Genomic DNA, 576716 nt, shown 5'->3' with positions numbered 1-576716 from the left:
CCTCCCTGGCATGAACAAAGTGTGAGTCCCACAAACACTTAGGAGAGCACCCCAGGTGGGTCCCTGTGGATCTGCACTCAACCATTGGTGTAGGATGATTCTGGTTGTCTGACAGGGATTCTAACAGTCACAGAATGTGGCTCTGGAGTATTTTTATGTCTGCCTCAGATTTATTAAACTTAATAATATATTATATGCACTGTTTGGGGGCTATTTGCTCATGACAATTGCTAAATAAATGCCATTGAAGGAGTAGAATTCTGTCCACCACTTGCTTTCATTATAGACTGGTAGCAAGACTGTGAGGAAGCAGCAAATCCTCCCTCAGTCCTAGTTGTTGGCTATTGCTGTCATCCACCAAAAAGAACTTTGATTGTGCATTTCAGATCAAATTAGATATTTTTGCAGTAAGGGCCCAGAGAGTTGGTGGCTCTGGAACGAGGTCTAACTCCCAGACCATTGCTCTCTCCCTGTCAGCTGGGAGGTGACTAGGTGTAGCTCTGCCACGTACTAGAAGGCATCTTTCCTACAGTCCTTGCCAGAAGCCATTTTCCTAGCAAATGGGATGGCTGGGGGAGAACAAGTAAAGGGAGAAAAATATCTCAGACTTCCTGAATTCCATTAGAGATAACTGTGCTTGAGATCCATCCTCTTTGGTCACCGAAGGGCATTCCAGAGCTACCCCTCCATGATCCTATGGAAATTAATGAAAGGAAATCTCATACAGAATGGAGTGGGGAGGGACGCCTGGGTGGCTCAGTGGGTTAAGCCGCTGCCTTCAGCTCAGGTCATGATCCCAGGGTCCTGGGATGGAGTCCCACATCAGGCTCCTTGCTCAGCAGGGAGCCTGCCTCTCTGTCTGTTTGTGTGCTTTCTCTCTCTCTCTCTTTCTGACAAATAAATAAATAAAATAAAATAAAATAAAATAAAAAAGAAAAAAAAGAATGGAGTCACCGCCTGGGTGACTCAGAGGGTTAAGCCTCTGCCTTCAGCTCAGGTCATGATCTCAGGGTCCCAGGACCAAGCCTTGCATCGGGCTTTCTGCTGTCTCTCTCTCTGCCTACTTGTGATCTCTCTCTCTGTGTCAAATAAATAAATAAAATCTTAAAAAAATGAAAAAAAAAAGAATGGAGTGGGGAGGCTAGCAGGGGTCGCTCTCACGCCCTACTTCTCCTTGTTGACTATAGACCCAACAGGAAGAGAGGGATTTTTTAAAAAATTATGTTCAATTAGTCAACATATAGTATGGGACCTTGCACAGGGATACTACTTTACCATCTCAGCAGGAGGAGGAAAGGCTTTTCTTCTCCCCTGGCAACAGCCCAGCCAATGAGAGGCAGTGACGACTTAGCCAATGAAAAACCACTATACTTCCAGAGCCCAGTTTATCCAATGGATGTTTTGTTTATAATAGCCTGCCAAACTTCACGCTTTCCTCTACAAAAGAGCCTCGCTCTGCTTTATTGTGTGGACTTGCCTATGGTTTTGGTGGGCCTTGCTTGTTTGGCTTCCCAGCTCTCTGCTTTTCCCAAACAGACTCATCTTTTGCCTGTAAAGGAACCGGCAGTTTTATTTTTAAGATTAACATTACTTGGTGACCAGAAGTGGCAGGATCCTGAGAAGAGTAAGCAAAACCGGTGCCAGGACCGCAGAGCCAGCTTTCTTGAACTTAGTGGTTTTTTTTTTTTTTTTTTTTTGCCCACCCTGGAGTCTGAGGGTAAGTTTTCTCCTGGATCTCAAGCCTCTCTCTCCTGTTTGAGCTCTCTGGACTTTATTTAGGATCTGTTTCAAGGTCTTGGGGGTTTTTTTCCTCTGAGAGTACTCGTTTGCCCTTCAGTCTGACTCCTTTTCGAAACCTGACAGTTCCTGTTGAAACTGTGTTGTTTAGGAATTTCTTCTTTTTGCTGTAGAGAAAAACCTCCTAGAAATGGGATACCAGTCATCGAAATACTTTGAGGGTGGTGCCTCCGCCCCCCTTTTGGGACCCTGGCGGGCTTTACATTTAAAAAGTATGGTCCCTCCACCTGCGCATGTATAATATAATTAAATGGACTGACTTAACAAAAAGTAATTTCAAACACAAATGGCCATTATGGGGAACTGAGATCTCTCCCAGCTTGTTTTGTTCAAAATTAAGTGAGAGAGGCACTCCAAAACCAACCAACAAGAAACCGCATTGGATGCCTATTTTACTTTTTTTTTTTTTTTTAAAGATTTTATTTATTTATTTGAGAGAGACAGAGAGGGAACTCAAGCAGGAGAAATGGGAGAGGGAAAATCAGGCTTCCCATGAAGCAGGGAGCCCTATGCGGGGGTGGATCCCAGGACGCTGGAATCATGATCTGAGCCAAAGACCATGTTTAAGGACTGAGCCACCCCGGCGTCCTGGGACGCCTAAAAGGTACCTCGAGGCTTCCAGATGTTTTCAGGATTCTAAGATTGCCTCTTTGTAAAATACTGTTTCTAAATTAACTGATGTAAACAAAAAATTGAGAAGGAATCAAAATAGCTTCTTAGGCACCTTTTTCTTCCCCTCCCTTGTCATCTTTGTCTGCAGCCACTTCCTGCTTTGGTCCCACATTTGTTGCCATTTTCCTCTGTCCTCTCTGCCATAATTCCATTTTCCTGAGGCTCCCCCCACTCCCTTCTCTTATGAATCCATTAAAACCTACCTTTTTAAAGTTAAGTCTTCCGAAGATCTAAGTAAAACTGAAATTTCTTATCTTCCCTGGACTAAAGCCGAGTTGCAAGCCATAGTTAAGGAGTTTTCTAAAGTGATTGAGGAACCCTCTTAAGTTTGCCGGAAATTTTAGTGTATTCCAACTTACTAACCTGGTTTCTCAGATTTATTTCAGTTAGTTCACATGCTTGTGGGTGAAGGCCGGGCCAAACACTGGATGAAACTAGCTGGACGGGAACATCTGAAGGTTGTTTAGAGAAACCACTAACTTTTGGCAAGATGCTAGAACACTTTCTAGAAATCTCCACTGCAAAATTGCAGTAGCTTTTCCCAAGCCTGCTGTTTGGAACAAAGTTCCAGCTTGCACACAAAAGCCTGATAAACCTGTTCATAACTATTACAATCCATTCCAAATTGTCTTTTAAGAAAACTCTGGTCTTCCTTTAGATATTGAATTTATTCACATAGATATTGATGCCATGCTTATTAACAGGATGATCTGGGATCTTTCTCCTTTAGTTTAAAGGGCCAGGATAGAATGGGAAACTGGCCCCTCCAGATTTAGGTAACGTGACAAACCAGCTCCCTCGCATCCTGGATTAGTCATCTAAGAGAAAAAACACTAAATTCTCAATTTTCCATTCCAGCAAGTGAAGACCCCCAAACACACACTCAAAAATCCATAGTTTCTGTTTTTGCAAGGGGCTAGGGCACTGGAAAAAGGATTGTTAGAAATGTATGTGCTCCAGGTACTTAGAGCCTTCTAGTCAGTATTTTCAGTGCTCTCCTAATTCCCATTCAGAAGGATCTGAGAAACTACAGGGGTTCTTCCCAATCCTCCTTCTCCATAGGCTTGGAGAAACCACTCTCTGGTTTGGGAATGGCTCTCTGTCCCTGTTAACACCAGAGCTACACTCTCCAGTGTTCAGCTCAGCCCCACTGCTGTAAAGCAGCTCCTGCCTCAGGGTGCTAGAACAGCTCAAATAGTGGCTCAACTAGGTGTGAACAGGTTCCTGTCTCTGAACCTATTATCCCTAAGCCCTTGGAGAGACACACATCCTTTTCTTCTCAGTTCCTCTACCCCTAGTCACTTACTGGACTGAGATTTCTTAGGAGTATGCCAGAATTTCTTTCTTCCAAAAGGAGGAAACAATTCTAGAATTTGATAGTGGTAATCAAAATAGCTAATGAAGAGAATTAAATGACCCTTTCACATCTTTTATCTGTTCCTGTAGGATCAGCTACTGTTCTCTTTATGGGCAAGATCCTCAGCTGATGTTGGCAGAATCCACAGTGCACCCCCATTGAGATTCAAATAGATCCCTCAAAAGTCTCTTCTCATAATTAATCACTGCTGTACAAATAAAGAAGCCCTTTAAGGCATCAAGCCCGCAGTAGAAGATTACAAGGTTCAGGGCCTCATTATCCCCTGCACTAGTCCCTGTAATACCTGTATTTTATCTGGGAGAAAACCCAGTGGCTGAGGTTGGAGGGTTTTCCAGGACCTCTGAGCAATAAATATCATTGTTATCCCTTGGCACTCTGTTGTTCCTAGCCCCCAGGTGCTACTAACATCCATTCCCACTGAAAGCAAATTGTTCACTGTAATTGATCTATGCAGTGCAGTTTTAATATTGATGGTTGAAAAGGGTAGCCAAAATCTTTTTGCTTTTACTTGGGAAGCACAGAAATACACCTGGACAGTAATGCCAGGGTTTCAGAGAGTCTTTACTTTTCACAAACCTTACAGACTAATATGGACGATCCGAGGTTTTCCACAGGCTCTACTTTGTTACAATATGTAGATGCTTTGCTTCTCTGCTTCCCTGGCTAAAGGTATTCACAAGAAGACAGCACCCATCTCTTGGCTTTAAAGGGACATAAAGTTTCCAAAGAAAAATTGCAGTTTACTCAAACTCAGGTTCTATACTTGGGGCATCTGGTCTCAAAACAAGGACTATTTTGGATCCAGATGAAACCCTCTTGACTGCTTAATCCTTAATCCCAAGGATTACCTTGGGAATCCCTGTGACAATTCACAGGAAGCTCCTCTAACCTGTGCAGGTTTTCATGGTTTACCAATAGTTCTTATAAAAAGGATGAAAAGGATAAATACTGTGCTGGTTTACTGTTGCAGATCCTTTTGAAGTCATCGAGACAGCACCTTTACATTTTGATTAATTCAGCCCAACAGGCAGAATTAATATGCCCTTTCTCAAGCCTGGACCTTAGCCAAGGGTAAAACAACCAGAATTTATGCTGATAGTTGGTATGCATTTGGGGTAGCTCCTGACTTTAGAATATTATGGAAACAACAAATGGCCCTTACCTCCTATGGGAATAAATAAAAAATGTAGATGTCCAAAATTTATTAAATGATGTTCTTTTGTTGGCTGCACTGGCTCTTAAGGCTCCTGGGCATTCTAGACTTGACTCCGCCTTGATGATATTTCCACCAAAAACTGCCACTCTCAGGAAAATTAGTAGCTAAATCTCTGTCATGGTCCAGTGGAACATTATCACAGATAATAATTTTAGAAAAAAATGACAAGAGATACCCAACAATTGACCCCAGCGAGGAAGGAAAGAATATTGGAAAACTAATAATTATCAGGCCAATAAAAAGAGAACTCTGGTTTTGACCAAATCATAATCTGGCCTTACTGGAAGATTTTAAAATTCCCACTCCTTACCATTGTACATGCATCAAGCCACTGGTCTGCTGACAAGACGATAGTGTTCATGGACCAGCACTGGTGGGAAAATGTATAAGGCCATGAAAGGTGCCTACCTCACCTGTCCCACCTGTCCAAAGTACAGTCCAGGGAAACCTGTTGGCAGAAATGGATTTCATACAACTTCCTCCTCTCACACATAATTATGTTTTAACCACGGTCTGTATATTTTCTCACGGGACCAAAACGTTCTCCTGTAGACCGTCCAATGCTGCTTCTGTTAGAAGAGAAGATCCCTACCTGGAGAACACCTCTCAAACTCGTTTTGACAACTCTCTGCTGTTTGCTCAGTTTTTCCGCACCTTCTATCATGCACACCACTCTTAGTCCTCAGGCTTAATTGCATGCACTTGTGGTTCTATTAAGACTCAACTGGCAAAATTTGTAGAGAACCTCTAAATACCTTTTCCTAAAGCATTGCCATCAGTCCTTCTAAATTTCCAACCCACCCCATTGGGAACTCATAGACTCTCCCCGTTTGAGATGGTCACAGCCCAAAGCATGGAGCCCCTGCCACCTTTGACCCAGAGTTGATAAAAGGAAGTCTGTTTCAATAATGTACAGGCCTGATTGCTTCTATTTAAAATAACTGTGCTTTGGTAGAGCAGTCTTCACAGTGCACTCCTGGGAGTTGACCTTAAGCATCAGACCTTGTAACCTAGAGATTCTGTCTGTTAAAAAATACACCCCAGAAAGACTCTTCAACCTCTCTGGAAAGGCCCTTATGGGGAACTGCTAACCTGTGCCACTGAACTCTAGGGAGTAGACTGTTGGATTCATGTGACACACCTAAAAAAAAAAAAAAAAAAAAAAAAGATGCCAAACCCAGACTGGAGCCGCATACCATCTGGTGGCCTGAAAGTAAAGATTTCCTGGAATTGAAGAGGGCGACATCTGACAGCACAGCTTTCCCAAGACATCCAGGGCAGGCCAGGATACCTTTGTCTCTCCTTCTTTCTGAAGCCTTTGAGAGTCCCGGAGGCAAGAAGTCCAGAGGGGAGGAGAAGGAAACAAATATACTTCTCTCCAGTGCACCCCACACCCACCTGCATCAGTAGTGCCCCACTGGACCATGAGAAATGCAGCTTTAGGTGGGTGTTGGGAAGGAGCCTGGGTTTTGGGGAAGATGTACCTCTCCAGGAGATACTTCTCTGGGACTCAGACCAGCAGAAGCACTGAGGGCTGGGGGTATGGCAGATGAGTCACCCCTCTGACAAGCTGGTGAATTTGGAATTGTCCCTCCACCTGGCATCCTTTCCAAGGCCCTCCCAAACTGCTTGGAAAATGTCACCTCCTGTGCCTGACTCATCTGGGTCCAAACTCTCAGCCTGGGCTGGACTGGACAGCTGCCCTTGGGCTCCTTCCATGGATGGGACTCTGAGGAATCTGGCTAGGCCTTCTGCAAGGAAGATCTCACTCTTCCCTTTGGGGAAACACTGCCAGGAAGCTCTGTGCCTCCTCTTCCAGAGATCTCGAGAGCTGGCACAGCTGCCCACAGTAATAACCTCGATAACACAACTTTATATTTTGGCTTTTCTCCTGCCCTATCCCACTACCCTTCTTCCTCCTTGCTATTGCCCAGGATACCTCCCTGACCAAATAAACCCCTCAACACCAAGTCCCTGCCTAAAACTCTATGCTCTTGGGGGACTCAGGCTGAGACCCTCCTCATGGAGGTGGTCTTGACCCCTCAGAGGTGCCGGGATCATCCCTACACATTCTGGCAACTCCCTACATTTCCCATTCATAGATTTTAATCACCCTTGCAATTAAACTTTTATGTAGTTATCTATTCATGTCTCCCTCCTAGTTAGACTATAAACTCCATAGGCTGAGAAGAGTCTGTCCTCTTAACTCCTTTATGCCCAGAGCACATAGTGTGTGTTAAATAAATATTTGTTGAGTGAATGACTGATGGATGGGCAGCAGGTGGAGTGGATATAATTGCTATCACATACCAACTCTGCCATGTTGATGAAGCTACCAAGAGCTTCCCTGCTGCATGTCCTCCCCTGTGTGGGAACAAGGCCCCAAAGGGCTGACCTGGGGGCTTAAGGAGACTTCAAGCCCTTGGCATTGTAAAAAGCTGAGCAGAAGGAAATGAGGACCATGGTACCCAAAGAAGTGCTGGGCCCTTCTTTAGGTTACCTGTGAGAGGTTGGGGGCAGAGGAATTAACATTTATAGTGCATCTCCAATGTTCTAAGCACTCAGTTGACATTGTTAAGTGCACATGTGCTACCCTGGGTTCTACCACACTCCCTAGCTCCCATGAAGAGATGTGAAGGAGAAGGCCTTCCTCTGATCCCACTGGAGAATTTACTGTTCGGTCAGTAAACCATGCATCAGACCCTTATTTCTCCCAACAACAATAGAAGATACCACTCACTGCTCACAAGTGGGGTGCCTCAATAACCCTCCAAGGGGAGGGCCATCAGTCTCCCCACTTTGCAGGATCTGAACAATGAAGCCACTTCCACAAGTGCGTACCATTTAAAATAAGACAGATTCAAGCCAGGTCTGTCTGACATCAAAGCCCAGATCCTTCAGCCTTTCCCTGGAGAAGGCCTCATTAACCATGTTTCCAGATGGCCAGAGGAAGGCATAGGAGCCAGGAACCTTGATTGTTTCCTGGAACCTGGGGCTGTGCCTTTCTTTGCCTTCTCCTCCACGTGCAGAATGCAGGCGTGGAGGGTACAGGCTGAGAGCCTGAAGAACAGTAAACAAATGCCAACATTCCGTGAAAGGCAGGGAGTCATCTTGATGCCCTTGAGCTAAACTTTTACTACCGGGACAACTACATCACAAAGACGAACAAGGAAACTCTACTCTGGGATGCTGATCCTGGGCCAGAGGGTGGGCTAGGATTGGGCCCCAACTGTTTCATCTCACCCTCAAGGGAGCCATATTCAACCCCATTTTCCAGAGGAAGAAAGTAATGTTCAGAGAGGGGAAGTACGTGCCCAGTTTCCCACAGCTGCTACGTGACTGAATCAGGATTCAACACTCAGTCTGAACTCAACGTCCCCATTCTTCCCAATTACCACATTTCCCTGTTAAAAACAAAAATTCAGCTGTGTAAATTTGAAGAACAAATTGGCTTTATTCACTGATTCATGAATCAGGCGGCAGCCCATCTAGCAGTAGAAAGGAGCTCCACTAAGCTGTAGAAAAGGCAAGGTCTTTAGAGGTGAAAAGGGGAAATAAAGAGGAAATTATTAGCAAAGTGTGCATTGTTTCAGGCAAGGTCGTCCTCTTAAGGGGAGAAAAAAGGGTCTGTCAGGTTATCTCACCAGTGCTGACCAGGTAGTTTTATGATGACTGATTAAAGTTTACATTTCTGGGGGGTTAAAACTGGTTAGGTTAGGTATTAAGGTTTGCTGTCTTAGGGTTTAGCGCGCATGACTCCATTTTTCTTGCTGTCTTTTAAACAATCTCCTCCTTTTGACCTATCAGCTTACCTGAGAGATGTCCACTCTACTCCCAGTTACTGCTCTCCAGTTCTTGAAGCTTTTGTTAATTATTTTTGTGATATTCACAGGTCATGATATTTTTGGATTAATCTTTGTGATATTCACAGGCCAAGACCTTATGTTCACAATTCTTAAGTTGTTCTCGTCTTCCTTTCTTGACATTGCAGTCTTCGGGAGATTGCTTGGTGGTTAGTGGCTGCAAATAGGTATTTAAATAGTTGGGAGAATACACTACACCAGGGAGATTATTATGATTATTATAAGTAGGATAATTCCCAGTGTTTGGACTATACTTCAGGACCATTGACCCAACACCCAAGCCAATCAAAATCAAGTAAGTCAAACAAAGACTTATTGAAGGGGGTCACCATTTTAAGCCAAGTGGTTTGTTCAGTAATCTTACATGACTGAGTTTCAACATTCCCCAGAAATGTTAATCCAGGTGTAGCAGGTAGAGTTGCTCACTGCACAGACATCTCCCTGCTCAGCTAAATGGTAATCAGGCTGTCCTGTTATCAAGACATCTTTGACGAGACTCAGGATTTTGGGGGGTCAGCTATTATTTTAACAGTGGATTCTGTAATATCAAGAGTTAAGGAGAGATTCCTGAGCATAGCCTCATTTACATTTCTAATCAGGCAAGTATTGCAAGTGAATCCTGAGTTATGACTGACTCCTGGCAATTCCTAACTCAATGGTGTAAAGCCAAGAGAGTTGACCAATCAGGTGTGTCTGTGTTTGTTTGTGGGCAGTTAGGGGCACAGTTAAATAACCTAGGAGGCACTGTCCAGTTACATACCAGCTGTCTCAGCATTCATAGGTCCACGGAGAATGATAACGACTACAATGGCAATCCCTGTTGGGGCACACACTGCTCCCTGCTCAGGTGGCATTGTTAATGGACAGACAAGGTTTTGATGACAAATCCAGCAGTCTGAGATGTAAAGGCTACCCTTCTCAACAGTGACTGGGGAGATTTGCATGAGGTTGTTACCTTCCCAGGCCAGTGCCAGAGTAAAGGAAAGAAAGGAAGGAAGAGAGCGTTTTATGTTTCAAGTTTGAAGTCTTTATCTGGCATCTTGGGAAGAGGCAATCTATCTCTATGTCAACTCCTTCTGCTGGTCAGTTGGATTTGGAGGTCTCCAGTGTTTGCACAGAACAGAGCCTTCTTCAAGTGGAGCCTTCTTCAGCTGTGAGATGTGGACTCAAGGTTCAAGTCCCTGAAGGGGCTTGACTGCTGCCTTGGTTGTGAGGAGGACCTGGAATAATTCTTTCCAAAGAGATTCAAGGGCTTAGTTCTTAGTGATTCCAGTCAGAAGGGTGGGAAACAGAAATGTTAGTTTGATGCATCATAGCCAGATATTTGAAGAAACTAGAACTCAGAATCTAGTCCAGGTGAAAGATACATTACAAACTTCAAGAGAGTTAACAGTATTAGAATCTAATAGCTACAAATGTACAAACATAATTTTTCTTCCTGTAATTATTCCTGTTTTTTTTAAAGATAATCACAGTAAAACATGGGTTTGCGTTAAACTTGGCCTAATCATAAGTGCAGCGAGGTTAGTGATTGACCATAAAAGCTCTTTTTAAGACTGTTTTTCTAGAACCTTGTGAGTAAGGTACAAGGCTGATTCAAGAGATTTTATTGGCTCCATAAAATCAATCTTAAAATGGGGACTGTAGGCTGGAACCGAGGAATTGTGGTCTAACCCAAAGACCAGGGATTTGGGTTCAGGATGGAATTTTCTGCCAGCAAGTTGACACATTAAGCTCTGGACTGGAAAGTCCATTAGATTGGGAGTTCAATGCAAAGAGAGCAGAGTACAGAACCAAGAGGGATTGATTTACTCATGACCCTCAGAAATGACAGTGATCTCAAAAAGGGTTTACAGGGTACCATGCCTGTATTTCTCACCATCCCCAAATACCATCAGAAGTTCACTTTGGTTCCTACAGCTATCAACCAAATCTGATAGGAAACAAATTCAACTGAGTAAGTTTAAAGATTAAATAGGCTTTATTCAGTGATTCATGAATTATATAGCATCCCTTCTATCAGTAGAACGAAGCTCCACCAAAGCTGTAAAAAGGAAAAGTTTTTAATGACAGAGGGGAGTGAACAGAGGAAATTATTAGTGAAGAATGCAATGCATAGTGAAGATCACCCTCCTGAGGGGAATGGAAGGGGTCTATCAGATGGGTTTTTCTCACTAGTGCTGACAAGGTAATTCCATTTGATTGGCTTAAGGTCACATTTGGGGGCAGGGGTGGTGGTTGAAACTGCTCTTAGGTTAGGTATTACGTCTTGGTTTGCTGATGTGGGGTTAAGCACAAGTGGCTCCCTTTTGGGCCTACTTGTCTAATTTCTAACACCCTCTTCTAGAAAAGAGAATAATTTTAAAAATAAAAAAGATTCTGCTGTAAGACTATAAAGTTCAATTATATTGCTCCGATTATAGCTCAATTATATTGTTATGATTGGTAGACAGGGAGATTAAGGAATAAAGAATCTTTAACCATTACTACCCCACCCAGATGGCGTCTCCCCATTGTCCAAGAACTTTAGTCAGCTTCAGACTGTTTTATTTTTTCACATCTGTGACCTGTTGGTGCTGCTCAACCACTGTGTGAAATGGGTTCCAGTCATTCTCCCAGTTTACAGATGAGGAAATTGAGGCCCAAAGGGCTTAAGTAGGTTTTCCAAGGTTACACAGGTAGGAAGTAGTGGGGACAGGGTCCAGCCTGAATCGCATACTGGTTCTTTAAGTTACTTCATGCATCTGCTTTGTCAATCATTGCTTCACTTAATGCTCATGATGATCTTGTAGCAGAGGAGGATTATTTAATCCCATTTTTTAGGAAAACAACAGAATTTGGGAGCAAGGAAGACACTTGCTCAAGTCATATGGCAGGCAGCATCTGTCCATCAAGAAAACCCTAAGACAGGGGCGCCTGGGTGGCTCAGTGGGTTAAGCCTCTGTCTTCGGCTCAGGTCATGATCTCAGGGTCCTGGGATCAAGTCCCACATCAGGCTCTCTGCTCAGCGGAGAGCCTGCTTCCTCTTCTCTCTCTCTCTCTCTGCCTGCCTCTCTGCCTACTTGTGATCTCTCTCTGTCAAATAAATAAATAAAATCTTAAAAAAAAAGGAAAGAAAACCCCAAGACATCTATTTTGTTTCCCCTGAAGAATGACAGATATGTCCTTCTATTGTGGGTGCAGGGCTTGTCTCCTTGTCCCTGAGCTACACAGATGTGAGCTGTGGAGGTGCCTGCGGAAGCTGCCTGGCTGAGCCTGGATCTGGGATGAGAGTGGATCAGTAACTTCATAGCTCAGCTAGCTGTGTGGCCTGGAGACTTATCCATCATCAGGTAGGGAAAGACAAAGGAACTCAACCTGACCTACCACCTTTCTCCCATTGTCAAGTCATTGCATGTTCCTAACTTCCCATCTCATAGATGAAGAAACTGAGGTCCATAGAGGGAAAAGGATTTACCCAAAGTCACATGGCTTATTGAGCAGGGATCCCCACACAGGCCTGTCCAGGAAGCTGGGCTTCCTCCTTTGGTCCAGATTCCCCAGTTCTTGAGGCTAACCCTATTCATGGGGGTCTCCTAAGGCCCTGAAAAATTAAAAAAAAAATCAGAGTTACCTACCTGGGGCCTTCTCTTCCTTTTTTCTTGCTGTTCAGTCTCCCTGGGTTCAGTGCCAGGCTGAGGCTCCACACCACAGCTGTCTTTGCCCAGTTCTGTGCCCTACAGATCGCACAAGCCTTGCCCTTTTCCTGGCCTCCCTTTCTAAGATGTGACCCTGGGAAGAGCAGAGCAGATGGACAAGGTCAGGTGCCAGAGGCTTGAAAATCTTTCAGCTCTTGCCAAGGAAAATGTCAACCTTTATAAGGAGAAAATGATCTCCCACCCACTCCAGACTGAATTCCCACTTCCCTGCCACTTACATGTCTAAAAGCATATGTCCTTTTAGGAAATAAAGGATTCATTTTTCCATATTTGCTTAAAAGATATGGTGAGATATGGAGAGGAATTTAGTCAGAGAAGTAGAAAATTTAGCTTGGATCTTAGCTCTGTTTGGACAAAGTTGTGGGACCTTAGGCTACTCACTTTCCTTCTCTGGGTCTCATGTAAAAAATAAGTTAAAACAGATGATCTCAAGCTTTCCTCCACTCAGCCCTGACATTCTGTTCCTTGAAATTTAACATGACATATATTTGCTTTGCTTAAAGTAAGTTGGCCCTTGTTCATCCACTGGAGACTGGATACAGAGAGGTACAGGGGTATAGTGAAATACTATTCAGCAATAATAAAAAATGGCTACAAATAAATGCAACAACATGGATGAATCTTAGAAAGCTATCATGTTGACCTATCATACCTAGTGAAAGAAATTACATAGGAAGGACCATGGATTACATGAGCTTATTACACAAAGTTCAAAAACAGAAAAAACTTGGGTAATAGTGGTTACTTTGGGGGTGGGGAGGGTGATTATTGAATACAAAGGAGCACGGGGAGATGACTTGTTGCACACCTTGATCTGAATGAGGGGGTTATAGCGATCTAAACAGCTAAAAATTCATTGAGGTGTATGCCTAAGATATATGCATTTTCCTGTACTTTAATAGTAGCTCAATATATATAATTACATAAATTGCAATATGTAAACATTTACATATAAAAATATTAAAGCCTGGGTGTTTTGCTTCTAGAACTATACATAATTAAAACCACTAGAAGCATCCAAGTGCCAAGTTTTCATAAAACAATTGACAAACTATGCCCATGGGTGTGATCATGCCCTCAGAGGAAGAAAAGTGATTCGATCCTTCTTGATAAAAATTTCTTTGTGTGACCAAGCTTTGGAAAATTCCACTGTGTCCAAGAGGCAGGAGGAAAAAAAAAATTCAGGTTTGAGGAAGTCGGTTTAAGGCCCAGGGCAGCCAAATCCGTGCCACGTGGTGCGGGGCATGTGGGAATATGCTGGAGAACAGTTTTCCAGATGTAATCACCACCCGGCCCTGCCCTTCTTGACACAGCTAGAAGTTTTTGGGAAGTCGATATGTCTGGTCCCAACCTCACCCAGCTGTGGGCTTCTGAGCGCCTATGGGGGCCATCTGCCTCTCATCCCCAGACTGAACTGTCATCTGAGGAGTCACAACAGTTGCCCTGGCAGCGTCCCAGGGGCCACTCTTAACTTGTTGTACATGTCTGCTCAGGCCGCTGTCTGTGACAGCACCACAGACTGGCCAGCTTAAACCACAGAAATGTGTCTCTGCATGGTTCTGGAAGCTGGACGTCCGAGATCATGGTGTCAGCAGGCTGGATTTCTTTTGAGGCTCATTTCCTTGGTTTGCAGATGGCCATTGTCCTGCTGTGTCTCTTCACATGGTCTCCCTCTGTCTGTGTCTGTCCTAATTTGATCTTTTTATAAGGAGATGAAACATCTTGTTAGGGCCCATCCATATGACCTTACTTTACCTTAAGGACCTCTTTATTTATTTTAATTACCTCTTGAAAGGCTCTGTCTCCCAAAGCAATCACATTCTGAGTTTCTGCGGGTTCCACCTTCAGCATATGAATTTGGGAGTAGGGCATGATTCAGCCCATAATACCCATCAAGGACACTTTCTGCCTAATTGCCAAAGGGAGTCTTCTAAAACACAAATGTGACAGTGTTGCTTCCCACTCGAAGTACTTCATGTCTCCCTGCCATCCTCAGGACACTTTTTAAAGTGGTCTGGCAACTGCCTACCATCCCAATCTCATCTCTCTCCACTCTCCCCTTGTTCTCCCTGTCCACCCCCGCCTCCTTATTGTTTCCCTACTGCCCCAGGGCCTTTGCACAGCAGGTCCTTCTGTCTAATGTGCGTGTGGCAAAGTCATTCATTGGAGAATTTATTTCTAATTCTCGCTCCTGCCAATGAGTCAGAAAAGTTACTTGTTTTTATCAGTTCCTCCTCTCTCCCCCAAATCCCTATAATTCCTAGTATGTATTCTGATACTCCCAGGAGCGTTTGCGTTACAGAGCCTCAAACAGAACTTTCCAGGCCTCTAGAAGGGCCCTCACCTATACCAGATTTCAGCTAGACTTCATAAGTCTATGTGGGGAGGCTGGGATGGGGGCTGAGATCTGATTAGGGAAGAAGGGGCAGGGAAGGAAATGGAGGGGTTCTCAGGGTGGTCATTTTTGCAGGGAGGGAAGATCCATAGTGTCCCTGCAGTTGCAGAATGCCTAGGGAAATAGCCCTGAGTCCATGAGTAAATTCATGAGGGTTTCTACATCCAGGCATGTGGCTGGTGGTGAAAGAAGACTTCAGAACCAATAGAGACTGATGGAGCAGAGAAGCAGGCCAAACAGCTACCTTGGAGAGCAGAGGGAGAAATGGCCACAGTATTGGCCACAGAGATGGCCGCAAAAAAATTCTTGTTTGAATCTAAAAAGGGTAGCCTGAAAAAACAGCTGAAAAAAAAACATAGCTGAGCCTGAAGTGTTCGCCAATCCTGGTGAGTGTGGACAGAGGGACATCCTTAAGTGACTGAGACAAAATAATAGGATTTTTTGTATGTCTTTATGTTGTGGAGTATACTGGTACCCACCTGTAATAGCCAGTGTCATGTGTCAACTTGGCTGGATGACAGTGACCAGGCATTTGGCAAACATTGTTCTGGATATTTCTGTGAAGGTATATTTTGGATAAGATCAACATTTAAATGGGTAGACTTTGAGTAAATCAGATTGCCCTCCATAATGGGAGTGGGCCTCTTCCAATCAGTTGAAGACTTTAATAGCATTAGAGACTGACCTCCCCTGAGCAAGAAGAAATTTTACCAGCAGGAGGCCTTTGGACTCAAACTGCAACTCTTCCCTGGGTATCCAGCATGCTGGCTTACTCTGCAGATTTTGGATTTACCACACTGCCACAATTGTATGAGCCGATTCCTTAAAATAAGTTTCTGTGTACATATGTGCATGTTCTGTTGCTTTTGCTTCTCTGGAGCATTCTGACTAATACACCACCATAAACTTTTTAGCTCCCCCCAGGGAAGACTGCTCACATTCTGGTTAATTCTGTTCATTCTTCCTGTCTCTGCTTAGACTGCACTTCCTACAGGAAGTCTTCTCTGGCCGCCACCAGCCTCACCCTCACGCTGCTTTAGGTGCCTCCTTCATGTTCCCATAGCAACATGTACATTCCCCATTGTAGAGCTTTCATTTTCCCATGGCAGAGATTGCCAAACTGAGGAGTATTTTCTGTGTTCCTAGTAGATTATGAGCAGAAATGAAATCCATTTTGCTAACAGAGCCTGATACATAGTTGCTGAATGATGAACGAATGAGAAGAGTAAGTAAATGTGTGAATGCTTGTATGAATTTCTGTCACTGCTATTAACAAATTACCACAAACTCAGTCGCTAAAAACAACATAAATTGATTATCTTACAGTTCTGGGGGTTAGGAGTCTTAACATCGGTCTCCCTGGGCTAAAATCAAAGTGTTGGCAGGGCTGCGTTACTTTTTGTAGAATCCATTGCTTCACCTTTTCTGGCTTTTTAGAAGCTGCCACATTCCTTGGCCTAAGGTCCTCTTTCTCCATCTTCAAAGCCAATAACATTGCATCTCTGACCTGATTCTCTGATTTTTAAGGACTCGCATAATTATATATTCTAGGAGAATCTCTTCGACTCAAAATCCTTAATCAATCACATCTGCTGAAGTTCTTTTGCCAGGCAGTGTAACTTACTTACAGGGTCCAGAAATTAGGATGTGGACATTTGGTGAGTGTTCTTCCTACCCCAGTCCTTCCCTGTTAATTTAACAGACTGCTCAGATTTCCCCATGGTCTCCATCTCCACTAAGAGCATTGGGACACAGTTCAATGTACCCATCTAACAAATGAGAAAACAGGCCCTGGAGAAAGGGGCATTTATTGAGTGCCTACTCTGTGCCAGGTGCTGTGCTAAGAGCCTCTCACAGCTTGTCTTCAAACAACTCAAGAGAAATGTATTATTGTTATATATATGACACTACTGAAGGACTCTTCAGCTGCAAAGGACAGAAAACCCAACACAAACTGGCTTTAGTAAAAAACAGTGATTGAAAACCCTGAGGCGATGTTCAGGTCCTACTGGATCCTGATGTTCAAAGGATGTTATCAGACACATTCTATTCCATCTCGTGGCTTTGTGTTGTCTCCTTTCTCAGTCAAATTCTCCTCTCAGGGAAGCAAAATGGCCATGAGCAGCCCTGAGTACAAACCCTCCTGGGAGAGCCCTGAAACACCTGTGGAAAGAGCTGTTTCTCAATACGTCCAACAGAAGTCCTGGAAATGAGGTCCGCTGAACCTTCAGGGGTCCAGCATCCATCTCTGCACAATAAAGGAGGGCCTGATGATGGAGTACACTTGTAGGCCAGGGCTGAAATGCATGCCCAGTTTGAAGACCAGCCTTTTCTGAACCTAGGGCCTGGGTGTGCAGGGGCTACTCTCCAGGAGAAGCAGGTGCTCCTACCAGAAGTGACAATTCCTGTGTATCAAGGAGGAAAACCCCCACTTCAGGAAAAAATGCTGATTATCATCATATCTGTTTTATAGGAGTAGCAACTGAGGCACAAAGTGGTTTGGTAAAATGCTGTAGATCACAGAGCTGGTTCAGTGGTCCTGCCAGGACTCAAGCCGTGATCCTCTCCCCCTGTAGGGGGCAGTCTTAGAATTCTGGGCAGGGTCCCTGCACACTTGGATCTCTCTCTCACTTGGTCTGAACTTCTAGACTCTGTCAAAAGACACACGTGACTTGTTAGCTACCTCCCTGGACCTTGAGATCAGGCTGGAATCCTGCTGCCTGTCCCTGATATGTATGACCTGTGAGTGTCTCATCTCCTGCAGAAGCACCTCTAGTAAAGGGAGGAAATAGGCACTGACCATCAGCCCCTTTGAAGTCATCTGTGATGGCAGATTCTACGTGGGCCTTCATCCTGTCTTACTGGGATGCCGAACAATGGACACAGCTTATTGGCAAAGGCCCTACCTCAGAGAAAACTGTCTTTCCAAGGAAAGGGAGGCCGGATGGAGTGGACAATGAGGGTGCTCATAAAAGAAATGAGTCTTCTGGAAGGTGTAAGAGCGAGCTAAGAAAAAATAACCGAACCTTTGTGGGCAGTTCCTGGAACTGAGGCCAGAAACGGAAAGGACAAGAGTCCCTTCCCAGAGGGTGAAGAGTTTCAGTAGGGTAAGCAAGCAGGATGAGCAGGACCCCCTAGCGCAGATGCTGAACCTTGGAAAGCTGCCCCCGCCCAGGGATGACAGGACCAAAAATACATTGTTCCAGAAGAGGAAAGGGGCAAAGAGCAAACATTTATCAAGTGTTTACTGTGTGCTAAGCACATCACATCATGAGGCTTCCTCTCCCCTGTCATTGTTCTGAGCAGGCACATTAATTTATTCCTTAAATTTTTTTTTTTCCTTACAAAGAGGGAAGCTGAGGCTCAGAAAGATAAGGCAACTCACTCAAGAGCACACAGCCAAGAAATGGCATAGTGGGATTCAAAACTAGTTCTATCTGCTTCCAAAGTCAATGCTCTTCCCTCCACAATGTACCTACAGTAGGTTATTAGAGAAAATGTGGACCTCCCAAGAACGTTTTAAACTCACTGTTTCTAGAAAGCCCTCATCAAAAGCAGAGTCCTGGGTTGAATGGACCAGATCATGCTCAGTGGTCAATGCTCAACTTCTTAGAAGCAAATGATAGAGAAATGTCGGGGTTGGGGAGAGCGTGGGGGCAGGTGAGCAGAGGCTCCCCTGTCTCCAATAGGTGTGCATAAAGATCATGCAGGTGCATGGCAGGAAGACAGAATGATGTGGCAAGCTGGTAAGACCAGATGATTGTCAGCCACCATCCCAGGTTCTTAAAGTGTTCCCCACCACTGCCCCAGCCAGTGTCTTCAGGAACCCCAAACTTCCCAGGAACTAAAGAAGTTCTCCAGGGCCCAGCTACCCTGCCAGCTTCTTTCTGCCTATTGCTCTTGCTTAGATGCATAGACTTTCGACTCTCACTCTGCCATGGTCCCCAAAAGGTTGGATTTGCAGTAGGCGGGGCATGCACATTTGCAGTACTAAGTGCCACTTCTCTTGCACCTACGAAGTAGTTATTATTTCTTCACTGCCTGTTGTGTGAACTTACAGAAGCCCTGGGCAGTGGGTATTTTACCCCTTTAATAGGTGCTGTTGGGGCCCCAATCAGGTCTCCATAACCAGGCCATCATACCCACCCACCAGCTGTGTAATTGTTGGCTGTCAAGAGCTCAAAGCTGCACCCCTTCTCTGGAAAATTGCCCTAGGTTGACAGGAATCTCACTAGTTGATTACATCCCTCCAAGAACATCTCACAGTCAGTGCTGAAAAGTGGGTACAAAAGACTGGCTCCCCATCTCATCTAGGGCTGTGAATAGATTTGGAGTGTGATTGTCCCACAGCCTCCAGTGGATCAGGCTGCGGCTGGACCTTCCTTACCTGGGGTGACATTCCCCCTTGGCTCCTCCCTCTTCCCTATCCTATTTCCCTTACACTTTATAGATTTTTCTTTAGAGCACTCCCTCAATAAATCACATGCACCCAAAGCCCTAAAACACCCCTGCCACATTTTACGGAACAAGAAACTGAAGCTTACCTATGATGACCCCAACTTGGTCTGTCCCCAGAGTTCAAGCTCTTTCTGCTCCTTTCATCCTGTCTGGACAGAATGGGCAGCATATAGGTCAGGAGCAGAAACCCCAAATGCCCACAGGGATGGGCAGATTTCCTCCCTCAGCAGCAGCCCTGGGCCACTTGGCAGCAGCAAGTCTCCTGTTGCCTCCCCCACACTGAGTCATCACCCATGCAGAGCGGTGATAAATCAGAGCAGGAATGGGCGGGTGACTGGCACTCAAAATGAGATTTCTCAGAAGCCTCAGTCCTGCTCAGTTCAGGAAAGCAGGGGTTTGGGATGGAGGTGGGGGAGGGGAGGTGGCTCCTCTTCACTCTTAGTTCACCCAGGGCTGGAGACAGGAGGCCCAGGGGCTCCTCTGCCTCCTGTTGAGCCTCTCCCCAGGGACCAACTCTCCAGGGTGTTTCAGGAAGAACGGGGCAGATGGCAAAGCCCAGGTCCTAGGAGCTAAGCTGACTCAGCCACCAAAGCTATATAGCAGGGTAACAGGAGGCAAAACAAGGTCCCTGGAACACACCAAAGGCTAAGCTACACCCCTGCTTAGACACCTCCCAGGGCCCTAGGGCATAGAACATCAGAGGCAAACTGTGGAACTTTGAATTCTGGGTCTTCCAATTTGACTCCAGACACTTCTCTAGTCACCACTTCTGCCTCCCACCTTTTTCATTTCTTTTAGTTGAAGAAAAATTTATATACACTCAAATGCACAGATCTTGGATGTACCAATAGAGTTGAGAAAATGTACATACCCATGTAATTAACACGATTCTCAACATACGAAACATTTCCATCACCAGAAAGTTTTTTCATGTTCCTTTCCAGTTAACCCCCATAGGCAATCACTGTTCTGATTTCTATCACCATGAATTAGATGTACCTTTTCTTGACAATCATATAAATGGTATCACACGGTCTGTACTTTTGGGGGGTCTGGATTCTTTCATTCAACATCATGTCCATGAAATTTATCCATATTGAGCAGTCGTGCATTCCTTTCCATTACTAAGTGGTATCCCATTATGAATACACCACAATTTGTTTATCCATTCTCCTGTTGATAGCCATTTCTGTTATTTCTCCTTTTTGACTTACGAATAGACTGCTATGAATATTCTTGAACAAGTCTTTCTGAGGGCGTTTGTTTTCATTTCTTAAGGATTAATAACTAGGAGTGGGATGGGTGGGTTGTGGGGTAGGTATTGTTTAACTTTATAAGAAACTAAACAAACTGTTCTCCAAAGTGGGTGTACCGTTTTACACTCCCACTGGCAATGTTTGACATCTTAAACTGCTTTATGTCCTCATAAACATTTGGCATTTCAGTGCTCTTGATTTTAGAAGTGGCATTTCCCTGATGACTTATGAAGTTCAGCACTTTTTCACATGCTCATTGGCCATTAGGATAAATTATTCTGTGAAGCATCTGTTCAAGTCTTTTGCCTATTTTCAAAAAAGCTTTTTTTATTATTTATTTTTGTTAATAATTTGTATTTATAAATTGAAAAGAAATACTCTTCAGCTCATCCTGTCTTAGGAATAATTAGAAATTGATTTATTTGTGTTGAGATACACATAACATGTTAGGGGATGTGCAGTTATTAGAAGATGGAACCTGTCTGGGGAAACTCTGGCAGAGAGGATGGAAGTCATGCTGTATCCTTGGTTAGTACTATTACATCTTAAATCTCCATGGAGAACACTGGATTTCATATTGTGCATGTACTTTTTTCTAGCTCATTGATTGAATATTCTAATACTATGTAATCAAATTTATAAAAGTTGAATCAGTCATCTTCTATTGAGATAACCGTTGGCTTCTCATCCAGCATCTATTTCCCCCTTCCTTCCTAATTCTTTCTATGTCCAGTTCTCATTCTTCTCCCACTCAGCCATTTGCTTCAGGGAAGGTTGATAGCACCCCAAGATCCAGGCTGGTCCTCAGTGGCTTGAAAGTAATACTGTTCCTGATTGTAGCAACTGGCTTAGGATGGACACACAATCTACTTCTGGCCGTAAGATGTGAGGGCATATATCTTGGGGACTTTGGAGGAAATTTTCCTCTTTCTGAAGAGAATATCTTAAGAAGATGAGCTCTCTTTTTTGCCTCAGGACTTTTTTTTGTCCAGATGTGATGCCTGGAGTCACTTGAAATTGCTTGTTACAAGTTTGAAAAAAAAATCTCTCACTGAGCACTACCGAGATGTACCAAAATCTGAGTCCTTGACACCAACATTCAGCTACTGAATCAGTCTATCTGGAGGGGTCCTTCTCCCTTTGGACTGCAAGCTTCCTGAGTCAGTAACCTTTCTTACTGGTTAAACTAGTGGAGGTTGTATTTGTGTTACCTGCAGATGCTAAGTGTATGCTCTTTTAATTATTTCATTAAACTATGTAACAAAGAACAAATATACAGTTCAATGATTTTAGTGTATTCATAAGGTTGTGCAACCACCTCCACTATTTAATTCCAGAACATCTCATCACCCCAAAGGGAACCCTGTACCAGTTAGCAGTCACTCCCCATTCCCCTCCCCCAGCAGCATCTGGCAACCATTAATCTACTTACTGTCTGACCCTATGAATTTGCCCATTCTGGAACTTACATGTATATATGGAATCGTACAGTATGTTCCCTTGTTTGTTTGGCTTCTTTCACTTGGTACAATGTTTTTAAGATTCATCCATGTTTATATCTTCATTCCTTTTCATGGCTGAATAACATTCCTTTGTGTGGATAGATCATATTTGTTTATCCATTCATCAGTTGGTGGACGTTTGGGTTGTTTCTACCCTTTGGATCTTATGAATAATTGTGCTGTGAACATTTGTGCACAATTTTTGTGTGAACATATGTTTCCAGTTCTCTTGGAAATATACCTAGGAATGATATTGTTGGGTCATATGATAACTCCATGTTTAACTCGGAGGAACTGCCAACCTGTTTTCTACAGCAGTTTGCATACTCTTACATTCCCACTAGCAAGGGTCCAGGGGCTACATATCCTTGATAACTAACACTTGTTATTGGTGTTTTTTTTAAATTATTCTAGTCATCATAGTAGGTGTGAAGTGATACCTCATTGTGATTTTGATTTGCTTTTTTTTTTTTTACTGTGTTGTGTTAGTCTCCATAAAATGCATCATTAGTTTTTGATGCAATGTTCCAAAATTCATTGTTTATGTAAAACACCCAGTGCTTCATGCAATGTGTGCCCTCCTTAATGCACACCACCAGGCTCACCCATCCCTCCACTCCCCCTTCTCTAAAACCCTCAGTTTATTTCTCAGAGTCCACAGTCTCTCATGGTTCACCTCCCCCTCCAATCTCCCCTAATTCACTTTTCCTTTCCTTCTCCTAATGTCCTCCATGTTATTCCTTATGTTCCACAAGTAAGTGAAGCCATATGATAATGGTTTGACTTTCTCTCCTTGACTTACTTCACTCAGCATAATCTCCTCCAGTCCCATCCATGTTGATGCAAAGTTGGGTATTCATCCTTTCTGATGGCTGAGTAATATTCCATTGTGTGTATGGACCACATCTTCTTTATCCATTCGTCTGTTGAAGGGCATCTCAACTCTTTTCACAATTTGGCTATTGTGGACAGTGCTGCTGTGAACATTGGGGTCCATATGGGCTCTTCTTTTCACTACATCTGTATATTTGGGGTTTGCATTTCCAAATGAGTAATGATGTTAAGCTTCGTGTGTTTATTTGGCACTTGTGCATCTTCTTTGGAGAACTATCTATTCAGATCCTTTGTCTATTTTTAAATTGGGTTATTTGTCCTTTTTTTGGTTAAGATTTATTTATTTATTTGAGAGAGATAGAGAGCATGTGCACACAATGAGAGAGGGAGAAAGAGAATCTCAAGCAGGTTCCCTGCCAAGCATGGAGCTGGACGTAGGGCTGGATCGGACCCTGAGACCATGACCTGAGCCAAAATCAAGAGTCAGACACTCAACTGACTGAGCCACGCAGGTGTCCTTGGGTTGTCTTTTTATTGTTGAGTTTTAAGTGTTCTGTATGTGTTCTGAATATTAGACCTTTATCAGAGATATGATTTGTAAATATTTTCTCCTATTCTGTGGATTGTCTTTTTCACTTCCTTGATGGTGTTGTTTAAAGCACAAAAGTGTTTAATTTTGATGAAGTCCACTTGATCTATTTTTTAAATTTTGTTGCTTGTGTTTTTCATGTCATAGCTAAGAAACCATTGTCGAATCCAACAAAAATAACACCCGTGTTTCCTCCAAGGGTTTTGTAGCTTTGGCTCTTTATACACTGGAGTCTCTGATTCAACTTGTATGTGGATATCCTGTTTTCCTACTACATTTTGTTGAAAAGACAATTCTTTACCTGTCTTGGCACTCTGTCAGAAATCAGTCATAAATGCAGGGGCTTATTTCTCAACTCTCAATTCCATTCCAGATGGACATATCTATCCTCATGCCAGTACCACAGTCTTGATTACTGTAAGTATGAAGTAAGTTTTAAAATTGGGAAGTATGATTTCTCCCCCTTTGTAGTTATTTTTGAAGATTGTTTCAGCTATTCTGGCTCTCTTGTATTCCCACATGAATTTTAGGACCAGCTTATAAAAGAAAAAGGATAACTCTAATTTTAATAGAGAATGCATTATGTCTGTAGCTAAGTGTGGGCACTATTGCTGTCTTAACAATACTGTCTTACCCATGAACACAAATGCCTTTCCATTTATTTAGGTCTCTTTTAGTTGCTTTCAAAGTACTTCATAGTTTTCCATGTAAAAGTCTCTCACCTCTTTTTTGAAATTTATTCCTAAGCATTTTAATCTTTTGATTGTAAATGGAATTTTTTTTTATTTCCTTTTTGGGCTATTGTTGCTAGTACATAGAAATAGAGTTGATTTTTGTACGTTTGTCTTGCATTCTGCAACCTTCCTGCACTCAGTTATTGGCTCTAATAGTTCTTCCTTCCTTCCTTCTTCCTTTATGATTTCTTCTTCCTCCTTTTCCTCTTTTCCTTCTTCTCTACCTTCTTCTTTCTGGTGTTCTTCCTTTAGGATTTTCCATATTCATGACCATGTTTTCTGAAAATTGACAGTTTATTTCTTTCCTATGTGGAGACTTTTCTTTTTCTTGCCTAATTTTCCTGGCTAGAACCTATAGTACAATAGTGAATGGAAAAGATGAGAGTACATACACTTGTCTCATTCATGATCTTGGAGGAAAAGCTTTCAGTATTTCACTAATAAGTAAGCTATTAGATGTTGCTTCTTCATAGGTGTCCTTTTTCAGGCTGAGAATGTTCGTTTTTATTCCTCATGGGCTGAGAAATTTTTTTCATCATGAGAAGGTTTGGGTTTTGTCAAATGCTTTTTCTGCAACTATTGAGATGACCATGTGATTTTTATTTATTGTTCTGTTGATATGATTAAATGATTTTTAGATGTTGAACTGTCCTTGCCTTTCTGGGATAAATCCACCTTTGTCATAGTGTATAATCCTTATATGTTGCTGGATTTGATTTACTCATATTTTGTTGAGGATTTTGCATATTTATTCACAAAGATGCAATGGTTGGTCTGTGGTTTTCCTATGTTTTTTTTTTTTTTCTGGCTTCTGATATCAAAGTTAACACTGGCAATTTTTTATTCTGTAAGGTTGGTAGTAATGCCCCCTCTTTCATTCCTGATCTTAGTAATTTGAATCTTCTCTCTTCTGCTTCTGGTCATCTAACCAAAGGTTTGTCAATTTTGTTTATCTTTTCAAAGAGATAACTTTTGGTTGTATTAATTTTCTCTATTTTTTCTGTACTCTTTTCATTCATTTCCACCATGATCTTTATTATTTTTTTCCTTTTGCTTGGTTTTAGTTCAGTTTGCTCCTCTTGTAATTTCTTAAGGTTGCTAATTAAATTTGGGTTATTGATTCGACATCTTTCTCCTTTTTTATAGGTATTTACAGCTGTGGTAATTTTCTAATCTCATTCCAGTGTGAGCAGAGAACACACTTTATATGATTTCAGTCTTTTAAAATGTATCAAGCTTTTGAATTTTATTGAGACTTATGGCCCTGTTTATGTTCCATCTTAGTGAACATTTCATGTCCTTTAAAAAAAAGGTATTCTGCAATTATTTGGGGTAGTGCTCTTAAAATGTCAACTAGATCAAGGTGATTGATAGTGTTTGAAGTTTCTATATCCTTACTGATTTTTGTTTATTTTTTCTTCAATTACTGAGAGTTTTTAACCTTGCCAAACATGATGATAGATTTGTTTATTCTTCCCTTAAACTATGGGGTTTGCTTTATTTATTATGAAATTCTATCCAAATTCTTTTGGATTGAAGTCTGTTCCGTAACTAATTAGCTGAGTCACTTTGGGCAGCAGAATTACATTGAATTGAATTGGCTTTCTTGTCCTTATGAAAAGTCTCTCCTTATCCCTGATTGCTCTCCTTATCTTAAAGTTAGCTTTGTCTGGTATTTACATAATATCACTAGCTTTCTTTAGCTTGCCATTAGGGCTGTATGTTTTTTTCTGTCTTTTATACTAGGACACAGCCCCAAAGTTTGATCTTTACTCTTAAGGTGTGGCCTTTCTGAGCTGTCAGCTCAATGTCCAAGATACTCAGTGATGACTGTCAACTCAGATTGGGATGGAACTCCATCATGTGACCAACCAGTGTCTTCATTCTCTGCTGGGCCTCTCAGAGTCTCCCTGTACATGTGCATTCCAGCCCTTGGCCAAGGACCTATCAGAAACCCCCACATGGACTTTTCCCACTGCCATCCTCCCCTGTATAAATCCCCACCCACCCGGCACTCTGTTCTGCAGGTGTCAGCTACTTCAGCAGATTCAAACTGCTGTCTGCCACCATCATACATTATGATCTGGAAAGTGCCTCTAGGCTAAACATCAGGGTGAACATGAGGGTTCACTCATGTGTTTGCCTTCTTTCCACCTGGCTCTTAACTTTTTTAATCAGTGAAAGTGGAATTCCCATCCTTACTTCCTTTAATTTCATAAATCAAAATGCACACAGTAAAAAAATAAAAGGATAAAGGAGCCTTTTGCCTCATTTGTAATATGGGGACAGCGATGCTAACCACAATGGCTGTGTGCACTGGGGTTCCACTAAGGCACCTGAGGCAGAATGAATGCTGAGTATATATGACCACACTAGGCAAATATTTATCTAGCACTCCCCATGGGCCTGGCATCACAGACAACCCTTTATCAACACAATCTCCTCTAATCCTCATGATACACCCCACCAGGAAGGTGCCATTATCACCTACATTTTACAGGTGAAGAAATTAAGGCTAGAGAGGTAATGTAATTTTGTCGCCCAAAGTGACCCAGCTAATTAGTTACAGAACAGACTTCAATCCAAATATGTCCAGCCCAGAATCTGTGCTCTTAACCATGTTCTCCCCCTTTCTACAGCCTTTCTCGGGGGTGCCCTCCCTTCTCCTGCCCCTCAAAGAGCAGGAGATAGCATTACCTAGAGGTCAGGTACCTGGGTATTGACTTTTCAGCTCTCATTATGGACTGTATAGCATTGAGCAAGTTATTTGCCCATTCTGAGCCTCAGTTTCTATACTGATTTCCCAAGGCCTTTGTAATGAATTACCACGATCCAGTGGCATAAAGGAACACAAAATCATTATCTCAGTCTGTAGCTCAGAAGTGTAAGGGGTTCAGCTGGGTATATGCTTGGAGTCTCACAAGGCTGCAGTAGAGATTGTAGGCCAGCCCAGGCCCTTAGCTGGAGGCTAAGTGGGGGAGCCAACTTCGGAGTGGAGTCGGGTTGTAGGCAGGGTCCAGATCCTGTGGCTGTAGACTGAGGTCCCTGTTCCCTTGCTAGCTGTCAGCAGGGAGCCAGCCTCTGTCCTAAGGGCTGCCAGCACTCTTTCTCAGGTGAGTCTAGTCTGTCCCATGCTTTGGATCTCTCCAGCTTCTCTTTCTGCTGCCTCACTCTCACTCCAGCTTGGAAAAGTTCTCTGCTTTTATTGGCTCATGTAATTAGATTGGGTCTCCCAGATAATCTCCCTATTTTAAGATCTGTAAGTTCAATCACACCTGCGAAGTCCTTTTGCTAGGTAATGTAGCATATCCACAGGTTCCTGGGATTAGGCCACTGACATTTTGAGGGGCTGTTCTGCCTTCCACGGTTCTTTTATTCCTTCATTCAACACACATTTGTGAGCTATGGAGCAGATATTTGGGTGCTGTTGGTGCGTGTCCAGCCCAGCTCCCCACTGCCGGCACCTGTAGCGCCTGGCTACAAGCTTTCCTGAGATGCCAGAGTGATCTTGCAGAGCCTGTACAGTAGGACAGAAGTGCTGGGGAACTCACACCTACCCAGGGGCAACCTTCAACCTATGGCTGGTGGCATTAGTGGATAAACCCCCAACTCCATCCACCTTGAGATGGGGTAACTCGGAGCCGTGTGTCTACCCTGGCTCCCGGCAACCTTCTTCACCAGCTGCCCATACTGGTCACTTAACAGAGCACACTTTCCCTGCTGCCTCCTTCTTCTCCCTCACTTCTTCCTCCCTGCCTCAGATCTCACCAAACAAACAATTTCTGCTGGTACGCTTGTCTCAGGCTGTCCATTTGTGGTGACCAAGACCAGCACTTGCAACAGACAGACACTATTCCAGGCCACATGATTAGCTCTGTTTACAGATGGGGAAACTGAGGCACAAACGGACTGGTTTGCCCACATGGTTAGCAACTGGCAGGCTGGGTTCAAACCTAGGCAGCCCAGTCACAGGGTTCCCACTCTTATTAAACCATACTGGCTTTTTCCTGAGCCATTAATCAAAAACTATGTTCCCATGTCAATAACATCACTGTTAGGATTAAATGAGATAGTGCTTGTGAAGGCTTCATTATTTTACTGGCATGCAGTGAGCACTCAAAAATTGCCCACCTGAAACAACAACACCCCTGCTAATAGTAATAATGCTTCAGACCCAACTCTGAGACCAAAACCTGAGCCAGTGGCTGGCCAGTTTAAGGGGAACCCGTCACTCTACAGGCAGATCCATTATCCAACAGGGACTAAATAACCCAGCTAAGTGCAGAGGAAGGTGGTAGGTGTTGTTATAGCAACTGATGAGCCTTTCTGTGTCCTCACAGCCAAGTGGGCGGTGGAGCAGGGGAGGAAGAAGCTCCTCTAAAGAAGCCGGCAGGAAGTGAAGGGGGGGCACACTCAGGGAAGCCCCACCTCCCTTCCCCATCCTGGCCTGACAGCCTTGACTTCTATGCCCTAAGGCTGGCAGGGGGCAAGGCAGGCTGCTTCCCTCCTGGGGCAAAGGGCACCGGAGGTGCTCAGAGGCCAGGCAGGGGGGAAGGCATGGGAGTCATAGCGCTTGGGCTCTCAGTGCTGAGTAACCACAGGCAGTAAGCTTTGTGGACACAGGAAGGCAGGTCTTCACTGTGCCTGGAGTGAGTGCTTTGGAAGCACTATTCTAAGAATAGAATCTGGCAGCTCCAAAAAGGGACTGCTCTGGCCCCTGTGGCCCTGGATGGAGGAGCTTGCTAATGGCTAGTGGTGCAGCCACATCCTAGCTAAGAAGCCAAGTCACCTCTCTTCCTCTCTCCCTCCCCCTGCCTGGTGTGGTACTGACGCTTTTCTTGGGATTGTTGTCCTCCATGAATTGTGTGACCTCCCTCCCATCTGTCCTTCCATCCATCCATCTTCCACCCACGCATACTGAACTCTGCCGAATGCCAAGGAGTGAGCGAGGCATGTGGGATTCAGCTGGAAACAAGAGAACCTTGGCCTTCTTGAGACTTGTGACTTATGGGAGATGCAGACAGACAGGCAGATGATAACCATACAGAAAGGAAGGCCCACAATGTAGGTGGTAGACCAGGAGTTTCCAACTGATGGCGCATGGGAGGAATTCATCCCATTGATACATTTTTAGAGTATTTTATTTTTTTATTTAATTTTATTTTTTAAGTGTTCCAAGATTCATTGTATATGCACCACACCCAGTGCCCCATGCAGTACGTGCCGTCCTTAATATCCACCACCAGGCTCACCTAACCCCCCACCCTCTCCCCTCCAAAACCCTAAGTTTGTTTCTCAGAGTCCACAGTCTCTCATGGTTCATCTCCTCCTCTGATTTCCCCCAATTCACTTTTCCTATCCTTCTCCTAATGTCCTCCATGTTATTTCTTATCCTCCACAAGTAAGTGAAACCATATGATAATTAATTCTCTCTGCTTGACTTACTTCACTCAGCATAATCTCCTCCAGTCCCATTCATGTTGATACAAAAGTTGGGTATTCATCCTTTCTGAAGGAGGCATAATACTCCATTGTATATATGGACCATATCTTCTTTTTCCATTCGTCTGTTGAAGGGCATCTTGGCTCTTTCCACAGTGTATTTTAAAAATAAGAACATTTAACATAAAAGTCTTATTTTTAGGTTCTCATGAGAAATAAGGAGGTCTGGTGACCCTGAGCCTCATGGTGACAATCGTGAGAACCTAGTAGCAGAACCCTTCAAGTTCTCTCCAGTTCCCCCTGCTCCATATTGTCCTACACCTGGTCCAGCTCCTCCAGGGACTTTGGTCAGCCTGCCAGGAGTAGGGTCAGGACAACTCAATACAGAAAACAAAACAAAACAAAACAAAACAAAAACCTCAGCCTCAAAGGTCTATCCTCTGAATAGCTAACAAGGGTGAGCTACGGTGAAAATCACAGCCCTTTCTCTGGTGACGTCAGAGAAGAGGTGTAAGCTGGAGAGGGGTGGCAGAGAAGGATTCAGGGAGTACATTCCTAAGCCCAAGCTCCAGGACCCTTTGGCTGATATCACTGGGTAGGCGGTCCTCAGGAACATCAGTAACCCAGGTTAGCCTCAGCATGGGTGTCCTGGCTGCCACTTCCACTTCTCCAGCTTTGCCTGATTCAGGGCTTTCTCCAAGCTCACTTCACCCCTCAGATGGTTCTGGCCTCTCACTTGGGGCATGTCTTATCAGAATCTGGATTAAGTACTTAACTATGCCATGTGTTGCTGGAGGTCTGTGCTTAGGGTTCTTAGGATGCAAACAGTAGAAAGGGACTCAGACTAATGGAAACCAAAGGGAACTTAGTGGATTCATACCAGGGGCTTAGAACTGAGTGAAGGCTAAAGAACTTGACTAGGGTGGAGGCAGGAACCAATGTCAGAGGGCTAGGATGCTAGGACCTCTGCAGTGAGACTATAGCAAGGGCAGTCTGCTCAGGGGGCCACCACCTGATGAGTCAAATCCAACTACCTTCATGTTTTAGTCCTTTTGTCAGAGTTTTCTATTGCAAAGACAGATGATCAGTGAGCTTGTTGGTGGGTCATGGGCCAAACTTTCAGGCAGGAGGAGGGTCCCTGCTTTTACTCCTGTAAGCTATATCAAAGGGTGGAGGTAAATCCTCAAAAGAAAATTGTCAGGAATTGGAGTCAGACTCCCTTGAATTTGCCTTGTTTTGTAGACTTGACTTGGAATACATCCAAATATTTTACATGATTATAAAATGAAAGTGTAAAAAAAAAAAATCACCAAAAGTAAAAAACTAAATAAAACAAGACTTAAAAAAAAAGAAAGCAAAAAAAAAAAAAAAAAAAGAAAAAGAAAGAAAGAAAGCATTGCTGATGTAATCACACAGAGAAGAATTATGATGAAGGACAGAGTGATTTGACTGTACACCCCGGTGGGATATACCTGAAGAGCTCTAAGGACAGAAATAACTGCAAAAAGGATGAACATACTAAGTACCTACCATGTGTCAATCTCTGTGTGAGATGCTGGGAGACACTGATGAATAAGGCAGACATCCCTGCCCTCATACAGTCTTGTTTTGTGGCCTCTGCTACCTATATCCCTTTGCAACATGATGCCAACTTCCTTAGAACATTTTTTTTTCCCCTACAATGCAAAGTGTCAGACTTCTACAAAGTAGGCAGAATAGTTAAGAAGATCCAAGTGTCTTTTACCCGGCACCCCCATTATCAATCCTGTTTCTTTTCACCCCACCCCCATTATTCTCTCCCTTCCTAGATTATTCTGAAGCAAATTCCAGACTTCATATTATTTCGAAGTACCTCCATAAATATTTCAGTATGTCTCTCTAAAAGATAATGACACTCTAAAAGAATAATAACCACAACACCATTATCACACCTAGAACAAATAACAACTCTTAACAGCCACCAAATATTCAGTGTTTGGATATCCAATTTTCTCATAAACACTATAAAATATTTTACAGATTGCTTCCGCCAGGATCCCATAAGGTTCACATACGGTGATTGGTTGATATGTATGACTCTGAAGACTCTTAATTTATGGGTCCTCTCTCCATTAATTTTCCCCCTTTAAAATGTTATTTCTTACCAAAAAAAAAAAAAGCTAGATTGCTTTTTCTGTAGAGTTTTCCAGAAAATCAGAGTTTGTTGACGTGGCTGACTGCATCAGGGTGGTGGTGTTCACACAGTCCTCTCTCTTCTGAATTTCCTGGAAACAGGTTGTTGAGCGGAGCTGTGGTGTTTGGGACAGTAGCTGCCAGGCGCTTGTGGCTATGAAGCTCTTGAATTGTGGCTCCTCTGAGCTGAGACGTGCTCTATGCACACGACACACACCAGATGTCAAAGACTGGGTATGAAAGAAGGATGAAAAGGAGTTTCATCGGTCATTTTTTGTATTGATTGTATATTGAGATGATAATGTGTCAGATATATTGGGTTAAGTAAGATCTACTAAAATTAATTTCACCTCTTTTTCAGCATGCTTTCTAGAAAATTTAAAATGGCATATGTGACCTAAGTGACTTGCATTTGTGTGTATTTCGCTGAATAGTTCTGCGCTAAGGATTTGATCAGATTTAGGTCCAATTTTCTGGCAATTTCAGGGTGATGCCATGTTCTTCGCTTAGTGTCTGCTGGCCGCCGTTTTTGTGATGCTTGTGGCCACTGATGTTCAAAGCATTAATCCTTTGGGAGTTGCAAAATTATGGTAGGTGCATGCTATTATTTTATCTTTATTTATTAGCTGCCATTCTATAGAGAAAAACTTAATATCTTAGGGAATGTAAGTCAGCCCCTTAGAGAGGTTTTCCCAGCTGCCCTTTGTAGGGCGTAGTACTCCCTTTCATTGTACTGTTGGTCTCCTTCGTGGCCCTTTTCACCATTTGTCATTATCACCATATCTGCTCACTTGCCCATTGATGGCTGCTACTACAGCATAAGCCCCCAGAAGGGGAAGGACTAGCTCTGCTTTCCTCATCTGTGAAATCCCAGTGTCCCACCCTGATGAGGTGCTAGGGAAGTACCTGTGGAACGAAGGGAGGGATTACAAACGGATAAAACCCCAAGCCATAACACAGGAAACCTGAGCTTGAATCCCAGCTCTGCTGCCTGCTGAGGTTCAGTCCAGCCTCTTCAGGCCTCAGTTCCCTCAAATGGGACAAGCAAGTGGTCAGTCCAGTTGCTGGAGCACAGTTTCAGCTCCGGGGGCTCTCATTCTGCAAGACTGGCCTCCCTTCAGTTCATGCTTCTAAAGGCCTCTCTCCCACCAGGGCTGAGCTGGGGCCAGGTGGCAGATGATTAAAGCGACACCCCACAGCTCAGAAATCCAAAAGCTAATTAACTCCAGCTCAGCAGACTCAAAGGAAGTCAGTCAGGCCGCAGCACTGATGGTGGGTGGTGTTAATACCTAATGGTCTATTCTAATCGCTATCTTTCCCCAAGTTCCTCCTGTTTCCCAAAGCACTTTCAATCAAGCAAAGAGCATCCACAGAGCGCTTGTGAGGCCTGTCCCCTGGAGAAAAGAGGCCAGGAAAAAGAAAGCCTCCCTACCAGGAGCTAACGAGGAAGCTGGCCAGATGAGATTTAACATTCAGGGAGGAGTGAAATAGCTGAGCAGGGCAGAGTGAGGGTTTGTCTTCCCTAACTAGTATTTGTCCCTCACAGCGTGCAGGGTCATCTCTGTGAATGGGACTAGCTTACCTGGCCTTTGGGGAAACTGAGGCTTAATACCAGGACTGCCTTAGCCAAGGTTATGTAGCTAGTGAGTGGCAGGGCTGGGAAGCCAACCCATATGGATTTATTATTCATTCACTAACAATAGTGATGGGACCCCTGCTGTGTGCTGGGCAGTATGCTACGCATGGCATACTTAGGGCATACTGAGAGCACCCAGGCATCTTAAGGCAGGTGCTCAGGAAGGGGAGCCCCAGTCAGGGTAGTTATGTACATGTGGGGTGGGAACTAGGTGAGAACACGACATCCCAGGGAGGCTGGCTTCACCCAGGCCCTGCAAATGTGCATCACTGAGCTGGTCCCATCTTGAGGCAAGGGGCAGGATTTTGTATCTGTGTCAGTCCCTGGCTGCAGACACTCCCAGGTGTGGAAGGCCAGATCTCCCAAGCAAGAGGGCTCCCATCTGGCTGAGGGTAATTCTCAGGAGAACTGGGAAGGGCACCAAGAGCACACACAATAGTAGGTAATACAGAAGGTGAACATGCTTCCTATTCTCAGGTCCTTGCAGTTGCAAGACAATGTATCAAGGAAAACCCTTAGAAAACTCACTGAGACCTCCTGACACCACCCTATAAGCATGCTTGCACTTACACTTCTCGAGGAGAGTAAAAGAGATTAAGAGTCATTAATGACAATTTCGTGAGAACTTCTATGTGCTGAGCACTCTTCTAAGCACTTGAGATAGAGTGGTGGAGGAGGAAAGTCAGAGCTTATATTCTGATGGGGGATAGGGCCACCCTACTGCACAACTCTAGGAGCAGCCATTGTCCTATCACATTTCAGTGTGTGTAAATAGTGACTTCTGGAACTGTGCAGTGCGTGCCCTGTGCAACAGGACACAATGGTTTCAGTTGGGGGAGACAAAATAAACAACATAGGTAAGTACAATATGTGCTACAGTAGATGGTGAGAAATGCTGAAAAACATAAAACAGAGAATACAGAGGGGGTGTGGACAAGTGGGAAGGTGCAATTTTATACTGGGTGCCAGGGACAAGCTCACCAAGATTACCACACCCAACAGCATCCCAGCAGGGAAGAGCTGGCACACTGAAGTGGATCACTGGATGAGAGTTAGCAGAGAAAGTATTCATAATGATGTGGGCAGGATGGAGAGAAACCACAGGGACAGTGACCCTGAGGCTGGCAGGGCACATGACAGAAGACAGAGGCGGTGTAGAGAGGCCACCTGACAGGGCCACAGCCAGCCTGCAGCAGTTACCTGGGAGTGCAGGGAATAAATAACTGACCTCACTCCTTCTTGAGGTGCCCTTTGTAGACCAAACCCAGTGGAAGCCAGAAGGTGAAGGCTCTGTTGTTTAGTCCCTAGAGTCAACACGTGGGAGACAGAGCAGGGTGGAAATAGGTGTTGAGTCGATCCAGGCATGCAAACAGAAGCTACACAATGACATTAAATCAGAGACCTGAAGGGAATAAGTTTGAGTGGATATGTGGAAAAGAGTATTCCAGGCAGAAGGAAGAGCATGATCACTCCCTGTGGTGGGAGTGTGCCTGGGGCATCTATGCCACAGCAGACTGGCCTCTAGCTCTCGCAGAGTGAGGGGAGCAGATGAAATCAGCAGGTAATGGGAGGTTGCACGGGAGCGACTATCTAGGCTTTTGAATGAGATGAGAAGCCCTTGGAGGGTGCTGAGCCGAGGAGGGGCATGCTCTCCCTTCCGTCTTGACAGGTCCTCTGGCTCAGTGCAGAGATGAGGCTGTAGGGGGCAGAGGTGGAGGCAGCAAGAGCAGAGAGGAGGCTGTGCGGCAGCCCAGGTGAGAGACGGTGCAGGCTGGGACAATGACGGGAGCAGAGGTGGAGACATGGGGTTGGATATTGATTCTGTTTTGGAGGTAGAGTGAGGGATTGGTTGTGGGGTCTGGGAGAAAAAGAACTTGTTATTATATTGTCTGTTAACCTTTGGCAACTTATTCATGGCCAACGTGTGCCCTTTCCTAAGATGTAGCTTGGAGAAGCTACAATATCAGCCAATTCCCTGGGAATCCCTTTTTGGGGATTATTGCTGGCTAAGGGCAGGGGATAGAGCATAAGGGTAGTATTGTGGTTCTGCCTAAAAGTGATGCATTTTTCTCTTAAACTTAGTCTGATATGTTTGCAGTTGAGGTGATGAGAAGCCTGGGATTTGCTACAGAATAATATGGGAGGGGGCAAGGCTACAGAGGAAATGGAAGCAGCTGTAAATTGGGAGTTACTGAAGTTAGCTGATGGCATATGGTGTCAGTAACACTATGCTCTCTACTTTTGTGTAGTTTTAACTTTTCCAAAACAAAAGGTTTTTTTAAATCCCTATTGTAGATCCTTGTGATGGAACTGTTCTGTATTTTGACTACAGAGGGAGGGTCACATGAATGTACACAGAGGATAAATTTGCAAAAAACTGCTTCTATACACACACGCACATACACATACATGAGTGCATATAAAATTGACATCTGAACAAGGTCAGCGGATTATATCAACATCAGTATCCTTGCTGTGATATTAAGCTATACTTGTGAAAGGTGTTATCATTGGGAGAAATTGCGGGAAGAGTATCTGAGGTCTCTCCACAGTATTTCCTAAAGCTGCATGTAAATCTATAATGATCTCAAAATTTTAAGTCCCTATAAAAAATTAGAAGAGAAATTAACAAATGTTGGAGAGGATGTGGAGAAATTGGAAGGCTTATAGATTGTTGGTGGGAATGTGACATAGTGTAAATGCTGTGGAAAACAGGTAATGCCTGAAAAAATTAAACATAGAATTACCCTATGACCTAACAACTCTACTTTCGGGTGTAAACCCTAATAATTGAAAGCAAGGACTTGAAGAGATACTTCTACACACATGTTCATGGCAGCATTATTCACAGTACCCCGAAGGTGAAAACAATTCATGTGTCCCTTGATATGAGAATGGTTAAATAAAATGTGGTAAATTCATACAATGGAATATTATTCAGCCTTTAAAAGGAAGGAAATCCTGACACAAAATGGATGCATCCAAGGACAGACACTGTGCTAACTGAATTAAGCCAGTCACAAAAGCACAAATACTGTATGACTTAACCTCTGTGACTTCCCTAGAGGAATAAAGTTCATAGAGATGGAAAGTAGGATGGTGGGTGCCAGGGGCTGGGGGAGGGGACTGGGGAATGAGTGTTTAACAAGAGTTTCAGTTTGGGGAGATGAACAGTTCTAGAGGTGGATGGTGGGGCTAGTTGTACAACAGTGGAAGTACTCAGTGTCATGGAACTGTACACCTAAAAATGATTAAAATGGAAAATTTTGTTATGTATTTTACAACAATTTTAAGAAAGATACGTGGAAAACAGTTTCATTGATGTTTCAAAAAAGGTAAAAATGGGGGCATCTAAGCGGCTCAGTTGGTTAATCTGCCTTCAGTTAGTTCATGATCCCAGGATTCTGAAATCAAGTCCCATGTTGGGCTCCCTGCTCAGTGAGGGGCCTGCTTCTCTCTCTCCCTTTGACTCTCCCTGCTATTCATGCTCATGTTCTCTCCCTCTCTAATAATTAGTCTTTCACAAAAATAATGGAATACTACTCAGCCTTCAGAAAATGAAATCTTGCCATTTGCAATAATGTGGATGGAACTAGACGGTATCCTGCTAAGCGAAATAAGTCAGTCAGAGAAAATGTGATCTCACTCATATGTGGAATTTAAGAAACAAAACAGAGGATCATGGGAAAGAGAGGAAAAAAATAAAACAAGATGAAACCAGAGAGGGAGACAAGCCATAAGAGACTCCTAATCGTAGGAAATAAAATGAGGGTTGTTGGAGGGAAGTGGGTGGGGGATGGGGTAACTGGGAGATTAAAAGGGGCATTAAAGAGGGCTCGTGATGTAATGAGCCCTGGGTGTTAGATAAGACTGATGAATCCTGACCTCTACCTCTGAAGCCAATAATATATTATATATTAATTAATATGTAATTATATATTATTATCAATCATTATAAATTAATTAATATATATTTGCCATGCAATTAATTAATATATTAATATAGACTCAATTAATAATATATAATATATAATTCAAATACTGTGTATTTGTTAAATTATAATTTAGATTTAATGTTAAATCAAAAAATAAAATAAAATGTTTGAATCATTTAAAAATTTTTATGATACTTAATTTATATTAAATTATTAAATATATAATTAATTTATATTAAAATAATTTCTTAAAAGGAAAAAATTGGTTATAATCAAATGTCAACAGATTCCCTTATTCTCTTTCCAGAATAACATAATCAAAGGCAGAAGGAGAGCCACTGACAGATTCTTTTAGGTGCCCTTGTTTCCATTTCAGTGCCATCAGAAGAATCCCAGGCAGTGCTCTTCCAGGCTATGGAGACATCCCCGACATGGGAGTCCTTAAGACTGAGAAATCAATCAGCAAAGGATGAACTGGCACCTATGGTGGCAACCATACAGGGGGCATCACCAGGCTCTGATCACATATAATGGCAGCCCAAACCACTGGTCAACCTCTACATGTCTTTCAGATCCTACCTCCAGCATCCCTTTCTCAAGGTAGTCTTCCCTGATTCCCTGGCTTGATGGTGCTTCTCTATGTTGGAATTACCATATATCCCAGTTTGCCCAGAATAGTCCCAGTTTATGCCATTTGTCTGGACATAATTATTAACAGCCCTCATGTTCGCTTTCCAAAGTGTCTAGATTTAGATGGTAAATCAAGTGGCCATCCATTCATTTTGGACCCTTCTAACATCTCTTAATTCTGACTACTTCACTGTGTAATGCTGTCTCTCCAGCTGTGGTGTAAAGCTCCTGGAGGGCAAGAACATGCCTGCCTGGTTCACTGTCATAGTCACGCTGTCTTTATGTTTATCATGAGCTTAATAACATTGCTTGGATGAATGAATGTTTCCATTGTTGGGTGTCTGTAGGGGCCACAGAGCTGCCCCTTTAAGTCTCCCTGCTGGGATGCATGCTGTTGGCTGACTGCCTCCAGCGGCTGTCCCAGTTGGCTCCCAACTCCTGAGCACAGTGGGGATACCAGAGCTGGGCCTTCCCTCCCAATGGTGACCCCCTCTAACAGCCAGTCTTTCTCCTGAGTCTCCCCATCCACCTGCCCTCGGCTTTCTCAGCACCACTCTTCTCGCTCAGCTTTCATGAGTGTCCAGCTGCACTTGGATCGGAGGCTCTCCTGTCTCCTCTGCTCCTCTTCTCCTTGATTATTCCTCACAGGTGGCTTGCCCCCATATCCCTTGCACGCCTCTTGTCTTGGGGTCTGCTTCTCAGAGGACCTGAACTGGTGTACCATCGCAATAAGAACATGAGGTGGGAACCTGGGTCCAAGGCTCTTCTTCTCACCAAGACACCCCCCCTTACCCTGGAAGGAGGGGAGGGCCTGCCCAGCATACTTTCTCATCGCTCATGTTGGGCACTGGGGAATATAATCTCTGGTCAGTGCTTTTGTGCTTCCACAGATTTTTCTTTGCTGTTTCTCCACTTACTCTTCTTGGCCAGTTAGCTCAAGAAAATATCTCCCTTTCTCTCCCTCCCTCTTCCTCCATCTTCCTCTCCCTCCCTTTCTCCATCTCCCTCCCCTCTCCCTCTGCCTTCTTTCCTCTCTCTCTATCCCTCTCTCTCCCTCCCTCTTCCTCTCTCTTTCTCTTCTCTCTGGGTCTCAGCCTTTGAGGGTTTCTCTCCATCTCTTACTTTGTTTAACTCACTCCTCCAAAAATAAAGCTTTATGAACATAGTTTTTCCCATGACATAAGCTAAGTCAAAAACAAGAGTAAGATAAGAAGAAATGTGCAACTTGTGAGGCCCTTGAAAGTGTCCACACATTGTCTTCAGCATCTTTGTGTCTTGTCTCCTCTAATTAAATCGGCTTTTCTCCAGCTGTAATATTCAAAATCAATTAAATAGATAAAGGGCATTGATTAAATGGCTCTAGCTCCAGCAGTACACAGTACTTGTGTACTTGTGTACTACACTAATGTGCAGTATTTGGGTGCACATTAGAATCCCCTGGAAGCTTCTAAAAATAGTAATTCCCAGGCCCCACCGCCAAATGATTAAAATGCTGATGCCTGGGCCCTACTCCAGAAGGTTCAGATTTCATAGTATGGAGGTGGAGCCTGGGCATCAGCTTCCTGAGGGGTAGAATGTGCAGCCCAGATTAAGTACCACAGGTACAGAAAGTTTCCCACGTGCATTAGTTAATTCCGTCAAGCGAGTGCTGCTATCTCCTTTCACAGATGAAGAGACTGGGGGTTGGGGACATGGAAGGAAGTAGAATACAGAGGTCCCAGACCTGTACCTGCTGGGGGTAGGCCCAGGGGGAGGAGGGTGTCCTGGTGGGAAGAGGAGCCTTGGAACCAGTTTCCCAACTCATGGTCTTATTGCAATAGGATGCCAGTCCAGGTCCTCTGAGAAGCAGACCCCAAGAGTCAGAAGAGCCAGCAGCCTCCCTCTTCCCTTGCCCCAGTTCACCTGCATCCAAGAAATTTGCCAGCTGTCCTTTATGGTGTCATTCTTTACAGTAAGACTTGAGGCCCTGTGGTTATGGGTTTTTTCTTAGGCAAACATTCTGTAACAGTTATCTCATTACTGCCACCTCAGGGGTCAGAATCTTACTGTCATGGATTTGACTCTAGAGCCCAGCATAGTGCTTGGCCCAAAGTCAATACTTTAAAAATGTTTGTTGAAAGATTGTTTCGGAAATATGTTGGATGGGATGAATGGATAGATAAACAGACAGGTGGACAGACATGAATGGATGGTGATAAGCAGATAAATGGATATGAGCAGATAGATAGGCAGTAGATTGGATGGACGGATGGACGGATTGATGGATAGATGGATAGATAGATGGTTGGATGGGGAGGTGAATGCAAGAATAGATTTGTCTACACCCTTCCTTGTGTCCCAAAGGATTTGAGATACGCAAAAGGTTTCAAGATACTTAGTAAAATTAAAAACTAAAATTTTAGCAATCTCTCTGCCTGGCTTTATTCTAGGCAATAGGATACATCTGTGAACAAGAGATAAAGATTCTTCCCCTTGTGACCTTTCCATTTTAGCACCATGAAACAGACAATAAACAATAAACATAACAAATGAGTAAATTATATAGATATGTTAGAGGGCTAAGAGCTATTGATGAGAGAAGACAGTAGGGAAAGAGAGGTTGGAAAAGATGGGAAAAGCCAAAGAGGCAGGAATGGAATGCCATTTTAAACAGGGAGATGAGGGAAGGACTCATGTAGAAGGCCTGAATGAGGTAAAAAAGGGAGTCCTGAAGGGATCTAGGGGGAGAGTGTTCCAGGTGAGGGAGAGGACCTATGCAGAGGTTTTGGATGAGAGTGTGTCTCTGGTTTAAGGTATAATATCAGAGGCCAAGCACCTGGAGCAAACTGCGTGGAGGGGAGAGCAAGGGGTCAAAGGTCACAGGGTGGCCAGGGCACATAGGACCTTGTAGGTGATGGTGAGAATTTTGGTGTTGTTGCTGAGGGACATGGGAGCCACAGGAGAATGGATGTGACCTGGCTTAGATTTTAAAAGGATCCCTCAGGAAACTCTGATAAGTGAATAGACCATTGGAGGTTAAAACCAAAGCAAAAAGAGCTATGAGAAGTCTCCTCCTAAGAGGGGATGGTGGCTCACACCAGAGTGCGGACAGTAGAAGGGATAAGGGGTGGTCAGGGTCTGGGTATACTCTGAAGCTAGATCCAGCAGGATTTCATGGCGACTTGGATATGGGTGTCAGAGGAAGAGAGGGATCAGTTTTGATGCTGGGATTTTTGGCCTGAGTAACTGCAAGTCAGGAGTTGCCACCCACCTAAATGGGGAGAGCTGGGGTCAGGTCAAGGTTTTGGGAGGGGGCACAATCAGTAGCTGAGTTTTGGACATGAGGGGTTTAGCTGTGCATTGGGTATCTGGCGGAAATGTCAAACAGGCAGTCTCTGTGCTTGGAATTCAAGAGAAGTCTCGGCTGTAGACATAAACGTGATCACTTACATATAAATGGTATTGAAAGTGATGACATTGGGCAAGGTTACCCAGACAGTGATACAGATGGGGAAGAGAAGAGGATCAAAGACCAAGCCTCAGCTCTTCTCAGCATTAAGAGATAGGGGAGAGAAGAAAGCCAGTGAAGGAGTAGAGAAGAGAGAAGGAAGAGAAGAAGGACGAGAGACCAGAGGGAGGACCGAGACCCCACAGTGTCCCAGAAATCAGACAAGAGAGAAGGGAGCAGTCAACTGTGGTTACCCATGTGAGAGATGAGAACTGGGAAAAGAGCATGGATTTTGCCACGAGGAGGCCACTAGCCACCTTGACAAAAGGGGCACCCATGGAGCAGCAGGAATAGCCCCTGGTCAGAATGGTTTACAAAGAATGGGAGGGAGATGTCAAAAGGATTGAGCACGGGCAGTTTCTTTGAGGACTTTTGTTGCAAAGGATATTGTGGCATTTTGTTGCTCAGTGGCCCCAGGGACCTTGTCTCCTGTTATTCAGGTCTTTGTATAGTCCCTTCTCTTGCCTCTCAGCTGTCCCTGGGACTGACTTTACCCCACAAAATGTGGCAGAAGCCACACTGCCCTGTTCTAGGCCTAATTCTTAAGAGAGCCCAGCAGCTTCTGCACTGCTGGAACCTAGGTGGATGCTGTAAGAGACCCAAACCACAGGGCAGGTCATGTGGAGGGGAGCAGGGAGGCCCTGCACTCAACAGGCCAGTCAGGCTCCAGCTACCAGCCAGCACCAAGCACAGGCCTCCAGACTTCCCAGCCCAGGGGAGCCTCCAGGAGCCTCCAGTGCAGCTGATACCACATGAAGCAGAAGAGCTGCCCAGTGGAGCCCTGTCACCCCATGGTATAGAGACATGAGAAACTGGTTGTTGTTTGAAAGTTATTAAGTTCAGGGTGGATTGCTATACAGCAGTAAGTAATCCAAACAGGGAGACATGGAGGGATCATCAAGGGGGAAGAGGAGTCAAGATTTTTAGTAGTGATGGCATCACTCTTTTTTTATTGAGTTATAGTTGACATGCAGTATTATATTAGTTTCAAGTGTACAAGATAGTGATTGGATATTTTTATACATTACAACATGATCACCAACATAGGTCTGGTTACCACCTGTCACCATAAAAAGTCATTACAATATTATTGACTATATTCCCTATGTTGTGCATTATAGTTTTCTTTTATAAGTAGAATTTTGGACCTCTTAATCCCCATCACCTATTTCACTCATCCCTCCCACACCCTCCCCTCTGGTAACCACCATTCCTTCTCTGTAACTGTAAGTCTATTCCTGTTTTGTTTTGTTCGTTGTGTTTCTTTCTTTCTTTTTTAAAAATAAACATATAATGTATTTATATCCCCAGGGGTACAGGTCTGTGAATTGCCAGGTTTACACATTTCACAGCACTCATCATAGCACATACCCTCCCCAATGTCCATATCCCCACCACCCTCTCCCGTTCTCCCTCCCCCCAGAAACCCTCAGTCTGTTTTTTGAGATTGAGTCTTTTATGGTTTGTCTCCCTCCCAATCCTACCTTCTTCCTTTTTTTCTTTTCCTACCCCCCAAACCCCCCAACATTGCATCTCCACTTCCTCATATCAGGGAGATCATATGATAGTTGTCTTTCTCCAATTGACTTATTTTGCTAAGCATAATACCCTCTAGTTCCATCCACATCGTTGCAAATGGCAAGATTTCATTTCTTTTGATGGCTGCATAGTATTCCATTGTGTTTATATACCACATCTTCTTTATCCATTCATCTGTTGATGGACATCTAGGTTCTTTCCATAGTTTGGCTATTGTGGACATTGTTGCTATAAACTTTAGGGTGCACGTGCCCCTTCGGAGCACCATGTTTGTATCTTTAGGATATATATACCCAGTAGTGCAATCACTGGGTCATAGGGTACCTCTATTTTCAGTTTTTTGAGGAAACTTCACACTGTTTTCCAGAGTGGTTGCACCAGCTTGCTTTCCCACTAACAGTGTAGGAGGGTTCCCCTCTCTCCACATCCTCGCCAGCATCTGTCATTTCATGTGTGGTGTAAGGAAATAGTCCAATTTCATTTTTTTGCATGTGGCTGTCCAATTTTCCCAGCACGATTTGTTGAAGAGGCTGTCTTTTTTCCATGGGACATTCCTTCCTGCTTTGTCGAAGATTAGTTGACCATGGAGTTGAGGGTCTATTTCTGGGCTCTTTATTCTGCTCCATTGATCTATGTGTCTGTTTTTGTGCCAGCGCCATACTGTCTTGATGATGACAGCTTTGTAATAGAGCTTGAAATCTGGAATTGTGATCTGTGTTCATCAAGAATATTGGTCTGTAATTCTCTCTTTTGATGGGATCCTTGTCTGGTTTGGGGATCAAGGTGATGCTGGCCTCATTAAATGAATGTGGAAGTTTTCCTTCCATTTCTATTTTTTGGAACAGTTTCAGGAGAATAGGAATTAATTCTTCTTTAAATGTTTGGTAGAATTCCCCTGGGAAGTCATCTGGCCCTGGACTTTCGTTTGTTTGGAGATTTTTGATGACTATTTCAATCTCCTTACTGGTTATGGGTCTGTTCAGGTTTTCTATTTCTTCCTGGTTCAGTTGTGGTAGTTTATACGTCTCTAGAAATGTATCCATTTCTTCCAGATTTGTCGAATTTGTTGGCATAGAGTTGCTCATAGTGTGTTCTTATAATTGTTTGTATTTCTTTGGTGTTGGTTGTGATCTCTCCTCTTTCATTCATGATTTTATTTATTTGGGTCCTTTCTCTTTTCTTTTTGATAAGTCTGGCCAGGAGTTTATCAATCTCATTAATTCTTTCAAAGAACCAGCTCCTAGTTTCATTGATTTGTTCTATTGTGTTTTAGTTTCTATTTCACTGATTTCTGCTCTGATCTTTATGATTTCTCTTCTCCTGCTGGGTTTAGGCTTTCTTTGTTGTTCTTTCTCCAGCTCCTTTAGGTGTACGGTTAGGTTGTATACTTGAGACCTTTCTTGTTTCTTGAGAAAGGTTTGTACCGCTATATATTTTCCTCTCAGGACTGCCTTTGTTGTGTCCCACAGATTTTGAACCGTTGTTTTCATTATCATTTGTTTCCATGAATTTTTTCAATTCTTCTCTAATTTCCTGGTTGACCCATTCATTTTTTAGAAGGATTTTTTAGAAGGATGCTGTCCATGTACTTGGGTTCTTTCCAAATTTTCTCTTGTGATTGAGTTCTAGCTTCAGAGCATTGTGGTCTGAATATATGCAGGGAATGATCCCCATCTTTTGATACTGGTTGAGACCTGATTTATGACCCAGGATGTGGTCTATTCTGGAGAATGTTCCATGTGCACTAGAGAAGAATGTGTATTCTATTGCTTTGGGATGGAATGCTCTGAATATATCTGTGATGTCCATCTGGTCCAGTGTGTCATTTAAGGCCTTTATTTCCTTATTGATTTGTTGCTCGGATGTTATGTCCATTTCAGTGAGGGGAGTGTTAAAGTCCCCTACTATTACTGTATTATTGTCAATGTATTTCTTTGATTTTGTTATTAATTGGTTTATATAGTTGGCTGCTCCCATGTTAGGGGCATAGATATTTAAAATTGTTAGGTCTTCTTGTTGGACAGACCCTTTGAGTATGATATAGTGTCCTTCCTCATCTCTTATTATAGTCTTTGGCTTAAAATCTAATTGATCTGATATAAGGATTGCCACCCCAGCTTTCTTCTGATGCCCATTAGCATGGTATATTGTTTTCCACCCCCTCACTTTAAATCTGGAGGTGTCTTTGGGCCTTAAATGAGTTTCTTGTAGGCAGCATATTGGTGGGTTTTGGTTTTTTATCCATTCTGATGCCCTGTGTCTTTTGATTGGGGCATTTAGCCCATTTACATTCAGGGTAACTATTGAGAGATATAAATTTAGTGCCATAGTATTGCCTGTAAGGTGACTGTTACTGTATATTGTCTCTGTTTCTTTCTGATATACTACTTTTAGGCTCTCTCTTTGCTTAGAGGACCCCTTTCAATATTTCTTGTAGAACTGGTTTGGTGTTTGCAAATTCTTTCAATTTTTGTTTGTCCTGGAAGCCTTTTCTCTCTCCATTTTCAGTGATAGCTTAGCTGGATATAGTATTCTTGGATGCATGTTTTTCTCGTTTAGTGCTCTGAATATATCATGCCAGTTCTTTCTGGCCTGCCAGGTCTCCACTGCCAATCTAATGTTTTTACCCTTGTATGTTACAGACTTCTTTTCCCGGGCTGCTTTCAGGATTTTCTCTTTGTCGCTAAGAGTTGTAAATTTTACTATCAGGTGACCAGGTGTGGACCTATTTTTATTGATTTTTGAAAGGGCGTTCTTAGCATCTCCTGGATTTTGATGTTTGTTCCCTTTGCCATATTAGGGAAAATCTCTACAATAATTCTCTCCAATATACCTTCTGCTCCCCTTTCTCTTTATTCTTCTTCTGGAATCCCAATTATTCTAATGTTGTGTCATCTTATGGTGTCACTTATCTCTTGAATTCTCTCCTCGTGGTCCAGTATTTGTCTCTCTTTTGCTCAGCTTCTTTATTCTCTGTCATTTGGTCTTCTATATCACTAATTCTTTCTTCTGCCTCATTTATCCTAGCAGTAAGAGCTTCCATTTTTATTGCATGTCATTAATACCTTTTTCTATTTCAACTTGGTTAGATTTTAGTTCTTTTATTTCTCCAGAAAGGGCTTTTATTCTCTCCAGAGAGGGTTTCTCTAATATCTTCTATGCCTTTTTCGAGCCCAGCTAGAACCTTGAGAATTGTCATTCTGAACTCTAGATCTGTCATATTACCAATGTCTGTATTGATTGGGTTCCCAGCTTTTGGTACTGCCTTTTTTTTTTGGGGGGGGGTGAGTTTTTCCAGCTTGTCATTTTGTCCAGATAAGATTTGCTTTCTCCTCCTCTGGAATTCCGCTGTTCTCCTTGGTGAGTGAAGTTGGTCTTGGCTGGGTTTCTTGTTGATCTTCTGGGAGAGGGGCCTGTTGTTGTGATTCTCAAGTGTCTTTGCCCCAGACAGAGTTGCACCGCCCTTACCAGGGATCAGGCCGGTGGGGTTTGCTTTCAGGAGCTTTTGTCCCCTGAGCACTTTCCATAGAGTTCTGGAGGACGGGAATGAAGATGGAGGCCTCCCAGTCTCCGACGCGGAAGAGCCGAGAGCTGGGGTCGCGCTCCTCAGTGCACCCTCAGAGAAAAGCACCCAACCGCCCCCGTCTCCCTGGTCTCTGCTGGCGCTTGGAGGAAAGCACTCAGTTGCTCGCACTTGGAGAAAAGTGCCCGGTCACTTCCGTCTCTGTGGCCTCTGGCCGCACTCCGAGCTCACCCAGCCTGCGACCGGCTCAAGGAAACCCCGAGCTGAGAGCTTACTTCTCAGCTTTGTCACTGTAGCCAGTTTCCCCGCTCTAATACCTGCGAGCTCTGCGACACTCAGACATCCCCGGGCCTTCTGTGACCCCGCAGGACCTGGGGTTATGCTGACCCTGTGTGGTCTTCCCCCCCGTTTAGCCTCTGGAGCAATGTCCCTCCATGGAGCAGACTTTTAAAAGTCCTGATTTTGTGCTCTGTTGCTCCGCAGCTTGCCGGGAGCTGGCCCCTCCCCCCGCGGTCTATCTTCCCATCACTTTGGATTCATCTCTCCGCCAGTCCTACCTTTCAGAAAGTGATCAATTTTCTGTTTCTAGAATTGTTGCTATTCTTCTCTTCGATTTCCTGTTGGATTTGTAGGTGTTCGCAATGGTTAGATAAGCTATCTAGCTGATCTCCTGCTACCTGATGTTGTCTCAGCCTGCTACTTCTCCGCCATCTTGACTTCTCCCCTCATTTGTTGTGTTTCTTAGATTCTGCATATAAGTGAAATCATACCATATTTGTCTTTTACCTTTGACCTAATTCACTGAGCATAGTCTCACTCGTTTATTTTTGTTTTTTTTTTCCTCTTGTGTGAGAAGACAGATCCAAAAGAATGTTGCTAAGACCGATGTCAAGGAGATTACTGCCTATGTTTTCTTCTAGGAATTGTATGGTTTGGGGTGTTACATTCCAGTTGTTAGTCCATTTTGAACTTATTTTTGTATATGGTGTAAGAAAGTGGGTCAGTTTTACTCTTGCACGTAGTGGCCAGATTTTTGTTGTTTTAAAGGATGGGGGAAATTAATGGCATATTTGTGTGCTGATGAGAGTGATCCAGAAGAGATAAAAATGATGCTGTGGATCAACATGGATGGAACTGTAGGGGATTATGCTAAATGAAATAAGTCAAGCAGAGAAAGACAATGATCATATGGTTTCACTCATATGTGGAACATAAGGAATAGCATGGAGAACCACAAGGGAAGGGAGGGAAAACCAAGTGGGAAGAAATCAGAGAGGGTGACAAACCATGAGAGACTCTGGACTCCAGGAATGAAAATGAGGGTTACAGAAGGGAGGGGGATGGAGGATGGGGTAAACGGGTGATGGGTATTAAGGAGGGTACATGTGGTGATGAACACTGGCTGTTACACACAACTAATGAATTGTTGAATGCTACATCAAAACTAATGATGTACTTACTACATGCTGGCTAATTGAGCCTAATAATTTAAAAAATCCTATGGGGGGGGCACCTGGGTGGCTCAGTGAGTTAAGCCGCTGCCTTCGGCTCAGGTCATGATCTCAGAGTCCTGGGATCGAGTCCCACATCGGGCTCTCTGCTCAACAGGGAGCCTGCTTCCTCCTCTCTCTCTCTCTCTGCCTGCCTCTCTGCCTACTTGTGATCTCTCTCTGTCAAATAAATAAATAAAAATCTTAAAAAAAAATAAAAAATAAAAAATCCTATGGGGGAAAAAACCCCCCATCAACATAAATAAATAAATAGAATTTAAAAATAAAAATGATGCTGTGGAAAAAGAGGGCAGATGAATGGGGCTGGAGTCCAGTGCACAAGGACAGGCCATTCACCTGTGGCAGCAAGTAGGAAGCCTGAGTACATGGGAGGGTCAGCACATGCTGGGTATGTGGACATTCTGAGGGCTTTGATTTTGTTGGTGAAGAGGCAGTGGAGTGTGTGGGTGTGGGACACTAAGGGTTTAGGGGAGCAGAGGAGTGGAGCAGTAGTCTAGCAGAGCTGGAGAGCCAATGGGTAGGTAGGTAGAGCCTAATAGCCAGGCAGCACCAAGGGCCCTCTTGATGTTCAAGGTCACGAATTTTAAAGTGAGCACAGTCGAAGCAGTTGTTAAGCTGCAGTTGCATGGGGTGGATGCGGCGTTGGCTGAGAGTGGACCTGACCAGAGTTGTAGCTTTGTCGAGTGAGTATGGAAAACACAAATCATAAATGAAGAAATAGAGACCTGGGGAAAGCAATTCAAATTAAGAGCTCAAGACCAGAGTCAAAATTAGAAAGCAGACCATGGAAGGGGTGGGGGAGGGAGGAAGGAAGGAAAGAGAGAGAAAAGAAAGAAGCATTACAATGTTTTGGATTTGTATTATTAGACAACTGCACTTGAGTGTGGATGAGGTTCAGATCCTGTCCAGAGAACACGTTTAGATGGAAAGAGCGAACAGGGAACCAGGAAGGTGCCAGGAGCCCGAGACAGGCAAGGAGGTGACCGCTGAAGCCCTAGCCAGCCCCCTCCTCACCACAGTCCCACCCTGACCCAAGAAAAACCTGTCTTCTGTTTATTTTGGTTTCAGTTCTATTCATTGTATGATGGAGCTTCCTATTTCCCTCCCTCCCCAGACCTCCCCTTCCCATCTCATTAGGGTCTGCACCCCAAGAGACTTTTCTCCCCAGAACATCCTTAACAGCCAAATCCAGCAAGGAGAAATTATTTCCAGCAGCTTGGCATCAGGGAATCCAGCTTTTGGCTGCCAGTCTGGGAAAGTAAGGTGGTCAATCACACACAGCTGGGACCTCAGTGACCTCTCACCAGAGGCACATCTCAGAATTCTGGGAAGAGAACCAGACCTCCTCAGAAGATGGGGCCCCCTTGCCCTCTCACACTTTTTTGTGTATTCTCAGAGCAGTCAGCTACTCCCCTGGTTCCCAGGAGAGTCATCTGTTAAAAAATACAGATAACAGAACACCTGCCAGAAGCTACAGTAAGATCCAGGGATCCTTATTCTCAACAAATTCTTGTAGTGATCCTCTACCACAGTCAAGGTCGAAAACTACCAATTTGTCTCTTTGGGCCTCAGTTTCCCCATGTGTTCTAAAAGTTAGTGGAAGAGTCTAGTTGTGCTTTCCAGGCACACATGTTCTTTGGGCTTCACAACAGCCCAGAAGGTGTTATCATTTCCATTTTTGAGGTGGGAAGAATGGGGGTTTTAATAGAGGCAAAGGGATGAGTGGTGGGCCACAGAATCTCTAAGGCTTTTTCAGTGCTATGGTTTGAGGAATCTGAGAGGGCCGGGGTAGGGGTGGTGGGCAGTGGAATCTGCCTCCCAATACCTAGGGCTGACTCAGGCTCTCACACACCCCAGAGACTCAGGTGAGTCCACTGAGCCGGCCTGCACGTCTAAGTCCAAGCGCATTACTACGCATGCATGAGTGAGGTTCCCTTCCCCCCCCCCACAGCCTTCCCCTCCCCGTTCCCCACACAAACCAGCTCCTCCCTGACCTGTTGCTGCCCAACCCATGACCTATTTTGGAGTTCCCCACTGCCATCTCTTTATGTCAGAGTGAGTGATTTCTGCACAGCGTGGAGGCGGGGCAAGTTGGGAAATTGGGAGCAGGTTCGGTCTGGCTGAGTCATTTCAGGAAAGAGGGTAGAGAGAGCAGTCTAAGCCAAATGCCCCTGCCTTCGCGTGGGTCTTCTCTCTTGACTTTAGCCATTGAGAAGTTGGTGAGGGGAGAACCATGATGAGATACGTACCTAAGAAGAGTCACTCTGCTTCTGCACTGAGGGAAGAGAGAATGGACTGGAAGAAGAAAGCAGGGAGGTCTACAGACAATTATGGAATGACTGAAATCCTTCAGGTAACCTGGGCCTAGACTGGGGTGTGGAGGGAGGAGAGAAGAGGGGAAGTGAGAGCTATAGTGGCAAATTGACTGGTGGCCTGAGGGGCTGGAGTTTTCCCTTGAAAGTCTGGGTGATGGTAGGTATTGTTCATGGAGACAGGCAGCTGAAGGGGGAAAGGACATGTTATTTTCAGATTTATGCCCTGAGTGCCTGGCATGTGGGGCACTCACTGTAAACGTACAGAGGTACTAACATGTTCTCTTGGGTAAGACCTCTGAGGAACCATTTGTTTCCACAGTGGGAGAGTGTTCAGTGCTCTGGCACCAGGAGTAAGGTCCCTACCAGAAGAGCCCTACCCATCAGAGAATGGGAGGAAAGAAAAAGGTGATCCCCAGAGAATGGGAAGAAATATTTACAAATCATATATCCAATATTGGTCTAGTATCTAGAATCTATATAGAATTCTCACAAAACAATACTAAAGGCAAACAACTCAACTACAAAATGGACAAGGGGTCTGAATAGACATTTTTCCAAAGGAGTTATACAAATGGCTAATAAGCATATGAAAAGATTCTCAATATCATTAGTCATTAGAGAAATGCAAATCAAAGCCATAATGAGATATCATTTCACCCTCACTAGGATGACATATAAAACACAAGACAACAAGTGCTGGCAAGGACATGGAGACTTTGGAACCCTCAAACATTGCAGTTGGAAGGGTAAAATAGTGCAGCTGCTCTGGAAAGCAGTTTGATGGTTCCTCAAAAGTTAAGCATAGAATTACCATATGATCCAGGTGTTCCATTTCCAGATATATACCCAAGAGAACAAAAAACATATTCACACAAAAACCTGGACAAGAATGTTCACAGCAGCACTATTCATAACAGCCAAAAAGAGGTAACAACCCAGTGTCCATCAACTAATGAATGGATACACAAAAATGTGGAATATCCCTATAATGGAATATTATTCAGCCCCCAAGTGGAATGAAGTACTGCCACAACATAGATAAACCCTGAGAATCATAGATAAACTTGCGCTAAGTGAAAGAAGACAGTCACATTCGGCAGCATGTGGTAGGGTTGATTCCATTTATCTAAAAGTGCAGAACAGGGAAATCTATGGAGACAGAAAGTAGATTAGTGGTTGCCAAGGAATGAGGGAGGGCGAATGGGGAGATACAGAATTGTCTTCTGAGGTAATGACAAATAGTGGTGATAGTTGCAAAATAATGTGAATATAAATCCACCCAAGAAGCAAAATAAGCTCTTCTTCTCACTTTAGGCACCATGGTTGACTTTGGCCCCAGCTCCAAGATCTCTCACTCTGCAAAACCCTCCTGCTGCAATTGTACCTACCACTGGAATTCCTTCAGCCAAGCCTCTTCCACACACCCAGGCTTGCTCATTCTTTCCATTTCATCTATGTTCCCTTTTTGTCTTCATACCCCTAAGGAGCCTCCCAAGGGCTCACCCCGCCCCTTTAGGTCCTCCATGCCCCATTCTCTCCACCAGGCCACTCCCCCCCCCCTTTTTCAGAACCCTGCTCCCTGCTCACCTCTTCCTAGAACTTCCCCTTAGAGGAACCCCTGACAGTCCTTTGCACTTGTAAGAACACCCAATGGCCAGGCTTTAACCTTGACTCTGCCACTTAAAGCCCATGTGACTCTTTGAGAATCCTATAACTTTTCCAGTGCTTCAGTGTCCCCATCTGTAAAATGTACATTGCCATGTGTCTTAGCCTGTTTAGACTGCTGTGATATACCACGAACTGTGTGACTTAGACTACATAAATTTATTTTCTCACACTTCTGGATACTGGAAGTCTGAGATCAGGGTGCCAGGTAGTTGGGTTCTGGTGAGAGCTCTCTTCTTGGCTTATAAACAGCCACCTTCTTGCTGTGGCCTTTTCTCTATGTGTGTCCTTAGGAAGAAAGAAGGAGGGGGAGAGAGAGAGGGAGGATAGAGAGAGAGAGAGAGAGAGAGAAGAAGAAGGAGGAGGAGGAAGAGGAGGAGGAGGAGGAGAAAGGAATGAGGGAGGAAGAGAAAGTTCTCCATGGTGCCTGATCTTATAAGGCCACTAATTCTATCATGAGGTCCCACTCTCATTATCTCATCTATCCCAAATTACCTCCCAAAGTCTCCACCTCCAAATACCTACCATATATTGAGGGTTAAGGTTTCAACATATGAATTCGAGAGAGGGGAGACACGTTCAGTCCATAAATCCATGCTTTACTTGCCAGGTGGGAGTCTATGGATTTCTGTAGGTATGAAGCCTTATATATGCAAAGTGCCAGACCCTATGAAGGGTTATCATTTCTCATCACTCCTGTGTAAACATGTGTGTTTCTCAGCAACAGAACACCATATGCTATTCATTAGCATCTGACCTCCTGTAGTCAGGTACTCAAGGGAAGGGAATGTGTCTGCTGCTTTTGGAGTGTTCTCCCTCACTATGAGAAACTACCAGAAACCAGAATCCAAAATTCATCTCTCCTTCCTGGGATCCTAGAGCTGTATTTGCCTTGGGTCATACACACTGAGTTTCTGACTCTCAGACCTGACCATTAAGCCCTTAAGTTCAAGGGCTCTGCACAGAGAGATTTCATTGCCCTACACCTCAGTTTTCTTGTCTTGTCATCTCATAGCATGACTGGAGGGTTCAAATGAAAAACCACATGGTAAGCTCTCAGTAAATGTCAGTGATAAAGATGAATATGATAGATTAGTTACTTTTTACCGTAAAACAAATTGCCCACTTAGTAACTTGAAACATCAATAATCATTTGTTCTCTCATGGTTTTAGTGGGTGAAGAATTCAGGATTACCTTGAATGGGCAGTTTTATCTCAAGGTCTCTCACGAAGCAGAAGCTTTAGTCATCTGAAGGCTTGACTGAGCTTAAGAATCCAGTTCCAAGTAGCTTGCTTATATGTTCCCAACCTGGTACTGGCTGTTGGGAAGTGTGGGGGCCTTGGTCCCTCTTTCCACAGAACTCCTTGAGTGTCCTTACAATGTGATAGCTGGTTTACCCAATGAACCATCCAGGAGTCCCAGAAGGACCTGCAGTACCTTTTATGATCTAGATTCAGAAGTTACACGCTGTGCCTTCTGCAGTATTCTGTGCGTCAGTGCAGGCCAACCCTAACTGAATGTGGCTACACACAAACATAAATACCAGGGGGTGAGGGTCATTGGGACCTGTTTTGGAGACCAACTATCACAGAGGATGGCAAATATATTCTTCATGTGAGATCAGATGTCCAACAACTGGAAGGTGGCATAGCCAGGATTTGAATTCAAATCTATCTAGCTCAGACTCGGAGATCTTAACCACCAGTCTTTGTTGACACCCATTTTCTTCATGCAAGCAATCACTTACTCATTCAGGAAACCTTGCCTAAGCACCTGCTGTACTGTGAGTGCACTGGGTGCTAGCAAAGCCCCTGTCCTCCAGGAGACCCCGTCTGAAGGGTGTGTGGATGGCGGAGCTAGATCCAGCTCCCAAGTTTTTTGGCCTCTAGTTCACTGTTCTTTCTGTTCTGATATGCTTGCTTCAGAGGGGAAAATCGCTCAAGCCTTACAAGTCTTTTGGCAAAAAGAGGTGGAGGGGAATTACAGAAAATGAACTGAATGTGGAACCAATTGTCCTGGGTCTAGTCCTGTCTTTGACAGTGATTTGTAGGATGCCTTTGATAAGTCCCTTCACCTCTCTGGGCTCAGTTTTCCCCACTTGCAGAATTAACTGTAAGGAGCTTACCTGTGCAAATAGTTCATTCAATACCATTTATAAAGCACATACTGTGGCCCACATGCTCTTCTAAGTGCTGGGGACACAGATGGGAACAAGCTAGTGTTCTTGCCCTCTAGCTACTCTCTTATATTCAAATGTAGGCTATAAGACAATAAACAAACCAGCAAGGAAAAAGATCACTGCAGACACCTATGACAACCACGAAGGTTGAAATGATAGGCAGGGACCACTACTTTGACCAGGGTAGGCTTCTCTGCAGGGTGGCAACTGAGTACAGAATGGTGGTGAGGTGACCGTGGAAAGACTGGCCTGGGGTTGGAGGCATGGAATAAGTATCCCAGGCAGAAGAATCATCAAGTGCAGAGGCTTCAAGACAGGACAAAAGATTGTTCTGTGTTTGTCTGCAGCAAAGAAACTAGCATAGCTGGAAGGTAGTGAGCCCAGGGAGGAGGGTGAGACATGAGGACAGGGTACAAGGGTGGATGATAAGGAGACTTATAGACCTTGGGAAGGTGTGTGGGCTGAATTTTAAGTGGGATGGGAAGCCTCTGGATGATTTTCAATAAAGATGATCCAATGTGCATCAAAGGAGCCCTCTACCTGTTCAGTGGGAAATGGGTTGCTTTTCGCTAGTAACATGTTGTTTAAAAAGTTTCTATTAAATTTTCTTGTTGTGATAAAATACACACAGCATAAAATTGACCATTTTAATCACTTTTAAGAGTACAATTCAGTGCCATTAAGAACATACACAGGGCGCCTGGGTGGCTCAGTTGGTTGAGCGACTGCCTTCAGCTCAGGTCTCTGGTCCCGGAGTCCCGGGATCGAGTCCCGCATCGGGCTCCCAGCTCCGCGGGGAGTCTGCTTCTCCCTCTGACCTTCTCCTGTCTCATGTTCTCTCTCTCTCTCAAATAAGTAAATAAAATCTTTAAAAAAAAAAAAAAAAGAACATACACAGTGTTGTGCAACCATATTCCCAGAGCTTTTACATCATTCCTAATAAGCTCTGTACTAAGTGAAGTTTTTCAGTGGTGCCTATGGTCATCAGAATTCTCTCAGCTCAAAGTGACAAAAAACCCAACTCAAATAGAATTATTCCAAGAAGAGAAGCCATTGGTTCACTAAAGTGAAAAGTACAGGTTTGGGGCACCTGGATGGCTCAGTGGGTTGAGCCTCTGTCTCAGGGTCCTGGGATCAAGCCCCACATCAGGCTCTTTGCTCAGTGGGGAGACTTCTTCCCCCTCTCTCTCTGCCTGCCTCTGCCTACTTGTGATCTTTCTCTCTGTCAAATAAATAACTAAAAAAACTCAAATAATAATTTTTTAAAAACTCACTTAAAAAAAAAAAGAAAAGAAAAAAGTACAGGTCAGTCTTCAGACATGGCCAGATCTAATAGTCCAAGCAATATCATCAGACATAGGACTCTGTTTACTCAAGTGCTGGCTTTAGTCTCAGGCAGTCTTTCCCCCCTTCTTAGTGGCAAAAAGAGCCATCAGCAGCTTCAGGCTTCCAGTCCACCAGCTCAGCAAACATAGAAGAAAGGAGGGGATTCTTTGCCAAGAGTTCCAGCAGAATTTCCAGGGCTCTCATTGGATCAGTCTGAGTCATGTGTCAATCCCTGAACTGCATTCCACCAGAGAGCTGGAACTTGCTGATTGGCCAGTGTCACATGTCCTACACCTGAGAGGTGGGATCACCCCCACTTTAGGCACATGACCTGAGATTAGGAAGCCATAAGTTCTCTGTAGAAAAAGCAGGGTTCTATCATAAAAGAAAGGGGGAAATAGGCACTGGACAGGCAAAAGTACATCTAGCCAACCACTATAACACTTACAGATTTTACCTCCTCTGATTTTTTTCTCAGCAGTTGGCTGGCTCCTCCCTGACATGAAAGGCGAGATCTTGACAGTTTCTTTAACTTCCTGCCAATCTTATCAGTTGGCAAAGCCTTTCTCCCCAGTGTCTCTGGAAGCTCTTCCCTCAATCCCAGTCCCCTTTTCTTCTGCCCTAGCTCAGACCACATACCCCACCTCCTGGATTATTGCAACCCCCTCTACACCACTGTCCTCCCTCCCTCCTGAGGGAGCTTTTCTAAAGCTCAGATCTGACCACGACTTTTTTTTTTTTTTTTTGACAGAGAGAGATCACAAGTAGGCAGAGAGGCAGGCAGAGAGAGGGGGGGGGGGAAGCAGGCTCCCTGCTGAGCAGAGAGCCAATGCGGGACTCGATCCCAGGACCCTGAGATCATGACCTGAGCCGAAGGCAATGGCTTAACCCACTGAGCCACCCAGGCGCCCCCTGACCACGACTTTTAAGGCCCTCCCCATTTGAGCTTCCATCTGGCTTATGAGGCTCCATCAGATCTGACTGCTGCTTCCATCTGCAGTCTTATCCTCCCACTCTCACCCCCCGTCAGGTCCTCCTGGGACTCACCCAGTGCCTTTGCATGCAGTTCCTCTGTGCCTGGAATGCCCTTAGAGACATCTTTTGCTTAACCTTCAGTTCATACCCTTTGACATTTAGCTGAGCCATCCCTTCCTCAAGGAAGCCTTCGTTGGGGAGCCCTCCATCCGTACACCTACCCCATACATAGTGCGGTTAATACTCACCCCCCTGGGCTAGCATACAGTGCTATGTGTTTACCTTGTCATAGCACCCTGGGTAGCCTATTATTTTCTAAATATTAGCCTCTGGGTTTTTTAATTAAAATAAAATTTTAAAAACTGATTTCTACATATTAAAATGCACAGATATTAAAATTTTTACCTATCTATGTACGTGTGTCACCATCCCAAAGATCAAAGTATAGAATTTTTCTAGCACCTGCTTCCAGTGCCTCTTCTAGGTCAATAATAGCACCATTCCCCATCCCTCTCCCAGAGGTAACCACTTCTAAAACCGTAAATTAGTCCTGCCAGTTATTGAACTTCATATGAGTAGAATTATACAATATTCACTTATTTTTTGCATTTGGTTTCTCTTATTCAAAATAATGATTTTTTTCTTCTGTGTTGTGGGCAGCAATAGGGCCTCTACTTGGATTGCTGTATGGTATCCCAGACAATGAATTTGTTTATTCAAACTCTTGTTTGAATGGATATTTAGATTGTTCCCAGTTTGGACTATTAGGAATAAAGCTGTTATAATTTATGTACAGTTTCTGTGGATATGTTTTCATTTCTCTCGAAGACATACCTAGGAGTGGAATTTCTGGATCATAAGGCAGATCTATGTTTATTAAGGTTGCCAAGCAATTTTCCAAAGTGCCTGTGCCATTTTACATCCCCAACAGGCATGTCAGAGAGTTCTAGGGGCTCCACAGCCTGGCCAACACTTGATGTTGTCACTCGTCTTTATTTCAGTCATTCTGACAGGGGCATGGAGGAAGCTCTTGGAGTTGTTTTGCATTCCTGCTAATTTCTGTTACCCAGAGGTCTTATCTTAAGCTACTGTCTCAAGGCTATTTTCTTTTTCTGGCCCTCAGAAAGAAAACAAAATCTTTTCCTGCCTTTTGGGTTTCAAAAATCTAGGGTCTCAGGAGCTACAGGAAAAGGTTCTTACATACTGATGACATGATTAAAACAAGGAAATGCAGTGTATTTAGGAGGAAGGTTCCACTTCTCTGAAACTAGGCAAGAGTTTCCAGATGTGAAAACATGTTAGGGAAACTGAATTCAGAATTGGAGTAGGGAAGCCATGGTCGCAGGTTGCATAGAGCAGCAGGAAGAAGGAAGCTTTCTTTTTAGTCTGGCAAAGGCAAGCTGCCCTCGCCTGCAGTCAATGAGAGACTGCCCCCACTTCAAACTCTCATTTTCTTCTAATGAACTTTTGTTCAAAACAATCCCATCTACTCCCTTTTTCCTTCTATAAAAATCACTCCTCCTTTGTTCTGAGACTTGCTTATGGTCTGTTATAGTTTGCTTGTCCCAAATTGCAATTCCTCTGCTATTTCTGAATTAACTGGATTTTGCTGGTTGAATCACTTACCTTGTTATTTTAAAATGTTGACAGAGACAAGGGTAGGAGAGAGAGAGCTGGAGCTGCAACAAAAGGGGAGATGGATGGTACAAGTCCCTTGAACTTGCCCCTTCTCTGGAGATGGCCCTGAGGTTGGAGAAAAGCCCCAAAATCTCCAGATAACTTCAGAGAAGTTGAGTGTAGAAAAACCTGTAATCTTCTCCTAAGCATACTCTTGGGCAGAAAAAATGGCTTTGTGTGGCTGGGCAGAAGAACCTCAATGTCTAATAGAGTTCTCTCTGCCCCAGGGGCTGTGGGAGGCAAGCAATGGCTCCTGTGCACTTGGAAGGACCCTGGGAGCAGCTGAGAGAGGAAATGAGACTCAGGAACAAGAGATAATGTAGCAGTGCCGTGTGTCTGTGTGTCTGTGCATGCACACGTGTGTGTGTGTGTGTGTGTGTGTTTCCACAAGATCCTTAGAACTGACATACTACCCCCAGAGAAATAGGAAAAACCCAACTTAACTACCATTAAGGACTCCCACCTGAAATGGGAGATCATAGTGGAGACTGAGCTTATGTAACAGAAACTAAAGTTACCTTTCTTGCTTACGTGAGTTTGTGAATTGGAATTGTGATTTTTAGGATTTTTGTAAGTTAGGATTGGGTTTATCTGTATGAAAGAGAAAATCCAAAATATTGGGGTGATAAGGAAAATAAGTTTCTTTTTTATATAAAAGAAGTATGGAAATAGACAATCCAGGGCTGGTATAGCAGCTCCATGGTATCAGTGACTGAGGCTATTTTATTTGCTCCATCATCTGAGTCTGGGGCTCCCTTCCCAATGTGACATCATAGGTCAGAATGGCTGCTAAAGTTCCAGCCATTGCATCTACATCCCAAGCAGCAGGAAAAAGGAAACAAGATTTGCTTTTTCTTTTTTTTTTTTGTAAGTTCCTTTTAAAAAGACTTTGCACTAACCCCCACAACATTTACCCTTACATCTCATTAGCCAAAATTTAGTCATATGACCACACCTTGCTGCAAGAGAGGCTGGGAAATCCAATCTTTTGGTTGGATATTGAAAGAATGGTTATTAACAGGTCAAGCACGGTCTCTGCCACATTATTCCTTTAGCATTTTCCACGGCATACCTGGGAAGGGTTATTTTGATATTTTTCTCCACAGCTAGAATACCCGAAGGCAGATTCTTGTCATCCTCATCCTCATATCCCAAAGTCAAGCACATTTGGAGACACTTGAGATGGAGGAATAAGTGACTAGGTGTTACCTTTCTTTAGATGCCCCAGGAGCCTCTTAGCATGGATCTCTGCTCACAGCAATCCTCCAATAATTGTTTGATTGACACGAACTTACATGTTCTTGACCTCAGTTTCCTCATTTTTTAAATGCATATAAATGACCTCAAAGATCAATCCCAATTTAGACATTACCAGAGTCCACTCTATAAAATTTGAAGAATAAAGCTAACCATTAAAAAAATGAAAACCCAGCCAGAGATAGAAGCTATAGGTAGCTTTCACTCTTTCACTGTTTCTTCTGCATAAACACATAGACCTGTTTTGCATATGAATAGGATCCCACTATGCACATGTTTTATAACTAGCCATTTTTACTTAAATAATATAAGACCAAACTTCCTCTTCTGCGCAAGAAAACTAGTTTGTAGAGAGCAGTGCTCTCCATATTCAACTACAAAACCCGGCTAGAACTGTTAAAATGAACATAAAAATCTGTTCGAAGGCATCAAAGAGCTCTCCAGGAAGCCAAGACCTGAAGGATCAAGATCCCAGAATGAAGAGGAACACATGGAGGTAAGCCCAGCATTCCATGTGTTTTCCCCTGGAATTTGCCAATTTCCAAGAAATGGTAAAGCTAAGCAGAGCTTTCACATAGTCGTATAGGGTTAGAGGGGCACAAATAATTTATACTGAACCCATTTCTAGACCATACATGTTCTCCCCTAACATATACGGACATTCATTGGAGCTCACAGACATTTTCCATACATAGGGTTTTAGCCTTGGAAAGAACTTCAGAGATAATGTAAGCAAACACTTCATTTTAGCAATGTGGCAACTGAGCCCAGAGACTCTGAGTGACTTGCCCGGGGCCACATAGCAAATAGAACACATAGCACATAGCCTCCTGGTTCAACCTTCTTGCACTTCCCTGGTCTGCATCTGTTGCTGCTACTCCCGCCCTAAGCTCCCCATTCCTTTTCACATGTCCTACCCAGAGAGAGAGAGAGAGAGAGAGAGAGAAAGGGAGATAGGTCAATTTAATCTCACTTCTGGTTTGTGATTTTTTAATAAGTGAAAGTGCTTTTCTAAAAGGAAACGAAACATAAATCCTTTTATAACAGTTATTGGGCAATTACCTAATTACCAAAGTAATACAAATTTACTAAAGAAATATTAGGAAATACAGAGGAGTAAAAACCAAAAGCATCCCACTCCTTCCCACTATGCCTTATACAACTATTGAGGTTTTTTTTAAGGTATTTTTATTAATTTATTTGTCAGAGAGAGCAGGAGCACAGAGAGCTGCAGGCAGAACAGGCAGAGTGAGAAGTAGGCTCCCTGCTAAGCAAGGAGCCCAATGTGGGACTCAATCCCAGGACTCTGGGATTATGACCCAAGCTGAAGGCAGATGCTTAACCAACTGAGCTACCAGGCGTCCCAACGATTGAGGTTTTTTTATACATAGGTACACTTTTTCACAAAATGAATTCATACATACCAGTCTTTTGTTACTTGCCCCTTTAACTTAATATTCATATCATCACCCATTTTCACATAATTCTATAGTATCTAAGATGACCTTAACAGGTCCATTCGATCTGTATACCATAATTTATTTCACCAGTTTCCTATAGTTAGACATTTGGATTATTTTCTTTTCCTATTACATGCAGTCCAGCAATGAACATCTTGATGTATATCTTGGTGATATTAATGATTATTTTCTCAAGAAAAACTCTTCGAGCATGGAATAGTAGACTGAATGTTTTTAAAGTCTTCCACATTTGGTTCCAAATTGCCCTCCGGGAAGTCTATATCAATTCATGCTTCCGCTAGCAGTGTGCACTCCAAACCTATGTGCTTTACTTAAGTGGGGAAGGAAGGGGTCAGTCTTACTCCAGGTTGATATTTGCCATTCTTGCTCACCTTTTAAATAGATAAGCTTCACAGCATGCCAGTCTAACTAAATTTAGAGTGGAGAAGTCACACTAATGGCCCAAGGCCAGAAACTTTGGAACTGCATCAGGGCCAAGTTGAAAGGGTCAATTTTGATAATTCTAAATAACATTCTTGCTACTTGGCCCACTTCGGCCCTGAAGGTCGAATATCTGTTCTTACAAACTGAGCAGGAAATAAAACAAGAGAAAGGCCATTTTGCCTTCTTTGGGCAGCTATCTGAAAAACGACCTCTTGGATTTCTCTGCAACCAGAGTGCAGAGTCCCCAGAGGAAATGGCTGAGTTCATAACGTGTTGGGTGGGGAGCTGGACTGGGCATTCTGCCCATCAACCCGTCCATAGCTTGTTGCACGGTCTTGGAGTCCAACATAAGTTGTGTTCATTTCCTCTGGGTCTTAAGGATTTTGTGATTTCCTGTGCCCCCTGTGCAAATGCAAAGAAAACTCCTTTGGCTAGTGAGCGATCTCAAATTTCTCAGCTGAGACTTTTAACTGGGATTTGTTTCAGTTTGTTTCTGTGGCTGGTCACCTGGGCCACCTGGGCCATTCTCCTCTCTGGACCTTCTTGGTTTCCCCATGTGAAGGAGGAAGCAGTTGGCCTGGATTTGGTGGGCCATGAATCCTGTTTCCCAAGAGTGAGGTCTCAGTTCCTGAGCACCCACCACAGCCAAGCACTTCACACACACGAATGTATTTAATCCTAATAATGGTTCCATGAGAAACTGGACATCTGTGCCGGTCCAGGCCCAATGCTCCCATTATTCTGCTAATAACTCCCTGATTTTCTTTTAGGGACCCATCACTTATTTGGGGCTGACCCCACTCCCTGACTCTAGGAGTATATAACTCCTAACAGGCATATAACTCAGGCTTTGCTAATCAGAACAGCTGGGATGCATTTGTCTGACCATGTGACCCAATCCAGGCCAATGGAGATCAACCCAGGGATTTTGGCTGGAAGTATTGGGAAGGAAGTGATCTCTTTGCCTTGAGGTTGCTTAATGGGCTATTCTTGCTTGTCTGTGGAAAGACCCAGCCTTCTAATAAAGCAGACACAAAAGAAAACAGAGTCAAGACACAGAGGGAAACAGATTCATGACAACTTCCTTTGAGCTTCTGGCATGGACTATGTCTGAATCCAAAATGTCTTCTGAAATTTTTCAGTTAAGAACAGTTTTTGGCTGAACCTGGTTATAATTGGGTTTACGTTCCCTGCCACCGGAAGAATCATCATTAAAATCCTGGATATGGGGGCGCCTGGGTGGCTCAGTGGTTTAAGCCTCTGCCTTCAGCTCAGGTCGTGATCTCAGGGTCCTGGGATGGAGCCCCACATCGGGCTATCTGCTCAGCGGGGAGCCTGCTTCTCCCTCTCTCTCTGCCTGCCTCTCTGCCTACTTGTGATCTCTCTCTGTCTATCAAATAAATAAATAAAAATCTTAAAATAAATAAATAAATCCTGGATATGACCCAGGTGTTATTCTCATTTAACAGATGAGGTCACTGAGGCTCAGAGAAGCAACGCGAACACTGACTTAACCAGTGGTAGAGCAGATATCTTTCATCTACCCTTTTAATCCATCTACCTTTCATCTACCTATCTTGACTCAGAGGCTCAAATAGTCCCCCTTTTCTAGCTTGCCTCCAAAAAGCACAGAAGTAGGAACAGGCTTGGGGAGCCAGGCCAATCCAGGTTCCAGACCTGGTTCAGCTGCTTCCTAACCATCTGATCTTGGAATGACTTACTAGCTGTGTATCCTGAACCAGTCTCTTCCCCAATTTGTGCCTAGCTTTTCTCATCTGCAAAATAGGAAACTAAGAGTATCTTGCTAACAGCATTGTTGTGCAGAGTAAGTGTATTCAATTATGTCTAATGCTCTTAGAGCCTGGCACATGATAAGAGTTAACAAAAGGCTTACAATTATTTTTCTTCTGCTGCCTGCATGTTATTAGTAAGTTGGTTACCCACCTCCGTCCCACACACCCAGGATGCAGCCTGAGTTATGATATATCAGTTCCACATGCCACAGTGAAAAAACACACACCCTGCTCACCCAGGGCTCCAAATAATATCTGACGTGCTGGTTCTAAAATGCTGATGTTTCTAAAAATGGTGATCACTATGGGCTTAGTAGGCCTAAAACCAGCCCAGGAAGTAAAACTTTGGAGAGGCATTCCAAATAATCAAGCTTTTGCTGACTTGCAGAAATGAGAGGGGATGGGACTGGGCCCAGCCATTTCCAAGCTTCCCCCAAACTCTTATCAGCCTCACAGCTGCGGGAGGGAGTAGATTACATTTCCCTTAGAATTTATAGCAGTTGCTCCCCCAAGGGCTAACTCAATTCCAAAAGTGGCATCAGTCTGGCAAAATATAAAATATGGAGGACCTAGAGAACCACCAGGGAATAGAAAGGGGCTTATGGATTCATTGAGTCCCAGTGGGGGAGGGTTGCTCATCAACAGAGGTCAGAGGAACAAGGGAGGAATCCCTTGCCTCTCTGATTAGTGAATGTCAGAACTGGTACCCTGGATGATAACATGGATTGTCAGCTATCTTGAACCTAAAGTTTCCTATCTCTGTGCATCACCGTCAGTCCTTTAATCCCTAACTTGCAGAAAGGCTCAATGGTCTCTGAGCTACCATTTATGGACTTGCTAAGTCTCTTATGTAAATGATCTCATGGGATTTTCCAGCAGCCCCAGTGAGATGAAGATGACAGCACAGTAACTATGATCTTGGACCTTGTAGCTGAGTTGTGTAGGGTGGATTCCCAGTTCTCCTATATACCAGTTGTGTGACCTTGAGCCTGTTACTTAACCTCTCTGTTCCTCTGTGAAATAGGAATAGTTATCGTTCCCACTTGTTCAGGGTGTCATGAAGATTAAATGCGTAAGCAAATGTGGTACTTAGAAGAGTACATGGCACCATGACAGCTGTTTTTATTCACCCTCATTTTGCACATGCAGTCCAGGAGGCCAGAAAGATACTACATACCACACACAGCTTGTGATGCTGGGCCTCAAACTAGCTCTATGTGATCTCACTATTAAGTGGAATTGCTTTCTACTCAGAGGAAGCTAAAAGTCCCACCACGCCCCAAACCCACACCCTACCTGCCCCCCAAATTCCAAACACAGGGTTCTTTCCTCCTCAACACCTTTCTCTCCCTCTGAACTTGAGTGTCTCTTCTGAAGCACTGAGATAAGATCTGAGGTCCTAACTGTTTAGAGGTTCAGATGGAGTTTTCCGGGTACTGAGGAAAGAAAACTTTGCCTCTCTTCCCTGGTTTTGTAAATGAAGGCAGCCAGTAAGAAGAATTCTCAAGTTGCCAGGAATAACCCACACCCCCCAAACCTCCCCTGGCCCCAGCTCTAGATTCAGTCTAGCACAGGATGCTAACTGAAACATATTGTAATTTTGAAACTTGAGCTCATCTGGAGGGGCTGCGGAGAAATAGAGGAGGGTTGTAGTGTTCTAGACTTTGGAGGTCTCTCTAGTTCCCCATGAAACCTCTAGGGTAGGGTGCCTATTTGTCAATCTTACTGTTTCTTGGTCTGGCTGGCTCTGCCTGTGTTTCTATTTTGGCCTCTCCAGCAAGGATAGTGGAGGTGGGTTATCACTGTGTCTTTGTCTATCCTTCGGTCTGTGGTTGACTTTGCCAAACATCATCTCCTCTCTGACTTTCCATCTCCTTCTTTATCTGGACTTACCTATTTTGGTCTGCCCACCGTCGTGTGAGAGTGGGAGGTGGGGAGTTCTCGCCAGGGTTCTGACCAATCTTTTTTTTTTTTTTTTTTTAATTCTGACCCTCTGTCACATCGCTCTCCAATCCTGAGGAGACATACCGCGGCGCCGAGCCCGAGGCTGGGGTGCGCGGCGGGAGGTGCGAGAAGGTGTCAGAGCCCAAGGCGCCCCATAGCGCCCGTTCGCGCCCCCTCCCGGTGTGGGGGCGGATGTGGGAGCTCAGAGCCCGAGGTGACCGCGCTGCAGGCCCGCGGGCCTGGGTCTCCGCCTCCCTCCCTCGCTCACCCCCCTCGGCGCGGCTCCTCCTCCGGAGCCCCGCCTCCGCAGTCCGCTCACTCTGCGCCCCCGCCGCCGCCGTCGCCGCCGCCGCCGCGGAGCCCCGAGCAGCCTGGCAGCCGCACCCGCGGCGCCGCCAAACTTTCCCCGGAGCCGGCGCCGGTGAGTCAGAACGGAGCGCGGGCAGGGCGCGGGCAGGGCGCGGGCAGAGACCGCAGCGGGGCCGCAGCGGCGGGGCGAGGCTGTGCGCTGGCCGTTGGGATCTGGGCATCCTTATGGAGCATCGGAGACCGCGGGAGCCGGCTGGCGCGGGGTGGGCGCGCTTGGGGTCTCCAGAGACCCCAGCGGCTTTGGGCGGGTCCCGCAACACGGCTCGCTGCAGGGCACCCTCCCTGATACACCGTTCTGGCGCCGCGTCCCAACGCGCAGACACCTGTGGCTTCTACGGGGCTCGCCAGGGTGCGCGCCCCGGGCATCTGCCTTCGGGCTCCGGGACTGAGAGGGCGAGTCTCCAGCTTTCCCAGAGCTGCCCCTGACTCTGAGTTGGATGCTGACCGCAGTCCCACCCCATCTGTTGAGTGCGTTATGTGTGCCAGGCGCTGGGCATCCATTACCTCTTGGAATTCTCCCTGTAACGCCAGGAACCGGGTATTATTACACCCATTTTACAGAAGAGGAAATTGAGACTTAGGGAAAGTTGTGCGCAGGGGGGTCAACCGAGTCAAAGAGAGAGTCAGGGTTTTGAGCCCCACTTGGCCTGACTCAAATCATTTAACTTCACATGGGCAAGCCCTGGGTTCAACGTCACCAAGCGTCCAGTATGGGAAAGTCAAGACCACGGCCAGCGGCCTTCTGCGACTAGGCTGCAAGCCCAGGAGGGATGGTACACATCCTCAATGTACCTCTAGGACGATCCTTTGGAGAAATGGTTTGTCATTACTGCCAGGGTGTGGATTTTGGTTGCCAAAGTGCATTGGGGCTGCTCTTTCAGGGCAAGAGTGAGAGGGGACCAAATTCTGGAAGTTGCTCTAGATTTTTCTGGAAGGAGACAAGGAAGAGAAGAGCAGGATCTGGGGCGCAGCACTCTTTTATGGAAGCCACTTCCTCTCTCTGGATGATTACCGCCCTCCTACCCACTCCCCCACCACCAATCCTTCAATGTCTTTGAGGTGTCCGCTCAGCTTGGCTGCTGATAGTTCAGAGATGCTCCTGGCAGGATCGCTGTTCTCCAGCAGGGGGCTCCCACCTCAGACTGGCACTTGATAAGAGAGGACCAGCGCTTGTCTTATTATGTGAGCCTGACTGGAATGCACTAGGGTAACTCGTTCCTGGGTGGGGGGTAGGCCCCTCTGAGTGGAGCACAGATGGAGTCTATCTCCAGAACATGGAAGAAAGGTGGTTTGGGGTTCTGATATAGCCCCATTCTTGGCAGCCAGGAAAGAGCGTAGACTGGGAGAGGGAGAGAGAGAGTGTCATTATGCATTATCCCATTTAGTTCTCACAGCAACTTTACAAGATAGGCACTGTTATTACAAGCCTCAATGAACAGATCATTTGTTGAGGCTCGGAGGAGTTAAGTAACTTACCTGAGTTTGTCCTGCTGGTCTCTGGCAGAACTGGGATTGAACCCAAATCTTACTTGATTCCTTCCAGATTATCAGTGAAACTCAGGCTGCAGATGGGACCTTAGGGCCCTCCTACTTGTGGCTGGCAGCAGCAAAGGTAAAGAGTAGGGTCCCTGATGCGTGTGCACCACTCTCCTTTTTCTCTGTTGGGTGTCTTGCAGGAGGCATGCTGCTGAGTGGGTTATCATTCACAGGAATCCCTCACAGCCCTATATAAATATGCTAGTATGATTCAGGGCTGGCTGGAGCTTCATCAGAGCCCAAGGCTGTCCAAGGCTGCCTGGCTCTATCAAGAGGCCTTTCACCTGGAGGAGAGAGGATCTGTGGACAGGGGAGGGACAGCCTGGTACCATTTTCAAGTGTGAGGCAGATCCTTTCTGAAGCAAGAGATGGCCCAGCAGTCCCTGTCCTTGATTTCAGAGCCGGGTGGAGACTGAAGCTACCTGCAAAGGAACCTGTAGATCTGAGGAGTCTGGGCAGTCCCTGGCTGGAAGTGCTCCCTCCTGGCCCTCAGCTGAATGTCCAAGGGAGGAAGAACTTGTATCCAAACCTCCTGCCCCTGGACTCTCTCAGAATTCCATGTTTACACTTTCCTTCTCACAAGTGAGTTGTACCTAGTGGAAATGGAATGACCTTTCCTTAACAAAGAGGAGGGATGGGGAGGAGAGCAAAATTGTGGACGCTGGAACTGGCTCAGATCCCAATGCTGTTTCTGAGCTCTGTGGCCTTGGGTCAGTTGCTATGACTCTCTTTTCCTCAGTTTCCTCATTCTAGAATAGGAAGATTCAAAGCACCTTCCTCACTGAGTTGCTGAAAGAATTGTGTTCATATTCATGAAGCACTTAAATGGGATGTGTAATATGTTAACGTGCTATTTAAAAGTTAGTTGTCATGATTGTTAGTGTTAAGGTCAAACAGACCCTGACTCTGCTGTCTGCAAGCTGCCTCACAGTGCAAGCCTCTTGCTTTCTCGTTTGTCAAGTGGGAGACATAAGTGTGTGTCCGGGAAGTCTTAGTGCAGTTCCTGGCTTTAAATAGCCCAAAACTCAAGGTCCTGGGACAGACTTATCAAAACTTCTGGCACCCTGCAAAGTGCAATCTGATGCAGATGCTGAACATGACCACAATTATCCCTGTTATGATGCACCTCATTCCTTCACATAGTAGCTTGAACTTCATACTTCAGCTTGGATCTATGGGCCATGGGGTTTGGGACAGTTTTCTGACTTCTCTATTGGGAAGTGAAGGGTTCTGCCTATCTTTTAGCCAGGCTCTCTTCATGATCATTCTCAAGTCTGAGCCTGGGCCTCTCAGTGGCTGTGCATGGTAGGTTTGAAATTCATTTCATAAGGTGTACTGTCCTCACCAAGGCAAAGACCTCAACAGAACACACCATCGAGCTGCCTTTCAGATTGTCCTACTGACTTGGGATATTTTGTGCACCTTCCAAGTGAATGGACACAACCAGAGTTCTGAAAATGTTGTCCCTTAAAGATAGAATGGTGAGATTAAAAACAAAACAAAACAAAAAAAGCCCTCAGGGTTAGAACCCCAACCCTTTGCGCTTGGGCATTAGTCTTTTCATCTGCAAAATGGCCCTAATCACATTTCCCAGTGTCTGGTTCTTGGAATCATGTCAAGATGGAAAAGCAGAGAAAAGGAAAAAAGCAAAGAATTACATGCAATTGTAAGTAATTCTCATTAGCATTCAGGCAGAGCATTAGCTGTAACTGCTCCTGATCCAAGATGTTGTATCTGAAGGATGTACCTGGCAGAGGATCATTCAAGCCCCAGTCACCTGCTGCCCTCCCTTTCACAGTGATGCTGAGCATTTCTGAATCTCAGGATGGAATTATAATAAAGCTCCTGTATCTTATTTATAAGTGACTCACTTCTGCCATTAATGGTGGCAGAGGACTCAGGCACACATTCGGGAACAATGTCACTGATGTCGTGGGAGGGGGGGCCAGGATGCCTCTCCTCGTTTATGCATTCATCTTCCCTGCTGTAAATCTCCAGTGATAATGCACGAGGATCACATGGGCTGGGATCGAAGCTGACAGCTCTCAATTTGTGCAGCAGCTTGCATGGCAAGGCCCATTGAAATTTGCCTCTGCCAGCAGAGTGGATGTTAGAAATCAGTACATCACAACAGAGGGAATGGAGTAGCGGAGGTTGAGGAAGACACCTCCAGGGAGTGGTTAAAAACGTGGACTCTGGCGTTCTATAGGCCTGAGTTTGAATGTTGGTTCTGCCAGCTCATTAGTTGTGGTATGAATTTTGGCCATCTTCCCAGCTAGACTATCACTTTTGGTCAAGCAGGGTCCATCTCTATCTTATTCTCCGAGGTATTCTTATCTCCTGGTACATAAGGGGTTCATGAATGAAGAAATGGGTATACAAATGACAAGTTGCTAGATTGAGTCTCAACTTTCTCATCTGTAAAATGGGAGTTAATATAGCACCCACCCTGTAGGTTGCTGTGAGTACTGAGTGAGGAAATGCTACACACAGAATAAGCACTCAGCAATGCGCTTGGTGACAAATTGATGAACAGAATCTGCAGAGTGAGAACCTTTTCCCCACCCTCAGACCAACAAGAGGTCATGAGAATCCCTGTATTTACACAGCACTCTACAAAGTGCTTTCATATCTGTTGACCCCTGACAACTAGGGAGAATAGCTCTTTCTGTTTTACAGGCGACGAAACAGGTTCAGAGGAGTTGGTGGGATGCCCAGAGTCACAGTTAGAAGCAGCAGGAAGTAAAATATAAGCGAGTTTGCTCTGATCTGCTACCTAATACTGAGAGCTTTCTGTTGCCCCACTGGGGGCCAGATAGTGCAGTATTTAATCTTTCAAGAACATGGTATCTCTCTGCATTATTTAAGGTATCTTTAACTTCTTCCCAATTTTGCCTTGGTGGTCTTACACATCTTTTGTTAGATATATTCCTACTTATTTGATATCTTACATACATTATAAATTATATACATACATATATATTTTCATGTTCCGTTGTTTACATTTTGGAAAAATATGTTTGCATTTTGTATGTTGATTTTTTATCTGGAAATCCTGCTAAGCTGTCTTACTAATTATAAAAGTGTATTTGTAGATTCTTTTGGAAACAATGTGTATAGAATTGTAGCTGGTGCAAATAACAGTTTTTCTTCCTTTCCAATCCTTTCAGTTTTTTTTTCTTTTTTCTTTTCTTTTTTACTTGCCTTATAGCCCTAAGACTTCACCTTCAGTACAAGAATGACTTGAAAAGGGGATAGTGGACATCTTGCCTTTTGTAGTTATTATGGAGGAGCTGTCCACAGTTGACAATTAGGTATGTTTAGTCCAAGGTTTTGGTAGATAATTTTTATCAGATTAAAGGAGTCCCTTTCTAATTCAAATTTGCCACTTACTCTTTTTCTTTCTTTTCTCCCCTTCCTCCCCTTCTCCCCCTCCTTTTCCTTCCTTTTCTTTTTGGTTATAAATGGACAGATGTTTTTTTCTGCATCTGCTCAGATAGTCACATGATTTTCCTCTTTCCATCCGTTAACACAGTGAAGCACAATGACTTTCACATTTCTGAAATCAACCCAACTTGGGTCATCCTGTAGTATCATTATTACTGGATGATTTCTGCTCACTTTTTTTGTTGAGGATTTGCACGTTATGTTTTCATGAGTGAGATCTACTGGTGATTTTTCTTTCTGGTGCTTACTTGTCAGGCTTTGGTATCAGGGTTATGCTGGCCTCGTGAAATGAGGTGGGCAGTGTTCCCAGTTCTTCAGTTCTCTAGAAGAGATTGTGTAAGCTGGGTGTTGTTTTTGTAGACTATTTGGTGAACTCACCAGTGAGGATCCAGAGGATAGAAGCTGAAGAAAAGGGTGGGGAGGGCAGCTGCTTTCAGCTCTGTCCAAAGTGGAACTTCCTAACAGCAAGAGGTTCAGGCTGCCTCAGGTAGGGGTTCAGGGATTGTGAACCCCAGCTGACCTGAGTGCTGCAGGGGGAGCCCAGCCTTGGATACTGGGTAGGGCTTTTGCAACCAGGGATCCTGGGTGAAGGGAGCTCAGCCCAGGGTGAGAGTCTGATGCCTATGAGCTTCGGTTGAGTGTCCTCCTGCTTCTAAAATTCCCATGGCTGCAGACAGTGTGCTCACCATACATTATTAGTCTCCGGTGTCCACAGATGGAGGGACCTGCCTCCACAGACCATTTGTCTTCCAGCTGGTAGGACAGGCTTTCCCTCTCTGTGATGTCAGTTTGCTGGAGTCCCCAGATTGGGACCTGGGACCACACCCCTCCTGCTGATTCCCCCAACCCACTGTCCCACTGGGGTAGCTAGATCCAGGCAAACCTCTCAGCCCAGTCTTCCCTCCACCTTCTTTTACCCAAAGCACCAAGGTGCTATGCTAATTTGGATCATCTCTCTTAATCCCCAGAACAATGCTTTAAGGTAGTGACTGTTATCCCCATTATTCACATTAGGAAAACAAGGTTTAGGGTCATCATTATCTCAGTGGTTTCCAATTTCACACTAAATTATCCTTCTCTAAGCTATTTTGAGTTTGGGTGTAAATTAAAGGTGCATCTTAATTTGCTTTTCACATCTTTAACCAGCTGCCCCCATTCTGCTTATGGCCACTTTCTTCCCTTTCTCACCTGTACGCCACCTGTATCAGACACTAATACACTCCGTATGGTCAGAGGCAGAACCACAGCAATGCACAACTCCAGGGGACACCAGTCATGGTCTCTGATCTTGGGCCTCAGGGTGTATGAGCTGGAAACCTTGTCATTACTAGCAGGTCTCTTCCCAGGCTGTGTGTTCTGGTGTTGACCTTTCTGATGATTCCAGCAGTCGACCAGCTGACAGGATTATGGTGGGAAGCAGAGGGCAGATGCCAGCTGGGCATAGGAGACTGGTGGGGACTGCGTCGCAATGCTCCTGTGATTAGCTATGTACTAGATGTGTTAAGAGTTGGCAAAGACATCTTCCTTTGTCTTCATTTTCTTTTCTTTTTTTTTTTCCCTCCCTTTTAAACTTTTCTAGGCAGTTTTTGCTCAACTTATTCCTCCTGAGAACTTTGTTTATTTACTAGCTGCCTTTTCTCTGTTTCTGGAGGATATCATCATTAAATAAATTCATCCTACTGTCCTTCGCCCTGACCTATGTGAGACGTAGCCCATCACCAGCCCACACATGTGGTCTGAAATGTCTGCCAACATGACTGTTGATCCTGGGCCGAGACAGAAGCCTCACTTTTTTTCCTTTGTCCTCGGCACCTAACTGCCTGAATGGTGGGTCCACCCTGATGGGCCCAACATGGGCCTCTGGTGGATCTAGTTTCAGCCTCCCTGGGGAAGGGCGGTCTAGCTTTTCGAAGTGCCTCCAATGGACTCCCCAGAACATATTGGGGGGAGGCAGGGAACTCTGAATTCTGGATTTAAATCAGATCATCACAATCTCTTGAAAACAAGTTCCTGTGAGACAGAAAGAGAGAAAATGTTGTGTAGATAAATTTAGTAGGGTAAGTGACACTTGTAAATTCAGCTTATGGTCAGAGCAGAGATCCCAGGGCCAGATGATGCAGGTTTGGTGTCTGGACCCACCACTTACCAGAGTATGTCCAGGGCAAATCATCCCACCTATGCTTCCTTTGATCCCCTCAAGTATAAAGTGGGATTAGTGACTGTAGTAATTTACAGCATCACTGTGAGTAATAAGTAAGTCATGAATTTCAAAAGAATTAATATTTGAAAAGGATTTATCACAGAGTCTGGCAACTCATAAATGTTTATAAAATAAACCAATTAGTAAGTAAACATAAGATGGATTTTTTTCTCCCCTAAGAGATCAGGAGTCATTTTGTCATGTTCCTGAACAAGCCCCACTGGGTTTTAAAAGTTGGAATGGCATTAATCCTATGCATCAATTTCTGATCCTCCCTGTGTGATTAGTGTTTTTGGCATGAAGATATTTTCTCAGATTACACTGGAAGCTTCTTGAAGGTGTGCTGTATGCCACTTAGCTGAAGCACTCCAAGATAAGATTCTTTTAAAAGTTGCCACAACCCAGAGATAGTGGGTTTAGTGGCAGTATTTGGGATTTCACATCCTGATGCCATCAGTAGTTACCTCCTTGGCCTCAGAGGAAGCACTGTAATCTCCCTGGCCTCAGTTTCCATATTTATAAAAAGGAATAATAATAATAATTATTATTATTATTACTTTTCTCATAGCATTAGGGATCACCTCTTCTCCTAAGCCTGCAGTGACTGATCTTCTCATCACCGAGGACTCAAATGTTCCCTCTTTGGAGAGGCGTTCCCTGACTACCCTGTTTTGTCTTCCTGTCCCCACTCCAATCCGGTTCCTCTCCACTGATTTTCTTCATAGTGCCCATCAGACTTCCAGCCCCAGGGGTAGGGATGTCATCTGCCTGGTTTACTGCTATACCCACAATGACTCCATTAGTAATCCCTGAGCACCTAGTAGGTGTGCATTAAAAACTTACTAGATGAAGAAAGTAAGGTCACAGCTAGAGCCTTAAAGACAAAGGCATGCCTGGATCCCACGGAGGGTGGCAGACACTGCCGAGATGGGGGATGTACCTGGTACTTTGTAGTATTCACACACCCAAAAATGCTTTTAGGCATTTTAAGAGTAGTAAGAAACACTGAACAAAGATGGGTTCTTTATCATGGTTATATCAAGGATGCAGTCAATATTTGTCCATTATTGATTGATCGGTTCTCCCAGCACCCAACACCAGACTTGACGGAGACCCCGAGGAGCTCGATAAACAAGTTGGGGACAGAGGGCAGGGTTTCTCCTTCTCTTCCCTCTTTTGGGGCTGGAAGGGGGGGTGATACATAGCACTCCTTTGCCTGACTTGTGTTCTGGCCCAACTGAGAGTTCTGCTCAGCTGGACAGCTAGAGAACAATGTGTCACCATTAGCACTGATTGCAGTAACCCTGGCTGAAGGCCAGAACAGTGTCCCCACCTGTCTGGGTGCAGGCAGTGCTGGACCTCGCAGGGGCGTAGCCCCGCCTCCTTCCTGGTAGAGAGCCCAGTTAGATACATGCTTCCTGCAGGTAGGCTGGCTTCTAGGGGAAGCGGAGAAAAGAGTGAGTAATACTTGCCTATTTCATCTCTGCAACTCACTCATAAACATGTGGTATGCAGCACAGACCCAGGAGATGAGCAAATGAGGAGGTGGGGGAGGCCAGGGATATGAAGGTAGTGAAGTTCCCATTACCTGGAAGGAAACATGTGGAAGGAAATAGGACAAGAAGCCTCCACAGAGGTAGGGACAGCTGGGGGCCTCTGACACCTGCTCATTATGTATACCAGCGGACTCTGAAAAAAGGACTTCTGAGCCTTCTGATCCAGCTGACCAGATCCAGCTGACCAGGGAAAAGAACTGCAGTCTGTCGAGGAAAGCACACCAGGCCAGGGCTTTCCATTCATGATGTCGCCAGTTCCCGCCACAGTCCTGTGAGATAAGAATGAGTGTGCCCATTTTATCAATAAGAACACTGAAGTCTGAGATGTTGACTAACTTATGCTAGTGTGGAACTGGGGAGACCTGTAAGGAGGCTATTGCAGTCTCCAGATGAGAGAATGTGGTCACTTGGACCAGGAGGTAGTGGCAGTGGGGAGAATGGGACGCACTGACACTATTTTGGAACAGATGCATTGGGACAGACAGGTGGTTGAGTGTGGTGAGTCTGGCTGGGGCATTACTTTAGAACAGTGTTAAAGCAGTGCCATCAGGTAACTAACTCATGGGTTTTTCTGCTTGTTTTCTTGCATTTTGGGTAGAATAGACAGGGTCCTTCTGGGGAGATTACTCGAAGAATTAAGAATTCCACAGGCACCACATCTGCACGTCTCAGGGGAACTGAAACTGATGATCACTCACTCTTAATTGGGAGTGCTAGTTGGAGCATGCTGGGAGAGAATGAATGAGAACACACAGGGGTGAGGTTGGGGCCAAGGGAAAAGATGCTTGGGTCTGTGAGAGGTCTTGTAAAGAAGGGGGTCCCACCCTCCGCCTCCTGCATTTCCTCCCTCCCTTAGATTGACAACTGCTGCATCCACTGCCCTGTCCTGTTCCCCGAAGCTGAGCCCCCTCCACAGCCCCCCTATTCCAGCCTGGGTTAGGCCTTCCCTCCCCCTAGAAACCCCTACAACACTCTGCTGCCCGCCCTGCTCCCCCACCCCACCACCAAGGGCTCTTTGCTAGGCACAAATCTGATCATGTCAATTCCCTGCTCCATCCTCTGTAGCCATTAAATAGAATGAAACCCGAGTATCACAACTTGGAAAGATGTCCATGGTAAACATGTCATTAAATGAAAAGAGAGTGTGGCAGGGTAGCTCTGACAGTGTAGGATGGCACAGTGCACCAGTCAGAAGTGTGGGCTCTGGGGCCATGCTGAGTTTGAACCCCAGCTCCGCCCCTTGGTAGCTGTGTAACCAGGAGCAAATTCTTAGTGTCTCTGTGCTTCAGACTTCTCATCAGGACAATGGGAACGAGAGCAGTGCTCACTCCAAAGGGCTGAGAGGGCTAAAGGAGGGCTTAGCCCAGTGCTTGGCTCCTAGCAGCACTCAATAAGCGGTCATTATCATGGCCGTAACTGTATATATTCACATATATTAAATGTGAATATAAACCTCTTTCTCCTTTCATCTCATTCTTCAGAACTCAGATTCAGAAGTCTCCTCTTCCAGGAAGCCTTTCTTAAACACTGCCCGCCCCCTTAAAGGCTAGGCTGGACTCACAGTAGGCTTCTCTGAACTCACAGTACCCCCTGGACTTACCTCTACCACACGTGTTACTCCTTGTTGTAACCATCTATCTGCTCATGGCTGTAAGCAGCCTGAGGACACAGGCTGTGGCTGTCTCTCCCATTAGATCCCTGGTACCCATCACAGTGCGGGGGGGCATAGTAAGCCCTCAGAAAATATTTGTCGAATGAATGCATGGGTGAATGAGTCAATGTGAACAGGGCTTTGAAATAGAAGTTTTCGATGGATAGGGGTGTGGAGGAAGAACATTTTGGGCAGAGGGAAGAGCGTGAGCAAAGGCACGCAGGTGGGAGGGACGGAACAGTCTTCTGGAAGAGTAAGTAGGCTGGTCAGGCCACATCATAGAGTGTGACCATGGAGGGACAGGAAGTACTGAAGGTTGGAAGGTAGGTAGGGAACCCAAGAAATGTCATGTAAACAAAAGGAAAGTAGACGTAATGAGGGTGGGCACAGAGAAGGAAGTGATCTATTTTGTGTTTGTGTGTGGGGGGTGGGGATCATGCCCTTCTGTCATTCACATGCTGATCCCCCAGACTGGCTGTATCCTCAGCATCACGTAAAACAAACACCTGCTTTACCTGTCTCTTTCCACCTCCAGACTGCAAACTTCGCAAGAGATGGAAATGTATGTTTTCTCTCTCTTTTTTCTAAAACTCTTCTTGCCCACAAAGATCAGCTCTTTCCTCCTCCATACTTGCTTTCCTCTGCCATATATGGCTATAGACATAGATTGTGTTGTGCGTTCTGATATCTGGATCCTAGTATAAATCACTCCAGTTTTTGTGGGAGTAGAGGATTTATGGCTTTTCTGCTTAATTGAGACCATCCGTGTGACTCTGCTTCCTTTATGGCGTTCCTGTATCAAACCAGCAACAGAAACAGACTGCAGTTCAGTCCTGGGTCAGAAGCAAACATCGGTCTTTTGACCAGAGCTCCTGCAAAAGAAGTCCTCGCTTACGGTCTTAGAGCTGCATGGAGCCCTTGCCAAACCTAAACAGGCAGAGCTGCCTGGGTTCAGCAGCAGGTGAAGAAAGGGAAAGCAGGAGTTGGAGTCTGTTGTGGGGATCGTGCTCCTGCTGTGTGCTTGGGATGCTGCAGTGGACAGACAGATACACCCATTGCCTTTACAGGGTGGCAGAGAAGACAGACACTGGAAAAGTCACAGTGAAACAGGATGTGAGGTTCCCAGCTGGGAAAGTGCAATGTTAAAGGAGGCTCAGAGAGGCTGAGTTACTCGCCCAGGGTTTCACAGCTAGTTTAGCCAACCTGGCATTTAAACAGAGATCCTCTGACCTTTTTCCTTAGTGCCATGATGCCCCTAACGTTAATTGCCCAGAACATTTTAGAAATCGTTCAAAGTCAGGCAATCCTGACTCTTCCCTTGGTATCCCAGGATATATTCCTTCATTCATGCCTCTATAGATACAAAATGTGGCTCTTTCTAGATGTAAGTTCTAGGGTGGGTGGCAAGAGTCAGTCACAACCCTAAACCCTGGGTTCCCTGTGTGGAGAGCTCACTGGTACCAAGAGATTTCACTCTTTCCTTTCTGTTACAAGCTGGAAAAGCAGGCAGGCAAGTAGGGAAAAAAACTCAAGTGGGGCATTTGGCTCTGCAGGTTGAAGCAGGGAGCTTGAGTGAGGGACAGGGATTCAGATGCGCAAGGTTTGGACACCCAAGTTGCCCCGTCAGTGCTGAGTTCTCTATTGGCGAGCTCAACAATGCCAGTTCTGAACACCCAGGGCTCTCTGCGTCCTTGGTTGCTAGGGGAAACCAAGCATTTTCCTGGTGAATGCATCTTACTCCCTTTCATCCCAGACACAGAGCTCTGTGTGTATCTGTGCACTTAATGTTACTTTGTAAATAGTGCAGTAGGGGGCAGATCTCAACTTCTAGGCTTGTTACCTTACATTATTGCCCTCACACATCACTGGCATCACCCAACACAAGGCACTGGTAATAATGGGACACACTGAGCATCTACTATGTGTCTGATGTCGTGCTGAGCACTTTATATTGTCAGCTCATCTGGACTCTAAATAGCCTCATGAGGTCAGGACTGTTGTTGTCCCTGTTTTAATGATGAGGAACCCAGAATCACACAGTCAGAAAGTGGAGGAATTAGGATTCACAGCCAGATCTGGCTCCCAGCCCCTCTTCTTTACCACATTGTTGAGGGGACATTAGAGCTACAAAGGTCTCTCCTTCAGAGGAGGAATGTGGGCCTGGAAGAGGGAGGGAGACTAGCTCAGGGTCTCACCTCCTATAATGACAGAGCTGGCTCTAGAACCCAGGTCTTGTGGCCTTTGTGGGCACCACCGCTGGCTTTGAACAGACCGTTCTCTTTCTGAGACTTCCCACATCAAATCTAGACTCCAGGCCAGAGTTCTATCCATGGGCTCTTTGTGCACTAGTCCCCATCCATGCTGGACAACTCACCCTTCCCCGGACACTCCTTGTGGCTCCTCGTCACCATGACTTTGCTGCCATCATACCTCCCACTTCCCCTGTCCACTCAAGCCCTAAGATCCCACTGAATTATACACTTCAAACAAGTGAGTTTTATTCTAGGGATTTTTTTTATTGTGATAAAATATACATAGCAAAGTGAGGGAATCTTATGGTTTGTAGATTATATCTCAGTACCACTGTCTAAAGAAAGAAAGAAAGAAAAGGAGTGAGGGGAATGCTTGTTCTGGGTTCCCCCTTCCGTGGTGACTCTTCCAGGAAGCCTTCCCTGTTAGTTATTTGGGGCTATAGCGACTGGACTTGAGATGCACCCTGGGGTGTATGATCTGCATATAATGGAATGTGAGAATGACATAAAAGAGTGTCCTTGCTGTCAGATGACAGTGTCAGGCCCCATGGGGAACTGGAGGGTCATTCAGATCCAGTGTCCTCTATTCCCCTCTCTAGGACAGGGACAATGAAGGGCCTCCACAACCTGCTCCTCAGCTTTGACTGTTCCTGCTGATGCCAACTGGTTCTTCTTTTTGCTCCACGGCTCCTTTCATTCACTCAACAAACATTTATTGAGCATCTACTGTCTACCAGGCCCTCCTCTAGGCGCTTGGGACACTCAGCAGAACAAAGCAAGCAAAGATGTCTACCCAGGCGAGCCTCTGTGCTGCTTCCAGGATCCTGCTGGCTCGTTTATGACCTCTGTGTGTCGTGTTTCTGTGACCTCATGGCTTTGGATGTTTGTCCCTGATTTCTACCAACTGCGACTGTTCTGTATGTTTCACATTCTGCATTTCAAGAGTCAGATTTATACTTGGGGTTAGACTGTTTCTGGTTGTGCAGAAACTTTGCCCCAGGCCACCCCACAGATAACCCATGAATGGCTGTTCTGGGGGCTATGATACAGGGATGAACGAGATGAAAGGTGCTACCTTCTTAGGGGAACAGGTGGGAAATACGTCAACAAGTGAATATAAAATGCAGTGATAAAGAGTGGTAAATGATAAACAGGGTGGGAAAATTAGGGGTGTCCATTCATGTGGGTAGGCAGGGTAGCATATGAATCAAGTGAGGAACTGAAGCATGAGGGAAAAGCCTTCTGGACAAAGGAGATAGCAAGACCCTGAGCTGGAGTTGGTCTGGAATGTTCTAGAAAGAGAAAGGAAACTTGCGTAGCTAGAGCAGAGTGTGCAAGGGCAAGTGTAGGGGATCGAGTCAGAGTCATGGGGTCAGGCAGGCGAGGCCTCGATAGCCATTGTGAGGACCTGGCTTTTGTTCAGAGGACATTGGGAGCCTCCAATGACATGATCAAATGTGCAATAGAGAGCATCACCCTGGCTGCTGTGTGGGCGATACACTGTAGGGAGGGAAGAGTGGTGGCAGATGACTCCAGGGAGGCTACTGCCATCTTTCAAGCAGAGGGCAGTGGTGGCCTAGTCTAGGGTATAGTGTGGACACGATGAGGCGTGATAAGCTCCCAGGCCTATTTTGAAGAACTGAGCATAATCAGTCTGGTTACCCGGTTATCCGGGCAGACGCAAAGGGTGCCTCCTGCCTAAGAGGCTTACTTTGGGTGCCACCAAGGAGTTTCCTGATCTGCAACCAGAGAATAATAACTGTGCCTCCCTCCTGAGGTCATTGTGAGCATGCAGGACCCCAGCAGGTCAGGGGGTGCCCAGTAAACGAGGGTCATTATTGTTAGGAACACGGGAAGTGGGGCAGCATACAAGGGACACCTCTGGGTTGGACTGCTCCTGGTGGATTTGGGGCAGCCCTGGCTCTGCTCTGCCCAGAACCCTGGGGTTGGGACCTTTCCAGTTGGAAATGGAACACAGACCCCTTTACTGAAATCCAAACAAGAGCCTGGAGCTTGCCCTAACTTATTTCTGTCCTCACAGTCCCTTGGAGCAATGGAACTCACCGATCCCATTCTAGAGTCTCAGAGAGGTGAAGGGATTCATCCAGGGGCCTATGGCAAGTATCAGACTTCAGGCCTTGACCTGTGGCCAAGGTGCAGAGTGATATAGTGATTAAAGGCCTGGACCTGGGGCCCACAGAAGCCTAAGTTTGAATCCTGGCTCTGCTCCATGTAATCCTGAGCACGTTGCTTCCCCTCTCAGTGCGTCAGTTTCCTTAACTATGAAATAGGACAATACCAGGTTGCTTGCTTCATTGAGGTGAGCTGTAGGGAGGGGCTGGGTGTCAAATCTTGGATGGAACCTACACAGAGTAGGTACTCAACAGCCTATCACCCCCAGGCCTGTGTCTCTGTGGCTCCTGCCCAGCATCTTTGCTAACATTTTGAAGTAGATGCCTCATTGCCAGATGCTGTCATGGAAACCAAGAGGTGGGGGAGTAGGAGAGGCCTAGAAGAGGTCCAGGGGGAGGGAACATCATTCCCTTGCTCACCCTCTGGCCCACCTCAGCCAGCTCATTATAACAGAGATGGCTCAGAGAAACAGAATGGGGGTAGGAAGCCAGGCCGTGATGGGGGAGACAAAGGCTAACTGGGCTCATCTGGAGGCTTTGTTCCTGTAGGGAGTGTGGGACACAGGGCACCACCCGTGGGGCCAACTTGCAGCCACCTCCCAGGCCCCCAAAGGCTTGGACAGGCAGAAGCCCGGATGTGACTCATTCTGGAATCCCTTATCCACCTGTGTTCTTTCCACCCCCTTCAAGAGGCAGTACATTCATTGTCTTGCCCTTTGAAACAGCCTCCCTACTGCATCTCTATCAAGTCAAAGCTGACAACCCTTCTGGCTGTGTCTGTGAATTGATATCAAAATTGAGTTGCTCACTGTTCTTGCAGCAAGAACCGCTCCATTTGGAGACCTAAACCCCCTATCCAGGTGCCCTTCAATAATTAGATCCCTTTGACACCTTGTCTCAAGGAAAGGGTCCCCTACCCCCTTCTCCATACCCCAGTCCTCTGGAACTCCATCCCCAACGCCTACTGCCTCCTTCTCCCCCAGCACGTGGACACTCTTAAGCCTCCTCTCCTGTATTTAGAATGCATACCTCAAGCCCTGCAGTTTTGGAGGAATTCAGAAGAAGGATCCCAGAGCTTGGAGTCACACAAAGCTTGGAATTCCCACTTGCACACTCCATGACAGGTCAGCGGCCCCTGGAAGTCCCAGTTTTCTTATCTGTCCAAGGGGCTTTGATAGGTGGATCTGCCTCACAGGACTCAATGATTTAACCCAGGCAAAGCAACTGCAAACTGCATTACTATTATTTTCACTTCACACCTTTCTTTAAACTCAGGAGCAGGCAAGGAAACAGGAAAAAAAAAAACCCCAAACACACTTTGTTTATAATATTAAGTCTTTTCTCTTCAAGATGGAAAGAATTTGCTGAACTCTTTTCTTGGAGGAGATGTTACCAGCTTTGGATCAGAGTACCAGATGTTTATCACATGCCTCCTATGTGCCAGGCTTTGTACTAGGCGCTGGAGAGACAAAGGGGACAAGGCATGACCCATGCTTTTGAACTCGCAGCATGGTGGGGAAGGCAGACCTATATCCACTCAGTCTCCGTGTAATAAGATATGTGTCATGGGTTAGATGGATGCAAGGCTCACAGCTGCACAGATGTCGGCAGTGTTAGGTGGGAGTACTTAGCTCAGCCTAAGGGTGTGCCTGCCTAGTTTTCAAAGATGAGTAGGATGAAATTCAGCAAAATGAGGTAAAATGAGCTTACAGGCACGAGTTATGGTCTCAGCAGAACAAAACAGCATTCCAGCTAAATAGCATGGTGTGTGCAGGAAACTATAAAGAATTAGGTTTTGCCAGAGCCTAAAATAAAGCTTACGGGCAGGGAGGTGGTTGGAGATGGACACACCTAGAGAGAGAAACAGGATGGTTAGGGATTGCTTCCCTTGGTTTAACCTAGAATCTTCTCATCACAATGAGTGAAAGATTCAGGGTTGCCAGGTGGCCCAGTAGGTGGGTGGAAGGGTTTGCATGGCCCATTTATTCTCTAGAAACTTCCCCTTCGTAGAGTGGTCCTAGGACCAGGAGCAACAACATAACTTGGGAGAAAGGAGGAGCTGCAGGCCCTACCCCAGACTTGCAGAATCAGAATCTGCATTTGAACACGATGACATGTACACGCCTTACAAAATGAGGTGATGCTGGGCCTGGAAGCATCTGGACTTCACCTGCTCGGCCTCCAGCTCTTGCTGCTCTTCATCCAGTGCAGGACCCTGAAATAGGCATGTGGCATTGGTCTTAGATGAGGACTGGGAGTGCATGGCCCCAGTTTGGGGACTACCCTCCAAGGGGACATGTCTGAATCTCTTTGACCACCTCCCTGGGGTCTCTTGCTTGTTCTTAAGCAGGATCAAGTGGGATATATCAATACAACTTTCTTACTTATTTGTTAAGTAGAAAGTTTTTCTTTGTTCCTTATTAAAAAGAGTGTCCAAAATAAAAGATATATGGACAGGAGATGTGGCAGGTGTTACTTACTTGGCTCCTTCTGTGAGTTGGTCTGTCTTCAGGGACAGGGTACCTAGACCCTGTGCATGTCACTTTTATAGCCCCTTGGTTCATCCATGTGTTCTCTTGAGAAAGGGAAAAAGACTAAAAAGTCTGCCACATCTCCCAGGACCTTGAAAATCAGGCCAAGTGATTTGGACTTTTACCAGAGCACTAGGGAGATATCAGGGAGTTCCAAGGAAGGGAGTGGCAGAATATAGCTGATTGAAAGGCCACTCTGCCAGCAGCGAGGAATTGGCAAGAAGGGTCTGGAGACATCAGTGCAGAGGCTGATGTCAGGGTCCAAATAAGAAAAGATCAGGCCTGAGTCTAGCCAGTGGCCCCATTTGGTGATACTGCACCAGCTTTCAGAGGCCCATACTTTGTCCTGCTAAGTGGGTAATGACACAAGAATTCTGAGTTCATAACCTATTTAGTCTGCTGGAGACAGAAGTGGCTGCTAAGTTTGAAGCAGTCACTTAGAACTAGCTGAGAATAAAATTTGGAACCCTCTGTGTGTGATCTGTACCCAATGAGGTCATCTATTTAGAGCCGGACAGTTTAGGAACTGCTGGCTGGACTCTTGGCTTCTCGGGGGAACTCCTCTGGATTCTCACAGTGACCCCTGGGGTGAACATAGAGGGGCCTGCTGAGGACTGTGGACTCCTGGGCCCAGCTGAGAAGGGAGAAGAAGAGAGAGAAACAGAGCCTCAGAAGTCCTTCTGTTACCTTTACTGCATCTTGGTAAGAAGAAAGAACAGTGTTTCCCAAAGTTACTCTGCAGAATCCTGACTAGAAGAAGGATCCATGGCTGCTTAAGTCTAGGAATGCTGCATGTCATATCCCCTTCTTAGGGATTCACAGTGCCCATTAAAGCATGAGGACTTCAGGTCAGACAGAGCCTGGCTTTGACTCTGAGCTTCACTGTTTACTGTGATCTTGCCAGTGAACTTCACTTCTTGGGTTGATTCAGTCTTGTCTGCAAAATGGGAATAATAGCAGTACTGATGCCGTAAAGTTACCATGAACATTCATGAGATAATGCATAGCATCTGTCTTTCACATTAGGAAACATTAAACAAAGGATAGCTGTTAAATTATTATATTTATAATGGTATTAAATTATTTATAAAAATTTATTCTAAATATATAAATTATTATTGTCTTATTATTTTACCTTTAAAGGCTCTGAGAAATCCTGCAGTAGAATCTGCTTGACATTGCTTAACTTAAGGTTTCTGAAATTTACTTGATTTTGGAGTCACATTTTTTATATAACATACAGTCTGGGGAAGCCAATATCTCTGAACCAGAATCCTGTCTAAATATGGATCATTTTGGGTGTAGAGTTGTGTTTCATTCTCAGTCCCTTCTCCACTGCCTCTTCCTCCATGGTTGTGACTCAGAAAGAAAGGCATGGGCTAACCATGCCAGAGTTGTAGGGCCAGCAGAATGAGGTGAGACTTGCGAGTCTAGCCCAAGACTTAGAGAACTCCTCCTCATCCCTCAATATCCCATTCCAATGTTAACGTCTCTCAGAAGGCTTCCCACCTTGCCTAGGCGGAATTAGTTGGTTATTTCCCTGTGAGATGACCTTTAGAGTGAATGTCATACTCAACATGTACCACATTTAATGATAATTATCTGTTACATGACCAGCTCCTCCCAGCTAGACCATGAACTTCTTATCTTGGTCCTCTCAGATGACAATTGATCAAGACCAGATTTCCTTCATCACCTTCTCTGAATTAATTTTTTTTAAGCAGGTGCTTTTAAGATTTTTATTTATTTATTTGACAGAGAGAAACAAAGCGAGAGAGGGAACACAAGCAGGGTGAGTGGAAGAAGAAGAAGCGGAGCAGGGAGCCTCTTGTGGGGCTTGATCCCAGGACCCTGGGATCATGACCTGAGGTGAAGGAAGATGCTTAACGCCTTAGCCACCCAGGCATTCCACCTTCTCTGAATTCCTAATGACTCAGCCAAAGAGAGGAGGTGTAAAGAGATGGCTCTCCGGTCTCTTCTGAGACTGGGAGGGGACCTCTCCATTCTTACAACTCTGCGGGTTCCCATTGCCTTGGGGGAAGGAACCAGTTCCCGCTGATGGCCAAATGCATCAGCTGCCTGGGGTTCCTGAGAGCAGGAGATGAAAACTGGGATTACTGTGAGGAATCGAGAGCAAAGTTCAGTGAAAGAACGAGAGCCACCAGAATGATAAGGAAAGCCAGCTCCCAGGGCCCACTCCAGAGTCTGTATGCCATGAACTATCACTTGGTGGCTTATGTAGAACCAGTTGAGGGCTCCATGGATGCCTAACCATGGGAGGACCACAGCTGTCTCCAGCACTCTGAGGCTGACATGGGCCTGGTGCAGAGGGGCCTGGCTGATCCTGGAGGCTCAGGAGCCAGAGCCGGAACCTAGGAGGCGGCTCCTGGCAGGTCCCCAGAGCCTGCGGACTCAGTGCAGGGCATGCCAGGGCCCCAGCAGTGGTGGGAAAAGTGGGGAAGCTGAGCTCAAAACCAGTGCAGAGACTGGAGGAGCTTTGGACCATAGAACACATTCCACCCACACCACCGGGGCAGCACGCAGTAGTGAATCAGGCCTGATTCGCATGATCCCAACAGGGGTGTCTTGGTTTCATGGTTTATATGGATCTCTCTCAGGTTCTGGAGATCAGAATGCTGAGCCAGGCTAGAAGTGGCTGGTGTGGTTGAAACACTAAGGCCCGGTCACAGCTCAGTGTTCTGCGCTGGGGAGGACTCCATGGAGAAACAGCAACAAGGACATAATGGTGAATCTGTTCCTGTTGTTACTGAGCACTTAATTTGTGCCCTTCCACAGTCAACCTTATTGAACCCTCACTACAACCCTTTGAGGTGGCTATTTTATCCCCATTTTGCAGACAAGGAAGCTAAGGATCAGCAGGATTATACAGATCCCCTCAGGTCGTATAATTGTGAGCAGTAGAGCTGGGTTTCAAATTAAGTTTTTCTGGCTCCCAAAGCCTGGCTCCTAACCTTCGGCTCTACTATCTGTCATCCCAAAGAAATGGGAAAGATTCCCATTTCATTGGGATGGACTTGTATGCACTAGACCAGTGATTCTGAATCCCTCAGACCCAATGCTCCCCCCACTTTAAAAAAAAAAGATTTTTATTTATTTGACAGATAGAGCGAGAGCACAAGTAGGCAGAGCAGCAAGCAGAGGGAGAGGGAGAAACAGGCTCCCTGCTCAGCAGGGAGCCCGACGCAGGGCTCAATCCCAGGACCCTGGGATCACGACCTGAGCTGAAGGCAGCCGCTCAACCAACTGAGCCACCCAGGTGCCCCCCAGTGCTCCCTTTTATTACCAAAAGTTTGTGATACCCTCTTTACCGTCCTGAAATGCAGTTCAAACATAGATCAAACAACCTATCTACAAACACTAAGAATAATAGTAGAAACTGCAAGAATGTAATTACCAGAATGTAATTCATAGAATGTAATGTACTACTACTAATGTAATTAGTAGAAACTAATCTTATGGTAAAGGAGAAATGAAAGGAAAATGATTTATAATGTAATAATAATACAGGTTTCACTATGTAAACACTTGGGCATGCCCACACGTGAAGATTTTCTGAAGCAGACAGAAGCCTGCAGCCACATCTAGAATCAGGGAAATGCAGAGCTACAAATACAGGTGGATGTAGGTGTGTTGAATTGGCAGATCAAATGTCACCAACTGATTCAACCCATGGTCAAGCTCCTTCAATTTCAGAATGTATCACCTTCCTCAGTCAATATTAGACAATTCAGAGCAGATCAAAACATGTGTGTGTGTGTACATGAGTTCTTGCATGTGTATGAGTTCTTACATGTGTATGTGCACGGAAGTAGGGGTTCTTGCATGTGTATATACATGGAGGTAGGGGTTCTGGATTTAGATGATTATATCATGTGCTTCTGTCTACATGTAGTCCAGGGAACCTTTGAAAGGTAGGCAGGACAAAGGATGGTGCTTGTTGCATGGGTCATCACGGCCACTGCCCACAAAATGCCAGCTGTGCCCTCCAAATTACTGTGATAACTCAGAACACTCCCTTCACTTCCAGATGCTCCATAGGAGATACCCCCCAAACAACACCACCACTGTCTATTGAAAGCATTTTTCCAGGCCAGCATGGTGGGGTGGTGGGCCTGAGGGTTAGAGAGGTACACAGGCGCTGTGATTCTCACCCCACCACGCTAGAATATGCATTGCAGGCCTCTGGCTACAGTTCCAGGTGCCACCTACTGGTGAACCTGAAGGTGTCCAGTGTCTTAAGTTGGCTCAGGGACTGGGCAGGATAAGCCCATAGCCAAGTAAGAAAAGGGGAGAAGAAATGAATGAACATTGAGCGCTTACTTTCAGCTAGGCACAAGGTCATCCTGTTCATGAGGGGCGAAGCCAGGATTCAAACTGGACCAACTCCAAAGGGGATAATATCTCTTGTACTTTTTTAAAATTAGGGTTGTAATGTGGGAGATTAATGTGATGGGAGTGTCAAGATAGTGTTATATAATCCAGAGTACAACCTGGAGTCAAGTACAACCCAGTCCCGCTACTCATCAGCTGAGTAACTTTGAAATAGCACTTCCCTCAGTCTTTTCTGGTGAACTCCTACTCATCCTTCAAAACCCAATTCCAATATAACCTCATTTGTGAATTATCCCTAGTTCCTCCAGGATGAGGGAGTAGTCCCTCTGAGCTCTATGCTCCCATCATTAACTCTCATCATGACACTTAGCACCCTGGGTTGTGATTCCTGCTGTGTGTCTGTCTCCCCTACTTGATGATGAGCTCCTTGAGGGCGGAGACCTTGTTTGAATTCCTTTTAACACCTCCATCCACTCCCCTCCACCCCCAGTGTCCAACACAGTGCCAACCAGGTGCATCACGGGCATGAAAAGTGCAGAATTTGTGTTTGATTGAATCAATTCACTTTGCCTGCTAAGTTGCTCACAGAGCAGACCCTTCATGCTGGGTGACTAAGTAGAACAGGTCACAGTCACCTGGGATTTGTGAGCTGTTTATGGCTTCTCTTTAAACACAGCAGCTTCTCAGTTGGCCCAGATAGAGACAGGAGTCAGCCTGTCCCTGTGGCAATTCAGCCTCCCTCTGAAGAGGTTTATCCAAAAGAGTTCCCTCTGTGGGGTTTCTTTCTGACACATCTGCTTCCTGCAGGCATCTCTGTTACCTCCGCCCCTCCATGCCCACACCAGAGCTTCCAGCAGCCAGGAAGAGGTGGCTGGGTTGCATTAGGACCCAGGCCTCGGAGGGAGGAGGTGCTGTCGACCTGCCTCTGTCATTTTCTTTCAGCACACAGCCCTTTGCCTCATACATACTTCATCCTCTTTTCTCCCATGGGGTTCAGGTTCATGTCCTCCCCAGACTGTGGCCTCTGGGTGCTGTCCTCCTTTCCTTCTGGGTCCAGCTTGTCCTCCTGCCTCCTGGGGGCCTATATATTTGGTCCATTCCCCAACCTAGTCTATAGGCACATCCCTCCTAAAGAGGGTGCCAAGGTCTTTGGGAACAGACCTGGTTTCAAATCCTAGGTTCCTTATTTCCCACCTAGGTGCCTGAAATGGATGGTATTGGTCAACTACCAATCTCCTTTACAGTTTCTGTGCAACCTCCCTCCAACTCACTGTGATTTTGCTCCAAAGGTACACACTGGTACCCTCCCTAGACCTCAGTTACTTTTTCTTTTTTAATAGCCTTATTAAGACATAGTTCACATACCATAAGGTTCATCCATTTAAAGTGCACATTTCAGGGTTTTCAGTATGTTTACAGAGACGTGCAACTTATCACCATGATCTAATTTTAAAGCATTCTTACCACCCTGCAAAAAAGCTCCTACCCATTACAGCTACTCCACATTTCCTCCCTCATGCTGGCTCACCTTCCGGCCCCTGGCAATTGCTAATCCACTTTGGGTCTCTGTGGATTTGCCATAGAGAGGGACATGGGACATTTCCCATAAATGGAGCCATATAATATGTGGTCTTTTGTGGTATCTGGCTTCTTTCACTTTCACTTTTTCACTGAGCATAATGTTTTCAAGGTTTCGTTCATGTCGTGGCATATGTCAGAATTTCATCCCTTGTGGCTGAGTAGTATTCCATTGTGTGGATGCACCGCATTTTGTGGATGGACATTTGGGTTGTTTCCACATTTGGGCTATTATGAATAATGCTGCTGTGAACAAGTTTTTAGGTGAATTATGTTTTTATTTTTCTTGGGAATATTATGGGAATAATACTCTATGGGAATAATATATATACATAATATATGTAAATATATATTATGCATCTATATATATACACTTAGGAGTGGAATTTGTGTCATATGTAACTGTGTTTAATTTTTTGAGGGATTTCCTATTTTTCAAAGAGACTGCACTATTTTACAATCTCATCAATAGTATGAAGATCTTAATTTCTCCACATCCTCAACAGCACCTATTTCTTTTTTATTTTAGTCTTGCTAGTGAGTGTTAGTGATATTTCATTGTGGTTCTGATCTGCATGTCTCCCCAATGGCTAATGATGTTGGGCATTTTTTCATGTCCTTATTGACCATTCATAGATCTTTGGAGAAAGATCTCCATTCAGAGTCTTTGCTCATTTGTTTTGTTGTTGTTGTTGTTGATTTGTAGGAGTTCTTTATATTTTCTGGATTATTACTTCCTTATCAGATATATGAGGACTCATTTCCCTCATCTTTAACTTGCTATTCCCTAAGTTATGATGCAAAGTATATAAGGTGCCTGTAAGTACTAGGTAGCTGTTAGTTGGTATCATTAATGGAACATTCTTTAATTTTTAAAATATTTATTTATTTATAGTAATCTCCTCATGCAGCGTGGGGCTTGCACTCATGAGCCTGAGATCAAGAGTCCCATGCCCCTCCAACTGAGCCAGCCAGGTATCCCAATAGAACATTGATTTCATTCACAAGGCCAGATAAGCCTTCTGATATCATCCAATCTGTCCCTCCCTTCTATCTACCCATTTCACAGATGAAGCAGCTCAGGCCAGAGAAGGAAAGTTATTTCCTGCTCTTGGCTTCAGATATGGTCCAAAGCAGATCTGCAGTGGAGTTCAGCTATGTGACATTGGGCAGGTCACCCCTCTCCATGTACCTCAGTGTTTTCTTCTATAAAGTAGAGGTGGCAGGTGGTGGGGTGCGGGTAGTTAGAGCTAGCCTGCACTGAGCAACTCCTCTGCGGCAAGCACGGTCTGAAATGCTTCCACGAACATCATCTTGTTCAGCCTTCCCAACTTCACAAAGTCATAGGTGTTCTTATCTGCCCATTTCACAGATGTAGAAACTGATACTCAAAGAGATGAAGTCCCTTACCTGAGGCCTCCTGTCTGGGAAATGACAGCATCAGGATTTTCCAACCTCAATGACTGTCCTCTCTTTGGCTGACACACCATGACCCCTGGGGTACTCCATCTCCTGGATCACTCCAGGAAAGCACTTTTTTTCCTTTTTCTCTTTTCTGTTCTTTATTGTGATTATATCAGAACTTTCTAATCACCACAGAGGAAACCTGAAGAAGAAGGAAAAGGTACTCCCACTCTGGTCATATCTGTTGCTTATACTACCTCTGGCAGGATTTTAAACACAATGTAGGCCCAGCCAAGTCCCACCATATTGAAGTGGTAGCCTGGGGAGGCTAGAAGTTCACCATTCCCGGGGCCAACCCTGGCTTAGACTGTGCTGGTTTTGGGAAGCGAGATCCCTTAGGCCTTTCCTTCTAGAAGTGGGCAGCTCTGAGTGCTCACTGGCTGGGGGGGGGGGGTTCTTGGGCAGAGGGGCTCCGATTCTAAAACAGTGGTTCTCAGCCCAGAGTGGTTTGGCCCCCACTGGGCATTTTTCTACAGGTATTTTTGGTTGTGGTGCTTTGGAAAGGGTTGGGAGAGTGAATGCTACTGGCATCTAGTGGGTAGACGGATGCTGCTGAACATCCTGCAGATGCCCAGGACAACCCCTAGACAAAGCATTCTCCTGCCCCAAAGTGTCAGTAGTGCAGTAGTGTATCTGTTCTGGGCAGATACAGCTGCAGGATTGGTCCTGCTCTTCCCCGGCGCCGGGACATGTGTCTATGTACATGGGGGTGACTCTACTCTACAGGAAGGTCTTTTTCAGTTGGTGCCTGGGCATTCTTTTCCTCTCCTGCCCCCTTCCTGTGTTCTAGGCTGGACATCACAGATAAGCTTGTGATGAAGCCAGGCAGTGGGAAATCACAGATAAGCTTGTGATGAAGCCAGGCAGTGGGAAATCTTGCTTTGTTGTTTAAAAGCACACAGGGCCCTGCCCTCCAGACAGGTCCCTGCCACTCAGAGAGGCAGATGATGCAATGGTTTGCTCGTTTCTTGAAACCTGGCTCCTCTTGAGCACAGGCACTGTGTCTCATTCACTGGTCTATTTCCAGTGTCTAGTGCGGTAAATGAACATAGCTGGTTTTCAGGAAGAACTTGCTGAATGAAAGCAGTTAGTCTGAGAAGATGCCTCCTATTGGTTTAAGAGCTGCCCCAGTCTTGGTGATGCCCAGCCTCCCACCCCCCAACTTTCACCTCTAAACCCTATGGTAATATAATGAAAGCAACTAGTTATATAAAATGTATTATATCTGACAGGCACAATTCTAAGACCTTTAACATATGTGAGTTCTGTTAATCCTCACACAGCCTATGGGATGGATATTATTGTTGTCCCCATTTTATGGATGAAGGAACTGAGACCAGAGAAGTTAAGGAATTTGTAGTCACACAGCTCAGAAGTAACAGAGGCAGAAATTGAACACAGGCGGTCCAGCTCCATGCTCTTTATCATGGAATGTTTTCTCCCTTTCTTAAAAACTACCAGGGAGGTATAGCCTGCCCTCCCTCCCTGCCTCACGTGTCTCAGGCCAACTTTCTCCCAGATAGACACAAGAAATTCCCGGAGCTCCAGGCTTTTCTAACATGTTGGGCATTATTAATGGGAGTGGAGGAAGCACTTTCTTAATGTACCCAGATAATGTTTTTCAAACACAAAGGAGAGAATCAGACTAATTATGGTAGGATAAATGGGCATGGGGTTTATCCCTGGGGTTTCTGGCTTTGTTTTTCCACTGGATTTAGTTTTTCTTAAAATGAATAATGCTCCTAAGAAAAAAGTGCCAATAGCTGCACCCTTGGATAGCAGGCCCCAAATACACACCCTCTGATGAAAACCGGGGGGCTAGGAGAAAACTCAAGTGCCTCTGGGTACTAGCACTATAAATTCAGACTCAGAAGGTCTGGGATGAGGCTTAGGAATGGGTATTTCTAACACAGTTCCCCAGAAATTCTAAAGTACAATATAGCAGTGAGGCTCAGGAACTTGACTTTTCAGTCATTGAGGAATAGATCAACTCCCACTCATCAGTGATGATGAAAGCATCATTCAAGGTCTGTCTCACAATCGCCTCCTCTGGGAAGCCTCCCCAGATACATAGTAACTAATGCTCCTTCCCTGACCTCCTGCAGCATTTGGTACACTCATTATGCTTGACATCACAGAATAGTTACTTATTTATTTGGCCCTTTTGAGAGAGAAAGATCTTATCAGCCTCTGTATATCTAACACTGATTCCAGTCCTAAATATGAAGTTGGTGCTGAATGAATGTTTATTGAACAAATAGATGACTAAGTGGACAGGCCACTTTGGCCTCTGTCTAGAGCATCTCATCGTCTAGCCTAAAAAACTGAAAAGAACTGAGTTCTCACTTAGTGCATTTCTAGCGTCTTGAGTTTGGGCTACTCATGTGCTCCAAGTGAATCTTAGTTTACTCATCTGGAAAATGGGAATAATATTAATGTGTTGCTCTTTGGGGAGCTTAGATGATACAGGCAACAGTGTGATGATGGTTTGTAAACCTAAGGGGCCATGCTGGTGTGGGGTGAAAGAGAAGGGAGAGGATATGGTGCCTGTCCTGGAATGTGGGCATTCTGAGAGATGCTGGTTAGGGCAAGTTGTGGGCTCAGAGCCTGGCTTCCCCTGGGCTCCCAACACTCAGAGAGGGCAGATAGGTGTTCCAGATATGAGTGTATATAGCTTCCAGGGACTGACATCACTGGATCATTTGGTGTTGTATGGAAGCCATGACCTCCAACCACCATCCCAGTTTTCTGCTCTTTCTGCCACCCTTGTGGAACTCTGAAGCAGGACCCCTTCGGAGCAAGACTGGCCTTTCCGTTAATTTTTTTTTAGCTTTGCAGCTCTAAGGTCAGATTTAACGTTCCAATGGGCAGGCCCTTTCTTCTTCCAAGGAACTTGCCCTTGGGAATCCTATACCCTTGGGGTGTGTATGGCCTGAACTTCAGATTTGTTAACTAGCTGTCAGGAAGCTGCCCAGGTTGGCCCTGTGCAGTGATGGATGTTAGTTGCCTGAGAACAAGGGACAGCGGCTCTGTCCTGGTGGCAATGCTCTTGGTGATTATAACTGTGACTTTTACTACCGCACCTCCATTTGCTGTTAGCAGACTGAATCCTGGAACCATGACATAGGTGTTATTATTACTACCATTTTGCAGATGAGAAAACCAAGGCTCCAGGATGTGAACAAACTTATCCAAGGGCAAACTCCTTGACTCTTGAGAAAGCTAGAATCCAGCTCAGAGCTGGCTGATGGCCTTCACTACCTCTGAGTGAACAAAGGGAAAGAGGAGTCTGACTTTTATGCTTGGTTTATCTCCCTGTCTTGGTGGATCAGGATCTGGGGCCTCTCTGATCCTCCACCCCCAGGATCAGGAAAGCGTCCTCACCAGTTATGGGAGATAAAGTAGCACAGACTGAGAGACCTGGTTCTAGCTTCATCTGCACCATAAGTGTGCAGGTTAATATGTCCACATGTGAAGGTGTCTGGCTCCAGAACAGATAGGCACAGACACAAAGAACAGAAGAGTCTGGAAATAGATATATGAGAATTTAGTATGTATTAAGTGTGGCATTGCAGACCACTGGAGAAGAGATGGATCACTCAATAAATGGTATTGGAAAAATTGGAGAGCTACCTGGAATATATTAGGGTAGACCTCAAACACTCATTTCACCAGAATTAGTTCTGTGTTGATCAAAAACTTTTTTAAAAAAAAGATAAAATACAATTACTTGAAGAAGATGAGAGATTTTTTAAACAACCTCAGAATGCGTGGAAAGGGACTTTCTGAGTATAATATACAATCAAAAAATGTACCAAAAATGTTTGATAAATTCTAACACCTAAAAAATATAAATATCTTCATTACAATACTATAAGCAAAGTCAAAAGACAAATAACTCACCTGGAAAGAAATAGCTATTAACACATCTCACACATGAGCTAATTTTCTTAATATATAAAGAGTCCCTACAATCAATAAGAAAAAGACCAACCCCATAGGAAAAAAAGCAGTCAAAGGAAAGGGGATACAATGGCAATTATGTAAAACAATGTTCAACTTTCCTTATTATGGGAAGTATGAATAAAGTACAACCATATCACTTTAACTTAACAGACTGGCAAGGATTTAGAAGTTGGACAAGATATCTTGTTACCAAGGTTGTGCAGAGAGAGCCTGAGAAATTGTGAGTAGTGCACAAATGGTCCAGCCTATGGAAAGCACTTTGGATCCTACAGAATTTTAAATGCACAAATCCTTTGACCCAATGATTCTACTTCTTGAAGTCCATCCTACAGACAGACTTGCACATGTGTGAATCAGTGATTGTCTGAGGAGAGTCTGAAGTGGGAAAAACTTGGAATAACCATAAATATCCACCTCTAGGGTACTGGTTAAATAAGTGATCATGCAGCCATATATGTCTTACTATGCAATTGTGAAGAAGGATGACTCAATTCATAGAAACTGACACAGAATGTTTTTCAAAGGCCATTTGTTTAAAAGAAAGAAAGGAAGGGAGGAGCAAAGAGTTTATGTCAACACATGGACTTCCATGCCCATAGTCTGGGTGGGAAGGGGACAGAGGATGCTAGAAATGGAGGTGCTTCTGGGAATAAGATCTCAGTAGCTGGAAGATAGGGCTTGGTTTCCATACTCTATTTCTTCTTCTTCTTCTTCTTCTTCTTCTTCTTCTTCTTCTTCTTCTTCTTCTTCTTCTTCTTCTTCTTCTTCTTCTTCTGATTGAAATATAATTAACATACAGCATTGTAGCAGTTACAGATGTACAATATAATGATTCAACAATTCTATACATTTCTCAGTGTTTATCAAGATAAATGTGCTCTTAATCCCATCACCTGTTTCACCCACCTCCCCTTTGGTAACCAGCAGTTTGTTCTCTCTATTTGTTTTTTTGTTTGCCCCTTTTATTGTTTTTTCTTAATTTCCACATATGAGTGAAATCATACGGTATTTGTCTTTCTCTGAGTTATTTCACTTAGCATTATACTCTCTATTTCTGATCCATGTTATTGCAAGTGACAGGATTTCATTCTTTTTTATGACTGAATAATAGCCCTCTGTGTGTGTGTGTGTGTGTGTGTGTGTGTGTGACATCTTCTTTATCCATTCATCTGTCAGAGGACACTTGGGCTCCTTCCCTGTGTTGGCTATTGTAAACAATGCTGCAATTAATAGGGGCATGTATATCCCTTCAGATTAGTGGTTCTGTTTTCTTTGAGTAATTACCCAGTAGTGGAATTACCAGATCATAAGGTCGTTCTATTTTCAATTTTTTGAGGAGGCTCTGTGCTATCTTCCAGAGTGGCTACACCAGTTTGCATTCCCACCAACAGTGCATGAGGGTTCCTTTTTCACCGTATCATTGCCAGCACTTGTCTTGTGTTTTTTATTTTAGCCATTCTGACAGGTGTAAAGTGATCTCTCATTGTGGTTTTGGTTTACATTTCTCTGATGATGAGTGGTATTGAGCATTTTTTCAGGTGTCTCTTGGCGATCTGTATGTCTTCTTTGGAGAAATGTCTGTTCATGTCTTCTACATGTTTTAACTAGATTATTCATTTTTTTGGTATCGAGTTGAGTTGTATAAGTTTTTTTCTATATTTTGGACATTAACCCCTTTTTGGAAATATCATTTGTAAATATCTTCTCCCATCCAGTAGGTTGCTCTTTTGTTTTGTTGGTGGTTTCCTTCACCATATAGAAACTTTTTATTTTGGCATAGTCTCAATAGTTTAATTTTGTACTCTATTTTCTTTAGTATCTTTTTTCCTAACCCTATACACAAATGTGTTTATCATAAATCTAAATAAATAAATAAAAAAATAGAACTATGTAAAAATGCCTGGCTCATAAGAGGTACCTAATATAACAGTTTTCTTCACCCTCACTGAACTTCAGTGTCCCCTTCTACTAAACTGGAATACTAAATTCCGGCACTGCCATTCTCTGTGGGCCATTGTGAAGATCAAATTCGAGAGTTAAAAGAGGCCATGCTTCGAAAGGGGCCTAAAGGTCTAGTAATGTAGAGTTTCAGTAGTAGTACTGATGATAGCACCATTATTTCAAGTCATTATGGTCCCCCCAGATGTGGCACCACATAGGACCCAGCCTATTTATCCTAGTGACTGAAATTCTCTCTCTCTGGGCCTCAGTTTTTTTTTTTTTTATCTGTAAAAAAGGTCCATCCAGAGCTCCCATTGGATGATTTCTGACCCTGGGGTCTGCAAGACTTCCTGCCTGTTCTGGTAAGAACTGTTCTGTCTCCTCCGCTCCTCAGTGGACTAGAGACCACCCCAGATTCTTCAGTTAGCTTTCCATCCACCCTCGGGATTATACATTTCCAGACCTGTCTTCTTCCCAGATCTCAGGGTGGAGAAATAGAGGGAACCCAAAGGCTTGGAAGAAACCAACCTCAGGGTCATTGCATTGAGCCTTGCTTGCCACAAAGATTAAGGTAGCAACAGAATGACCTTAGTAAATCACAGATTTTTCATCTCCTGTGACATAAACACAGGGGGCTCCTAAGAAACTAGATTAGCCCATTTGGAAAGTCACCTGGAAGTATATACTTAAAGTGGTTTTTGGTGGCAGCATGCAAATGCCAGGTCTCCATAGCTCCCCTCCCACCAAGTTCGCTTGTTTCCCCACAGACAATCCCTGTTGTCTGTGCCTGGGCTGCTGGTATAGGCAGTCCTCATGGCCCCACTTGACCTATTCCTCTGCTTGGAGGTCAAGTTCATGGCTTTGTCATCTGCACATTCCCAGCCCTTCAGTCAGGCTGCACTCCATGCATGTTGACTTTATAAGTGAGTAAAGGGATGCCCAGGGAAGAATGGTATGTTATCCAAAGTCACCCAGTAGCAAGTGGCAGAGCCAGGACCAGAACACATCTGTGAGGCCAGAGGAGAGTAGGGTGCTTGGTGTTTCCTTCCTATGGGAAGGAAAAGAAAAGTACCTGTGGGAAAGAATCTCTCCTGAGCCCCCTTTTCCACCTAGAATAAGCAGGGCATCAGTGGCAGCTCTCAGGAGTTCACTTGAGTAGAGGTACTGACATCTTGTGATCCACAAAAGTTTCTGTGAATGTTGCGCAAGAAGGAAGACTTTGCCAGGGTTTGGGAAGAAAGGAAAAGTGTGGCAGGGACATTGGTCTACTCTTGGCTGGTTTTGGGTCCATGGGCAAGCCATACTGTATCCCTGAATTGATTTTCACAGCCATAATATACCCACCAACTCCCAAATGACCAAAGGGCCCAGAGGAAGGGCTCAAGAAGCACTGGAAGCATCATTGAGAGATGCAGATGTCTTGTCATCTTGTCCCGGGCAGTCCTGTCCCCTCTTCTCTTCTTCTTCCAAGTGTGAACTCATGGCCTGGACATGACCTAGGAGTTTTCCCTTCAGTTAAAGGGCATTTACAAACATCTCAAAACAACTGTTGTCTATAAAACTGAAATACCTGTGTCAATGATCAACTGTAGGGTGAGAATAGCAAATAGCTCTTTACAGTGAAAAAAGAAAAGAGAGAAAAGAAAAAAGAAATGAGAGAGAAACCCATTTTTGCTAAGAAATTATGACATCATCAGAGAAGCCTTCTTTTTGACCTGGTTCTTAATTTCTCTTATAAGCCTGGTACGATGTTAATCATCTCTAATATGCCTGGCATGGTGCTAAGAACTGTGAGAGAATGTAAAGTGAACAAAATTTGGCTTCATATCACATAGAGTAATGCTCATCTGATAGAGCACGTGCTTCCCTACTTTTCCTGGCCTCTTGCAGCCAATCAGGGCCAGTAACTAGTTCAAACTAGTTGAATCCAAAGCACTTCCTTGGTACTCTCTTCCGCTGTGGTGTTAATATTTCAGATGATAAAGCCTCTTCATCCTGGATCCCTGAGTGACCATATGGAATAGCATCCCCTGCTGACTTGCACTGGCCACATAGCGTGAGTGAGGAATTAACCTTGGTTGATTATACCTTGAGATTTGGGTGTTAATTTGTTTCTGTAGCATAACTACTCCTGGGCTGACTAATTCAGTCCCTATATTACCTCGGCCATAACAGCTGCCATTTATTGAATGCCTACTATATGCCCGAGCACTTGACTTGCTTGATCCCATTTAATCCTCACAGCAGGCCCGTGAGAGAGCTCCTACTGTTTCCATATCCCCAATGAGGAAGCAGAAGCTCCAGGAGTCTTGCCCAGCCAGGGTCATGCAACTATGAAGTTGCAGAGTCAGGGTTCTACCTCAGGTCTATCTGATTTTGAGGCTAGTGTTTTCCTTCTAAACTAGTTTCAAGTTCAAGGGAGCTTAGACGAGAAAATACATTGTGTAGGGTGAAGGTTGGAGACTAGGGAGGCAGGACAAAGGGGAAGTAAGTCCATAGTGCAGGATAAGAAGGAACATCCAGGCCCCAGATCCCAAATTAGAATGCTAATATTATTGAGAGACCAAAATACAACTTTAAATATTATTTTGGTAGTGACCATCCCTTGATGTTGCACGTAAAGAGGCCATTAATGTCGACACATAGCTGCTATTTACTCCCACCAACAAGAAGAATCCCTATTGTGAGCTGTTGGCTGTTTCACAAATATGTTAACCCAGAAACAAGATTAAGTCATAAGACATTAGAACAGAAAGGAACCTCCTCTTACCCTTGGCATCAAGAAGGGTGAAGCCCAGGGGCTCCTGGGTGGCTCAGTGGATTAAGCCGCTGCCTTCAACTCAGGTCATGATCTCAGGGTCCTGGGATTGAGCCCTGCATCGGGCTCTCTGCTCAGCAGGAAGCCTGCTTCCCCCTCTCTCTGCCTCCCTCTCTGCCTACTTGTGATCTGTCTCTCTGCCAAATAAATAAATAAAATCTTAAAAAAAAAAAAAAAAGGTGAAGCCCAGAGAAGGGAAGTCCCCTGTTTCACACAGTGTGTTCTTGGTAGCTGTCCTTGTTGTGCCTCAGACACTTTGCTTGAGTGTTTGCTAAAGCACTCAGAAGAAAATGCATGGGTGCTCTGCCTTTCCTCTCCTGTAAGGTCCTAAATGTTTCCTGAAGGCAGGAGTAGCATTGCACTTATCCATTTGTCTCTTTCCCTTCATGCATACATTGTCCAAAAACTAAGTATTTGCAATAGGAGTGATCTCTTCTGACCTTCACAGAAACCCTTTGAGTGAGCAGGGCAGATTTTTGTCTCCATTGTGCAGATGCCAGAAAAGTCTCAGTGAGGTGAAGTGTTTTGTCCAAGGTCACACAGCATATGTGTAACTGCAACCTGATTCTTTGCTCTCAGATGAACTTGCTATCCTTTTGGATCCAGAGGACACCCTTAGGCTTATGTTGTAGACCAGCCCTGTGATTAAGGTCTTGGCTCTGCATTCATAATCTAGCGAGTCAGTCCTTCTGTGACTCACTTTCTAAGTTAGGAGGATAATAGTAACTATCTATCTCAAGAAGAATTAGGTAAATAAACACATACAAACCTCTTAGAAGAGTGCTTGGGACATAGTTAGTGTTCCGTGGGTATTAGCCAGGACTCTAACAAGATGCTTGGCATCAGTGGGTGGATATTTTGGCGGTTCTCAAAAAGACCTCAGTGGTCCATGACATGTAATCATTTGTTGTTTTTCTGAGACAGAAGTTGACTACTCACATGGAATGATACGGTGATGATCATCTTCCAACACTCACACATTCTTTTTTTGTGACAAATGACCACTATGTGAGTAAGAATAGTATAAATCCTGGTAATTGGGGGAGAGACAGGCAGGAAGCATGTGCCTCTAGAGCAGCTATGTGTAGGCAGAGAGCAGGAGCCTTTCTGGAGCAATCAGGAGGTCTTTGGGAAACCCTATGGATGTTGGTAGAAGAGTGTCATCCAGATGGCATTTTGCCAGAGGTGCTGGAACACAGGGCCTGCCTTGCAAGTCCCAAGAGGTCATGTAAGTGCCCAGAGGACACAAAACGAAGTATCAGTCTCCAACTGTGGCTCCAGAAACCCCCCAGACACGGAGTGAGCGTGACCAGACGAGACTGGAAGAGTCCCTTCCCTGTCCTCACTCAAGGCCCAATGCTTACCACCCCAGTAGCTGGAAGAGACCTAGCCATCCCACGCTGTCCCAAGACCTAGCTGCCCTGGTCTGCTCATTCCAGGCCTCCTGAGGACAGGGCGGTGGGCCTGCTACATGGCAGGAAGCACTGGTTCTGAAATTTGTTGGGTTGATACTAGGTTATCCAAGCACAAATGCAAAGAGATAATGTGGCATAAATTAGAGCATTGGGGTAAAATTGGCTGTGTCCCAGGTATGGCATTGATGAGGTTGTTTGTAGGAAGGACCGTGTCCTCCCTAGAGGTGACAGAGAATGATACATTGTTCAGGGTGGGACAGTGCCCTCAGAGATTTTTGGGGCCTGGAGGCAAACAGACCCAAGTCCAGATCCCAATTTGGTGCTGTATCATACTCTGCATTTGGATGAGCGATCCCATTTCCCCAGGTCTCAGTTTTTTCAGCTGTAAAATAGGAACCCGAATTCCTCCCCCTCCTTATTGTAAGGGTGATCGCTGCTCTAGGCACCTGCTCCATGGCGACCGTCATGCCGGGGCTTCTGCTCTGCGCCGATCCCTCCCAACACTTTGTCCCAGTATCCTTTTTTTTTTTTTTTTTAAGATTTTATTTATTTGACAGAGAGAGAAACAGCGAGAGAGGGAACACAAGGAGGGGAAGCAGGAGAAAGAGAAGCAGGCTTCCTGCTGAGCAGGGAACCCGATGTGGGGCTCGATCCCAGGACCCTGGGATCATGACCTGAGCTGAAACGACTGAGCCACCCAGGTGCCCCTTGTCCCAGTGTTCTGCAGATGTCAACTTTGGGTACACTGATTTGCTCGCTATTATTTACTTAATCACTTTCTAAGTCACATTTTAGGTTAAGCCTCATCTTTAGCAATCGTAGCCGTGAAATGATGGGCTTGATATGCTTTTTTTTTTTCCCCTAACATGCCTTAAAATATACGCATAAGCATCAAAACAATATTCTTTGTGTGAGACCAAAGAAGAAAAAGAAAAAAGAATCAGTGTGCTCAGCAACATTGATATGCACACCACACTTGGGGACGCCCGCATGTCCGAATTTAATTCCCGAGCTGTCCTGTCAAGAGGAGAGCTCTTTTTGAGATGAAGGAACGGATTTCCCACTCAACAGCCTGCATTCAGTCAGTACCTTTGAGAGGTCAGTTTGACATTCCTTCCAGTCATTTTCTTTTTAAGAGGAATCTTTCAGATCCTCAATCTTCTTCTTGCCAGGAACCAAAAAGAGCAAAACATTGTGGGGAGTGCTCCTCGGAACGCGCGCAGCTTTCTGCAAGGTTGTTTTCCTTTTGAAAAGATTCATATTCATCTCAGTCCCTTGTAAATCAAACCCAAACCTCCAACGTGAGGAGAAAACATAAACAAGTTTGAATGGGGCTGACTGGATGGTGCCAACAGTGAACCTTCCAAGCCAATCTGTCCAATCTGTCCAAGCCAGCCAGACCATATTTAGGCATATCTGCCCTGTGATTCCTTTACAACCTTCCCTCCTTCCCAGCTCACCTTCGCATTCCTGGGTTGACTAGAAATCCCACCTCCAGGGAGCACGTGGGGTGACCTCACAGGGCCCAGGCATAGCTCAGGAATCTACACGCATTCATCAGAGCCAAGCAGCTCTCACGACGTTTGGGCTTCAGTGATGGGGCATCCGGAGACCCCAGTCCTGGGGTGTTGCCCCTTGCCTTCATAGTGCTGTCCCACTTGTGAATGCCTCAGCTCAGCTGTGCTGCAGAATTCTCCAGCGCTCTCCGGGCCGCAAGAGACAGAAGCCACCTCAACCAAAGAAGTCCTCATAAGGATACAGAGGCATTCCCAAGGAAATCAGCACAGGACAGCAGAGGAGCCCCAGGAAGGGCCCACAGTGTCCCACAGCTCCCCTTCCCCTCCCCTGCAAGCCCTCTCTGTCCCAGTTACTTCCTGTGTGTCTCATTCATGCCCCGGTCTGAGCAGATCATCCGTCCCTGCCTCCAGCGTTCTTGGGGCAGAAAGTGGCCATCCACAGTTGTAGAATTTTATGCCACCCAGAGAGAGACTGGAATGTTCTCTCAGGCCCAGTTCCATGCTCCCAGGGAAGGGGCTATACAGTCTGGCCCACAAGTCCATTTTCACAATAAGTGATCTTATTTTTTTTTCCTTAATATTTATTTATTTATTTATTTATTTTAGTGAGAGAGAGAGAGTATGGAGTGGGGAGGGGCAGAGGGAGAGTGAAATCTCAAGCAGGCTCCCCCCTGAGCGTGGAGCTGGACTCAGGGCTCCATCCCAGGACCCTGGGATCATGACCTGAGTCAGACGCTTAATCCACTGAGCCTCCCAGGCGCCATGTCCTGGTCATCTTTTCAAAATGTAATCTGGTTATAGTCTTCTCCCCCCCCACCCCGTATTTGTCTGTATTATGATTTTTGGATTTTTATTTGTCTACCCCCATTCAACTGCTCACTCCATTAGGAACAGGATAGGTCCGTTTATTCTCCTAGCTCATAGCGGTGTTCCTCAGTAACAGCAGTGTTCATGCCGGAGCCTTTAACTGAGTCATCCCTCAGAACCTTTCAGAGCAGCCAAGTTTCAAAGGTGGATAAAATATTTGAGATATTGCCTTTTGGGAATCTGCATGATCCTGTCAGAGGAAATTATATCCCAGATCATAAGAAGCCATTCAGCCACTCAATTTGTGGTCCATGCACCAGCAGCACCTGAGAGTGTATTAAAAATGCAGAATCTCAGGCCCAACCCCAGCCCTACTCAGTAGGAATCTGTATTTTAACAAGTGGATTCGTGTGCACATTGAAGTTTGAGGAACACTGAGTTAGGACATCTTTTTCTATGTTCCTTTAACCTCCCTTAATTTCTTTCCATTCCCTTTAATTTCTTTCCATTTCTTCCTTAGTGTTGGACTTCTTTTCTAGCCTGTGAGGCTCCTGAGGGTCGGGACCCTGGCTGCTTTGCCTAGCTCTTTAACCTCGGTGCCTGGGACACAGCCTGGTATACATAGGCATACATAGGCCTGGTATACATAGGCAAGGATGGTTTTTCCCTGAAATTGTCCCCCAGGAAAGGGTCCATCCAACATTCTATTCATATTATAGAATGCTCTATAATATAAATTATTTTGTTCTGAACAAAAGTTACTATCTGGGAAAGTCACGTTAATGTGGAGATGACCTCAGTGCTAGCTAGTTTGGATGTTTGCGGAGGTCACTCAATGGATTCAATGAACAAGTGGGTAAAGAAATGCAACCCAGTTTAGTCATCATTTCTGGAAAATGTGACTTCACAATAGTAATTACTAGAAAGCACTGTACATTCCTTTTGAAGATCATCTTAAAAAATATTACAGTGTGTGGTTATGTTTTAGGGTTATGACATATAACCAGAGAATCTTTAAAAAAAAAAAATCAGACAGGTCATCCAAGACTTCCCTCCAGGCTGCACACTGGCTAATGCTAATGAAAGCATTTGCCTTCAGGAACTAAGGAAGAAAGACCACATCTGGCAGGTCATGGGACGGTCCCTGCCCTGCCTTTTGCCAGCCTGTGATTGTATGTGATCCATTTTACTTCCTTACCTGGGAAACAGGGATGCTGCTCTCCAATTCTACCTGTCTTTTGATTTCACATATTCCACTAACTAGTGGAAGGCTGGGTTATCCAGCTCTCTGCAGGGCCCTCAACTACCTTCAGTACCCTCAGTCATGTGCTCCCTGCACCACCAGTAGCCTGCGCTATGTGTAGCATGGGGGACATGGCGACCCTGACTCAGCCTTCTGCAAAGCTGTGAGGTCATACCGGCTGCAGTAGGTCCTGCATGCCCTCAGGATTTCTGTTCTCGCACACTCACCCAGATGCTTGCCCATCGCCCCGCCCTACACAGTCCCACCCAAATCCACTTCTGTCTCCCCCCACCCGACCACTTTCCAATTCCCCAGGCTCCAAACATTCACTCTCTCTGATCTGTCTAATTTCCATTCTTCAGGGCCCTGCTGCTAGGATTTATAAGAAGGTACTAAATGCCAAGAGCTTATGAATGACTGAGAGACGCATCTTTTAGTATTATAATAACCACTACAGTGGATCGGACATCTGGTTTTGCCCAGCTTTCTGGCTGGATGTGCAGCTGGATGGTGGTGCCATTCTCTGGGATGGAGAAGAGGAGAGTGGGGACTTGCTGTTGAAATGTCTGACTGAGCTGACGAGGGAGAGCCCCATCCCTGGGCCCACACCTTACAGACTTGAGGCCCAAGGCAAGAAAGAATACAAATAGTCTGGGGGTGGCTGCAGCCATGGGTTTTCTGGGGGAAGGTGGAAGTGAAGGTTGTTTGGACCCACATTATAATGGATCTTTATGGAATTCATCCTGGAGGAGACAGAGAGCCAGTGAAGAGTCAGAGAGGACGGTGTCATGATCTGATTGGCATCTTAGGAAAATTCCATAGAGGGCAAGACTGCAAGCAGACAGACTAGTTAGGAGAGAGTCAGAGCATTCCTGCCAGGAGACCTGGACCACCTGAACAGAGGCAGTGACATGAAAACAACAAGTGAGGTTTCATGTGTAAGAAGTTTCCAAGGCAGAAACGGAGGCGGCAAGGAAAGAGAATAACTGAAGGTGACTTCCTGCTTTCCAGGCATGTGGTTGATAAGGTGGGGCGGGGACCTTGTTACTGATGTAGGTGCCCCAGAAGGAGGCTTGGAAATGCCAAATTTGAGGTGCACGTCCAAGAGGAGTTGTCCAGGAAGCATTTAGATAAGGCGGGGCTTGGCAGATCTGGGCAGATTTAGGAGTCACCAGGATCAAAAGTTAAGGCAGGGATACAGAACGCTAGAGCTGCTTCCCAGGTGAGATACAATGGTGGCCCAGCCCAGAAATGGTAACGAAATGGCACAGAGAAGTGGATGGACTTAAGAAGCATTTAGAAGGCAGAACAGACAGCACTTAGAGATGGTTGGAATATAAGAGGTGAGCTGGAGGGGAAAATCAGTGGTGATTCCCAATTTTCTAGCTACAGCATCTGAGAGGAGAGCAGTGTCGTCCATGGAACAAGATGTAGTTTGGGGGAAAGATTATGACTTAGTTTGGGTTCTCCTCAAAGCAGAGCTTGAGGCAAGGATTTAGGTAAGCACTTTATTAGGGAGGTATTCCAGGTAGGAGTGGGAAGTGAGCCAGGGCAAGGTGGAATGCTTATGGAAGGCGTGTTGGTGCACAGATTACTGCTGTGGGCAGTGCCACAGCTCTCAGTGACAGACTCTGAGTGACAGACTCTAGGCCATGCCTGAGCATGGTCCCCACTGAAGCTGGTTGTGCTTTGTTCTTGGGGTATTAACTCTCCAGCACTTCCATCCCATGCCTCATTGAGGGTGAAGAGAAAACTTTTCTCTGGTGGTATAGACAGCTCTCAGAGTAGACCAAGGTTGTATGGGTGGGACATCAGAGGCATTCGCTACAGGTGATGAGACGGCTCAAATGGATTGAGTTTCAGGCATCTGAGACTTCCAGCTGGAGATGTCCCCAAACAGAAAATGGTAGTCATCAAAGATTCCTGACACTGTACCCTGGAAAGGTAGAGGTCTTTATGTGTGTTTATTTTATGGGGTTTTGTTTTGTTTTAAGAATTTTATTTATTTATTTTGCTAGAGAGGGCAAGGGAGAGAGAGAAAGAGTATGGCGGAGGGGGTGGGGCAGAGAGAGAAGCACAAACTCCCTGCTGAGCAGGGAGCCCAATGTGGGACTCAATTGCAGGACCCTGGGATCATGACATGGGCTGAAGGTAGATGCTTAACTGACTGAGCCACCCAAGTGCCCATATTTTATGTTTTTTTTTAATATTTTATTCCTTTATTTGAGAGAGAGAATGCATGAGTGGGGGGATGAGCAGAGGGAGAAGCAGACTCCCTACTGAGCAGGGAGCCCAATGCAGGGCTGGATCCCAGGACCCTGAGATCATGATTTGAGCTGAAATCAGATGCTTTGCTGACTCAACCACCCAGGTGCCCCATGTGTGTTTAGAGCCCTTGAGTATCAGTGGTCTGGGGGACCCAGCCAATGAGCTCCTCTCCTGCCCCTGGGGCTGGCTACAAGGCCAGTATTTGGGGCTCAGTCCACCTCTCACAGAACAGTCACCGGGTGTTGGTATAGCTCTCCCTCCCTGTCTGTGTATCGAGAGTGCCACTTGTCAACGGTTCCAAAAAGTGGGCTCATTAAGCAAAGAGGAAACGGGATCTGGAGAAGACAAACTAAGGACAGAGCAGAGACTGAAAAACAAGAGAGCTGGGGGGTGGGGTGGGGAATGCCATCATCATGACATCAGTTAAGTGAGTGAGAGGAGAGTGAGTGGAATGAGCGCTAGCCAAGGATTTGAAGCCGTGTCCCTTGTCTCCACCATACCCTCTTAGCCACAGAAGGCAGGCATTGAATGCGTTTGTGTTTCTGTTCCTTGACATTTGCAGTGGGATAATTTACTTCGCCCAGCCCATCCAGTAGAAATAGGACGCCATTCAGAAATGTAATTGTTAAATATCCTAGTAGCCACATTTTAAAAAGTAAAAAGAGCAGGTGCAGTTCACTTCAATAGCATATTTTATCTAACACAATATATCCAAAATACTATCATTTCAATGTGGAACCATTGTAAACAATTATGAAGATGATTATCAGATTTTTTACATTTGGGGCTGTGGGGTTAACTCTTCAAATGTGTGTGTATTTTGTACTTAGAGCCCATCTCAATTCGGACCCACCACATTCAAGGACTCACTAGTCACATAAGGTTGTCCCACTTATTGGGTGGCCCGAGTCCAGCCTGTCTGCCTTAGAGAACCATGGGGAGGAGCGAGTTGAGCTCCACCCACCTCTCTCATCATATCTCTTCATTGTAGGGTCCCGTCCTCACAATATGATAATTATGATAACTGAGGATTTACACTGTGGTGGGAGGTTTATGGACTTGACCTTATTTGAGCCACACATCCTGTTAAACATAAATTATTAACCCTGTATTATTTATGGGTTAAACAGTTCAGGCACTGTAAGGTCAAGTAGTTTGCCTGTGGTCATATTCCTCATTAGTACTGACCTCAGGATTGGAAAGTAATTCTCGTTGACTCAGAGGTCATGCACTTACACATGAAACATGCTGCCAGTCCTAAGAGTCATCTCTCTCATTCCCCCTCAGGGCCTTTGCACACATTGTTCCTTCTGCTTGCAATCTCTCTCCCTGACTCATTCCCACTAAGGAAGACACACATAGAAAGGAATGGTTTTTCTTCAGGATGTTGACTTGTCAGGGTGTGACCTCTGTGCCAGTGGCAACCATCTTGATACCAGGAGGTGTATTCCTGACAGATGAGGATATTCCTGACAGATGCTGAGGATGGCCAAGCCAAAAGACAGAACTGAAGTCCTTGATGATGTCCTTGAGGTGTTGAATTAACCAACACTGGATTTGCCCTACCTCAGGACTTCTTGTTAGAGGGAGAATATATTTTCTTATTACATAAGCCAAGTGAATTGAGATTTTTCTGTTACTTTTAGCCTAACTCATCCTAACAATTACATTGTACCATGGAGAGAGAGTATAGTCTGGGACCAATTGGGGAATAGAGCAGGGACGTGGACTCCAGCTCCAGCACTGGAGGGTCTGGGATATCTTTTATGCATGGATTGGATGCCACTTCCACACAAAGCCTTCTCAGAGTGCCACCTGTCCCCCCCACCCACCCAACCTCCCGCAGCCTCCCAGGAAGTCATTCCTCCTTCCTTTGGACTCTTCTGTCTACGTATATTGGTAATCCATGTGTATGTCTTCTCTCCCTGTTGCTTGTAAGCTCCCCAAGAGGAGAGCCTGTGTGTCAGTCATTTCTGTATCCCCCCAGTTATACCCTGCACATAGCAGGTGCTTGAAAAATGATTGAGGAATAAATGGAAGTGCGAATAAGTTAATATTAATATCTCTATTTCCTATCATAAGAGAGAAGGCATTTCCCTAAACATTCCACCTGGCTGACAGATGAGTAAGTCATTTTTCCTGCTGTAGGCTCAGCTTTTCCATCTGTAAAATAGGAAGGTTGGATTAAATCTCCAGCTCAAAAAAACCTCCGTGACTTGATAGTACTTTTTATTAAGGTTCTGCTCTGTGCAGTCTGTGCATTACAGGAAAGAATCAGACACATTCCCTTCCATTGAGACACTCAGGGTCTAGGGTGAAGGTTCTTTACCTTTGTGGGGGGACTAGATCCCATTGATGGCCTCTCCGCAGAAAGATGCTCTTGCCCTCTTTACATCTGTGGGCAGTTTTAGGGAATCCATTGAGCTATACAAAAGCCTCCAGAGGCCCACTCCTGCCTTCCAGGCTTGTCTGAGTTGGAGCTAGAGGGCACGGAAGAACAGCATGTTTCTCAGAGAAGTCCCCAGTGCAGAAGGGAAGGCAGATATGTCGATAAACCACTGGTCTCCCGTGTGAGAGGCGCTGCAACAGGCAGGCTCTGGTGACAGCAGGAACTGCTAGGGAATGCAGAGGAAACACTGCTGCTTGTGTAGGAGTTCACCAGGTTCTTGTATGAGGAAGACCTCTTGGCGGCCAAGCAGGGGGAACAGGCACCTGCCCATGGGCTGTGAACGGGCACCAGCTTTTATGGCCGTTGGGTAACTGGGCAGCTAGAAACCAGAGAGATGGTAGAGGGCGGCAGAAGGTGGTGGGTGGGAGAGAAGCCAACAGGAAGTGGCCAAGTTCTGCATAGTTTGGGGCATGCCATAGGAGTGGGGATCAGAGCAGGAAATCTCTATAAATGTTCATGAGGACCTCAGGTCAGATATGGGCCTTCCAAGAAGCAGGCTGAAGATTCAACACAGCCTTAGACTCTATGGGACAAGGGCTATCTGTAAGTTCATGGTGTTACCAAGGCTGTCACTGTGCCCTGAAAGGGAGCCTTCCAGGCAGAAAGCTGTCCTAACCGGGCCTTGTCATGTGCCTGTGGAGCTGCCAACAGGAAGCAGGTCTAGCTAGGAAAAATAAAAGCAGAAAGCTTTTCCCTTTGTGTGGTCCCCTGGTGACTCTTAACTCTGGCCCTTGTCCTCGGCCTCCAAAGGCTGTTGTTAACATTTTGGGAAGTTAAAGGAAATCATTTTTCCTGCTGCCCAGGCCCCGGCGGGCCTTCCTTTTTGCTGGAAATGCTTGGCAAGGTGTCTCCACATGGCTTCCCTCACACTGGGCAGGCACCAAGGGGATAAAACAGAATGCCTTTGAGTAATTCAAAGCTGGGAGAGTGGATTTTTCCTTAATTCATGTAGTTTTGTGGTAGATGAAATTATTTCATAATGGGAAGATTAAAAGGAGCCTTTGAGAACAAATTAAGGTTCCTTCCAGATTTCCCATCCTGATCGTATGTGGTGTCAGCCTCCAGGCTCCCTCTAGGCTCTGCTTTCCCCTAGCCAAACTGCTCTTTGAGCTAGCTACCTGGCTGCTTCTGACTCTTCCTTAATCAAAAGGAATGGGGGCATGGAATGATGTTCCATGGGAACCTGTTGTGTGCCAAATATTGTTTAATCATTTCACAACACCATGAAGTGAGGGTGGGGTGATGGTTCCCATTTGATAGATGCATTCAATGAGGCTCAGGGAGGTGTGCACATTAAACAAACATGAAGGAAGGACCTGTGCGATAAACCCTAAGCTGGGAGCTGGAGAAACAGCAGAGGGCACGATGGAAGTGTTTCCCAGACTTACAGAGCTTATTGTCTAGCTGGGAAGAGAGGGACTCTTGTGAAATAATCCCACAGATAAAGGATGTTAGGAGAGTGTCATCGGGGTTGGGGAAGGCTTCCTGGAGGAGGTGACACTTGAGTGCCGATTGGAAGCACGAGTAAGCAGAGAGCCACAGCCCAGATGATCCAAGCAGAGGGAAGAGCACTTGCAAAGCCCTTGAAGCAGGAAGGAGCTTAGAGCTTTCCAAGGACTCGGAGGTGTGTGTGGCTAGAGCATGGAGGGGATGATATGAGATCATACTCACTGAATCAGGAAAGGGTAGACGGGGATCGGCTCCACATGACCTCCTGAGTCTGCAGTGCAGAAAGAGAGGGCATGAGAAAGAGAACAAACGAGATACTAGGTTCTGGGCCAGGCGCTGTGATCCTATCTGATTCCAGAAGCCACCCAGGGGCAAATGTTTTCATTATCCCATTTGTTGCCAGACAAAACTGAGGCTCAGAGAGGGCACACAGCTGCAGTTCCACCGCTGGTCAGAGGTGGACTCAGGCTTCCTGCCACATCCAATTCCAAAGCCCAGGCCAACCTCAGCTTCTCATCTTAGGGGCCTGGACACCCCGGCTGCCATCCCCCCCAACCCCTGCCTGGCCCCTCCTCTTTCAGGTGGGAGATTTCCCACGGGGAGCGCCCAGCCTGGTTCTCCTCAGCCCCATGTGTTTGGCTTCTGGCCTGCCTCTGTGGCATCCTTGCTTGGGATCAGAGAGGGAGAAACTTGGGTTCTGGTAATTGTATTCCATTAAGCCTAATTAAGATGCAAATTTGTACAGTTAATGAAGAAGGCAATTTGGAGGCAATTTCGCTGGTGACACAGGACTCTCATCGGTGCCTCTCAAGAGGTAGGGCTGAGAATATGTGAAATGTATGCACTGCCACCCCCGACACGGCCTCTGGCCGCTCTCCAGGGATAAATTCTTCCTGCTGGAGAAGCACAACCCACCCCAGGTAGAGCACATTGTGCAGAAACTGCTCAGATCGCATAATCCCTGACGTGGGGATCCCCTGGTTCTGGGTCCCTGGGCCCCCACTCATGGACTCTGCTCTGCCCAGGTCCCTCGATGTGGGGCTGGAAGATCTGAGCAGTTTTCTGGAATCAGACTGCCTGGCTTCGAATCCTGGCTCCACCCACCAGCTGGGTCTTTGGGCAAGTTTCTTAACCTGTCTGGACCTTAGTTTTCTCCTCTGTGAAATGGGACACAAATAGTATCACCCGTTAGGGTTGCTGTGAAGACAAAGTAAGATGATGCATGGAAAGCACTTAGCAAGACCCCTGGCGCATGAATGTGGGGCATTTTCAGTAGCTTGGCCACTTTTCCACACTCTGCTTGGGTGGGGGTTCTGCCCCCAAGCCCTAGGCTCTCAAACTTCTTTCTGTGGCTGTCAGAGGTCTGTTGTCTTGGAGTGGGACTTTACTCGGGTCCTGGATGCCCTGTCTCTGTGGTCCACCTGGCTGCAAAGCAGTGACCTTTGACACAGATTGCTGCTTGGTGGTTTTCCCATTTATGGATACCAAAACTGGCCTGCTGGCCTGGACTTCAGTAGCTGACTCACCGTCCTCCTGCCACCTGGCTCCCTCTGCCCCTATGGCCAGATTCATTTATAAATAAGTTACTCAACTGACATCATCATGAGCATAGCTAGGATTTGTTATGGGTTCGCTGTGTCAAGCTCTTTGCCTATCATTATGTTATTTCGTCCCCACAACAATTTACAGATGCAGAAACTGAGGCTCAGAGTAGAGTGACTTGCTCACTCTACTGTGCTCCACGTGTCAGGGTCATACAGCTGGTGTGGTATGGAAATGGAACTCAAACTGTGTCTCTCTGGTTCCTAACCTAAATTGTAAACCCTCTGGTCAAGTCACTCTACAGTTCCCAGGTACCTGCTGGGGGCCAGGCGCTGTGCACAGTGCCTGGGGCAGAAAGCCCTGTCTGTAACCTCTACGGGCATATAGATTTGTAGGAAGGAGCAGACAGTAGGACAGACAATGCCAGCAGAGTGGAAGTGCTGTGATGGAGGGACCCTGGAGGAGTGGGGTGTGGGGGAGCTCTAGGCTGGGGAATTGAAGAATGGGTGGAAGTCTCTGGAGATTTGCAGGGGAAAAGGCATTCCTGGAGGTGGGGACAGAAGGAACAGTGACAGGGAGGTGTGAGACACTTGAATGTATTGAAATTAGGGATCAGGGGTAGATGGTGGGCATGGAGCGGCAGTGATAGGCAAAGGGTGGGAGGAGGCAGGAAAGGCAGGTAGAAGCAAGATCATGCTAAGCGTCCCAGGCCAAGTTAAGACAGAACTCAACAGAGATTTAGAGTGAGGTGTTCAGGACTCAGACAGACCTGGGCTGGAGTCTGAGCTTTTCTACTTATTGGCTGTGTGACCTTAGATAAGACTCTTTACTTCTCTGAGCCTTGGTTTCATAATCTATAAAATGGAGGAGGGTAGTGATCAAAAAGTCTCCCTTCCAGTGTGGTTTTAAGAAGATGCACGAAAGATTAGCAGTCTTTACAAAGGGAACCTTCAGTAGGTACCCAGGGAACCTTCAATATGTACCCACTTCTCCCCTCATTTGAAGGGTTGGGAGATGGGGAGCCACTGCAAGACCCAAGGAAGGAGAGTGGCCATCCCTGCATGTCCAGTGGGTCTGTCTAACCTGTGCCCTGAGAGCTGTCAAGAAGGGTGGGCGTGTTGGGCCACCAAAACTAGATTAGTGGATAAACAGAAGGAGTTTTCCTCACTCAGTAATTTATTATTTAAAGGTGAGAACAGTTTTTCCACTTTGTGGAACACACACAAGAGCAAGGCAAAGAAGAATTTAAAACTGTATTTCAAACTTTCACACTCCCTTTGCAATAAATTCATGTCTCTTTACTCCCTGCTCTACCTGTTCTTCCTTTAACACTGTTCTTTAAATCAATTTTTTTTTTTAGATTTTATTTCATTTATTTGAGAGAGAGAGACAGTGAGAGAGAGAATGAGCGAGGAGAAGGTCAGAGAGCGAAGCAGACTCCCCATGGAGCTGGGAGCCTGATGTGGGACTCGATCCCGGGACTCCAGGATCACGCCCTGAGCCGGAGGCAGTTGTCCAACCAACTGCGCCACCCAGGCTTCCCTGTTCTTTAAATCAATTTTAAGTTGACTTTTTTTTTTGCATAACTTGTCCTGACACAATACTATCGATTAAATAAAAATCCAACGCTTTTTTAAAAAGTCACTTAACATCCTTCTACCAAGGAAAAACCAACTACGAATTTTTAGGCACCTTTTCTCCAAGGATACACACTCATCCGATTTCACATAATACAGTTACGTATCATTCTGTAACCTTCTTAATTTGACAGCTACGAACATCTTCCCACATCCACATCATTATTAACAGCTGCATATGTTCTTAGTGTTCTTATGAGCCCGTACTTAACCAATCCCATGATAACTGTTGTTCATGTAGCTTCTGGTTTTCTAAGAATGTAAATAGCTAGACAAAACTCACATTAAAAGCATTGCTCTAGCCTTCTGTTTCCCAAACATATCTTCATGGAAGATGCCACGAATTGAATGCTTGTGTCCCCCTGATTCATATGTTGAAGCCCTAACCGCCAATGTGATGACATTTGGAGATGGGGCTTTTAGGAGGTAATTCGATTTAGGTGCAGTTGTGAGAACGGAGCCCCCATGATGGGATGAGTGCCTGTATAAGATGAAGATACCAGAGTACTGTGAAAGTGTTTTCTCTTCCTTATGACTTTCTTACCATGTTCTTTTCTCTAGCTTACTGTAAGAATACAGTATATAAGACACATATACAATATGGGTTAGGAGTGCCTGGGTGGCTCAGTGGGTTAAGCCTCAGCCTTCGGCTCAGGTCATGATCTCAGGGTCCTGGGATCGAGCCCTGCATCGGGCTCTCTGCTCAGCGGGGAGCCTGCTTCCCCCTCTCTCTCTGCCTGCTTGTGATCTCTGTCAATAAATAAAATCTTTAAAAATGAATAAATAGATAAATAAAATATGGTTTGATTGACTGCTCACGTTATCAGTAAGGCTTCCAGCTAACCGTAGGCTATTAATAGTTCAGTTTGGGGGAAGTCAAAAGTCATACATGGATTTCCAACAGCACAGGGGTTCAGTGCCCAATGTCATTCAAGGGTCAACTGTACTTAACCAAGAGATTTGGAAATTATTTATTTGTGATGGTAAGTTTTAATTGTGTAGAGATTCTTGATTCTTTTCTTGGCACATCTGATCTGGTAGTAAAACAGCTTCTGATCTGTATGAAGAAATTTAATCTATCGTAGTTTACAGTGTTTCCCTAATAATACCCCTGTGACTTCCAGAATCTCTTGTCTTAGCTCAGGCTGTCACAACAAAATACTGCAGACTGGATGCATAAACAACAGATGTGTCCTTCTCACAGTTCTGAAGGATAGGAAGTCTGAGATCAGAGTATCCATATGGTCAGGTTCTTGGCGAGGGCTCTCTTCCTGGCTTGCAGACAGCCACCTTCTCACTGCGTCCTCACATGGTGGAGAGAGGACCCTCTGGTGTCTTTTCTTCATCTTATACAGGCACTCATCCCATCATGGGGGCTCCGTTCTCACAACTGCACCTAAATCGAATTACCTCCTGAAAGCCCCATCCCCAAATGCCATCACATTGGCAGTTAGGGCTTCAACATATGAATCAGGGGGACACAGCATTCGATTCATGGCATCTTCCATGAAGAGAAGTTTGGGAACCAGAGGGCTAGAGCAATGCTTTTAATGTGAGTTTTTTCTCTCCCGCAGTAGCCAATAAACTCGATTGTTTATTAAGTGCTAGCTACATGCCAGGTTCTCTGTTTGGTACACTCTCTATGTATTGTCTCAGTGGACATCCCTACAAGGAAAGGATTATTAGCTCCATTTTACAGAGGAGGATCCTGAGGCTCAGCTAATAAGAGCTAGAGTTCAGATTTGGAGACTGACTCCAAGCCCCTGCCCATTGTCATTCTACTACATGGCGGGGTAGACTGTAGGTACAATTTCTGGAGGGTAGGGGTTTGTCTTGCTCATCTCTGGATCCTATCCCAGTGTCAACATAAGGCAGATAGCATCCAGTCCAGCTGTTAACAGGTAGAGTAAAGCCTTAGCCTTAGTTGTCTTGGATTTGAATCCCCCCTCCCCCATACCAGCTCTGTGGCTTTGGCTTTGGTTTTCCATCACTTAAATGGGGTTCATAATCCCTACCCTGCAAAACTGCCTTGAGGACAAAATGAAATATTGTGTGCAGCTGGTATGTAGTAAGCACTGAACAAATTCATTATTTTTGGTGTATTCATTTAGTACCCCCAAAGACCCCAGGATCCCATGAGTAGAGCACCTTGGAGTTCGAGATAGTTCCATGGACTCTCAGAGTATAACATTATCTGTTCACTTACCCATGCACTCAGCAAATATCAATGGAATACCTATTACGTGGCAAGCATCAAAATCCAGCGGTGAACAAGATAAAAGCCCAGCTCCCAAAGAGCTAACCTGCTAGGGGGATTGAGATAGAAGATAAAGTAGCAAATAAAGTGATTCTAGTAATGCTGGGTGCTATGAAGAAGAAAAAAAAGAAAACAGAAGAGGAAAAATAAAGTAAGCTAAGAGGTTAGAAATGAGAGAAGTCTTGGGGAAGAAGAATTCGTTAGACAAAATAGACAAGGAAGGTGACATCTGAGCACAGACATAAATGAACTTGAATGCACCATGGGAGAATTTTAATTAGCAAATCTGGTGCCTGAAGCAAGCAGCTAACAGGGCTCTCAAACTACTATTGTAAATCCCAAGGAAGGGGTGCCAGCCAGGAGCTCTAGCTGGTGGCCCCTTCTTCCAGCGATTATAATAATAAATGTTGCCCCTTGAGCTTTTTTGTTTCCAACTATTAGGGGAGTACCTATTGCCAACATGTAAATTCATCAAATTGAGAGATGAAACAGCATTTCATAATCAGGATTAGACCTTGTTTTCCTTTTAGAGGAGGACAGTCTGGCACCCTCTCAGATATGCCTGTCTCCAGGGCAGCTGCAGTTTCAGGGCGTGGGTCTTCCTGTGAAGGACCCGGAGAGCAAACCCTGCATGTTGTTGGTAGCTCAAGTCAGGAACATCAGCAAAGACTGGGATTTCAAGATTCTCCTCTGCTCAGATTTACCCAGGAGAGTTCCCACCCGTGTCGGGAGTCAAAACATGCTACTTGCGGTGTGAGAAAGGATTTGGGGCCACTTCCTGGAAGGTTCAATGCAGAAAGATTGGGCTCTTGGAGCTATTCATGGGGTTTGGGTCAGTGTCTCTCAGACTACCAACATCAGAATCACTGAGGACTCCTTATTAAAGACTCAGCTTCTGGGCCTCATGCCAGACCTCCCGGGTCCAGTTCCCTGGAATCTACCTTTTAAGAGTCTCCTCAGAGGTTCCTATGCACTCCAAAGTTGGGGGATGGTTGGTGGGTTTGCCACCACAGGACGGTCCTAGGACCACCAGTGCTTCCAGCTACTGTCAGACAACACTTCCCAGTTAGACAGGGCAGGGAGGGGGGCGGTTTGGGGGCCTGGCCACATCCTGGGGCTGTATTTTTATCTCAGAGAGAACTGCAGCAGGAAGGAAGGCAGGAATTTCAGGAGATGGTTTTTGTCATGCTGTGAGACAGTGTGTGTGAGAAGGCTCTGCCATATTTCTAATGAGAAGGAGGAAGAAAAAAAGACATATATATATATGTGTATATATATATACATGTATATATATGTATATATATATTCATTCTGGAGGCAAATGTGTGACTTTCAAATGGATTGTTTTCCAGCCTGGACAGAATTTTCATTTCTCTCTGGTGAGTCACTATAGACGTTGCCTTTTTCTCTCTGCCTCTTTCAAGCAAAGGACACATTTCATGGAGGGGCTGAGACCTCCCCAGGAACAGGCCTGAGAAGTTTACACATCGCCAATCCAGTTAGAGGACCCACTCAAGTCACCCCAGAACCCCAACCAGTCCTGTGCTGTGGGGGCCGCAGATCCTCCTGACTAGCAAGGGGATGGTTATGCCAGCCCCGTTAGCTCAGATCTTGCCATCTCTTGTTGTTTTGGGCTGTCTGGCTGCCATCCTGCTGGTTTCAATGAGAAAATGTCTGCAAGTACCTTTTGGCACTCATTCAAGTAACAATCAGAAAGTATAGCATAGTAATGAAGAACATGGCTTCTAGGAACCATCTTCCAATGGCTCCCTATCTCACTCAAAGTCAAAACCAAAGTATCTAGCCCGTCTTTAAGGCCCCAGATGATCTCATCTCTACCACCTTTCTGCTACCATTTCTCACTCAGCTCCAGCCATACTGATATCCTGGGTGTTTATCAAACATATCAAGGATGTGTCCACCCCAGGGCCTTTGCCCAGGCTGTTCCCTCCTCCCGTCATGCTCTTTCTCCCAGATCTTTGTGTAATTCATTCCCTTGCTTCCTTTAGGCCTCTGCTCAAATGTCACATCCCCCTGACCATCCTTTATCCAATAGCACACCTACCTCAGATATAATATTCCCCTTGTTTTCTCAAAGCATTTGTTATCACCTAATGTAGTATTTACTTTTTTTTTTTTTTTAATGAACTGTGTCTCTGTGCTAGAATGATGGCTCTTTGTGGATGGGAACTTTGTCTGACTTGATTCCTGCTATTTTCCCAATATCTAGTATATGTAGGCCCTTACTAAATAATGATTTATGGAATGAATGAATGAATACACGTATGTATGCATGCCTGGCTTTGTTCCTTGCTAACTCTGTGACCTTGAACATCTTAGTATCTCTGAGCCTCAGTTTCCAGGTCTTTAAAATGGACATGGTTATAGAGGTTTACATGTTAAATGAGACAATGCATGTAAGTTCTTTGCATGGTGACCAGCACAGTGAAAGTTCTCAATAATGATGATTGACCTTAGATAGTTATTATTTAGACCAACAAATTCAGATAGAATGTACTAAAGAAAATGAGAAAGGTGTGCAAAGGGCTGTCCTGTTGAGAAATGACAGTGGTTCTGACCGGGCCAGGTAGTAGGAATCAGGAAAGCGTCTCAGGAGGGGTAGCCTTTGAGCTGGGCCTCTGGGTTGGGCAGGATCTCAGTAGGTCAGTACTGATTTTATAGAACGGTGGTGCAGGAAAAAGGAACAAGCGTGAGCAAAGAGGCAGAGAGTTCAGGGACTGGTCAGGCTTGCTTCAGGGATTAGGGGTGGTGGGGTGGGGCAAAGTCCTCTTTCTTGACCTTGGTGGTATGTATCTTACAATCATCTATTGAGTAAACTCATTACATTAGTGTTGTTTCCTGTATTCATGTTTTGTTTTTAAAAAAAAAATAAGAAAAAAACCACGCACACAAAATAAGAAAGGAAGAGGTATTGGATACAATCAGATGCAAGTTCACTGTCTGCCTTCTGCCAGCTCTCTGACCTTTGGCAAGTTATTTAACCTCTCCCAGCCTTGGTTTCCTTATCTGGAAAGGAAATTATAACAGCACTTAGCTCCTAGCATGTGCTGGTTATTTAGTAAAAGAATGCATGTCATCCACACCCAGACCCTTGTAAGATCTGTCAGTGTGAGTTGGTGGTCCTAGAAAGAAGCGGACTTGGGTATCAGAAGTCCTGAGTGCTGTCTCCACCTCTGTCCACCTCTCCCCCTGACTTGCTTTGTGATCTTGGCAGAGTCCTTTCTCTGAGGTCTGATACCTCCTGATTCTCCTGAAAATCCCATCTCTGGTAAGAACTGTAGCTGAGATTGGTAGGCTGCTTGCTGGGACCTGGGGTGCTCTGGGCTGAGCCTGCCCATACTTGTGTTACCTCCAAACACGTGGAGCACCCAGTGGCCCTGGGAAACAGCAGGCAGTGAGAGGTGTGGAATTCCCGACGTTTCCCAAGCCTGCCCATGGCAGGTGAAAATGCACCAGAGACACAAGACCGAGACAGTAAATTGCTTTCTGGTGTTTTATGTAGGGGAAATGGTGCTGCTTTTACTCTTCTAGGCTTGGGCTGCATCCTGAAAGCTTTGTTTGCCTCTACTGCCTTCACCAGGTCATGTGGGCTTAAAGAGCAGACAAGTGGAGGGTAATTACCTGGGAAGGGTTCCCTGCCTCTCTAAGGGTCACTTTTCCTAGCCGGTGTCCTACACAATCCTGCTTCCTTAGGAGCAGAAGAGAGATGACCAACTCCTGATTTTTTGACTGAACTGAGAGGAGAAATCAAGGCAGATGAAATCACTGGGGTTGCTGCTTCCTGAAGTATCTGGAGGTGGGAATATGAGTTTATAAGAAAATGTAAAATATAACAACTCAGTGAGCACCCTGACATCTGCCAGGAACTCACATTCAATCGGCTTGAATTCCCAGGAAGATTCTGTCTAAAGACCCCCTTCAACTGACAAATCCTTTTGTATTAGACACCCCACCCCAGAGTGTCGCAAGGAGTTGCTTGGCCAGAACCTCTTTCATCTTAAAAACCTGAACCTCTGTATCCATCAAACACCAACTCCCCATTCCTGTTTCCCCCAGCTGCTGCAACCATAACTAGACTTTCTATAATAAGCTCTAAATAAATGTGCTCGACATTTCTATAAATGTGCTCTTAGAACCACACAGTATGTCTTTTATGACTGGCTGGCTATTTTACTTAGCACAATGTCCTCTAGGTTCATTTTTGTTGTAGCAAGGATCAGAATTTCCTTCCTTTCTGAGGTTATATTTCATTATAAGAATAGACCATATTTTGTTTATTCATTCTTCTGTTGATGGACACTTGGGTTGCTTCAACCCGTTGAATAATGCCACTATGAACATGATCAGTTTCTCCTTAAAATCGTCCATTAATCCTATATGCCAATGGTAGTATAGTTGTTCTGATGGGCTGGGGTACTAACAGTCAGCCTCTCTTTAACACCCATACCCTGGGCCCAGAAACTGGGGAGATAGCCATGTAGCTGTGGAGCTTGGGCAAAGGACAGGAACAGAGTCTTATCTGAAAAACATGGGTGACAGGGTGCCTGGGTGGTGAAGTGGGTTCAGTGTCTGGCTCTTGATTTCAGCTCAGGTCTTGATCACAGGGTCATGAGATCAACCCCCGTGTCGGGCTCCACACTCAGTGGGGAGTCCGCTTGAGATTCTCTCCCTCTCCCTCTGTCCCTACCCGCTAAAAAATCATGGGTGATAATAATAGTTCCTTCCTGACCAGGTTCCCATAAGGTTTAAATGAGACTATGCATAACAAACTCTCAGCTTCCATAGATGCAGCTCTCATTTCTCAAGTTTACAGATAAGGCGGTGGTGGGAGAGAAACCTTCCAGACAAAGGCACAGCCCAGGTCCCTGAGGGCAAAGCAGGCAGCCTTGCATGGGGCACGCCATGTGCTGGGGGTACAAGCAGTGGAGAAGGTGTGCTGGCAAATGCCATGGGAGGTCGCTCTCGGAGGCAGCAGGGCCCCCACCCAAATAAGGACCTAGGGCCCCCATATTCATTTATTAGCTCTGATCATTTTCTTGTAGAACCCTTGGGATTTTCTAGATATAAGATCCTGTCATCTGCAAATTGGAAAGTTTGACTTCTTCCTTTCAAGTCCGCGTGCCTTTATTGCATTCCCATGCCTAATTGCTGGTCTGCATTTAACTTCATTTATTTCAACTAGGCGAGAACCAGGCCTGGCTGGGGTCAGAGAGAGGGACAGACACCCCTTTGGAGGGCTGGTCAGACGTAGCCCTGTGAGTGCCAGCACCGATCTCTCAAGCTCCACTGTGATATGAGCTCCCAGGCTAATGAGCAGAGGGGAGAACACTGGGAAATGCTTTTCTACAGCACTCATAGCTGGAGCATATTTCTAGAGAATTCGGTAACTGTTTATTGTGCAGCTCCCTGGTTCTTGGGGCTGAGGACACAGAGATGACTCAGACTTAAATTTGGCACCTACAGTCTAATGAAAAGTCTGGTCAGTAATTAAGAAATTACAACCCAGCTTGACAGGGGTTATAATTGAGGTCTGTACAAAGTTCAGAAAAGCCCTAGAGAAGGAAGCCAACCGACTCTGTCTCATGGAACTGAGAAAGTCTTAGAGGAGGTGACATCAGAGCTGGTTGTAAATAATTAATTGAATATGTTGTCAGGCTGAGAGGGAAGAAACAGGCAGCCCCCGTAGAGGCAACGGCATTTGGAAAGGTACGGGGATGCTTGAGAGCCAGGTTTATGGAGGCAACATGGAATTGCAGGAGAGGAGGCCACACAGGAAATTGGGTACATCCCAATGGAAAAGGCTCTTGTGTGAGGTCAAAGGTTTTAATATGCCACTGCCGGTCCCTGTCCCTGTCTCTCGGTTTCCAGAGTGGAATCTGTTTTTGAATGCTTGTCTCTTGGGCTTCTCTTGTGCTGATTGGAGTAATTTATGAGTAAAGAAAACATCAGGAAAGCAAAGTGGATTTCTGTTAAAAATGCAAGGTGACTTCAACAGGTCAGAAAGATTGGAGTGTGGATGGAAGAAAGGTAGAGTAGAAGGGGGAACCAATGCAAACTACAGTTTTTGAGAGGAGAAGAGGAGATTCAATGGCAGGCAGATGACCCAGGAAGTGGCACAGTAGGGTAATAGATGGGACAAGAGGTGCTTTAGGATTTTTTTTTTTTTTTGCCTTTTTCAGAGTCTTCAGAAGAGGTTTAAGTTATTTTCCATTTGTTTTCTTCCTGGATGTTGGAGTTGAATTTCTTCTGAATGTAGTACCATGGTTAGACTGGGCACAAAACAGCCCAGTTTCATTTGGGTTATCCTTGTATTACACATAGGAGGATTACCCAATGTATCCAATTGTGGCCGGACAGCCATGGTAAGCCATTAGAGTTTCCGTAAGAGAAAGAGGTGATTGGAGGTGTGGTTTTTTAGAAAGATTATCTGGCTGCTGCATGTAGGATGGGCCGAGGGCACCCAGATCAGAATCAGGATGACCAATTTGGAAACTGTTAAAACAGTGGAACAGAGAGCGAAATAAGTCAATCAGAGAAAGACAATTATCATATGATCTCTCTTATATGAGGAATTTGAGAGGCAGGGTGAGGGGTTGTAGGGGGTAGGGAAGGAAAAAATGAAACAAGGTGGGACCGGGAGGGAGACAAACCGTAAGAGACTCTTAATCTCATGAAACAAATTGAGGGTTGCTAGGGGTTGGGGAGGGTAGGGATACGGGTGGCTGGGTTATGGACATTGGGAGGGTATGTGCTATGGTGAGTACTGTGAAATGTGTAAGCCTGATGATTCACAGACCTGTAGCCCTGGGGCAAATAATACATTATAAGTTTAAAAAAAAAAGTGGAGGAGAGATATTATCAAAGTCTGAACCAGAACAGCAATGGCACAAATGGTTATTATCTCTGCTTTTCAGTAATCTGTGGTACAAATCTTAAAGCAGCTCTGAATATGAGAAGGCAGTAACTGGGAAGGAAGTTCTCTTTAAGTGTGAGGTAGTTCAGATCTTAATCATATCCTAAGGCCTTTGACTTTCTTTGTGTAAATACACACCCAGAAGGAAGTTTATTTAAGTAGCACAGGGTTTCTCCTGCGAGACTCACCTGAGTTGGCCACCTGTGAGATTCAGCAGTCACTTCTGCAGTGCTTGGAGAGATCTAGACAGGACCACTTTCTTTTTGCTCGGTTCACTCACTCCTACCCTCCAGGAACTTTCTCTCTGGGAATTTATATAGCCTGTCCTTACATTTGCCGAAGGAAGCAGCCAGGAGGAAGGTTTGCTGTCAGCCACTGGGGAGATGATTGCTGTTGGTACTGGCCAATTAACCAGCAGGACAGAAAGTTCTTGGACGAACAAGGACACAGCCCCAGCTTTCCCAAAGGCACATTGGAACAGGGGAGAAGTGAGAATCTTACTCATGTTTTCATCTCCAGCAGCGTGGCCTAGCATAACACCTGGTACTGCATTATTGCTTAATTATTAGTTCCTGAATATATTAATGAATTAGCATAGCATGAAACCCTAAAAATGGTCATGTTGGGTCAGGACTGTGATGTGTTAGAGTAAGAATTCATCCATTCACTCATTCTTCATTTACTGAGCTCCTCCTACCATTCAGCTTTGGTTAAGCAATGGTTCACAGTCTTGGCTGGATCTGGAGAGTTTTCAAAAATCCTGATAATCAGACCACACTTCACAATAAGAAAATCAGAATCTTGTCTAAGGGTGGGAGCCAGACATTAGTATTTTTCTTTATTTTTTTAAAAGATTTATTTATTATTTATTTATTTATTTGAGAAAGAGTGAGAGAGAGAGAGAGCACAAATGAGGGCAGAGAGAGAGGGACAAGCAGACTCCCCGCTCAGCAGGGAGCCTGATGTAAGTCTTGATTTCAGGACTCTGGAATCATGACTTGATCTTGGGGTCATGAGATAGAGCCCCACATCAGATTCCTCTCTCAGCATGGAGTCTGCTTGAGATTCTCTCTCTCCCTCTCAAATAAATAAAAAGATCTTAAGGGAAAAATAGAGATATGGAAACAATACTGTGGGAACCCAGAGGAAGGAATGCTTAGATGTGGCTAAAGGATATAGGAAAGCTTCAAAGAAGAAGGAAATTTGAAGATGAGTTTTGTGTGATAAGTAGAAATTCAGGGGTATCTGGCTGGTTCAGTCAGAAGAGCATGCGACTCTTCATCCTCTAGTTCCTTTGTCCTTCCATATAAATTTTAGAATGGTCTCCTTCATATCTACAAGACACCTTGCTGAGATTTGGGCATTAATTTCATTAAATCTGTACATCAGTTTGGGGAGAGTTGACACATCTACTAAGCCGAATCTTCTACTCTGTGAACCCCGTGTATCTCCTCATTTATTTAGATCTTTTATTTCTTTCATCAGCATTTTGTAGTTTTCAGCATACAAGTCTTGCACAAGTTCTTCTTCTGAGAATGTATTGATTCCCCTTCATTTCCTAAGGGTATTTTGCCAAGTGAGAGATACTGGGTTGACATTTCTTTTCCTTTGGACTCTGAAAATCTTATGTCACTTCCTTCTCATCTCCACATTTTCTGATGAGAAATCTTCATTCTCATTATAGTAAAGTGTTTTTCTTTGGCTGCTTTCAAGATTTTTTTCCTTTAGTTTTCTAAAGTTTAACTATTATGTATCCTGGTGTGGGTTTCGAGAGGCAGTTATCCTGTTTGAGGTTCACCCAGCTTCTTGATGAAGGTTTATGTTTCTTACCAAATTTAGGAAGTTTTCTTCAAGTGCCTTTTCATATGTACACTCTTTCTTGTCAACTTCCAGGACTATGCCTACATGAGTGTTAAGTCTTTTGTTATATATATAGTCCTACAGATCTCTGGGACTTTTTTTTTTTTTTTTTTTTTTTTAGCTTCCAGTCCGTTTTCCTTCTGATGTTCAGATTGGGTAATTTTTATTGTCCTGTCTTCCAGGACAATGGGAAATTGTCCTATCTTCGACAACAATAGGTAATTTCTGTTGTCCTATTTTCCAGTTCACTAATTTTTTCGTCTCTTCCTCCATCTTGATGTTGAACCCAACCACTGAGTTTTTATTTTAATTACCAGATGTTTTGGTTCTAAAATTTCCATTTTGGTTCTTTTTTCTTCTGTTTCTTTTCCCAGACTTTCTATTTTCTCATTTGTTTCAAGGATGCTCCCATATGCACAATGAAGCATTTTTATGGTGGTTACTTTAAGTGTTTGTTGCATCATCCTAGCATCCCTGTCATTTTGGCATTGGTATCTACTGATTGCTTTAAGAAAAATTCTGTATGAGCTCTTCCCAGTTTTTTATATGAGAAATGATTTTCAACTGAAATGTGTGTGTTTTAGGTGGGTATTTGAGACTCTGTATCAAATTTAAGTCTTCTGTTTTATCTGGTGTTATGGGACACTGCTCTGGCAGGGGAAGCAGGAGGCAGTGAGAAGGGGATATGCCATCTCATTACTTCCAGGTGGGGGTAGAAGTCCAGATTCCCTGCTCAGCTTCTGTGATACCTGAAGGGGAACGGGTCTTCATTACTCATGAGCATGAACAAGTTCTGGCTCCCTCCCAGGCCTCCAGGAATAACTCCCTGGCTGGGAGGGATAGAGGGGAATCCTTACTGCTCCCCATGTGGCCTCCACTGACTCTGGGGGATGGGCTGCAGGGCTTATCTCTACCTGATGAGGATGAAAGTCCTTATTAAGGACAGTAGGGATACGTCCCCAGCAAGAGAGTCACGTCATCTTGTAGTCTGACAACGGTGGACATCTTGGCTCCCCTCAGCCTCTGCTGGCCAGGATGGGAATGGGACTCTAGTGTTTTCTGTGGTGTTTGACTGCAAGTAGACCAATTTTAGTCTAGAAGTTTTCTATTTTGCTAGGCTTCTCCTTTCCTGGTCCTTTGGCTAGACACAGCAGGCTTTTGGGGGGGGGCTTTTTGTTTATTTATCTGTTTTGTTTATTTATCTGTGCCCATTGGCATTTCTGATCTGCCATCCTTTGTAGCTCAAAGTCTCAGATATATATGGCCAGACAAAAACCCAGGGAACTAACACTGTGTCATTCTTTGGGTCCAGGGATCCCTAGCTGGTCTGCCTTTGCCTCTCTGCCTTTTAGAGTTGTCTTATGTTTATTTTAAATATAATGTTCAGGGTTTTTTTTTTTTTAATTGTACTTACAGAAAAATAGGGAAAAGTACCTGTACTCAGTCTTCCCTGAAATAGATGTCTCAGGTAGCCAAGGTTGAGAACCATTGGTATAGGCCATGAGTTCCATGAGCAATGGGGTTGTGTCTATCTTTCACCTAGCATAGCATCTGTGCCTGATGCCTCAATAAGGAGTTTTGAATGGGTGGATTGGTGTAAAGAAGAGAAGATGGATGGATGAATGGATGGATGGATGGATGGATGGATGGATAAGTAAATGCATATGAGAATGCAGCGAGCCACCACCTATGCTCCTGTACACGTATAACCTCAGTCTAGAGACAAGCCTGGCCCAGTACCAGTAGGAGGCTTGGCCAGCAGGTGGCGCCGAAGAGCCCCCGGTATGGTGCTGGCATGGCTGCTGCACAATCAGGCAGGGGGTCACTTGACTGAAAGAGACAGACATTAAAGAAACTCCCAATTATCTAGGAGCTTTCTCTTGTAAACATCTCATTTGCCTCTCCTTTCTCTTCTGCCAGCTCTTTTATTTACTTCAATATCATACATAATTCTCATTTTTCTCAAGAAGAAAACAGGCTGGATAACTTTGTTCTTTGAAAGTACCTTTCTCAAGGCTTAATCTCCGGGATTTGGAACAAAAATAAAACATATTCATTGTGTCCTGAAGTGATACGTGTGTGTATGCTGGGCCTGGTCTTGTGTACAGTGTCCTTGTCTAATGTTAGCACAAATGTTCGTAGTACCAATGCCATGAAATGCTTATTTAAAGCATGTATTTACTTCTATCTCTTTCTTACTATAGTGAAAAGGTAGGTGGGTTAGGGCAGGTGGTCTGAAGCCCCTTCAAATAGCCTAGAAGGCGGGTATCACTTGGGCCATTAAGGGACTTGTTCTTCAGTCATCTTTGGATCTTAGTGCAGCACCAAAGTGTATAAACTCCCGAGACCTCTGTTTCCACATCATTAAAATAGGGGCAATAAAATGATTCCTTTATCATAACCTGCACTGCGAGGATTCAGTGAAGCAACATGGAAACCCTCCCATCCCAATGCTGGTATGTCATAGGAAGCCTTTGAAATACTACTTTTTCTTCTCATTCATTGCTTTTCAATATCAGAGGGTAAGCGAGAATGGAGTTGGGCTTTTTCTGCTTCTTTTGTTTGACATTTAGTGATAATTATGCTTTGGCTTCCCATTCCTGGCCTAATTTCAAAATCCCAGCCTGTCATACCAGTGGTGGGGCTTGGAAAGAGCAAATAAACAAACCCAAAGTCTTAAACCAAATTATAAAATGAGAGAGGATCATGGATGCACAGGAGGAAAGAGATGATATAGCTAAGTTTTGTCCACTCTACTGCCTAAGGATTAAGGAGTTACAATGTAACATCTCAGTGTGCCTCCCACTCTAAGAAACCATTTTATCTAAAACTGTAGTTCCAGCTAAAGCTGTCTTTCTGCTAAGCAACTATTTTGCTTATGACATTGCTAATTATGACATTGCTAATGACACTAGAATCCTGTAATTGATCCTGTTTTTCCTCTTTGCTGTGGCTCCTGGGAAGCTCAGAGTCAAAATTGTGACCCAACTCCAGTGATTCTCTAGGAGCTACCCTTAGTTTAATCCTTATCTACCTAACACCCCTTTATTTCCCTTAAAAAAAATTCTGGTGCTGGGTGCCTGGGTGGCTCAGTGGATTAAGCCGCTGCCTTCAGCTCAGGTCATGATCTCAGGGTCCTGGGATCAAGTTCCGCATCGGGCTCTCTGCTCAGCGGGGAGCCTGCTTCCCCCACCCACTCTCTCTGCCTGCCTCTCTGCCTACTTGTGATCTCTGTCTGTCAAATAAATAAATAAAATCTTTAAAAAAAAATTCTGGTGCCTGGTAAGTATTTTAGAAAGCAATACTAGTGTACCAAAACAAGTTTTTAAAACAGACAGAAGTCTGGAAACCTAGACAGCCTCTTGCTTGGACCACCAAATTTCTTTTTTTTTTTTTAATTTTATTTATTTATCTGTCAGAGAGAGCATAAGCACAAGCAAAGGGGCGTGGAAGAGGGAGAAGCAGGCTCCCCCGCTGAGCATGGAATCAGATTCGGGACTAATCCCAGAAGCCTGGGATCATGACCTGAGCCTAAAGCAGACACTTAACTGACTGAGCCTCCCAGACGTCCCTGAATTTATTTTTAATCAACTTTTTTGATATATTATCTATATACCACAAAATTCACCCATTCTGAGTAAATCATATAATTCAATTATTTTTAGTAAATGTCCAGAGTTGTATAATCATCATCAGAATTCAATTTTAGAACATTGCCATCACTCCCAAAGACTCCTTCCTGTTTCCACCCCCAGTCTCAGACAACCACTAATCCACTTTCTGTCTCTATGGATCTTCTATCCTGGACTTTTCCTGTAAGTGGAATCATACAATGTTGTGCCTTTTGTGTGTAGTTGCTTTTACTTGCATGATGTTTTTGTAGTTCATCCATGCTATAGCATACATCAGTACTTTGGGGGTTTTTTATTAACAAATAATACTCCTTGGCACAGATATACCGTATTTTGATTATCCATTCACCAGTTGATGAATATCTGGGTTGTTTCCATGTTTTGGCTATTTTTATAATACTAGAGACATTCACATACAAATTCTCATGTGGATGAGTATCTTCCATTGTCTTGAGTAGATATCTAGGTAAGAATCACTGGTTATCATGGTAACTCCATTTAACTGTTTGAGGAACTGCCCGATTTTTCCACAGTGGCTGCACCATTTTTCATTCCCACCAGCACTATAGGAGGGTTCTAATTTCTCAACATTCTCATTAATGCTTATTATTGTATGTCTTTTAAAAGTATAGTCAACCAGTGGGTGTGAAGTGGTATCTCAGTGTGGTTTTGATTTGCATTTTTCTGATGACTAATGATGTTGAACATCTTTTCATGAGTTTCTGAGCCATTCTTATACTCTCTTGGGTAAAATGTCTATTCAGATCCGTTGCCAATTTTTAAATTGGGTTTTTTGTCTTATTACTATTGAGTTGGAAGAGTTCTTTATACATTCTGCATCCATCAGATGTATGATCCAGCAGATACATGAGGTACAAATGTTTTCTCCCATTCTATAGCTTCTTACTCTCTTACTGGTACCTTTTGAAACACAGGAGTTTCAAATTTTTTAAATTTTGACAAAGTCTAACTTAATTTTCTCCTTTATGGGTTATGCCTTTGGTATTGTATCTGAGAAATCTTCAGCTAACTCAAGATCTCAAAGCTTTTCTCCTGTGATTTCTTCTGATAGTTTTAAGACGTTTAGCTGTTACATTTAGGACTATTGTCAATTTTGAGTTGATTTTTATATATGGTGTGAGGAGGAGAGGTCTAGATTCATCTTTGCACAGGGAGAGATCAGTTATTCCAGCACAGGTCATGACATTTGTTCCCTGCCTTGTTACAACCTTTCCTCTGCTTCAGGGTGTCTGCATATGACCGCCACTGCCCCTTAATGGCAGCCACAATCCCTCCCCTTTCTTGTCACTTCAGTTCATGAGACCAGTAGACTGTCTTGGCTGCACAACCCCCATCCCAGTTTTCTAGAAGAAAGAATGCAACTTAGCCCTTCTAGCTCAGATGACATCCTATCGTCCAATCACATTATTAGAGGTCACGTTTACATGGTATAAATTTGGCTGCCAGTATCTACTCCTAGCTGGATGATGGTTCCCCGAGAAGGAAGCTTGTGAATTGGGCAGCTACCCCAAAAGGGGTCTATTCTAGGGTCATTATCTTGTATCAGCACTCCAGATTCCCTATGAACTACCTTGACATTTCCAGCTCGGGGCTCACAGGTCACATCCTCAAAATTTCTTATTGCTTGACCTGTTTTCAAGTGCTCATGAAAACAAATGAAAAAACTAAATAAGGTATATTTTATTTATTTTTAAAAAATATTTTTTTATTTATTTGAGAGAAAGTCGGGGGGGTGGGGGAGACAGAGGGAGAGGGAAAAGGAGAGGCAGGCTCCTTGCTGAACAAGGAGCCTGATGCCGACCTCAATCCCAGGACCCCTGGGATCCTCAGATGCTTAACCAACTGGACCACCCTGGGGATGCAATAAGTGACATTTTAAAACTAAAAGATTCCATGTAAAAATCCAGCTTTTATGCTTCATTTTTAAAACAGGCAGATCTGGGCCTGCAGCCGTTGGTGGCATCTGAGCAAGAGTTGTCCTCTTCAGACAGAATGTGCTCTTCAGGTTGCCCCAATCCCCACCATTTCCTCTTCCTCAAGACACACAGTCCCTGTTCTTACTAACTTTCCCTTCCTTACTCTTTAGACATTTAAATGTGCACCTCCACCCCCAGAAAAAATCTTCAGGGCCACTCTCTCCCCACAAGGTCATCTACCTCTTGCATCTTACCCAGAGGCTAATTCTCAACCCAGCACTGCCCTACATTCAAAATCAGGCATGTTCCTACAGCATCAGGTTTATAATGGGATTTTGCTATTTGCAGTCTGCTCTCTGCACCACAGCCAGTGGCAGTGATAAGCCTGGATGTTTTATGGAAATTATACCTTGGCGACACTCAATGGGAATATGCAATATTTGGGGTACTTTCATGCATGGCACCTCACTCTTAGAATTGGAGCGAAGAAACTACTGTTCAGACTGAACTGACTAAGATAAACATCCAATGCAAATGAGTCTCAGAGGGTAGAGCAGTTTGGAATGAGGAGTGGTGGGTGAGGCAATTTAGAATGTATCAAGAAAGGAATCCCAAACTCTCACTCTTCACTAAAGAAAATAAAAGATGTGCTAAGAATGTGGAAGACCTTTCCTTAAAATTCTTTCCCCAATGGAATAAATCTATTTTATCTTGTTTTTTAAAAATGAATGCAGTTAGTTCTTATTTTCCCCTGTTATAAAACTAAGATGCTCTTATTGTTGATATCTTGGGAAATGCCAAAAATAATAAACATCACCCACCACCCATAGAAAATCACTGTTAATATAACCTAACCGAGACTCACCCTTATACTAAACCTAATAACAGAATGGACATCATCCAGGATAAACAGCATCTGTAAATTTAATTTCATTGTAAGCATTTTTCCATACTACAAATGGTGGTCCATAAATGTGATTATCAGTGACTGCATGATATTCCATTCTGTAACTATCCCATAATGTGTTTAGTTCCCAGATGTTAGATTTCTTTTCTTTTGTTGGCTATCTTAAATGATGTTGCAGTAAGCATCCTTGTGCGTAAATCTGTATTCATGTTTTGGATTACCATGAGAGAAATTTTCAACAGTAAAGTTTCCAGGAAAAAATAGAAAAGTTAAATGAAGGTTATCAATATTCATCAATAGCATAAATCTTACCTCTGATTTTTGTTGATGTAGGCATCTTTGTGAAAAATAAGCCCATGCTTTCCTTTTTTTTTTTTTTAAAGAATTTTATTTATTTATTTATTTGACAGAGATGACAAGGAGGCAGAGAGGCGGGCGGGGGGTGGGGGGGAAGAAGGCTCTCTGCTGAGCAGAGAGCCCAGTTAGGGCCTTGATCCCAGGACCTGAGATCATGACCGGAGCTGAAGGCAGAGGCTTAACCCACTGAGCCACCCAGGCGCCCCAAGCCCATGCTTTCTGCAGTTGGATTCTTCCTCCTGCATCTCCTGCTACTCTTCATTCATGTCTTGCTTTTCAGAGCCCATCCAACAAGTGTCCATTGAGCATCCCTCATATACCTGCATGGTACCAGCATGGGACAATGGTGGTGGAGGAAAAGGGGTGGCCCTGCTGTAAAGAAGGGGGTGTCTCCTTGATGGTAATTGGTGTCTCACATTGGAAACAGAAATAGTAGACACTTTCCATGCCCCAGAGGTACTCCCTGTTTAGTTAGGGACAATCAGCTGAAGAAAGAATGATAAGCTCGGTGATATCAAGGGGTGTTAGAGGCATTGTGGGGATGCAGAGGGAGAGCAACTAAGAGTTTCCAGGCAAAGGGTGCTCCATACAGGGAAACATCACAAGCAAAAGCATAGAGGTATAAAAGAGCTTTCTGACACCTTATCCCCTGATGCCTTCCCAGATTCCTCATTCCAACAATTCCCTCCCAATTCCTCACACTCAGCTCTGTACTTTTTAATTTTTATTTTATTTATTTGTTAGAGAGAGAGAGAGATCACAAGTAGGCAGAGAGGCAGGCAGAGAGAGAGGGGGAAGCAGGCTCTCCACTGAGAAGAGAGCCCAATGCAGGGCTCGATCCCAGAACCCTGAGATCATGACTGAGCTGAAGGCAGAGGCTTAACCCACTGAGCCACCCAGGCGCCCCTCAGCTCTATACTTTTATTCTTTTTTTCTTCATCCTTAAATTTCTCTTCTTTCCTCCTGGTGAACTTTTACTCATCCTTTGAAGCCCAGCTCACACATCACTCCTTCGCCAATGTTCTTCTTGACATCTGCACTCTACCTTGAGAGAGGCTGTCCCTCCTTCCTCTGTCCTGTCACCTGCTTTGATCTTACTTCAGTAATCATATTTGTGCAGGTTACATTCTAGATTTTTTTAATTTTTTGATGCTGTTCATTTATCTTTTGTCTTTATTCTCATGTTAATGGACAAACTCCTTGAAGTCAGGGACTGTGTATCAATTAGGATTTGGTTTGGCTGTGTGTGATAGAAAACCTAACCTATCCCAGAGAGGGAGAGCTCTGACTGGTTTGGCAGCTTTGCAGTCATCAGAGACCTCAGCTCCATCCAAATTGCTGCTTCTCATTTTGTGGCCCTTCCTCATGGTCCCCAGGAAGGCTGCTTAAGCCCTATTCATCCTACTACCATTCCAGCCAGCTAAAAGAATGAAGGGCCAAAGAAAATAATCTATCAAGACAATTCATTGCATTGTTAGATAACCCTTTTTTACCTTGAGCAGAAAGCTGTATTCTTTGGCAGTTCAAGGTGTTTATTCTTCAGTTAGACCATAGATCTGAACTAAGGGTCATTTTTGGCTCCCCGTGGATATCTGGCAATGTCTAGAGATATTTTTGGTTGTCACGACTGGGAAGAGGGGGAGGATGCTACTGGCACCTAGCAAGCAGAAACCAGGGATACTGTGAAACAGCCAAGAATGCACAGAACAGTCCTTCACAACAAAGAATTATCCAGTTCAAAATGTCAATAGAACAAAGGTTGAAAAACAGATAGACCCAGGTAGGAATCTTGAGTTTATCAGTGTCTTCCTAGCTGTGTGACCCTGAGTTGGTTACTTCACCTCTCTGAATCTGAGCTGACCGTTTCCTCATCTGTACTTTGGAGATCTTCATAAGACCTCCCTATGGGCTTGTGGGAGACATTTAATAACTAATATCTGAAACACCTAGGGCTTGGCTCCTTACAATCTTAGCTGCTCCAGTCAGCATTCCCAAGGAACTGGAAGAGACGCGGACTACCTTTGTTTACTTGCTGCCACATAGGCCTGATTGGATTAGACTATTTGTAATCATGCTGGAAAAAGTCCCACTGCAGCTAATGGTTTTGGAATGGAGCCATTGCCTTAATTCAAAAATGATGGCTTGCTTGTGCACACAAACCTCTTTAGAGAAAAGGGATTCATTTCTGCTTGTCACCCGGTCCTCATTACCTGGGGAATTAGCAGAGCTTTCCCACCCCACTGCCTCAGAGGACCCTCTCAGCAGCCTAGGGAGGGAGGTAATGATGTTTTCCCTGCTTTACAGGTAAGGAAATTGGAGGCGTGGCTGTTTATCCAAGCTCCACACAGCCCATCAAGTGGCAGAGCTAGGAGGAGAACCCTCTCCTTCCTCTCCTGCTTCTCTAGGGACACAGTGCTCTAAAGGATTTATAGGTACCCACCTTTCTTTCCAATTGCCCTGTCCGAAGTGCCTCCTCAAGCTTCCGTTCTCTCTTCTCAAATAACAGCCCATTGCCTTCACCTTTTCTGTAGGCTTGACCTTGATCCCAGAGAGAGCCCGTCAGAACCCTCTGGGGTTTGGGCAGACTGAAGGGAGCATGGCCTGTGTAGCATGAGGTACAGTAGGATCCATGTCCCCACACAATCCCACACTCAACTTGACGTCCCTTTGGCATTTGTAGAGAAAAAAACCATTCAGTGATCTGCGTTTCAAAATGCAGATCCCTGAGGGAGGTGAGAGCACCTTACATTAGTTATCTCACCAGTCAGGGCATGTTCGGGATTGGGTATAAGGACCAGAGAGCAGGAGTGGCATACGGCAGCCACACAGACTCTTGCTCAAGAGGGCCCCTGTCTCTGTTTCATGTTCTGCTGTTGCCATCTTGAAATTCTTAATGATTGTTTAATTTTTAATTTTAAACTGGGCTCCGCAAATTACATAGCCAGTCCTGAGTGGGACAGGAGGTCACAGGAGGCAGCAGCCAAGATGGGTCTGCAGGCAGCAGAAGGGTGCTGCCGTTGCCTTTCTAGGAATCCTCCCCAATTCCATAGCTTCAGAGGGCAAGAGTGGATTCTCTTGCTTCTGAAGCAGATCACTGAGCTGAAGGGAACCTTTTACCGGTAAATATCTATTGAGTGAGTAAGTTCTTTTTTTTTTTTTTAAGATTTTATTTATTTACTTGACAGAGATCACAAGTAGGCAGAGAGGCAGGCAGAGAGAGAGGAGGAAGCAGGCTCCCCACTGAGCAGAGAGCCCGATGCGGGGCTCGATCCCAGGACCCTGGGATCATGACCTAGGATGAAGGCAGAGGTTTTAACCCACTGAGCCACCCAGGCTGAATGGAGATGCTTTGTGGCACCTGCCTCTCCCTCACTCACTCATCCATTTGACAAATATGTATTGATCTTTTGCTTTTATGTTTATGCAAACTAACATGTCTGAGCTACGAAGGAGAACATGTGATAAAGAACTGAGCTTACAGTGATAGGTGAGAAGGATAAACGTATATGTGCTACGTTAATTTTCCCCAACGTCTTCCTAGGAAAATTACTGATAAAATAGAAAAGTTGCTCACAGACCTGTACCCCTGGGGATAAAAATATATTATATGTTTATAAAAAATTAAAAATTAAAAAAATAGAAAAGTTGGAAGCATTGTACAGGAAACACCTATATATCTATCACCAAGGTTAGGAATTGGCATTTTGCTCTTTCTGCTTTATTTTATGTCTGTTCCTTTATCCCTTCTAACCAACCATCCATCTAATTCTTTGATTCATTTCAAAGCTGTAGACCTCATAGATTTTACCTCTAAACGCTTAATATGCTACAGTAATTTTTAGTTCAGTAATCTCAATTCAATCATCACAACTTTTCTTTTTAGTCAAAAAGGGAAAAATCAATGATTTTTTAAATCAAAAAATCATTTTCTGTCACATTGTTGAATGACAAATAGTATACATACAGTGAAAAGAGATTCTCTGTGTGCAATGAGGCAGAGAGAGAAATGTGGAAAGAGAACTTTCTTCAAGGCAACAGAGATTTGCAGAGGGTGGTTGGAGCTAACTTGAAAATACCCGCCTGTAGGAGTGTTTGGGGAACTGCTTCTGTCTTTGTCCCAACCAAAATCCAAAATAAAACTGAGATGAACCTCCCTAGCCTCTTTCCTCCTTCCTGTGGTGCCTGTGGACAATTCCAAGGGGTGTGATCTTGGTCAGGGCTGAAGGTGAAGCTACGAGGTCCTGATTCAGGATGTGAAGGTAGAGAAGGAGAAGGCTAAAGCTGTAGATCTGGGGCCTATTATCCTCACAAAGCTGATGGCTGAGGCTGACAGGGGTGAGTGGGGAAGGCAGGCAGGCAGACAGCAGAGAGTGACAAGAGCAGAGAGCAGGGCTGGGTCACAAGAGAAGGTGAGGCTGTTCAGAGGAGGCACACTCGAAGAACCTGGAGTGTTGCTCTGATGGGCAGCTCTGAGCTGGAGGAGAATATGGAAAAATACCCAAAACAAAACTCTAAACAGAATACCTGGAAAAGCCTTTAGAGATCACCCACACCACCTTTCACATTTGACCCGTGAGAAAATGCAGGCTGAGAGATCACTCAGAATGTCAGTGGCAGAGCTGGGGCAAAATCAGTGCTGCTCACGTGGTGCTTTTACAAGAGTAACTCAAGGATTCCTCCCAGAAGGATCAAATGCCTTAGGGCCTTCCTTTTTATGTTTAAGAAATCATACAAATTTATTTTTCATCTCAAGAATTTATCTGGCTTTGTCCTAACATGAAAGTAGTTTGCTTTTGCTAAGTTATTAAGAGAGATTTACACTCTGTTAGGGCTTCTCAGTTTTCTTCAAGCTAGAGTGCCATATCCAGCCTAGACCAGTCAGAATGTAGTCCATCTTCCCAGAACACGTGCAACATGGGACTTATACAAACTTTGTCCTGCTTTTGCCCAGCTGCCTCACTAGAATGTAAACTCTAGGAGGGAAGAGATTTTTGTTTTATTCACTGCTATATTCCCAGTGCCCAGAATGATGCTGGGAGTTCACTAAATAGTCATTGAATGGTGAAGAATTGAATGACTAAGGAAGAAGGGTATATAGACTGTAGGTAACTAGCAGTATCTACTGCCCCAAACAGCATACAACCCCAGTTAGATAAACCTGATGGTCCCAAGTGACTCTACTGATCTCCAAGGCTCTGACCTTAATCCTTGTGTCTTTCTTCCCAGGGAGGGAGCCACAGCTGGAGGCTGCTCTTGTGCCAATGACCCTTCCCAATTCTTCCTGCACCTTCGAAGACAAGATGTGTGAGGGGAACAAGACCACCATAGCCAGCCCCCAACTGATGCCCCTGGTGGTGGTCCTGAGTGCCATCTCCTTGGTCACAGTGGTACTCAACCTGCTGGTCCTGTATGCTGTGCGGAGCGAGCGGAAGCTGCACACTGTGGGCAACCTGTACATTGTCAGCCTCTCCGTGGCAGACCTAATCGTAGGGGCTGTCGTCATGCCCATGAACATCCTCTACCTCCTCATGTCCAGGTGGTCCTGGGGCCAGCCTCTATGCCTCTTTTGGCTTTCCATGGACTACGTGGCCAGCACAGCATCCATTTTCAGTGTCTTCATCTTGTGCATTGATCGCTATCGCTCTGTCCAGCAGCCCCTCAGATACCTGAAGTATCGTACCAAGACCCGAGCATCAGCCACCATCTTGGGGGCCTGGTTTCTCTCCTTCCTGTGGATTATTCCTATTCTGGGATGGCATCACTTTATGTCACAGTCCTCGGGACACCGGGAAGACAAGTGTGAGACAGACTTCTATGATGTCACCTGGTTCAAGATCATGACTGCCATCATAAACTTTTATTTACCTACCTTGCTCATGCTCTGGTTCTACGCCAAGATCTACAAGGCCGTACGACAGCACTGTCAGCACCGAGAGCTCATCAATGGATCCCTCCCTTCCTTCTCTGACATAAAGATGAAGCCAGAGAATCCCAAGGCAGGGGCCAAGAAATCAGGGAAGGAGTCTCCCTGGGAAGTTCTGAAAAGGAAATCAAAAGATGCCAGTGGTGAGCCTGTCTTGAAGCCACCATCCCAAGACCCAGAAGAGATGAAATCCCCAGGTGTGTTCAGCCGAGAGGAGGACAGAGAAGTGGACAAACTTCCGTGCTTTCCACTTAACATTGTGCAGGTGCAGACTGAGGCAGAAGGGAGTGGCAGGAGTTATGTAGCTATCGATCAGAGCCAGAGCCCACTCGGGATGGAAGAACAGAGCCTGAACATGCATGGGGCCAATGAGATATCAGAGGATCAGATCATCGGTGATAGCCAGTCTTTCTCTCGGACAGACTCAGACACCCCCACAGAGTCAGCATCAGGGAAAGGTAAACCTAGAAGTGCATCTAGCACAGGCCTGGATTATATCAAGTTCACTTGGAAGAGGCTCCGTTCACATTCAAGACAGTATGTCTCTGGTCTGCACATGAACCGAGAACGGAAGGCCGCCAAACAATTGGGTTTTATTATGGCGGCCTTCATCCTTTGCTGGATTCCTTACTTCATCTTCTTCATGGTCATTGCCTTCTGCAAGAGCTGTTGCAATGAACGTGTGCACATGTTCACCATCTGGCTGGGCTATATCAACTCCACGCTGAACCCCCTCATTTACCCCTTGTGCAATGAAAACTTCAAGAAGACATTCAAGAAAATTCTGCACATTCGTTCCTAAGGGAGGCAACAAGGGGATGCAACCAAAATGATGTTTCTGAAGAAAATGGAGGATGAAGGCCTGTGAGTTGCCAGGCACCTGGGCTTTCTGGAGTCAAAAGACTAGTCTTAAGGACTAGGTAACTTGGAAAGTGCTAAGGGACCGTTGGCAGAATAGCAGATGGCGGAGGTGGTCAGCAGACAGACTGTGTACGCTGAGTAAAGAGCAGGATATTTCCAAGAGAATCAGATCTGGATGAGTTCTCCTGCTCCTCAGGAAATGTGGGAACCTCAGACTCTCATTGTAATTCAAGCTTGCAGACTGGAATTAATTGGAAACTGAAGGGACATGTAGAGAGAGTTTCACTGCTGAATCAGTTGGAACTCTCAAGCCTTCCTTCCTGGAATGGAGTTATAGGACTGTGCAGAGACCTTACATATGCAGATAGATGCTGTCCCTTCCAGGGGTCACCTTGATAGGCATGACAGCAATTTCATTGTGACTGTCACTTCTCAGAACATCTCTCCTCTGAGCCCCTTCTGCAGCTTTCTGCAGTACCTGTGTCTGAACCAAGTTGGAAATTCTGCCTTATTATTTCTCTTTCACACACACACATATAGAGTTGGTAGGAAATTATGCAGCTTGTACATTCATTGTTTTCAACCCCCAATTCCTTTTGACTAGTAACAAAATAATGATAAAAGCTACCCTCGAAAGAAAGAGGAAAGGGGTATTTTTTTAATGTTGCACAATAAAAACAAACAAAAAAATGGGAATGGGGAGAAGAAAGCCATATTTCTTGAAGGCTGGGTCATGCTTATCTCATTGAGGCGCTATGACACTCCACAGCAGGAGGACGGTGTTATTGAGGAGCAAATTGAGGTGTGGTGAGGTGAAATAAGGTGCCTGACATCACACAGTTAGAATGAAAACCCAGTGGGGTTCCAGCTTGTTGTCATATGTTACCTCCAAAAGGCAAAAATTTGTCCTGTTAAGTAACAACACACACACACACACTTCCTGAAAGTGGTGGCAGTTCCAAAAAGATGTGTTGAGAGAAGGAACGGCTGACGTAGACTATGCCCGAGGCCGCAGAAAGTGGTACTTGAGGGCATAGTGTGCATTTTTATCTGTGAGTTCTGCTGTGTTTGTTGAAGAAAAGTTGTCATGTTCTTTTATAGTCACACTTCTTCAGTAAAAACTAGCAAAGGCATGGGAACATCCAGTTTTCCTTGGGGTTTATATCGCAATTTGGTTGTGATTTGTATTTTAAAACTTAATGCCAAACTGTCATATATGTAGTAAAATGGAGTGCGTGCACAAGCTGGTATTTTGTCTCTTGTGTTCCTGTTTGCATGATCTGTTAGAATGACAGATTTTTACCTACCTAAAATATGATATTTGAAACTATACTGAGTTTGATTTATTTAATTCTACCTTCCTGGGTCTCTTCGACTGAGAAGATATATTGAAACGTACTGTCAGATATTATATAGGGTTTCTCTTTGGTTTCTGGTTACATTTGTAAATGTCTTTAGGAAAGAACTTACTTTTTATAACAAGCTTCACTCTCAGCTTGGCATCTCCCAAAACTCCTCTTGCTCAAAACTGGGAGAGTGAAAGAGACTTTTATGCTGGGTTTAAAAGCTGCAGCTGGTCTGTTCCCAAGTCAAAAAACATTTCCCGAATGCCCATTATTTATGTTGATAAATGGTTGAGGCAACTAGTGAAGAAGACAAATGTTTATGAGCTCTTGTTTTGGGTTGAAGAGACCTGGATTTGAGTCTGACAAGAACAAGAAATGGTCAATATAAATTGTCAGAGCATTAAAAATGAGGCCCATGCATTACTGAATACAGTGTTTATGGTGCCTGATGAGTGTCCTGTACACAGTGGGGACTCATATGTAGTTTTAAAACATGCTGAAGATACTGTGTGCCAGGCCCCATGCTTTACCACTATTATCCACTTTAACCTAAAACCAATATTATGAGGGAGAGTTCTGTGATTTTACAACTAGGCAAACTGAGGCACAGAGAGAAACTGGGGAAAGGGAAAGTAGAAAGTGGGGGACAGAAAGAGCACAAACCAAGTGGCATAATATTACTACACTCAAGAAAAATCTACATTCAAGAACATATTCTGGATTAATGTATTCAGAAGTTAAATATATTCAAAAGAAGAATAAACCATCCTTAGCTTTTGATAAATAGAAATTCCTTCAAATGATTCTCTGAAGACCACATGAAAATCAGTCAATTACCGCATCACATAAATCTTTAAAAGATTGTGAAACTATTCCTTCTAACAGAGATTGCTATAGATCTTAGAAGTTGGTAATGTTAATAAAGTGTTCATTCAGAAAATCCATTAGTCTGCAGATTGGCCATTTGATGAACTGGCCATTTGGCTACTTGGCATGTAGAAAATTGCTGGTGTCTCTTTTGAAAATGGGCATTCCAGAGGTAGATTTCAGTCCTAACACAGGGTGAAAAGGATGCTGTGGCTATTCTGGCTGGGGTGCATTCTAAGTCCTGGGAAGAAATAATGCTGTTAAGATCTAATTTGCCAACATGTCTTCACACAGTCTCTTGTCAAAGCCAAGGCTGTGCAGCATGTGGTTCCCATTGTGGGGAGCATGTGCTCTCCTCAACTGAGCTGCAAGTCAAATGATGAAGGTGGATTGATCTGAATTGCTGTGGTCTTGGTTAAGTGGCATGGGCTTCATTGCCTTGCTGTGTCTGAGAATGTTCTCTGCCTTTTTGAGAGTCCTGATCTTGAATCTTTCGTGATGCTCATCATCTTTGTGCCCCAAGGCATGAGCATCAACTCAAAAGTCCAAAGCTTAGAGGAAAGAATCATCCTGTGTCTACCTCTGCTGCAATGAACTCTGAAGGGAGGTGGGGGCCAGATGGCGGATGTGGTACAAACATGGCTGGAAGACCAACAATTCCCAGAGAAGCAGAGACATTGTGAGCTGGGCAGAAACTTCCAAAAGGTGTTAATTATAAGGATCTGTAAGTCCAGCAGAGAAAACGAGCTTGTAAAGAACTAACTTAAATGCAAGCTCATATGTGCCTAATAGAGGGAAGCCTAGAGGTAGGTGGGTGTCATTCTACTGGGTATTTTAAAAACCAGTTTTGTTACACTCAATATATACAGTAAAATGAACCCATTTAAAATGTTGAGGTCAATGAGTTTTGACATATGTATCCACCCATGTCATCTCCATCTCAATCAAGATACAGAACATTTCCATCAACCCAGAAAGTTCCTCATGCCCCCTCTATGTCCCAGGCAACCATTGATCTAACTTCTAATCACTACAGATTAGTTTTGTTGATTCTAGAACTTTGCATAAATGTAATTACATTATATATATATATTCTTTTTTTCATTTTTGTCTAAGATTTATCCACATTTCAATGGGTTTATTATCATCATCATCATCATTATGATTGAAATATAGTTGACATGCTTTCGGTTGTCCATATATTGATTTGACAGTTCTATGCATTATTCAGTGTTCACCACAGTAAGTCACCATACAACATGATTATATTATTGACTATATTCCCTGTGCTGTACTTTTCATCTCCAAGACTTATTTTACAACTGGAATTTTGTACCTCTTAGTCCCTTTCACCCTGCCACCCCCTCCCTTCTGGCAACCACCAGTTTGTCTCTGTATTTATGAATCTGTTTCTGTTTTGTTTGTTGACTTGATTAGTTTTTTTAGAATCCATATATAAGTGAAATAATATAGTATTTGTCATTCTCTGTCTGACTTACTTTACTTAGCATAATAGGTCTTTCCATGTTGTTGCAAATAGCAAGAGCTCATTAATTTTTTACAGCTTAGAAATCGTCCACTGTATCTTCTTTATCCTTTCATCTATCAGTGGGTACGTGGGCTGCTTTCATATATGTTGGCTGTTGTAAATATAGGGGTACATGTATCTTTTCAGATTAGTGTTTTTGTTTTCTTTGGGTAAATAACCAATAGTTAAATTACTGGATCACATGGTATTTCTATTTTTAATTTTTTAAGGAACTTCCCTACTGTTTTCCACAGTAGTTGCACCAATTTATATTCCCACCAACAGTGCACAAATATTCCTTTTTTTCCACATCTTCGCCAACCCTTGTTATTTCTTGGTTTTCTTTTTCTTTTTTTTTTGATACTGGGTGTTTTGATTAATGTGAGAGGATATCTCACTATGGTTTTGATTTGCATTTCCCTCATGATTCGTTGATGTTGAACATCTTTTCATGCATCTGTTGGCCTTCTACATGTCTTTGGAGAAAGGTCTATTCAGGTCCTCGCCCATTTTTAATTGGATTGTGTGTGTGTGTGTGTGTGTGTGTGCATTGAGTTGTGTAAGTTCTTTTTATGTTTTGGATATTAACCCCATCTCAGATACATGATTTGCAAATATCTTTTCCCATTCACTGTATTGCCTTTTTGTTTTGCTGGTGGTTTATTTTGCTGGGAAAAAGGTTTTTATTTTGGTGTAGTCCTAATAGTTTATTTTTGCCTTTTCTCCCCTTGCCTGAGGAGACATTTCCAGATATTGGTAAGGCCAATGTCCAAGAGATTACTGCTTATGTTTTTTTTAGGAGTTTTATGGTTTCAGGTCTCACATTTAGGTTTTTTTTTTTTTCAATTTATTTATTTTCAGAAAACAGTATTCATTATTTTTTCACCACACCCAGTGCTCCATGCAAGCCGTGCCCTCTATAATACCCACCACCTGGTACCCCAACCTCCCACCCCCCCGCCACTTCAAACCCCTCAGATTGTTTTTCAGAGTTCATAGTCTCTCATGGTTCACCTCCCCTTCCAATTTACCCAAATTCCCTACTCCTCTCTAACACCCCTTGTCCTCCATGCTATTTGTTATGCTCCACAAATAAGTGAAACCATATGATAATTGACTCTCTCTGTTTGACTTATTTCACTCAGCATAATCTCTTCCAGTCCCGTCCATGTTGCTACAAAAGTTGGGTATTCATCCTTTCTGATGGAGGCATAATACTCCATAGTGTATATGGACCACATCTTCCTTATCCATTCATCCGTTGAAGGGCATCTTGGTTCTTTCCATAGTTTGGCGACTGTGGCCATTGCTGCTATAAACATTGGGGTACAGATGGCCCTTCTTTACACGACATCTGTGTCTTTGGGGTAAATACCCAGGAGTGCAATTGCAGGGTCATAGGGAAGCTCTATTTTTAATTTCTTGAGGAATCTCCACACTGTTCTCCAAAGAGGCTGCACCAACTTGCATTCCCACCAACAGTGTAAGAGGGTTCCCCTTTCTCCACATCCTCTCCTACACATGTTGTTTCCTGTTTTGTTAATTTTGGCCATTCTAACTGGTGTAAGGTGATATCTCAATGTGGTTTTAATTTGAATCTCCCTGAGGGCTAATGATGATGAGCATTTTTTCATGTGTCTGATAGCCATTTGTATGTCTTGATTGGAGAAGTGTCTGTTCATATCTTCTGCCCATTTTTTTTAAAGATTTTTTCTTTATTTATCTGACAGAGATCACAAGTAGGCAGAGAGGCAGGCAGAGAGAGAGGAGGAAGCAGGCTCCCTGCAGAGCAGAGAGCCCGATGCGGGGCTCGATCCCAGGACCCTGGGATCATGACCTGAGCCGAAGGCAGAGGCTTAACCCACTGAGCCACCCAGGCGCCCCTCACATTTAGGTTTTAATCCATTTTGTATTTGGTGTAAGAAAGTGCTCCAATTTCATTCTTTTGCATGTGGCTGTCCACTTTTCCCAGCAGCATTTATTGAAGAGACTGTATTATTCCCATTGTATATTCTTGCCTCCTTTGTTATAGATTAATTGACCATATAAGAATGAGCTTATTTCTGGGCTTTCTATCCTGTTCCATTGGTCTGTGTATTTTTGTGTATGTGCCAGTCCCATACTGTTTTTATTACTACAGCATTGGAGTATATCTTGAAGTCCGAGATTACGATACCTCCAGCTTTGCTCTTTTTTCCCAAGATCACTGTGGATATTTGGGGTCTTTCATAATTCCATACAAATTTTATGAGTATTTATTCTCATTCTATGAAAAATGCTGTCAGTGTTTTGACTAAAATTGCATTGAATCTGTGGATTGCTCTGGGAAGTATGGACATTTTAACAGTATTAATTCTTCCAACCCATGACCATGAAACATCTTTCCATTTGTGTCATCTGCAATTTCTTTCATCATTGTCTTATATTTTTCAAAATATAGGTCTTTCACCTCCTTGGTTTTATTTATTCCTAAGTATTATTTTTGGTGCATCAACTTGGTTTTGAATACAGAGAGAATTACACAAGCAGAGGAAGTGTGAGGGTATTGCAGGGATGGAGATTTGTATAAAAGAACAGAGTGTGCTTCAAACATCAGAATTAGTTTGGTGTGACGCAAGCGAGCAGTCTGAGGGGGCATTGGCAGAAGAGGAACCTGCTATAAAGAAAGAGTTTACAATATGGAACTTTATCTGATTGCTGAGCTCTTGAAAAAAGTATTGGTTTTTCAACACCCTTCCTCCACTTTTCTGTCCTCCCGGAAGGGTTTACTGCAAAGAAATATCCAGTCCTCTGTGACCTAGGTTAAGACTCATGGATATCGTCCTTGTTTACCTGTGACAAGGCAAGACAGTCCTTCTGAACTGCTCCTTTTTGTCTTCTAAATGTTTAGCTGAACTACTTGTATCCACTGATGAATCAAAACAAAATGCTTTGTTAACCAACTTTAGTTAAGCTTCTCCCATACCCTCCAAGCCCCTTATTTTTTTTTAAAGATTTTATTAATGTATTTACAGACAGAGATCACAAGGAGGCAGAGAGGCAGGCAGAGAGGAGGAAGGAGGCTCCCTGCCGAGCAGAGAGCCCGATATGGGGGCTCGATGCCAGGACCCTAAGATCATGACCTGAGCCGAAGGCAGAGGCTTTAACCCACTGAGCCACCCAAGCACCCTCAGCCTGAGCCACTATACACCCCCTGCAAAGAATAGACTGACCTCACGGTAAAATAGTCTCTGACCTACTACTATCTGATCAAGCCACCTTTTCCTCCCACTTTCCCACACCCAGTTCTTTCTAGCCTTCTTCACTCTTCCCTATTAAGGAAAAATTATCTCTTTTTCTAAAAAAGAGTTTATTTATTTGACAGAGCAAGAGAGCACAAGCAGGCAGAGCAGCAAAGGGAGAGGGAGAAGGAGAAACAGGGCTCCCCATTGAGCAGAGAGCGCAATGGCTCCCCATTGAGCAGAGAGCGCAATGCAGGGCTTGATCCTAGGACTCTGGGATCATGACCTGAGCTGAAGGCAGTCGCTTAACCAATTGAGCCACCCAGGAGCCCAAGGAAAAACTTTTTTTGCCTAACCCTTAGCCACTTGCAGATCTTTTAGTCAGAGTGGTCTCCCTATTACAATAGTTCCTTCTCTTCCCCTTTCCTGCCCCCTTGCCAATATTCCTTTCAAATAAAGTATCTCCTCACTAAGTCTGGATTTGTTTTCTTTTTTAAAAGATTTTATTTACTTATTTTTCAGAGAGAGAGAGAGAACAGGCAGACAGAGTGGCAGGCAGAGTCAGAGGAAGAAGCAGGCTCCCTGCGGAGCAAGGAGCCCAATGTGGGAATTGATCCCAGGACGCTGGGATCGTGACCTGAGCTGAAAGCAGCTGCTTAACCAACTGAGCCACCCAGGCATCCCTGGATTTGTTTTCTTATTTGGCAAAGTCAAACATGCTTCCATTAGAATGCTCTCCCAGGGATGCTTGGGTGGCTCAGTGGGTTAAATTTCTGCTTTTGGCTCAGGTCCTGATATCAGGATCCCAGGATCAAATCCCGCATCAGGCTCTCTGCTAGGCAGGGAGCCTGCTTCCTCCTCTCTCTCTACCTGCCTCTCTGCCTACTTGTGATCTCTGTCAAATAAATAAATAAAATCTTAAAAAAAAAAAAAAAAGAATGTTATCCCTAAACCTCTGAAACCTTCAGCAAATCACTTAACTTTCCCTGGTCTATTGATCTACATCTGAGTCACTTTCATTCCTTATGAACTGAATGGCCTTATATGTCACATGAAGTTTATACTCACTATTGTGTCTTCAATATCTGACAAATTGGAAATGCGCGATAAATAATTTGGAAGGAGTAACTTCATCCCATTTGCAGCAGGGAGCTATGAAAATAATATTTGGTTTAGAAAGAACAGGTTAATCACTGACGACCTTCATGAGATTTTACCTGTTAAAATTCTCATCTGTCTCCACACCTGTCTCCTTAATGGCACCTAGGATACGTTTAAAGCTGCCTCTCCTGGAAAACAGAAATGATCATAATTCCTGTCATGCTCTGAAATCGAAAGAGAGAAGGTGAAGCAGTTTTTTTTCAAAGCATGACTGGCGTATACACATTGCCACAGCTAATGAACTAGCTCATCTCTCATCAGGGAGACTCGCCCACCTCCTGACGCTCCGCCTTCGCTGCAACTGAAGTTCCTCCCATTCAGCCCGGTGCTAGGGGCTCATTTACCAGGTTGGCCCGTGCCTCCGTGTGCGCAGGCGCACCACTAACCCTGGAGAACGGGCGGGCGGGGCCATATTGCGTCATCGGGGCGCGCGCTGCGGACGGCGCTGTGGTTGCCGGAAGTTGAGCGGCGGTAAGTGAGCCGCGCAGGTGAGGGAGTGTGGGGGGTCCTGTGGGTTGAGTTTTGGAGGCCTGGTGGGAAGGGGCGAGCTCGGCAGTGTGGGCGAAAGTCTTGGTGGATTTCAGGATCCTCCCTTCTCCGGGGAGTCACTGACTCCGGCTCTCACCCTCCTTCTCCAGCCACATCCCCGGGAATTGTTCAGTCCGGGGTCTTCTGACTAGAAAGCACCTAGTGTCCCATGTCAGCCCCTCCTGTCGTCTGGCAAGGAATCCTTTGAATCTTCGGTGTTGGGATACCGGAGATAGGACGGCAGGGTTCTTATCCTGGCTTTGCCTGCATTTGCTCTGTGACTCTGGCATGTCACCTCTCTCCTTGCCTCTCTTCCTTCATCTGTAAAATGGGAGTGATGATGTCGTTTGTGAAGCGAGGGCGTTAAGTGAAGCCAGTTTTTATTTAAGGGCTTTCTGAGCTAAGATTCTCTACTCTTCAGTTTAACCCAGGGTTACAAAGTTTAATGTTTATTCAGTCAGGTAAGGTAAATGTAGGTGTAAGAAATATATTTTCATATCAGAAAGAGTCAAACGTATTTTTACTGAATTGAACTTATGAGCACAGCACTAACATGTATGAAGTTGGAGAAATGAAAACAAAACTCGTGTGTTGCACTCGTGTAATCTCTTGATTTTTAAACACTGACGACTACAGTTTTTTCAAAACCAATTTTAAAAAGATGTTTTTTAACTACAGCTGGAACCCGGCATATCTGTGACTGCCAGTTTCAGGCCTCTGGGTCCCAGGTTCCCTTTCCCATTGAATACTTGGATTTCTTTTGTGACACTCCTGCCCACGGGTTAAGTTTCTTAAGTGGCAGAAAACTCACTATTTCTGGTTATTGTTGTTCGGTCTTTCCCTAGTTTTGACTTAGGCCGTATGTTGAGCTGAAAGCGCCTACCCCATAATCTCAGCTCATTTTCCCTCTTTCAGGCCCTTGGGCTTTCCCTTCCACTTTATTGCGCACACACCTTTGAAAGCTGCTAGTTTATCTTCTGCTTCACACCGTTTCTTTTCCAGGCTGAGCACATTTAATTTATTTACCCATAGTATATGCTACAACAACTGAGAATTTTGTTATGTTCAAGGCATCACTGTAAGCACCGCTGATGTAGAGGTGCTGTTCATGAAGCATACCTTTTGATCGTGGTGGTGGCAGTTGTGGCAATTGTCAATAATATAGTGCTTTTAGTGGATGGTAGGTGTTTCAGATCCTGTTGGACCCTAGAAAAAAGAAACAGTAATGTGATGGAGAGTAACTGGGGATAAGCGGAGGGAGCTATTATAAAATCTAGCTGGTCAGAGATGCACTCTCTGAGGAGATGACTTTGGAGCTAACATGCGAATGAAGAAAAAGCCAGTCTTGTGAAAGTTCATATTGCCTAATTGTTTCTCCATCCCTCAATTCTGTGCTGTGGTCTTGTTAAACTGTTTACAGGTTGTGTCTCACTTGTAACCCTTTGCTCCTGTTGCTTCTACTGCATAAAACATCTCTGCTTCCCCTTCCATTTTTCTTGGCCAGCTCCTCCCTAACCCTCATGTGACATGATTTTGAAATTCTTTAAGGAGTTAAGTACAGGACTCTCAGTCAAGATGCACATCTCTGGCCTCAGGGAGTTATGTTTTAAGTCAGGGAGATAGACCACAGCACTATGGTATGAAGCTATTGAGATTTGCCAGAAGAGGACTTAGAGCGATCGTTAAGTCAGGCTGAGGCGTCAGAGAAGGCTTCTGTGAGGACATATTGCCCATAGGCCTGAAGGATGAGCAAGAATAGTTAGGAGAAGAGGAGTGGAGGTGGGATGAATTGCAGACATTGGGAATGTTGTGAGCAGACGTACTTGCAGGTAGTTCACCCAGGCTAAGATATGAATGTGGAAAGGTAAGCAGGAGGCAGATCACAAAGGGCTTTGTGGGCAACATGAGATTGTATAATACATAATTAAGAACACAGATTTTGGAATATAAGTTACTTGTGTACCTATGCCGGCTTTGCCATTGAACTAGTTTTGAGACCTTAGGCAATCACTCTAAACTTCAGTTTCCTCACATAAGCCAACCTTCCAGGGTTGCTGTGAGAATTGAATGCTTTATGTTACCTGCTTGATGTTGGTAGATGGTAAATGATAAACTGTAGCTGTTAATATTGCCATGCTAAGATTTCTGGACTTTCTTGAAGGTATGGTGTTGAAAGTTTAAAAAGGGTGTGACATGCTCTCATCTATTTTAAAGTACCCAGACGGTTCCATGGTGATTACACTGGACAGGGTAGGGCCAGCAGGGAAACCAGTGAGGACACTGTTGCTTTGGTCCAGGTGGCAGAGGAGGGAGGCCTGAACCAAGGCAGTGGCTGTGTGGAGGGAGACAGATGGGTGGGTTTAAGGGACAAAGGAGGGGGTTTACTGGACTGGTAGTTACCACCACGGATAACACCACATGGGGAGAGGAGGAAGATGAATTGGGATATGGGGGATGGAGGGGATGGATCCTGTGTGTGGATGTAAGTAATAACAAAGTTCTTTGATTAGTGGTCCTTGATTTGTTATCCCTGATCTCCTCTGAGATTTTATTTGAAAGTCCAAATGGCCTCTTTTCTCCACTTTGACCCATGGGAAGTGAAGTTCTGAAATGCCTTCCTCCTGATCCTTCTACCTATCTCTAGTGTAAGGCCTGGTTGTGTATTTGAGGGAGAATAATGAGATGCTGCCTTGTTACCCAGTAGACATTATACAACCCCATGGTCCTGGCCGACTGGGTACCAACAACTCGGTGTCAGGCCAACCCCAGATGATCACCTCTGGGGTTTTCTCACACCTTCTTTGTTGTGATTACCCTCCCTTGAACTTTTCCTGTTTGACAGTCTGTCTTTGAGAGTGTGGTGTGTAAAAGAAGATCTTTTTCCTCGGGGAGTCTGACCATACAGACCAGGGCTGTACTTCTTTTGTGGTGACCTGAGCACCACCCCGCCCCACCCCCAGTCTTTGTTGTAGACACATCCTGTCCACTATCATGCTGTGGGCTCCTGGTGCTACTTGGCACTCCCCATCTGCATTTGGACGGCTCTCTTGCCCATCTCCTCCTTGTCTTTCAGATTTTCATTCCTCTCCCAGCTTCCTAACCTTACCTTTGACTTCACTAAGTTGCAACCATCAGTTAAGGCTCCTCAATTGCTATCATTTACAAACTTACCTCCAGCTGACCATATCACTTTGCCTAATTTTGTGAAAGAAATATGTTTAAGGCTAATTCTTTTACTTGTGCTGAGATTCCATCTCCTCCTTTTCCTTAGGACTTGTTTCCATCATTTATTCCGTTTCTTTCCTGCTTAACCATATCTTCTCGTTTAAATATCTGGGAAAAACAGAACACCTTCCTGTTAACTTCTGTCATCACACCACCTCTTCCCAACCACATTTCTTGACTTCCTAAAGTCGTCATTCACTAAAATCCTGCTTCCACCCACAGGTCCTCCAAAATTGCTCTCCCTAGTCTTCACACCTCTGTGTTACCAAAACTCCTGAACATTTTTTCCTTACTTGTCTTGGATTCTGAGCACATCTGATATTGCTGATACATTGCTTCATTTATAAAAACCACTCCTGCTTTGTGCTATCTCTCTGGCTGTTTCCCCTGTATCCATTGTATCCTTTTTTCCTCCTTTTGTCCCTTACATGCTAGTTTTCGCCAAGGCTCTGCCTTATACTCTGTGCTCTTCTCACCCCCAACTGTGCCAAAGACCCCTGTTCTGTGCCCTGAGCTGGGATCTCTCCTGAGAACCAGTCCTCAAACTCAGTCCAAAATGAAGCTCATCAGCTTCCCTCCTATAGTTCTTTCTACATCCATTCTGACTCATTCTCCTCCTTCCATTTAGTCATTCCGGCCAAAGCCTTGGAGTCATCTTGGACTTTTCCCTCTCATCCCGTCCCATATAGTCATCAGAGTTCTACAGATTCTCCTTCTTTGATATCTCTTAACACATTTTCCCCTCCATTTTCTCTCCTACTGCCTTAGTCTGGGCTCTTCTCACTTCTTTCTCTATACCTGCATGGCTCTGAGCTGCTTGCCCTGTCTGGCCCTTAGTGGTGCTGCAGTGCCCTTTCTAAAATACCGATCTTTACTAAAATATAAATCCCTGCTTTTTCAGTCTAATTTAGATACCTCTCCTTCCTCCTCCCTTAACAGTCTGTACAAACACTTATACTCTACAGCACTAGTTTTATGCACAGATTGCTATACTGTCATTCCTGGTCTGTCTAACCCTCAAAACTTAGATCCTAAAATGCAAAGACCTTAGCTTTTTGCCGTTAAATGCTGAAATATAGCACAAGAACTTGTACATAATATATTGAAGTTTATTGAGGGAATAACTAAGTGGAAATCCCTCTGTCTCTGACACATTTTATTGGAAACATTAACTATGTTTTTGAATACCTCCTGTGTCAGAAACATGCATTGATGTCCCATCTTATAAGTGGGGAAACAGACTCAGAGAAATTAAATGACTTGCCCAAGGTTGTGTGGCTAGATGTAGCAGAGGTGGGATTTTAACTCAGGTGTCTCTGGCTTATGAAGCTAGGCCCTTCCGTTACCATACTGCCTCCAGTGTATCAGCCTGCATTGTCCAATTTTTTTTTTTTTACTTAGATTTAAGACCCTATGTTTACCTCTATGAAGTTTTTAGTCCTACTAAAATAGGCCTGTTATATCAGCTGGTCAAAACCTTTTTTATTCTGAACTTTTATTATCCATCATATTACCTATTCCTTCCTGCTTAATGTCGTGTATAGAATTGATAAGCAAACCTTTATCATTATCCAGGTTATTGGTAAAATGCGGTAACTGTACCTTATTTAAAATATTTGTTTATGTGATTTCTGTGTCTGTTTCCTTGTTCCAGACCCCTAACACAGGGTTCAGCACACATGAAATACTTAGTAAATACTGATGAATATTTGTCCACACAGACAAATAAAAATAAATTGGGCAGAACCAAAGAATGAGCCAGTGAACACCTATTAGCTCCTTATTAACATCAGTTAATACCTTAACCAACATTCTTTGAATAAGATTACCAGTTTTTGATCCCTCTGATTATGTCAGTATATCTAGTTATGACATCTTCATCTTGTCTACTAGGATATTTGGAGCATTCTTGTCAGAGACCTTGCTGAAGTCCAGATATCCTAAGTCCTATGTCTGGGGTTCTTTGACCAAGAAAGAAGTGCTGTTAATCTGTTATGACTTGTTCTTAAACCATAGTGGCCTCTTATAATTACTTGGAACTGCTTCATTCAGTTGTACAAGTTGTACACTGAGTGAGAGGCCACACCTGAGGGGTGTTTTGTATAGGTCATAGGCATCATGGGTTTGTTTTTGTAGCACCAACTTTCTGGCAATAAAGGGTAAAATGTCTTGAGCCAACCTATCAGTGTATTACAGCAGTTTTCTAGGTGAAGGAAGTAAAACGTCTTCAGGAAGGGTTGCAGTTTCCTAATTGTACAAAAGTGCCACGTGATCTAGAATGACCCACATGACACTCCTCCTGGGAGCAAAATCTCTGTCCAGTGGGATGTAGAATCCAACCCTATTCTCATCTTTGGAAATCAATATTTTGAATATCTGGTATCAAGTATTGGCTTGGCCCAGTCTTCAGCCCCTCTTCCTTTTCCAGGACTCCTTAAATATCACTGAAACTGAAAACCACAGAGCCTCTGTTATTCAGAAGCTAGCCTCCATAACTCAGCCACTTTCAGGAAACCATCACGGGTTTTACTTGTTGGTTGACACAAGGCTCCATAGTGATTCGGGTGAATCCAGGTGGCTGTCCCTCATATACAGAATGGAGCAAAGTGACACTGTTGATTGGTACAGGTAACAAAAAGGACTCAAAAGCAGGCAACCAGTCTCCATCTTCCTTGTATTGTCTCTCCTCTCTCACAGGCCTTCTCAGCTTTTACAGCTGTCACTACCTCTCCCTCCTAGGTTTGGACGCCCTACAGTGCTGGTAGCCAGTGGACCCACTCTCAAAAACAGGCTGAACAAGAACAGAGTGTGTGTGAAGCTTAAGGTTATTAAAGCAGAAGGAAAGCCAAAGAAAAACAACTTGCACAAGTAGCCAGTGAGAATGAAGGTTATAGTTTGAAGAGTTTAGAGGTGACTGTCAGTTCTCTGATTGACTTCTTGAAGAAGCAAATAATGTCGATTTGTAGGGGTAAAGGTGGCATATGTGACGCGAGGGAGACAACTCATCTGCAATAGCAGTTATCTTCTCTGCGTATGTGATCAGCTGTGACCACTTCACAGTACAATCATAAAAAGAGCCATTTTAGATGACTTGGTGTCTTGTGGAGACATCAGTTTGGCTCAAGGGCATCTTGACTATGATGTGATTTTTTAAAAGGAATCGAGGCTTCTGAATCCAGCTGGTTCCCCTGTAGGAGTCCTGAATTTTCGTCTTCTGGTTAAGCCTAATCTGTCTTCGAAGTTTGGAACTTTGCCCCACCTCCTTTTGGAAGGGAGGGTTTGTAAACCTCCCTCTTTGGCAGCCTTGCACATTATTTCCAAAACTCATGAACTCACAGAGCATTATTAGCTGACAAAACATGCATTGGCTCCATATGCCAAAGGGGCCCTCTCCCCACTCCTGACCGTCTCCACCTCATTTTTTTTTTTTTAACCCATAGCAGCTAAGAATATACTCTGTTTGTCAGTAGGACTTGGCCATATGGTTTGGTGCTTATTTTAATGACTGCCAGAGCTCGCAGCTGGGAGAACGAGAACAGAAGTCTGCTCTTTGTGCTCCATTTTGGCCCAGAGAAGGTACTTTGGGGCCAGACTGCGGTTATTCTGGCACTTCTGCTAAGTGAATGGCCCCACACGGCCTCAGGGAAACTGAACACAAAGTGCTCCTAACCCTTAGAACTTACTCCTCTGGACTTCTTGATGACCTATAGCAGGAGACCATCCGTTCCATTTTAATTAAACCTCTGTTGTGACTGCAGTGCTCCTTTGAGGGAGGGGAGGCTTCAATGAGGCGTGTTGGAGGCAGAGAAAATTTTCATAGTGAGTATGGGGAAGGGCAACCACATTAGTCAGATGCTATTGGCTAACGTGGGAGGATGTGTTGACAAGAACTAATAGCCGTACCATTAGTTGACTGCTGACTGTGCCAGGCACTGGAACAGGCACATCACACACTTTCTCATTTAGCCCTCCCAACAACCTCAGGGCTTGGGTACAAATTATCCTGATTTTGCAGATGAGAAATCAAGGCACAGGGGATGAAGTTCCTTGCCCGTGGTTCCTCAGCCAGTGAGAGTTGGAACTGGAACTCACACTTGGGTCTATCTGAAGACCAGACCCCCAATTGCTATCACTTTAGCCTCCCTTCTCTGAACCATTAAAAGTCCCCCTGCCCTCCCAAAGCAGACAAATAAAACCCCAATGAACATAGGTGGAAAGTGATAGCAAGGCGTTTTTTTAGTACATTGAGGCTGGTCTCTTTTTCTGCTGTCCCTCCAAGGGTCTAGTTTCCCTGAACACAAGTTTGTTTTATCACCATGATTGTTGTTTATCTTCTACCAATTTTACTTCTTCATTTTTACAAAAATCCTATACTGGCTTAATATTTGCTGTGTCCAATCCTGTTGGCCCCCCACCAGAGGGAGACCAGTTGGACAGACTCAACAGGGAGCCTTCCTGCTCCAATTAATTATCTAAGCAGCAAAGCCAAAATATTTCCTTCTTTAGCTTCTTTAATAACAGATGCCAGGGAAATTTATGGAAATGATACTTCGTTTAGCCTTATTTAGAGCAATGAATTTCTTTTCACTGAAGCTAGATTTAAATAGGTCATCTGTTAACTATTAAATGAATACAGGAAGGTTCTTTGTAGGGTCATGGTAGCTTGAATACTGGGGTTTCTGTTTTACTTTTTTTCTTTAAGTATAGTATACATATATTAAAGTGCACTAACCATAGATCTATAACTCATGTGTTTTTACATATATATGTGCCCTATAACCAGCTCCCAGCTCAAGTTATATAGACTATGTCCAGCTCCCCAGAAGGCTTCTTATTTCCCCTTCCCAGTCATTAGCCCCACCCCAGCCTATAATTACTCTTCTAACTTCTATCGGTTTTGCCTGCTGAATATAACATAGGCTAGATGTGTGCAGGCATTAACATTGTCTTCATATTTTATTTTGGAACAGTTTCAAACTTGCAAAAACCTTACAAGAATAAGACAAAGACCTTTCATATACCCTTCTCCCAGAGACTACATCCAGATTTTGTCTCAGTAGCAACCTTTATAGAAGCAGAGTGTCATGCTCGCTTCGGCGGCACATACACTATAGAAGCAGAGTGTCAACCCAAGATCACATGTTGCCCTCAGTCATCATGTCTTTCTCTTTCACTCTGGAACAATTCTGTAGTCTTCCCTTGACTTTTAAGATCTTGACACTTTGGAAGATTATAAGCCAGTCTCAGTCACTGTATGGAATATTTTTCAGTTAGGATTTACCTGACATTTACTCTCACTGAGCTCCAAGTCATGTTTTTAGCCGAGTGCTGTAGATGTTTGTGCTTTTCATGGCATTCCATCAGATAGCATGCATGTCTGTTCGTCCCACTGATGCTGGTTTTAACTTTATTCCCTCCATGAGGATGGTGTCTGCCAGATTTTGTCACTGTAAAGTGACTTTTTCTCTCCTTTGAAATTAATCATTTTTTTGTGGAAAGCTACTTTGTGACTGTGAATGTAAGCTTTTAACTCCTGTACCATGGGAATATTTTCAGGAAGAAAGATCTATTCTTTACTAATGTTGTAATTTTTTGATTAAGGTTTCATTTCAATTGATTTGTACATGCATATCTCTTGCCTACTAAGGTCTTAGTCCTAAAAAAACAATAGGTTTAGAGACCTTTGGAGTATATGGACTATTTCCATATGTTGTTCATGATTTCTTACTCTAATCATCACATTCCGTGGTAATGAGCTTTGTCTTCCCAATTGCAGAAGCCTGGCTTATTTCTTTCTCTTGCTTCTCTTGTAGAAGGTACCCATAAAAAGGTTTCTAGAACTCATCTTAGTAACGTTTGAGAGCCACTGTGCAAGAGACTATGGTATATTGAGAGGAATATGATCCAGGATCTGTAGCTTTAGAGTTTACAATCAGATTGACGGGGGTAGACAGATCAGAGAAGAGCTGGACAATAATACTAAACGTGGAGGTAGCTCAGAGAAGAAGTGATTAACTGTAGCCAATGGAGAAGAGCAAACAGAGTAATGAGAGTGAAGGGCAGCTCCGGGAACGCTTTCTGGAGCAGATAACCTCTGAGCTGGATTTTGAAAAGTGCGTCAGTCACAGGGACAAGGGTGTCTTTTAGACAGCTAGCTATTTGTTCAGAGTTGAGGCGGCAGGACAGCAGGCATGTGAGGGGAGCACTAAGCAGCTTGATGCTTCTTCAGCATCAAGTCAGAGGTGAGGAGCAGTGGGACCACCAAGGTGGCTCCAGAAAAGTTGGAAGGTAGTAGTAGGGGTCCAGGAAAAAGTAGGAAACATCAGATGTGTGGTAATATGCCAGTTTTGTATGTGACATGCCACTAATGGCATTATTTATTTATCTGAGAGAGAGCACGGGGAGGGGCAGAGGGGGAGGGAAAGAGAATCCCCAAGCAGACTCCCCACTGAGCTCATATACCTATGTGGGGCTCGATCCCAGGATCCTGAGATCATGATCTGAGCTGAAATCAAGTCAGCCACCCAACTGACTGAGCCACCCAAATGCTCTGAGCTTCAGTAAATATTAACTGGGCTTCATGGTAGCTTACTGATGCTGACATATGTGTGAGTGTTCTGTGTAGACTTAGTTTTTCACTTCATAAAGATGTATTTGCAACATTACAGGGTTTCTACTGTAGAACAGCAACTGTGGCCTTGCGGACTGCTTCACCAAATGACAGGTGTGGAAGATCGTCTAGTGCGAGGGTCCTCAAACTGCAGCCTTCAGGTCAGATCCTGACCAAGGCCTTTTTGTGTGTGTGCAGTCCATGAGCTAAGGATTGTTTTTACGTTTTTCAAGCATTGTAAAAAAGGAGAAGAAACTATGACAGAAACTGTTTTGGCATGCAATGACTAAAATATTTACTATCTGGCCCTTTTCAGAAAAAGCCTGCCAAAACCCTGGTCTCATCTGACTGCCTGATACAGTAATCCTTTGTACAATATGACTTGGCAAATAATCATCTAATATATGCTCGGACACTTCCACTAATGGAAAATTCATTATCTCTCCAGCCAATCTGTTTCTTATTTGGACAGTTCAGGCTATTAGTAATATTTAAAGTCTGCTGTAATTTGTCTCATTATAGGATCTATTGGCCTTTTTTGGGGGAAGAGGACTATTATTGTGTGTCAACATTTACTGAGCTCCTAATATAGTCTAGGCAGTGTGCTGAGGGCTGAAGAAAGATGAGTAAGACATGGTTTGCACCAGGGATCTCTCAGGTGTTGTTTCTTGGAATTAAAGCTGCTATGCTGGTAGTCTTGGGTGTCTTTCATTCCCCGTCTTGCCATTGGGTTGGGACTTTTTCTTTAATTATTTTATTTATTTCTCTATTGTTATTCCACATACACAAAATTCATTGAATTTTGAACACAAATTCAGAGAGAATAAGCCATACAGTGAAAATAAGTCTCTCTACACCCTTGTCTCCTGACTCTATGTCGCATTCTTGGGAGGCAACCACTGTCACCCATTTCCTGTGGGGATTTGACTTTAAAGAACAGCACTACCCAAGGTTTAGGACCATTTATAAAAAACACTTTCGGCAAGTACTCAGACATTGGTGTTTTATGAGCTCCTACTTTGTATAAGTTGCTGAGTGTGACTTACTTTTATTTTCATAAAGTCTGAAATTTGCACCACGTTTGGGTGGTACACATAGCCCCAGAGTTTGTATTTACCCACCTGCTATTTAAGTTAAATCTTGACTGGATATTTTGGCTACTGCTGGGATTCTTGCTCCTGACAGTGTTGAATCCTCATCAAAGCCTCTCTCTTTCAGTGGAAGTGACACAATCCCATTTTGTGTAACTTCCGGTTTCACATCCTGAATGTGATAGAAATAGTTAGAAATGAAGTTGAACCACATTTATATTGATGCCCCTGTCAGTTTCCTTCCTTGATTATGTCTGTTTGTAGTATTGAAGTATGGTAGATATAATCTTTAACTTTCTAAGCAAAGCAGAGGCCAGAATTCTCACCTTGTGCTGTCTAGGGCTGTACAGGCACATCATTTTTTTTTAGGAAACAGGTGCTGTTTGGATCTAGGTTAGTGACAAATAACTTTGTACCTATAACTCACTACTCCTTCCAGAATTCCATTCTGATCATTACTTCCTTAGATCTTCCCTTCCAGCTTAAGGAGATGGCAATGTGATACAGATGTATGGGTTCTTAAATGATGCAGTTATACTTGAGTGTGCTCTTCAGATGTTTCCAGCAATGTCCTCATCACATATTGCTGCTGCTGAGGACCTTTCTGTTTTCTTAGCCTGTCAAGCAGTAGTTCAATGGCTGAATACCAACCACTTTCTCTTGTGAAATAGGCTCTTGGGTTCTGTTTGAAATTTCTAAAGGCTCAAATAAGTCAGAAAATGTTTAAAGGATGTGTCTCTTATGCATATCACTTTGTTAGTATGCCCATCTGTCATCTTCTAAGTGGTCTTCCTGAGTCATTTTTTCCCAGCTGTTGAAGTGTGGTATAGGAGAGAGTCTTCTCTTTCATCTCTGGCACTGGCAAAATTCCATCTTGATGACCTCATCGGGTCATCCAAATGATGATGAGTTACCGCTGACCTTTAAGAGTAAGTTGTGGATGACTAAAGCGTGTAGGAGCCTGATGACCCATCACACAGAGGCTTTCAGAGATCCATTTGTACCACTGTCTGCTGCTGTGTTGATTTCCTTCCATAGTGGATGATTACTCTGGCTATGACCTTTTTCTTTTGACTGTTGGAGAGTAAGTTAGTATGAAAATGTTTTTCAAAATGGTTTTTTCACATATGTGTGGCTGATAGGCAATAAAAAGGCTCTGAAAAGGGGTGTCTCCCTTCGAGGCAGTACAGATACAGTGATGAGAGAGTTGGGGCTTTGAAGCCAGTCAATGTGGATTATAATCTCAGCTCTTTTCCTTCCTAACTGAGTCACTTTGGGCAAGTTACTTGATACCTCAGTGCCTCCATTTCTCTTCTATAAATTAGGCATAATGCAATCACTTTAGAGCTTGTCCTAAGATAATGTGTAAAATGTTTAGTGCTTGGCACAGAATAAAAATTCAATTAGAATAGTTACTACTACTACTGCTATTATTTAAAAAGTTTTGAAAAGCATATAATCAAAAAAGCAAGCATGATTCATGATGGCAAACGCCCTAATGAAGTTTTCATCTGTCATCACAGAGAAGGGACCCATTGATGCCCACTGACTGTGGGCGTTAATGAGAGCTTCATAAAAAATCTTAATAGATGAGAAGGAGTTTTCATGGTAGAGATGGGGAGAGGTTTCCGAGAGAAAGGCGTAAGGCTGGGAAACAAGCAAGCTGAGACAGTGTTGACACCTTATTCTTTCTGGGGGTAAGGCTGGTAAGATTTTGTTTGTTTAAACAAGGGAGTGCCCTGTGCAAATCAGTTCCAGTAGCAACATAGATGTCTTGTTTGAAGACAGAATAGTGGAAAGCATTGAAGAAGACAAAGGCAGTGACCTGTGAGCATGTTAACTCAGGAGCTGAGGTATGAGATGGTGGGCCTGACCTGTGCAGGGGGATGGAGGAGAGAAGAGAAGCTGACTTGGATACAGGAAGCACAAAATTGCATGAAGAGTATGGGCATATGGAATTTGGATCCTCGCCCTCCCCACTTCACTGCACTTTCCTACCTGTATGTCCTTCTATGGACTTCTTACCTCTCTGAACCTCAGTCTCTTCCTCTGTAAAACCGGAACTGTCACTTATTAGGGCCTTCGAGAGGAGTAAATTCAGATGCATGCCCTGCTGCAGTGCCTCATCCTGGTCAATGCTCTGTAGCTGTCACCTTCATCTCATTCCAGAGGCCCGTTTAAGGTTTAGCTTCTAGCAATTACTGATTTACTGAATGTGAAAAATAGAAAAACTGAAGATGACTTTGAGGTTTTGACCTCGGATATAGTTGGTACTATTAAGTTAACTAGGACATACTGGGAAATAGGCAGAATTTTGGGAAAAGAAATGTTTAGGGTGCCTGGGTGGCTCAGTGGGTTAGGCCGCTGCCTTCGGCTCAGGTCGTGATCTCAGGGTCCTGGGATCGAGTTCCGCATCGGGCTCTCTGCTCAGCAGGGAGCCTGCTTCCCTTTCTCTCTGCCTGCCTCTCTGTCTACTTGTGATCTCTCTCTCTCTGTCAAATAAATAAATAAATAAATCTTTAAAAAAAAAAAAAAGAAATGTTTAGTTTGGGGTTTGCCAAACTTGAGTTGTCTGTGAGAAATCCAAGTCTTGGCTTTAAAACATACAGATGACCCTTGAACAATGTGGGGGAGAGGGGTGCCGACCCCCACATAGTCAAATCCATGTATAATTTTTGACTCCTCAAAACTTAACTACTTATAGCCTCTTCTTGGCCAGAAGCCTTACTGATAACATCAACAGTCGATTAACACATAGCATTAACACATAGTCGATTAACACAAACAACTAGGTTATAGGTATTATAGAGTATATTCTTAAAATAAAGTAAGCTAGAGAAAAGAAGATATTATTAAGAAAACCTTAAGGAAAATACATTTATAGTACTGTACCTTATTGGAAAAAGCTCCATGTAGGTGTGGACTCGTGCAGTTCAAACCTGTGTTGTTCAAAGGTCAACTGTTTGTTTGGAGGGTAGCTCTCTAGAAATGTAGTCCTAAAGTTCACTGGCATATAAATAGAAATTAATGTAGAAAATGAATTTTGCTTTTGAGAAAACTTACAGACCAAGAAGAGGGCTGAGCATGGATTCTTTCAAAAACCAATAGCAGAAAGCATTGTGGAGGAAGAGTAGAAGGGAATGATTGGAGGAAGCCATTTGGGTATTCTAGACCCACGTTTCTCAGTGCAAAGCCCCCAGATCACCTATATGAGGGTCTGTTTCTCCTTTGGGCACTGAAGTCTCAGTGCATGGGATCCATAAGCTTTCCCTGGGCCAATGGAAATAGATGTGACCTAGAAAGAGATGAACATTCTGAGAGTACAGAATTATAAAAAGCCTTTCAAATAATTAAAAGCCAGAAATTATTTAATATGGGATGAGGGTACATTTAAATATATTTGAAATGATTTAAAGGTGGGCCCTCCAAAAGTAAGAGTGCCAGTGGCCTGAAGCCATCAAGTAGTACCATACTTGAATCAGACCTGCCTGGGCACTAGTCAAACCTGGGGACTCCTGGTCACCCTCATCCTCCCTTCTCCTCTCCAGCAGCTGGAGCCCAGGCATCCTCAGTTTAGTTTCGTTTTGTTTCGTTTAGTTTTGTTTAAGATTTTATGTATTTATTTGTCAGAGGGAGAGACAGAAACCGGCAGAGGGAGAGGTAGGCTCCTCTCTGAGCAAGGACTCCGATAAGGGATTCCATTCCAGGACCCCGAGATCATGACCTGAGCTGAAGGCAGACACTTAACTGACTGAGCAACCGAGGTGTCCCTTCATCTTCAGTTTTTAATAAGCCCTCAAGGTGGGGAAAGTTTGAAAACCTCGGGTCAGGCATTGTCTAACGTATGATACTGAGAATGCATACTAAGGTGGTGGGGAGTTTTAAAGAGCACCTTCTCTGAGACTTCCTCCCTACTCCATACTCATCTCCTCCTGGAATTTTAGCATTTTCATGTAGTGCTAACTTTGCACTTTACCATCTAGTTATTATCAGTCGAAAGCTTGTTATCTCTTTTTTAAAGATTTTATTTATTTATTTATTTATTTATTTATTTGTGAGAGAGAGAGAGAGAGAGAGAGAGAGAGATAGAAAGAAAACATGTGCATGCATGCACACTAAGGGAGAAGGAGATGCAAACTCCCTGCTAAGCAGAGAGCCCGACCTGGGGCTCCACCCAGGCACCCTGAAAGCTTGCTAGATCTTAATTCCCAAATCCAACAAGTTTGGAAAACGGAAAGCTATGTAATAATCTTGGCTTAAAACTGTGATGTGGTTGATGTGAACTGTTGTCATCTAATGTGACTCTTCATACATTCTGCTGCAGAAATATTACTCTGTCTGGTCATAGGGAAGTTAGAGTGGAAAGTGAAGAGACCTCCCCCACTTCTGCTTTTTGGAAATACCAAGGTCCTCTAGTATTGTGCTTCTCCAGCTGGCAGTGGTGTCCCCCTGAGTGTGCATGCAGGAGTAGGAGAGTTACAGTGTGCGCATGCCTGATTGCCAGGAGGGTCCCATTTATTTGATGATTTCAGGGGAAGAATGAAATATTAAAATATGTATATACAGTAAAATGCAAATTTTCCATGCATTTAAAAGATAAAAGATGGGATGTAAAAAAAATTCAGGTTAGGTGGGCAGAAATTTTTTCATTCTCTCCTCAGCAGGGGCAGGGGGTGCTCAAGTACAGCTCTCATTCAGAGCTTGGATAGTTGGCCTCGTGTTTCTGACCTGCTGGACTCGGGTTTTGCATGTGTGAAGTTCTCCAGGACCACACAGGAGGACAGAAATTTCTGGGACTCTGATTATGTCTATGAAGGCATAGCAATTTTGCTGCCATCAGACTGACTTGAACAAGAAAGGGAGATACCCAGAGGTAAAGGTCAGAAAGGCCTAAGAGAAAGGATTTACTTAGAAAATCATTTGTGTTGTCAGGAGGTAAAACTTAGCAATATAGGCCAAATCAGGGTGATTTTCAGTTAGGTCTTTAGGTAGCCTGTATACCTCCCATCATTTTTTGCTTGTTTGTTTTGGTTATGCCTTATTACAATTTTTTTTTTTTCCCTCACCATATGTTGTGCTATTTTGCTGTGTTCTGTTTTGTTTTCTAGTAGGCAGCAAATAATGGCAGCAGCTCCGGGGGATCCTGGGCTGTCCAAATTGCAGTTCGCTCCCTTTAGCAGTGCCTTGGACGTTGGATTCTGGCATGAGTTGACCCAGAGGAAACTGAATGAGTACCGGCTGGATGAAGCTCCCAAGGACATTAAGGGCTATTACTACAATGGTGGGTGACAGTAACTCGGTATCCCGTCATCTTCTGTTATGCTCTCTGCCCTCCAGTATAGGGTCAGCTTTCCTACCTTTGTCTTTTATAATTCATGCTCTTCACTGGTTTCTATTTTACTTCCTGACCGTCTTTAATTAATTAGTTTTTATTTGGATGTCGTTTACACATAGTGCTACATTAGTTTTAGATTCACAGCATAGTGATTTGGCAAGTTTATACATTATGCTCTGCTCACGACAGGCGTAGCTGCCCTCTGTCACCATACAGTGCTATTACAGTAACATTGATTATAGTCTGTGTGCCATACCTTTTATCCCCTTTTACTTCCTGGCTTTTGACACAAACTCGTTTTCACTTCTTTTCCTCTGTCACGGGGAAAAGAAAAGAGAGTAGTGAGACTCCTGTTATTAACCCAAAGAATTAATACTGACTACTTAAAATTGCTGAGGGAGGAGATTGGAAATTTTTTTCTCAATGAATCTTTTTTTATAGTTTGGGCAAATTCCTCCAATTTAGAAAAGCTCTGGCATCTTCTGCTAAGTCCCTGTTGAATATGGATGACCAGGAATTGGACAGGGCACTTAGGGCTCAAAAAAGAGAACAAAATTATTCACAGACATTTTAGTTATGAATGCTGCTATTACTGACTCATAATGGAAAATGTGATAATGCTTCTGTCCAGGTGATTCTGCTGGGCTGCCAGCTCGCTTAACATTGGAGTTCAGTGCTTTTGACATGTGAGTATTTTTTTTCTTTTCTTTTTTTTTATTGGCTTAAAATCTAAAGTGTTTGCTTTCTGTGAGGAATGAACATTCTTAACTTTAAACTTAGGTGAGCCACAGGGGGACCCTGGGGAGCCCCCAGAAGCAGGGCCAGCTTTTCAGTTCTCTTGTACCCCCCAGAGACAAGTGCTAGATGCTTAGGACTATTGTATATACCTTTTTCCAGCAGGTAATTATCAGAGCCTATAAGGTGTCAAATATCATCTAGATTGGTTGAGGTGGAGATAGTAGCCCTTCTGCTTTGGATTTTATTTAATATTTTGTGATTCCTTATTGATACTTCTTGACTTACTCCTTCAGTTGCTTATCCATGGACATCAGTGAACATTTATTAGGCTACTTCTACATATAAGCCACTGTGAAGGCATTATACAAAGAAACACGACATACACTCTCAAAGAGGTTTTTTGGTTTGTTTGTTTTTTTCCCCTGGTTGGGAGCCATAGGTACTGCTGGAGAGAAGAGAGACATTTATTGACTTAATTATGCAGGTGTTTTCGTATACATAATCCTTTCAGACCTGCCAGATGTGATTTTTCTCTTTTTTTCAGACGAGGAAACCATGGGTCAGAAGGTAAAATGGCTTGCCCAAGGTGGCTAAATTTAGAAGCAGAGTGAAATAGATTTCTGAAGTTGTAGTCTGAGTAGCCAGGGGCATTTTGTTATATTCTACAGAAACAGAAAGACCAGGAGGGGGATACGATTTTAGGAGGAGGTATACTTGGTTTAAAACATGTTGAGTTTGAGATGACATCATCTGGTGGAAATGCCCAGGAGGCCCTGGAGTCAGGGAGAGGGTCATCCATGCAGAGGAGATCATGAGGCTCTAAGAGAGGAAGACTATCACGTAAGAAGAACAGAGGGCCTGACTGGTGAGTGGATCTGATCAGGGGGTGTAAGAAGGAAGATACAGAACTATCAAAGGAAATAAGAATTCTCAGAGAGGAAGAAGAACCAGAAAAGTGCTACAGAAACCAAAGATGGATGCTTTCAGGAAGGAAAGAGTTGATCAACAGTGTCAGAAGCAGAAAGGTCAGCATTCAATGCAAGGGTCATTGGATTTGATGATTATGCTCTTTGCAGTCTCAAACTGAATTCCACACAGAGAAGTGGAGCTGAAACCATATTGAGGGGTTCTGAGATGATTAGTACTTGAAGAAAGGCTTCAGTGTAGTCAGTGCTTCCACATTATACAGTGTTGTATTAGTTTCAGAGGTACAATATAGTCATTCAACAATGTCACATTGATATGTGCTCTCATCATGATAAGTGTCCTCCCTAATCCCCAATACCCATTTAACCCATCCCTTCACCCCTTCCCCTCTGGCAACCATCTGTTAAAGATAAAAAACAGAAGAGTCTGTTTCTTGATTTCTCTCTCTCTTTTTTATCCCCTTTGCTTGTTTATTTTGTGTCTTTAAATTCTCAAGTTTAATTTCTTAAATGCAGGAAATCATATGGTATTTGTCTTTCTCTTATTTCACTAGGTATTATACTCTCTAGCTCCATCCATGTCATTGCAAATGGCAAGATTTCATTCTTTTTTTATGGCTGAATAACATTCCATATATATATGTGTATCTCGTCTTTTTTATCCATTCATCAGTCGGTGGAAGTTTGGGCTGCTTCCATAATTTGGCTATTGTAAATAATGCTGCTGTAAATATTAGGGGTGCATGTATCCCTTTGAATTAGTGTTTTTATATTCTTTGGGTAAATACCCGGTAGTGCAATTACTGAATCATACAGTAATTCTATTTTTAATTTTTTGAGGCGCCTCCATACTCTTTTCCACAGCAACTGCAGCAGTTGGCATTCCCACCAGCAGTGCATGAAGGTTCTTTTTCTACACATCCTTGCCAATGCCGGTTGTTTCTTGTGTTGTTGATTTTAGCCATAGAATATATTTTTAAAATCTCTCAAAAAGTCAACACATTTGATTCTTCTATCTCAAATTGCAAAATTTAATGGTGTAACATAAATCTAAAATGGTACTAGTCCTTTTCCCTATACCAGGTAAATCAGGGATCTGATATGCTGAAATAAATAACATGTCGCACTCTGAGGGGAAAGAAAGGCTTAGGAAAAATAAACAAAACATGGTCCTAGTAAAAAATATATTAGTCTTTTTATCTTTAAAAGGTATGTGTTGGTGTTTCTTGTTCTCTTCAGACCTTTCTTGCTCTGTAATAAATTTCTTGTGATTGCTTGTCAAAACAAGTCAAATCCTGGTAATCTCTCGCTTGTTTTGGTAGAGATTAACTTACTTCTGAAACAATTACAAGATAATAAGGAAAAAAACTGACAGTGTATAAGCATTAAATTAGCTGGAGTTGTTCAAGGGGGCATATGAGCAGTCTAGTTTTAATATTATCTCAAGATTCTAACATTAATTAAAAGCTAAACTCGCTCCCATCTTTACTCTGGACTAGACTGAAGGGTTATGTTCTGTTTTTTTTTTTTTTAAAGATTTTAATAATTGTATTCTTAGGAACAATTAGTTACAGGAAAAAAGTAGTTCATAGAAGTTAGGTTTTGATCTTATTACAAAATCCAAACATCTTAAGTGATCTAGAAATTTTAGTTGATGGAGGTAAGAATATCTGTGATTGCGCAGCTATGACTTTCACAGAAATTGCTTGATCTGACTGGTCATATCTTTTCATTGCGCTGTTGAATACCTGCAGTGTTGGAGGCTATGTGGTTGAGGAGATGGGCAGGAATGAGGCGTGGCCCTAGTGGCAGTGCTGGATCTGGCAAGCCTCTTATCTAAGGCGGGTTAACTCTCTTACCTAGGATAAGTGCTTTTAATTTCCTCACATTCAGTTTCCTCATCTCTGGCACTTGGCTTCTGATGTTCCTTCCAGTTTTACAAGTCTGTGATTTTCTGAATCTGTCTTAGGATGGTTAGTGTTTTGGTCTGAGTGTTTGTGTCCCTGCCTTTCCTATGTTGAAAACCTGATGACCCTGGTGATGGTGTCAGGAGGGGGGGCTTTTAGGAGGGGGTTAGGTCATGAGGCAGAGGCCTCATGAGTGGGATCAGTGCCTTATAATAGACCCCCAGAGAACTAACACGCCCTTTCCACCACTTGAGGATGTGGAACTAAATGGGCAGTCTGTGACTGGAAGAGGGCCTTCACCAGAACTGGACCTTGCTGACACCTTGATCTTGGGTTTCCAGCCTCCAGAACTATGAGAAATAAATTTCTGTTGTTCATCAGCTACCCAGTCTGTGATATTTTCTTATAGCAACCCAAACAGACTAAGACAGCTAGGGAGTTTAATGGAAGTACTTGGAGTACCACAGAAGAAAGGAGTTCTTCATATGCAAATTATTTTCATTATTATTCTTTCTTTGTTTTTATTGCCTTACACCTGCATGGGTTTGTAGGGGAAATCGTTATAAATTTACTCATCAGATGCTGAATGCCTCTTACATGCAGGATGGGTAGGTGGTAGAAATACAAAGACTTAAGAAACATGGGGAATGGATAGAGGTAGAAGATACATGTTTGCATTTTAGTGTGCTCTGTGCTGTAATAAATGTGAAAAGGTAATGGTTATTTCAGAAATACTTATTGATTGCTTCCTCTGTATCTTGACAATAGAATGTGCTAGGCACTGGGCATGGAGAGAGGAATAAGGTACAGCTGAAGAGCTAACAGTCCTAGTACTCATTTGTAGATGCCAAGAGTATCTCAACTTTGCATAGCACCAGATAAATCCCTTATTCTCTGAGTCCCTGGAAGCCTAATGGGTCTCTGCCAGGGGTTAGCACCATAAGAATCCTGTTCTCCACATTGTATGAGGTGAATTAGCAGTCAAGTAGTATTTTGTCAGGCATCAACCATTTTGCACTGGAGAGAGCTGTCTTAGTGTAGGGTATACTGCTAAACCAGACTCCAAAACGTAATGGCCCAAACACAAAAGAGGTTTATTTCTTGCCCACTTAATAGTCTGGGACTGGAGTTCGGTCTTCTTACCTCTAAGGCTCCCATCATTCTAGAGAGCTTGTATTTGTGTATTGCTAATGGTATTTGTGTAATGCTACAATTCCTAAAACGGAATTGTAGGGGGCACTTGACTGACAGTTTGTGGAGCATGTAACTCTTAAACTGAGGGTCGTTGAGTTCAAGTCCCATGTTGGGCATGGGACCTACTTAAAATAAAAGTATCTTAAATTCCACATAGGAGTGGAATTGTATGGTATTTAAACAAAACAGATAAACATAGGGGAAAGGAAGGACAATAAAATAAGAGAGAAGGAGACAAACTACAAGAGACTCAACTAGAGGAAATAAACCGAGGATTGCTGAAGGGGAGATAAGTGGGGGGATAGGGTAACTGGGTGATGGGCATTAAGGAGGGCACATGTGATGAGCACTTGGTTTTATATGCAAGTGAGGAATTACTAAATTCTACCCCTGAAACTAATACTATACTATATGTTAGCTAACTTGTTTTAAATAAAATCTTGAAAGAAAGACCAAACAAAAAGTTAAAAAACAACAGCAACAGCCCAACAACCTGAATTGTCACTTTGCCTTGCCAGGCAAGGACATGCATCACTTTGCTCAGGTTCCACTGGGGAGAGCATGAGTCTGGGAAGCGTGGTGCCCCACCTCAAACAGCATATATGTACTCTATTTCTGTTTAAGAATGGAAGAGTAGATTTTGGTGGACAATCTCTGCATAATTGTGAAATTGACTCATTAAAACATTAGTTTTCTGGGCTTCTTTCCCTTGAGGAACATTTATCTTTGCAGTCAGAAGAAATATTTTCTTTACTAAGCTTCAAGTTGGACTTAATTAGAGAAATAGAAAGCATAACCCTTGCCCTCAAAAAAAACTCTAAAAAATAGTTAAGGAAATTAGACTCATATGCAAAATCATCAGCACAGGACATAGGCTCTCTTAATCTCTGCTATCTCCTTAGCCCCTAACACAGATCTGACATGTACTAGTTGCTCACATAACTGTTGAAATCAATTACAAGCAGTCTAAATGCATGGCTGTCAAAATGGGATGTGGTGCAATTGGTGGAAAGACAGCAGTGGAATCTGTTAGAGATGTTGCAAAACAGACACTCACAGATAACTACACATGGGGGCATGATGCATGCCCCCAGACTAAGTATAACTTCTAGGTTCCCAAAGTGCCTCGTAGGCCTGCAGAACTGTGCAGTTAGAACAGAGATTCCTCCAAATAATGCAGAATCACCTCTGTCTGTCTTCTGGGGAATTTATTCTGTCCTGGCCACCACCCTGCCTGTCTGTCCTGCCTTTGGCCAGGTGTGAATAACAGGTGCAAACCAGCTTCAGAACTTCCCTCACTCAGGGCTGGGAGACTGAGTAAAGTGCAGGCTGAGTTCCTAGAGATAGCATCCCCAAGGAGGTCCAGACTTGAGGCCTTTCTAAGATCAGTCCTTTACCTGGTTCGTCTACATCATTGGGAGTTCATAGTTGGCTTTACTATCTGGGAAAGATTTCTAATTCTGATCTTTTAACAGTTTCATTGAGATATAATTTACATATCATAAAATTCACCCTTTTAAAATGTATAAGGCAGCAGTTTTTACACTTGAGTATTCACAAGGTTGTGCAGCTGCCACCACCAATTCTTGAACATTTTCATCACTCCAGAAAGCAAGCCTATACCCATAAGCAGTTACTCTACATTCTTCCTTCTCCCACTCCCCAGGCCCAGTAACCATGATCTACTTTCTGTCTATGGATTTGCTATCCTGGGCATTTCATATAAATGGAATTTTTGGAAACTAAACTAATACGTGTCTAGGACCAGGATGTGGACTAAATTCTCTTGTTTCGAAGTCCAGGACTCTTTCCACTCTTCGTCTGAGCCATCTATCTTCACTTGTTGTAGAACAAGTGAACTTGAACCTGGAGAGGTTGGCAGAATGGCTTTCCCTCCCACTATCACTTTTTAAATTTGTTTCCTTGGCTACCTCCCCTGGTGGGACTTTACTCATAAAAAATTCTTTCCTTTGAAACTTCATCTTGTGCTCTCTGATTAACTTGCACGAGCACTAATGTTCTAGGAGCCTGGCCAGCATGCTGGCAGTTACTTGACTTCCCATGATGACTTCAGCACTGCATTGACATACGTGGGACAGTCAGGCACTTAGGAAGAAGGGTCCCTTCTTCTTGTGCATGTATCACAATTAGAGCAGAGCTTTGTCCCTTCTAGTTCAGCAGTAATCGCATAAAGCCAGGTCTGAATGTAGGGGGCCTAGTGTACCAACCACTACTGTGCTCCTTCTTCCTCCCTCTAGACTGAGTCTTGCTCCTTTGTGATTTGTCTTTCTCTTTAAGACTGTCTTTGATGTCCTCCTCCCACATGGATGAAAAATATTTTATTGGAGTAGAGTTGTGAGAAACAGCTTATGATTTGCTAACTTGTCAGCCCCCAAGGGAAGGCTCTGGCCATTGAAAGTTACTTTTGCCCAGGACTTGGCATTTACGCCCCAAAGACAACATTTGGCATGGCCACCTTGGCCACCCATTACACCCCCACACACCTGGTCTAGGTTTCGATCTTCTATCCTCGCAGCCCCTGTGAACCCAATTGTACAGATTCCAAGAGACATGAGGTCTTTGAAACTGTACAATCAATAAAAATGCATTTTCTCTGCAGTAGTTGTAATTGACAACAATATTAGGCTCCTAATGAAATGAGTATTTTCATTTAGCATCTGTAACCTCTAAAACACAAGTTAATCATTTCAGAGAGGAGACCAGATATTTCCACATCTGAGTTTGTACTTAGTTAGAATTAACTTGTCTTCTTCTCCCCTGATTTTGATTACTCTGAAGACCGTAAGGGGACAATATAGAGTGTGATACACATGTGACACGACAGATTGGCAGGTAGCCCAGGTATGACACATTTTGTCTGTGTGACTCAGACCACCACCAGAAGTTGGCTCAGTAGCATCTCTTTGTGGAGGCTGTTTAGGCTGGGTGAGGTCTGGAGACAGTCAGAAGAGGGAGACATGTTCCCTGCCCTCAGGGAGCTTACTGTCCTCTAGTCAGTGTCTCTGATGGTCAGTCTTAAAGATACACTAAAATGTAATGCTCAGTTTCCTGTGCCAGCCATTACCAGAGAAAATGGGAGGGTCTTCCAGGAAGGAGAGGGTTTAGAGAAGGGCCTTGAAGCCTGTGAGGGTTTGAGTAGGGATTAGGCAGCTCAATACCTTGGAGTCTGCTAGTTTTGGCTTTAGATTCCTGCCCCGCCTATCTTATGTGACCTTAGGCGAGTTACTTAAGCCTTTAATCAGGAGAAAGAGTTGTTGCAAAAATGCAAAACTTGTACAGTTCTTGGTGCAGTAGAAGTTCCATAAATAATGTTTCCCTTTCAGGTTAAAGATGAGAAAGGGTAAAAACTAGATAATGGATGTATATTTGAGGTGAGGTGGGAGGTGGTGGGCAGTGGAAGAACAACAAGAGGTGAGGGTAAAGAGAATATAGAGATTTTGTGTGTGTGTATAGTTACAGTTTTTTAGTTCTTAAGCAAGGATGTTCATGTTTTCCCAAAGAAATGTGTGTTTGATTATCTCTTTGCCCTGCAGAGCACTTTTTTCTCCCACTGCTGTCCCATCTTTGCCTGCCTAACCATGTTTCTCCTGTGTCTAGGAGTGCTCCCACCCCAGCCCACTGCTGCCCAGCTGTTGGAACGCTCTTTAACACCAACACACTCGAGGCTTTCAAGGCTGCAGATAAGAAGCTACTTTTGGAGCAAGCAGCAGATGAGGTTAGCTGGGAACTGATGATATATCTCTCCTGTCTTTCCTGGTCTTGGTAGGCCCAGTGGTTCTGATCAGCTGTCAGGGAAACTAGCATAGAGTCAGTACTTAAAGATCCTTGCAGGCTTTGGTTTATTTCCCAGAGGGGGTTCTTACAGTCTCCTGCATTGGCAGGAAGTTCAGGGAGAAGACATTGAGCCTCTCAGCTGCCCTCTCATGCCAGGGCAGTTGTGAAAAGCTTTGCTGCTGTTCTCCAGTTAGCATTTGGAAGCAGCTTGACCTGTCTCTAAGAGTTCTATCCCTGTGTCTACATGCCTTTGGGTTCTCTCTTCTTTGTGCCACATGGCTTTCCAGTCCTAAGCACTGTAATGCTGTCAGAGATGATTGTATTGTCTCTTTGTATCTTTAAGGCTAAATCTGAACTACTCCATCTAGGGCACCTGGGTGGCTCAGTGGGTTAAAGCCTCTGCCTTTGGCTTAGGTCATGATCTCAGGGTCCTAGGATCCAGTGCCTCATCGGGCTCTCTGCTCAGCAAGGAGCCTGCTTCTCTCTCTCTGCCTGCCTACTTGTAATCTCTCTCTCTCTCTCCCTCTGTCAAATAAATAAATAAAATCTTTAAAAAAAAATGAGTATGGGTGCCACGGTCAGAGAAGGAGATCTTCTGCCTTTGGTCTTAAGGAAGGCATCCCTAACATCCCTTGAGATGGATGTAGCTTGTGACCCAGGTGATGATGGTGGTTTTTCTTGGCCTGTAGCTTGACTGCTCCTGGGCTCCTGGTCTGGCAGCACATTTCAAAGACTGTCTCCAAGGAGCTGGGTTGGGTTCTCATCCATTTTCAAAAATCACAGATTGTTCCCCACAGAAATCCCACCCCTCACCCTGTGGCTCAGCCCTCACCTTGCGGCTCAGCCTTCACCCCGATTCACACTCCCGAGCATTTCCCCCACCCTCTTAGTTTTTCGGACATGGGGCCTACTCTTCTCTACTCCAGCTCCTCCAGGGCTATTATGTCAATAGTAGGAAAAGAATTCTCTTTGTTTATTTCCCTCTTCCACCCAGTGGCTCCTTTGGTGCAGCTGTTTGTCTTGCATAGTGACATAAAGTTTAGCAGCTAATCTTAGCTACTAAAACCTTGTGATCAGCAGCTACAGACCAGTACCAGCTTCTGCTTCTGGTCACACTACTTGCTGAGTATGCATAAACTCATTCTCTTTCCTTCATGTCTCAGGGCAAGATAATCCCAAGTGATACTTTCAGAAATCCCCTATACCTAGGTCAAATCACTGCCTCCTAGAACCCCTTCCCAGCCCATTTCAATGCCCCTCCCAGGAATTCCACATCTTTTTGAGGTAGCATGTCCTACCTGGTGGTGTAGCTGGACATTTATGCCTGTCTCCCTCACTGAACCCAAAGCTTCTTGAGGGTAGGGACTGTGTCAGGGTTTTTGTTGTTGTTGTTATTTTTAAAATTTATTTATTTATTAGAGCATGAGAGGGGAGAGGGTCAGAGAGAGAAGCAGACTCCCCATTAAGTAGGGAGCCCAATGCAGGACTAGATTCTGGGATTCCAGGATCATGACCTGAGCCAAAGGTAGTTGCTTAATCCACTGAACCACCCAGGCACCTGGGACTGTGTCTTTTATTCTATAATCCTGATGTGCCTATAAGATAGTAGACAATCAGTAAATATTTGTTGGAGGAAATAATGAAGGCATGAAAATGGCCTGCTTTCCTCCTTGGTTGCTGAGTCTGAGTGAGAGGAGGCTCCTGGGTTCTGTCAATTTCCTCAGCCCCCACAGGGAGTTTGTGGTGGTAGAGAGGCCATCCAGAGTGGCCAGAGTGAGGTAAAAACCCACTCTAAAGCCTGGGGTAAGTGATGCTGGGCCTGGAGGAAAGAAGAGCTTGGAGCTTTTCACCTCTATACTTCATTTGTGAGAAGCTCAGCGATACCTGAGAACTGCCTTGACTCTTCTCTTTCTTCTGACAGATATGGGAAGCTGTAAAATCAGGTGCTGCTCTTGAAAACCCTGTCCTCCTCAACAAGTTCCTCCTCTTGACCTTTGCAGTAAGTAAATGTACTCTCAGTCATATTTAGACTGCTGAAATGCCCCAGTCAAGTCCAGGGTCCCAATAGGACAGTCTGCGCTTTTCTCACTGAAGCTACTATCTGGTGTTATTGAATTCAGAGCTGTTCAAGAAACACTCATTTGATAAGTCACCCAATAGTGTTGGCACTTAATCACCAGTGCAAAGTTAATTCCTTCTGACCATACTGTTGCTAGTTGCGTGGTTAATGGAACACCGAGACCCATGTCTTGTTGTTCGGGACAGTCAAGTTAGCTTCAGGGAATAGTGGTTCTTTGTTACCATTGTCTTTGTTCAGTACAGTCCTACAGAGCTCAGTTGCTGGGTCCATCAGCATAAGGAAAAGATGACATCTTGGGGATCCTGGCTATCCCCCAACAGCTTTCAGACTAGAGGAGTTCACACTGCATAGTTTGTCCAAACAGCTCTGTTTTTTTAAGAGTGAAAAATGTTTTGTGTAAGTGTAGCATCAGCTGCCTAGGGAAGTAGGGCCAAGGACCTGGTCTCTGGTGGGCAGTGTGGGGAAATGGAAGGGTTGGTTATAGAGACCAGCCATATACACTGCACACGTGTATGTGCATGTGGTATATCTATATACATATATATCTCTGTGTAAAATAAAGTTAGCCTTTCTAATTAAGATGACTGTGTAATATTCTATCAAGTGTATGTTCTTTAGACTCTTGTACATCTAGGTTGTTTCTAATATTCACTACTTTAAAAAATGCTGCAGTGAACAGTATTGGCCACACTGATTTTTATTTCTGCTCATTTTATTTCTTTAGGATAAATTCTTTGGAGAAGGCATATAAACATATTGATGTTAACATATATTGAGTGTTTTGTTTTATCAGCTTCATCAGCTTTGGATATTAATCCTCTTCCCCACATCTATCTCTCCCTTCCTTTCCCTCCCTCCCTCCCTCCCTCCCTCCCTTCCTTCCTTCCTTCCTTTTGCCCAGTTATAGGTCTTGCCTTTCTTCTTCCTTCATGAACTAATCCTCTGTTTCTTCTGAATGCTGCCTATCTGATTTGCTGCCCAAGGCAAAGGAGAGAATGATAAAAATCATACTGAAGGCCATGCCAAAGGGAGGCTATCTATAAGGAGCACATTTCCTAACAAGTTATAATGCTCTCTGTGTAATAGTGGGAGAGATATAAAAATGTTTAAATTCTTTATGAGATTACTAGCTGTAGTTTGGAATTAATTGTATAAATTTGAGCAATTTTGTAGATCTGCTACTAAGAGATACATAAGTAGTGCTAGTTAAAGATTTCTAGGTTTGTTACTTTAACATCAATAAGTTTTCTGTATCAAGAATTCTGTGTGTTTGCCCTGCTGCCCTTTTTACTGATCGTTCTTAACCTGCCTTTTAAAAAAACCAAAAGTCTCTTCAAACACTAAAGGCTTTATGTTTAATTTAATTGAGGTCCTTTGTATCCTGAGAAGAATTTCCAAGAAATTCAAGCCTTTTTCCTTTGAAGATAATCTGATAAAGCTTCTTAGAAATTGTGAGGTCCTTCATCTTGAATTGTTTAACCTTTGACTAAAGATCAGTTATGACAAATCATATAAGTATAAGGAAGAGAATAATCTGATGTTTTACTTTCCTTTCTGCTATTTTTAGGACTCAAAGGAACGGACACTTTAATTTCTGTTTTGTAGTTTGTTTTGCCACCATTAAAAGGGAATTTGTTGGGGTGCCTCAGTGGCTCAGTGGGTTAAAGCCTCTGCCTTCTGCTCAGGTCATGATCCCAGGGTCCTGGGATCGAGCCCCGCATCGGGCTCTCTGCTTAGTGGGGATCCTGCTTCCTGCTTCCTCCTCTCTCTCTGTCTGCCTCTCTGCCTACTTGTGATCTCTGTCTGTCAAATAAATAAATAAAATCTTTAAAAAAATGGGAATTTGTTCTTAGTTGATCAGTTAATAGCAGAATTAGAGACTGGAAACTATAATTACTAAATTTCCTCACCCAGACATATGTTTATATATACATTTATATTTAAAAAGTTATATGGTAAAATTTCATTTATATGAAAAGCCCAGAAAAAGCAAATCCATAGAGACAGAAAATAGATGAGCGGTTCCCAGGGGTTGGTGAGAAGGGGGAATGGGAAGTTCTGTGGATGGGTGTTTTTGGTTTTTTTTTTAAAGATTTTATTTATTTATTTGACAGACAGAGATCACAAGTAGGCAGAGAGGCAGGCAAAGAGAGAGAAGAAGAAGCAGGCTCCCTGCTGAGCAGAGAGCCCGAGGCGGGCTTGATCCCAGAACCCCGAGATCATGCCCCAAGCCAAAGGCAGAAGCTTTAACTCACTGAGCCACCCAGGCGCCCCATGGGTGTTTCTAATTAATAAACTGATGGCGGCTTTTTACACTTTAACATGGTAACTTTTATGGTGTATGAATTATATGTTAATAAGAAGTCATCAAACAACTATCTATTCTTTATTCTTAGCAAAATTCAAGAAGAAATACTGATTAGCCAAATAAATAAACTGATGGAGAAGCTATCAAACACCCATAGAACTATGAGATCCACCATAGGAGTAACTTAGGCCACAAAAGCTGTAAGAATTCAGAGGCAAGAGCATCCAACCTGAGTGGGAACAGTTTTCAAGAACAGCTTCATGAGTCATTGTCCCTGCCTCGCTTCCCCTGGTGGAAGATATACCTTTAAAGATGTAATCTCAATGTTGCTGATGCTCCTTTGTTCTCAGAACCTCTTTTGTGACCCATGGCTATTAATCATGGACTCACTTTATCTCTGCCGTTATAGAGAGTGAGCTGCCTGAGGGCTCGACTAGCTTTTATTTATCTTCTTATTGTCAGAGTGTCTAATATATTGCTTTGTACATGGCAAGTGTTTAATAGTTGTTGACTCAAATTACACCAACAAGGCATTTCTGAAAGCAGTGTTTTATTATCACAGGCATGTAGAGGTTATGGATGGCACAGCCTTTTCAGTAATATGCTCCATTCATTTGACTCTGAAGAATGTAACCATGTCTGCTGGTTGGGCCTTCCCAGATAGTATAGTACATACTAGTACCATAGTATGTGTGGTACTAGGACAGAACTTAAATTTCGGAAACAGAATTCTACCCCCCTCCCCACCACTCAGTATCTTTGTTTTGTTCAAGTACTTCACCTTCCTTTAAGCTTCAGTTTTCTGTCCATAAAATGGGATAATAATCACGTCCTGGGGTGGTTTTGTGTATTTAACAGTGATGATGGTAATTGCCAGTTAACACTTTCTGTTAGCAAGTGGCTAATATGTTTATCATGAGGTATTAGTGTGTGGTGTATGGGAATATTTTAAGAGAAAGACAAAAATTCTGTATTCTATCATGAGCTCTGTTGGAGATGAGACTTTCTGACCAGCTGATCCTATTTTGTGTGCATCAGTGTGTCTATCTACATGACAATGGGGATTTACATTAATGGATGCATTCCAGTTTAATCATAGGTGCTAATCTCATATCTTCTGTTATATCCTTTCTTCTAGGATCTAAAGAAGTACCACTTCTACTATTGGTTTTGCTTCCCTGCTCTCTGCCTTCCAGAGAGTATACCCCTCATTCAAGGGCCAGTGGGCTTGGATCAAAGGTTTTCACCAAAACAGGTATCAAGAAATTAAATAAAAGGCAGGCAAAACTGGGTTTAATACATTTGAATACTTCAGTTCATTCTAAAGACAGACAGGTACTTGTCTGAATGGAGAGATGGTCACCATGGAATCCTACAAAGATGGTACTAGGAGCATACTTATTTACAAAATGTAAAAATCATTTTGAAGGAGTACTGAGTGATACTTTTTTAAAGTTTTCAGTGACATTTGGTGAAAGGCTAAGCTGGTAGGGAGGAGTTATAGGAACATGTTGAAAGTCTGCAAGAATTTGCCAATATGTGGTTTTCACTTTCACTATAGAGGATCCTATGGCAGTATACTTTGGGAAGAGTCTTTGAGAACAAGTAGAAGACATTCTACCACCCTCACACCAGGTTGTGGAACTTCTACATCAGAAATGGTAGACAGCGATCTAGTCTTTTTGGTCTATGAAAGACAATATAGTCATCAGAGATGGTCTAGTGGAGAGCAGTGAAAATAATCAGGCTAGTAGAACACAGACCCTAAATCAAAGAATTCCAGTTGTGGTTGAGGCAAGGATTGAGTGGCAAGATGATTTGAAATCATGAAGCACATCAATCATTAAACCGTGAATTCTAACACCAGGGAGAAACCCTCATTGATGAAAAAATAGTAAGTTTGTTTAGGGCAAATTGAAGGTTGTAGTTTTGTGGAACTAATTTCCCAAGAAGAAAGACAAGTAGAGGAAAAGGAAATGCCATGGGACTGACTGCTGATGTAAACAAGATTTCTTTTAGGAGTGACATAAATATTCTAAAATTATCCTACATTCTATAAATATTCTAAAATTATTGCACTGATGGTTGCTTAATCCTGCAAACATGCTAAAAACAGCACTGAATTATGCACTTTACATGGGTGAATTGTCTAGTAAGTGAGGTATGTCTCAGAAATGCTGTTATTTTATGGAAAGGTTCAAGGTAAAATTCATCAGTGGTGGATTCAGTGCTTGGTTATTATAGGAGAGAAATAATGTTTGGAGCTCTCTCTACACCACGGTGATTAACATCTTAGGGAGCCACCATGCTGTACTATAAAGTGTCCCCTCAAAACCTCGTGCCCCTCTCTAAGACACACCACCATGCACGTGGAAAGGGTTATGTAGAAGTGAAGAGGTATTATTTGGGTACTTCTATGTTCATTTGCTACAAAAGAATAACAGGGGTATGCTCAGTCATTTCTAGTCTTCTGGCTTTAGCGTACCTTTTATATTAATTTTTAGCTCAGAACTAGAAAGTAATTGTCTGGAGAATAATTCTGTGTTTCCTGTTCTTAGATTCAAGGCCTTGAGCGTGCATATGATGATCTTTGTCAAACAGAAGGAGTCCCAGCGCTACCTTACTTCTTAATCAAGTATGATGAGAACATGGTGCTGGTTTCCCTGCTTAAACACTACAGTGATTTCTTCCAAGACCAAAGGACAAAGGTCAGAAAAACTCTTGAGTTTTGTTTTATTATTCTTAAAAAAAAAAAAAATCTGATGTTCATGTCTTAATAGATCATTGCAAAATTCAAAATCACTTAGATTTCTTTAGCCCTCCAAGGAATGTTGTGGAACATTCTTTAATATTCATCCTCTCTCAGCCCTGCTGTTCCCAGATCAGCCTCTCCTCCAGATTTTCCTAGCTCTTTACACCTCAAAGTAATTTTGGGTTCCTCCTTTCCAATTCGTGATAAAGTTATTTCAGTTTTCCTTCCTGATATATTTTGTATCTGTATTTTAACTTGTTTCCAGAGTTACCACCATAGTTCAGGCCCTGATTACTTCTGTTCTGGACAGTTAGAGTCTTCTTGCTTCCATCCTGTTTACCACCACTTGCTTCAAACTACTCACATTCACCCTATCATTCAGTGATCAGATTAATGGTGTCTTCCATCTGGCTCCAGGCCACTTCTCCTGCTTCATCTTCTGCTGTTTTCCTCATAAACCATTGCTCTCAGGTGAATCCTCACCCTCACCCCTACCCCCACGAATCAAGTCTATGTAGGACTTTTTCTATAACTCTCTTTGACCTCACACAGTATCATCTGAAACATACTCTATGTGAAAATCCTGAGAAACTCTCCTTGTTGGAATTCCAGCTCCGTGGTGAAGCCTTCTCACAGGGTGGCCTGGCCGTGTGTAATCTTTCCTTTTTTGATCTCACTGCACTTACTTTCTGATCCTCATTTGCTGTCCTGTTTGCTTATATAAGTTACTTTTTATTCTATCCTAGATGGTAAGCTCCTAAAGGGCAGAGCTTGTATCTTAATGTATCTGCATCTACAAAATATCTTAAACTGATCTTAGGTCCTCAATAAAATTCTGAACAAATGAAAAAGTACTGTGTCTTTCAGAAGTGTATATAGTGAGCTATCTCAGTCATATAAGGGATTGTAAATTAAAAATAAACAATTGATGAATTTTATGAGCTTACGAAGTCAGGTGGGATAATTTCATTAGCCATGTAGATAGATCAGAGTTGAGAAAAGAGAGACCTCTAATAGATGCCCTGATTATTTCTTAGCCTGAACTTAAGATACCTTTTTTTAAGTGCATTTTTTTCTCAACTATATTAACATTTTCCTTCACAAAATAATACTTTATTAGGCACTAAGTATTCCGTTTTCTATCCTCTTTTTGATCTTTTTTGAAAGAGCCACTACGTGACTGGAACTCACAAATAGCTTATCACTTTAGTTTGGACAGTGCTGGTTGGTTGCCCAGTGGGAGAGTACTGGCCAATAAATGAACTGCACTAAGGATGGTTCCATTTGTGATTTTTATTTCCAGCTGCATCTTTCTGTTTTTAAATTTTCATGATGTTATTCAACTATTATTTTAAGATATCAGGTTTTTTTAAAGTAAACATTTTGTATATTTCCTACTAATCTTTTTCTATTTTTTAAAGGCTAAGATGATACCATATTATTTTTTATTGTAGCATTTAGCATAATACCGTTACACTCTGTATCAACTTCCTTTCTGCTAGATAACATCAAATTTTTGACATTTAGTTTTCTGATACTTTTTCATTATTAGGAGCTTCCCTGTGCATCAGATTCCTGCCCTCTACCCACTTACCTTGAATTATTTCCTTAGGAAGGATTTTTAGATAGAGAACTACTGACTTAAAGGGTTTGGACATTTTAAGGTCTATGATCAGTGGTGTGCTCGTAAATGTTTGACAGCTGGCTCTCCGGTGGGGCAAAACCCTGATTGTGTATGTTTGCTTCTTTTCATGGTGTCAGTCCTCCCACCATGGCCGAGTTCAGGCTGCCAACATGAAGTCACAGAACGCAGAGATGTGAAGAGATGGTAACAGTTGGCTTTCCCAAGTCTGTTCAGGCCAGCTCTGGCCTACCACTGCCTGTCATAACTATGGCTCACAAACTGTGCTGGTTTTTCCTCCTGCCAGCCATGCACCCAGACCAGCCCTGGGATGTTACACATTTTACACATTTGAACCAATTAAAAAAGGGCCTCATTTACATACTTCATTCCCTCGGTGAGACTATAATTCCACTTACTGGTCATGGTGACAACCGCATCATTAACAATTAGTTGTCTTTCAAGCCAGTGTTTGTGATTCCTTCAAAAACAGCCCATATCTCTGTGCCATTGCCAGTCTTTTGGGAAAGCTTGCTTGAGTCTTCTGCTTTCCTCAGAGCAGTTATTGAAGATTGGGTGTTTGGGAAACATTTTGTAATTTTAACAACATTAGCCTTTAATTCTGGGGTTTTAAAATCTTTGGACAGGAGCGAAGCAAAGGAACAACAATTGGTATGCTATTAGCGGGCCTCTTTCTTCACTTAGCAAGCTCCACATCTTGGCAGCTGTCTGTGACATTGCAATGCATTAGATACTTGGGTTTTTGTGTCCTGTACTTTTAAAACATGTAATCGCCTTTGCGCGTTTCCTGTTACATCAAGTATTTGAGTAGTAGTTGGCCATTTGTCAGATAAGTGTGTTTTAAGGGAGCAGTGTGGAAATTTCTCCAGCTGAAGGTACTCAAGTTGACAATTTTGCCCTCTTTTCTTTCTCATGTACTTTTTCAGCAAATAACTGGGTGGACCATAGCCAGAGCATGACTGAGCTACTTCAATGAATTGTGTGCTCTTGGCCAAGTAGAAGGGAGCATTTATTTTGACAACCTTCTAAACAAAGTTTTTTTTCCCCCAATTACATTTTGCTTCTTTCGACTGATTGGTATTATAAAAGAAGTGATTTGCCCAGCTTGGCACAATGATTGTGTGACAAAGCCAGGTGGAGAAGGCAGAACTCCTAGCCCATGATGATTTCTGACTGCCACTACCACCAACAAAAAAATCTATTTACCCAAACAATTAAGCTGGCTTACCTAGCATTGTGCTGACTAATTCCTACAGTGATTGAGGTTTCTGATTTGGTTCCGAAAGCACTTAAAGATTTTGGAATCACTTTTGAATCATCAAAGAAATATTAAAGGATGTTCAGCCTAATGTCAAATGGATTCTGTCGTTTTCCTGTCTGGATGCTTGCTTTTTGTATTCATGCATGCCTCATGTGGGTAGGAGAGTTACTTTAAAGCATCTCAAAGTTGACCTCCCTTTGTGGTTGATAGATTTCTCTTCAGCAGTTCACTCCTACTCTGTAGCTCATCTTAGGTCAGGTTGCTCTAAGAAACTGATTCCTGTTTTTTTCTGCTCAGGAAAAGTTGGGGTTTTTTTCTTACTACCTTCCTATCTCATTGCCTTTCTTTTTAGTGTCAGAAATGTACTCATTCTTTGAAATTAGGCACCACTTACAGTATCTAATATGACATTCTTGTTTCTATAACTTCATTTAGTCCCAACTCTGCACTTATAGATGATAAAGCCTAAATGTGGAAAGTGTTTGATAAACTGGAACTTATCCCCTTCTTTTCTCTGCCAGTTAGGAAAAAGGGAACTTGGAGATGGAAGGTAGATCGCTACATGACAATAACAGATTGAACTATACAGAGGGGTCAGTGCAGGTACGACATAGAGTTTATTTACATTGCTGTTATAGTTAGCATTCGTTGAGCTTGCCTCGTGTGCAGTCTCCATGTGCAGGCAGAGTTCTCCAAAGAGGAGAAACCTAAGGTACAGAGAAATTGTATGAGAATAAGGCATCTGCTAAGAGTCCAGATTTATTGAGTCACATTTGAAAATTGAAACTCAGAGTCTCAATACGAAGGTCATGCATGCCTGCTGACCTCTGGATTTTTCTACCACATCAGGTCATTTTCTTCTTCTAAGCTGTTTTAAATGTTATAGAAATAGAATGCCAGCCTCCCCCTTCTCCCCCTTTTCTTGCTGGATAATAGACTTGTAAATGTCTTTGATAAATTTTTTAAAATGTGAAGGCAAAGCAATGATTACTTAAATATAATTTGTCCAGCAGATGCCATCTGTCATGATTGACAGAAGGGAATAAAGCTGAAGGGTGTCCCAAGTGGTGGTGATTGCCAACAGGACCAGAACAACTCAAGGGAGACAATTTCTTCATTCAGAGGGAGCCCTGGGGGGAATGCCTCATTTTTCGGGTTTCGGGTTTTCTCATCTCTCAGAGCAAGTCCTTTGAGATTAAACTGTCACATTCTCATCCAGGGCAATCCCAGTGTGGAAATGTCACTGTAGGGGGAAACTGTACTATTGAGAAAAGAAAAGGGAGGGAAAAGGGCCAGCCAAGATGCTGTACCATGGCTTTATATGTGAGCTTCAGATCTCTGTTGGTTAGCCATCATCTCCCTCCCTCCAGCTGCCTCCCAGGATCCCTGCCCAAAGATAGGGTATAAGGGGCAGAGCTTCCCATATAGTGGGGCCTGGAGAAATGGCCAGTTCTGTCATTTATTCAGCAGAATTTGCTGAACATCCATTACTGTGCCAGGCACTAGGGATGGAAAGATGCATGTGATAGACATTGCTTGAGCCTGCACAGAGCGAGGCCACTTTAAGCAACCGCTGCACTCTCAAGAGGTCTTTGTAACTTGTTGTGCTTTAGAATTACCTGGCGAGCTTTTAGAATAACTAATGCTCAAGCCACAGCCCAGACTAGCAAAACCAGAACCTCAAGTGGTGGGACCCAGGCAGCAGGATTTTTGAAAGCTTCCCAAGCGTGATTGCCACACACATTCCAATATGAAGACCAAGACAGGAGAGAGTTGAGGAGCAGGGCAGTGCTGCCTAGCCTGTCGTAAGTGTGCAGTTCACCTGGGTCCTTGTTAAAATGCAGAGTTGGATCCAGTGGGACTGGAGACAAGGAGCCTAGGATTCTGCATTTCCAACAGATTCCCAGGTGGTACTACATGTGCGTGGACCACATTTAGACATAGAGCCAGTCCAGACTTTCCAAGGTAATGAAAAATGGCCCCACAGACTTCTCTTTAGTCTACAAGATCACCTTCTCTAATGGCTCTCCGAGTAAGTGTGTGAACTGATCCAACGGCACCAGCATCGCTTCAACACTTTATACAGATACACGTGGCTAGGCTCACCACTGGAGATTTGGAAGCATGAATAATGTTAATAGCACTACACATATACAGGGCTTTTCATGTCAGTACCATACCCTGTCATCCTCACTGTGTCTCTTTGAAGTAGTTGCCCAGAGATTCAGGTTTAAAAAGCTGAGACCTGGATGCCTGGGTGGTGCAGTCAGTTTCAGTGTCTGACTCTTGATTTTGGTACAGGTCATGCTCTCAGGGTCGCAAGATTAAGCCCTGGTGTCAGGCTCTGCGATCAGTGGGGAGTCGGCTTGAGATTCTCTCTTTCTCCCACTCTTCCTTTGCTTACTGCCCTGCCCCGCTCCCACCCCGTACTCTCTCTCTTTCTCTCAAGTAAATCTTTAAAAAAAAAAAAAAAAGTCAAGGCCTAGGGGCGCCTGGGTGGCTCAGTCAGTTAAGATCCTACTCTTGATTTAGGCTCAGGTCATGATCTCAGTGTCCTAAGACTAAGCCCCACGTCAGGCTCCATGCCCAGCATGCTTAAGATCCTTTCTCTCTCTCTCTCTCCCCCTGCCCCTTTCTGACTAACCCCCAAAAAAACCAGCTGAGGCTTAAAGGATTTGACTGATTTGCCTTAGCTACAGTCATGTAGCAAGGGGAAGTACTCAGAATAGTCTGTGCAAACTCTGTTTTTAAAAGCTTGGATGCTGGTGTTTTTATCTTCCATGGAAAAGGGAAGTCTCAAATAAAGATATTCTGTGTTTCCTGAAAGGATAGTTATATGTTTGAATCTGTATTGAATAAAATATGAATATGTCTGTTTGCATTAAAGACAGGAAATGCATCTACACAAAAAGCTTCAGTGTTAAGAATAAGAAAATTTCACATAGAGAAGGTAGCAAAAAAAGAGTACTCTTGGAATAATGCAGTAATTATCTGATAGTACTAGAGTAGAATTCATTTTCAGAGATTTTTCTTAGCACAGATGAAGGTTAATTAATTGTCCTTCCATATAGGAAATAGAAAAAAAGTTGTGGTGCACCAGTACAATGGAATGCCATTCAGCCACTACTGACAGAGGTTGTAGAAAGACATTTATTGGCATAGAAGACAGTTAACAATAGAATAAGAGCTATAAAACAGTATTTATAGCACTGTCTCATTTTCATTTTGTAATAAAAATTATGCTAAAATTATATAATTGTATAAAAGTTGTGGTAAAAATATATTTATGCAAAGACAAAATTAAGGGGGATTATATACCAAGGTGTTAATGCTGGTTTTTTCTGGATGGTGGACTTCTAGGCCTTTCCTTCCTGCTTGCCTGCCTTCCTTCTGCCTTCCTGACTTTCTATCTTTTGTTTCCTTTCTTTTCCTTTCTCTGAGTAAGGGTTAAGCTTCTGCTTTGTGTCTGATATTATATTGAGCATTGTAGTAAAATAAATGGAATTGTTTGGCCTGGCCCCATTCTCGTGGAACTTAGTGGATCTAGAGTAACTAAAATTCTACTGTGTTTTTATTTATTTAACCCAAAACTACACCTATAAAGGGAACCTGTTGGTTGATTTATGGTTCTCTCCCAGCCATCTTTCCTCTATCCCTCCCTTTCTCCCTCCTTTCACACACCAACCCATCCACCCTCACTCCCTCCTTCCCTCTCTCCTTCCCACCCACTCATCCATCCATCCATCTTTTCATTATTCAACATGCATTCACTAAGTATCTGGTATGTATACATGAATTGATCATGGGGAGATGAAAAAGATATTCCTTGCTCTCCAGATGCTCATTGTCTTCTTTTCTTTGAAATAAACTTTTTATTTTGGAGTAACTTTAGATTTATTTAAAAACTAAAACTACAGCGCAGAGAGAATTCCCATACACTCTCACCCAGTTTCAGTTTTCTCTGATGTTATCCATAGTACCTGAGAAAGCAACTTTGGTGGATTACTCTTACCTAAACTCTGGACTTTATTCTCCTTTTCACCAGTTTTTCCCACAATGGCTTCCTTCTGTTCCAGGAGCCATTCTAGGAGACTACATTGCATTGTGTTGTCATGACTCCTTGGTCTCCCCTGGTCAGTAGTAATTCCTCAGACTTTCCTTGTTTTTGATGACCTTGATAGTTTCGAAGAGTACTGGACAGTTATTTTGATAGAATGTTCCTTAATTTGCATTTGTCTGATGATTCCCTATGATTAGACCGGGGTTATGGGTTTTTGGGAAGAAAGCTGCCAAGGGTGAGCTGCCCTAGTCATTACATCATATCTCAGGTGCCTGATAAGCACACGGCATCCATGATGATGTTAAACTTGATCATGTGGTTAAGGTAGTCTTTGCCAGGTTTGTTTTTTGTGAAGTTACTGTTTGTTCTTTGGGAGTAGGTCACTGAGTCTAGCCCCCTCTCCAGGAGGAGAAGGATTAAGCTCTATTCCTAGAAAGGGCAGTATATTGTTTGGAAATCTTCTATAAGGAAGACTTGCCTCTTCACCTTCTTACTTTTATTTATCCCATCATTTATTTATATCAGTATGGATTCACAGGTATTTATTTTATACCTTTGGATTATAATCCAGTCCTGCATTATTTATTTGCATTGTTCAGATTGTTCTAGCCTTGACCATCAAATGCTGGTTCAGTTCGTTCTGGTGTCCCCTTGGCATGGCTCCATGCCTTTGTTGAGCACTTACTTTCTGGTGTACAAGATGCTGCAGGCTCATCTTGTATTTTCCCTGCCTCAGCCCTAGACTTAGCCATGTGTTCAAGGAGCCCTGATTCCTTTTATTGGAGAATGGCATTTAGAAATTAAGATCTGGGTGCTGCGTACTCATTGTCTTTTGCAAGGAAGAAGAAAAAGTAAAAAATGGTATGTATAATCTACAAATTGTTGTGGAAGCACAGCAGAGTGATTATTCCCACCAAAGGGAGTCTTCACTGAAGAAATGGTATTTGAAGTTGGATAGAGTTTTCTAGACAGAGGTCAGTGCTGAGGGAGTTGGAGGGGATGGAGTGGAAGGAATACATATTAACAATATCAAGAGCATCTGACTTTTTAAAAAAAAAATTTATTTATTTATTTGACAGAGAAAAAAAGAGCACAAGTAGGCAGAGAGAGGGGGGGTAGGCAGGCTCCCTGCCGAGCAGAGAGCCCGATGTGGCACTCAATCCCAGGACCTTGAGATCATGTCCTGAGCCAAAGGCAGAGGCTTAACCCACTGAGCCACCCAGGCACCCCCAGAGCATCTGACTTTTTCGTTTGATCTGACTGTAGGCTTGTAATGGTAGTGGCCCCTCTTTGATTTTTTTTGTTACATAAACATTAGTAGTTTTCACAGGTTGTGTCTCTTTATGAGAGGATGTTCTCTATGTGAGCCCTGACAGTTGACTGTCTTCCCTCCCAGTTACTTTCCCTGCAATCTTTTTTCCTTCTGAATGTATCTAGTTCCTACTATGCCAAGCCTACTGCAAGGTGTGGAGGCTCAGAGAAGAATTCGATAGCCCCTCCATCTAGAAGCCCTGTGGTCTGGTGTGAGATCCTTTTGCTTTCTTCTCTATTCTCTAGCCCTTCAAGTGTCTAATTGTTAATGCTTTTGCAGAATAGCATAAAAGGGAAGAGGAATTGTTAGCAGTGTCTGTACTGTGAACCTAACATGACACTTGACTCACTCAAAACATCTTTTCTCTTTACAGATAACAATTGGTGTATATGATCCCTGTAACTTAGCCCAGCATCCTGGATGGCCTTTGAGGAATCTTTTGGTCCTAGCAGCGCACCGATGGTATTTACATGTGTGTGTCTGTGTCTGTCTGTCTCTGTCACTCTATTTTTGACACTGTGTATGCCTCTGTCTGTGTCTCTTTTTTTTCCAATGCATTTTTTCATTTCTGGCATAGAAACCAGATAATAAATTAATTCATCAGTCATGATCCAGTTTCCATCAGTGGGAGCCCCTAAGCAGGTATGTTACAGAGCTGCAGACTGTCTATATTGCACTAAAGACATTTCAGAGTAGGGCAGAGTGAGCAGCCAGAGGTCCCAAGCTGGAAATTCCAGCCCCTCCCTCCAGCTGTCTGGGTTAGCTTCACATAGGATTTTCTTACTGCTGCTATCTTCCTTTTCTTCTAGCCCTAAAATAATGAAAACAGAGGGTATCTAAGAGGTCAATATACATTTAAAAAGATGCTCAACATCATTAGTCATCATGGACATAAAATATGATGAGATTCTACTCAGTAATAGAGATAATGAGGTACCATGCTGAGATACTACTACATGCCTACCAAATGACTTGAAAAAGATGACAGCACCAAGTGTTGCCAAAGATGTGAGTCAATTGGAACCCTCAAACTGCTCAAAAATGGGCAGCATCCACCAAAGTGAAAACTATCTCTGGCTCAACAGTTTCTTTCCCAGGTAGATAATGCATAGAAATGTATGCTTAGAAGCAACACACACATGCAGGGATGTTTACAGCAGCATTATTCTTTATAATCAAACACGAGGAATAACCCAGATGTCCTTCAACAGTGAAATGGTCAATAAATTGTGGCATATTCATTCTGATGGAATGTGATGTCATAAATCTGAGTGAACTGCTGATGTTCATGTCAACACGGATGCCATGAGGTTCAGTGGAAATAATCCAGCCCTTAAGAGAATAGGCCCTCTGATTCCTTCTCTGTAAAGATCAGAGCAGGAAAAACCCAGGAATAGACTTAGACATTAGAGTAGTAGTTACTCTTAAAGGGGCTGGCCAGTGACTGGGAGAGGCAGGAGATAGGCTCCTTTATGTTTAGGATTTGTGTACTTGTCTTCATATCTGTTTTACTTACATAAAAATGCTTTTAAAAAAATGAAGATGGTTAATTCTAGATTGTCCCCAGAGGGAGAATTGTTACACTTGCTTACCCAGGTAGTGTGTCTGGAGAGTACACATAGGCTTGCTAACTACTTTTGACTGAGGTGCTATTTCATAAAATATGAGTTCAGAGGGAGAAGGGGGGCCAGGAGAACCTGTGAATGTCTTAAAGTTTCTTTTAATGTCTTGTAAGCTTTATTCCCCCCTGTATTTAAGATGCATTTGTCAGAATTATTTATTTATTTATTTATTTAATGTGATTGTTACATAAAATCCATTTAGAAATTACAGCCAATTCATTGTTCGGTCTCTAAGCATTTGGACAAAGAAAAGCATACGTGAATGTGTTCAAAATCTCTCAGAGGTTAAGGCCATGCCCCAAGAGTTCAGGGAGGCATAATTAACAATGAATTGAATACTCTCCAACTGGTTTTGCTGAAGCTCTTATGTGAGCTCTTTCTTTTCCCTCCTTAAAAAAAAAAAAATGAATTAATTCAAACCTGGGACCTGACATCAAGGAGTAGCAGTTTCCAGTCTGTTGAAGTCCTCTGCTTCCGGGACCGCACCATGCAGGGGGTGAGAGACATTGCTCACAGCATCGTCTTCGAAGTGAAGCTTCCAGAAATGGCATTTAGCCCAGGTAATTTGCCAGTCTTTGAGAATGCATATAATTATCATTTATCAGGAACTGAAGCAAGTTTGACTTTCCTTTCATTCCCTTCACAATGGCAGCAGAAGATAGAGAAAAGTACAGCGCCTACCTCTTTGCCCATGGGAACACCTCCCTTGAACAGAGGGCACACTCTGCTATTCAGAAAGGAACAAAGGCAAAGATGGTCCTCAGGAAATTTCCTTCAGGCCTTTGTTTTTTCCCTCCAGTCTTGAAGATTCTCCCCCCACCACCTAGCTTTTGTTTCATATAAAATCTTTATTCCTGAACTTTCTTACAGGAAGAACAAAATACTATACTTACATATTTATTTGTTGTGTAAAGTTATGTGATCTTTCTCTCCATATAGTAAATCAGTCAGCAAAAGTGCCATTTCTCCTTCCACATTTAATATTCTTCACCAGATCCTGAATGGTAGACATCAGCTGTTATCTCCAGTTCATAAGTTAGGAAACTTGGGCTCATGGATATTTTATAGATTTGTGTGTGTGTGTGTGTGTGTGTGTGTGTGTATACATTTATGTATTTTTATACATGTTACAAAGATAGAATACATACTCAAATCCAAGTAAAATAAAGATAATACTTACCTCATGGAGTCTCCCTTAGGACAAATGTGTGTCCTGTATAAAAGACAAAACACTATCTGGCTTATTATAGGCATTTAGTAAATGCTAATTAATGTTAATTTCCTATTTACACAAAGCCCAGCATTCTCCAAAATGATCTCTCAGATTTCTATGACTTACATGCTTTCCAGGGTACCTTTATACATATTGTTTAATTTGCTTTTCGGCACATCTACATTGTTCCACAGCACTTTGTTTTCTTTCTTCTGGGGGTCCTGTGCCTCAGAGAGAGAGAGAATGTGTGTGTGTGTGTGTTGGGGAGGGCACTGTTAGCTTCTCTTCTGAGATGTCATTTCTATAGTGATGTCAGAAGGTTTCAGGATTGGCTCTGAGGGCATTTTATTGGTGATTCTTTGCCATTGCACTGATAAATGTCTTAAATAGATTTCCTGGATAAATTTACAGTGGATTCAGCTTGGTTAGGCAAAGAAGGGTATAGGTTGTAAATTGAGAGCCTTAAGAAATCCACAGCTTTCCTGCTGTCTTTAGATCCATGCATCTGATTTAGCACCCTCTTCTGGCACCTTCTAAAATAGCTTCCATGTGCTGTTAACTGAGGTGCCATACCTGCGTGTTATTAAGCCACAGTTGTAGATAGTTCTAGAGGAATAAGTGAGTTACCTAACAAGTGATATGTGCCTGGTCTGTGTCTGGCAGGCCACCAGGTGCCTTCCACACTTCTTCACTCACTTAATCCTGCCAGCTGTCCTTCAGAGGAAGCACTTTTTTTTTCCATTTTTATGATAAAGTCATTGTATGATTCTTCCTTCACGGTCCCGATGATCTCGTTGATGCTTGGTGAAGCTGGCAAAGCCTGGAAGCATTGTACATCTCCTTTTGAAAAAGGTGTTTCCTATCACCCAATAAATACCTTCAACATATCTTTTTTTTTTTTAAGATTTTATTTATTTATTTGACAGAGAGCGCAAGTAAGCAGAGCAGCAGGCAGAGGGAGAGAGAGAAGCAGGCTCTCTGCTGAGCAGGAAGCCTGATGTGGGGCTCAATCCCAGGACCCTGGAACCATAACCTGAGCTGAAGGCGGCTGCTTAACCAACTGAGTCACCCAGGCACCCCAATATATCTTCTTTATACTTGATATCGAGTGTAGATTATTTAGTTTAGAAAAGGCCAATTTTCTTTTTTTCATGTAAATTAATGTTTTCCCTCTTAGCTCTAAATAAAACTTGAAATAAATTTTTGTAAAGAGTTATTCTGTATCATAGTATGAAATGAAGGCTATTGATATGGTAGTATTTTTTATTATTTCGAAGACAGTGCAAAATTGCAATGACAATGGCATAAGAAGCACAATTTTAATCATCTTTTGCTCCTTGTGGTGCAAGAAGCCCACTGTCCATTGTTGATACAAAAAGTATACTGGCAGCCAGAGGAAGGAGACAGCAGACTCTGCTCTGAGTGGGACATTCTTCATCTTAATTCTTGTCCTTGATGTTCTCCTCCTGCTTGTTCAGCTGTGGGAAAGCAAGACCTGATTTTCTCCTAAAAAATATTTTTCTATTATTTGGGGCATGGTTTATGGATACAGTTTATATAGAGGTAGATAGGACTGACTAAATACTATTGATGGATTAAATATATTTTTCCATTGTTAATAAGCTATATCTAATATATATATATATAGATATATCTAATATATCTAGTTTTATATATATTTCTTAGAAATGGCTGTGACATTTTGAGTACAGAGATGTTTTCATTTGAAATGAAATTTTGTTTTTGTCTATGACTTCTTATCTGTAACAGGAGAAAGCTTAGGCCAGAGTTGTTAGTTACAGTACTAAACTGTTCTGAAGTTCTTTCAAGTTTTGGCTATATGTTAGAGAGGTATTTTTTTATTTAATGTAAGAGTAGTTAAGGAAAACAAACAAAATATGAATTTAGTAACATGTCTGAACTCCTTTTCCTAGAAAAAAATAATTTTGAACTCTTAACCTCTGTAAGAACTCCTCTTTTATAGCAGTTTAACTTTGTTACATTTAAAAAAAAAAAAATGGACCACTTCAGAGTGCCTGAGTTAAAATGGGAAGGAACATTCGTTTTCTGGCTTCTTGCTGTGAATGATGTCTCCAGCCACAGTGGGGCCCAAGTAGCTTTCGAGGATAACTGGCCCCAAGGTTTTCCAATGGTCATTCTATCCCAGAAAGGAAAGATTGCATTAAGAAAATCTACACCTACTAGGTCCCATAATTATATTGAGCAATACTATTTTAAAAAACAGAGGTCAAAAGCTAAAAAGTTCCCAAGGAAGGAAAAATAGAAGTGTTGACAGCAATCTAAAAGTAGGAGAATTGGGGCACCTGGGTGGCTCAGTGGGTTAAAACCTCTGCCTTTGGCTCAGGTCATGATCCCAGGGTCCTCTCTGCTCAGCAGGGAGCCTGCTTCCTCCTCTTTCTCTCTCTCTGCCTGCCTCTCTGCCTACTTGTGATCTGTCAAAAAAATAAATAAATAAAATCTTTAAAAGTAGGAGAATGGCCAAAGAACACCAACACACAAATTAGAAACATACAATTCTTCCCAGCAGTCCTATACATTTTTAAGTCAGGGAGTTCCTGTTCCTTCAGAGAATGTTACTTAAGGCAGACATTGGAAGGGATGCTAGCAGCATAGATTGTGGCCAAGTGAATTCCATATTAAGGGGTTGAGGTTTTAGTGTGAATTTCAGGTATTTGGTGAGAATGGGAGAGTGACAAAGGTCCTAAGATGTGAGGAGTGTAAGAGAGGCCCCCATTAGCAGGTTTCCGCCAAGGAAGTCAGATTACCATTAAGGTGAGAAAGTAGCAGGAGCTTTCTAGAAAGCAAGCGAGACACTTAAGAGATTTTCTAATAGTAGAATAGAGCAACCACAGGACCTCTCAGAGCATCACACAGAGCACACTTTGAGAACTGGAATTAAAGTTCTGAGGCACCCATAGCAGAGATTAAGAGAGGTTAGTGGAGAAGAGAGAAGTCAGGGAAGGGAAAGGTCTGAATGGATAAGGATAAACTTAAAGGAGAGGGCTTCTTAACAGAGGAATAGGCCAGGTGCTCAGTGACAGGCTTGGGAGGCTGAGCAGAAGGACATGGTAAGGATGAGAAACAGAAAGGAGGAACTGAATGCAGAGGTTGAAAGCCTGGTGGGAACTTCAGCAGAAAAGTGTAGTCACACTGGCTGGTCTTCCTTGGTTAGAGAGCCCTGCACAGGGTTATACATAGCCCAGAGGGGATCGTCTTATTTTGAGCAACTTCCAGGAACTGGGGAAGTGGAGGCTACTCAGATGAAAATCAAGGTTTATTTCAGAAGCCCTTCTACGAAAAACCATGCCCAGGTCTGGTGGTCTCTCCACAAGGGTGTGGGTAGTTGGGGCAGATGGCCAGCCACTTAGCAAGTACATGCAAGTTCAAGCCCTGGAGCCTTTGTGAAAAAGAAGTGAACTGAAGGCTTATTAATGTTTGGCCCTCTTGCTACTTGACTTACTTGTTTTTATTTTTCCTTCCTTCATTCAACTCCCTATTTTATTTGCTTTAAGATTGTCCCAAAGCAGTTGGATGGGAAAAAAACCAGAAAGGCGGCATGGGACCTAGGATGGTGAACCTCAGTGAATGTATGGACCCCAAAAGGTATATTTTGGAAGCTGTTTTCTCCAGTGGGGCTGTTTGTCACCAGGACACACAGAAGGTTCCGTCAGACTAACCACATCACTCAGGGCAGCGCAGGGGCTGCTGTTTATAATGACAAGTGTTACTCCAGTCGTTGCTGCCTGACTTGATTTAATCGTGGTTGTGAAAACTAAATATCACCAATGGAGATTTGGAAGGGCACACAGTTCATCTACTCTTCTAGACATTATAAATTTTGTTCTTGCTTTGAGCTGAGACACTCAAACCTAGTTAGTTACAGGTACCTACTACCTTTTAGTCCTTTATTCATGGTCTTTGATTTTTCCTATTAGCCTACATTGAAGGACATTGTAAGAAATATTTAATGGAAACTAATGTTGTATTTAAGGGATGTTATAAGTGCACCCTTTTTTGAGGGGATGTGGAAAATATTTCTTGGTTTTCAGTATTAGGGAAAATTTCCTCTTAAGTAGCTGTGTTTTTTTTTTGTTTGTTTTGTTTTGTTTTTTAAATTTATAGTTACAATGACTCCTGTAAGCGGCCATGTCTGCATTTTCCCCTTGGCTGCTAGGGGCTCAGTATCAAATTCATGGCCTATCACTAGCAGTTGCAGTAGTCTATGGTGGCACAAATTGTGTGCCATTTCTCCTCCCTATTGCCCTAAAGCTTCGTCTTATTTTCCCTTTGATCCCATTTTGTTCAGGATTTGTTCCTCAGTTTCTTACTCAGATGCTTTCTACCTTTTTAGGATAAGATGGGGCATAAATGAGTGACTGAATGAATAAATAATTCTGTCATTTTTCTAGGTTAGCTGAGTCATCAGTGGATTTAAATCTCAAATTGATGTGTTGGAGATTGGTCCCTACTTTGGACTTAGACAAGGTTGTGTCTGCCAAGTGTCTGCTGCTTGGAGCTGGCACCTTGGGCTGTAATGTAGCTAGGACATTGATGGTAAGTTTATGGGAGCCAAATGGTACCTCTGAAGCTGTGGCTTCTTTTCTTATTTTCTTATTTTCTTTTCTTTTCTTATTTTGCTATACCATATTGCCTTCCACCTCCCAGATTCCCTTTCCCTCCTTCCCTTTCTTCTTCCCTACCTCTCTCCCTTCCTTTTTCTTTTCTCAGTTATCTTTTTAACAATGTAAGGCACTCATACTTTTATTATAAAGTAGAAACAGAAAGTCTTTGTCCACCCTCATCTCAAGTCCCATTTCCCAGAATTAAGAAGACTTCCTAGATTAATACACAATATCACATTCCTTGAACTTTTCATAGGCAGATGCAAACATATAGAGGGACATTTGTCATCTTTGCTGCCATTTGTTTATATTTATAAAAATTGGATCATAGTATACTGTCTGTAACAGGTTTTTATTCTTAACTTTATAGAAAAGTAATTGTGGTTCTCTGTGTGTTCTGTATACTTATAGTTAGTGACCATGTCTTCAATTTTTTCCAACTTCAGCATATTTTTTTGAGATGCTGTTGAAATGAACATTTTTATATCTTTACATATGTCTAGGATTATTTCTTTAGGAAAAAAGCCCTAGAAGTAGAATTGTTATTTTAGAGAGAATGTATGTGTGTATGCACATGCACACATATGTGTGTGTGTACCTGTGTGTATACTCACATGCACTTAAATGTACAATATATACTATGTACAATATATTTATATGGGTTTTTTCCCAAGCTTAATTACCTTCCAGAAACATTTTACTAGGTTGTACTTTTAGGAACTTGTACAAAACAGAGCTTTTTATTTCGCATTTCTTTTATTAGTGAGAGTAAATCTTTAATTTCATTTCCTTTGTAAATTTTCTTTTATTCATCTAAATTTTCAAAGTAATTGACACAAAATACATATGGTATTCTCTTAGCATCTTTTAAGATTCTCTTTGTCTTTTTTTTTTTTTTAAAGATTTTATTTATTTGGGGCGCCTGGGTGGCTCAGTGGGTTAAGCCTCTGCCTTCGGCTCAGGTCATGATCTCAGGGTCCTGGAATCAAGCCCCGCAACGGGCTCTCTGCTCAGCAGGGAGCCTGCTTCCTCCTCTCTCTCTGCCTGCCTCTCTGCCTACATGTGATCTGTCTGTCAAATAAATAAACAAAATCTTTAAAATAAAAAAAAAAAAGATTTTATTTATTTATTTGACAGACAGATCACAAGTAGGCAGAGAGGCAGGCAGAGAGAGAAGGGAGGAAACAGGTTCCCTGCTGAGTAGAGAGCCCAATACTGGCTCAATCCCAGGACCTTGAGATCATGACCTGAGCCAAAGGCAGAGGCTATAACCCACTGAGCCACCCAGGTGCCCCAAGACTCTCTTTGTCTTTTTAGAAAATCTTTCCTTATCCCTAAGGTTGCATGTTTATGTTTTCTTTTTTTTTCCTCTTATTCAGACTTGCTAGAGAGGCGTGTCTATTTTATTAGTCTTTTTGGAGGACTAAGTACTTGATTTATTTATTAGTTCTATAGTTTTTGCTCTTGTTTTGCTTTGCTTTCAGATTCATTAATAATTACTTTTATCTTCATTAATATCTTCCTGTTTTGTGGAATTTATTTTATTGTTCTTTACCTGGCTTCCAGAATTAGGTGCTTAGGTTTTCTTAACATTTTTAAAAATTATAAAGTCAGTGGAAAGCTACTGTAGAAAATTTGTAAAGTGTCAAAAGTTATAAAGCAGGAAAAGAAGACATCCATTTTCCTACCAGTTTTTCACTTATTTCCTTCAATGTTTGTTAAATATATATTTAAAAGATCTTATTTATAATAATGCCCTTGCTTTCATATATTAACATTGTAACACTTTCTCATGTAATTAAAAATGATGCCTGTCAGGCATTTTTAATGACTATAGAAAATGCCTTCTTAAATGATGAAATATAGTGTTCTGAGACATTCCCCTAGTGGTAGATGGTAACATTGTGTCCAGTATTTTACAACTGTAAATTATGTTGTGGAACATTTTTGTTAATATTTCAGGTTACTTCCTCGGATAAATTGCTGGAAGCATTTACTGAGGATAGATTGCTGCAAATAGACCAGAAGATAGGAACATTTGAAAGATTCTAGAAACATATTGCTAAATTGTTTTCCAGAAAAATTACATCAGTTTACATTCTCATCCAGTACAATAGATTTTCATCACCACACCCTCACCAGCATCAAGTGTTACAGTTTTCTTTAATCTTGGCAGGTTAGCCATTTAAACTGTGTAGCATTCCAAAAAGCCAGAAGCAAATACCCGCCTGCAGGTGGCTAACCTGTGGTCTGTTTGTAATTTACCTGGCTTTCTTCCCACTGCCCAGCACCTTCCCAGACTGTCTTCCTTGCTGTCCACTCAGCATTGCTTTAAGGAAGGTAAAAATACTTCAGAAATAAATGTCCCCAAACCAAGCACAAGTGACTTTTAGATTTCCCATAACTTTATTCTGCCTCCATGGTAGACTGCTTTGCTGGTAAAAGTCACTTTACCAAACTGGGTGAGTAGACCAAAGTTTACTAGTGGGCTTTCAAAACAGATAACCTAAAGTATACTTTTGAAAGGATGGATTCTGGCCTGTCCTTCTCAACCCTGAAAATGAATCTTGGATTTCTGTTGACTGTGCCCTTGGAACCATCAGTCTAATTGAGTTTCTGAATCCCTAATGGAAAGATATTGAAATAAGAGAGAGAGCAGAATCAGCTTTGTAGCCAGTCATAGCAGGGCTGCTCTTAGATCACTGTGCTTTCTTATGATCTGCTAAAATACACACACTGCACCTCACTCTTCAAAAAGTAGGCATCTTCATTTGGTTGCAACTCTGGATTTCATTCCTTCCCAACCATTAACCAGATCTATGACCTTAAATGATTTCCGGGCTACTCTTGCCATCTCTGTAGAACGAAATAATTGGACTAAGGATATTAGAGATTCCATCTCACTTCAAAATTGTGTGGTTCTATAAGACTTTCTAGGAGTTATAATTGAAGTATATGAAATCGTGCAAACTGTTTCTGAGAATATAGAATTGTCTGGTGGATTACTGAATATTAATAAGGCCTTTATGTCTTAAAAAAGTAGTACAAAATCTTCTTTGATGTTATACGATGGGGAATAACTCCTAAGTTATTTTTCTGAGGAGTTAATTCAGGCTTTAAGTGAGTTTTAATGTGAGCTGTTATTTATACTTAATTATTCATTAAGGGAAAGCAAGGACTTTTAGGGGCTTATCACTAATCCTTTTAAGACAGTAACATAGACAATTCTTACGGGACTCATCTCCAGATCTTCCTCTGATGGCACTGTCAAAAATAATGAGTTATTATTCAGACCCACCCTGACATTTCTTAGTCTCATTACTGCAGGAAGCCAGGCACCAGGTATATAATTATTTTCTCTTTTAAAGGAAGTTGACCCTCTGTGGATCAAAAACTGAATTTGCACAATTCATTTTCTGAAGTTTCCTGTATTTGAGGTTCCCAAGCTACCCCCAAGCAATACCTTACAGAGAGACATTCCGTGACATGTTCATCAGAAACACACCCTGATCTCTTGTTTCCATGCAGGGCTGGGGCGTCAGACACATCACATTTGTGGACAACGCCAATATCTCCTACTCCAATCCTGTGAGGCAGCCTCTCTATGAATTTGAAGATTGCCTAGCAGGCGGTAAGCCCAAGGCCCTGGCTGCAGCAGACCGGCTTCAGAAAATATTCCCTGGAGTGGTACGTGATGCTGTTTGGGAACGTCAGAGCTTGTCTCCTGTAGCTTCTCACGATTAATCTTGGGGAATGGATGTTTGTCACTTACTACCCAGGACTCCATTATATGGCCGAGCTTCTGTTTCCTGTTCTCAGAGATGGGCATTAAAAAAAACAAAACAAAACAAAACTCTCATATATTTGAAAACAAAATGAAGCACTTATGAAAAGTTTTTGTAGGTTTTGTAAGTTTGAATGTAGTCTATGCAGAAGGAGTATCTGGCTAAATATTTAGCTTTTTACTCAAGCTGTTTTCTTGTTTTTGAGTTTCATTGTTTACTTTAAAAATACCAGATAGTAAGAGACAAGTTTGTTCGGTTCATTTGATTCAAAATCCTGGCAGGTTTTTTTTTTTTTTTTAAAGATCATCCATAAAAGAAAATGTGCATCTTGCATGCTTAATCAGTTTATCTGACAGAAGTTAGGTTAGATGTCTCCAAAGCATCTGCTAACACTTAAAGTGGCATTAGAGATTCTCAGTGCTAGCTAAAAAAAAGAAAAAAAACAACAACAATCAAAACACCCCTTTCTCAAGTTTTTTCTGTTTAATCACTCAGTCTTAGATTTATTCATTTTAGTTCTTATAAATTTTTTTTTTTTTTTTAAGATTTTATTTGACAGGCAGAGGTTGCAAGAAGGCAGAGAGTCAGGCGGAGAGAGAGGAGGAAGCAGGTTCCCTGCCTAGCAGAGAGCCCGATGCGGGGCTCGATCCCAGGAACCTGGGATCATGACCTGAGCCAAAGGCAGAGGCTTTAACCCACTGAGCCACCCAGGTGCCCCTATTCATTTTAGTTCTTGCTTTAAAAGAGCAATGTTGTTTTGTCCATTTTACCAGTGATCCAGAGGAACATCATCTATTGGGTTTAATTTAAGACTATTGATGAATACCAGCTGTGTCCCCAGCTAGGACTGTGATGCCAAAAGAAATAAGAATGTTACAACCCCATCATATTAGCTAGGTTTCTGCTACATTATTGCATACCGCACAATCCTCACATCTCTGCCTTACTATTATAAGCATTTATTTCACATTCACAGGTCTGCAGATTGGCTGTGGCTTAGCTGCTGGTCTAGGCTGGACTCCAGGTTTTAAGTCAAGTTCCAATCTGTGCTATGTGTCATTGTTTTAAAATCTAGGTTCAGGGAGCAGCAGTCTTCTGTGTCATGCTCTTCTTATGGTAGAAGGTGGAAGTATAAAAGGATTGGTAAAAACTTAGACCTCTAAAAGTCTCAGCTCACCAGTGACACAGTGCAGCATTCTCCATTCCCTTGCCAAAGCCAGTCACAGGGCCAAGCCCAAGGTCAGTGGAGTTGGACAAACTCCTCTGCATTCCTAGTGGGAGGTCCTGCAAAGTCATGTGGCAAAGGGTGAAGACATTTAATTCTATTAGTGAGAGGCAGTGCATAGTTCGGAGGAATAATCCAGTCTGTCACTGGAAAGTGTTACAAATTCCCCTCAGGGCCCAGACAGACCTGGCTTTGAAGCTGACCTCTGCTACTAGTTGCCTGAAATTTTTCCTTGTCCAAATGGTCTGTGATCCAGTGCAGTCCTCCCTGTTTATTTGTTCAGTTATTCTTTTACTTAGTCATTAAATATTTAAGGCCTTCTGTGTGCTAGAGACTGGGGAACAAAACAAAGTTCCGTCTTCCCTGCATGGGGCTACTGTAGTCCAGAGGGGGAGCATGGTCAATAACTGATGTCATAAATAGTTATAATTGTAGTAAGTGCATGAACCAGGAGCTCAGTTGCTGTGAAGATGTTTGCCAGGCAGCCTGACCTAAGTTAGACTCCCTTGAGGAGGCTAAGTCCTGCAGGATGAGTGGGGATCAGCTAAATGAAGGGTATCAGAGCTGTCTGTACAAATGCCAGAGTCAGGAGGCAGCGCAGCGCTTCTGTGGCACCAAGGAAAACCAGGGAAGCTGAAGAGTGGAGGTCAGGGAAGACAGAGAAAGGCCCTGGGGTAGAAGCTAGGGCCAAAGCTAGGGCTGACTCTTGCTGGACATTTGAGATCAAGTTTACCTTTTCTTGAAATCATTAGCCCACCAGGTCAGACATCTTCCTTGGCACTTACATTGTGCTACTTTGCTTTCCTTACTAGGTTATTCAGTCCTTGAGGCCAGGAACCAGGTCTGTTACAGTTTTATCCTTCCTACCTTATAAAAAATAATAGATAATGTGCAGAATCCATTTAAGTCCTGGTGCAGTCCATCATAATTTCACTTACAGGTTACTCAGGCTTATGGTGCTTTCTTTGTTTGTTCGGTGTGGTGTTTTTTTTGCTTGAACAAATACTTACTCATCACCTTCCTCATACCAGGCTACAGACATGTCTTAAGTGAACAAGACATGGAAAGAACTATTCTACTGCAAATACCCTGTGTAATCCTGGGGTTGAATTAACTGAGTAGGAAAAAACCTGACCATTAATAAGTCAAATAACTATGTGAAGTTCCCTTTTCTAAGACAAGGCAATAGAATATAGGATTGTGGAACCACCATAGAGCTTTTAAAACCCAACTCTGGATGTCTGTTTTTAACTCTGATGAGTAACTGTTATTGGACCAGTTCTCCTGCCATAAACAATTATGCAGCTGGGTCAAATACATAAAACGACTCTCTCCAGTCAATGAACAATGGAAAGACAATGGTCCTAGACAAAAAGGAAATAAAAAATGTTTGTCCCAGCCCATTGCATGGAGGCACTTTCTGGCTCATGCCAGAGCCCAGGAGGAGCCCAAGGAGCTGTTCCTGGGCTTGATGAGCTGAGGAAACTAACATCCAAGTCCAGAGCAGCTAAGGGAGCTGGAATGCACAGGACAGAGTATCAGACATGGGAGCTGAACAAAGAAGTATTCTGGGCGGCACCTTGAGTCTTTGACCAGATCAAGCTACATGAGCTCAGGTCGTGACTTTGTGAGGCTGGGCAAAAAAGCATCACTGTCTGCTGTGAGAGTGGAGATTCCAGAGCTCCCCCAAGGCTGGAAGACATTGGAATCCCACCTATCCAGAATGGATTGCCCTCATGGAGCACCCTAAGCCCTTAGATGACACTCCAGTAAGTTCAGAACTAAGCATAAAAGCTGAACTACCGAGCTTCCAGGAGAAAGTGGTACAGTGTTCTTGTGATACACAGAGATTTCCTAGGGCCCAGAAAATACTGACCGTAAGTGAAAAAATGGATAACTTGGACTTAACTTCATCAAAACCTGAAACTCCTGCTTTCCAATCAGTTCCATTAAGAGAGTGAAAAGTCTGGCCAAAATCCAGAAAACATTCATGGTATGTCTACTTGGCAAACAGCTATTAAACAAAATCCATAAACAACCTCTACCACACTCAATAATAAAAGGACAGACAAGGATTTTTTTTTAAAGGGGCCAAAGACTTCTGCAGGCATTTATTTCATAGTGAAGACCTATAAATGGCCAGTGCACACACAGAAATGCTCAACATCCGTGGTCTCAGGGAAACAGGAATTAAAACCATGAAGATAGGGGCACCTGGGTGGCTCAGTGGGTTAAAGCCTCTGCTTTCGGCTCAGGTCATGATCCCAGGGTCCTGGGATCGAGTCCCGCATCGGGCTCTCTGCTCAGCGGGGAGCCTGCTTCCTCCTCTCTCTCTGCCTGCCTCTCTGCCTACTTGTGATCTCTCTCTGTCAAATAAATAAATAAAATCTTTAAAAAAAAATAAACAAAACAAAAAAAACCATGAAGATATGCCCACTAACGTGGCTCAAGTTAAAAAGACTGACAGGGATAAATGTTGTCAGGCTGGGGAGCAACCAGAGCTCTTGGTCTACTGCTCAAACAACCATTTTATAAATCAGTCTGGCAGGTTTTCATGAAACTAAACTAACCTAAACCCAGAAATCCCACTCATAGATGTTTATCTAAAGGAAATGAAAACATACATACTCTAAAACACTTACAGAAGAATTTCCATAATGGATTTATTCATAATAGCCAAAATTTAGAAATAACCCAAATAGTGGTCAGTGAGACTTTAAGTAAAAAATTGAGGTATTTTCATACAGCAAAAAGGAACACACTCTTGATACTTTACTAATATGGATGGATCTCGAAAGCATTATGCTGGGCAAAAGAAGCCAAACACCAACAGGTATAGACTGTGGGATACCATTTGTATGAGGTTCTAAAATAGGCAAAACTAATCTAGGGTTTTAAAAAGTGGTTGCAACAGCAGTTGTCCCAGTGGGGATGGGAACGGTGTGAATTGACTGGAAAGGGGCACACAAGCACATTCAAGGGTAATGGAAGTATCCTGTGTCTTGCTGGGTGTATGCAGTGGTTAATATGTAGTTTGTTGAAATACACCCAACTGAAATCTGTGTGTTATACTTTCTGTGAACTTTCACCCTGGCTATACATTTGAATCATCTGGAGAGTTTTAGAAAATATTGATGGTAGGGCCCACTCTCAGAAATTATGATTTAAATAGTCTGGGGAAAAGCCTAGGCATTAGGAATTTTAAAACCTCTCTATAGAGGTGGTTCTGATGTGTAGCCAAGGTTGAAAACTGCCATGTTGAAACTTGCTGAATTCCAGCCTTAGGTATGTGAATCTAAATGGTGGGCTGAGAGCCAGTCCTGAATAGGCTTGCTGGCTGAAGTTTTAGCAAGCAGAGGATCATGGAGGTCAATGAAATGGGTATGGATCTGTATTACTGAAAAGATCCGAATTGGTGTTGAGTAGTTATGCTTTAATCTTGGTGTCATTAATATACCTAAATAATACCTTTTTTGGATCAAGCTACCACCGATTAAAATGCTTTGCCAATTGTAATAAGACAATAAGGTAATAACTTTACTGTAGTCTCTGCTATTGTTTACTATAGTATTTGGTACCTGGTAGATGCATAATGCTTAATGAGTTAATTAATTAATGAGGTCCAGATAACTGCCTCTGTAGTGTTCTCGTTGTTAAAATGGACTTGTTTTGAACCCTCTTTCTGAAGTCCTTTCTGTCTGGCATCTTTTCCTACTTTGCCTACAACTTTTTTTCATTCTTTTAAATATCACTGCTTTTGTTAGTATTGTCTGTCTCTTCCTTGAATCCTGGAGATTAGGTTTAAAGTTTAAGATAAGAAGAACAGAGCTACAATCCACAAAAAAAAAAGATTTTTTGCTTTGTAAAAGGACCTATTTATTCTGTCCTCCCTCCCCACCCTCAGCTGTTCTTCTGGTAGGTGACAGGTTTTGGGAAATGAATGAAAAAGCTAATGATTTCACACTCCTCCCTGTAGCCAGCCCTATGCAGGGAGTTAAGGGTGCAGTTTGTGATTCTAGAACACTTCCTTTTCTGTGGACAGTTAATATCCCTGGCTTCATTTGACACCCATATGTGACTCACTGTTAATCTGCCAAGACACTGTGGGGCCTTCAGGGGACCAGTGGTAAATTACAGAGCTGTTCTAAAGCCCCTATGAAAACTCCTGAGTCCCCACACTTGAAGAGAATCCTGGCCACCTGACAAATTCTTTGGACAAGGAATGAAGTTTCATTTGAGTACCACACTCTGCTATAGCTCATCCCCCTTCTGTCCCCTCCAAAAAAAAAAAAAAAAAATCTATACGCTTCTAAGTAGATTTTCTTATTGTAAGTTAGAGAGTTTTTTGGTTTAGAGAGCTTTTTTAAAGTGCATATACCTCTAAGATTAAAGTGTAACTATCAGTCATTCTAATCTTATGTGAGTTTATTAAATCATAAATGTTTTTTGTTATAATATCCTATTTGGAGATGTTAAACACTAAGGAAATGGTGGAGGGGGGCAGTTTGGGAACCAGTAGGGAGAGACAACTGGACATAGGACCTGAGCAGGCACAGGGCATTTTCATAGAGGTTCCTGGCCTCAGATTATAGGAAAAACCAAAGTTACGGTTTTCTTCAGTGTCCTTGCCTCAAAGGGGAAGTACTTACCTCCTTCTTTGGAAGTAGGATCTGTATGTCTCTGTTTGCTGCTTTATCCAGGCTCAGGGATCCTGAGATGACAGAACAAGATAATCTAGAATGCAGAGGTAAAGAAGGTACAGGGCACAGGTAGCAAAAGGGACAAGCAACAAAATCATGCACAGAGAAATTTTTGGTTGCAAGTGACCACACATGCGTGCTTGTAGCTATGGGGAGAAATGGGCTCTAAGATATCACCTATATGTTTGCTTCAGACATCTGTATATCTGGGTGTTTCCCCAGAATGCCAGAGGGTTCAACATGAGCATCCCGATGCCTGGACACCCAGTGAACTTTTCTAGCGTCACCCTGGAGCAAGCCCGCAGGGATGTGGAACAACTGGAGCAGCTTATTGAAAGCCATGATGTCATTTTCCTGTTGATGGACACCAGAGAGAGCCGGTGGCTCCCTGCCGTCATTGCTGCGAGCAAAAGAAAGGTAGATTGTGTGGATCTTGGGGCTCTTGTGTCTGGTTGTGACTTGATGTGCCATTACCCTGGAGGGAGATCTGCCTTCCCTCCAGAAGAGAGATGTGCTGGCAAATGACCTAGTGACATGGTGCCAAAAGGCTTCCGCTGGCAGACAGTGTCTTTGTCTCATATACCACCATCTAGTATAATAGGTTTCTTCTGTTTCATTTTCACAGCAACCCTTTGAGGTCTTCTAGAGGGGATATTCTACTTAAATTAAAATGTAAGCTCCAAAAGGACAAGGACTGTCTCATTTATTACTCTTTGGTCAGTGACAGCTTCAAGGGCCAACAGTATTGAATGGTTAAATAAATCATGATACATAAATGTGATGGAATACTATGCAACTGTGCACAATTATGTTCTCAAAAACTTAACATGGAAAATATCACATTATGTTCAAAAAGCAAGATATGATATTGTATACATTTAATAAGAATTGTTTATATCTGTAAATATATAAACATTTACATCTGTTTAGCAAAAGGCTGGGAAGGACACAAGAAGAAGGGAGAAAGAGGGGGGAAGGAAAGAGAAAGCATGAAAACAACAGGAAGAAATACCCCAAACTATTAGTAGTAAGTGTTTGAGCCATGAGATTGTGAGTGATTTTTTTTCTAGTGAACTTTTTATTATCCAACTTCCCATATAACCAGAAATTTAGGAGAATAAGTTAAATCACAACTAAGAGAAATTCTAATATAAATGAGAAAAAAAGTGTCCTTAAAAAATCTCTGTGAAGGTTGAATTGTAGTGTGTCAGTTATGTCTCAGTGAAGCTATTATTAAAAAAAAAAAAAAAAAAGTCTGGTAGGGCCCCTGGGTGGCTCAGTCTTCAGCCTTCAGCCCAGGTCATGATTCCCAGTCTCCTGGGATCAAGCCCCATGGCCAGCTCCCTACTCAGGGAGGAGCCTGCTTCTCTCTCTCTCTCTCTCTCTCTCTTTCTGCCCCCTCTCCCCAGCTCGTCGTGTATTCTCTCTCAGTCACTCTCTCTCACTCTGCTCTCTCTTTCTCTTAAATAAAATCTTTTTTTAAAAAAATGTGTGTAGACATGGCAGATGATAGCACAATGGTAGAAAGAATATGACTGAGAACTCTCAAAACTTGGTTTTATACATTTACCTCTTAACAGCTAAGTGACCCTGGGCAAGTTATAGAAGTAACTGCTCTGACTTTCATTATCCTTATCTGTAAATAGGATATATAAAACTGTAAATATCCTCATCTGGGACTTCTAAATGAAACCAAAGTAGATAATTAGTGATAATCACTGGTCAAGCAAATCCTCAGTATTGGGTAGCTTTTACTAACATTGGCTTCTAGACTCTAATTACATTCAAATGCACATATTTATAAAATAAATTTTAAAAGTTGACCAAATATGAAATTAGCCATGGCTTAAAATGTAAGTATCTCTTAATTCTAGACTTTTATTCCTTGAAATCCACAGCTGGTCATCAATGCTGCCTTGGGATTTGACACATTTGTTGTCATGAGACATGGCTTGAAGAAACCTAAGCAGCAGGGAGCTGGGGACTTGTGTTCTGGTCACCTTGTGGCGCCTACTGACCTCCTGGGCTCATCACTTTTTGCCAACATCCCTGGCTACAAACTTGGCTGCTATTTCTGCAATGATGTGGTGGCTCCAGGAGACGTAAGTAGATTTCTTTGTGCTTCCAGGTATTTCCTACAACTGTCTTGCCCACTGGGGCAAAGAGACCCAGCTTTTTCTTTTGTGACTATTTAAATATTGTCTTTAAACAAATAGAAGAATTCTCTAATTTGGGAGTGACATTATCTCCCCACGAGCCTTGATTGGTGTCATAAACTGTGCACAGCTCTTCTTGTTCACCAGTTTAAACGTAGTGACCAACCATTTTTGTGGAAAGCTCAGCAGGGAAACTGAAGGATAGATTGGTCCCTGGAAGCACTCAGCACTGTTTCCTGTGCTTGTATCACTGAAGACAGCATCAAGTGAGGGGTTTGAAGACCCGGATTCCAGTCCAGGCTTGGACACTGCCTTGTGGGGTGATTCCAAATAACACTCATAGACTGCCCATGCGTCTGCAGAATGGGGCCGAGTCCCATAAGATTGTCAGATTTAGCAAGTGAAAATACAGGATTCCCAGTTAACTTTGAATTTCAAGTGAATAATATTTTAGTATGAATTTGTCCCATGCAATATTCAAGACCTGCTCATATTAAAATAATATTCGTTGTCTATCTCAAATTCAGATTTAACTGGGTGTCTCTTATTTTACCAGTAGGAGAGGGGAGAATACTTTAACCTGATTGCTCATAGTGTAAGGTGGGTCAAATGTGAAAGTGCTCTGAACAGCAGGCAGTACACTGTGCAAATGTAAGATTCTATAGCGTTAAAGCCACCACAAAAGGCACAGTCTGTAGGAATGGTCTTTTATCAGAACAGATTATCACTTCTGGTGAAACAAAGCATAGGTGTTTCTTTATGCTTCCCTTCATTTTCCCCTTCTTTAAAAACATGTTCCTTAGTAATTCCTACCTCTTTTGGATGACTGGCTTTTATGGCCTTCCTGTATAAAGAAAAAAAGATAAATATTCTTCGTGTGAAGAAGGATGACTTGATGATCTTCATCAGAGGTGTTATAATATACAGCTCATCCTCTTACTTCATCATTACCAAGAAGTAGGATTAAGAGTCAGTTGCAACAAAGTTGTATCTGTTCATAAGGTGAAAATTTCAGAGTCAAAATCAACCTTAACAACCTCTTAACTTGCCTAAAGTTGGAAGATTAGAATTTCTCTTGTTGCACTAATGAGGGCTTGTGTTTGGAGCCATGTTGTAGCAAAAATACTTGTATTTCAGCCCAAAAATCACACTCAGTGTGACATGATGTCCACACTATGAGAGGCACACAGGAGCTGAGGACTGCAGAAAAGGCAAATTACCCCACATCACAGGCACTCTGAGGCATTGGCTCAGTTAGAATGGCAGGGCAGAATCATTTGCATTATTCAGAAGATTATTCCTCTCCGTGTGTGTCTCAGTTACCAAGCACAGTGAGGTTGATTTGAATCCATTAAAAGAGAACGTGACAAAACTCCATATATGGGGCAGCTAGGTCCCAATCTTTGATTTGTTTATTACTGTTATTCCCTTTTAGCAAAATACTTCATTTCGTTACCTAAGTTGTATATTTTGTTTTTCTTGGTATTTCCAAGAGGTGGTCTTATTTGAGGCTGAATATTCTTTGCCCACAGTGAGCAAGTGTCTGGTTATCTTATGTAGCTTTAACATGGAGGCAGACAATAGTAAGCACTATTATATAGTGCTTACCTTATGCTAGGCACTGTTCTAATCACTCTGCTTCAGACAGCGCAGTTGAGTGGACTGAAACTTTGAGCACACATCAATGATTGTTCCTCTAGTCAACCAGAGACCGGACCTTGGACCAGCAGTGCACTGTGAGCCGCCCAGGACTGGCCATGATTGCAGGAGCCCTGGCCGTGGAATTGATGGTTTCTGTTTTGCAGCATCCAGAAGGGTGAGTTTACTCTGTAGAGATGGTCATTTAAACAAAGAAAGCTTGGCCTTTTCTCAGCCTGACCCTTCTGAGAATTTTTTTCTTCAAAAATACAAGGTTGAAAAACCCAGTCTGATTCTTTGGCCTGGGGGAGCTTATTATGTGATCTTCGGGGCTCTGTCTCTGCATCCTTTTGGAACTGAACTCTCCTGGAGTTATTTGGTAACTGATGAAAAGGAAAAATAAACATTTTGGTGGAGGCCTTAGGGACCTTCATGCTTTTATTCTGTTAGTAGGTTTTGATCTCCTTAGCAATGAACATTTGCAAGGCAATACATGAATCACATGTGATAGAAATTGCATTGGGCTTTATGTAACATCCTCGGTGACTTGACCAAATGGGAGTTTATTTTGCTTATGCAGCAAGAAGCCTAGAGGCAGGCAATCCAGAGTTGGTACAAAAGCTTTGTTAGGCCATCGGGACTCAAGTTTTCCTTCTTACCATTCTCCCAGATACTGTCAGCTTTTCTTCCTTATGCTTGCCACCTCCACCTCCAGTACTTCTTCTGTGTTAAAGTTAAGAACACCTGTCAGCTCAGTTGAGGCTGCTCCCTTTTAAAGAGCTTTCTTGGAAGACTCACCCATTGATTCTAACTCCTATTATCATGTGGCCACACTTTGCTGAAAGGGAGACTGACAAATATGGTTGTTTTATCTGGGCACATTACCTCCCTGAAAAAAGTTGTGATAAGATAGATGTGCAGAATGGATGTTGGGTTGGCAAACAGAAGTGTCTGCTCACTCATTTTTTTGGAATTATGTATATATTTTAAAACCCCAGAAGAGATTATTATGAAGTGGTATTCATTATGTTTGCCTGGCATTTTCCTTTTTTGTTACTTTTCTTTTTTTTTTTTTTTTTGTATCTTGGAGCTTCCAGCCAGGGCTATTATCCTTCTGCCAGAAGAATGCCCTTTATTATTTCCTTTAGGAATACTAGTGACAAGATACTTCAGTTTTTGTTTGTCTGAAAATGACTTTGTCTTCATATTTGAAAGATATTTTGCTGGGTATAGAATTGAAGTTAATGGGGGTAATTTTCTTTTAGCACATTGAGAGTATAGTCCTATTATCTGTGGGTGTTTTTATTGTTGTTGAGGACTTGGTTGTTTAACTCACTGCTGCTCCTCTGATACAGTTTGTTTTTCTTCCTCTTTCCCTGCCCTTAGTTGCTTTTAAGGCCTTCTCATTGTCTTTGGTTGTGAGAAGTTGGACTGTGATATACCTAGTTATGTATTTTTCCTGGTTGTGTTCTCTAGTGCTTCTTGAACCCATGGCTTGATGCCTTTCCTCTCGTGTGTAAAATCCTCAGCCATTATCTCTTAAAATATGGCTTCTGCTCCTTTCTGCCTTCTTTCCTTTTGAGTCTCTAATTGCATGTCAGATTCAACCTATGCCCTTTTCTGTATTTTCCAGTATTTTGTCGTTCTTTGCTTTAGTCTGCTAGTTTGCTTTTGGGTTATCTTCCAGTTTGCTAATTCTTTCTTCTTCTGTGTCTAATATGTGTTAAACCATTCACTGAGTTTTAAATTATTTTATTTTTCAGTTATAAAAGTTCCATTTGATTTTATTTTATACATTGCCTAATCTGAAATTATACATTGCTTAATTGCTGAAATTGTGATTTTGCTCTTTTTCATTCCTTAAAAACATTTAATTATGTTTTTCCTTTTAATTCTTATAAGGTATCTCCATTATCTGGATCTCCTGTGATTCTGTTCCTCTTGCCTATTGGTTTTGTTTTTTGTTTATTTGTTTTTTGACCTTGACCTTAGCTTTTGGTTATGTATTACCTCCTCTAGTACCTGGTATTTTTTTCTTTTTTTTAGACAAATCATTTTGATTATGGAAAATTCAGACATATATGAAAGAAAAAGTATATGTAAAGTAATAAACCCCATTGTATAGACCCCCTAGCTTCAATGGTTACCAACATATGGCCCATCATCATTTATCTATACTATTATCCCCATTTTTTCTCTTCCCACTGGCTTATTTTAAAGCAAATCCAAGATGTAGCAATTCATTCATAAAAATGTATCTTTTTAGTAAAGATACTTTACATATAAAAATAAAAGTAATTCCTTCATATCACTTCACAACCAGTTAGTTTTTCAATTTCCCCAGTTTCTCAAATCCACTTTTTTTTTTTGCTTGATTATTTTTTACTATTAGACATTAAAAAATTGCCAGATGATGTGATTTCCATTTCCTTCTGGAAAACTGCAAGACCAAATACATTAGTAGTCCTGGAATACTTAAGTCTGATTAGGGGTTGCCTATTTCTGGTTCACTCTTATTCCTAGAATGTAACCCCCATTGCTCCCAGTCCAACACCTGGAATATTTTTCATGATTCCTCCTTATTGGCAGACCTCAAACTCTAGTTTTTCCTTCCAGTCCATTTGTCTGTCCATATAACTCTTCAGCTTCTGGATTCTATAGCCACTGCTTTTTGAGGTTCGTAATCACTTTATGACAGAAAGTTGCCGTTGAGAATGCTGTGGGCATTAGAAGCTCTATGGGCTTCTCTCCTCTCACAGATCTTGGCTCTGCATTTCTTCCCTACTTTGGTAGCTGTCATGCTTTCAAACAAAAGTTTTAATATGGAATCTAGCTTTCTGTTTGTTTTCAGTGGAGGGTTGGTCATGACTATGTAGCCTACCAATGCCATACCACTTTTTAAAAATATATTTTTTAATTTATTAAGCACTCCTAGTGTACTAGCTTGCATGTGGGAGTAGAGAAGTGAGTGACTTGATATGTTTTGTTTCAACTGGACCTTGGCTTTATGGTACTCTGTATGATTACTATACTGTATATGTGTTACATTAAAGATACAAAGCTTAGAATGATTGTGATCTGGACACCCTATCTGCTCCAAGAAAGAAGCTCTTATATAATGACCTATAAAAAATATAATTTATTCATCTTGTAATAAATAGAAGTGAGGTAAAATTAAATTAATTTAAAGAATAGAGCCAGTAATTTTAAGAAAGAAAGAAGGAAAGAGGAGATGAGAAAGGGGTGGAGGAAAGAAAAGGAAAGGAAACAAAGAAAAAAGTAAAAGAAAAATGATTAAACAGTTTAAGATTCTCTCTATACCTGCTCAAGGGTCTGCTGCCAGGCGTCAGCTAGCAGAATGAAGTCAAATGGATTTTTACACCTAATTATCTGACAAATACACTGTACTTTATTTTGTTTGTCAGATGCTTATTATATAGTGCTTACCTTGTGCGAGGCACTGTTCTAATCACTCTGCAAGAGTAACTCACTTAATCCTCATAGCCAATCTATCAGGAAAGAACTATTACCTGTCCCATTTTTGAGGGGGAAATTGAGTCATAGAGAGGATAAGTTGCAGGAATTCACAAAGCTGGTAAGTGGTATATTTTGGCTTTCACCCAAGACAGTGTTGCTCCAAACTCTTTTTAATCATCCTGCTATGCTGTTTGTAACACAGAAAGGAGAGAATTGAATTTTTGAAAGATTTGTTTTTCTAATTCTCAGAAAATAACATTGAATATTCTCTTTATTCTATGACTCAAGAGTTTTTCTGCACGATTGAAAAGATGACCTCTATACAATATTGGTAGAATGCATAGTTAGTCTAGGTGTAACAGAGTTAAGTGAAAATAAGCAGCTTTCTTCTTCTTCTTTTTTTTTTGTCTTCCTCTCATCTTGTCATCATCTCCCCCCCCGCCCCCCGCCCCCCACCTACCGCTGCCTTCTAAGTGTCATGTGGCCTCCTGACAGGGTGTTTCTGGGATAAATTCTTGGAGAGCCGATTCTGCCATTCCTTGACACTGCCCCCTCAGTCTGCAGTGTTCGCCCTGGTTGTAGGCTGAAACCAGGTCCTGTGTCACATATCTTCTGTGCCATAAGGAGACATCACACTGTCATTCGGGAAGAGTGCATTCGTTCTCCTGCCCAGTTAATTCCTCACTGTTCTATCTCCTTCCTCCATTTTTGTAGCATTCATATCACCTCCAGAAGTTAAGGTTGGCAAGTTTTCCATTTCAAAATTTCAGTACAAAAACGTACCCATGTTTTTTTTTACAAGACTATCTCAGAGTAAGGGAGTTAACAATCTGCTTAGCATATGCCAAACATTGTACTTGGCAGTTTGTCTAATTTATTCCTAATTTATTCCTCATAATGGTCTTATTCCTGTTTTATAGTTAATGGACCGAAAGCACAGAGAAGTTAAGCAACTTTCTTGTGGTCACAAGCTCTGGCCTTTCTGACTTCAAAATTCAGGCATTTTGTGTGTGTGTGCTCTTCTTCCTCTTTCCCCCCCATGGAAATTAGGTTTTTGCTAGTTCGTGCTTTCTCACAAGGGACATTTTTGGTTATCCTTATAAATCTCACATGGCCCCCTTCCAGATCATCCTCATGGGTCTTAAACCTAAACTTTTATTAGATGAGTACCTGTAGGGTGCCTGGGTGGCTCAGTGGGTTAAGCCGCTGCCTTCGGCTCAGGTCATGATCACAAGGTCCTGGGATCGAGTCCTGCATCGGGCTCTCTGCTCAGCAGGGAGCCTGCTTCCTCCTCTCTCTCTCTGCCTGCCTCTCTGCCTACTTGTAATCTCTCTCTGTCAAATAAATAAATAAAATCTTAAAAAAAAGATGAGTACCTGTAATTGTTTTCTTTTTTCAGGGGCTATGCCATTGCCAGCAGCAGTGATGACCGGATGAATGAGCCACCAACCTCTCTCGGGCTTGTGCCTCACCAGGTTAGTGATTTGGAAGTGAAGTCATAATTTTGGACCTGGTTCCAGTGGTACAGGGGGAACGCATGTGGGGTCACCTCATCATACCATCATCAGTTCAGCCCACCTTCTTTTCCACCCTCTTTCTCCTCCAGCTGCTTTGAGTTTCGGTGGGAATGCTTTAAGACTACCTGGCAAGTATTCCATTTTGCAGGGATGGTAATGAGGAGAAATTGTAAACAAGCAGCATCACCCAGAGTCTTGGATGCATTTAGCATGTTGACTGGAGGTCTCGTAGTGAAGAAGCAGCAGCAAGAACATACTCTGGAATTGGCCAGACGACAGTTTAAATCCCAGCCCTTCAGTTAATTAAGATGGCCTTCCTTGGCCAAATCCCTAAACTTGTCTGAGCCCTCGTTTGCCTGTCTATAAAATGGAGACAGTAATACTGCCCTCGTGTGGTGGTTGCAGAGATCAGAAATGATGGGTACAAGAGTGCTTGACAGTGGTGCCTGGCGTGTCATAGGCCCTTGGTGAAGGATGCTGGCTATTTTTGTTGCTGTTCTTTATTATTCAGTCCCTAGCCACATAAAAAGCCTTATGGGCATACATAGGAAAACCATTAGAAGTGTCAAAAAGTAGGGCTTCTTTTCAAAAAAAGAATCTGAAGTATGAAGAAGATCCATCCCATAGAGAAGGAGAGAGAAAAAAAAGTGATGGAATGAACACTTCAAATTCATGTTGCCTTGTCACTAGTTTTCATTACTGGAATGAAGATATTTTCCAGTCTTACTTTCTGGAAGCCATTTATCCAGGTGCTATCTGTGTATTTCTGTGTATAAGAGGAAGGCTGTCTCCACACAGAAAGTGGTGACAGTGCCCGCCAGTCCCATCTGGGGGTTCTGAGGACAGGCTCACAGCTTAAGACAAGAGCAGGGTGGCCCCTCAGCCCACATTGGTCTCCCCATGCCTCCCCACCTCCTGCTTCCTGTCATCTAGGACAGCCCTACCATTTTCCAGTGGACGATTTGAATCAGAAGAAGGAAAAGTATTTGCCCACAGTCATAGAGAGGTAGTGGATGAGCCAAAACATGAACCTAAATTTGGCACACCTACTGGTGCTCTTCGTGAGGCATTGTGAGTGAAACTTTCCCGGCCTGTCCATGGGGAGTGTTACCTTCTGGTCGACATTCCTGCCCTCTTGCACTAAGTCGCCCGTCAGACACCGTGTGTTAGGTCACTTATCCTCTCAGAGCCCCTTTCCATGTCAGTAAAAGCAGGTGCCTTACCTGGTGTCCAAGATTATATCTATGATGAGGCTTTGCAGACCATAAAACACAGTGCAAATGTGGCTTTTCCAGTCTGTCTCACACAGACTGTGTGCCACTATGCTGCATTTATTTGACATGAATATGTTCATCTTTCTACAGAAACATTTCAGACAGAACCCAACAGACACTGTAATAACCTTCCATCATAAGAAAGCTGTCTTCTGGAGCCGACCTCTGCTATTTACGCTCGAATGTCATTCGAATCCCTATCTACTTCCCCTCTTCACATGTCTCTGTCCCTCTTTTCTGACCTTGAGATGTGCCCTTATCGCCCTTACAGATTTCATACTGAGAAGGGCCTTAATTAAATTTTCAGTCATGCCCCTGCACTTCTCTCCTTCTTTAAGTCCTTTATGTTAAATCATCACAGCTGTAGTTTTCTTAGTGCCAAGGCCAGAGGGCAAAACAGTCTCTTTATAGAAGGGTCCAGTGTCAAAATGCATGTGCCCATGTTTTTAAAGTACTATGGCAACTAATCCCTCTCAGCGTCATTTACCCCCATTGAGCTTCACAATTGTTTGTCATTCACCAACTCTTCTAGTTCTTTCTCCTCATTTTCAAATGTCTGAAGGATTATTTTGGTTGTTGGCCATCTCTTCATTTGGTCTTTTCAAAGGCTGAAGAATAACCCAGCCATATATGGGAAAAGCCCTGTGCTTGTGTGTGATTAGTTGCTTACATTATTTCAAGTTTCAAGCTTTTATTTTTAGCTACTATCTAAAAAAGTGGAGAAAGAACTTTAAAATTAATCAGGGTTGTGTGGTTCCTATTTATAGGCTTTAAATTTCTTCTTCTTTTTCTCCTTTTTTTTCTTAAGTGGAGTGAGTCCATTTATGCAACTCTGTTTTGATTAGGGGAACATCGTTTCCACAAAAACACTGGGCTATGTTGCAATGCCCTGCTGCAGACTCAGCACTTCCCTCCTCCTCTTCCTGGCTCTCCAGATTTCCTCTTGGAGAAGAACTTGGTAAACCCCTTTGTGTGCATTGCATACAAAGAATGACCCCATGAGTTCCAGGGGCTTTTTTTTCTTCTGTCCCCCAAGGAGACTGTGTTAATTGGCCCCTGTGGAATAAGCTGTAGTAGAAAAGTGATAGCCCTTGGATAGAAATGGCAAGGCCCCCCACCAGCAGCACATTGTGTAATCTGGAGAAAGTTGCTTAACTTAGCCTATGGGCTCTGTATCTCTTGCTTTCCTTGTCAGACCAGGGAGGCCTGAGGATGACTTAGTTGATCTGCTTTTGGGACCACAGGCAAATTTTGGCCCATTCAGAGGTTGACCAAGTGCAGGAAAGGGCTTTATTAGGCCTTGATATTCATAATAGTCAGCCTGAAAATAACCTGACTGATTTTGAAAACTGTGAAAACACCATTTAAAGATAAGAAACTAGGCTTATGGGTTTATTCTTTTTTAAAAGTGGCCCAGTGTACATGGATGGGGTTCTGCAAGCAGCCAGCAATAAGCATAATCCTCTTTCTGTCTGTATAAAGCTCATCAACTCCTACAAATTGTTAAGTATACAACCTGAGTTATCACAAAGTAAACACGGACTCATGTACCCAGCACACAGGTTAAAATAAAATCTTCTCAAGCATCTCTGAAGCCCCCCTCATGCTTCTTCCATTTATTGTCACATCCTTCCTACACAGAGGCAAGCATCGCTTGACTCTGGGCACTGTGGGAGACTTTTGTCTAATTTCGAACTTTCTGTAAATGAAATCATATAGTATAGTATACTATACTGTACTGCCATACTTTGGAGTTTGGCTTCTTTTGTAGAGAGAACTTTTTCATTGCAGAGCTTAGCATAGTCTTGTTCCTTCTCTTTCCATCTAATGGGATCCTTAAAAAAAAAAAAAAGCCTTTTCTTGGCTCCTGGGGTGGTGGCTGAGTTCCATGAGGTCAGACCCTTTTTCTGGTTCTTTGGTGCAAGGCACAGCTCAAGAGTTAGAAAATGTATGGGTCACTCCTTATATCTCTAGGAAGTTGGTTTGCAGGTTCATGAGAGATCCTGAATGTGATGGAAATTGGCAGCCTGTGGAGCTGCTGATCATTTGACTGGACGTCCCTCAGAATATGAAAAACAAGGTGGCAATACAACAGTCCTCCAAACACCATGGTCATTAATCTAGCAGTCAGCTTTTATCCCACTTGTGGACCAGGAAGTTCACATTTTTTGTCTTTGGGTGAATGTACTCTTGGCTCTCAAGTACTGATGAATAAACACCCTGAATGTGTATGCCATTCCTAGGGGTTTGGACTTGCCAACCTCATGGTTCTCTTGGGCTCTTGAATTCTTTATTTTAATTACTTTCAGAAAAGCAGAACAAAGGTGGAACTAGGGCAGAACCCTGAGAGAGACCTGACCTGGGAAACCTCTGAGACATGTCTGAGATAGAACTTGGGTCCCTACCCATGCCTTGGGTTGCTAGTTATCTGGCCTGTCTGCACAGGCTATACCCCCACAAATCCTCAGGCCTTTTTTAATAAGCTCTCTTTACTTTGCTCAGAAATGTTTATCACAGTGTGCCTCTAGGGGTATGGATGGACTGACTGCTGAGGAAGGAGATTAAGAAGAAAATCAATAAAAGCCCATTTCCTGAGCTATAGCCCAAGAAAGGGAGTCTTCTTTCCCTCTGGTTTTATACCCTTCCAATAATGATAATGGGAATGGCAGGAAAGACAAATAGTCTAAATGTCTGCTGTTTCTCCATATCAGATGTTCTAGTTTGTGACCCATCCATCCTCCCAGACCCCCTTGCGTTCAACCATCCCTTCAGCAGATGATTGCCAAACACTGTGCCAAGCACCATGATGTTCTGAGAAGTTCAGTAACTGACACAAGGGCACCCAGTATTTATTTCCATTTGCTTTTGGAATCATCTAACTCGGTGGATATACCCCAAGCCATTTGAATGTGGTGGAACTTCATTCCAGAGGGAGGCCCTGATTAAAAGGAGGGATCTGGGTACAAAATCTGACAATATCTGTGCTTTCTGTGTGGGGCCGTAGAAGAAGAGAGGGTGATAGGCCTTCCTTGGTGCATGATAGAGGGGATGAATTACACATAGTGCAGAGTTCAAATGTGTATTAGAGAGCATCTCTTGTCCCAGAAGACTTGGGCATAAGTTTATCCATCCAAGGATGTTATTTGTGCCTCCCGAGTTTTGCTCACCTGATGAGTCCATCCTGTTTGAGAGGTCCCATGTGGGAGGCAGCCTGTAATCTTTATGATCATATAGATCCAATTAGAATCCTGGGTTTTCTTCTTAATTACATTTTAATCCATTCATTCTTTAGCTCCTTTTACAAAATATTTGAAACAGCTCTTGTCACTTGTTAGTGTGTGGCCTTGGGCAGGTTACCAGTTGTCTCTGAATTTCCTGTTTCATGTCAGTAAAATGGGGATAATTATATAATAAACTCCTGGAATTAATATACAGGTTATATCACATTTACTAAGCACTAGCACAGTTTTGGGCACATAAGGGATACTAGTAAATGTTGGTTTTATCTTTCTCTTTCACTTTTAATTAAAATGGTTAAATGGAACTTCTATGCTCTTCTAAATAGGGAGTTACAAAGAATCTCCATAAAACTCTGGAAGCCTTCCAATGAGTACATTGGGAAGGACTGAAAAGATTAGCCAGCATCATTCTGCAGGATTTTTCTAAGAACGTTGCTGTCTCATGTGCAGCTCAGTCCTTCCGTCCCTTGCTGTCCAGTTCACTTAAGGAGAGGAGGACTATTGGTAGTCATCGATGCCATTGTCTGAAATGAGGGTGACTGTGCCACGCCTGGGGTGTTGCAATTTCTCCACTCCCCATTTTGGCATTGATTTTCATTAAGACCCTTCAACGTCCAAAGTTCATCTCTTGGAGTTTGGAGTTCGTTTTTATTTATGCAAATTCCAAGCTCTTGAAGTGTTGCCAAGTCTGCTGGAAACTGGTGTGAAGTCAATGCAGCTGGTTCAGTTGTGGCCACACAGTGCCTGCTCAGCGTGGGCACTTTGTGGGCATTGGCTCTCTGCTTCCCATAGAGGCAAGGTGGGCTTAGAGCTCAAGCTGATTTTACTCAGTTTTGCTGTACACACTGCCAGCAGCAGCCCAGAATGGAAGCAGCTTCTTTCTAATCCTGATCTATTGATTTTGTAGCCAACGAGGCATAAAGGACTGAAGATGATTTCATTCACCCAGGCCCTAATAGCTGCCATGTAGGTATTGAGTTTTTGTTTTTTGCAGGACTTTTTGTTTGTTTTATTCTTGTGGCCTTCTTTTCCTTGCCTTCTTTCTTTTCATCTCTCCCGTGCTCTGCAGCTCTCTTCCCCAGGCTTTGGAGCCAGAATGAACAAAACTCAGATTCCTGGCTTTGCCACTGGTGATTGTGGAACTTTGGGCAAGCCATGCTACTTACCTGAGAAAGTCACAGGATGATTGTGAGGGTAGATTGAGATAAATGAGCAAAAATACCCAAGAGCACAGGACACAGGGATGGCACTTAATAGTGCTGTCCTCCCTCCCTTCCCATTTTCTGCATTATTTCAGGACATGCCTTCCCGCACAGCTTGCAAGGAGAGGAGGGAGCAGCTGTTTATGCGGAAGGGAAAAAGGAGAGGGGTAAGCACTGTAAGGGAAGCATAGGAGAGGCAGAGAAGATGGGCGAGAAGGGTGCTTGGTGAGTTTGAGGACCTGCAGGGCTTCAGGTGTGCCTATAACACAGGCCTGGAGAAGCACGGGGGATGGGGTGGAGGGGAGGCAGTCAGGATCCAATAAACTATTTAAAAGGCTTGGATCCTCACCTCAGGGGCGGCGGAAAGCCAGTGGAAAGTCATGAGCTGGACATAACATGGTAAAATTTGGCTGCTGCCTGAAGAATGGACCGTAAGAGATCTGAGTGGGTCTGGATGTAGACTTGGAGTCAGCTAGCCTTTAAGAGGAAGACAGCTCAATCCAGGGGTTCCCACGTCTGGCTGTGCCTCATGAGTTACCTCAGGAGCCATTTCAGAATCAAATTTCCTGTCCCTCTTCCAGATCCACTGAGTGACAGCCTCCAGGGATGTTAGGCATTTGAGAACGACAGCTTCAGTCTATTTAAAAAAGAGGGGGAGGGACTTCTTGGTGCCATCCTGTGGGACAAAGTACATTAGTCGTCAAGTTAACACAGATCAAATCCTGCTCTTTGAACTTGCCTTTGAGTTCTGTGCTTCCACCAACCCAAGTTCTATTTCCAAAAGGACCCTTGACACCTTGCCCCAGTCCACACCTCCAGCCCAAGCAGGTGTTCTTGCCAATGAGTCTGTGGAGCTAATTAGGCAAGGCACAGGTGTGTCTAATGCCTTGGGGCTGGGACCACCCACTGTCCTGAAGGGAGGGCCAGGAGGAAGGCCAAAGAGAGTTTAAAGGCCCTGCTCTGTGGCTTTTTCATATCTCCTAACAGTTTGTTTGTCTGTTTGTTTCTTTTCTTCTGGTGAGGGGAGCTTGTCCTTGGGCAAATACCAGCAATACCTTACTAGTGTTTGACAATGGGGATTTCAACTCAGTTTGGGCCGCTTTTGTCCTTGATGGGGCCTGGGGACCATGAGTGCTAAGGGAGCCAAGAAACCACAGCTAATTGTATTTCTTCTAGGTTTTGTCTTTCCTGGGTAGACTTTTACATATTCAGGGGGTTTAGCAAAGATACATTGTAGAGCGGGTTTGTGCATGAAATATTTTTGTTGTTGTTGTTAGAAGGCAACACAGGAAGCTGATGCCGGAGGTTGTTTTGAGGACAAGGGGGTTGAGGGCAATAGGAACTTACACTTTTCATTTTGTGCCTTTCTGTACTATTTTGAAAATGTTAAGATTAGAAAGAGGTATAATTTATATAATATAACTTAAGTGTGCATTTCAATGAGCTTTAACAAGCGCATACACATATATAACCACCACCCCAACTGAAATGTAGAACATCCCAATGAACCCCCAAATTTCTTTTTTGCATTTCCCAGGTAATATCCCCACATTCAGTCCCAGGCAACCACAGACCCACTTCCATATGGGCCATCTAAATTTTTCCTTATTCTTTTCTGTTTTAAGAGGGAAGAAATTTAATGTAAATTTAAAATATAAAATGTGTAGGATAGGAGGCAAGGTTTAGCCCATCTAAGGAATCGCTCTTACTAGCCCCAAAGCTAGGTATAGAGGCATGTGTGTTTGTAAAATCGGCAGTTTTCCCCTCTTGGTGTTCAGAGGAGACCATTTAGAAGGAAGTTAAATATTTAATTATTATTTTTTTTAAATGCAAAAATGGGAGTAAACATCTTTTTGGAGCATGGGTTATTTTTTGTTGTTTGCTCTTTTGTTTTCTCTCATGTGCTTAGTGTTTATTTCAGGTAGAGTTAAAATTTTAAAATAGCTGTTTAATGCCTACCCTCCTGTACAGAAAGATTGACAGCAAATATTAGAATTAGAGTTTATAGTAAACTGTGTGCAGTCCCAAAAGTAAGAGAATTTACCTTGAGCAGTGTCAAGAGTCCTTACTTTTTAGTTACTGTGTGAATGGAGAAATGACTTTAATGTCATTTCATAAAGGCTTTTCATTTGAATGTTATTTTAGATGTGGGCAAAATTAGGTAGGTGTGGTGGTGCTATTTTTAGAAAACGTGGAAAGAATGAGAACTTTGCTAAAAGCTTCCATCTGTTTTCTGACCTCTAACAGGTGATGTTGAGTGGTATACAGCAAACTACAGGAAGGTGTAAATAAGTTTGGTAACTGAAAGCTCCTGTGTCACCAGTTTGCCTGATAAGAATCACCCGGGGCTCTTGTTAACATATAGATTCTCAGGCTTTATCCTAGCCCTTTTGAATCAAATTCTAGGGGATTCTTCTCTCTGCTCTGGCAAGTTTAGAAAAACACTGAGCATATTGCTTTGCATCCTTTGCGCACTTCTAAGTGGGAAGATGATGGTGAATTTTTCCTCACCCAAGCTAAGAACAAATTGTTAAAACGTCTTGGATGTGAATTGGGGACTGGCCTCTTACATATGTGTGAGTATATTTATTAGGATTTTGCATAGAGTACCTGGATTTTAGATTGCTCTGCGATTTCTAACCATGTCTAAGGAAAGTGCTGAAATTTTAAGTAGTAATCCCTGCTCTTTAAATTTTACCCATTTCTTGTAAGATCGGGGGAATGAAGAGCATATTGTGGAAATTCAGTGCATTTTTAATACTGGGGATTTAAAGCATTAGTGATGTGGGAAGGGCTTCAGATTGCCTGGAAAATGTGAATGGTGCTACATTGGAGTTTTTCTTGTGGTTTATTTCCGACTTGTTTTCTCTGTATAGTTGAGATATGAATAATTTGGTAGGCTTTGGGATGTTTGTGTTTTTTCTCATTCATTCATTTCATAGTAATATGTAGTCTCTCTTAAAAGTGACATAATATGTATGTCACTGTGCTATGGCCAAGTGCAAATAGTTCAACCTATGTCTTGCCCTTTATAGGCAAGAGAAATAAATATTTTTGTTCAGTGTAGCATACAAACTGATCCTAAAATTCATATGGAAAGGTAAAGGACCCAGAATAGCCAAAATAATCCTGAAAGAGAAGAACAAAGTTTCAAAACTTAGTACAAAGCCACTCTGATCAAGACAGTGTTGTACTGTCATAAGGATAGATATATAGATCGACAGAATAGAAATGAGAGTCCAGAAATGAATTCTTAAATTCATGGTCATTTGATAACCATTCAATTGGGGAGAATAGTCTTGTCAACAAAGTGTTGGGACAACTGGATTTCTACATGCAAAGGAATGAATTTGGATGCTTATCTCATACCATATACAAAAGTTAACTCAAAACGGATCATAGACATAAATATAACAGCTAAAGCTATAAAACTAGAAGAAAACATAATCCTCATGACTTTGGGTTAAACAATGGTCTCTTATATATATATGACACCATAAGACAGGGCAACCAAAGAAAACATAAATAAGACTTCATGAAAATAAAAAGTCTTCCACTTCAAAAGGAACACCATCAAGAAAGTGCAAAGATGACCCGTAGAATGAGACAAGATATTTGCAAATCTTATCTGAAAAGAAACTTGTATTCAGAATATCTTTTTTAGAAACTCTTAAAATTCAACAATAAAAAGAAAAAAAAAAAGCACCCTATTTAAAATTGTTCTAAGAATTTGTGTAGTCATTTCTCCAGAGAAGATTTACAAATGATCAAAAAGCACATGTTCAGCATTATTAGTCATTAGAGAAATGCAAATCAAACCACAGTGAGAATACCACTTCAGACTCACTATGATGGCTGTAATCAGAAAGACAATAACAAGTGTTAGCCTTGTAGGTGGGAATATAATATGGTACAGTCACTTTGGAAGACAGTTTGGCAGTTCCTCAGAATGTTAAAAAATACAGTTACCGTACGACTCATTAATTCGTAACATAATGGGAATTACTGTATATCCAATTTTGTCGATACCCAAAATAAATGTCCCAACTGATGAATGGATAAACAAAATGTGGTATATCCATATAATGGAATGTTATTTGGCAACAAAAAGGAATCAAGTACAGAAACAGGATATAATATAGGTGAAAACATGCTAAGTAAGGGAGGCCAGTCTTGTAGGATTTCATTTATAGGAAATATGTAAAATGGACAAATCAGAAATAGAAAGTAGATTAGTGGTCACCAGGGCCTGGGGAAAGTGAAGAATGAGGACTAATTGTTTCTGGGTTCTCAGTTTCTCTTTGGGGTAATGAAATGTTCTGAAATTAGATATTGATGATAATTGTATTATTCAGTGAATATACTGAAAGTCTCTGAATCATATACTTTTAAAAGATGAATTTTATAGTACACGAATTATATTCTACTAACCTGTTGGGGTTTCTAAAATAACTATTACACAAGGTATTTAATAATAAATATCAAAAAGAAGGATTTCATGTGATGGAGACATTATCTCTAAACTTGATGATAGGTAGATTAAGGATTTATGAAAGGTCTGTTTGCATTGAGTGGTTTTTAAGGAAGATGGAGATTTGGCTATGTAGCTGTTTCCAAAAGGAAGGGTTCTGAGTCACAGAATTCAGCATGAGACAAGGTCAGGAACTCAGAAATGTCTTTGGAAGGAAGTTGTATTTCAGCTTAGTTAGTAGCTGTATGAGGCCTATGAGCAGACTGAATTTAAGACATAATTAGAAAGGCAGGATGGTCCCAGGTTAGTGGGGGATCTTGAATGCCAGCATAAGGAATTCTCTGTCGTGTTTGTTTCAGCTCTAGAAAGTTGATTAAAAAAAGAAAAAAGTGACACACCCAGGAGCTGTGTATTAAAAAAATACATCAATGGCAGGGTGTGGCATTATATGGAAAGATGGGAGCTCACCTGTGGAGATACCCATTAGGAGGCTGATGCATTAGTTTGAGAAAAAGGCCTTCCTTTTTAAAAGTACCTAACACTAGGGGCACCTGGGTGGCTCAGTGGGTTAAAGCCTCTGCCTTCGGCTCAGGTCATGATCCCCAGGGTCCTGGGGTCAAGCCCAGAGTCAGGCTTTCTGCTCAGTAGGGAGCCTGCTTCCCTTCCTCTCTCTCTGCCTGCCTCTCTGCCTACTTGTGATCTCTGTCTGTCAAATGAATAAATAAAATCTTTAAAAGTAAAATAAAATTACCTAACACTAATTACTTTGAGCTCTAGGCCTTCTGATACCAACTTGGTGAATTTAAAAGGCCTCATACACAGATGTTACTTTACTTCATTTCCTGGGAAAATGAATCACAGTTTCCTAGTAAAGAGCTGTCTGGGGGTGCTAAACAATAGTGTGTGGCCCATACTTGGCCAGTCCATTCATTTTGGTTCCCTTTTCTTCTCTTGCTCACCACCTGTGTTTTTTGTTTTTATTTTCTTCTTTCCTGCCTTTTTTCCTGCTCCTATCTTGGTCTTCTGTCTTCCTTGCCTTCAACTTTACCTCCTATCTGTAATCATGAGACAGTTTAGCAGAGAAAATTACCAATATTTCTTTATATAGCATAAAGCTTGATGTTAGGTGTAGGAGAAAAAAGAATGAAGAAAACCTTTTTGTGGTTTTCTTCCACAAAATGCCTGTGGAGGCATTTACATAGGCTATATCAATGAACATTTTAATAGAAAATGTGCAAAATATGGTCACTTTTTTTGGAACTTAGTATAAAAGGTATTTATATATAAACATATATGTATGTATATATATAAATGTAATATAAAAGTAACTGAGGTATGAGAAGACTCACTTTGAGAATTCTTTTAAGCCTCTCACTTCTTCATCTTATGAGGATCTCAGCATTCCCATTTATGACCTGTTAAAGTCTTTCCTAGAAGTTTGATGTCTCCTGTTTTGGTGTCCTGAATAGCAAACTTAAACCCTGATTGTGCCTCCAGTACTATATAATGAAATGGTTACCACATTCCTGAGATTTAGGAAACTAAAAGATTGTTGCATTTTTCGGAGGTTCACAGTGAGGCCATCTAACTAATACAGCTCTCTAATTTATCATTTCTACCAAACGCTCTTTTGATTTTGGATTACATTGAAAAGGGTATTTAAAAGACAGCCAAGCCATGTTCGGTTTTCCAGAACGAACGTGGAGTTAGACTAGGTGCAGTGAGGGCATGAATATGGGAGTTATCCCAATCCAGGAGAAAGCTTTTTTCTTTGAAGATTTTGTCAGGTTTTACTTGTTTTTATTTTGGGGAAATTGTTGGTAGGGTAGCTAAAGACAATAAGAGTGTGTGGCTGGGTTGTTTTGCTCTTTTCAAGTGAGATTGTCAATTTATGTTGAGATCTAATATTGAAGACAAAACTGTGATGTCATGAGAGAAAGGGAAGAAGGGAGGTAAGGTAAAAGGAAGAGGCTAGACCGTGTTTGGAGTAAAGACGCCTACTTTTGAATCTTAGCTCTGTCATTTTCTGTTTTCCTGAGCCAAGTTGTGTCACCTTTCTGAATCTGAATTTTATCAACATAAAATGGAGACAGTGGGGAAGATCAAATAATTTAACTCATGAGAGGATTCATTCATGTTGTCTGACTTATTATAAATGCCAAGTCCTGTGGAGACTTAACAGTTTATCATTCATGTTTTTCATAATAGTATGTTATTGATCTACACAACAGCTTAAAATTTCCTGTTTGGCATAAGTATAGTTCTAGAGAGGTATAATGTTCTCAGTCAATTACTTAAATCCTAGTTTTTGAAACCTGGTTATAGCGGATTCCTTGAAAATGGCAGTTAGTTGTAGTCCAGAAGTTTATGCTTGAGGTGGCGCTGTTTCCCCATAAATTTGGTGATGTTTTGCATTTTTATCCCTATCTATTCCAAGTCAAGCAAATAACTAGATGTAAATTTAGAACCATCTCTGCCTGGTATAATCCCCAGGCCTCACCTATGAAGCCCCACCCAATATCATATCCTGTATACAAAGTTTGTAGGTTCCTAATGGAATAAAAGACATGCTATAATTCTTCTTCAAACTGATTACAGTACAAGGAAAACTGTCCATGCTGTACTTCATTTTTGCTGGTAATCTGTCAAGACCACCATATTATTTCCCACTTTTTGTCAGAAACTACAAATATATTTCACAGGTATGGGCTTTCTGAGCTTGATGTCAATTGTTCTGTTTTGTTTTTAGATCCGGGGATTTCTGTCACGATTTGATAATGTCCTTCCTGTCAGTCTGGCGTTTGACAAATGTACAGCTTGTTCTTCCAAAGTAAGTCATTCTGCATTTGAGGGACTTGTTTTTCAAAATGAATCTGTTACCCTTACCAGCAAGAGGCACTGAAACCAACTGAGGACTTTTTTGAGGGGGAGGGCTGGGGTCTAAAAAACTGGAGGGGATTTGTCATTTATGTATATTCATTCTCACAGAGAAACCAGCCTGAGAAAGTTTGATTTATAGTACAGAGAGAGACTGAATTAGATATTGTAGTTCTGTATCAATACTTGCATCACAATAATTTTAGCTTGATTGTGAACTTTTAGGTTTTGCTCCTACCCGGAGGTTCCTTGCTCACATGGACCATCATGGAGCAATTTTTAAGTGTTCTTAGAGGAGGAGGGATAGATACTAGGCAGTCCTCATGGTTTGTCTTTTGGAGATCTATATAATGACAAAAAATAAACAGAGATTAGGGGCCTGGCTAGGGAGCACATAAAAAGGCCCCTTCAGCTTTGATCTTTCCAGAGGCTCTAAAAATAGAGCTGGCATGTCCTCCATTGTAATGGGAACCGGCTGATGTATCTCCAAACTACAGTGATGGCATCTCACTTTTTCATAGGCCTAGAGACAGTCTGAGTTAATTGTGCCTGTATACTGTGTATTTATAGCTAACTTTCTTTTGTATGCTAATTTTTATAGCTAATTTATAGCTAATTTTCTTTTGTATTTTCTTTAAGCCATTGATGCCCAGTGATTTAAACTGGGCTTTTAAAACTCAAACTTCTCGATAAGATTTTCATGTTCAAGTATTGGCAAAATAGTTTTGGGATCATTAATCCCAAACCCTCGCCTCTTACTTCTAATTTAGGACTTTTTTTTTTTTTTGCCATGGAGACTCATCTGGTAGTACAGAAAGGATTGGATTCTGGTGAAATTCTCTCCACTCTGAGTTGATAAGCTTACCCCCACCCATCCCCGTGTATGTTAGTGGGCGAGGACTTTACTTGGTCTGTAAATCTATGAGAAGCTGAGAAGCACAATGCTAACCAGTCTAAAAACTTAACTCAGATTTGAGAATGTTGATAAATTTGGTTAATTTTAGGTGCTGAAACATTTAGAGTAATTTTTTTTCTTCAAGAAGTAAACTAAGCTGTTTTATCATTATGCATCCCAAGTGTCAGTGTTTAGATTTAAAGCTTACCATTTCTCAGTAGTGACCCACGAGCTCGGTTGTTGTTGTGTTTTTTTTTGTTTTGTTTTGTTTTTGTTGTCTCTCTGTTCAAGTCAAGGCCTTAAGGATGTCTACTTCTGTGTTCAGAAATGCAAGTTTTAGAATTATAAGCTTTTTAGTTAGCACATTTTTTTTCCTTTGAATGGCTGAGCTAATTGGTCTCAGAATAACTTGGCAGTATTAATTTTCATGCTGAACTCATTTGGCACAGGTACCAGTTTTTCTGTGGCTTTTTGTAGATCAGGCATTTCAGTGAAATAAAGGTAACTGGGTTCTGTAAGTGAAATGCAAACACCCATTCTTTCTTGTTCTATTTCTAATTAAATTACTTGAGATACTGTTTGTGAAAGAATCACAAACATACCAGCTAACTGAGGTCCCTTCTATTCTTTGAAAGAGAATTGCTTTGCAGTTTTAATGCTTTCACACTTATTGTAAGCATTAAACTAAATATAGGTATCACTTTTTTTGTTAGCAAAGTTAATTCCTCTTGGTGGTCATTCTGAGAGTCCTGCTATACATAAACATGCTGGACAATTTAATACAAACTGCTTTGGATTTTAACAGCTGTGCTATTCCCATAGCGATCACTTTTCATGTGGTCTGGGTATTAAATTTCTTTTGTGCTGAAAAGGTTGCTTCACTGGTGCACGTATTTCCTTACAGTAGAAACACAGTATTTACTTACTTGGCTAACTTCTTAATTCGCTTAGGAGAATGTCATTCTCTATTATCTGCAAACCCAACATTAATACTTTGAAATGACAAATCCAATTATAGTTTCATCGCTGTGCATGCGAATTTTTCTTAATGCGTACTTAGCATAATATTTTTATACTGAGACATATCATAGTTGTTATTGTTTCAAAAAGATTCTTTGGGGCTAAAATGACTTTTTAAAAATTCTGCTTTGATATCTATGAAGTAATTTTTTCCTTTGGTAGTGTTTGGTATTTTTGCCTCCATCCCCCAACATCCCCCCCACCCTCAGGACCAAGGTCATACTTATATCTAATTTAACACAAATACAGACAGAAAGATGGGGGAGTTAGGGGCACCTGGGTGGGTCAGGGTGTTAAGCCTCTGCCTTTGCTCGGGTCATGATCTCTTTGGGATCCTGGAATCTGCCCTGTGTCCTGCTCTCTGCTCAGTGGAGCCTGCTCCCCCGGCCCCCTGCCTACTTGTGATCTCTCTCTCTCTATCAAATAAATAAAATCTTTTAAAAAAAAAAATGGGGGGAAAATGGGCGAAATAGAATAAGCTCTGCTGAGTAATATGCTCTGTTCATTACCATATTTATATGTATGTATAGACCTTTTATAAGGTGGGGAAGAGTAGAGTTCTCTATTATGTCAGGGAAGGCCGAATCATCTACACACAAATAGTTTCTTACCTTGTTTGGTTTTAACTTGGCAGGTAGCCAGATTAATTGTTCCATCTTACAGAAAAAATACTGAAGAATCTGGAGGGAGGAGGGTAATGAAGAGGCATTTTCATTCCAATTTCTGATTATTGTGTTAAAAGACTTTCTTAAAATGATAGTATCTGCCCCAGAATTTCAAAAAGTCTTATTTGAAGCTATATGAGTTGTTTTTAGTTCCGAAAAGGAACTTAGAGCTAACTGAAGTTTTTGTGGATTGCTACCAGCAGGGAAAAAAATGGAATTTTAAAACCAATATTCTTGAAAGAATTTCTCATAATACACTGAATTAGTTATTATTAGCCTTTCATCTAAATATTTTGGGGGTAAGTTAGGGTATTTTTTGGTAGTTTATATTTTGATATAATTTTATACTTACAGAAAAGTTGCAAGAATAGTACAGAGAACCTCCTTATACTCTCCAGACTGACCGTTTGTTTGCATTTTGCCCCATTTATGTATGTGCACACTCCCCTCCCTCCCGCCGTGCTTCCTCCTCCTCACCCTTCTCTTTTTTTTTTGCAACTTTGAGAGTAAGTTGGAGACATTGTGGTCCTTTCCAACTAAATGCTTCAATGTGTATTTCCTAAGAAAAAGGATATTCTCTTACCCAAACATAATATATTTTCAAATTCAGGCAGTTTAATGTTGCCACAATACTATCATCTAATCCACTGTCGGTATTTCAAATGTTGTTATTTGTACCAGTAATGTTCTTTATAGGTTTTTTTTCCTCCCAGACCAATTCAGGATCCACTTCAGGATCAAGCCTGCCTGCATTTAGTTGTTCTGTCTCTCTGGGTTCCCTCAATCTGGAAAAGTTCCTTAGCCTTTTTTTTTTTTTTTTTTCTCTTAACCTAAACATGGTGATGTCTTGCCGGTTTTTTGGTAGCATTTCCCTCATCTTGATTTTGTCTAATATTTCCTTATGATTAGAGTCAGGTTATGAAATTTTGGCAGAACTACAAAAGACGTGATGATGTATCTTCATGTTAGGAGCCTTATCCCCTTTGGTGAGGTTATTCCCCCGCTTCCTGTATTTGTAACTACCTTCTCCAACGGTGAGAAACCTGGCTCTTACTATCCTGTGTGTATTTACTCCCTGCTCAAGTCTAGCATATACAGAAAGTAGTTTCAAAATTGCTAGCTCATACTACTGCAGAAAATAAACCTATTAATTAGAGTTCAATTTTTATGCATGGTCCTTTTTTTCTAGGTAAAATTTATATACAGTGGAAGGCATGAATCTTAAGAGAGAACAATTCTGTAAGTTCTGACAAATGTATACATGTGTGTACCCCTCATTTCAATCAAGATCTAGAATGTTTCTATCACCCCAGGAAATCCCTGTGTCTCCCTTCCCAGACCATATCGAGGAATGAGAACAGTATGATGAATACCAGTATGTTGAATACCAAGCTAGGCACTTTCTGGTATTTCATGCAATAATAGCCTAATTTCTGGGTCCTGGAAGTTGACTAGAAACTTATCTCAAATCTATATTCGGGAGCAAGACTGTGCCTGACATGACTGCATGTGGATATTGTTCTCATTGCACAATCTGTCACCCATAACCTTTGTGATTCTGCAGGAATAGCCTTGCATGAAGAAGCAGGCCCCAGTCTTGGTTTTCATACCATCTGGGACCTGCCCACTGCACAGATGTAGCAAGCTGTGCCCAGAAACCTGATCTGGGGATTTTAATTAGCAATTAGCAACCCTAATAATACACTTTGGTGTTTACCATGCCATGAGCTCTTCTGTTGATGAGTTATGATTAAACTTCCCATGGTGACTTGCTATTAACTTTTTGTATGTATCTGTGTACATGTGCCTTGAGTGATCGAGCGGGTGTAGGAATAATACACTTTGGCTGGTATCCTCATGTAGTAAATTACATGTTGGTTTTTTGGGTTTTTTTGGGTTTTTTTTTTTTTTTTTTTTGCCAACCTGTCCATTTATTTTTCTTATACTATGTAATCCTAACGTTTCTCTATCCTATTTCTTTGTTATTTAAGTGTGAAATAATGATACTCAATTTAGCTTTTTAAACTTTAAGAAAAACCTCTCCTCCAAAGCAATCTGTTGCCTCAGGTTCAACAAATATGCCCTTTTGAGGATAGAAAGGCAAGTCATGGATATGCAAAAAGAGGTTAAAGTCTTCCTGTATGGCTGTTAGCAGGTGTTCATTTATTCAGCTGCCATTTGAGTCCCTGCTGGGTGCCAGAGATACAAAGATGATTAAAATGAATGCTATTTAGAGGATGTGGCAGACTTGTAACGCAGCAGCAGTCATCTCACTTATATAGTAATACGCTGTGTGGTCAAGGTGTGTCCTCCTGCAGTGGTGTGCTAGTACCCCCTACTTTTTCAAACAGGAGAGACCAAGGATGGCGTTGTAGAAGGTGACTTCGGAGTTGATGTTAAAGGATGAGTAGGAATTTTTAGAAACACATGGGAGACAGAACAAGAGGGGAAGACCCTGCAGATGGGGAATTGCAACAGTAGCCAGAAGAAAGAAAGCCTGGTACAGGCACAGAGTCATTCAGGGTAGTCATTCAATGTAGCCGTTGCGACAGAGCATCAGACATCCAGTTCTCTCCCAACCCTCCTCTCTGAGTGCCGTTTCAATTTCAGCTATTCTTGAGTTGGAATCTAGTGTACTTTGTCTGACATTGGAGGCTGCTGTTTTCAATTTTACAATGCCGTGTAAACTTGTTTCTCACCTAGCACCAAGCTTAGGGGGTTTCCTAGCCTAAGGAATCCAGCAGCTGCAACAGTGTGGTGTGGAGGCCAGGAAGTCGTTCTGGGGATTTCCAGGGTCTTGGCTCCGAGTCCCTTGCAGGCTGCCCGAGTGACCACAAGCAAGGTGCTCCCTGCTCTGCTTGCCTCCATTTCTTCTTTTGTTAAATGACTCAGTTGGATGAGATAAGCTCTGGCTCTCTGTTGCCTATTAGCACTTATATTTTCTTTAGTTAATTTTATTTTTTATTCCACAGCAATCTATTTTAATTATAGTAAAATCAGAAAATATATTTAAGGTTAAAGAAGATAATCAACAGTATTCTAGCCACTTAGCCCACGGTTAGCCATTGACCTCTACTCTTTCTGACTTAAGAAAAAAAAATTTCTATGTAAGGAGGTATGTGTAGATAATTTTTCTCTCTGAACATTCCTATTTTATGTTTGAAATTAGCTTTAGAGAGAGAGATTTATGGTTCTGCACCAAGGACACTCCCTGCTTCTCTGATTTGATAGGGTTTTAAATCTCAATCATTTTTAAGGACTGGCCAGAGCCCAATCGGAAGAGCTCTCCAAAGTTTGTGCCAGGAATTTTTGCATACAGCTTCTCAGTGGCAAATATTACTCAAAACTGGGCTGCAGCCAGGTTTTCCTTCTCCTTTCCAAAAGGGACATAAATCTCTGATTTGGAAAATGATGAGTAACCCCCAGGTTCCTTTTTCCTATCTCGTTTACCTAGTGAGGCTTCAAGTCTTCTGTTGTAATGTGTGATGGATTTCATATGCACGGTTGAGTGGTGTAAACTGTATCGCACATCTTATGCTTAGCAACTAGTGTTTCCCCAATCTCCAGAGCCACTTGGTTCCCTAAAGGAGCCAGAATATCCAGCCAGAGCCAGTGTGGAGTATCATAGCTGCAAGCTCTAACCTCGGAGCTCTTGGCTCTTCACCTCCTTGAAAAACCTTGGACATTTCTCCCTTTGCTTCAATTTCCTCATCCATAGAGTAGGGAAAATATTTTCTGTTTCCCAGGGAAATTGCAATGGCTGACGTGTGTTTAGTTCCCTGTGACCAAGTACCAAGGCCTTTGCCCACTTCTGGGACTGACGTTGACATCAGAAATGAGAAAACAAAGAGCCCTATGATTGAAATAGGTCACCCCGGGTATGTGGAACCCTTCCGGGCTCACTGTACAAGCAGGTAGAATGAGAAGCCTGATTGAAGGTCAAGGCTGCCCTGGTTTTGAGAAGCTGCAGAAACCTTCCATCATGACTCATGACAAATACTGCCAAAACCTTCCCCCTTGATTCCAGAGAACTGTGCCTTGCTTGTTACTTCTGACCAGTGGTCTTCTGAGACCACCTAATTAGTAGTTAAGTTTGTACTGCTTGCTCTTCTCCCTGTCACCTTTGGTCACAAACAATCCAAGTTTGCTTGAACACATGTTTTTCTTATAGGATCCTTTGACCATCCAGACCAGAAAGTTTATCTTACATGGTTCCACTGGCTGTCTGGCCCAAGTAAAATCTTCAGGTTGTTGAAAATCTGGGTTCCTTTTAGTTTGGAATTAATCTCATTCACTTTTAGCCTCTCCCTCCCTCCTGCACCCCAAGCCCATCCTTGACAGAGTGGTGCCTAAAATTTTTGAACCCTGGACCTAGTTCAGACTGACCAAAGCAGCAGACCCTGCTTCCCTGAAAAAAACAAACAAACAAACAAACAAAAAAACGTAAAGCCATACACAATTTTCCAGACAATTTCAGTGGTGTTATAAAGTGCCTGAAATATGCCTGTGGATCCTAGGAAGGCACCCTTGTTCTATGGGTTTTTCTTTGATACCATTCCCAAAATGTTCTGGATAAGACACTGGGGAACAAGTGTTGTAACCAGCTCCACCATGACCTCTTCTATGGCTTTGGAAAGTTGGCCATCTCTCTCTGGAGACTCATTTTCCTCAGCTGTTGTAAAGAGAGATTCAGGAGCTCATCTACCACTGGGTTTTGTTTTATGACTAAGATTGTAGAATCTCTTGATCTGCTAATCCATTTCTTTAGGCCCAGCTACATTTAGGATGGGGGAAGATACTGACCCTTTCAGAGTTCTAGGAGTTCATTGTCACTATTCTAGTGGTACATTGATTTGACTCCTGATGAACAAAGCCCCAGTTATCTGTTCATGTTTCTTCTTTCCTTTTTACTTACATAAAATATAACTTATGTTTTATATTATTTTTAGATTCATAAAATATTTTATATTATCTTCTTTACTTCTCCCTCCACCCTTAAAAGCTTTGGAAAGAAGGGAGGGAGGGAGAGAGGATCGTGGTAGTAACTGCTGGGTTTTTAAAATAAGGGAGCCATCAGTTTGAAATAGGAGATTTTTTAATGGATGTACATGCTTGTACATACAGAGTTTGTATACAACATATAACTAAGCTGAATACTGAACACACCCAGATAAATATTTCCATGAATTTATTTTAATGACTACTGTCCCAGGAGTTCACTTGAATAAACATTAGAACTCTTAATTCATGATACTGTGATTTTGAATGATATAGAGGTGAAGAAGAGCCTCTGAGGTTTCCAATGATATCCTTCTAGATAGGATAGTAAAATTTATTACATGATAAAATAACTTGTTATACCAGAATTATATAAACATCCTTACTCAAGAAATATACCTAGCTTGGAAGGCGTAATTAGTTTTTAGTAACTGGTAGGAAATGATTAAATGTTTTGAATGTCAGGAAAAGTTTATGATTTAATAGATGAATAAATGAACAGCAAAACAGGTTAAGAAAGAAGTAGGATAGTCTATACTGTCTAGGAACTCAGTCGCAGAATGCCTTTGCCTGTTAGTGCAGAGGTGTGATTTATCATTGTGCCATAAGTGGTAGTTATTACTGAATATTATGTATTTCAAGGTTTTGAATGTTTATCCTTCTGATCTTCTCTTTCAGCTTTTACTCTCTCCTTTGCTTTAGTTGATGCTTTTGATGTTTTGTTATTATGTTGGAAGATCATTTCCAGGGTATATTAAAACGAGGAGCCTTTGGGATTCATCAAAGATGACCTAACATTTTATTAAAGGACACATTTTGGCAGTGGATTCTTAGAAGAATTTTGCTTGCTCTTCTGCAGGATTTTTAAGAGTCTCCATTTTATTTTTTCTAGAAGGCCTTCCAGTATCCTGTCCAGGTATTTCTAAAAGAACTTAATCTCTGCAGCCTTTTTTTTTTAAAAAAAAGATTTTATTTTATTTTATTTTTTTATTTATTTGACAGAAAGAGATCACAAGTAGGCAGAGAGGCAAGCAGAGAGAGATAGGGGATACAGGGTCCCTGCTGAGCAGAAAGCCCAATGCAGGCCTTGATCCCAGGACCCTGGGATCATGACCTGAGCCGAAGGCAGAGCCACCTAGGTGCCCCTCTGCAGCATTTTTTGCCATAGAAGTTGTGAACGAACAGTTTGAGAATATCCTAATCCTAACATTACTATCCTTATGACTTGCCTATGTGATATTTACGTGATGACAGTGATAAATTCTAGAATATCTAGCTTTCCCTCGTTTTTAAAAAATTTCTTTTGAATTTTAAGTAAACTCTATGCCACACAGGGGCTTGAAGTCATGACCCTGAGATCAAGAGTCACATGTTCTACAAACTGAGACAGCTAGGCATCACTGGTCTTCTCTAGTTTTAAGTAATTTTTTCATCCTAGAAACTGAAGACTTTTTTCTTCACAAGGAAGAAAAGACAACATATTTTTTTCTAGAATACCTAGTGGGTAATTAAAGGGTAGACCCAAATTCGACCTCTTGAATTTATAGCCATCAGACTAAAATTGGAAAATACCTTCCCTGTGATCCTGAAATGGCTGCAAGTGTGCCAAATGTAAACAGTCAGTGGGAGAACAGACATAAGAACCACCGTGTTAAAACTTCATGAGTGCATATCCAGTGGGGTCTTGAGGAATGACAGTATCTCTAGGATAACTGCCTCGCCTCCCATGAGGGCTCTGTGGCATAGTCCCAAGGCCTGTAGTCAGAGATTACCCATCTTCATGACTCTAGACAGCATTCGTATCTTTGTAGTTGACTCTGGATTTGCTGGAGCATTTGGATACTCTCAAGGACTTTGTCAGCACTCCAGCTTGGGATAGAAATCCATGTAAAATCATATTTTTGTGTTCTTTGTAAAGGGGAGAGAAAATTTGGGTTTCTCTCAGTTCTTAGTTGTGCTTGACATTTCCCTATGGCAGCTCTTTCAGGAAGGACCCTGACGTGGGGAAAAGATGGTAACAAGTGGTAACTGAGTTGAGTTACTCCCTGTAGAGTTAATACCTCTCACATATCCCAAATGTGGGACGTGAGCCCAGCTTCACTCTTTATGGGCCCATATCTAGATTTCCTGTTAGTTCAATTTGACCTGACAGATTGACTTCAATCATAATGCAAGAAGATTTTTAAAAGTAAACAAGTATAAACTGACTTCCTAGTAGAGTAATGTGTTAGAAAACAAAAACACACACGTCACTTGGCTCTATTGGAGGAGTCAGTTTTATTTCCTAACATCTGCTGTTCTTTGCCTAATCGCTCAACTGCTTATTTTTAAGAATATTCCAATAGGCCCTTGATACCTGAAAAATGAGACCTGTGACACCCTATCACACTGTGCAAAAGGACTGCAAGTCCCAAGAAGTGGCCCTTTCACAGTGTCCCTGGGGGAGGCAATGTGCTTGTTTCAGTTCTGCTGTGCTCACTCAAAACAGTTGACATGTTCTTCTTGGGAAATTGCTTCAGATCTCACAATATTTTCCCTTAATAGCCTCAGCATTCGTGAGTTCTTGACCTCTGAAGGGTGGGTTTGGTATTTTGGGAAGGCTCGAAGTAATTTGAAGCTGCATGTTGTGAATCAAGGGATAAAGCAGTTTGCAAGGAAAGCTTCAAGAATTAAAAAGCTGCAAGAGCTTCAGTTCGTGGGTCTGAATAAATGAAAGTTCCAGTGCGAGGAACTAGGAGTATGCTAACTTTCTGTCTATGAGCTGGCTGAGAGACAGCAGGACATTTTAGTATGGTTTGTGCCATTGAAGTGGGCACTGGCTTTAGAGATGACACTGCCCACTGTGTGACCAAAGAAAAGTATCTCAAACTTTCTGTGCTTCACTTGAGTGGAAAATAGTTAAGATAATCTTTTTAGTGGCAATGAAGATTAAATGAGAGCTGTGTGCCAAGTGTCCTATAGTTGGTACTATAAATTTTTTTTGTCGTTTTTTATTTATTAGAGAAAGTGAGAGAGTACAGGGGGAGGGGCAAAGGGAGAAGAAGAAGGAGACTCTGAAGCAGACTCCTGGGCTGAGCATGGAGCCCTCTATGGGGCTCTATCTTGTAACCCTGTGATCATGACCTGAACCAAAATCAAGAGTCAGACGCTTAGCTGACTGTGCCACCCAGGCACCTGGTACTATAAATCTTCTTAATTGCTCCTTCTTATAAGCAGAAATCAGATGTCGTTCCCATTTCTTTTCATAAATAGGCTCACTTAGTAATTTATAGCCATAAAGTCTTTCTATCCTTAGAGGCTGCAAAGGTTTTGGGAACCAAAAAAGGATGAGCAATTCGTTTAAAAGGGCATGGCCTCAAGAGGTGAGCAAATATGCAAGGTATTAGATTCTTTGTCTTTTTCTTTCCTTTTCACTTTTCTTGTCATGTAGGCATTTAATCTAGGGGTTTCATTATTAACCAGAATGAAGCTGAGGTTTAATGTTCCTGGGAATGTGCACTAGGGGAGGAGGTGAATCCTCTTACTTGCTGAAGTTCCTGTGTAGGTATCTGGGATTAGTATCAGGCCCACAACTCTAGATGAGCTGGCATGACCTTGGGAAAGACTTCTTGGAAGGCAGCTATGCTCACCACTATACCACCAACGCGGGAAAGACTTCTTGACTGTTGTCTTTGAATTGTGAATTCCTCTTCACCCTTAGAGGGCAGGGGCATAAGAAACTTATGATGGTGGTTCTCTGACAGCGCCAGGCCTGCTTCTGCCAGTGCTATTATTCTTGCCCTTGTCCCACACTGTTCCTCGGAAGCCTTTCTCCAGCCCCAAGCATCTTGCCTTTCCATATTATGGCTGTAAGTGGATGAAGAGTTGGCTTCATCCTGTCAGATGCTGCAGTGTTTCTTTCTTTGGTACCATTTTGTGGATGTCTTCTCAGTGTCCTTTTCAAGCTTCCCAGAAAGTGTCCAGCAAGAGGGCTACCCCATCTTACCCCAGCCAAGAGCTCATTAGGATCAACGAAATGACATGGAGGTCCACGATTTCCAACCCTCTCAGTTCACTTACCTACCATATTAAGCATCTCCCAGACAATGATGTGGCAGGAATAACACTAATAGAATTCCACTGTACTGTCTTTGGGAGAGTAGGGGTGGGGAAGATTCCATGTAAAATTTTAGCAGTTCTGAGGACTGGTTGGTTAAATTTGGTAAACCAACTAGGAGACTTGTCCTTTTAAAGGAGACTTGTCCTTTTAAAGGAGAATCCTGACCCAGAAGAATGTATTTCAGACTGTGACATCAGGAAAATTTATGTGCACTAGAGCAACTTCGAGGTGCCCTCTGGCACAGGTGTTGGGGGCAGGGATGGGAGTTTCAAAGTTTTTCTTAAAGGAGTTGTTTATGACAAACAGTTCACTTGGCTGTTTTAATTTTCAACTTAAATATTTTTAAAAACGTTTGGAAGGTAGGGACATGCAGCTGCTAAGAATCTAAGACAGTACTGTTTTAAAAATGCAAATACTTCTTTTTTTCATCTACTTATGAAAATAGGATACTTGCCTCCCATCTATCTATTCCTTTAAATACAGATATTGTTTAAATGACATCATTTTGAATAAAATACAGAGTCCAGGTGGTTTGGGGGCAATCAGTGGGAAAAAGTTATTAAAAACAAAAAAACCAAAAAAAAATTTGGGTATCATTGCATTCCAGGGGCTGAGACAGAATGATAGTATTTTTGGCAGGCTTCCAGGCCCAGCAAAACCCACACCCCAAGGCTGTCTCTGTAGCTTCCTGTGGTTTTCCCACTGAAGAGAAACAGCCTTTCTCTTGGATGGTCCAGGATGGCAAGTCTGTACATTAGCTTAATCAGCATGATGTTCCTGCTTTGAGGTTACTTCCCAGCAGGATCCATTTGGGAAATTTGATGCACCATAATTGTTGCAAACTAAACTGCATTTTAATCTTCTTGGTAGAAATTGGTAGCTTCCAATGGTTACAGGTTATCTTGCTACTATGTGGTTTGTAACAATAAAGTCAAGTCTTGGACCAAATTTTGCCACAGATGTGAACATTTATTAGTAAACAGACACAAAAGCTGGTCAGCCAGTTCTTACAGACTGAGAAAAGCCCAAACTCATCTTTTTCATATGTATCTCACATCAGATATTCAGTAGAGACAGATACAAACATATTCTCGTTAAAGGATATATCTAATCTTTCAGTCATATCAGATGATGAAATCTTCTATTAACTGTCCAGACCCAGGAGCAGAAGCTTAGGCCCAGAGTGCCACTGCAAAGAATGGTAGGCTGCCTCGTTTGCCAGATTCTTAGAATCCTCATGCATATAAGGTTATATTTCCATCCAGCCCATATATCTTGAGCACTATTACTTTCATCAGAAAAATTATTCCTCCTCCTCCTCCTTTATACTCACTAGGAAAACCCTCCAGTGTCAATGTAGGTAGCTATAATTAGTATACTCAGATTCAGGAGGTTGGATCTCTTCTACTTAGTCTTTCAGATGTGATCTATACCTAGATGATACATTCCTCATTAGGGTGCCTCAAATACTAAGTAACTACCCTTAGGATGTAGAGAATATATAGTGCACATTATTCATGTACACACTATGTATGCTGAAGTATTTTAAAATAAATTATAACCTAACATTATCTATCTCTTTATTTGCACCTGGAATATTGTGTCTTGCATAATGTTGCTAGCCATTAACGAGTGACCTGAAATGTCAGTTGACCACTGGCCTACTATGATGAGTTAACTAGAGCCATGGATGAATAGTTCACCTGTGGGGAGGAGAAACAGAATTAGTTTTAAAGGCTTTTTCAAGCTCTTTTCCATTCCTCCATCTAATCTTCTGATATGCATGGAAGTATCTCCCACCCAATTTGCAGAGAAATCTTTGTCCAGGGTCACAGAGGAATTATAGGAATTGTAACTTGAACCTTAATTCTTTATAGTGCCTCTGTACTAAAAGGCTGCTACCAGGAATACCTATCCTGATCTTCAAGGAATACCATAGAGCTTTCACTTTGGGGCAGGTATGGACAAGGTTAGGCCATGTGCTAAGGATATAATACATAAAAGAATGTTGGAAGATTAGTAATTTAACTCATGGGAGCCATATAATTCAAACCACTTCTTTTACTGCAGTCACACAAAGAAACTAGATATATCATTGTTTTTTAATATTCTAAAACATCGAAGAACTAATAAATTATGAAGAATTATTAAGTTGAGATTTGGGAGAGAATGTGACAGAGAGGAGTGAGCCTGAAATTGGGGGCTCTTTTATCTTATGGGCATTTGCTGATCAAGAAAAGGAAGTTGAGAGCCTGAGATCACCTTTGGTATCTTTTCAAGGTTAAAAACTATAGTCTGGATCTTGTCAAGCTTTGGAAGTCTGATAAACCATTCCCCACTTTGAGCTGGGACTCCCTGAAGAGATACACTGAGGTGTAATTGTAACTGGAAGTAAACCAACACTCATATTGACTGCAGCTCTGTTTCACATTATCTGAGTGGCCCACAAACTTTAAAGTTGACTTGGATTAAGATGACTGCATGTAGCTAATGCCCATAGGTAAAAGCAATGAAATCTTAAAGGAGAATATGATAATACCAGTCCTCAAATTTACTTCCACAAATAATTTTTCAACTATAGTATCCAGCCATAATCAGAGGTAACCAGGTACACAAAGAAAGAAGATACCAAACACAAGAACTAACAGAAGCAACAGACAACAGAAATAGACTCTGAGATTCTAGATACTGGAATTATCAGAAGCAGACTATAATGTACTACTTTTGCAGAATTAAATAAAAGCCAAAGTTTAGTTTCAGCAGGGACTGAGAACTTTAGAGTGTGGCTTTGTACATTAAAAAAAAAATTAAATTCTACAACCAAAGTATAAAAACAAAGTGAATAGTTTATAGACTTATAGAGAAAATCAGTGACCAGAAAAAAATTGGTATGAAAAAATCTATTCAAGGTGAAGCATGAAGAGACAAAAAGATGGGAAATATAAAAGACAAGGTAAGAGTGCTCTTATCACTTAGTAAATTATAAGGGTTTCAGGAGGTCTGCGCCAGAGACTGGGGGCAGAGATCAATATATATATATTTTTCTATTTTTTTCTATTGTCTCACAGATGCGTACAAGATAAGGTCAGTGTTGGTAATTGAAAATCTGATCAACATGATAAGAAGCCTAGTGAACACATTATACCAAACTGAAGTATCTATTCTTGTCAACCACACATATAATATTTTACAAAAATTTACCATAGCCTGGGTCATTGAGCAAGTCTCAACAAATATCAAAGATCAAAACTTATACAGAATGTTTACTTTTATCCCAATGTAATTATGCTAGAAATCAGTAGTAACTAGATAACTAGAAAATCATCCCCATGTATTTACTTGGAAATTCAAGTATATGCCCCTAAAAATGTCATGAATTGAAGAAGATTTAATGGAGGGTGCCTGGGGGGCTCAGTCAGTTGAGTGTCTGCCTTCAGCTTGGGTCATGATCCTAGGGTCCTGGGATCTAGCCTCACGTCGGGCTCCTTGCTCAGCCGGGAGTCTGCTTCTCCTCTCTCTGCCTCTCCTCCAGTTGTGTGTGTGCATGAATTCTCTCCCTCTCTCTCTTAAATCTTAAAAAAGGAAGATATGAAAATTAAGTATTTTAAGTGAATGATAAGTATTTCATATAAAAATTTATAGGATATAGGTAAAAGAGTAACCTAACAGGAAAATGGATAGCCTTAAAAGAAAAAAAAAGGCCTAAAATTAATGAGCAAATATTTATCTCAGGAGGTCAGAAAAGGCAGCATAACAAATGCAAACAAGCCAAAGGTAGAAACTAAAGAGCAAAAAAAGATGAACAAAGCCAAGAGTGGAAACAGAGCACAATTAGCATGTATCTTAACATAGTATTGAAAAATGTGGAGCACCTGGGTGGCTCAGTGAGTTAAAACCTCTGCCTTCGGCTCAGGTTATGGTCTCAGGGTCATGGGATCGAGCCCCGCATAGGGCTCTCTGCTCAGCAGGGAGCCTGTTTCCCTTCCTCTCTCCCTCTGCCTGCCTGTCTACCTACTTGTGATCTCTGTCTGTCAAATAAAAATTTAAAATAAATTTAAAATAAAAATTTTTTAAATGTTTTAAAAGAGCTTATTTATTACACAGAGAGCACATGCACATATGTGCAAGGTGGGGAGAGGGAGAAGGAGAGAATCTCAAGCAGACTCCCCACTGAGCTCAGAGCCTGACTTGTGACTCAATCCCATGACCCTGAGATCATGACTGGAGCTAAAACCTAGAGTGGGATGCTCAATCAACTGATCCACCCAGGTGCCTCCAACATGGTAATAAATTTTTTAAAGGTCAGATACAAATGAATAAATGTCTGAGTTCAGCATTCAAATATAGTAGAGCTAAGGGATGGTGTTCGGGAAGCACAAGCGCACTTAGGTGGAAGAATTAAAAAGAATAAGGAAGTGGTTATCCTACAAGTCAGTGTTTACCTCAGAGAGGCAAGTGGGGTGTTGTGATTGTAAAGTGGGCTTTGTAGGGACTTCTGACATATTGGTGTTCTTGATAGTATTTTAAGCTGTAATGGTTTATGTCTGTTAATGTTATAACATTATATTAATGTTATATGTTATATATTATATACATTATATGTTATAATGTTATATATAATGTTTTATTTCATGACCAAAAGATTAAAATAATGTATAAGCTTTGTGCTTGCAGGTGTTTTCAGGTACACACCTGAAAATCATTTACATTATTCTTTTGGCTATACATGAAAGAGTCTTAACCTGACACACTGCTTTTTAGAGAATGGGTCCTTCTAGGCTGAATGTTTCTAACGCAAAAGTAGAGGTGGCCTACTGGTAGGTCACACAACTCAACAGCTTAGGCCATAAGGGATTGAGTCCAAAGGAGCTTACCTATACCATACTTTATTTAAGCCAGAGTATAATACTTTCTGAAGTTGAGACTCTACCACATATTCCCTCTTATGCTGGGCATCCACATATACAAGCCTATAGGGCAGGCCAATAAATACATGAATGGAGTGAACCAGTGTGAAGATGACAGAAAACGAATGCAGACTATGGCCAGCTAGAGCTCAGGTTCTCTCTGAGGGGCAGCTAGGGTCCAACTCTAAATGATCATTGACCAGTAGAAATCTAGGAATAGTGTTGCCAGATCTTCTATTTTTTTTTTCTTGTTGTTTTAAGAGTAAATGGAAATCTGAATTCTAAAATCAAAGCATCTGATTTTTTAGTTTTAATTCAAGTATGTGTTTTTCCCCAAATATTCCATGAGTCAAACCAAACCTGTGTCTGGGTTATTTCCAGTCAAAGGCTATTAGTTTATGGCAGTGACATCAAGGGCCATGCAGGTGGAGATAGAGAATAATATATGAAATAATATAATCAAATGCCTAGTTTTTCTCAATGGACCTTGCCTGCCAAATATATGCTTGTATAAGTCTCAGTTCCAGAATGAAAAGAAAGTCACTGAACCAATATTCACACATTACAAAGTCACTTGAGGTAATAATTTTCTTAATGAGAGCTGGCTCTCTATGCAGGGCACCTAAAACCTTTTTACCACAAAGAGTTTATTAAGGGAATTGACTAAAACTACTAAATAAACAGTATCACACAGTAATTTCTTTTAGGAGGAACAGCTTAAGATGAGTTTTTAATGTTAAGGGAACATACATGCTTCTTCATGGGTTGAGTCTAAAAGAAGGTCCTCCTGCTTAAAGAAAGAAGATGTGTTCGAAAGTGTGGTCCTGTGACCCACAGCATCCATGTCTTATGGAAACTCACAAGAAATGCAAGTTCTTAATTAATTAATGAGGAACTGGGGATGTGGCCCCAGTCTCTAGGGGATTCTGATGTGTGCTTTCAGACCAAGACTCTAGTTCTTGTGCCTTTGAAGAATGACTTTAGAAAGCTGTACTTTGTTACATCAGGGTTTCAAGTGTACTCTTTTTAATGTCCTGGGATCCTCCAAATGATCCTTAAAAGAATATCTTTAGTTTATTATAGTCATGAAAAAATATGACTTAGGTTAAAAAGAGGACTGAGAAAGAAAAGCTCTATCCCTAAAAATTTCATTTTTAAAGTAGTGACTGGTATTCACAGTAGATAAAATTGTAATCTCTCTTTGCCTTCTTATCCTCTATTCATAGAATGAAACGTAAATTTTTCGATGACATTTTTTACTGTTGAGGTCATTGGGGGAAGGTGATAAGATTATCAAGAGAGATTATATTTTTTAAGATGGTGGGTATTTAAGCTTGTTTGTGTTCAGATGAGAATATAGAGAGGTAGAGAGAGTTCTTGTCTGATTCCTTCTGTTTAGGCATTGTTGAGTCACACAACTCAACAAGCTTAGATGATAAGGGATGAAAGAAGGTCACTTAAGAAACCAACTTATACTTTTTTTTTGAAACCAACTTATACTTAATGTACATGTTTTACTTTTGTATTTTTTAGGATTTTTTTGTCTTGAGTTATTTCTATTTAATTGGGGTGAAAATTTCTCTTAGTGTTAATACTTAAATATTAGTGTTAATACTTAAATAGGTAAGGTAATCCAGTTCTTTTTCCCCAACCTGGTTATATAAATTAGAATGATAATGAAATGATACAATAAAAACAAACCAACAAAACATTAGGTATTAATAAGCCTGAGACCAAAGAATGAATATCACAAGTGTAAAAATAGTGCTGCAAAAATTGTGCATTACAGTGAATATTTGATTATCTCCTTGGCAAAAATAACACCCCTGTACACTTCTGTTCATAGCAGGATTATTCACAATAGCTAAAACACAGAAGGACCCCAGTGTCCATCTGTAGAAGAATCAACAAACAGAATGTGGTCTGTCCATAAAACAGAATGTTATTTAGCCTTCCAGAGGAAGGGAATTCTGACACACACTACAGCATGGGGGAACCTGGAGGACATTATGCTAAATGAAATAAGCCAGTCCCAAAAAGACAAAAAATGCATGACTCCACTTAAATAAGGTACTTAGAATAAATAGTCAGATTCCTAGAGAGAGAAAGTAGAATGGTGGTTACCAGGGCTAGGGGAGAAAAATGGTGAGTTTGCATTTAACGGGTGTAGAGTTTCAGTTTTGCAAGATGAAAAGAGTTCTGGAGATGGAAGGTGATGGGGATGGTTGTAGAAATCATTAATGTACTTAATGCCACTCAGGCCACTGACCTGAACACTTAGAAATATTTAAGAAGGAGGATTTTTTATATTTATTTTACCACAACAAAAAAGATGAGAAAAAAATAGGATATTTCTCATACAGAAACATAGTGAATGTCCCCAAGAAGCCTGTATCCTGGAGCAGGCTCTGTAAATATTCAAATGAATGTATTGAACGGCTTGGGTAATAGTCTTTCTTAGAAAGGCTTCTTGTTAGCATTTTTACAGTTCATCTCCTTGTTGACTTTTGTCCATATTTAAAATAAACCCTCCTCAAATTTATGACCTGCCATGTGTAAGTCTAAAAAGATTAGATTAGTTGGTCAGATCATCTATTTGTAAATATTTTGATCATTATAATATCATGCTTATTAAGCAGCACAATTTTGTAAGGTCAAATTATTATTATTGTTATTGTTATTATAGTTTATTTTGCTTTTATGGTAGAATTAAAAAGAGAGCTATTTTAGATTTTTTTAATTTAAATTCAGTTAGCCAACATATAGTACATCATTGGTTTCAGATGTAGTATTCAATAATTCATCAGTTGCATATAACACCTAGTACTCATCACATCACGTGGCCTCCGTAATGCCTATCACCCAATTACCTATCTCCCCACCCACTGCCCCACCCTCTGTGGCCTCCGTAATGCCTATCACCCAATTACCTATCTCCCCACCCACTGCCCCTCCCTCAGTTTGTTTCCTATAGGTAAGAGTCTCCCATGGTTTTCTTCCCTCTGATTTTTTCCCATTCAATTTTCCCTCCCTTCCCTTATGATCCCCTGCACTATTTCTTATATTCCACGTATGAGTGAAACTATATGATAGTTGTCTTTCTCTGATTGACATATTTCACTCAACTGGACCTCCAATTCCATCCATGTCAATGTAAATGGTTAAGTGTCCATCCTTTCTTATAGCTGAGTAATATTCCGTTATATATACCATATCTTTATCCATTCATCTGTCTTTGGACATCTCTGCTCTTTCCACAGTTTGGCTATTGTAGACATTGCTTGCTATGAACATTGGGGTGTGGGTGCCCCTTTGGATCACTGCATTTATTCTTTGGGGTAAATCCCTAGTAATGCAATTGCTGAGTCCTAGGGTAGCTCTATTTTTAACTTTGAGGAACCTCCGTACTGTTTTCCAGAGCAGCTGCACCAGCTTACATTCCCACCAACAGTGAGGGTTCCTCTTCACATCTGCGCCAAACATTTGTCATTTTCTGTCTTATTAATTTTAGCCATTCTAACTGGTGTGAGGTGGTATCTCACTGTGATTTTGATTTGTATTTCCCTGATGCTGAGTGATCTTGAACTGTGATATTGTTGCTGAATTTTCATGTGACTATTGGCCATTTCTGTATCTTCTTTGGAGAAATGTCTGTTCATGTATTGTACCCATTTCTTGACTGGATTATTTGTTTATCGGGTGTTGAGATTGATAAGTTCTTTATAGATCATGGATACTAGCTCTTTATCTGATATGTCATTTGCTAATATCTTCTCCCATTCTTTAGGTTGCCTTTTAGCTTTGTTGACTCTTCCCTTTGCTGTGCAAAGATTTTTTTTTTAAATTAAGATTTACTTAATTATTTGGGTAAATTGGAAGGGGAGGTGAACCATGAGAGACTATGGACTCTGAAAAACAATCTGAGGGGTTTGAAGTGGCAGGGGGGTGGGAGGTTGGGGTACCAGGTGGTGGGTATTATAGAGGGCAGGGCTTGCATGGAGCACTGGGTGTGGTGAAAAAATAATGAATACTGTTTTTCTGAAAATAAATAAATTGGAAAAAAAAAGATTTACTTAATTATTTGACAGAGAGAGATCACAAGTAGGCAGAGAGGCAGACAGAGAGGGGGGGGAAGTAGGCTCCCCGCTGAGCAGAGCCCAATGTGGGGCTCGATCCCAGGACCCTGGGATCATGACCTGAGCTGAAGGCAGAGGCTTTAAACCACTGAGCCACCCAGGTGCCCCTGTGCAAAGGCTTTTTATCTTGATGACGTCCCAATAGTTCATTTTTGGTTTTGTTTCCCTTGCCTTTGGAGACATGTCTAGCAAGAAGTTGCTGTGGCCGAGTTCAAAGAGGTTGCTGCCTATGTTCTTCTCTAGGATTTTGATGGATTCATGTCTCACGTTTAGTTCTTTCATCAATTTTGAATGTTTATCTTTGTGTATGATGTAAGGAAATTGACCTGGTTTCATTCTGCTGCATGTGACTGTCCAGTTTTCCCAGCACCATTTATTAAAGGCACTTTTTTCTCCCCATTGGATATTCTTTCCTCTTTTGTCGAAGATTAATTGACCATAGAGTTGAGGGTCCATTTCTGGGTTCTCTAGTTTTTTCCGTTGAGCTATGTGTCTGTTTTTATGCCAATACCATACTGTCTTGATTATCACAGCTTTGTAAAATAGCTTGAAGTCTAGCATTGTGATGCCCAAAAGCAGCTTTGGTTTTCTTTCTCAGCATTCCTCTGGCTATTCATGGTCTTTCCTGGTTCCATACAAATTTTAGAATTATTTGCTCCAGCTCTGTGAAGAATGTCGGTGGTATTTTGATAGGGGTTACAGTGAATATGTAGATTGCTCTGGGTAGCATAGACATTTTAATAATATTCTTTCAATCCATGAGCATAGAATGTTTTTCCATTTCTTTGTGTCTTCCTCAACTTCTTTCATAAGTGTTTTATAGTTTTTAGAGTAGCTATTTTAGATTTAGATGAAATTGTGTCCGATTAGCTTTTCTTTTTTCGGGTCAGGGGAGGTGAAGCAGATTAATTTTTCCACAAAGGGTCTGCCGTGGTTCTTTGATCTTCTACCACTATCCAAAACTTGAAGGTTGTGAAACCTTCTTAGGAGACCTTCCTTTTTCTTTTCTTTCTCCTCACTATATATATTTATCTTTGCAAGGATCTTAAGAAGTACTGCTCATCTTTTAAGATGATAAACTAGACTTCATGCTTACTTAGTTTCAAACAACTCTAATTGGAAATGACACATTTTTAAGAAGCCGTCCACAGATCGATGGGGGGGAGGTTAAGTGCATACATCCATCAATCCACCCCTCAATTCTTCCTTCCAGATAGTGTTTTTTATTACTCAATCTGCTTTACAGACACCCTACACTGAATCCTCATACTAACAGTTCATATAGGTCTTTTATCTTATTAAAACTCAATTCATGGGTGCCTCGGTGGCTCAGTCATTGGGTATCTGCCTTTGGCTCAGGTCATGATCCCAGGGTCCTGGGATTGAGTTCCACATCCGGCTCCCTGCTCAGCAAGAATCCAGCTTCTCCCTCTCCCACTCCTCTTGCTTGTGTTCCCTCTTTTGCTATGTCTCTCTCTGTCAAATAAATAAATAAATAAAATCTTTAAAAATAAAAAAAATTAAACACAATTTATATATCATAAAATTCTTCACTTTAAAGTGTACAATTCTTGGTTTTTTAAGTATATTCATAAGCTTGTGCAGCCATCACACTATCTAATTAGAATATTTTCATCACCCCAAACAAAACCATAACCCCAATGCCAATTAGTAGTCATTCCCCATTCCCAACTTCCTTCAGACCCTCGCAAGCACTAATCTCCTATCTGTATGTATTTTCCTATTCTGGACGTTTCATATAAATGGAACCATACATAGACTTCTGCAAAAGGTTTCCTTCGTTTAGCATAATGCTTTCAAGGTTCATCCGTAATGTGGCATGTGTCAGTATTTCTCTTCTTCTTAAGGCTAAAAAATATTCCATTATATGGATATACCACATTTTTTAATCCATTCATCAACTGATAAATATTGTGTTGTTTCCATTTGGCAGCTTTTATGAATGATGCTGCTATAAACATTTGTGTATAAGTTTTTGTGTGAACATATGTTCTCAGTTCTCCTGGGTATATACCTAGGAGTATGATTATTAGGTCATATAGTAACTCTGTTTAACATTTTATAAAACTGCCAAACTGTTTTCCACAACAGCTGCACCATTTTAAATTCCCATTAGTGTAGGAGGATTTCGATCTCCATCTTCTTGTCAACACTTGTTTTTGTCTCTTTTTTATTGGAGCTATCTTACTGGGTGTGAAGTGGTATTTCGTTGTGGTATTGATTTGCATTTCCCTAATGACCGCTGGTGTTGAGCATCTGTTCATGTGCTTGTTGGTCATTTGTGTGTCTTTTTTGGGGGAAATGACCATTTAGTTCCTTTGTCCATTGTTAAATTATTTGGGTTTTTATTTTTGGTTTTGGCTTTTTATTGAGAAGTTTTAAGAATTATTTATATATTCTGGATACCAAACCCTTATCAGATATGTAATTTGCAAATATTTCCTCCTATTTTGTGGCTTGTCTTTTCACTTTCTTGATGTAACCTTTGAAGCACAATAGTTTTTAATATTGATGACATCCTAATTTGGGTGGGGTGGAGGGGGTTGAGCCTCTTACGGGATTTTGTTGCCACATCTAAGAAACTGTTGTCCGACCCAAGCTCATAAGGATTTATTCTGATTTCTTCTACGAGTTAACTGTTTCAGCACTTAAATTTAGATCTATAATCCATTTTCAGTTAATTTTTGTATATTGTATGTGGTGTTTAATTTCATTCTTTTGCATGTAGATATTCGATTATTGCTGTACTATTTGTTGAAAAGAGTATTTTTTACCCCATTAAATTATCTTGTTATGCTTGCCAAAAATGTAAGGGTTATTTTTGCACTCTGTTCCATTGATCTGTGTGTCTATCCTTATGCTAGTGCCATCTAGTAACCAATACTTACCCTTTAGTAGGTCTTGGAATAATTCTTTTTCAAGATTATTTTAGCTGCTCTAGATCCCTTAGGTTTCCATATGAATTTTAGGATCAGCTTGTCAGTATCTGTCCTCACTTATTAAAGGCCAGCTAGGATTGCACTTAATATTAGATCAATTTGGACCATATTGCTGTCTTACTAACATTAAGTCTTACAATCCATGAACTTGGGATGTCCTTGTATTTATTTAGTTCTTTTTTCAGTGTAGTTTTCAGTGTATTTCTATTGCACTTCCTTCATTAAATTTATACCTAGATGTGTTTTTGATGTTGTATAAGTGGAGTGGTCTTCTTTTCCTTCTCCCTTTTCCTCTCACTCTTCTACTTCCTCCTCCTCTTCTTCTTCCTCTTCTTGTTCCTTTTTAGATTTATTTATTTATTTGAAAAAGAGTGTGAGCAAAGGGAGGGGCAGAGGGAGAGGGAGAGAAGCAGACTTTCCCTGAGCATGGAGCCCCCAACGGGGATCAATCCCACAACCCTGAGATCATGACCTGAGCTGAAATCAAAATTCAAATGCCCAACCGACAAAGCCACCCAGGCACCCCTAAATAGAGTGGTTTTTCTTAATTTCTTCTTTGAATAATACAGAATATCTAATATCCAAGAAATACAGTTGATTTTTGTATATGGCTCTTATATCCTACAAGAGTAGAATGTATTCTTGTACTCAAGAGTAGGAGTCCTTACTTTTTTTTTTTTCTTAAGAACATTTTGTGGATTTCTTAGGCTTTTCCATGTATAAGATCATGTCTTCAAGATCATGTCTTCTGGAAGTAGAGTTTTACTTTTTCCTTTCTAGTTCAGATCCAATCTAGACAGATGCTTTTATTTTTCTTGCCTATTGCCCTGACTAGAACATCCAATACAATGTTGAATAGAAGTGGCAAGAGCAGGAATCCTTGTGTTATTCCTGATATCACTGGGAAGGCTCTCAGTCTTTCACCATTAAGTATAGTATTAATGCTTATTGATGCCCTTTAGCAAGTTGAGGAAATTGTCTTCTATTACTAGCTTGTTGTTTATTAGTATGAAATGGTGTTGGATTTTTGTCAATTGCTTTTTCTGTGCCTTTTTAGATAATGATGTGGTTTTTTGTTCCTTACTCTATTAATGTGATGTATTACATAGATTTCCATATGTTGAACCAGCCTTGCTTTCCAGGGATAAGTCTCATTTTGTCATAGTGTGTCATCCTTTTTATACATTGCTGGAGATTCAGTTTGCTAATTTAATTTTTTTTTTCTTAATTTTACTTAAGTAATCTCCACACCCAACATGGGACTCAAATTCACAACCCCATGATCAAGAGTCATGTGCTCCTCTGAGCCAGCCAGGTGCCCCAGTTTGCTAATATTTTAGGTGAAGATACTTGCACTTATATTCACAAGAGGCATTGGTCTTTGGTTTTCTGTATTTTTAATGTCTTTGTTTGGTTCTGGTAACAAGATAATACCTGTCTCAAATGAACTGAGATATGTTTCCTTCTTTTCTGTTGTTCAGAGGGATTTGTGAAAGATTGGTTAATTCTTCTTTAAATGTCTGGTAAACAGCAAGGCCACCTGTTTCGGGGCTTTTTTCTCTGTGGGAAGTTTGTGATTACTACTTCAGTCTCTTTACTTTTCATGTGTCTATTCAGATTTTCTTTCTTTCTTTCTTCCTTTTAAAGATTTTTATTTATTTATTTGACAGAGAGAGAGAGAGAGAGACATCACAAGTAGTCAGAGAGAGAGGGGAAGCAGGCTCCCTGCTGAGCAGAGAGCCCGGTGTGGGAGGGACTCGATCCCAGGACCCTGAGATCATGACCTGAGCCGAAGGCAGAGAGGCTTAACCCACTGAGCCACCCAGGCACCCCAGATTTTCTTTTCTTTTTAATCTCTTTTCAGTGTTCCAGAATTCTTTGTTTATGTACCACACCCAGTGCTCCATGCAGTACGTGCCCTCCATAATACCACTACCAGGCTCACCCAACTTCCCACCCCTCCCCCTTCAAAACCCTCAGATTGTTTTACAGAGTCCACAGTCTCTCATGGTTCATCTTCCCCTCCAATTTCCCTCAGCTCCCTTCTCCTCTCCATCATCCCCATGTCCTCTGTGTTATTTCTTACACTCCACAAATAAGTGAAGTCATATGATAATTGACTCTCTGCTTGACTTATTTCACTCCGCATGATCTCTTCCAGTCAGGTCCATGTTGATACATTCTTTCTGATGGAGGCATAACACCTCAGATTTTCTATTTCTCTTTGAGTCAGTTTCAGCACTTTGTGTCTTTCTCAAAATTTTTCCATTTTTTATCTAGCTCATCTAATGTATTGGCATATAGTTGTTTGTAGTATTTCCATATAATTTTATTTCTGAAATATTGACAGTAATATCCCCTCTCTCGTTTTTGACATTAGTAATTTGAGTCTTTTCCCTTTACTTTTTGGCCAATCTAAGTAAAGCTTTGTCACATTTGTTGTTTTTCTGAAAAGATTTTTTTTCTACCCAATTTTTTGTATTTCCTTCTTCATGCTTCATGCTTCATGTATTTCCTTCTTCATTGTGTTTAGGTCATTTTTTTGTTCTGTTCTTAGGTTGGAAAGTTAAGTTATTGATTTGAAATCATTCTTTAATACAGGCATTTGTAGCTATAAATTTCCCTCTGAGCACTGTATTCAGTGCATCTCATAACTTTTGGTATGTTACGTGTGTATGTGTGTTTGTTCATCTCAAAGTATTTTCTAATTTCCCTTGTGATTTCTTATTTGATCCTTTGCTTTTAGGAGTGTGTTAATATCCACATATTTGTGAGTTTCCCAGATTTCTGTAATTGATATCCAATTCCATCGCATTGTGATCAGAGAAAATAATTTATATGATTTCAGCTTTTTTCACTTATTGAGACACATTTTATGGTCTAACACATGGTATATCCTAGAGACTGCTCCATTCTTTGAGAAGAGTATGGATTCTGCTGTTCCTGGATGTAGTGTTCTATAGATATTTATTAGGTTTTATTGATATATAGTGTTCAAGTCTTCTGTTTCCTCAATGATCCTCTAGTTGTTCTATACATTACTGAAAGTACAGTATTGAAATCTCCAACTATTATTGTTTAATTGTGTATTTTTCCTTTCAATACATTTTTTCAAAAATTTTCAATTTTGAAAAATTCAGGGCAAAATACATTTTTGCTAAATGTATTTGGGGGCTGTTTTGGTAAGTACACCTCAGATTATAATTTTTGTATCTTTTTAATATGTATCTCTTGTATCTTTTTATTATGCTTTCTTTGTCCCTGGTAACAATTTTTGTATTAAAGTCTATTTTGTTTGATATTAGTATAGCTTCTCCAGTTAACTCTCTTTCGGTTTCTGCTTTCATGGAGTCTTCTCTTTCTTTAAGCAGCTATTTTTGACATATCATTAATATATATGAATTAGACATTATTTAAGGGCTGTAACTTGCTGTGTTTATGTATCTTGAAATGATCACCACAACCAAGCTAGTTAACATATCCATAACCTCTACATTTTGTGTGGGGGTGGGTGGGGGTGTATGTGTTGAGGAGTTTAGTATAAGATCTCTTAGGGATTTCAAATATGTAGTATGGTACTGTTAACTGTCGTCACCATGCTCTGCATTAGATCTCCAGAACTTATTTATCATGCATAATTTAAACTGCATGGAATATCTTTTTCTGTTCTTTTACTTTCAACTTATTCATGTCTTTGAATTTAAAATGAATCTCTTATAGACAGCATGTAGTTAGATGATGTTTTTTTGTTTTATCCATCCATTCTGCCATTCTGCCTTTTAGTTGGAGGTGTTTAATTCATTTACATTTAATGATAAAATAGAATTTACATCTGCCATTTTGGCTTTTGGTTTCTATATGTCTAATGCCTTTTTTTCTTTCTCTATTCCTCTATTTTTCTTTGATTCACCTTTTTGTGTTAAATAGATACTTTCTAATGTGCCATTTTAATTCCCTTGTTTTTTCTTTTACTATATATATTTTTAGTTATTTTGGTGTCTGCTCCAGGGTTTACAATCAAAATACTATTCATAACCATATGTTTGGGTTTAACATCACTTTAATTTGGATAACAGTAAAAACTTTACTCTGTTGTATTTTGGTTTCCCTCCCCTTCCTTTGGGCTTATTGTCCCATAGATTAAATCTTCATGTGACAACACAGATGTATAATTATTGCTTTATGCATTTTTATACTTGCATTTTATTTGATTATATATCTGTATTTTAAATCACATAGAAGAAAAACATCACAAAGAAAAAATTGCAGTTTCCTTTACCTGCGTTCTTTATTTCTTCTTGAGGATCTGAGTTATTGTCTAGTGTCCTTTCATCTCAACCTACAGTACTCACTTCAGAATTTTTTACAGGATAGGTTTGCTGGTGATGAATTCTCTTGTTTTGTTTATCTGGCAATTTGTTAATTTCTCCTTCATTTTTGAAAGTCCGTTTTGTTAGATATAAAATTCTCAGTTGACAGTCTTTTGCTTTCAGCACTTTGAATATTTCATACCAGTACTGTTGGTTCCTATGGTTTCTGAAGAGACATTAGCTGTTAATGATTCCTTTTACATGATAGGTTATTTCTCACTTGCACTTGCCTGATCATCCCTTTGTTTCTGGACAGTTTAATTTTGATGTATCTAGATATAGATCTCTTTGAGTTTATTGTTCTCGGAGCTGAGCTTCTTGGATGTGTAGATGAATGTTTTTCATAAAATTTGGGAAGTTTTAACCATTATTTCTTCAAATATTCTCCCTGCCCTTTTCTTCCATCTCTTCTGGAACTCCTTTATTAGCACATGTTGTTGTATAGGTCTCTGAGACTTTTGTTCATTTTCTGTTTCTCAGACTGGACACTTTCTTTACTTTTTTTTTTTTTTTTTTTTTTTTGAGAGAGAGAGAGAGATCATGCATGCAGATGGCAGAGGGAGAAGGAGAGAGAGACTCTTAAGTAGATTCCACTCAGCACAAAACCCAGCATGGGGCCTGATCCCACAACCCCAAGATCATGACCTCAGCTGAAATCAAGAGTAACGAACTGAGCCAACCAAACGCCCCCACAGACTGGATATTTTCAGTTGATCTATCTTCAGATTAACCGATTCTTTGTTCAGCATGCCCAAAACTGGTTTCAGTCTCTCTAGTGAATTTTTCAGTTGTTGTATTTTTTAACTCCAGAATTTCTCTTTTGATCCTCTATATTATTTCTCTTTATTGAGGCTCTATTTTGGCCAAGCATCATTTTCATACTTTTTTTTTTTTTTAGGTACTTAGACATGGTTTCTTTCAGTTCTTCATATTTACTTAAAATAGCTATAGCTGTTTTAAAGTCTTTGTTTAGTAATTTCCTTAGGAATGGTTTCTGTTGACCATTTTTGTTTTGTTTCTGTATATGGGACATATTTTCTGGTTTCTTTGCATATCCAGTAACTTCTTTTTTTTTTTTTTTCCTTAAAGATTATTTATTTATTTATTTGACAGAGAGAGAGAGATCACAAGTAGGCAGAGAGGCAGGCAGAGAGAGGGGGAAGCAAGCTCACTGCTGAGCAGAGAGCCCGATGCAGGGCTCGATCCCAGGACCCTGAGATCATGACCTGAGCCAAAGGCAGAGGGTTTAACCCACTGAGCCACCCAGGTGCCCCTATCCAGTAACTTCTGTTGAGAACTGGATGTGTCACATAATATAGTGTGCTAAATCTGGAAATCAGATTCTCTCCCCTGCCCATGGTTTATTTTTGTTCTTAGCTATTGTTTGTTTGTTTGTTTGTTCGTTTGTTATTTAGTGACTTTGCTGAACTACTTTCATTAAGCTGGTGTTCTTTGTCTTGTGTCACCATGAAGTTTCTGCTTGGTTAGCTTGGTTGCCATCTAATGATTAAACAGATTTTCTGAATTTCCTGGAACCAGTAAATCACAGTCTTTGCCGAGGTGCTCTGTGTGTATATTGGGGAGTGCCTTCGGTGCTGAGCCAGGCATTTAAGAACTCTGCCTTACCTTTCATCTCCTGCTTGCACAGATACTCAACTAGAAGTGAGAGCTTAGGACTTTCTCAGATCTTTCCTGAGCATGTGCACAGCTTTGGGCATACATATCACCTTGTGCCTATGCAGTCTTCTAGATTCTCAAGAGTATGTTGGAACTTTTCAGTGTCTCTTAATGGTAGTCCCCAGACTTTTGTTTACACTCTTTGGTTAGCACATTGTTGCAGCAACTATTATCCACCATCTCAGGAGATCATGATGTTAAACAGTTGTCCCTGATACTTGTTGACAGCTAGCCCTGGGAGAAAGGCTTTCACACTGGGTGAGTTCTGAGTCAGGTCAAATGCAAGGAACATGCAAGCAGGGTTTCCCTGGGAATCACCAAACAGGTGGCATTTTTCTGAAAATGGAGCTTTAAAGGAGCTTCAGTCCCAGTCTACCCCCTCCAGTGGCTGCCAGGCTGGTTTCCACTGTGACTGTGTCCTGTTAGTGTTCAGGGCTACATTTGAGCTAGAAAGGGGAAGGGGTGGGAATGGAGCATGTTGAAAACCTCAAAGCCCATTGTTTTTACAGAGATTCACATGTTTTCTGAATAAATACTCCCCAGACTTTGTCACTGTTCTGTTTTCTCTTACAGAGGAGAGAGTTTGCAGAGATCCTTGCTCTCCTATTATCATTGACACCGTTATATGTCTTCTTGTCATGTATTTTCTGTATTTACCAAACCCTATTTGGCAATAATATATTTTTTAAAGATTGTATTTATGTAATAGAGAGAGAGTGAGCACACAAGTAGGCAGAGCAGCAGACAGGGGGAGAGGGAGAAGCAGGCTCTCTGATGAGCAGAGAGCCCCGATGTGGGACTCGATCTCAGGGCCCTGGGATCAAGACCTGAGCCTAAGGGAGATGTTTAACTGACTGAGCCATTCAGGCACCCCTTGGCAATAATATTTTTAAAGTAATAAATGCTTAGTATGTTTACTTCCCTTTATAAACCATTCTTTGTCAGTGATTGAAGTCATGAAATTCTTTTTGTATCTCAGTAGGTAGGGAAATAGGCGTGGAGTTGCCTCCCCATTTTAGAGATGAGCAAACAGGCTCAAAAAGGTGAAGTGTCTTGCCCCATGTGCCAAGTTGCTCCTAGTTGTGGGATAATGCCCAGTTATAGTTTGTTTTCCATTGCCAGTTGACTCAAGCAGAATTGTGATTTTGGTACATGAAAAAGCTAAGATACAGTATTTGATTTTTTAAAATGCAGTTGTGTATTATACCATAAGAAGTTTAATTAAAATACTAAAGTGTTGGTACCTTTATTCCATAGTCTGTTATCTTGATGTTGATACTATTTGGTGTTTTGGCTTGAACTCTTCCACATCCTCTAAATTATAGTTGTGCCCAAATTTTGCATTTGGATGCCTAAGATGGTACACTATACAGTGACTTTAGGGAAAGAACAAGATACTTGTTCTATATTTTGGCATGCCAGTAATACCATTCCATGTCTCGAACTCAGATCTTTCTTTTTTTTCAAGTTTGGTCTGATAAATCCTGCCTATGTCCAATAGAGTTAACAGCAACAGATTTAATTAGATTGATAGCTATATGTTTCCATATGAAGCTGTTTTCTATTCCATTATCAGCTTTGTATCACTGAGATATATGGAAACTGAAACAAAGTTACCAAACATGTGGTTGATAGTTGGAAACGCCAGCAACTCTCAATTACCAGGGATACTGTGAGCATTTCCTTCAATTCATTTGGCAACTTAGTGTGCCCTGGAGAGTGGGGTCAGAATATAAGAGGGAAGAAAAGATCATAGGGAGTGGAATTAATCAGGCAGGACTTGCTGTGGGAACTGGTACTTGAGCTGAATCTTGCTGGAAGTAAAAGATCTTATTTGATGGAGAAGACAGGTCACCATCAGTGTTTAGCACCAAGAGGAAACAAGAGCTGGGAGCAGTGAAGGTGGGACAGTAGTTGTAAGAGCTGCTGAAATCAGAGCCTTTTTCCTCCTCTTTGATTCCTTTTTATTATGATGAGAGAAATCCCAGACACCAAAAGACAGAAACCGGTTGATCAGGGTGTTTCCTGGTTTTATTAGTGATGCTTCCAGCTCATTATTCAAAGTGAGGCTTTTCCATGCTGGAATGGCTCCCTTAGCAACAAAACAGGGTTTGCCCTCCTTGGAGCAAAGCCCCTGCAGACTATTGGGTGACTCTCCATCAGATGGGAGTATTTTGACCCTTCTCTTGTGGATTCTCCTATGTAGGATGGGAATTAAAGGTCCTAGTGGCTACCAGCCATACTTTCATTACTCTATCTGGGATATTGGGCTAGCTTTCCCTGAGAATATTAGAAATCATGACACATGTATATTTTTAAATAATTTAGAGTAAATGAATACAATTTCTAAACAACAGAGACTTAAAATAAGAGATTTGCAGACACTGCATGAAAATAGATAAGCTGAAAGTAGAAAACACAAAAGCTATTTTTTTGTTGTTGTTGAGTACTCAGTTCCTTGTATCCTTATTTAAGAATAGACAAGAGTTGCAAACCATGAATCTCTTCTGCTTCTCATGAAATGTAAATCATTGCATGTTATGCAAGGTCAGATGTTAGGCCCTATGAAAGGCATTCTCCAGAGAGTTGTCCAAAGTTGGAGGCTTCTGGAGGGACTGAAATGCCCCATAGCTGTGGGCTATGGGTTTGATCTAGTGAAGAGTCCTCAAAGAATCTCAGCAAGAGAATGGCTACTCCTAAAACCGTGTCTTAAAAAGAGATTCTACCGTCTTTGTCCAGCAGTACGCATGTGACACGAGTAAAGCTCACCTAGCCTAAGAGAACAGTGAAGTAAGGAAAATCATGTTCATCAGGAAAGGATCCATATCTTTGTATTAAAAGTCATTATTTCTCTACTTAGAAAACTCTCCCAGTACCTTTAGAGTACTTAATAACCTGTCAAAATGTAATGTGCACACTTCTCAGGACCATGTATTATATAATTACTTAGGAGGTTCAGTGTGTTTGCAGACTGACACATTGTAGCAGTGCTCATATTCATTGTGATGGTATCTTTTTGAGGCTGGGGGGTAATTTAAAACACATTTTCCTTTTTAAGAAGGTCAAACTGTAGGGGAAAATATCTTTGTACCTTTTATAAGCTGCTTATACTCGTAACACAGATTAACTTCCCAGCACATAAAGGGAATACTAGAAAACCCTTGCATGATTAAATATGCCCCTGGAGGATTAAGTTTTTCCACATATTTTTGAAGCCAGAGCTATGAATAGTGTTTCAGCATTAAACTTTCTGTACATCTTGATTATGGGGGAAGGCTTTTATTCCTACTGCTCTTGCTGTTGGTTTTTCTGCTATTCAGATTTGTAGCACTGCAGAATTATCCGTGGAAACATGGACTTGAAATCTGAAAGATTAATTAAGGTCCAACAAAGTGGACCTGGAATTCTAATTTTTAAAAAATTTTTAACCCATTTTTTCAAACCTGTTTCTTCTTTCACCTCATTGAAAACGTGGTACAAACTAGCTAATTAGTGAGCTTAATAGTTCAGAAATAAGTGATCGCCAAGCACAAAGTATTTATCATTTTGAAAAAGATCATTAATTTTCATGCATAATTTTCCTAAGATAAAATTCTTGTTTGTAAGGAATCTCTTTATTACTGAGGGATTCAGTTACTAAGTGCCTTTTTATCCAGGCATTGGGCTGTCAGATTAATTTACTGGGGCTCATCAGCCAAAGGCTTTGCTGTGTGACCTTGAGGCATACTGATTCCTCCATGATCCCCCGTGTATCTCTTCCCTCCAGTCTGCAGGTCTTACCTTACCTCCCTTGGCTCCCTTCACTGGTACTCAGCAGCCCCTTGATTTCTTTGACCTCCCTGTTGCCTTTATCCTATCAGTGCCCATGCTTACATGGTCCTTAACCACATTTCTCCCAAAACGTATATTATCTGTCCTGAGCAGGGTCCTCCACTTCCTTTCTCACATTCCCCACACAGCTGTCCCAGACCATTATTGCCATGGTCCACCCACCCCCTTCTCTGGCAGCCCATGACCTTGCTGCCTGCTGTCAGACCCCAGAACTTCTCAGCCCCCAGTTCCTTGCTTTCCTAACATCACAACTGCTGTTTTGTTTCCCATGGCTGAAGGGGAGGGCTGCCCCCCAGCTCAGCTCTAGCTTCATCAGGGCTTTAGGACTCTTTTTCCTCCTCCTCTGCTGGGACTTTTCTCCAGCATTAAAGGGAAAAAAGAGAGACTTTAATATTATTTAAATAAGTAATATATGCACACGATTTTAAAAATTCAGGTAGTAGAGAAGAATTTGCAGAGCCAACTACTTGATGCCAGTCGTGTGTATGCATACTTCCAGAGATCTTATTATATGCAGGAACAAGCATACACACAGCTGCATTTCCCTTTCATTTTCCTTACTCCTCCATCTTTATTTTTAAGAGATTACTACCAAACACATGGTCTGGACATTGCTTTTAATATACCTGTATGTCTTGGAAACAAGTTTATATAAATACTGGAGAGCTACCTCATTCTTTTAATGGATCTAACTTATGCCCTTAATTATAAATACACCATAATTTTGTCAACCAGCTCCCTGTTAAAAAGTAGTGGCTTCTAATCTTTTGTTGCTGCAAAGAGTGTTTCAGTGAGCATCATTACAGTCAACTTCTTTTACCCATGGACAACTGTATCTGTATGAAAAGTCTTTGAAGAGGAATTATTGCATCAAAGCGTTTATACATTCTCATCTCTTTTATGGAGAAGTTTTAAAAATTGTTTTCTTGTGTTACTGCTTCTCCAGCCTTTCTATTCATGTGTAATTGATTTCTTGGATTTATCTTCAATGTCTGCTTTTGAGACATTCATCTATTTCTTCTGAGTTCTGAGAGAATTTTTGAGGCACTCTGGTTTACTGTTTCCAAACACTCACAATTCCTGTGATCTTTGAATTTTTAAATACAATAATCATTATTTTCTTTGCTTCTGAGAACTCAGACATTCTTGTATTGTTCTCCTGTCAAGACGCAGGCTTTAAATCCTTTTACCAGGGGATAACATATATACAAAAAAGTGCTTAATGGCTTTTCACAAAGTATACCAACACCCAGATAAAGAAACAAATGTTATCAGTATCCAGGACCTCCCTGTGCCCCTTCCAGTTACAGTCCCTCCATGGGTAACCACTCGCCTAACTTAGATTCATTTTGCCTGTTCTTTTTTTAAATTTTATATATAAAAATGTAATTGTGCATTAAATATTGCTTCTCTCTTTTTCGTTTAACATTATGTTTATGAGAATTATCTATATTGTTGCAAGTAGATACAGTTTGTTTTCGTTGCTAAGTAGTATTCTATTGCATGAATATACCCTTTTGTTCATTCATTCTACTATTGATGCACACTTGAATAGTATCTAGTTTGGACTACCATGAATAGTGCTGCTGTGGACACTTTGTTTGGGTCTTCTGATACATAACCACATACCCTTTTTTGCAGGGTATATATATCTAGGAGTATAACTGCTCGATCACAGGGCATATAAGTCTTAAGCCTCTAAAATGGCTTTCTTTTTTTTTTTTTTTTAGTATTTTAAATATACATTTATTTATTTTTTTAATTAAATTAATTTGTTTATTTTCAGAAAAACAGTATTCATTATTTTTTCACCACACCCAGTGCTCCATGCAATCCGTGCCCTCTATAATACCCACCACCTGGTACCCCAACCTCCCACCCCCCGCCACTTCAAACCCCTCAGATTGTTTTTCAGAGTCCATAGTCTCTCATGGTTCGCCTCCCCTTCCAATTTCCCTCAACTCCCTTCTCCTAACACCCCTTGTCCTCCATGATATTTGTTATGCTCCACAAATAAGTGAAACCATATGATAGTTGACTCTCTCTGCTTAAAATGGCTTTCTCATTTTGCACTCCCATGAGAATCCCAGTTCTACATTCTTGCCATTACTTGAAATCTTCTTTTTTACTTTAGCCATTTTGGTGTTTATAAAGTAAGATTTCATTATGGTTTTAGTTTACATTTCCCTAATCACTTGTAATGTTGACCAACTTTTGATATGTTTATTGGCCATTTGGATATCCTCTTTTGTGACATGCCTAGTGAAATTTATTTTTATGTTTTGAACTATAGTTTTTTAAAAATCTGTATGCCTAGCCAGCAGATCACATTTCCCATCCATTTGTCTGTTTGTCTTTACCCTTTTTAATTTTTTTCTTGGCTCTTTTCTGGCCCATTTTTTTTTCCCCTCCTAATAGGTGAACTTTAGAAGTAGGAAACCCAGCCTTTACAGAATTTTTAGTGAATTTGCATAAAACTTATTTGACTAAAATTGTCTTGTGAATTGGAAAAGGATATTGTCATTGTTTCTAAGAAGGGAAAGTGATAAATACTAAGCCCTCCCAGTTTTTGCCCTCCAGATTGCATTATTATCCCCATGTTTAATTCTAGTTTTAGTTTCATTTTTGACAAGTGCTTATAGAAGTGAAAATCTTGTAATATACTTTTAAAGCCTGCAGCCCCTTTTAACAAATATAAATGTTTTACAGGTTCTTGATCAATATGAACGAGAAGGATTTAATTTCCTAGCGAAGGTGTTTAATTCCTCACATTCCTTCTTAGAAGACTTGACAGGCCTCACTTTGCTGCACCAAGAGACCCAAGCTGCTGAGGTAAGAATAAAACAAGCTTTTTGTACTGAGGACTGGTGTGTTTGAAACCTACTTGATACTCAGATTTATGGCATAGTAAGGAAGCAGTGAATTATGATTTGACAAACATTGGTGAATAAGTCTGCTAATTATCAGAAAAGAAGGAACCTTCTGCAGTCATTGTATGTTGATGTGTGCAGATTGTTGTATAGCAGGTGCCCAGTGCACATAATTCAAGGGAATATGGGTTATGGATTTTCAAGCACCTCTGGTCCTGTCTGAAAAACAGTGTGCCTGTGGCCATTGAAGAGTTGTTTCTGATGTCCACACATCAGAATGTCAGATAGGGGAGACTGGCTCTGGCCATGTTCTTCAGAGGATATATGCCTGGCTTTTATTTAATAATTGGATACATCTTAGGTCACTGAACTCTACTATAAAATGGCTTCCCCAGTCACAACCTGAGAGAGTTATGCTTTGCTTGTCAATTAGAATATATTGCAGATCTTAATTTCCATGAAGAAGTTCTTAGGAGAAATGTGGCCTGTCTTATCATTTCCACAAGCTGCATAAAGAAAACCTTGAGCGCCTGTGTCCCACAGGAGTGGAACATTTGCAAAGATGCCATTAGTCCTATTGTCCTATTTATTGATGACTACGCCATTCCTACCCCTGCCTGGGGTTGTATGTCTTTACTACTGGGGCAGGCTCCAGTGGTCATTGAGTAGGCATTCAGTCTGGATACTGGACTAGCTGGTGGCAAACTAAGGCTGCTGTTTGGAAGATTGGAGCTAGTAGCACTAAGTAAAGAAAATTGAATCTACCAGAGTCAAATCCTTTGAAACTTTTAGCAGATTGAGGTGAGAGTTTCAGGCACACCAGAGAGGCAAGATAGTACATCTCTAGAACTACATTTAAAACTAAAATCATGGGGTGCCTGGGTGGGTTAAGCCTCTGCCTTCAGCTCAGGTTGTGATCTCAGGATCATGGGATCGAGTGCCGCATCAGGCTCTCTGCTTGGCCGGGAGCCTGCTTCCTCCTCTCTCTCTGCCTGTTTCCTTCCTCTCTGCCTGCCTCTCTGCCTGCCCACTTGTGATCTCTGTCTGTCAAATAAATAAATAAAATCTTAAAAAAAAAAAAAAAAAAAAAGAAAAGAAAAGAAAAGAAAAAATAAATAAATAAAACTGAAATCAGTTCTGGGGTACCCGGCTGACTCAGAGGATGCAACTCTTGATCTGGGGGTCATGAGTTCAAGCCCCACATGGGGTAAAGATTATTTAAATAAATAAAACATTTAAAAAAAAAAAGCTGTAACCAGTTCTTCTTTAACTTGCCTTGGTGTCCTCTGGGCATTTAATGGATGTAGTACTCCACTTATAGCCAATAGTAAGGCCACATAGTCTCTTAGCTTCAGTTTCAGAAGATGAACAGTATCTGTGCTGAATTTGAAGAGAATTTGAGATTTTCCCCAGAGTTGTTATTGGTTCCCAGACATGGTTCAGAGTATTATGTTGATCATGGCTGCCATTTTATCCTTTGTGTAGCACTGTACTGCCTGATAAGGTTAAAATAACTTACAGGTCTTTTCAACTATGCAATTGTTTGACTAGTTTGCTGAGGGAATATTTCTACCGAGCTGGAAATAATTCATATACTTCTCTTTTGTTGGCTAGATGAATTGCAACTTGAAAGTGACTTCAAATTTCACTCTTTAAAACAGAGCTGGATGCTAGGATAATGGGCATATTCTTGGTGAGCTCTGACTTGCTTTGCATTTTAGCTGGTCAAACATTAATAGCCTTTTCAAAGACCCAGGAAGAAAAGGGGAAGTTTAAGAGATCAACAGTGATTAAATAGATGGTGGAGCAGGAGGGAACATGGTTTCATCCATAAGTCGGAGTTTTCTGTTTGAAATTTTCCTCCATTCAGTTATATTTATTGTTTTTGGAATCATTCGCCACACATCAAATTTTTTTTTAAAGATTTACTTATTTATTTAACAGACAGAGATCACAAGTAGGCAGAGAGGCAGGCAGAGAGAGGAGGAGGAAGCAGGCTTCCTTCTGAGCAGAGAGCCCGATGCGGGGCCCGATTCCAAGACCCTGAGATCATGACCTGAGCTGAAGGCAGAGGCTTTAACCTACTGAGCCACCCAGGCGCCCCCACACATCAAATTTTTGATTAGAGATGGTAGACTGGTTGGCCTGTGAGCCAGATATGGCCTGCAGGTGTGTTTTGTTTGGCCCTCCCCTGTGTTCTGAGTTCTGAATAAAGTCAACATTTAAAACTTATGAGTTTTTGGGGCGCCTGAGTGGCTCAGCGGATTAAGCCTCCGCCTTCGGCTCAGGTCATGATCCCAGGGTCCTGGGATCGAGCCCCGCATCGGGCTCTCTGCTCAGCAGGGAGCCTGCTTCCCTGTCTCTCTGCCTGCCTCTCTGTCTACTTGTGATCCCTGTCTGTCAAATAAATAAATAAACTCTTAAAAAAAAAAAACTTATGAGTTTTACATAAAAATCTGAATTTTCCCATTTCTAACTTCTTTGAAAAATCAGATACGGCGAGCCTGGGCCTGCATTTCTTAATAGTGATGGTTAGCTGGAGCCAGGATGCAAATTTTATAGATAAATAATGTACTTTATATGAAATTTAAAGGTATAAAAAATATTCCGCGTGTAAAGTAAATCTTCTACACTTGTTCCTTATCACCTGGTTTCCTTTTTGGAGACACACACTTGTTGTTTTTTTTGCCCAAAGTTATTTTTTAGGTGATATTCTCCATTTAAAAGAAGCTCTTGAGTTAATGACCCTTTCAGGTGTTAGAATTTGTGATCCTTATATTAGAGAAGGATCATTTATTTTCTTAAAAAGCTCTATATAGGGCTGTGAAGGGCAGGGGGCCTACCTGGGTGGCTCAATTAGTTAAGCAACTGTCTTCACCTCTGGTCATGATCCCAAAGTCTTGGGATCGAGCTCCCTGCTCAGTGGGGCGCTTGCTTCTTCTCCCTCTGCTGCACTGCCTGCTTGTGCTCTTCCACTCTCTGTCAAATAAGTAAATTTTAAAAATAATAATAATTAAATAAATAAATAGGGTTGTGGTTTTCCTTTTTAGTTTAAAAAAATTTTTTTTTTTGCTTTTTAAAAAAAATATTTGTATTTATTTATTTGACAGAGAACACAAGTAGGCAGAGCGGCAGGCAGAGGGAGAGGGAGAAGCAGGCTCTCTGCTGAACAGGGAGCCAGATGTGGGGCTCGATCCAGGACCCCGAGATCATGACCCGAACCAAAGACAGCTGCTCAATAGACCCCTTTTTTTGCTTTTTTATTTCATCTTATTTTCCATCATAATAAGTGTACTCTTCCTACCTCAACCCCATTTCCCCCATGCCTCCTCTCTGGTAACCATCAGTATTCTATAGTAAAAAGTCTGTTTCTTGGTTTCTCTCTTTTTTTTTCCTTTGTTTTTGTTTCGTTTCTTAAATTCCACGTAAGACCGAAATCATGATATTTACCTTTTTCTGACTTACTTCACTTACCATTATACTCACTAGCTGTATGCATGTTGTTGGAAATGGCAAGATTTCATTCTTTTTTATGGCAGAATTGTACTCCACTGTATTATATGCCACATCTTCTTTATCCATTCATCTATCAGTGGATACTCGGGCTGTTCTTGTAGTTTGGTTGTTGTGAATAATGATGCAATAACCAAAAGGGTGCATGTATATCTTTCAATTAGTGGTTTTATTTGGGGAGGGGTGTAAATACCCAGTAGTGTGATTAATGGATTGTAGGGTAGTTCAGTTTTTAATTTTTTGAGGAACCTCCATAATGTTTTCCATAGTGGCTGCACCAGTTTGCATTCCCATGAGCAATGCACAAGAGTTCCTTTTTCTCCATATCCTCCCCAGTACTTGCTGTTTCTTATGTTTTGTTTTGTTTTTGTCATTCTGACAGTTGTGAGGTAATATCTCATTGTGGTTTGATTGGCATTTCCCTGATGATGAGTGATATTGAGCATCTTTTCATGTCACTGTTGGCCATCTGGATGTCTTCTTTGGAGAAATTTATCTGTTCATGTCTTCAGCCCATTTTTAAATTGGATTATTTGTTTTTTGGATATTAAGTTGTATTAGGTCTTTATACATTTTGGATAGTAACCTTTTACTGGATATGCCATTTGTAAATATCTTTTCCTATTTGTAGATCATTTCCTTAGTTTTGTAGATTGTTTCCTTCACTGGGCAGAAGCTTTTTATTTTGACATAGTCCCAATAGTTTATTTTTGCTTTTATTTCCCCTGCCTCAAGAGATATATCTAGAAAAGAATTACTACTTCCCATGTTGGAGAGATTACTATCTGTGCTCTCTTGAAGGATTTTTATGATTTCAGGTCTCACTTAGGTTTGTAATCCATTTTGAGTTTATTCTTGTGTATAGTGAAAGAAAATGGTCCAGTTCCATTCTTTTTCATGTTGCTGTCCAGTTTTCCCAACACCTTTTGTTGAAGAGATATTTTTCCATTGTATATTCATTCCTCCTAATTGACCATATAGTGGGCTTATTTCTGGGTTTTCTGTTCTATTCCAATGATCTGTGCATCTGTTTTTATGCTAGTACCATACAGTTTTAATTGCTACCAGTTTGTAATGTAACTTGAAGTATGGAATTGTGGTATCTTCAGTTTTGCTTTGCTTTTTCAAGGTTGGTTTGGTTATTTTGGGTCTTTTGTGGTTCCAAAAGGATTGTTTGGGTGGCTCACTTCGTTACGCTTCTAACTCCTGATTTTCACTCAGGTCAAGACTTCAGGGTAATGGGATCAATCCCGGCATTGGACTCTGCACTCAGCACAGATGTTGCCTGCGATTCTTTTTCCTTCTCCCCCTCCCCCCACTTGCGCTCTCTCTCTCTCTCTCTCTCTCAAATAAATAAATAAAATCTTTTAAAATAAATTTAGGATTGTTTGTTTTAGTTCTGTGAAAAATGCTGTTGGTGTTTTGATAGGGATTGCCCTAAATCTGTAAATTGCTTTGGGTAGTATAGACATTTTAATGATATTTGTTCTTCCAACTCATGAGCGTGGAATGTCTTTCCATTTCTTTGCATCATCTTGAATTTCTTTTATCCATGCTTTATAGCTTTTTGAGTACAGGTCTTTCACCTCCTTGGTTAAGTTTATTCTTAGATATTTAATTTTGTTGATGCCATTGTAAATGGGATTGTTTTCTTAATTTCTCTTTCTGCTGTTTGATTATTAGTGTATATGAAGGCAACAGATTTCTGTACATTGATTTTGTATCCTATAGACTTTACTGAATTCATTTATCAGTTCTAGTAGTTTTTTTTTAATCTTTTGGGTTTTCTATACAGAGTATCATGCCATTGCAAATAGAGTTTTACTTCTTCCTCACCAATTTGGATGCCTTTGATTTCTTTATGTTGTCTAATTGCTTTGGCTAGGACTTATTGTACTATATTGAATAAAAGTGGTAAGAGTGGACATCCTTGTCCTGTGACCTTAGGGGAAAAGCTCTTGGTTTTTTACCATTGAGTATGATGTTGGCTGTGAGCTTTTACCATAAGGTCTTTGTTTTGTTGAGATATGTTTCCTCTAGACCTACTCTGTAGAGGGTTTTGTTGTTGTTGTTGTTTTTAAATCATAAATGGATGTACTTCATCAAATGCTTTTTTTGCATCTGGTTTTTATCCTTTCTCTTACTGATGTGCTGTGTCACATTGATTGCTTTGTGACTATTGAAACTACGCTTGCATCCCAGGAATAAATCCTACTTAGGAATGTTGTATGATTTTTAAAAAATATATTGCTGGATTCTGTTTGCTCGTATTTTGTTGAGAATTTTGCATCTCTATATGGAGATATAAAGAAATATCTCTATATACATGAGAGATATTTGTCTGTAGTTTCCATTTTTGTGGACTTTTTATCTTGTTTTGGTATCAGGATGATACTGGCCTCATAGAGTGAATTTTAAAGTTTTACTCCTCTTATATTTTTTAGAATAGTTTGAGAATAAGTATTAACACCTCTTTAAATGTTTGGTAGAATTCACCTATGAAGCTGTCTAGTTTTGGACTTCTGTTTGTTGGGAGTTTTTTTAGAATAGTTTGAGAATAAGTATTAACACCTCTTTAAATGTTTGGTAGAATTCACCTATGAAGCTGTCTAGTTTTGGACTTCTGTTTGTTGGGAGTTTTTTTACTGATTCAATTTCTTTGCTGGCAGTCTGTTCAAATTTTCTATTTCTTCCTGCTTCATTTTTAGAATATCATGTTTCTCAGAATTTGTCCATTTCTTCTAAGTTGTCCAATTTGTTGACATATAAGTTTTCATAATATTCTGTTACAAGTGTTTATATTTCTGTGGTGTTGGTGGTGGTTTCTTCTCTTTCATTAGTGATTTTGTTTACATGAGTTTTTCACTTTATTTTTCTTAATCAGTCTAACTAGAAATTTATCCATTTTGTTGATCTTTTCAACTAACCAGCCTCTGTTTTCATTGATCTGTTCTAAATTTTTTAAGCTGCTTTTTCACTTATTTCTGCTCTAATCTTTATTATTTCCTTCCTTTTGCTGGTTTTGGGTTTTGTTTTTTTCTTTTTTCTAGCTCCTTTATGGGTAAGGTTAGGTTGTTTGAGATTTTTCTTGCTTCCTGATGTAGTCCTGTATTGCTATAAACTTCCCTCTTAGAACTACTTTGGCTGTATCCCAAAGATTTTGGACATGTGTCTTCATTTTTAATTGTTTCCATGTAATTTTCTTTTTTTAAAATAATTATTTTTCAGTATTCCAAGATTCATTGTATATGTTATTTGTTTCCATGTAATTTTCAATTTCTTCTTTGATTTCTTGGTTGACCCATTCATTGTTTAGTTACATGTTATTTAATCTCTATGTGTTTGTGCTCTTGCCAGATTTTTTTCTTGTGGTTGATTTCTAGTTTCATAGCATTGTGGTTAGAAAAGATCCATGGTATGACTTTGATTTTTTTGAATTTGTTGAGATTTGTTTTGTAGCCTAATATGTGATCTGTTTTAGAGAATGTTGTATGTGCACTTGAAAAGAATGTGTATTCTGCTGTTCAGGATTGAATGTTCTGAATATGTCTGTTAAATCCATCTGGTCCAATATGTCATTCAAAGCCACTGTTTCCTTGTTGATTTTCTGTTTGGATGATCCGTCCATCAATGTAAGTGGGGATGTTAAAGTCCCCTACTATTACCTTATTAATATCGATTATTTCTTTTTATGTTGGTTGTTAACGATTTTATGTATTTCATTTAAATAGGGCTGTGTTTTAAGATAATGCTCAGTAAAAGACCTCATAACAGTAAAATTCCTTGTCCTACCTACATTATTTTACATTACTATGAAAAATATGCACATATATGTAAATAAATATATTTCAAAAAAATATATAGCTCTGTGAAGATACCATTTTGATTCACATATTTGATTCCTCATGGAATAACAGATGTTGAGTAATAAAAATACAGAGTTCTTCTTTCCATATAGAAAGGTCCTGATTTATTTATTTTAACAATGTAACCAAGAATGCCCAATTTTCCTCTTGGACTCTTTTTTTTTTTAAATTATTTTTATTAATGTATAAGGTATTATTTGCCCCAGGGGTACAGGTTTGTGAATCGCCAGGTTTACACGCTTCACAGCACTTACCATATCACATACCCTCCCCAATGTCCATAACCCAACCACCCTCTTCACACTCCCCTCCCCCAAGCAACCCTCAGTCTGTTTAGTGAGATTAAGAGTCTCTTATGGTTTGTCTCCCTCCCGATCCCATCTTGTTTCATGATCTTGGGCTCTTTTTTTTTTTTTTTTTTTTTTTTTTAATTTTAGCAATCTTTTAATGTATAGCACCGAACATACTATAAAACATATTATATGTCTTCTGTATGTTGAACTGATTTAGTGTTTTTTTTTTTTTCCAATTTATTTATTTTCAGAAAAACAGTATTCATTATTTTTTCACCACACCCAGTGCTCCATGCAAGCTGTGCCCTCTATAATACCCACCACCTGGTACCCCAACCTCCCACCCCCCCGCCACTTCAAACCCCTCAGATTGTTTTTCAGAGTCCATAGTCTCTCATGGTTCATCTCCCCTTCCAATTTACCCAAAAGCACATACCCTCCCCAATGTCCATAACCCTACCCCCCTTCTCCCCACCCCCCTCCCCCCAGCAACCCACAGTTTGTTTCGTGAGATTAAGAGTCACTTATGGTTTCTCTCCCTCCCTATCCCATCTTGTTTCATGGATTCTTCTCCTACCCACTTAAGCCCCCATGTTGCATCACCACTCCCTCATATCAGGGAGATCATATGATAGTTGTCTTTCTCCGCTTGACTTATTTCGCTAAGCATGATACGCTCTAGTTCCATCCATGTTGTCGCAAATGGCAAGATTTCGTTTCTTTTGATGGCTGCATAGTATTCCATTGTGTATATATACCACATCTTCTTGATCCATTCATCTGTTGATGGACATCTAGGTTCTTTCCATAGTTTGGCTATTGTGGACATTGCTGCTATAAACATTCGGGTGCATGTGCCCCTTTGGATCACTACGTTTGTATCTTTAGGGTAAATTCCCAGTAGTGCAATTGCTGGGTCATAGGGCAGTTCTATTTTCAACATTTTGAGGAACCTCCATGCTGTTTTCCAGAGTGGTTGCACCAGCTTGCATTCCCACCAACAGTGTAGGAGGGTTCCCCTTTCTCCGCATCCTCGCCAGCATCTGTCATTTCCTGACTTGTTGATTTTAGCCATTCTGACTGGTATGAGGTGATATCTCATTGTGGTTTTGATTTGTATTTCCCTGATGCCGAGTGATATGGAGCACTTTTTCATGTGTCTGTTGGCCATCTGGATGTCTTCTTTGCAGAAACGTCTGTTCATGTCCTCTGCCCATTTCTTGATTGGATTATTTGTTCTTTGGGTGTTGAGTTTGTTAAGTTCTTTATAGATTTTGGACACTAGTCCTTTATCTGATATGTCGTTTGCAAATATCTTCTCCCATTCTGTCAGTTGTCTTTTGGTTTTGTTAACTGTTTCCTTTGCTGTGCAAAAGCTTTTGATTTTGATGAAATCCCAAAAGTTCATTTTTGCCCTTGCTTCCCTTGCCTTTGGCGATGTTCCTAGGAAGATGTTGCTGCGGCTGAGGTCGAAGAGGTTGCTGCCTGTGTTCTCCTCAAGGATTTTGATGGATTCCTTTCTCACATTGAGGTCCTTAATCCATTTTGAATCTATTTTTGTGTGTGGTGTAAGGAAATGGTCCAATTTCATTTTTCTGCACGTGGCTGTCCAATTTTCCCAACACCATTTATTGAAGAGGCTGTCTTTTTTCCATTGGACATTCTTTCCTGCTTTGTCGAAGATTAGTTGACCATAGAGTTGAGGGTCTATTTCTGGGCTCTCTATTCTATTCCATTGGTCTATGTGTCTGTTTTTGTGCCAGTACCATGCTGTCTTGATGATGACAGCTTTGTAATAAAGCTTGAAGTCCGGAATTGTGATGCCACCAACTTTGGCTTTGTTTTTCAATATTCTTGGGCTCTTTTTATGCCTCAACTTTGAAAATGCAGAAGATTCAACCAGATAATTATATGCGTCTGTATCATTTTATATATTTTTATGAAATATGTATTTGTACAAATACTCTTTTTTTATAACTGGAATTATTGAACAGCTTTAAAAAAATTTGATAACAAGTCACTGTGTTAGTAACTGAAAACAGAAGTTAATGAGATGTACTCATAGTCTAATATGAGAAAGATAGGAGAAACAGATGTAAATAGTACATTCTAATATCATCAAAAATATTTTAGTCATTTATATATATTAAGTGCTCAGAGAGCAGTTACTTCTGCCTTGGGGAGTAGGGATGTCAAAGAAAGCTTCACACAGAAGGGAAACAAGTATTCCAGTTAAATTTTAAAATTAATTTCTAATTTAATTTTTACTGAGCTATAATTGACATATTACATTATATATTAGTATCAGGTGTTCAGTGTGTAATGATTTGATATTTATAGGTATTCCAAAATGATCACCACAACAAGTCTAGTTAACATCCATCACCAGTTAGTTTTAAAGGATGAGTAGGCTGTCTTTAAAAATAAAAATTGGGAGGGAAATAGGGGAGGGCTGAATAAAGGTCTTAGAGGCCAAGAGTCTTTAGTGTGTTACTCAGAATCATGAGAATGTAGTTGGAGCCAGGCTTATTCGAAATCAGATAAGGTGTTTTGTTTTTTTTTTAATAACAACTTCATTGAGTTGCAATTCATATACCATGAAATTTACCCTTCTAAATTTACCCTAGTGTATTCACAGAGTTGTTGTGCTACCCTTACTACTAAGTTTAGAACATTTTCATCACCCAAGAAGAAACTCCATACTCATTAAACAGTCACTGCTTATTTCCCCCCTTCCTTCCAGGCCTGGCAACCACTACTGTACTTTCTGTTTCCATGGATTTGCCTATTTCTGGACATGTCATGTAAATGAAATCAAATGATTTGTGGTCTTTTGTGTCTGCTGTCTTTAACTTAGCATGATGGTTTCAAGGCTTATCCATGTTACAGCAAGATAACTCTTTTTTCATTAAAAAAAGAAAAGTTTTGATGCTTTTAAACAATCCCCTATCCTTTAACACCTGTGGTCTATCTCCCAAAATATAGACCCTTTATAAAGGAAGAATGCAAAGCTGATCCTACTAGAGACTACAAATCCCTTTCTTTTCATAGAAAGAAGTGCAGGAATAATGGATTGGAAGACAGAATCGCCTAGATCTAGGAAGATTGACTAGTGCAACCCAATCTTTTGCACCCACCTTTCTTCCATCATCAGATAACCCCAGATGATTGCCATTATTTTAGTCTAGGTTACTAATGTAATCACATTGCTGTTGAGATTAAGATTAACAGACAAATCACCAGGTTGGTTTCTGTGGGAGAAGGGGTTGAGATGCAAGGTGCAGAGTGGGGCTGGAAGCATGGTTAAGGAGGGAAGGGAAGGGTGGATAGACCAGACTTACAAAGATGAATTTATTTGGGGTAATGGTGATTTTGAGGTAATGGAATAAATGAATGGAAATGACTGAATGGTATTAGAGATAGGATGATGATAGATTTTGGAGAAAAAGAGGAAGACTGGTAGATGAACTTAGCAGGTAAAGAAATTATCCTGTTTCATTGAGTATAGTGAGGAGAAGCTATAGAGCTAGGATGCAATAAAAAAGTATTTAAATGAGGAATGTGCATGGTAGATTAATTTTGTCTTGAGTTGTAGCTTAAAATTTTAAAAATGCTCCCTCATAAATGTTATTACAAATGTTGTGTTTCCTAAAGAAGGGGTCTTAGACAGAGACCCATTTCCCTAGTCTATAGCCTATCTAGCTGCCAAATTATGGTTATATTCTACTCATGAGGTATTAGAAGGCCCCATGAAGGAGAGCCCCCCACCCCCAGCTTTTGCCCTCTTAAAATGTTGCCATCCGAATAAGGTGTTTTGCATGAAGTTCTGATCTTTACTTTCAAGAGCCTTTTTGAGAATGGGTTTGGATACTTGGAGATTGACCCGAGTTCTCTCTTGTTCATCTCTGTCTATTTATCCCAGTTGGAACAAAAGGAAATGGCCTTAAAGTTGATGAAGCACAAGATGTCCAAGTCATGAAGTTGTTGAAGTGCTGACCAAATGCTTTTAAAACTGCTGAATTTGTTGAAGAAAGAAAGGCTCAGTATAAATCAGACATGCAAATGACTTAGCCATCTTTCCATAAAATTTGCTGTGACTTATCTTCTTAGGGTTATTTTTCAAGTACCTGTTCACATGTACTGAGTTAGTTCCAACTGTGGGTTCAACATTGTGCTGTGGGAAATGCCAAATAATGTCAAACCCCATGTAAGTAGAGAGAAAAGACTGGTACATAAGAGAGGTAATAAAGCAAGCTATATCCCTGAGAAATTCAAATAACAAAATTTCATAATCCAATTCCCCTGAAATGCTTCATTCTCATTTTCGAAGGTTTGCGCATTCCATGACTCTAGGTTTTCCTCCCTCGCCTTGACTATATCATTCATATTTGATGCTGTGTCATGCAGCTATGATTGCAAGATTGCAGTTAAAGCACTTCATTAATAGAATTTGCATCTTTGTCCAGCATTTGCTAAGCAGAACTTTCTTCCTGCAGAATCAGAAATTAACAAATGATCGTTTAAAAATAAAGTTTAATGTCAATAATAGCATAAGATGTAAAATCATGAACAGGCTGGCAGAAATAAAGAAGGCTGAGAGCCAAAGGCTTGATTCTGAATTAAAACTCGGGTTCTGACTCATCTACTACAGAATTCAGAATTCTAGAAAATAAAGTGCCCATTTCTCTCATAGCTGGAAAGTCATATGAAAAACATTATTTTTAGTCATGTGATATGACTTCATTGGCATGACAATTTACTATTCAGCAAAGTAAATAACACAATTAACAAGTGTTTCTGCTGGGCCTTTTGCACTTACACTGAGTTTTTGGCCTCTCCCCCTCACAGATGGTTTTGATTTGGTTCCTGTGGAATATTTTTTTTGTTTTGTTTTGTATTTAACAACAGTCAGATATTTATGTACAGCTTCATCAAGAGCCTCTGATGACAAATATGCCTTTGGAGGCCAGTAGAAGCTGTGGGAAACCCCCGTGTCAGCACTTAGACCTGTTTCCAATGGAGAGAAATCACTGTGGGGACTGACCTAGCCTGCTCATGAATCCAGTTCACTTTTCCCACAGCCTGTGCTCGCCCACTTCCAACCTGCACTGGCCCATCCTTAGACTGTATCCTGCCTTGATTTTTCCTTATGAAGCAATCCCTGGAGACACAGCCTTGGCCTTCTCCCCTAATTGCAGAGGAAAGGCAGAAACAACAGGCAGAAAGCCATTTAATTCTTAGATTGGAAATGAGAGCCTGGTTTTTGAAATAAGGCTTGGCAGTATCCCTTCAGAACTCACTTCATAAAATGAATCCCTTTTATTTGCTTTCAGAGTTATCTACATGGATTTGAGATGTTTAGATAAGTTGGTGTTGGGGAAGGATCCAATTGGAGGATAAACAATGAAGTTTGGGCAGAGTCTCCACCCTTCCAAAGAGCAGTCTTGGATGGTATAATCCACTTAGAGGTGTATGGGAGAGAGAAGAGAATCATAAATGCTAAAGGCAGAGTTAAAACAGCAGATATTGAGAAATAGAACATGGAAACTGCATCCTAAAATTTTAGTTCTTGATCTGCTCATGTTCTCCTGAGTACTTATGTGAATAACTTGAAAATTTTGTGTATCAACTTCCCCCTTTAAATTAAAGTGATTGAACCATATGTGAAGTCCTTTTTAGCTCTAATAATCTGATGGTTTTGTTTCAAATATAGCTGGTATGAGCAAGAAGTAAAACGATGGCCAGTTTTTATGTCAAAATGTTTTAAAATATATCAAGATGATTACTTTTTATACATTTTCTAACTGTTCTAGTGTCTATCCTGTCTGGGTTGTCATGGCTGGGAACATTTTTTGTTGTATTCTTTAGAGATTTAGATCTATTTTGAGCCATAAAATAGTATTTCTCATACTTTATATTGATTGGTATGTATTGTGGTGTATTTAAATTCAATATGGTGTAAGCCAGCTTAATTTAACTTACCTCATTGTCCAGTCTTTTTTTTTTTTCCTCATTGTCCAGTCTTGATGCCCTGAACTTTTGGCTTCTTCATAAACTAGAGTCTCCCCACACCATAATCAAGTGTGTTCCTTAAATCTGCCACTTTGGCAACCTCTTGGTTCCAACGATGAATTCCAAAGCCCTTAAGTAATGGCAACATCTTTAGAATGTTCCATGTATAAAAACCAAGGATTTTCTTTAAAAACAAACCATATTACACTATAATACTCATAGTACCTGAACTCTGGCTGGTGAGATGACCTGAGTCCATATCAGAGCCCCAACAAATGGCCAAACTGCTGCCTTTCAGCGGTTTGCAGTGTGCAGGGTAAGACCATATGTAGCAGCCCTGTGTGAGACCTTGGGTCATTTGCCTAACTTTGAGTTTCATTTTCTTCATTTGTAGAATGAGTTCAATAATTCCTACTCCTCAACAACTATTGTGAGTGTTAAATTAAAAAGTACCTAACAAAAGAAAAGACAAATTGGAGCACATCAAAATTTAAAACTTTGTGATTTAAATCATTTTTTGCAAGTCATATATCTGATAAGGAACTGGTATCCAGACTATATTGGAAATTCTTGCAACCCAATAATAAAAAGACATAAACCCAATTAAAAACTGGGCAATGGATTTAAATAGACATGTCTCAGAAGAAGATATAACCATATCCAATAAGAACATGAAAAGAAGGATGTCTGGGTGGCATAGTTGGTTAAGCATCTGCCTTCAGCTCAGGTCATGATCCTGGAGTCTTGGGATCAAGTCTTGCGTTGGGCTCCTTGCTCAGCAGGGAGCCAGCTTCTCCCCCTGTTTGTGCTCACTCTCTCACTCGCACTCTCTCTCTTGCAAATAAATAAATAAAATATACATATTTTAAATGGGTGAATTATATGGTATGTGAATTATATCTCAATAAAGGTGTTTAACCAAAGAGAAAATAAAAACAACATGGAGCCCCAGTGCACATAGCTGGGACCCTGTGTGCTTCCTTCTCTCCTTTTCTCTCTCTGGCTTCTAAGGGCAGTGTTGATTTTCTGTTGTGACAGGCTGTCAGAGCATGTTAGCTTATTGTTTGTAGAAATGAACTTTGTCTAGATGAGATAGTGATTTTTTCCCCCATTTTTATTGTGCCTTGGTTTCCAAGCCTTAGTCTCTGCTCACCTCCTCTCACCTTTTTTCTGTGGCTAGCACATCCACACAACACATCACAAACACACTCACATACCTTCTCTTTTCCCGAACGATTTGAAAGAAAGTTTCACATACCATAACACCTCACCTCTAAATTTTTGGCATGGATCACCTAAGAATACAAATATTCTTTTCATATAGACAGAATACCATTATTGTTACAGAATAGTGAAAAATCATTCCCTCATGGCATCTAAAATGCAGTATGTGTTTCTATTTTCCCAGTCATCCACAGAATTTTAAAAGCACCTTTTACACCATTGTTTGCTTTTTTCCTCATTTATATCTGTATACTTTAAAAATTTGAAAAAAAAATTCAGCATCAGTCACTTGCTGTATGAACTTCATCTTTTTTCTTAGCACTTAACACCCTGATTTCTGAATGGGGAGAGACAGTTCCCCTGTTTGGCAGCGTAGCTCAGAGGTTCTGCTGCTCCAGGCAGGCCTCATGCCAGTGATGCATCTCCAGGCATCACGTTGGCATCATAGCCTGATTGAGCCAAACTTCATAGCCAACTGGCCCTGAGCAGTGGGTTCCTGTTCATCCTCCCATGTGGTTGCCCAGTGCCTGAGGCTTTTGAGGAGGTAGGAATGGGACTGTGAAGTCTATTTTCAATATTTTGTAAAGCCAAAGCAGAAATAAAATGTTTAGGACATGAAGTTACGTTGATCAAGTTGGTTTTCCTGAATTCTGTTGTCTCAGAGTGGAATGGAATGCCATTTAGCCTGATCCAGTCAAAAGTTCTTATTGACAGTTATATATGCCTTTGAATTATAAAAACAGTAAGATAAAAGTAGTGCATTTTATTGGATGGGAACAGTTTTTCAAGATGTAGTCTGACACGGAGAAAGTAGGGGTTAGGAAGAGGAGGGCCACTGGCCGAGGGCACCACTGGCCCTGACTTCCTGACTGTATCAGCAGTAGAGGTCCCGGGGAGATGTTCCTGCAGTTTGCCCTGTGACCATTATTCCAGGGGCTATATTTTTACAGCTGACCCTTCTCATTTGCAAACGTAACAGCTGCTGTGTTGAATTTGGGGGGTTTCCATGTTTTGGTATTATAAAATTAAATTGACTCTTGGTTCTGAAATCTTAGTCTTGATCCGTCTTGTTTTGCCATTAGCTGTAGGAGACCAAGGAGGGAAGGGATGTGAGATGTCCTAAGATGTATATTGTTTTTAAATTAAATATTGTTCGTGTTTAGTCAGGGCTTCTGTCAATCAACAAATGTTGACTCCTTGTCAAGTTCATGGCAGTGTGGGGATTCAAAGAGGTACACACACCAGGTGTTCAGGAGGCTGACGTGGCACAGTTAGGTTGGTAGAACAGATGAGTAACCAAGGCTGCAGGGCAGTAGGTGTGCACAGAGAGCTGGACACATGGCACAGGAAGTTCCTGTAGGTTTCAGGAACCTAGGATGGGCTCTGGGAAATAGTTGGATTTGAACTGGTTCCTGAAGATTGGCACTGCAAGTGTAGGAGAGAAGGAGAGAAGGCAATCCAGAATGGGCTGTGGCATGGGAGCATCTGAGATCCCTGATGAAAATTACCAAGAGAGACACAGCAACTAAGGCTGATTACATCATCTCCATTTTTTTTAAAAGATTTTATTTATTTATTCGACAGAGAGAGATCACAAGTAGGCAGAGAGGCAGGCAGAGAGAGAGAGAGGAGGAAGCAGGCTCCCTGCCGAGCACAGAGCCCAATGAGGGACTTGATCCCAGGACCCTGAGATCATGACCTGAGCCGAAGTCAGCGGCTTAACCCACTGAGCCACCCAGGCGCCCCCATCATCTGCATTTTTCATGGAACTTTTATACCTAGCCTTTGGTGCCATACCAGTCTTATGAGATGGATCTTACATTTTTTTTTTTAAGATTTTATTTATTTATATGAGGGAGAGACAGGGAGAGAGAGCATGAGTGAGGAGAAAGGCAGAGAGAGAAGCAGACTCCCCGTGGAGCTGGGAGCCCGATGCGGGACTCGATCCGGGGACTCCGAGATCATGACCTGAGCCAAAGGAAGTTGTCCAACCAACTGAGCCACCCAGGCGTCCCAGATGGATCTTACATTTTACAGCTCAGAAAACTGAACCGATATGCTAAGTTGACTGGACACTGTTAAACTTAACTTGGCTCAGTGTTTATCTATATCTTGAGGTTTACAATACGGTTCATGTGCCTGAGAGCAGATAGGAAGATACGGATGCGTTCTGCTTTACAGAGAGTACCTCTGCTTTCAGATTGAGCAGTTTCAAAGAGTAGTTTTGCTTTTTGTCTGTTTCCTTCCAACGGCATTCTTGAAGAGCATGTTTTCTTTCACTCTTCCATCCTGGACCCTGGTCAGCCAGCCTCCCTTGTGCTTTCTTAATCTTGAAATGTCTTTAAGAACAGACTGGCATCTTAAAATCTGTGGGAGTGAGGTTTTACTCATTCATGATTCTATCTCCAGACTTAACCAATGGGAAAAGGACAGATAAGAGACAACTTGTTTGTTCCTGACCTTTACTTTTTCCTAATAAGAGAAGTTAAAATCTTGCTCCCATTTGTCTTTATTCAGTCATCTGGTTAAAAAAAATCAGTGCTAAATTAGAAATATTTAGATCTTATTGTTGCAAGACAAAATCATTGAGTTTTGAATTACCAATATAGTAAGCTGCTATGGATTGATTTGTTTGTTTTGAAGATTTTATTTATTTATTTGACAGACAGAGATCACAAGTAGGCAGAGAGGCAGGCAGAGAGAGAAGGGAAAGCAGGCTCCCTGCTGAGCAGAGAACCTGATGCAGGGCTCAATCCAGAACCCTGGGATCAGGACCTGAGCCGAAGGTAGAGACTTTAACCCACTGAGCCACTGTGCCCCAATTGATTTGTTTTTAATTATGCTACTAAACTTAAGGTATAATGGGATAAATGGGATAACACCTACCCCCACCAAGTTGGTGTTACAGTGTGCTTTGAAATCTTAGAAGTGTAATAGAAGTATCAGTTCTCATTAGGCTAAATGCAAATGAGCCATATGGAAAACTGCTATAGTTTTTCTAAATACATTTTTTTCTTGCTACACCATAGGCCTTTGAACCTAAATGTCTTGAATTAAACTTGAAACATTCATTAACCCTTAAATAATTTGTATTAACTGGAACTTGAGCATCAAAAACATTAGCAACAAATGCTTTTGTTGTAGAAGAACCTATAGAAAACCACTTGATTCCAGTCCAGGTATAAGAAAACACATTAACTTTCAAATAAATCTGTGTGAAACCTCCTATTAACAAACAGTTGCAACTTCTCAGTTCATCATGATCTTTAAAAGAATATTCTTATTCTATTCTGAAATTAACTCTTAAAAAGGACTGTTGAATAGCTTTGTCTCTCACATGCCCCTGTGCGTTCTCTGCAGTTCTGTCTTGCGTACTTCTGTCCCATTGCCCCATCCTCTTCCCACTTGAGATTTGGTTGAGCCCGTCCATCTGGTCAAGTCCTGTTTCCTTCCCCCATGGGGTCTGGCTGGTATTCCTGCAGGCCCGTCTAACTCAAGTGCCAACCTCCTTTGAAAGATGGTTTCTGACTCTCTACCCAAGGCTGGGGTACTCATGAGATCATATAAGGAAGGTCTGAAAGCACCATGTTCATTTGGAGCAGAGGAATGACCACTGATCCAACAATGCTTTAGGAAAATGAAAATGGCAAAGATCAAGAGCTTTCTCCCCTCCCTTTTTCTTTTTATCTTAATATTTTCCCCTTTTTAAAAAAAAGATTGCATTTATTTATTTATTTGATAGCACAAGCAGAGGGAGTGGCAGAGGGAGAGGGAGAAGCAGTCTCCCCACTGAACAGGGAGCCTGACACAGGGCTTGTTCCCAGGACCCTGGGATCATAACCTGAGCCGAAGGCAGCACTTAACCAACTGAGCTACCTAGGTGCCCCTATATCTTAATATTTTCAAGTGAGCTATTACATAAACCAGAAGAAAGCATAAAACATTATGTATATGATATAAGAAGATGATTGTCGTATTCACACCCAGATCAAAAAGTACAGCATTCCCTTTTACCCCTCTCATGTTTGGCTTCCTGAATCACAACCCTTGAAGTAAATGCCCTGCTGACTCTTATGATAGTTATTTCCTTGCTTTACATAACAACTTTAGCTGGGTGTATGAACAACATAATTCACTTTGCCTGACTTTGAACTTTTATATATGGGAGTGAGCCCTATATGATCTTTTGTGTTTTGCTTCTTTTGCTGACCATTGTGAAGGTTACACATGTTGTGTGCAGCTGAAATTTGTTCCTTCTTGTTGCTGTATAGTATTTTATAGTTTACATATGCTGCAGTTTGTCGATTCTACTGTAAATGGATACCGGTAGCCTGTCCGGTTTGGACTATAATAAAGAGTGTGAGTCAGAGCATTCTTACATTTATCTCCTAGGCTACATAAGCAGTGTTTCTCTGTCAGTGTTTCTCAACCTATTTTTCCTATATCAGCTCTCCTAAGTAGAAAGCTTGATTAATTTTAAACTAAAAACTGTAAAATTAATCCTAAAGAGTAGGATTTTATTGGGCAGAGTTGAGCTTTGGAAGGCCACAAGCCATTGTGATAGCCAAGATTTTTTCCCTTATCAAAAATCAAATTTTGTTCTTTTGTGGAAATAATATTACCCACATTGAAAATGCACATTCTAGGTTGTATAACTAAGATCAGAATTGTTGGGTCATAGAAAATGTGAATCTTGAACATTATTAGATCATGGCAAACAGTCTTTCAGAGCAATTGTACCAACTTAAGTGATTATATGGGAGTTTCTGTGGCTATATTTCCTTGCTAAAATCCTGGTACTGCCATATTTAAGAATTTTTGCCAATCTGTTAGATATGTAACAATATGACATTATGCTTCTTTAAAAATTTGTAGTTTCCTAAGATGGAATAGGGAGGGAGACAAACCATAAGTGACTCTTAATCTCACGAAACAAACTGTGGGTTGCTGGGGGGAGGGGGGTTGGGAGAAGGGGGGTAGGTTATGGACATTGGGGAGGGTATGTGCTTTTGGGTAAATTGGAAGGGGAGGTGAACCATGAGAGACTATGGACTCTGAAAAACAATCTGAGGGGTTTGAAGTGGCGGGGGGGGGTGGGAGGTTGGGGGTACCAGGTGGTGGGTATTATAGAGAGCACGGCTTGCATGGAGCACTGGGTGTGGTGAAAAAAATAATGAATACTGTTTTTCTGAAAATAAACAAATTGGAAAAAAAATTTGTAGTTTCCTATTATCAGGAGGTTAAACAGCTTATGTTTATTAATAATTTGGAATCCTCTTCCCTGATGTTTTACTTCTCTATTTCTCTACTTCAACTGTAAAAATTCTTGTATGTCCCACTTAAGTAGCCCCTGTTAAAAGAAAACACAATAGGATGACCTGATTATTCACTTGAAAGATACAATGAAGCCTGGAGACCTGTGTTCTAATCCCAGATGAACTGTTTGTCTTAGAGTCCCATATCTCTGGGACTTAGTGTCCTCATATAATAAATAAAGGTACTGACTGAGTTAGAGGGGTGGTTCTCAACCCTGGCTGTCTGTTAGAATTGACTTTTCAAAAATACTGATGTTTAAAGCATACGTCTACTAGAAAATCTGATTGAGTTGGATTAGAGATTTCCATAACCCTTCTAACATAATATTCCATGATATTGATAAAATAGTCTTTGAATCATCCTCCTTGTGTGTTCCCTATATTAGGTATTCCAGGACACTATTTCTCTGTTGAACATTAATGTCTTTTTGTAAATGAGTTTTAAAGAGGAAGAAACTTGGGGCACCTGGGTGGCTCAGTCGGTTGAGCATCTGACTCTGTTTCAGCTCAGATCATGATCTCAGGTTGTGAGGTCAAGCCCTGCATTAGGCTCTGCATTCAGCAAAGAATCTGCTTGAGATTCTCTCTCTCTGTCCCTCCTGCTGGTGTTCTCTCTCTCTCTCTCAAATAAATAAATACATCTTAAAAAAAAGAGGAGGAAACTCCTTAATTTAGTCCACAAAGGAAAGGTAGTGTCAGTGTTCAAAAAAAATTTTTTGTAGCTGATTTTCTTGCAACACTAATAGGGTTTTCTATCATAACAAAATACACATCCAAAGACAATGCTAAGAAATCATAAATGAGCTTTGGAAGGCATGAGGCATATGTCAGCTTATGAGTCTGGGCCGAGTACAGTCTGATAAGGCTGAACTCATAAATTCCTGACTTTTGTTTTTTTGCTATAAGATTCTGTCCCATTGCCAGAAGCCAGACTTTCACTTCCAGTCAGACAAGGGGCTTCTCAGGCCTGGAACCAAGGCACAAAGGGAACAGCTGTGCTCCAGGAAGAGTTGGTCAAAGCCCCTGCTATCCTGGCATGCACATGGGTCAGTGGTTACTGGACCTATGGAGGGGTACTGAGAGAAGGCATTGTACCATTCCATGTACCTCTGTGTGTCTTTAGAAGTCCCCCAAATGAGAATTTTTTAAAGAAACCCCTCTCCTGGTGTCTAGTCAGCCATTTTTCTAGTGCACACCTGCCTCTAATAACGTGTGATTGTATGCGATCACTATCTGACACTTGCATGGCACGTGTTTTTCAGTGTTTACTTGCATTTACTTAGTTGGCCATCATAGCCATCATTATCAGAGAAACACCACTGGTAGCCCTCTAGACCCAGGTCATGATGGCAGAAACCAAAAACTCAAATTGGCTTTAACATATATAAAGAATGTGTAGCTAAGCCATGGAATCTTGGCTCCAGGGACTTTACAGAGAGGGATTTAATGTCACAACCATTTTTCTCTTTATTGTACCTCTTTGTTCCCTCTTTGTTGGCACCATTTTCTCTCACTGCAAATAGGTACTCTTTCTTTCCCATTTAGCAAAAAACATGACCTCAGGCAGTTCCAAAATCTCGTTCTTCCTTTAGGAATATTTTCTCTGGTGGCTCCAAAAGGGAAACCCTGGGACATAGTCTGTGATTGACCAGGCTTGAGTCACATGCCTTCTCTGGACCACTTGCAGTAGAGAGGGATGGACTGCTGTGACTGGCCAGATTGGGCCACAGGCCAGGTTTGGGGATTGGCAGCCTCCCTCAGAACCATGTGGTGAAGGTGAGAGCAGCATCGTCCCCTCCAAAGGAGAGGCTAGTCCCCAGATTTGCCCCCAAACTTGACTTACTCTGCTTTCTGAATTTACCTCATCTTCTCACCTAATTACTGGTATCCCTAAGTGCTCTTTATTCATTGAGGCCTTAGCAAACTAGCTGCTCAGTCTCCCTCCCAGCCAGCCTCCAAAGGGAGAATTTTCTCCTAGAGCGAAGCATAGGGGTTCTCCCTTTTTCTGTAGTACACAAATGTCTAATTCTAGGATAAAACTCAGCTATTCCTTCTCCCAAGCTCCCACACACCATTATAAGGCCACACCTCCTAGGGTGGGAAAGGGTTGTGCTCTGGCTGCCTCTTCTGACCAAATGGGGGCAGGGGACCTGTGGACAGGGCCCAGTGTGCCACTTCCTCTTTCAGTCCAGACGGCAATGGTCAGTAGCAGTGTCCCTGCCTCAAGACATGGGCCTTTAGTCTCCTCTGCAGTCTTAAAAATTACTTACCATGCTGAAACTTGTTGATAAACCCAGATCTGTAATTAGGAACATAAAGACACAATACAGGCTTCACACAACTGAACAGTTGTGGGGGATTATGGGCCCCTGTGGATTATTTGACTGAAGTGAAGGAGGGGGGAAAGCTGGTTGCTGTTGAACAAATTGCTACCAGATGTAGAGTTCAATAAACACCACACTGTTGTTCCTTTGCCCGAAGGTGCTATGAATTTCTTGAGGCAACAGAGCAATCAGTAAACTGGTGACTATTCCAACCTGAATGGAGCCTCCTGGTGTTCTTTGGTGCTGGGTATTTGTCCACAAAATGCAAGGCAGACCAAGGGGCCTCTCTCCCCTACCTGACATTTTACAGGAGAGTAATGTGCTTAAAATGCAGCAACCAGATCCTGTGGAACCTAAAAGAAGCCCGGAATGTGGTTGGAATGTCACAGAAAGAACCCATCAAGGTGGGGAGAAGGGGATACTCTAAGAGAATAAGGATCAGTGGTTTTTCTTACAGATGTTACTTATAATAGCCAGGGGGATAAACCTGCCTTATTCAATAAGTATGTGAGAGCCTGTCTGTGCTACATGATGAAGAAAACCCACTTGTCTTCTCTGGACTTAACAGTTGAGAGGCAGAAGGATATTCAAGCAGTAGTTACAAATAAAAAATAGCCTTCAGTGTCCTGCCAGAGAATCCTGTGTGAACTCACAACATGGAAGCAGCTTGTCTACCTTCACTAGTTGTTGCCATGGGCCGGCCAGCACATGAGCCTGAGAATTTGAGACTGGAAGGTCCCAGAGCCATCGTGCTACTTTGCTGCACCCTGAAGGGAATGGAAAGGAGAGAGAGAAAAATGGAGAAGGAGATTGAGAGATGGAGGGAGAGAGAATGTGATTGATTTTGGTTTAGTATACTAATAGGTTTGTCATGTTCCATAGAATGAAATGAGTTCCCTGAGCCTTCTCTTGGTGATGGCTCTCTAATAAAAAGTTAAGCGCCAATGTATGGTTGGCCTAAATCCAACATACATGTCTGTATCGCTGTGTGATTCTGTGATCCTCTCTTTTCCGTTTGATGTTCAGCTTCTTGAGGGCAAGGACCACCTTGTCCCCTTATTATTTTTGACTAACAGCTGCTTTGTACATAAGGTATACATAGGTTGAATGCCCCCCCAAAAAAAGACAGTTTCACATGAGCAACACATTGGCTACTGAGATAGCTTTTTCGTTTTGAATTGTATGTAGCAGGAGTTTGAGGGGCTGAGGAGCTAATTGGAAGTCCTGGGCTTTGAAGTAAGTAAGTTTGTATTTGGTCCTCAGTTGACAAATCTCTCTGCCTTGATTTGAACTCTGGGAGACGCCCCCTCTCACAGGGTGGTCTGTCGTCTTTGGACAGTGATGACATGATGGCTAACTTCTGAGAACTTACTGTGTTCCAGATGTCATACTAAGCATTTATTTGGATTATCTCATTTAATCTTCACAACCACTTTATTTTACAGAGGAGGAAATTGAGGTGCATGCAGGCTAAGTTGTCCAAGTTCATGTAGCTAATAAGTGTCAGAGCCAAACAGTTTGGCTCCAGAGCCTGTGTTCTTACAACTGCTTTGTTGGTCCTGACTAGAACTAGTTGTATTCCTCTTCTAAATGGCAGACCTTTGTATGTTCAGCCATGGTTTTCATACCTCTCAAACTTCTGTTCTCCAGATTTGTGCTTTGGTAAATCATCATGTTCTATGGGTCCTACCTTTTCAAGTCAGAAACTGGGTTCTGCCAGAGCATGAAGACTCTCGGGGTTTAATTCCCCAACAGCCAAACTCATAAGAGATTGATGTATAAGTGAGGCTGTTTAATTTGTTCTGTCCACACCCCCCGATATGTACCTGGGGAGACATATAATCAGATTTCATGATCACTGCACTGGAGCTGTGATACCCCAAGTTCTGCAGGGATCTACTTTCCAGTGAGATCACCTTGCTAAGTTCTGGACAGCAGCAGAGACATTAACAAATTCTTTCGTGAATTCTGAGACTTCTTAAAAATCCACATGGACCCTGTTACCAAATACGAACAATCTAGGGTTACGTAGGTTGTAACTCTCTTACTTAAAATATATCTTCAGCCATCAGTCCTTTGTCACTTTGATTGAAGATGGAAATTCCCAATCTCCTCGACTGCATTTCTACAGTCTCTTCAGATGCCTCACTTCCACACATGGCTAATGTCTCCCAGGGCATGTCAGTTCTTACTTGCTCCATTCTGCAAGGCTAACCTTATTTTCAAGATCTACAGCAAGACCTCAGTATATTCCACCTTGGATATGCTAACTATGGTCGTTATCACACAGGAAAATCCCAAATACCTTATTGGAAACCTGAGAAAGATACTCATTTGGGGTGTGTGTGTGTGTGTGTGTGTGTGTATTTCTGTTTTAATTCCAGTATAGTTAACATACAGTGTAATGTGAATTTTAGGTGTAAAACATAGTGATCCAACACTTCCACACATTGCCTGGTGCTCTTCACCACAGGTGCCCTCCTTAATCCCCCATCACTTATTTAACCCATCTTCCACCCACTGCCCCTCTGCTAACTGTCCGTTTATTCTTTATTCCTTTGATTTCGATGGAAAGAAAAAGACAAGTTGGGTGCATTTAAAAATAACGCCAAACTTCTGATTCTTTACCAAAGACAGAGTCTTTTGAAAAGGGCAGGTCAGGTACAGGTGCTGCTTGATCAAATAAGTAGGAGTAAAGGTAGACATTTGTAGGCCCAATCAGCACATGAGATGGAGCACTGGGTACCATCTACCTGGTAGAGTTGAACCCAAAAGGAAGTGATGAGCCTTTTGGCCTGAGTATCCCACTGGTACAGAGGACCTCTGCCAGCTAATATGCAGTGTGGCTGTTATGCTCAATAGGAAACGTAGAGAGTTCTGCGTTCAGCAATTGTTGTTGGACTATGAGTGGCTGGAAGGCAGGCACTGGATTTTACCTAAGTCCATGATTCCAGCACTTGGTATGAAAGCTCATACATAGAAAATACAATAAAGGGCCTTTAAAAAAAATGAGTGATACTCAATTTATATAAAATATCCAGATTAGGAAAATCGACAGAGACATAAAGTAGATTGATAGTTGCCAGGAGCTGGTGGGGGTGGTGGGTTAGGGGTAGGGAGAGAGTTGGGGGGGAATAGAGGAGTAACCACTAATAGGTACTGGGTTTCTTTCGGAGATGGTATGTCCTGGAATTCTATCGTGATGACGGTTGCATAACTGTGAATAGTGCACTGAATGGTGCACTTTAAATGGGCAGATTGTATGTTAATGTGAATTAGAGTCCTTTGGAGTTAGCCCTTGAGGACTGGGAAATCAGTTAACTAACTTACATTTACATAACCAGTTAACTAGTTTACACAGGCTTGAGACCCATAATAAAGAGCACTTTAAAGTTGAGTCACCTTAGAGTTGAGAATTTGTTAAGATTGGGAGACTGAGGTTTACTGGGTAAAGTCAAAGAGCTGAACACTTTATTGGAATAGCAAGTATTGCAGACATTAGTGTTTAGACCCATTCTGTTTAGTATTTTTTATGCACAGTCTATCTCCAAGTTACCAATAATATTCCACAGTTGACCGTCATTCAATAAGCACCTACTGTGTGCCAGTTGGCAAGCCGAGGGAGGCCCAGTTCTTGTGTGCTGGAAGTGCATAGTCTCTGGGCTCCTGCAGGCCCCGTTCCAGTCCGGTAGGGGATAGGCCCACTGACTGCTGAACGGAGCAATCCAGGAAACCCAGAGAGGATATTGCAAACAGCCCCTCCTTTCTTACCAAGCATGGAATATCTGCAACAATTTCCACCATGCCTGGAGAGCCACACTCCAGTGAGAACATTCGCTGTACAGTAGAAGGAGGGGTAGTCACTTTGATGTTGAGGGGACTGAGCGGTCTCTGGATTCCCAGAGGAGAGCAGAGGGAGTCATGGGCCTTCTTGCCATGGGGCTGAGCACTGGATGTCCTCGAAATGCAGAAAGTCCTGTCCACGAGCTTTATTAACTTTTTTTCCACCTAAAAACAAGCCAAGGAGTTTCAGAGTAATCCAGAATCATCTTCACAAAAGATAATACCAGAAAACTCTGAGGGATAAAACGATATGCTTGCTAAAAAGACTATTTCCCAGCTTCAGCTAGCCCTTGGAGCCAACAAAAGCAAAGCCTCATCAGTGTTTAATGAGAGAGAGGGAACAGCTAGAAAGGGGTGGAGAAGTAGACAGAAGGAGGCTATTTAAAAGGCCCTAAAGTGCTGCAGCTGTTTTGGCGAATTTTTCTCATTTCAGTGATGTTCCAAGCTCTTTGTCTTCTCTGTGGGGTGAATTCATTTGTCTCTCTCGTGAGTCATCCTGCCCACAAATAATCTCTCTTGGAGTAGCCCTTATGAAAATAGACAATTCCCATTGCATTGTGTGAATTGGCAGTTGTTATGTCCCTTCCCTGGGTGGGCTGCGTTGTGTCTGCTCTGCCTGCATCCACACATGTCAGGACTTCTAAGGTCTAGCACACCCTCGGTGTGCTCGGTGACAGGGCGGCACAGAAGGAGACATCTGGACTCCCAGATTGAGTCAGGCAGGGAAGGCTGCAGACAGCAGGCCCTGGTCACCTGACTGCTCCCTCCTAAAGGTTTCTAGATTTCATAGATGTAACCCTCAAGGGTTTTAAGGTATGGAGAAGTGAACATCAGTGGAAATTCTGTGTAAGTAAACATTACTGTCATTTCAGTATGGATCTTGCAAATTGAGTATTTCTTTTAAGATAATATTTTCTTTACTATCTGGTGAACAGATCTGACCAACCAGCATTTTTCTTTAAGATTTCCCTAGGGAGACACAGAGCTCTTCAGAGACTACAACAGATGTCTATTGTTTGCTACTTAGCAAAATTGACTCTTCCCTAATGATCACACCTTGGCTTTATTCTGGGAGGCCATCTAGGACATTAATTTCATCCCATGTGCTTTTCTGGTGGAGTTGGCTCCACCCTTGGCTAAGGGTTGGAGCGTGTAATTGTGGCCCAAGTCAGTCAATACATCATATTTCCCTGGCCGTGATGACTGGTGCAGAACTGGGCATCTGTTCTGACCCAGTCATGACCAAAGAGATCTAATGAGCCTTTGGCTTGGGAGACTGGGGTCAGGGCTTGGAGCTTTGACAGTGTGAGCTCTGGGCTGGGGCAGCTCTCTAGCGATTATGAGTGGAGAGCCAGTTTGAGCATGGAGACCACACATGGAAGAGAGCCGAGTCTAACTGAGGAGGGAGAGGGTGAGGACAAGGATGGTCATGGTGTTATCCTTGAAGCCCTTAGCCAAGCTGCCCTGAAGGCATCATTATCCTAGTCTTTCCAGGCATGTGAGCCAAAAAGTTCACGTTTGGCTTGAGTTTATCAGGGTCGAGTTTGCTGTCCCTTGCATGAGTTTTAACTCATTCGGGGTCAGTGTTTCACTCATATACCCAACATCCAGCAGAGTGCCTGCATATAGAGGAAGCTCAGAATTTGTTTATTTATGCACAAATTTTCTTTCAGTCAACAGATGTTTATTGAACACTTAAAAGAAACAAATGTATTATTCTGGATCCTGTAGGGCTGCACTGCGGCAGCCACAGGCCACATGTAGTTCTTTAAATTTAAGTTAATGAAAATTAAAATAATAAAAACTCCAGTTCCTAAATCACACCATCCACAAGGCAAGTGTTCAATGCTCCTTTCCTGGACAGTGCAGATACAGAACATTTCTATCATTGCAGAGAGTTTTATTGGACGGCGCTGCTGTAGAGAATACAAACATAGATAAGACTCAGACCATAATTCCAGGAAGCTGTATTTTTGCAGATGTTTGTTATGAAATGATCAATAGTGATCAATAGCACAATGTATAGAAAAATAGTCTGGCTTACTGAAAGAAGTGATTTATGAAGGGTCAGCTTTATTTCTCTCATGTATGATTAATGTATAAACAGTAATTATAGTAGTGTAATAAAAAAAATTACCACGTGGAGCCACACATTATACAGAGTGAGGTGTGCATGAACATTCTTTCACGCAAGAGGAACTAACATTTCCTAGACCTGGAAACTGAAGATAATTAAAATGCCTTGTTGACTTTTGGAGGCTTTTCAGGAAATAAGTCATTAATTTTTAAGTGGAATGTCTCTCAAGTAGTAAAGTCCTAAAATTTCTCACAGAATTCATTCCTTCCCTTTACCCAGTAAGACTTGTACATGCCAAACAATAATGATGGTGATATAAAAAATAGCCTGGTCCAGAAAAATCAGTTTCTGGCAAGTGGCTCCCAGACACCCAGTGATCCTCTTCTGCCCTTTGATGTCCCACATCCAGCTCTTCATCGCAGGTGAAGGGTAGGGTGTCGGAAACAGATCCTGACTTCAGCAGGACTCATTTTGAAGAGGAGTGGAAGCAGCCTCCCAGCAGCTCCTTGCTCCAGTGTCCTCTATTTCTCCTAACAGCTGTAGGAGAGGCAGACAGAGAGGTGATTAGCATGCTGCTCCTTGTTGACCTGGAAGCAGCAACACTCATAAGGCTGAATGGATTCTGCCCTCACCAGGCCTGTCATCCACCCCTCTGATTTCACTCATGCTGACACCAACTATATTTTCTTTTTTCAAGATTTATTTATTTCAGAGAGAGCAGAGGGGAGGAGCAGAGGGAGAGAGAATTTTAAGCAGACTCCCTGCTGAGCGCAGAGCGCAACACAGGGCTCAGTCTCACAACCCTGATTTCAGGACCTGAGGCAAAACCAAGTGTTAGACGCTCAACCGACTATGTCACCCAGGTGCCCCACAACTATGTTTTCAGCCTCATGTCCCCAGTCCCGCTCCCACCTTAACAAGTCTAGAGCACCCCTGTCCTTTGGCTTGTACTGTGTTGCTATCCATCCACCCCACCTCCAGTTAAGGATTTCTCCTCAAAATGTAAATACCTCTTTTCAAACCATCTAAGCCAGAAAACTCTTTATCCCTCCTTTGAGCCTGTATAGTGTTGTGTGTGCTTTTGTGTTTTTTTTAATAACAGCTTTATTGAGATCTAATTCACATATCCTGCAATACACCCTTTTAAAATACACAGTTTAATGGTTTTTTTTAATATGTTCAGAGTAACACAACCATCACCATGGTCTGTTTAGAATATTTTCATTGCCCCAAAAAGAAACCCAGTACTCCAGTCCTCATTTCCTCCCTCCCTAGGCAGTGACTTATCTACTTTCTGTGTCTATAGATTTGCCTTTTCTGGACAAGTCCTATCAATGGACTCCTATAGCAGCTGGTCTTTTGTGACTGTCTTCTTCTACTTAGCATAATGTTTTCAAGAGTCATTTGTGTTGTACCGTGTGTCAGCACATCATTCCTTTTTTTTTTTCTTAAAGAATTTATTTATTTGACAGAACGTGAGAGAAGGAGAGAGAGCACAAGTGGGGGGAGCAGCAGAGGGAGAGGGGGAAGCAGGCTCCCTGCTGAGCAGGGACCCCGATGCGGGACTCGATCCCAGGATCCTGAGATCATGACCTGAGCCGAAGGCAGAGGCTTAACCCACTGAGCCATCCAGGTGCCCCAGCACATCATTCCTTTTTAAGGTCAGGTACTATTCCTTTATATGGATAGATCCCATTTTGTTGAGCCATTTTGATGTACATTCAGGTTGTTTCCATTTGGGGGCTATTATGAACAATGCTGCTGTGACCATTTGTGTGTAAGTTATGTGAGCAAACATTTTCACTTCTCTTGGGTATATACCTAGGAGTAAAATTTCTAGGTGTTACGGTAATTCTGTGTTTTGGACCTTTTTTGGGGGGCAACATTATATATTCTAATACTTAAATCCCATGGTATTTAGTTATCATTACTACATCTTGTCTTACTTAGGAAAAGTAAACATTTGAGGGAAGGGGAAAAACCTTGTTTTTTCTTTATACTCTACCCAGTACCAGCCATCATGTCTACCTAACAAAAGAACACCGTTACTGTTAGGACAGGAATATGTAATGGAAAGTGGAGACCTGTGGCATTCTCTTCCTTGTTTAAGCCTAATTTATGTCACCCTTTTCTCTTAGTGCTACATCTGTATTTCTAAAGTCTTTGGTCTCCCTGAGGCCCAGCTGTTGGAGGTGAATTACCTGAAGATGCAGATGATCAGTGTACAAAAGTCTGCACATTCTGAGGGAGATGTACTTTGGGGCACAAAGAAAGGGCACCTTCGAACCTGTCTCCTTGCAGACAGCACTGTGCTCTGTTCTCCACTCAGCTTTTGTGGGGTAATAACATACCTCCAGGAAGCAAGGCTTCTCAAGGCCTTTATTCATCTATCACTGATAATTAAAATGTTTAAAGATATTATAAAAGCCATTAAAAGGAAAGGACCTCTTCCTGTTCCCCCCCCATCCGACCCCCCAAAAACTGCTCTAACAAAGGACGAAAAGATGCCAGGCTTATAGAACAGAGGCCCTACATCTGTCTTCGAGTCCACCTTGAAAGGGAGGAGATCAGAAATATTTTTTCCCAAACTCTTGGGGGCAGGAAGAACCATACTAGGCGGCACTGTCGGTAACTGGTTCTTTCCTCAGTTGGTGAAATCACTAAATGTGAAAAGCAGCTGCTCTGGGGCAAGGGGTGTGACTGACTCTGCAGCAGCAGATGGCAACCATGGGTGATGGCAGACAGAAGATGGAGGGCTGTGCTGCCCAGGCTGAAAGGGAATGTTCTAGTCAAAGAGGAATGCCTCTTATTGGGACATAACTGGTCTTTCGTGAGCCTTTATCAAGGGTTCTTATGGTACCTAAGGGAATTGAACTCCATCCAGAACTTAAGTCAACGCTAAATAAGAGTTTACGTTCTTTTGCTCTTTTGCATGGGGGAACTAGGGTTCTAGTACCTACCATAAGGACTTCCAGTTGCTTAGCATCTAATAACTATGTAGTAACAATACTAGTGCCGAGATGACAGATAAATTTGGTTGCCTCTCTTATCGCTTGCTCATGGCCACATGGAGGGGGTCTCTTGAAAGGATTTTTTAGGCCAATTTCAAGCTTAGCTGGAAAGATGGTCATATATTGAATTAGTGATGTCTGTTATGAACACCTAAGAGATGAAGAAGTAACACTTGTGTTGAATAGTTGTCCAAGACCTTGAGCTCCTCGACAACAAGGACAGTCTAGTCTCTGGACCTGGCGCGGAGTAAGTAGGTATGTATTGATTGAATGAATGAACTGATTTCCTAGTTTGGGAATTGGCCCATAACTCTAAGTTAATGACTCATGTTGAATGCCTTTAACAGTTAATCAGTGTTTTTGCAACAGAAATATTTCCGAGAGAACTTTGATTTTTGTGGAAGTTTTGCCTTAATGTTTTCAAAACAGCTCTCCATTTTACTACAGCAAAATAATACATTTTAAGAGTTTCCATTTAGGATGCCTAGGTGACTCGGTTGTTAAGCATCTGTCTTTGGCTCAGGTCATGATCCTGGGGTCCTGGGATCAAGCCCCACAGAAGGCTCCCTGCTCAGCAGGAAGCCTGCTTCTCTCTTTCCCACTTCCTCTGTGCCTGTGTTCACTCTCTCTCTGTCTCCCTCTGTCAAATAAATAAAATATTAAAAAAAAAAAGAAAGAAAAAGAGTTTCCATTTATAACTGACTACTCAAAGCAGATTTCCTTATTTTCTGTTTCAGTGGTCTAGAGAGGCATCTTGGTATTTTAGAAGAAAAACCAGCTTAGAATTTTGGGTCTTATCAACATCTTATTAACACACTTGGCAATCATAAGCAAATCACTTCTCTACTCTGGATCTCCATGCTCTCCAAAAATATTTATTAGAAAATTGAAGACAGTAAACTCTTTGATTCTGTGAATCAGGATAGAAGATGAAAAAGAGTATGGGTTTCAACAAGATAATCTTTCTCTCACAGCCTAGCTAATTGCTTCTCTGACTTCAGCTTCACTTTCTATCCTAAGAGTCGTGATCTCAGGGTAAAGAGGAGGAATGACATGTTTAATGATGATCACTTACAGTAAAGTGTCAACATAATGAATGCCTTTTCTGATATCTCTGCAGAGTGTTACATGAGGTTTGCCCCATATTTCAATATGATTATGGTATGCATGATACATAAAATTATAATGTATCATCTCAGACACATGTCTTGGTTGACATTCACCAAGAATCTGACAAATATTTTTATATTTATGTACATCCTTCCTGGTTCAGAAAAAAAAGATCTAAGAAAGTTATCCTCAATACCATAGAAATAATTAAGCCTAAAAATCTTTAGAATGAGAACGGACAAGAGCCAAGTTGTTTTTTGTGGGGTTTTGTTTTGTTTTTTTTTTTAAAGATTTTATTTATTTATTTGACAGACAGAGATCACAAGTAGGTAGAGAGGCAAGCAGAGACAGAGAGGGGGAAGCAGGCTCCCTGCTGAGCAGAGAGCCCGATGTGGGGCTCGATCCCAGGACCCTGGGATCATGACCTGAGCTGAAGGCAGAGGTTTTAGCCCACTGAGCCACCCAGGTGCCCCTGTGGGGTTTTTTTTTTAAGTTATTATTTTAGAAAACTTAAAGAAAGGCTCCTGAAGTTGAGGAAGGAAAGGAAAGGAAAATGCGAGCACAGTTTGTCATCCTGCCATGCTTGTTCTAATAGCCTCTTATCAAAGCAATAGCTATCAGTTAATAAAGAAACCACTGAATCATGAATAAGAGAGCCAGTGTAGACCAAGCCTTATTATACTGATTGGTTGGTAGCCTATAGCCAGGCCACATATAATAATAGCTGCTGGTGCTTACTCTTAATGTGCTTATGTGCCAGACACTCTTTTAAGTACCTTACCTATATTGATACATGCAATCCTTATAATAGTGAGGCCATGTGAGTTAGGAACAGTGCTTTGAGCTCTGTAATCATAACCACTGTACTATACTGCCTCTCACATCTCTGAAATCACACAGAGATTTAACTCACCACCAGTTACACAGCTCAGCATCTCAGCTCTGAACCACCTCAGGGCAGAATGTTTCATTTATAGCAGCAATAACCAGTTTACAAAGTAGGCAGCTGTGGCGCTTCATAACGGGGTCTGAGTTACTGAGTAACTGTCTGAGTTACTGGGTTCTTTTCACATTGTTTTAAGATGGCATCTTGAATTCCAAAGAACAGTGTAGCATTGCTTTGCACATCTCCTTGTTGGCGTGAAGAACATCATACATCAGCCATGTGTCCTCTCGTCCCAAGATGTCTTTAATCTACTTCAGGGATGTGAAACCAGCCTGCTCCAGCAGGAGAGTTGTCTGCATGGTAAACTATATTGAAAAGGGTTCACAAGCCTGGCTCAGATGTCATGAGAGAGAGGTTCATGGCTGAGTAATAACATCTGCCTTGGACAATCACAAGTCCATATCTTTGCTGTCCATAATCTAGTTAAGGATGAAACTGCATGATTTCTGAGGTTACTTTTCTTTCGAGAGGATAACAGGATGTTGTGATACACATAATTCATTAATTCATTCTACAAAAATTTATTGAATTCCTGCTTTGTACAAGACACACAGTAGAAAAATGAATAAGTCAAAGTCTCTGTCTCCACAAATTTCATTGCAACCAGAGACCTATAAATTGTAACAATTTTTATACAGTGAGATAATAAGCATTCTTAAAAAATGCTGTGGCAGCACAAAGAAAAGAGCTGCTGTCTATGCCTGGGAAGAACAGACAGGCTTCACAGAGAGGGTGCCAGTTAGTTCAAACCTGAACTCAGTCCATGTGTATGAAGCCATTAAGGGAGAGTGTTTTGGCAGCCACCTGGCATGACCATCTCCACTGTTTCTGTAGCTATCCTGTTCACAATACATACACTACCACCATTACTATGGCATTTTTTTTTTTTGAGTCTCAAAACAGTTACACACCCAGGAAGAGAGGATGAAATTGATCCACCATGTTGGATCAATATTTTACAAGTTTGGCTGTATGATCTTTGGGTAAGATGAAGCCAGGGAAACAGGGATCCAGTTCTGGACAGGTGAAATAGGACACTGAAAGGGAAAATCAGAAATGCCAGGGATGAGGCAACATTGATATTTCCCCCAGGCCAGTTCTGTGTCCATTGGGGAACACATTCTCTGTAGACATATGAAAACTATAGCAGTGTTTGGGGTCAGAAATGGCTTCAGAAGGGCTGACAATCTTTGTATTTAGAAAGGGTGTTACCCTAATCCAGTTAAGGATTTCTACAACATACTCTCTCTTAAGAGAAGTCACAAGGCTTTCGTTTTTTCCTTCTCACTGCCGCATGAAGACAGGTATCTAAGATCCCCATTTGCGGGTGAGGAAATTTGAATTTGTCGTGTGAGAGTGCACAGTGAATTGAGCAAAGACTCACAAGCAAGTGCTTACTCTCTCTTACCCCTACATTTATTTGCCTTTACATTTAATGCTTAAAATGAGGAGAGTTGTCCCTGGTAGTTTTAAGAAAATAATAAAGCTTTATATTATATTTAATCATCAAGAACAAAAGATTAAAACCAAGAAGACACTTTGGAGATAATCTTATCCTGTGCTCTCATTCTAAGATGTGGAATCTGAATCTAGGGAATTGCTCTAAACCTTGAGAGGTCCAGTCATTAAAACCTACTCAGGGTTTTAATGTATAGCTGTATACATCATATAGCTCAGTTGGTTGAGCATCCAACTCTTGATTTCAGCTCAGGTCATGATCTCAGGGTTGTGGGGTTAAGCACCACATCCGGCTCCATGCTTAGGACAAAATCCGCTTGGGATTCTCTCTCTCTCTCTCTCCCCACTCTCCTTCTGCCCCCCTCTCCCATCCCACAAACAAACAAACACACACACATCTTTAGTAGTAAAATAAAATCTACTCAGTCATCATGGTTTCTGTTTGTAACTGGAGACCAGTGCCTCTAAGAGTGGTTTAAAAGGGTGCCTGGGGGACTTAGTTAAGTGTCTGCCTTCAGCTCAGGTAATGATCCCAGGGTCCTGGGATCAAGTCCCCACATCCAGCTCCCTGCTCAGTGGGGAATCTGCTTCTCCCTTACCCTCTGCCCCTCCTCCCCACTCTTGCTCCCTTTCTCTCAAATAAATAAATAATAAAAATAAATGAAATGCATCTTTTAAAAAATTATTTTAAAAAAAGCTGTTTAAGAGCCCCTGCTTATCCTTTTGGGACTTAATTTAAGGACTTCTGCTGGGTACCTGCTCTCAGTTTGCATTTGGGTTCAGAGCAGCCTTCCTGTAGCCATTGATAAGAGCCCTGGCTCTTCCCATAGATTGCTATCCATTTATCAGACCCCCACCATTTCTGTAACAACAGCTCACTTCAGCTTGCAGGGAAAAAAAAAAAAATCAGCCTTTGCAAGTCAAAAAAGACTCAGAGTGCTGACCAAAAGCATAAGAGGTCTACCTTCAAGGTATTAGATACTAGTTGTGCTGTCCTTATCTGCTTCTGGCTGGGCCACCTTTCAGGGAGGCATCTCTTTCTTGCCCTGTATGAAAGGTTGCAAGAAGTAGACAGTGCCTCCAATAATCTGATGTTTCCCTAAATCCCCTAAACCTCTGGCCTCGTTAAACTGATTGTTTTACTGCCTGTAGCAGCAATTGGGAGTTTTTCCACCCCAGATGTGGAAGGTTCTTATGGCTCCCCCTCCCACCTCGTCTTACACTTTTCTGCATTTAGGCTTGCTTCCTTTCAGCTCTCCATTCCTGGTACTGTTTCTAAATTATTCAGGACTCTGTTGGTTTCAAGTGAAATAGACCCAACTTGAATTACCAGAGGCAAACAGAAACAATGGAGCATTGCGCACAACTGAAAGAGAGGTTAATCAGGCACACCTTGGGAAAAGTTGCAGTTCAGGAATAACAGGAACAGGGGTTGTCCCTGCAGACAGGCCTCTTCCGCAAGACAGGAAACATGGCTGCTGGCAGCTCCACAGCCTCCTAATTTATAGCTGCATCATCTGACATGGACCGGCCTCTCGGGTCCCTGACTAAAAACCCAGGGCCCAGCTTAGGTCTGTTGCTCATTCTGGGACCAGTCAAGTTGGGCCAGAGAGGCAGGGTCTGTAAAGGAGCATGGTTAGCAGTGGGTTAAGCCGCTACCTTCGGCTCAGGTCATGGTCTCAGGGTCCTGGGATCGAGTCCCGCATCGGGCTGTCTGCTCAGCGGGGAGCCTGCTTCCTCCTCTCTCTCTGCCTGCCTCTCTGCCTACTTGTGATCTCTCTCTGTCAAATAAATAAATAAAAATCTTTAAAAAAAAAAAAAAGAAAGAAAGAAAATGTTTGCCATTACTAGAAACCCCAACGGTGCTGGGCATTCAAAACTAAAGGTGTCCAGGGGCGCCTGGATAGCTCAGACCTTTGAGTGTCTGCCTTTAGCTCGGGGCATGATCCCAGGGTCCCAGGATCAAGCTCCAGGCTCCCTGCTCAGCTCCCTCTCCCTCTGCCTGCCACTCCCTCTGCTTGTGCTCTCTCTGTCAAAGAAATAAATAACATCTTTCTAAATAAATAAATAAAGGAGTCAAACTAGCCTGAGAGTCCATCCTAACTGAAAGCAGGTTGACAAACTAGAGGCATAATGTGCTTTTTAAAATTATTATACTCTTGGGGCTCCTGAGTGGCTTAGTTGGCTAAACATCCAACTCTTGGTTTTGACTTGGGTGATCTTAGGGTTGTGCGATTGAGTCCCATGTTGGGCTCACGCTCAGCACAGAGTCTGCTTGAAATTCTCTTTCTCCCTCTGCCCCTTTTCTGCTTGTACACACAAGTGCACACTTTCTAGCTCGCTCTCTCAAATAAACAAACAAATAAATAAATAAATAAAATCTCTGAAAAAGTATTATATAGTCAGTACAGCTTTCCTAATTGACTTTCCCTTTATTGACTCTCTAATTAACTACACTCTCTTGTTAAAGCATTATCTCGTACCCACAGAAGCTGGATGCCCCCAGCTACTAGGCTGGTTTCTAGAACACCTGCACATTTCTACTCCCACCAGTGGAGGGGTATGCTTTCCACAGCCTGGTAAAGCCAGATGGACTTGTAATTATACCATTTAATTAAATACTCCCTGAGTGAAAAACAATGTTAAGAAGAAAGTTATTGCTATGAAAATCAAGTTTAATTCAGAAAGTTTTGGTGACAGCCAGAAGCTAGAAGCGATGGCTCTTCTGTAGTGGGGGAGAGGGCTTTGAACTTTTTATTCCAGAAGAGGTTCTAGATCCTAGTTCCCTATATTAAAGTTCTAGCTGTGTAACCTTGGGCAGTAGTAGTAGCAGCATCTTGAGACTTAGACCTTCATTGTAGAATGGAAATAATAACAACTTTGTTGGGGGAACTTTAAGGGTTAAACAACTTATTTCTGTTAAAGAATTTAATAAATTTATCTTAATAACAATTAGAAGTGCTTAACCATAGAGAAAAAACATTTACTTATCAAAGAAATCCATGAAAACCTAAATAATTTTTCTTTTTTTAACCTTGATAAAATACTAATTTTAATAATTTATGTTTTATTCTTTATATATAGAATTATATATACAGAATTACATTAGCTACAGATAAAAATGTCTTTTTTCTTTTTCTCATTTTTTATATTTTTATTTTTTTTAATTTTAAAATTTTTTATTAACATATAATGTATTATTTGCCCCAGGAGTACAGGTCTGTGAATCGCCAGGTTTACACACTTCACCACATTCAATATAGCACATATCCTCCCCAATGTCTGTAACCCAGCCACACTCTCCATACCCTCCTCCCCCCGGCAACCCTCAGTTTGCTTTGTGAGATTAAGAGTCTCTTATCCTGATCCCATCTTGTTTCATTTTTTCCTTCCCTACCCCAAAGCCTCCACTTTGCCTTTCAAATTCCTCATATCAGAGAGATCATATGATAATTGTCTTTCTCTGATTGACTTATTTTGCTCAGTGTAACACCCTTTAGCTACATCCATGTCATTGCAAATGGCAAGATTTCATTTCTTTTGATGGCTGCATAGTATTCCATTGTGTGTGTGTATGTATGTATGTATGTATAGAAACACACACACACACACACACACACACCATATCTTCTTTATCCATTCATCTGTTGATGAACATCTAGGTTCTTTCCATAGTTTGGCTATTGTGGACATTGCTGCTATAAACATTTGGGTGCATGTGCCCCTTTGGATCACTACATTTGTATCTTTAGGGTAAATTCATTTTTCTGCATGTGGCTGTCCAATTTTCCCAACACCATTTGTTGAAGAGACTGTATTTTTTCCATTGGACATTCTTTCTGCTTTGTCAAAGATTAGTTGACCATAGAGTTGAGGGTCTATTTCTGGGCTCTCTATTCTGTTCCATTGATCTATGTGTCTGTTTTTGTGCCAGTACCATATTGTCATGATGATGACAGCTTTGTAATAGAGCTTGAAGTCTGGAATTGTGATGCCACCAACTTTGGCTTTCTTTTTCAACATTCCTCTGGCTATTCAAGGTCTTTTCTGGTTCCATATAAGTTTTATGATTATTTGTTCCATTTCTTTGAAAAAAATTGATGGTATTTTGAAAGGGATTGCATTAAACATGTAGATTGCTTTAGGTGGCATAGACATTTTCACAGTATTTATTCTTCCCATCCATGAGCATGGAACATTTTTCCATTTCTTTGTATCTTCCTCAGTTTCTTTCAGGAGTACTTTATAGTTTTCTGAGTATAGATTCTTTGCCTATTTGGTTAGGTTTATTCCTAGGTATCTTATGGTTTTGGGTGCAATTGTAAATGGGATTGACTCCTTAATTTCTCTTTCTTCTGTCTTGTTGCTGGTGTATAAAAATGCAACTGATTTCTGTGCATTGATTTTATATCCAGACATTTTACTGAATTCCTGTACAAGTTCTAGCAGATTTGGAGTGGAGTCTTTTGGGCTTTCCACATAAAGTATCATATCCTCTGCAAAGAGTGATAGTTTGACTTCTTCTTTGCTGATTTGGATGCCTTTAATTTCTTTCTGTTGTCTGATTGCTGAGGCTAGGACTTCTAGTACTATGTTGGAAAGCACTGGTGATAATGGACATCCCTGATATGTTCCTGACCTTAGTGGAAAAGCTCTCGGTTTTTCTGCAATGAGAATGATATTCGCTGTGGGTTTTTCATAGATGGCTTAGATGATACTGAGGTATGTACCCTCTATCTCTACACTTTGAAGAGATGTGATCAAGAATGGATGCTGTACTTTGTCAAATGCTTTTTCAGCATCTATTGAGAGTATCATATGGTTCTTGTCCTTTCTTTTATTAATGTATTGTATCACATTGATTGATTTGTGCCTTGCAGCCCTGGAATAAATCCCATGTGATCGTGGTGAATAATCCTTTAAATGTACTGTTGGATCCTATTGGCTAGTATTTTGGTGAGAATTTTCGCATCTGTCTTTATCAAGGATTTTGGTCTGTAATTCTCCTTTTTGATGGGGCTTTGTCTGGTTTGGGGATCAAGGTAATGCTGGCTTCGTAAAATGAGTTTGGAAGTTTTCCTTCCATTTCTATTTTGTGGCACATTTTTAGGAGAATAGCTATTAATTCTTTTTTACATGTTTGGTAGAACTCCCCTGGGAAGCCATCTGGCCGTGGGCTCTTGTTTGTTGGGATATTTTTGATGACTACTTCAGTCTCCTTACTGGTTATGGGTCTGCTCAGATTTTCTATTTCTTCCTGGTTCAGTTTTTGTAGTTTATATGTCTATAAGAATCCATCCATTTCTTGCAGATTGTCAAATTTGCTGGTGTAACTTTCTCATAATATGTTCCTATAATTGTTTATATTTCTTTGATGTTGGTTGTGATCTCACCTCTTTCATCCATGATTTTATTAATCTGCGTCTTTTCTCTTTTCTTTTTGATAAGTCTGGCCAGGGACTTACAAATCTTATTAATTCTTTCAAAGAGCTAGCTCCTAGTTTCATTGATTCGTTCTGCTGGTTTTTTGGGGTTTTTTGTTTGTTTGTTTAGGTTTGGGGTTTTTTGTTTTGTTTTGTTTTGTTTTTTGGGTTTCTGTTTCATTGATTTCTGCTCTGATCTTTATTATTTCTCTTCTTCTGCTGGGTTTAGGCTTTCTTTGCTGTTCTTTCTCTAGCCCCTTTAGGTGTAGGGTTAGGTTATGTACTTGAGACCTTTCTTGTTTCTTGAGAAAGGCTTGTATCGCTATATACTTTCCTCTCAGGACTACCTTTTCTGTGTCCCACTGATTTTGAACAGTTGTGTTTTCATTATCATTTATTTCCATGAACTTTTTCAGTTCTTCTTTAATTTCCTGGTTGACCCATTCATTCTTTAGTAGGATGCTCTTTAGCCTCTATGTATTTGAGTTCTTTCCAACTTTCCTCTTGTGATTGAGTTCTAGCTTCAGAGCATTGTGGTTTGAAAATACGCAGGGAATGATCCCAGTCTTTTTGTACCAGTTGAGACTTGATTTGTGACCCAGGATGTGATCTGTTCTGGAGAATGTTCCATGTGCACTAGGGAAGAATGTGTATTCTGCTGCTTTGGGATGGAATGTTCTGAATAGATCTGTGATGTCCATCTGGTCCAATGTATCATTTAAGGCCTTTATTTCCTTGTTGATCTTTTGCATGGATGATCTGTCCATTTCAGTGAGGGGGCTGTTAAAGTCCCGTACTACTATTGTATTATTGTTGATGTGTTTCTTTGATTTTGTTATTAATTAGTTTATATAGTTTACTGCTCCCATGTTAGGGGCATAGATATTTAAAATTGTTAGATCTTCTTTTTGGACAGACCCTTTGAGTATGATGTAGTGTCCTTCTCATCTCTTATTATAGTCTTTGGCTTAAAATCTAATTGATCTGATACAAGGATTGCCACCCCAGCTTTCTTCTGATGTCCATTAGCATGGTACATTGTTTTCCACCCCCTCACTTTAAATCTGGAGGTGTCTTGGGTCTAAAATGAGTTTCTTGTAGGCAGCATATTGATAGGTTTTGTTTTGTTATCCATTCTGATACTCTGTGTCTTTTGATTGGGGCATTTAGCCCATTTACATTCAGAGTAACTATTGAAAGATATGAATTTAGTGTCATTGTATTGTCTCTAAGGTGACTGTTACTGTATATTGTCTCTGTTCCTTTCTGGTCTACTACTTTTAGGCTCTCTCTTTGCTCAGAAGACCCATTTCAATATTTCCTGTACAACTGGTTTGGTGTTTACAAATTCTTTTAATTTTTATTTGTCCTAGAAGCTTTTTATCTCCTTCTATTTTCAATGATAGCCTAGCTGAATATCATATTCTTGGGTGCATGTTTTTCTCATTTAGTGCTCTGAATATATCATACCAGTCAGGTCTCTGTGGATAAGTCTGCTGACAATCTAATATTCTTATCATTGTAGGTTACAGACTCCTTGTCCCAAGCTGCTTTCAGGATTTTCTCTTTGTCACTAAGACTTGTAAGTCTTACTATTAGATGACGGGGTATGGACCTATTTTTATTGATTTTGAGGGGCGCTCTTTGTGCCTCCTGGATTCTGATGCTTGTTCCCTTTGCCATATTAGGGAAATTCTCTACTATAATTTGCTCCAATATACCTTCTGTCCCCCTCTCTCTTTCTTCTCCTTCTGGAATCCCAATTATTCTAATATTGTTTCATCTTTTAAAAAAATATATTTTATTTATTTATTTGACAGAGATATCACAGTAGGCAGAGAGGCAGGCAGAGAAAGAGGGGAGGAAGCAGGCTCCCTGCTGAGCAGAGAGCCCAATGCTGGGCTCAATCCAGGACCCTGGGATCATGACCCGAGCCGAAGGCAGAGGCTTTAGCCCACTGAGCAACACAGGTGCCCCATATTATTTCATCTTATGGTATCACTTATCTCTCGAATTCTTGTGGTCCAGTAGTTGTGGTTCAGTAGTTGCTTGTCTTCTGCTCAGCTTCTTTATTCTCCATTATTTGGTCTTCTGTATCACTAATTCTCTCTTGTGCCTCATTTATCCTAGCAGTAAGAGCCTCCATTTTTTATTGCACCTCATTAATAGCTTTTTTTGATTTCAGCTTGGTTAGGTTTAAGTTCTTTCATTTCTCCAGAAAGAGCTTTTATTTCTCCAGACAGGGTTCCTTTAATATTTTCCATGCCTTTTTCAAGCCCAGCTAGCACCTTGAGAATTGTCATTTTGAACTCTAGATCTGACATATTACCAATGACCATATTGATTAGATCCCTAGCCTTCGGTACTGCCTCTTGTCCTTTTTTGTGTGTGTGTGGTGAGTTTTTCCACCTTGTCATTTTATCCAGATAAGAATATATGAATGAGAAAATAAAATACTAAAAGGGTGGCAAAGACCCCAGAAAAATGTATGCTAACCAAATCAGAGGAGACCCCAAATTGGGGGGAGAAGAAAAGGGGTAAAAAGAAATTTTTTAAAATGTTAAAAAATTAAAAATCAGAGGAGACCCTAAATTGGGGGGAGAAGAAAAGGGGTAAAAAGAAATTTTTTAAAATGTTAAAAAATTAAAATTTAATTTAATTTAAAAATTAAAATTAAAATTTAAAATGTTTTAAAAAATCAGGCTGGTGAATAGAACAGAACCACCTACTTGATTTTGGGTGTATTTTGGTCCCTTAGAAGAAATTACATCCCAAAATTTTAAAGAAAGAAAAACTTAAATATATACAAAAATAAGGGTAAACATGATGAAGGGATGGAATATGACTGTAAAGATGAAATTTTTTTTTTTTAATTCTAAAAAAGGAATTGATAAGTTGGTTGGAAAAAAGAAAGAAAAAGAAAAGTGGAGAGAATTTGCTCAGGCTGGAGACTAGAACAAACCCTGTGGTAGATTTAGGGTATATTTTTATCTATGGGAAGAAATTGTATCCAAAGATTTTTTTAGAAGAAAAAACCCTATATGTATACAAAAAATAAAGTTAGATACAATGAAGGATAAAATATGACTATAATAATGAAGGTTTAAAAAGATTTTTTTAAGAAAGTTATTGTTAAGATAAAATAGTTTAAAAACATTACAGAGGAAAGAGGAAAAGTTTTTAAAATTAGAATAAGAAAGAAATAAAATTTAACAAATTTAATTAACTTTGCAAGACTAAGGAGTCTTGGTGAGAAAGCCATGAATTCCATGCTTTGGTTTCCCCTCCTCTGGAATTCCACTGTTCTCCTTGATCAGTGAGCTTGGTGTTGGCTGGATGTTCTTGATCTTCTAGGGGAGGGGCCTGTTGCAGTGATTCTCAAATGTCTTTGCCCGAGGTGGAATTGGACCATGCTTGCCAGGGGCCAGGCTAAGTAATCTGCTCCAGTTCACTCTCAGGAGCTTTTGTTCCCTGAATGCTTTCCGTAGAGCTCTGGAGGACAGGAATGAAAACGCTGGCCTCCCAATCTCCAGCCTGGAGGAGCCGAGAGCTCGGGTCCCCACTCCCCAGTGTGCCCTCGGAGAAAAGCAGTCAATCACTCCCATCTCCCTGGTTTCCAGCCACCCTCCAAGCTCACCTGGCCTGTGACCGAGTGTTTGTGTCTCTGGCACACAGCCCCATTTGGAATCTCCAAAGCCAGCAGATTCCTGCTCTTCCAGCAGAGGAAGATGGGTCTCCTGAACCTGCCACTTGGTGGTGGGGGGGGGGGGTGTCCCTGCTCAAAGAGCAGTGGTACCACTGTGCCATGGATCACAGTTTAAGGAAACCCTGAGCTGAGAGCCCACTGCTCAGCTCCGTTTCTGTAGTCAGCTTTCCTGCTCTGATACCTGCGAGCTCTGCTACACTCAGACACCTGTGACCCCGCGGGACCTGAGATCACACTGTCCTTGTGAGGGCTCCACCCCACTTAGCCTCTGGAGCAATGTCCCTCAGTGGAGCAGACTTCTAAAAGTTTGGTTTTTTTGCTCTGTTGCTCCACTGCTTGCTGGGAGCTGGCCCTTCCCACCACGGTCTATCTTCCCATCCCTTCAGATTCACTTCTCCACATGTCCTACCTTTCAGAAAGTGGTCGATTTTCTGTTTCTAGAATTGCTGCTCTTCTCTTTGATCCCCTGTTGGGTCTGTAGGTGTTCGGAATGGTTTGATAACTATCTAGCTGATCTCCTGCAACCAGATGTCATCTCAGTCTGCTTCTCCACCATCTTGACTCTCCCCCAAACCTAAATAATTTTTCTAATGTAAAAGGACACCTCCAGAAAGTTCTATAAACCCAGTTTATTAGGATGAGTCTGTAGTACATCCTCCTTCCTAAGTATGTTTGGCTTTCGTAAGGAAAAAAAAAAAAATTTAAAGTCGGGGGAACAAACTTTAAAAGGAGAAGAGATGATTGGAAAGTTCCGGGTAGCTTTAAGGAGTCTTTGAGTTGCAGCAGAACCCATACTGGCTCTATTCATAATTTTGCTTTCTGAACTAGTATTCTAGAACCTGGTACATTCTTCTCATTTGTGTCTCTCACAGAGGGCAGTACAATTTAGTTCTAAATGTATTTCGGGCATCTGGATTCTAGTCAGCATTTCTGGCACCGTTTTAGAACCTAAAGTCTGTGGCTTATTCCTAATGTGGAAAATGGAATAATCCCCCAGGCACAAGAAGAAGAACTCCAACATTCAGGCTGCTGTTACTATAGCGAGACAGTGCTACAGACATCACAAGACTTGTTATACAAGGAAACATGATTACAACGGATTAGAGAAACTCGCCAGAGCCTTGAAGGATTTATTGCTTTTTGAATTTTGAATGAGACATAAATATGTTTTTCCCCTCTTAATTTTGGACCCCATATGGAGAAGGTGAGAAAATTCTTCAGCAGATTCTAGAATGCTTAGCTGCTAAAGATTGGTTGGGTATTGTGTCCAAGTCATATTGCAAAGGGCATGAATGCTTGCTTGGCAGAGATGCAAAACAGTCACTCCTTTCTGTCTGCACTGCCAAGTTAGTTACTGCCTTGTCTCCCAGTGGGAGAAAAATGTAGCTCCTTGGGGAGTCTTCTGGAAGGCAGCATGGTGTAATGGAAAAAGCAATGCACTCAGAGGCACGAGGCCTGGATTGCAGCTTCCACACTTCTAAGCTCTGTGATTTTCAACAAGTTACTTAAACTCTTTTATCAAAGTATAGGGACAGTAATTCCACTCTCAGAGGATGGCATTAAGGATTAAAGTATGTTAAATATCATGTAGAAAATTTCAGATGTTAATTGCATTAGCATCAAAATGGCAACTGTAGTATACTCCTTTGAGTTCATAGATCTCAGAGTTTTGCTGATATCCTGGAGAGGGAGTTTTAAAAATAAGGATGGTTTGTCACCTTCTGTGTTCTCCAGTTTCTTTGGTTTCTCTGGAAGCTGAAGCAATATTAATGGGTTAGTGGTTAGGGTAGCTTTGGAATCAGACATACCTAAGTTTAAATTCACTACTTGCTCACTGTGAAGCATTGGACAATCCACGTGACTTCTGTTATCCTCAGTTTCCTCATCTATGAAATGGATATAAAAACAGTCCCTCAGCCATTCTTTATCCCTTTCCCTTGATTTATTCTCTAGATGGCACTTAATCACTATCTGAAATTATCCATTTTTGTTTATTTCCTGTCTCCCACTCCAGCCCCCACTCAAATAGAATTCCCACAAGGGCAAAGTCTTTATATGTGTTCTTTACCACTTTACATGTCTTGCCTAAGATAGTGACTCGTGGTACTTTGTTATCCTTTTCACCTTTGACTCCTGGTTGTTATTGTTATTGTTGTTTTTAATTCTCATGCCAGTATCATGGCTAAATTTATATACAGTAGCTGAGTTAGAGACTGGGCTGCGATGTTTTGCATTTGGAAATACCTGTGTTCTTACAGTTGAGTTTCTGTTTCCTAAAGATGCTTACTCAGCCTTCCATGGCTCAGTTTGACTTGTGACATCAGAAGATTGACAGGCAGAAGTCTGACTCAGGGTCTCAGCTAGGAAATAACATGACTTTCAGCCCTGCTCACGCTTTGAGGGATGGCTGGACAAGGCTCAAAAAGGTCTTGGATTTCAATTCATCTAGGAAGGTATTTAGCAAATTATTTTTAACCATTTGGATCTGAGACAGATCACCCGAGGAATCTGCTGTCTGTGCATAAGAGAAGAATAGGAGAACTAGTTGGAGCTGAGGGGAAGAGACCAGGCTTTCTTACTACTTCCCAGGGAAACCTGGTGACTTTAATGTACCTAGCACGTTGGACACCACTAAGATTCCAAGATGCTCCATAAACCCTTAGAGTTAGGCACTACAGACAGATCAGTGTTCAGGCTAAATTTACCCTCATTCATTAGCTGTCTCCCTGTGAGGAGGTGGCATTCGTGGCAATGAATTGTGTCCTAGAAAAAACTGAGCCCCAAGAAGAGGAACTCTTGACTCTTCTACCTCTTCTTTCAAGCCCTGTGAACTGGTTCCTCTAAATTCCTGTGGGACCAAGATGGGCCTGCAGGTGAGGCAGGGGTGGTTCCTGAACACCCAAGGGTTGTACACCAAAGGTTGCATGTATGTGTGTTATGGAGGGGAGGTTCAGTGTCATTATACTCTCAAGATGTATCTTCGGTCTAAAGTAGGTTTGGGACCATTGCCCTCGGTGGCTGAATGTGTTTTTTTAGTGTTTGCAAACTCTGCAGCTTTGCCCCTCTGGCGCCTAAAGTTCTGTGTGTGTGGCTTGAGGATGGAGATGGTGAAGCAGTGTACAGCTGCCCAATCTTGTTGGATTTTTGCATTATGGCTCTCTCATCTTTAACTGAGTTTGCGCATTTTCACAAACCATTAAGCCAGGCCCAGTGGTAGCCAAGTCCCAACTTGTCCACGGAGGGTTTAGTTAAAGAGGATTGTAGGAAATTCTATAAACAAGCTATCTCTGTAGGTTTGGCTTTAGGAATAAGATAAAGCCACATCATCAACAGACCTGTTAGTCTTCTGAGTTTCTTTCTTCCGTCACAAAACATTCCCCAGCTTTTAAAGGAGGAGTGACAATAGAATGACATTTTCACTGAGAAGGAGCAGCATGTATACTGCATTTCTGCATCCAAGAGCATGAACATGCATTCCCCTTCTGCCCAGCACCCTCCACTGCAGCCTGACCAGATTGCTATGGATCTTCAGAGTTACTGAGCTTCTGTTAGTCCCTCTGTTCTAACTAACCAGTAAAGTGCTCCCGCCTTGCTCTTAACACAAAAGTCTATTAACTGTAAGGTCCAGGAGTCCCTAGAAATGAAAAGCTGCTGGTAGGTGTGAGTATCTTTGCCAGTGCAGTGAGCTCATCTTCAGCAGGAGTGTGGCTGCTTTTGTGTAGTGAGTATTTATTACGTGCTGGGCTCTGTACAGCACTCTTGGAAATTTGTCTTATTCAGTCCTCACCCTGAGGTAAATGTCAGTATTCCCATCTTACAGATGTGGAAGTTGAGATTCAGAGAGGTATAGTCACTTATAAACTGTTTTTTTAAAATGTAGAGGGCTCCTGGGTGGCTCAGTTGGGTAAGTTTCTGCCTTTGGCTCAGGTCATGATTCCGGCATCCTGGGATCAAGCCCTTCATCGGGCTCCCTGCTTCTCCTCCTACCTCAGCCTGCTGCTCCCCCTGCTTGTGCACGCATGTACGTGCACTTTCTCTCTCTCTGTGAAATAAATAAATAAAGTTTAAAAAAAAAAGTGTAGGGATGCCATAGCATAGAGGACTCCAAGGGTTACCAGAAGATGTGAAGCAAAAGCCCTTCCCTGAAGCTGAGTCATGAGGTGGATGGACATTAGTTTGGAAAAAGAACTTAGGGTGGAGGTAGTGAGATCCAGAGTCTGAGGAAAGTGCAGACATGTATTACCATTTTCCAGTATTATTCTTGTTCTGTCTGTGTCATTTAAGATGCAGATAATCATCTTGACGAGCATTCTTCTCAAGTCACCTGTATGGGATTAGCATTCATTGTTCTTTTGAGTTGGAACCACAAATACTTGCCTCCTAGTTTCATCTGGCTTTTCTCCATCAAAGTCCCACAGCCATTTCCCATTGACAAGCACAGGCCCCAGTGAGTCCCACCTTCAGTCCCTGTCCTCTCCAGTCCTGCCTCCAGCAGCCACCAGGCTTCCCTTTCTGACACAGAGATCTGAGCACGTTACTCAGGATCTTATAGAGGCTGAACTTTGCTTTGGGGTAAGGTAGGCTCCTCAGCATGGCAGTCACGGACAGGTCCTACATTAGGCTCCAGTGTACCTCTCAAGCTTGTTGGTCTTAGCTGCCCTACACCTGTCCCTTGGCACTTATTCGCTCCACCTGGCAAATGTGTGCCCATCCTTTAAGCTTTCATCCTTTCTGAAGGCCCCCTGGTACCTGTCTCACGCTTGTCACACTGGACCACAATTATTTGCTAGCTTCTTGAGAATAAGAATGTGTCTTAATTATCTTTATATCCTCAGTACCTAGCATAATACCTGGCACATGCTCAGCACTTACTAAGAACACCTTTAAAAGAATGAATGACTGCCTGACTCTGATGGAGAGCTAAGGTGAAGGCTTGGGGACATAATAAATAGAAGGTCCCTTTCTGTTTACAGAAATCTCACAGTGCAGTTGTCTCATGCATATTCACGTCACATATATATATACGTATTTGGACCAATAGAATTGTTAGTGTGAGAAATTTAGGAGGTTTCCCAGCATCTCACATATTCTAACTCTTACTCTTTTTTTTTTTTTTCTTTTTAAGAGAACTCAGAAAAGTACTTCATGGATTGCTTTTTTAGATATCTCCTTTAGGGTTAAACTCTAGAGGATTAATTACTGTATCAGTCAGATTTTTTGGGTTGGAAATTAGACACTAACTCAAATTTAAGCAAACGTGAGGATTTATATGTTCAAATAACTGAAAAATTCATGATAGTTCTAGCCTCAGACACCCCTAGATCTAAGTGTTAAAAAAATGTCTGTGGTGTCTTCTTCTCTTGCCTGGCTTTTCTCTACACTGCTTCACTGTTCATTCTTAGGAAGGCTCTGGCCTTGCAATAACAAGATGGCACTGGTAGCCCATCCCCAGCCATAGCAACGACCAGGTAAAGCAAGCCTTCTTCCCATTGGTGCTAGCTAAGGTCCTGCTTCACTGGTTTCTAGTGACCCAGTTACCATGGTGGGGGCAGGGAGGTGGCTTTCACTAGTCAGAGCTGGAGTATGTTCACATCTCCAGTGGTATTAGGGTAAACAGTCCACCAAAATCATACAACCTGAGAGTCAGGGAGAAATTAGTGGAAAAAATTAGGAAACTGGTGTGGTTATCATAAAGATAATGATACAGCAGGCTGAGCATACAGAGTGGCAGATATCCTTTTTGGTTACCTTTCCTTTCTTTTTTACTAATATTTCTTTTTTTTTCCAGTATAATATCCATTTTTTTAAATTTTTCATTTTTTATAAACATATATTTTTATCCCCAGGGGTACAGGTCTGTGAATCGCCAGGTTTACACACTTCACAGCACTCACCAAAGCACATACTCTTCCCAATGTCCATAACCCCACCCCCCTGCTCCCAACCCCCCTCCCCCCAGCAACCCTCAGTTTGTTTTGTGAGATTAAGAGTCACTTACAGTTTGTCTCCCTCCCAGTCCCATCTTGTTTCATTTATTCTTCTCCGACCCACGTAAGCCCCCATGTTGCATCACCACTTCCTCATATCAGGGAGATCATATGGTAGTTGTCTTTCTCTGCTTGACTTATTTCGCTAAGCATGATACGCTCTAGTTCCATCCATGTTGTCGCAAATGGCAAGATTTCATTTCTTTTGATGGCTGCATAGTATTCCATTGTGTATATATACCACATCTTCTTTATCCATTCATCTGTTGATGGACATCTAGGTTCTTTCCATAGTTTGGCTATTGTGGACATTGCTGCTATAAACATTCGGGTGCACATGCCCTTTTGGATCACTACGTTTGTATCTTTAGGATAAATACCCAGGAGTGCAATTGCTGGGTCATAGGGCAGTTCTATTTTCAACATTTTGAGGAACCTCCATGCTGTTTTCCAGAGTGGTTGCACCAGCTTGCATTCCCACCAACAGTGGGAATCCTCGCCAGCATCTGTCATTTCCTGACTTGTTAATTTTAGCCATTCTGACTGGTGTGAGGTGATATCTCATTGTGGTTTTGATTTGTATTTCCCTGATGCCGAGTGATATGGAACACTTTTTCATGTGTCTGTTGGCCATCTGGATGTTTTCTTTGCAGAAACGTCTGTTCATGTCCTCTGCCCATTTCTTGATTGGATTATTTGTTCTTTGGATAGAACAAATAGATTTTGGACACTAGTCCTTTATCTGATATGTCGTTTGCGAATATCTTCTCCCATTCTGTCAGTTGTCTTTTGATTTTGTTAACTATTTCCTTTGCTGTGCAAAAGCTTTAGATCTTGATGAAATCCCAATAGTTCATTTTTGCCCTTGTTTCCCTTGCCTTTGGCGATGTTCCTAGGAAGATGTTGCTGCGGCTGAGGTCGAAGAGGTTGCTGCCTGTGTTCTCAAGGATTTTGATGGATTCCTTTCTAACATTGAGGTCCTTCATCCATTTGGAGTCTATTTTTGTGTGTGGTGTAAAGAAATGGTCCAATTTCATTTTTCTGCATGTGGCTGTCCAATTTTCCTCAACACCATTTATTGAAGAGGCTTTTTTCCATTGGACATTCTTTCCTGCTTTGTCGAAGATTAGTTGACCATAGAGTTGAGGGTCTATTTCTGGGCTCTCTATTCTGTTCCATTGATCTATGTGTCTGTTTTTGTGCCAGTACCATGCTGTCTTGATGATGACAGCTTTGTAATAGAGCTTGAAGTCCGGAATTGTGATGCCACCAACTTTGGCTTTCTTTTTCAATATTCCTTTGGCTATTCGAGGTCTTTTCTGGTTCCATATAAATTTTAGGATTTTTTGTTCCATTTCTTTGAAAAAGATGGATGGTACTTTGATAAGAATTGCATTGAATGTGTAGATTGCTTTAGGTAGCATAGACATTTTCACAATATTTATTCTTCCAATCCAGGAGCATGGAACATTTTTCCATTTCTTTGTGTCTTCCTCAATTTCTTTCATGAGTACTTTATAGTTTTCTGAGTATAGATTCTTAGCCTCTCTCGTTAGGTTTATTCCTAGGTATCTTATGGTTTGGGGTGCAATTGTAAATGGGATTGACTCCTTAATTTCTCTTTCTTCTGTCTTGTTGTTGGTGTAGAGAAATGCAACTGATTTCTGTGCATTGATTTTATATCCTGACACTTTACTGAATTCCTGTACAAGTTCTAGCAGTTTTGGAGTGGAGTCTTTTGGGTTTTCCACATAGAGTATCATATCATCTGCGAAGAGTGATACTTTGACTTCTTCTTTGCCGATTTGGATGCCTTTAATTTCCTTTTGTTGTCTGATTGCTGAGGCTAGGACTTCTAGTACTATGTTGAATAGCAGTGGTGATAATAGACATCCCTGCCATGTTCCTGACCTTAGCGGAAAAGCTTTCAGTTTTTCTCCATTGAGAATGATATTTGCGGTGGGTTTTTTATAGATGGCTTTGATGATATTGAGGTATGTGCCCTCTATCCCTACCTTTGAAGAGTTTTGATCAGGAAGGGATGCTGTACTTTGTCAAATGGTTTTTCAGCATCTATTGAGAGTATCATATGGTTCTTGTTCTTTCTTTTATTGATGTGTTGTACCACATTGACTGATTTGTGGATGTTGAACCAACCTTGCAGCCCTGCGATAAATCCCACTTGGTCGTGGTGAATAATCCTTTTAATGTACTGTTGAATCCTATTGGCTAGTATTTTGGTGAGAATTTTCGCATCTGTGTTCATCAAGGATATTGGTCTATAGCTCTCTTTTTTGATGGGATCCTAGTCTGGTTTTGGCATCAAGGTGATGTTGGCCTCATAAAATGAGTTTGGAAGTTTTCCTTCCATTTCTATTTTTTGGAACAGTTTCAGGAGAATAGAAATTAGTTCTTCTTTAAATGTTTGGTAGAATTCCCCCGGGAAGCCATCTGGCCCTAGGCTTTTGTTTGTTTGGAGATTTTTAATGACTGTTTCAATCTCCTTACTGGTTATGGGTCTGTTCAGGCTTTCTATTTCTTCCTGGTTCAGTTGTGATAGTTTATACGCTTCTAGGAATGCATCCATTTCTTCCAGATTCTCAAATTTGTTGGCGTAGAGTTGCTCATAGTATGTTCTTATAATAGTTTGTATTTCTTTGGTGTTAGTTGTGATCTCTCCTCTTTCATTCATGATTTTATTTATTTGGGTCCTTTCTCTTTTCTTTTTGATAAGTCTGGCCAGGGGTTTATCAATTTTATTAATTCTTTCAAAGAACCAGCTCCTAGTTTCATTGATTTGTTCTATTGCTTTTTGGTTTCTATTTCATTGATTTCTGCTCTGATCTTTAGGATTTCTCTTCTCCTGCTGGCCTTAGGGTTTCTTTCTTGTTCTTTCTCCAGCTCCTTTAGGTGTAGGGTTAGGTTGTGTACCTGAGACCTTTCTTGTTTCTTGAGAAAGGCCTGTACCACTATATATTTTCCTCTCAGGACTGCTTTTGTTGTGTCCCACAGATTTTGAACCGTTGTGTTTTCATTATCATTTGTTTCCATGATTTTTTTCAATTCTTCTTTAATTTCCCGGTTGACCCATTCATTCTTTAGAAGGATGCTATTTAGTCTCCATGTATTTGGGTTCTTTCCAAACTTCATCTTGTGGTTGAGTTCTAGCTTCAGAGCACTGTGGTCTGAAAATATGCAGGGAATGATCCCAATCTTTTGATACCGGTTGAGTCCTGATTTAGGACCGAGGATGTGATCTATTCTGGAGAATGTTCCATGTGCACTAGAGAAGAATGTGTATTCTGTTGCTTTGGGATGAAATGTTCTAAATACATCTGTGATGTCCATCTGGTCCACTGTGTCGTTTAAGGCCTTTATTTCCTTGCTGATCTTTTGCTTGGATGATCTGTCCATTTCAGTGAGGGGAGTGTTAAAGTCCCCTACTATTATTGTATTATTGTTGATGTGTTTCTTTGATTTTGTTATTAATTGGTTTATATAGTTGGCTGCTCCCACATTGGGGGCATAGATATTTAAAATTGTTAGATCTTCTTGTTGGACAGACCCTTTGAGTATGATATAGTGTCCTTCCTCATCTCTTATTATAGTCTTTGGCTTAAAATCTAATTGACCTGATATAAGGATTGCCACTCCTGCTTTCTTCTGATGTCCATTAGCATGGTAAATTCTTTTCCAACCCCTCACTTTTTTTTTTTTTTCAACCCCTCACTTTAAATCTGGAGGTGTCTTCGGGCTTAAAATGAGTTTCGTGGAGGCAACATATAGATGGGTTTTGTTTTTTTATCCATTCTGATACCCTGTGTCTTTTGATTGCGGCATTTAGCCCATTAACATTCATGGTAACTATTGAGAGATATGAATTTAGTGCCATTGTATTGCCTGTAGGGTGACTGTTACTGTATATTGTCTCTGTTCCTTACTGACCTACCACTTGTAGGCTCTCTCTTTGCTTAGAGGACCCCTTTCAATATTTCCTGTAGAGCTGGTTTGGTGTTTGCAAATTCTTTCAGTTTTTGTTTGCCCTGGAAGCTTTTAATCTCTCCTATTTTCAATGATAGCCTAGCTGGATATAGTATTCTTGGCTGCATATTTTTCTCGTTTAGTGCTCTGAAAATATCATGCCACCTCCTTCTGGCCTGCCAGGTCTCTGTGGATAAGTCAGCTGCCAATCTAATATTTTTTACCATTGTATGTTACAGACTTCTTTTCCCGGGCTGCTTTCAGGATTTTCTCTTTGTCACTAAGACTTGTAAATTTTACTATTAGATGACAAGGTGTGGGCCTATTCTTATTGATTTTGAGGGGCGTTCTCTGACCCTCCTGAATTTTGATGCTCGTTCCCTTTGCCATATTGGGGAAATTCTCCCCAATAATTCTCTCTAGTATACCTTCTGCTCCCCCCTCTTTTTCTTCTTCTTCTGGAATCCCAATTATTCTAATGTTGTTTCGTCTTATGGTGTCACTTATCTCTCGAATTCTCCCCTCGTGGTCCAGTAGCTGTTTGTCCCTCTTTTGCTCAGCTTCTTTATTCTCTGTCATTTGGTCTTCTATATCGCTAATTCTTTCTTCTGCCTCATTTATCCTAGCAGTGAGAGCCTCCATTTTTTATTGCACCTCATTAATAGCTTTTTTGATTTCAACTTGGTTAGATTTTAGTTCTTTTATTTCTCCAGATAGGGCTTTTATATCTCCCGAGAGGGTTTCTCTAATATCTTCCATGCCTTTTTCGAGCCCGGCTAGAACCTTAAGAATTGTCATTCCGAACTCTAGATCTGACATATTACCAATGTCCGTATTGATTAGGTCCCTAGCCTTCGGTATTGCCTCTTGTTCTTTTTTTTGTGGTGAATTTTTCCGCCTTGTCATTTTGTCCAGATAAGAGTATATGAAGGAGCAAGTAAAATACTAAAAGGGTGGCTACAACCCCAGGAAAATATGCTTTAACCAAATCAGAAGAGATCCCAAATCGTGAGGGGGGAATAAGGGGATAAAAAGAGGTTCAAAAGAAAGAAAGAAAAAAAAGGAAAAAAAAGAAAAGAATTTTAAAAAAGAAAACGAATGAAGAAAAATATAAAAAGAAAATATATATATATTAGATAAACTAGTTAAAAATGTTAAAAAAGAAAAGGGTAAAAGTTAAAAAAAATTTTAGCAGAAGAGGAGAAAAAAAAATGAAAAAGATAATTAAAATAACTGTAAGACTAAAAAAATCACAGGGAGAAAGCCACGAGTTCCGTGCTTTGCTTTCTCCTCCTCTGGAATTCTGCTGCTCTCCTTGGTATTGAAACTGCACTCCTTGGTAGGTAAACTTGGTCTTGGCTGGATTTCTTGTTGATCTTCTGGGGGAGGGGCCTGGTGTAGTGATTCTCAAGTGTCTTTGCCCCAGGCGGAATTGCACCGCCCTTACCAGGGGCCGGGCTGACTAATCCGCTCGGGTTTGCTTTCAGGAGCTTTTGTTCCCTGAGCGCTTTCCGTAGAGTTCCGGAGGACGGGAATACAAATGGTGGCCTCCTGGTCTCCGGCCCAGAGGAGCCGAGTGCCCAGGGCCCCACTCCTCAGTGCGCCCTCAGAGAACAGCGCCCAGTAACTCCCGTCTGCCTGACCTCCAGCCACGCTCCGAGCTCACCGAGCCTGTGGCCGGTTCAAGGTAACCCGAGCTGTGAGCTTACTGTTGGCTCTGTCTCTGTAGCCAGCTTTCCGGTTCCAATACCCGCAAGCTCTGGGACACTCAGACACCCACGATCCTTGTGACCCTGCGGGACCTGAGGCCACGCTGACCCCGCGTGGGCTTCGCCCTGGTTTAGCCTTGGAGCTATGTCCCTCAGCGGAACAGACTTTTAAAAGTCCTGATTTTGTGCTCTGTTGCTCCGCCGCTTTCTGGGAGCCGGCCCCTCCCCCCGGGTTCTATCTTCCCAACGCTTTGGATTCACTCTCCGCCAGTCCTACCTTTCAGAAAGTGGTTGTTTTTCTGTTTCCAGAATTGCTGTTCTTCTCTTCAATCTGCCGATGGATTTGCAGGTGTTTGCACTCTTTAGATAAGCTATCTAGCTGATCTCCTGCTAGCTGAAGTAGTCTCAGCCTGCTACTTCTCCGCCATCTTGACTCCTCCTCCCTTTTTTACTAATATTTCTAATATTTCTCTTATTTCTTAGAGCTAAATGGTGTGATAGGCCTGAACCAGGTGGCTTTTCTTTTCCTTTTTCTTTAAATACCTGCCCCCTGGTATTGTTAAAAATAGTCACCTTATTGCTCTCTTTCACTTACTTTTCACACTAGCTTCTAAGTGCTATGTGATACAGTATAGGTGATAGTGCTCTTCAAGTTCAGAAAATGGTGAATTCTGCCTCCACATCCCACTCCTATCTGAAACTGACTGGAGATATATATATATATATATATGATTTAATAATTTTATATATATTATATATATTAAATTTTAATATATATATTAAATCAAGAGTTTACTTTAGGGGCACCTGGGTGGCTCAGTCGGACAAGCAGCCAACTCTTGGTTTCGGCTCAGGTCGTGATCGATCATAGGATTGTGAGATCGAGCCACATGTCGGGCTCTGTGCTGAATAGGGAGTCTCCTTGAGATTCTCTCCCTCTGCCTTTCCCCCTGCTCGAACACTGTCTCTAGGATGCGCATACATGTGCTCTCTTGCTCTCTCTCTCTCTCAAATGAATAAATAAATCATAAGAAAAAAAAGTTTATTTTAACTGTTACCCTGGTTCCAGTTGCACAGTATTCTCATTTACCACTACCACTTTGTTTACAGTGCGCCCTAAATTTAGGCATTTATGTCTCCTCACCCTTCCGATGAACCCAGAAACATTTGCCTAAATATCTTTATACATGTTCACCCTTATGACTGCTGCCTTTTAGGTTTCATAAACTCCTTGATAAGCACAGGTCACAGTTATGAGCTCTCTCCATGGTCCACCTGCTTTGGCAAGACTGTGGCCAAGGGAAGATTTTTAGCCACGCTCTGGACATCTGTGTCTTGGTTGAATTCAGTGCATTTCAGCTCAGTGGAGGTTTCCTGAATGCCTAGTAAGCAGCAGCCAGTGTGCAGGGCTCTGTGGGGGGAACACAGCATATTCATTTGGTGTCTGCAGTTCAGCCCCTTGTAAGCGCTGGTAGTCAAGACACACAGGGCAAGGTCTCTGTTTTCATGGAACTTCATGCACAACAAACAAAGACCCTTTCAGCTAATGTTGAACACAAAGATGCAAACAAAATGGGATGTTGGGGTAGAGTGAATTGGTGTGGGAGGAGAAGAAAATAGAGGTCAGGAGTTAGTTTAGACTAGCAGGTTAGTGCAGGCCTGTCTGAGAAAGCGACTTCTGAGCTGATACCTGAAGGCAGAGAAGGGATCCACACATGTGCGTGTCTGGGGAAAGAGGCTGTGGACAGGGGGAGCATCTTGTGCAAAGACCTATGGTGGGAACAAGCTTGTTCAGTTTCAGAAATGGAAGAAATGTAGCCAGCATGGCGAAAGCACGGTGAATTGTGGGGGTGTGGTAGGAAGTGAGGTTGGAGACAGAGGCAGGGGACAAGTGACCAGAGGCTCTCGTAGGCCATGAGAAAGAGCTTGTATTGTGTTTTAAGTAGGAGACTGTCAGAGAGTGATTTGCATATTTTTTAAAGCCTTGACTGCTATGCGGGGAATGGATTGGGGTGTAAAAAACTAGAAACAAGAATGTTTGGGGTGAGTGGCTGAGCATGATAATTTATGTCATTTTAATTATCGATGTTATCATACACCTGATGGAGGAATTTGAATTTGGGTTTTCTCCTAGATGCAATGGTGTGCATCATTAATAGCTTCTGCTTAGTGAACATTTATCAGTGCCAGTCACATGGCTTTCTGTGCATTTTTCAAGTCTTCTCGCACGCAAAAAACCCTATAAGCGGAGTTTAGTGTTCATGTTACCTTTTATAAAGGAAGAAACCAATGGGGAGAGCTAGATGCTGACCACTCCTAGTGAGGAAAGGGAACAGGAGCAGCAGGGAGGCTAGGCACCAAACTCCTGGAAGTGGGGCTGGGAGGCTTGTGGGATACACACTGGAGTTTGGTGATGACTTTGAGATGCAAAGAAGAGCTGGTCCTAGAAATGGTGAAGAGCCTGCCCTAGGAGCACACGTCCCAGGGCAGGCTGCACACTGTCAAAGCCTGTGGTCAGTGCCGTGGGAGAGCCTTGAATAAAACAGAGGCCGAGGCTGTTCCCCCTGGCATTGTACAGGCTGGTGATGAGATGCCGCTAACACAGACTAAAAAGTGGGAACTTCTTGAAGGAGAATTTGTTAATTTGTTGATACACTTAACTTACAATGTCAGAAAAAGTCCTGGTGTCTTCACTGAATTCCTACACCTTCTCCTAGGTCAGTTTTAAGTTAGAGTGGTCTCAGAAAATCTGTTCTGACCTGTCTGTGCCCTTTACCCCCAAATGAGCAGGTGGGCATTTTTTCCTACCCTCAGTTTATCTGTGTCCTTCGTCTCTGTCTCACTGTCTGCATCCCACCCACCCCCACCCCCGCCAACACACACACATACCAAAACTGGGCTTTCTGGGGCATTTTGAGAGTACCAGGGGAGCCTGTTCTGCCCTTTGTGTTTACCTTGACACAGAAATGATCCCTGGCTGTAATAGGTTTCCCTCAGGCGCTCAGGGTCTTTTCATAGCCTAAGACATCATCGTGACCTCCAAGGACTGGCTGTTTCTGTGGGCACCTAACAGGGGTCAAGTCTGCTCTTTTGTACCCTGAGGTACTAGGAAAGCTGTTGGAGCCTAATCTGCTCTCATTTACGGTAACTTCTTTTGGTTTTCTATGAGTCCCTTTCTTCTTTCTTGAGAGTACTTACTATGTTGCCTTTAGCTTGCGCCCAGCATTCATTCTAACAAAATCTGGAGTCTCTGGCGTTTATCGTTGGCCAGGCTCCATATGAGCTGGTAGAAAATGGTTGCAGTTCTAGGAATTTCCAGCCTTAATTTGTTAGCCAAATACATCAGCAGGGGCGGTAGCTGTTAGTTGATCTGAGTTTTTTGTGGTGAGATTTGTTTTGTTTTGTTTTTTGTTTCTCCCCCTCCAATGAGAACTACTGTTTGTTAGCACTGAGATCATCAAACCAATTCAGTTTAGGACTTTGTGTGAGAATATAATTATACCTCCCAAAGATAAAGGTCTGGCCTAGTTAAGTGAGGGCAAAAAATGAATAGGGTCCATAGAGGGGAATGATTACTGGTACCAGGTACTCTGAATGGCAACTCACTTATTTTCAGTGATATTATACAAATCAAATAAAATCCTATTCCCTTTTATTTTAGCTAAGTATTCTTGTCCAAATAAAAATCAGATGTTTTTCTTCTTTTTCTTTTTTTTTTTCCAAACCAAATGGTTACAAACACTTACTTAATATAATTTACTGGAGCTTTTTATTTTTTTTTAAGAACATTTACATTACTTTCTTTTATGCATGCAGTAACTTTTGATCAAAACATGACTCCACGCTCTTGTTTAATGTTGAGCATCTGGATTAAAGGCTTCTTTTAATCTTAAATACAGATTATGACTCTCTCCCTTTAAGCAAACCACCATAAAACCTTGGCCCTTTTCCAGTTTTCTTCATTAAAGCTCTCTTTATTATAGTGTTTTCGGATGGCAGTCATTAAATGATTGTTATGCACAATGGGCACTTGATTATAATTATTTAACTGGCAATCAGTTATTGCAGCAATTTGGTAGTGTAATTAAAAGGGAGCATGTTTGTACCTGCCAGCATCTTTGAGATGTTCAGCTCTGGATTAGGGAAAGAAGCAGAATCTAAACATATGGACAGGAAGAATCAAACACTTCTGTGAATGGAAGCTTTTCTTTTATTCTTCCCCAGTCTGGTTCCTGGCCTCTTTTGTTCCATAAGGTAGACGAAGGATAGTGATGAAATGTGGGGAAGAATTTTTGTGCTACAAATTCCTGGATCAATCAATACATTCAGCAAAGATTGTAAATTTGCTCCATGTGCTGAGAAATGCTTAGTGGGTAGAAGTGAACTTAATCTAATTCTGCTTTTTTAAACACAAACATTTTTCCCAGCTCTGATTTAGGCATTTCAGCATTTCTTTCTTGACCTATAAATTGATAAGGAATACAACTAGCAAAATGTTGGCATAAAAGACAGCTGGCATTCACTTATTAACGGAAAGTCATCAATCACTAAAGAAGTTAGTAATACTATGATTCCCGAGTTAAGATCATCCACAGCATGATTCAGAACCCTTTCCATGTGACAAACATCTAATCCTAACCAACCTTAGCAAAGAGTAAATTTCTTGGTTTATGTTATGTTATTGGAACCACTAATAGGATTAAAGGGAGAGCTGTAGAAACCAGGGCTCAGGGTTAGAAACTGGGATTCAGTCCCTCTTGAGACTCACCTTCCATTCACCTCTCCGCTGAGTCTGACTGTGCTTGGCTTTGTTCAGAGGACAGGTCTCTAGGCTTTTCCCTGTGGCAGGAAAAATGGCCATTACTAGCCCCAGATTCTGATCTTCCTTGCTGAGCAACTCTGGTGGTAACACGTGTCTTCTTTCATACACTGGCCTCAAGGAAGGGCTCTGATTGGCCCTACTTGGGTCATACTCCACCTCCTGGACTAATTACTTTTGCCAGGGAAATGACCCCATCTAATTGGCCAGGTCTGGATCACACCCCTGTGGGTAGGGTAGGGAAGATGGAGTCTGTATCAGAGACTCTCTATCATATCAAAGAACTTGATATGTTCCCATAGGTGGGATTCCCCAGTGACCAAGAAAAACACAATGGTTATTTTAACAAATGAATATGAAAATCTGAAGTATCCAAACATAAAGAATATTCTCTGCATGTTTTCCCAAAGTGGTTCTCCTTCTTTTAGAAGTATTTCACCTTTGTAAGACTGAATTATAGAAGAGTCCATCTCGGTTTCAAATGATTGCCTAACCTTACCAACCTTACCTTCTTGAGCCTTTAATAGTGTGCTCTCAGGGGAGGGTCCTAAAGAGATGGAACAGAAATAAAAATGCCTGTTGTGGTGGCCCAGCCACCATAGCTACCTTATTACAAGGGACTAAGGATCAGGGTTCCATACAGCACAGTATCAAACCACTTACCTCACAGTATCAAACCACTTACCACAGTTCTGCATGATAAAATTTTCCATTTTTCTCTTGATTTAGTTCCACATTTGAATCTGAGGGAAAGGCTAAGCAGTCTGAAAAATGGCAGACTTAAATAGCAAAAGACCTTTAAAAAGTAAAAGAGAACATTAAGTGAAAATGTAAAAATGCTTTTCCTGATCCCCCCAATACCAACCAAACATGATCTAATCAATAAGAAAACTATGAATCATCCTATTTATTAATCACACAAGGAAGATAATCAAAATATCCAAGCTCAAACTTGAATAAAAATAAATTCTCAATTTCCTATTTATCTTATTAATCGGTGCACAATTATTTTTTGTTATGTATTTATTTGTACAAATGAGATATTTAAGCTCATGGCAACTTAAACTACTAATGGAATACCTGAACTCTGGGACGGTTTTGGGACATCAGCTTCTTCAAGTCAAGTAAGTGTGTGTATATTTACACACACACACTTTTTTAGTTTGTGGATATTGGACAGTGCTAGAGACATTTCTTGGGAACCTAATCTTCTCAATGGCAAGTTCCAGCATTGCCTTTGCCAGTAGTTGAGTTCATATGGACTTGATGCCAATTTTCTTCTCACATATGTGAAATAACAGTTGGGCACATAACAAACAAAACAGTGACACCACAGAGAAGCCTAGTGCTTTTTAAGAAGTGAAATGGGTGGATTCAGAACTAATTTTTTCTTTAGGTGAACTGAGTTTAAATTAAATTCAATGTTGCAAGAGATTACAGTATTTGTATGACTCTCAAAAAGTCAAAGGCTGTGGCAATAAAGTATTTTCATTTTATAGAGTTTTTCTTGGAGAGGCTGCGTACCATGTGACAGCAGAGTGCTTTAAACCCGGAGGCTGGTGCCAGCACAAAATCCAAACATCATAAAGTTACTTCCAAAGCACAGATAATTATCGGTCCCCTCTCTTGGAACAGAGCATCTCTCAGCTAATCCAAATCTGCCAGTCCAGAATCACCTTCCTAGTCTAGGGTTTTAAGTATGAATCGATGGGTAAGGCATGTTTTCCGGGAAGGAAAGGAGAAGTTATTGAGCAACAATGGTCAGAAGAGTAAAAAACCATAGACATCAGTACTTTCCCAATTTTTTCTCTAGCAAAATTTCTTTTATCTTTTTTTTTTTTCTTTCTTTTGCCAAAAAAAGACAAGGGAGGCCAGCCAGTGGCCCAGTGGCCATTGCTATGTGCATGCCTGGTCCCTCAGTCAGTTTTTGAAAATCCAGCTAACTTGTCTCCAACAAACAGCTTACCTCCAACCCTGTCCACTTAGGGCAGTGTGTCTTTACCACACTAGACCTTTCCTAAGTAAAGGGGTTGATTGTCGAGGCTTTGCATGCTTTTGCAGTGCCCGAGAATCAGTAAAATGCCTTGTGATCCATACTTCTCTGCTTCCCCAATTCACCCAAAGGGTACTGGGGAAGACTTTGCCTTCTGTCGAGGCTGCTTCTATACACAGAAGCTCTTTGAAAGCTTTGCTCACCAGGATTTGAGATCCATGCTCTTCAGTGAATTTCCATCAGAGGATCACTGCCAAGTCACACAAATCTGTCAGAGGAGGCTTGTCTAGGAGTGCACCGAGTCCCTCTCCGCAGAGTGACAGCTCAACAACTATCCCTGAGTGCTGGCCGGCCAGCCATCTCTTCTTTCCCACCCCCTTCACTAGATTTCACTACCACCTGCTAATGCATCTAAAGGGAGCAAGAGGAACTCAGTCACAACAGATGATGAGAGTTGATGCCAGAAGAGTAAACAAGTCATAAATTACTCTTAATTCCTCTTGGCTATGAATGCTGTTAGTCTTTAGCGATGGAAAAATATACTCGCTTTAATCTCTTTTATTTATATAATATAATAGTTGGTCCTCTCGTATGACTATAAATCTCACTTTTCTTCAACAAGCATTTCCTAAGCATGTGCTCTGGGCAAAGTACTGTGTAAGCTGCTACTCTTAAGAACAGATATGAGAGTTCTTGTTTAGTGGGGACAGGAATTTGGGAAGATGAAAAAATTCTGGAGATGGATGATGGTAATTGTTGTGCAACAGTGTGAACATACTTAATGCCATCGAACTATACATTTTTATTTTTTTATTTTTTTTTATTTTTTTTTTAAAGATTTTATTTATTTATCAGAGAGAGAGGGAGAGAGAGCGAGCACAGGCAGACAGAGGCAGAGGGAGAAGCAGGCTCCCCGCTGAGCAAGGAGCCCGATGTGGGACTCGATCCCAGGACACTGGGATCATGACCTGAGCCGAAGGCAGCTGCTTAACCAACTGAGCCACCCAGGTAAATGACTAAAATGGTAGATTCTATATTTTTTAAATGGTAGGTTATATATTTTATCACAAAACAGATTAGGGATCGTAAGCATTTTTTTTCAGTCAAGATTAGCTGTTTGTTGTAAGTTGTAAATTCTATATATATCCTATAGCAAAATAACAAATGTGTGGGACTCACCACAAAAACCTGGAGTTCCCCATTTCTTATATTTTACATAGCAAGTACTGAGTTCATTATGTCCCTAATTTCAACCATTGTCAGAGTACTATATAGGTCTTTTTTAATGCTTATCCTCTGCAATCAAGGTGAAAACAGAGTCTCAACAAGAGCACTGATTAATGAGCCCTGAGTTAGGCTTTATGCTTAGCATCCATACCACAGTGCCCCAGAATGGCCAGAACTTTATTGAGCGTGGAGAACAAAGACTCAGATCCTGCCTTGAGGCCAGCCAATGTGGAGAAAGTCATGGCTTTCCATCTCTGTCTGGTTCCTGCCTCTGCCTTTGGTGCTATGACTGTGGGCAAGTCTTCTCATCTTCGTGAACTGGCTGCTGTGTCCTTACCTATAAAATGGGAGTGAAGTTGCCTGCTATGCAGGCTGTCAGGACCAAACAAGCCAACATTTGTGAGAACACAGTGCTGGACTGGGGGCAGGTGGTAAATCAGTGCCACCCCCCTTGCCCCTGCAGCTTCTGTGACAACAGAGTGAAATGCAGTGGGTATCTGAGACAGCCTCCAGAGCGCTCTTCATTCCACACATGTGGGAGTGTGTGAGACACCTCCTGAAAATCTTTCCTTCCTCTCCTGTTACTCTCTAAACTCTGCTCTCCTGCTCTGCCTGCCTTTGAACTATAGGAAGTTCATGATGCAAATATATTGGTACTCTGGGAGAGGAGAGATGGCCCGCCCCTGGCCCAGTGCCAGCAACATCTTGGAAGCAGAGCAGTGCTCAGGGTCTTGTGGTGTTTGGGCCTCTTGCTCTTTCAAGACCCCAAGGCCTCAGTGTCTCGCTTCTCAGACCCACTACATTTCCCTAGGGTTAAAAGTTGTCCCCTTGGTTTCCTTTGACCTCTTGTCCCTCAGTTGGGAGCTAGAAGCAAAGAAAGGTCCTTATTACCCCAGACCTGTGTCTCTGCAGCCAGTAGTTTGGCCCCCCGCGAGCCCTTTTCCTGCAGGTCTGAAAGGCTGTGTCTGGGAATGTCACCCTTCCTTCCTTCTGTGTCCATGCTATTTCTCCTTGCTCCGGGGGACAGCCCAGCTTTGTATCAGGTCTCACCAAGACATAGAATCCAATTTGTAGAAAGATTAGAGTGCTTTGATGAGTGGTATAATTTATCAGCTTCCCCAAGTTAATGACATTCTTTGAGCTGGGTACCCCTTCTATACCAGCACCGTATGTTAAAGGGGATGGCCAGGCTAGTGCCAGGCTACGAAGCCAGTGGTTCTTAAGCCTTTTATTATTTTTAACCTTTTTATTGAGAATTGTATAATTTATATACAATTAAATATGAATTCTGTACAAATCTTAAGTATACATCTCAATGAATTTTTGTGATCTGCACACCTGTGTAAATACTACCCAGAATAAGTTTCAGAACATCTCCAGTACTCCAGAGCCTCAAACCCATTTCTAGTCAGTATCCCCAAAGGTAACTACTGCTTCAACCTCTTCTCATTGGACTGGGTTCTTGACTTTCTCACACTTATGTCCACCCCTAAGTCTCAATTTTCTACTTAATATCATTTAAGAATTCAAAACCTGTTATTGCCTGTTTTAACCAAAAAGAAACAAAGAAGTGGTCATCTTAGAAATGCTTTTCCTGCCCTCACCACCGATACGCATCCCAATATACCCTTCTGGCCCCACCAGCCCCACCCCCGCAATCAGGTCATGGTCAGGGAGGTAAGATCCCCATCCTTTCTGGTCAGTCATGCTCAATCCCAGAGTCTGAAAAGGGACAGAAGCAGATTCCCTAGGACCTTGGTTCTGTTTTCCCGGTGCCCAAACTTCAAGGTATAGTGTTTTCTAAGCTGAACAACGGTACAGTTCTTAGAATCATCAGATATCCACTGAGCTTCTAACACGCTCAGATTCCTGCTTTCCTTTTTCTGTCAAAGTAGGATTATCTTTCCCCTGATTATGTTTTCAGTTTTCTTGAGAATGAGGAATGTATTTGAAGAGAAGTATCACCATTGCATTCCCTGTGTTAATGTTGACCGTATTGAACTGTTTCTACTAAAAAAATTACAAGAAAATGATTTTACAGGAGGTACACAGAAGCCCCCATTTTGGCGTGCACTGCCATACTCAAATCCTTGTATTTAAAAGTGGAGCTTAGTCTGTTTATCCTACAGTAAAAATATCTACAAGAAGCTATTATTATATTGACATTAGAGCCAAACAGGAAATCAGAGGAATCACAGATGTTATCTGCTTTAATGCAATGGGTTTTCTACAACTCTGGCTTTGCAGCCAATCAGGATAGACTCCACAAAAAGGATTTAAGAAACATATTATTGATATAATGTGTATTTATTGGACTCTGCAAGCTACATTGTGTTCCCAGAATTCTGAGGGCAAAAGCAAGAGGGAGACTTAAGAGAGAGAAGATGAACCCAACAAGAAGGAATTGAGATAGATTCCATCATTACCATGGATATATAATTATAACATATATGGGGGAGAATTTAGAATAATTCAGGAGTATGTGTAAGCATTTATTATATGCACAGTATTGGATAACATAGTTTGCTGCCCAAAGGGAAGATGATATGTCAAAAGAAGTAAGTCCTCAAAACTTTTTCAGCATTTTTATCCATAATTAAGATTAGGACAAAACTGGCACATCTGGCTAATTCGTGGGTGATGCTAAACCTGGAAGAGCACTAAAATCAGGATCTAAAGAGATAATGACAGACACAAGGCTGAATCTGAAAGGTTGAAATATAGCAGGCACAAGTATAAGTCCTTAGATTATTTAAAAAAAAAAAAGAAGAAGAAAGTTTCTGTGAGTCTCGAATGGGGAGACTCAATAAATAGCACCTGTGAGGAGAGATCGTGGCTGCTTGTCCGTACAGTGCGGGTATATCAGTGGTAAGAACGGCATAACAAATAGCTTCTGCACTGTGAACTCTCATTTCTCAAAATTGAATGGCTAGGACCCACACCTGGATACAATACTGACCTCACTTCAGATGACTATACTTAAAGATGCTGAGAGATGTTGAGAACCAGGATCAGAAATTATGTTACCTGCTTTCACTGATTTCACTTATTTGCGGAGCATAACAAATAACATGGAGGACAAGGGGAGATGGAGAGGAGAAGGGAGATGAGGGAAATTGGAAGGGGAGGTGAACCATGAGAAGACTATGGACTCTGAAAAACAATCTGAGGGTTTTGAAGGGGTGGGGGGTGGGAGGTTGGGGGAACCAGGTGGTGGGTATTAGAGAGGGCATGGATTGCATGGAGCACTGGGTGTGGTGCAAAAATAATGAATACTGTTACGCTGAAAAGAAATAAAAAATTAAAAAAAAAATTATGTTACCTGGAACATTCTTAAATAAAAGAATGAGTAGTTAGTTGAAAGAACAGAAGGGATGCCCATGTCCCATCCTCAGATACCTGAAGGCTGTCCCACATGTGAGGCACATGAGGCTTGTGCCCTGGAAGGCTTTGTTAGGATTAGGGAGTGGTTACAGAGAAGGGACTCTGGTTCAATTACTCACACTTGAAGCTGCTAAGTGGAAGGAGTATGCGGCCTCATGCCTGTGTGTGGGTATAGAGGACTCACATTTTTGGAGGTTGGACCTCATACCAATCATAGGGCTCCATTGAGTGCTTCTCAGAGGGGTTGTGGAAGGGATTCACACACTTTGTAGAGCTTTGGAAAAAATGCCCTGTGAGGCCTTGTCCAACCCTGATAATCTATGGTTGCTCACAGGCACATAGCACAGGCTCAGATGAGTTCTAGTAAGATGGCCGTGGGCTAGAACATCTGGGGAAGGAGGCAAGGACTGTCATGGAACTTGAATTGTGATGGAATTGAAGAGAACAAGGTAAAGATAGCAGGCAAGGGGTGGGATTGGGAGATTATGAGAGAGAATTTGGGTAGATAGGGTGGGGCAACAGAGTGGGAAACCGTAGCAGATGGAGATTTGGGTGCCCTTGCTCTCATGTGATCTCCTACAAGGACACAGAGTGACAGAGACCCCAACCCCACAACTTCAGTGATAGTGGCAGTTCCCTCTTCTATTGGTTGAGAGGCAGTGGAAGTGCCCAGACCAAACCGCTCAAAAGTTATTTCTGCTGCAGAAGAGTCATAGGCAGTTTCCTAACGACCGTGAGGGGAAGGCACCTTGCTAGGACATGGACAACAAGGCTTCTTTATCCACCTGCAGCCTCATCGGAGGTTTTACATTTGTACTAACATTGCTAACTCTGAACATTCCAGAACTTCAAGGTGTTATTTCCAGTGGCTGTCATTCTCACTAAGTTTGTGTTTTGCCTGTGTGGCTTCAGAGAGCCCTTCTGTAGTTCTGGTCACCAGGATACTTGTCTGAGTGGCCAGTAGCAAGATGAAGAGTGTTTTCAGGGGACTCAGTTCGTTTGTACTGTAAGGACTTACAATGTATTGCAAGTGTATCACATTTTTATCTCCAGGCATTTTCTATACAATGGTGCTATGATGTGAGTAAATTAGGGCTCATTCTCCGTCTAGCAGATGAGGAGATTAATGCAAGAGAGGTAAAGTGAAGCAGGGAGAGTGGTTTCATAAATGTGGAGAACAGCCTGTTTTATGAACGGAAAGGCCATTGGAAGTAGGACGTTATTGCTCTTTAACTAAAGAAATGTTTGCAAGGCCAAGTTAAACAGGATATGGCATTCTCTCCAAGCGTTTCCACCACCACGCCCCTCTCCTCACTCGGGTGCTTGTGGGTCACTTCCTAATCTATGAATGGGTTCGCTGACCTGTAAGCAAGGGTGGGAGGTAGAGATTGCGCTTGAACAAACTCATCAAGGGAAGTCATTCTGCAAGTTTCCCAGGGATGAGAGATTGTTTTTTCTTCCCCCTCCCTTGCCACTCCCCCACCTCCTCCACTGTAACCTACCCTAGCAAAAACTGTAACCCAGAGCTGCATTTAGAAGACACCATGGCCATGTTCATCCTGTTCTTCTTTGGGGACTACTGAGGCTTTGTGCCCCCACTTGACGAGTGCCTCTAAAAAGATGTTTTAGGGCTATCAAAGAGACTGCAATATCTGGGGGCCATTTAAAAAGCCAGAGACTTCTATGACTCATCACCAAGTCCTGACATTTAATAATCCCATCACCCTAGGGGGGGTCTCCAATACTGTCTCATTTGATCTTCTACCCAATTTGAGTAAAGAATCAGAAGTGCTTTATGGGCTGATTGCGTAGGATGCATTATCATTCCTTCTGAAGTTGGAAAGGAAAAATAAAGCTGTCATTGCTTGAATTAAAATAAAATAAACACAGGGCGCCTGGGTGGCTCAGTGGGTTAAGCCGCTGCCTTCGGCTCAGGTCATGATCTCAGGGTCCTGGGATCGAGTTCCGCATCGGGCTCTCTGCTCAGCGGGGAGCCTGCTTCCTCCTCTCTCTCTCTCTGCCTGCCTCTCTGCCTGCTTGTGATCTCTCTCTGTCAAATAAATAAATAAAATCTTAAAAAAATAAAATAAAATAAACACAAACCCATAGGACTTGGCTAATGTCTCTTCTGATGTGGCCTTTATTGGGTATTTCTAGTGTTTGTAACTGTGTCAAGTTCTAAGCAGTCATTCTGCTCCCTGATTTCCCCTGATTTTCCATCATCTTCTCCCTGTCATACTTGGATGCTCCTGCTCTGTCTTCATGCAGGTTATACAGAGCTTGTTTATTCCTTTGAGACACAAAGCAGATTGTTTGCTTAATTTTTATTTTAAATATTGTCTGTGAGTCGTCATCATTGGGCAGCTTTGGTAAATGGGGCTGATTTTTGTTCCCTAGAAGTCTCTGCCAATATTCCCATCTATTGTATACATTCAGTGCTATTATAGTAATAATAGTTTACAGAGGCCCAGATTATGATATTTTAATAGTATAGAGCCCCTTGTTGACATAAATGCTTCATGCAAATTGGAATGAAGTATTGAAACCGCAGTTTTGGCTCTACTTATCAGTATACAAAAAGTTTGGACTTGATTCCTTAGATAGAAATGAGCCCTCTTGGGCGCCTGGGTGACTCAGTGGGTTAAAGCCTCTGCCTTCGGCTCAGGTCATGATCTCAGGGTCCTGGGATCAAGGCCCGAATCGGGCTCTCTGCTCAGCAGGGAGCCTGTTTCCTCCTCTCTCTGCCTGCCTCTCTGCCTACTTGTGATCTCTGTCTGTCAAATAAATAAATAAAAATTAAAAAAAAAAAAAAGAAATGAGCCCTCTTTGGCAATTTAGAATTTCTTCGTGTCTCACATCATAGAGCCCTTGTTTTAAGAATGAAGAAGAGGAGTTCTGGGACTACTCTTTGGTGAGTTTTTGGTCAAATGAGATTGAATTCCAAGTATCCTGGCTCTTAATCCAGTATTTTTTCCCCTCTTATTCTATGTTTAACCTCTCTTTTTGTATACTTTCCTAGAAGCAAGGCTATGATCTCCAAGCAGAATTTCTGTAAAGTCAATTCCAGCGTGCCCCAGTTAGAAAGAATCCTAAAACAGCAATTTTCCAAGCATGCAATCAAGGGCTATGATTCATGTTCTTAGGATATAGCTCTAGGAACTTTGCAGTATGGACTCCGTGTAGTGTGGCTGCTGAGGGAGGGAACTGACGCCTACTATGTATTGTATCAAACTTGTCCTATATAAGTGCACTCCTATCTCAGGTGATATAATTTCTTACCATCTCATCCTCCAGTTCATCTACTACCCCACTGAATTAATCTTCCTAAAACATTGATTTTTAATGTATCAGTGCTGGGACCAAATACCCAATCAAAACTCTAAACTCCTTAGCGTCTCCTCCAAGGCTCCCCACCAGACCAATGTCTTCACTGTCTCATATTCATTCCCAGTCCTCTTTGCTCTTGTAAAGGATCTCCTTCTCCTGTCTGTGCTTCAGGCATTCCCAGCCCACAGGGGCCTGGCCAGTCCCACTTGTTTGACTCTGTTCTATGTTGTGCTCCCGTCTGACTATACTCCTTCCATTCTTATCTCCTGAAACATGTACTGATTCTATGAGAGTGTATAACCATGACATTTGACATCCTGATTACATTGCCATCGTGAGTTCTGGTCTCTGAAACTCAGCTATGAGTTCCCAGAGAAATTCTCAGACAGTGCTCTCGGAGTTTCAGGAATTATTTCACAGAGCCCACGAGACCAAAAGAAAAACACAGAAATTTCATTTATGAAGCAGTTAGGACTCAATAAATAGTCCTGACCTAACAATTAATAGCGCTTTGAGAAAATACTGCACATAAATTGAAAAAAAAAATCATTGTTTTATTCTAAAAACAACCATAGTTATTAGTAAATCTAATAGGCTTTATGTTCCCGTTGGGTACTTCATAGTTTCCCAAAGCTTGGAATCAGATGGGATACTACCACATTCCTTTCCTGTTCTGTGTTGTATTTCACATAATACCTTTTGTGGTACAGTTGCCAAAACCCCAGTTTTGCAAAGATTTGAGATCATCAGAAGGAATATAGTACAAACTAAAATGTCAAAGCTATAAACTACCTTGATCTGGTAGTTTCTGCAGTGTCTGACAGATACTGTGTGTGTCATGCTTTCCTGAAAAATTTAAAATATCCCATCCTGCAGTGCCCTGAGGGACACACTTTGGGAACCACAGCTCTAGAGTAGTATCAACCTTCCCTTGTGTGTTCCACAAAGTGTATTGAGCAATGTAGTCCTTCTAGTGGATAGCCAGTTAATACTTGTTGAGGACTTTAATTCTTGACCCTCTGACAGAGGCCATAAGCACCACAGCTTCAGCAATGTACTGAGTTGCCCAGCATGGCAATAATTCAAGTTAAATCCATTTGAACATCTTTTGGGTATGCTGGAAGGGAAATTCCTGTACAAAATGGAGGTTGGCTTAAGTGCCCTTTAAATTCTTTTCCATCACTCTTAATTCAGTAGAAGCGATGTGCCATGTAAGATCAGCATTAACCACAATTGCATGACAGAGTAGTAAAGATAAAACGTCTCAAACTCTGAGGCCAAAAATATAAAAATATTTGAATTCTAACATGCTGAATTTGGTATGGATGTAGGCGCATAAAACTACTGCATCCTAAACTAATAAGGGAGATTCGTTGAGAAACCTTTTTCTTTTCAATTATCACAAAAATTAACCATATAGTAGGAACGAAGAAAACTACGGTACTTATCAAAAAAGTAGAAATAGGGGTGCTTGGGTGGCTCAGTGGGTTAAGCCTCTGACTTCAGCTCAGGTCATGATCTCAGGGTCCTGGGATCGAGCCCCACATTGGGCTCTCTGCTCAGCAGGGAGCCTCCTTTCCCCTCTCTCTCTGCCTGCCTCTCTGCCTACTTGTGATCTCTCTCTCTCTGTCAAATAAATAAAATAAATAATAAATAAATAAAATAAATAAATAAATAAATAAAATCTTTTTTTTTTTAAAGTAGAAATAGCGCAAGAAAACATATCTGATCAGAAATAGCACAAGAAATAGAAATAGCACAAGAAAACGTATCTGATCACTCTATAATACAATTAAGAAACACAAATTTATAAAATTAAAACACAAAAAACACCACTGGTATTTTTTTTAAAACTCCTCTTGAGTCATTGAGGAAATCAAAATGAAAATTGTAGACTATCTGGAAAAGAATGTGAAAATTCTACACGTAATTTTTTTTTTTTTGACACAGCTAATGTAGTACTTCGGAAAATTCACCAACCTCAGTTCTTATATAAATAACAAAAGTGAAGGAAAATAAAAGAAATTATGTGTCAAACTTATGACATTATTAAAAAAGAAAAAATTAACCCAGGGATGGCAGAAGAAAAAATCTTAGAAGATTGCCTTATGCACCGTAAGCACTTAATAGATGTTAGCCATTATCTGAAAGATACAGAAAATTCTCCTGGATAGAGTAGTAAATTTGAAAAGCAAGGTTCCCTTTTCAGACAGTTGGGGATATTTGAATATGGACTCCATATTAAGATGATAGTATTGAATTAATGTTAATCTTCATGGGTGTGGTGATGTTATTATGGGTGTGTAGGAGGACACCCTTATTCTTACAGGACACATGCTAATGTATTCAGAAGGTAAGTGTCATGATGTCTGCAGTATACTTTTCAGTGATTCAGTGGAAAAAAAGTAAACATAGATTAAGAGAAAAATGTGGGGAAAATATCAGCATATTTATGGGAATAGGATAGGGGTACTGATTCAAATTTTCTCTAAGTTTTAAACTTTTCAAAAGAAAAATTTACCAAAACCAGGGTATAGAACATGTGTAGCATATTTTTTAAAGAATCATATGTGTATGTATGTGTGTGTGTGTTTATAAGTTTGTATATGCATAGTATAAGGTGTATACCAGAAATTGAAAACAGTGGTTGCTACTGGACAAGAGAGCTGTTTGGCTGGAGACAGGACTGGAAGGAGACTCAGTTTGTGAATCTTGTACATGTGCTTCCATTTTCTATCCTAATCGGTGGGGGGCTATTATAATTTTTATTTAATTTTAAGCTCCATGTCCTATGCTCAGTTTTACTGTTGGACAAATGAAGTAATTTATGCCCCAGGGAGCAGAGACTGCTTAGGAAATGCCTTATCTCCGGGCAGACTTCTTGGACGGATTCCTCCTTGGACTGTCCAGACTTTGCTGCGGGTTTCCTGTGGGCAAGCAGCCTGCATGCCTCCTGCCCCAATATCCCACCCCCTCCCGCACACAACACCCTTTGGCTTTGGCTCCTTGGGGGTTTCATGAAGACGTTTTTACAGCTGGTGGAAGGTGGTAAGCACATGGGATGGTCCTCAGAAGAAAAAGGTGTGGGCTTCCTGTTTTCACTGTGACTCAGGCAAGTGGGGGAGCATTTCTGTGGAACACTCTTAATAAATAACTTGCTCACCCTGACACCAGTGAAACTCCCCAGTGTCAGAGTTCAGGGCAAGAGGCAAATGGTGGCAAGCTTTCCTCCTTGGTAAGAACCAGAACTGAAAGTCTTTTGGATGCAGCTTGTGGGATGTACCCGAGCGATCCAAACCATCCACTTATAAGTGAAGCCACCAAGGCCAGGAAAGTTCTGCACATGTGGACAAGTGGCACAGCTAGTAACCATACACCCCCTGAGCCATCTCTGCAGGATTCTTTCCATGACACCACAGCCACCTGAGAGGCCCACAGGGACTCGGGACTCTGTGGCGGGTGTCAGGCTCATTTCATTGGGCAGGTGGTGTTACAGCTGATCTGCTTGCTCGCTCGCTCTCAGAAGAAAAGGGTTCAGTACGTCTTAAAGCTGAGGGAGTCGGGGAGGGAGATGGGGAGGAGTAGGGAGGCAAGGTTCACTAAAAACAGTATTTTGCCTGTGCAAGGCCTGGCAGGGAACCCAGTTCACCTCTTACTTAAAAGAGACTGATAAACTCAGGATGGATTCTATTTCTGCCCTCAGAGCATTAAAATACCTAACCTAGAGATTTTGCATAGAATGCTTGAGAACTTTTTTTTCACTATTAACCTTATTATGAAATACCTCAGGCATGCAGAAAGACTTAGTGAATGTAATGAAAGCATGCATACCACACTCAACCAAAGAGTGACTGGGATGGGGTGCCTGGGTGGCCCCATGAGCCAAGTATCCAACTCTTGGTCTCGGCTCAGATCATCAAGCCCAGTGTGGAGCTTTGCTCAGCACAGAGTCTGCTTGTCCCTGTCCCTCCGCTCCTCCCCCTGCTCATGCTTGCTTTCACTCTCTCACAGTCTGTCTCCATCCACCCCTAAAGTGAATACATAAAATCTTTTTGAAAACATAAAAAATAATTTAAAAAATTTTTTTAATTAAAAAAAAAATGGGATATTTGGTTGAGGCCCCACCCCACTTCCCTGATCACAGCCTTCCCTCACCCCTTCCCCCAGGGATAAGCCCTGCCCTGAATATGCTCCTAATGATTGCTCTGTGTGCCTTTATTACCCTGACTGCATGTGTGATGTCTCCCTAGATGAGGTATCACCTTATTTTCCATAAAATTCTATGTTGATGGGGTCACATTGTATGTTTCCTTACACAGCTATTTTTTTCCCCTCAAGAATATAGTGTTGAGGGTGCCTGGGTGGCTCAGTGGGTTAAAACCTCTGCCTTCAGCTCAGGTTATGATCCCAGAGTCCTGGGATCGAGCCCCGCATCAGGCTCTCTGCTCGGCAGGGAGCCTTCTTCCTCCTCTCTCTCTCTCTGCCTGCCTCTCTGCCTACTTGTAATCTCTGCCTGTCAAATAAATAAATAAAATCTTTAAAAAAAAAAAAAGGAGGGAGGAGTCAAGATGGCGGAGAAGGAGCAGGCTGAGACTACTTCAGCTAGCAGGAGATCAGCTAGATAGCGTATCTAAAGAGTGCAAACACCTGCAAATCCATTGGCAGATCAAAGAGAAGAGAACAGCAATTCTAGAAACAGAAAAACAACCACTTTCTGAAAGGTAGGACTGGCGGAGAAGTGAATCCAAAGCGATGGGAAGATAGACCCCGGGGGGAGGGGCCGGCTCCCGGCAAGCAGAGGAGCAACGGAGCACAAAATCAGGACTTTTAAAAGTCTGTTCCGCTGAGGGACATCGCTCCAGAGGCTAAACCGGGGCGAAGCCCACGCGGGGTCACAGAAGGATAGGGGGTGTCTGAGTGTCGCAGAGCTTGCGGGTATTGGAGCGAGAAAGCTGGCTGCAGAGACAGAGCCGACAGTGGGCTCGCAGCTCAGGGTTACCTTGAACGGGTTGCAGGCTTGGTGAGCTCGGAGCGCAGCCGGAGGTCAGGCAGACGGGAGTTACTGGGAGCTGTTCTCTGAGGGCGCACTGAGGAGTGGGGCCCTGGGCTCTCGGCTCCTCTGGGCCGGAGACCAGGAGGCCGCCATTTGTATTCCCGTCCTCCGGAACTCTACGGAAAGCGCTCAGGGAACAAAAGCTCCTGAAAGCAAACCCGAGCGGATTAGTCAGCCCGGCCCCTGGTAAGGGTGGTGCAATTCCTCCTGGGGCAAAGACACTTGAGAATCACTACACCAGGCCCCTCCCCCAGAAGATCAACAAGAAATCCAGCCAAGACCAAGTTTACCTACCAAGGAGTGCAGTTTCAATACCAAGGAGAGCAGCAGAATTCCAGAGGAGAAGAAAGCAAAGCACGGAACTCATGGCTTTCTCCCTGTGATTTTTTAGTCTTGCAGTTAAAGTAATTTTTTTCTTTTTCATTTTTTTTCTCTTCTTTTGCTAAATTTTTAAATTTTTTTAAATTTTTTTAAATTTAAAATTTTTTTTAACTTTTACCCTTTTCATTTTTAACGTTTTTAACTAGTTTATCTAATATATATATTTTTTCTTTTTCATACTTTTCTTTATTCATTTTCTTTTTTTTAATTCCTTTTTTTTTCCCTTTCTTTTTTTTGAACCTCTTTTTATCCCCTTACACCCCCCTCACGATTTGGGATCTCTTCTGATTTGGTTAAAGCATATTTTCCTGGGGTTGTAGCCACCCTTTTAGTATTTTACTTGCTCCTTCATATACTCTTATCTGGACAAAATGACAAGGCGGAAAAATTCACCACAAAAAAAAGAACAAGAGGCAATACCGAAGGCTAGGGACCTAATCAATACGGACATTGGTAATATGTCAGATCTAGAGTTCGGAATGACAATTCTTAAGGTTCTAGCCGGGCTCGAAAAAGGCATGGAAGATATTAGAGAAACCCTCTCGGGAGATATAAAAGCCCTATCTGGAGAAATAAAAGAACTAAAATCTAACCAAGTTGAAATCAAAAAAGCTATTAATGAGGTGCAATAAAAAATGGAGGCTCTCACTGCTAGGATAAATGAGGCAGAAGAAAGAATTAGCGATATAGAAGACCAAATGACAGAGAATAAAGAAGCTGAGCAAAAGAGGGACAAACAGCTACTGGACCACGAGGGGGAGAATTCGAGAGATAAGTGACACCATAAGACGAAACAACATTAGAATAATTGGGATTCCAGAAGAAGAAGAAAAAGAGGGGGGAGCAGAAGGTATACTAGAGAGAATTATTGGGGAGAATTTCCCCAATATGGCAAAGGGAATGAGCATCAAAATTCAGGAGGGTCAGAGAATGCCCCTCAAAATCAATAAGAATAGGCCCACACCTTGTCATCTAATAGTAAAATTTACAAGTCTTAGTGACAAAGAGAAAATCCTGAAAGCAGCCCGGGAAAAGAAGTCTGTAACATACAATGGTAAAAAATATTAGATTGGCAGCTGACTTATCCACAGAGACCTGGCAGGCCAGAAGGAGGTGGCATGATATTTTCAGAGCACTAAACGAGAAAAACATGCAGCCAAGAATACTATATCCAGCTAGGCTATCATTGAAAATAGAAGGAGAGATTAAAAGCTTCCAGGGCAAACAAAAACTGAAAGAATTTGCAAACACCAAACCAGCTCTACAGGAAATATTGAAAGGGGTCCTCTAAGCAAAGAGAGAGCCTACAAGTGGTAGGTCAGTAAGGAACAGAGACAATATACAGTAACAGTCACCCTACAGGCAATACAATGGCACTAAATTCATATCTCTCAATAGTTACCATGAATGTTAATGGGCTAAATGCCGCAATCAAAAGACACAGGGTATCAGAATGGATAAAAAAACAAAACCCATCTATATGTTGCCTCCACGAAACTCATTTTAAGCCCGAAGACACCTCCAGATTTAAAGTGAGGGGTTGAAAAAAAAAAAAAAGTGAGGGGTTGGAAAAGAATTTACCATGCTAATGGACATCAGAAGAAAGCAGGAGTGGCAATCCTTATATCAGGTCAATTAGATTTTAAGCCAAAGACTATAATAAGAGATGAGGAAGGACACTATATCATACTCAAAGGGTCTGTCCAACAAGAAGATCTAACAATTTTAAATATCTATGCCCCCAATGTGGGAGCAGCCAACTATATAAACCAATTAATAACAAAATCAAAGAAACACATCAACAATAATACAATAATAGTAGGGGACTTTAACACTCCCCTCACTGAAATGGACAGATCATCCAAGCAAAAGATCAGCAAGGAAATAAAGGCCTTAAACGACACAGTGGACCAGATGGACATCACAGATGTATTTAGAACATTTCATCCCAAAGCAACAGAATACACATTCTTCTCTAGTGCACATGGAACATTCTCCAGAATAGATCACATCCTCGGTCCTAAATCAGGACTCAACCGGTATCAAAAGATTGGGATCATTCCCTGCATATTTTCAGACCACAGTGCTCTGAAGCTAGAACTCAACCACAAGATGAAGTTTGGAAAGAACCCAAATACATGGAGACTAAATAGCATCCTTCTAAAGAATGAATGGGTCAACCGGGAAATTAAAGAAGAATTGAAAAAAATCATGGAAACAAATGATAATGAAAACACAACGGTTCAAAATCTGTGGGACACAACAAAAGCAGTCCTGAGAGGAAAATATATAGTGGTACAGGCCTTTCTCAAGAAACAAGAAAGGTCTCAGGTACACAACCTAACCCTACACCTAAAGGAGCTGGAGAAAGAACAAGAAAGAAACCCTAAGGCCAGCAGGAGAAGAGAAATCCTAAAGATCAGAGCAGAAATCAATGAAATAGAAACCAAAAAGCAATAGAACAAATCAATGAAACTAGGAGCTGGTTCTTTGAAAGAATTAATAAAATTGATAAACCCCTGGCCAGACTTATCAAAAAGAAAAGAGAAAGGACCCAAATAAATAAAATCATGAATGAAAGAGGAGAGATCACAACTAACACCAAAGAAATACAAACTATTATAAGAACATACTATGAGCAACTCTACGCCAACAAATTTGAGAATCTGGAAGAAATGGATGCATTCCTAGAAGCGTATAAACTATCACAACTGAACCAGGAAGAAATAGAAAGCCTGAACAGACCCATAACCAGTAAGGAGATTGAAACAGTCATTAAAAATCTCCAAACAAACAAAAGCCCAGGGCCAGATGGCTTCCCGGGGGAATTCTACCAAACATTAAAAGAAGACAAGGGGCGTTAGAGAGGAGTAGGGAATTTGGGTAAATTGGAAGCGGAGGTGAACCATGAGAGACTATGGACTCTGAAAAACAATCTGAGGGGTTTGAAGTGGCGGGGGATGGGAGGTTGGGGTACCAGGTGGTGGGTATTATAGAGGGCACGGCTTGCATGGAGCACTGGGTGTGGTGAAAAAATAATGAATAATGTTTTTCTGAAAATAAATAAATTGAAAAAAAAATTATTCATGTAAAAAAAAAAACCCTAATTCCTATTCTCCTGAAACTGTTCCAAAAAATAGAAATGGAAGGAAAACTTCCAAACTCATTTTATGAGGCCAACATCACCTTGATCCCAAAACCAGACAAGGATCCCATCAAAAAAGAGAGCTATAGACCAATATCCTTGATGAACACAGATGCGAAAATTCTCACCAAAATACTAGCCAATAGGATCCAACAGTACATTTAAAGGATTATTCACCACAACCAAGTGGGATTTATCCCAGGGCTGCAAGGTTGGTTCAACATCCGCAAATCAGTCAGTGTGATGCAACACATCAATAAAAGAAAGAACAAGAACCATATGATACTCTCAATAGATGCTGAAAAACCATTTGACAAAGTACAGCATCCCTTCCTGATCAAAACTCTTCAAAGTGTAGGGATAGAGGGCACATACCTCAATATCATCAAAGCCATCTATGAAAAACCCACCACAAATATCATTCTCAATGGAGAAAAACTGAAAGCTTTTCCGCTAAGGTCAGGAACATGGCAGGGATGTCTATTATCACCACTGCTATTCAACATAGTACTAGAAGTCCTAGCCTCAGCAATCAGACAACAAAAGGAAATTAAAGGCATCCAAATCGGCAAAGAAGAAGTCAAAGTATCACTCTTCGCAGATGATATGATACTCTATGTGGAAAACCCAAAAGACTCCACTCCAAAACTGCTAGAACTTGTACAGGAATTCAGTAAAGTGTCAGGATATAAAATCAATGCACAGAAATCAGTTGCATTTCTCTACACCAACAACAAGACAGAAGAAAGAGAAATTAAGGAGTCAATCCCATTTACAATTGCACCCCAAACCATAAGATACGTAGGAATAAATCTAACCAAAGTGGCTACGAATCTATACTCAGAAAACTATAAAGTACTCATGAAAGAAATTGAGGAAGACAGAAAGAAATGGAAAAATGTTCCATGCTCCTGGATTGGAAGAATAAATATTGTGAAAATGTCTATGCTACCTAAAGCAATCTACACATTCAATGCAATTCTTATCAAAGTACCATCCATCTTTTTCAAAGAAATGGAACAAAAAATCCTAAAATTTATATGGAACCAGAAAAGACCTCAGATAGCAAAAGGAATATTGAAAAAGAAAGCCAAAGTTGGTGGCATCACAATTCCGGACTTCAAGCTCTATTACAAAGCTGTCATCATCAAGACAGCATGGTATTGGCACAAAAACGGACACATAGATCAATGGAACAGAATAGAGAGCCCAGAAATAGACCCTCAACTCTATGGTCAACTAATCTTCGACAAAGCAGGAAAGAATGTCCAATGGAAAAAAGACAGCCTCTTCAATAAATGGTGTTGGGAAAATTGGACAGCCACATGCAGAAAAATGAAATTGGACCATTTCCTTACACCACACACAAAAATAGACTCCAAATGGATGAAGGACCTCAATGTTAGAAAGGAATCCATCAAAATCCTTGAGGAGAACACAGGCAGCAACCTCTTCGACCTCAGCCGCAGCAACATCTTCCTAGGAACATCGCCAAAGGCAAGGGAAACAAGGGCAAAAATGAACTATTGGGATTTCATCAAGATCAAAAGCTTTTGCACAGCAAAGGAAACAGTGAACAAAATCAAAAGACAACTGACAGAATGGGAGAAGATATTTGCAAACGACATATCAGATAAAGGACTTGTGTCCAAAATCTATAAAGAACTTAGCAAACTCAACACCCAAAGAACAAAAAATCCAATCAAGAAATGGGCAGAGGACATGAACAGACATTTCTGCAAAGAAGACATCCAGATGGCCAACAGACACATGAAAAAGTGTTCCAGGTCACTCGGCATCAGGGAAATACAAATCAAAACCACAATGAGATATCACCTCACACCAGTCAGAATGGCTAAAATCAACAAGTCAGGAAATGACAGATGCTGGCGAGGATGCGGAGAAAGGGGAACCCTCCTACACTGTTGGTGGGAATGCAAGCTGGTGCAACCACTGTGGAAAACAGCATGGAGATTCCTCAAAATGTTGAAAATAGAACTTCCCTATGACCCAGCAATTGCTACTGGGTATTTACCCTAAAGATACAAACGTAGTGATCCAAAGGGGCACGTGCACCCGAATGTTTATAGCAGTAATGTCCACAATAGCCAAACTATGGAAGAACCTAGATGTCCATCAACAGATGAATGGATCAAGAAGATGTGGTATATATACACAATGGAATACTATGCAGCCATCAAAAGAAATGAAATCTTGCCATTTGCGACAACATGGATGGAACTAGAGTGTATCATGCTCAGCGAAATAAGTCAAGCGGACAAAGACAACTATCATATGATCTCCCTGATATGAGGAAGTGGTGATGCAACATGGGGGCTTAAGTGGGTAGGAGAAGAATAAATGAAACAAGATGGGATTGGGAAGGAGACAAACCATAAGTGACTCTTAATCTCACAAAACAAACTGAGGGCTGCTTGGGGGAGGGGGGGTTGGGAGAAGGGGGGTGGGATTATGGACATTGGGGAGGGTATGTGCTTTGGTGAGTGCTGTGAAGTGTGTAAACCTGGCGATTCACAGACCTGTACCCCTGGGGATAAAAATATGTTTATAAAAAATAAAAAAATTAAAAATAAATAAATAAAATCTTAAAAAAAAAAAAAAAAGAATATATTGTTGAGATTCATCCATGCTGCTTGGTGCAGCCCCAGTTCAGCTGTGTTCACCAGAGCAGAGGTTTTATTGGCGACATACTTGAAGACCTTTGCATTCTTCTGTTGAAAAACATTTGTTTCCAAGCTTTGATACAAATAATGCCCCAACAAACATCCTTGCACTTGTTCCTTGTGCACATAGTACCTGCCTTTTCTCACTATTGCTGTATCCTTCACTGATCCACAGACTGAACAAACGGTTCTCTCTGTTTCAGAAATTCATGATTCATAGAAGCAGGTGTTTATCTGGGAGACAGCACTTTGGTTTATCTCAGGGTTTTTAATTTGGAGAGTGGAATTTTTTTTTTATTCCTTCAACGTAAACTGAGGTCTTTACCTCAGTTTACCTACTGAAGTTGAAATATCTTTGTGGGCAAGAAAAGCTCCTCTTGGAGATGCTCCTAATGACTGAAGCCGCCCACTGATTGACTACCCTGCTGTACTCCGGCAGGCTATGCCCCTCTGACCCATCTCCCTAGACTCTGGTCATGGGCAGACCCTGTGAGAGGAAGTGCCTTTTCAGCAAAGTAACCACCGTGAATAGCAGATACCGCTGTGGTGCCGTCAGGGCGTGCCGGTGATACCATTTCACTTCCACCCATCTCATCCCTTCTAGGCACCTGTATTTATGGCAGCTCAGCTGATGTTTGTATTTCTTCTATGTTAGAAAAGGCTTATCCTCTGTAACCCCAGATCTGGGAGCAATCACTTACTCTAGTATCAAGCTAGATATAGGGGTTACAGCCCTGCCTCCGGTAAGATTGTATTCTGGTGCTAGAGGCTTCAGGCACATGCATTTACCATTTTATTTTTTATTTTATTTTATTTTATTTTGTTATTTTTTTAAAAGATTTTATTTATTTATTTGACAGACAGAGATCACAAGTAGGCAGAGAGGCAGGCAGAGAGAGAGAGGAGGAAGCAGGCTCCCTGCTGAGCAGAGAGCCCGATGCGGGACTCGATCCCAGGACCCTGAGACCATGACCTTAGCTGAAGGCAGAGGCTTAACCCACTGAGCCACCCAGGCGCCCTGCATTTACCATTTTAACACCAGAAATGTGATAAAGGCTGCTCGATATGTACAGGGGAAGGGTAGAGAGTGCCAAAGACGGAATGATTCCAGTATAAGAACAGGGAAGACTTCATGGAAGAGAAGCCATTCAACTTTACTTAAAAGGGCTAACAGAGAAGATGAACAATGACAACAATGACGCAGAGAGATGAGGCTTGAAAGGCAGGAAGGTGGGTGGGTTGAGGCAGGGCAGGGAAGCATATTGGAAGGACTTCACCCTGATGAATTGGGGAACACTAGAATTGTGTTAAGCAGAGAAAAGACTCTGTAGGGACTGTTAGAAAAATGCCTTTGGCAGCCAGGAAAGACATGAATTGGAAAGGGACAGCTGGAGGCCTGAGCAGGAGACAGGAGGAGGTAGTAGCGATAGGAAAAAGGAAGGAAAGAATAAATTTGAAGGCAACTACTCGATCAGGAATAAGCAAAATGCAGATTGGTGGACAGAGGGCAGCTTTTGTTATTTTATTTACTTTATTTATTTCGACTTTATTTCTACTATTCTACTTTATTTATTTCTAATCACCAAAATGGAGTATAATGTGGAAGTAATTGTATAAACATCTAATTAAGGATAAGAGTTTGAGGCATATGAAAGAAATGAGTATCCATTAGAGTCATGCCACATGTCTTAACTCTCATGTGTTGATTTCTGCACATGCTTAAGTCAGGAAAGGGGGCAAGTCTGCATTTGGAATCAGGGAGCCAACATTTAGTGTCCCTGCCCTGCCTCTTGACTATCTGTGAGACCTTGTGCATGCCACTCGACCTTTCTAAGACTGCAGTCCCTTGCAGCGTAAAACAGGATTTGTCTACTGCCCCAGGATCCCTTCCAGAGCTAACATCCTCCAGTCTCTTTTTCATGCCTGACTGCCCTGGCCCTGGACAGGCCCTGTTAGCTTTTAGAGATCAATTCTAGTTTCTGTTGTGACTTCTTGGACCTGTGGGTTACTTAGACAGGTGTTGCTTAATTTCCAGTTATTTGGAGATTTTTCTCATCGTTCTTTTCTTGCATTTCATCTCATTTCCAAGTGGTCAGAAAACGTGATTTTAATCCTTTGAAATTTGTTGAGATCTACTTGATGGCTAAGAATATAATCTGTTTTGGTAAATGTGCCATGTGCACTTGTAAAGAATCTCTATTCTGCAGCTGTTGCATATGTATGTCAGTGAAATTGGGTTGGTTAGTCATGTTCAAATCTTCTGTATCCTTACTGATGTTTTGTCTGCTTCATCTGTTAGTAAGAGAGGTGTGTTAAAGTCTCTAGTGAAAACTACATATTTGTTTGTTCCTTCTTTTTATCCTCAACTTTATTTCTTTTAAAGCTAAGTTATTTGATCCATTAATGTTTAGGACATGTATCTTTCTTTTGCATTGACCCTTTTATCATTGTGAAATGTCTCTAGTTATTTCTCATGCTACTTCTTACTTTAATATCTATTTAGCTCATATTGCCATACCCAAAACTTTCTTTTTGTTATTTGCCATGGTATTAATCATTTATTTTCAACCTGTTGAAAAGTGAATTGCTGGGTTTTTTTAGCTGCATCTCTGTTTTTTTAAATTCCAATATTATAGTTTTTGTCTTTTAATTAGATTGTATATGCCGCTTACATATAATTACTTAGTTAGATTTAATTCTCTTGTCATTTGTTTTGTATTTATCTGCTCTGTTTTTCCTCTTTATTCCCTTTTCTCTGACTTTATTTATTTTTAAGCATCTTTCATTTTTTTATCCTTCTTTTTTTTTTTAAAGTCAGCTCTACCCCCAACGTGGAGCTCCAACTGTTTAGGGGTTATTATAGAAATTCCCAAATTAATCTATTACAGTTTACTTCACCATTGCCAAAGCAAGCAAGAAACTTAAAGTATATTCCATTTCCCCCTTGCCAATGTTTTTGTTACACTTTCCATATATTTTATTTCTACTAAGTGATAAGCCCCACAAGGCAGTATTACCCCTGTTGTTTTTAATGGTCAGTAGTCTCTATATTTATACATATGTTTACTTTTTGAAGCTACTGATTCCTTCTTAAAATTATATACTTCCATATCCATGTCTTATAGTCATCATACCCTTTGGTATTACTCATAGAGGAATTCTATACAAGAAATGAAGACTCATTCATTTTCTTTTTCTGAGAGCATCTTTACTGCACACTTCTTTCTAAAGGACATCCTCCTTGGGTATAAAATTTATAGTTGACTTTTTATTCTTCAGAACTTTTAAAATCTTTTACTTTATGTAATTTTTCTTAAATCAACATTCCTCTTCTTTTTCACTTTCTAAAAAAAAATCCAGTATAGTTAACATACAGTGTTATATTAGTTTCAGGCATACAGTAGAGTGATTCAGCAGTTCCATACAACTGTACATGACTCAGTGCTTATCACGATAAGTGTTTTCTTAATCCCCTTCACCTAGTTCATCCATCCCCCTACGAACCTCCCCTCTGGTGACCATCAGTTTTCTATAGAGTCTGTTTCTTTGTCTCTTTTTCTCTTTGTTTGGTTTCTTAAATTTCACATATGAGTAAAATCATATGGTATTTGTCTTTCTCTGACTTACTTCACTTAGCCTTATACCATCTAGGTCTGTCCACATTGTCTCAAATGGCAAGATTTCATTCTTTTTTAAGGCTGAGTAATATTCCCATGTGTCTGTATGTGCGTGTGTGCATGCGTGCATGCTCAGGCCACATCTTCTTTATCCATGCATTTATGAGTGAACACTTAGGCTGCTTCCATAGTTTGGCTATTGTAAATAATGCTGCTATAAACATAGGGGTGCACTTGTCCCTTCAAATTGTGTTTTTATACTCTTTAGGTTATACCTATTAATGGAATTACTGGATAATATGGTAATCATATTTTTAATTTTTGAGGAACCTCCAAAGTGTTATCCACAGTAGCTGTACCAGTTCACATTCCCACCAACAGTGCAAGAGGGTTCCTTTTTCTCCATATCCTTGCCAACATTTATTGTTTCTTGTGTTTTTTATTTTAGCCATTCTGACAGGTATAAGGTGATATCTTATTGTGGTTTTGATTTGCATTTCCCTGATCATGAATGATGTTGAACATCTTTTCATGTATCTGTTGGCCATCTGAATATCTTCTTTGTAGAAAAGTCTTTTCATGTCTTCTGCCCATTTTTAATTGGATTACTTATTTTTTTATTGTTAGGTTATATAAATTCTTTATATATTTTGAATATTACCCTTTATCAAATGTGTCATTTGCAGATATCTTCTTCCATTCAGTAGCTTTCCTTTTAGTTTTATCGATTGTTTCCTTCACTGTGCAAAAGCTTTTTATTTTGGTGTATTCCTGATTATTTTTGCTTTTATTTCCCTTGCCTCAAGAGACATGTCTAGAAAAATGTTGCTATGCTCCATGTTAGAGAGCTTATTGTCTGCGCTCTCTTCTAGGGTTTTTATGGTTTCGGTTCTCACATTTAGGTCCTTAATCCATTTTTTAGTTAATTTTTGTGTATAGTGTAAGAAAGTTGTCCATTTTCATTCTTTCGCACCTAGCTGTCCAGTTTTCCCAACACCATTTGTTGAAGAGACTGTCTTTTTCCCATTGCATATTCTTTCCTCCTTTTCAGAGATTAATTGGCCATGTAAATGTGGGTTTATTTCTGGACTCTCCATTCTTTTTCATTGACCTATGTGTTGACTTTTATGCCAGTAACATACTTTCTGATTACCACAGCTTTGTAGTATTTCTTGAAATCTGTAATTGTAATACCTCCAGTTTTGTTCTTTTTTTCCTTTTTCAAGATTGGTTTGGCTATTTGGGGTCATGTGTGGTTCCATACAAATTTTAGATTTATTTTCTCCAGTTCTGTGAAAAATGCTGTTGGTGTTTTGGTAGGAATTGTATTAAATCTGTAGATTCCTTTGTGTAGTATGAACATTTTAACAATATGTGTTCTTCCAGTCCGTGTATATGGAATATCTTTCCACTTCCTTATGTTATCTTGAATTTCTTTCACCATTGTTTTATAGTTTTCAGAGTACAGGTCTTTCACCTCCTTGGTGAAGTTTATTCCCAGGTATTTTATTATATTTGGTGCAGTTGTAAATGGGGTGGTATTCTTAATTTCTCCTTCTGCTACTTCATCATTAGTGTACAGAAATGCAGTTGATTTCTGTATATTAATTTTATATCCAGTGACCTCACTGAATTCATTTATCAGTTATAGTAATTTTTTTGATGGAGTCTTTAGGGATTTCTATATATATTATCATGTCATCTGCAAATAGTGAAAATTTTACTTCTTCGTGACCAGTTTGGATGCCTTTTATTTATTTCTCTTGTCTGATTGCTGTGGTTAGGACTTCCAGGACTATGTTAAATAAAAGTGGTGAGAGTGGACATGTGTTGTTCCTGACCTTAGGGGGAAAGTTCTCAGTTTTTTCCGATTAAGAATGATACTAGCTTTGAGTTTTTCCTAGGTGGCCTTTATTATGTGAGTTTTTTTCCCTCTAAACATACTTTGTTGAGTTATTATCATGAATGGTTATACTTTGTCAGATGCTTTTTTTTCTCATCTGTTGAAATGATCATATGGTTTTTATCTTTTCTCATTGATGTGATTTATCACATTTGTTGTCATATAGGTTTTCATAATATTCTTTTGTAATCCTTTATATTTCTGTGATATTGGTTGTTATTTCTCTTTCATTTCTGATTTTGTTTGAGTCCCCCTTTTTTCTTTCTTTCTTTTTTTTTTTAATAAGTCTGACTAAGGGTTTACTAATTTTGTTGATCTTTTCAAAGAACCAGCTCCTGGTTTCATTGATCTGTTCTGTTGGGGTGTTGTTTTGTTTTTTTTTTTTTAATAGTTCTATTTCACTTATTTCTACTTTAATCTTTATATTTCCTTCCTTCTACTGGTTTGGGGTTTTGTTTCTTCTTTTTTTTCTAGCTCTTTTAGGGGTGAGGTTAGGTTGTTAATGTTTGAGATTTTTCTTGCATCTTGAAGTAGGCCTGCATTGTTAGAAGCATCCCTCTCGGAACCACTTTTGCTGCATCCCAGAGATTTTGAACCATTGTGTTTGCATTTTCATGTGTCTCCATACAGAATTTTGATTTCTTGGTTGAGCTATTCATTGTTGAGTAGCATGTTTTTAACCTCCATCAACATTCATTCTTATTGTTGTTTCCTGGAGTATAATGTGTTCTACCCCACCACTCCCACCCACCCCCACCTCCCCACCCCACCACCCTCACCCCCCACAGCTACTTTTAAGATTTTCTCTTTATCTTTGCTTTTTATCAATTTGTGATGTACCTGGGTTTGGTTCTGTTTATTGTCTTGCCTGAGAATCACTGAGCTTCTTGAATCTGTGGGGTAGATGTGTTTCCTCAGATTTTGAATATTATTTGGCATATTTTCCAAAACTGTCTTCTTTTCCATTCTCTCTTTTTCTACCTAATGTGAGTCCAGTGGTATGCACGTTGGATCATCTGACTGTGGCTCAACTCTATATTACTTTCTGCTTTTCTTTTTCTTTTTTTTCCTCTTTGTGCTTTATTTTGGATATATAATATTGACCTATCTTCTGGCTCATTAATCCTGTCTGCTGTGTATCTACTCCACTGCTGAACCCATCCAGTGAGTTCTTAATCTCTGATTTCTGTTTTGGAAGTTCTGGCAAATTTTCTGGATTTTTCCAGAACTTCTGGAAGTTCTGGCAAATTTTCTGGATTTTTTTATTTTTGTGGCTCCTAAGTTCAAATATTCTATTTTTTCATCTTGTTTTTCTACCTCTTTTCTTTTGAATATAGTAATCATAGTTATTTTGGAGTCTTTGGTTAAGTCAAATATCTGGATCAACTCTGTTTTTAATCACTGTTTTATCTCTTGATAATTGGTGTGTTTTACAGTTTTTAGGGGTAAATATTTATTATATGCCAGACACTGTAAATGCTAGATTTACTCTGAACTATATAATAGTAATCTACAAAGTATTTAAATTTGTTCAGTCAGCTAAGTGACTAGAAGGCCTTATTTAGGGAAGATCTAGCATCCCCTTAACTAAGTATGACTGATAATCTTATGGGTGACTTTTCTGAGTTATAAGTAAATGTTTGGTGTGTTCACCTATGTCTTCCACTCTGCTGTTGTCCCAAATCCCACATCTTTTCAATACTGTTTAATACCTGGCATTTCCACTCACTTTCAGCTTCACAGCACATGCTTTCTCCCAGACCTTTAGGAGTCTCAGCCACTGCTCAGTAGCCTAAAGAGTTAGCCAGGGATCCAAGGGAAATTTCCATGTAAATTTCTGGGTTCCCTCCCTCACATTCAACCATCTCTACCATTTTGCTCCCCAAATCTCAGCCACCTTCACAGCATCGAACTTTTATTTCTGCTTCATCCCTCTATCAAAACAATTGCTCCCTGCTTGAGTTTCTGTGTTGGCTGCTCTCTGAGCCTGATAACTGTTATTTTATATATTTTGTCAAGTTTTGATTGTTTATAGCAAGAAAGTGAGTCTGATACTATCTACTTTATCATAGAACTGGAAACTAACATTTTGCTATCTTAGTTTCAGTTACATTTTTTAGGACACTCATTTTAAAAAGCACAGTTTATGGATAATTTTTATTCTAAGTTTACTTCATGGTAATTTTGTTATTCAGTACTGTTTCCCAACATTATTATTTAGTTGGAAAATGACTATAAGCAGCATCTTTATTAATGTATGAATGTTTCATTTGGCCTATTCAGCTTTGGTGCTCACTATATCAAGAGATAGCTTCTTTGGCATTTGCCTAGTTTGAAAATCATCTAGTATTGAGAGTCTGCTCTGGCTTGACCCTATTTTCCTGGTAAGCATAGTCCCAGTAACAGCACATCTTGGCAAAAGTGACCTGTTGTCCTGGGTGACTCCCAAAATGGCAGCCACTAGAGTTTAATTCCTTTGGCCTTAAGTTTTATCTCCTGTGAAAATTCAGCCACTTCGGGGGAAGAATGGTAGAGTAGACTGTATTAGTCATTAACATGAAAACAGTTTCTCAGATTCCTTCTTGTAGAGCTGGTTTAACAGTAGCTGTGGAGAAGCTTTTGTGGTTACTCCTTGGTGCCTGAGCAGTGAACAGGGTCATACAAGGTGAGAGAGTGTACATAAAATAGAAAGGATTAAAAAAAGATAACTCTTATCATTGTTTTAATCCTCCCCCAAAGAGCTAGGCTACTTCAGTTTTTTTATGTTTCCTCAAGAAGTTCTTCATATAATATGATAGGAGCTATAGCAATAAAGCAAAGTCTAAAATGATACAAAGAGCCTGATAATAATAGAGTAAAATCTAGAGTGATTAAGGTAGGCTGAGGGATGCCAGAAATTGGCGACATTGGTTTCTTCCTAGGAGAGCTTTTGGGTAACTTGGCATTAGGGTTGGGAGACTACATTATATAATCTTTTTTCCTCCTGAAGCTTGAACCATGTGAATGTGTTCCTCAAAGAAAAAAAAAGAAAGGGAAAGAAAAGATCAAGCATGTTTATTTGTTATCCTTGTTATCCTTCTTATGACACCCTGAGAGTAAAGGGATATTTTTAACCCTCAAAGTTAATAAGAATAGGAGAGTAAACAATGGCAACAAAAGATTTGGAGTCTGGAAAGATAATGCAGCAGACTGACTGAATGTTTGCGTCCCACTAAAATTGATAAACTAATTTCCAGTGTCATGGTATTTGGAGATGTGTGGCCTTTAGGAGTTGACTAGGTCATAGTGGTGGACTGCTCATGAATGGTATTAGTTGCCTTATGAAAGGAATTTCATTAAATACTTAATGTGTCTGAGCATTTATTTAGGAGATTTAGACAATTGGCAGAAAGTTGGGGATTAAATTATGGATAGGTACTTAAGAACAAAGTAAAACAAAAAAGACAGTTGTTAACTCCAGGGAAAACTACCTCGTAGAAGAAATGAAAAGTAATCCTAGCATATTACACAGTGCACGTTGATAGAGCAATTAGATACTGATCTAAATGGAATTATAATTATGTTGACAAGATGAAAGGAGGGGAAGATAAGAGTTTGTGATTGTAGGGGTGAGGGGGCACTTAGTGGAAGATAGCTGAATTCTCATTTACCAAAATGGGAATTGGATACACAGTGCTTCAGCCTGAGGGGGGAAAAAATCATGAAGTCAAGAAGTAACACTGTAGACATTAAAGATTTAGTACCCAGTTCCTATTGGGGGAGGAGTCTCCCACACCACACCACGCAATTTTCTGATACCAGCCAGGTGTCCTACAGTTCAACTCAATTCTGACACTGTCTACGCAGGGATGATATCAGCTTGCATCAGTCCTACAAGACTGCATTCCACTTTCAATGCCAGTTACAAGTCCACGTGATTATCCACTGGGCTAGAAATCAGAGGTTCCCGTGACCCTCTCCTTGGGTTCAGTTAATTTACTAGTGGCTCACAGAGCTCTGGTTATCATCTAAGTAGATTACTGAGTTATTATAAAGGCTATTAAAGGATATAAATCAGTAGCCAGGTGAAGAGATAATGGGGTGAGGACCCAAACAAAGGAGCTCTGTCCTTGTGGAGTTTGGGGCTCAGCACAGTGGTACATGGGAGTGTTCTTGTTCACTAACCTATAAGGTCTCTGAACCTCATCCTTTTGAGTTTTTATGGAGCCTTCGTTGCACAGGCATAAGTGATTACATATTTGGCCATTGGTGACTGATTGAACCTCCACTGCCTCCTCTCTCCTCCCCAGGAATCAGGGGGTGGGACTGCCATCCAGAGTGTCAAAATGCTGCAAAGTACATGGTGTGGTGATGGTAAGATATGGATTTGACTCCTGGCTATACGCTCTGTGTGACTTCAGCAAAGTCACCTAACCTCTTTGAGAATAAGATAGGGGCAATAATAATCACAGGGTGATAATAGATATCAGGCAAAATAATGTATATGGGAATGACTTGTAACTAGAAAATTCCTATTACAATTCTTGGTTTCAATTTGCAAGTATATTTATGTGTTGAGTTTGTACAAATGTACCTTCTATCCCTGGTATATTATTATTATTATTGACTCTAGGTAGGGTTGTGTATTAGTTAAGGTATAGGTTAAAGTACTATAACAGGGGGAGGACCAAAAATACGGCAGTTCAAACAAGACAGAAATCTGTTTCCCTCTCATATAACAATCTAGAGCTGTGCTATCCAATATGGTAGCCACTACGTACTTGTAGCTAGTTACATTTAAATCAAGTACAATTAAATAAAATTTAAAATTCAGTTCCTCATTTGCACTGGCCACATTTCAAGCACTTAGGAGCCGCTTGACTGGAGGCTGTTGTTTTGAACAGCACATATAGAACATTTTCATCATCCCAGAAAGTTTTGTTGGGCAGCCCTGATCTAAAGGAGTGGTCCAGAACTTCAAGGATAGTTCTGCTCTACAAAGTCATCCACAGACCTGAGTTTCATAAATATTATTGCTCTGCCATCCCCTAGGTAAAGCTTCATAACGTATTTTTGGTGCCATCGATCCCTTTGGCACTATGACAAAACCTACAGACTACTTCACAGAGTAATATTTTTAAATGTCTAATGTAAAATATGTAAGATTATAATAGAAGTTAATTAATGTTGAAATATAATTGTCAAAGTATAAAAAAATAAGATGAACTCATGATACTACAACGTGTGCTTCATTAATACACCAAGTAATGATCTAGTGGCAAATCTAATGGCCACTATAATTTCAAAGTATTGAAATTGCAACTCTGTGCATATGCCTGCAATCACCGGCAACATTGTTATTAGCTCAGAGACCACAGTCTCATCCCTGTCAGGGTGTGTTTGTCCCTTATTCAAAGTAGACTCAGTATATCACCATCTGTACTGACAGAACCAATAACAAATAGATATCTGGTCCTGTCACCAGTGACCAGTAATAGGCTATGTGCAAGAGAGCATAAAAAGTAGAAGGAGGCAGACTTTTACCAAACAAACAAATCCCTTGAGCAAATGCCCTTTAAAGTTTAAAATAACAACTCCTTCAGTTGTACATGCAGCTTTTAACTTTTCAGAGAGCTTTAAATACCTTAACTCTTCTCATTTTATTAAGGTACCCAGATCATGAGGGTTTTTCATTTTTCTTTTTCTTTTTTTTTTAAGTTAGTTAAATAAATAGCAATTTTGATACAGCACCACATAGCCGACAGCTTTTAGTTTATAAAAAAAAAAAAAAAAGAGTCTGAAAAGGCTTACTTAACGGGCAAACCCTCTTGGCTCTGGCAGGAGGGAAACAGAGCTGGTCCGAGCCCAAATAGCACTTCAAGGGCCAGGCAGCCTCTCATGCACACTTCTTGTCTCCATCCCAGGGGGTGTTTTCTGATGGAACATGAATGCTCAATGTTATTTTCTTTAAAGTCCGAGATTGTGAGCTCCCAAGGGGAACCCCCACAAAGCCTGGTGCAATTCCCTATACATCATAGGCACTAGGCGTATATTTGCTGACTGATTGCTTCTATTTTATGAGCATTTATAATGGCCTTTTAAATAAGTGTGATTTTAAAGTTTGCTGAATGAAGAGTGGTTTTTATTTAGTTTTAGGGTCACCATCGTCTTGAGTTTTTTTGGTCTCCCTTCCCCCCGTCCATCTCTAGTTTTAAAATGTGATTCACTAGGAAAATATGACTCTATTAATTGAATTAATTTTAGAGCCAACTTTTCAGGAACCTATCTATTTCTGTAAAGTGAGATCCACTTGCAAGTGTACCATTTGGTGCCAGCACTCAAATTTTCCCTGACTCAGTTGCTCCGGTGGTGTTTCAAATATCTTTCCATAAATCAGGCAGCCAGTGCCCCATACTTGTGAGGATTATTTACAAGGTCTTGTGATTCAGCCCAGTATCTGATAGTGATCTTGGTCGGGTGTTATAAATAGGCTAGGCTTTGCCAATGGCTATTTTTATAAGGGAAGCTTTCTAAGTTGATTTTCTTTGAACCCAGAATGACTTTCTCCCTCTGGCTTCCCCTGTTTTCCTCTTCCACTGGGGAGATCCTCTCTTCTGTGGGCCTGTCTTTCCACCTCCCCCCGCCAGCTGGTGTCTGCAGAAATCAGAAGGAAGATGCATGCCTGTCACAGAGTTGCCTGAAATCCTATATCTTCACCCCCTTTCAGTATTATCTTTCTTTCATCCGGCGGGAGAATGGCACCCACCCCGCCCATTAGGCCACAGGATCTCTGGGACTAGCCACCTTGTCTGAAATAGATACCGGCTTTCAGGCAGAACAATTCCCTACATTCATACCCGAATGTATATTTTACATTACCTTTTGTTTGTCTTTGTAGACTTGCCCCTTCCCCAAGTTGGGGGAAAAAAAAATCCTGAGTTACTGCTGATGAACCAAATTGCCTTGTTTGAGGTAACCTCAACCCCATGTGTGATTAACACCTCTGCCCCAGGTGATAAACTAGACACCTGCTCAGGCCTTCCCCAGGGTTGTCTTTTCCCCAGGTCTCCAGAGCTCTCTTTCCTTCTGGTGGGATACCCCTATGTATGCCATGTGCAGTCAGACAGGAGAGGCTTGCCTTGGGGCACTGCCCTATCTTTGCATCCTTTCCCCACGTTTTCATGCCGAAAACAGCACATTCTCAACATGAAGCAAAAATTGATCCTGCTCTTTTTCATCCTGTGTTTTTGACCATGCTGTTCTTGGCAGTCAAATTTCCAGGCTTGGGGGTAGAATTGATAGCTTCAAGCAGAAGTTAAATTGGTCGGCAGCATGCCATGTGTAGCCTTAGTCCCCCTGGATAATTTACCAGCATCTGTGGCTTCACCCACCCAATGGCCTTGAGTGTCTCCTTAACTTTACAACTGGCTTGCCTCTTGGAGCCCTGCCCCCACCCTTCCACCCACCAGCCAGCTCTGAGGGCTGGAGCGCTTTCTCACTTCTTGGGCCAAATACTGGATGTAAAAGAGATTGTTTCAACCTCTGAGTTCCACCACAGGGTCAAGGGCCCTAGAGCCTGGTGCTGCAGTCTGGCCAAAGGGACCACAAAACAGGTCACCAATGATGTCCATCCATGTTCTGAGCTTTTGTTCTGCCTTTGCCTGGGATTAATGTCCCATCTTATAATAATAGTGAAGATCAAATAAAATAAGGCATTATAATTGAAATGCTTGATGAAAAGTAGCATAACAGCAGCAAAAATAAAAATAGTAGGTACTGTTTTATAGGCATCTGTTGTGTCCCGGGCACTTTGTTTAATGCTTTAAAGGAACTGCCTTTTAATCCTGATAACTACTCCTTTAAAGTATTAGTATGCCCATTTTACAGAAAGGAAAGTAAGGCTTAAAAAGATGAAGTTATTTGTTCGAATCACATACTTAGAGGAAGTGGTAGTCAAAATTTGAGTCTGGCCATGCTGACTTTAAGGCCCATATTCTCATCTATTAAGCAGAATATTCCCCTTCCCACTTCAGAATTGGTAAGAGAAACGTAATAAACTTCAAAAATGGGCATTTACAGTGTTTTGTTTGGGCTATCCATTTTACCTTCCATTTTCAGATCAACAAGCCATTTCCTGTGCTCAGGCCTTATTTCCAGAGCAGAAGGAACTCGGTGGTTTTTCCCCTGGGAGAGGGAGACTTGAGATGTGTCTGCCTGTTCCAGGAAATGCCACCCACTCTTGTCACCCACACTATACCGCCCAAGTGCACTGACTATACATTAGCCAACACAGTGATGACTCTTGTGTAAGCCACTAGCTGTCAACATGAATAAGGCTCAGACAGTGCTCACTGCATTTCTATTTCTGTGGTTGACAGTGGATTCAGTAGGGCATTTAGACCTGCTCTGCTTTTAAGAGTCATTGGCCAGGTGTGAGTTCATCAAGTCCCTGGCAGAGCACATGTCTAGCCACAGAAGAATGAGGCATAAAAGCCTTGGTTCCTGTGTGGAGCCACCATCCTGTAGCAGAGACAGGACAGGCATTGTGACTAATCAATGTGCATATGTTTGGCAGTTTTGGAAGAAGTGCATCCATCGAGAGAATTCAGAAAAGGGGACGGTTCCGTGAAAGTGTTTGATCTGGATGCTGGCATGTATGGGTAGAATGGTGAGGAGAGTGAAGAATGTTCCAAATACAAGAAACAGGCAGGGGTATCTGGTCAAGGTTTCAAAATTGCTTCATTCCTGGGGGGATTTGATATAAATTGGGTTTTCATCTTAATTCAAGAAAAGGCACCTAGTAAAACTTGCCACTTTTCAGAGTGCTTATGTCTTGAGAAATAGTGTAGTTCTGTTCAACATGTCTTTAAGTGTATAGTTACAAGACCAAGATGCTGTCCCATGGGCAGGAAGAGAATCAGAAGTGAGTGAAATTGTATTGGTCGTGACACAGACATAGGTGTGTATAAAACTCACAGAATTGTTTACCCCAAAATTTCAGTTTTTTGCTATTTGTAAATTTTAAAAATATTTTTTAAGTGTGTAAGGTCAATCCTTCCTCTCAAACGATTTACAGCTTAATGAAAGATAAGCTAGAAAACTGTCTTCCATGTTTAAATACAGTGCGCATGATAACAGAGATTAAACAGAAGAACATTGTGGGAGCTTGAAGCCAGCACAGAGCACTGCTGTCTTTGGGAAACCCAAACCATCCTGACAGTACGTGGCATATGCAGTGAGATGTCAAAGTGGGAAACTGCCAGAAAAAAGGCATGGGAGCAGGGAGGTGTGTTTTGGAACAGCTGTCATTCCTTTTGGTTTGGCTGGGTTGGGTTGGGTTGGGTTGTTTTTTTTTGTTTTTTGGGTTTTTTTTTTTCTTAACATAATTCCTAAGCTGGTATTTGTTGAGTACCAACTCTGTGCCAGTAGAGTACTGAGACTCTGAGCTGAGTCCCCATCTGCACCCCCACCTCAGCAGAGAACATACACAGATGGCAAAACAGCATGTGAAAAGATGCTCCATATCATCTGTCACTGGGGGATTTGCAAATTAAAGCAATAATGAGATTCCACTACAGATTTATTAAGATGGCCCAAATCCAAAACACTGACAACAACAAATGCTGGAAAGGATATGGAGCAACAGGAATCCTCCTTCATTGCTGGTGGGAATACAAAATGCTCGAGCCACTTTGGAAGACAGTGCAACAGTTTCTTACAAAGCCAGACATGTCCTTACCATCCATCCAGCAGTCTTGCTCCTTGCTTTTTACCCAAATGAGTTGAAAACTTATGTCCACACAAAAGCCTGCACACAGATATTTATAGCAACTTTATTCATAATTCCCAAAACTTGGAGGCACCAAGATGTCCTTCAGTAGGTGAATAAGCTATGATACATCAGACAATGGAATATTACTCAGTGCTAAAAAGAAATAAGCTGTCAAGCCACGAAAAGACATGGAGGAAACTTCAGTGCATATTACTAATTGAAAGACGCCAGCGTGCAGAGACCACATACTATGATTCCAACTATACGACGGTCCAGGAAGGGAATAACTGCGGAGGCAGTAGTTATCAGTGGTTGCCAGGAGCTGGTGGGGGAGGTGGTGAGAGAACAAGAAGGTAGAGCATACAGAAGTTTGAGGAAAAAACTCTGCCCCTGTTCTTTTTTTTTTTTTTTAAGATTTTATTTATTTATTTGACAGACAGAGATCACAAGTAGGCAGAGAGGAGGCAGGCAGAGAGAGAGAGGAGGAAATAGGCTTCCCGCTGAGCAGAGAGCCCGATACGGGGCTCAATCCCAGCACCCTGGGATCATGACCTGAGCTGAAGGCAGGCAGAGGCTTTAACCCACTGAGCCACCCAGGTGCCCCTCTGTCCCTGTTCTTAAAGATGTCTGACCTAGATAGGGGACACAGGCGCCCAGCTCAGAGGGAGGTTGAGGACATACCCAAAAGAAGCCATAGAAGGGAGCTGGCTGGCCATAGGAGGCTTCACTAGAGGCTTTCTAGGGGAAGAGGTACATCTAAGGTGTGACTAGAAAGAGCTGCAAATAGAAAGAAAGCAAGAATATTCTAAGCCACAGAAACTTCACATGCGAAGGCCCAAAGATAAGAGAGAAGAAGAGAAACCATCTGTGACCTGAGAGCAGCTCAGCACTGCTGGGAGGGATGGGCAGGGAGGCTGAGGCACAGATGGGCTAGGTCATGCAAGGTTTGGTCAGGCACACAAGTACATGGAGAGTTCCTGTTGAGAGCTGGAGGGAGAACCTTGGAGTTCTGCTCAGGATGACATGATCAGCTAGATCCCTGCTTCAGAAAGATGGCCCCAGGGCAGAGGACAGGTTGCAGATGATAAGCTGGCTCAAGGAGGATAGTGGCTTGGCTAAGAGCAAGCCAGAGAGAAGTGGATGAATTTGAGAAGGTAGAATCTGCAGGTGCCCGTGATTGGTTGAGTGGTGAGTGAGAGAGAGGAAGGACTCTGGTGCCTCCCTGGGCTCTGGCTCTGGCCTAAACAGCCAGCAGGGGAGGGAGCTGTGGGTGACGGGTCCACGAAGAGGAGGATAAGGATCAGGGAAAGGAGGGTTGGGGAATAAGGCTAGAAAGGTGGATTAGAATGTGCTGTGTTTGCCAACGTGCGGACTGTGTGAGGGAAACCCAGGGAAGGCACAGTCTCCTTACAAATCACTGTTTTGTTACTACTCTTTTCTTTGATACATCAGACTTCAGCCAGACCCTGGAATATAGATGGACATCTGGGAATTGTTAGATTTTAGAATAAACACTTGACAGCTTTTGCATTCCCAAAGTAGCCCATACCCAAACTGACAGTTGGGGGCTTGCTAAGGCCTGGAGAAAAAAACTTGATATGAACCTCAAAGCCAATGGAGTTAATTAAAAGAGAATAGCTTTTATTGAATTTTAACAAATCTTTCTTAAAGTATTGATTTTTTTTTTAAAAGATTTTATTCATTTATTTGACAGAGAGAGATCACAAGCAGGCAGAGAGAGAGAGAAGGAAGCAGGCTCCCGGCCGAGCAGAGAGCCCGATGCGGGGCTTGATCCCAGAACTCTGGGATCATGACCCGAGCCGAAGGCAGCAGCTTAACCCACTGAGCCACCCAGGTGCCCCTTAAAGTATTGATTTTAAATGATAAGGTAAACAATAGAAACAACCTTAATCTTTCTTGACCCCAGTTTTCCCATCTGGTAAATGGAGGAAAAAGAACTGTTGATCTCAGAGTTCCTTTCCAGCTCTGAAATTCTAGCCCTATAAAATTTTTCATCAAGATTTAAAAAAAAAAAAAAAGGCTCTATGTAAATAAACACAGAGTACAGGGCTATCCCTTACTGAGCCTCAAACATTTTTTAATCCAAAATTTTAATGTTGAGACTCCAACTTGTCAGATTTCCCAGAGTGTCAGTCCTCTGACGGGCATGCTACTATTGTTTGAAAATACTGTAACCTCTGAAGCTCTGACTGAGGGAGGAAGGGAGGGGGAGAAAGAGGGAAGAAGGAAGGAGGGGAGAAGGTATGTTTCAGGTTTTCAGCGATGAATTTCCTGTACTAATGCTACCAAAACCTTAAAACCATCTTGTGTCCCATAAGGAACCCAGGTGCAACTGTAATTCCCAGTTTTGTTTGTCAGAACTAACTTTACATTCTCGTTTCATCCTCGAAGTTCCATGATGTGGGTAGGTTAAGTTCTCTTCCTCGCTTTATATGAGGAAACAGGCAGAAAGTGGTAGAGTGACTTGTCTGAGTTTACAATTAGGAAATGGCAGTGCCAGGACTCATCTTAAGGCAGATGGGCTCTGGAGAGCCTGCTCCTGACCACTCTGTCCTGCTGTTCTCACTGCAGTTATCATAGGTATGGAGTGTTCGGCATCAAATATTCTCCCCCGTGGTCTTTGTCAGCCGATAAATGAACTGTGTGGATAAAACCACTCTTTGGTTATCTAAACAACATATTCCATATGCCTATGGCCAGAAACAGCCGCAGTATCTTGGTTCACATCTTTGCCCATATTTTAGGCCTAGCTCTTACAATGACCATATGACTGCCTCACTTGTGAAGTTGAAGCCTTGACAGGTTAACCTGCAAGTGTTTTTCAAGGCTGGGGGCGTGGGCCAGTGAGTGTGCAGGAAAGTATTGGGTTGAGGGTAGGATTCAGGAATACCCTTTCTGCTTTTGCTCAAGGCTGAGTGGAGATTTGGTTGCTAGGTATTTTTTTCCTGCTCCCCTAAGTCCCCCACACTGTTGCTGATGAGAGAGGCCCTTTCCTCTTGTGACTGCTATGTAGGTAGCTCAAGCATAAAGAGTCATTCCTAATTCTTGCCCCAGTGGCAGTGTTATGAGGAATTGCTAGGGCAAAGGGAATGATGCTTTTGCCTGAGAACAATAGGGGCCCTACGCCTGCCCGGAACCTCAGATATAAATTGAGGGAATGCACAGAGGCAAGTACCGAAGAGAAGTGTCTTGTATTCTTGGGAACCCTCAGGCCCCCACTAATTTTGATTCAGGCCAAATAAGCATCCTGCTTCCCAGGCTCTGCTTCCATCAAGCCCATCTAACGTGGCCCATCCGGCCTAATTACAGTCAGTAGCAGTAGCAGAAGTACCATTTTGTATTTAACAGTTTATAAAGTGCTTTTTTTTTTTTTTGAGCTACTTTTTTTTTCCAATTTATTTATTTTCAGAAAAACAGTATTCATTATTTTTTCACCACACCCAGTGCTCCATGCAAGCTGTGCCCTCTATAATACCCACCACCTGGTACCCCAACCTCCCACCCCACCCCCGCCACTTCAAACGCCTCAGATTGTTTTTCAGAGTCCATAGTCTCTCATGGTTCACCTCCCCTTCCAATTTACCCAAAAGCACATACCCTCCCCAATGTCCATAACCCTACCCCCCTTCTCCCAACCCCCCTCCCCCCAGCAACCCACAGTTTGTTTCGTGAGATTAAGAGTCACTTATGGTTTGTCTCCTTCCCTATCCCATCTTGTTTCATGGATTCTTCTCCTACCCACTTAAGCCCCCATGTTGCATCACCACTTCCTCATATCAGGGAGATCATATGATAGTTGTCAGCGGGGAGCCTGCTTCCTCCTCTCTCTCTGTCTGCCTCTCTGCCTTCTTGTGATCTCTCTCTGTCAAATAAATAAATAAAATCTTTAAAAAAAAATTTTATAAAGTGCTTTAACTTGCACTGTCTTCATTTGATCTTCACTGTCTCATTTGTTCTTCACAAACCTGTAAAGCTAGTGATACTCACATTTTACAGAAGAAGAGGTTCAGAGAGGGCCGGAGTATAGTGGCACAGATGGCACCTATGTCAAAGTCAGCAGGCTTTCTCCTGTACTTTAGGAGAGAACAGGGGCATAAGGAAGTCTGTGTGTCCTTTCAGGGATAGGTGGCAGTAATTGCTAATCTCTGACATACATCAGAATCACCTGGGGGATGTTTAAAAAATAAAGATGCAAGGACCTTACCTCAGATGTAACATAAGAGAACTCCCAAGTCTAGGTATCTGGCATATGAATCTTAGAAAAAGAAAAGCTCCACAGTCAATTCCGGTGTGCACCAAAGGTCGAAAAACTCTTGCATTCAGAGTTCTTCTAGATGTACCAGAATAGTCTAATAATAGACTATTATTTGATGGGAATGCTTTGCTTCCCATCAAAGGAAAGCAAGTAAATATTCCCATGGAGAAAACAAATCTAAGATTTGGTCCCTGATCTCCAGGAATTTCTAATCTGCTTGGGGGTAAGACATGTGCACAGCCACATGTACACTGGTCTCCCAGTGTCTAAGACCTGAGTAGTCAGAGTATCAGAGCAGTCCCACAAGAGAGGCAGGGGGAGAACATAGAAGGAGATTTGGGCCAGTGAGGTGATCAGTTTGGCCTGAGCAAATCATTCACATGAGCAAGATGTGGGATACAAAGCTGCTCACATAGGCAGAAGCCATATCGTATAGGGGTTTCCCTGCCAGGCTGAGGGACTACAGATGAACCTTGGCACTGGATAGACTCGGGGTGGGGGGGTGTTTAAAGCAGGGTGGCGCAGTTGGTTGGACGACTGCCTTCGGCTCAGGGCGTGATCCTGGAGTCCCGGGATCGAGTCCCACATCAGGCTCCCAGCTCCATGGGGAGTCTGCTTCGCTCTCTGACCTTCTCCTCGCTCGTGCTCTCTCTCACTGTCTGTCTCTCTCAAATAAATAAATAAAATCTTTAAAAAAAAAAAAAAAAGCAGAATGTAATTAGACATGTTTTACAAACAATCCCCATTTTAATGATGAAGAAATAAGTAGATGAGGGTATTTCAGACCCCTCGCTTCCTTGGTGGAATAGATTTGGATAGTGAATCTTACTCAGATTTTGTTCTAATGATCGCAACCAACCCTCCTTGGGGTAGAGGGATACAGTGCATACAAGTGTCTTACAGTCATGCATACAGAATTATTTACTTACTGTCAGTGAAGTCAACTGGTGAGAGTTTTCATACACCTTAGCCATTTTTCTCTCCCTACTTTCTCTCCCTACTTTCAGATAATGATACTTCATATTGGCATTTTAAAATGGATATAGTTTGGAGACCACATTCACATAGGTTGAGGCTGTGCTGGTCTTGGAGTGAGTGATGGGAGGAGGGAGCCTAATACCTCCCCAAATGACAGCTCTTGCTTGAGACTTTGCACACACATTCACTTAATTTTCATAAGAATCTCCGGAGGCCAAGAAACTGAGGTCAGCAAAATTCAGTAAACTTACCCAGAGTCATGCAGCTAAGAAGGGGCACAGCTGGATTTGAACCCACTTCAACCAGATGCTCCCCCCTCCCCACCATACTTCTCTACTAAGCATGCTGCTTTACCATGACAGGGGCACCCCTGGATAAAACTCCTTCTCCACCAGTATGCTGGTAGAGAACTAGCATGTCTGAAATCCACCGCCTTCCTTTTGTTTATTCATTCAGTAAACAAGGGAAGATGATACATCCACCTCCCTCATCAGGACATTTTTTTTTTAAGATTTTATTTATTTAGCTGAGAGAGAAAGACAGGGATAGTGACAGCACAAGTGTAGAGTAGAGGGAGAAGCAGGCTCCGACTGAGCAGGGAGCCCAATGCGGACTCCATCCCAGGACCCTGCAATCATGACCTGAGTTGAAGGTAGGTGTTTAGCTGACTGAGCCACCCAGGTACCCCAGGACATTTTTTTTTTTAAAGATTTATTTATTTTTAGAGCATCTGCGTGTGCGTGGTGGGGGATGGTGGAGGCAGTGGCAGAAGGAGAGGAAAAGTGGGCGAGAGAATCTTCAGCAGATGGGGCTGGATCTCATGACCTGGAGGTCATGACCTGAACCAAAACCAAGAGTCAGACTCTCAACATTTTAAAGATATTTTAAGGATTAAAGAGATAGAATCCCTTTAAGAGTATTGGCTTATAGCTCAGCAGTACATACATGCTAAACAGTAGGCCTTAGGGCCACTACTAGTGGCTGCTATGCCAGGTGCTATGCCAGATGGGCTGGAGAACCAGGTGTGAGGAAGTTATGTCCCTGCCCTGGAAGAGCTCACACCCCATGGAAGCAATGACCCCCAACAAATAACGAGCATATACTGCAAGCAGGACCTCAGCTCAGACCCTGCACCTCTGAGGCTTCCCTGTTGCCTCACAGCAGAAATTTCAATGACCTGACAAGCTTGGTTCTGAAAACCATTGTGGGTCCAGGCTTCAGCTTGTCAGTAACCAGCAGTGTGTTTGGGATGCAACTTTGCCCTTTTTTAAAAAGTCAGTATTTGGTAGGATCCCTCACCTTCCAGTGCCTCACATCTCACTCACCCCTGAGAACAAGGCACAGTTCACTGTGAGTCCTCTCCAGGGCACCAACACCCTGCAAACATGCAAGCATCTCCTAGTATGAAGGCTGCCATGTTAGCTTAACTTGAGGCCACTGTCGTTCCAGGCCATGCGTGGGGATTTGAGGGGAAGAATGTGGAGTGGACAGCTGTAGGTTGTCAGGTTCCCAGTGGCCTGTTCTGTAACAAGGGGATGATGGTAAAAATGTCTAACAGAGGTGTTGGAGGGGGAGCCCCAACACACCACCGATGGTGAGATAACAGGTGTAGCACATTAGGGATCTGTAAAGCATGATGCAGAAATGAGCTGCCATCAGTAAGGGTGAGGTGGGGAGGCCAGGAACTCATGAAACAGCTGGATGGACGAGAATGCCACTGTGCACACCACGTGCTGACGAAGTTCTAATGGAAATCAGCGTGGCTGGCACCAGCTTGGGGAAGGGTGGCTGAGAACAGCGTCACAGAGGTGGCGACTCAACCTCAGAGATGATGCATATGCTGTCAAGGAGAAGAATAGGCCTACGTTCTAGGTGAGAGGCAAGGCGCGCAGAGTGGTAGGATAGTGAGCGGCGGCAGGTTGTGTAAGGGACGGTGAAGACCCTCTAACGTGAGACTCTGCCCTCTGCACCTCTTTCGGATGTGCTGCCAGGGCAGGCGAGGGGATCAGCTTTGCATGGATGTCCCAGGAAGCTTTATGGGGAATTTTCCATGCATTTAGTGACTATAGATGGCAACTGCTGACAATAGTAACAGAGTAGATAAACCTTTGAGTGCCTCCTGGCCCTGTATGTCCTGAGTCTTCACCACAGCTGCTTGAGATAGTGACCATTGTTATTCTCATTGGTTAGAAAGGACACTGAGGGGCAGAGAGCTTATGTGACTCACCCCCAAGTAATTAGCTAGTAAGTGGCCAAGCTAGGGTTCCATTTCAGAGTGATCCATCCCCACAGCACAAGCCCTTAACCCAGTGGTTGTTCTTGGGAGTAGGAGATTTTTTAATGCCCCCGACCCCATTCACCTCCTTTTACCTGCTTATCTTCTGTTTGGGAGCTTTCCTTGGAAGGGTTAAACTACAGCAGAGACTGGCAAATCTCTTTGGCAGAGTGTCAGGGAAACCTGACATCTAAAAGCCAAGAGTTGAGTATTTTTGGAGCCAACCATCCTTTTGTGTGTTGGCTACTTTCTCCTAGCTACAGGTGAGTTTTCAGTAATTTGAAACATGATTCTGTGCTAGGAGACACTGGGGAATTCCTGAATAAGCTCAGAACTTGCTAATCAAAGAGGAGCGATGAGCCTCACAGAGTTCACAGCTCTGCAGGTTGGCCAAGTGAATCAGCAGAGGATGTGCAAGGCTTTGACACACCTCTTCTGTGTCTGCACAGGGCTGGGAGTGGCTTGGAACAGAACCGGTCATGCCCCAAGGCAAGGAATTGAGACTAAATTCTATCAAAATGGCCCACCCAATTTTCAAACTGTTTACTGGGCAATTCCATGTGACTGTCAATAACAAATTCAAACAAACCTCAACCTTGGGGCTAGCGTGTTGATTGCTCATTGTGTGTCCACTACTCTGAGTCTGACGCGTCTTGCATTCAAGCACAGCCGTGTCAGTCGGTAGCAGGGCTGCCAAGTGCTGTAGGCAGGCGGTGATCACCCTCACTGTTTTGATTCAGTGTCTGAGTGGCTCAGTGGGTTAAGCCTCACGTCATGATCTTAGGGTCCTGGGATCCAGCCCCGCTTGGGGCTCTCTGCTCAGCGGGGAGCCTGCTTCCCCCACTCTCTCTGCCTGCCTCTCTGCCTACTTGTGATCTCTCTCTGTGTGTCAAATAATTAATTAAAATCTTAAAAAAAAAGAAAGAAAGAAAGCTCCTTTTCACAAATTCGTAGACAGCTCTGGATCTAGAATCAAACAGAGCAGAGGTCTGGTCCCAGCCAACTACCCACCAGCCATATGGCCTTAAGTCACTTGCTTTTCCTGTCTCCACCTTGTTTCCCCACCTGTAAAATGATCACACTGAGACCTCAAAGGGCTTTTCAGAGGGGCTAATGACATTGTGTGATTACACTTTGTAAAGTACCTGGAAAATGTTGGTGACATCATTTTGTGTCATATAGGAAATGCTTCCTCCAGTGCTTATAACACCCAACTCAGGTCCTTCCTTAGAACATCTTCAAGTTGTAAGGATCAACCAGACATTGTGACAATGATCTGTAAACGTTTGGTGTATAAACTAAAATTAGTACCTTTCCCTCATTCTTTGGTGGAAGGCTGGAGGGAGGGAGGGAATGTCCAATTCTGTTAAAATGATCTTCCTAAAGTTCTTACCCAACCATGATTTTACCCTCTATCCTGGTGACTCATCGCATACAAGGCGTAGCTATCTAGCTTGTCTCTAGGGCTAGAGAGAGGAAGGGGGGGGATGCTTTCTAATTTGTACCATATGCAGGACTCCTTCCTCATGTACCTTTGGGCAGAGGTGAAGTACTCCACAGTGTTTGATTTAGAGTAATGGGGAAATCTGCCCTACCTTTCCTCTGGGAGCCCTAAATGTTGATTTGCCTTTCGGAGAGCAGGGGCTTCAGTGAAACCTGATTTACTGCGTCGCCCTGGTACCAATTTCCTTTCACATACTCTAAAGGAAGTGCTCTGGTAATATTGGCAAAGGTTTTAAAATGTCAGCTCTGGAAATGAAACTGTACCTTGTGATGTTAGAATAATTATACCACACTGGATCTCTGATTACAGCCAAAACAACAGTTGCTAAATCCAGCTAACATGGAAAAACTGGACAAGAAGGGGAAAATTCAACCATGCCTGTGGAAAGGGTTGGTGGGACACAAAATCTTGCATTTCTGCTTGTCTGGTTTTAACTGGAACACCTTGTGGCCCCCGGCCCAGGCCCCCACCCCTTTGTTTTCTGTAGCCACAGCCCGGCATGTTGATACTAGCTGTGGGAATTCTAGGATTTAACAATGAATTGAAAGAACTGCTTTTATCATTTCAAGTATGCAGCCCTAGGCTAAAACAGGCAAAAGAGTTTGTAAAAATCTTGTTCAAAAGCAGGCTTCAGAAGAGGCTTGCCTCCAGTGTCCTCCGCTGTGGCAAAAAGAAGGTCTGGTTGGACCCCAACGAGACCAATGAAATCACCAATGCCTATTCCTGTCAGCAGATCTGAAACTGATCAAAGATGGGCTGATCATCCGGAAGCCTGTGACTGTCCATTCCCAGGCTCGGTGCCGGAAGAACACTTTGGCCCACTGGAAGGGTAGGCATATGGGCATTGGTAAAAGGAAAGGTACTGCCAATGCTCGAATGCCAGAGAAGGTAACCTGGATGAGGAGGATGAGAATTCTGTGCCGACTACTCAGTAGATACCATGAATCTAAGAAGATTGATCGCCACATGTATCACAGCCTGTACCTGAAAGTGAAGGATAACGTGTTCAAAAACAAGCGGATTCTCATGGAACACATCCACAAGCTGAAGGCAGACAAGGCTCACAAGAAGCTTCTAGCTGACCAGGAGGAGGCCGGCGGATCAAAGATCAAGGAGGCTCGCAAGCCCCATGAAGAGCGGCTTCAGGCCAAGAAAGAGGAAATCATCAAGACTCTGTCCAAGGAGGAAGAGACCAAGAAATAAAACTCCCTCTCTTTTGTCTGTACATAGTGGCCTCAGCAATAAGACAGATCAGTAATTCAATAAAACAAACTTTTATCTGAAAAAAAAAAAGCATTTGAAGCATTCTCTGTTTTTCTCACCCATGTTTCTCCATTAGAAGGAGCCCTACACCTTTTCCTGTTCTGTGTACCCTATTTTTGATGATCTGCCTGGCAGGCTTCCCCCTCCCCCTCATTTAACAGAGGGTGAAGCAGGCATTTCCTTCCAGCCATTGGTAGAGCAGCCCATTCCACTGCATGGCACCACCAGGGAAATCTGCATCAGAGAGCTGAAAAATGGGATTAGGGTTTTCCTGACTGTGGCATGTTAGAGAACCAGAAAAGTGCCCTATAAAAAATGGTGGCAGCTGCTGCATGTTTCTCCAAAAAGTGGAAGAATTCTAATAAAGGATGTGCAGTCTGTTCTTACGGCCACCAATAAATACCATGCATTCTGAGTCCATAGCAGACCGCCCCCCTCCCCGTTATCCTGTCATCTTTCAGGTGAGGGTACCTACTCTGTACATCATTAAGAACACAGCTCCCTATCAGTGGGCAAATGCTTGAAACAACGCAGCAACAAGCCCACATTCTGTGTTGTCCCCAGCTGCTTCAGGATTGAGGATGGAATTTAGGCACATTTATTCCTCCATTCAAATCTCACATTAGCTATTTCCAGGGGAGTAGGAAAAAAGTGCCGCTCCTCTTTGTTCTGAGTGGTTGACTTCGTGCAGAAGAGATTTGCAGTAAATCCTCGGTGGGATTTGTTTCTGCCTTGCCCTGGTATTTGGTAGGTACTCACTTGTTTGTTGATGAAGCATCTATTATGCAGCAGGAATGAATATCTAGTTATAAACTTTTTTTGAAGCAGAGGACTAGGGACTGAGAAACTCTGTAGCCTTTGTTTCCTCACATGTGAAATAGATTCACCCCTCACAGGACAATTTGAGAATCTACAGTGTTACTGTGCAACTTGACAAGCCTCTTTGGAAGGAAAAATGGTTTGTCCGACTCACAGAACATCTCTATCCTCTAAATTTGTAGATGTCCACACTGAGCTGTTCTCCAGTTCTCTCCGGACACAGCCTATGTGTCCTGCAAATCAATCTGACTCTGACGCTGTCTGCCCGGAGGCAGGTTAAGGGCTCAGTCACACAGGACTGCCCTTCCACCACACACCTTCCTTAAGGTGCCACTTGCAAGTAGTAATTAAATTACTATTATTTAAAAAATAGAACTCAGGGGTTCCTGGGTGGCTCAGTTGGTTGAGTGTTTGACTTGGTTTCTGCTCAGGTTGCAATCTCAGGGTCATGGGATTGAGCCCTGCGTCAGGCACTATGCTGCTTGGGACTCTCTGCCTCTCCCTCTCCTTCCGCCACTCCCCCGACTCTTGTTTTCTCTCTCTTTCTAAAATAAATAAATAAAATCTTAAAAAAAAAAAGAATTCAGGAAAAGCCAGATAGAAGAGACCATAGGGCAAGGTATGCGGGAAGAGTTGTGGAGCTTCTGTGTCCTCTGCCACCTTCCCAGCACCTGCATGGGTTCAATCCTGAAGGTCTCCAAACCCCATACTTTAGGGGTTTTTTATGAAGCATTTGTTATGTAGGTATGATTGATTATTGATTATTAATTAAATCTCCAGCTCCTTTCTCCTCCCCCAAGGGTGGCAGGTGGGGTTGAAAGTTCCAAGTTTCTGATATGGTTTGGTCTTTCTAGGGACCAGCCCCATCCAGGGGCCCACCAAGGCTCACCTCATTAGAACAGAAGATGCTTCTGTCACCCAGGAAATTCCAAACATTTTAGGAGCTGTAGCCAAAAGCCACAGACAAAGACCAAAATATGTATTTCTTTTTTGTTGGTGGTGTTTATCCATTTGTTTATTTATGTACTAAAGAAATATTTACTGAATCCTTCCTTTGGCTGAGACTCTGACTAGGTACTAAAGGCACAGGTGAAAGTTCAGGAAGTTTCCAGGCTAATCATCTCATTCACACTTTTTCTTCCTCAATAAAGCTGTCAGTTTTTATCCTCCAGACCTATTTTCTTCTTTAGGTTCCCCAGAACTTTCTAGGGCAAACAAGATCCACTTATTTCCCTTTCTCCATGAAGCTTTCCCAGACTGAGCAAGGTTCTGCATTTCAGTTTCTCCAACTATAAAATAAAGCCCAAAGGGAGTTAACAGTATTTCCAAAAATTCTTCTGAAGTTAAAGCAGAAAATAAAAAAAGACTTTACACCTGTTGGGAAAAATTTACCAAGCAGATGACACTTAACTGTCAGCTCTAAGATGTGTTCATTTGGAGAAGTTCTTTTGTTTTGTCTTTTTGTTAATTTACTGTTTTTTAATAACAGCTTTATTGAGATATAATTCACATGTCCTACAACTGACCAACTAAAAGTGTACAATATTTAGTATTTTCACAGAAAATATTGTGCAACCATCACCACAATCAGTTTCAGAATATTTTCATCACCCTAAAAAGAAATGCACACTTGTTGGCAGCCACTTCAACTCTTCTTTACTGATATATTTCTTACTATACAAAGTAAATATCGTACTCAGTAAACCGTAGAATTCTGTGCCAATACAGATTGATTGTTGCTGCTCTTTTTTTCCAAATTGATAGGCAGAGAATAAGATTCTGTAACCTTGTACCATACCCTCCATCCATGATAGAATTTTGACTTTGTTTTTAAACTTCCAACTTATAAACAATGAGATTTTTAAATAATGTCCTGATTCCTTCTGTTACATTTTTGAAATTGATTTTTATTGGCATATAGCAAAACTGTTGGTTATTGTATGTTGCTTATATGTCCAACAACATTGTTGTCCTGTCTCATTAGTTTTCACAGTTTGTCTGAATATTCTTTTATTATTTACTATTTATTTTTAAAGGGTTTATTTTTTTAAGTAATCCCTTTACCCATCATGGGGCTCAAACTCAGAACCCCTGAGATCAAGAGTTGTAATCTCTACCAACTGAGCCAGTGAGGCACTCCTGAAATTCCTTTCAGATTCTCCACATAGACTGTCGTACCTTTTTTCAACTAACAGTAGTTTGGGCTCTTCTTCTTCGATTTGTATACCTCCTTACTTTTTCTTGTTTTATTTCATTCACTAAGGCTGCCAAAATAATGTTGAATCAAAGCCCTAACAGCAGATTTCCTTGAATTGTTCCTGACTTGACTTAGAATGCTTTTCAAGTATTACTATTTTCCATGATACCTGCTGTAGGTTTTATTAGATTAAAGAAGCTTCCTTTTGTTAACAGATTTGCCATTTTGCTAAAATTGTGAGTGGATGTTAACTTTTCCTGATCTACTAAGATGTTTAAATTTTTTATCCTTTTATAAAAATGAAAAATGTGGTATACTAAGATACTAGGTTTGGGTTTTTGTTTGTTTGTTTGTTTGTTTGTTTGTTTTTTATGTTGAGCTATCTTAGCATTCCTGAGACACTCTCATTCTCCTCCACCTGTCCCTGAATAACTATCTCCTGTAGTTAAGAATTTGCATTCCTGGGAACTCCTGGGGTATCGGTGACACTGGATTATTTTTCATGTTATACAGACACCTCACATTTATCAGTGTGTACCAGGGCTGGGTGGGAAGGAACATAGGCATTCATGTTTGTAGGTGCAATTGTTAGAGTGTAGGACCCCACAGAGTTTATTTAGGAAGCAAACATATCAAAGTTTGAGAAACTTATGTCCTAGAAAGGACTTCAACTGCAGTGGAAACAGTACACTGCCTTCCTGCTTTAGGATTTCTCATCCTTATCTATGCAGAAATGCAATAGGAAGTGATTTGGTACATATTCTGTTTCTGTGCCTATCTGCGTGAATCATTCAGTCTTCCCCACTTTGCCTGTTGCTTGAAGGCCTCCAGTGCATTCATTTCTACTTCAGTTATGGGCTTGCTATCACCTTCTCATTTGGGGGACCATGGGAGTATATGCAGCAAAGTAAATAAATACTTTAATGAAGAAAGGTTCTGTTTACCATTCTAATTTCACAAGACAGTGTTGTTGTTGTTTTTTTAATTTTATTTATTTATTTGACAGACAGAGATCACAAGTAGGTAGAGAGGCAGGCAGAGAGAGAGGAGGAAACAGGCTCCCTGCAGAGCAGAGAGCCCGATGTGGGGCTCGATCCCAGGACCCTGGGATCATGACCTGAGCAGAAGGCAGAGGCTTTAACCCACTGAGCCACCCAGGCGCCCCAAGACAGTGTTTTCTATATTGAATCCTGTTTTCAACCCACAAGAATATTGACTTCATTCACCCCATATCTATTGACACTGCTATTAAATCAGCAAGTGGCAACCCCTGCTGATGTGTCCAGGTATATCCAAGTTTCAATGGCACGTACCTTACAGAAGCATAAGTCAACTCTCCTGCCTTCCGGGAGTTTAGAGTTAGTCATTTATTATCATTAATATCTACTGAGTCAGATGGCTGTGTACCTCCATTGTGCTATTCACCAGCAGAGTCCTGGAGAAGACTATAGTACAGAAGGCTTGTCTCTGACATCATAGTGTAACATCAAGTCCAGTAGGAGGGACAATACAAAGAAACATAGAAAAATGTTAAATAACAGAAATTCAACTGAGTATATTTTAAAGATCTGATTGGCTTTATTGAGTGACTTATGAATCAGGCAGCCTCTGTATTGAATTGCAAAAAAGGAAAGGTTTTTAAAAGAGAGGAAATGGAAAAAAAGGAAATTATTAGCAAAAAATACATTGTTTTAGGCAAGAATGTCCTCTTCAGGGGAACGAAAAGGGTCCTATCAGCAGATTACCTCCGCGTGCTCAGCAGGGTTCTCCATATTGACTGGTTAAAAAGTCCCATTTAGGGGGAGGTTGTAACTGCACTTAAGTTGGGTATGAAGTCTTAGTTTCCTTATGTGGGGCTTAGTGGAAGTGACTCCATTTCAGATCTGTTGTTTCTTTTTGATAAAAGTTAAAAGCAACATTGCAAGAATGAGGTCAGAAATCAAGGACACAAGAGAAGTCATACATAGAATGTTGTTGAACTCTCATAACTACATAAACCATCAGATGTGGGGGCAAGAGAGGTGGGAGAAGGCTTTTTGCAGAACAGATAGGAATTGCAGAGGTGGGCCTGGGGGACATTGTGGTGAGAAAAATACTCCCTTGAAAGCAGGGAATGGTACATCGGGTGACAGTGGGAATCATCCAGCATAGCTAGGCAAGAGGGCATGTGAACCAGGTGGGAGGAAGAGGGTCATGTTCTGGGACAATGGAAAGCCAGCCTGGGTAAGGAGTTTGTATTTCCCCCTGAGAACATTGGGGCAGAGGTGGCTCTGTGACATTGTCACCTTCAGACACCAGCTCTCTCCCCTGCTCGTTGCCCTGTTCTTACCCTCACTATGGCTGATGAGAGAGGAGGAGCCTGCAGCCTTTTCTCATACTCGCTCCTTTATAATTAGAAAGTGGTGGAGAAGATGTGTCCTTGGCATTTGTGGCTCTGCCTCTTGCTGTGGCTGGGGGAGATGGGGGTTGTTAGAGGCAGGCCTGAGGACCGCACAGCCTATGCAGAGAGCCAGCACAGATGTGCTGTATGTAACATCCTTCCCACCTCAGCAGACGTGACTAAACAAACTGTCTGCTCTGAACAGTTCATCCAGTTGTCAGAGCCACTCACAAGGCGAGCAAGGCCTCGCAAGCAGCAACACGTTCTCTGCAGCAACGCTTCTGGGTGTGTATGTGTGCATGTGTGGACTTCCTTCTGTTGAGCACGTTGTGAGCCGATGTGTTCAACACACTAAGATAAACTTTGAAGGAAGTGCAACATTTTGAATTTAAAGAGACACAGTGACCTGCGTTATGTCTTCCCAGAAGTTACTTCCAGAAGAACGGCTTTAGTTGGTTTTCTGAGAAACTTGGATGCTGCATTGGGAAGTAATGATTTTCTCTAGTTGAAAACAGGCCAGAAAAATCAAATTCTTTCCAACTAGTACCCAACCTGGACATCATGAAATGTGCTCCCCTCCTTTGCCTTCCTAACTCCCCATCCATTGGTGACCTCCATTTAGTCAGGATTGTTCTCTCTCCAGTTCTCTTTAATGACGACTAATAACTCATTTGTTTTATTCTTTATTTTTAAAAAAAATTTTTATTAACATATAATGTATTATTAGCCCCAAGGGTATAGGTCTGTGAATCGCCAGGTTTATACTTCACAGCACTCACCATAGCACATACCTTCCCCAATGTCCATAACGCAACCACCCTTTCCCTACCCCCCACCCCGGCAACCCTCAGTTTGTTTTGTGAGATTGAGTCTCTTATGATTTGTTGCCCTCCTGATCCCATCTTGTTTCGTTTATTCCTTTCCTACCCTCTAAACCCGCTACGTTGCCTCTCAACTTCCTCATATCAGGGAGATCATATGATAATTGTCTTTCTCCGAATGACTTATTTTGCTAAGCCTAATACCCTCTAGTTCCATCCCCATCGTTGCAAATGGCAAGATTTCATTTCATTTGATGGCTGCATAGTATTCCATTGTGTATATATACCACATCTTCTTTATCCATTCATCTGTTGGTGGACATGTAGATGTAGGTTCTCTCTATAGTTTGGCTATTGTGGACATTGCTACTATAAACATTTGGGTGCATGTGCCCCTTCGGATCACTACATTTGTATCTTTAGGGTAAATACCCAGTAGTGTGATTACTGGGTCATAGGGTAGCTCTATTTTCAACTTTTTGAGGAACCTCCATGCTGTTTTCCAGAGTGGCTGCACCAACTTGCATTCCCACCAACAGTATAGGAGGGTGCCCCTTTCTCCGCATCCTCGTCAGCATCTGTCATTTCCTGACTTGTTAATTTTAGCCATTCTGACTGGTGTGAGGTGGGATCTCACTGTGGTTTTGGTTTGTATCTCCCTGATGCTAAGTGATGTGGAGCATTTTTTCATGTGTCTATTGGCCATCTGGATGTCTTCTTTGCAGAAATGTCTGTTCATGTCTTCTTCCCATTTCTTGATTGGATTACTTGTTCTTTGGGTGTTGAGTTTGATAAGTTCTTTATAGATTTTGGATACTAGCCCTCTATCTGATATGTTATTTGCAAATATCTTCTCCCAGTCCATCAATTGTCTTTTGGTTTTGTTAACTGTTTCCTTTGCTGTGCAAAAGCTTTTGATCTTGATGAAGTCCCAATAGTTTATTTTTGCCCTTGCTTCCCGTTTCATTCTTTAAAATGAGGATGCCTTTCTCCCTGTGGTGGCCCCTCCCCCCTGGGGAGCGTGGAGTTCCTTAGACCCAGCTTCACCTCCCTCAGCCCCCTGCTCTCAGCTAGTAGGTCACAGTCAAGACTAAAACCTGGCTGTTCTGATCTGGGCCTGGCACTCAGGGTGCAGGGGCTGTGCATGGTCGCCAGCCAATGCTAGGGTCCTGGGGGAAGTGAGGAGGAAGAACGTGAGGTTGGGAACCTAGGCCTGCTGTCCTGCCTGAGAGGTGGGAGAACTTGGGGACTGGAGGGGACCTCCCCTCACTTCATGCTTGGCATTTACTTACCTCTCAGCCTGTGTGTGTGACCTGCCTGGTGAGGCAAATACCTTCCTCACAGGGACACCCCACCTCCATGCACCAGGCCTTTGCTGGATGGCACTGAGTGTGTCACCCTTTTGTAATCCTCCTTAAGCCCAAGCAACAGTCACATGGTCTACAAGTTTGTGTGTCAGCTTTCACTAAACTTCACCATGACAGCACAGCATTTTGAAGCTTCTTAAATAGCCAAAACTGGACTTGATAAGAATAGTAATAACAGCACCTAACATGTATTGAGTGCCTGTTGTATGCCAAGCACTCTTCCAAACACTTTGCTGGCATTATCCAGTCAATCAGTTTAATTTAATCATCACATTCAATTATTTGATTTTCCCCAGAATCATCCTGTAGGAAGCGACAACTTATTAAGACTTAGACAGGGCAAGATGGCATGTCACGCCTGCAGACAGACAAGTGCATCCCTGAGCCTCCTGTGCTGGGCAGCGTGCAGGCCTGTAGGCGCTGGTGTGGTGGGGGTGGTGAGGGGTGGGGCGGGGTTCCTGCCCTCAGGGAGCTTGAGAAGCAAAATGGTAAGGAGAGAATTGACACAGTGTGGCCCGTTCTTTTATGCCTTCATTCCACAAGCATTCGCTCACGCCAACTTGCTGCTGTATGTCTGGTTTATGATTACTGAGCCGTTACTAGCACTGTGTGAGAGTTGCAGGCATGCCACAGAGATGCAGCCCCTGGCCTGGAGCATGTCGTCTGCAATGAGTAAACCACAGGTGCCCTGTGCTGGACCCCCAGGAGAGGAAAAGGACAGAGGGTTGGGCCTGGGAGGATGAGCCAGAGGTACAGAGAGGGAGATGGAATGGGTAGCGGAGAACACAGGCCCCTCTCCTCTCTCTCCTCTGCTCCCCAAGTGAGCAGTCACACCATCTCCCTGTGGGCTGAGGATGGATCTAGGTAACATAAGAGTGGTGTTTTACCGCCATGCCCAGCAGGCAGGAAGAACAAGCTTTGTTATTAATAAGAGTAAAAGTGTTCTGACAGAGGCCCTGAGTTTTATTCATTTGTCTGTATGCCATCCCCTATCCCCCAGTGTTGGAATTGGCTCCTACAATCTGGGTACCCAAGTGCTAAGCTGGAGGGTTTCCCAGAAGGGTGGAAAAGAGGAGTAGGTCCAGCCTGAGAGGGGAGGGCTGGAGGAAGGTCCCCAAGATAGGAACAGTCTAGAGGGGTGCCTTTGTACAGAGTAGAAGGAGAGTGTGGGCTTAGTGCTCTGCACCCAGAGTCCCTGACCTCAAGCCCCCCAGACCCCAGGGACGCCTGGGGCCATGATCTGGAGTGGTCTCTCTCTGGTGGCCACACTGGGCTCTTGTCCCCCAGCCCTACTCTCCAGGCTCCTTTCATCGTCATGGTGCATGTGCATTTAAACTCAGCAAGACCCATGCCAGCGAAAACAAAGAAAATGATCTCTTAGTGGTTATTTATATTGTAAACCTTCTCTGGAATGACTTTTTTCCTAGTTCAGCTTGCAGTAATTTATTAAGAAAGATAAAGTGATTTTTAAGTGTGATTTTAAAAAACTAGGCCCATACACGAGTTTGCTTTGTGTTATTCTTCTGCTTGGGTTTGATGCTGCTCCCAGTGTGAACTTTCATTTACCTCCTTCTCAGGGTAGTTTGGGACCACTGAGAAGCGCCCCATTCAGTGAAAATAGTCACCCTTTACATAAATACATTGAAGCAGAAACTCTTTTCTAAAAAGACTGAAACTGTCATTAAAAATTATTTTCGGAGAAAGATGGGAAGGAAGACACAGAGCTGATTCTTCAAAGATTTTAGTTTTTGAATCCATAGTTGTTCCTTTGTTCTTTGTTAACCAGAATGCAGCCTTGTGGACTTCATGCCTGGTGTTTATCAACAAACTAAAAAAAAAAAAAAGAAAAAAGGAAAGAAACTAGAAGCAGGAAACACTGAATTGTTTATAAAGTGGATTTTTTTAAAATGTTGTTGGTTTTTTTTTTTTAAGATTTTATTTATTTGAGAGTGAGAGAGCAAGCAGAAACCCGGGTAAGGGCAGAGGAAGAGGGAGAAGCAGACTCCCTGCTGAGCAGGGGCTTCTTGATCCCAGAACCTTGGCTGGGATCATGACAGGAGGTAAAAGCAGATACTTAACCAACTGAGCCACCTAGACGCCCCAAGAATGTATTTATGAAGAAAAATTGAACTACCCTTCTTTTCTGCTCTTAAAATTTTAAGTTCTTTCAAGTTATGGCAATTTTAAAAACTTGCATTGTATCTTAAAGTACAGGTTTCCCACCATCAGAAATGTGTAGCCACAAGGGAAAACTTGAGAATTACAGTATTTCTGAGCAATCTGGGCTGGAAAAGTACTGACCAGAGAGGATAACCTCAGGCTGGGGCCCTTGGGCTCCGCGTCTTCTCCTCCCTCCTAGTGAAAATCTGCATGTCTAACCTGCGGGCATGGTTGTCTCCTTCTGCGGCGGCTGTGTGTCCTCTTCACCTGTAGCTGAGGATGTTCAGTCTGAACAAAAAGGAACTTGGGATTCTAACAACACACAGTGAAAAGCTTCTAGAGTCTTAACACTGGGCCCTTCTGCTGTAAGTTGGACTTTACCAATTCTGCGGCAGCAGGCAGATGTTCCGCACAAGCATCTATATTTAGGTGTGGGCATGAGATTGCCAAGGTAAAGAAAGGCATGGTTGGTGTCACTTCAGCATGCTTTTTGTCTTGGAACAGAGGCCCTGTGTTGCCCCAGGGGCTGGACACTCGCACAGAGGAGAAGGCCTCTGCCCAAAGCCTAGGCAGTTTGGAAGGCAGCAGAGCCCTTCCTGAATGACTGTCCTTCATGCTGGGTGGCTACGTGCTGCCAGGCAGGGACTGCACACTGTGCTTTCCTATTTGCTGTCCTTAAGGGAGCTGCTGCAATGCTTTGTTAGCAGGGCGGTGGTCAAGCCCTAAACGACCCAGCCGCGTCCGGTGGGTCATCACCTCTCAGAAGCAGATGTTCTTTAACCCACAGAGGGAAGCTGCTCTCAACCTGGCTCTGTCTCCTGTGTTGCTCAGCATCTGGGGGGGCAGAGCCCCAGTCACTGCCGGCTAGCACGTACCTGGCTGCCTTGGGACCTCTGTAGTGTCCTTCCCACCCCACAGTGGCTCAGCTCAAGCAACCTTGCACTAGCCTCAGCAGGCCTTACCCAACCAGTAGCCTGGACACTTCTCCCTGGTTTGGACCCCTGTCCCAGAAGCCTTGCTTGCCTTGCTTTCCTTACTTCCTGACAGTATCTCCACCTCAGCTGACCTTCAGTCCTCTTCCTAAACCTCCTCACCCAGTGCCTTTGTTTTCCTGTGTTGTCCGGCTCTGCTTTCAATTCATACTCTTATTCACTTGTTGATCACCTCCTCCTCTATAAAGGGCCAAATGGTTTCTTCCTTGACTGCCTTGCTTGGAGTCCTCCCTCTCAGGAATTCCCTCTGGAATGTTCCATCCTTTGGGTTCTAGACCCAGACCATCCCATGCAGAGCCTCAGCTTAGCTTCTAGCCCTCTGCTCCATCAGGCTCAGAACAATCCCCTGGGCCCATCTATCAGAAATCCTGTGTAGTGTAATCCAAGGTGCATATCATTTTCCTGGGCAGATTGCAAGCTGCTGGGTCAGGGATGGGGAGTGAGGGATATCTCATCTTAACCATCTTTGTGTCCCTAGTGATACCTACTACTATGCCCAAGACCCTAGCATGGACCCCCAGCTTCTGTCAACCTGGAAGTCTCCTGCATTGGCCCCTTCCAGAGCAGGTGGAGGAGCATGTGCCAAACAAGAGGAGGTTCAGAGAAAACCTCCTTTTGTAGGTGTGGGGAGTGATGATGGGACAATGGCCTTGATTGGGGGCCCTCGGGCCAGACTGAGATGACTGCTATAAACCCAGCTCTTCAGGTGGATATGGCATTTGAGGTCCAGGCCCCCTCTGCAGAGGGCTTGGCCCTACCAGTTTCCGAATATCCAGGTCCAGGTTCTTTGGCACAGAGGTTGGGGGAGTCCGGGATGAGGCTGGGCTTTGCCTCCTGGAAGAGCTGTGTGCTCTGTCATGCCTTCCAGAGTACTTTGGAACTCCCCTGGACCAGGGCTCCTGCTAGGCTTATATCCTCACTCTCATAGTGAAACACATCAGTCCTTTTTAAAGAATTTTTGCTGAGCCCACAAAAAATGAGCCTCAAAGCTTATCATCTTCAGAGGGAAAAAGTGGTTCCATATGGATGAGCAGAGTCCCCTGCCAAACCCCTCTCAGGCCTGGCCGCCAAGCCTGGCCATGGGCTGGACCTGCATTCTCGGGTTCAAGAGGGACAGAGCCTCGAGACAGGCCAGTGGGATAGTGAGATTTCCCCTCTCTGCTGAGTAGGTCAGAGCCAGCCAAGCCAGTAGGGGGAGTTTGGAAGGACTGCCTCCCCCAAGGGCCCACGGGAGCAGGACTGGAGCAGAACTGAGAGCCTTCGGGTGGGTTTGAAAGAGCTCATTAGGGACAAATTAGGGAGCGAAAGAACTGTCTTTAAGGACTGCTCCTAGGGAGTATGGCCATCTCCTCATAAGCCCTGAGCTGGCCCACTCAGCCCCCGACCCATATGGGCTCAAGAAAGTGTGCCCACCCCGTTTCATCAGTGGTGACCATCAATACGGACTCCTTTTGTTCCATCCTACCCGTGGAGCCTGGATTATAGACCAGGTCAGTGCCTTCCCAGGACCTTCTCTGGGACTGCAGAGGAAGAAAGCCAAAACTTCCATTTCCCAAGGAAAGTGCCGAGTTTCACGCACACCTAGGGAGGATGTTTGTGTTCCATGGAGGTCATTGCCCTTGTTTTCAGAGTAAACCTCTGTGTGTGTGCACTCCAAAAGGGGGTGTCCGTGGAGAGGGGACCCTCTTGCTTCTGTTTTCACAGGCATGGACCTATCCCGAGCCCATAGCTCTGACCTAGGAGAGCCAGGGACCACCCTGGTAGTTTAGGGTTCTAGACCCAGCTCCATCTATGACCTTACTTAGCCCATGTCCTTTTCTCTGGGCTTCAGTTTCGCCTTTGGTAACACCGGGAGCTGAACCTGACACATGTAAGGTTGTCTCCAGCACTGTTGTTTTAGGATTCTGATCTTCGATATTTATGAATATTCTGATTATCCCTCCAAGATATATTGCAGATATGCACTCTGGCACGTTCCATGATCATGTCACTTCTTGCCTAAGTTCAGTGGTTTAGAAGAAGCCCAGACCCTTCACTGTGGACCATGTGAAGGAAGTCTGTCCTTCTGTGTTCCTCTGTCAGCCCCGCCCTCTCCAGTTGCAGGTCTTGCTCCTATTCTTTCCTCTACCTACAGCCACCCTCCCTCTGCCCTTTGATGGGCTGGCTCCTTCTCACCTTCAGATCTCAGCTGAAATGTCACCTCCAAGAGGCTCTACTCAAAATCCCTATCTAAACCCAGGGCTCCTCTGTTTTTCCACATCTCACTCTGCGTTTATTTTTCCTTCATGGTACTTAAATGTCTTGGAGCTCTTTTCTTAGATTTGGTTATGTGTTTGTCTCTTGTTTGCCTGCATTAGAATGTGGGCTTCACACAAGCAGGAACCCCCAGGACTAAGGGCCTTCCTTCCCTGTCCTGATCAGCTACTTAACACCCAGCACCTAGCATAGTCCCTACTACACAGCAGCTGTCCCATAAATGTTTGTTGAGTTGAAGGGATGGGTACCCCTCCGTATGAAGAGCTCTGTTCCTCCTGACCACTCAGGCCCCATTTTCCCTCAAGGATCTGGATGTAGCAGAAAAGGGGGGTTATGAAACAAACCAAATGTCCGTTACAAAGCCCTTAATCAGTAGCCAGGAGGTGTTTTCACTCCCCACTCGGCTTTTCGCTCCTGCAGGCTCACGCAGTTGGACCAGACGCCTTGCACATTTCCTAAGGACCTGCTCAGTGCCAGGTTCCGGGTTAGTGCTTTCCAGTCATTATTTCATTTACCCTTGGTGACCTTTGTGAGTTTGATGATAGAAACTGAGTCTCAGGGACGCCTGGGTGGCGCAGTTGGTTAAACGACTGCCTCCGGCTCAGGGCGTGATCCTGGAGTCCCGGGATCGAGTCCCACATTAGGCTCCCAGCTCCATGGGGAGTCTGCTTCGCTCTCTGACCTTCTCCTCGCTCATGCTCTCTCTCACTGTCTCTCTCTCTCAAATAAATAAATAAAATCTTAAAAAAAAAAAAAAAAAAAAAAAAAGAAACTGAGTCTCAGAGATTAAGTCTCCTTGCCTAAGATTGCAGAGCTAGAAAGTAGTTGAACCTTGCCAGCGGTCTGTTGCTGTTTCCTTCACACCCCATGTCACTGAGCCAAGCCACTTCCTATACATCGCAGGGGTCCGGGAACGGTACCGGGCCTGGGTAGCCTGGCAGGTCCTTGTGTGTGACTTCACACTGCCTTTATGGTCCTCCTAGCTCGGGGAAACATGCGGCCCAGGCAACTGACATCCGTGTGTTTCATGGGAGCCTCAGGTAAGGACTTGGCAATTCTAGAGCCCCAGTGTGCTATAGAGCATGGGGGTTGTGTCAGGATTCGTGATAATGGAAAGCCTAGGGGTTGGGCTGGGTGATGCTGCCCCCTCCGAGGTGACCTGCGGCCATTTCAGGAAGGCCTTTCTGAAGGTCAGCACAGGCGGTTTCATACAGCTGCCAGCCCTTCAGGGTACAGTTCTCTTGGTCAGACACCCCCATGGAGCCTCAAAATAGACCAGTGCTCAGAATATAAAGTGCTCAGAAGGGTGCCTGACTGCCAGAAGGTGTGGTGGAGAAGAGAACACAAGGCATGGAAGCACAGACCTGGGTTTGAATCCTAGCTCTGCTCTTTCCTGGCTGTATGACCCTAAGCAAGTCATCTGCTCTCTCTGAGTCCTATTCAATATAATGCAGAATCAGCACTTAATAATTCTTGTGCCTGAGTGAGTGAGTGAATAACATCTAAGACATCCTCATCCTGAGGGGACAACAAAAAAAGAGGAAATAGCTTTGTGTTATTTTCAGCACGGAGAGCTTTTTTTAGGGTATTATAGGAGATTGATTACCCACAACTTCCAAAAGCTTCTCAAAAAATGTTAATGATATGAACAAGGATTTTTTTTTTTTGCTTCAGGTTTAAAAGTTGTGTTCTCAGCAATTTTAAACAAATAACAGCACATATGCATGTGTTTATCCTGTCAGGCACTCTTCTGAGCACTTTATATTCCGTTTAATTATCACAACCCTATAAGGGAGGTACAGTTTGGGCTTTGTTGTTGTCATTGTTGTCATCTTATTATTGTCAAGTCATCATCATCATTATTATTATTATGTTCAATTAGCCAACATATATACATCATTGGTTTTGATGTAGTGTTCAACGATTCATTAGTTGTGTATAACACCCAGTGCTCATCACAATGTGCTGTGCTTTGTTTTTAAGATGAGAAAAACAGGCACAGAGAGATTAAGCAAGTTGCCCAAGGTCACAGAGCTAGCAAGTGGCAGAGCAGGAACACCATCCAGGAAGTCTGACTTCAGAAGCAGAGCTCTTAGCTCCTGGGCTAAGCGATTTAATGTTGCTTGGCGACTAAGAGAATCCCAAGCAGGATGCACGATGAGAGAAGGCGTGCCATTTAGCTGAAGAAGCAAGAAACACTAGATTGTAATGATTCTGTTCCCCCTTAAGAGACTGGGAAGCAGTCTCTTCTAGGGAAAATGTCTGGGAAACTGAAAGGGTAGAAATGGGGTTCCCCTTTAGGATTGCCAACCCTCTGCCGTTTTGGAAAGGACAGTATTCCTCTTTTCTGTCTTGGGGAACTATTACAAATATGCATTTATATTCTGTGAACTGCCCCTATTAGCTGTGTTTCTTTTTTTTTTTTTTTTTTTGCTGAATTTTTAAAAGATCATATTCCTTATATTTATTGTAATTCACTACAGTAAAATGTATGTAAAAGTGTACATTTCTATGGGTTTTGACAGTCTTACACATCTTCACACACTTTTACACACACCTTTACACACACCTTATACACAGTATTGCACCACCACAAATAGGGACAATTTCTATCACTCCAAAAGGTAAAGATTTCCCTGGGGCCCTTCACAGTCAGATCACACCCAGCCCACATCCAAGGGTCTGCTTTCTGTCATTATAGATTCCATTGTATTTTCTAGGGTTCCATACAAATGAAACCATATTTTTCTTTTATCTTTTATTTTTAAAATTTATTTTTGTCAAGATATAATTGACATAGCACACTGTATGAGTCTAACGTGTACTATGTTAATTTGATACTTTGTTATATGGCAATAAGTACCACCTTAGTGTTGGCCTCTACCAAGTTACAGCTGCTTCTTTCCCATGGTGGGAAAAGTTAAGATCTAGTCTCTTATCTGCCTTGAAGTGTATAACATAGTATTGTTGACTATAATCACTGTGCTGTGCATTTGATCTCCAGGACTCATTTATCTACTGATTGCAAGTTGGTACCCTTAAACCACAACTCCCTAGTTTCCTCACCCCCAGTCCTCTGGTAGCTACCATTGAGTTGGGCTTTTTTTAGATTCCACGTATCAAAGGAACATACGCATTTGTCTTTCTCCAACTTATCTCATTTAGAATAAAGCCCTCAGGGTCCATCCATGTTGTCCTGGATGGCAGGATTTCCTTCTTTCTCTTGGCTGAATAATAATTCAGTTGATCCATCCAGCTGTTGATGGACATTTAGGTCGCTTTCACAGCTTGGCTATTGGGAGTGATGTTGCAGGCGGCGTGGGGGTGGGTCCATCAGTCTCTTCAATATCATACCCAGCAGTAGAATGGCTGCATCACATGGTAGCTCTATTTTTAATTTTTATCTATCTATCTATTTATTTATTTTTTAAAGATTTTGTTTATTTATTTGACACACACGCAGAGAGATCACAAGTAGGCAGAGAGGCAGGCAGAGGTGGGGGAAACAGAGAGCCCGATGCGGGGCTCGATCCCAGGACTCTGGGATCATGACCTGAGCCGAAGGCAGAGGCTTTAACCCACTGAGCCAGCCAGGTGCCCCTCTATTTTTAATTTTTAAAGGAGTCTTCATACTGTCTCCATGGTGGCTGCCCCAGCTTGTGTTCTCACCAGCAGTGTGTAAGTGTTGCCTTTCTCCATAGCCTCTCGGAAACATCTCTTAGCTTCTTGACAGTCATCCTAACAGATATGAGGTGGTATCTTATTGTAGTTTCAGTTTGCATTTACCTTACAGTTAATGATGTCCAGCACCTTTTCATGTACCTTGTGGCCATTTGGGTGTCTTCTTTGGAAAAATGTCTATTCGGTTCCTCTGTCCATTTTGTCATTAGATCATTCAGTTTATTGTTACTGAGTTGTAGGAGTTCTTTATGTATTTTGAATACTAATCTCTTATCAGATATGTGGTTTGCAAATATTTTCTCCCATTCCATAGGTTACCCTCTCATTTTATGGGTTTTTGTTCTTCTTGTTGTTGGTTGATACTGTTGTCTCGATTGGTTTGCTGTGCAGAAGCTTTTTAGGATGGCATCGTCTCACTTGTTGAGTTTCGGTTTTGTTGCTTTTGTACTTTTGGTGTCACAGCTCAAAAAATCATTGCCAAGACCAGCATCAAGGAGCTTCTTTCCTGTGTTTTCTTGTAGGAGTTGCACAGCAGGAGGTCTTGTGTTTAAATCTTTAAGTTAACAGTAAGTCTTGAAGTTAACAGTAACTTCAAGTTATTGTTTGTGAATGCTGTAAAGTAGGGGGCCGGCTTCATTGTTTTGCAGGTGATTATTTGATTTTCTCAGTGCCCATTTTTTGAAGATACTACCTTTTCCCCATTAAGAGTTCTTGGCTCCCTTGTCAAACATTAGTTGACCATCAGAGCGTGGATTTATTTCTGGGCTCTCAATTCTTTTCTGTTGGTCTGGGTATCTATTTTTATACCAGTACCATTCTGTTGTAATTATTGTAGCTTTGCAGTACAGTTTGAGGTCAGGATGTATGATGTCTCTAGTTCTGCTCTTCCGTATAATTGCTTTGGCTGTTTGGGGTCTTTTGTGGTTCCATACAAATTTTAGGATTATTTTTTTGAGTCATATGCCAAGTCTTCTTTTTTCTGGCTTCTTTTGCTCAATGTGATATTGTTGAGACCCAACCGTGTTGTGGTACGTCTCAGTTGTTTTTACCACTGAATAGTATCCTGATTTGCGAATATACCACACTTGTTCACTCACTCATTGTTGAGTATTTGGATTGTATCCTGTTTGGGACTGTTCCAAATGCAGCTCCAATGTGTGTTTATGTACCAGCCTTTGTGTGGACCGCATCTTTTCATTGCTCTCAAGTGATTACCTAGGACTAGAATTGCTGGGTTTTGTTTTAAGTATAGGTTTAATCTCTTAAACTGTCACACGGTTTTAACGTGGCCATACCATTTGCTGTTCCCACCAGCAGCATTTGAGAGTTCCAGTTGCTTGCCTCCTGGTCAGCACTTAGAGCTGGCAGTCTTTCATTTCAGCTAGTTAGCTGGGTAGGTGGTGGTAGCTTGTGGGTGTTTTCTTGCCATCCTCTGATGACAATGGATGCTGAACGTCTTTTCATGTACTCATTTGCCATCTGTGTGTCTTCTTTTCATGACATTTCTTTCAAATCTTTTGCCACAGTTTCTGTAGATTATCTTATTATTACTGGGTTGTAAGAGTTCCTTATATTTCCTGGACATGGGTTCTTTGCCAAGGATAGGTACTACATATATTTTTTCCATCATATCTTTGGCTTGCCTTTTCATTTTTTCTTGTCTTTAAGAAAGAAAAAGTTTGGGTTTTTTACAAAGTCAAGTTTCTTAAGTTTTTATTTTATGTTTCATACTTTTAGTATCTTAAGCATCCTCTGCCTGCCCCCGTGTCTCATTAATTTTTTATTTTATACTTTTATATATTTGTCCGTGTTTCAGTCATTTCAGGTTAATTTCTGTGTATGGTTTGAAGTAAAGGTCAAGGTTTGTTTTTCTCCACGTGGGTATGTAATTGTGCCAGCACCATTTGTTGAAAAGAGTCTCCTTTCCTCATTGGATTACCATGGCACCTTTGTTGAGAGTCCATTGACTCAGTATATGTGTGGGTCTCTTCCTGCTCATTCTTTTTCTGTCCTTACTTCAGTGCCGCACTGTCTGATTTCTGCAGTTTTGTACAAGGTCAGGGCCAGTGTCTGTCTCATCCCATGGAGGCCACGCCTTCATGACTCCATGTAGGGATACCAGCCATTTTCTCGAACATCTGCCGGGGATTGAATCAGGGCCCTCTCGTGATGTTCCAGGTCACCTGCCTTATCATTTATAAAGTTTCAAAATTATCTCTTGCCAGGTACAGTCTGTATTCATCTCTCTCTAGAGCTATGAGTCCTCAAACATTTATTTCTCCCTTCCCTTCACTGTCTCTCCAGTGTTGACCCCAAAAGCCCTTTGAGGTAGAGAACAAAGATGCTAAAGTGTCCGTCTTTTTACAGGGGCACTTTTCAGAAAGTTCTCTAAGGAACTGAAAAGAAGAACTACATAATGGAAACCACTTTGCAGCCTCCAGCATGGCCATTTATCTCAATAACCATTTCATTTAAAATGTGGGCCAAACATATAAATCATATCTTGAAAGAAAGTATGTTGGTGCCACAGAAATTGCCCTGTATTCTTACCACCTAATTTGAAAAATGTGTTTTGAAGCTGGGAAGAAAGCAAATAAGCCTGGGGCCCGGCCGCCCTTCTCCCACATGTCCCCTTCCTTCTCTCTGTCCCCAAAATAAATCTGCATTACTCCCCAGACCAAGTAGAGAGGCTGAAGCACGCCACACACACCCTGTTGTTAGTCATTCTCTGGGGCCGCCGATGCTATTTTGGAGGCTTTGCCTTTGAATGTCACTTGGTAATGAGGAGTTGAGAGCCCAAAAACCAGGCTGCTCCCCGCCAGTCCTGCCGGTCCTTGGACTCGACTGACCCCTCTCAGGCCTCAGTCGCACCCTTGGCCTTGGGCAATAAACAATCCTTGGAGCTTGCAGATCTTGGTGCTCCTTTAAGGACACATTCAGAGGGAGTGCACTAAATACGGCAGGGCTGCGAGTCCCATTTTCCAGACTAATCATTAAGGGGAGATGTTCCGCAGCTGGTGCTGGGGGCTGGGAATTCCAGGGTCTCCCGTGGAAGCCTCACCACGGAGTCCATTGTTAAGATGGCAGCCTCTCCTCCCTGACCCAAGGTTTCTTACGGTTCTGGGCGCTTCAGCAGCCAGCATGCTCACCCCAAGGGGCCCTCGGGGCATAGCGGCCCACTCCGCAGCCGCCTCTTCTTCTGGTCGGGAAAGTGCCTTGTGCGCTTTGTGAAAACATGTAAGGTAAAGGAGAAATGCGACACCCGTGACTCTATTACTTGCAGGTTATTGTTTGATTTTGCTTTTTTCCTTCTTCTTCTTCTTCTTCTTCTTCTTTTTTTTTTTTTTTTAAAAAAACCTTGAGTGTATGTGATTGGGGCACATGGTTTTATTTTCTCTTTTAACGTGTATGTTTCTGATGATTTTCTCATATTATTTGAACTTGCTTGAAAACATGTTAAATGCCTGCCTCCTACTCATCCAGTACATGGGCCAAGCTCTGCAGTCCAGTCTGCCCTGGTGTGGGGGCAAGGAAAGGGGTCCCACTTTCTCTCTTCTGCCCCAGGGGATGGCCTGAGACTACTGTCCCCCGTGAAACATACCTTCTCTGCTGCCTGCCTCCTGTCCTTCTCTTCTGGCCTTGGAGGCCCACTCTGCCCCTGGTGGGAAGATGGAAACAAGCAGCCCTTCCTCAGGTGGACTGTCATGGAGCCTCCCTGTCACTGAGTGTTTTCACCTGAGCTCTGTACCTCCCCACATGGAGGGGAGCTGAGCCTTGACTTTGTTTTCTATTCTCCCTCCCTCAGGCCTAGTAGCTGCTTTTAGCAGCCTGTTCTCCACTGCTTACCTCCCGTGCTTCCTTTAAGATGACAGCCCCCCCAGGAACCCCTTCGGGGGCATCCTATCCCTGTCTTTGTGTTTCAGGTGTTAGCTGGGTTCTTGGTACCTCAGCCAGTGAACTGAGCGCCTTCCCAGCACTTCTCTGAGTGCAGGGCTGGTGTGTTGGTCTCTTTCGCTGCATCTAGGTTCTGAAACAAGAGGCCATTTTTTCAGACCCTTCTCTTGTCAGTTGCAGCCCAGAGCATCTTAGTTGGGGTTGCTGTGGGGGAGGACTGGGGACAGAGGCCCCACGAAGGTGGCATGCAAGCTGCATGTGTGCACAGGCCCAAGCCCTGCCCCTTCCCTCTGCCTTTGATCAGTTGTGTAGCCAGACAGAGGCGTCCTCCCCACTCCACCCCACCGTAGGGAGAGAGGTACCCCATCCTGCCGCCAGCATGAAGCATTTCCTTTCTCCTTTGTCGTCCCTCACGACTGGCTACCCAGTGCTTTGTATAAGCCATTGTTTGCATCTCGCCAGCTGCCTGGGCCACAACTATTTCTTTCTGGTAAAACCTTACCCTTGTGCTAGAACCCCTGAGGCAGTGGGGTCATGAGACAATGCACACTGGGTCCATGAATTGGCACGTGTAGGGGTGGAGATGGGGCAGTCCTCCACCAAAATTTACCCCAAAGTTCAAGCTACCCCTTCCCACTTCCTTCCCCAGCCCTCAGCTGCCTGGTGTCTGGGAGACTGAGTTTGGGGCTGGGGTTCTGTGAGAAGAGGGGCTGAGTCATAATTCCTCTCCCAAATCAGGTGCCCAGGAGAGGCCAGGTTGGAGGAGGTAGTGAGTGCTTGGGGCCCAAGGGTGGAAAAGTCAGCAGGTATCTTTAAAAAGGAAGGTACCAGAGCAGTCCTGTATAAAAGAGCGTGCAGAGCCCTGTGGATGGGGTGGGGAAGGGATCGGTTCATCTCCACTGAAGGAGGGTGGGAAAGGCCTGTGGATGGAGCAAGAGCAAGGGTCCCCTGCAAGGGTGCCTGGAAGTACCCTATAGGGTGGGTGGTCAGTCCCCAGGGCCGCCTTAGCTATCTGCTCTAACCGTCCTTCTGTAGACTTTCTGCCCTTTCTCTTCTCCCTTGTTTGTCTGTTATGGCCATCATCTGCTTATACCAGCTGGCCTAAGCAGTTCACATCGACTACATCCGCCTTTGCAGAAGGGCAGAAGGATCGGAAGTTTTCAGATGTCATGGTAGAGACATGGATACTGGGTCACATAGTTCATCCTCTGGAATTCTGGACTTACTGGGAGAAAGAGCACAGGATTATTCCTGAGTTGGCTCACGTCCCCATGTGTGATGTAGTTCCAGGTGGGAATCTGGGAGCTGGGGAGTCAGAACCTAGGCCTTTACCCAGCGGCACCTCCTGCAGCCCTCCCCAGGCCCATGTTGCATGAATGGACCTGGGATGGGCATGGTCACAGATTAGCCTGAAAGGCCCCCCAACTAATACCTGCAAAGCATCCTTTCAGACTAGCACCCATCCTGCATTGGGGCCTTAGAATCCAGAAGCAAGAATTATCCACCACTGTGCATTGCCATGGCCTGGCTTGGGACTTCATGGTGGGCCCCAGGAAGGAGAATAAGGGTCTCAGTGGTCTGGAGCCCAGGCCTCCCTTTGGAAAGTCGGCTCTGGTGCCTGTTTAGCCCACCAGCTCCTGCCAGGAGATACCCAGAGGCTTGCCCCACCAGCCTTTGGGGTTTGGAGGGCCAGGGCTTGACTTGCCAGAGTCCCCAGCAACCATCTGGACTGAGGGACCTCTTTCTCTACTGTTTGGTTCTTGGGTAGTATGTTCACACCAAAAATTGCCCTTTCTTTTCAGACGAGACAGTTCGGAGTCACTGTTCAGAGGCTGTGTATTGGGTCAGACTCTGTACCAGACCCTGGAGTGCATCAGTGGGCTGAGCCTGGCCCTTCCCTCAGGCGGCTCACATCCCCACGGGAAGTCAGGCAGATACACAGTCTAGAATGGTGACAAATCATGGTAGGGCGCTGAAGGAACCAAATGGGTTGTTTGCACCAAAGAATGAGGGGAGGCTGTTTCAGATGGGTGATAAGAGAAAACAGCAGCTGCACAAAGGCAGGAGCCAGCCAGCCAGGCAATGAGGTCCTGGGGAGGGTCTTCCATGCCCAGGGGAAGTATGGGCAAGAGCCCTGCAGAAGGGAGGAGCTGTCAAGCTCAGATGGCTGGAAGCAGGTAAATGATGAGTCATGGGAGGTGAGCTTGGAGCGGTCAGCAGGGCCATGCATGGGGGCCTGGGGGTGCAGAAACCAGTGTGGACTGCACTGCGCTCCCCCTGTGTGAACAGTACTCCAGGACTGTGGAGACCCAGGGAGAGCAACCAGGGGCCAATGACGTCTGAGGACAACAGATCCTATTCTCTGCTGGGCCTCAAGAGTCTACTGAGTGGCCCTGGGAACAGTCCTTCCCCTCTCCTGAGGATACCAAGGTGTCTGTCCTCAGGAGCTGTGGCAGAGACCTGCAGGATGCCTGGGGTGGGCGAGGGACTTTGCCGAACTCAGGCCTGCAGCCTGCCATCTGCTCCTCCCCTGTCTTCCTCCTCCTGCTAGGCCATCTCCTCCCCTCCCTTCCTGTCCTTGAACCTGACCTAGGATGTCAAGGACTGAGGGTAGGTCCACAGTCTGCTGGCGATGGGAGCCCTACAATCTCTGTCATCTGTCTGGTTCTCAGCTCTGATTGGGGAGCCTTACCTGGCTTGGCCCTTTGGTGGGCATGTCTCTGCTGGCTGCCTTCCAAATCTGTTCGGGGCTATCTTCTGGGTGCCTCCTAGTCTCTTCCTCTGCTGGTCCCATAGTCCCTTGGAAGTGCTCTGAAGGGGCTCAGAGATTACCACACTCCTGCCCCTCAGACAAAATGCCCCTCAGAGATTACCACACTCCTGCCCCTCCATTTCCCATAGTTTAAAGGAAGGTACTGACCGACAGGACAGGCAAGAAATGGAGAACAGCCCCCTCCATGCCCCGCCCCACCAGCCTAGTGGTGCCTACCCAGTAAACCTGTTTCTGAATAAGTGATTGTAGATGAGTGAATGCATGAATGGCTATAGTGGGATCCATTCCATTTGGAAACATGATGGGGACTTCATTCTTTCCCAAGTGGACCTAATGCAGCTGGGAATTCTGCTGGGGAAATCCAGGCAGATGTCCTCATCTGGTCCCCAGCCAAGGCCACCCCCTAGACCTCTCTGTTCTCTGACCTTCCCGCAGAAAGACGCATACCTATAAGGATCCCAGAGAGGAGGTAGGGGGAACAGGGCTGCTCAGAGGCCCAGAGAGATCAGGATATTTCCATTTTTATATTAAAAAGTAAAGAAATGCCCAAACTGGGTTTCAGAAACTGTGGTATATTTTAAATGTTTACATGAACACTTTTAAACCACGCACACAAATATAATCATGCCATTCACAGGGTAATTACCATGTTTATAAAAGAAAAACCTTAGTTCGTGGCAGGCTCCAGGCAGTGCGCCCCAGAAAGGGGACCCAAGTTTAGAATTGGATGATGAACGGCTCCTCTCAAATGTGTCTGTCTCATGTGGAGAGAGCAGAAAGTGAAACCATAGGGCTGTCTGGGGGTGTGTGGTCCCGCTGCCTGTTCTGCCTGGCTTCTAGTGAGTCCTGATGTGGGAGGGTCGTCCTGCTGCAGAGCAGCGCCCTGGCCGGGTCGTCCTCAGGCCCACCCTGGCTTGAGGTGCCGCAGTGCCACCTCTGGCTGGGCCCAACTCCGTGCTGCGCGGTGCGGCTGGGGCCCCGCGGGCCAGGCCCTGGGCCAGCCAGGGGCAGCACAGGCCTCAGGGCAGGAGTGAGGGTTCAACTCCCGACGGGGGTCAGAAGACAGCAGGCGGGGGGCCGTGGCGGCCAGGACAGGTAGGAGGCTGGCCTGGGTGGGTGCATGGTTCCCCGCGTGTGCGGTCCGGCTGGGCGGCCACTCATTGGGCGTCAGCAGAACCGAGCGTCGGGCCAGGAAGCAGGTTCGGAGACTGTTGTCCTTCATCGGTTTGTTTCAGAAGAAATTGTGTTGAACAATAAGGAAGTGGTGAGATCAAGTGGAAAAGCCTCAGTTTGACCCTTTCTAGCTGGGTCTCCTGGGCAAGTTTACCTAATATCTTCTGGCTGCAGTTGCCTACTTGGTAAATGGTCACACCACCGTCCTCGGGCCCTGGAGAAGACTGAGGACACGCGTGCATTTGGCGAATGAATCCGTGCCGTCCAGACAGACCCCATTCCCACTCAGCAGTTGGGAGACATCTGCGTTGTTTCCACTTTTTGACTTTTACAAATAATGCTGTGAATGTTTCTATACGAGTTTTTGTGTGGACGTGGGTTTCCATTCTCTTGGGTACACACCCAGCAGTGGGATTGCTGGGCCACAGGATCACTCTGGTTAACTCTGGGAGGAATGGCCAGAGTATTTGCCACAGCGGCTGCAGCGTGGCATCTGCGCCCAGCAGCATCGATGGGGTCCAGCTGTTCCGCATCCTTCCCAGAACCGAGTCTCTGATTTTCTGACCAGAGCCATCCTAACGGGTGCAATGTGGTGTCTCTTCACGGTTCTGATTTGTATTTTCTTAATGACCAGTGATGTTCAGGTATATTTTCATGTTGTTCTTGGCCATTTATGTCCTTCTTGGAGAAATATCTACTCAGCTTCTTTGCCCGTTCATAAATTAGGTTGTCTTTTCACTACTGTTGTAAATGGTCTACACACAAATTGCTTATCAGGTGTATGAGTTGCAAGATTTTCTCCTGTTCTGTGGATTGTCTTTCCACTGTCCTACTAGTGTCCTTTGGGGCACATTTACTTTCAATGAGGTCCTGTGTATCTGGTTTTTGTTTAGCTTGGTTTTGTTGCTGTGCTTTCAGTTATTTTTCTTTTTAATTTTTTGACTATATAAACATGGACTTGATGCTCAAATTACAAGGGATGCACAGACAGCCTCTCCCCCATCCCACCCACCTACTGTAGGGAACCATTAAAATTTACTTTTGCAAAATTGTGAAAGAACGTAAAGATGTTCTTATTTTCTCTTCCATCTCACACCAAAGGTGGCTTGCCACAGACACTTGCATTTTTCTTTCCCTCACTAAGGAGATCCTGGAAATGGCGCCCTACTGTTCACTGAGCTTCCTCGCTGTATTTTAGGGCCACAGCCCTAATGTGGCTGTGAGCAAACAGCTTAGCCAGCGATTCCCCCGTTGGCGGCCCCTCGGGCTGTTGCCAGTCTTTGCCTACAACGACCCATGCACCAGTGAATCATATCCTGTTGTATTTGTGAAGGTGTAGCCCTAGGACAGACTAAAATCAGCCTGCTGGGTCAGAATCCAAGACGAGGAGTTCTGTCGGAGAGTGCCGGTTGCCTCCGTAGGGCCCTGGTGCTGTTTGTGTCCCATCAGCTTCCACCCAGAGGGCTGCTTTCCCACAGGTTCACAAATACAATGAATGAATGTATTGTCGAGCTTTGGGATTTGTGCCCATCTGATAGGTGAGAAAATGTTCTGTGCAGCTTTTAACTTTTTTATTAAGATTTTCTTACTTATTGATTTTAGAGAGAGAGCGTGCACTCACGAGCGCAGTGGGAAGGGCAATGGGGGAGGGAGAGAACATCAAGCAGACTCCGTGCTAAACAGGAAGCCCAACTCAAGGCTCGATCCCACGACCCTGAGATCATGACCCGAGCTGAAATCAAGAGTCAGATGTTCAACCAACTGAGCCACCCAGGTGCCCCTGTTCTGTGAAGCTTTAAAAAAATCAACTTTACTAAGATATAATTTGTGTAAAATGAGACACCATTTAAAGTGCATCGATTGGTGAGTTATCTACCTTCTGTCATCATTGATTAGTTTTGCCACGTCTACAATTTTACGTAAATGGATCCAGAGGGTATGTAGTCCTTTGTGTCGGACTTTTTTGACTCAGCACAATGGCTCTGAGACGCGTACGTGTTGCTGCACGCATTCGTGGTCCGTTCCTCTGATGGTGAGTAGTCCCCATTGTGAGGTGATACCGCTCTTTGTTTCCCTTTGCTGCCATTGGCCATTTGGGTTGAGTCCAGTTTGTGCCTCTTATGAATAGAGCTGCTGTGAACACACTTGCACAAGTCTTTTTGTGGACATGTGTTTTCATGCCTTTGGGGTAGAGAGGAGTAAAATGGCTGCATCATATTATAGGTTTAACTTTAGAAGTCAGCAGCCTTATTCTCAAGTGGTTAGGCCAGTTTCCCTCCTGCTCACCACAGTACGGGAGCTCCTGGTGCTGCACGCGCTCACAGGCCGTTTTCATTTTGGCAGTTCTAGAAGGTACAGCGTGGTGTTCTCTTTGTGGTTTGCATTTCCCTGAGGACTAAGGATGCTGAGCACCTGTCCAGGTTCTTACTGACCATTGTATTTCCTTTTTTGTGAGGTTGTCTACATCTTTTGTCAGTTAACAACAAAAAGGTTGCCTGTCTCTATATTATTGAACATAGGAGTTCTTTGTATATTCTGGCTACAGGTCCTTTTTATGTACACTGTGAATATTTTCTTCTAGTCTCTGGTCTGCCTTTGCATTTACATAGTGGTATCTTTTAGAAAGCAGAAGTTTTGATTTTTGTGAAGAGTCAGTATTTTTCTTTCTTCTGAGTATTCTTTGTGTCCTAAGAAATTTTAGCATTTCTTTTATTCTGAACAACTGAGCCCCTTTTCTCAGGTTTAAGGGCTGTTTGCCTATCTTTTTCTGGGGACTGTCCATGTATTCTACTTAAAATAGAGTTCTTTTATTGCTCTTTCTCTTCTTGATTTGTAAGAGCTATTTGTATATTAGGAAGATTAGCCTTTTATGGGCTGAAGTGGTATTTTCTCTCACTTTGTTCTCTTTCCAACTTTGCATGTAGTTTTTCTGTGCAAAATTGCACACATGTGTTTTCACATAATCCATTGTATCTGTTTTATTGCTTATAGATTTAAGGCCATAGGCTCCTCACTCCCAGGTTATAAAGGAATTCACTGATGTTTGTTTTGTATAGTTTCACTGTCGTACATTTAGATCAGTTCCATTTGGAGTGGATTCCAATGTACAGTGAAGCATGGAATCAATTTTATCTTTTTGCAAATGACTGTCCAGCTGTCCCCATATCATCTATTAAAAAGTCCGTCTTTTTCTAATGACTTGTGATCACCTTATCATTAAGATACTAAGTTTCCATATGTACTTGGATGTTCTCTTCTATTGTCTCTGGACTCAGGTCTTGCCATGGGCCCATCTGTCTGTTGCAATGGTGACGCAATCCTCTTCTGAGTTGTTTGCTTTATGACCTGCTTGAACATAGAGCAAGGGAACCTCCTTAGCGTTTTTCTTCTCCAAAGTTTTCCTAGACATCTTTGCTTATTTATTTTTTCCCCATAAACCTTAGAACCAGCTTGTCTAGCTCCAGAAAAGATACTTGTTGATTTTTTTCAAGTGGAGATTGTGGTAAATCTCTGTATGGATTTGGGTGAACCTGACCCGTTTCTTGCTGCTGAGTCTCCCTGAGTTCACACGGGAGAACTTTCTCCGTTGATTCCAGTGTGCTTTTCATAAGGCCCTGGAGAGGACCGCTGTGGGGCTGAGCTGACGGGTTTTTTTCATTTGAATGTTATACATTTCATGTAGGTTTATTCCCTAGGAATTTATTTTTCATCACTCTTATGATGGGTTCTTCTCTCTCACTGTTTTCCAACTGGCTGCCGTTTGCATATATGAAGGTAGACTTGTTGTTGGTCATTTTATACCTTGCTATCTTCTGAATATTGTCTTTATTCATCTCTTGAATTTTCTGGGTGTACTTGCATATCATCTGCAAAAAGAGATCATTTATCTCTTCCTTAGGGTATGAACATTTTAAAGCTTTGTGTTATATTTTGCCAAATCTCTTCTTTTGAAAAATATGGTACCAATTTATGTTGCTGCTGGAAGTGTTTTTGCCACTCCCTTGCCAGCACTGAGTATCAACATTTTTAAAAAATCTTTGCCAGTTTTAATACAACCTTCATTCGTTACAAAGAGGACGTTCATGGGGTCCCTTGTCCATCAGGCGCTTTGAGGGAGGCTAAGGTCACAGCATTCCTCCCCACCTCCAGGGCCTTATTCTAGGGTGAGATGAGATTAAAGTTTGTTTTTTTCTCCTCCAGCTTTACTGAAGAATAACTGAAAAATATGTGTACAAATTTAGGTTTTACAAAGTACTGATTTCATATACATTATGAAATGATTGACACCATGAGATTAATTACCATATCTGTCCCCTCACATGGTTAGTGTGTGTGTGTGTGTTGAGAACACTTAAGATCTATTCTCTAGGCAAATTTCAAGTATATATTATTTTTAAGTGTAATCACCATGTGTACATAGGATCTCCAGAACATACTCCTCTTACAACTGAAGGTTTGTACCCTTTGGCCAACATCTCATTTTCCCCAGTTCCTAGCAACCACCCATCTGCTCTCTGGTTCTCTGAGTTCAGCATTTTTAGATTCCACCTATAAGTGAGTTCATATGGTTGTTGTCGAGGCCCAAGCTTCTGGAAGCTTACAATTAAGACTGCTGCCTTCCTGGACCCAGCCTATGGGAAAAGGACTGGCTGCCCTAGTGGAGGAACCCATCTCAGGCCCAGAGAACTCTTTCTCGAAAATCCCTGAGCAGTTATAAAAAGTCCATTATCCGCCACCCCTTCTGTAGAGCCCTGTCATAGTAAGCCCTTGGAGTGCCTAACTTGATTCCCTGCACAACCTGGGTGATGCCAGGAGCAAGGGGCAGAGCCAGCACCCCTCCCAACCCTCCTCCCACTATGTGCAAATGCAGGGCCTGGTGCTGAGGACCCTTCCCCATCAATGAGATGAAGTACAACAGATGGAGCCTCTGGAGCTCCTGCTTTTCCATTGTGCCCTTCCCTGGGCCCAACTCCCCCAGCCCCCAATGTCCTTTAAAAAACCCCATCCATTCAGAGAGGGCACTGCTTGTTGACATAGATGGCCCAGGCCCTGGCTAGCATCCCTCTCATCCCCAACAGGTTTTAGCACCCCCCACACCAACCATGGGCCCCTCCTTCACGCAGCCTGTCCCAGGAAGCCTCTGTTGTTCATGTAACCTTTGCCCACACACCTGTGCTCCCAGCTCTGTACCTGACTCGCTCTGCGATCCCAGGCGAGCATCTTACCTCTCTGAATTTGTCTCCCTCTGCACCTCCAGAGCTGTGCTGGAGTCAGGGAGGGCAAATTTGCATCAGCTCTGTGCAGCCATAGCCCAGGGGGCCCCCTCCACCAGGGGCTCCACCAGTGTGTGTCTACTGGATGTCAGAGTGAAGGAACAGATGAGCCCCAGCAGTACAGCCCTCTGGGAGCTGATTTTGCACCCAGGTGGTCTGGACCAGGGGATACTCACATCCAGGGGCTCCAAAGCACAGCCTCTACTTGGGCTACAGCCACTCCATCCCATCCCCCATCAAACCCCATCTGAGGGTCTAGGTCCTGGAGTCTATTTCAAACCATGCCCTGGAGCAGCTTGATGGGCAGCTGGGCCCCAAGTACAACAGGACTGGCCTGATCTCACTCTGGTCACCGGACCCCAGCCCAGGCTCCTCCCCACCCTGTCCCTGCTCCTACAGGCATCTGGATCTTTGCTGGTGTATCTTGGGGACAGTAGGGTGTATGTAGAAAGGGGGGGATGGGTGTGCAGCCCAGGCAGCTGGGACCTCAGGATAAAGGAAATTTCCTTCTCTGTATTTATTTTCCACATCCTTGACTTTGAAAGCCAAGCTGGTGTTGATATTTACCTTGGCCGGGCCTCCCCATCTCCCTGGGCCAGCCTCATGTAAACATCATGTTCCTTCTCTCAGCTCTGCTAGGGTTGAGGTGGCCTTTTGCAACCAGTTCTAGGAATTTTGAAAGTTTGAAGGCTTAAGTTCAGAGACCAGCCCCCTAGGGAGCCCAGGGTGCGAGGAGCCCCAGGGGCTGCTGTACTGGCCTCCGGTTCCCTCCCAGGGATCCAGGCAGATGGCAGCAGAGAAAGAGGCAGTTGGGCAGGGCCTCCTCACTCCTCTTAACAGCGGTGATGCTGTGAGAGCCCCACTGTCCCCTTATTCATGCTGCCCCCTGAAGGTTGGCCCCCAAAGTCTTGGGCTCCCCATAGACACACAGGGACAGAGGCCGGACCTGGCTGTCTCCCCTGGGACTGGTGGGCAGAGAGCTAATTCCCAAGGGCCAGCCATCACTCCTTGTCCAGGTGTGCCATCTGTAGTGCATTTGGCACCTGGACCACAGCTGACGTGCTGCCCCGGGGGTGGGAGGCTGCTGAGGTGGGTAGCGTGTGCACAGGCATGTGGGGCCTCCTCTGAGCAAGTGCACAGGCCAGAGTCTCAGCCCCAGGGGACCGTGAGGAGACAGGATTACTTGGATTAATTTGAGAGGATGACGGGACAGGGGTCGGTGCAGCAGGAAAAAAAAGCGGGGCAGTGATGGCGCTGTGTGGTGGACATCGGAGGTGAGGGGCACTCACAATCCCCATGCGGATTCCAGCACCCCAGCCCCCGGGCTGGCCGCCATTCACTCACTTAGCAGTGAGACCTCAGGCAAAAGACTTCCCTTCTATGTGATTTGCTTTCATTATACAAGAACTGGGGTGTCTCTCCTTAGCGACAAGGGTGTTGTGAAGTACGCGGTGTGTCGTCTTCAAGTGGGAGCAGTCATTCTTTGCTTGCTCACACACCACACAGATTTGAGGCCACATCAGTGAGCACCACTGGCCATCTGGACACTGAATGTCTCCCCTTCTCCTCACAGATCTGGGACATGAGCGACGATGAGACCGTATGATGTGGCCCAGCCTCGCCGCCTGCTGAGGAACCCTTGGTTACTAGAGCGGGACTGCTGCCCCCAGGACCGGTGATTCTGGGCCCTGCACCCCCCCCCAACCTTTGTGGTCTCCTCCTCTGCATACCTCGAGGACCAGGGCCCCCGCTTCGCTGCCCAGGAGCATCTGGCGTTCTCCATTTCTTATGACTCATGATCCTACCAGTTCTGAGCTGAATAATAACCTTGGCTTTGGCATTGCCCTTGATCTGGGACTTGGTTCCCTCCACGAGTTTTTTTTTTTTCTCTTGTTGTCAAATGTTTGATAGTCAAAACTCCCGGGATCCACCAGCTTGGCCCCCACAGGGCGGTAGTAAGGACGGGGAACAGTGAGCCCAACACATGCCAAATGCGGGACAGATCAGAGTTCCTGGGCTATTCTACAAACCCCAGAGAGGGGCCTCTGGGTACCAGTGAGGGCGGAGATCCTTATAAACTTTGACAGTCTGGCCTGTTGGAGAGGGAGGGATTTGTGGGACAGAAGGGCCCGCACCTATCCCAGTGAACCCAGAACTCCAGCCCGGAGTCTGCTACCCAGAAGGTTCCTCCACCTCCTGGCCTATCCTCAGCTGTCGGCAAAACACCTGTGCCGCCCTGCCTTCCTGCTCAGGAGAGGAACAAAGTTGCTGCTGCTGCCTTGAACTGGTGGAAGGGCCACATCCTAGTAATGGCCTGGGTGGGCACCCCACCTGCCCTGGAGGAGGCCTCACACCCCCAGAGCCCACTCCTCTATGGCCAAGGGAAGGAGACGCCTTCCCTCAAGGGCCCTCCTCAGTGGTACTCAGAGGGTACACCCAGAGCTACACCTAAGGACTCGGTGGGGATGGGGGACAATCTCTCCCCAGTTGTGATCTTGGGGCATTTTCTTCTGCCTCAGGCCTAGGACCCAAGTCAACAGTGAGTCTGAAGGCTGACTCTGAGAAAGGTGGGGTTTCTGCAGGTCAGGTCATGAATGGGGCTTCTTGGGGAGTTGGAGCTACAGACGATGTCTGCCCGCCTGCCTGGGGCAGAGGGGGCGCCGTTGGATGCAGGTGCAGGCCCGCTGTGCCGTCCCCCGGCCCGTTGGTCACACGCACAGCCTGTGGTTTAAGAGCACTTTATTATTGTTCTTAAGGCTACTTTTAAGTACAAAAAAAAGATGGCCTGCCAAACCTTTTTTTTCTTCTTCTTCCAGGAAAAACAGGCCACAGAGAATGGTATATTACAGATTTACAAACATGGAGAGAGAACGGTCAGAACGCACTGCGACGGCGTGGCTCTGTGAAGAACTCACTGTGCTCCTCCTGAGGCCAGGGAGTGTGTCCTTTCCCAGTGAAATGTTTGGTTTTCTGCTTCCCTGTGTGCCCGGGGCCCCTCCAGGGGCCCGCCTATCCCAGATAGGTCAGTGCCGGGCGCCGACAGGCCACTGCCCGAGGAGCCTGCCCTTCCCAGAGCCCGCCAGCGGCGGCTGCTTTTCCGCCACAGCGCTCAGTAGCCTGGAGCAATAACAAACTAGTGGCTATTAAGGCAGATGCAGTGTTCTCATAGAGTAACTGTGTTCCTGCACTTTTACAGACAAATCTACGACACAAAAAAAAAAAAAAAAAAAAAGATCAACTTTTTTTTCAAAAAAAAAAAAAAATGAATGATTACAATGGGAAAGGGGAAATTAAATAGCTACATATCATTAACAAATTAATTGTTCTTCAAAAAATACCTACAAATTTCTCTGTACATTCTTTACGCACAGCGTAATGATGGTCTTAAAGTTACCTATATAAAAAAAGTGTTCTCACCGATTTTTCCTACAGAAAATATAGGGGCCCGAATGCGAAAGCCTGGAAGCCCAGTTACGGGGGGTGAAATGTGTGCAGGGGCAAGAGGAGAGGGCTTTTCTTCTGCCTGTGGAAACACCTGCAACCACCCTGGGACCACAAGAGCTGATCTGCTGACCTTTTTGCCCAGTGACAATTTTTACAATTAACCAGCTAACCTGTGTTTTTCTTATACAGAAAACCAGCCTCGAGGGCTCCCGGGCGTCCACAGTGCCTCACAGGGGAGGCGGGCGCACCTGTTGTCACCTGGCCAGGCAACTTTGTAAGCCCTCTGGTGGCCTTCTAGAGGCTGGAACGGGGCGGGGGGTGGGGTGGGGGTGGGATAGAAATGTACATTTACCAAAAAAGAGGAGCAGCTGTTGAACATCCACAGCTGTGTCCGTCATGCTTTCTTCTTTGCCTAATTTCTAGTTAGTAGCTATTACTCTAGCAAACGATAATAAATGCAGTGATAACTGTATAAAGTCAGAGGAATGTATACTGCCTTGGCCCCAGAGTACGAGGAAGCACACAAAATACCATATCACAGATTGTCAGTAATCTGCTGTTCAGCCAAGAAGGTTGAAAGGGAGCAGTTTCTGCATGGAGGGAAGTTGGAAGACACAAACCCCAACTCCCCTGGTAGCTAGTAATAAGCAGACAGGGATGCAAAAAATAAACGTCAGCTGGCAGCAAAAACCTCCAGCATCCTAACATGGCGGCTGACCCACAACTGGCCTGCCCGTCTCCAGGGCCTGCCAGCCCCACACGACTCAGGAGTAATGTGAATATCAAACAAATCTCAGAGTACAACTGTACCAGCAGTAAGTATATCTAGGACTGTAAATGACAAAAATAAACTAATTCTGAAAAGAAGCTAGTAAGTATTAAGGTTCTTGTTTACTATATCTATACAATTAATAGAAACCAGCTATTTTTCTCCATTAAAACATGCATCACGTTGAAAGCACTACAGAATCCTCCAACCTCAGCTCTAGTCTAACAAACTGCAGTGTTTAGGAAAGGGAGAATGCCCGTGATTGGTAGAGTCTGCAGTCCAGTTGCAAGCACCTGAAATCTAGAGAGAAAGACCTATAACCTGTATGAGACTTCCCCTTCCAAAGCTGTTTTGTCTAAATTTAAAAAAACAAACAACACACAAATGGTCAGAAATGTCATCCTTAAACCCTTTGTTTTTCAGCAGTTTGCCCTCAGAGTACTAGCATCTCACAGAAAGCTGTCAGGCAGGCAACTTTAGCCCTCCTCCAATAGTGCAAATCAGACGCGACAGTTCTCTGTTCTCTTCAAGTAGACGCACGCACGCAGACGCACTCACATGCGGCCCGGACCAAACACGCAATGGAAGCGAAGCCACACACACACCCCGGTCTCAAGAAGCAAATTGAAAAGCACGAAGCATCTGGGTCACCAACGTCATGGCTTGTGACTGAGAAAGCGTGCGCCATGGAGTCCTGGCCCCCGACGGGGCAGCAGACCTGCATCAGAGATTTCTTTGGTAACTGAGGCAGGAAGGCAGGACGCTAGGTTAGATGGTCCACGGGCAGCTCCCGGTATCGAGTTTGAGGGCCCCCGGGTATTAAACCAAGCAAGTACAAAAACAGAACAAAAATCCAACGACATGGTTTTTGCGAATAAACCATCCCTTCCCTACCCTTCCCCCTACCCCACCCAGACAATTTTTTTTTGTTGTTTTTGTGTTTTTTTTAAGCACTGACTGTTCAAAGCTCAGGCAAACCATGCAGATTGACATCTTGTTTGAGGGTGGCACTCCCTTCATGAGACCACGGAGGGGGAGTGACTGTGGCTGACCATGTGCGCGGAGGGGCTGGCTGGCTGGCCCCTGCGCGAGGCTGACTCAGGGCTACTGGACGCGCCATCCTTGGCCGCCTTGATCTGAAGCCACGTATCACCCAGGGCCTTGGCAAAGTGGTCGTCCACGGAGCCTGTGATGGACACGGAGTTGGGCGCTGGCTCAGGCTCCTTGTAGTTCTTGCCCAGGCTCCTGCGGAAGTGCTCCTCCACCACGGGGTCGCAGGTGGTGGTGGCTGTAGGGAAGGAGGACAGCGGTCAGGACTCTGGGGACAAAGGGCCCGTCCCCACCTGCCCTGGCTTGGCACTTAGCCAGATCTCTCTTCTGAACCTGTAACATGGCAGCATGCCCACCTGAGCTAAGGATGAGTTCAGAGAGAAAACCTGGCCTTGATAATAGTAGATCTGGTCCCACTACAGCTTCTTCCCCGGAGGTTTCTTCCCTCTGTCCCACTCAAGCCAGACACAATGCTGGGTGCATGTGTGCTCAAAACAAAACAAACAAACAAACAAACAAACAAAAACCCCAACACAAAACACTTTTTCAACCTCAATAAAAATACAAGCTCCAGAGGCCACTTGTTCTGTCCACAGCAATGTAGAAGGAATGCAAACACTCCACTTGAATCCTGTCCAAGGAGGAAGCCCGAGCCCCCACCCCAGCCGCCCCACGTGCAGGGTGACTTACAGCTCGGGGCCCTCCGGTAGCTGGCTGGCCCCGCCGCGACACAGCCGCTGTGCGCAATGGGGCAGTGGGAGAGGTTGCAGTTGCGGGTGCTGGCCGAGGCGCACGTGATCACCGAAGGCCGGTTCTGGGGAGAAGAGGAGGCTGCTGTCAGCTCTGGCTTGGGAGGTCAGATAAGGAGCAGTGGTGCTCAGCCCTGCTGATGACCCCAGTCCTTATACACTTGCCACAGCTGGGACGCAGAACAAGTCTCTGTCCCTCTATCACCACCGAGAGCACTCATCCTGCCTGCAAGGAGCCAAGGGCCACTGTCCTCTGCGCCATCAGGTCCCTGTCCTCTGGGCAAGGCTACTCTGAGGTAAGCCTGTCCTACAGCCCCTCCTGACAAGAGGCAAAGGCAAGGCCGGCCTGTCTGCCACCTCCAACTGCAAAACCACGTGAACTTGCTAAGCTACAGCAAAATCAGAGTGAGTGGGCCTCTGTGGGTGTGTGAGAAGCCTCCACAGCTCCTGCCATCAAGTCCCCGGGGCAACCCAGTCCCTGCCCTTCTCAGCGTGTGCCCTATAGCCCAAGGGCTTCTAGGAACCCTCCCGGTACCCTCCCAACATACTCCCAGTTTTTGCTTAAACTAAAGACAGCTCAAGTTGGTTTCTATTATGACCACACAAATCCTGATGGAGACGGAAATGCACGAAGTCCATCCAAGTATGAATTTAAATGCACCCCACCCCCAGTCCAAATTGCTCTACAGACATTCTCTCCTTCCCCACGACCACCTCCCCATTTAGCAAGTCAATCATGCCTTCCAAATGCACCAGGAAGACCCCAGCACCTGGCTCCTCTAGCCCACGCACACTTCAGAGCAACAACCAGGAAGCGTTTCTGGAGCCCCAGACCTTGGCACAGTATCCAGGACAGAAAATATTTGTGAATCAGCTTCCTCAGGTTCCATCCAGGAAAGACCTCTCCTGACAGTACTGAAGACAAGATAGAAGAGGACATGCCCCAAGTTCCAAAAAAAGTAGAGGGGAGCTGATGGAAGGGCCCCTCAGAGAGCCATCAGGGCTTCTCTACCCCCGGCCTTTGAAGAGTTCAATCAGAAGCCAGGGTAAAGACAAAAAGGCTTGCACAGCAAACCTTCCCACGATGGGAAATGAACAGGAGTGAAAAACATGTTCTGTGATAAAGATCTGGACCTGTAAGGATGGGCCAGGACGTGCTTGAGTCTAACACAAAATTACTCACATCCAAGATGGGGGAAGGCATGGCTCGGCAGCAGCATGGAAAGGAAAAATGGAAGTTTCAATGCTACCTCAACACATCAGCCACAGGCATGGAGTCTGAGCCATCGCAGCACGGACAAAAGTGGTGCAGACAGAACATGACTTTGAGTCCAGGTCCACTCCCCCTTCATCTGACAGCAACCTTCACCCTCTTCCCCTCCGTTTCTCCATGTATGAGACAGGAAGAGTGGCAGCTGAAGAGGGCATTGGAGGACCGCCTGAGGTGAGAGTTTGGGGCCAAGCCTTGGTGGCAGGAGCCCTGCCCTGCAGGGGCTGGTCTTACTGTCCCTGGAGGGTAGCCTGCAGCCTGAAGTCCACCTTCTGAAGATTCTTTTTAACCCTGAGCCTGTGATCTCCCTGGTTTCCCCTCTCGTAGAATGTGCCCTCCATCCATGAGACAGGGCTGAGGCAGCCATGTCCATAAGTGACCTTGCCCCACTGGCCACGCTGGAAATCTAACCTAGGCTTGGGGCCAACTACTAAGCCAGACTAAGTAAGAGATTCAGGTTGACCTCAGAAGTCATGGGATGGTCATACGAGAATGGCTGTGCAGGTTAAGCAGAGAGAGAGAGAAAAAAAAAAAAAAAAAAGAGAAGAGAATGTGGAGACTGGACCAGCACAGAGCCAGGGAGGGAGAATGTGGCTTCCTCACCAGCTCTCAGAGGCAAGGGCTGGCCCTTCCTTCCTGATCCTGCCATACCCATGACCCTGGGCTCCAGGAGACGCCGCAGGTCCTCCCAATAAAACTCCCTTCCTTTTGTGCTTACGTCAGCTCAGGCTGGTTTTTGTTCCTTGCAACCAGAGTCCTGGCTGACGCAAATGTCACCAAGTGGGGTCATGTTTTGGGGAAGGGGTCATGGAAGGGGAAGAAAGGTAAAGTATAGGAGAACAAATTTGGGGAAGCTCCGAATAAAGCTAATAAGAATCAAGTCAATGTCCAGCTTTTATGATAGCCACTCTAGAGCAGAAGGTGGCCCCTGAGCAGGGCCCAGCAAGACAAAACCACCAGTGAACACGTGGCCACCAAGAAGACATTCCAATCTCATTCCTAGTAGCAGCAGATTATCTCCAGGACCCCTCCCGGCTGGAGATGAAGGAGTGCAGGCCTCTGGCTGAGTGCAGGCCAGGGCTTCGGCACCACACACCCACCTGGAACAGGCCTCTGCCTCCAGATGCTGAGTGCAGTGAGGTCCCGTGACCAAACTCCTCCCTACACACCCTCGTTTTCCAGATGGGGAAAACGGAGGCCAGAAATGAGTAACCTGCTGGAGCTTCCCCAGCCACCCTGAGGCAGGGCCAGGCCCAGACGGTCACTCACACTCCCTCAGCCCTCGCCCCACCCGCTCTGGCTGTGCCCAGAGCCGGGCTGCCCTCGGGGGAGAGCATCCAGAAGAGAACCATCCTACTATTCACTGTCCCCGGGGGCTTGTTCATATGTAACTTTAGCCTGCGTCTCCTCATTTGCCCATTCTCGTGGGCTCTTCTGCAGCTTTCTTGAGGCCACACTCTCCTCTCTGAGCCGCCATTACAGAAACATGCAGTGGGGTGACACTTTCAGCAGGCTCTCCACACATGCCTCTCTGGGAACTTTCCTATCCCAGTTCCCAGAGATCTGAGTCACAGTTTCCAGCCAAGAGAGGCAGGCTTCCACTGCCTGCCCGCCACCCAGAGCCATGTCGTTGCTCCAGGAAGCCCTGTCCGCGTCACTGCCCTGGCTCCGAACTGCGCAGTGGCAGGCCCCCTTCCCCAATGGAGCCACCCTGACAGCTCACAAATAAAACCCAACCCCGGACAGGGGCGGATGCTGCCAAGCTGCCCACTGCTGTGTGGCCAACACAGGGCCTGGCACAGAACTCAGGAACCATCCAAGAGAAAGCTCAGGCCCCAGTGACCATCCAGGCCACACCATGCTGGCATAGGAAGGAGCTCGATGAATGGTCACCAGGTGCACAAAACACATGCTGACCCGCAGCCACGGGGGGTGGGGGGCGCAAGCTGATAACCTCTGCTTCACCACCAACCCCAACCTTGAATTAAAGTTTAGGTCTGGGCCACCATGTCAGGAAAGCCAAAGCCACTATACCCAGGAGAGCTGTGAACTTATTCTACGGCCACTGGCTTTGTTTTCCAGCCAGGAATCACCCAAGATTTCAGGTTCTCAGTCCCAGAAAACACGTTCAACAGCCCCACAGCTCATCTGACGGGTCAGGGACCCTCTTGCTGGACTGGGCAGCCAGGCACACTTTATAGACGGATCGGGGAGACCCTGGTTAAAAGAGCCAGGTCACTCCGTCCAGCGGCACACTTCTCACACAGCAAATATGACCAGAAGCAACCAGAAGACCCTCAAAAATCACAGAAACCCGTTCCAAAGCTTCAGACATAGCTGTTCTGGGCAGAGACAGTTCCAGGGGTTCTGGGGAGCTTCTTACCCAAGTCATGGGCTTAGAGGCTGAACTTCCCCATGGAGTCCCACCCCCTACACACACACACACACACACATCAAGGGACTCTCTACGGCACTGGCCACAGCCAGAGGGCTCAGTTTCCTGATCCTAGAAACCAAGTCTCTAATACTTAAACCACCTCTCCTGTGGTCCGAGTGCAGCCCCCTCTGCACACACCCACCTCCCTGACCGGACTGCAAGCTCCTTCCAGGCTGGACCTGTATTCTACATGCGTGTCTCTGTGTCTCCAGGGCTTTGCGAAGCCCCGGGGCACAGTCCACACTAGTAAGTGCAATCCGTGAGTGCAGGGAGAAGTCGGCCCGAGCTGCTATCAGAGTAAGCGGCCATCTGCTGCCACATTAGTAGCTGAAGTACTACAGTCACTTGATAACCAGACTTGTCGAGACTGAAACGGTCAGCGCCTCTAGCTTACTTGACCAGCTTCTACATCCTCCCCTTGCACACAGTAGGCACCTACCAAGTTTTGTTAAATGAACGAATGAAACAAAGGAATTGAGATGTTAGCCTTGCTGGGATTCCCAGGCACCAGTACCATCTGTCCCAACGACAGACTGGATCAGCGACAGGCGCCGGGCAGTGCTGGCCGGGCCTAAGCACAGCTGGGGCAGGCACGGATGCTGTCGTGCATGGTGGGGTGCTGCAGGGAAGCCGTGGCACGCTCAGCAGCAGAGTCTCCAGCTGCGCCCAGCATCTCCTCAGGACATGGCACCTGCCTCATTCACTGCCCGTCAGTTTTCAGCAAACACCAACCGGGGATGTATTGGGCCACAGGCCCCAGAGGTTCACAGAGAAACACCATGGCTTGTGCAGGAATTCCAAACCTCGATGCAAAGGATTTCCCCAGGAGCCCCAATTTTGAAATATTGTTTTTTTTAATCAAGCAAACTGTGTTCATTAAGTAATAATTAATTTCCTTATTTTCCTTTAATAAAAAACAACCCTATCTGCCAATGAGAGTTTTCTCACCAGCAGGAGCTAAGAACCGCTTTAACCACTGACTGTAGAGGATTCCAACCCAACGTAAAAGAACCTGACATTTAACTTTGTGTGAGGTTATAATAGGTAAATGCAGGATTTTCCTTGATCCTCCTAGAAACAGGATTCCCGAGGAAGACTACTGAAAACCTGAACCGACCCTGCCTTGTGCAAAGACACTAAGCCCCAGAGATGTTAAACGTCTTGTCCAAGACTGTCAGTCCTGGGAGGTCAGGCCCAGGCAGGTCTCAGTGGGAATTAAACACAAGGCAGCATTTGGTAAAAGGATCCGTGCTGCTGCCACTCTTCTTTCTAAGCACAGAACCGAGGGTAAGCACCACCTCTCCTGCCACCTCCCTCCTGGCCCTCCATCCTGCACGCTCCGCCTGGTCAGCCACCAACGGGAACCCTATGGCCAGAGGCATACCTGCTGCCGCTCCACTGGGGTCAGCGTGGGCGAGATGCCAGCCGGCCTGCTGGCGTCCATGCTGTTCTTGGTCAGAGCGAGGGGCTGCTCCATGCTGAGGCTGGGGAGGGACGTGTACAGGTGGTTGCCGTGCAGGCTCATGGTGGGGGCCACGGCACGCTCGATGGGGCTGCGGCTCCGTTCCCGGGGGTCTTTTCGGCAGTCTCCATTGGCAGTCTTGTTCCTGAAAGACAGGAGAGAGCACTCAGATGGGAATACCTGGCATCCCCTGAATGGCAAATGGGACGCCAGCCCTGTGCCAGGTGCTACAAGCTCATTATTTCATTGAATTCTGCTCCGTGCTGGGGATAAATATTTATCATCATTTCCGTTTCCTGAGGCTCAGGTCAAACATCTCACCAGGAAGCTGAGGAGCCCCAGCACTAAACCAGGGTCTGAAGTCGGCTCTGCAGGGCCATCCAAATGAAGATGGTACCCCTCTGCTCCGCATGCCGCCCCATGCATGGCTGCGCCTATCAGAGCCCTTGTATGAGAAACTCTTCGTGCTCAGAGCCTGGAGAACCAGCCTATGCACCTGATGCCAGCTTGGTTAGATAAGGATCTGCCATTCAAAAGGATGAAGAGGATGACGATGCAGTCACCAGACACCTCCTACAGGGTGGATCCTGTTCTGGGCCTCCCCCAGCAGGAGCTCTCTAGGTCCTCCCAACAGCACCAAGGAGACGCCACAGCGTTCTACTCTCCAGAGGACAGAACCGAGACTGGGGGGCAGGGGCGTGTGGCTGGTAAGGGGTGGTGTCTGCCATGGCTCCCTGTGTGCAGCTCTACCGCCCAGAACACACCAGCCACGGCAGTCGGCTTCAGCAGAGTCCCAGAGACCTCGGCCACACGTGTAGCACCCAGCAGGTGCCGTGTGAACATGGACGGGCTGCCGACACCAACCCTCCTCACAACCTGAGCGACTGCGGCTCAAGGCAGCATCCTGTGCGGCATCTGTCAGACAATGACTGGCCAGGCACAGCGGATCAAAGCCCAGGAACACCGGGTCGGCCCAGCTCCCTCCTGCCCCGTTCTGCAGGGGTTCTTTCTGCCTCGGGTCTCAGCCCCTGCCATCTACCATGTTCTCAGCTGCCGGCACAATCTTATTCTCAGAACAAATGAGAAGTCTTTTAACTAGAAATGTGGCAGATAAAAATTTCAGTGACTTTTCTTTAAGGAATGCAAATTATTCTCAGAGTCCACAAGCAACCATCCTCTTGCCTCCGTGCACAATGTTTTATAGCAGAGAAGCCTAGGCTCACACACTAAGAAAACCAAAGAAAGCAAAAGTCACAGCCTGCCTCTCTGCCTGAATAAGAAAAGAGGTCAGTTGGAATTTTATACACACGGGTAGGTGCCTGTGTGTGACAGGCATGCCTTCTTGTCGTAGGCTCACGTGCATTTGTAGGAAATAAGACAGAGCGATCCCATGTGCCCTTTGCCCTGTTCCCCCCGATGGTGACATCTTGGACAATTACATAGAGTGTCACAGCACACCCAAGCTACAGACACTCAGACAACTGGCCAGCCTGATTCACATGCCCCACATTTCTTGAGTATCTCCAGCATGACCTTTTTATAAAGCAGATCAGCCCACATCCCACCCTGAGTTACAAATCTCAGTAGCTCAGCACCCCTTCGAGGCCTTTCCCACTCTGGTCCCGACTATTTTTCTATTGTCGTGCCCCCAACCATGGTGCTCTGCAGTTACAACCAACTTCCTGCCATTCCTCAAGTAAGATGTGCCACTTTCGGCCTCTAACTGTGTGACCCCCGACACACAAATACACCACTCACTGCTGACCGTGCCCGCTGACCTTCCTCAGCTGCTCTGTTCTCAATCCCTAAATGCCCCGTGCATACCTTTCATAAAAAACCCAACACACCATTAGCAACGTCTTCATCTATGCACTGCCCCCCAACCTCCCTGGGGGCTTCTGCGGACACACCAAGCCCTGTTGCACCTTGTGGTACCTTCCCCGCCCAGCATGCTGCCCTGTGCGGCAGGCCCACAGAGAGCACGAGTGAACACAGAGAAGCAGCACGCAGGTGACCGGGAAGGAAAGGCAGGCACTGTGGTAATGGAACCAAGGACAAGCAGAATCGGGAAGTGAGGGCTGAGGAGCCAGCTACAGGGGTGTTGACACCCTATGGACGTGGGACAAGCTTGGATCAATATGCCCGTGGGGGCGAAGGAGAAAGAGTACAAGACGTGGCGAGCTCTGTAAGCACCAAGCTTTGGTCCTACACATCATCTCTCGGGCAAGCCAGGGAGCCCAGCATCCTCATCTACCTGTGGTCACAGCAGAATATCCCTCCAAGGGTTTTCAGCAAGGACTGAACAGAAGACAGACACCAACAATCATGCTAGCCCAGTGCAAGTGAGCAGGGGACATGGTGGGACCACATCAGCTCTAAGGTAGGGTAATTCACTGCAGAAGGCACAGTGTTTAATTTATGGGTGGTTTTTCTCCCTCTTACCCTCTGGTTGACTATACAGAATGACTTAAAAGCAATTAGAGAGTACACTGTCAGCCTATTAAGACAGTCATGCAAGAGTATGTCCTGGTCACACAGTTTAATGCTACACTGCACACAGCCACCGGCAACCCCAGCCATTTTCAAAGAACTACAGTACCAAACAAATACAAAAAACCTTAATTTTGAAACCAGCCCGTTCGTCATCCCATCTTCCTCTGACGATTCAGAAGACACGACAGGCTTTTCCAGGGAGGGCCACAAGGGCTGCAGAAGCACGTAGCTGGCATCAGGCAGTCCCGCTGAGGAAGTAAGTCCCTGCAGCCAGCCCACCAGCCTGTCCCACTCAGGATCGACAGGACTTTCTCCAGATGGGTGTTTGTTGCTAAATATACATTTTCTCAGACTAGGAAAAGACAACATCATCACAATACTCATCCTCAGTATCAGGTTTTCTTCTCAATTTGGATAAAATACAATATTTGACGGATCCATAAACTGCTTCCTTGACACAATCTTCTCCCTGCTCCCCACCCACCAAAACAACGTTCCTGGAGGCCACTGAATGAACAGCAGGAGCTCAGGGCACGGACCGGTGGCCTTCTTAGTCCCAATCCACCTCTGTCCGATTCGGACTCCCAGCTTCTCAAGCAATGTTAACGGAGCCCCTATTCTGTGAAGGCTATAGAAAGGAAGACACGACCTCACCTTCTTGCAGGTTGGTGAGCCGGCAGGCCAGGCGTGGGCTCCCAAGGGGCAGCTACAGCCCCGCAGTGCCAGCAGGGCCCCGGGCCCCGAGGGGAGGCAGAATGCTGGAGAGTCAGAGGACAGAGCCGCCCAGGGCTGACAGCAAGGAGCAGTTTCAAGCTCAGGCAGCACCTATCTCCATCCAATGTCAAAGTCCCCAGTGCAGACAGAGGGCAGCCTGCATCCCCCAAATCTGACATCCTGGGGCCCTTCAGTGTCAGCCAAGTACAGTGACAGGTATCAACCCATCAAGCCTCGGGATGGCCAGACGACAAGGCCTGGGGACTAATAAGCCACATCCCAGGGGAGAAGGACGCCCCAAGGCAGCAGGGAATGGTCGAAAGGCATCCAGCTAACAGGGCAGACAGCAAGACAGGCCAGGGCCATACCCACAACCTGCACCCCCGAAGACCTGCTCTGCACCCATCCTGCCCCCAGGATTGGGAGAAGAGAACTTTGGGGAGGTTAACCCAAAAAACAGTCAACTGCAAGCATGACACAGTCGGGCGTCACGGATCAGGCAAGACACTGATAAACACAAAGAGAAAATGTCTGAAGAACTTGGTGTTCAATTTTAGCAAAATTATACATTACTCACATTTCCAGCTCATTTTCCTGGTTCCTAGAGCTTAAAGACCGACATTGTTTTCCACGTTTCCCCCCTCCTCCAGTGAATCATAGCCCAGGCTCCCCAGCTTCCCAGAGAATCATGTGCTCTCACTGACAGCAGACAGACCACACGCTTTCCGCCCGGGAGATCCAAGTCGCCCCCGTTCTAGTCAAAGGCAAAGTCTGCTCGTGAAAAACCAACTGCAGGCCCGTCGGGGCCCAGGGGCCTCCCAGGTGCCTCGCCCCCACCGAGGCCAGGCAGCTGACTCCGCAGCACGCTGGCCTCTCGCTGGGAACATGCACTCCCCCTGGGGCAGCCCCCCACTGCCAATGTTCAAGGAGAGGAAGCAGAAAGGGGGACAAACATGGAGAGGTGGTAAAAAGGCAGATGTCTATTCCGCGTTCTTCCAGGACCAAGTGTTCCAGGGAATGGACAGAGTATGCCTCTCTGCCCTCTCTGAGTTAAGAAGCCAAGTGTCCACTGGGTCTGGGGAAAAGTGCAGTGAGATGGCAAAAGAATCCCTCCACCACACGCAGAAAGGGCGCTGTGTGCATCTGTGTTCTCATTAGAATGAGGTTTCCTGCCCTTAGACAAGCAGGAGCTCGAAGTTGAAACCAAACCCTTGAAAAGGATCACTTGACATTCTGGGGCCTTAGCTGAATTCCATGAACTACCGATGGCTATTAAATAAACCAACACAAGCCTGAATTCTTCTAGCAGGGGAGAGGCAATGGGTAAAAGACATTTTAGTTGGTGCTTTCAAGGGCATATTCTGGGACCCAGGGGGCCGCCATGGCTGCGGGTCTCTCAGCCCAGGTGAATGAGGCAGGGCCCAGCCAGCCCCTGCAGGAGCAAACCAAAGGCCTGCCATGGCCTCCTCCATGGTGCACGACAACAGAGGTTCAAAGCAGAAAGGAGCCCGAGCAGTGGTGAGGCCCTGGGGAGCAGGGGCCATGAGAGGAGGGTCACAGCCAAGACCCAGCCCTCCCCCTAGTGCAGTCCTTCCGCTTCCACTTCACTCCTTCCTGGAGCAGTTGCCCTCTGGGAAACCTACAGGACAGTAACAGACCTTTATGGCCCAGCACCAATAATAATAAAGTCAGGGGGCACCTGGATGGCTCAGTCGGTTAAGCGTATGCCTTAAGCTCAGGTCATGATCCCAGGATCCTGGGATTGAGCCCCACATCAGGCTCCTTGCTCAGCAGGAGCTCACCTGCACAAGTGCACACCCATGCTCTCTCTCAAAGAAAATCTTCAGTAAAAACAACAATAAAGTCAGGAAAGCATCTTCAATTTTAAAAAGCTTCCTCAGACAACATACTTAATGCCACTGAATGGAACACTTAAGAATGGCTACAGTGATGTCTGGTTGGCTCAGACAGTAGTGTGTGACTCTTTATCTCAGGGTATTGAGTTCGAGGCCCTTGGGTGTAGAGATTATTAAAAAAACAAAATAAACTTTATTAAAAAATGGCTAGAATGGTACATGGTATGATAAATATGCTTTACCAGGATTAAAAATAATAATGATTTTTTTTTAAAAAGCCAAAAGCATCAAACAGCCATTACTTACTGAGTTCCTCGTGTTTATGATGGGGTGGGTGGTGCTGCCCCAGTTTTACGGAAAAGAGGAGCAAGATGCTGAAGATAAACACTTAGCCAAGAATGGAGGGAGAGGCAAGGCATCAGCCAGACATACCAACTGCTCCTCCATTGTCCCCCCAGGCCCTTGTAAGAGTCCTTCTCTACCGCCTGCTCTGCCCAAGCTTCTCGGAGGCCTTCCCTGGCCTCTGGACTGCATGGATAGAGGGAACAGTGGACACCCATGAGGGGACCAGCCCTCCACTGTGTCGCCTTGCCTTGCAGTCAGCCAGCTCCAAGGGCACTGACGAGGGCCCTGCATCCCTCGTGCTCTGCCCTCTCCCCAGAGGCCTGCGCAGGGCCAGGCACATGGTGGACGTTTCCCTCTTCACTGAACAAGGGAATTACTGAAGTACCTACGTTATGCATGCCTCCAGAGAAGAGCATCTGTGGTGAATGAAAGAGGGATTAAGGAAATTTCAGCGGCAATTCCCAGCAAGAGAAACTTTCTGAACAAGCAGAATTTAGGGAGCTTTTAAATACTGAGAATAAACAGTAATGAAATGTCTTCTCCCTGTAACTACTTTCCCCAATTTTTGTCCTCCTGCCCCCCAACTGTCTCCTAGGCCGACACACACCACCCCACTTTCTCCTAGTGAGCAGGGTAATAATCACAGCTTCCTGACAAGCAAGAGGGCATCGGATGTGTCCCCAAGACACTCTGTCAAGCCTGTCACTCCTTGGTACCAACTACAGACAGGAAGCAGAGGGGTTGTGACACCACCAGGACGCTGTGCGGCAGAGGGAAGGCAGAGGTCCCCTCCTGGATTCAGGATGATGAGCTGTGTGTCACAGGCAGGAAAAGCTGGGAAATACTGGCATTCACAGTGCCCCAAAGACACAGAATAATCTGGGACCTCTGCTTTAATCATAAGCACATCCTGCTTGGCAGCGGAAAGGGGACAGAAACTGCCTTTGACTTTAACTGTGGGGAGACACTGTGTTGCAAATGAAATTATCATTGCTTAACAATCAAGACAAAAGCCAGAGCCCTAGCACCATCCAAGGTCCAATCTGCGTGGGAAGGGCACTGCAGTTGGTGAATTACACCGTTGCCACATCTATCCACCCACATAACCGGCTTCCCTGTGAGCTCCCCACAAAGGTAGCATCCCTCTTCTGCTAGTTCAGCTTTCAAAAAGCACACTGTAGGACGTGTGTGCCCTACAGTCCCACTGAGGAGCGTATACCACTGGTATGTTGCCCTTAGAAAGTAGTGTCCAAAAATATAATGCGTTTAAAATCAGGGAATCGCTCTATTTACCTTTATTATCTTTATTATCATGAACTATCACTTATTGAGTGCTACATGCCAGATCATATTCTAGCCCTTATTGTCACTAAACCCCTCACTACAATGTAAAGTATCATCCCCATTTTATAGAGGAGTAAACTGAGGTTCAGAAAGGTTAGGCAGTTCTAAAGTTGCAAAACCAATACAGTACAAGGATTCTAATTTCTATGTGACTGGCTCCAAAGCCTTTCCTTTGCACCTTTCCCTCTCAAGAGAGAGGGAGTGCAGCAGAGGAAACGACAACGACCTATGTACCTACCACCCAGGACTGACAAATGAAATCCCATACGGTATGTGCTTCTGACATTTTCTTTCCTCTTATGGGAAATGCTGGCAGCAGTCGATGCAGCAGAACATGGGAGACACGGCTGAGGGCCTTCCTTCGTGCTCCCCGGCCCCAGCTCATTCCCCTTCTTCAGCCCTAGATGCACCGCTGTGCTGTATTAGGGGCGTCTTCCTATCTGTGCTCAGGAACTCGCACCACAGAGGAGTCTGTCTGTAAGTACTATGTAGCCAGCCCATTCTAAATGTACATTACGGTCTCACACTGTCCGTACTGCCTCACAACCATATGCTCTCCTCCCTGCGTGGTTTTGGGGCTCTACCCATGCCCTGACCTACAGATCCAGTCGTGCGCCTGCTGTGTGGGGTTACTTCACATCTCCACAGGAAGTCACCATAATGTATTTACCCATCCCTCTACCACCAGGCACCCCGATCATCTCCCTGGTTTGCCTCGTTATAAATAACCCACGGTGCTTCTGTCCTTTGACATCTCTGCCTGGGAACAGGGTTTCTGAGTACCGCTCAGGTAGATGTCTAGAAGCACACCACTGGCTGCCGAGCTCACCACCTTCCAGACTTCAGCAGATGCTGCCAAACCCATCATGACATAGCGTCCGCTCTGCCCGGCCTCGGCCAGCGATGCGTCACCAGCCCTAGCCACGTGCATCTTCCACGATGTCCGGCTTCGACTGCCTGTGGATTTCTGCCATTTTTGTGGTGCACAGTCATTCCTCCTTGATGTTTTAACTTGCATTTCTCCAGTTACCAGCGGAGTTGAACATATTTTCATACCTCTCTTGGTCATTCATTTTCCCATTATAAATCGCTTTTCATTTGTTATGGGTTGAATTGTGTTTCCCCCCAAAAGATGTTGAAGTCCTTGCCCCCAGGAACTATAAATGTGATTTCATGTGGAGTCTTTGCAGATAATCCAGTTAAGATGAGGTCATGAGGAGCGCCTGGGTGGCTCAGTAGGTTAAGCCTCTGCCTTCAGCTCAGGTCATGATCTCAGGGTCCTGGGATCAAGCCTCGGGTCAGGCTCTCTGCTTAGCGGGGAGTCTGCTCCCCCTCTCCCTCTGCCTGACTCTCTGCCTACTTGTGATCTCTGTCAAATAAATAAAAAAAAAAAGAGGTCCTGAGGGTGGGCCCTAATCCAATAGGACTGGTGTCCTTATAAAACGTGGGAAATTTGAATAAAAGGGCAGACAGGAAACGATGTGAAGACGCAGGGAGAATGCCACCTACAAGCCAAGGAATGCCTGAGGCTACCAGAAGTTAGGAGAGAGGCAAGAACAGATGGACACTCAAAGCGCTCAAGAAGGAACCGGCCCTGCTGACACCCTGATCTGGGCCATCTAGCCTCCAGGACTGGGCGACAATCTGCTTCTCCGGAGCCCTCTGCTCCACAGCACTTTGTCACGGCGTTCCTGGGGGAACCGGTACAACTTCCATGGCTTTTCCGCACCACTGCTTTATACTTCTTTAGCTATTCTCCACAATCATGTTTTTTCCTGCTTTATCTGTAATTAACATACCCCATCCCCCTGCAGACACATGAATGTCTTAAAGCTTCATTTTCAAAGAGGCTCCCAAGATCCACTGGACCTTGCCATCCATGCCTGTCAATAGGAGGGATATTTAATAAAAGTGCCAGGAAATGACAACACAAGTTGACATAGTATGTGTGAGGCCAGGCGTGCCAGGGGAAGCTGGAGGGTTAAGCTATCCCCTGACTTCACTTCCAAGAGCAATTCAGGAAGTCAGGAAAAGGCATCCCCAGCTGCCCCCACATACAAGAGGGAAGAAGCCTATCAGCCAAGTTATAATCCAAAACCTTTTGGCTCAGTAACATTTTGGACAAATGATGGGATGAATGACCCACCAGATCGTTCCAACATGCTGCACTGATAGGCTCACCGACAACCAATCCCTCCAGCCCACAGGCCAACTGTGGGTATTGTTCTCCTTCCCGCATCAGTGCTTGTGTAAGCCGTCTGGGGTGCCCACCACCATGCCCTTGGAACACGGAAGGAACAGGAGCTGAGAGGTGGTGTGATCACTGGAGGTCACCAGGCGGGTAGGTGGTGAGGCAGGGACTCAAACCAGACCAACCCCTTCCTCTTCTGCCAAAATGGCCTGCAGGGGCTTGAGAAACAGCCCCTTCCTCTAGGGCAGGGAGTGGGGGTGAGATCACAAATAGTGTGGAGTGGAAGAGGAAGTTTGTATCTAAGTGACAATTCCACCGTTAAGGACTCGGACTGTCTCTATAATTGAGTCAAGGGTTTCCAGTCAAAGTCTTCCCAAGAGTGAGAGGCACTAAATTAGTAAAAGGACATCTCTGCATACTGTCCAGGCTTCAAGATTCTTCAGACTTCCCTCCATTCCTCCCGCAGATCAGCCCTCATGAGCATTCTGGGAACTCCTGCAGGAGACTGGAAGGAACTCCAGTGGATAGCAAGTCCCTCCTTGAACACAATTACTCTGCAGATCTCACAAGAGACCCTGGGGAACCCAGAAAACCTGACTGACATCACCAGAGTCATAGGGTTGCACACACCCAGCACAACCACTTAAGTAAAGCTTCTAGAGAAAACCCAAATGTGAGCCTTAAGAGAATACATTTCTTAATGATTTTGGTTAGAAACCTCTCTAAACCATCCTATGACCTCCTTCCGTTCTTGGTGACTCGGGATCTTCAGCATAAACATGGCTCTCGGAGGCAAAGGAGCAGGCCTCTGTGACAGGCCCGGCCCGAGTTCTCTCAGACGGCTCAGCCGCTTGCATTCTTGGGTCAGCGACTACAGTCACTCCTGGAGAAGCCACCGCCCGTGCTCGTCACCCTGCTCCTCATGGTGGGCCAAGAAGCAGGGCAACTAGGTATGATAGAGCAGTGTGTAAAGGAAGAGTAGATAGGCCCTGAGCGAGTTCAGGGCTGGACAGGGCGCCCTCCCCCGTCTCCCACCCCAGTGTTCACAGAGCTGACCTGCTGCACAAAGAAGAGCTTTCCAGAGCTGTCACCCACAGGAGGCCAGACACCCGGCGATGCTGGCGGGCAGGGCAGAATTGCCACAGAGAGTCGGGAGACTCAAGCCATGGTTCCAAATAGCTCAACCCCATGCAAATAAGGCATTGGTTTTCTTTGACGAGAAATGTCTGTACATGTTTCCCACCATTAGCAGAGACACAAGGAAAAACCCGAGAACATGACTTGTAGAGCATCTCATTCAACCCTCCCCACGCCCGCCGCCCCCGTTGGCAATGACTGCCAACAGTGGGCGCCTACCTGAGGGCTGGGGACGCCAGAGTCCTCGTGCATGGCAAGCCCTGCTCGCCCCTCAGGTGAATCACATGCCCCACATGTGTACCCTCTTGCACTTTTCACAAGAATGGATGTGTGGCTGAGATTCATAAATTAATTTAAAATTCCTACTGCTAATAAATTGGTAGGAGCTTTGGACATTATGTATTCTCTCGATATGAATGATGCTTAAAAAATAGAACCACTATCATATTTTTGGCATCAAACAGAGTCCTTGTACCAGAGATGGGATGTAAAACACAATGTCTCCCCTTCTGTAACTGAGCTACAATGTCTGAGGTGGACAAAAGCCTCGAAAAGACCATCTACCTCCCTCCACAACAAAGAGGAATCAATATGGTGCTATTTTGCTCTGCTGGCCCAATTTGGGGAATGCTTGGGTCAGCTGGGGCCAGGTCAGGAGAAAAAGGGGGAGCAAGGGACCTGCCCACCAAGACTGTCCAGTGTCAGCACTGGCTTTGCTGGGGTCAACACAGAAGCACAGCTGTCCCTGCTGCTTCCCACCCCACTTTCCACGCCCTCCGTCTGATTCTAAGATCCATAGGCAAGACTTTCCTTATGCTAGAAAAGTGGTAAGCGACCCATGGCTTTATGTACCCTCCTCGGGAAGGCGGAGGATGGAAGCACCCCCTTTCTTAGCTATCCACTGGTCTAAGACCCAGAGAAGAAAGGTCCCTCTAGACACACCTGGGGTGAAACACACTCAGGAAAGTGACTTCCACTCACAGTGTACTTCTCAGAAGGCTCCCCCTGTCGGTGTGTGAACCGGTGTCTGGCACACAATGACTAACTTCCGAATGAACCAACCAAAGAGCACATAGATTCTTAAGAAAAACCAGCACTTACTGGTCCAAACAAGGTAGAGGAGCTCACAAAGCTGGTGACCAGAGCAGCACCGGCACAGGGGGACCTGCAGAGCCCACTCCAGCCATCCTCAACTCCCCCACCCCGCTGCAGAAAGGAGTGGTCTGGAAATACTTTCCATCATTATTCCTCCTTCCATTCTTCTGGGCTGGTACCGAGCCATCCTTCATAACTCCATTCGAGTTCTTCAGAAGGCTCATTCTTAGTTTTTACTCTGCATTCTGCTACAAATCATTGGAGAATATTATAAAGCCGTTTAGCAAAAAGACTGGATGTTCTGTCCTACTCAGAGGAAGAAAGCTTCATGGTAAGATGGCTGTGAGTAAAGGAGAGGCGAGGGATCAGAGCATCCCAAAGACGAAGACGGCCATACTGCTGCTTTTTTAACCGAAGTACAGTTGGTGCACAATGTTGCACTGTCTCAGGTGTGCCACAAAGTGATGCAATACATCCGCTACGTTCTTCTCTACTCACCCCAAGTGTAACTACCAGCCGCCATCACACAACCCTATCACAGCACCACTATGCTCCTTCCCTATGGCATGCCTTTCACACCCTTGACTCATTCGTTCCATCACTGAGGGGTGGCTCCTTCTCAAACACTTCTGGAGATGGGCATTTACTTTCTCTTCGGGCATTTCACTCAACGACTAAAGAGCTTCAGTGAAATGATCTTCCTCACAGTGAATGAAATCTGTTTTCCAGCATGATTCTTTGGACAAAGGTCCAAACCTCTGGAAAGCCTTTCGAAAGACTCAATGAAGTCTCTTTCCTCTTCTAGCTCCTGGAAAACTACTATGTCAGCCCTGCCACGGACAGATTCCTCTTCACCAGAGAATTGCTCTCAACTGTGCCGGAACCCCCACCACCCTGACACCCACCCCCACACGCCCTACAATGAACACTCATTGGTGAGTATGGTGCCCAGAACTAAACATAATACTCCAGAGGTGACCTAACGCAGAGCACACAGGAAAAGAGAACTCCCTTCAATTTATGGTAGCATATTTCTGAACCAAACATCAGGACATAAGGTCTAGAACGAAGGTCAACAGAATTGAACACTCCAGGAGGACTTCAACACTCCCAGTCATCTAGAACTACACTTTCAACAGCATTACCCAAGATGCACCTGGGTCATAGAGTAAGTGTGTGGTTTTCTTTTAACTCAGCTCTATGTGGGACCCCACCGTGGCAAGGACAGAGGGGTGCCAGCCCTATCTGCATCACACATGCATGCATGTCAGAGGTGCACGGGCCAATGTCCTTCCTGTGCTGCTGGGTTTGCCGCTGCCTCTCTTCCCCTATGGGCACCCCACACAGTCACCTTCCTGTACCTGATGCTGGTGGCAACCAGTTCCAAATGATTTCCTGACTTCTCGGTATGAGATGATAACCTCTAAGTCAGTACATGTATTCAGCACCAAACAAAATTTGGCCAGTTTTTCTCTCAACACCACCCGCCTACCCTGACTCACATCAGAAACTTTTCGGCTAAATTACTAAGTTACTATATAACTAGACTAAAAAGTTTGAAAATAGAAGTAAGGTTAAGTGAGTAAATATTCATCTAATATAATGAGGGACCTACCAATATTCTTTAAAATGGTTGTAGCAAAGAACCTCGAAGAACTTTTTTTTTAAAAGATTTTATTTATTTATTTGTGAGAGAGAGAGAGAAAGCGCACAAGCAGGCAAAGTGGCAGGCAGAGGTGGAGAGAGAAGCAGGGTTCCCACCAAGCAAGGAGCCCGATGCAGGCCTCGATCCCAGGACTCTGGGATCATGACCTGACCTGAGCCGAAGGCAGAGGCTCAACCCACTAGCCACTCAGGCATCCCTCGAAGAACTTTTATTGGAGAGTAAATTATGTAGGGCATTGATGCTAGGCATTTAGTGCATTAATTCCCTCTGAGCATCTAGATAGTCTAGGCTGTCTTTCGAAGCCTAGAGGGAAAGTTGGCTTTTTTTTTTTTCAACACAGATTACACGATAGGAACAAGATGTGAATTAATGATTATTTTGAGGACCTGCAGGTGCTTGGAAAAGGTTATTACAATTGATAGGCAAATCACACATCAATTTCTATTCTTAAAGCAAAGTTCCCAACGGACCTAAAAAAATATATATATATCTATATATATATGGCCTATTTCATTATTTCATTTTTCTCTGAGCTATAAAGTTGTATTTCCTTACAAATATTCTCATTTGCAAACCATGGAATCCAGAACTAATCAAGCTGCCCACCTGGTTCTATTATAACATCACTAACATTTAAGAGCCATCCCCTGGCTATTAAAATCATGTCTGTATCCCAAACCTGGAACCTGGAAAAGAAGAGGGAAAAGGAACCTCAGGGAACCTGGTGATTCTGTTCCATGCTGAGGTGGCATTTTCCCCAAACTCCTGAACTGATGATTCTAGAACACCTTTGGAGAATCTGGAAGACCACCATTCCCTAATACCCCAATGACACCACCCCTCTTCTCTCCTTGGGGAATACTAAACCAAATGGTAATCATTAATCCTAACTACCCTTTAAATTGCAATTACCAACCCTCCCAAGAGTCATCATATTGTGACTCTCTAGTATTAGATACTAAATATCATATCCCCAGGGAACTGGACGTCTGCTGTCCTCCAAACCATTTACCTCCACCTTACACACCTCTCATCCCAGCTGAGTATGGAACACATAATAGAATCACTATTGTTTATTCAAGTGAACTGAAGTTCATCACACATTCTTAGATTATTTTTTTACTGTGGTAAAATACACACAAAATTCACCATTTTAGTCATTTTTAAGTATGCCACTGAGTGGCATTAAGAATATTCACAGTGTTGTGCAGCCATCACCACTATCCACCTCCAGAATGTTTTCAATCTTCTCAAACAGAAACTCTGTCCCCATTAAACACAAATGCCCTGTTCCCCTCCCCCTTTGCCCAAACCACCATCCTACTTTCTCTATGAATCTGACTCATCACATAAATGGAAGCACACACTATCTGTCCTTTTGTGACCAGCACACTTCACTTGGCAAATGCCTTCAAGGTTCATGCATGTTGCAGCGTGTGTCAGAACTGTGTTCCTCTTTAAAGGCTGAATAATATTCCATTGTGTGCATATTCTGTTTATCTCTTCACCCAGTGATGGACATTTGGGTTGTTTCCACCTGTTGGCTATTGTGAATAATGCTGCTATGGACATGGGTGTGCAAATAACAGTGTGAGTCTCTGCTTTCAATTCTTTGGGGCACGTGCCAGTAAAGTGGACTTGCTGGGTCATATGCTAACTTATGTTACATTTTTAGTCCTTACAAGTTTCGACAAATCAGCTACATGTTTGTCCCTCTCTACTAGAGAAAAATAAAAGGCTTCCAAAAGGATAGGTCTGGCCCACAACAATAACGACAAGAATGGAAGGAAGCCTTGGTAACCACAGTCCAAGTGGTCCATGAGAGAAATGCTCATGAATAATGTAAATATCTGAAATAAAATTAAGTAAACAAAGAACATCCATCACCCAGCTCACCAAAATCAGCAAAGCCAGGCACACACAGGGACGGCAGTCAATGACGCTGTAAGCACCAGTGAGCATTTTGGAGACTCACAAGATACAAATTTGTGGTTTTCATTTCTCACTATGGGCCTTTAAAAATTACTCCAAGTCATCCAAGGATGGCTAATGTTAATAATAGTAATAACTACCACTTGTAGAGCATTAGCGTAGTGTTTTACAAAGTGTTTTGCACATATATTATCGTTAACAGATCTTCGGCCTGCAACTCCTCCGTGCTGCCCAGAAAATGTGTTTTTCCAATGATGGAGCTAAAACCCCAAGTGTCTGCCTGTGCTGACAGGTGAGGGCACCCGGATGCCCAGCTCTCCAGGAGGCAGTCCCCTCACTCCGTTTTAACCTGGGCTTTGATTCGGAGCAAGGAGGGGCGAGGAGGTCACTTTGTGGAGTGACCTGACAAGTTACTCACACAAAAGCCCTCATTTTCTATTAAATGGGAAGGATCTCTCCATCACTAATTGATCCAACCTACAGAGAGGGGACTCGAGTATAATTTCCACAGAGGGAAGTGGTCAAGTAGCTGAGGTCAAAACCTCCAGACTGCAATTGTGGCCATGGGCTTTTATTTCCCTTGTAATTTTCTTGAAGAATATATGTTAACCCTTTTGGAGGCGATCCTGGCAGTTGAAGTGAGTAGGAAGCAAAAGTCCCCTGTACTCCCTAATCAGCAGCCCCTCAAACTACGTCCCATTATCCTGAGCAGTCCCACGACAGCCGGGCCTGGCAAGAACATGCCAGCCATCACCTGAAGCCCAGTTACTTCCACTCCATCAAGGCAACAATCACTAGTGTGCGTTCGCCCCTCCAGCTCATATGTGTCCTCGGGGGCCAGCGCGGCAGCCCAGCACACGGCCCCCTGTCTGCACCCAGGTCCCTCTCTGAAGCCGCTCGGGGGACATGGCTCTGATTGGGACAAGGTGCCATCTGGTGAGGGGAGAGGGCTGGGCAGGAAAATCACTGCTGTCCCTTCTGAGCAGAGTCAACTCTACCTCTCCCAGGACTCGCTGCCTCATGGTTTAAATTAATTACAGCTGAAAATACAGGGTTGCCATCTGGTTTGAAAAAGCAAGGATAAGGGAATAAAATGAAAGGGTTTTTGGTACTAACCTCACTTTAATCATTGCCAAAGAGCATGAAGACAGCCCAGCGTCCTCCCACAAGAAAGCCTTGGGCCTCACAAACTTGGCAAGCAGGCCCAGGCACAAAAGTGGGTAGGCAGATCGCTTGTCAGAATAAGAGTCCCCATCGGCGAGGAGAGCTGCAAGGTGAGGGGGCCTGCCTGCCCCCACGCTGCAAGCCAAGCCTCCTGCGGGTCCTGGGGTAGGTTAGCAACTCCTGGGAGGGTTTATGTACACAGGGTGTCTTGCCAAAATGTTACATGCATCATTACAGTTCCATTCGGTGCGCAAATAGATCTGCTGTCAGAATTATAGCATGCGATTTCCGCTTTCTTTGTTTCTCCATCTTCCATAACATAAGGCTTTTATAAAACTCTAAATAAGGCTAAACAAAACACAGGAGGGGAAGGTTGCTGGAGAAGGGAGCCAGCTCTGACGGAACCGCGCGTGCAACTCTGCGGCACCCTTGTATCTGGCCCCTCTGTGAAGGAATGTCAAAAATCTCATTTTTCTTCCCATGCAGCCACAACTAGTCTCACTTGTGTTTTGTAGGAAGCAACTTCCTTCTCCTTTCCTCCCATCAGCAGGATCCTGGATGAGAGGCTCTTCTCTGTTAGGACTCGGGCTACAGAGAACTGCTGACCGTGGGCACTGGGAAGGCAAAGATACCACAGCAGTCCTTGCTTTGTCTCAATGGGCTTTTGGTGGGTACAGAAAACTGTCAAGTCTGCAACTTTCTCCATCAACCGCCAGCGTCAGGTGGCCCATCAAGGGAGGGCATCAAGCCAGATTTTCAACCCAATTTAAATCTCCTGCCCACCACTGGAGGTTTTTTTTTTTTTTTTTTTCTTCCAACCCAGGTGAGTTTTGCAAACGAAACCTGGATAAACCTGAGTCCAGCTGTTTTCAGAAAGGAATCCCCACTGAGGCACAGTGGTGTTGATTGGAATAAACTCTAAATAGTAGGTTACAGTCTTTCATAAACCACCGATCAGAACACTAACAGAGAAGGTAAAAGCAGATTATGAAGATAAGCATTTCTGTTCTGGCAAAAAAACACATCTTCAACCCAAAAATGATTTGAAAGTTGTCTTCCAAATCCTGCCCTGATAGAATCATTGTCTATAGCAACAGTGTCCATAACATTCAGAATCTCAGGAGTGTAACTTTCGAGTAAATGGTACATCTGTCAAACCACAGGAAACATCTGGTAAAATGGTTAAATAAAAACAGAATTTAAACTTTTGATTTCAGAGCTTACTTATGGTACCCAACAAGAGGCTATTGAAACAAACACCGAAAGCACTCTGGCCATGCACAGTGCTCAGTGATGGTGAAAAATGTCCTTGAAGGGGAGGGAGGGAAAAAGCAGACAAGTCAGGAAAAGCAGGCAGTGAGTGTTCCTTCCCCACAGGGCTCTATCCTGCACATCACCAAGCACGGCTAAGTTCCCTCCCCTAACCAGGGCTGACTCCTTCCCTGCACACCCACATCCCCCATGCCACCAACAAAGAGGCACTTGGGAAATGCCAGATAAAATGGACTAATGAAGTAATACACAGACAACAGGCCCTTCTCCATTCCACAGCAACCATGTATTAAGTAGATGCAATTATTCCACTATCAAAACACAGCAGACATGTTACAAGGTACTAACCAACACATTTCAGTCCATCCCAGAACACTTTAAAGAAGATCTTCCATTAAATAAAAGATTGAATGATTCAGCCCCCCCCCCAAAAAAAAGATTTCAAAAACCCAGTAATGTTGAAAAGCAAATGACAAACTAGGAAAACGGTTATTTTCTTAACATAGCTGATGGAGGATGCTTGACATGAAAAGTTGTAACTCAGAAGAGAAAGAAGATGAATGGCCTAATTAAAAGAGAGAGAGAGAGAAAGATACAAAGTCACAAAAGAAGAAATCCAAATATCCAATAAGCATGTGAAAAGATCACTCAAGCTCCCTAGTGGGGGCGGGCAAGTTACTACAATGATTCCCCTGCAAACCTTGCAAAAATTAAATACATGTTAACAGTCACTTTGTGCTGATGCAGGGAGACAGGCACATGCATACAGTCACCAGTGGGAATGCAAATCAGAGGAACTACTAGAGACCAAGCTGGCAGAATACACCAAAGTAGAAAAGGGTACCCCTGGACCCAGAAATCCCACTTCCAGAAAAATGGGAAATATGACCTATGAACAAGGACAACTATACACACATCATCCCAGAAGTTTTGCAAACAACAGACTGCAAACAACACAATATCTGCATTTGTCAACAAGTTCTTTTGGTTACAAGCAACATAAAATAAGGCTAGCTAGTTGAAGAAAAAAAGCGGGGGGTGGGGGTGGGAATTAACTGGAAAGATACTGTGCTACATTTCTTGGAAATGAAAGAAGAGTTAAACAACCAATCCTGGAAAAGGACAAAAATGAGGCAGCCCCACAACCTCAGCAAAAGGAGGCAGAAGGAGCTCCATACCCCCGTGAGCAGTCCACAGCTCCTGCTGCCCAGAGCGTGCCTGCCCTCTCTCAGCACCACCAGGGCAAGATGCTTGGCTGGGAGGCACCATGGCCAACAGCTCCAGGTCTTAGCACCTGGTCCCCTTTCCAGGTCCTACCCACATACCTGAACCCAATCAAAGCACCATTGAGGAGTTACTGACATAAAGTCTTAAAAATTCTGAGACTGTTTTTACTAGATACCATACATGCTGCTGAAAATTAGAAGACACCCCTGCCCCCCCGACCATGGCACCAGTTTTCAGCCAAAAGACTTCACCTGAGCTTTACATGAATTATTTCTCAGTAAGAAATTGGGGATCTTATAGGAAAGCAACCTACTGAGGTTCTGTTTGAGTTGTGTAGGTATGGGTAGAAAAGGAACAGGGAATGTTCCATCTTCGCCATGAATAAGTGAAGGTATTGTTTTGTTTTAAGTAAAACTGTTGGAATTATGGACTAGAAATAGAAATGAGCCTTAGGGGCATTCATAGTAAAAATCTATGAAAAGGTATCTTTGACTGGAGGCATGAAAATTTTTCATTTGTTCCATTAATCTCAGCCGTCTGTGTTCCAGATCCTTTGCCTCCCCCCTCCTCTACTTCTCTCCCTTTCCCTCATCGCTGGATTCTGAGCTCTCACAACCCACCACTTAACAACCACACACATAGCCTGAATATGGCCTTTATGTATCCTGTACAATGCCACCCCTCCCAGCTTCCCAGACAAACCAACTACCTGCCAGAGGACCCAACGGAGTCCCAAGGGAGACCTCACAAGGTGCTGACACTTGTCCCTGTCCAGGTCCCTTCTCCTTTAGCCACCACAATGCCATCACCCCCCACCCCCCACAAAATGGGAAAATCTATCCTAAATTAAATGCAAAGTATATTGTGTAAATGAATCCTGAATTAAAGAGAAAACATCTATAAAGGACATTACTGAATGTGAATAATTAGCATATTAGGTCTTATCATTGTTAAAACATATATACAGGGGAAAGCAAATATGGCAAAATATTAACAACTGGTGAATCTAGTGATAGGTACTCACTGAATTAGTTGTTCAGTGTTTCTGTAGATCTGAAATTTTTCCAGAATAAAAAACTGGGGTAGGGGATAGTGGAGGGAGAGAAGGATGGCAAGTCAGATTATCACCAAATTTGGATGGTATGTCTAAAATGATCTAACCAAGTGTAGGCCAAGTGGCATGTCACACAGTCTTACAGAAAAGCCAATACAGGGATATGGGGAGGAACAGTGGGATGGAGAGGTCATGCCATACACATTAAGATGCCATGGGCAATGAAAATGTTAGTTTCAAATATAAGCCTCAAAATGGAAATCATGAGGCAGGTTGGACAATCCAAACTGACCACCCTGAATTCTCCACGAGCCGCTTCCCGCACTGGAGCTTGCCTGAAGGTATGTAACAGCGTGAATTCAAATAAATTCTTTTAAAATTTAACCACGGTTAAGGAATAGATCAATGATCAATAGTCCATGAAGGCCATCTCCTAGGAAGCAAGTGGGAAAAGGGAGTTTGGGACAGATCACCCAAATCCCTGAAAGTCACCCTAAAGAACTTGGGTTTTATCTTGTTGTCAAAAAGGAGCCAGAGCCACCCCCACCGCCACCCCTCGCCAACAAACTCTGCCAGGTCCTCCAAATAAGCTCTCAAGGTTATCTGCTGACCACGGCATTCTGCAGCCATCAGCAGCCTCTTGCAGCGAGGTCTCGTTTCACCGTTGGCTCCTAGAGAGCGCTGTCTCCATCACTTGCTCTCACTTGCTCTCAAGCTGAACGCCTAACGCAGAATGATGCAGATCATTCAAAACCAACACGGAGGGACCTCGGGCTGTTGGCAATGCCAGCCCGAAGCTATCACACACAAATAAAATAAGCACAATTTAAGCACAACACATCTACTAGAATAGCCAGTAAACACTTTGGCTTTGAGAACTTTCTTTTTAGGTAGATTTGAAAAAAACACCAAAAGCAATGAACACTTGGGCAAGTATTTGTTTGCTTTTCTCAGAGGAACAGATCTACTCTTTGGGTTGATTTGCACCCCGAAGAAATGTCTGGCCATCCCTCTAAAGCATGAGGTACGTCCAGCTGAAGTGAATTTCTAATTTCCACATACCTTATATTACATTACGCATACATTGGCATCAGAGCCTGATGCATAAGAAGAAATACAAATAGAGAAGTAAGGAAAAAACACATTTCATTCATGTGATAAACTCTGAAGGAAAAGATCATTTGATCCCAAACAAGCAGCCCAAGTAGGGCTAGTGTTTCACCTTGTAAACTGTGCCTCTGCCCAGGTACTAGGTATATGTACTTTCCTGTCTTGGGGGAGCAAGGGATAGATAGGGAAAGGAAGGCAGTGGAGGTAGTGACAGTGGGGTTCTCTCTGTTCCAGCAGCTTCTCTGAACTAAACATCAAGGCTTCAAGGAAAACCCAGAAGCACAGTAAGTGGTGCCATGCAGGGGTTATTACATAAATTCTTAAAATCTTTCCCAAAGGGAAGAGAGTTTCAACAGTATTCTCCTAGTGACTTTTCATTCAAACACTTACTTAGCACCTAGCAGGTGTCAGGCATGGTGCTGGGTGTTAGTGGGACAGACGTGAGTAAGACTCAGCTCCAGCCCTGGAAGGATGTGCAGTCTGGGGAGAGGGATACAGACATTTGCACACAACTACAGCAAAGTGTTACCATTTATACAAAGACATGTTCATCGCAAAACAGAAGGAATCCCCATTCGCCAAGAGAGGGAGGCAAGAAAAGTGTACCAGGAAAGAGTGAAGGCCCAGGGGCTCACTTCAGCAAGCCGGAGCATAGGGGCAGAAGCTCCTGCAGACAGATGTCTGTGTGATGTCTTCTAGGGCGGACTGGAGTCACAGAGGAGGAGAGGAAGATGGCAGAAACCTTCTGAGGTGCCCAGACCAGGAAAGAGGGCACTGTCGTGGAAGCAGGGTCTAAGCTACGGCTGGGACCCATACCGACATGGACGATATTTAGCAGGGCGTGCCAGTGGGTTTGACATGAGGGATAAAGTGGGAGAAAGCCACTTCGAGAGCAAGTGGAAAGATAGGTGTCCCATCATAAAGATGGGGGACAGACTGGAAGAAGAAGAAAGAAGGTACTAAAATCAATTCCAGCAAAGCAGCACCGACCCAAGGAGCACCTCCAGTATCTCAAAGGCAGGCGGCTCTACAGGTGCAAAGGGCAGGACTCGGCTAGACGTGAAGATCTGGGAACCCTCCACCTGGAGTGGTAACCCAACCCACGAGCTGGCATGTGGCTTCCTCAGCAGCATCTGGACAGTGACCAGGACATAGCTCAGCAGAAGAGCAGTAATGCCAAGTCTCTAAAAGATCCTGAGTGGAGCAGGCACAGAAGTAGGAGAAGAACCAAAGAAAGCGAGAAAGGGGCCATAGAAACCAAGGGGTAAGATACAAGGAAGAGGAAGTTCAATCAGATAAGGAATTGCAGGTTTTCTTCTAGATCTGGTGACGAGTGGGTCACCAGGGAACGAGTTTCATTAAAACTGTTGGCAGAGGCGCACCTGGGTGACTCAGTCGGTGAAGTGTCTGACTCTTGATTTCAGCTCAGGTCATGATCTCAGGGTCGTTGAGACTGAGCTCCACAGGGGGCTTCCACAGAAAAGTATGCTTCTCTCCCTCCCCTCTGCCCCTCCTCCCACTCGGGCTCGCTTGCTCACTTTCTCTCTAAAATAAACGAGTCTTTAAAAATACATAAGTTGTGGGGCACCTGGGTGGCTCAGTGGGTTAAGCCGCTGCCTTCGGCTCAGGTCATGATCTCAGGGTCCTGGGATCGAGCCCCACATCGGGCTCTCTGCTCAGCGGGGAGCCTGCTTCCTCCTCTCTCTCTCTCTGCCTGCCTCTCTGCCTACTTGTGATCTCTGTCTGTCAAATAAATAAATAAAATCTTTAAAAAAAATACATTAAGTTATTGGCAGAGATCACAGTACTGGACTGGGAAGTAGATATGGAAGTAGAAATAATATGCTTTCTAGAAAGAGCTGAGAGAGGGGGAGAGAGCCAAGGATGGAATATGAGAGACACAATATCAAAGGAGGACAGGACCACAGCCTGCCTCAACCTCTCTAGACTCACGGAACTTCCCCAAGAGCCCCAGACAGGAAAGACGGCATCCAATAGTCCCAAATCCAGGAATGACACAATCATTTCATTCCAACAGCTGCTACAACAGTATAGGAGCACCAGACCTTTGTGAATCTGAATGTTCATAACAGAATTTTGAAACCAAACAAAATGCTCATTATGTTAGGCAAATGTGCTTCCTGGAATATTCCTGACAGGTCTCATGAAAAAGGCGTGAAGGAGTCCATGGATACTTACATGATCAGTCGTGGGCTAAACAGTGTTTCCGTACACTGGACTTCTCAAAGCCTGCTATGTGCTACCATGAGCAAGCAGACCTGCAAGATCGGGTTAGGTACTTCCCAAACTTGGGTGAGGGAACACTTTTTTCCTTAGAGCATGTGCAGGCAAGAGCATTCTGAGACAATCTATGGGCAATGGTGCCTTGAACCTGTGAGGAGTGGGACTTCAGTGGTCACATGCAGCTGAGGAAATTATTCCTGATAAGTTAGAAAACTCCATAACCATTCCTTGATGGGCTCAATGCCAGCAAAAGATTTAGGGAAGCAATGAGGTTTCAGTTCTCAGACTTGGTTCTACAGTGACCTGACATAATGAGAGCTGGTTTGTTTCTTCCACTTGACCTTCACCCAGTTTCTGGAGCTGGTTTCTATGTGGATCCATTAGTTGCACTTCTTAGATCTCTTCAAGAAAGGGAAGGCAAGAAGGATAATTTTGAGGAGTGCACAGTAGTGAAGTCGGTTTCCTTCTTCTTCTTTTCTTTTTTTTTTTTTTTAAGATTTATTTATTTATTTGACAGACAGAGATCACAAGTAGGCAGAGAGGCAGGCAGAGAGACAGGGAAGCAGGTTCCCTGCTGAGCAGAGAGCCCGATGCGGGACTCGATCCCAGGACTCTGGGATCATGACCTGAGCCAAAGGCAGTGGCTTAACCCACTAAGCCACCCAGGCGCCCTCCCCCTTTTTTAAAGATTGATTTATTTGAGAGAAACAGAGTGTGTGGGGTATGTGTGTCTGGGGGGGTAGGCAGAGGGAATTTCCAGCAGAGCCCACCGAGCCTCATGCACCTGAGATCATGACCTGAGCCAAAACCAAGAGTCCAATGCCCAACCAGCTGAGCCACCCAGGCCCCCCACATCAGTTTCCTTCTATTTTGCAGTACGTTTTGCCTCTGTCAGGGCTATGAAGGCTGAGATCCAGAATTCAAATCCCTTGCTTGGCAAGGATTCTAGCTACTGCCAGACTGAGAACAACTACTGCAACATTAAGGTCTCTAATTACGCTTTGCAGACAATTTGTGAAGAAATTTCAAAATGGAGGCGGGGTGGGAAGGGTTGGTTTACCCAGGGATTTAGCAAAGAAGATAGAGACCGGGTACTGGCACTTCTCAAATGAAAGCTATGCCAGACACAGATCAGTGGGTCTGTAAACTCCTTTGCTATATTCCAGCTGCATGTAGCACAGGCAAATGATGGATTTACAAGCAAGACCCGAAAGGAAAATAAAAGAACCATCAGCACTTACACACAGGCAAAAGCTTCTCAGCATTTTATTCCTGGTCCTTGGTCCAATCTACTCAAGTGACAGCACTTTCTAAACTTGCAGGACAGCCTGGCTTTGTATTGCAACAAGAGGTCTCCGTGGCCATAAAGCCACCTCAAGATTAATCCTCTAACTATATATAAACATAGCTGCCATTGTGTCCAGACGCACCTTCAAGACAACAGCACTTGGAAAGCTTCAGATCCCAGAGATCCGGGCAGGACAGAGAAACAGCCAAAGGCTGTGTTGTTTTGTTTCCTCACCTTTGGAACAAATGCTTCTGACTTACTCTGTAAATAAAAAGAGGTTGTTCCCCCCCCCCCAAATTTTAACATGCCATTTTAAAAAGTGACTTTACATGCTAATGGAAGTTTTCCGATATCCCAAATGTTCTCTAATTCCTCTCTAGGAAAAAAGTCCTCCTTTCTCAAGGTTCTTGTCCCACTTTTATATTCTCGGCAACAAAGATAAGCAACACAGAGGTCCCCAGAGTGGACCTGACAAACGATAGTCTTATTAATTCTGCTCCTTTGACTCCTGGCACTCCTGTCATTTCTTTACTCTGTGTGTTATTTGGCCAGAAAAAAATACCAGTAGCAGGATGGGTATCTCCCCTTCCAGCTTTCTGCAAAGACTCTTAAGGCAGAAGTGATGCCTGCTGGGAAAAGGCTGATGTCAGCTTTTAAGAGCATAGCTCCCTGCTCGGATAAGGAGGTCTTTGTTTTCGGCTGAACTGTGAAAATGAGAAAATGCCTCTAGCCTGACAAACAAGCAACCCACACAACACAGGTCAGGCCTGTGACCTTTATTTAAAGGTACCACACTTCATTAGCAAAACACTTGCACGGAACACACAGATGCGCCTTTAACGTCACAAGGGAGCAGGGGCAGCCATAAAAAACCAGCTCCGTGTCCGTCCCTGCTGAGGCTTGAGGCTGGCCCGCAGCTCCAATGACCGTGGTAGGGGCAGTCTCACACGAACCAGTTTTTAACATGCTTCCCAACTGTGAAACATTACTAAAGATCCAGGCTCCCTTCTCATTTACCTTTTTTTTTTTTTTTTTTAAGTAAATACACCTATTTGCTGTACGTGGAGGGGAGAGGGGAGAGTTTTTTTTAAAAACCCTAATTTAACATTATCTAGGTTTCTGAGTTAATTATTTAGGATAACTAAAATTAAGACTATAATACATATATAGTATATATACTATATATATATATATATCCATATCCTCCTGAATCCCCCAGAACACTTTTGGGAGTACCTATAAGGCTGTGTATAGAACTACAGAAAAATACAGAATATTTCAAGGCTAAAATGTCCCGAATTTGGATGACGCCAAGAAGGATGTGGGAGAGAAGAGACAGCACATAGTCTGAGGGATTCTATTTCAAGAGCATTTGATTTATGAAATCTGAAAAGGATTTTGTGTCTGATCCTGAACGGGATCCTGAAAAGGATTATATATATCTCTATATACTTAAACCAAATTTTAAACTGCTCCAGTGCGAGTCTGTTAGACTAAGTTTACTATTGGCCTGTGCCTCTAACCCACTAAAACTGGGTTACAACTTTTAAACAAGAACTAAAACAATTTTTTCAAAAAGATTTTTTTATTTATTTGAGAGAGGGAGAGAGAGTGAGAGAGAACACAAGTTGGGGGGGGGTGTACAGAGGGAAAAGCAGGCTTCCTGCTGAGCAAGGAGCCCGATATGGGGCTCGATCCCAGGATCCCAGGGTTGTAACCAGAGCCAAAGGCAGATGCTTAACCAACTGAGCCACCCAGGCATCCCCCAAGAATTAAAACACTTTAAAAAGCACTTTCCTTGGGGCACCTGGGTGGCTCAGTGGGTTAAAGCCTCTGCCTTTGGCTCAGGTCATGATCCCAGGGTTATGGGATCGAGCCCCGCATCAGGCTCTCTTCTCGGCAGGGAGCCTGCTTCCCCCCTCTCTCTGCCTGCCTTTCTGCCTACTTGTGATCTCTGACTGTCAAACAAATAAACAACAACAACAAAAAATCTTAAAAAAAGAAAAAAAGGCACTTTCCTGGGCATAAATGAACAAACAGACAAACACACACCCCTTCCTGTCGGGCGCTCGCCACACAGACTCACCATTAAAGCCTCTTCTGGGGAAGCTAAATGGCAGCTCTCTTTTGCCATCTCCGAAGGGACCCATCACTGCTCAGAGAGGATTTGCCTTGCAGAGTTACTGTTACTGCAGTGGCCACAGTTACCGTTACTGTTACTACTGTGTTTCTTGTTACTGACAGCTCTTTACCACCTCATGCCCCCACCCCGGCTACTGTTAAAGTGAAGTCTCCACCTCTCATCTCCAAAGCATCATCGGTAGCATTTTGAGAGTGCTTAACTAGAAGATTGTCTAAAACCAAAAGGCGCTAAGGTCCTGGATCAGATGGTTCAGAGCGACTAAATACTGACACTATTAATGTAAATGTACCGTCCTCGCCAAGAGGATCTGGCTCTGGGACCAGAGAGCCTGGGTTTTGATTCCTGGCCTAGTGACCTATTAGTGAGCTGTGTGACCTTGACACAGGACCTCTCTGGGCTTCAGTTTTCCCATCTGCAAGCAAGGGATAATCACAGCATCCACATCCTGGGGTTGTGAAGATGGGGTGAGATCATGCCCATGAGGTGCTCAGCACAGTGCCTGGTATACAATAATCAAACCTCACTGTTATTAAGAAGCCCCAAGGCAAAGGCTCTCATGATTCCGGGGATGCTGCAGATCCCGAGCGGTCACCATTCTTGGTGGTAAAGTGTGCCCCCTCTAAGGTTTATGTGGACATGAACACATCTGTAAAGCATGCTGTCTATAAGTATGTATTACTGTTTACCTGACCAGGTCCGAGATGCCCGCAGGGTCAAGGTACCAAAATAACCCCAACTTTTCAATTTCCTCTGGGTCTAGTTTTAATATGAAATGAGGGATTGTCCTCATCACTTTCATGGAGTTTGTGGAATAAACTCTCGGTAAAGTATGTCCATATGTATCCAAATTAAAGGTACTAAAGAAATACAAGAAACACAGCATCACCAAAGGGAGCACGACGCTGCTGCCAAGCATTTTACACACAGACGCCACAAACAATAGATACTCCAGAACATCTGAGGTAACCATTTATACAATCAACCCTACTGCAAAAAATAAAACCCAGAGGAAAACCCCAAAACCCATTTTAGCCAGTAGTTAGTAAGTTTTTATGTTTTGTTTTGTTTTACTGAGATTCCTTTATAGGACTATCACTAAATTTCAAAGGCCACCTCCAACCTTCTGTCAAGCTGAAAGAATCACTGGTTTTGAGTTTGTCTGTTTCTCCCTCTTTTCTATTCATGCTTATGGAGGGAAGAGAAGGCAACTAGGGCCAGGGGGTTGGTGGGAGGAGTAAGAATAGGGAATGAAGGGAAGGAGAAAGCAAAGACCAAAGGAGGAAACAGAGGAAAAGGAGGAGTAGAGGAAACAGAGGAGCCCAGAGGCTGCATATGCATTCAAAGAGAAAGCAGAATTGGCTACATTAGGCTTGAGAAAAGACTTCAAAAGAATGGCCACAGAAGCAAAGACAACAGCACTGGACACATTTCACACCAGGACAGTATTTCAAAGGAGCGCCACCCGTGAGGAGAGGCACTGTTTTCTTTCACTAGCCCTTCCCCATTCAGTGTGGACTGCTAACTCCGTCTGTGGCAAACCCGGCTGGTTAGAGCACAAGCCTAGAGACCATGGCTTTGATCCCAGTGTGAGCTTAACAGGGTTTTGCCCCATCCCAGGCCAGGGGCAACTACTTTGCAACTGCATAACACTGATCACAAGGGGATGCCTCCCCCAGATGGAAGAGGAGCACAATCTCTTGCAAGTGGGTCTAATTCAGTTCAACATCTATAGAAATTATTTAGTCCCTACCATGTACTGGACATTGTACTGGTGAAGTGTCATAAATATATGATGTCCATATTTAAGATGCATGCAATCCTACCTTGGGTAAAATACAGTTTTGGCAAATGGCCTTTGGTTTCACACACAACAGGGCTAATCCCAGCTCCACTGCTTTGGACCACAATTATCTCAGAGTATCAATTTCTGCTTCTCTAAGTAACAGAGCTCTCTCTCTCTGTCTCTCTGTCTCTCTCTCTCTCTCTCTCTCTCTCACACACACACACACACACACACACACACCCCTACCTGTCTTAAAGGGTCTTATTTATTATGAGAGTCAAGTAAGACAGTATCTTTAAAGTATCGAACACAGGATGAGCATACAGTTGTATGTATGTATGAGCATACAGCATCAGCACTCAATATATGCTCCCTCCCGCTCACAGATGACCCAACTCAACTGTTCAACGGCAAACCTTTAACACACATAAACCCTACACATACCTACACACACACAGAGAGAGCTGAAAATGGCTTTCTTTGCAAAAGTCACCTTAGACTGTACTCTTCAGCACAGAACTCTCAGCCAAGCAGCCCAAACCAGGTCACAAAACCAGTCTGAATTTAGCCTGTTGTTTTAACCCCACCAACTGTCTGCCTTCAAGAGTTTTTATAGTACTGCAAATACACAAGACACTACAAATGCACAAGTTTACCTACTGCAGCATTATCAGGATTGTAAAATGCTGGAAATTACCTTTATGTCCAGACAAAGGAGACTGGTTAACTGACCTCTGGCACGTGCACACCGTGGAAAGCTATGCAGCCATAAACTAGGAGAAGGAAGGGCATGCAAAAATGTCTACCGTATATGGTTGAATGAAAACACCAGAAGTCACATGAACATATTAAGTATGTTAAGAAAAAAATTGGGAACTGAGAAACCATTTGTGTATCTGCTTACTTTAACTTTAACAAAAAGAACCACAAGAAGGATAATAGCCTACAAGAGGAAGGATCAAAAGGAAAGTACTCCTCCAAGTACTTTTAAACACAGTTTTGACTTTTAGAAGCATGGTAATGTTTTACATATTAAAAAATAAAACACAATCAACAAAGATAGATCTACAGCTAGATGCAAAAAGAAATGAATGAACTCAACTATATATTCTGGTTAACAGAACATGGAAAGGTGGGGAGAGGAAGCAACTGACTACAAAGTTACAAGTACTTTGTTACACAGTCAGCACAGACTAAAAAATGAACTGCCAGCAAATCTTGAACTCTTCTTGGTAGGTTTGTTTTTCACAGTGGTATGGGCACAGCAATTCTGAAACTATTGTATGTGAACTACAGGAGTGAACAATTAGTAAATGTATTACTGGGAAACAGGGAGATGCAAATTAGGAATGGGGGATAGTGAGGAAGAATTCTGTGGAACTGGGATTAGAACTGGGAGTAGTAATATGAACTCATGATTTCTTAGCTCTTTCCCCTGACAGAACTTTCTGTGATGGTAGAACTATTCTATATCTGTGCTGTACAACAAGGTAGCCACTAGCCACATGTGGCTGTTGGGCTTGAAATATATCTACCGAGTATGAAATGTGGCTAGTGCAACAGAAGAACTGAATTTTAAATTTTATTTAATTTTAAATTCGAATTTTCACATCTAGCTAATGTCTATAATACTCAACAACTCAAATCTAAAGGCAATGACAGACTGTGGACTCTGAGAAACAAACTGAGGGTTTTAGAGGGGAGGGGGCAGAGGGATGGGTGAGCCTGGTGGTGGGGATTAAGGAGGGCACATATTGCATGGAGCACTGGGCATTTACATAAACAATGAATCTTGGAACATTGCATCAAAAACCAATGATGTATTTATGGTGACTTAACATAACAATAAAACAATTTTTTTAATTAAAAAAGCTTGGGATAATAATAACAACCAACAACAAAAAGACAAAGGCAATGACAGCATAAAAATACTTAGCACCCAGATTTTGGCTTCTAAATCCTATTAGCCACAAAAAGGAACCAGGGTCCCCTGGAGAAATGTTTGATTCTATGGCTGACACAGGTTGGTTACAAGAGGAGGATTATGTTTGCCAGAAAATAAGAAGCACTTTAAAAAAAAAAAAAAAAAGGCCCGTAACAAGGACACAGGAGCCAGCTGAAGTACTCCATGAGTCCATATGGGTCATGGATACAATAAGAGAACTCTTCCTTAGCAGATCACACCTGAATACCAGGGTCATAGAAAAAAATTACTTTTTGACATTTCCATGAGAGGAATCCCAACACCCATGCCCCCATACCTTACTTAATCCACTTTCTTTCTAAGAAACACAGTATCTTTCAACTTCTAAATTAAACATTCATGTTCTTAACACTTTTCTTAAAAAACAAGCAAAAAAATACTTCTTTGAGTCACCATATCAAGAAAGTCAATGAAGAGTTCAAATGACCCAGGCTATACAGAGTTGGAATAAGAGTCCAGGAATTCTCAATTTCCAAGTTCTGGAGAAATCACTAAGGAAACCTCTCTTCTTTGTCTTCCTCCTCACTGAGTTAAGTCAGATAAAATTTAGTCACTGCCTGTAGCTTCCTATTCTGGCTCGGAGACACCCAACCTCTCCTCCTCTCTACTGGAAAGTATCTCAATATGATGATTATAATGAAATGCAGCCAAGGCGTGCATCTTTGAAACTCTCTTAGTTGTCAAAACTGTTTTTCAACAACACTCCATGCCCAGAATTATTGTGATTTCTTCAGTGATAAGATAAACAAAACACATTTTCACTACACAACATGAACATGTTCTAAGAAGATAAAAGCAAAAAATCATTTTGTAATTTCCTTAAAGAGACAAATATACTAGGCCATTCTTTTCCAAAGAAATACCAATTTGAAATTTATTATTTTAAAAAAACTCCTTAGACATATCAAATAAAAAGGAGGGAACACCCTTATAGCTCAAAGAGGAAATGTTCCCTCAAATCCAACAATAGTAAGTACAATATATAGAGAGATGTAGCATCTTTCCAATTTGCCTATAAAATCTGTAATTCCACTCTTAGAAGATACCAATAGAAATACTGTTACCCTTACTGAAACAAATAATCATCACGGGAGAACAGTGACAGAAGAATGAACAGGGGCGCCTGGGTGGCTCAGTGGGTTAAGCCTCTGCCTTCAGCTCAGGTCATGATCTCAGGGTCCTGGGATGGAGCCCCGCATCGGGCTCTCTGCTCTGCAGGGAGCCTGCTTCCCCTCAATCTCTCTCTCTCTCTGCCTGCTTCTCTGCCTATTATGTGATCTCTGTCTGTCACATAAATAAATAAATAAAATCTTTAAAAAAAAAAAGAAGAAGAAGAAGAAGAAGAATGAACAGACCACATGCTGATCACCTAGAAGTCCAAGCAGCAGAAGAAGAATGAACAGACCACATGCTGATCACCTAGAAGTCCAAGCAGTGTGGCCCAGGGGGCCACTGCTCTTTCTATTTGCCTAAAACACTGTGTGATGATGTCAATTGTGAGATGCACATGAAACCCAGCAATTCTATTTCTATTATGTATACTTTAAGTCATTTATAGTGTCCTCATTATAACATAGTATGAATAATTTATAGTCATCTGTACTTCAAGATCATATTTGCAACAACCCAAGGAGTTACAAAATCATTTTGTTAGTTTTTTTTTTTTTAAAGAATTTATATATTTATTTGACAGAGAGAGCGCATGCAGGGGAGTGGCAGGAGGAGGGAGAGGAAGAAATAGACTCCCCACTGAGCAGAAAACCTGACGTGGGGGCTCGATCCCAGGACTCTGGGATCATGACCTGAGCTGAAGGCAGATACTTAACCAACTGAACCACCCATGCACCCCTCATTTTCTGTTTTAACGTTATAATAATAATATTAATGATGACTTTGCCTGAGTGCTTACCATCTAGACGCCGGCACTGCAAGAGGCATTACAATCATCCTATGATGACGTAACTATGATGACTTCCACCAAAAGATAAAGAAGCTGAAATTTGAGTCCAGACATTCTGAGTGCAATTCAGACACACTCAGAAATTAAATTCACCATAATAGTATTTTTATTCTTTACCATTGTTATCAATATTAGAATAAGGGACTTAGCAATAATAAAAGTAATAAAACTGCACCAAACTCCCCGCACATGCTGACTCTCATGCTCCTGACAGGTGTCTCGTGAGCTAGTATCATTGCCAGTTTACAAAGGACAGTGGGCCCAGGTACATTAAGTGGCAGAATAGCCATTTAAACCAAGGCACGTCTGCTCACAAATATACTGTTTCAGGGCTATCTCCCCTTTGGTTCCAAAAAAGAAAAAAAAAAAGACCAACTGTCTCCTAATTGGGTTTCAGGAAAGAGGAGGCAGAGGAGAAGAAACTGCTAGTAACAAGAGAATGAACAAACAGTTGAGCGCCCAGAACCTACATGACCAGCCTCTCCCTATTTGGGAGAGCTCATTGTTTTGCAGTGCCTTGTTGCTAGATTCCTGATTGTAGCAAATTCCAGGGCTCCAGACTGCAGGCTCAGCCTCTGACTAACACTACCGTGATTTATTTGAGGATAAATACCTCTGTCAGTATGTCTTATGACTGAACACAACAGTCCAAGCGGGCTGGAATGCACGGAATGCTCGGGACTGGGGCGCTGAGGCAGCACGGGGCTGCTGGCCTTGGCGGCGGCCTCTCCCTACACAGGGTCTCCGCCAATGAGAAAACAGGAACTCTCTGAGCAGTCACGCTCCTGCCAGAAGCAGCAGCATCCTCAGAAATCAGAACTGGGGAAGCCAAGCACTGTGAATAATTATGAAATATCAATTCCTGCCCAGGGAGGGGAAAAAGAGTAGGATCTTTTAACCTGAATCTACAAAGATACACCTTCTAATCATCAGGGCTATCTCACCCCCTCTGACAAGCTCCCTCACTCCGACAATACCAACTCGCTGCACAGTTGCCAGAGCAGACCCTCCGGTCAGCTGGCTGGCTGTCTCCAAGCGCTGAGAACATGGGAAAAGGCATTCCACTCCCTTTGTGGGACGTGAGTGTTCAGAAGAGAATGCAAAGGGGAAGCCGGACAAGGTGCACAGAAGCAAGCTATTTTCCTAATAGATGTATGGATTCAGAAAACTTTCATTTCAACCCCTCTGTTTCACAAATAAGCAAACTGAGGCCAAAGAGTAGGAGCAACTCATGTCATGACTGTAGAGAATGCTGGTGGCAGAGGGAGGACCAGCCCCAAGCCAAGTGCTCTAATGGCTACAACAGGCTCACATACCAGAAGCGACGAGCAGCACCTTATCGTAAACACAAAAAGCCATCTTTCCCACTTAGGAAGGTCTCAAGTTTATACTCTGAATATACACAAGGTGAAAATTAATTCAATCACTCCCCGGCTTTTCTGCAGTTTGCTTTCCACAATCAGCTGAGGCCTGGAAGCAAATGATTCTCCTTCTAGCCAATAGCAGCTGAATGCTCCATCCCAATGCCTCTGTCATTCACCTCCTGGCATCACACAGACATTTTATGATCTCACACCACCACAAAAAGAAGGGTGAATACAGTACAACAGATACTCTGAGAGAAAGACCACATTCACATAACTATTATTATAGTATATGATTATAATCATTCTATTATTGTTGTTGTTAATCTCTTACCGTGCCTAATTTATAAATTAAACTTTCTCACAGGTATCTATGTCTAGGAAAGCACACAGCTTATATAGGGTTTGGTACTCTCTGTGTATCAGGTATCCACTGGGAGTCTTAGAACATATACCCCTCGGATAAGGGGGGTGCGCTACTGTACTTTTTTTTTTTTTTAAGATTTATTTATTTTGAGAGAGAGAAAGCAAGCATGAGAGGGGGGCAGAGGCAGAAAGAAAGGAAGGAGCAGACTCCCCATTAAGCAGAGAGCCCGCCGTGGGGCCTGATCCCAGGACTCAGATCACGACCTGAGCTGAAGGCAGACGCTTAACCGACTGAGCCACCCGGGTGCCCCGCTACTGTACTTCTTAATGTGTACAAGCCTAGACTCCTAAGCAAAACATTTTACATAGGTCTGCTCAGGGGCTAACCTTTCCTTCCATTTCCTGGACATTTCCATAAGACATTCACCAAAGATGTATTCTCCTAACACCCATCAGTGATACAGGCAAGAAAAGGCAGTCTTCAGACAACCACTGCTCAGAAGCTGGAAGAGAAAGCTAACATCCATGGGGAACATGAACACACACACACACACAGTCATACAAATAATTTGGAAGGAAAGAAGATGTCATCTCTCATGTTATTAAAAACAGTTAATCTCCCGCCTGGCAGGTAAGCACTGTTCATTCTTTCACTTCACAGCCGGCACGAAGTTGCAAGAGAACACGGCCCCAGCACAGAGCACACGGAAGCCACCACCAGAACGCCTTCACTTCAGAAAGAAGGAACTCACAGATGGGGGTTGAAGATGCGACTCATCTTAGAAGCATGGTCGTTTTCACAGTCCAGGTCGTCGTCCCCTTGCTCCACGCTGAACTTCCGCTTGCTGGGACTGATGGGCGGAGGGCCTGTGCGGTGACTGGTGAGGGCAGAAGCCACAGGGAGGGTCTGCATCCTGGGTTCTCCCCTGAGAGCAGCTTCACCTACGCAAAGAGAGATGATGTCGTCACCAAGGAGGTGAAACGCCCCCACCTCGGTGCGCCGCTTGCCCGCCCACCCCTTGCAAAACTACTCCCAGTGGAAAGTTTTGGCAACCGAACGGGCGGCCTGCCATTCTCGGAACATGGCCTGAGCGCGAGGTGAACTGCCAAGCACAGGACGTTTTACACAAACGTGGTTTTCTACACAATAACGCCCTCCCCTCCCCCAGCTTTACTGAGATGTAAGGGATATAGGGCACTGTGCATGGTTAGGGTGCACGCCGTGCTGATTTGCTAACACCTCCATCGTGACACGCAATTACCACGTCTTCACCAACTCTTTAGGGTAGAGTTTAAAATTGAAAGTTGCAGTGAAGTAACAGATGGGTAAAAGTACTGACCACAAACCATCTCAAAAGTTAATTTAAAACAACAAAGATCTTTTGATGTGTGGGTATTGGACTCTATACCTAGAAGAGAATGACCTAACACAGGCTTCATTAGATCACGACTAGAAACTCACTTTTCTTGCCTGTTTCTTTTTTATTACAATTTTGGTATGTTATTTTTTTTAAAGAATGAGGAAAATTTATGGGTTAATAATTCACATATTTGCCCAAAATGTTAAGAGAAATGAAAACACACTGCTTAATAAAAAATAAACACTAAAAATGGCACATTAAATATATATTTTTTTTACTATTATCAGCACAAAGTATCTGCATATAATTTGTCATGAGTTTAATACACAGGTGCAGTTCTCAAACACTTTCAAAGTTAAACGCTCAAATTAGAATCCACATTGTGATTTGATTCAACATCTTGGAGCTTTTCATTCCTGTAATTAAAAAGATTTTGTACTAAGTAATAACTTTGTGCTTCATTATTAACTAAAATAAACATAACCCTTTATTGTCATAAATGTTTTATACCTAAAATTTATAAATAAGAATTATACTTGAAGAGAAAACTTCTAGTTTTTTTCTAAGTCATATGAGGGTACCTAAGTTTTTCACAAATAATCACCCTTTTGTCATGTCACTATTCATTCATATTGGCCTCTAAGGCGTGGCCGATTTTGTTTTCACTTGGTCACAATTTGAAAGAAATATTAGGGTAAAGTCAACTTCATCTGAGACCCTGGGGTACCTAAGAAAGGAAATCTTTGTTTGCCGCCACTAATTTTCATATCATCACAGATGTGTGGACAGTTTTAACAGTCGTTTCCTTCATACACATACGACAAATATGATTTTGTTAGGGAGAGGAGTGAGGGAAAAGCCTCCTGAACGTTTACCAGGAAAAATAAAACTTTTGCCAATTTAGTCAGCAAGATATAAACTAGCAAATATACAGTGACCCCATAATACACCTCCAGGCAGGATTTCTTTTAGAGATTTTGGCCCCAAAGCAAACTGGAACTTTCCATTTTAAATGAAATACCTAAAAACAGGCCATATGCTGGCCTGCCACACTTGGGACATTCAGTAGAATTTTTGGTTGTCCTCTACTTCCTATTTATGAATTTTTGGTTTAAAAAAGCAAGCAAACAGGGGCTCCAGGGTGGCACAGTCGGTTAAGCGTCCGACTCTTGGTTTGGGCACAGGTCGTGATCTCAGGGCCATGGGATGGAGCCCCATGTGGGCTCCACACTCAGCACAGAGTCTGCTTTAGACTCTCTCTCCCTCTGCCATTCTTCCTCAAATAAATAAATAAACCTTAAAAAAAATGCAAGCAAATAAAAAGCCATACTAGTATTTATATTGTGATAAATCAGAAAATATTCTTTTCAAATAGGCTCCCCTCTCTTGTACCCTCCAGCTCCACAGAAAAGGGAGAGGACGTTTCCAATGTAAAGTGTCAGTAGCTCAGGTAACTTTTGGAGGAACCCTGATGATACCCCCAGGAACTCGGCAATTGCAAATCAAGCCTCATCAGCATGGCACAGAGCCACCATGCCCTCCTCCCTGTGTTTCTCCACATCCTTGGCAGGTTCAACAGAGATGACGAGCACTTGGGCTCTGTGTGGACCCCTGGGCTTTGGGAACCATTTTATCAGATGCCAGATGTGTAGCAACAGCTGTTGCCATGGAAACCTGCCGCCACCGCAACAAATTCAAATCACTCCAAAAAAAGAAGAGTTGCTCAGTACAATACGCGCACACACTGCTATGCAAAAGGCAAAACTCTGAGTGAGAACAACATTCCCACCGCCCTCCCCAATTCCCATCGTAATATAAGCTTGTTTGTGCTTGTTAGCAGTTGAAGCTCATCAAGTAGATGCCACTCTTATCTTTAAGACCGAGTGGCTGGTGTCTGACATAGAAAGAAGAAAGTCCACAAGAATCCTTTGGAAACACTGGGATTTCTAACCTGATAGGTAAACTACCCACAGAGGAACCACAGGTGGTTCTTTTCCCCTAAGGGCTAGGACAAACTATACCAAATCCCCTACAGACAAGGGACATGCATGTTGTTAGTGCTGGAAGGGGCCCTGGACACTTGAATTCCCTCACTGGACAGAGAAAACTGTGCCCCTAGACATGGAGGGAGCTGCTCAGGTTCACAGATGAATGGTTTACTATAAGCAAGAAGCCATGGCCTCTGCCCATCAGAGTAACATCCCCTCATAAACACTGTGAAAGGCCCACACATGGTCAGAGCAAAGAAACCACGGATAGAAGGGAAGAAATTCACAGTTACAAGTATAGAAATAGTTTTTTTCAGTTATGTACCATCGTTCATTTGGGGGCCTCCACTCAAGGACCCTAGAGCAACACCTTGTATTACAAACTGGGATTTGCTTTTATTATGGTCTAGGTGGCAAAGGAAGTTAAAATTATTTTAGAAAAACTGAAGAGAACCCATAGTCTGGGAATCAGGACACTGGCAGGACATTGGCACTGTATTGAGGGCGAGGTGAATATGGGCACACACTTCCCTCTACAGCTTTGCCTAAACTACAGGCCTTCTTGGCCTCTAAAGCACTTCTCCGTTCCCAAGCCAGAAACACAGCAGTGCTGCTTTTAGTGATCCCCCCCTACCCCCATCATCCTACAGATTTCTGTAAACTCAGTCTTCCATGGCAGCACTCTGGCTATGTCAACCCAGCAGGACCCCAAACAGTCACTGATGAAATAAACTCCAGGCTGCTTCTGCATTCATACCCAACAGGTGGCCCCACGGCCTTCCCAGTCTCTGTTCCTAGTATCCCCCTTTGTAAGCTCTCAAAGTGTCAGCCCTAGAGGTTAAACCAGACTGGACACCACAGCTCAGGGATCTCACCATCTAACCCCAAGGCCTTTGCTCAGTTTCTTCCTCTGATCTTTTGTACTTAAATTCTATGCAACCAGCAAAGGCCACTTAAAATGCCTCCTCCTTCAGGCTGTCTTCCTTGACTGCTCAATCTAAAAGTCATCACTTCTGAATACCCACAGAAATGTATCCCTATGATACTTGCCCTCCTACTTGGTTTTGTGCTCCTTGAAGCAGGGGATGTTTAATTCATTTTATATACTTGAAAATGCAGAGCACAGTATCCTCCACATAGTAGATGGATGGTAAACACTGCCTGAAGGACTCGGGCAGTGAGGCGGGGCAATGGGGTGCCCATATTAGAGAGTTACAGGATATGTTGAAGATCAAAGATGCCATAAAATAAGAAATTTCAAAAGATTTAAGAATATATAAAGAACTCTCAAAACTCAACAATAAAAATAACTCAATTTGAAAATAGGAAAAGATCTAAATAGCCGTTTCTCAAAGAAAGATATGCAAACAGCCAATAAGTACATAGAAAGATGTCTACGGGCACCTGGGTGGCTCAGTGGGTTAAAGCCTCTGCCTTCAGCCCAGGTCATGATCCCAGCATCCTGGGATCGAGCCCCACATCAGGCTCTCTGCTCAGCGGGGAGCTTGCTTCCTCTTCTCTCTCTGCCTGCCTCTCTGCCTGCTTGTGATCTCTGTCTGCCATATAAATAAATAAAATCTTTAAAAAAAATTTAAAAAAATGTCTAACTTCATTAGTGGTCAGGAAACCAGAAATCAAAACTACAATGAAATACCACTTTACACACACTAGTGGGGCTATAATCAAAAGACAGAAAGTGACAAGTGTTGACAAGGATGTGAGGAATCTGGGACCCTCATGCACTGCTGGTGTAAATGCAAAACAGTGCAGTTGCTGTGGAAAACAATTCTGGGCAGTTCCTCGAATGGTTAAACACAGAGTTACCATATAAGCCAGCAATTCCACACCAAGGCATTTAACCAGGAGAAATTAAAACACGTATTCACATAAAAACTTCTATGAATGTTCAGAGCAACATTATTCATAAGACAGTCAAAACCCCAAATGCTCAGCAAGTGACACATTGGTACAGAAAACATGTAATCTATCCATATGATGGAACATTATTCAGCCATAAAAAGTAATGAAGTACTGATTCACAGATGAACCTAGAAAACAGTAGGAGAAGTGAAGGAAGCCAGATACAGAAGGCCACATACTGCCTGATTCCACAGACATGAAACATCCAGGATAGGCAAATGTGAAGAGGCAAAAAGTACAGTAGTGACTGTTGTGGGGGGAGGTGTTACACCATTTGGAAAGTAACTGCCCGTGAATGCAGGGCTTCTTTCGGGGATGATGGATGAAAATGTTCTAACATGGACTGTGGTAAAGGTTGCTGAACTCTGTGAATATACTAAAAACCACTGGATTGTATACGTTACACAGGTGAAAATTACACTGGTGTGTGAATATCTCAAAAATATCACCCCTAAAAATAAAAATATATTTATAAGTAGATGAAAAAACCCTCCAATATTATTAGTTCCTTTCCTGCCTCGGGTTTTTCACACTGAACTGTTACATAAGAACAAGCATCTATTCATTTATTTCTCCTGGAATAAAAAATCAACCTTTTGCTATGACAGCTACAAGCTCTCTACAATGTTGAAGTCAAATTATTATTTTTTTAATATTATTAAGTTAAGAAAAGGCAAAGCAGGGAAGGAACCGCTTGAGGCTACGGAGACACTTGGATTCATCAGAGTTCTGTTAAGCTCCAGCTCGGCTTGTAATTGGACTGCATGTGTGAGCGCCTGCTGCATGCTGAAGGCTGTGTGAAGGGCAGTCGCAGAGACAACTGATGAAACTTATACAGACCCTGACCACAAGCAGGGGAGGAAAGAATACACGCCAAAAGGAACTTACCTTGAGGTGCAAAGGACTTTTTGCTCTTGAACTAACGTGTATTCTAAATTTCACAATGGTTTGGTAAATGAAAAGGAAGAAAGGATTATCTCTCTTTTTCAGGATTAAGCAGGAGAAAAATCTCAGTAGCCTGGTGTTTCAAGTTTCTCAAGTTGCCCTCATTACAATTGTCAATTTAACTTAAAAAAAAAAATTCTGATTATAACAAAGGACGTTCAATTTTCAAAATGTATTTGGTATTTTTTTTAACTTTTTAAAATGTATCTGTCTCAGAGAGAGAGAGAGAGAGCACAAGCAGGGAGAGCTGCAGGCAGAAGGAGAAGCAGGCTCTGGGGCCTCGTTTTAGAATCCTGCAAAGATTCTAACAAGACGCTTTACTTCCTACATTTTAATAGAGCTAAGCCTGAGTTTGTCTTAACAATCAACTGGCATATTTTAATAAGCAAGGCAGTTTCTTTCTTAGTGGGAAAACAAGATAATGGTGCATCTCAGAATGGATACGCATGGAACCCAACTGCAGAGCCTTCAAAACAGCATCCACCTTGTTAGCTCTGCTTCTTCATTTATAGAATTAAACGGTTTGATTACATGGCCATGATGGCTTAACTTCGGCTCAAAAGATCTCTGTTCTCGGTAATGCACATCTTCCAAAGTTAAGTTACACTTTAACCACTGATCAAGAAATAGTCAACTTTTATAGGGCACCCTTTACACAATAGGGAAAAAAAACCAGACCCCACTAAGTATTCCTAACTTACCTCATCCTTGAAGGAGATGCAATTAAAAAGCAAGTATACTAGGGGCGCCTGGGTGGCTCAGTGGGTTAAAGCCTCTGCCTTCGGCTCAGGTCAGGATCCCAGGGCCCTGGGATCAAGCCAGCATGGCATCGGTTCTCTGCTCAGCAGGGAGCCTGCTTCCCAACCCTCCCCAATCCCCCCCACCCCGGCCTGCCTCTCTGCCTACTTGTGATCTCTATCAGATAAATAAATAAAATCTTAAAAAAAAAAAAAAAAGACTGTGGCAAGCCTCATGAGGAATTAATCAAAATCAAGGCATTTTTTTGGTCTTTTTTTTTTTTTTGAAGATTAGTCAAATAATACAAGGCTGAAATGGCAGTGTCTGTGTTTTCGGAGAAGGGGAAGGTAACGACTGTAGGAAAAACAGAAAAAGTATCTTGCTTTAATTTTTAAGGGTAGATTTTTCACAAAAATCTGTATTGCCTTCCTTGCTCCAAAGCTTTCTTCCACAATCTAAATGGTTGTGGTGTTTAAGACTTGATGTTCTACTCCCCACCCCCAGCCCTTTTATCATGTTTGAACCTAAATCAAAGTAAAACCACAGCTCAGTTCCCCCCGACACCCACAAGCCTCTGGGCTACGTGGAAACGTCTCCTGTCTGACCACAGCCCACGGCCACCAGACTGACATCACCCCACTGGCAAGAGTCACCCAGATAAACAGCAGCCCTCTCCTCTCACACACGAGACTGTGCAGGGCAGCAGCCCCGGGCTTACTCGTTCTCTTTCAAATAATACTTCTTTGTCTCAGGGACTAGCAGCTGGAGAGAAGACCGTGAAGTCAACCCCTTTCACACAGTTCAACTGGTGGCTATCCCCATTCTGGTTCCTTTTTTTCTTTTTGTGAGAAGGGCTGTTAGGCAACATGATGAAACCCGGGTGAGCCAGCAGAGATAAAAGACGTGACGTAGTGTCTGCCAGCAGAGCAGGGATTACAATTGATTCTACAACTCAGTGACCGCGCCCCCTCGCCCCCACCCCGCCCCCACCCCGCCCCCACCCCTTTCCCACCGCCACTCTTGTGCCACAGCAGGAGACCTGCAGAGCCCAATCTCACATCTGGAGGCCAACCCTCAGTGAAAGGTCACTCTTGTACAGTCAGCCAGGCAGGGGAGGCCAGACCCCCAGCTGTGTATGATTTGAGCAGCTCTGGTCTTTTCAGAGCAACAAGAAGATTGCTCAGGAAAAAAAGAAAAATGCTTATGGTATATTGCTGGCTGCTAATAATATGATTAAGGGTAAGAAAACACAGTAAATGTGGAGTTGAAACATACCCCGTTGTAATCAGAATTTCAAGTAATCCAAATAATCCTGTAAACATTACACTTCGTCTGAGCTTTCCTGTATCTTATGTCAGTATATTTTACTTTTAAAGCATTTAAAAATAGGATCTGTCACTCTGGTTTTTTCTTACTAAAGTTTTATATTGCAAGAAGGGAAGAATGATTCCTGAATTGTAGCTGAGGAAACTAGTGTTTCAAGAATTAAGTGAACTGCTCAAGGTCATAGAGCTGACCCAGAGAAGAGCTGGAAGGACAAACACGGCATTCAGATCCCTCCATTTTCATATTCTTTATAGCTGTGCAGGATGCTTTATCAGGTTAAGGAAAAGAAGTGGGAGGGACACCTGGGTGGCTCAGTGGGTTAAGCGTCTGCCTTTGGCTTAAGTCGTGACCTCAGAGTCCTGGGATTGAACCCTGTATCAGGGTCCCTGCTCAGTGGGGAACCTGCACCTCCCTCATCTCCCTCCACCTGCTGCTCCCTCTGCTTGTGCTCTCTAGCTAACTCTCTCTCTCTCAAATTAATAAATAAAATCTTTAAAAAATAAAATAAAAGTGGGACGAAGGAAGAGAGAACAGGAGGGGAAGTCCAAAAGGGCAGTGTTGTGGGCTGAGTTTTGTACCCCCAAAATCTGTAAGTCCTAACCCCAGTATCTCAGACTATGACTGTATTTGGGAACAGGGTCTCTACAGAAATAATTAAGGTTAAATGAGGTCATTAGGGTGGGCCCTAATCCTGTAAATTGGTATGCTTCTAAAAAGAGATGAAGACACAGACACGCACAGAAGGAAACCATATTAACATGAAGACCGCCATCTGCAAGCCAAGGATAGAGGCTCCAGAAGAAACCGCCTCTGCTGACCTCCTGCCCTCAGACTTCCAGCCTCCAGAACTGTGACACAACAAACACTTGTTAAGCCCCCAGTCTGGGGTGCTTTGTTATGGTGCCAGAGCTGAAGAGCACAAGGAGGACCAACCAGTAGGGAGGGAAGAAGAGTGGTGAGGACAGGTGTAAAACCCTTGTCTGTTTTCAAGAAGAAAGCTCTTCAGTTTGGAACCAAACAGTTCCGGCCACCTCATCTATTCCAGCTCACCTAACACAGCAGGACTGCTCAAGATGCCTGGATGCTGCTTTGGGATTAGAAGTCACAGAGGAGAGGAGACCAATGGGTCAACACTGAGAGAGAGTGGAGTGGACATCTTGGCTGGGCTCCTGGAAAAGTGTAGAGCTTCAGCACAAATGAGCAGGGTGTTCTCTTAGCTGCACAGGTGAAGGAGAGAACCCTGCAGAGCAGGTCTGGGTAGTACCTGCTTCAAGACAGTGCTGGTGCATGTGGAAGGGTGGGAGGTTGGGGGGGGCTGGTGTCCTCAATCCTTAATGGTTTTAAACATCTGTAATTCTATAAGGACCGGTATAAAAAGGGTAAAAAAAAAAAAAAAAAAAAAATCCAGGGGAACACTAAAATGTCTAGAATTCTCAAACTCCGTTCTGAATAGACAATATATGTTAAATAAATTGACTAGAAAGGCTAATCTGAATATAAAAAAGCACTAATGGAAGATATTCTGAAGTCAATTAAAAATTATTATATTCACATCCATATGTTGCTATTCATTTAATTACGTTTTATACCGCTTAAAATAATGTTGTTTTGGGGATTAAAAAAAGAAAATCCCTGCAACCTCATTTGCTCTTCTGAACTCAACTTTACAATTTAACAGTAGCTTCAGGGAATATGCAACACTGTAATCTCGGGGGCGCCTGGGTGGTTCAGGCAGTGAGTTAAGCAGCTGACTCTTGGTTTCGGCTCAGACCATGACTGAGCCCCACTGAGCAGGTGGGGGTTCCATTCAGTGGGGAGTTTGCTTCCCCTCTGCCCCCACCATCCCCCTCAAATAAATAAATACATCTTTTTTAAAAATATTGTAACCTCGGTGAAATGATCACCAAGTAAGAGAACTGAAATTAATGTCTTACTATACATATCACTTCAGCTTAAAGAAAAATTCAGGTATCTAGCAACGACACAATGAGGCTAAAGATCAGATTTCAGAATCAGGCTGGGTTTCAGCTTTCATAAATCACAACTGGGACTCAAAAGATCTAACAATTGTCTGTGTCCTTGGTTTCCTGAGCCAGACCAGTGACCACACCAACTTCTATTCCTGGTCCTCCAACCCTAGACTGTGGTTCTGACTGAGCTGCAGAGGATTCAAAGTCAATCAGGAAGCCCAGTCTCGGGGTGTAAGCACTGCTTTCCTCTACCAATGAAGCCGGAAGGGCTGTGTCTGCCTGGATATTAGAACATCGACATAATGTGTCACAGTTCCTCGCAAATCCCTGTCAGAGGGTCCAGCACCAACATGTGACCCAATAAAGGCAGCCCAAGAACCTTTTAGTCCCAAACGTCCAGAAACTTCCTTAATGGATAAGACCCTATAACAGCAGAAATTCTTCACTATATTTACCAGAAAAACTACTTTTGTGACAAGTTACTGCTAATGAGAAGGAGGAGAATTACAGATTTTACAGATGGTCTTAGAATCAGGCTCAATTTCCTCCATGGTAGAGCTCATAAATGTTTAGAAGGAATCACCAAACAAGCTGAAGAGAAAAAGGCTTGTTCTAGCCTCTTCAACAGTTGAGCTGCCTCCTGAGGGACTCTAGTTTCCATAAAATAGAGAAATTAAGCTGTGGAGGAAATGGTAAATGGAAGTGGGTAATGTATGTGGGGAAAAATACCCAAAGAAACTCTCTCTTTAAGACCTCTGGTGTGCAACAGGTTAAACATCGAAGGTAATGTGCTAGTATCTGTGTTCTCAAAACATTCTTCACGTGAAAGGAATTCTGGAGAGTATGACTGGGCCAGGAGCTTCTGGAGGATTAAGCCTTATGATAAATCACTGACCACTGGAGGAGGAAAGGGGAAAAGAAAGGGAAAAAAAAAAAAAGACAATGTTGGGAGGGAAAGGTGAGCTTGGAGACCTTCCCTCCTCTGATACCTCATAACCTCTGGAATAGACTCATAACAGTCTGCCTATAGTAGAGTCTACTGGTGCCCAGCTCACTCTATAACACCATACCCATGGGCAGGAGTACCTCACTTCTTTCGGTACCCCTCACTACAGTAGCCCAGCAGAGAAACTCTACAGAAGAGGGTTTGGGAATCAGAAAAAGTGATCTTGGCAAAGTCTCTTCACCTCTCTCAAGAGCCCCCATTTCTTCATCTACCTTCAAGGACTTCTGCGTGAATCACTGAAAACTTATCAAAAGTTCCCAGCCCAAAAGAGGCCATGTACTGTACTGTGTTTAAATCTATCAGATAACATTTCCATTTAAAGGATGAGATGAGGGGTGCCTGGGTGGCTCAGTGGGTTAAAGCCTCTGCCTGCAGCTCAGGTCATGATCCCAGGGTCCTGGGATTGAGCCCCACATCAGGCTCTCTGCTCAGCAGGGAGCCTGCTTTCCCATCTCTGTCTCTGCCTGCCTCTCTGCCTACTTGGCTAGTCATCTGCCTTCGGTTCAGGTCATGATCCCAGGGTCCCAGGATCAAGTCCTGCATCAGGCTCCCTGCTCAGCCTCTGCCTGCTGCTCCCCCTTCTTGTGCTCTTTCTGTGTCAAATAAATAAATAAAATCTTTTTTTAAAAAATTAAAAATAAAGGATGAGATGATGGGGGCAAAAGAGACTTCTCCAAACATCACTCTCAGTATTTGTGAACGTTCCTCTTCTCCCATAAAGTTCGCACATACACAGTTTCCACCAACTAACTTTAAAGGTCAGGAGACTGTGCCGAGGAGCATGGGTGAGTGAGCATTTCCAATGTGTTCCACTGGGGACCAGCAGGTCAGCTGGGGGCAGTTACCCGATTTTCTATGACTTTTTCCACATGTGTGAAAATGACCATGGGAACCCACACATAGGCAGGCCCCGAGCTAGTTCAAAGATTCAACAAGAAACTCGGCGGAATGGCTGGCACATAGTTGGTGCTCAGAAAACTGGCACCACTTCCACCCCAGGCACACACTCAACTCCATATGCTGGCTTCCATACACCTTTCTCCCTACCAGAATGCATTCAGAGTCCCTCTCGGCCAATTCATATTCCTCTTCACTTCCCAAAGCCAACCCAGAGGCACACTGCCGCCCCCTGCCCGGAGTACCTCCTCTGACACCATGTCGTAAGGCCGACCAACATCACAGTCCAGGGGACATTCTAACACTGTCTGCCTCCAACTCAAAAGCTTCAGATTTTTTGAGCCATACCATCACGTTTGCTATAGTCTCTGAAATATATTCTAGTCCAGACCCTGAGGAATAAAAGGATACTACCAGGAACCAATTCAGAATCGTTACACACATTGGCATATTGACTGCTGAAGGTCACATACGGGCCTACCTATTCCAAATATGAAATCTCATTATCAGCTCCAAACCACCAACAGAGCTGAAGAGGGCAGGTTGTCAAGATGGGACAAACAGGGCACCTGGGTGGCTCAGTGCGTTAAGCCTCTGCCTTTGGCTCAGGTCATGATCTCCAGGTCCCGGGATCAAGCCCCCCTGCATCGAGCTCTCTGCTCAGCAGGGAGCCTGCTTCCTCCTTTCTCTGCCTGCCTCTCTGCCTCTCTCTGTCATATAAATAAATAAAATATTAAAAAAAAGAAAAAAAAAGATGGGACAAACATCCTCATGGATGCTGTTATCCCACAGAGATGCATTAACTCACTGTATTACTTATCATTGCTACACATGCTGGTTTCAGAAGCCACAGACTGAATTTCCCAAGGATTGAAATAGGACGCAGTTCAAATACTGAGAGTGACACCCAAGACTGGGAGAGTGAAAGCAGCGTTAAGAACTCAGGCAAGCACACAATTCAAGTGCCTAATAACCAGGAAGACTGTAAAACAAGCCACTTAAAGTAACATTCTGTAAACTTTATTGGTGAAAGAATTAGGTATTTGAGTCATTTTCTTCCAACTTTTTATTTCAAAAACATTTTAAAGCCACCAAAAGTTGAACGAACAAGGAGCATCCCATCCCCTACACCTAGATGCATCTAGGATAAGCATCTGGTCGGTGTTTTCCCTACACACATACACTTTTTAAATTTTTTTGCTCTAACTGCTGTTAAGTACTTGAAGTAACTTGTACTATATCATATTTCACCCCTAAACACTCCAACAATTGTCTTCCAAGAACACGGACATTCTTCTTCATCACTACAATACCATCACTGCACCCAACAAGGGAAAGCGGATAAACTGCCATTTTCTAATATCCAATTGATATATCCATATTCAGATTTTCTGACCTGAATGCCTTTTCAGAGACCATGGGGGAAGTGGTAGGAGCATCCAGATAAAATCAAGAACCTCACACTGCTGTATGTAGCTGTCATGCCTCTTTACTTTTTTTTTATCTAAAGGAATTTTATCTTTCCTCCTCTTTCATGGCACTGCATTTAAAAATGATCCAAACCAGGGATGCCTGGGTGGGTCAGTCAGTTGAGTGTCTGACTCTTGGTTTCAGCTCAGGTCATGATATCATTATGAGATCGAGCCCTCATTTGGGCTCCAAGCTGAAACGGGAAGTCTAACAGAGATTTTCTCTCTCTCTTTCTCTCCCTCCGCTCCTCTCCCCCAATCCCTGTTCGTGCATGCTCTCTCTCTCTCCGAAATACATACATCTTTAAAAAAAAAAAAAAAATCAAGGCCAATTAGCTGTCCTACACCTTGTTGTGGCCTGATGAGATTTTCTCACAATTACAATCAAGTTGAACATTTTTTGGCAAGATACTAGGGAGATGATACTGTGCACATCTCACTGACTCACAATGGGAGGCACCTGGTGTCACTTTACACCATTGCTGGTGAAGCTAAGCTTGATTACTTGCTTCAGATGGCGTCCACAGGGGCGCCTGGGTGGCTCAGTGGGTTAAGCCGCTGCCTTCGGCTCAGGTCATGATCTCAGGGTCCTGGGATCGAGTCTCTCTGCTCAGCAGGGGGCCTACTTCCCTTCCTCTCTCTCTGCCTGCCTCTCTGCCTACTTGTGATCTCTCTCTGTCAAATAAATAAATAAAATCTTAAAAAAAAAAAAAAAAAAAAGATGGCGTCCACAGATGTCTCCACTATGAAAAAGTGGCCTTTCCCCGCTGTAGTAACAAGGGGTGTATGCATCTTGTCATTATCACTCAATCGTTTGCTCATTTATTAAGCACTTTTTATTTGTTATACAAGAGACCAGAGCTAAGCTGGATCAAACATAAAGTTTCTGATTACAAATCAGCACAAGTCTGATTTGGGATATAATATTTTCATATAAAAGACAATTAGGGGTGCTTCGGTGGCTCAGTCAGTTGAGCGTCCAACTCTTGGCTTTGGCTCAGGTCACAGCCTCATGGGTTGTGAGATCAGGCCCCGTGTCAGGCTCTGTGCTCATTAAGATGTCCACTTGAAGATCCTCTCCCTTTGGCCCTCCCCCAACTCATGTGTGCACACTATGCCTCTCTCAAATAAATAAATCTTTATTTTTTAAAAAAGACAATGAAAAAAATACATCATGAAATACCCAGTGTTATCAGGGGTTGGCTATACTCTCCCTGGAATATAGCAGGTACTCAATAAATATCTGTTGAATAAGTGATCTGTATAGCTCAGGCAAACAAAAGCTACTGGAACTAACCTCGTGTTTCAATTCTTCCTTCTCATATCACCTATACCTTGGGCCAAGAGTCTTCAGCCATGAGAGATTAAAATCCCGGAGGGACTGGACTGCTGAAATAAAGTCTGAAATTCTTCAAACTGGTAGTCTAGACCTCCACAGCCTCTAGCCTTGTGTCTCTCTCTCTGGGTTTCACTACTTCTCCCAAACTTCACTGCACGTGCCGTTCCCTCCTGCTGGGCATGGTCTTCCATCTCCCCTCCCACCTGTCTAAACCATACCCTCGCTTTCACTCGGATCTGGGCTAGGGTACAAATCCTACCTTCTTCAGCAAGATCCTCCTTGGCAAGTCAGCATTCCTAGGTTTTTACAGTCTTTAAAATATCTCTAAACCTGGCTCTCTGGGTCATATACTGTGTTCTTAATCACATCACCTAATGGAAGCACTGCTTCACAGAAGCTTGGACCAAGCTGGTAAGCCAATAGGCCACTGGTCAGACCCAGGTTCCAGGGGCCAACTTTAGTCTGGTCTCCTTTGCTCTGAAAGCTGCCACCCAAGCTCTGTTCTTGAAATGATCCTCATCCCACAATGATAGTTAAAAGTGGGATTTGTATCCCTGCCTATTATCCCAGAAACGGACATGTGGAGCCTTTATTTTAAGGCTAATTGCTAACTGTTGATGTTAGCCCCAGCTGAAAAAAAGTAGGAGATGTTAGAGCTGGCAGAAGAAAAGAAGGGATACATTTCACTCAAAAGCATTTTCGTGCCTGGTATGTTTGGAGTACTATGCCAGGAATGGAGGAAAATACAAAGATGTTTTCAGATATGGTCTCTGCCTCAAGGAACTGTAGTTCTATAGGAGTGATAAGTCTTGGAGATAAATAACTACAAGGAAAAGCATTATAAATGCCAAAATAAAAGAGATATTCTTTAACTGAGTGAATCGTGTGCTATATGAATCAAAGCTCAATAAAGCAGTTACAAAAAAAAGTAATAACTGAGGACTGCAAAGAGTTTTTTTTATTATAGGACTCTATCAATAATTATCATATTAGGAAGTACAACTGAAGAAAGTGTTCAAATATTAATTTGAAGATAAAAATAAACTTAGTACATTAAAAAAAAAGGAGGCAAAGCAATGGGCATTTAGTAAAAGGAAGACATTAATTCTAGCTCTAATAGTAGAATCTGAAAAACAGGTAGGATTTAAATGCTTGAAATGATGGGTAGGGGTATTCGAGGAGGGGACAACTGTTTGAAAAAATGGAGAGAGCAAGGATGATGCCATGTATGTGCACATGTGCACAGGTCAACCTAACTGGAATGAAAGGCTCATTCCTTCCAGTAGTAAAGAGTTAGGACTAAGGAGACAGATGGGTCTGATAAATCAAGGGCTTTGAACACAGGCAGAACATTTAGACTTGGTGTGACAAGCATCTGATAGGGAGCCATTTTAAGTGTTGACACAGCTAAAGCAAATCTTCAGACACTATGCCAGTGACTTCCGGGATGGACACACCTGAGCCACGGGACAAGGCAGTACTGCACGTGGAAGGGGGAAGGGCAACTCTGTTCACATCTGTGAGGGTAGAGAAGAGGCAAGTCCAAGAGACATTTTAAGGAAAGATCTTCCTTATAAATTGAGAAACTACATAAACTGGAAAAGCCAGAAAGCTACACTCTTTTTCAACCTTATCAATATATAAGTGGAAAAATTGAGTTACAAGTGTAAGTCTGTATTTTAGGCTTGCCAGGTTGATGTAGAAATCTAATTAGCCTTCTACATCCACATTTTTGTTATGACATCTTTATATTCTAATAAGATGATTTTTATTGCTGGACGAAAAAATTCAACACACCAAAACTCATTTCCTTTAAATAAAATAGCAGAGATGTCTACTGTTTTTAATTGCAGGAGTTTTGCTAAGAGTTTCCAACTGTCCATGAATAATCCAAATTCATTTAATAGATATTTCCTGGATAATATCTGAGTTGTGAAGAATACCAAGCTTCTCAAACAATAATGGGTACGTAGAGAAGAAGAAAAACATTTTTTTGAAGATTTTATTTATTTGTCAGAGGGAGAGCTGCAGGCAGAACAGGCAGAATGAGAAGCAGGTTCCCCACTGAGCAAGGAGCCCGATGTAGGACTGGATCCCAGGACCCTGAGATCACAACCTCAGCCAAAGGCAGACACTTTAACCAACTGAGCCACCCAGGTGTCCCAAGAAGAAAAATTGTTTACAGTGATTTAAAACAGACTCAAATGAAATCCACCCTGTGTTAAAATAAACCAATTCTAAAAAAAAAAAAATTAAACATCCTTCATTAAATTAGTGTCAAGCTAATACACAGTTGTTAGGGTTTTTGTTTTTTTTTTTCATAGCATGCAGTATATTTTGGGGTCCTTTTATGGAAAAATTTTATTAATTACAGTTTACATAAGCTATTACTGAAAGATGTTTGCATTCCCCACCCAAAAACTAAAACACTTTTGGGCTTGGAGTCTAAAAGTATACTAACCAGTTTGAGAGAGTATCAAACCATTCATTGCAGATTTACTGGGCAGGCAAACAATTAATTTCATCTACAGATAAAAGTAATTATCCCCAAATTTATTTTTATCTCATATTAAAAACAATGGCATGGCAGCCATATGCAGCCTAACCAAAGGATATGTGAGTCTGAGGGGAAAGGACCAATGCAGATTTGTTTCCTAGGTGTTTTTTTGTTTGTTTGTTTGTTTGTTTGTTTCCTAGGTTTTAACAGTAATTGGAAATAAGATCCTTATGAAAAAAATTATACTCAATCAAGGGGAACTTTTTGTATCCCTATCAAGTGCCAAGAGAAGAAAGTGTTAAATAATCAACTAAAAAGTGGTTAACAGTTTATCTGGAAACAAGTGACACCTCCGTGACGCTAAGAAGTTTTATAGGGGAGTCTGAAGGCGAAGGGGGCTTCCCCAAATTAAAAAAATTTTAAAACTGCAGAAGGGAATGCTGCTTACATTTCACTTCTGCTTCTCCCCATCCTGTCTACACCCCTCCACCTCTCTTTTAAAGTTTACATTAGCCAGTGAGCAAATTTTATCAATGAAAGGCCAGGAAGGAGTGACTCCTCTGGCATATTTGCTTAAGATATGAAGGTCAAACAACCACTGTGCTCATAAAAGTTGTGGCTGGTTCAGGGCCTACACTTCAAGTCTCTCCTTACCTCCAAGTGACTCATTAGGAAGCCAAAGAAAGAGGAAAACTGAGCTGATCAAAGGCCGGGCTGTCATTAAGTGAAAATGAGCGAAGATGAAAGGCTTGCCCTCCACTTCAAAGGTTCAGCAGAGGCTGGGTGAGCTGACAGCAGGAGTCCCTGGATCCGAGGTGCAGACAGCGGAGGAATGGACCAGACATTCCTGGAGCTCCTGTGTGCCCGCTACACAGAGACCGAGGACAAACAAACTCCGGGGGTTTCCTCCTGAATGTACAGAGCGGTGGGTGACCCAAAGTATAAAGGGGCAAACACCATTCCCACACTTCCAAAAATGAAAATTTAAAAATGTGGTGCAGTTCACGGACTGCTGCAGCTGGTGGTGTCTCTGAAACAGTGCATTTACGCTGACGGAGAGTTTCTCCGTAGGCCCCGCAGGTGTGTAAGGAAACAGATCCTGATTCTGAGAGGTCTTTGGTGAAGCAGTAAGACTCATTTTTCTCCACAAATTGAATGCAGGATGCTTAGTGTGTTGATGCAGAAGGCCACCCCAGACTTGCCCGAGGCTTTTGGGTATGTGAGCAGAGCTGGTCTACAGTCACAACAGGGCTAGGGAGGAGCCAGAAAGATGCACGGATTTAGGATTTCACCACAGTTTCCTATTCTACCCTGTCCCTTCCTTGTACCCCAACTTCCCACCCATTCCCAGTACCTCCAAAGACAGAGGCTTCTTCAGGCAGGAAAAATTTTACATTAGAAGGGGCCATTAAGTCAGGTGGTCTCATCTCCATCCCAAGACAGATTCCCTGGAATGACTACAAAGTACGGTAAATGTGCACTCCCTATCTCACCCCCTTTAACACATGGTACAACCTTATCTGTATGGTTTTGATCACACTGGAGACTTTTCACCAAATTTGCAATGTCGGGGCGCCTGGGTGGCTCAGTGGGTTAAGCCGCTGCCTTCGGCTCAGGTCATGATCTCAGGGTCCTGGGATCAAGTCCCACATCGGGCTCTCTGCTCAGCAGGGGGCCTGCTTCCCTTCCTCTCTCTCTGCCTGCCTCTCTGCCTACTTGTAATCTCTCTCTGTCAAATAAATAAAATCTAAAAAAAAAAAAAAAAAAAAAAACAAATTTGCAATGCCCTCCCACCCTGTATTTACTGTTAATAACGGAAGTGCACGTAAGGGCAGAGGGTGAAAGGACAAGGGAGCCCCCCACTCTGCCCGAAACGAATAATCAGGTCGATAGAAGACACTCAGGAGCATTTACTTAGTGTTCCAAAAGCTTATATACATGAATTCATTTCATCCTCCTAATTACCGTGAAGTAGGTATTCTTACGAGCCTCATTTTAGAGAGGAGGAAATGGAAGCAAAGAAGTGGCTTAGCAAGTTGCCCAAGGTCATATGCCATTCAGAGAGGCTTAAAGGAGCAGATGGTGCCCCAGCTGGGTCTTGAAGGATGAACAGGAATTTTGTAGAGGAAAAAGTCCTGCAGACCAAACAAGCTCTCAGTGCAGGGTGGGAAACAGCATGGCACCGCCAAGCTCCTGGGATGTACAGGGCAAAGTGAAAGAGCAGTAAGTGACGAAGCAGGGAAATACAGTGATGGTGGGGGACAGGTTGGGCTTTGGCCATCTAAATGCTTTAGCACCTCGAAGGCCCCCTCAAATAAATGTTCATTATAAGAAAAATTAGCTTCTATGCAGACAAGCACAAGGCAAGGCCATGAGCCCTGCCTTCTCCCACTTCCAGTCAGACTGCTACCACTAGAGTTCTCTTGCATGGAAATTCTGTAGCAGCTTCCTCTCCCAAGCCATGCTAAAGCAAGTGCGGGCTTTATTTTGGAGGCAATGGGGAGCCAATGAGGACACTCAACTGGAAAAGCAACATACTCACAAGTTTATGTTGCCATCTGCACATCTGCCCTTGGCAGTCAGCTTCACCTAGAATTCCATCCCCCTCTTCTGCTAATCCTTATCCCCAGGCCCCAAAAAACTACCTTAATTTACAACATGCATGATGCCTAACTTGCTTCTTATACAATAACTAGTACAGATTATAAAGAAAACATACTAGACTGTCAGCTCCTTGAGAAGAGCAGTGTGGGCCCCCTGCACCAGACACAAAGCCTGGTGCTCAAATATTCATTGGATGACCTACAGGTGCCATTAGTAAGGTTCATCACCAAACTAAGGATATTTGGCAAAATGTTTTCATGTAAGCAAATCACACATGAAGGACTTTGCAAATAATCGAATGAATGGAATAAGAGTACAAACAATATTCTCCCCTTCAAATCTCCAAATTGTATAATAGCTTTATTAAGAGATAATCCATATACCACACAATTTACCCATTTAAAGTGTCCAATTCAATGTTTTTTAGTGTAAGCACAGGGTTGTACAACAATCATTAGAATACTTCTTCCCCGCAAAAAACACTGTACCCTGTAGCAGTCACTACCCACACTATACCCCCTCTCCAGTCTCTGGCAACTATGACCATACTTTTTGTTTCTTTATAATTGCCTATTCCAGATATTTCATATAAGTAGAATCATATCTGTGGCTTTTTGTGTCTGGCTTCTTTCACTCAGCATAATGTTTTCAAGGCTAATCCATGTTGTAATATATATACCAGTACTGCATTCCTTTTCATCGCCAAGTAATATTCCATTCTACGGGATTTACCACATCTTATTTATCTGTTCATTGGTTGAGGGTTATTTGCATTGGTCCTTTTGGGGGGGGCTATTCTGAATAATGCTGCTATGGATGTCTGCGGACAAACTTTTGTGAGGCTATGTTTTCAATTCTCTTGGGTGTATACCTAGGAATGGAATCACTGAGTCAAATGGCAGCCCTAAGTTTGACATTCTGAGGAACTAGCACACTGTTTTCCTAAGTGTCTGTGCCATTTACAATCCCACCAGCAGCATATGAGGGTTCCAATCCCTCCACATCCCTGTCAGCCCTTGTTACTGTCTGTTTTAGCCATTTTAGTCGGTATAAAGTGGTACTTCGCTGTAGTTTTAATTGCACTTTCCTAATGACTAATGATGTTCAATCTCTTTTCATGTGCTCATGAACTTTTTTTTTTTATATCTTCTTTGTATATTTGTATACCTTCTTTGCATTTGTATATCTTTGTGTATCTTCTTTGGAGAAATGTCTATTCAAGTCCTTTATCCAATTTTAAATTGGGTTACTATCTATGTTATTGTTGAGGTGTAAGAGTTCTTTATGTGTTCTGGATTCAAGTCCCTTACCAGATATATAGGATTTGCGCAAATTGTTCTTCCAGTCTGTGGGCTGCCTTCTCATTCAAGTCTATTATTACCAATTATCTATTCCATGGCCTTCAGACTTGGGAACAAAAGACGCTTACACAAAATCTGACCCTCATTCTTACCTCTTTTACAAGGCATGCAAATTTTATAACAAACGCTCTTTTAAAAGCCATTATCTTTCCATCCTGTTTCCTTTTTCTAAGATTTTATTTATTTATTTTCGAGAGAGAGAAAGAGAGAGAGAGAGAAAGAGAGAACGTGAGCAGGAGTGGAGGGGAAAGGCAGAGAGAGGGAGAGGAAGAAGCAGGTTTCCCACTGAGCACGGAGCCCGATGTGGGGCTTGACCCCAGGATTCGAGATCATGGCCTGAACTGAAAGCAGATGCTTAATCGACCGAGCCACCCAGGTGCCCCTCCACCCTGTTTAGTGATAAGCCAATCTATGCTGAATGACAAGGACCCAGCTATTACTAAATACCCACCCGGGTAGCAAACTCCAGAAAAATAAATAACGTGATGTTCACCACAGACATTCTGCCATTTTAGAAATTCAATCCATCCTCCCAAAGCCTTGTTCTAATGGTTTTACAAAATAAAGAAATCTAATGTCATGCTATTAACAGACTGCAGAACGTACATGCATCTTGCCAACCTATTTTCTTTAAAACCATGCTGACAATGATTGTTAAAACTGCTCCCATGCTAGAATGCTCCTAAATTGTTTTAGCCTTGACACAAGGTCAACAGGAATTAGACTAATGAAGAAATAAAACAAAACGGAAACATTTTAATTTGGGGCCTACTAGACTCTATTAGGTTTTTGGCAAATAAAATGGATGAGTGGTTGCAACCAGTGGCATTTATATTTCACTATTAGTTCTCCAAGGTCCACATTCTCTCTGTGCCATTAACCTTCAGGGTCTAGGTCTCTGTCGATCTCACTTCAACCATGCTTTCTCAGGATTACAGAATCAGTAATTCCAGAGCACATTATGGCACAGACCCAGTCAAATCAGAGAGACAGATGTGAGCTCATGTAATTGAGAGGCTTCCATCTGTTCCACTGAAAACCGAGGACTGAGACTCTCCCAGTTTCTTATACTCACTCAGGGCTATTCAGGCTCTGGATGGCCCATTTACTTAAGCGCTCAGTAGTTCAGCAAATATCTAACACGGCTGAAGTTTCTATCTTTCTTGCCAAAGGTGGATGGACATTTATTGAAGATGCTCACATTAGATCTATTACGGATCCCCAATGTGGCTGAAAGCACAGAGGTGCTAATCCCAAATGGAGAAAGTGACATCACCTCAGACATATCCAAATCCTAGCTTCCACATCAACCCACACATCATCAAGTTTCCTCACTGAGACAGCCGATTATCTACTGGGATAATATCAAGGCACTGCAGACTTGCTGGAAGGAAAAGAAGAAAGAATCCACAAAGCAGAAGCAGTAAAGGTTTTTGTTTTAGCAAAGAGTTAAAAACAGGTGTTGTATACAGAAGAGAAATTGCATTTTTTAATCTCAGGATTTTCTGTAAATTGCTAATGAATATTTCTAGGACTACTGAGATGAAGCTGATTCTCTGTGACAAATGCTATTACTGGAAATTTGGAAATAAATTAACTTTCACTTAAGTACAATCTTGATCTACTGAGCTCCTATTTGGAGCAGCAATGGTTCTCCGTTTACTTTTATCAATCCATGGAAATTCTCCTTTTTGTTTCTCATTCAGTCCCTCCTATTCCTCACTTAGCACAAGGCTTTTAGAAGTGTGGTCCCTGGACCAGCTGCATCAGAATCACCAGAGACGCTTATTTAAAACGCAGGGGCACCTGGGTGGCTCTGTCAGCTGAGTATCTGACTCCTGGTTTCAGCTCTGGTCATGATCTCATGGGTGGATTGTGAAATGAGTACCAAGTCAGGTCCCACGCTCAGTGGGGAATCTGGTTGAAGATTCTCTCCCTCTGCACCCTGCCCTGGTCACGCACATGCACATTCTCCCTCTCTCAAATAAATAAATCTTTTTAAAAAAATAATAAAATAAAATAAAAAGAATATTCCTAGACCTGACCCCAGTCCTAATGAAAAAGTGAGAGACCCTAAAAATTTTAAGTCCAGCATGCTCCCCAGGGGGGTTCCTGCACTTTGCTTGAATCTTCTCTTGTGCCCCTTCACTCTCAAAGCTGATCCATGATATGATTAAGCAATACTATGATCAAATGTACATTTCCAACAGCCTAAGGGACGTTGCAGCAGAAATTGGTGGAAGGGGAAAAACTGATGATCGCGAGTATCTGAATCCTCAAGCATCCAGTCAGGAAATTTCTGAAGAGCTGGGGTTCAGAGAATAGAGTTTAGGCTCTCTCCATTACCACCAGCCAACAATAACATGTAAAAGAGCTAAACATAGCCTTGAGGAGAGCTCATCTCTGTTTTCAAACAAAGACATATTTCTCTCACTGTTTTTAATGTTCACTTCTTCAGATGTTAGAATGTTTAAGTGAAATGACTCTCAGTGGTGTCTCAGTTTCCTTACATGTAAAATGGGCATACCAAACACCTGCTCCCTTATACTCTCTTTAATGTGTATTCTGCCATATACTTCCTACACGTCTTTTGCATGACAAAATAACTCATCCCCACAAAAGCTTTGAACTATGCAATAAAAGCTTCGAGATAGCTGATAAAAGCCATATAGATCCTTCTGATCACCAGTTTGTAAATTTCTCAAAGCCTAGAAAAACAAAAGGGGAAGGAAAGGGAGCAAAGAGAAACTTCTACTTTAACCCCAGAAACTAGCCTTAACTTGCTCAGCAGGAAACAGCTCGCCTTCTTCCAACTAGCTCCTCATGTTTAAACTAAGACCAGCTACAAAAGCACTGTGATCACTCTCTGAGAGGTCACAGCAGGTAAACTGAGGACGGCATTAAGACCTGCTCAGCATGACTGGTGTCAGTGAAGGGAGAAATCAAAATCCTCTGGTGGATCATTTCACTTCATTCTGTAAATACTTACAGCAGAAGAAACAAAGTAAAACTAATTAAGAAATAAAATAATAATTTAGGGGAAAAAAATCACATGCTGACTTCTAAAGGGTTCTCTCTTCAAAACTTCAGAAGTACCAGAGGCTTTTCCTTTTGTCCCAGATTATTTCCCAAATGCTACTTTCTGACAGAAGGGTGCACTCAGGAGACCTGCATGTTGCCATGTGTGTCAGATCATTCATCTGAGGCCCTACATTTCCTTTAAATCCTACAAGCAGGCCTTCTAAGTAGGATTGCTAGCATTTGGCAGTCTTCTCTTTCTGACCCCATGACAACGTAGAACAAAATTACAGAACACTTAGTTTATAACCCATTATGGGTTCAGGTTGAATGCCATTTGGTTCTGAAGTCTTTCAAAGTACAGTCTTGAAAATGTCAAAGACCATCCATCCATCTATAGCCATACAGATAGAGATATTGACGAAGATACATATTTTTAAACTTATATATAATGTGTTTCTTTTTTTTTTTTTTTTTTTTTTTTTTTTTAGATTTTATTTTATTTATTTGAGAGAGAGAGACAGTGAGAGAGAATGAGCGAGGAGAAGGTCAGAGAGCGAAGCAGACTCCCCATGGAGCTGGGAGCCTGATGTGGGACTCGATCCCCGGACTCCAGGATCACGCCCTGAGCCGAAGGCAGTCGTCCAACCAACTGCGCCACCCAGGCGTCCCTATAATGTGTTTCTATTTTACATAATATAATTTCCTAAGTATAGATACGTATCTATAGATAGCCATGTGAAATTACAGATCTGAAATAAAAAAGCCAGTTTCACTGCCATACACACAGACACGTATATATAAAATTTCATACACAAACACCACAGAATCACCACATCTACAGTGTGAATTACTCCAGAGCAATTCACAAACAGTTATGGCTCTGTGCAACATATAAATAGGGGAGCAAAGCCAAATGGAGTAAAGACAAAGCCAGAGATTGTCAGCCTACCTGTAAGCAGAAATTATCACTCAGATACTCAAAATAAACCATGCTATTGCACTAGAGAAGTTATTCTCCTGGGTTGGGACCATGACACCTTGCTGGGGTTCATATGCTAATCAGCAAATAAAATGACATGTTTTCTCTTGCTTTTCATAGCTGAAGAAGAGTGAAGAAGGCGTTGTAGTCAATATACTGTTCAGCCCAACCTTCACCTAGGAGCTATTACATATATATATATATTTTTTTAATTTAGTATTTTTTTTAAACAGACTTATTTATTTGAGAAGAGAGAGAAAGAGAGTACGTGAGCAGGGGAAGGGGCAGAGGGAGAGGATATCCAAGCAGACTCCTGTGGAGTGTGGAGCCCAATGCAGGGCTCAGTCCCACAAGTCATGAGATCAGGACCTGAGCTGAATCCAAGAGCTGGACACTCAATCAACTGAGCCACCCAGGCATCCCTCTATTATTGCTTCTATTATTGCTTCTTTTTTTTTTTTAAATTTATTTATTTGACAGAGAGAGATTACAAGTAGGCAGAGAGGCAGGCAGAGAGAGAGAGGAGGAAGCAGGCTCCCTGCCGAGCAGAGAGCCTGATGCGGGACTCGATCCCAGGACCCCGAGATCATGACCTGAGCCGAAGGCAGCAGCTTAACCCACTGAGCCACCCAGGCACCCTCTATTATTGCTTCTTAAAAAATACTATTGTTTGGATAAATAAAACATGGTATACCCATACAAGGGACTGTATTCAGCAACCAAAAGGAATGGAGTACTGACTGATACATGCTCCAGGACAATGAACCTTAATCATGCTACATGAAAAAAGCCAGTCACAAAAGACCATATACTATATGATTCCATTTATATGAAATGTTCAGAATAAGCAGATCTATTGAGACAGAAAGTAGACTTGGGGGTTACCACGGCCTGGTAAGAGAGGAATGGAGAGTGACTACTAATAGGTACAAGGTTTCTTTGGAGGGTAATGAAAATATTAGATCATGGCGATGGTTGCCCAACTGTGAATACACGAAAATCGGTAAGCCGTAACATTTTACAGGAGTGAATTTTGTGGTATGTGAACTGCATCTCAGCAAAGCTGTTTAAAAATCCTAGGTTTTAAAGTAACTATCGTCTTTTAAAAAAAACTATAGCAGGAGGATGCCTGGGTGGCTCAGTTGGTGTTGGTTAAGCCAATGCTTTCCGCTCAGATCATGATCCCAGAGTCCTGGGATCGAGTCCAGCATCAGGAATCCTTGCTCAGCGGGGAGCCTGCTTCTCTCTCTGCCTCTGCCTGACAGTCTGCCTGCTTGTGCTCTCTCTCATTCTCTCTCTCTCTCTCTCTCTCTCTGACAAATAAATAAAATCTTTTTTTTTTTTAAACCAACTATAGCAGAAACAGAACCAACAATGAGGCGAGTAAATAGGGCAGCTTTGTATCTTTCCAAGATTCTCAGTAAACCCTGGGCATTATAAGGATTAGTTAACCAACTGGCACAGCTGCTGTGGTAACTAAAATGAGGTAAATCAAACGTGGCAGGGAAATTCTGAATACACACACACAAAATGTGCCAAGAAAGAAAGAAAGAGAAAGCCCTACACACATACAACACAAAATCAAAGCAACAGGAGCCCTCATATGGGTGGATGAGTGTTTAACTGTCACTCATGGTACCAGGGGTTCTCTTGTTCCCCTCTTGTTAATTAAAAGATAAGACCTAGGAAAGGCAGGAGCCTGAAGTTTTGTTTCATTATGACATGTAAAATCTAGCATAGCTGGAGATTTCATAACATTAACAAGGCAGTAATAAGTATTTTAAGGTGCCATGCATATTTCCCAGGCTGTACTCTAAACACCACTATGACAGCTATGAGCTGTGATGATCCCACCTCTTTAAAGGGAATGGAAGAGTCATGCTACAGAAAAATCACTTACAGACAAACTAAGTGGCATTCCCATCTTCCACAAAGTGAAGTGAAAAACAGGTTGTTAGAAGGTCACAAACAGCCACTGTACTGTGTGACACACAAATCAGTGAGCAAAGTGGAACATGATAAAGTCAAAGCCGGAGATTGCTGGTCTACCCAACAGACCCAACTGTTACTTGATAACAATCATATTATCTCAGCCCTCTAGCATAAGGGCTCTATGATCTTGATTTATCACACATTTACTTAGTACCTGCCATGGTCACAAACAATGAGAAATGCTACTGGCAGAAGGATACAACAAAGATGGTGTTCTCCATGCCCTCAAGTAACTTGCACTTTAGATGTGATGATTTCCTATCTAGATGGCAGTGAAAGTGAATTTGAAAGTTTTTGTTAAACATACAATTGAGTCTTGTCATTTTTCAAAGCAGTCATTCTAGAATGATGCAAATCTACCTATTCCAAAGAAAATGGTCACTGATTTTTTTTTAAAGATTTTATTTATTTATTTGACAGAGAGAGATCACAAGTAGGCAGAGAGGCAAGTAGAGAGAGGAGGAAGCAGGCTCCCTGCTGAGCAGAAAGCCCGATGCAGCCCGATGCGGGACTCGATCCCAGGACCCTGAGATCATGACCTGAGCCGAAGGCAGCGGCTTAACCCACTGAGCCACCCAGGCACCCTGAAAACGGTCACTGATTAAAAGGTATTTTCCAGGGGCACCTGGGTGGCTCAGTGGGATAAGCCTCTGCCTTTGGCTCAAGATCTCTGTCTGTCAAATAAATAAATAAAATCTTTTTTAAAAATGGTATTTTCCAGCTTTTCTTGTGAAACTGGCTTTAGAGTAACAGGAAAAAAAGAGTTCATCATTTTATAGGCATACCTACACAGAACTGTGCCTGGCAAACAGCACTCTACAAGTGTCTAATATTATATGGAACATATAATATGTAATACTTACATGTATATATATATATATGTATATACAATGTATACACAATATATATACAATCACTAGCCACCATATAAAACAGTCAAAAGAATGTACCTCAGACCTTAAAGGCAACTTCTTAAAAAAAAAAAAAAAGCAATGTTCTGAGAATGAGATCACCACAATGTTAGGTTAAATGTGTAATTTTCCAAGGTAATTATTTTGAAGACAAGTTTGAACACCTTACTTATTCAGATATATAAGATGTTACATTTGTTTGCTTTTAATGTCATACTCTATTTACATTAAAGATAACAAAATACAGGTGATATAACTGCCAAATGAATATTACAGGCTATAAACCCTACAGAAATTCACAAGAGGGGGATATAAACATTGTCATACATGAAAGAAGACGAGGCGTCTTGTTAGACATTGAAGACTTAAAAGGTTACACACAGTACAATTCCTGCCTTTAAAAAAGTTTTAGATAAAGTTTCACAGATGGAGGATGAGCCACACCCTGAAGGGTATATAGAATTCATCTAGCTGTAAAGAAGCAGGAAGGGCATTCCAAATTAAAAGAACCTACCGGAGGGAATGGCTGTGCAAACCAGAAGAGAAATCAAACTGGAGCGAGGAGAGCTTAATCCCTGAGCTTTACTTTAACAGGCCAGTGGTTGGATGAATCATTACTAAATACAAAATTAGGTAAAGCAACACTATACTAAAGGAAAGTGTTCCCAAAAAAAGAGTCCTCTGTGCCACGTTGGTGTTTGTTCACATCCCTCAATCTGGCTGCCTGCTGTTTTCCAGGGCTTGGATTTACCCGTCTGGAAAAACAACCCCTTTTTTGACAGTACCAAAATCACTACCTCTGCTTGTGATTTGACAAGCAACACACAGATTCCAGCCTTGCAGATGATCAACCCACCGAAAGTAAAGAATACATCTTTTCGCACAAAATACCAAACAGCAGTGTCATTCCTAGTATTCCCACAAGTAATGCATTTTAAGTTAACAATGAAAAACACGTTAATATTGTCCCGAGACCTCCAGCAGGACTAAAATTTATAAGACCGGCTACACAAAGTACCAGTGAGGACGTATAGTTCCTGGAACCATTATACAACACTGGTAGGAGAACAGGATGGTACAACCACTTTGGAAAACAGATGAGAGTTTCATAAATAAATAAATAAATAAGAAAGAAAGAAAGAAAGTGAAACGTACCAATGACCCAGCAGGTCCACACGTATGTAACCAAGAGAAAGGAGTGCATTTATCCCCAAAAACACTTGGACAAAAATATTCAGAGGCTATACCACCAAGTGAATGAATTTAAGAGCTATATGCTAAAAATGGTTAAGATAATACATTTCAGCATATGTGTATTTTGCCACAAAAAATGTTTAAAGCAATTTTATTCATTTAAAGCAAATCTATTCATAATAGTTAAAAACTGGAAACAACACAAATGTCCCTCAACCTTAGACTAGATAGGGAGATTGTGACATACTCCTACAATGGACTTCAGCCCAGCAATACAAAGAACAAATCACTGATCCATACAACACGCCACTCAAAAATATGTTGAGCACAAAAAGTTGAAATCAAATGATTCTACTTATATGAAGCTCAAGAGTAGACAAAACTAATCTATAACTACAGAAGTCAAAATAGCAGTTATCGTTGGGGGATGTGTATGGCCTATCCAAGGAAGCATAAAGGAATCCTCTGGGGTGATAGATATGTTCTGTATCTTGATTTGGTTTGTTCTTACAAAAGTTATATAAAAACAAAGTAAGAAAAACAAAAATTAAATAGGTAGAACACCCCAGTAGTCCTTTATCCATATGAAGCCCAAGGCTTGCATTTTTATCTAGTCCTCCCCAAATACGCTTTTCACAGAGTAAGAGCTCACAATAAAAATCTCCCCCTGGGGTATTGTAAGATCTATTCTATTCAGGGCAATAACTTTAAAGATCTGACCAGAGTCCTTTAAGAAGGACTCTTCTGACCAGAAGTCCTTTAAGAAGAGCATATAAATTTGTTTCCAGACCCTTTTTAAAACTCACTGATTTTTTTTTTCTTTTTTCCTTTTTTTTTTTTTTTTTTAGAGGAGGGAGAGAGGGAACTAGGAGGGACAGACGGAAGGGGAGAGAATCTTAAGCAGGATCCACACTCAGCATGACATGGGGCTTGATCTCATGAAATCATGAACTGAGCCAAAATCAAGAGTTGGAAATTAACAAACTGAGCCACCCACCAAGGCACCCTAGGTGCCCCAACATTCACTGACTTTTTAAATTCTAAATATATTCAATTCTTCTAAGGACACAAACAAATCATTTGACCTTTGTTAATTTAAAAAAAAAAAAAAAAAAGAGGGGCGCCTGGGTGGCTCAGTCAGTTAAGCATCAGCCTTTGGCTCAGGTCATCAGGGTCCTAGGATCAACCCCCACATCAGGCTCCCTGCTCAGTGGAGAGCCTGCTTCTCCCTTTCCCTCTGCCTACTTGTGCCGTGCTCTCTCTCTCTTATCTGTCAAATAAAAAAATAAAATCTTTTAAAAATGAATGAATGAATGGAAAAGAGCGGGGGGGCTGGGTGGCTCAGTCGTAAAGCATCTGCCTTCAGCTGGGGTCATGATCTTGGCGTCCTGGGACTGAGCCCCGCATCAGGCTCCCTGCTCAGCGGAGAGCCTGCTTCTCCATCTCCTACTTCCCCTGCTTGTGTTCACTCTCTCACTGTTTCTCTCTGCCAAATAAATAAAACCTTATTTTTAAAAAAATTAAAAGGAAAAGGTGGTAACGCTACAATAAATGTTAGGTCCCAATATAAAAGCCAGGTATAATGGAGTGAAGCAGTCTGATTCTTTGACCATTGGGGGGGGGGAAACAAGTAAAAGGGGTGCCTGGGTGGCTCAGTCATTAAGTGTCTGTCTTCAGTTCAGGTCATGATCCCAAGGTCCTGGGTTCGAGCCCTACATCGGGCTCCCTGCTCAGTGGGAAGCCTACTTCTCCCTCTCCCACCACCCCCCCGCTTTTGTTCCCTCTCTCTCTGTGTCTCTGTCAAATAAATAAATAAAATCTTAAAAAAAGGGGGGGGGGGGGCTAAAAGACCTGACTTCTCATATTCCAAAGGAAATTTTCCAAAAGTTTCTTTGATGTACTTTAAATCCTTCACAACACCATGAGGGAAATAAATCACCTACTCAAATCTGTACTTTGAAGCTTGAAGCTTAAAAATAAAAGCAGTCACTTTTTAGGTATGGATGCAACTATTCTAAAGAGTAAATCAGCTAACAGACATCAACCTGTTAATAATGACACTTCAAAATCTGTAATTATCTTCTTTATTTATGTACCTGTTCACAGTCCATCTCTCCCGCTAGAACACAGACTCCAAAAACCCAGGGATACTGCTGTTTGTTTTGTTAAGAGCTAAGTCCCCAGCACATAAACCAGTGCCTGGCACACAATAAGTATTAAATAGTTTCCCATAAATGTTCAGTTAGTTAATAGACAATCCAGAGTGCAGTAATTAGAAAACAAAAAGAACAGGGGCAATTATTACAACCAACTAGTCCACTTGGTAAGTTTCTCTATAGAAACAGTCTTAAACAGTTTTCTTTCTTCCCCTCTCCTTTGCCAGCTGCCATTCCTTCCTCTAAGGACATTCGAAGAGTTAACTAACTTTCTTGTGTTACCAAATAACTGACAATCCCTGGGTTAACCACACAATTTCAATGTTTCTTTCTTTAACAAAAAGACCCTGGAGTAGATTCAGACCTAAGCAGACACCACGGATGCTTGGTGCTAACAACAAAGAGATGAAAGACAAAGTCCTAGCCCTCCCAGAGCTTATAGAAAGGCAGACTGAGGAGTATATAACACAGTGAAATAAATTCTCTGACAAAACCATGCTCGGCATGCCACAAAACTACAAACAAAACACCTAACTCAGCTAAAAAGGCAGGAGTGAGGAGGGTCACTTTCGAGGAGTCTCTGCACTTGAGGGACTAAGAGAAGTCAAGAGAAAGGGCAGGGGACGCGGATTTCAGAGAGAAGCAATGGTTCACTCAAATACAGCTGACCCTTGAACAACATGGGTTTGAACTGCTCAGGTCCCCTTGCATGCAATTTTCTTCCAGTAAATACAGTACAGTACTGTAAATGTACTCCCTCTTCCTTACAATTTTCTTATTAACACTTGCTTTTCTCTAGCTGACTTTATTGTGAGAATACAGTATATAACACACAGGATATACAAAACATACATGAATCACTCTTTGTTATAGTATCAGTAAGGCTTCCAATCAACAGTAAGCTATTAGTAGTTAAGTTTTTGGGAAGTCAGAAGTTATACACATGTTTTCAAGTACACGAAGTGGGGGCAGTAAAGGGAGGGGTGGACAGGCACCTCTAACCCTCAGCTGTCTGTGAACTGTAGTTTGATGTATCTGGGCTACAGGGTGTGGGTGAAGGAATAATAAAAAATAGGGCTGTAACAGTAAATAAGGGATGGCACTCTGGTAATACTATGGATAAAGGCTTAGAAGAGAACAAGATTAGAGGCAGGGGTCAGTTGTGGGGTTATTTTAGGAATAAAGAAGAAAACTGATAGAGACCTAAGAGAAGAGTTCCTAGTACCTCTTCAACTCCTCATTCTGTTCTTTGCTCCCCAGTGACCATTCTTGCCCAGAGCTTCACTTATTCTCTCTCCCAAACTAGTATCACCAGCAATGGCCTCTTGCCTGAGCTCTAGACCCATATATCCAATCCTATAATATTTAGCTCTTCTTCGAAATTTTAAAGATCCTTCAAACTCAACATATCTGAAACTAAACTCGTGATCTCATCCCAGAACCCAGTCCTCTCACTGTATTTCCCACCTCTGCAAATGGCAGAACCTTCCTTCCACTCACCTGGACAAGCTAGAAACCTAGGAAGCACTCTCCATGTCTTCTATGTCTTCTCTCTCATCCCCTACTCCAGCCTCTCCCCATGTACTGCCAGTCTTCTCTCTAAATTTTTCTTCTACTCCTCTCCTTTTCCATGACTGCCACCACAATCTGAGTGACTACCATCTCTTGCCTAAACCAGTGCAGCACATTCACATTCTCTCCTATTTCTACATTCTCTCCTTCTTCCCTTCCAATCTGTTCTCAAGCTGCAACCACGGCTTGTCTTCAATATTTATCAGCCTGCCTCCCTCTTTCATACCCTCCTACCAACACCAGGAGCTTCATAAAGCCCCTGTCCATTTTGCTCACCACATGCTCACCAGCACTCAATTCCCAATGGAGTGCATATTCAAAGAGTATTTGAGCCAAGGGATATAAGAAGTTTAAGATTTTGGAAGGAGTCAACACCAAATGGTATTAGGAGATTCAACTAGGTAAGGACTGAAAAGTGTCCACTGAACTTTCCACTAGGATATCACTTAGTGGCTTCAACCAGAACAACTTAAGTGAAGCTGTGGGAGCAGAAATAGGATGATGTGAGATGACAGTAGATTGAGGAGAGACTGGACAGAAGAAGTAGAAACAAGTTGACCACATTCTTCTAAAAACTTGGATGGCAAAGATAAGAGTCTGCAACAGGGGTGGGGGGCAAGAGAGTGGGTAAGATTTAGGGATAAGTTTGGTTTTGTTTTAAAGTTGGGAAGAGCTTGTGTGCTTAAGCACATGATAAAGAGAAAGAACCAGGAGAGGAAGAAGGGGAAATCAGAAGCAGATCACAGAGAAGTCCCTGAGGCCAGAAGAGCTGGTATCTATGAGCACCAATAGAAGAATTAGCCTTTCAGTGAGCCTAAGGGAAGGGGAAGAAGGACGGAGGTGGATTCAGAAGAGTCTGCAGGTGGAAAAGCAAGATGTGGTGGTTCTTCTATCTTTTCCTTAAAGGATACACAAGAGTTCTTCCAGCTCTATAAGAAGGCCCTCTCCCAATCTGTGTTGGACAAAATATAGAACCAAGTGAGTGTGTATGTGTATTACATTTATTGCTGGACACCAAGAGCAATGTCCGATGTCTGCTGTTGGTTCTAGAACTCTACTCCACCTCCTCCCTCCCCAAATCAGCCATCGTTCACCAGTATAAAGCCTCTCAGAGAAAAAGTGCTCCCATCGTGGTCTCCAGAAACTAGTGGTCATTGTTACCGATTCTGAATCCAGTAGAGCAGTGCTGGAAAACTTTTTATAGGTTTTATCCTGAGAAGGACTACTATTTTCCAACTCTTTTGCCCTCTGCCCAACAGAACTTAGAGCCTGGTACAGCTGCTACTGGATATTCCTTTAAGAAAGCTACTCAAAGCCCTCTCATGGGTGATTTTAAGCACTGGCAAAGATGTCATAACTTTTCAGCAGAGAAATAAAACAAGAGTTTTCTGTGAGTTCAGCCAACAGTTTATCAGTTGCTCATCAGAAAAAAATAATCATTTAAAAGGACACACATAGTAAGAATGGGAGAAAATGGGTACCGGAAAGAGCTGCTGACATTAAAATAAAATTTTAAATTAATCCCCTGCCACTCTAACAGTGCTGCCATATAATGGAAGACATGTTTGTTTTCAAAGGGGAAAAAAAATGTCCAGAAATTTGCACTCATCACTCCCTGAACTGTTATCAGGGAAGAAGCCTTGGCTCGCTCTGTCCAGCTGGATTTGGGGTAGTGTAAACAACTTTGCTAAATTGCTTGGCAGAATGCATCTGCAACAAATCATTAAATTCTGGAATTCACTCTATTAAAATCGAATCATTAGCCAAAAACAATTAACAGGCAACTATTTTCATGCAAAGCAGATATAAAATAAAAATCAAGAGCCATACATATGGATGATTCTTTTTCATTCATAATTTTAGATGGTGCATAATGCAGATGATTGTTTCAAATCTTTGTTGCCCTCAGACAGCCACCTCTCTACAATGTAGAGTATTGTTTGACTACTGGAACAACTTAAGCTTTTTCTGTGTATCTGAAAGTCCCTGGATTAACATCCAAAGAAATCTGGCACTGTAACAAAGTTGACTTGTAACAAGTCTCAGCCTTTAAGCAAATTGCTTATTAATGCAGAACGAAAGCCCTTGTTCAGACCCTAATTAAGCTATGTATCTCCTCGAGCATCCCCCACTTTGCACTCTCCCAAACTGCAGTTTCTCAGACACATACAAGTTCCCATTACGACCTGCATGGTAGAGGGCTTTCAACAGGTGAGGAAGACTGTGAACAAAACACTGACTGAAAAAAAAAGTTTGGACCAAAGCATCACCAGCTATGTTTAGTAGACAGTGAGCAGCAAGTGAATGAGAAAGACACTGGGGCGTCCACATATATTCCACAGCCAAGATTCCCACACATGAAGATAAGCTGGCTTCACATGGAAAAGACAAGGACATCTCCACTATAAAAAACCTCAAGCAAGACACAAAAGAGGACATAGGAAATAATTTCAATTGGGCTCAAAAAAAAAAAAAAAAGAAAAGAAAAGGAAAGGAAAAACACACAAAACTAAGTTAATTTGTTTAGAATTGCACATAGAGGTAGTAGAGATAGGAAGAAAAGACATGTTATAATTGTGATGACCTCTTGGGGCAAGGAGGAATTTGACAAAGAGAGAATACTTGAAAGAGGCAAATTATTATTTCCTGACCTGGTGGTGATTATAAGGTTGTTCATTTTCAAACCACACATGTCTTTTATACATGTTTATGTACATATGACATATTTCATAGTAAAAAGTGTTGCAAGAGAGAGGGACAACCCAAGACTTAGTATACTCCAGCACAGCACACACGCATTCCATATACCTTTAAGAGAACGGATACTGGGTGGGAAAAGGACAGGACTGAGTTTTCTGTGATGACTTTTACTAAATATATTTCAGTTTGTTATGTTTACAGCTTCTTTGTTAACAAACAATTTATTAAGAGTTCAGAAAGATCATATAAATTAGCCACAAATTAAAGGTAGCTTTAAGAATAGATTTTCTACTTTATTTAGGGTAAATAACCTTTCAACTAGTAGTAATTTGCATTGTTAGGATTTAAACACATTCTGTACACAATACCCTGAAATTGTAACAATCTACAGTATTCTTTAAAAAAAAAAAAAAAAGGAAAAAGGAAGGCAAGATAACAAAGCAAACTGACAGAAAGAGTTCCTTAGAACTTAGCAGAACATGAAACATTTAGGAAGGCAAAGAGAGAACAAATGGAAAAAGTAAAATCATTTTCAGACTCTGCTTTTAAAATTAAGCGTCCATGGTTGGGGTTTCTTTGAGGGGGGGGATAGGGGGCTGACATATGAGTTCATTAAGAAATAAAAAAGGGATTGTGCGCCTCTTGATCTCAGGGTTGTGAGTTCAAGCCCCACGTTGGGTGTAGGGATTACTTAAAAGTAAAAGCATGCGGGAGAGGGACTATTCTATAGAACAAACTGATGTTGATGAGCCCAGCTAGGGAATACTTCTAATAAACTCAATATCCGATACAGAGATACCACTAAACACAAACAGTCATTGAATAAATGTCAGATACGGAGATAAAACACAGCCAGAAACAACCCCTGGTTAGACCGGTTTTACATATTTGTATATATGCAGAAGTGCTAAGTCTGGATCTAATTTCTTCAGACAAAACCAAGTTTTCTGCAACATCCTCACAATTGAGCGGAAGGAGGCTATATTGAGAGGTTTTGAATCTTCTCACAAGCCGCGGGGGTATTTTTTGTATCTTATGGCGTGTTTAAAAAACCTTCACAGCAACAAATCCCAACACCCTAAGAATAGAAGGCCATGCAGACAATAGGGAAGGAAAGGAGGAAGGAAGGAAGAGAAATCTGCCTTCCAAAACAAAGCCATGTGTAAGCTCCAAGAGATAAACAGCCAAGTAAAATAATCTTTCCAGAAGAGGCCAGAGAAACAAGGGAGGGGAGCTGGAAGGAAGGAGGGTATAATCACACCTTCCCTTCACAAACTGTAATTAGAAGAAATACAAACTGGCTGGATCTCTTGCAGGAGATCTCCTGGGCTCACCTAGGCATGTTTTACTAATCAAACTCCTCTCAGCCTCTCCCCCAACCACCTCCCGTTCCTCTCCCCCAACAACTGCTCCCCTCCCCCCCAACCCCTCCTTCCTCTCCCCCCAATTTTCCCCTTCCTCTCCCCGCCAACTCCTCCCCTTCACCTCTCTCTCCTGCAAACAAAATGCTAAAGTAAAATGAATTTCCACAGCAAAATAGTTGCAGATGTTCGACTTCAGAATACACCCCAGGATCAAGAGCTGGTCACTTGATACACAGGGCTGGAACAGAGGCGGGTTCAAATGGCTCTGCTCTGTGGCCTTTTCACCTTAATAGTACCCAATGCTCTAAGTTTCCTGGATGCCTCTGAACTCATTAGACAAAGAACACTAAACTGCTTGCTGGTTAGACTGGCAGAAAACAAAAGGAATTCCGTCACCCAACTTTACTCCTAATTCTGGCAAAGTCTCACTCAACAACTCGTCTGCATTTTCCCTTCAATTCCAGAAAATTAATTTTAAGTGTACCCTGTGATGAAATAAGTGTAATTATGTTCTAAAACAATGAGTAGCTCAAAATGTGAGGAACTTAGAATACTCTCCTCTTAAGCTTTCAGATGATCACAATATGCAATTTATTCTTACTTTCTCCCAATATAAATCGCACTATTAAATTAAAAGGGGAGAATTCTTCTACCAAATTACACACTAATGGCTCTTAACCCATAATTAAAGTATCACTAACAGCAGCTTAAAGCCACGGCCAACCATGAGCACATTTATTAGGACCTATGTTTTCAGCACCACGTAATTATGTAAATAGAACCGTCAGCCATCTTGAGAAAAATCAATGGTCTAACCAGTTCTCTACTCCCTTGGGAAAACACTCTTTGTGAACTGGCATTACACAGGGCCGCCTCCTCTGCACAATCAGGAAAAAAGTAAAGCAAACCAGAGCAGCAAGGAGAACAAATTCCAACAAGGCTGGTCACCTAGAGTTCTCATACTCTCCTTCCTGACATCACAACAGCCTGGAAATCTAGACCAGCAACTGGCTTCTCAAGGCAATGAGGACTCCAGAACAGGCTCACTGTGCACTGTAATCTCAGATGTCCCCTGCCACCCCGTGCTGGGAGGGTCCCCAAGACCGAGCACAGTCCCTATCACTGACAAGCTAATAACTAAGGAGACAAGACATAAATGATTGTGGAGAGGCAGTAATGCTACAGAAAAATCACAGACTAATGAAAACCACTCAGTCCTCATAACAACTCATTTCTGCTACAAACTTTCTGAATCAACTTGAACAGACAATTTACCTCTCTGGGCCTTGGTTTCCTCCCAGGGGGTGGGGGGAGTCAAATGTCTAAAATATACCTAAGGCCCTGTACAGCTCTACAATAATTAGAGAATACGAGATGTATATATAATGAAGTACTAAATTATACAGTAGTGACTACACTGCTATTGGAGAGATTTCATGGTTTTTTTTTTTTTTTTTTCAGTCAGCCACTTTCTGGGAGCCAAATCCGGCACGGTGGCAGGATTCCAGGATCCAGTGGTGACCAAGGCAGAATGCCCTGCCTCCAGGAGGCTTTCAGCCTACTGGCGGAGTATTCTCAGGAGTTACAGGGGAAAAAATGAAGGCTGAGGTTGGCTTATGACCTTTACATGGAGATAGAGGCAAAACTGGGGTTCAAATGGGTATAACATGAACATGCAGTATGGTCATGAACGATGAGCTGGTTAACTGTTGAGGGTTGTGGTAATAAACCATGAGGTTTTTTTTGAACAGACTCATTAACACAAGCAGAGTTCTGCTAATTTGCTCATTACCAATGAAAGTGATGGGTTTCCAGAAATTAGCCAGACTGAGATGCTTTCTGCCCTTTGCCAATCTCCTTCTCCTACCCAATGGATCCCACCCCAAGCCTATTTGCAGTTAATTTTTTCCTTTATTTTCTTTTTCAATTATGCTTACAGACTAGTATGGGGAAAGTCAGATGCCAGAGAGCAGTCACCAAGCAGAGTCTGTGTCTGAACCAGTTAGAGTTGCTCTAAATGTAGGACTTTAGGAAGGCCTTGTATGCTGCAAGATAACTAGCTAAAAAAGATCTATTTGTGTATATGTTGCCAGAGAGGCTGAAAAATGACAGTGTGGACACATGGTTTATTTGGCAGAGTAGAGCTGTGAACAACAGAACCAGGGAATATGGTACAACTAACCTGGAGAGTAAGAATAACCATCAACATCTTAATTGTTAAAACTAAAACTTCGGGCGCCTGGGTGGCTCAGTGGGTTAAGCCGCTGCCTTCGGCTCAGGTCATGATCTCAGGGTCCTGGGATCGAGTCCCGCATCGGGCTCTCTGCTCAGCAGGGGAGCCTGCTTCCTCCTCTCTCTCTGCCTACTTGTAATCTCTCTCTGTCAAATAAATAAATAAAATCTTTAAAAAAAAAAAAAACTAAAACTTCAGAAAATTAAATTGTCCCTTATTCTTAAAGAGATGTAAAGCCTGCCTGTGCCCTCAGTGAAATTAAATGCTGCCTACCAACTGTACATTCCATTTTCCAAATAACTTCCCTGGAATGCTGGTGAGCTGCTATGCTTAATACGAATACTTCCAGAGTATTGGATTTAAAGGAACAGTAATGGTTCCAACTTTTCTTACCAAAAAAAAAAAAATTCCCATCTGAGATTTATGCCCATCCTCAAAACACCCCTCTGAGTTCAGAACAGATGTGTGCAGTGTTTATACTAAGAAAACCACCAGGGCATAAACAACCCACTAAAAACACCACTCAAGTTTTGCTGTGCTTTTCTTCATTTCCTGTGTATTTATTTTGGTGTTAAAATAATGTTAACTTTCATAGCAAGGAAAAGAGCAGCAGATGTTTAAACCAAACAGACTACAGCAAATCATCCTACATATCTACTCAACTTTCAAAATCAAAGTTTCTTCCCCCAAATAAAGAGGGAGACTACAAAGCAGACTACTCTCAAGTATATTACAGACTACAAAACAACAAATCAACCTGGACAAGCTTTCCATAAGCTTTTCCTCACCACGCTGCAACTGGAAACATACAAAATTAATTGTGGTATCAATTTCCTTGCAGTCCGTCTACTCCTCAGTTAGGCTGATAATTAACGTTTTGTTTTGTTTTGAAAAATATCATATTACACAATGACAAAGACAAGCCAACAGATATTGCCTTAAAAGTCTGTGATTTCTTATTCAGTGAAGAAAGAAATGTTTTTTAAAACTGCAGTATGTTAATTTCACAAGAAACAAGCCCAGTTACTTGTTGCTGCCCAGTCACCAACCCGAAGAAGTCTGCTTTTAAGATGAGTGACTTCAGAAGATGATCTACTTAAAGCAGCAGATTCAAAGAAAGCTATCCACCATAATTCTCATCAGTGAAACAAGCAGGAGTTAAAAATATTTATATACCTTTTTTTAAAAAAATCTTAAGTATGAAATCCTTATCCAGAGTTAAAAACACACACACACACACACTACACACACTACACACACACACACACACACACACAGAGTATGAATGAGATTTCATTTTCCTTGAAGGGGAAAGGGTAAGTTTTCAACTGATTAGGCAACAGGCCTGAAATTTTACATGCAAGTTTCTTCAATGTTTTCTTTTTCAAAGGAAACGTTCAGTTCACTATTAAGAGAAAACATGGAAACTGGTTCGACTGAATCAGAAAGGAGATGTCTCCTCCTCGATTTGTATGTGGTTACAACAAAAAACACTCCTCCTGCCAAGCTAAATTCCCCCGGAGATGCCTCTCCGGCCACTCAAACCTAGGCCATTACCACTTTTTCAAATTGCACGTAGATAATGTTTCCAACAGATTAAGAAGTTGCTTTTTCTCTTCTTACTACCAACAGTTCGAAATGCTACAAGGCAGTGGAGAAACACCTCATGGTTATAACAGGAGGTAATAAACAATAAGAATTCAGAGTAGGTTCCTTTCTTTCTTTTTTTCTTTCTTCCTTTCTTTCAATTTAGCTTTCTGGTTGGTGTGTTGTGCAATCACTTCCACAAGGGACCGGAGTGTGGAGGGAACATCCTTCAATGTCAGAACTCTCTCAGAGCTGTACAGGAAATGGGAAATCAGACAAAGAGCCAGCCTGTGCTTTGTGACATGGGTGCCCTTTCAGTCCCCCAAACTGAATAGAAAAATTCTTCATTGTTTGGGACAATCGCTCCTGAAAACAAAAACTCACTGTAACTTTCTGTTCCCCTCTACATGAAAATCCCAAGTACTGATTGGAATACAACATGAATACTGTAGATAGTGCATGTTTAAAATAAGTATCAAAGCGGGGGGGGGGGGGGGGGGGGCAACATGTTTAACTTTTCCTGGTCCTAGAAGTTCTTCCTCTAAAGAGAACACCAACAGAATTTAAAAATAATCATATTACCAAGAGTTAAAAATGTGAAGAGTTAATATGTTGCAAGCAAAAAGGAAACTTTTAACAGTTTATATTTCACTGCCTTCCCTCCCCCACTGTTACCCTGAAGGCTAAGATACAAACAACAAACTCTGTACTGAAAATAGTACATAATCAACACTCGCCTTTCAAATCACCCTGAAATCTCAAGAAAGAGAACAAAATACACAGAAGGCATTCAGAACCCTAAAGGAGGAGTGGCCTTGACAAAAGCAAGAGAAGAGCAATTTCTAGAACGGAACCTCTACCTTCGTAGCAGAGAATGCCGATATTGTTGTTCATCTTGTCCAAGTACTGGTAGTTCAACAGGTCCATCTTCATAAATAGCATTTATTGGGCTCGCACAGAAAACCAGCTCTTTGCTTTTGCCCCAAAAGAGTACGTTTCAAAAAATCAATTATTACTGAGTAGCTCCTGGCTCTTCTCAAACTTCACAAAGACTGTGAGGCCCAGCCTCAGATGATCAAAACAAAGTATGTAAAAGTTTAAAAAAAAAAAAGAAAGAAAGAAAGAAAAAGAGGAAAAAAAACCCACGCACGAAAAATCAAACACAAAAACCCTTCAAGGGCTTAATTGTAGACGGTGTATGTTTTGTATCCTCAATCGAGCACTTAAAAACGTTTCAGAAGTCTTTACGAATCTTTCTTCGAAATAAAAAAGGAGTGAAAAAAGCAAAACACGAAGCACATTTCCTAGGACAAAGCCGCGCTCGCTTTCCTCACAGCCCGCTGCAAGTTAACTGCGCTGACATGCTGGCTATGCCTGGTATGACTCGTATGTAAACGAGCTTCCTCTTCCCAGCGGGAGGGAGCACGGAGCATGCTCACTGAATCCCTGGAGCTCTTCAAATGTCAGGGATATTTTCTGCACAAGATCAGTCTCTAAATGTATTAAGTGTTTGAAAGAAAGAGAAAGAGGAGGTGGAGAGTCTGTGCAGAGGGGCTGCGGCTGAGCTGCTCTCGACAGGAAACAGCCTTGCCACTGGAGAACCGTAGGAGGAGAAAGAAAACCCAGGAAGTTTCTTTTTCGGGAGCTGAGTAAAAAGCAAAAAATCCATCATGGAAGCAAACTTCCATAGAATTTAACTTTTTGGTGCATCTTTGCTGTCAGGGTCCAGAAACACACACTGTTTTTTGCTGTGGTACATACACTGCACATCTATGTAAGGTTTCTTTTTTCTTTCTTCTAAAAATTGTTTTATAAGGTCCATTTATACTTGAACTGTGTGTTTCAAATTTTGATGTTAATGTTACATATAACTTCCCTTATAATCTTCATGACAAGTCACATGAACAGGGCAGAGACAGTATCATCTTTTTACAACAGAGGGATTAAATGACTGGCCCAGGACCCCAAAACAGTCGGTAGAACTACTTCTAAGGTATTTTCCGCCCTAGTAAGTTTTCAAAACACAACAACAACAACAAAACCAGGAGGGAAAAAAGAGAAAACAGAGAGAAGTTTAAGCAAGTAAGAAAGGTATATCCAAAACCACATGCCTATTTGAAACGATGGGCTGTGGGGGAGAATAAAAATATTTTCACTTTGCGTGTGTGAAAGTTGCTCCATCTATGTATTAATGGCTAGTAGTATGCTGCTGTGCTGTTCCTATCCTGTTCCTTTAAGAGCCTTAAACTGCATATCTCCAGTATCTAGCACAAGTAGGCACCCAAAAGCTGTTTACTGAATGAGTAAATCACTGAATGTTCAGAGCCTTCAGCACATGAAGAGCACACTAGCAAACAGAGGGGAAAAATCATTTTATCTTTGCAGACTGTAGCTAGCTTTTGGCACCACAAATAAACTAATAATTGACCACAGGAAGTGTTTGTATATTGGTATATTGTATGCTATTGTATATGGGTATATTGTATGCTATTGGGAGATCTAGAAAATATTAAGCAGTGGCATAGAGTAGACCAAGACCTGAAATTTTAATACTCTAAAGTAAGAGTTGAACAAATAATTTCAAGGAATTCGATTTTTAAAATCCAGCAATAATTGCACTTCAGATGTTAGACATTCATGGCAAGTTGTTCTAATCATATCTTATTAGGAGATTAATAAAACACCCAATACCACCACTATCACTGGATAGGAGCAGGTGAAGCAGACAACTCAAGATTTCACAAGCTTTAATTTATAACTAGGTTATGTATTCTAGATACTGAATAAGCTATACTGAAAGACATATATACCATCAACCATAATTAAAATAATGGTATTTGGCAGGGAGGGTCAGAAGAAGCTCTGATAGCATCTATAATACACTAGATTATTACATCTCAAACAGTCCTAATATTTTTAAGCACCACATTCAAATTCAAATGATAGTTTTAGCATATAATTACTGTGCTGTTCTTTGACATCAGGTCTCAATCAGAAAACATGATGAGTCATTAGCATGTCCCCTATGGGAGAAAGTTGGCTGCATGTTAGAATCAACGTGGACTTTTTAAAAATCCTGATGCTGAGGTGGCATCAAACTTATCTGAGGAGGTGGGACCCAGGATCAGTATCATTTTTAGAGTCTGAGGTGATTCTAAAATGCAGTCAAGGTTGAAAACCCTTGTTTTTATCAAAGAGGAAAAAAAATTTACCTCCCTTAAGATACTTCATTTTATTTTGAGGAGGAGAGTTTTCTATTTTAAAATATAGTGATTGGGCGCCTGGGTGGCTCAGTGGGTTAAGCCGCTGCCTTTGGCTCAGGTCATGATCTCAGGGTCCTGGGATCGAGTCCCGCATCGGGCTCTCTGCTCAGCAGGGAGCCTGCTTCCCTCTCTCTGTCTCTGCCTGCCTCTCTGTCTACTTGTGATTTCTCTCTGTCAAATAAATAAATAAAATCTTTAAAAAAATAAAATAAAATAAAATATAGTGATTGAGGGGCACTTGGGTGGCTCATTTGGATTAAGCCTCTGACTTCAGCTAAGGTCATGATCTCAGGATCCTGGGATCGAGTCCCACATCGGGCTCTCTGCTCGGCAGGGAGCCTGCTTCCTCCTCTCTCTGTCTCTGCCTGCCTCTCCACCTACTTGTGATCTCTCTCTCTCTCTCTCTAATAAATAAATAAATAATCTTTTTAAAAAATAAATAAAATAAAATATAGTGATTTAGGGGTGACTGGGTCAGTTAAGCGTCTGCCTTCCACTCAGGTCACTATCCCAGAGTCCTGGGATCAAGTCCCAAGTCTGGCTCCCTGATCAGCGTGAACGCTGCTTCTCCCTCTGTGCCTCCTCTTGCTCAGGTTCTCTCTCTTTCTCCTCCCAAGTAAATAAATAAAATCTTTTAAATAATATAATATGACATAATATACAACTAATATATAACCAATAAAATATAATATAATATAAGTGACTTAGCCAGATTCAAACAGTACAGCTGTTCAGGAAGGTATGAGTACTTTATAACTTCCCCGAAATGAGGCTGTGTCACTTGCAATGTGGCCTCTGTGTGGCCATTATCTGTGTGGACAGTCCCAGAGGTATATACTTTGACTTGCATTTACAGCCATCAGTGGCAAAATTTCCGGTATCCAGGCCCATGGATGGGTTCTAGAACTGGTTGCTACTATCCATAAGAGATAGATACGGAAATGGAAAGTGAACATTTCAAAACTTTCAAAGCAGTTTGACAGAGCAATTTCATGCCTCTTTGTTTAACATTTAATTTAAATCTTAATTTTAAAAAATGAGGGTTTATTTTTTCATAGTTTTAGTTACTGAGTTTTATTGCATTTTATAAAAGCTGGCAGAAAAAAAACAAAACACAGAAACCCAGGTTCCCCCGTCCTCCCCAGGCAGTCTGAGCAGCCTGGCGCTGGCAGCTGGCTAGTTACAAAGGTGGATTGCAGGGCAGTGACCTCCCTCGATGAGTCCATTCCCAGCTCCTCGGGAGTCTTTCACCTCATGCTTCAAGCACACCGAATCACACATTTTAACACCACATTATTTCACTCCTCGTGCATATGCTCTCTTCATGCAAGACTTTTCCAGCCTGTCTACTCAGCAAACACCTATTCTCCCCTTAAGACTTGGCATACGCCTCCTGTCCTGTGGGACCCCCGACCATCCTTCCACCTTCTTGCTCCCTGTTCTCCGTTATTGTGTTTCCAGATACACACCTCAATCCTGAATGCATCTAGACTTGAAGAGCAAGGACTATGGACTCCTCACTTCTTCAAGGTCAGTCTGGCATTAGCCTGGCACAAGGTAGGCCAATCAGCGAATATCTGTTGGACAAAATCAGTATGATTAAAACACCTCACAGGGGGTGGCTCAGTTGGTTAAGCAGCTGCCTTCAGCTCAGGTCATGATACCAGGGTTGTGGGATTGAGTCCTGCATCAGGATTCTTGCTCAGTGGGGAGTCTGCTTCTCCCTCTGCCCTTCACCTGGCTCGTGCTTTCCCTAGCTCTCTCTCAAATAAATAAATAAAATCCTTTAAAAAAAAAATGTGAGATTTTAAAAATTAAGTGATCCTGTATCTGCCAAATTAATAACAACAAAAAGACTTTTCAGTCTTATTTATGTGCTGGTGAGGTGAGATCCTAGTAGACTCTGTGTTTACTGCTAGTGAAGTGTAAACAGATCATGCCTTTCTATAGAGCAGTCTGACATTCATATCAAGCTATTTGTGGTGTTGAAAATGCACACACTGGGGGGTGTGGAATGTTTGTATTCCCTTCTTTGCACCAGACTCTACTTCAAGAACTCTGTCTCAAGGAAATACTAAGATTTGATCAAAGCGTTACATAAAGATGCTTACCACCCCTTTATTTACAATACTGAGAACTTGAAAACCTGAAGCCAAAGAGACTACATTTAAACTACAGTATACAGAGGCACCTGGGTGGCTCAGTCAGCTAAGCATCTGACTCTTGATTTTAGCTCAGGTCATGATCTCAGGGTTCTGAGATGGAGGCCCATGTCGGGCTCCATGCTGAGCATGGAGCCTGCTTAAGATTCTCTCTCTCCCTCTCCCCACAACCCCCAACCCCCAACCCCCACTCAGTTCTCTCCGTTGCTCTCTAAAAAACAGTAACAACAACAAAAAACCTATAGTATATTGACAGAATATTATGCAGCTGTTAAAATTCCTTCAAAATTATTACAACATGAGGAAAGGCTATACTATGATCTGTATGATAATAGTACTACATGTTAGCTGAATACAATCAAAATAGGATGTAAAGGTAATATGTACACAATATACCAGTTCTGCTTCTATATTAATGAGACAGACACATTTATAGGAAAAAAGTATACATATGTATTATAAACATAATAAAAAATACCAAAACGACAGTGTTTCTCTTTGAGGAATGGGCATTCTGACATTTTTTCTGTATTTCTAATTAAACTACAAATATACATATATTTCATATATAATCAAGGTGAGGGTGAGGAAGGTTCCCCACTTATTAAAAAGCGCATAATGAAAAAACATGCCCTGGTAAGGCACGAGCTTGGATCATTTGTATCTTATCTGTAAACACCTCAACATATCATTTTGATTCACGTTTAACAACTAAGGATTCCAAATATTTATTTAGACCCTTGTGAGATTCAAAGATGTTTATGATGTTTATTCGAACATGTCCTAAAGGGACAAAAGAGAAGCTCTCTGTGCTTTAAGCTTTCAGAGCAGGTAGACACATAGGCATATGCTTTCTGTCTCCTATTGTTTACTAATTATTTCACATATTAGTATCAATTCCCCAAGACCTCTCTTTCTTCTGGAGCACAAGGAAACAGAGCTTCAGGGCTTGGCATAAAGCTCCCCACGGCACACAGCAAGTGTTCCGTGCACGTTCACTACGGCGGCGTCTCAGCACCTCTGTGGGTAACAATGACAGCAGTCCAGGCTGATTACTAGGTTAAATTGTTCAATTTGCTAGAGTTGACTACCAGTTTAGAACAGAATCACCAAAACTGTGAGCTGCTTAAAAGCCAGAAGATCAAATTCACTCTCCAGATATGTTTTTAAAAACAAAATGTCCTCGTTAGAGCATGTGCAGGGAAGGGAAATTTGTTTTAACTTGATTTTTTTAAGTTAAAAACTTAAATTCCAGTTAGTTAATGTACAGCGTAATATTAGTTTCAGGTGTACAACACAGTGATTCAACACTTCCGTACAACACCCAGTGCTCATCACAGTTAAGTGCCCTCCTAAATTCCCATCACCTATGTCACCCATCCCCCCACCCCCTCCCCTCTGCTAACCATCAGTGTGTTCTCTGTCATTAAAAGTTTTCTTTGTTTGCTCCCTCTCTCTTCCCCCCTGCTTTGCTCATTTGTTTTGTTTCTTAAATTCCACATGAGTGAAATCATATAGGACTTGTCTTTCTCTGACTGACTGATTTCACTTAGGATAAAACTCTTTAGCTCCATTCACACTGTTGTAAATGGCAAGATTTCATTCTTTTTGTGGCAGAATAATATTCCATTGCATACACACATACACATACACACACATCTTCTTTATCCATTCATCAGTGGATGGACACCTGGGCTGCTTCCATCTGGCTATTGTACATGATGCTGCTGTAAACACTGGGGTGTATGTATGGAGAAGGGGATATTTTATTTTATTTTATCTTATCTATCTTATCTTATTTTATTTTATTTCTTAAGAGAGGTGGGGATGGATAGAGAGAGGGGAAGAGAGAGAATCCCAAGCAGGCTCCATTGCTGGGCTCAATCTCACAATACTGAGATCATGACCTGTGCTGAAATCAAGAGTTAGATGCTTAACCAACTGAGCCACCCAGGCACTCCAAGAAGGGACTCTTTTAATGTTAAGTCTAACAATAATCTCTTCAAAGACACAGGGAAGTAGAAATAAACCTACTATTCTATTTGGTTCCTTTAGTGGATTCAATTGCTCTCTTCCCAGGATTCTAGGTAAGCTAGATATGTAATTAATGCTCTTGTTTAAGTTTTCTCTTTACCACACATTTATTCTCTTTAAATAATTTTAATCTGATACATGAATAATAATCAAAACAAACCTAACCAAAGGAAGAAAGTAAGTTTGACTATACCTTGACCTAAAGTCTCAATTGAACAAGAAGCTCACTGTAGAAAAATACTTAAGAGCATCTCTAGAATCCACTGTCATTTATGGTTACATTCCTCAGTATAGTATGAACAGCAAGAGTAACAATGATGATGATGCTTGTACAACATTTCCTTGGGTAAGGCACTTTCCCTTTTTTATCTAATTATATTAATTGCTAAGATGAAGGTTTTAGAAGGAAAGCACAGAAAAAAAGATTAAATTAACACCTAGACTGTCAAGAAAAAAGATTTAAGAAACCAAACTTTCTTTGCTCTTAAATATTGTTTAGAATGCAAAGTTTCGTAGGTCCTTAAAGGCCTCCTTAAAACCCCAACCTCAAGAACCCCATTAGCTAGGATTAATCTGTATAATCCACCATATTTTAGGCATACTTCACTTAAATCTAAAACAAAGGAGATTATGAGATAATTTATATATCTGTCACCCACCAGTTTATAAAGACTGCTTTGTACCTACTAGGTCTTCAACAACATAGCTGTTAAACAATAAGATACCAAAACAAAAACAATTTTCAAATGCCTCAAATATCAATGAGGTAAACCTATATATCTGTCAGGTTTCCTATGTTAACTTCATTTTCTTTCAAGAAAAGAATTCCTAAATATATAATAAAATATTGCTTTTTCTCTAACTTGGAGTTGCTCACAGAGGAATGATGAAAAATATGCACTATTTTATCAACTTTTTCACAAAAGCAAATACTTTTGATTATAAAATAGTCCCATTTCTAAGTTAAAGTGTTCTCAACTTTTTTTTTTTTTTAATGATTTTATTTTTAAGTAATCTCTACACCCAACATGAGGCTTGAACTTGCAGCCCCAAGATCAAGAGTCATGCGCTCTACGGATTTCTCCAGTCAGGCTCCCCAAAACACTCTCTACATCTATTAAGTACTACTAGATTATTTGCTGTAATATAGTGAGATTTTAGTACAAATAGAAGTACTTTTTAAAAAAACTTAAAAAGGTGCTGCAAAGATTTAAACTTTCAATACAACAGTGCCCTCTATGGGTGAATTTTTTTTTTGCTTCTATTTTTTTGTTGTTGTTTTTTTTTGTTTTTCCAATTTATTTATTTTCAGAAAAACAGTATTCATTATTTTTTCACCACACCCAGTGCTCCATGCAAGCCGTGCCCTCTATAATACCCACCACCTGGTACCCCAACCTCCCACCACCCCGCCACTTCAAACCCCTCAGATTGTTTTTCAGAGTCCATAGTCTCTCATGGTTCATCTCCCCTTCCAATTTACCCAAAAGCACTCTATGGGTGAATTTTAAATATAAACAACAATTTTGAGAATTCAAACTGCACAATTTGGGCCATTTTCACCTGATAGACATTATATTTCAAATACAATGAGCCTCTTATTTAATTTTAAAAGTCCCAGAAAATATCTTTTTTTTTTAAGTAGGCCCCACACCCAGTGTGGGGCCCCAAAGCAAATATTTTTTTAACAAACAGCTGAACTATCACTAAACTATGCAACATTAAAATACTAACAAGACCAATTCAATTATTATCAAATGAATGAATATAAAATCTTCCTTTATTAACATGAATTTAAGATATAAATGGTTCTTAAAGTATTATTTTATGTTTTATATATATTTTGAAGCATAGTGGATATACAATTCTATATTGGTTTTGGGTGCACCACATAGTGAATCAACATTTATATATATTACCAAGTGATCACCATAACAAGTAGCTAACATCTTGGGATTGAGGTCCTCTCTCTCTCTCTCTCTTTTTTTTTTTTTTTTTTTAAAGATTTATTTATTTATTTATTTGAAAGACAGAGATCACAAGAGAGCAGAGGCAGGCAGAGAGAGGAGGGGGAAGCAGGCTCCCTGCTGAGCAGAGAGCCCGATCCCAGGACCCTGGGACCATGACCTGAGCTGAAGGCAGAGGCTTAACCCACTGAGCCACCCTGTGCTCCAGGACTGAGTTCTTAAATTGGAATAAATCAGTACTGGGAGAAGGAACTGAATCAATCAGCATTCCCAAGGAAGGAGAAATCTCTTGCAAAACACCATGCCTTATTAGTTTACAACTAGAACCTTATACATTTGACAACATATAAGCAAATGTTTTGTTGCAAACGAAACTTTTACCATAGAGGTTTTCATTACTAAAAACAACTTAGGTTCAGTAAATCCCATCCAAAGAAACTTCACAAATAAAATATTAATAATAAAAGATTATGCTGGGGGCGCCTGGGTGGCTCAGTGGGTTAAGCCGCTGCCTTCGGCTCAGGTCATGATCTCAGGGTCCTGAGATGGAGTCCCGCATCGGGCTCTCTGCTCAGCAGGGAGCCTGCTTCCTCCTCTCTCTCTCTGCCTGCCTCTCTGCCTACTTGTGATCTCTCTCTCTGTCAAATAAATAAATAAATAAAATCTTTAAAAATAAAAAAAATTTAAAAAAAAAGATTATTCTGCTATTCGCATTCTCACAAACCATAATCATCCACAGATGTATTCCTTCAAGGCTAGAACTGCCTTCCACAGTAAAAATCAGAGAAGAAATCCAATGGAGGAAAAGTCCCCAAGATTTAACATTTGAAGGGCTAAGATCACCGACCATCCCAACGTCTGGCCTAATCTTCAAGTAACAGTTCAATCTCCCTTCACAGTACCTGAGTATGCAGCATTTTCTACCTCCAGAATCACCCATTCAACCAGTTAGGATCCCATCCAGAAAATAAACCCCACACCAAGTATTTTAAAGGAGGATTTTAATGCTTCCCTGCCTTGTGCCCCCTTCTAGGCACTACCCCCATAAGGTAACTAATACCCTAATCTTTCACAACATAAATTAGTTTGACCACCTCATATAGAGTATGTCCTGTATTCTTCTGTGACTAGATTCTTCCACTCAACTTTATGAGTATTACCCTTGGTTTTTTTTCTTTTTTTAAGATTTTATTTATTTATTTTAGAGAGATAGAGAGAGAGAATTGCTTCTTAGGCTTTTGCGTAAGATCAAGTATAGAGAGAGAGAGAACACGCAAGCAGGAGGAGGGGCAGAGAGAGAAGGAAAAAGAGAATCTTAAGCAGAATCCATGTTGAGCATGAAGCCTTTTGTGGGACTCAATCTCATGGCCCTCAGATCATGATCTGAACCAAAATCAAGAGTCAGACGCTCAACCGAGCCACCCAGGCACCCAGTATTTCCTTATTTTTATGTGTAGCTTTAAAAAAAAAAAAAAAAATCATTCCCTTTCATGGCTATATAGCATTCCACTGCCCTAATAGATGACCACTTCTTTCATTCTACTATTAATGGGCATTTAGGCAGTTTTTATTTATTTGGGGGCAATTATAATGTTTGACACAAATCTTCTAGTACATGCTTTGGTGAGCATATAGCTGGGTTTTGTTGTTGTTATTGTGGTTGTTGTTCTGGTAAGTCTTAAAATCAGATATTGTGTGTCCTCCCACTTTATTTTTTTGCAGCTTTACATTTTTATGTTTTTCCACTGTAGTTGACACACAATGACAAAAAAGCAGCCATACCAACACACAGTCCTGCCAGCAATGTATGGGATTACAGGATGTTCCACACCCTTGCCGACACTTTCCCACCTTTTTCATTTCCACTACTCTGGTAAATATGGAGCAGCCACACTGTGGTTTTACTTTATACTTCTCTGACCAACAGTAAAACTCCTAAATGCTTTAAGAGGCAAAGAGACAGGCTCCACCACACAGAACAGAAGGGGGAGAGTCTAGGCCACTGGCTCTCAACCAGAGCAATTCTGCTTCCCCCCGGCCTGGGGGACATTTGGTGATGGCTGGTTGTCACAACATGGGGGATACTACGGACATCTAGCAGCAGATGGAGGCCAGCGATATGCCAAAGTTGCTACAATACACAGGACCAGCCCCCCACAACAAAGGATCTGCTAGACCAAAATGGCAACAATGTCATTATCAAGAAACCCTTTAAGCAAGCCATTATTAGAAATTTTCTCCTTAGCCATATAATCAGTGGCCAGTACAGCTCAAGAGGCCAATTTCCTATTGTCTCAAAATGTTATTTTCTCCCTAAAGATGAAGAGATGAAGGGATAAAAGACAAAGGATAACAAAAGCCAAACTATTGAAAGAGCCTAGGTGTCTATCAACAGATGAATGGATAAAGAAGATGTGGTGTATAAATATGTGTGCGCGCTCGCGCACAATGGAATACAATGCAGCTATCAAAAAGAACATGAAATCTTGCCGTTTGCAACCACATGGATGGAACCAGGTATTATGCTAAGTGAAGTCCATCAGAGAAAGAGAACTATCATATGATTTCTCTGATATGAGGCATTTGAGAGGCAGGGTGGGGACTCATGGGGGGAAGGGAGGGAAAAATGAAACAAGATGGGATGGGAGGGAGACAAACCATAAGAGACTCTTAATCTCAGGAAATAAACTGAGGGGTTGCTGCGGGGGGGGGGAGGTGAGGAGGGGTTGGGGGGTAAGGGTGGCTGGGTTATGGACACTGGGGAAGGTCTGGTGAGTGCTGTGAATTGTGTAAGACTGATGATTTATAGACCTGCACCCTCGGAAAAAAAATACATTATATGTTAATTAAAAAAAAAAAGACTAAGGACAGTACTAGATGGTGGGCGTGATTCACAGAGTAGAGCAGCATGGCTGTCACGTTCTTTCTCACACCTGGTTTCTTTTTTAATCCCCACAACAATGTTATCAGGGACATCACAGTTTTACGGATGAGGAAACAGGTATCAGCTAGCCTAAGTGGCTTGTCCAAACTCACACAAACAGGGGTGGGCTCTGGATCTGAAGCTGTGCTTTTCCACTACACCCAAAATCTTACTTTCAACTAAAAATAAGAGCTTTTAAAGTCCACAAGGATTATGAACTTGCGAGGGACAAGTTTCACATCAGATCTGCAAAAAACAACTGAATAAAAACGGTATGGGGACACCTGGGTGACTCAGTTGGTGAACCGTCTTGCCTTAGGCTCAGGTCATGATCTCAGGGTCCTGGGATGGAGCCTGAGTTGGGCTCCTTGCTCTGTGGGGTGTCTGCTTCTTGCTCTGCCCCTCCCCCACTTGTACTCATGCTCTCTCTCTCAAATAAATAAATAAAATTTCTCTAAAAAAATTTTTTTAACTGGATATGAAAATCAGATCATTTGCAATGTTAAGATTAAGACAGACCTATAAGAACTATACCTTTAAACTTTTAAATAAATCCACCTTCCTCACCACAGTGAGCTCTTTGAAGCTAGATTGTGTCTTTTTTTTTTTTTTTTTTTTTTAATTTGCTCCAATACATATAGGAGTAGGCATTTAAAGTTCCTTGGATTACTGACCTAAAACCCTGGTGAGGGAAGTCAGAGTCTTCACAAAGCAAGCAGATGGTTCAGATTTTTTTTTTTCACCCAACTATATTTAGTAAAATAGAATTAAAAGGTTATTGTTGCAAATATTTAATTAAGTCAAACAACAGTCAGTACCATCAAATTTTTTTCACAACACAATCAAATTTTTCCAAGGATGGATTTGCACACATTGCCCTGTCAATCATCCTTCAGGTTGTGATGCATCCATTAGTGAGGACTTCACAGCTTTAAGGCCACCATCAACTAGAAGAGCAGTTTGCAATCCTGGTCACATATCACAATCACCCAGGAGACTCTGAAAGCCATGGATGCCCAGGCCCTGTGTCTAGAAGGTGATTTAGTAAATCTGGGGTGGGACACAGTGGGGCCCAGAAAGATGTATTTTCAATTTATGCCCAGGAAACAGCTGCACTTGGTACTGTTTGAAAATAGTTCCCTATGTAATTTTCACACGTGCCCCTCTCCTTGAGGTTCAGGAGCTCTGCACTGGGAATGTTCAGTGGACTTTAGTAAAGCACCTGGGTGAGGAAACCCCTTACCTTCCACACTCGCCAGAGTTCAAGGACATCCCAATGACTTATTCCTGGGCAGGACTAGGGGGCGACATGAGCCAACCTTAGGGCTCAACTTCCTTCTCACTGGGAAGCAGGACTGTGAACGCCATCATTTGAATTTACACATTGTGTTTTGCTTTACATGGAAGAGACAAAAGAATCCCCACATTCTCAGCCTGTCTTCTTTAACCACTGATACTCAGTAGCCAGAATAAAACTAGAGATTTATAAACTGCCAATACTTAACTGTTTTAATACCAGAAATGTACAAACCAGGCTTTTCTGCCTCTCCCCACATGGGTAAGTGTGTGTTAGTGTGTGAGGGGTCCTGGAAATGAGACAGGGCAATTACTGGAGAAGCAGAAAAGCATTTCCACAGTATATGTGTCTAAGTCAAGGCTGGCAATGGTGAATTTGTAGTAACTCAGCACCATGAACCTTCCTGAGGAAGACTCGGACAGCTGTAATGTCACATTTGTATGTGCCTGTGATTAATGTCCATCTCCCTCCCAGTCTTTTCACTATTTTCCCAGAACCTACACAATGCTGGGTACTTTGGTAGCTGACCAATAAAGAAGTAGGCTTCGAAGGCTAGCTACACTCCGGCCTCCCAGAGAAGCACGGACTACTGTGGCCCCAAGCAGTAAACCACAGCTCTGGGGAGGGAATGAGACCCAAGAGAAAGAGAGAAGAGGGCCTAAGAATTAAGGACGAAGCCAAGGAGGAAGGGCTGTGAGGAAACATGGCTCTCCACAGAGGAAGTCAGGAATGGGGAGGTGAAGGAGGAGAAACAAGGTGAAACTGGAAACTGGTAGCAATGACGAGCCTAACCTTTTCACTCTCCAACCTCAGACTGGCTTTCCAGTAATAATTTAAAAAAAAAAAAAAAAGGCACTAGACTCAAAGTCAGAAAAGTTAGGTTCCTAGTTCCCAGAGAATTCTCCCTCTCTCAGCCTTAATTTCCTTATCTGCAAAAGGAGAATAATAAAACTTCCCTTGCCCATAACAGGGCCGGCGAGGACCTAGTGAACAACAGCTATTACAGTGTTGCATCAACTACAAAGCAGGTACAAATGTAGAGACTCATTATTGCCATTCTTCCCACAGATGAGGTTTCTTGGTATCCCATGTGGAGAAGCGGAGCCTGTTCAGACAGTAAGACAGCCCTGCCCACTCCCCCACTCCCAAAGAACTTCAAACAGAAACATCTATAAAAACGCGGGAACAAAGGTCGTCTTCTTGTGGGTTAGCAGTTTCCTTATGCTTAATTAGACCTCTGTGGATTTCTGAAAGGGGAATCCAGGAAGGCCCGTGACATGTACCTCTTCTGTGTATCCTGAGGAGGGAAAAGTAATTTAAGACGGCTGTGGATCTGCAAAGGAACACATCTCTTTTTTTTTTTTTTTTAAATCTGATCATGATGCATGCTCAGTTAAATTTAGTATACTTAGCCTAAAAGTTGTCAAATATTTAAAAATCACATTGGCTAGGTATCCATTATTTGGATGAAACAAAAGCCTAACCTGTAGACTGCATTAAAAACAGGGATCTAGGGGTGCCTGGGTGGATCAGTTGATGAAACATCTGCCTTGGGGTCAGGTCATGATCCTGGGGTCCTGGGATAGAGCCCCACGTTGAGCTCCCTGCTCGGCGGGGAGTCCGCTTCTCCCTCACTCTCTGTCCCTGCCCCTGGCTCGTGCTCCCCCACTCTCTCACTCAAATAAATACAATCTTTTGAAAAATAAAATAAAAATGAAAACGGGTTCTAATACTAGAGCAGATTTATTCTCTTGACTTCACACAAAATGTACATTTACTAACAAATCTCCCCAAGCTTCTTTCTTCTTTCTAATGTACTGTATGTCCCACTTCGATAGACAACATCCTTTCTCCAATCTCTGTGGTGCATGAATCAGCCTGAAAATTCTAGGGTTCCAGATAATTCCTCCCTTCCTTTTTACTCCTTACCCCTACTCAACCACAGGTTGCCACGTTCATTTGCAATCTCCTGACAGAATTTCATGTTTTACAATAAATGGCAGTATTTACTATTTAGAGAGGGCTGTTTCAGCTGGGTTTATGGGTAGTTTTTCTTTGGTTTTACTGACTGAAGTCATGTGGAGAGAGAGCACACTGTCTTCCCAGGGCAAAAAAAAAAAAAAGGAGAGAAAGACACACACACACACACACACACTTTTAGCCTAACAATGGGCATGAAGAAAATTGTTTAGCTCATTTTCCTGACGGTTTGAATTAACAATACCAACAATAACAGCAAGAGGTCTTGAAGTAATCAGAAGTTTTACATTTCTTGGGGAGAACATGAAGGCAAGTCTTCTGCTACCTAGAGGGGAATCTGGCTTTTCAGCTCAGTAAGAATAAAAAGATCTAAAATTCCTGGTGGTCTTTAGTTCTAGGTTTAGTTCAGTTCTAGCTAGTTACTAGAGGGTTAAGGAGCCTAACCAGTTCACCCATAAAAGTTTCACATATAATCCTATTACTTTTGAGTGGCTATCCGTGTTCTTTGAAATCCTCCTTGCTCAAAGACTCCTGTTACAGGATATCTGTGCTAACAACCCTGTGGTACAGGTTGCCAAGAAGAAAATTACGATCCTTGTTGCAATAATGCCAATTTACGTGGCATCAAAATAAATGATCTTCCTACTCCCTCTTCTCCGTTTTCCCAGTAAAACAAGTTTTAAAATGAGAGAGAGAAACATGAGAAAATACAGCTTTGCATCTGCACACTCAGGGCTGTCTACTTCCCGTACAAATAACCAAATGGCGGGATTTTATTTATAGATGCTCTAAAAGTACAACTGTTTCCAAAGAGGTTAAAACACTTCTAGTTTTAGAAGTGAACCTGGAACCACCAAGGAAAGGTACACCAATATACTTTCCTTTGGAAAGCTGACACATAAAATAGAAGCTTGCTTTCTCTTGTTTAAGCAAACCTTCCAAACCTCTTCTGACAGTCACTGCAGTGTGTTTGCTGCTTTAATATCATGATTAATTAAAGACCCAGCTGCCAATTTTAATAAACTGGGAAGGCCAGAGTGAAAAGGAATACATGAACTCTTTCTAGACCTTTCTTTTTATTCACCTGGCATGTGACCCACTAATCTTCATGAAAGAAAAACCAAGCCTTCAATTCTCACTCGTAAATACACATTTAGTAACAAGGAACAAAAAAGATAAGAGGCTCAGAAGAACTTGCCTAATATGCAATTATAAAGTACTGAAATGCCTACTATGTGCACTTAGTGCCTGAATGGGAAAATATTTTGAAGACCTGAAAAGTGCTATTTGGCTGTTGCAAGAAGACACTACATACAGACACTTAGAATTTCTGTTGTTGATAAAAAAGTGTTGCTGAGCCCTAGAAGCAGAGATATCCAACAAGATTTCGCATCCACATCTGAGGCCTACCCTCTACACCTCAGGTACAATTCATCCTGCTCAGGATTACAGAGGAAGTGAAAATCCACCCAGCACAGATACGATTTTTAGTATCCCACCTCCAAGTATTGTTTACTTGTCTTTGGGACCCCAGACATATGACAAGCAAAACATCCATAAAAAGACAGCAAGAGTGCCCTGTTAATGCAGGTACCACTTTGCTGGCCTAGAAGAGATGGGGACCCAAAGGTAAGACAGAATCCCTGTCCTTGAAGACTTTATACTGGAGGACAAACAACAAGAACTACTAACAACAGGAAGCAAAGGAGGGAGGAATTCTATATTCTGAAGGGACGTAGGTACGGCTTCATCAGGAAAATGGCACTTATCTAGATCCTCACAAGAACAAAATTTCAAAGCAGAGCTGAGGGTAAAGGCATTCCCAATGGTATTTCCTAAGACATAAAAAAATAAAATATTTTATATAGCTCAATGAGTTTTCCACAGATATAGTAAGTGAACTTGAAGGGATTACTCATGGCAAAACTAACTTAAAATACTGAAATACTTGAAGTGTCCCATCCTGGAGGCCGGGAGCTCGTCAGAAGCAGGTTTCAAGCTTGTTCTGTTACAGAGTAGGTACGTGAGTCTGGCAGGTGTGTTACATAATGCCTCTGATCTAGCTCCCCACCTTTGAAAAACGAGGATAATGCCAGCAAAAGACCAATCACCCTCCTGGGATGCCACTCCTCCTATTGTGGCATTTAATACAGCCTGGTTTTATCTCCCGTACAGACCAGGTATCCCTGCGAGCAGACCTCTTCGCTCATTTACTCTGAAACAGGCCGGTGCTCATGGCAAGGGGCACCCAAAAGATGCCAAATTCTTTTCCCTTCTATTGAATTTCTAGTCACTATGAAAATTCCGTCCTTTGTACTATGAAGTAATTCTGAAATATCCCTATTTCAGACGAGATCGGGCGCGTTCAGGGTGGTATGGCCGTAGACTGAAATATCCCTATTTCAAAATTTGAGTTTCATCTTGCACATTTCAGCGTATCTCTATCCCAGAAGGATTTTTTGTTTGTATGAATAATGTTATAGGTTAAAAACATATCTATCTCTTTGGAGACCTGGCTGTATGAAATGCCAGTGAAAATCATTTACATTTAGTTCTAGAAATTAAAAAACTTTGAGATCCTAACACTCAAGCTTTATAACCGAACTTTCATTTCAGCTCCGCTTCCATTTTAGATCCAGAACACAGAACACCAGGGCCTCCTGAGTGGCACAGCTGGTTAGGCATCTGACTCTTGGTTTCGGCTCAGGTTGTGATCTCAGGGTCGTTCATGAGGTCTAGCCCCGTGAGAAGTCTGCTTAAGACTTTCTCTGGCCCGCCCCCACCAGCGCTTGTAGGCACAGCTCTCTCTACAATAAAACACAAATCATAAAAAAAAAAAAAAAAAGAAAATAAAAAAAAAAGGAAAGAACACAGGACACCAAACCACAACAAAAATGGTCCATCATATGGTTCAGTTTCATCAGGGCAGCTGTGGGACCAAGCAGCAAAATTATCAAACGTGAATGTCCTCACAAAAATGAATACATAGACCTGCTTATTTATCTATTCAAACACTAAATAAGAAGGACCTGGGTTTAAGGGCTTCATGGGACAGGGCAAATTCCTGTTCCACTGGAGAAAAGAAAGACCCTTAGGAGGGAGTGCCAGTAACCACGTGCTGTGAGGCATCAGACTGAAAGTCAAGCTGCCTCTAGCACCAGCACCCTCCCCAAACACGCCCCACTCACTGCTGTTGGGCAAAGTGCCACCCCAGAAAGCCCCATTTAAAACTGAGCAGTAATGAGAAAGATACCATCACCAAGTGATGGAAGATAAAAGAAGCAAAGAAGGGGTGCCTGGGTGGCTCAGTGGGTTAAGCCTCTGCCTTCAGCTCAGGTTATGATCTCAGGGTCCTGAAATCGAGCCCCACATTGGGCTCTCTGCTCAGCAGGGAGCCTGCTTCCTCCTCTCTTTCTCTGCCTGCCTCTCTGCCTACTTGTGATTTCTCTCTGTCAAATAAATAAATAAAATCTTTTAAAAAAAAAAGAAGCAAAGAAAGGGTGCCTGGGTGGCTCTGTTGGTTAAGCATTGGACTCTTGATCTCAGCTCAGGTCCAGATCTCAAGGTCATGAGTTCAAGCCCTACACTGTGCTCCATGCTGGGCTTGGAGCCTACTATAAAAAAGAAAAAGAAAAAAAGCAAAGAAACATTACAAGTAACAAGGTGTTTGCGAAAACACACCAGGGAAATTATGCTGCAAAGAATTTTGAAAGTTATAAAACAGTATTTCTCTATGAGATTTACAAGAAGAAGAAGAAAAAGAAGGAGGAGGAGGAGAAGGAATAGAAGAAAAAGAAGAAGAAGAAGGAGAAGAAGAAGAAAAGGCATAAGTCCTCTGAAGAACTCTGTTTTTAAGAAAAGTATGACCACACAATGAGATGAAAAAAAAGCTAGCAAAGTTCTGGAAAGGAACTGGAAAAAAAAAAATTAGGCTGCAACAGAAATGGATGTCACATTAAAAGCAATAAAAGAGACAGGCATGAATGAACACCCAATTAGGTGTATGAAGGACAGGCTTCAGGAAATCACAAGAGTTGGTTCAAGGAGGAGAACACTCCTTGCACATGTTTGCTGTAGGCTTTCTGGAAAGAAGCTAAGAGAGCTACGAGAAGAGAGAGTCTTCTTCTCTGGCTCATATGATGAAGCCATGCTGCTTCTACAGATGAGGTTGGCCCAAGGACAAAGCCACACACTCAAGAAAATCATAGGGAAATAAGCCAGAACCTGATAACACCAGGAACCTTTGAATCTTACTGCCCCGAAGCCCGTCCTACCTTTGGACTTTGAATTAATAGGTTCCTTTTATTTTTAAAATCATTTTGAGTCTTTCCGTTAGTTAGAACTGAAAGCTTCTTGGTGAGATTAAAAAACAACTGAAATAGAAAAGGCAGAATTTTCATAATTTAAAATAACACACTAGGAAGCCAAAAAAACAAAACAAAACAAAAAAAAAACCCCACACCTGAAGAAGTATTCAAAACAATAGACTATAGTAAAGTGGCTTGTTATAAAGTCAATTGTTATAAAAATTCAGTATGAAAATAATATTTTGTGTATGACAGCCACAATCTGATGGCTAACTCAAAATATACACCCAACTCCCTTCTCTCTATTACCTCCACTAGGAAAACTAGGAGTAGGCAGAGAACACAGGCCTGGCCAGTGAGACATAAACATAAGTCTACTTTGGGCTTCTAGGAAAGCTTTTGCTTTTCTTAGTAAAAAGACCAGTTATGAGACTCTTTTTTCTTCCTTGCCTGACTTACTGTCTGGAATGCACATGTGATACGTGGAGATGTGGCAGCCATTTTGTGACCATGAAGCAAAAAGCCTGAGAAGGCTACAAAAGAAACTTACCAGGAGTTACCTCAGAAAAACTAGGAACTTAAGATGGGAGCGATTTTCTTCACTGACTGAATTTTTTTCTCTAAACATTTTTTTTTAAAGATGTTATTTATTTGACAGAGACTGACAGATTACAAGTAGGCAGAGAGGCAGGCAGAGACAGAGAGGGAAGTAAGCTCCCCACCAAGCAGAGAGCCCGATGCGGGGTTTAATCCCAGTCCCTGAGATCATGACCTGAGCTGAAGGCAGAGGCTCAACCCACTGAGCCACCCAGGTGCCCCTTCTCTAAACATTTTATAATCAAACTGATAAATAAAGAATTATTTTGTAACCACAGGAGGAGAGATTACTAAGAGTCATCCAGAGGTAGTTAGGAGGTTTTAGACAAGGGACGAGTAAGAGCTGGATAGGCAAAAAAGCAGGGGGCAAAAAATGTTCAGGCTACCAAAATGACATGAGCTGTAAGTTTAGGGAAGGGTCAGTAGAAAATATACCTGAAAAGATAAAAGGGGCCAGAGGATGAGGACCAGTACTAAATCATACTTGACTCTGCACAGTAACACACAGTAATACAAAATTGCCATTGGCTCCTTTTGGGGAGATGGAGATATATATATATATAGCAATGGCTGAATCAGTCTAGGATACAGAATAAGCCAGGAAAGAAGCAAAAGGAAAAGGAAGTAGAAATCTTAACTAATTCATGCTGCTTAATTCTCAGGTTTCAAGATTAAATTAGTACTAATACTTGATAAAAAAAAATTATGTTGAAGAATTTGGACAGCTCTATCATTACATACTCTTTCTTTATATATCGTTATTTCTGAGATTAGCAAAATGATAGATTCCATTTTTCTGTGCAAAACACAAACGTAAGAGAACATATTTGCCATTTCTTTCTCCATTTCACTGTAAGACTAAATCCCATCTCAACAGCTCCAAAAGGAGAGCAGCTGGACACAGAACAATCCCTGGATGGAAGGCAACCTGAGTCCAAACTACTACTTCTGCAGAGAGGTAATAAAAGAGCATGAGGTTAGGACCTGGGTTCTAGTTCCAAGTCTACATCCAGATGACAAGGGAGTCATCTCCTCTCTCTGAAGCTCAATGCTCTCATCTATAAAACAAAGGGGTTGGATCAAAAGTGTACTATAATCCTTTCTAACTGTAAACCATTACAAACAGGTTAAACTTAGAGCTGGCGGTAATAGCAGCTGAGAACCTGGGGCCAGAACCAGAGAGCTGGGATTGAACAACAGAGTCTGTGTAATAACAGATTACCAATGACACCCACAGTGAACATCTCTCCAACATCTCAATTAATTAATTGAATTAATTAATACTTAATTCAAGAAGTATTAAAACTTCTTGAATAATGGGACGCCTGGGTGGCTCAGTTGGTTGGACGACTGCCTTCGGCTCAGGTCATGATCCTGAAGTCCCGGGATCAAGTCCCGCATAGGGTTCCCAGCTCCACGGGGAGCCTGCTTCTCTCTCTGACCTTCTCCTCGTTCATGCTCTCTCTCACTGTCTCTCTCTCAAATAAATAAATAAAATCTTTAAAAAAAAAAAAACTTCTTGAATACTGAGGAAGTCCTATCCTTAAGAACCTATATGACCCAAGTTCATATTTACCTTGAATATAGAGATCTTAATAGCTATAATAAAATATATCATTCATTACATATATAAGACTTTTGAAAAATTGTATAACTAGTAGCTTGATAGTAGAGAAAGTAAAAATTCACCCAGACTACCACCATCTTAATGTATACATGGCTTTCATTTTTTTATACCAATTCTTTCTATTTCTTTAATATAGTCAGAAAATACAGTGTATGCATCTAATGGAGTATGATTCGGCCTTAAAAGGGGAGGAAATCCTGCCATATGCAACAACACGGATGGACCTGGAAGGCATTGTGCTAAGTGAAGTATGCCAGTCACAGAAGAACAAATACCAATCCCACGTAATGAGGAATCTAAAACAGTCAAACTTGTGGAAAGAGTAGAAGATTGGTTGCCAGGGGCCGGGGTGCGGGGAAGGGAGAAATGGGGAGGTGCTGTTCAACAGGTGCACAGTGTCAATTCTACAAGATGAGTAAGTTCTAGAGCTCTGCTGTACAACATGGTGTCTGTAGTTAGCAATATTCTTGTGTGCATTTAAAAATGTGTTAAGGGGCGCCTGGGTGGCTCAGTCAGTTAAGCGACTGCCTTCAGCTCAGGTCATGATTCCAGGGTTCTGGGATCAAGTCCCACATCGGGGCTCCACCTGCTCTGTGCAGGGCCTGCTTCTCCCTCTCCCTCTGCCTGCTACTCCCCCTGCTTGTGCACTCTCTCTGTATAAATAAATAAATAGGTGTTAAGATGGAGGGGCGCCTGGGTAGCTCAGTAAGTTAGGCGTCCAACACTCGATTTCAGCTCAAGTCGTGATCTCAGGAGATTGAGCACTGCATCAGGCTCCACACTCAACAGGAAGTCAGCTTAAGGTTCTTCCTCTGTCCCTCCTCCCACTTGCATGCACTCATGCTCTAAATAAATAAATAAGAAATGTGCTAAGAGGGTAGGCTGCATGCTGACTGTTGTTACTATAATTGAAAAAAAGTACCCACTGAAGAATATTATCCACTATCACATTTTTTGCTCTTACAGTGCTGTGATGAGTCACCTTGTCAACAAATTTGTATGCCTTTAGGTGAAAAGGTTAGTTAGATAAATTGCAAAAATCATATTCAGTCTTTCCATTGGCATTTTCTTTATATCATCAATGTCTTAAAAAACAGAGTGTGATTTTTTTCATTGTTAATTAAATTAATTCAGTGATATAATTTTTTACACTGAGATACTCTCTTTTGTAAATCTTCATCCTCAAGTACCTTAATAAAGATTTTTTCCTTGGGGCACCTGGGTGGCTCAATCAGTAAAGCGTCTGCCTTCAGCTCAGGTCATAATCTCAGGGTCCTGGGATCGAGTCCGGCATCGGGCTCCCTGGTCAGCAGGAGAGTCTTCTTCTCCCTCTCCCTTTGCTCCTACCCCTGCTCATGCTCTCTCTTGCTCCCGCTCAAATAAAATCTTTAAAAAATAACAAAAAATTAAAAATAAAATAAAAAATAATAAATAATTTTTTGAAGATTTTTTTCTTTAAAGAGATTTCTGACTGGAGAAGGATATTTATAGCACTGGGATGCGACTTATGCTCAGGCAATAGTCAGGTCACAGCGAGAGGCACCCAGGCTGTGGCTACCACAGGTATCAGAAGTCTCGCTAGAAAAGCATTTAAATGTTTTTTAACTAAATGGTTTGAAATAGACTTAAGTGGCTAAGCATCTGGTTTAAAGCATTTCATTGACCAATGTATAAAACCAAAACATGTCAGAGTTGGAAAGGATCTGGGGGTTACCCAAATCTCACCTCCTCACTAGAGCTGATGAAATCACTCTACAAAAGACCAGTGAGTGGTGGCCCCCTTAGCTCCAGCTGCTGAGGGCTCAGCATCCCACCTGTGAGCCTTTTATTCCACTGCTAGACAACCCCTACTATTAGACATTTCTTATTTCCTGTGAACTAAATCAATTCCTGTCATTTCTGCCCACAGATCCCAGTTAAACCCACTGGAAAAAACACAGGATAAGCTAATCCCTTGGCTAAAACAAGAATATCTGTCATGTAGAAACCAGTTCTCTCTCACCTTTAGACCTCTCTCTCGATTAAATAACCCTAGTTCCTTCCACGCATATCTCAGTTTTAACCCCACATCCTTCTGTTCCACTTCCTTCTTCATGGGAATGGAGTTTGTTACTGACCCGCTTTTAAAAATGATATACAACCTAACACAGTATTTCAGCAAGGAACTGGCCAACAGAATGGATTGCTGCATCCTACAATCTGGTCCCTCCATATTATTGAGACTACTTTCTTCTGCCGCTTCCTCTTAGATTATGGCGCTCTAATTCCCTCCTTTAGATTCCTTGCTCCTTGCTCCCACGAGCTATTGCAAAAACAAAACAAAGACACCACATACCACTGCGGTACTATTTGCTAGGTAAGTTTAAAAATGTATTTGAGAAAAATTAGAACTGGTAGGACCTGTCTGAACAGAGAAATCCTATGCATCAGAATCCAGTGAGTAAATTACCTGATAATTGAAATTCTATTTGCTTGTGTAATTTTGCCAAGTAAAACTATGGTACAATCACATTTAGAAACAGACTCCTTTAAATTGCTATTAACTCGTCAAGATAAACATCTTAACTTCTTGTCAATTTAGAATACCTAAGTAACTAAACTCAGTGACACAGGCATACACAGGCTTCACTATCCACAGTAGATACAAGAAGCAACTGCTATAAACTCCTATTTATTGGAAGTTTGGGAGAAACAGAATATTAACTCAAAGCTCTGGTTAACTAAGTTAGCCCTTATAAATAATTTTCAATTACTTGGGAGATAATCATGGAACGACTATTTAAATAAACACCTACAGAAGAGCACACAAAGAATAACAGCTCAGCCTTCCTTTGGCATCCTGAACCCGTTAAGCCAGGTCATCAATAGGAAGATCAATTATCTCAGCCCTGGGTTAAGTATAAAGCTGGTAATGAGCTCAAACCAATATATACTAAAAACTAGCAAACATCTATCCCAATTTTCTAAGACAATCCCAACTTTACGTATTTTTTCCAATACAGGCAATTTCTTTCAAATACAGCTAAATAGATTTAGTTTCTCTACCTTAGTAATTCTCTACCTTAGTAATAATGCCCATATGACACTCACAAATCAAAAAAAATTTGCAATGTGTCTTAGTATTTTATTTGAAGAAAAATGATTATACCTCTCACATATCTAGCAAAGCACCTTAAAAAAACCTCCCTAATACAGAAACACACATAGATATACAAAAATGTACATGACCACATTATTTATAATAAAAAACTAAAAACAACCTGAACTTATAAACTGACAAAATAAATTACAGTACATCTGTATAATGCAGACATTTAAAATGATTCAGGGGGCACCTGGGCAGCTCAGTCAGTTAAGCTTAAGCGTTGGACTGTTGGTTTTGGCTAAGCCTGCATTAAGCTCTGCACTGGGCATGGAGCCTGCTTAATTCTCTCTCTCCCTTTCCCTCTGCCCCTCCTGCTCACACTCTCCCTCTGTAAAAAGTAAAATAAAAAATAAAAGCTTAAAAAAACTTTTAATTAAAAAAATAATAAAATGATGTAGATCTATACTTCATGATATGGAGAAATGTTCACAATAATTCTAAGTGAAAAAAGTAGGCAAAACATATGCTTTTACTCCAGTTTTGTTCATATGTGTGGTTCCATTTTTATATACATATTGCATATAAAAAACTGTATATCTAACAATACATAAATATTTTATATATATATTTTGTGATGTATTATATATTTGTATGGAAAACTGAAGCGTACACACTAAAACTAGTAGGTCATTTTGTGGGCAGAAGGGAAGACTTCAGATAGTTTTTGTTACTGTTTTATTTTTTTTTCTAATTTTTAATAAGCAAAAAGCAAATGACCATAAGCTTACATCATTTTTTAAAATCTCTACTACTGGTTTAATTTCATTTGTCTTTCGTTCGTGGTCATAGAAGTTTACAAGTTTACTGCATTAAAATCTCTTAAGATCTATCTATACACATACACACACACACACACACAGAGTCATTTGTAAAAATAAACTCCTCCAAGGGCTTCTGATATGCCCTAGAGGTAAGACGCTTTCCACATAAAAGAGACACTAGTCTAGACTTTGGTGAGAGAGGCAGACTCGTCAAGAATTATTACTGGAAACAATTTCCTCAAAGAGAACATAGTTCTGGAACTAAATATCTCACCACAAATAAGTAGAAAAGAATAGATGTTAAACCTTGATTTGTCCAAAATGAAAGTCTACCAACCCCCAAATGCCTGCAACTCATAGAATTCTCTCTCAGAAAATAAAACTGACACCCCAGTTAGCCCAAGTGTGTTCCCATTCTCTTTTTTCCTCCAAACAGGGCAGCATCTTCCCACATTTTCTTACAGGACATACATAGCCCCTTCTAGAGACTGCATAGTCACTGCTGGAGATTTCCTTTAAAGTCTCCCTAGTTTAGTTTTTGATAAATTTGATTAACTCCAAAATAAAGTTCCAAATGTTGCCTACCAAAATGAAAGAGATTTTAATGTCTTCCCTTACTCTAAAAATTTCACCATATTCAAATCCCAACATGCCTTCATGCACCTCTAACTTTGCCAAAGCCAATTTACACCATGCTGCCAGCCCACAACCTAGAGGATGAGTAACTTCTGAGTGGGCAGAGGGAGCTGACTGAGCAGCTGTGGAGGAAGGAGAACCTTTACCACATCTATAAAGAAAGACCCAGATCTATAAAGAAAGCCAAGTCCCACCCATGCATGAAGGTGCCTAACAAAGTCTGTACCAAAATACCGCCAGAAGGAGAAGATGGTATTCCTTCATTCAGCACGTATTTATTGTTCACCCACCATGTGCCAGGGCCATTAAGGCACTGGAGAGTCTACAGTGAATAAAGTAAGACAAAAATTCTGTTCTCGTTGATGATACATTCTAGTGTACGTGAGAGACAAATTAGATAAAAATAAAACAGAAACATGCAGTTAAGTCACAGATGGGGAATAGGCAGGGTACAAGGAAGGCTGCACTGAGAAGGTGCATTTGAGTGAAGATATGAAGGAAGGGAAGGAACAATCCCCGAAAATATCTGAAGGAAGATGATCCTATGCTGAAGGAACAAGTGCAAAGTTCCTGAGGTTGGGGGAGGGGGCGCAGGCCGCATGCTTCCAGGAGTAGTGAGGCCAGCTTGCCTCAGAGGTTATATAAGAACATCAGGGTTTTTGTTTTTGTTTTTTTTTTCTTTAAATTTTTATTTATTTATTTGTAATTTTTTCTTATTTTTACAAACCCCTATGTTGAGGGTCTTTTTTTTTTTTTAAACCTTTTAAATTTGGGGGCTCCTGGATGGCTCAGTGGGCTAAGCCTCTGCCTTCTGCTCAGACTCCTGGGATCAAGCCCCACATTGGGCTCTCTGCTCAGCAGGGAGCCTGCTTTCCCCTCTCTGTCTGCCTGCCTCTCTGCCTACTTGTCATCTCTGTCTGTCAAATAAATAAAATCTTAAAAAAAAAAACCCTCTTAAATTTTAACTCAATTAATTAACATATAAAGTATTATTGGTTTCAGAGGTACCGAGCTGTGGTTCATCAGTTGTATATAACACCTAGTCCTCATTACATCACGTGCCCTCCTTAAAATCCATCACCCAGTTACCCCATCCTTCCACCACCCCCCCCATCCAGCAACCTTCAGTTTGTTTCCCATGATTAAGAGTCTCTGAAGGTTTGTCCGTTTGTCTGTTTTATTTTTTCCTCTCTTCCCCTATGATCCTCTGTTTTCTTAAAATTCCACATATCAGAGATTATATGATAATTGTCTTTCTCTGATTGACTTATTTCTCTTAGCATAATACCAGCTCTTATCTCAGCATGAGAGGGAAAGCCACTGGAAGGGTTTTGAACAAAGGAGTGACATAATCTGATTTACATTTTTCTGAAGTAAACACCATGCCCGCCCAACGTGGGACTTGAACTCAACCAGATCAAGAGCTGTGTGCTCAACCAACAGAGCCAGCCTAGGGCCAGATGTGATTTACATTTTTAAACAATCACTCTAGCAATAGGGCTGACAACAGACTGAAAGGGGATCCTTAGTAGGTGACAGCAGCTGGGAAGCTTCTGCAGTAGAGGCAAGAGGAGAGAGTCTGTGGCCCAGGGTGGTAGCAATGACGATGGTGAAAAGTGGTCAGATTTGGGATACATTTGAAGGTAGATGCAACACAGTTTGCTGGTGGGTAGTTTGTGAGATGTGAAAGATAGTCAAGAATGACTCCAACTGTTTCGGCCTCCATATAAAGATTTTTAAATGTATATTTGGTATAACTACTGCTGAAATACTGAAATCAGGCTTGGAATCCAGAGCCAAGGAGACTGTAAACTGTAAAAGATCTTCTGCAGAGACCTATAAACCTATAGGCTTCTAAGGCTCCATAAAACACACAACTTACAAATAAATTAACAGCAATAGTCACAAAATGTTAACAGCTTTACTTATTACATAGTTTTACTTATTCCCACTCTAGACCCACACATTTTTCAGAAATGTATTTGTTCTCACAAATCACTAATAATACATTCTTTAGTTCTCACTCTTAGTAACTTCTCCAGCAAAAACTACTAACTCCCCTTCCCTGAAGAAGTCCCCCTCCCTACCTCTGCAGTGCTCTCCTGCTTTCCCATTTCCTTCCCTCCTTTCACTTTCTCATTCAACACACCTTGATGCTGATCTTTTCCAAGTTCCATCCTCCTCTATTTCTTCTTCGATCTCAACAGCCTTTCACTCAGCAATTTTAAATCACTTCACACAATAACCGCTTAAAAGAGCACACAGATTCCCATCTCTAGCCTGACTCTCTTCAGACCACAGTTTGCTATTTCAAACGGCATCCCTGACACATGGGCGTTATCTCCCACAGCCTCTCACGTTTATTAAGTCCCAACTAAGGTTCTACTCTTCTTCACCTGCTCTGATCCACTAAAGCCAGGTGAGCCTGACTCTGAAAGACAGGCTGCACTGCCTGGGCTTCCTTTGATAGCTAATATGGAACAAAACAAGACTGGTCAGTTTCCTGATAATCTTCCCTTATCTTTCTTCCTGAATATACATAACATGTTATCTGTCTTGTTTTTGTGGTAAAACTGTCACATTCTATCTGATCTAAAAAGTGACATATCCTATTTATATATCTATATATATTACTTACACACACACACACACACACTACAATATATAGTCGTTACCATTAATCTGCTTGTTTTATCTTCCCTACCAGACTACATAAACATTCTAGGAACTATTTGAATCACTTTATATCACTTCTGTGTAGTACCAGGGCATACAGACTTGGTGTTCCACATTTTCACAAAGAAAGGCCATGATATTTGTTGTATCACAAACAAATGTAAAAGACAATGGAAAGGGACCAAACATCAAAGCCAGGTCATTAATAATTTTTTCAAAAGGCACTTCATTTTAAAACTTTCTAAATACCATTACCAAAGGGATTGCATTTTCCTCATTCTGCAATTAACAAAGGTTCCTTACCAACAGAGAACCCTTCTGACATATTTCATGAGGGTCTCGAATTCCTACCTATAAGCCACAGGAAGTGACCCATTTCTTTAAGATATAAACAAAAACAAAAGAACAAAAATAAGCAAACTTAGGAGCGTATTTTGAAGGGAGACAGAATTTTAAACATCAAAACAGCTTTAGTCTTATCTTCTGAATCCAAAATAGAGCCTCTTAGATTTCCAAAGGCATCTTCCTTTTTAAAATGGTCAGATCCATTCTCCCCTTACTACTAAAGTGAGGCCACCAGCAGTATCAGCAATACCTGTGAGTCTGTCAGGAAAGGAAACTGATGGAGCCCTCTCCAACCTACTGAAGCAGACAAGCTCTTCAGGTAAAACATTGGAAGGGGACGCTTGGGTGACTCAGTGGGTTAAGTGCCTGCCTTAAGCTCAGGTCAGAATCCCAAGAGCCTGCTTCTCTCTCTGCCTGCCACTCCCCCCCGCTTGTGCTCGCTCTCTCTGACAAATAAATAAACAAAATCTTAAAAAAAAGAAAGAAAGAAAGAAAAAGAATTGGAAGGATAGCTCTGTCCCACAGCCAGAGTCACATTTTGAAAACCATCCTCAAATTGTCATATCTTTCATCAAAAACCTTCAAAGGCCACAGGATAAAGTCCAAACATCTTAGCAAAAAGGGAAGGCTCTTTATAATGTGATTGCAACCATCTTCCCATTATATCACTAAGCATTTGTGCTGACCACCTGTTATAGGCCAGGTACTTCTGCAGGAAGCAAGGATGTAACTGAGGTCCCCGCTCTCATGGAGCGTACCCTCCAGAGGTGTAAACTGCCCCACCACCCGCATTCTGGTCACACTACCTAGTCTCCCTTCTCCAAATGTATCCATGCATTTTACTGACTTCACACCAGGGTTCACACTGGTCCCTTAATCTAGAACTCCCTTTACACCTGTAAAAACACCTTTCAACTCAAAGACAATGGATAAAATCACTTCTTACCCATCCCATCTACAGGCCCATTTATAGGCCATCCCATGGCCTGTGTCCTTGACTAAATACCAACTAGGCTGAAATAATCTCTTCTTTCTCTGGAATTTCATTTATTCTCTAACACAGTGAGGGCTGTACCCCTACATTGTGATTCATATTTAAATCTCTCTTTCTCCTCCCCTGGGCAGTGTGCACCAGGAAGGGGCAGGACCATATATTATTCATCTTTGTAGCCTTGGAACCCACCACATGGTTTGAAATAAATAGGCACTTAATTAATTGCTTTTCCAAATGTAACTCAGACAGAACACTGTCTTTGTTCAAAGCTCTTCCTTGGAAATCTTTACATTCTCCTCTATGTAAAAAGTCTATGATCTTTTTATTTTTTCCAAAATGACTTTATTTTAAATGATGGAAAATATTCTTTGAGGATGTAATTAGAATTTTAGTAAATACCTGATCATTAAAAGAAGTGGTGTGGAAAAGGATAATTAAAATAGGTAATAGAATTGCTATTCCAAAACAAAGCTTAAATACTAATACAACTGATTATTTGTGCATATTTCATAAACTCTTCCCTAAGGCAACTCTAAAATAATGTCTTGAACCATGACAGTAGTGCTATAATATTTTTATCCTAGAGTAATGGTTAGAACATTCTTTTGAATGTACCACTCTGGCATGCTTCTTTAAGACTAACGAGAATCCTGGGGCGCCTGGGTGGCTCAGTGGGTTAAGGCCTCTGCCTTCGGCTCAGGTCATGATCTCAGGGTCCTGGGATGGAGCCCCGCATTGGGCTCTCTGCTCGGCAGGCAGCCTGCTTCCTCCTCTCTCTGCCTCTCTGCCTACTTGTGATCTCTCTGTCAAGTAAGTAAATAAAATCTTTAAAAAAAAAAAAAAAAAAAGACTAACGAGAATCCCGCTTCCAGCAAGTAAGACTTCTCTTAAGAAGTCCACATGTTTGCAGGAATGCGTTACATATGAAAGCGGTCATCTGTTTCTAAAACACCTAAAAGTAAAAATATTCAGATCGGAGACAGGCTACCAGAACCCCTTCCTATCATCCTACCTCTTCCCACCCACATCTTTGGCCTCTGAGGACCCCAATGGAACCTCTAGATACCTCAGAAGGCATTCAGAAGCCAAAGGGACAATGAAAAGAAAACCGAAGCATAACATGGGAAACCATTATCCTAATTCCTAATATCAGGACTATTTCTGTTGTTTGGGCCTCAGTTTCTTCACATGTAAAGTAAGGAAAGCTTATGTTCCTTCCAGCTGAAAATGCCATAATGTTCAAATATCTTCAACTCTGGAGACAGAGCATGTGACAATTTTCCCAAATCCTGTGGGTCCTTTCAGGATATATACACATGGTTAATACTTGGGATTTCATTTAATGAAGTACTATCATTAAAGACTTTCCAACATTCATACTTCAAGTATGTATCTTCATTGCTAAATTATATTCAATATCATCAATATCTATAATATTACATATAGGGGGTACCTGGGTGGCTCAGTAGGTTAAGCCTCTGCCTCCAGCTCAGGTCATGATCTCAGGGTCCTGGGAACAAGCCCCACATCAGGCTCTCTGCTCAGCAGGGAGCCTGCTTTCCCCTCTTTCTCTCTGCCTGTCTCTCTGCCTACTTGTGATCTCTCTGTCAAATAAATACATAAAATCTTTTTTAAAAAAATAGAAATAAAAGACAAAGTATTACATATTAATAATATTACATATTAATAAATGCCCACCTTCTGTTTTAGATAAAAAGAACTACAAAAAGAACTTCTCTAGTGAGCTCTGCCATTGCCTTTGGTGCCCACTAATTGAGGAGAGCCCTATTCTGCACCACAGGAAGGACCCGGTGCCAGGAGCGGGTGGAGTGAAGACAAGGAGCAGCAGCAGGAGTCCCTGTTCTTAGGAAGATTATCATCTGGTCTCAAGCACAAATGCTGTTTTCAGAGGTTAATGAGGCATTTAGATAAACCTCCAAACTTTTCTTTGCAAGAAAAGTACTGCATTATAATTTCACCAGGTCAATTAAGAAAACGTCAAAAAAATTTTAAAAAGTGGTAATTTATGAGGTGATGTGTTATTCACTTAATTGTGGTAATTATTTTACAATGTATCCATGTATCAAATCATCAGTTTAAATATGAACAATTTGAAGGCATCTGGGTGGCACCATCGTTAAGTGTCTGCCTTCGGCTCACGTCATGATCCCGGGGTCCTGGGGTTGAGCCCCACATCAGGCTCCCTGCTCAGCGGGAAATCTGCTTCTCCCTCTCACTACCCCTGCTTGTGTTTGCTCTCTTGCTGTCTCTCTGTCAAATAAATAAAATCTTTAAAAAAAAAAAAAAAAAGCAAATATGTACAATTCTATTTGCCAATTACAGCACGATATGGCTGGGGGAAGAAAACTGAGTCTCCTCCCTCTCCTTATCTCCCCCCAAAACGAAAGAAAATATAAAAATACAGAGAAGAGGGGTGCCTAGGTGACTCAGACATTAATCGACTACCTGAGGCTCAGGTCATGATCCCAGGGTCCTAGGATCGAGCCCCGTGTTGGGCTCCCTGTTCAGCAGACAGCCTGCTTCTCCCTCTCCCTCTATCTGCTCTCTCTGTATCTCTCTGTCAAATAAATAAATAAAATCTTAAAAAAAAATATATAGAGGGAACATTTTTATTGTGGTGTAGAGCTGTGCTCCTAAATTTTAGAGTGCACAAGACTCACTGGGAATCTGGTCACAATGCATCTTCTCCATGGGTGGTAGCTCTGCTGTGAGGACTATGACAGCATTTCTTTTTTTTTTTTTTAATATTTTATTTATTTGACAGAGTCACAAGTAGGCAGAGAGGCAGACAGAGAGAGAGAAGGAAGCAGGCCCCCCACTGAGCAGAGAGCCCAATGTGGGGCTTCATCCCAGGACCCTGGGATCATGACCTGAGCCAAAGGCAGAGGCTTTAACCTACTGAGCCACCCAGGTGCCCCAAGGACAGCATTTCTAAACAGCTCCCAGGTGACCACTGACCAGAGTGGAGCAGCAAAGAGGTAGAGAATACACTCTCTGCAGCAATATGTTTCTGAAAGGGACTCGTTTAGAATATATAATCTAAAATTTCACTTTTTTTTTTTTTTTTTTAATTTCAACTGGGAAAATTCCACAAAGCCAGACCCTGGCTCAAAGCCCAGGATCCCAGCCACACGCCTCTTAAAAATAGGTTTTCAAAATGCCTAGCATTTTTTCAAAAAAGAATAGGATATTTGGCTAAAATTCTAGCAAAGTTCTTGATATCAATCCAATTACTATTTTTTTTTATTAACTTCATCCTTGTTTCAGTTTTCACATCCTGCTCTACCCTGTCCGCAGTTGGTTGGTCGACTGCCTCCGGCTCAGGGCGTGATCCTGGAGTCCCGGGATCGAGTCCCACATCAGGCTCCCAGCTCCATGGGGAGTCTGCTTCGCTCTCTGACCTTCTCCTCACTCATTCTCTCTCTCACTGTCTCTCTCTCTCAAATAAATAAAATAAAATCTTTAAAAAAAAAAAAAAAAAACGTGTTACAAAACTTCTAAATCTCAATTATTCTTGCTTGCCAGGTAGATAAAACCCCTTTTGCCATCTGCTTATCTCCTACAAAACAGAGGAAGACTTTTTTCCCTGGCAAGTTTTCTATATTCTTTTGGTTTTTTTTTTTTTTTCAGCTTTATTGAGGTATGACTAACATATAAAATTATAAGATATTTTAAGTGTGCATCGTGGTGTTTTGCTATACATATATATATATTGTGAAAGGATTTCCCCCATCTAGTTAACGCCCCTATCACCTTACTTGTTTTTTTATTTACTTAGGTGAGAACATTTAACTTGTCTTAGAAAATTCAATTTTACAATGCAATGTTCTCAACTCTAGTCACCATGTCTTACATTACAGCCTCAGACCTTATTCGTCTAATAGCTAGAAGTTTGAACCCTTTTACCAAACTCTCCCTCTTTCTCTAAATTCTTCAAGATTCCCAACAGCATACAGTATTTTGCTGCAGAGTCATGGAATTAGGAAACCAAGAACTTTTGGACTTTCTGAAAGTTCAAGGTTACTTCAAATCATCATCCCAGAGAGAGGGCAATTAGGAGTCCTCTTTGCAAAGCACAAACTCTATTTAACAATACAACTAGAATTTAAGTACAGGTCAACTTCAAGTGAATTCAGGTTGCAAAGATATTTTCAGACACCCAAGCAATAACTTGACTTTCTAAAGACTGTACTCAGTATTAAAACAACTCAAGAAGAAAGCATATGCTTCTGTTCAGTGTTGTTGTTGTTGTTGTTGTTTTTCCTGTTGTAAGTTCTACTTTCCTACTATTTTCTTTTTTTTTTTTTTTTTTTTAAGTTTATTTCCTTATTTCAGAGGGCAGGGGCAGGGGAAGGGCGGTAGGGAGAGAAATCCAAGCAAACCCCATGAAGGGCTCAATCTCATGACCCTGAGGTCATGACTTTAGCTGAAACCAAGAGCTGAATGCTTAACAAACTAAGCCACCCAGGCACCTCTATTTTCTTATTTTGAAAAACATCTTCGTTCTCTTATTCACTATCTCTGCAATCCTCAGCAAATTCCTCACAATTCCCCATGAGTCTTCCAGCAAAGACATAGGTTTGCAAGTCAAAACCTGTGCAAACATCACCTGTCAAACTTCTGTAAGGTAATGACACATGCATCCTGAGCTTTATTCACCATTCCCTTGCTGAGACTTTGCTAAAATTCTTACCTCGGAAGAGAGCCTTTCAAACAGCTTTCTCCAGGCTCTTCATTGTACAGGTGAGGACACAGAACCAAAGACTGCGACTCTCTCAAAGCTATACTGCTATTGAAACAGAGTCTTCCCAGCTTCCTCATCTGTGCATTTTTTAATACTCCCCAGGGAGGCAGAGCCTCCCAACCAATTTTGAGAAATAAAAGCTATCTGTAAACACTTACCTTAGAAATTACCAGCAACCAAAATCTATGAAAGGAAAAAAAAGAAGACTGAGCTCCTTACCTTAACTGATAAAGGGCAGACATCACACTGAATACTTAGGTCAGCTACTCACCAACTGAATATAAAAAAGGAAATTCTCCCTCATCTATTCTACCAGCCCAGGTTCCACAGCAAATCTCTGCTATTCAGTGAAGGGAGGAAATATTTTTTCATCGAGTACAATTGACCAAGCAGAGCAAATGACAATCAGTGAAGGATCATTCATAACTACAAGAATTCAAGTTGAATTTCTGAGAAATAATTAGAGTATACAACTAACTTTTCAAAATAGGAACAAAGACCACTGTACTTTAGTCAAGATATTCATTTATTATTTTAATTACATATTTCTATTTTATACTGGATAAAAGAGGTATCCCAGACTGAAGAAAGCTGAAAGCTCCATGTAATTCCATGACAGAAGGGTTTCGGGATTGCTCACTATTGTATCCCAGTACCCAAAAGAGTGACAAATACAGAGCAGATGCTCCACACATAGTAACTGGTCGAGTGACTCAAAGGGAAAAAGAGAAGCAAGTTGCAGGATACAGATAGACCCCTTAAATCCACTGGGATGGCTGCTTGTGGGGACAGAAAATGGGGATACAGTGTACTAAACAGATAAATCAGAACTGAACTTTTTATGGATCAATGACAGATGGTAAGTCATGACTTATTTGGCCAAGGAAAAGAGAAAAAACCTTGGAGGAGATAGGAAAAGGTTGGGATGGAGAAGAATGCTTAGCTTTCAGGCATTAGCAAATGACTCTATCTTCAGAGGCCTCAACAAAAGAAGCTGAGGGGCTAAAGCCTGCCTTTAGGTTCTCTGTCCCCCACTTAATGACAAATACTTATCAGTAAACATAAATAGGAAGCTCAATTCCAAATAATAATTACTAGTTTGGAAAGAAGGAATCTTGGAATCCCAGCTACCTTTATCCCATCCGGAAAAAAAAAAGTGCATTTTCAGATTAACCTGAACTAACCTGAAGATGAAAACAAATGATCCTGCAACAAGCTATCAAAAACAACATGGTACTGGTACTGTGTCCTCAGCCAGCTGTCATTAGTCAGCTACACAAATTTGTCTGTTTGAGAGTTTTTTAAAAATCTACAACATAATATTTTGTACAAATATTGTACTATCACCTTCTAAATATTGTATTATCACAACATTCCCTCTATTGCCAGCCCTGACCCCCAAAGACAGCATTACATAAGAGATTCTGCTTTTACTCGTGAGCTCAATATATACATTACTTATTCTGATCGCCTTAAAGGCTAGTTCTGTTATCATTAATAATACCAACTTTCAAAAGTTAAGGGCTTAAAAATAAGTTAACGAATGTATTCCTTATTTTTTTATGCTTTTTATTTTTTTTTTCCTTAAGGGATCTTCAGTTACCCTGATTCTGACTACATTTATTTATTTTTTAACTGAAATAAAATTGACATATAACTATGTTAGTTTCAGGTATATAACACACTGAAGCAATATTTGTATGTATTGGAAAATATCACAACAGGCCTAATTAACATCTATCACCACACAGTTAACAATTTCTTCTGAAGAGAATTTTAAATGGCTACTCTCAGCAACATTCAAATATACAATACAGTATTGTTAACTATACTCACCAGGCTATCATACATCATATCCCAGGACTTAATTATTTTATAACTGGAAGTCTGTACCTTTTGATACATTTTACTCATTTCATCTACTGTCTCTTTACTCATTTCATTACTGTCTCTGGCAACCACCAACCTGTTCTCTGTACCTATGAGTTTGGTTTTTTTTATTTTATTTTACTTTTAAGCTTTATTTATTTATTTATTTATTTGAGAGACAGAGAACACTAACAGGGTGGGGAGAAGCAAAAAAAAAAAAGAGAGAGAGAGAGAAGCAGACTCCCTGCTGAGTGGGGAGCCTTATTTGGGGTAGGAGTGAATGGGGAGGGAAGCCTCCACCCCAGGACTTCAGGATCATGACCAGAGCGGAAGGCAGACACTTAACCAATAACCAACTGAGCCACCCAGGTGACCCTGTTTTTTTTAAGACCATACCTAATTAAATGAGGTCATATGACACTTGTGTTTCTCTGCCTTATTTAATTTAGCATAATGCCCTCAAGGTCCATCCACACTGTGGCAAAGAGCAAGAGTTCCTTCTGTGTATAGCTGAATAATATTCCACTTTATACAGAGACACCACATTTCCTTTAACCATTCATCCACTGATTGACATTTAGGTTGCTTCCTGGTCTCAGCTAATGTGACTAATGACACAATGAACATGCAACTGTACATGTCTCTTCAATATCCTGTTTCTGTTTCCGTCAGATAAATAACCAGAAGGAGGACTGCTGGATCAAATGACAGCTCGATTTTAATTTGGGGGGGGGAACCTCCAGACTGTTTTCCATAGTGGCTGTGCCAGTCTACATTCACATCAATAGGGCACCATGGTTCCCGTTCTCCACAATCCTGCCAGCACTTGTTTCTTGTCTTTTTGATGAATACCATTCTGACAGGAGCAAGGTGGTATCTCATGTGGGGCTCAGAGTACAAGCTTCCCTCTGCCTTTTACTGACCTCACTCATTTCTTCCCTGACAAGCAGATATTTGACGGAAGCTACTAACATGCAAGAAAGAGACCAAATCAAACCAAAAAACAAAAAAACAAAAAACACCACATACACACACACACACAAACAAAAAACAAAAACAATCTAAGCAACCCAAAGACCACTGAAAAAGGAAATTTTTTTCAATGTATCAATTGCCTCAGAGAGATAGAGCACTGGTGAAGATGGTGTGGTGAAGACAGTGTGGCTTTTAAAAAGAGCACCAGAAAATTAAAATAATAGAAGTTATAAAAATAATCAATAGAAGGGGCACCTGGGTGGCTCAGTGGTTTAAGCATCTGCCTTTGGCTCACGTCATGATCGCAGGGTCCTGGAATCAAGCCCTGAGTCAGGCTACCAGCTCAGAAAGGAGCCTGCTTCTCCCTCTCCCTCTGCCTCTGCCTCTGCCTCTGCCTCTGCCCTTCCCCCCAACTCACGCTCATGCATACATGCTCTCTCTCTCTCAAATAAATAAAATATTCAAAAAATTAAATATATATATATGTATAATTTCATGGGCTAACTTCAATGAAGGCTACTGTTCTCAAAAGCTCAGGTCTCAAGAACAGAATCCCTAAAGATTCACACCAAATAAAATACCTCTGACCCATAGCTAACTTCTTATTACCATGGTATTTTTTCCTCCAGAGATAACATAGTATTAATTCTGACCTACATACTAATTATGTTCCAGCAGGAATGCCATTCCTGGTCACAATGTTGCTTTCCTTTTCAGCTGGCTTTTGTTTAGCACTGACCCTCAACATATCATCCTAATTTAACTGAAAGTATAAGAGAGCCCATTACAATGTTCTCCCTACTTGTTTACGTTGTAAAGTTTCCACAAAACAAAGTATATTCATTTTTTTAAAATTATAGGCAAGAGATGTTCCTAAGCCATCTCATTTTTAAATATTCCCTAATATTACAACCATGTGCTATTTTCCACAGCAGTATGATAATCAAATATACCAACACACTAACAAATTCATACCTACTAAGAGAAACAATAATATTCAATTGTAAATAAAGTAATTCTTTTGCTTAAAGTACTATCCAAAGATCCTCTGTGATATCAAAATGTGTGGGAGGGGCGCCTGGGTGGCTCAGTGGGTTAAAGCCTCTGCTTTCGGCTCAGGTCATGATCTCGGGGTCCTGGGATCGAGCCCCGCATCGGGCTCTCTGCACAACGGGGAGCCTTCTTCCTCCTCTCTGGCTGCCTGTCTGCCTACTTGTGATCTCTGTCTGTCAAATAAATAAATAAAAATTAAAAAAAAAAAAATGTGTGGAAGACAGACTGACAGATAACAAGTTTGAATGCAAGGCAGACTACATTAAAATACAGGGTCTCATAATATACTAAGATAAATTCCAGAAAGGCAGTGGGGAGGACAGGGGAAGACATCACTTAATGCCTTGGTGGATACTGTTTTTTTCTCATGGATAGCACTTACACCAAGTCCCTTACAAAATTCTAAATAAAATGTCCATGATTAACTCCCAATAATCAATTCTTTTTTAAGATTTTATTTATTTATTTGACACAGAGAGAAAGAGACAGCAAGAGAGGGGATACAAGCAGGGACAGTGGGAGAGGGAGAAGCAGGCTTCCCGCTGAGCAGGGAGCCCAATGTGGGCCTTGATCCCAGGACTCTGGGATCATGACTTGAGCGGAAGGCAGCCACTTAACCGACTGGGCCACCCAGGCGCCCCTCCAATAGTCAATTTAATGTTCACCTATGTCGAAATAGCATACTAGAAAGGATATGCACTATGAAGTCAGTGAAGTCTGATTACCCACCCCATCTCTGCCACCAACTGGCTAAAGCAGATGATATCTCCATGTCAGTACTTAGCACGGCACCTGTTGTGCCAGAAACATTCAATAAATAGTTGTTGAATGGATGGATGGAAGGGTGGAATTACTGTGAGGACTGCATGTAGAAATGCATACATCACTGTAATAGTACTTACACGGCAGCATCCTTCCCCTGCCCTTCCTTACCCTTCCCAGGGCTCATTTGCCTTGCTTTTATCTGCTTTGATTTTCTCTCCCTCACAGATGATCCCTTCCCACGGAGTTGACTGTTAATCTTCCTGGAATAAATTCCAAATGCAGACTGCTAGAAATGATCATCTGAACAGATATCAATAATGTTTGTCATCTTTCCCCCAGAATTAGCTTCCTCTCTAAACTTCCCCTTTTTTCACAACCAAGCAACCAAAACTGAGCACCCACTAATAAGTTCTATACTGTGCTGGGATGAGAATATAGACTCCTACCCTCAAGAATTTCATACATACTTGGAAATAATAAACTAACAACATCTAAAACAATAAAGAGAAAATAGTAACTGATTCGCACCACATAACAAAACGTTACTTAACTGAAAATTCAACTATATGTGATAAAATAAGAACCAGAGAATGGTGTTTTGTTTTGTTTTAAGACTAGAGGACAGCCATGATAGAAGCATACACACAAATTTGGACCTAGTAATTCCTGTCTGGAAACTCACTGTAAAGAAATAACCCTAAAGGGAAAAAGATGGAGAAGTTGTCTGAATAAAAGATGGTTAGGATCATGCATAAATGGAAAAATTAGAAATAACCTTAAAATTGAACAATATTAAAAAAAAAAAAAGTAGAGGGGAGGGCATCTGGGTGGCTCGGTTAGTTGAGCATCTGCCTTCAGCTCCAGCTGTGATCCCAGGGTCCTGGGATGGAGCCCTACACTGGGCTCCCTGCTCAGCGGGAACCCTGCTTCTTCCTCACCCTCTGCCCCTGCTCATGCTATTGTTCATTCTCTCGCTCTCTCAAATAAACAAAAATCTTAAAAAAAAAAAAAAACAACTTAATAAACGTTTAAACATTTTAGGAATATGCAATTCTCATGTAATTTAGCCAGAAGAGAATTCTCCACTTGGAGCCTAGTGTCGCTTGGTTTCTTCTTACATTCATGAGCGTGGCTCTCCTCTAGACACTAAGCATACAGCAGGAAATATAATACATACCATAATATCATGCAACAGAGCACGACCCTGCCCTAAGAAGGGCACAGTGCCTAGAGCCTGCACTATTTTGGGAGGCCCATGAAAATGGTTTGTTTCAAAATCAGAAGAAAATGTGAACACTTAGGCTACAGAGAATGTTTTAATATGTAATATTAATATATTCATCTTTATACCAATACAGTCATAAAGTATAATCTTTAATGCTTTTTTTTTTTTTTTTTTTAATGACAAAAGACATCTGCAAAGGCAAAAGTGCCTCAGACTCATGAAAGCAATACTGCGGCCCTGGAAAACCTCCATATTGAGGACCAAATATGAAGAAGGAGCCAGCAATTCTGATTTGAGAGAAGATTATTTCAGGCAGAAAGAGCAGCTGAGGGCGCCTGGGTGGCTCAGTGGGATAAGCCTCTGCCTTTGGCTCGGGTCATGATCTCAGGGTCCTGGGATGGAGCCCCACATCAGGCTCTCTGCTCATCAGGGAATCTGCTTCCCCCTCTCTGCCTGCCTCTCTGCCTACTTGTGATCTCTCTCTCTTGGTGTCAAATAAATAAGTGAAATTTTAAAAAAAGGAAAGAAAGAGCAGTTGACACAAAGGTCCTTAAAATGACATAATAACTGATAATATGTATAGAAAAGGGAGTAATATGACAAAGGCCTGGTTTGAACCACATGTGAAAAGAATAATAACCATGTAGAATAAAATTAGTAATGCTAAGGGATTTAGAAATTTAACTGAAGAGGTGAAAGTTCTGAACATAAAAAAAACACAAGAATGAAAGAAATTGATGACATACAAAAAAACGGAAAGAGGAATGCCTAGAAGGCTCAGTCAGTCAAGCATCCAACTCTTGATTTCAGCTCAGGTCATGATCTCAGCAGCCTGGGATTGAGCCCCACATCAGGCTCCACACTGAGTGTGGAGTGTGCTTGTCCCTCTCCCTCGGCTCCTCCCCCCCTACCTGCTCATGCACTAATAAATAAATAAATGCTCCTCAATAAATAAATAAATAAAATATTTTTTAAAGACTGGAAAGCCATGGATTGGAAGATTACTACCATTAAAATGACCATACTACCCAAAGCAGTCTACAGATTCAATGCAACCTCTATCAAAACTCCAATGGCATTTTTCACAGGTACAGAGAAAAACAATCCTAAAATGTGTATGGAATCATAAAAGGCCCTGAATAGCCAAAGGAATATTGAAAAAGAACAAAGCTGGAGGCATCACCTTTCCTGATTTCAAACTATATTAGAAAGTTATAGTAATCAAAGTGGTAAGGTACTGGATAAAAACAGACACTTAGGGCAATGAAACACAATTGAGAATTCAGAAATAAACCTACACATATACAGACAACTAACCTATGAGAAGGGAGCCAAGAATACAGACTGGGAAAGGACAGTCTTCAATAAATGGTGTTGGATCATTCAGCATCAGGGAAATACACATCAAAACCACAGTGAGAGACCACCTCACACCAATCAGAATGGCTAAAATTAAGTCAGGAAACAACAGATGTTGGCGAGGATGTGGAGAAAGGGGAACCCTCCTACACTGTTGGGAATGCAAACTGATGCAGCCACTCTGGAAAACAGTATGTTGGTTCCTCAAGAAGTTAAAAATAGAGCTACCCTATAACCCAGCAATCCCACTACTAGGTACTTACCCCAAGGATACAAACACAATGATTCAAAAGGGCACACGCTCCCCAATGTTTATAGCAACAATGTCCACAATTGCTAAAATATGGCAAGAGCCCACATATCCATCAACAGATGAATGGATAAAGAAGATGTGGTATATACACAAAATGCAGTTATTACTCAGCCATGAAAAAGAATGAAATCTTCGTGTGCCTGGGTGGCTCAGTGGGTTAAGCCTCTGCCTTCGGCTCAGGTCATGATCCCAGGGTCCTGGGATTGAGCCCCACATCGGGCTCTCTGCTCAGTGGGGAGCCTGCTTCCCCCCTCTCTCTGCCTGCCTCTCTGTGTACTTGTGATCTCTCTCTCTCTGTCAAATGTGAATAAATAAAATCTTTGAAAAAAAAGAATAAAGGGGCACCTGGGTGGCTCAGTGGGTTAAGCCGCTGCCTTCGGCTCAGGTTATGATCTCAGGGTCCTGGGATCGAGTCCCGCATCGGGCTCTCTGCTCAGCAGGGAGTCTGCTTCCCTCTCTCTCTCTGCCTGCCTCTCCATCTACTTGTGATTTCTCTCTGTCAAATAAATAAATAAATAAATAAATAAAATTAAAAAAAAAAAAAAGAATGAAATCTTAACCGTTTTCAACGACGTGGATGGAACTAGGGGGTATTATGCTAATCGAAATAAGTCAGAGAAAGACAAATACCACATGATTTCATTCATATGTGGTATTTAAGAAACAAAACTGATGAACACAGGGGAGGGGAAGGAAAAATAAAATCAGAGTAAAACAGGGAGAGAGGCAAACCGTAAGAAACTTAACTGTAGGAAACAAACTGAGTATTGCTGGAGACATGGTGGGTGGGGGGATGGGATTCCTGGGCGATGAGCATTAAGGAGGGCACTTGAAGTAACGAGCACTGGGTGTTGTATGTAACTGATGAATCACTAAATTCTACTCCTAAAATTAATAATACACTATATGCTAATTAAATTGAATTTAAATTTAAAAAATTTTAAATAAAACAAACAGTGTTGGGAAAACTAAACTATTCATGCAGAAGAATGAACGGGATCCTTATCTTATACCTTATACAAAAATCAACTCAAAATGGACTAAAGACTTAATTAAGTATAAGAACTGAAACCATAAAACTCCTAAAAGAAAATACAGGGGATAAGTTCTTTGATATTCGTTTTGTCAATGATTTTTTTTTAATATGACACCAAGAGCACAAGTAACAAAAGTAAAAATAAAAAAGCAGGATTGAATAAAACTAAAAAGCTTCTGCACTGAGAAAAGAAAAACAACAAAATGAAATTTCCTCTTCCCATAGAAGAGGAAAAAAATTGCAAACTATATATCTGATAAGGGGTTGACGTTCAAAATATGCAAGAAATTCATACAACTCAATAGCAAAAAAAAGCAAATTACCTGATCAAAATGTGGGCAAAGAACTTGGATATTTTTCCGAAGATATACAAATAGCCAAAAGATATATGAAAAGGGGCTCAACATCAACTAATCATCAAGGAAATGCAAATCAAAAGCACGATGAAATATCATTTCACATGTGTTAGGAAGACTATTATCAAAAAGACGAGATAACAAGTATTGGCAAGGACATGGAGAAAAGGAAACCCTTCTACAACTGTTGCCAGGAATGTAAATTGGTACAGCCTCTAGGGAAAACAGTATGGAGTTTCCTCAAAAAATTAAAAAATAGAATTATTGTATAGTCCAGCAATCCCACATCTGGGTATATACACTAAGGAAATGAAAATAACATCTGGAGGAGACACCTGCACTCCCATGTCCACTTTAGCCTTATTCACAATAGCCAAGATAGGGAAACAACTTAAGTGTCCATCAATGGATGACCAGATAAAGAAAATGTAATGTGTATATGTACACAGTGCAGCATTATTCACACACACATGTGCACACACACACAAAGAAAATCCTGCCATTCATGACAACATGGATGAATCTGGAGGACAAGCTACATGAAATAAACAAAATATAAATATGGTATGTTCTCACTTACACATGCAATCTAAAAAAGTCAAACTCAGGGGCGCCTGGGTGGCTCAGTGGGTTAAAGCCTCTGCCTTCAGCTCAGGTCGTGATCTCAGAGTCCTGGGATCGAGCCCCACATCGGGCTCTCTGCTCAGCAGGGAGTCTGCTTCCCCCTCCCTTCCTGCTGCCTCTCTGCCTACTTGTGATCTCTGTCTGTCAACAAATAAATAAAATCTTTTAAAAATATATATATATTGCAGAGGGCAGCTGTGCATCAGAAAGAAGGCTGAACAAGAGAACAATCAAGGTCCTCACCAGCCCAGTAATCCTAAACTAGCATCTGTTTGCACAGAGGTCTGCTATAAGCTGGGTTCACCAGAAGACAGCCTGAGGCAGAAGAAAGTGGCAGGACCTGCTGGGACTGCCCAGGAGCCCAACTTCTCCTTCTGCTCCTGTGTGCTTCCGCTCCCCCAAAGGGACAATCCTGACAGCCCCCCCCAACAAACTTCCTGCACACTATCTCCATTTATCCTATGAATTCGGATAGTCAAATCTGATTTGACTGTAAAATGCATTGCAGCTATGGATTGCAGTTTTCTTTTTTTTTAAAGATTGTATTTATTTATTTGACAGACAGAGATCACAAGCAAGCAGAGAGGCAGAGAGAGAGAGAGAGAGAGGAGGAAGCAGGCTCCCCGCTGAGTAGAGAGCCCGATGCGGGACTCAATCCCAGGACCCCGAGATCATGACCCAAGCCGAAGGCAGAGGCTCAACTACTGAGCTACCCAGGCACCCTGGATTGCAGTTTTTAAAAAATTTAATAAATACTGCTGTAGGTATCCTGACGCCAATATTACCGCTATTTTAATTGCTTTATAGTAATACAATTTATAGAGTTTTTTAGTGCCTGACATCACAAGTCCCTTCCCTCCCTACCCTTTATTTTTCAAAAATTTTGATAATTTTGTCAATTTAAAATACCTTTGATATTCTGACAAGGATCATACTGAATCACGCAATCTCAATAGGATTAAAAAGATTAAAATGAATGTAACTGACACCTTTATTTGACTGAATCTTTATACTCAGGAATATGGCATTTTCTTTTATTCAGATCATCTTCATGTCCTTCTATGATTTCTTCATGTGGGTCTTACGTGTTTCTTGTTAGGTATTTTCCTAAATATTTTATATCTATGGTTGGTATGTGAATAAGACTTTTCTAGAGGTAATTTCTAACTGGTTATTACAGGTGAATAGGACAACATTGATTTTTTTTTTAATGCTACTCTTATAATCAGCCACCTTATTTGAGTCTTTTATTAGTTCTAGTAGTTTTTTCGCATTATGATACATGGGGACGTTATGATTTTTCTAGTAGACTATTTATAAACATCTGAAAATTACAATTTTGCCTATACCTTTCAGTTTTCAAAAATATGCTGGCCAGAATTCAATCCCTATCAAAACACCAACAGCATTTTTCACAGAACTAGAACAATCCTAAATTGTTTTTTAAGATTTTATTTATTTATTTATTTAACAGAGAGAGAGAGAGAGAGATCACAAATAGAGAGGCAGGCGGGGGAGGGGGGAGCAGGCTCCCCGCTGAGCAGAGAGCCCGATGCGGGGCTCGATTCCAGGACCCTGAGATCATGACCTGAGCTGGAGGCAGAGGCTTAATACACTGAGCCACCCAGGCACCCCTAGTACAATCCTAAAATTTATGTGGAACCACAAAAGACCCCTAAGAGCTAAAGTAATCCTGAAAAAGAAACAAAACTGGAAGTATCACAGTCCCAGATTTCAAGTTATATTACAAAGCTGTAGTAATCAGGCACCTGGGTGGTTCAGTGATTAAGCCTCTGCCTTTGGCTCAGGTCATGATCCCAGGGTCCTGGGATGGAGCCCTGCATTAGGCTCCCTGCTCAGCGGGAGGCCTGGTTCTCCCTCTCACACTCCCCCTGCATGTGTTCCCTCTCTTGCTGTGTCTCTGTCAAACAAATAAATAAAATCTTAAAAAAAAAAAAAAAAAAAAAAGCTGTAGTAATCATAACAGTATGAGGCAGGCATAAAACAGACACAGAGATCAATGAAAAAGAACAGAAAACCCAGAAATAAACCCACAAGTATACGGTCAATTAATCTTGAACAAAAGAGGCAAAAATTTGCAATGGGAAAAAGTCTCTTCAATAAATGCTGTTAGAAAACTGGACAGCTACATGCAAAAGAATGAAACTGGACCACGTTCTTATACCCTAAACAAAAGTGAACTCAAAATGGATTAAAGGCCCAAATGTAGTCCCTGAACTATAAAAATCCTAGAAAAGAACACAGGTAGTAATTTCTCTGACATCAGCCACAGCAACATTTTTAAGCTATGACTCCTGGGGCAAAGGAAATAAAAGCAAAAATAAACTATTGGAACTACATAAAAATAAAAAGCTACTACACAGCGAAGAAACAATTAACAAAACTAAAAAGCAACCTACTGAATTGGAGAAGATATTTGCAAATGACATATCCAAAAAGGGTGAGTATGCAAAATATATAAAGAACTTACACCAGAACAAATAATCTAATTAAAAAATGGGCAGAAGACGTGAACAGACATTTCTCAAAGAAGAATCCAGACGGACAAAAGGCATTCAACATCAGTCATCATCAGGAAATGCAAATCAAAACTACAATGAGACATCACTTCACATGGTCAGAATGCAAAATAAAAAACACAAGAAACAAGTGTTGGTGAAGATGTGGAGAAACAGGAACCCTTGTACACTGTTAGTGGGAATGCAAACTATTGTGGAAAACAGTATGGAGGTTCCTCAAAAGTTAAAAATCTAACTACCCTATGATCCAACAGTCGAACTACTGGGTATTTGCCCCAAAAAGTACAAAACACTAATTCAAAGGGATACATGCACCCCTATGTTTACAGCAGCATTAATTACAATAGGCAAATATGGGAGCAGCCCAATTGTCCATTGATAGATAAATGGATAAAGATGATGTAGGGTGTGTGTGTGTGTGTGTGTGTGTGTGAGAGAGAGAGAGAGAGAGAATATTATTGAGCCATAAAAAAGAATGAAATCTTGCCATTTGCAACAGCACAGATGAAGCCAGAGAGTATAATGCTAAGCAAAATAAGTCAGAGAAAGATACCATATGATTTTGCTTATATGCAGCATTTGAGAAACAAAATAATTGAACAAAGGAGAGAGAGAGAGACAAAGACTCTCAACTACAGAGAACAAACTGATGGCTACCAGAAGGGAGGTGTGTGGGAGGATGCGTGAAAGAGGTAAAGGGGATTTAGAGTATACTTATCATGATGACCACTGAGTAATGTGGAGAATCATTATACACAGAATGCTGAATCACTATACTGTACACCTGAAACTAAAATAACACTGTATCTTCGCAATACTGGAGCTAAAATAAAATTAAAAACTGAAAAAAAAAAAACCTGAAAAAAAATTTATTACCTAGAACTTCAAGTTCAATGCTATTTGAGCTGTCTTGATCCTGACTTAAACTGTCTTGTTGTCAAACATACTGATCATGGGCTTCTAGTGGGTTACTTTTATTTACGTCAGAAAGTTTCTTTTGCTCATGCTAAGTTGTCACCATATATGGATGCTGATAACATATACTTTTATCAATGTAAGAAAGTTCTTTTCTCCTAAGTTTTTATCATTTCTGATGCTGAATTTCTGAATTTCTTTTTGATTTTTGTCATGTACCTTACATGAATTTTTCTTCTTTAATCTACTAAAGTAATACAAATAATTTATTACTTTATAAGACTTCCTTGTTCTTTAAAAAAACAAAAAAACGGGGGCACCTGAGTGGCTCAGTGGATTAAGCCTCTGCCTTTGGCTCAGGTCATGATCTCAGGGTCCTGGGATGGAGCCCCGCATCTGCTCGGCAGGGAGCCTGCTTCCCCCCCCACCCCCGCCTGCTTCTCTGCCTACTTATGATCTCTGTCGAATAAATAAATAAAATCTTTAAAAAGAAAAAAGACTTCCTTGTACTGACCAATCCTTGCATTCCTGTGATGCAAACAATTTATCTAGACATGTAATATGTTGTTCTTTTAATACACTGCTAGACTGACTTTTTTTAATATTTAATTTGGGATCTTCATATCTATGTTAAAAAGGAAACTGAAAAAAAAAAGGGGGGGGGAGAATTGATTTGTAAGGTATACATGTGCCCTGTGCTTTCCCTGTCCACTTCTGGTATCATAGTTATACTATCCTTACAGAAGGAGTTAGAAAGTGCTCTACACACTAGAAGAGTTTTATAGGGAGATTTGTTTCTTGAAGATTTGATAAAATTTACTTATAAAACTGGCTAGGACTTGTATCTCTGACTACCTCTTCAATTTTTCCTATAATTATCAACCAATTCAGGTTTCTGTCTCTCTGTGATTCAAATCATCCATTTCACCTAGATTTTTTCATTGTTCTACATGTATATGTGTTTGTGTATTATTCTCATCTATATTCATCATAATGCCCCTTTGTCATCTCTCATGTTCTATAACGGCATATATCCTCTTTTCCCTAATCAAATTGCCCAAAGATTTGTCACTTACTGGCCTGTTAAAAAAAAAAAAGTTTTTTATCATTTAGGTTTATTGATTTTCATTTTTATTTATAAAAATAAAAGACCAATTCTTTTCTTTCTACTTTGGTGTTATTGTTACTACTACTATGACTATTACTATTTTGGTTGTTCAGTGGGCCCATTAATTTCCTATTTTTCTAATAAATGCATCGTCCCTGTACTTCTTTGGCTTCACCCCACCAGAACTTCCAGTTGGTGGATGTTTCAGATCTCTATTACTTCCTAAGTTCCTTGTGATATTCTGCAAACTTTTGTTGCCTATCTTCCAGATCATTAAATTTGGCTTTAATCATATCCACCCGATTCTAAAGCTGATGTATTTAATCTTTGAAGTTCAATAACCCTATTTTAAATTTCCATGAACTTTATTGCAGCAATAATACTTTTTCAAAGCAGGCTATTATCTAACATAGTCACTACCTCAAGTCTTTTTGAAGATACCAACTAACATGTTTTTAACTTCTCCTATATTCCCCGAAGTCTCTTACTCTGGGTCTTTCTCTTATCCTATTTGTTTTCCTTGAATGTCGGATGATCCTTTGATTTTCATTCATACTTCAGCAGAAAAGACTAGGGCAGTCAACAAGGGCAGCTCCCGCACATCTGTGGGCTGGCTAGCAATGGGTCTCTCCTTGGGGAGTAGGGTCTCTTACATAGAGAGGAGTACCTCTACTCTTATATAGTAGAGGAGTGTCCAGGGACCCAGCTGTGCTTTAGGGCATATGAATGGGAAACCTGCAAGACAGCAAGCTGGGAGACAGACACAAACCTGCAGAAATAAAGTCTTTCCTCTAGTGGTGAAGATCCTGCCTACTGGAAGGCTTACGTTGCTTTGCCCACCCTGCTTTTTGTTGGGGGTGCCCATGCTGATATCAAGCTCTACTCTGCTTCTCTCATATCCCTACACCCACTTTCTTCAGAGCACAGTTCTCAATTCTTTGCCAGAGAGTCACTGTCATAAATGCAATACTTTATAGTTTCCTGAATTTGGCTCTAGGGCCCCTTCCCCTCAGTTGCAGTTAGTCACTGTAAGCTCTGCTATTAATTCCATTTTCTTCTGCACCTGTGTTTTGGGTTATGTTTTTTGTTTTTGTTTCCTTTTGTCAATATAATCCAATCTGCCATCTGTTTTCAGTTTTCCAGGAATTCTTCCTAACTTTTGGTCTACTGAAGGTGGGCACCTTTTCTGGTTTTCTAGCAGTATAACAGATTTTTTTTTTTTAAAGATTTTTATTTATTTATTTGACAGACAGAGATGACAAGTAGGCAGAGAGGCAGGCAGAGAGAGAGGAGGAAGCAGGCTCCCTGCTGAGCAGAGAGCCCGATGCGGGACTCGATCCCAGGACCCTGGGATCATGACCTGCGCTGCAGGCAGAGGCTTTAACCCACTGAGCCACCCAGGAGTCCCAACAGATTTTTTTTTAATGTCTATATTTTGTTATTTTAAAGGATTTTTATAAAGATGGGAGTTAAAAGCATGTGTTCAGGCTGCCATTTTGCCCCCAAATTCCAGTCTATCCTCCTGAGTTACTGAATGAAATATTCTTTTGCAATTTAAACTGTTTTATTCGAAGCACCTCAATGAACACTTTGCTAAGGAGAAGAAAAATCATTCTTCTCAATCCCTGCTTACTGGTGAACAAAACAGATTTCTGCTTTGTCAAGTTCATTAAAAAAGCGACTACAATCTAGTTAAACATGGCAAGTTCCACGAAAGATGTGACATCTAACCAATATTTTTCTGAGGGAGAAAAAACAACACATACAAAGTTTAAGAGAAAGGTAGTCTTAGAGAAGGAAATGGGAACTTCCCCAGATTTCAAATGGAAAGATTTATTCATTTCATTTACAAGGAATCAAGAGTTTGATCCAATAAAAAGGCAGTTACAATAAATCTAAAGCCACTAAGGATGTAACAGTTTGATTTTTCTAAGTTATGCTATTTCCCTAAAAGTGTAAACTGAAACGTATTCCTTCTGCAAATTACATCCACATCCCATATCAAGTCAATAAGTATTTTGTAAGCCTGAAACATAAATCTTTTTTTTTTTTAAGAAACAAACAAGGTGAAGCAAAAATGTGGCCTCCATCTTTTAACAGAAAATCTGAATTCAAAGAAAAAATACACACATATCCAAATTAGCTTCCATGTTAAACTAATGAGAGATACTAGGAGGTGGGTCAATGTTTTCAGCTCTTAAAGAATTGCTATAGTAATTCACAACTACAGTGAGAGGAGGGAGAGAAGCTGATGCAGATTGCTTTTTTTTTTTAATCTACTATGATTTTAGATTATGTTAATAGAAGTATTGAAACTAGACCACAAAGCACATACTAGAGTGACACTTAACAGGTCCGATCTTGACAGGGAAATGATTGTTTAGCTCACATGGCATTTTAAAAAATCTACACATTTTACATAAAAATCCAGGATTCAGTCTGTCTTTAAGAATCAGAAAATTTGGCAAATCTGGCCCCATATTCCCATGTAAAAGGAGTCACAGGGATCCCGTGAGCGCTAGTAAATGTAACTGGTTCCGCTGAGAGGAAAGACCAAAGAAGCCTATGTGCCCACAGAGGCTGGCTGCAAGTTCCCAGCATGATGTCCTGAGCTGAGACAGCCACCTCCCCATGAGCTGGCTCTGACAAGAGAATGACTGGAGCTGGGTTGTGGCTGCCTCCTGAAAGGGGGCAAAGAGCCCTGTGTTCTGCAGGATTCCCCTGCTCTCTACAGTCTGACGCGTGGCCACTTCCCGCCCTAGGCACCAGTCTGCCCTCCCACTTCCTTTGTCCCTCCATCCCAAAGAACTCCAGATCAAAGCTGGTGGCAGTACCGGGGATACAATCCCCAGACCACACACAAAAATCATTGTTTACTCTGAATGTACCTATTACAGGAGGGACATGAAGGAGCCAGAGGTGGCAAAGGAGATAGTGACTCCCAACGGTGAGTTCAAAGGCCTATGCAACAGAGAAGGGTTGTGGGTACTGGGGATGATCCTGCTTGGGGGCGGGGAGGGCAGGGAGAGGGGGGCGCAGGGGAAGGCAGGGGGGCGCAGGTAGTGATTCTCAAGAGGCAGGGAGGGAAAAGAGGGTGCATGCTGGGACACTGAAGATGGGTATCAAATGAAAAAAATAAATACTTCATCCAAGGATTCTTGACTCTGACATTTAAAACTGAATTCCAAACGACATTAAAGTAGCTCATTACATTTTTATGTGTATTAAAGGAAAGCATGGATTTCTAAAGACTGAGAAATATTGGTTTAAAGGAAACATAATTAATCACCCTCAAATGGCTGAAGAGCTATTCGGGAGAAGAATCTATTTCCAACATCCATTATGCTAATTAACGAGCCATTATTTTCACCAGTGGAGATCCATTTGTAACATTTATTATGCTAATATGAGCTGATATAAAAGTACAAAAATAGCAGAGACATTTGTAGTAGCTGTCTCTGGAGGGGAGCCCTTCTGATTATATGCCAGGTGCTTACCCTGGGAGGCAAACTTTGATTAAAGCAGCTGACCACACCTAGAGTGTCTTAAGTTAGCACAGAAATACTCTCCCACCTTACTTACGCTTCATGGACTTTTTTAAAGTAAAATAAACTTCTGGGAGATGACATTTTCAATGCCACTGTTCACAAAAGGCAAAATAACTGAAAGCACAAAGCATATTATTAATGACTCCAACCTTTAGAAAGGGCAGTAAATACAGTCCTTAATTTCAAAAAATCCAAAAGAGGCTTGGGAACATGGAGTCAGAGAAGGAGGCAAGCTCCCCCAAGACCTCGTGCCTCCTTCCCCTGGAGTCCTGCACTCCTCAGGAACAGAGGATTGTCTTTGGCAATCACAGCATGACTACACATGAAGGCATTGAGAGAAGGGTCACACATTTTTTTTTTTTTTTAACACTTTAATCTTGATTTAGGCATCCAACTTTTTCAGGCTTAATTTTTTTTCTCTGACATCTCCCACTCAGCCTACTACAAAAGTTCCCGTTATAACCATCAAATGAAAATGTTTCACCAACTATTAATTACTATCAAGTGGAATATAGTACTCCTTTCAATTTGTACATTATTAATAGTAATAATGATAATTATAATGAGTCGTGTTTGCTAGTGTAAAATAAATTAATTCCTTAGAGATGAGCCTTTCACTACAGTGGTTACTTTATTACCAACAGATGTTTATTAAATGCCAACCATATGTATGAAATGGTACAAGCTTGGAATACAAAGCAGTATGGAACAGGATCCTGGCCTTGAGCAAGTCTAGGATATAACAGACTCACAGGACCTGAGGTCAGCCAGTGTGGCCACCCACCCCCCCACCAAGTATTTCCTACAATGACTCTGAACAGTGGTTATCACATCTCGACTTGAACTACTTTGGCAATAAGGGATCTGTTCTTCTGGGAGGCCACCCATCCCCATCAAAGTGTCTTAACTGAGAGAGATTTACCAGAAAAGGCGGCTCCATAGAAAGAGTTCTGTGGCTGCGAGCATCTGAGCCACGGACATACATGGCAGAGTCCCTGCGGCTCCTGAATAACAAGCCACCACCCCTCCTCTCATTTGGCTGATTGCAGCTACTTAATACTCAAGAAATGCTGTTTCACTGGTTGGGAAACATCTTCCAAAGAAAAACCTCTTGGCTAACTTATTAGTGGAGGTGGGCTTTACAGAAGTTATGTGTATGTGTGTGTGTGTGTGTGTGTGTATATGCATTTATGCATTCACTCAGCAACCCAGTCTTCAATGAGAAGGCAGACAGCAGAGAAATTATGGGCGTGGGCTTTAGACTCGCACTGCCTGACTTCAAATCTCAGTACAGCCACTACCAGCTGTGGATCCTTATTGATTAGTATAACACATTACTATAATTAGTATCCAAATCATTTAAACTCTATAAGCCTCAGTTCCCTTATCTATAAAATGGAACTAATCAGAATACCTACTTAATAGGGTTTTTGTGAGAACTAAATGAGGTAATACAGTGATTAAACTGAGGTCCACAGACAAAGCTCAGAAGTCTGTGAGGAATTTTAACTTGTGTTGTTATTTTAATGAGAATCTTTAAAAATCTGACATAGCAGGAACAAATGGCTCACTCAGTCAAGAGAGCATGTGACTCTTGTTCTCAGGGTAGTGAGTTTGAGCCCCATGTGGGCCACAGAGCTTACTTCCAAAAAGGAAAATCTGGGAGGAAAAAAATCAGACATTTACTGTACAACCAGGTACTGGCACATGATTTCAGGGACTCTGCATTTCTTCCTGGCCTAATGAGAAAAGGATAGAAATAAGCCTAATATGAAATCCAAACAGGCACTAAAAGAAGGCCAACTTATGTCACCACCATCTGTACAATGGAGTATTTTAGAAGAATCTGCAATGATCAACACGGGGAAGAACCTGTGTCAAAGGGCACTTTTGCAGTACAGGCACCTGACACTGAAGAATCAAACCCAGCATGGAAGCAGGACCACACTGGAGAAACAGGCTTTAGCTGGAGCAGATTACTATTCACCATATCACGGCTAACTTCTTTGGCTGCATTTAAATTATAAATTCATATCCTGGTTAAAAGTTGCTAAAGTGCTATATGCATAAAGATTTTATGCCTATATATATTCAAGTAACATTTTAATAAGGATAACCATATTGTGATTATGCAAGAGAATGTTCTCATGTGTAGGAAATACATAACTGAAGTACCTAGGAGTACAGAGGCACGATATCTCCTGCTCTCAAGTGTTTCAGGAAAAAAAAAAAAAAAAAAATATATATATATATATATATATGCCGATATATATATATACACACACACATTTATACAAATATATGCACATATATATGAGAGAGAGAGAGAAAGATAGAGGAAATGGGACAAAATATAAACCACTGGTGCATGTGGTGGAAGAACATATGATAGCCAAGGAATTTTAGAGCACCTCACACTTAGGTGGACCAAGCCCCTCCTTCTTCAAGATTCAGATCCAGAATTGCCCACAGTATCATAAGACCATTAACTCAGCTGGGAGAAGGGATCCAACAACAGAATCACCTGGTAAGGCATTTTCAGAATGCTTACAAACACCCCTTCTTCCTCTCTTTGGAAATCACTGCCACAACAAGCCACTGTCATGAATGGAAATACATAGTATCCCTCTTGGGTGTTTTAAGCTATGAAGAATAAAAATCACCAATGCAATGATCAAAGCCATCAAATTAGGCTACAGATGATCAGATGGCTGTCCTCTCAATTAAGGTCTACTAGGCAATCTCAACACAGCCATGGTTCAGCTAGGAGGACACTTCAGGGAACAAGATGGAACTAAATAAATTTAAGCAAAGGAGAATGACCATTTTCCCCTCTAAAATTTGGAAACAACAGAGCCTGAAAGAGGGAGGAACTGCCTCTAATGGAATAGTCACGTTTGCTCATAAGTGGCGTGCCAAGTCCTCCAGTACTCTTGAAAGAGAATCTGATGATGTCACTCCTGTCTAGTCACCAATCTATTCCAGCATGTCGGAATACCAGAGTATTCAGACGTGCTCATGATATCTTCATGACCCATGTGTTAGTCAGGTCTTCCCAGTACATTAAGGGAGGAGCCAGCAGCAAGTTTATCCAACAAAAGAGATATAACCAAATCATGTTCTTTCAAGTGCAGGCCCCAATTCATCAGTGGATCCTAAAGTCTATTTAATGAGTCATGACCCCACTCTCCTTTAAATAAAGTAAAATATAAAGAACAAAACAGGCATCTCACCATGCAAATCAGGGTAATCTTTGTTGCATGCAGCTTTTGTATCATTTATATCAATGTATCAATGCAAGGGTCACAATGTTTTTGTACTGTGTGCATTGGCAAAAATGTTTGAAAGCCACCCTAACAGATGCTGAGAGGAAAAACAGGAGACTAATAAACCTCAGTGTCTTAAGTCGTGTCCTCAAATTTTGTTCAATTTTGACTGCTAAAAAACAGACCTAGCAAAAGGTTGGGGTCTTCCCAGCACCAGCATTAATCACGACTGAAAGGAAAGATTCCTCCAGCACATGGAAAACGGGCAATCTCACGTTGTATTTTCATAAGTACCTTCCAGGATTACCCTGGATGCTGATTAAATCAATGTCTCATGAGCAGTGGAATAATTATTTTAAGTAAATGTACTCCTTCTAGGCCATCCAGATAAATGACTATTGTGTTACTACAAAACCACCATTTCACTATTGACTTCAGCTCTACAGTCTACCATTGAGATATTTCTTTTATTCTCTGCTAGTAGACATAATGAAGCCTTAAGGCTATCAGGTATAATAGACTCGAGTCCTAATAGCCACTGTTCTCTTCAAATGCTCAAACAATAACATCTTCAAAAATGCCTGAGTTTTCGGTTCTCTGTGAGCCAAAGAGAAGACAATCATTCAGGTCACCTACAGGAGTCGGGAAACTGATCTCAAGTAGTAGGACATTTTTCTGTTTGTAATAAGACACCTAAATCAGATTACATACACAAGACTTTCTTAAAGTGTTGAGGAGAATGTTAAGTGTAATAGCAATTTATAACAAAAGCTAAAATAGAATTAATCTGGGGCAGAGAGAGCTGATTCAGGCTGAACAAGACCAAGTAGGTCTTAAGAAATCTACTAGAAGACTCTGAACTTAATGCTCAACTTTGCCTATAACCTGCATAAGTTTTCACATACTTCCATTACTAGATAACAAAAAATACAACAAATGCCTAGTTTTTTAACTCTGTGCTCTCAGGGGTGGTGATCCACACACCACCACTGTAAAAAAAGTTTCTAAAAATGTTGTCTACATGTTAACAATAATAATTACAGACATCTTTGGACTTTTTTCCTCTCCTTTAAATATAAAAAAGGGGGGTGCCTGGGTGGCTTAGTGGGTTAAGCCTCTGCTTTTGGCTCAGGTCATGATCTCTGGGTCCTGGGATCGAGCCCCGCATTGGGCTCTCTGCTCAGCAGGCAGCCTGCTTACCCCTCTCTGCCTGCCTCTCTGCCTACTTGTGATCTCTCTCTCTGTCAAATAAATAAATAAAATCTTTTTTAAAATAAATAAATAAATATAAAAAAGGATCCTGAGAAACTGAAATTATTTCAGAGGGATTCCGGAATCATGACAGCCCATTCCTAAACCAACTGGAATCACGAGAGTCCAAAGAAGAATATTCTAGAATAAATTCTACTCTGTGTTCTTTCTGGCCTTGCATATGCATAGATCCTGACTCTGCAAATCACTAACTGCTGTGTTAAACACAGGAGGTAAGTAAGAATTCCTCTAGCCCTTGAAATTATCATTCTATTTTTATCACCAAGTATGCCCAGTCTCCCCCTATTATACATTTTACAGCTGCAAGAGTTAAGTTCATCAGCTCCATAAAGGCAGTGTCTGTCCAATCATTGCTCATTGAATTGGTCTCCAGCCTGAACACACTGCCCCTGAAGCTGGGTTCCAGGGCTGAACCTGAGAAAGTAGCACAAAAAAAAAGAAACTTTTACTCTCTACCCCCAAGACACAAAGGGCTGTCCCGAGGTCATTACTTCTATTTTTTATTTGTATAAACACCATCTTGTTTTACTAATCCTAACTAAATGTGGGCATTATAAAACAAATATAAAATACTGTCTTATAAAGTATAAAAACTTCTAAAGTAACTACTTTCATACTTAATGAAGCTTGTAACTAGCTATTCAAGTCAATAACATGTATCGCAATCTTAGAGGCTTAAAGGAGTTTTTGTGGGTTAGATAAAAGCCTACAACCTGAGCTGCCTCTCCTTAGCTCAGTGTCCTTGGGAATGACACTTAACATCCCTGAGCTTCAATTTCCTTACAAGGGATAATTATACCACACCAAAGGGTAGTTATATCCTCAGAACAATCAAAAGCTAAGTAAATGTAAATTATGGAAGAGGTTGAAAAGAAAAAAAAAAAAAAAAAAACCTCTAATTGTTATCTCATCCAGTCACTACTCTAAAGATAACCTTGCAAGAGTGTTGGTAGTAAGAGAGGGTCGGAGGATAGAGACACACGGACAAATACAGAGACGAGAGTAAATCCTACCAGAAGCCAACAAAGTGCCAAGAGAGCACAGAATGTGGCAGTCCCCATCAGAAGCTGAGAGCTAAGACAAGCACCATCCAAGCAATACCTCATTGAATCCTTACAAATACCTTCTAAAGCGTTGCCATTTCCTGTTACTAATGAGGAAACCGAGGCTCAGAAAACCAAGTCTTAGCCCATGAAAAGGCAGAGCTTACATTTTAAAGACAAGCACCTTTCAGCCTGCCAATTCATTATGCACTAAGCTCGAAAGCAGTTCATCTTTAAGAACTTACAATGTATATTGGGGCACCTGGGTGGCTCAGTGGGTTAAGCCACTGCCTTTGGCTCAGGTCATGATCTCAGGGTCCAGGGATTGAGTCCCGCATCGGGCTCTCTGCTCAGCAGGGAGCCTGCTTCCTCCTCTCTCTCTCTCTGCCTGCCTCTCTGCCTACTTGTGATCTCTCTCTGTCAAATAAATAAATAAAATCTTTTAAAAAAAAGAACTTATAATGTATAAAAGCCCAACCTCAGATATTTCTTTTGTTATTAGCATTTTATTGTTTAGGAAAAGAACACTTAACTTTGTTCCCGGTCATTCTCACAAATATTGTTCAGGAAGCAATCTTAACATTGAACAAGAACGTTTAAAAACCAATTAACCGGGATGCCTGGGTGGCTCAGTGGGTAGCCTCTGCCTTCAGCTCAGGGCATGATCCCAGAGTCCTGGGATCGAGCCCCGCATCGGGCTCTCTGCTCCACGGGGAGCCTGCTTCCTCCTCTCTCTCTCTGCCTGCTTCTCTGCCTACTTGTGATCTCTGTCAAATAGATAAATAAAATATTAAAAAAAAAAAAACATAAATATAACTTAGGGTGAGCAGGAAAACCACTTTAACGCATTGTGGTGTTATCTCATGGAGGACCATGTCAAGTTCTCTTTCCTTTTCGTCTGTCCTCCACCACATTAGTGAATTTTTCCCCAATATTTGCTCTTTCTCACCGATACAAATGGAATTTTCAAGACTGTTTTCCATTATATGCATTGCATATTCCTATGACAGGAATGATCTTGATTTTTTTCCACCTCTAATTCTCTCCTGGTCAATTAGTCTGTCAAGCAACATACATTTATCTAAACTTCCAGAGACACTTAAGGACTATCTCCACTCAAGAGGCAGGAAGCCAGAAAGCCAAAAATTCCTAGAGTTAATCCTTAGAGCTCCAGCATCCAAAGATGACATTTATAAAACTTACATATTCTAGCATTTGAAAATAAAAATGAGGGTACTAAGCTGTTATCCCTGAAGAAAACAACCAAAATGAACTGCATGGAGAAACACATGAGTCTATTATAATGTGGGAGACAAGAGGCTACAGGTAAAAAGCACTTTAATACAGGTTTCTGACTTACGTTTCTCATCATCAGCATGCACCAGAGATGCTGCCCTTGACAAAACATCCAATGGTGTCTCCATTCCTGGTTGGAGCCTAGAAGGTAAAAAAGAGGATAAAGAACTTAAGGAGAATTCAAACGACTCATTTAAAATTGCGGTAGTTAACAATTAGAAGGATTCCCCCACCACATGCAAATCAAGGGTCAGAGGATGAAATTCTTCCCAGTCTGAAGAAATTCAGTGGATTTGGTCCAGGCACAGCTAGAGCAAAGGGTTAAATTCCACTCTGTCTACTAAGCTCAACCTTGCTGATTCCAGGAAGCAGTTGGTTTTAGAGCTAAAAGAAGGGATATTGTGAATACTCATGCCCATGTTATTTGCGCTTATAAACCTTTATGCATGTGCATAATAACATGCCCATACAGACATACCTAGTAAAAAACAGCTTCAGAACAAAGGCTGTTCTATGAATGTAATATTACTACCAGTCTGAGATTTTGTTGTGGTGATGTGTGTTGTTGGTTTACTAGTTTTAACAAAAATTACTAAGATTGAACAGTTCTGTTCATTCACCTCCTTAGCCGAGACTCTGCATGACCGTATCACTATATTCGATGTACTCATGAAAGGTCTGTGAATTCCAATGCAACTGGTATTTTCCATTCCAATAGGAATCTTGGTTTTTAAATATCATATTATGGGGGCGCCTGCGTAGCTCAGTCGGTTGAGCATCCGACTCTTGTGTTTCAGCTTGGGTCATGATCTCAGGGTTGTGAGATCAAGCCCTATATTGGGTTCCATGCTGGGTGTGGAGCCTACTTGGGATTCTCCCTCTCCCTCTGCCTCTCTCCCTCCAAAATAAATAAAATGCTTTAAAAAATAAATAAAATACCATATTTGGGGGCGCCTGGGTGGCTCAGTGGGTTAAAGCCTCTGCCTTCAGCTCAGGTCATGATCCCAGGGTCCTGGGATAGAGCCCCACATCGGGCTTTCTGCTCTGCAGGGAGCCTGCTTCCTCCTCTCTCTCTGCCTGCCTCTCTGCCTACTTGTGATCCCTGTCTGTCAATTAAATAAATAAAATTTAAAAAAAAAAAACCATTTAAAATACCATATTTGTATGGTACACCAATTTATCTAGTACTGTGTTTTTTAATAAGCCTAGGTTTTACTTTAAATTTTGTTTTCTTAAATTACAGCATACATATAAAAGCAATGACTGCAAAGGACTCAAAGATGGTGAAAAACCTAGAAAATCAGGCCACTTTGCCCAATTTTCCTTTTCTGGGTTATTTAAACAAGTACACATGCACACACACACACACACACAATTATTGGAAAAATAGGCACACCCTATTAGTGCAACTTAAGTACACCCTTTTAAAGGCACTGAGTACTGGGGCGCCTGGGTGGCTCAGTGGGTTAAGCCTCTGCCTTCGGCTCAGGTCATGATCCCAGGGTCCTGGGATAGAGCCCCACATCGGGCTTTCTGCTCTGCAGGGAGCCTACTTCCTCCTCTCTCTCTGCCTGCCTCTCTGCCTACTTGTGATCTCTGTCGGATAAATAAAGAAAAAGTCTTTAAAAAAAAATTAAAAAAAAAAAAGGCACCGAGTACTGACTGTATATGTGTCAGTTACAAGACATGGCAGATCAGCTTGCTTTGTTAATATCATATTTCAGGTCTCCGAAGAAACATTAAGTCTTGCCCGGCAATGCAACTTCATTTAATAAACGTTAACTATGTACAAGGTGCTAAGGCAGGAAAATAATAAAAGGCCAGTACTTATTTTCAAAGAGTTTCCAATCTGTACAACAGACAGGCCTACAAGAATCTAGTTTAAGTATCTTCCAAGGTGTTTTGCACTATATGTTCTAGTTTATAAGAAAAAAAATTTTTTAGAAGTTTGGGAAATGCTGAAGTAAACCAAATTAAGCTGCTTATTTTCCTTCCTGTGCTTCAAATATGTTGCTATGCCTTCCTTCTGCATGAGGCTTAGGCAGTAGGGATAGTAGCTCTCTACATATGAAATCCCTTGGGTGCCTGGCTGCCTTAGTCAGTAGAGCCTGTCACTCTCAACCTCATGGTCTCAACACAGGCATGGAGAGAAAGGAAAGGAAAGGGGAAGGGAAGAAAAGGAGAGGGGAAAGGAAAACAGGAAGGAAAGGAAAGAGGAAAGGAAAGGAAAAGGAAAGAAATCTCTTAAATTGCACCATTCTTTTTTTTTTTAAATTATTTTTACTAACATATAATGTATTATTTGCCCCAGAGGTACAGGTCTGTGAATCATCACTCTTAAAACAATTCGCAGCACTCACCATAGCACATACACTTCCCAATGTCCATAACCCAACCATCCTATCCCTACCACCACCCCCCAGCAACCCTCAGTTTGTTTTGTGAGATTAAGAGTCTCTTACGGTTTGGTCTCCCTCCCAATTCCATCTTGTTTCATTTTTTCCTTTCCTACCCAATACGACCCCTCATCCTGCCTCTCAAATTCCTCATATCAGGGAAATCATATAGCAACTGTCTTTCTCTGATAGACTTATTTCGCTCAGCACAATACCCTCTAGTTCCATCCACATTGTTGCAAATGTGGATGCAAAGATTTCATTTCTTTTGATGGCTCAAACTGCACCATTCTTTTAACTTAAAACATCTACTGGGAACACTTAGGAAAATAATGGATTAAGGGAAGACATGCTAAGTACCAAAACAGTGGTATAAACAAAGCCCTATAGAAATAAGGAAATAAAGATGAAAAAAAATACAAATGAATTCTGAAAGACTTTGTGGAGAAAACAGAACTAAGAGCCTCTGAAGTATGGATATATAAGTTCTTCCAAAGAAGAACAAAAGAAGAATCTATTAAGGAACAAGTTGCCCCGATTGGCTGGAAAAAAAAAAGAGTAAAACAAGGACAGAAGTAAGAGACAGGGATGGGAGTTTTGACTGGGGCCAAACTGAGGACAGACTTTGGCTGTGGACAGACTGAGACTTGGGTTTGATCCTGTGTGCATTAAGGAGCCACTGAAATCTCTGAGCAGAGCACTAGCGTGGTCATTGACGTGTTCTATGAAAATTATCCTGGTAGCATCACGTAGTCCCAATCTATGGAACGGGAAGCCAAAGGCAAGGTAAACAATTGGAAAGATACAGCTATGCAGCATTACAGGAGCTGTGGGGACAGGAGAACACTGGAGACAGACTGACAGGTCTGGAAATATGAGCAGACAAATACTTGAGAGTCGCTCCAATGCGAAACCTAGAAAACAAACTCAGAGCCAGCAAATAGTTTGGAGGCTGCAGGGGGAGGGGGAAGGGGATAGGTGAAGGGAGTTGGAAAATAAATAAATCGCAATACCAGAAATGGGGCAGTGGTGGGCAGGGGAAGATGTAAGTGGAAAGTCAAAGCAGGCTGTCAGTGAGGGCAGCAATGTCATCAACCACAGTTCATGTCTTTTTTTTTTTTTTTCCCAGAGACAAGGGAACATGAGTAAAATCAGAAGGAAACAAAAAATGACATTCACATTCCTAATCTTCTTGGTAAAATAGAAAAGATCATCTCTTGAGAGTAAGGCCTTTTGAACTTGTTCAAAGGTAAAGAAAGCAAAGAATAGTTTGAACAGGACAGGAAAAGGTTTGCTCAACTCTCAAGAACTCAGTTATATTCTCTTCATCTAAGTCAGTTTCCTATTCAGGCAAGAATTGGACTTAAAAGTCTTTTATTCTGATTAAGTTAATGCTGATAAACATTCTACTCCAGAATACAGTATTTAGACTCAAATTCCTTAATTTCCCGGTGAAGCTGAAGGACACACCCGTCCCAATCACACAGTCTTAACTCTCCTCTCACCTGGTGAAAATTCTAACCTCAAACAGATACCTGTGAACATATCCCTTAAGTTACGAAAATTATACACATAAGTGTTACGCACAGAAGTAAAATACCAAAACATAAAAACATCAAATACACAAAGAAGTAGATGCAGAATTCTAGCATCATAGGACATTACATATTTAAGTTTACTCAGATACCATGAAATCCAAACCTCCAAGCAACTGAACGTTCAAAGCAGGCAGGTAAGGGATTAGGTGTTTAAGGTTCACCTACAAGGCACCTGCCATCTGCTGCAGCCTTATTTAATGAAACCAACCAATTTTTATTACGCAATTATCCTGAGTTCAGGGAAGTACTCAGAAGTAAAAGAGAAACAGAAGATACAATCTCTGCTTTCAAGGAGTTATGATCTTATTGGCGAACCTAAAGTATAAGGAATAGGTTAACAAACAAAATTTTTTAAAGGAATGGGGTAACGAACAGACACATTTAAAAGAGCATAATAAAAGACAAGATATAGTTTAAGACCAGAGTGTGTATTTTGTGATAAAAGAGAGATCAGAGTCAGCTGAAGAGTATATACCTTGTGAACATTTACTCTTTGCTTCGAGCAGACATGTGTGTGCTTCAAAAAGCCACTTCAAAGATCTCCTTCCCTAGTTTCTCTCCCTCAGGCTGTCATGCTCCTCCCTGACCTCTCTTACTCACCTGGCTCGCAGTGTCGGAGCATCTCCTGGGTGCAAGGACCCTGTCTTATCCTTACATGTACGGTCATGTTGGATCAAAAGCCTGAAGAAAGGTGCAGAGACAGGAATGAAAACCCAAGACAGGGAAACTGAGACCATTCTGGTCAGAACAGAGAGTCCTGGTTAAGAGAAGGGGAAGCTAAGTGTGGGTGAGCGCGATGTGGGTGGCTGTAGGAACCAGCCAAAGGCTAGCTGGACAGGTTTACACTGAACATAGTAGGCAAGAGGCAGCTACTATTTAGTCTCTGAGCAGGCTGGTGATCTGATATTAACGAGATCCTTGTTTAGCAGTTCTGGAGAAGATGGTTTGACATGACAGAGTGAAGTGAGAGGTCAGTAGAACCAGATCAGTTAGGAGGCTTCTACAGGAACCAGGTGTGAGACAAGGACAATAGGGGCTGGTTCAATATATGCAGGTGGGAGATGAAGGCCAGCAACTATCTAGCCACAAAAGACCTAAGCAAATACAGGTGGAAGAAAACAGTAATAAAAAAATTTTTTAAACCTTATGAAAAATTAAAAAAAAAAAAAACCTTATGGGTTTTACAGCTCTACAATATTCACAACGCAATTAAAAAAAAAAATGTCAGTAAAGTTGTGGGGGTTGGAGGGAGACAATGGTTACAGTGTTTGATGGAGGGTCACACCACACTGAGAGACAAGTTAGCATAGTGGTTCCTGAAGAGGATGATCTTTAGACACCAAACCATCTGAGTTTGAACTGGGCTCAGCCACTTCCTATCTGCGTGTCCCTGGAAAATGACTTTACCTCTGTGGGTCTGTTTCCTCGTCTGTAAAATGGGAATATGAATTCCTATTATCCCTCACAGGGTGTTATAAGAAGTGGATGGGCTTTATATGTATTAAAATAATCTTTGTCGGGCGCCTGGGTGGCTCAGTGGGTTAAGCCGCTGCCTTCGGCTCAGGTCATGATCCCAGGGTCCTGGGATCGAGTCCCGCATCGGGCTCTCTGCTGAGCAGAGAGCCTGCTTCCTCCTCTCTCTCTGCCTGCCTCTCTGCCTGCTTGTGATCTCTCTCTCTGTCAAATAAATAAATAAAATCTTTTAAAAAAAATAAAATAAAATAATCTTTGTCAAAATTTTTTCAAACATATTAAATAAACTGCAGATGATGATGGTAAATGTTTTGAAAAAGGGTGCTGACCACCACTTTACACGGCGACATCTCTGAGATGAAGGAAAGTTGAGACCTCAAGGAGAGGAATTAGTCTTGCAAAGGGAGGCAGGCGGGAAGGAGACAAAGAGCACTTGCAAAACACCCAAGACAGACCCAAGATGGGCTTGGAGATTTGGAGGGAAAGACCTCAGTTCAAGGAACACAGGAGAGAGGCCACAAGGTGGGACAAAGTAGTGACTGGTGGGGTATGACAAACTGAGACTTTATTCTCAGTGCAAGGCTAAATGGTCTTACACAAGGGAGAGAGACGCCTGGTTTATTATACATCCTTTATGAACCATAAATCATCTACTACCTTTTGCCAAAGATTACGCAGCATCCAGAAAACAAAGCCAAGTATATCCCAGTAGCACGTTCTCCTTTGTTCTCCTTTCCGTGATGGTTTCCACTTTATAGTATCATGGTAACCAAAAATGCAATCACTTGAAATGCTCACACCTGAAACATAACATCACTCAAGTGAAAAGAAAGTGGTTTTGGAAAAAGACATCATGTGTACCTGTGAAGGTGTTCTACCCTCTTGCAACTCATTTCCAGTCTAACCATTTACCTTTCCTGGGGATGACTGACAAATATGACCATAAGTCATCATGAACAGAACATACATTTTGTTTCATTTTGCAAGCAATGGTCTGTATTTTCTCTGCCAGCCCATATGCTCTACTTCAAGCTTCCTTATTGCCAAAACTAATAAGAAGCTTAAGGTGGAGAATAGAGAATAACAGGTCAGTTCTAAAGCTACTGAAATGTAGGGACATTCAGTGCTAATGAAAAGCTCAGCTATAAATCTGAATGCCATTATTTTGGACTTCCACAAAGAACTGTCCCTTTTTGATCAACAAGAGGACAAAAGCACCTATCTTGGAAATAGAATCACAGGGTGTATTCGATTATTTTTTTTTTTTTCCAGGCAAGAGAACAGAATTTCAAGACATGTTACAGAAATGTTCTAAGGAAATTTCCCAAGTGAAAACTACAGCACCAGGCCTGCCTCACTCCGTGGCTCTGCCAGGAATAGTGGCCTGACTACATATTAATTTGGGGAAGACTAGGAGAACATGGAGCAACCACCCTAGCAAGGACGGGAAACCAGTGGGAGTGGGGAGAAGCACATTCAAACTGATGTTCCTGCCACACTGTCACTTGGCCAAAAAACACAAACAGGAAGACACCACTATCCTGAGATACTGATGACACCTCCAGCTTCCAGATGCACGCTAATCAGGATCTCTAACTCCTGTTGGTCCTGCTCCATCCCTCTATCCTCTGTAATCAGGGCCACTTCCTGGAATAATCTAAACCAGCCTCAGCTAATAAAGCACAACTGGAGGGCAAATTTAGGAGTATGAACCCTCACATCATAGCAGGGGATTATGGCCCTTTGGCCATCAAGAATTTAGAGGCTTTCATTGTGTATCTCCTATTTCTATTAAAACTATATCCAAAACAAAACAAAACAAACTATACCCAGACCTTACAGGAGTAACATACACGAAATACATATCACACTGTGGTCAATTTGGCCAGCTGTCCATCTCAGTGAGGAGGACAACTGAAATAAAATTTCAGACCAAATCACCACCAGGTTCCGGCAGCCACATGGAAGCATGACTCTGGGCACATCATACAGACGAGCATTACCCTCCTCACTGTTTTCTTCTCCATAGTGTGTCCAGCTGATGCCCCACTAACTTCTTGCAACACACATTCTTCCCATTAACACCCAATTCTCAACCATTCCTCTATGTTCTTGCTGAAAATATCTCGTTTGTGCGATCCTTTTTTTTTTTTTTCCACACTTTACCATCTGTTAAATCAATGGAGCCAGGACTTGAGCCCTATTTTAACACTTTCACTTGTTCAGTCAACAACCACCGCTTTGTTCTAGGCTTTGCTCTACACGCCTAAGCCTGATTGCATGGGGCAGCCATTTAACCTCTCCAGGCCCAAGGTCCCTCACCTAAAGAAACTGGCAATAATGTTGCTCGCTTCCTAAGTCACAAACTTGTCCTGTGGACTAAATGATACAACGAAACTCCGGCCACCACATAAGGCTGTAGAGCACATGCTTTTCCAAAACACACTCACGTAAATTATTTCACTGGATTCTCGCCATAAGTTGGCCAAAGAGTATTATTACTATTCTTCTGCAGATGAAAAACCCAAGTGCTGAGAACGTAAGTGACTTCCTGAAGAAACTAAGACTAGAATCCAAGTCCCCTGACTCACCATCCGTGCTATTTTTACTACACTTAAGCTGATTTTCATAAAGACTTCTGGAGAAAAGCAGTTATTTATTTTTAGTTTTTTATTAAGCTATACCTCCTTTCCCAAAAAGAAATCCCTTCTATCATCAACCAAGGCAAGACTTCCAGTCTGTGTACCTCCCCTATAACTTGAGATACATCAGCCAATAACTTCATAGTTTCTAAAGTGAGGAAAGGGAAACCAACCCTCCCCTCTTACAAATGAGAAAACGGCATATTTTACTTTCTTTGAGGAGAGACAGGCATGGAGTCTCAGGAATGGTAAGCAAGCCAGGTGGAAAAATGCTCGCAGTCAGCGGGTTCTGAGAGTGGAACTAGTGACCCTGGCCACCACCAGCTGCACAGCTACAGAGCAATTAAAGGGAAGCCCTCAAGGCTTCAGGCTCTGAAAACAACTTCAGTATTAGGAAGGACGGTTTCCACTTAGTCACGCTCAAGAGAACCTGCTGTTGAGCTCCCATGGATAGCTATTATGGAGCAGTGAATGATATTTTCAAATCTGCTCCTTATTTGTATTTCTCACAACTGTAAATTGTACACCACACTACTAAAGAGAGGCCAACCCTTACTCAAAACACTCTTCCAAGAGTCATACTGTCGGGATGCCTGGGTGGCTCAGTCGGTCTGCAGCTGCCTGCAGCTCAGGTCATGATCCCAGGGTCCTGGGATAGGGCTCTGGGTTGAGCTCCTTGCTCAGCGGGGAGCCTGCTTCTCCCTCTTCCTGCGCTCCCCCTGTTCAGGCACAGGCTCTCTGACAAATAAATAAACCTTTAAAAAAAAAAAAAAAGAAGACGAAAAAGTCATACTGCCAAAGAAAGAGCATGAACAGACGGATCCTCTGCCAGGCCTATGTGCCTCACCTGGGCATAGGGCTGGTATGTGTAACTGACCCCTACTGCCTAATGTACAGCACCCCACCAAGTACTGTGTCAGGGCCTGGCCAGCTTCCACTTACACCCGGTTCCTCACTTCTACTCATAGCCACTCCTGAAAATCTATTCCAAGGCCAAGTGTATTAAATCTGAACAATATGCCTAAACGTTCTATGCTTATTTCCAGAGAACTGAAAATACATATGTATAAAATCCCTAGTTGGGCTTTTAGGTGCCTACCAATCTCAAACAGAAGCCCCAGAATAAGAGACAGCTGATGGCAGTCCTTCCATCCTAGAAAACTAATAAAACCTGGCAAGCTGGGATAGTCTTATACCCTTTCATAATGATATAAGGCCCCCTCCTATGAAAGCTCTGCAGGAGGCAGTCTACGGGTTGGGCAGCCATCCATCTCTGGTCCTCCAAAGTGGGATTCGTTAGATGGCGAAACAAGGTAAGTTCAGGTGTCTGCCATCAACTTGGCTATGCCTACTTCTGGTCTCCACCTCCCATCGTCTCAATAGAGACTGAAATCCCAGACAGCGGGGGCTGAGTAAAGGGTACCACTCTGGATAGAAACTCCTGAACCAATGCTCAACTCAACCACTTCAGGTTTTCCGATGCTAAAATGGCCCAAGGATTGGCTCTGTGGACCCCCTTGACCGCCCCTCCCCCGGGATATGATATTTAGTCGTCTTGATGACCCTGGCAACAGGAGCTGCCAAGCAGTGCTACCATGAAGAAACTAAATCCTCCGGTCCTATAATACAGTTTGGTATCAGTGTCAGCTCTACACCTGCACAGACAGTATGAAAGCCAAGTCATGTGCCAGTTGAGAGTAATGTATATAGCAAGCCCAATGTTGCACAACTAAACTTAGGTTACAGCATATTTCCTGACCTTTTAAGTGAGACTGCCTGGTGCTGGTAAAAAATCCTCATTGCTGTCTGAAGTCTACTTATCTCCCCCAAAGGATCCCCTAGGAACTGTACGGGCCCACACTAATATGTGTCTAAGTAAAAAAAAAATAAAATTCAAGTCTGGATTTCTGAGCAGACTACCGATTCCCACCATTTCTTGACACTGTTGTCAGATAAAAATGAAGTATCCTTGGGGCACCTGGGTGGCTCAGCACAGCATATGAAATAAAGGAAACTGGCTGTTTTTTTTAATTTACTCTGGATATGCCTGTTCCAGCCATTTCTTTTATTTGGAAACTTAGAATTTCCTATTCACAAATCCTAAGGTGCCCCCTTCCTCTCAGCCTGTTTTGGGGTTTCTTTTTGTTTGTTTGTTTGTTTGTTTAGTGGAGCCCAAAATGGAGCCCAAACTCACAACTCTGAGATCAAGACCTAAGCTAAGGTCAAGAGTTAGATCTTCAACACACTGAGCAACCCAGGCATCCTTCTCAGGGACCTTTTACCCCCAAGAATGAGAGACATGAATTTGCATCAAAGTCTAAGGTGGCATACTTCCCATAATATCTAACTGTCCACTGTTCCAAAATCTCAACTCAGCCTATTAAAGCCTAGATAAAACCTTCTAACCCGTGACACACTATACCATTAGGAAGCACTCTACTTATCAGCATCAGTATATATGCTCAATTCTCATCATTCACGCAGCCATGCTCTCTAAAGTCTCCAAGAACGCTGAGTTACTGAACACTGAGCCACTGCTCCTAGGGGAAGCACATGGTTAGGTTCCTTTGAGCCACTGGTTACATTTTTGTCAACTGATCAACAAATCTTGTTTTTAGGTGTGTTTCTGTTTAAAGACACCTTATGTGATATCTATTACTGATCCATTCACATTGCAGGAAGCACATGGTTAGGTTCCTTTGAGCCACTGGTTATATTTTTGTCAACTGATTAACAAATCTTGTTTTTAGGTGTGTTTCTGTTTAAAGACACCTTATGTGATATCTATTACTGATTCATTCACATTGAGTTTATGGCCAACAGCACTATAATTCATGCCTGAATGAAGCTTATCTAATGCACATATTTTCACCATGTATTTTTTCTAAAAGGCACATCACAGCCTCCTTGCTCCTGGGATCACTATGCTGGGAGGGCCACTGTAAACACCAAAACTAACAAAAAGCCCCCAAAGGAGAAAAATATGGCACTAAATAGACCACAGGTAGGGAGTACAGTGTGAGAGCTGAAACAAGAAGTCAGAGTAGTTTGCCTTGTCTGACCTCGCCTGAGAAGTGTGCACTTGGTTAGACTCGTATTTTTCACCACTCAGTGCATGTGCAGTGACAGAGAAAGTCTTGCAAGTTCAGCTTCAGGCTTCCAAATAAATCTTGGTAAGTAGATGAAGTCAGAAATCCAAGGAGGCACCGTATCTGGTTATCAGACCTGAGGCATGAGACAATGCATTTTACAAGGTTTTCCTCCTTTGCAAAGCAACTGTCATACTGCGTCCCAGGTAGCAAGAATTTTTCTGGTTTCAGCACCTCCCACTTATGCTCCTGCTTTTCTTACCTTGGCAGTTTATACTCAGTATTTGGCAGCCCATTTCTTTCTTCCTTCTCTTCTTTCTTTCTTTCTCTTTCCTTCCTTCTTTCTTTTGATCTTATTTATTTGTCAGGGAGAGAGAGAGAGAGGGCGCGCGCACAAGCACAAGCAGTGGGAACAGAGGTGGAGGGAGAAGCAGGCTCCCCATAAGGAGCCCGATACGGAACTCAATTCCAGGACCCTGGGATCATCACCCAAGCCAAAGGCAGACTCTTAACTGACTGAGCCACCCAGACATCCCAGTGGCAATCCAATTTCTAAGCAGTTGTTGTTGCTGTAGTTGTTTTAACATGGTCAGAATCTAAATGGCTACAGACTGTTGGCAGCACTCCCTCTTCTCTATTAGGCTCTCACATATCGACTTCATTACCTTTAGTTTAGATGGCCTCCCTAAAACAATCACAAATGAGCTTCAGTTATGCACAAACTTAACACACAAATATTTTCTCTCACCAGGTTCTGCAAGAGTTTACCTAACGCAGGCCAAATACCAGACTTGATATGTGTTAAGACCGCTACAGTGTCGAAATTGTAGTTACATTAAAATTTTCCCCAATGTATGACTTTTACCTCCTGAATTTACAACTCTTATTATTTTATGAAGTCGTGGTTACTTTACTTATATTTCAGGAAGGCAAACTAGAACCTGCACAGCAAAACTACCCAGGAAAGATGCTGAGAAAAGACACAAAGTAAAATCTTCCTTGGGATTTGTTTTGGCAACCACCAAAGGTTCTTAACAAGGCTAACTCCATAAGCAGTTAAAAGGAATTTCCCCTTACAGCATTCTTGTCAAACTGAACATCTGAAAGTGAAAGTTTTGGTTTCAAAATGATCATGTCTGTAAGAACGGTTAAACTCTGCAGGTAAACTCATAGTACTAAATCAGTTGGGGGAAGTGGCAACAACTGTCATTAAGAAGCTCTCTCAAATCTTTAAAGGCTTCTATAATAACATAATACAAACTACTTTCAAAGCACATTATTCCCTCCAATTCCTGGACTTCTGTGATATGTTGGGAACAAATACTATTACCCTCTCACAGAAAGAAAATCAAATACAAAGGATAAGTAGAAGTAACTTCTTCTGGTCACAAACTTAATAGGTGACAGAGATTGGAGTTGAAATCAAATCTCCAGAAATAAGCCAGAGCTGTTTTTACTACAACATTCACAGTTTTGGAATGTAGTCCATGGTTATTTATAGCAGAATTATCTTCTTAATTGTATTGTGTTTGGTCAACATAAAAATTAGTTTGCATTAGCTTCCAAATGGAAAGCAAAAGCAAGCTGCCCCAAACTGTGACAAAAACAGTGGCAGGGGAAATCAGCCTGGGATTAAACGTGCACGAAAATCAAATAACTATTTGAGGTGTTTACATCATTTCTACCACGAGGGAGATGATTTTCAGCCAGATGCAACAGGAAACACACAGAAGAAAAACAATCAACCAGTCAACCAACACAAAATTGTGTCTTGAGTATAAGACAACAAAATTCTGAAGGAAAGTATTTCTAAATGCATTGTTTAAAATTAAAGCATTGAGATTTAGAGATGATAAACAACTTGTTCCAAGTTCAAGTCGTACCCCATAAGGCTGTACCCCAAAGCTCTCTTTCAACTACCCACGCTACTCCTTACAGTCATGCGCGGCAAGGAGGAAACAATGAACATTGCAAGTTAGTGGACTAGAGGAAAGAGTTAAAGTTTGGTATGCTAAAATGGTATGCAAAACGGACCTTCAAATACTAATAGAAAAGTATCGTTTCTTGGTTTTGTCTTTGAAAGTTCAGAGGAAACAAATGCAAGCCTTTGCCTTTATTCTTGGATTTAGAAAAAGATTTGCAAAATCTACAAATTGGAAGATAGTACCTTTCAAACAGAGGGAGCAACTAGCTGCGATAAAAGCTAGAAGTGGCCCCGGGGCTGCTGGTTCTTATTAACCACAAAGAAGGAAATACAACCAGCAAACATACAGCACCAATGATCAAAGTGAAACCGATTTTTTAAATCTCCAACATTAAATAGACGAATATATGCCAGTAAAGTGCAAAGAAAGTAAGTTAATAGCCCCAGCAAGTACTGTCATCCTAACCTAAGACATTTCAATGCCTCAGTGTCAGGAATCAAAGGAGACTTTAAGCAAAAAAAAAAAAAAAAAAGGAAAAGACGTTTGCGTTTCGTTGAGGCCTGCACTCAGTGCTGGAAGTGTGCCGTTCTGTTTTGGAGAGGGTCAGGGAGTATAGGAAGCGAAAAGAGAGACCCGTCCCAGCAGCCCATCCTCAGCCCCTTCCCTCAGTCCTGCACCCAGCCCTCCTTTGCCTCCGGTCAGGACCAAGCGTCTACAGGGCGCGCCGAGCCTCCTTCCCAGCCCCGTGCCTCGCACTCCCAGGACGCCTTGCTCGCGGGATCCCCCAGGAGCCGGACCTCCCTCTGAGAGTCCTGGAGCTTCGGCTCCAACCCGGAGCCTCGAATTGCCCCGCGAAAACCAGCCGCCGCCTCCCTCTAGGGGGACGTCCTCAGTCCTGCCCGAGTCAGCCCACCCGGAGTTCCCCAGCAGGCCAGCCCTCGCGGGCCGGGTCCTCTTGCACTCACCGCCGGGCGGCTTTGGGCTCGCCCGCCTCGGGCCAGCCGGGCCCCGTCGGGGGCAGCCGTGGGGTGGAGGCGGGACCGCCGGGCGCGCGGGGCGCACTCCGAGGGCGCGCCGACGCACAGGCGCGCTCGCGCCCGCGCTCCCGCACCGACTCCCCCTCCGCACACCCACACGCACACGCGGGCGGCGCGCGCCGAGCCGGCTCCGCGGCGGACGCGAGCGCGGAAGCGCGAGGAATCCCTGGAATGAGGCACCGCCCGCCCTCAGCCGGGCACTGCCGGGCTCCGCCTGGCCCGCCAGACCACGCCCCCGGACACGCCCCTCCCACGAGCAGGTGGGCGGCCAAGGCCAGGTGAGCGGGCAGGGAGGCGGGGGCGGGGCCTCGCGCAACGAGGAGAGGCGCGTTTCCCCTCCCCCGCCCGCCGCACGCCCGGCGGCGGCTCGCACCTACTCGGTGGGTGAGGACGCGCTCGGGCGGGGAACCGCCGGGGCGGGCCCGGAGCCGCGCTGAGCCCCCGGGAGGAGGCGCCAGGTCCCGAGGGCGCGAGGACCCGGCATCTCACACACATCTATGCCCCTCAAGGCCCAGCCGGTGGAACACCTTCAGTGTGAGTGTACACGCACAAACGAAGCTTTTGTGCGCGCCCAGGTGCCTGCTGCTCTGGGCCAGGCACGTTCCCCACACGCACACAGTGGGCCCACGCACCAATGGACACAGCACACGTGACACCAACGTCCACGGCTGAGCCGTCCTCCACACCCACTGGACCTGCCGCCCCTGCCCCACCACGCGCGGCCGGCAAGTGCCAGAGCCTCTGAGCATGACCCGCAGCACCACGGCTGCCCTCGGCTTCACACCCGCACCCGTCCTCTTTTCGAGAAGCAGCCGCTGCCAGGGCGTCCAACCCCTCCGGCGCCCGAGGACCGGCTCTCCCACCCGGCTCACCGCGGGACCTCAGCGCACACGGGTGCCTCCCGCACACCCCGGGCTCCCAGCTCCCCGGGACTCCGACCTGGACCGCTGCCTCACTCTATCGTTAACCACACACCCAAGCCAGACTGCCCAGACAGGCCGGCGGCCACACGTACCTGCAGGTACAGGTCGCACTTGCTCGGGGAAGTGTGTGCTCAGGTGCCACTTCGATCAGAACGGCCGCTGCAGTCCCGGGCACTCAGACGCGGCTCGGTTTCCTCCCATTACAGCATTTTACACTCCACCACTCACTTCTCTCTCTCTCTCTCTCTCTCTCTCTCTCTCTCTCTCTCTCACACACACACACACACACACACACACACACGCACTCACGCCCCAGGCGCCCAGCAGCGTCTTTCCTCCCCCTCCCTCGCCCGGAGGAGGAAGTCCTAGTAAATGAAAACAGTGTGGAAGGGAGGGAGCGGAGGAGGGAGGGAGGGAGGTGGGAGTGGAAAGAGCCCCTTCCAGCCGCTCACACCGCCGTGTTTGCTGTGTTTGGCAAACTCCAGGAGTCCACAACCCCGGCTGCTCTGAAATGTGCCCGGGGAGGGGCAGAGGGGAGGAGGTGAAACATTTCTAATTGGTGCAGGTTCTCATTACAGCAGCAGCGTAGACATGTGACCACGAAAAGAAAAGCCCTGTCTTTAATTTTTTCCTGTCATTCTCTAGAGATTTGGGGGGAGGGGGGTTAGAGGGGGTGGAGGCCTGATACTCCGGTCTCCGGCAGCCCTTGCCCCATTGTTTTCTCGTACTGCCACAATTAAGAAAACATTTGCTTAACATATCCAGCCGCTAACTTCATAAAATAAATAGTCAGAGACTGGACTTCCTCTGGTTTGCTTTAAATGGCTTCGTGTTGCTCGCCTTCTGGCTGTTCTCAAACCTGGGTCGTTATTAGGAGCTCCTGCTACTATAGGGCTTTCCCTGGGAGAAGGCTCTGCTGAGAGGCAATGATAACAATAAAAAGAAATACCAGCTTACATTAATGCTGGGGCGGGGGGGGGGGCGGTGTAGAAGAGGGGGTGCTTTGCCATTTTTAAACTCTTACGGCATCTATGACCTAATCTGATCATATCAGATCACAACATATTACCTCATTTGATCTTAGCCCCTCACCCCTGGATAGCAGGACAGGTAATAGTTCCATTTTACAGCCAGAGTAGATGTTCTCCCTAAAGCCGGTAGAGGTGTTGCCTGTACCAGAACATGGATCTTAGGGCCCCTGGTGAAATATACTCTCCTCCAGGCCACACAGGATGACTGTAAATGGGAACCCAAGTGACAAGTCAACCCTAGCATAGCCAACCCTGGTCTCTCAGTCCCCAGATTAAAATTCACAGATTAAATCTGGGAAGACTCCCAGTCTTCCCAAAGATATTTTTACTTAGACTCCATGTTACTTCATCACTAGTCTTAGACAAGGAGGGAAAAAAAACCACCCTGAAAAGATCATAAAGAGGAGGTTTTCATCCTGCCAAGTTAGGGCAGGGCATGAGGAAAGAATGAGGACTGCATGGGCAGATTTCAGGAAGTGTGGCAAGACAGAAAAAGGGCTTGGGATTTGGACAGACCTGGATTTGAATCCAAACTCTGTTTGTGTTTGTTATAGGATTTTGGGCATGTCATCAAGCTCAGGTTTCTCATCTGTGAAACAGATAATTCTTACCTTGAAGATCCATTGCAGGGACCAAGGATTATGCAGAATATTGAATGAATACTCACATCTTCCTCCTTCACTCTTCCTACCTTAAATCCAGTCCTGCTGTGGCACGTTATAAACAGACACCCACTTTAACATGGGGGGATGGGAATATAATTTGCCCAGATAATGCAGATGAATAATGATAGCAATAATAATACAACTACACATTTATATAATGGCTTTGGGGTTTGCAAAGTGTTCCCACATCATTATCTCATTTGATTTTTATGACAATTCTGCCATTTGTATGCTGCTAAATGATTTCCATTTGGGGTCAGTGTGGATGTCCTAAAGCTGCCTCTTTAATTTCCATCACTGCTCAGTGCAAACCTTACTCTGCAGATAAATCATGGGACAGAAGGCCTTTTCTCATGGATGTGACCAGTCTTCGACCTTTCCAAGAATTAATCTCACTGCTTCCCTTACATCAGCATTAGTGTGAATTGCTCTAGCAACATCGAAGCATGGTTGTTTGAGCCTGGCTGTTTTAGTTGTGCAGAAGAAAGACACACTCAAGTTATCCTAAGAAAAAGGGGGTGTGCCTTCAAGATGTAGGTGGACCGGAACTGGAACATGTCAGATACATAGACTATTCACACAATGGGATATTAGCAGCCTAAACAAATGACATATGCTAACACATAACAATAGGGATGAATCTTTTTTTTTAAAAGACTTATTTATGTTAGAAAGAGAGAGAGTGTGCATGCACAAGTGGGAGGGGCAAAGAGAGAGGGAAAAAGAATCTCAAGCCGACTTCATGCTGAGCTGATTTCACAATCCTGAGATCAGCACCTGAGCCAAGTCTGTGGCTCACCCTACTGTGCCACCCAGGTACCCCAATAGGGATGAGGGTTGACAATATTAGGTGAAAGAAGTTAAGTCCCACAGGATTACATAACAGCATAATATCTTATTTGTAATGTTACAAATAAAATGAAAAAGAATTGTAGGAGAGCATACACCTACAGTAACACTAATACAAAAGAATAAGAGGATGATGACCAGAGGATTCAGAGTGGTAATTACCTAGGGAGGGGACTACATTGGATGGGTGGGAGTGGTCCCTGGTTAGATGGAGGTTATCGTCAATCTCCACACTTTTGGATGGTGGATTCACAGGTTCACTATTAACAATAACCACTTAAATGATGATGGCACAACAATATGAATGCCTAAACCACACACTTAAAAATGGTTAAAATAGTAAATGTTGTGCTATGTGTATTTTACCATAATTTTTTAAAAGGGGGAGGGGCGCTTTAGGAAAAATACATTGGGCAACTTTCTAAAAACAAAACAAAAAAAACTTGCTGAAGTAGCTAACTGAAAAAACAAAGGTTGTGCAGGGACCATTAATGAAAATGTGCTTCAAACCAAGGATTTTATAAATGCACCAGAAATTTTTTTTTTTTTTAAGTAAACTCTAGACCCAATGTGGGGCTTGAATTCAGGACCCTGAGATCCAGAGTTGCATGCTCTACCAACTGAACCAGCTGGGCACCCCAGAAATATTTTTTAAAGATTTATTTATTTATTTTAGAGAGAGAGGGAAGGAGTGGGGGCATGCAGAGGGAAAGAATCCTCACACAGACTCCCCAATGAGTGCAGAGCCCAAGGCAGGGCTCTATCTCAGGACCCTGAGATCATGACCTGAGCCAAAATCCACAGCCAAACGTTTAACCAACTGAGCCACCCAGGTGCCCCCAGAATTTTTTTTTTTTTTTTAAAAGAAAGAAAGAAAATCCAGGAGGTAGGCGAGCAGAGGTTGAGAAAAAACAAAATTTGCCCTGAATTGATCATGGTTGAAGCCAAGTGGTAGGTACAGGGGGTTTGTTATACTGTTCTGTCTGCTCTTGCCTGTGTTTGAAATTTTTATATTAAAATGTTAAAAAATTAAAAGGAAAAGAAAGTACGAAGGACCAAAGAGACTCTGTGGACTATTATCCTTACTCCTGCACAGTCCGCAGTATCATTGGCCAGTCCTCCTCTCCGTTTCTCTGGGCCCCTCCCTAGCTTAATTCCTTACCCTTCCACCAAGGAGCTTCCTGATCACTACTGCTCCTCTTGGCTTTTGCTCCCCTGGTAATGGACTCCCTTTGTATTGTCATAGTTCACATTATTCATGGAGACAATCTGATTCTTCTCTTCCTGCTTGTCCACAGAAAGGGCATCAATCTGATCTACCTTGAAGTGGGGTGTCCATGAGGGTCTGTGAGGGCCCGTGACATCAGGCACAGTCCAGGAGGAGAAAGGATAGGGCAAGGGAGAGTGGAAACTATGGGATATATAACAGCCGCCAGCAGCAAGACTCTGACCAATGCAACATGTTGAAAGGCCCTCAGTTGTTCAATCAAGTGAGAGTAAGTCCTTTGCTCTTTCATTTGCTCCTTACAATTTAAGCCTCTGCAATGACTCAGTATTGTTAAAACAGGGTTGTTGTTTTTTTTTCCCACCACCAACTTCCCAATAAGTAGTTTATTTTCCAATATGTACTCTCATGTCATACTTCCAAGAGGGAAATTGGGGAAACACCAAGATGGCTGCCAATATGAAATGCTCATAGTATGTAGAGACTCATTATTCTCTCAGTACATTAACCTGCTGAGGAAGAAATGTCCTTTTCTACCCCATGGCCCTTTGCTTATAATGTGCTCACAGGAATTTCTCCTGTTCTCCTCTTCACACGAAATTGTTTTCACAAAGAGCGCTGAGGGAACAGAAGATATGGGTTCTCATTCAGAAGATGTGTGTTCTCTACGTGACGATGTGGGCCCATGAAAGTCATTTTACCCCTATGGGTCTAAGTCTCCACACCTGTGAAGAACTTAGATCAGATCAGATTTGGCAAAGAGGTGGCATCTTGAGCATCAGCTCTGTCTGGAGTCCTCTCTTAAGAAGGACTCCAAGCTACAACTGAGGTTCAATGAAAACAGAAGTGTCATGATGGATTAGTAATGTCTGCTCTGGGGAGGGAACAGGAGCTAGTGTATTGATGTTTGGCATTTCCTATTAGAGGAGCTCTAAAAATTCCTTCTAGCTATAACTTCTCTTTTCTCATCAAGTGGGAACAGGTGAATTTCTACTTTTCCAGAGACCAAAGTAACCAGTGGAAAAACTCAAATGATCTTATTTCAGTGCAAGAATACAGAATGAGAAATTAATGAAAGTAATAATGATACCTAACATTTAACAAGCACTTGCTATGGTCTGGACACAGTTCTAAGTGCTTTTTTTTTTTTTAAGATTTTATTTATTTATTTGACAGACAGAGATCACAAGTAGGCAGAGAGGCAGGCAGAGAGAGAGAGGGAAGCAGGCTCTCTGCCGAGCAGAGCCCGACTCGGGGCTTGATCCCAGGACCCTGAGATCATGACCAGAGCCAAAGGCAGAGGCCCAACCTACTGAGCCACACAGGTGCCCCTGTTCTAAGTGCTTTAAAACAAATATCTGGTTTAAGCCTCACAACAGCCCAGCCCTATGAGGTAGGAACTGTAAATATTCCCATTATTTAAGTGAATGAAGAAACTGAAGCACAGAAATGTTAAGTAACTTGCCCAGGGTCAAGATAATAACGGTGCAACTAGAATTGAACCTTGCAGTCTAATTCTGGAATCTGCATATTTAGCCTGTCACTCCACATCAGATATGGGTGGGGACCTTGATAGTAATGCAGACTCTTAGGCCCCACCCAGACCACCCAGACCTACTGAATTAGAATGTGCATTTCAACAAGCTCCCCAGAAGATTCATATGCACATTACCCTTTGAGAACCACCGGTCTACACTGTATTATCCCTAGCAGGATATTAGCCACCATTTATCAAAAGCTTACTATACACATATACTGTGCTACACATTATGCCCATATAATTGTGTTTCATCCACATAAAAATCCTAGAAGGGAAATCCTACAAGATCAATGGATTGACCAATGTCAATATTCTTTTTTTTTCCCCAATGTCAATATTCTGGTTGTGATATTATATTGTAGTTTTTGCAAGATGTAACCACTTGGGGAACAGATATGTAGGATCTCTCTGGATTACTTCTTATAACTGCATGTGCATCTATAATTCTCTCAAAATAAAAAGTGTAATTTTAAGAATCCCATGATGTAGGTTTTATTTTTTCTACTTTTATTGTTGAGGAAAAAGAAGCTTTAAAGGAGCTAAGCAGCCCAACTTTGCAAATAAGGATTGAGATCCTACTATGTAAAAGGGACTTTTGTAGCCATTGGGGACACAGCAGCAAACATTGCTCTCACTGAGCTATCATTCTGTTGCAGGTGGTCAGAACTCAAACCCAGATCTGGCTTGCTAAGTAAGTCCTCTACTGCTCACATTTTGGAATGTGGTAAATTAATAGGGCTATGAGTGGTTAACATATTTGCAGAATTTCTAGCAAGATGTGTATGAAAGCATCTAACAGTGCCAGGCACAAGGTAAGCACACAGTTAATTCCCTTTCTTTCCTTGCAACCTGTTTCAGAGCCCACAAATGAGCCTCAACCTCCATGATGACCAAAAAGGAATTTTACCCTTCACCCAGCTGGATGGAGTCCAGTGATAGGACCATTTTGAGTAGCAGTAACCCAAGTCTCAAATTGTTTGTGGAATTCACTGAAGGTGATATTCCAAGGTTTGGAGAAGTACCATTTGAAACCCATCAAGGAGTCTGTGGTGAACATTTTTCTGAATGTCAGCTCTTTTCCTAGAATGGTTCTGAATGAATGCTCTTAAGCAAGACCAGAATTATGGCCAAAACAATTACTTAGACCTCAGATCTCTGAGTGATATCTGTCTAACTGATCCAAGGATTGGATTTATCCTCACACAAGGAATTTTCCTTCAAATGCCATAAGAACAGCTCATCTTGGCAGTAGATGCTTGCCATCTTTCTTAAAGACAAACCAGTGGGCTGGGGCAGGAGATAACAGGAGCCATCTTCCAGAGAAAAGAATGTTGCAGATGCTGCATTCAAAGTCATCGAGAATTTGACCACAGGTAACTAGCTTTCAGACAGAGAATGGTTTGAGCCAGGGAACTTACCAGAAATGAGTATGCACTTTTCCTCTGAGTATAGAATCACTCAGAGGACAATACCACCTAGGAGAGAAATTCTTCAAACCAAGATTGCCACATCTCTCTTGGCTCCAGTTTCTTGCTTTGCATTCAGCTCTTACAAGCATGTGCTATATATAGGCAAGAAGAAAGTAAACAAGGAAGGAAGAAGATCAACATTCCTAGGTGCCAACTATGTACAAGGCATTCTACTGAGCCTTCCCATTTAATGCAGCTTAATCCTATGAAGAAGACATTATCTACCCCATTCTGCGGATGAAACAATGGGGGCTAGAGAGGGTAAAACTTTTGCCTTAGTAGTGCAAAGCCAGGATTCAAACCAGCTGTCCTGATCCTGATTCAACCTTTCAATCATATCATTTTTTTACCCAGAAAAGACCCTGTTGAGAATCTCTAAGTAAACCATTAAATCTACTCTTACAGATCAACACCTCAACTCTTAAGGGGAATGTCTCCTTTTGGTGGTCCATCCCCTGTGGGCTACCATATGGAACTGCAATATACTGAGGTTCTAACATCATTTTTCTAAAAGATTTTTTAAAGATTTATTATTTGACAGAGAGAGATCACAAGTAGGCAGAGAGGCAGACAGGGAGAGAGGGGAAAACAGGCTCCCCGCTGAACAGAGAGCCCAACGCAGGCTCGATCCCAGAACCCTGGGATCATGACCTGAGCCGAAGGCAGGGCCCTCACCCACTGAGCCACCCAGGCACCATAACATCATTTTTGACCTAATTTGTCAAAGGATAGAGAAACACTTGGCACATGGGAATTACTGAGATGTCAGCATCAGCCAGACTAGAGTTCAAACCCCAGTCCCACCACTTTCCAGCTTTATGACACAGGACACGTGCTTGGACACTGCCCACCCTTCCACCCTTCTATCTTCTCTCCTGTGCATTGGTGATGATTCCTACTTAGAAAGAGCTGGTAAAACAAGTACTGACAGACAAATACAGACAGAGAAAGACAAATTTTGTATGATCTACTTATATGTGGATATGCGGACTCTAAAAGGAAGGAAGGAACAAACGAACGAATGAACAAACCAAACTCATAGAAAAAGAGACCAGATTTTTGACTGCCAGAGCCAGGGTTGGGAATAATAGGAGAAAGGTGGTCAAAAAGTAAAAACTTCCAGTTACAAGATTAATGTGCAATATGATGAAATTGTTAACACTGATGTCTGGTATATATTTGAAAGTTAAGAGAGTAAATCCTAAGGATTCTCATCACAAGGAAAAAAATTTTTTTTCTCTCTTTCTTTTTTCATATCTATATGAGATGATGGATGTTACCTAAACATCTTGGTGATCATTTCACAATATGTGTAACTCAAGACATTATGGTATCCAGTGTTCTGTGTCAATTATATCATATTAAAACTGGAAAAAAAGAAAAAGCCCTAACTGGGGGGAAAAAAATATTCAGGGTTTTGGGTTTTTTTTTTTTTTAAGCTTTAAGTACTTAAAAAGATCGTAAAATTATTTAATGGCTGTTTTTTCCACTTCATCATTCCTCTGTTTGACCCTACAATTGATTACTTAAGACATCTTTAAAATCCAAGTCAACCCTACTTAGGCTGATGAATCCATATTAGATTGTGTATTTTTAAAAAATATTTTTGTGTACATTAGAACAGTTGCATATTCAATAAAAGTGGCTCCAGTTCAAAGTCTAATGCACTCCTACTGTATATAATGCTGGCATCCCCAATAAGCAGATTGTGTTTGTATTTAGGGCACCACAATGTACAAACCTATTTTTGAAAGAATTTGATATATGTAAATAAATAAATACTCATCTTGAGCAACCACGTCTTCATTATACTGTGTTTACAGTTTAACATGCTTCTGAATTACATATATAAGGAGGCCCCATAAACTTTCCAATACTTATTGGCAGTAGGGAAAATAGGTTTGGGTCCAAAATAGATGAGGTTTCTGCACAGAAGGAAAAAAGAGAAGGGTAAGGGTGTTTTTTTTCCCTTCCAGAGTGGGAGCTTTGCAAAGAAGAGTAAGCTGATGCCTCAGGGTGGTAGGAAATGTCATTTCTATACCCTCAAGGTTGCTTCAGAAGCCAGAGGGCTGCTCAGTTGCCTTCCATCTGTGTCTCCACAACCCACACCTCCCCCACCTCCAGGAACTTGGTGTGGACCCTGGGTTTGCACAGTGAGGGGCCTTGATCTAATTAAGGCAATTCTTCCTCTCTTCTTCCTTCCTTCTCACTTCCCATCCTCCTTCCCTCCCCCGCTTCCTTTTGTCTAGAGCACCCTCTGTTTGCCAATTGCCACTCTAGATGTTAAAGCTGTGGCTATCAATAAAACAGACAAAGGTCCTGCCCTGAAGGAGCTTATACTCTAATGGGGAGGAGGTGGGAAGAGAGACAGTTAGCTGGGAAACATAATTTAAGTCACATAAGTTACTTTAAAAGAGTTAAAAATAGTAGTAGTAAGAGCAATGAAAAAATACAACAGGGACATGGAATAGAAAATGACAGGCAGTGGCAGCAGAATGGCCTCAGTCTGACAGCGTGATCAGGGAGGGCTCCAGTGAGGAGGTAACATTTGAGTTGAGAACTGAATGTAACAAAGAACCAGTCATGCCACAGTCTGGTGGGAGGATTTCCAGGCAGGAGAAATAGCAAATGCAAAGGCCCTGGAACAGGAGCAGGTGTGCCATGTTTGAAGAACCATGTGAGGGCCAGAGTGGCTGTACCATATGTAATCAGTGAGGGAGAGAGATGTTTGAGATACAGTTGGGGAAGTAGGCGGGCTATAGGGAGGAGTTCAGACTTTATTCTGCATGTAAAATGAAGCCATTTGAGGGGGTTTAGAGAAAGGGTAACACAGGTTTGAGTTCTTAAAAGACTTCTCTAATGGGGCACCTGGGTGGTTCAGTGGGTTAAACCTCTGCCTTGGGCTCAAGTCATGGTCTCAGGGTCCTGGGATTGAGCTCTGCATAGGGCTCTCTGCTCAGCAGGAAGCCTGCTTCCCCCTCTCTTTGTCTGCCTCTCTGCCTACTTGTGGTCTCTCTCTCTCTGTCAAATAATTAAAATCTTTTTAAAAAATAAATAAAAATCCCCTCTAATGACAGTGTGGGGAATAGAAAAGTGCCATGCATGGGGGAGCTTAAACAGCAAACATTTATTTCTCTCAGCTCTGAAAACTAGAAGTCCAAGAGCAAGGTGTCCTGTATATATTTGCTGTCTGGCGAAAGCCAGCTGTTTCTTAAGTGAGCATCTCTTTGCTGTGTTCTTAGATGGTGGAAGGAGCAGAGGGGCTCTCTGGGGTCTTGTATAAGGGCACTAAATCCATTCAAGAGTGTTCCTTCCTCGAGACCTGATCACCTTCCAAAGGCCCCACCACCTAACACCATCACATGGGACAATCCCTTGGAACCATGTATTGTAATATACTAAATTTATTTAGGGTTTTTAGGGAAGTACCATATAATGCATGCCCTGATATGGGTCTTCCCAGGCAATGTCAAGTAGCAGAGATGGCATTCCACCCCCCACCCACCCCCCCACCCCCCGCGCCCTACCTAAGACTTACACCATTAACATATGTCAAACTTCTTTTGATGTCACCTCTGCTGATATTTCTCTTCTTAGCTTTAAGGTTACTGCCGTGCTTTCCGGGTTTCAAAGGTGCTTCCTCCCAGTCTGTGTTACAATCAACTCTAAGAATCCAAGGACCCTCTATTTTTCCTTCTTGACATTACAGCTTTAGCCTGAATTTGTGGGGGTGGGGAGAGGGGGGCTAGAATTTTGCCGCTGATGCCCTTGGGTGACAGGCTGGGTGCACATCTGCTAATTATCAAGCAGCTCTTAAAAAAAATCCCATCTAATGACTTTTTGGGGATTAGGCTTCAGCATACAAATCTGCAGGTTGCAAACACCTGATCTGTAGCTGGCAGGGAGACAGAGCAAGATCAGGTAGGAGACTTTCACAGTCTTTCAGATCCTAGAGGATGGCAGGTCAAAACAAAACAAGAGATTAGGGAAACCAGGAGAAAAAATTTGAGGTGTGTTTTGGTGATATATTTATCAGTCAAGGCAATGTCAGCTATTGCAAGAGTTGACCCCAAAAGCTTGGTGACTTTTCACATAAAGTCCAAACAGGTATTCTAGAAGAGCCAGGGGGCTGTCTTGCAAGTGGTGACTCAGGAACCCAGGATCCTTCTGTCTGTGGCTCTGCCAGCCCCAGGACCTCAGAATCCTTTGCAGGATCTTCTTCATCCAGCAGATGGAGAAAGAGAGCATGGAGAGGACACACACGTTTCTTCCTGGGCCTAAGCATAGATCACTTACCCTTAATCCCATTGGTGAGAACCAGTCACATGACCTCACCTGAATGATGCGGGGCTTAGAAATGAAGTCCCCACGTGGGCAGCCACTTCCGGGCAACGATTCTACTCTATGGGAAGAAAACTCAGATTCTTAGTGTCCAACTGGCCATTTCTGTTATGATAGAGTTGGCAAATTTTCTGGAGGATTGCACATGGGGTTTGAAAGAAAATGAGGCCCCTAGAATGACTTGTTGGCTTTTGGACTGATTAAAGGTAGAGGTAGTCATTAGCTGAAATGGGAAGTTGGGAGAGAAGCAGATTTATACTAGAGGCAGGATATATCAAAAGACCCATTTTGGCCATATGCAGTATGACCTGCCTATGACATGTCCTAAAGGAAATGTTGAAAAGACAGTTGGTGATAAGTCAGGACTGCAAAGGAAGGGTCAAGATTGAGGGTTTAAATGTTGCAGTTCCTTTTACCCAAGACTTCTGATCCCCACACCTTCTTATACAGGTGTGGGACCCTCATTACGCTTGACCCTCAATGCATTAACTGCATCAGCATAATTTTACCCCTCTTTAGAGATAATGTAATTCTATAACCTATGAAATGATAACTGTTATTATTACATGCATTCACTCATTCAGTACATAATTTATTGAGTGTCTAATGTGTGCTGAGTCCTCGTGGTTAGTCAGTAGTGTCTACCCCATGAAGATGCCATTCTAGCAGGAGAAGATGATATAAAATAAAGAAGTATACTGTGTATCTGTGGCCCTAAAGAACAACAGGGTGGGGTAAATGAGAAAAATACCAGGGAAGTCAGGCACTGGAGTTACTAGAGGCAGGAATACTTCTATAATAAGAAACACTTGAGCAGGGGCACCTGGGTGGCTCAGCAGGTTAAAGCCTCTGCCTTCGGCTCAGATCATGATCCCAGAATCCTGGGATCGAGCCCCGCATCGGGATCTCTGCTCAGCAGGGAGCCTGCTCCCCCACCCACCCACCCCCCCCGCCTGCCTCTCTGCCTACTTGTGATCTCTGTCTGTCAAATAGATAAGTAAATAAATCTTAAAAAAAAAAAATCATCCACAATGAGGGGTGCCTGGGTGGCTCAGTGTGTTAAAGCCTCTGCTTTCAGCTCAGGTCATGATCTCAGGGTCCTGGGATCAAGCCCTGCATTGGGCTCTCTGCTTAGCAGAGAGACTGCTTCCCCCTCTCTATCATGCCTGTCTCTTTGCCTACTTGTGATCTCTGCCTGTCAAAATAAATTAAAAAAGAAAGAAAGAAAAAAAGAAACACTTGAGCAGAAACCTGAAGGAAGTTGAGAGTTTATACAAACAAAAATGCAGATGCAGGGGCTCAATCAGCCAGAGGGGTTATCCAGATAACCCAATATTTGCTTATACCAATTTTGTGTCTATATGTCTTGTGCCTATATGGCACAGAGTGTGTGCCAGGAAAGGGCAAAGCAAATGCAAAGGCCCAAAGGTAGAACAGTACCTGGTATGTTCTAAAAGCAGCCATGAGGCCAGTGTGGCTGGAGTAGGTGGGAATGGGGAAGAGTGATAGAAGATGAGGTCAGAGAGGTGGGGGGTGGGCAGGCCATGCAGTAACCAAAACAGATTTTTTTTTTTCCCCCAACATCTTCATATAACTGGAGAAGGAGGGAAAAAAACAAACCTATTTCCTCTTGTAGAAATTCTTGCAAAGAAAGTAACACACAATCAACAACTTCCTGTGCAACTCCCAAAATGAAACACTCTCAAAGTGGAGGATTTGCAACCAAAATAAGAAAGGGTAACAGTTTCACAACAGGGAGCACAGAATGCACAATGTTTCCTCTCGCAGCAGGTTTTCTTCACAGTTAATTGCAGCCACATGTGAAGCCCACTCCAATCTGAGGGGAAGCATTTTTAGCCAGCACCATAAGAGACCCAGCCACACACTTCCCATCCCTCATGCTCCAAGCAAGACCACTTGCTAGATTAGCTCAGGAGGATGGGAACCTTAAAATGCTGCAATAATAAATACTCTGTTTTCTGAATCTCAACTCCAGAAACTGAGCCAGAGACCTTTTATTAGCTGGCTTTTAGAACATTAGAAGAAGCTGGTTTAAATGAAAAACAAAACAAAACGAAGAAACAAAAAACCATTTTTTCAAGGGGTTCTCAAGCCCGTTAAATCACCTTGCATGGTTCTCTCTTGATCTGCCCACTATGGTGAGAGCCATGAAATGGAAAAAACAGCGGTAGAATCTAGGCCTTTTGAAGCTCTCTTCATCATTGTGGGACTTGTCAGACAGTGCTCAGCAATGACTGCAAACATGTGGGTGGGGCTCTACAGGTGATGCTCATGGGGTTGTCTTAGTTAATGCTGACATCCATGCAACCGGTCCCATTTTCTCTGTTTTATAAGTAAGTGAATTGTGGATATCAATGAGGCTTTGGCTCCCCAGCATCTAGAGGTCCTTCCTATTTGGGAGAAATTCTTCATTGACTAGGTTTACAGAAGCCGAAAATTACCTCCATGGTCCCTCCCTGGCAGCCAGGAGGTGGCAAATGGTCTTGGCTTAGCCAACCGGTTGTTCCTGCCCAGGATCTTGGTGGTGGCAGTGTCAAGGCTCTTGGAATGGCAATGCCTGGGTCAAACTGGGGAATCTGGTGCTGGGAGAGTCAGAGCTGCTTCCGTGGAAGCCCTGACCATCCTCTCCAGCTCTGACCACTTTCTGAGTCTGGTTCTCTAGCCTTCCCACTTGTTTTTCAGCCACCCAATCCCTATTCACTAAACTCCATTTCTGCTTATATTACCAGAGACCATTTCCGTTCACTGTAACCCAGAGCCCTGGCTTAACGTTAAGTAATTTGCAGATACCTAATAAAGTACAAAAATTCTGGACTCCCAGAGTTGATTTACATTATCCTTGTTCTCATGTCACTTTTATATGTATAAGCTCCTTAGAGGCTTGTAGCTCGGTCTTAAGCAGCTAGCGAACACAAACACATTAACAAGGTAAATAAAGCAATGCCACAAAATTACCAATGTTGACATTAACAGCATTGACCTAATATGACAGATGGTGCTGCTTTATGAAATTAAATAGCTGTTAATTATATGAATGTGAAACTGACTGATATGGACTCATCTGTTTTCATTTTATTACTACCGTGGACCACTTGATGACTTCTCTTTTTTCCATTCAAACCTCTGTGAACACTTCATTTGTACAGCTGATCTTGAGGTCATTTGCTCTTTACTTTGCATAGGTGCACCATTCATTAATGAAGACTGGTGATGTTCTTTGGTTCTTTGGGCTGGGATCATTGAAATTGTTCTACTTGCCTCTAATCCCATTGTAAGCATAAACACAAATGCAAGGATTCAATCAGCTAAAAGGGTCATCCAGATAGCCTGGTATTTGCTTATATCAGTTTTTTAAAGGTTAACATCAAGATTACAAAATTTTAAAAATTCTCCTACAAAACTCACAAATTCCTAAGAATACATTTGTAAACTCAGTTTCAGAAATCATGGCAATGTAGTTAAGGAGCATAAGCTTTAAAAAAAAAAAAAAAGAAGAAAGAAAGAAAGGAAAGAAAAAAGGAGTGTAAGCTTGTGAGTTAAAGGAAAAAAATTCTGGTTTTGAGTCCTAACCCCATCCTGTAATAGTCTTGGAATGGTGAGCAAGTTGTAATCTGAGCCTTAATTTTCTTACCTATAAAATGGAACAATAATACCTATCTTTCAGGACAGTTATATTAAACAAGATGATTGTGTAACTATAATAAATGGTAGTCATTGTTGTTATAGATGTCCTAATTGACATTCAAATTGGTTAACATAGTTGCCCCAGTTCATACAACCAGCTGGTCCCAGAGAAAGGCCTGGAACCCAGATCCCCTCAACACCTCACGTTTTGTTTTTAAAAGCATCTGTGCTGAGCAAGGCGAGGCCCCTAGGAGCAGCAGCCTACCTTATAGGGCTGTGGTCCTAGGGAGCTGCTGTCTGGGAGATTTACAGTCCGCAGGAAATTACTCATTCTAGGTTAATTTCGTGGATGATCATTCAAAAAACACGTGATCACATTATTCCCCTACTTGGAAACTATCCATTTCCTATTCTTTATACCTATGGTTCTCCAAAAGAGGTCCCCTGATAAGCAGGGACTTGTTAGAAATATAAATGCAAATTCTCAGGCCCAATCCCAGACATACTCCAGCAAGGTCTGGTGGTGAGGCCCAGCATTCCTTGTTTCACAGAGCCCCTGGGATGATTCTGAAACATGCCAAAGTTTAAAAAACTGCGGCACGATAGGACCAAGTCCAGACTTCCTTAGCACAGCACTGAATGGCGAGTCTTTTCCTGTGCTAGTCCCAGGTTACTCTTCTAGCCTCTCCACTTAACACTCCTGAAAACACCTTATGCTCCAGAACCATCAGACTTCACTTTCTGTCTTCAACAGGATAGACCCTCTTATGCCTTGGAACATGCAGCACAGTTCCCTCTACTGGGCATTTCTTCAAAAAGTCTCCTCCTCTGTGAAGATTTCCCTGATTGCTTCGAGGCTAGACACAGCCTCGATGTCATATTCCTATGACAGCCCTTATGCATATTTCTATGACAGCCTTTATGTCCTATTTCTATTACATACACAGGCAGTTGTCACACTGTATTGTTTCTCAGAGTTGCTGAGACTGCTATTTACCAATTATTACCCATGTTCTCCCTGCCCCAACAAGAGAATGCTGATTTCCCAACTCCTTTGCAAGACCGAGTGGTCAATGAGATGCAGGTGGAAGCTGGTGGGTTTGGGGAGTGTTGATGATTCAGCTGGCAGGTACTCTGCTGCTCTTCCCTCCTTCCTCCTTATACAAGCCAAGC

At 42.5% G+C, this 576716-nt stretch overlaps 3 protein-coding genes and 1 pseudogene across 11 annotated transcripts; 3 read left to right on the top strand and 1 right to left on the bottom strand.

The window, feature by feature from the left end:
- The first annotated feature begins 136542 nt into the window (after window positions 1-136542).
- On the top strand, window positions 136543-139342 carry HRH1 (histamine receptor H1). The gene has a single exon (XM_044255220.1). The coding sequence runs from the start codon at window positions 136570-136572 to the stop codon at window positions 138031-138033; it is 1464 nt and encodes a 487-aa protein (XP_044111155.1). The 5' UTR covers window positions 136543-136569; the 3' UTR covers window positions 138034-139342.
- A 7277-nt stretch (window positions 139343-146619) lies between these two features.
- ATG7 (autophagy related 7) lies at window positions 146620-401467 on the top strand. Of its 4 annotated transcripts, none has more exons than XM_044252989.1 (19): window positions 146620-146686; window positions 162778-162950; window positions 163636-163690; window positions 171388-171505; window positions 173486-173563; window positions 177091-177207; window positions 178511-178660; window positions 187353-187441; window positions 189040-189161; window positions 193348-193438; window positions 194245-194389; window positions 197986-198144; window positions 204390-204584; window positions 206066-206269; window positions 208024-208139; window positions 212838-212913; window positions 225891-225971; window positions 262286-262408; window positions 274041-274112. In XM_044252989.1, the coding sequence occupies exons 2-19, from the start codon at window positions 162791-162793 to the stop codon at window positions 274095-274097; spliced, it is 2136 nt and encodes a 711-aa protein (XP_044108924.1). In that variant the 5' UTR covers window positions 146620-146686; window positions 162778-162790; the 3' UTR covers window positions 274098-274112. The 4 variants fall into 4 exon arrangements, with proteins under 4 accessions (XP_044108924.1, XP_044108922.1, XP_044108923.1 ...); XM_044252987.1 differs by lacking the exon at window positions 274041-274112 and adding an exon at window positions 401184-401467 and having other exon boundaries at window positions 146644-146686; XM_044252988.1 differs by lacking the exon at window positions 274041-274112 and adding an exon at window positions 267181-267266 and having other exon boundaries at window positions 146644-146686.
- LOC122908434 lies at window positions 369061-369786 on the top strand (annotated as a pseudogene).
- Window positions 401468-402332: 865 nt separating the features above from the next.
- VGLL4 (vestigial like family member 4) lies at window positions 402333-561030 on the bottom strand. Of its 6 annotated transcripts, none has more exons than XM_044252991.1 (6): window positions 560871-561030; window positions 545760-545836; window positions 445276-445465; window positions 410714-410936; window positions 405564-405687; window positions 402333-405111 (listed from the first exon to the last, which is right to left on the bottom strand). In XM_044252991.1, exons 2-6 carry the CDS (start codon window positions 545821-545823, stop codon window positions 404840-404842), a joined length of 873 nt encoding a protein of 290 aa, XP_044108926.1. In that variant the 5' UTR covers window positions 545824-545836; window positions 560871-561030; the 3' UTR covers window positions 402333-404839. The 6 variants fall into 6 exon arrangements, with proteins under 6 accessions (XP_044108926.1, XP_044108927.1, XP_044108929.1 ...); XM_044252992.1 differs by lacking the exon at window positions 560871-561030 and adding an exon at window positions 560728-560743; XM_044252994.1 differs by lacking the exon at window positions 560871-561030 and adding an exon at window positions 559784-559862.
- Window positions 561031-576716: the final 15686 nt, after the last annotated feature.

Source organism: Neovison vison, chromosome 6 (assembly GCF_020171115.1).
Source record: "Neovison vison isolate M4711 chromosome 6, ASM_NN_V1, whole genome shotgun sequence".
Classification (NCBI taxonomy): Eukaryota; Metazoa; Chordata; class Mammalia; order Carnivora; family Mustelidae; genus Neogale; species Neogale vison.
Note: the sequence above shows the minus strand (reverse complement) of the source record. Positions and strands in the feature narration are given on the sequence as shown.

Coding starts and splice junctions, on each gene's coding strand:
- HRH1 (XM_044255220.1), top strand. CDS start 136,570: ATGACCCTTCCCAATTCTTCCTGCACCTTCGAAGACAAGATGTGTGAG.
- VGLL4 (XM_044252990.1), bottom strand. CDS start 486,595: ATGCTATTTATGAAGATGGACCTGTTGAACTACCAGTACTTGGACAAG. Junction 410,937..445,275: donor CGCATCTTCAACCCCCATCT/GTGAGTTCCTTC, acceptor CCTGTCTTTCAG/GAACAAGACTGCCAATGGAG. Junction 405,688..410,713: donor CCCCAGTGGAGCGGCAGCAG/GTATGCCTCTGG, acceptor TCTTCTCCCCAG/AACCGGCCTTCGGTGATCAC.
- ATG7 (XM_044252989.1), top strand. CDS start 162,791: ATGGCAGCAGCTCCGGGGGATCCTGGGCTGTCCAAATTGCAGTTCGCT. Junction 173,564..177,090: donor TCCTCCTCTTGACCTTTGCA/GTAAGTAAATGT, acceptor CCTTTCTTCTAG/GATCTAAAGAAGTACCACTT. Junction 193,439..194,244: donor GAATGTATGGACCCCAAAAG/GTATATTTTGGA, acceptor TCATTTTTCTAG/GTTAGCTGAGTCATCAGTGG.